We start from the raw sequence: 576,716 nt of genomic DNA on the forward strand, positions 1-576,716 counted from the left end.
CCAAAATCCAGATTTTATCCACAACTCCCCCCTATTACATATTACATCACTCATATTACATCACTCATGACAAGGTCAGTGACATCACTGATGACATCACTGATGACATCTCAAATGACATCACTGATGAGATCACTGATGACACAATCCAGTGACTGTGTGTTTCTGTAAATTTTAAATATGTTTTATATATTTATAGTGAAAGGCCTGTGGAAGAATGAGTGGCTGTACAAGTGTGTGAATGGATAATTTTCTAGGTGCGTAACTGACTCTATAAGTGAGTCATTAAATGTATCTTACTGCAGACTAGTGACTAAAATGTGTGAATGTCTGTATGTTTCTGTCTGTTGGTGTATAAGTGGCTGCATGGTTTTGTGAATAGCTATATGAGTGTCTATATGGGTTATCGATTGGTTGTCTGAGTATCTGTATGGGTGCCTGAGTGTTGGTGTGGGTAGGCTGTGTGTGACTCTGTGCATAGATGTGTGAGTGGGTGATTCTATGGGTGCATGGTTTTAAGAGTGCATCTGTGATGAACTGTATGGTTGAGTGAGTGTATGTATGGGTGTGTTAGGGATTGAATGTATATCTCAGTGGTACATTTGTGACTAACTACATATGTGAAAGGCAGTATATATGCGAGTAAGAGTATATAAGTGGGTATATGTGAGAGTGTGTGATTGTGAGAGTGGCTATATGGATGAGTGTGTGCTTGTATCAATGATTGTATAAGAGCGTAAGAATGTGGTACTGTTTTTATAAGTAAGTGAACTTGAGTGTGTATAACTGTATAGGTGAGTAAATGGGAGTGTGATTAATTATTTGCATGACTGACTAGGTGTGACATTACCTCTATGGATGATTGGTGGTGTGTGAGTGTCTATGTAGGTGTATAAATGGATATGATAGTCTTGTACGGAGTGACTGTAAGTATGAGTGACTGTACATGTGAATGAGTGGAGGTGTATGTAGACCTAAGAGTTAATAAGTGGGTATGTAGTTATTGGTATTGGAGTATCTATGGTTTTGAGAATGGACGTCTGAAATTTTGAGTTTGTGTATCAACGGTTAAATTAGGGTGTGAGAAGATGCAGTAATTTATCACATGGATGATGTCATCAGTGATGTCATCAGTGATGTCATTTGAGATATCATCAGTGATGTCATCAGTGATGTCACTGACCATGTCATGAGTGATGTAATATGTGACGTCATCAGCAGTGCATTGCGGGGGCGCGAGTTATAGTTAGCTGAACTAACTATAACAGGGGAATTTCAATGGTTTTGTACGAGGGAAATGTCCAGCTAACTATAACACCCCTGAAACCTATGGTTTTTTCAGTGAATTTCTGAGGTTTTTTAAATGCTAATTCCTAACTATAACGTGCCTGAAACCTATGTTTTTTTCTGTGAATTTCAAAGGTTTTTTAAATGCTAATTTCTGTGAGGTAAGGTTGGTAAGGTTGGCTCTTAAAAGAGCCCTTGGGTTAATACAGGGATGGAGGAAAGAAAGAATGGGAATATTATGAGCGTCTACAAACGTGCTGGTCTATCTTATTGTTAATAAGGGAAACACTGGTCTCCCCAAAAACAATAAGACCACAACACGTTGTACACCTCATTGAAACCCTCCCAAATCGAGGGTTAACGTCCAGAGGAGCAGAAGAAGGTGATGCTCCCACCTCAGAGGAAGGGCTCAGCTGAGCTGCCGATGATGTACTCGGCTGAGCTTCTGAGGTTGGGCTCTGGTGACTTACTGAAGAGTTTTCTCCAGTATGTCGAGCAAAGGTCCTGGGATGTTTATCCCTAAGGTGTCTCATCATAGAGTGATTTCCAAAGGAATACTTCTTCCTTGGATTTCCTCTAGATAAAACACGGTCACAAAGTGTGCAAGTGACCAATGGAGCATTGACCTTTTTCTGCCCCTCTGGAAAAGTAAAATACTCCCATACAAAAGAGTTATTTTGTTTCCTCCTTCTCTGGATGATGGTGGTGCTGCTAGCCTCACTCTCAGAAGAGGTCTGCTGTTCTGCCATTGTATCTCAATGTCAATTCAGCTCCTTCTCCTAGGGGATCTCAAGCAGTAATGAGGGGAATGGGTGTGGTGTGGGAAGTTTCTCGAACTGAAAGTAGTTTCAACCAATGAAAAGTGTTCTTTGTGGATCACATGACCTACCGTGCGTGCTCCGTAAGCTTACGGTACGCGCTCGGAAACAAGTACGCATGCGTGAACGTGACGCTTACGGAGCGCTTACGGAGCGCGTACGTAAGACGCACTCGCGCATGCGCATTACACGCCCCTGCGTAACCGCGACCTTGCTTCCGCATGTACGCGTACGTCACGTACGTATCACGTAAGCGCGCTGTACTTATGACGTACGGAGCGCGTAGCGTCAGCTTACTGTACGCGCATCGTATCACGTAAGCGCACCGTACTTATGACGTACGGAGCGTGTAGCGTCAGCTTACCGTACGCGCACGGAAAAAAATGCATAAAAAAAAAAATTAACCATTCCATAATGCAGGATATAGTACATATATTATTTTATACATAGGTTTACCAAAAATCTCAAAAAAAATATTTGCATTTAAAAAACCGTACAAATTCACTGAAAAAACCATAGGTTTCACACACGTTATAGTTAGGAATTAGCATTTAAAAAACCTTGCAAATTCACTGAAAAAACCATAGGTTTCACACATGTTATAGTTAGCTGGACATTTCACTCGTAAAAAACCAATGAAAATCCCCCGTTATAGTTAGTGCAGGCAACTATAACTCACGCGACCGCAATCCTCTGCTGATGATGTCAGATATTACATCATTGATGACATATGTGTCTTTATGAAAAATAAATATTTGTAATATATGTATAGCTAAAGATACAGTATTAGCATCAACTGAGGATTGCGGTCGCGTGAGTTATAGTTGCCTGCACTAACTATAACGGGGGAATTTCATTGGTTTTTTACGAGTGAAATGTCCAGCTAACTATAACATGTGTGAAACCTATGGTTTTTTCAGTGAATATATATATATATATATATATATATATATATATATATATATATATATATATATATATATATATATACACATATATTATCTACTGGCGGTCGCCAGTAGATAGTTATAGTTACGACCGTGTTTCCATAGGAAATCCGCAACATTCTATTTGGAATAACTTTGGCGCCGGTTGACGAATCCTCGCAAAATTTTCAAAATAGGTGGGGCGCTCCGCTCCGCTCCTACCCTGAAAGTCTCAGGGGGATTCGTCAAGCGGGGGCTGAGAAAAAAGGGGGGTACCAAAACACATTTTCCCCATGCAATTTTTCATAAGGACCTTTAGTCCAAGGTACAGCCCGAACGGCTGAACAGAATTACTTGAAATTTGGCAGAGAGGTAGTCCTCAGCTCAGGGATGTGCCTTTTGCAGGTCTGGTGTCAATCTGCTCAGTAGTTCCTGAAAAAATCAAAAATAAAATCATATATATATGTGGGCGGAGCCTAACCACACATCTCATCCTGAGATCTGATTAGCTGTCAGCACTTCATCCAAGAAGTGTTGGCAGCCATCTTGGGACCAATATACATGATAGCACCTCATTAAAAAGCATTGCAGTTAATAGAATGTTTTAAGACTTAAGTTACATTATAAATCATTTGTTGATGGTACCATACTCATTTTAGGAATTGTGGTATGTTCTAAGGTGATTTCACCATGTGAAAAAGCCTTCTGCTGGGATATCATGATTGAGAGAAAAATATTTTCTCATGCTTTTCCCAAAGAGGTTTGGAAGGTGATCTATAAGCTAAACTGAGAGCTTATTTTCTGTAAATTCACATCATCTTTCTCAGTCATGTGAGAATGAAGTCTGACATTCTCAGTAAAACTTGTACATCCAACAAGGGCAGAGACTGTCAGTTGATTCCTTTGTGTTCTACTGCAGCTTCCCAGAGTGTTCCAAAGAACAACTAGAGCGCTAACAGTCCTACTTATGATAAACGTATGGCACACCTGAAGCTATCTTGCTTGGTTTAAAGTGGTAACTCTTAAAACATTTAATTTAAAAAGGAACAAAATGAGGGGGTTTATTTTTCCATAAAAAGTATAATTAGTGCTGCAGAAAGAAAAATTAGGGCACATTTTGAGTGACTTCTCAAATCCTCTTCTATTTCATGAAACAATTCTGACATGCAGACTGAAACATGCACTTTCAATACCAGCAGCAGTTTTCCCTGGTGAGCAGTAGCTTTACTACAGTGATCTAATGAGCAAAAAGAGTGCTAACATTCTGAATTTATGGCAAATGTGTGACACATCTGAATGCCTTCTTGATGGAATCAAAGTAAAAAATCTGAAAGTATTTCCTACTGAGGAGACTGCAGTAAATGAGGAAATTATGAAACTTCATAACAAATAAGTCTTCCAAGATGGCCACCAGAGACAAAAGAGCCCAAATGTAGCCCAAATATCACCCAGATGTAGCCCAAGTATAGCCCAATGACAGAATGTCCCAGAGTGTTCTTAAAAACAACTAGAGCGCTTACTGTCTTCATTATGACAAAAGTATGGCACACCTGAAGCCATCTTGATTGGAATAAACTGGTAACACTTAAAACATTTAATTTAAAAAGGAACACAATGAGGGGGTTCATTTTGCCATAGAAATTATGATTAATGCTGAAGAAAGAAAATGAGGGCACATTTTGAGTGACTTCTCAAATCCTCTTCTATTTCATTAAAAAATTCTGACATGCAGACTGAAACATGCACTTTTAATACCAGGAGCAGACTTCCATGGTGAACAGTAGTTTTACTACAGTGATCTAATGAGCAACTAGAGTGCTAACATTCAGAATTTATGGCAAATGTGTGACATATCTGAATACCTTCATGATGGAATCAAAGTAAAAAACTGAAAGCATTTCCTACTGAGGAGACTGCAGTACATGAGGAAATTAGGAAACTTCATAACAAATAAATCTCCCAAGATGGCCACCGGAGACAAAAGAGCCCAAATGTAGCCCAAAATCACCCATATGTAGCCCAAATATAGCCCAATGACAGAAGTGTGCAAAACACTTATTATTTTGTGTTTTTGCAGTGTTATATAGTGCAGACTTGTCAGGTATTGGAGTGCTTTACATGAGCATTGGTTACATCACACAAGAACAAATTCATTTTGGTTGTAGACATGGGGAGACTAAGTGGTTTGACCAGAATCACAGAATGTCGAGCTGAAGCAGAAACTCCAACCTGGTTCCCCAGTTGCAAAGTCTGCAGTTCTGGAAGTAACACCACATCCTCTCCCCTAAGTGCAACATTTAATCAAGTGGTCAACTGGATAAAAAAACATAAAGATAACAAATAATTTAAAAGTGCTTTGTCGCTATTTGAAAACTCAGAAAATATGTCCTTATTTTAGTCTTTTAGAGCACTAACCATAATTTTGATGCCAATAAGACCCTCTCATATATGTAATTTCTAAAGGAAATGCTCTAGGTATTACAGTTTTGATTACATCAAGATGACGTCAGGCGTTCCACACTTAGTTCCATCAGATTTACAAAGTGTTCTGCGTCCTCCACGGGAGTTTGGAGGGTTGGTAGAATGATGTTTCTTCTATAAACAGCCATATCCGGTTTGTCAATAAAAAGTTTAGCAAGTTTGATCTTCCTTATAAACTTGTAAAGGTCAATTCTGGTTTCCGCTAGATTCATGCCACTGGTGGGGCAGAAATTCATCAGATTCACTTTGTAAATCTGATGGAACTAAGTCAAACGCCCCAAGAAGGAGGTGGACAAGTACAAGCATATTGTGTACAGCTAGGTGCTGGAATTTCCAATATAAAACCAAAATCCAGATTTTATCCACAACTCCCCCCTGGGAACAAAATTGATTTCTTCCAGGAATGCGTTGTAAAAGATCTTTACCAATTAAACATACCATTCACTAAGGATAATCTATCCAGACAAGAACGCCAGGCTCTTAACTCATTGCAAAAAGATGATACCATCGAAATTAAAATTGCTGATAAGGGTGGCAATGTTGTTGTTCTAGACAAGGAGGCATACATGCGGGAAGCTCATTCTCAACTAGACAACAAGGAATATTATGAAAAATTAAAAACCAACCCTCTACCAAAACTAAAAGAAGACTTAGATACAAAGTTGGATTTTTGGTTCTCACAAAAACTTTTAGACATTGATGAACTCAAATATCTTCGAACAAAATACCCCAAAACGGCAACCATCTATTTCTTGCCGAAGATCCACAAACATGCCACTAGACCGCCAGGAAGACCAATAATTTCTGCCAAAGGGGCATTGTTAGAACCTATTGCCAATTATATTGATGTGTTTCTTTTACCCTATGTAAAGGGCTTAACATCTTACATAAAAGACACGGGTGACATGTTAAGAAGATTACAGGATACTCCATGGCAACCAACGTATAAACTGATCACAATGGATGTAATATCCCTATACTCCAACATTGAAAACAAAATTGGCATTGAAGCAGTTAAATCCTTTCTTAAAGACAGAAGCATACAGCTAACTGACCATAACAACATGCTGTTGGAGATGATCTCGATGTGCCTGGAGCAAAATATCTTCTTATTTGGAAATGAAATCTACCAACAAGCAAAAGGTACCACAATGGGCTTTTCCTTTAGCCCGTCGTATGCCTGCCTAACAATGGGGCAATGGGAAAAAACATGGGCATGGAGATCGGAAAACGATCAAGCAGTCCAAAAAACCATAGCATGGCTAAGGTATATAGACGACTTATTGCTAATTTGGGAAGGAACAAATGAAGAATTTGAAAGGTATTTTGAAATTTTGAACAATTCCAATTTTGGCTTAAACTTCACGTACACAATCAGTGACTCGAGGGTTGTATTTTTGGACACGGAGATTTTTGTTAAAGACAATGTACTGCATACCACTCTACACCGCAAAAGCACCGCGACAAATGCGGTTCTACATGCTCAGAGCTTTCATCAACTTAGTCTTCTACAAAACATCCCGTATGGAGAATTTCTCCGAATTAAAAGAATCTGTTCAAATGAGAACGATTGGCAAGAACAAAAAAAACTATCCATAAACAGATTTTTAAAACGAAAATATAACCCAGCTTGGATTCAAATTGCCTCCAATCGCTCCACAATGATCAACAGAACGGACTTACTGATGGACAAACAACAATCAATAAAAGATGAATCAGACAAAATACGTTTCATTACCACCCATTCAACGGCCAACCAGGCAATCACGAGGATTCTTAAAAAGAATTGGCATATTCTCCATATGGACCCTACAGTGTCTCAAATTGTAGGAGACCACCCAAATGTGTCGTACCGAAGGGCAAAAAACCTGAAGGACAAATTGATCCATAGTCATTTTCAGGAACCAAAAAAACCAGAGGCATGGTGTAGACCGAAAGGATTCTACAAATGTTCAGGATGTAAAGTTTGTTGCATCGCGAAGACAACGAAGGAACTACAGATGGCAAACAACAAAACATGGAAAATTGAACAATTAATTAACTGCAAAACTCAGTTTGTTGTGTATGCCCTTGAATGCCCGTGCCTTAAGAAATATATTGGAAGCACAAAAAAAGAACTTAAATTACGGATTTTGGAGCATGTTCGTGCTACTATCAATTCTGATCGCAGCAATGCTATGGCAAGACACATGGAGAAGGAACACAAAGGTGATTGGAAATCCCTAAAATTTTATGGTATTGAAAGTGTTGGACCAAACAGAAGAGGCGGAGATCGCGAACTGGTGATGAGACAAAAAGAGTCCAAACATATCATGAACTTCCGGACCTTGAGCCCACATGGCCATAATCAAGATGAAGAACTACACTGCCACTTGTAAAGACATCTATCAGACAGTGACTGGTGCCTACTCTCTCTTTTTTTTAAATTTCTTTTTTTAAATTTTTATAAACTTTATCACACGAAAAATCTTTTTTTCAATTGGGACATGGTTGAATAATTGTTTATTTGGCACAGTGAACACGTTATAATATGTATCGTAAGGTGGAATGTTTCGCCCACTAGAGGGCTCTATTTCATTTTCAATTAATCGTCTAAATAACACACTTTTTTCAAATTGTATGATAACAATTTTGATAAACAGGGGTTAACGCTTGCACGAGCATTCAAATTGACGATAAAAATTTGTAATGCAAACTAGGTTCGCCCACTGGAGGGCCTTGATACAAACTTGTAGATCTGGAAATTTAACTTTTTAATGGCAACGAGGACGATAACCAATGTTTGAGTTAAATGCATAAACTTCTTAGTTTGAAAGTAATTCCCTTTTTTTGTGTGTTAAAAGACATAATCAACGTTTTCGCATGGTTTCTGGAATTTGTTGAACAGACTACATGTCCCACAATGCCTGTATAACTTACAGGAAGTGATGTAACCCTATTGGTTTTTCCGGTTGTCTTTTGATTTAAAAAACACAATTTCAGCCAAATACTTTACCTGTGAGCAAGGTCTCCGTAGAGACCGAAACGCGCAAGGTTTTGCTGGATGCTGTAATAAACGCATGGAAATTTGATTGAAAACCCGGTGTTGGTTTCTTTGATTTCATTACACGGGAGTGCACGAGGAAAAAACTTCCCTACGGGAAAAGCCGAATCCTTCTACTCGCAGCGGGTCCTGCTGCGCCTCGCGTGCACCGCCTTAGAGAACCCGGGAGCCTCCGAACTTGGGCCAGACTGAATTAATCTACAAAGAAGGCTCGGGTGAACGCCGACACTAAACAACGGACAGTCAAGCTTGGCGAAGAAACACGAGAGGAAACCTGCTGGCGCAGGCTGGAAACGGGAGACGGCGGTTCCGGAGGGGAGCGAGTCTTTCCAAAGTACCCTGCAGCCGGTAAGCGACCTGGGCGTGTCCCGCCTGTATTGTTTCTCAACGTTACTTTGTATCGATACAGAAATGTCGGTTGGTCTCCAATTCAGTCATATTCACTGTTCTTAATCCATACGAGTGAGATACTCGGGGAACCAGATCCTGAAAATTATTACAGTGTAAATGAAACTTGCCTTAGTTTCATTGCGACTGAAGGAGCCGTGTACAAACTTACAAATGTTCAAATTATTGTTGAAATCAGCTTGAATTTGGTCACACCAGCAAATCATGGAGAAAAGAGAGGCATCACGAACCAATCTGATACAAACTTGCTTTGAGGATGACCTTGCTACAATCAGAAATGGAGCCGGCACACGTAAATCAGATGTAAGAAATCTATTACGTGCATGGGAAAAACTATCCAAGAAAGAAATCAATAAGTGGTGGGAGGTTGCAGCCCTAAAAAAATATTTGGATGTGAAACGCATACCGCGTGGATTACGTATTAATCTCATGCCTAGCCAACAGGACACAAGCAATGAACTATTAACAGAGTGGGGTGAATTTATTTTAAAATCCTCACTGGGATTAATGGAGATTCTTGTGAAACATGTAGAAATAGCCTTGAACAAAATCACTCAACAGCTAAAAGAAATGGAAAAAGAACTAGCTACAATTGATTTAAATCCCGAAATGAAAAAATTCAAAGAGGACCTGGAAAAATTTATTGAAAAACATGAGGAAAGTGTCAGAATTCATAAACAAACTAAATTCCAGAGAGATAAGGAAGATTATGAGGATGGACGTATTTTCACATATGCCAAAAAATACGAAAGGTTCAGAAATAATGAATTTGGAAGCATGTCCTCAGTATCCTCCATGGCCTCAACTGAACCAAGCCTCAGTGGGGGGGAAGAAGAGCAAAGAGAAGCCAGAGCAAGGAATTCTTTTTTAGGCGATCTGAAACTGGCTTTCAACCAAAAGACTTGGGAAAAAACAATGGGTCCCCCCAGATACACAAATCCAAGAGGAAGAGGGAGGGGAAGAGGACGGGGAAACATACCCCAAAACAAACAAGGAGAGGCAAGCGAAAATACGGCACAAGCTTCTGGCCCAGACCGCGTAGGAACCATGACACGCAACATGAGAAAAAAATGGAACGCGTAAACTCAGATGATAAAAACCCAGCAAAAAATCAAAATATGACAAACATCGAAACAAACCAATATGACATATCCACTGATCAAGAATTACAAGTCATTAATTTATCTACGAAACAACTTAGTGAATTGGAATTACAGGTTCTCAAACGAGGCATGAATTTCTGCCCCACCAGTGGCATGAATCTAGCGGAAACCAGAATTGACCTTTACAAGTTTATAAGGAAGATCAAACTTGCTAAACTTTTTATTGACAAACCGGATATGGCTGTTTATAGAAGAAACATCATTCTACCAACCCTCCAAACTCCCGTGGAGGACGCAGAACACTTTGTAAATCTGATGGAACTAAGTCAAACGCCCCAAGAAGGAGGTGGACAAGTACAAGCATATTGTGTACAGCTAGGTGCTGGAATTTCCAATATAAAACCAAAATCCAGATTTTATCCACAACTCCCCCCTGGGAACAAAATTGATTTCTTCCAGGAATGCGTTGTAAAAGATCTTTACCAATTAAACATACCATTCACTAAGGATAATCTATCCAGACAAGAACGCCAGGCTCTTAACTCATTGCAAAAAGATGATACCATCGAAATTAAAATTGCTGATAAGGGTGGCAATGTTGTTGTTCTAGACAAGGAGGCATACATGCGGGAAGCTCATTCTCAACTAGACAACAAGGAATATTATGAAAAATTAAAAACCAACCCTCTACCAAAACTAAAAGAAGACTTAGATACAAAGTTGGATTTTTGGTTCTCACAAAAACTTTTAGACATTGATGAACTCAAATATCTTCGAACAAAATACCCCAAAACGGCAACAATCTATTTCTTGCCGAAGATCCACAAACATGCCACTAGACCGCCAGGAAGACCAATAATTTCTGCCAAAGGGGCATTGTTAGAACCTATTGCCAATTATATTGATGTGTTTCTTTTACCCTATGTAAAGGGCTTAACATCTTACATAAAAGACACGGGTGACATGTTAAGAAGATTACAGGATACTCCATGGCAACCAACGTATAAACTGATCACAATGGATGTAATATCCCTATACTCCAACATTGAAAACAAAATTGGCATTGAAGCAGTTAAATCCTTTCTTAAAGACAGAAGCATACAGCTAACTGACCATAACAACATGCTGTTGGAGATGATCTCGATGTGCCTGGAGCAAAATATCTTCTTATTTGGAAATGAAATCTACCGGCAAGCAAAAGGTACCGCAATGGGCTTTTCCTTTAGCCCGTCGTACGCCTGCCTAACAATGGGGCAATGGGAAAAAACATGGGCATGGAGATCGGAAAACGATCAAGCAGTCCAAAAAACCATAGCATGGCTAAGGTATATAGACGACTTATTGCTAATTTGGGAAGGAACAAATGAAGAATTTGAAAGGTATTTTGAAATTTTGAACAATTCCAATTTTGGCTTAAACTTCACGTACACAATCAGTGACTCGAGGGTTGTATTTTTGGACACGGAGATTTTTGTTAAAGACAATGTACTGCATACCACTCTACACCGCAAAAGCACCGCGACAAATGCGGTTCAACATGCTCAGAGCTTTCATCAACTTAGTCTTCTACAAAACATCCCGTATGGAGAATTTCTCCGAATTAAAAGAATCTGTTCAAATGAGAACGATTGGCAAGAACAAAAAAAACTATCCATAAACAGATTTTTAAAACGAAAATATAACCCAGCTTGGATTCAAATTGCCTCCAATCGCTCCACAATGATCAACAGAACGGACTTACTGATGGACAAACAACAATCAATAAAAGATGAATCAGACAAAATACGTTTCATTACCACCCATTCAACGGCCAACCAGGCAATCACGAGGATTCTTAAAAAGAATTGGCATATTCTCCATATGGACCCTACAGTGTCTCAAATTGTAGGAGACCACCCAAATGTGTCGTACCGAAGGGCAAAAAACCTGAAGGACAAATTGATCCATAGTCATTTTCAGGAACCAAAAAAACCAGAGGCATGGTGTAGACCGAAAGGATTCTACAAATGTTCAGGATGTAAAGTTTGTTGCATCGCGAAGACAACGAAGGAACTACAGATGGCAAACAACAAAACATGGAAAATTGAACAATTAATTAACTGCAAAACTCAGTTTGTTGTGTATGCCCTTGAATGCCCGTGCCTTAAGAAATATATTGGAAGCACAAAAAAAGAACTTAAATTACGGATTTTGGAGCATGTTCGTGCTACTATCAATTCTGATCGCAGCAATGCTATGGCAAGACACATGGAGAAGGAACACAAAGGTGATTGGAAATCCCTAAAATTTTATGGTATTGAAAGTGTTGGACCAAACAGAAGAGGCGGAGATCGCGAACTGGTGATGAGACAAAAAGAGTCCAAACATATCATGAACTTCCGGACCTTGAGCCCACATGGCCATAATCAAGATGAAGAACTACACTGCCACTTGTAAAGACATCTATCAGACAATGACTGGTGCCTACTCTCTCTTTTTTTTAAATTTCTTTTTTTAAATTTTTATAAACTTTATCACACGAAAAATCTTTTTTTCAATTGGGACATGGTTGAATAATTGTTTATTTGGCACAGTGAACACGTTATAATATGTATCGTAAGGTGGAATGCTTCGCCCACTAGAGGGCTCTATTTCATTTTCAATTAATCGTCTAAATAACACACTTTTTTCAAATTGTATGATAACAATTTTGATAAACAGGGGTTAACGCTTGCACGAGCATTCAAATTGACGATAAAAATTTGTAATGCAAACTAGGTTCGCCCACTGGAGGGCCTTGATACAAACTTGTAGATCTGGAAATTTAACTTTTTAATGGCAACGAGGACGATAACCAATGTTTGAGTTAAATGCATAAACTTCTTAGTTTGAAAGTAATTCCCTTTTTTTGTGTGTTAAAAGACATAATCAACGTTTTCGCATGGTTTCTGGAATTTGTTGAACAGACTACATGTCCCACAATGCCTGTATAACTTACAGGAAGTGATGTAACCCTATTGGTTTTTCCGGTTGTCTTTTGATTTAAAAAACACAATTTCAGCCAAATACTTTACCTGTGAGCAAGGTCTCCGTAGAGACCGAAACGCGTAAGGTTTTGCTGGATGCTGTAATAAACGCATGGAAATTTGATTGAAAACCCGGTGTTGGTTTCTTTGATTTCATTACACGGGAGTGCACGAGGAAAAAACTTCCCTACGGGAAAAGCCGAATCCTTCTACTCGCAGCGGGTCCTGCTGCGCCTCGCGTGCACCGCCTTAGAGAACCCGGGAGCCTCCGAACTTGGGTCAGACTGAATTAATCTACAAAGAAGGCTCGGGTGAAAGCCGACACTAAACAACGGACAGTCAAGCTTGGCGAAGAAACACGAGAGGAAACCTGCTGGCGCAGGCTGGAAACGGGAGACGGCGGTTCCGGAGGGGAGCGAGTCTTTCCAAAGTACCCTGCAGCCGGTAAGCGACCTGGGCGTGTCCCGCCTGTATTGTTTCTCAACGTTACTTTGTATCGATACAGAAATGTCGGTTGGTCTCCAATTCAGTCATATTCACTGTTCTTAATCCATACGAGTGAGATACTCGGGGAACCAGATCCTGAAAATTATTACAGTGTAAATGAAACTTGCCTTAGTTTCATTGCGACTGAAGGAGCCGTGTACAAACTTACAAATGTTCAAATTATTGTTGAAATCAGCTTGAATTTGGTCACACCAGCAAATCATGGAGAAAAGAGAGGCATCACGAACCAATCTGATACAAACTTGCTTTGAGGATGACCTTGCTACAATCAGCAATGGAGCCGGCACACGTAAATCAGATGTAAGAAATCTATTACGTGCATGGGAAAAACTATCCAAGAAAGAAATCAATAAGTGGTGGGAGGTTGCAGCCCTAAAAAAATATTTGGATGTGAAACGCATACCGCGTGGATTACGTATTAATCTCATGCCTAGCCAACAGGACACAAGCAATGAACTATTAACAGAGTGGGGTGAATTTATTTTAAAATCCTCACTGGGATTAATGGAGATTCTTGTGAAACATGTAGAAATAGCCTTGAACAAAATCACTCAACAGCTAAAAGAAATGGAAAAAGAACTAGCTACAATTGATTTAAATCCCGAAATGAAAAAATTCAAAGAGGACCTGGAAAAGTTTATTGAAAAACATGAGGAAAGTGTCAGAATTCGTAAACAAACTAAATTCCAGAGAGATAAGGAAGATTATGAGGATGGACGTATTTTCACATATGCCAAAAAATACGAAAGGTTCAGAAATAATGAATTTGGAAGCATGTCCTCAGTATCCTCCATGGCCTCAACTGAACCAAGCCTCAGTGGGGGGGAAGAAGAGCAAAGAGAAGCCAGAGCAAGGAATTCTTTTTTAGGCGATCTGAAACTGGCTTTCAACCAAAAGACTTGGGAAAAAACAATGGGTCCCCCCAGATACACAAATCCAAGAGGAAGAGGGAGGGGAAGAGGACGGGGAAACATACCCCAAAACAAACAAGGAGAGGCAAGCGAAAATACGGCACAAGCTTCTGGCCCAGACCGCGTAGGAACCATGACACGCAACATGAGAAAAAAATGGAACGCGTAAACTCAGATGATAAAAACCCAGCAAAAAATCAAAATATGACAAACATCGAAACAAACCAATATGACACATTCACTGATCAAGAATTACAAGTCATTAATTTATCTACGAAACAACTTAGTGAATTGGAATTACAGGTTCTCAAACGAGGCATGAATTTCTGCCCCACCAGTGGCATGAATCTAGCGGAAACCAGAATTGACCTTTACAAGTTTATAAGGAAGATCAAACTTGCTAAACTTTTTATTGACAAACCGGATATGGCTGTTTATAGAAGAAACATCATTCTACCAACCCTCCAAACTCCCGTGGAGGACGCAGAACACTTTGTAAATCTGATGGAACTAAGTCAAACGCCCCAAGAAGGAGGTGGACAAGTACAAGCATATTGTGTACAGCTAGGTGCTGGAATTTCCAATATAAAACCAAAATCCAGATTTTATCCACAACTCCCCCCTGGGAACAAAATTGATTTCTTCCAGGAATGCGTTGTAAAAGATCTTTACCAATTAAACATACCATTCACTAAGGATAATCTATCCAGACAAGAACGCCAGGCTCTTAACTCATTGCAAAAAGATGATACCATCGAAATTAAAATTGCTGATAAGGGTGGCAATGTTGTTGTTCTAGACAAGGAGGCATACATGCGGGAAGCTCATTCTCAACTAGACAACAAGGAATATTATGAAAAATTAAAAACCAACCCTCTACCAAAACTAAAAGAAGACTTAGATACAAAGTTGGATTTTTGGTTCTCACAAAAACTTTTAGACATTGATGAACTCAAATATCTTCGAACAAAATACCCCAAAACGGCAACAATCTATTTCTTGCCGAAGATCCACAAACATGCCACTAGACCGCCAGGAAGACCAATAATTTCTGCCAAAGGGGCATTGTTAGAACCTATTGCCAATTATATTGATGTGTTTCTTTTACCCTATGTAAAGGGCTTAACATCTTACATAAAAGACACGGGTGACATGTTAAGAAGATTACAGGATACTCCATGGCAACCAACGTATAAACTGATCACAATGGATGTAATATCCCTATACTCCAACATTGAAAACAAAATTGGCATTGAAGCAGTTAAATCCTTTCTTAAAGACAGAAGCATACAGCTAACTGACCATAACAACATGCTGTTGGAGATGATCTCGATGTGCCTGGAGCAAAATATCTTCTTATTTGGAAATGAAATCTACCGGCAAGCAAAAGGTACCGCAATGGGCTTTTCCTTTAGCCCGTCGTACGCCTGCCTAACAATGGGGCAATGGGAAAAAACATGGGCATGGAGATCGGAAAACGATCAAGCAGTCCAAAAAACCATAGCATGGCTAAGGTATATAGACGACTTATTGCTAATTTGGGAAGGAACAAATGAAGAATTTGAAAGGTATTTTGAAATTTTGAACAATTCCAATTTTGGCTTAAACTTCACGCACACAATCAGTGACTCGAGGGTTGTATTTTTGGACACGGAGATTTTTGTTAAAGACAATGTACTGCATACCACTCTACACCGCAAAAGCACCGCGACAAATGCGGTTCAACATGCTCAGAGCTTTCATCAACTTAGTCTTCTACAAAACATCCCGTATGGAGAATTTCTCCGAATTAAAAGAATCTGTTCAAATGAGAACGATTGGCAAGAACAAAAAAAACTATCCATAAACAGATTTGTAAAACGAAAATATAACCCAGCTTGGATTCAAATTGCCTCCAATCGCTCCACAATGATCAACAGAACGGACTTACTGATGGACAAACAACAATCAATAAAAGATGAATCAGACAAAATACGTTTCATTACCACCCATTCAACGGCCAACCAGGCAATCACGAGGATTCTTAAAAAGAATTGGCATATTCTCCATATGGACCCTACAGTGTCTCAAATTGTAGGAGACCACCCAAATGTGTCGTACCGAAGGGCAAAAAACCTGAAGGACAAATTGATCCATAGTCATTTTCAGGAACCAAAAAAACCAGAGGCATGGTGTAGACCGAAAGGATTCTACAAATGTTCAGGATGTAAAGTTTGTTGCATCGCGAAGACAACGAAGGAACTACAGATGGCAAACAACAAAACATGGAAAATTGAACAATTAATTAACTGCAAAACTCAGTTTGTTGTGTATGCCCTTGAATGCCCGTGCCTTAAGAAATATATTGGAAGCACAAAAAAAGAACTTAAATTACGGATTTTGGAGCATGTTCGTGCTACTATCAATTCTGATCGCAGCAATGCTATGGCAAGACACATGGAGAAGGAACACAAAGGTGATTGGAAATCCCTAAAATTTTATGGTATTGAAAGTGTTGGACCAAACAGAAGAGGCGGAGATCGCGAACTGGTGATGAGACAAAAAGAGTCCAAACATATCATGAACTTCCGGACCTTGAGCCCACATGGCCATAATCAAGATGAAGAACTACACTGCCACTTGTAAAGACATCTATCAGACAGTGACTGGTGCCTACTCTCTCTTTTTTTTAAATTTCTTTTTTTAAATTTTTATAAACTTTATCACACGAAAAATCTTTTTTTCAATTGGGACATGGTTGAATAATTGTTTATTTGGCACAGTGAACACGTTATAATATGTATCGTAAGGTGGAATGTTTCGCCCACTAGAGGGCTCTATTTCATTTTCAATTAATCGTCTAAATAACACACTTTTTTCAAATTGTATGATAACAATTTTGATAAACAGGGGTTAACGCTTGCACGAGCATTCAAATTGACGATAAAAATTTGCAATGCAAACTAGGTTCGCCCACTGGAGGGCCTTGATACAAACTTGTAGATCTGGAAATTTAACTTTTTAATGGCAACGAGGACGATAACCAATGTTTGAGTTAAATGCATAAACTTCTTAGTTTGAAAGTAATTCCCTTTTTTTGTGTGTTAAAAGACATAATCAACGTTTTCGCATGGTTTCTGGAATTTGTTGAACAGACTACATGTCCCACAATGCCTGTATAACTTACAGGAAGTGATGTAACCCTATTGGTTTTTCCGGTTGTCTTTTGATTTAAAAAACACAATTTCAGCCAAATACTTTACCTGTGAGCAAGGTCTCCGTAGAGACCGAAACGCGTAAGGTTTTGCTGGATGCTGTAATAAACGCATGGAAATTTGATTGAAAACCCGGTGTTGGTTTCTTTGATTTCATTACACGGGAGTGCACGAGGAAAAAACTTCCCTACGGGAAAAGCCGAATCCTTCTACTCGCAGCGGGTCCTGCTGCGCCTCGCGTGCACCGCCTTAGAGAACCCGGGAGCCTCCGAACTTGGGCCAGACTGAATTAATATATATATATATATATATATATATATATATATATATTTATAATAATCTTAAAAGTATATATCTTTAAATTAATTCCTCATTATCATCTAATATTCCACTTTCCTGGACTACAGCAACAATTGTGCCAATATTAAACAAGCATTGGCATAGCCAATAGGTCTCGCCTTTGGGACCTTATAAGTGTTTAGCCATGCAACAGTTGCATAACTAAATGCTTATAAGGTCCCAAAAGCTAGACCTATTGGCTATGCAAAGCGGCCGTGCGGCCGCGAAAGTGAAAGTGATCGCGATCACGTTCAAACATCAAAGTGGCCGCGAAAGTGAAAGTAATCGCGGTAAAGCGTGGCGCGCGCGCCCGCGCACATGCACTGTAGCTCTAGGCTAGCCTGGTAGCACTTTTTGGAGCCCTCTCAATAAGTCTCACCAGACCAGCGCATGCGCTGGGTCAGGCGAGACCTAAAAAGGGTGAGCGTATGTCCCCTAAGTGCTATCGTCCTATCTCACTTATCAACAACCCTATTAAAATCGTTGAAAGAGTCATTTACGACCGTTTGGTCAAATGGGCAGCCTATAGGGACATTCTCTCCCCTTTTCAATTTGGTTTCCATCTAAAATTAGGCACCAATGAACAGTGTTTGAATTGGCCTTGACAATCTCTAAATACACCAATGCCAGATGCTATCCTATTTACCTTCCTTTTATGGTTTTGTCCACTGCCTGTTATTCAGTGAACAGAGGAAATTATGGTTAATGTTGCTGGATCAAGGAGTGGACTCTCCATTTCTGCAATCACTACATACAGCTCTCTCAGTTAGAGTTTATTTAAATTCTTATGGCGAGCTTGCTTCTGATTTCCCCTTGAAGAGTGAAGTGTGGCAGGGGTGTATATTGGCTTCCCTACTATTTATTTTATATATAAATGATTTAACTATCCACGTATCTTCTTCTCATTCAGATATACTTTAAATAGCAGGCACCTCAATTACTTTATGCTGACTACGCAGAATTGCTAGCCCTTACCTCAAATGCACTGAGATACCAGGTGAACCTTTTGCTACTTTTATGCAAAATTTGAACTTAAAAACCAACTACACCAAGTCACATATTATGTCCTGCAGTCCGGGTAAATCAAGGCTAAATAATATCAGTATCAATGGGCAAGAATTAACAACTTTTTGTTATCTAGGGTTAATCTTTAGTTCATCAGTTTCGTGGAATCCCTATCTTGCTCAGGCTAGCCTTAAGCTTAGTACAACTTCTAAGCCAGGCTGTAACCTTATCGGAACAGACTTCAGAGGGACTGTCTTACCACCATTGAAGGTGTATAATTTGCAGTGTATTAGTGCAGCTAAGTATAGTGCAGGAATCTGGTGTTTTAACTCTGACGTTTGTTGAGCTTACCACCATCCACCTCTAGTCTTATTACTCATTTTGAGTTAAACCAGGGTTTTATAGTGGACAATGTACATCTGGAACCATCCTTTTATGGGCTAGCGTCTGGATGGACCCAGCAGGAAATTTATGCAGGGATATTATACTTGACTGTCTAACTTTGGATAAGGCTTACGCTATCCCATGGTTAAGTTATATACTGGACACTCTTGGAACCCTGGGATTATCCTCTTGGTTCATTGAACCTAGCTGTATCTCCAAAATCGCTAAGGCGGAGGTGAAAATATTATTCACAGAGCACCGCTCAGTCATGAGAATGAAAAATGAGTTATTAAAACCCCAAGTTTTTAATTATTGTAGACTTTTATTCACAGGTGAACCCCTTTATGCTTAACCTTTAGATCTGACAAGATGGGCGTGATCACTCCTTTTATTCTTTAGGGCACGGTCAATTGATTGGTCCATATTTTCTAAAACCTCTTTAGACTTAGAGGGAAATATAGTATCTACCTTCCCCATGACAGTCAATCTTGACAATCACTTTTGCACATTATGTTTTTTTGCAAAAGCATGAAAACACTTTTTGATGCCTTTGTTATGCAAGTTAGGATTCCGACGGTGTAGAGTAGCTCTGCTCCACTTACAATTTTTAAGTTCAACTGACATTTTTTACTGTGTCTGCGCTTCTTTGAAAGCAGTCAGTAGGGCTAGAAAAAGTATGATTGGTTAATCCTCTGAATTAAATGTATGTCGTGAGTTAGCAGGTCGATGCCAATATTTTTCTTTCCCTTTGGGTGCTGAGTGTTTTTTTTCTTTGTGTTAGCCCTTTTCCCTCTTTGCCTATTTGCTCATGTTTAGATAGACACGATTCATATGGAACCCGCCTTTGATAGGTGGAGTTTGGCTGAGGTGTCTCTGTTTAACTCCGGGGTTTGTAGGAGCCCATTGTGGACCCTATTTGAGGTTTTTGGTTGTCTTCCTTCTCCCTTACTTTCTTTCAACCCTGGCCAACTGTGATATGAGTGTATTGATGCTTTAAAATTTGATTAAGATCTGCACTTCTTGTTTTTTTATAAGCTTGGCTATTCAATGAAATGAGGAGTTTTAAAGCCCATTAATGCAAATACATTAACTGTTGTTAATTTAATGTAAGATTGTTTTTAATTTTTGAGAGACTGTAGATATCTATAATATTTTATGTACATTTATGGTTTATTTTTAATCAGACTGAATAAAGATATTGAATTGAATATATCTTTAAAGAATTTAAATAAAAATATTAAAAAATCATAAAACATTCTTAATGTAGTAAAAAAGGAAACATTAATTTGCACAAATCACCCACACATAACCCATCAATCTGAAAACCCTTACAATTTCAAATCTATTTAAAAAAATATAAAAACTATTTAAATCTAAAATAATTAGAATCATCAACTGAAAGAAATGTTTCAAATACATTAAAGAATATTTAGAAAAAATAAAAATCAACAAAGTTAAACATTAACATAAAAATTTCTAAAAGCAACATTAAAAACACAATATTAAAATAGCAGATTTAAAACATCAATGTTATAGTTACAAAATAAATGAATGTATTTACCATTGATATTTAAAACTTTGATATAATGCTAGGAGACCTTCATCATGTCGGAATGGAAATAGACCAACTAGTAGTCGACAGTTCCATCCAACAAACTAGGATGCAACCACCCATGAGGTGGTCTGAAACATCCATTTTCCCATTGCAACTTGTGCAGGGACTGGAAAAAGGCTAAAACACAAGCCCGATTGTGAAAATGGATGTTCACAAACTTCCATTCACCTTGTGCCAGCCACCATGTGGTACCTGGCACACAGGGTATAGATATTTGGGGCTACCACAGGTGCCCACCATGCCTCATAGTGGAGGCTGCAGGGGGAAGGGGGCCCTGATAGGGTTCCCCATAGTCCATTTCCGACAACCTTTCAATGGTGGTTGGACTGCCATTGAAAGGCTGTTTGAAAGGGACATTGTAATTCCTATAGGGGTGCACACTGCCCCACTGTAGGGGATTACATTCCGACCGATGGTCAGACAGGCTCCTTGACACCATCAGAATCGTTGGCATCCTTCCGCATGCTGCCTCCAACCTCTTCTCATCATAATGGGGTGGTCGGACCACAGCACTGGATGTTGGTCGGACTGCTACCGACAGGCCGTAAGTTGCAGTCCGACTGACATCATAATGAGGGCCTTAGTCTGTGAGTCTTTTAAAAGAGTGCTTGGTTAACACTATGAAAACATCTTTGTTCCAATAAAACTGACAAAAAATCCATCATTAGCTTATGACTTCATACAGTTCAACAGCAAATAAAATTTAATGTTCATTAAAAAGAATTGGAACATTTTCCTTCCTCTAGCATTATTTGCATCAAAGAAAAACAACAATTTAAGACAGTCATTGCTTAAGGCATATGCCCCTAAATATAAATTAGCTTGCTGTACTATCTGGAACTTCTTAAATGAAAATTGATTTCAGATGTGAACAATGCAGGTTATGCCAATTAACAACAAACATATCAGACTTCACTATAGGAAACAAGAAAATTACTCTTAATTGCTTTACCCATCTGCATTTTTACAAATTACACCTTAACTGACTAGATGGTAGCATGCTGTAAAATAGAACAAGAGACAGGTTAGGTTAACCCCTTACAAAGAACCAGCAGCTTAGCAATGGAAGCATAAAGTTAAACAGATAATGACAATGGTTCAAATCAAACTCAGTTGGGCACACAAAAGTAAAGAGATCAGTGAATAAAAATAATACAGCAGGCTAAATCTTGCAGGGGAGTTAGAGCAGAGAAAAAGAAGGAAGACAAAAGTTTTAGATTAAGCATAAGAGAGAGCTATATGAGAGAGGGTTTATGAAAATGTAAATAAAGAGAAACACTTCAGGTGGAGAGAGCTCAGTTAGAAAGGAGCCAGGAGTTACATTAATAGTCATGGTAGACGTAAAGTGGCAAACAAAGAAATGGTGAGATGAAAGAGTGGGAGGGTGGTAGCATGGAAATCAAGGGGAGGATATGAATAAGTATAAAAAAAGACCCAGATTAATTACTATAAAGAAAGACCCAGATAGAAGGAAAAAGAAGGAGGACAGCAAATAGAGAACTTCGAGTGAGAGACTTTGAGGAGAATGATGCTAAGGGTTTTTGATAACAGACAGGGCAGAAGTAGTGCAGTAGAAAAGACAGGCTGAGATGAAGGGTTGGGCTGTTAAATGTAAGGGGGTTAAAGGAGTGCAGGGTAAGAGGAGGAGGAAAGACTCTTGCAACCATAGTAGTTTTACTGATTTGTGAGGTCATAGGTTAATGGACATCAATACAAAATCCCACTGATTTAACCTAATTTATCAAGGTAAGTGGTTTGAGCCTGGATAGCCAGTCCATTTTATACTTGGACACATTAGCATATCTAATGAGGATCACTTAGGGTTTTTGGGGAATTAACTTGAGAACTCTCATAGACATCAGTATATTACTGGCTGTTAGAAAACCAGTACTACATAATGGTGGACATTTTACTGTGAACCAATATTAATGGGAAGAATAATTGCCTATAGTTCTTTTTTATATAGCTACGTTTGATTTGTGATAAAATACACGTTCCGGTATATCAGAGGTCCCTAAACATTCTGAAGAGGTCACAGAATGGTTGAAGACCATGTAACAGTAGATGGGGTACATTATTTTGTCACTTTTTTGGAATTATTACCTTTGTAATGCAATGGGGATAGACGTAAAATAGTTTTTCTTCACAAAATACTATAAGACGACTAACATGTTTTTGAAATTCTAATTATTTTGTAAACTGCATATTTGTGACAATCAATCAGGTATTTGTGGAGTGTACTACTCACCCATGAAGTTTCTCAGGGTGCTGGGGAGGTTGGGCCAGCTCTGTCTCATCCGAAGCAAGGTCTTAAGGCTCTTCCTGAATGCTTGCAGCGTGGGGGTTCATCTGATGCTGATGGGGAGTTTGTTCCAGGTCTTGGTCGTGGTGTAGGAGAAGGATCGCGCCCCCCCCCCCGCGGATGCGTGGGATTTCGGCCAGGGCAAGATCGGCAGAGTGGAGGTTTCTCCTGGGTGCGTAGAAGGAGATTCTTTTGTTGAGGTATTTGGGTCCGATGTTGTTGAGGGATTTGCAGGTGTGAGTGAGGAGCTTGAAGGTCACTCTCCTTTCGATGGGTAGCCAGTGGAGTTCTCGTAGTTGCTGGGTGATGTGTGGTTGTTGAGGGATTCCTAGGACAAGTCTAGCTGCGGTGTTCTGGAGGTCCAGAGTTTGAGGAGTAGAGATTTGTTTATTCCAGCATAGAGGGCGTTCCTGTAGTCCAGTCTGCTGGTTATGGACGCATGGGCGGTGAACTTTCTGGATTTGGGGGATCCATTTGAAGGTCTTGCGGAGGATGCAGAGGGTGTTGAAGCACGTGGAAGATACAGCGTTGATCTGTCAGTTCATGGTGAGGGAGGAGTCATTATGATGCTGAGGTTGTGAGGGTGGTCTGTGGGTGTGGACGGGGTTCCTGAGAGCGGTCAGCCACCAGGTGTTGTCCCATGCGGAGGGAGTGGGTCCAAGGACGAAGACTTCAATTTTCTCTGAGTTGAGCTTTAGGCAGCTGTTGCTCATCCAGGCAGCAACATTTGTCATTCCTTCTTGGAAGCTGTGTCTGGAGATGTCGGGTTCGTTGGTGAGTGAGAGGATGAGCTGGGTGTCGTCTGCATAAGATACTATGCAGAGTCCGTGTTTTCTGATGATGGTGTGAGAGGAGCCATGTAGATGTTGAAGAGTGTGGGACTGAGTGAGGATCCATGGGGTACTCCGCAGCTGATCTCTGTGGGTTCAGAGAGGAAAGGTGGGAGTCTGATTCTCTAGGTTCCGCCAGTGAGAAAGGAGCTGATCCACTCAAGGACGATTCCCCAAATGCCGGTGTCGTGGAGTCTGGCGGTTAGAGTGCGGTGGGAGGCGATGTTGAAGGCTGCTGAGGGGTCAAGTAGGATGAGGCCAGCTGTGTGGACCTGGTCAAGGAGGGTACGGATGTCGTCTGCAGCGGCTAGGAGGGCAGTATCGGTGCTGTGGTTACTGCGGAATTCATATTGTGAGCGGTCGAGGATTGAGTTGGCTTCTATGAAGTTAGTAAGCTGGATGTTGACAATCTTCTCTGTGACTTTGGCTACAAAGGGGAACGAGAGATGGGTCGGTAGTTCTTGAGATCTGTCGGGTCTGCAGTGGGCTTCTTGAGGAGGGGCTGGACTTCTGCGTGTTTCCAGTTGCCGGGGAATGTGCCAGCAGTTGATGGTACAGTGTAGTTTGGGTGCTATTGCGGAGATGGCTCTGTGGCAGATGTGTGGTGGGCAGTGGGGGCTCCTTAGTGATTGCTTCTCATGGTATTGGCGGTGTCTTCTGTGGTGACTGGGGTCCAGGCAGTGATGGTGGGCTGGGTAGCTTTGCCGGTTGAAGGAGCAGTGATGGTGCCTGGGTTCTGCTCGTCAATGTTGCTGTAGAGGGTCCTGATCTAGAGATGAAAGTAAGAGCCGATTTTGTTGCATAGGTCCAGGAAGGGAGGTAGGGAGGGATGTCGGAAGATTCTCAGGGTGGTTTGGTGAATTCTTGTATGATGCTGAAGAGTTCCTTAGAGTTGCGGGAGTTGGTGAGGATTCTGTTCTGGGTGAAATTCTTCTTGGTGGTTCTGAAGAGTTGGGGGTGTTCTGTCATGGCGGTCTTGTAGGCGGAGCATGATTCAGGGGTTTTGTTGTTCCTCCAGGCTTTCTCTAGTCATCAGCACGTGCGCTTGGATTCTCGGAGGTCAGTGGTGAACCAGGTGGCTTTTGCGGTTCATTGTCCGTAGGAGTTATGGAGGGGGGCAAAAGTGTCTGCACAGTCAGTGATTCATCTATGGAGTGCGTTGGATGCAGAGTTGGTGTAGGTTGTGGTGGGAGGAGGAGTATGGTTGAGGGTAGAGTTGAGGTGCTCTTTGGTGAGCTTGCTCCAGTTCCTGCATGGGGGCAAGGTGTAGGCTTGTGTGCTTTGGGTTTGGAGAAGGAGAAGTGGACCTAGTGGTGGTCCGTCCAGAAGGGCTATACAGTATGGCGGAAGCGAATGTTGTGTCCTCACACGAAGATGAGGTCGAGGGTGTGTCCTACCTTGTGGGTGGGGGTGATGATGTGCTATCTCAGTCCGATGTTGGCGAGGTTGTCCAGGAGGGTGGTGGAATTGGGGTTGCTGGGGTTGTTGAGGTGGAAATTCAGTTCTCTGAGGAGTATGTAGTCTGAGAATGTGAGGGTGTGGGGCACAATGAGGTCTGCGATGATAGTGGTGAACAAGGCACGTGGTCCAGGAGGTCTGTAGGCAAGGGTGCAAGGGAGAGTCGTTCTGGGGTTGACCTGGACCTGGAAATAAAGGTGTTCCAAGGGGGATGAGGAGTTGGTCATGCTGGAAGTGGTTAGTCAGAGGGAGCTCTTCTGTACGATGGCGAGTCCACCTCCCGGGTGGTTAGGGCAGTGCTTCCTCTGGATCTTGTATCCATTAGGAATGGTGAGGAAGGCAACATCGGGCGAGAGGGTGTTGAGGAGGTCCCAGATTTCTACTGCGTGTCTCTGCAGGGAGCATACATTGAGGAGGATGCAGCTCAGGGGTTTGGGTGTGCTGGTGTCTGGTGTGTTGGTGGTGGTAGTGGGGGTACAGAGATGGGTGAAGGTGTGGGGGTAGTGACAGCAGGAGAACTGGCCTTGGGTGGTGTTTGGTGTCGACAGCTGGCAGTTGTTGTTTCTTCCAGGGTTGAGTGCATGGAGCGTTGCTGAGTCATAGTGACGGGGGGTCAGAGGGACAGGGTTCCTGCCGCTGGTCATGGGCAGGTCATGGACAGGCACAGGCCTTTGGGCTGCCATTAAATAGGGGTGGGGGAGGGCAGGACAGCTGGGAGGTGGTAGTGGGAGGGGCCAAGGGGGCAGCAGTGGCAGGAAGTGAAGAAGCGGGAATAAAAGCAGGAATAGAGGAATAGAAAATCAAGGGTCAGACTGAGAAGAAGGGGAAACAAAAAAGTGCAAAAAGAGGGGAAAGCAAGGAAACACAAAAAGTGCAGGCAAACAAGGAGAACAAGGAGAGAAGCAGAGAAAATTAGCTACACCAGGAGTGGAAGAGCAGCAAAGAGCAGATCCGGGAGACCGGCTTGATCAAGAGAGTCTCAGGGACTCAAACCGTGGTCAGTGATGCTTGGAGGCAGGGCACTTAGCAGGATGAGCTGTGACGGAGCTGTGTGCTCGGAGAGCAGGACCCAAGGGGTCTTGGTCGATCTCAGCACCCAGCGGCCGCCATTAAGTAGGGGTAGCGGGAGGGCAGGGCAGCTGTGAGGCGGGAGCGGGAGGGGCCGCGGGGGCAGCAGTGGCGGGAAGGGAAGAAGCGGGAAAAAAGCAGGAAGAGAGGAATAGAGAATCAAGGGGCAGAGCATTAAGAAGGGGAAACAAAAAAGTGCAAAAAGAGGAGAAAACAAGGAAACGCAAAAAGTGCAGGCAAACAAGGAGAACAAGGAGAGAACCAGAGAACAAAGGCATCTGAAAAGGCCACACCAGGAGTGGAAGAGAGGAGCCGGGAGGCCAGCTTGATCAAGAGAGTCTTAGGGCCTCAAGCCATGGTCAGCGGTGCTTGGAGGCACGGCACTTAGCAGAATGAGCTGTGACGGATTTGCGTGCTGCAAGAGTAGAACCCAAGAACCCAAGCACTAACCAATAACAAAGAAATAGTGACAAACACAGCTAATTGTAGAATCCAACTCCAAACAATGTGAATAAGTTGAATAAGAAGTTTAATCCAGGATAAAAGACCCCATCCACAAACAGCTTGTACATCGTTCAGGCTCTGGTCTCAACTGCCTTTTCCCTGAGCCTAACATTCTAAGCACCTAGCAACATCTCAGGCTTCCATGAGATGCTGCTAGATACTACACATCTCCCTTCTTTACAGATAATGAAAAACAAAACATACAACACCTGTAAAAGTTACATCAAGCATAGAACCCAAAAACACATAAGAAAAATTAACATACAAAGTCTTTCAGATGCTTTGGAGCAGAAGTCATCCTTGAAGATCTCCGTGCATGTGACAAGGATTCATCTTGCAGAATTTTCCCTTGTGACAATGAAATTGGATTCCTTGGAACTTCTTTAAGTCCCGTAACAAAGTCCTGTCTCACCACAACCACCCTATTCAAGTTCCACACTCGGTGATCAGCCGTTTTGACTGCATTGTTAAACAACTTAATAACCTGAATGGGTTTTAAGAAAGCTCCTTTAGCTTTCCCCACACGGGGATTCTTTATTAGCACCCAATCCCCTACCTTCACTATAGTTTTTTTTACAGATTTCTTTTCATCATGCAAAATCTTTCTCTCCTCAATTTTCTTCTTTTCTAACAATCTCCAATTACATTTTTCGTTTTCCCTAAAACGATTAGGCTGTAGATCATTTACCCAGGAAGGTGTAACTAAAGAGTTGGCACACCTACCCCTAAACAGCTCAAAAGGTGTTCTTTTTGTGACAGCATGAGGCGAAAGCCTATACACCCTAACTTTTTTGAACACTTCTGCTCTCCAATCTAGACCCGCTGACCTTGCCATCTCAATGGTTTCCTTAAGAACCCTATTAAACCGTTCCACGAGTCCATTTGTCTCTGGGTGATAAAGAGAAGACCTTTTGTGTTTAACACCATAAGAACTCAAAAAATCCTCCATCTCCCTCGAGACCAATTGTACTCCATTGTCCGTGAGTATTACATTGGGAATACCTTCTCTATCAAAGATCTTCTTTAAAAACTCCTTAACATGTTTAGATTCAATTCCCCGCGTTATAGCTATTTCTGGCCAGCGAGAAAAAAAATCAACTAGAACAAGAATGTACCACTCAACGCCCAATACAGAGATCGGACCTAAAATGTCTAATCCAATCTCCTTCCAAGGAGCATCAGGTCTTTCCCTTACTATCATAGGTTGTGTTCTTGGCTTGTTCACTCTGTCACTAAGTGCACACTGCATGCAATCTCTTATTTTCCGTTCGATTTGCAAATCCATACCTGGCCACCAGTAGGAGGAACGTAGGTATTCCTTGGTTTTAGAAATACCAAGATGCCCATCATGGGCCAAAGAAATTAATTCATCTCTAAGAGAGATGGGAGGAATCAATCTTGCCCCTCTGACTAGAAAGCCATCATGATCAGCAAGTTGATCCTTAACATGCCAAAACTTATCCACCTCCTCATTCTTACTTTTCACATTCCAACCTTCCTTTACACAAACTTTGACTTTTGACAAAACATCATCTTCACTAACCGCCCTCAACCACCTTTCTTTCTCTATAATTCCCCCTTCAATGGAGCAAACCATCTCTCCATCCTCTTCATCCTCCTCATCAGTACCTGAATTGTCACACACAACCAATCTTGACAAAGCATCAGCTACCTTGTTCTGTACACCTGGGATGTACTTGATGTCAAACTCATAGTCTTGTAATGCGACTACCCACTTTGTAATTCTACTGGAGATCGCATCTATGCCCTTATTCTTAAATATTTCACACAAGGGCTTGTGGTCTGTCCTGACCTCAAAGGTACCACCCCAAAGCAAATTTCGCAACTTCTTTATAGACCAGTAAACTGCTAAGGCTTCCCTCTCTATAACTGAATACCGCACTTCAGCACCTCTTAAACTCCTTGACAAAAATAAGATGACATTATCCTGTCCATCATGCTTTTGCACCAAAACCGCACCCAAACCTTTTACACTTGCATCCGTGACTAATACCGATCTCTTGTCCGGGTCAAAACTGCTGAGTTTGGGCGCTTGATCTAATTCCTTTTTGAGTGAACAAAATTCCTTTTCACACTTATCATCCCAAACAAACTCACATCCTTTATGCAGTAACATTCTCATTGAAACACAGAGGGAAGCAAAATTCTTAATAAATTTACTATAGAATTCGGCCATGCCCAAAAAACTCAATAACTCCTCTTTATTGCTTGGAGATGGCATGTTTCGAATGGCAGTTACTAGGCTTTCCTTAGGTAATACACCTCCATTTCCAATAGTGTGACCTAGATAATCTATCGATCTTCTCTTGAACTTGCACTTTTCCACTTTGACCGTCAATCCCGACTGATCTAAACTTTTCAAAACCTGTAATACTCTCTCATCATGTTCATTATCATCTGTACCAAAAACCAAAATGTCATCTTGATAAACCTTGACACCAGGTTGTCCCTTCAAAACAGATTCCAGTGCCCTCTGAAACACCGAGGCTGCCGAGACCAACCCAAATGGTAGTCTCAAGAAACGAAACGTCCCAAACGGCGTGATAAACGCTGTTAAGTCTCTAGAACACTCATCCAGTTTGATTTGATGGTACGCAGACCTGAGATCTATTGTGCTGAAAACTTTCGCCCCTTTTAACAACATCAACATGTCTGCTATTTTTGGTAACGGATATTTGTCGACTACCACACACTTGTTTAGTTCTCTAAGGTCCACACATAAACGAAGAGAGCCATCCGCCTTCTTCGCGGCTACGACCGGAGCTAGCCATTGTGTTGCTTCAATTTCTTCAATAATTCCCTCTCTTTTCAATTTTTCCAATTCTGCCTGGACTAAATCCCTGACGGCCACCGGAATACTCCTGACCTTGCAAGACACCGGGTTGGCGCCTTCCACCAGCCGAATATGATGCGTGTAACCTTTAAGACAGCCTAAGCTACTGCTGAAAACTTTGGGAAAGCGTTCTGTTAGCATACCCAAAAATTGATTTTCAAAATTTGCATCCACCTTGGCCACATATGCAGACTTAAAATTCTCTTTTAATAAAATAGGTGGAGACGAATTTGGATCTAGCATGACACCAAGGTCTCTCTGGTGAAACCAGCTTAAAATGCTGTCCCCTTTTTGTGATATATAAACTTTCCCACTGGTAAGTCTATTTTTATACTCAATTAAACCCCAAAAGTACCCACACAACTTGATGGGTTCACCTCCATAAGCAAATGATCTAATGTCTGGTGAGTAAATTCTGATTTTATCTTTGATTTCTTTTACATAAAACTCTTTTGAAATTATGGTGATTTTAGCACCAGAGTCAAAAAGTACTTTCGTAGCCTTGCCTTCAACACATATTTCATCAGTCGGGCAGTTCTTGTTTTCCTCAGTCTGAACTGCCTGGATTTGAATCTGTCCACAGTCAACCTCACTAGAAGAATCACAAGTATCCTCTACATCAAAATATATTTCAGAAACCTTTCCCTTAGAATTTCTCTCTTTACATGCCACGGTAAAATGCCCTTTTCTTTTGCACTTACTGCACGTGGCTCTCCACCCGGGGCATTGTTTATCATTTGCTAAATGACCTATTTTACCGCAACGAAAACATGTCACTTTAGAAGCATCGAACTTTACCGCAGTTCCACTAGGGACACCTTTCTTAAAATGATCCCTTTTTTCATTGCTAGTTTTAGGATTTTCTTTTATTGCTTGTACCGAATCTTTGTCTTTTTTCTCTCCATTCTTCTTTATTACCTCTACACACTTCAATGAATGCTCAATCCTTTTTGCAATGATTAAGACATCTTCCAAGTTTGGCTCGTCTTTCTGCCAAAGTTCTTCCCTAACACGTTCAATGTTACACCCTAACATAAACTGATCTCTAATACGTTCGTCTAGGGTAGCACCAAACTTGCACGAAGAGGCTAACTTCCTTAAAGCAGTAATGTAATTTTCTATGCTTTCCTCTTCCATTTGTGACCTCCTACCGAAATGATACCTTTCCAGTATCGTACTTACCTTCGGTAGGTAGTGTTTATCAAGCATAGCTACACATAACTCATATTCGTTCAAATTCCTATCCACTAGCTCCGGGAGATGGTCAAATACCTCCTGACCTTCCGACCCCAAACAATGAAGCAATAATGCAGTTTTCCTTTCGGCACTCAAGGAGGCTCCACACACCCTGGCATATCTTTCAAAGACTTTCCGCCATTTTTGCCACTTTATGGGTGGATCTCCCGGGGTGGAGAGGAAGAAAGGGGGTGCCGTTACGTTCTGCATGTTTGCACTTAGCCCTCAAATGCGAAAACTTCAAATTCTTACCTGAATCTCACCTTCCCCCTTTTTTTTTTTTTAAACAAAAATTTTTTCACAAAAACACAAAAAAAATCTGTCCCTCTACTATTTCACCCTAGTATTTTTATCAATAACATCTGGGATCACAAGGCAAAACAAAGAGCTTTTCATCTGGTTCCATCAATATAAACCACTTAAGCACTACAGAGCTTCTGATAGTCTTAAAGTACTGTTTGACAGCTCTAATATAAGCTTCCCAGTGTGTGTATCATTGAAATGAGACACATACGAAAGTACCTTCAGAGTGTGCGCATCACTGAAGTGACACGCTCGTAAACTTGTGGTTAACACAGCCACAATAGTACCTTGATAGTGTGCGTATCACTGAAGTGACACGCAATCAAAACTGTTTACTGCCTGGTACATCAATCACTTCGTGAGGCCTGCGAGGCGCTGGAAACCGCGTCGAGAAAAAAAATAAAAATTTACCTTTGATGTAAAGTCAACAGTCTGCGGATTGCTGGGGTGACAGGAAGTGCTCAGCCACAGATAGCCAAAAACGAGCGTGATTCGCGCTGTAAGGAAGTGTGCGAACCACTGTTACACCACTTGTCTGAGTGCTCTTGTAAGAAGAGCTCGCACGAAGATAGTGCGTTCCACACTTGCGTTCCACGGCCCAATGCGCGATGACTCCACTTCGCGCGTCTGAGAGAGCGCTGACGTTTGTCTCCGTAACCAGGATACAGCGTTGTGCGTTCCACACTTGCGTTCCACGGCCCAATGCGCGATGACTCTGCTTCGCGCGTCCAAGAGAGCACTGACGCTTGATGACGCTCGTTGCTTCCAGGTGTGGAGCGGTAGCTATGGTAGCAGCTCGAGAAAGGCCCCGCGGTAAGGAGACTCCGTTTTGAAGCGTTGAAGCTTTTAACGAACAACAACAAAGTATGCCTTCCCCACAGAAACGTCTCTTCTCACGCTAAAGCAGGTCTTTGCAACCAATAAAATCCTTGATGAGTGGTGCCAAATAAAGCCCAGCCTTCACTCGTTAGGCACTTATCACGGTTGAAAGTCACAACACAGCAGCCACGAACGTTGTTAGCAAGTACCAAGCTGCCAAGCCATAGTTCGTCAGAACCATCAAATCAAATTCAGGTTCCTTTTAAACAAAATAAGGAACGATGTTTTTTCTCACCCAAAAAAAAAATGTAAGTGTTGAGGTCCTTTTTCTCCCTTTATCTTTTCCTCCTTAAAACAAGCTTGTCAATCCCATCCTTCTGTCGCCAAAATGTAGAATCCAACTCCAAACAATGTGAATAAGTTGAATAAGAAGTTTAATCCAGGATAAAAGACCCCATCCACAAACAGCTTGTACATCGTTCAGGCTCTGGTCTCAACTGCCTTTTCCCTGAGCCTAACATTCTAAGCACCTAGCAACATCTCAGGCTTCCATGAGATGCTGCTAGATACTACACTAATTTTCTTGGGTTGGTCATTACGATAATTCCACTGGTATCCTTTTTAAGTCAAAAGAACATTTGTAGAATATTAAATTGTGAACAGCACAGCTTTTCAAGAACAATAATTTTGGTCTCCACTGAAAGTACAGTTGATGTATATAGAATGAAAATGATAAAATATCAAGTTTTCAGTGAGTATTCTAAGAATGGTGAGGCTGAGTTATTTCCACTACATGTTTCAATCTACACAATGCAAATTTCAAAACCTATAAGTGGTTTAGCTGCAGTGCTCATAATTTGCTAATTTGAGTCAGACCTGTTATGGGTTATCATTATATATAGACATTTTTATTTTGGTTGATCAAGGGATATCAACTAGTTTCCCTTATGTTTTTTGCATCCTATATCTTTAACCAACCATAGAATAATGAAGCAAATACAGATGAGCTTGGCCTTGGCTGCTTTTGTGGGTATTGATGAGGCAGATAAGCTGCTGAATCATTTAGCTCAAACATGAAACTGATTTAGACACCTTTGGGAGAAATATGCCAAATATGCATAAATTGTGCTAAGTATACATTGAGGTATTTTGAGAAATTGATCATGAAAAGGCTAAGGGCCAGATTACGAGTCTTGCAGTCTCAGGACCACCAGACTCGGGAGGGCGTGGCAGTGGTGATCCAGCCGGCGGCGGTCTGACCGCTCTATTAGGACTTTAGCAGTCGGACCACCATTGCACCACTGCAACTGCCAGGTAACCACCTTCCCTGGCGATTCCATTGCGGTCTGAGGGCCACAATATGCTTGGTGGTGCCTTGAGGCACCGACAAGCATATTACGACTTTCGTCACCAGCAGCAGTGTCATGGAGGTTCTTCCTCTATGTAACTGCTGGCTGTGAGGAAAGAAAGAGGGCCCTACATTACCCCCTCTTGCCCATGTGTATGGGGTGCATGAAGGAGGCACATGTAGTACCCCCCTGTAGTTTTGAACCCCCGGATCCTGCATTGGAAGGAATTCACGACCTAGTACATTCCTTACCGTGCAGGAACATGCACTGGCGGTCACGCTGCGGTGCTGTTTAAGGCTCACAATGGCAGCAGCAACTATTGGCAGTGCGGGGGCGCTCACTCTGGCACCGCCAAGAGTCGTTATCATGCCCTTAGTTACTGAATCATAAAAGCATGCAGATAAAAGTGTAGAGTAGATGGAAAAAGTTACATTATGTAACATTCATTTCTGGTTTAATCGGTTTTAGTTGTTAATTCCATGTGTATCAATCAAAAGTAAATGTGATGTATGTAGGTGTTATAAGATTTCCAATCATTCTTACAAAAATATTGATGTGTATGGAGAATTATAGAAACTTAGCATTGTTTAGAATGATTCATCATGTGATAGTGAATGGTTTCATGTTTAAACTTCATGTTTGTATACGTGGAAATGTTCACTGAGTAAGAAAAGAGAAAAGGGTGCTGCATGTTCATGATAAGACTGCTTTGAACTTCTACAGAATAGTCTTCATACCTGCACTAATGAGAGTTATCAGAAACTATATTAATATTTTATGTTTTAAATTAATCCTATACGTTGGTACTTTGAAAATGTAGTAACACATCATGTAGTAACATGTCATAGTTACACGTGCTAATTACAATGAAACTTGAATAATTAATGAGTACAAATAAGTTGAAAAGAAAGATATAGGGTCCTAAGGGCTCTAGAATGCATTATATATTTCTATTATTTTATATTCTGTATTTCATCATCTTAATTCAATTTAGGCCTGCATTTTCCCTTCTTTGCTTGATTCTGTTATCATGGAAAGGCTTTGTAAACTTGTAATGTGAAATGAAACTATGTTTCATAGAAAGAGTTCCCATGCACATACTAGGTCCACTTGCTAATATTTTGGTACTTGGGAGCATCTGCGTTAAGAAACTACCTATTTGAACTCACTCATGTGCCTTTGGTAAAAAGACTATTGTTCAGATATAATACACTATGGAGGGCTCGACAGCTTATGTGACGTTCACCAACTTTTCGCCATAAAATGTGTCTTCTTTATGCTGCATGACAATCACCCTATACGAACTGACCAATAGACTGAGTGGTCTGACCAGATGAGGTGACCCAGGAGGTGTCACCCCAGAACCTGAGGATTATAATATCCATTGTGTGACTGAGAGACGGGGTCATCAACTTTTTTTCATCTTGCTCTTTGCAGATCGAGAGACACATCATTTGTTTCTTGGGGACTCTTCTGGCTTTTCTTTGGCTGCAGTTTACGCTGTATGTGCTATTCTGGCACTCCTTTACCTCTTTGGGAGAGAGCCTTTGAGCCAATAGGGTTCACGTCCTTTCTTGAACTCTTCTTCTAGATCTTTAGGAATTGATGGACCACAAGAGATAAACTTGATTATCATGCACTCCTCAACTAAATACCTGATATTGATGTATTTACTCTTTTTAAAATGTATTGATATAATCTAACTTTAACTAAAATCCTGTTTCTGTCTCTCCATGACTTGTCTCATATAATTGATTGTGCATTCTAATTCGCTATTAATGAGGGATGGGAATTCAAATAGAGAGGTCTCTCGTCAACAGATTCTAATGTCACTATTCTGCATAGCTCTAACTGAATTATTGGTTTGTATGATCCTAGTTCAACTGAATTCCTTCAGGAGATTTGGTCTAGCTGTGATAATCCTGTATTTGAATAGCATAGTTTTGAGAGTTATATATATAAATCTAATTATACGTTTACAGGTCAGTTAGTCAATTCATGGTCTTCATTGGATAGCTGGATTGCATCCCCTATATTCAACCCCTCTTGGCACGATTCAAGATCCATCGGATGACCAAGTAAATGAATCCGGGCTGTAGAAAAAAGGAGATAAATTGAGATCAAATAAATGGACCCAGTGGTGCTACAACAGATTTAATTCAGTAAAATGTTGTTGCGAACAACACTGCAAATTCAATAAAGCCTGAACCTACAAATTTGGAAATCATACAAATGGTGAAAAACTGGAACTTCCCAAACCTTCACCAGCAAAAAATGAGCAATATCACAAACCAAAGATTTATGTCTTAAGAAACAATATCTGAAGAGAGCAACAAATCACTTGTAAACCAATAAACTGATACTAATGTCATCATCAAAGAGCAGATACAAAGCATGGCTAATGGCATATATTACACTTCTGTCACATTGGCAACTAAACTGTAATACTAGGCTCTGTTTGTGCCAGGGACAGATGCACATCTTTATGCATGTCCTAAGCATAATCAGGAAATGAGTTCAGGCAAGCAAAGATCTTTTGATGTATCCAGCCTGCCTGCCGTATGTCAAAGTAGCAGCACTTTAAAGCAGAAAGAATGAATCATCAAAACATACATACTGAGGGATTTGAGTGGTGGTATGATGTTTATTATACAAATAAAGAGATGTTGCATATGGCATGTTCTCCCCTGAGCAGTGCATGCTTAGCCTTTTCTTCATTTATTTTATCTAAAACACTGCATGTGCTCTTTGCTTCAATTTTGGAATTATAAACCTCTCCTGCTCCTCTGTAGTTTGGAGTGGTAATGTACTCTATATTCAAATTCCGTTACCAGTCTTTTGGCAATCTCTGTGGTAAAGTCATCTTTTACTTTTGTGGAGTTTCTTCATCCTTAAATTGGCAACGAGTGGGCAGGCTAACGCTGTTACCATAGTTTCAATTGTCTAGCAACAGACATAGGTTTTAACAATGGCTCACACGTAGTCCTGTACTGAAACAAAGGTTTACATAATGGCCTCAAATTCTGAGGCTGAATTCATCGTGCACTGAAAGTACTGTGCCCACCATCACCGCGACACCACAGAATGCATGGAGAAAACTGTTGGCAGGTGCTGACTCCCTCTATTGCAGCCTACTCCACAGCACCTGAGCAGATGGTTATGTGATTTGTGCCACATCCTCAGTGTCAGCCCTCGCGGCCATATCAGACATTGCAGAAAGTGTTTTGATCAGCATCCTGGATAATGCTAACTTGGCTATGCCTTAAAGGTGAACAGAGTTACAGTGTCCTAACACATATATTGATCCTATTGGGGAGTGATTCAGGTCAGGACTGTGGAGGCTGGAATCAAAATAAAGTATCAACAGCAGTATGCCTCCCAGACCATTAATTTGAGATTTGTTTGCAAATAAGAATCTACATAAGTCTTCCTATTCGGGTTCAATTGATGAACTTTTTTCCTTGTGTTAATTATTCAGTAAGGTATGATGTCCCGTACTCGTTTTTGAAACCAACTATTTCAATAAACACTCCTGTGCCGGGGTTTGCCTAATCTTTATCTTTTTTCTTTTAGATTTTATATACTCATTTTCACATATACATGGGGTATTTACATACTACACCGTGACAATACAAAATAGTTTGTGTGTAACAACATTTAGGACAATGTGTGGCACTGTAACTTACACATATCATATCTTTACACAGGCTGACATATAGTTCTACAATACATATATACAACATATATTTACAAGTTCTTTGCACCTCAAGACTTTTGAGGATGAATCCTAAATATTGCCAGGCTTCTATTGATGTGACATGTGTCCTTCTACTATTTGTTGTGAGGTCCTGATTCACTGAGGTCCTCTCTCTTTTGTTTACATATTGACACTATTTTATGGCCCTTGGGAGGTCAGAGCTTTTGTTGTTAAGCTGGTTAAGCGTCCTATGTTACGCTTTCCTTGTAGTGCCTCCTGTGCACTGATATTAGCTGTAAGTGCTAGCTCTTGGCCTCTGGGTAGGATACGCTGACGCATTTCGACCTTCTGGGGTGGACCTCGGTTGTAGTTGTGTGGAAGGTCTTCTTCAGGGAAAAAGTTCTTGTGGGACACTGTGGGTGCATTAAAGGACATTTCAGATATTTTTCTTGTCACAAGTGTGGTGTACTTGGGTGTCTCTGTCAACACTCTCATGTTGGGACATACCGTATTCCTGCTTAGGTAGGATTAGGATCCTTGAGGTGTGTTCTTTTCTTTGCATGAAAGGCTGTCTTTCATGACAGGTGCTGTAGGCTGTGTGCCTTTTCATGCGGCTTCTGTGACCTAAGGGTTACACGAGGAGAAAAAGCTTAGCTGTCTTATAGTGCTCTGATATCATGGGTTTGACTTGTTCCGAAGACTAACAAATTCTTCACTCAGCTGTATCTGAGTCATGCATGTTGTCCCTTTTGTGACTAGTGTGCTAGATATGGTGTGCAGTGGGTTGTGTGGGGGGTGGTGATCATGCCACTGAGTCAGAGGTGGGTACCACGTTACGGGCTAAGTGTAGCCCTGAATGCTTGGGCCGACCCTCTTCTCTATGAAAGCCTTAGCGTGCTGTGGATCATGCTGTCCTGTTGCTGGTCCTGGTTAATTGTGGGTTTTGTGGGGTCATGCACTTTATCTACTGGCTGTGCCGTGTGCCCGTGCCATAAGATTAATTCAGTTTGAACAGATGTTAAAGCCTCAAGTTCAGGGTTTGGCATTGTTGCCTGTTTTACATGCTCTGTGCATTCTATGCGCTGTGCCCCTTTAATGGTGCCCCTCATCATTACCATGAGGGTTAGAAGATTCCCTCATTCACCGGGAGTGCCCACGCTGTCTGCCTTGTATTGTTGTGAGCCTACCGGGAGAGTGATCTGTAGTTTTACTCAGTGCCCATTGCCTATCCTGTGCTGTTTGTTCCCCATACCTAAAATCCTTACTTGGAATTAATCCTTTGTTTGTCCGGACTTGACGCCTATCTTCTCCTTTCCATTCTGTGCGTGCTGCTTCCGACGGGCAGTTGTGGGACGCTTCTCTTATTCATTTGGCTTTACCCTTGGGTGGAACTGGATGTGAGAGGCCCGTGGCATGACTACGCTCCGCCTGATCTGTGCCCGACATCCAGGTCGTTTGTGTAGCCTGGCTTCCGGCGTGTTTTTGGTTGCCATGAAGCTGTAATGCCCTGAGTGCACTCGGGGCTGGATATTGCTGATTTATAGCTTTGCGTTGTTTAAACTTCGAGATGAGGAGTCATTTGGTGATGGGGGTGCCATTTCTCCTAATGTGTTGTCTCACTATCATTTCTTCTCACATGGGGTTATAATGTTGTGCTTGGGCACATGGTCCCGGAGTTGTTACTTGTGGCACACTTGTGTTTGGAAACAAATTTCTGGAGTGTGTCTGGTTTTTGTGTGACCATCATTGTGGGAGAGGTATATGTTGTTCCCTGCTTTCTTGGTTGGCAGGTGTGCTGTGACCATTCCGGTTTGGGGCTGGCAAGCTATTCCTTGTGTGCAGTTCCCAAGCATGTACTCTAGAAAATAACTAATTTGTTGCAAGTCCGTTCAAATAGGCTACAAGCGTGAACGGAATTATTGTGTGTTAGAGCACAAGTAGAACCTTTCTGAAAAGTTCTCATAGGCCTCAGATTATTCAGTTCATTAGTTCATGCTAAGAGGGAAAGGTTTTAGGCCTTCATGAAATGCAGCCTGTGCTAAAATATGAGCTTTCACATTATCGTAATACAATCCATCCGTTCTTCAATTAGGTCAATTATTAATTGCATCTACATTATGTAAGTATGTAATACCTATATTAAAAATAAAAATTTATAACACTTTATAGTCAATTCAGATGATTAGTTCTTGTTACAGGCTTTTAGAAGCATCTCCAAAATTCAACGTTACAAAGCACACATTGTCATTAAATTTATTTTAACACATCGATATCAGTGCTCACATTTCACGTTCTAATATTAGCATCTATTTCCTAATACTTAAAACATTTTTATTCATACTCAAATTTAGGACATTTATTTTATTGTTTCATTTGCCTGTTGATGTTCATTTTATGCACAATAAAAACATATACCGATTAGCTTATTAAACCTTTCTTTAGTTTCAGCTATGGTTAGGTGTCATCACAAACCAATGTCTAACATTCTGCATGCTTTTACGATGCAGTATCTAAATCACTCTGTATTTTCTGCATGTTCTTAAAGCATGATAACTCATCACATTTGTCATATCCTAAAATTATGGTTGTAAATAATTTTCCAGGGGGAATTCATAGAGATCAGATGTACAATAACATCCGTGCTCTATCAATTCCCCCTTTGGTGCCAAATCAAGCCATCACACTGTTATCTTTATCTGATGTCACAATTATAAGGGAAATGTCTTCATTAGTTTCAGTGTAGTCTGTTCTAAGGCCTTTAGCTAATCATAGTATCTACATTGTCTATCTTCTAACACAAAGTCTTCTTGTTTTCTCTTTATCCCTCTTTTTCTCCTAGCAAATTTTGTGTGTTTACAATATCTGTAAATTATTATTAATATTAGTAGGCCAATAGCAATCATTTTTAATATAGGGGTTAATATTTTTCCCACTAAACTACTTCCCAAGGTGGCAAACCATTTTCCCACTGACTGAAATCCCTTTCCAATAGATTCCCATGCACCATCAGCTTTTAATTCAGTCAAATCCTTTCCCAAATTTGTGATGTTTAGGATATATCCCCGCAAATCTTTGCTTTTCTCAGGGATATAAGTCGAATACTGTTAGACTTTCAGCATGCGCTAGACTCCGCCCTCTTTTGCGAGAAGGCTATCTAAAGCATGTCTGTTTTGTAGCACCATAGAACTAATAGCAACCATTTCAGTATCAAAAACAAGGAAACCTCCTGCCGTATCGTTGACAAACGATCAACCACAGTTGAGAGATTCCAGATTTTGTGAGAATTTACTATCACCCCAACCAATGGTATTAGTACACCAAAAATGTCTCCAATTATTTCAGCAGTACTTATTCGCCTTCGTAAACAAGTGTGTTCAAATTCAGTGGTTCCACTTGTTTGACCCACATGATAAAGTTTGAGAAAAACTATCCCCATATAGCAGCATTCATACCATTGTTTTGGCAATCTATAATAGGCATTTCTCCCACAAATATAGTATACCCCTGGGAAAACAGGATCAGACCCTGCAAGCTATAAGCTCCAACCTCCCACAGTTCGGAAAGTGTGATCACATTCTCTGGAACCAACACATTTATTGTTAAATTCGGTTTTGCATCTTAGTATGCATAGCTTAACCATGTGTTGCCAATCCAGAGCCATTGCAGAGTGCGCTTCCCCCTTTTTCATTTCATCCTGCCGGTGTGCTCATGGTGGAGTTTTGATTGGGTTTTAGCCTTCTTCCTAATATCTCCACAGCTTTCCGCATCAGAATTTATGAAATCCTTTTCTACATTATGTAAGAAACAAGTCAGGTTATGCCTATGTGCATGTACTGTATCTATCTGAGTAGGTTGGAAAAATTCACCCATTATTTCAGTCATTCATGAGTCAGGTACCACATTTGAATTATTTTTTATGGGTATTTCTGTAAAGATCAAATCATAATTTTAGTGATAATATTGAAATTGCCCCTTTCAATAAAATAAACTAGTTAGTACACTACAAGGAATACCGTATGGTAAAGGTAAGTGATGGTCAGTCACTCCCTCTGATACTGAGGTAGGTAGTTGCATGTACACATGACAATCTCTTGCATCCAAAGTATCTACGTACTCGTAGGTGAGTTTAGTAAAAACTTTCAAAGAAAAATCGTTAATAGATTGATCATGATGTAAACTTTTATCATTCAGATCGTTAGTTACAGGTTCATCATTCTTCACTTCAATTGGTTTAGGAACAGAGGTAGGGTTAATGTCATGTTTCACATAGACATGATGAGGTAGATTTAGGAGAATTACTACTAACACAAGAGATATAGAAAAAGCAGCTAGAAAACCGGCACACATGTGTTTGTGTTTTAACAATACCGTGTTTGGATTTTCCATCTCTCCAGATAGAGGAATTTTTAAGCTTTGTAAAAATGTAGGAATGCCTTCATAATGTAGAGCTTTGTAGGTGCAACTTCTTCAGCTCAGGAACAAATGTTCTTTGCTCCTCCCACTGTCACAATGCACATGCTTCAATGGTTTAGCACTATCCGGTGTATTTTTGTCTCTTCAATATTTTAAAGTCATTTTCCAAGTATTTTCTGTGCTTCGCACAAATGTCTCTTGTCGTCAGTTTCTCAAAGTGGTTTTTGTAAGTTTGAGCTCTTGAAGCAAAAAGCATGATGTGCTCTCTCCCAGTCATCCGCTGCTGCTTGAGAAATCCATTCTGGTGCAGCATATCTCTGTCTTGGTACCCTTGCTCTTTTTGATTTTCTCACTGCAGTCTCATCATTGTCTGTGTCACCTTGTTCAACTTGGCTTGGAACTTCAATTACAGTTGGAGGTATTTTTCCATCTGCTAAAACTTGCCTCAATCTCTCATTTCCTTTGGGCAATCGGTCTCCATTACTTATTTGCTTTTTGCTACCACTGTTCGCAATGGAGAGGTCAGTATTTTGCCTAGTCAGGTCCCTTTCTGCCTGGCCCTCATGTCCTACAGTGACTGCCTGTTAGACCTGTCAGCCCTTTGGGTGGTCCCTCCTCATCATTATTTATTTTGTCCCACTTTTGCCTCAAACCCTGTTATAATTTTTCCTTTTTGGGAACCACCAGACTTTTTAGTGTTGATGCAGGGTCAGGGAGCCATTTTCCCTACCCCTGGAACTTCTGTCTGAGGGCCTGAGACACAAAATGGTGGCCACCTATTGTCACCTGTGACATCACCAGAACTCACTGGAGGTTTCCAGAACATTCTAGAATCCTGTGACAGTGGGAGGTAGTTTAGAATGTTGGGAGGCCATCTCAGGTTGGCAGTTGGCAACTGACTGGAGAAGAGAGAGGACAGAGATAGAAGGAGGTCGGAGTAAGGCAGCAGAGGTGGAAACCAGTGCTTGGGTGGGGTCCAGAAACCCACCCTTGATGCTAGTCTCTACTGACCAAGCCCAACCTAAAGCCTTGTGTGGGATCAAGACCAGAAGAACCATCTTAAAGAACTGAATATTTGGAACAGGCCTTAAAGAAGAAGAACAGCAAGTTCCTGACCTGTTCAGCAGTGTCCTCCTGGAGTCCTGACGTCGAGAAGCCTGGAGACCTGGGGCCTGAGGTCGAGAAGCGGCGCTGACAGAAAGCAGACGTCGTACCCGGAGCCGCCAGAGGTCGAGTGAGGGCGCCGACGGAGGTCGTGGAGAGACACCAGAGGTCGAGGAAGGAGTCACCCGAGGTCGGGTGAGGGCGCCGACGGAGGTCGTGGAGAGGCGCCGGAGGTCGAGTGGAGAGTCACCCGAGGTCGGGGTGAGGGCGCCGACGGAGGTCGTGGAGAGGCGCCGGAGGTCGAGTGGAGAGTCACCCGAGGTCGAGGTGAGGGCGCCGACGGAGGTCGTGGAGAGGCGCCGGAGGTCGAGGGAAGAGTCAACCGAGGTTGAGGTGAGGCATCGACGGGGGAGTGAAGTCCGCCCACCGGAGTCGCCGGAAACTGAGGTGAAGCGCGCCGGAGGTCGGGAGTGGAGATCGCACTCCGGAGACACCAGGAAGTGGGGAGTTCGAGTCCCTGCGACGCCGGAAGGCGACATCGAGTCGAGACCGCCTAGCGACATCGAGTCGAGACCGCCCAGCGACATCGAGTCGAGACCGCCCAGCGACATCGAGTCGAGACCGCCCAGCGACATCGAGTCGAGGCCGCCCAACGACATCGATCCGGAGCCGCCTCACGGCGTCGACACGGTGCCGAGCGGAGCCAATCATCTTGAAAAAGGGCAGTAAGTGGTAGAGGGGGCATCTGAGGCCCTGTGGAGCCCTCAAAGACCATTCTAGGGGCTAGAGGGGTGTTAGAACCAGCCTGGGAGTGCCAGGGGTGAACTGAGACTGGTACAGTGACCTCCATAAAGGGTTGTGTGGTTTGGAGGGCCAGTTCTTTAGGTTACTCTTATTCTACCTCAGCTTAGGCCCCAGCCTTGATCAATCTAGGTGGGACACCCCCATGCCATCCAAGTGTCCTTAAGTGGTGTATGGGCAAAGTACGACCAAGTGGCCTCATGAAAATGATTTGAACTGTAACTGTCATTGATTGTTTTATCCTATTTATTTAAGGTGCTTTATTTATTGTCTTCCACTAATTTATACCTGCACTGTATTTATTGCCTGACTGTATTTATTTGCCATCTGTATTTATTGAACATCTATTTATTCCGTGCTTAATGATGACCTGAACCTATTTATTGAAATTCCAAAGTAGCATTGTTTGTTTGACCTGCTCTTTTAAAGAAAAATCTTATGGTATTGTATTTATGTTATGAAACCTGCAACTAAGAAAAAATAAGATAAAGACATATATATTTTCAACTTGACTTGCATAATTTTTACGGTGTAGTGTCGTTTTTGGAACGGATGAACGCATGGTTATTGTGAGGGTGTGACGTACGCTTAACACGGTGCCTGACCCCAACCGCTCGAGCCAAGCTACCATTGTGCTGGGAACCTGGTGACTGCTAACCCGGTTGCCTGGTTTCCAACATAAAATTGGTGTTCAGCGGTGGGATAGAGCTGTGCTTGCGTCTACTCGACAATAACTGTGGGTAGTCCATAGGCCTACACCGGGAGTTTTCTCCAAGCGGACTTCCTAATTTTGAGTTTTGTTTTTTCCAAATTTACTTCTGGTGGTGGGAGGAGGTATTACAAAAGGTACCCCCCTGCATAGCTTCTGTAAGCAACTGTCTTCTATCCTGAGTGGGCGAAATGGAGTTTGTGTTGGAGGATGTGGAAACTTATACTGTGGCCCAACTCAGGGAGTTTTGTCAGCGAGAGGGGGTGTTTTGTCCCCAAGGTGCAAAGAAGGGTGAACTCCAGACCAGCTTGAGGGCTTGGGGGGAGGCACGGCGAGAAAGTAAGGTTGAGAAGCAGGACAGGGATGGAGAGCCTGACAGCGAGGGGGCTGGTCTGTACCAACCTGAGGTGGGGGACCTAGTAGCGGGGCCCAGAACACTTTCAAGGAAGGTCAGCAGTGTCTCTAGCAACGGCTTATTAGAAGCAGAATTCACTGACCGGAGGGAGAAAAGACAGCTCACATGGGAATTGGCGAAGCTGGAAAGGAAAAGGAGGAACGTAGGATGGCTCACGAGTTGAGGCTCAGGGAGATAGATCTCCAGATCCTACGGGTCGGGGCACACCCTGTTCCTAATGGTGGCAGCGAAGAAAGAGAAATCACCAGGGAATCCAAACCCTATTTGCCAAAAGACATAGTAGCTAGCTATAGTGCGGGTGATGATATCGCCAGGTGGCTAGCAGCCTATGAGGTCTCTTTAAGAGTCCATGGGGTTCCAAAGAAATACTGGGGAGGGGGATTGTATAGATACATGCCTCCAGCTGGTAGGGATACATTATTGGCCCTGGAGCAGGATGAGCAGACCCACTACCCCACAGTGAAAGTGGCGCTCGTGAGGAAGTTTGGACTAACACCCGAGAAGTACAGACAGAAGTTCCGGGGTAGCCACAAACTGGGCACACAGAATTGGGTGGATTTCCTGGACTATGCAAAGAAGGCATTAGAGGGTTGGATACAGGGCAGTGAGGTGAGGGACTACGAGGGGTTGTTTGATTTAATGTTGAAGGAACACCTGCTCGAAAAATGTTTCCCTGAACTGCGTCAACACCTGGTGGATAGCAAGCTGACCAATTCCCGGAAGCTTGCTGAGGAGGCGGACATTTGGGCTAGTACCCGGGTGTCCACAAGGGGGACCGGAGGGGACTCTCAAAAGACCGGACAGGGAGCCCCCCAGAAGAAAGAGGGAGGGGAAAAGAAAACGGAGTTCTCTAAAGGCCCCCAAAATAGTTCCCAAGGGAAGGGAACAGGATTCACCCCTAGGGCTAACCCACCCAGAAACCCTAATCCTGGCCAGAGTCAGCAGCCAAGGGTTGTCCATTGCTTCGAGTGCGGTGGTGTCGGACACTATAAGGGAGATGTGAAGTGCCCGAAAAGACCACCCCCTCCCATCGGAGGAAAGGCCCCCGGAGTAGCTAGTGTAGTGCTCGGGGAGGAGATGCCCTTAGATAAGGGAAGGGAGTGGGCGGGTGTCACTTTAGTGTCCCTGGGAGAACGGGAGATGGTTCCTAAGATCCAGGTGCCCGCAAATACCACAAAGTATGGGCAGTGGGTCACCATCAACGGCCAAAGAGGGGAGGCTCTGAGAGACACAGGAGCCAGTATGACTATGGTACGTAGTCAACTGGTGTCTCCAGAGCATGTGATTCCCCATGTACTCCACCCTGCCGCGATGGCTGACGGCAGAATGGGCCACTATCCGGTGGCCGAGGTTCCATTTGAATGGGAAGGGGTTGCAGGGTCGCTTCGAGTTGCCGTAAGCCCTGCCGTGCCAGTCGATTGTCTGCTGGGGAATGACATGGAGCATAATGCTTGGAAGGAGGTGGAATACCGGACTCATGCTGAGATGCTGGGTACACCTGACTGGGCCTGTGTCAGCACAAGGTCTGCGACTACCCGGAGGGGGAGTTCGTTTAGGCGGGAGCCTGGAACAAAGGCACCGCCGGCTGCCGACCAAGGGAAGAACCAGAGGGCAGGAGGAGCCTGCCTCGGCATCCGCGCCCCGTGTGACGGATAGGCCACCGGAGGTGGTGGACCAGGAGTCCGCGGAGTGGGATGTTACCAAACTGGAGAACCTACCCATCCCGGCCGAGTGGCACGTGGAGGGAGGGCCGACCAGGGAGGAATTCTGCAAGGGCCAGAGGGAGTGTCCTACCCTTGAGTGACTGAGGCGACAGGCTGAAGCCCAGGCAGCAAGGAACGTTGAGGGGAACTACAATATTTACTGGGAGGATGGCCTCCTCTACAGTGAACCCAAGGCACCCATGCATGGATCGTCACGGGCCTTGGTTGTCCATCAACGTTACCGAGCCTTCCTTCTGGAATTGGCTCATGAGATCCCCTTGGCAGGACACCTGGGGCAAGACAAGACCTTTGCCCGGCTTGTCCCACACTTTTATTGGCCTCAAATGAAAGTGTCGTCCGACACCTACTGCCGGACGTGTGTGTCTTGTCAAGCCAGTGGGAAAACAGGGGTGAAGCTGAAAGCTCCCCTGGAACCACTTCCTGTCATTAGCACCCCCTTTGAAAGGGTAGGCATCGACATTGTGGGTCCGTTAGATCCGCCTACTACAGCTGGTCACAGGTTTATCCTGGTTCTGGTGGATCATGCCACACGGTACCCAGAGGCTATACCTCTGAGGACCATTACTGCACCTGTTGTGGCTAGGGCCCTGATGGGAATCTTTACCCGAGTGGGTTTTCCCAAGGAAGTTGTGTCCGACAGGGGGACCAACTTCATGACAGCATACATGCGGGCCATGTGGAAGGAGTGTGGAGTGACCTACCGGTTCACCACCCCTTACCATCCCCAGACCAATGGTCTGGTGGAAAGGTTCAATAAAACCTTGAAAGGCATGATCAGAAGTCTGCCTGAAAGCCTGCGGAGGAAATGGGACGTCCTCTTACCCTGTCTATTGTTTTCTTACAGGGAAGTGCCACAGAAGGGAGTGGGCTTCAGCCCCTTCGAGCTTTTGTATGGGCACCCTGTGCGTGGACCTCTCAGCCTGGTGAGAGACGGATGGGAAAGAACTCCCAGAAAGCTTCCCCAGGACGTGGTGAGCTACATGCTGGCCTTCCGGAGCCAAATGGCTAAGTTGTGGAAGCAAGCTCCTGACAACTTGGAAGCCAGCCAAGCAGTGATGAAGGCGTGGTATGACCCCAATGCTCACCCGGTGGAGTTGGAGCCTAGCCAGAAAGTTTGGGTGATCGAACCAGGAGAGCTTAGCGCCCTCCAGGATCGCTGGTCAGGACCCTTTGAGGTGTTGGAGAAGAAGGGTAAGGCTACCTACTTGGTGGATCTGAAGACCCCTCACCAGCCCCTACGAGTGCTGCAAGCCAACCGCCTCAAACCCCACCATGAGAGGCCCGAAGTCATATTGCTGATGGTGACTGACGGAGCAGAGGACGTGGAAAGCGAGCCTCTCCCCGACTTATTTGCGTCTCAAGAGAAGGATGGGTTGGTGGAGGGAGTGATTCTCTCCCCGTCCCTAACTCCTGAACAGCAGGAGGACTGCCGCCAGGTCCTGGGGCAGTACTCTTCGTTGTTCTCCCTTGTTCCGGGTAGGACTCACCTGTGCGTCCATGATGTGGACACAGGAGACAGCCCACCTGTGAAGTCAAAGATCTACCGGATGACAGACAAGGTGAAGGCCAGCATTCACAGTGAAGTCACTAAGATGCTGGAGCTAGGAGTGATTGAACCTTCCAGCAGCCCCTGGTCCAGTCCGGTGGTACTAGTACCAAAAGCTGCACCACCGGGGGCCCAACCGGAACTGAGGTTCTGTGTGGACTACCGGGGACTGAACTCAGTAACCAAGACTGATGCTCATCCGATCCCGAGGGCGGATGAACTGATTGACCGGCTGGGAGCTGCCCAATATCTGAGTACCTTTGACCTTACTTCCGGGTACTGGCAGATCTCTCTGACTGATGGAGCTAAGGAAAGGTCAGCCTTCTCCACGCCCAAGGGCCACTACCAGTTCTGCGTGATGCCCTTTGGGCTCAAGAACGCACCTGCCACGTTTCAGCGTCTGGTGAACCAGATCCTCACTGGAATGGAGAGTTTCTCTGCTGCTTATCTGGACGACATTGCCGTCTTCAGTAACAGCTGGGAGGATCATTTGCGTCACCTGCAAGCTGTCCTCCAGGCCCTGAAACACGCTGGTTTAACGATCAAGGCCAGTAAATGCCAGATCGGGCAGGGGTCGGTAGTGTACCTTGGACACTTGGTGGGTAGGGGAGTGGTGCAACCCCTCCAGGCCAAAATTGAGGCAATCATGGCCTGGGAACCCCCCAAGACTCAGACTGAGGTCCGAGCTTTTCTGGGCCTCACCGGATATTACCGCCGCTTCGTGAAGGGGTATGGGACCATTGTGGCCCCCCTCACGGAGCTTACGTCCAAGAAACAACCTCGACGGGTAGTCTGGACGGAGGCTTGCCAGCAGGCCTTTGTGAAACTGAAGCAAGCCATGTGCGAGGCCCCGGTCTTAAGGGCCCCAGACTTTTCCAAGGAGTTCATTGTCCAGACAGATGCATCGGAACATGGCATTGGGGCAGTGTTATCGCAACTCAATGAAGAGGGTCTGGATCAACCCGTGGTCTTCCTATCCCGGAGACTACTTCCCAGGGAACAGAAGTGGAGTGCAATAGAGCGTGAAGCCTTTGCCGTGGTATGGGCTCTGAAGAAGTTGCGGCCATACCTGTTTGGCTCGCACTTCCTAGTTCAGACCGACCACAGACCCCTTCGGTGGCTGATGCAGATGAAGGGGGAGAATCCCAAGTTGCTAAGGTGGTCTATCTCCCTACAGGGAATGGACTTTCAGGTGGAACATCGGCCTGGAGTGGACCACGCCAATGCAGACGGTCTCTCAAGGTATTTCCGCCTTAGTGATGAGAACTCCCAAGGGGTTGGGTAGCTCTCCCCACTTTCAGCTGGGGGGGACGCGTGTTAGACCTGTCAGCCCTTTGGGTGGTCCCTCCTCATCATTATTTATTTTGTCCCACTTTTGCCTCAAACCCTGTTATAATTTTTCTTTTTTGGGAACCACCTGACTTTTCAGTGTTGATGCAGGGTCAGGGAGCCATTTTCCCTACCCCTGGAACTTCTGTCTGAGGGCCTGAGACACAAAATGGTGGCCACCTATTGTCACCTGTGACATCACCAGAACTCACTGGAGGTTTCCAGAACATTCTAGAATCCTGTGACAGTGGGAGGCAGTTTAGAATGTTGGGAGGCCATCTCAGGTTGGCAGTTGGCAACTGACTGGAGAAGAGAGAGGACAGAGATAGAAGGAGGTCGGAGTAAGGCAGCAGAGGTGGAAACCAGTGCTTGGAATGGGGTCCAGAAACCCACCCTTGATGCTATTCTCTACTGACCAAGCCCAACCTAAAGCCCTGTGTGGGATCAAGACCAGAAGAACCATCTTAAAGAACTGAATATTTGGAACAGGCCTTAAAGAAGAAGAACCGCAAGTTCCTGACCTGTTCAGCAGTGTCCTCCTGGAGTCCTGACGTCGAGAAGCCTGGAGACCTGGGGCCTGAGGTCGAGAAGCGGCGCTGACAGAAAGCAGACGTCGTACCCGGAGCCGCCAGAGGTCGAGTGAGGGCCCCGACGGAGGTCGTGGAGAGACACCGGAGGTCGAGGAAGGAGTCACCCGAGGTCGGGTGAGGGCGCCGACGGAGGTCGTGGAGAGGCGCCGGAGGTCGAGTGGAGAGTCACCCAAGGTCGGGGTGAGGGCGCCGACGGAGGTCGTGGAGAGGCGCCGGAGGTCGAGTGGAGAGTCACCCGAGGTCGAGGTGAGGGCGCCGACGGAGGTCGTGGAGAGGCGCCGGAGGTCGAGGGAAGAGTCAACCGAGGTCGAGGTGAGGCGTCGACGGGGGAGTGAAGTGGGGAGTTCGAGTCCCTGCGACTCCGGAAGGCGACATCGAGTCGAGACCGCCCAGCGACATCGAGTCGAGATCGCCCAGCGACATCGAGTCGAGACCGCCCAGCGACATCGAGTCGAGACCGCCCAGCGACATCGAGTCGAGGCCGCCCAACGACATCAATCCGGAGCCGCCTCACGGCGTCGACACGGTGCCGAGCGGAGCCGATCATCTTGAAAAAGGGCAGTAAGTGGTAGAGGGGGCATCTGAGGCCCTGTGGAGCCCTCAAAGACCATTCTAGGGGCTAGAGGGGTGTTAGAACCAGCCTGGGAGTGCCAGGGGTGAACTGAGACTGGTACAGTGACCTCCATAAAGGGTTGTGTGGTTTGGAGGGCCAGTTCTTTAGGTTACTCTTATTCTACCTCAGCTTAGGCCCCAGCCTTGATCAATCTAGGTGGGACACCCCCATGCCATCCAAGTGTCCTTAAGTGGTGTATGGGCAAAGTACGACCAAGTGGCCTCATGAAAATGATTTGAACTGTAACTGTCATTGATTGTTTTATCCTATTTATTTAAGGTGCTTTATTTATTGTCTTCCACTAATTTATACCTGCACTGTATTTATTGCCTGACTGTATTTATTTGCCATCTGTATTTATTGAACATCTATTTATTCCGTGCTTAATGATGACCTGAACCTATTTATTGAAATTCCAAAGTAGCATTGTTTGTTTGACCTGCTCTTTTAAAGAAAAATCTTATGGTATTGTATTTATGTTATGAAACCTGCAACTAAGAGAAAATAAGGTAAAGACATATATATTTTCAACTTGACTTGCATAATTTTTACGGTGTAGTGTCGTTTTTGGAACGGATGAACGCATGGTTATTGTGAGGGTGTGACGTACGCTTAACACGGTGCCTGACCCCAACCGCTCGAGCCAAGCTACCATTGTGCTTGGAACCTGGTGACTGCTAACCCGTTTGCCTGGTTTCCAACACTGCCTCTCTTGGACCCTCATTTGAACCAGTGTTTCGAAAACCAGTAGCTGACGCCCCTTCTACTCTGTGACTGACCCAAGTTGGATGTCTCACTGCAACCACTAGTACATCCTCTGCAGGCTCATCATTTTCAAGGGGACATGGGAATCGACAAATATGAGCAGCATGCACCCAATTAGATAGACCACCACATTTGATGGCAGTTGTGGTAACAAGAATCACTTGATCGGGGCCATGCCAACAAGGCTCCAAACACGTTTTGTGCACGTGCTTCTTGACTAGCACCCAGTCTCCAAGGCACAAGTCATGGCACTGCTCCTGTTGTGCTGAATTGGCAGCTTCCCCAACCTGGTGAGACACAGAACGGACCACATCAGCCAATACTTTACAGTAATCAAGTATCAGATCATCAGTTACATTCCTTAGCTGATTTGCTGGGACTGTAGGCTGTCTCATAGCCCTCTCCATTATGATCTCATCAGGGGACCGTCCAGTTTTTATGTCTGGGATACTTCATAAATTCATCAACACCAAGGGCAATGCATCTGGCCATTTCTAAGACGTGGACGCACACACCTTTGCCAAACGAGACTTTAGTGTTGTTTGCCTCGGGTCGATATTCACAGTGTAACTTCTGCTAAATTTGCAATGCTGCACAAAGCATTTGTTTCACCTCATTATTAAAATGTGTCCCTCTATCTGATTCCAAACAGGTTGGAAATCCAAACCACAGTATAAACTCTCTAAGGAATAATTTTGCTACAGTTAGACTGTCATTACACCTGGCTGAATAGGCTTCCACCCAATAAGAAAACAAACATACAATCAATAGAATGCATATTAATCCATTGTAGGGGGCATCTTAATGAAGTCAAGTTGCATTCTAAATAAAGGGTCCTCCAGATCTCCCTACATGACTCATGGTGACCAGTATTTTCTTAGCCACGTTTTGTTGTTGACATATTACACACCTCTGACATAAAACATTCCACCACAGCTCTGAATCGGGGATTGAACCAGGTCTGTTGGAAAAGGTAGCTGGATTCATACTCATGCATCTCACCAATTACATATTCTCAGCACCCAATATCACCTATTCATACTTGGTTGATCGACTTCTCGTAAGATGTTGCATTCGAGTATGCAAGAGTATGCAAGAGCTCAACAGAATGTGGTACATGCACTTTCAGCAGGGGACCCATCCTGATGCTTTCACACTGTTCTAAACATACACACACAGCTGTGACTGCCTTTAAACAACCAGATAATGCTGTGGCCACAGGATCTAACGTAGCTGAGAAGTATGCTACAGGTCTGTGTGCAGTTCCAGGCATCTGCATTAAAACTGATAGTGCACAACCTTCACAAAGTAAAACTTTTGTTAAAGTCAGGCATTCCACATGCTGGAGCTCGACACAGACACTCTTGCAGTTCATCGAACGAGCGCATGCATTCATCACTCCATGGAACTGGATCTGGCACATCTTTGTTCGTAAGCACCTTTGAAGTGGCTTAGCAGTCAATGAAAGGTTTGGAATCCATTGTTTGCAGTATCCTATTCAGTTTCACAAGGAATCTGATACACTATCACAGCCGGATTTGGCATACCACAATCTGATGAATTTTGCCAAATCCTGCACAATCCTATACTTTCTGTTTGGTTTTTGAATTCCCATGATAAGTGAATTGCATGGGCTTCCCATGATTTCACTGAAAATTCCTTGCTCAATCAGTGTCTCAATCAAGGGAGTTATACGTGCAATGGTTTCAGGACTCAAGTTATATGGTAGAGTCCGAGGAAATTCTGCATTTGGTTTCAAAGTGATTCGTATTGGAGCTACTCCTTCGATGAATCCAATATCCTTTCCTATAAAATCTCAAACCTCTGGGAACATGGTGTCTCTCTATTCTAAAGGTGGATCATTACTGGTTACTAGAGGAAATAGTCCCTCAGCTCTTGTTCCTTGTTTTGACATTTGAAGACAATATCTTCATCATTGCTATGGAATTCTATTCATTTCAGAGTACAATAAATGGAGCAATTCAATTTGCATAACTGATCTTGTCCTAAGAGGTTCACGGGGCTGAAATCACATATCACAAATTTGTACAAATTCTCAAATGATCCAATCTGCACTGTAATGGGTTCTGATACAGGTGTTGACATCAATCGGTTTGAAACTCCTACAAGTTAGATTCATTCTGTTAAGAGGGGTAGGTTGGGAACTTCCGCTGGTCTCACAGAGGAACAGGTTGCACCAGTATCAACAAGGAATGAGACAGGCATTTCATTTACCTTGCCGTCCACAAAAGGGCCGCTCTGGTCTACCTCTAAGGATGCACTGAGCATGCATTCCTCCTCCCCCTCAGACACTGTTATCGATCTGTATTAGGGATTGCTGTGTCACATTTGAATTAGCATCAATCTAATCACCTGCATGATATACCAAGTTCACATTATACTTCTGCACTTGGCCATTTAGTGGAGGCAAAGGGGCTTGTGGCATGGTCAAATTAAAAAATGTCTACCTCTGATTCCGCTGATTTGGCACCATCCGTCCAGTCAGGGCTAGAGTAATTTTACCCTGTCCAATCTGCCCATTCATCTGATTCAGTGGATTAACCCTACACTTGTGTTTCCAATGCCAGAACTGCCACAAATATGACACAAATGAGTCTTCTTGAATATGTCCATAGGAACACCTCTTTCCCTGCCTTGAGCTGTCACATTCTGTTGCTGTCCCTCTGCTACTCCTCGCATGCCAGTGTCTAGTTTGGTTATTTCCCTGTACTTTGACAGAACAATCAGTATCAACTCCTACATAACTCTTCTTGGCTGCCTTCATCTGAGCCAACATCAACTTTTCCTTCAACCTATTATTCTTGGAATATACTTCATCTCCACAGTACTTGGCACATCCGAGAATCTCATCTATCAGCTTGCTCCGCCAGCATATCAAATGCTGTTGAATCATTGCACTTATCTCAGGTCTCAAGCGATACACAAATCGACAAATCGGTAGACAAAGAGTCCCATATCTGTACGAGTTACATTCTCCATTCCACTATATTGTTTAAATGCCTGCAAGAGTATTTCATAATAGTCATGCACTGTCTCTTTAAACTCTTGTGTCGTTCTGTCAATCGTTACCCAGTCAGTCTCCTTCGGAGAGATTTTGCCCTGTAGATAAGTTATGACCTGGTAGTACTTTCTCATTACCTCAGGCGATGGTGCACCAGTTCTCGAGTCTCTCACAGTTTCTGTCTTTAGCCAGTCTACTGCTATATTACATTCAGTCCACAAGTCGCTTGGTGCCACAATATAAAACAAGATATCTAAATCCTTCAATGAACCTTCTAAACTTTCACAAACCTCTCAACCTGCCTGTACCATTCAACTGGCTTGTCTCTCAACTTTGGAAAGTCATTTGTGAAAGACAATATATCCGGTCCAGTCCAAGGGACATGAACATACCCTCCTCCTGGCACCTCTCTCATTGGAAATGTCTTCTTTTCAGAATTTTCATCATTTCTCTCAAACATTGGGTAGATTGGCATTGTTACCTTTGCTGTTTCCTCCTTTTTAGCCCATCTGCCATCCCATCTCTCTAACTCATCCCATTTCCTGAGCATTGTCAATAATTCTTCAATTTGTAATCGTTTACCTGACAGATTTAAACTTTCCAAATTCTTATCACTAAAGTCTAAGCGATATGTTTTTTGTACTGCTTTGTACTTCTGTATATCCACCACATACCTTAGTGCCACCTCAGCAAATGTTTCATGTGTGGTCCTAGCTCTCCTGGTGATATCCTTGTATATGAACAATAATTAATTGTCACGGTAATTGGCAACTCTTCCTGGACTGATATTTCCCATAATCATCTCTTCCAATTTCACCTTTAATTTAGCAATGTCCAGTGTTTTATCATTTGAACTTCCTGCATAAGCTCTCTCCGGTTGCGGAACAACATTTGGTTCAGTACCTTGAGCTCCCATTCGTAAAGCTCTAGTGGTCAGAACCTGAGGTCCTCTATTGGGGGTTTCCACGATCTTTTCTGCAGTCCCAATTAATGGATTTGATTTTTCTTGATTTGGGGGTACATTTGTCTGAATTGTCCCTTCACAAATTCTTGATACATTACCCTGCTGAGAAGTACCCTCATTAGGAAATTATAAATTTGAACTTGTTTGTCCCTTAGTAAATGAAAGAGAACCTGGAGCATTGAGTATTATAATCCCTGCTCCTCTTAGCGTTGGGTTTACAGGATTTAAACTATTTGGCTTGGCAGATACTTCTGACTGAATTCCCACAAAGGGCTGTGTCCCTGTTTGTAGCTGTTCTTCATTATATGTAGGAGGTCGATTCATTAATAATTTGCTCAAAAACTCATCATCTATGTCATCCCTACTTTCCTCAGTTAACATGAGAGCTTGAGCATTTTCTGGATGTTTTTTCTTTTCTTTGCATTTTTCTCCCTCCCCCTTATCAACAACTAATACAGCACACATTTGTGCTCCTTATACAATATCTCGTCTCCATATTTTTCGTTGTGAATCCCACTTAGCCTCTACTTATCTATTTAGGGTATTTTTACATCTGCCCTGATATTTCTCCTTTACTTTCTGCCCGACTACATGCTCCCATTCTTCGAGCTCTTCAAATTGCATCGGTCTAGGTGATGGTTTGATATCATTCATCTTTCTTATTACATTTTCAAGAATTCGTACAATTAAGGTGCCATATTGAAAGAAAGCTAAGGGTCCGTCTTCCTCAGTATATTTCATCCAATTTTCTAACCATGTACATGTGTGATATCCTTTCTCTAAAGGCATGTACAATGTAGGAGTGCCTTCAGATGCTACTGGTACTCCTTCTCTTGTGGGCACAGGCAAATCCCCATGTATCAATGTTTTTAAGCCTTTTAGGGTTTTCATATTTTCTGGTCAATTTAATTCCTTCCCAAATGTCTATTAGTCTTGAGAATAATCCACTTCCTTATTATTGTTCTAACCTCCAACATCTGTGCAACTTCCCTGAAACGCTAGCAGCCAATCCCAACGTGGCTCCACACCAAGCACCATTTCACAGCGCGGTACTCTATGACGTCAGGCTAACTCCTCGCAGCAGCTGGCCCTCCCTTTACAATCCAACTCCTTCAAACAAACTATTAATCACAAATAAACTCCCATCTGCTCCACTAAAGAAATTATAGATCCCCACACACCCAAGAATAATTAATCCAGTCCTAAGCAAAACCTCGACCAGCGCAATTCCACCTGAAAAATCCTTACAATTGATCTCTGTGCACTTGAGAAAAATCCCAACGATTTCAGCTTCTCACACTCTCACAAAGTTCCCTTCTCTGGTGGTACTGCCGATGACGTCACACGTACAGCACCATCAAAATAGCAGACAAACTTACTCAGTATATGCCACACTGAGACCACCCTTAGGGGTATATCCCGTCATCTTAAGTCACTTCGGACCAGATAACAACTTCCATCAACAACCGCTAGTCTATATTCAAACACTAAAACAAAGCTTTATTAACTATCATTAGTATCACATACAAGTACAATATTTTCACAACCCTATTAATACTCACACCACTTGTCTTATCATCTCATCGTCTTCAGAACTGACTTTAGGTATACAACTCAAGAGTCTATATAACTGTCCTGACACATCCTCCTTATATCCCAGTTTTGTCAGACAGTAAACCGTCTACCAGAAAAACTGTTGTTGGGCAGACGTGTTGGGCCTCAAATACAATTTCACATCAGAATAAATTTCCCAGAATAAACTCAGCTACCAATCAGGGGGCATATCAACAAGGGCTTTATCTCTGCTTTTTTGGCTTTAAAAGCCAAAAAAGCAGAGATAAAACTAGCACCCTATCAACAACAGGGTGCTAACACGCAAATTTGCATGTTAGCACCCTTTTACTCTACGCTTCCCCTTGCATCTCTAATGAGATGCAAAGGGGGCGTTCCAGAGTAAAATAATAGGAGAAATGTCGCTAAGCGACATTTCTCCTATTATCAAGAATGTCGCTAACCCTGTTAGAGACAAAAAAAGCAGCGCTAACCGCGGTTAACGCTGCTTTTTTACGTCTGCTAATTTTCAGACTTAGCCATGATATCCTATGGAAGGAGGATATCATGGCTAAGTTTGCCTGTCCCTATCAACAAGGTAACGTGTGATTATCGCTGGGTTTCCAGCGATAATCTCACGTTAGCCTGTTAGCGTGTAGATTTTTATCGCTATTGAGATAAGCGTTGCTAATAGCACGCTATCTCAGCGATAAAAATTCACGCTAGCCGGCGATAATTATCCTCACGCTAAGAGCGCCGAGCGATAATTATCGCCGGTTGTTGTTGATATGCCCCTTAGTGTCTTCCATTTTGTCCTCCGATGGATCTTATTCTTGCTGAAAGGGACTAGAATACTTAGGGGATGAACTATTATCATATGAGGACCTGAAATAAGATAATAGTTAAGTTAATTTCCTTACCAAATGTCTAGTTCAGGCAACAGCTATATAGATCAATGCATTTTGCAAAGGACAACTGACCCCAACAAAATTAATGAAACAGAATTAGCAGAATGGTTATCTCAGTTGGTATCTTTATTGCCACTAAAGTATACGATTTTATAGATCTAATGCATGTTAATAAGCTACAGGAATCAAGTTTAAAAAGGAAATCTTCCTACGGCAAGGGGAAGAATAAATCATGAGGAAATCAATCTTTAAAGCATATAACCCTCATACAAACCCTAGATTGAAAGTTCAGTAATCACTAAATGACCAGTTACAGTTCATGAACAGGTTCACCTGTCTCTGTCCCTATTGCAGCATCGAATGCCACAATTGTTGCCTGAAAACCTTCCAGCGGGAGAGGTTCCCCTTAATGCAAGCATACCAGCCGGCTGCAAATGCAGTATCTGTCCCAGGTTGCTTTCGTTTCTGAAAGTTAACATAATGAGTCTCTGTACCACAAGATGGATCAAAGAGGTGGACAAGATAGGGGGAGGCCCCTGCCCGTAATTTAGGCAATCATACTCCATTGATGTCTATTTGACACCCCTTGACATCACCCATTTGATCGGACCATTCTGTCCCATTGGTCAGTTGGATAGGATGAGATGATATCCAGAAAAATGAGTAATCCATTACTTTTCATAAGACCACGGATTTTTATTTATCTGATTGGTTTTGACATCTAGGAAGTAGGCGAGTCCATGCTCTGATCCTTTGCAGTCCTTTCCCGAGCATGTATTCTAGAAAGTAAGTAATTTGTTGCAAGTCCAGTCAAATCTTCTGCAAGCATGAAGGTCTTACTGAGTGTTAGAGCACAAGTAGAAACTTTAAGAAAAGTTCTCAAAGGCCTAAGAATATTCAGTTCATTAGATCATGCTAAGAGGGAAACCTTTTAAGCCATCATGAAATGCAGCCTGGGCACTCTGTGGTTGAGCTAAAATATGAGCTTTCACATTATCATAATACAATCCATCAGTTCTTCAATTAAGTCACTTATTAATTGCATCTACATTATGTAGTATGTAATGCCTATAAAACATTTTTTTATAACACTTTATAGCCGATTCACATATTAGTTCTTCAATGCTCAGTTCATGTTACAGGCTTATTACACAATTCAGTAATTAGAAGCATTGCCAAAATTCAACGTTACAAAGCAGACATTGTTATTACAATTATTTTTTCACACTGATATCAGTGCTCACGTTTTCACGTTCTAATATTAGCATCTATTTCCTAATACTTAGAACAATTTTATTCATAGTCAAATTTGGGAAATTTCTGTTATTGTTTGCCTGTTATTGTTCTTTTTATGCATATAGTAAGCATATACTGATTAGTTTATTAAACTTTTCTTTAGTTTCATCTATGGATACTGGTGTCATCACAAATCAACGTCAAACATTCTGCATGCTTATTAGGTACATGCGCTAATCTGCGTGCAGGCTAGTGATATGCCTTTAATGATGTAAAGATTAACGTATCGATAAGGAAGAGGTATGTAAGGCAAGGCAAGGGGTTTTAGATGATTCATGGGTTACAATCTGTGCGATAACAAACATATATATTACAACGACATGTATGACCGATTAGTGGAGTAACAGCAATATGTAGCATAATTCTTTCTATAAACAATTCAAGCAAATAGAACTTAGAGAAACCAGAATATTAAGATTCTCCAAAATGTACATAGCCATCATCAAGGGCACATCACTGGCCTGCATACAAATTAGTGTATGTACATAATTAGAACAAAATAATTTATACTGTGTTCTGTACTTAGCATTGGCTTAGATCTCTTTTCATTGCATTTGAGAACAATGTTTTTCTCCGGAATGAACACGACCGGTATAAAAAGCAAACCCAGGGGACTCCGCCTGACATGAGTAATAAGACAAGGGGTTCTCCCCAGAATATTGATCCTGATGAAAGCCATAGACCTGGTAAGGGCGCAGGTGGGCTGAAACATGTAGACCATTTTTAACATCCACCTTTATTTTAACCTTACCCTTATCTCTTTCTTTATTAAAATGACATTATTTTTTAGGTAAGAGGTAATTTTAAATCACCTTTTCATTGTCAGATCCCTGTCAACCCATTGAGATCAAAACAAGACCCAATGATGATGCTATCAACCATGAGTACACAGATGGCAAAGCAGATACCACTGGCAAAAAATAGCTGTTGAGGGTCCTACAGACTTTCCATTAAGATCCCTAGGCCCAAAGGCCCCACTCTCTTTTTGATTTTTTGTGATACATTTGGAAGCTGAGTGGGATTACCAAACGCTTCTATTTCACTCTTTTGATAATTATTAACTCTTCACATTTGTCATATCCCAAAATTATGGCCTTAAATCATTTTCCATGGGTTTTTCATAAAGATCAGATGTACAATAGCATCCATACTCTGTCACAACATTGTGTTTGGCAGCCACCCTTTAAGCAATATTAAGAAATCTTTTACCAATCTGAAAGAGGCCACAGTGTTTTCCGTGGTCGAGTTATGATCAGCATGTCATTAGATAGTCTTAGTTCCCTTAATCCCTCAACCACTGACAACAATCATCAACCTTCATGGTTTGTTACCGGCAAGAGAACAATGTTTGGCATCGGCAGTATCCTTGTGCTAAAGTGTGATATATCACTTATTAAAGGATGCTGATTATTTTATAAGGAGCTTTCAAGATGATATTTCCAAGAAACGAAGATGAGCATAGAGGATACATTAATAAAGCATATGAAAGAATACAGAGGAAAGGGCTGACTTTGAAAAAAGAACAATGCAAGTTGTTTCAGAATGAAGTTGACTGTTTGCCACACACCATTTTAGAGACTGAGTTGTGTGAAAGAAATTTGTATTAGAAGAGCGATCCGGGACCCCACGCTTCTGATTCCCTGAATGGAGGATTATCATTTGCAGAATTTTGCGAATATTACAGTAAATTTGTAAGCATTTGGCCCACATGGTGAAGCCAATAATGATATTGTTGAGGAAAGATGCATAATTTGGGTAGTCAAAGACAAACAATCTGCATTTGAAAGAGTCAAATTTGATATTAACCATTTTGTGGAGGGAAGTTAGTACATTGTGACAATGAATGACAGCATGGAAGGGGTGGGCTGACATTGTTTCAACAAGTGGGTAGGGAAGAGTGGAATGGAGTGTTTGCCTCACACTCGTTAAATACCACAGAAAACAGATATGTGATCATTGAGTTGTTGGCATTCATATGGGCACATTGAATAGGAATGACATGTGGGGTTGTCAATTTGTCTTGCTTTCAGATCATAAATTGTTAATTGTCATATTATTTCATTAAAGAGATTGGAATTTGTCAGCTTATATTGCCAGGTTATGTTCCAGATTGGATCAGTATATTTTTCACAAAGTTTACATCCCAGGAAGGAAGTAAATTGTGGTAGATTGCCTATCAAGATTCCATGCGAGTCTAGCGAGGGTAGGTCTTTGTGAGAGTGACGAGGAAGATGTTGAAAGCAAGTGTGAGGTTTTAAAAACTGTCAAAAAGTTTTCAGTAAATGGTTGGCCTGAACGTAGATTAGATATTCCTGACTGTTATTTATATTATCAAGTGGCAAATGAGCTACAGTTCGAAACTAATGTGGGATCAATACACAAACTGCCTTTTGTAGCACGTAATGTAAAGTAGCACTACATTAGTTCTATATACTAGAAAATGCAATTTACAAACCTCTAGCTTGAGGCCTCTGCCTCCACCTCTCCTATATTTGTGTGTGGAGAACTTCTATGTGGTCGTGGAGATATCTGCATATGTAAGCATGCTATTTTGCAATAAATGTGGGAAGGGCTGAAGTTGTGTAGTGAAAATACGATATGAATACTTTTGGGTTTGGGAGGGACATGCTCTTATAAAGCACATATTTGCAAAACAATTGAAATCCATAAAATAACAATCTAGAGTTACTACAGCCCTAAAGATGTGTAAATGTACTCTTGCCCCAACCTTGGAGTAAGTCAGGCACCACACATGGCTACCAATGATACTGCAACATAAACCCATAGAAAACAATGAAGGAAGGGAATTACAAAAACACCCCATATGAACTATTTATTCGATTGGTTGAAAAATATATAATTTTCATAATTATTTTAAATGTTATAGTAAATAATAAAAATGTAATAACAAAACATATAATAATATTAATAATAAGGTTGGTATTATCAGGGGCGTGGCCAAGGGGCTGATGATCGTGGACGCGTGAGCTCGGAGCTCCACACCGGCCTGCTATTTATCGGCTGAAATCACCAGCGCCCGAGTTCGGGGAAAGCCCCGAGGCTGGCCGGGTGGTACCAAGACGGCGAAGAGCTGGTTTTGGTGGTTTTGGTGGTCCCTTTGGCTCCCAGATGACAAGGGAGAGTCTGTGATCTCGACGGCCGCCGGAGCTATGAGTACACAAGATGGCAGCCTGAGACTGATCGGCGACTGGGAGCTGCGACGGAGCCTGAGGCTTGTGCCCTGATTGAGTGCTCGACGTCAGCTTTCTGGCCTGGGCTGCAAAGTATGGCGGGGTACCGGAAGAATATAGCGGCAGTGATGGTGTCACCGTAAAGGGGACGAACACACCACTCCCCTGTCCCCAGAGGTGAGAAGCAGGTGAGGCATGTAATTGGAGCCCGGGTCGTGGCTTGAGGAGCAGAGTGCAGGCTGTGCCATCGGCCCTTGCAGCTGGGGAGCGCCCGTCATCCCTTCTGACAAGGAGGGAGTGTGTGTGGTGCCACACGCTAAATGAGGCGGCAGGGAGACATTGTTGGAGCCAGAGGGCTGGCATGGGGGAGCTGCTGAGTGGGCTGTGACCTCCCTGTGGATGAACACTGCCTGAGGGTTCTCCCCGGGACCTGTACTTGTGCCTGTAGTGCCTTGCCAGTGGCATTGGGACTTGCCCGTTGGAGGAGCGGCCGTGGCCAATCTGGTGGCCCTGAAGTAGAGAGGGGGCCCGAGTTTGGTATATCCGTTCCCCGCAGAGCATGGTGGAGAGGGCCTGGACCTCACCAGGATTAGCATGGAAGCGCAGTGGGCACCGTGACTCCTTTGTGGTGTGGCTGAGACACGGAGGTTTCAGGGTGTGGTCCCTTATGACTTGATTGGGTGGATCGCCCTGAGCCTTTGCGACCCTCCTTGAGGGGCGCTGAGACATCACAGGGAGGTGCGCCCGGACCCTTGCACCAGTGGTTGAGGGCGAATTGGCGCCAGGGACTCTCTGTAGATTGCCGTGATTTCTAGCGCAAGTGGTGGCCTGGGAGAAGAGCTCGGCCCTTGGGACTAGATTGTGACACACAGGAAAGTGAGCCTTCTAGCAGAGCAGCTACCTTGGGGGTTGAAGTGCTGGAACCCTCCCAAGTGCCACAGGCCTGCATCATAGTTAGGCCTGGGCATAGTTCGCGGAGTTTTGCTACGCGGAGCTCCACGAAGTTACAAAAAACTCTGCGAAGTTCCGCGAGTGGCGTAGTGCAGTGCGAACTGCAGTTTGTGTTGGTATTTCTGCTGCTCGGGTAGAAATTCTACCCGAGCGGCAGCTCGCGCTCGTGAACTTACTGTTCGCGGACTTACCGTTCGCAAAAACTCCACTGCACATTCCGAAGCAGAGTTTTCTGCACTCCGCAAACTCCGCGAACGGAGCGAAGTTCACTGCCCAGGCCTAATCATAGTGCGCTGGTCAGAGCCGTGGAACCAATTGCTGGGTTGCCCTCCCTCCTCATTGAGATCTATTAGCGGGGTCGGCTATCTGGCTCTATGGGGAAACCTTGGGGTCGAAAGGCTGAAGCCGCGCATGACCTGGAAGATAGTACCTAAGAGCAATCGCAGACTGCCCCAGAGGACCCAGTACAGCAGCAGTTGAGCAAGATACTGGAGGCCATAACGGACACAAAGGCCACTCTCCATCAGGACATCAGCATGGTTGCGGTGGGGCTTGGCCTACTGCGAGAGGAACACAAGAAGCTCTCTGAGAGAGTGAAGGAGACCCAGTCCAGCATTACTGAAATAGCTCCTGCCCAAAAAACCTTGGAACAGCAGATGGGGGTCCTTACAGACATGGGGGACCGCGTTGCAGTGACGGGCCGAAGATGCAGAGGGGCGCAACAGGCGGAATTATATTAGAGTCCTGGGCATGCCAAAAGTAGCAGAGGGTGGCGACATGGTGTCCTACTTGGAGCGGTGGCTGAGAAGCGTGGTGGCATCTGAGGGCCTGTCGACCTTCTATACTCCCGAAAGAGTCCTGGCTAAACCGCTGGCGCCGGGGCATCCTTCCCGACCGGTGGTGGCTTGGTTGCTCCATTTCTGGGACAGAGATGTACTCCTGCAGCAAGTGCGCGCAAAGGGCCCCTACACCGTTAATAATAGTAAAGTTTCCCTCTATCAGGATTACATTCTGGAAGTGCAGAGAAGGTGGGCCTCATTCCTGGATGTTAAGAAGGCACTGAGGGAGGAGGGCCTCCAGTACTCCCTGATGTTCCCGGCCTAACTGAGGATTATCATGGATGGCGAAACCCACTTTTGTGGCAGTCCGAAAGAGGCCTGTGATTGGATTGAGGACTACAAGGCCTACAAGGTCCCAAACCCAAGTCGAAGACTACAGCGGAGCTTGGGAAGCGCTTCAGAAGGCGCTCCCGCAGGAGAGCCCCTAACAAACCAACGTCATCACAAATGGAGAAGGAGGAGAGGACTGAAGCCCTGCAGGCGGTGGCGGCGCTCATGCGGTGCAGTAGCCCTTCCACAGAAGTGGAGGTCTGTTTTTCGAACGACACTGAGGACAACGATTCTGACACCTCCCGTATTGACAGCGTAAAATTGCCGGTGGTGACTCCGAAGACGGCTGACGAAGTCATTTGAGGCTGCCTGAACATTGAGGGGATCCTGGCTCCTGGTGTGTTACCGAACTGTTGGTGGCAGACCCGGGTCTCGAGCTGACCTATTCCTCGAGAGGCCAGCGTGCTCCAGTCGGTTTGTGCACCAGAACTATGTCTTTATCTGTTACACCCTGCTGAGTGCCTTACTGGTTAGGGCCTCATTAAGGGCTATGTTTCACGTGCTGTTTGGGTGACTGACCGTTGTCAGGCTGCCCTGGGATTGGGGAGTTGTTCAACATGGGGGTTCATTTGTTGGAATTTTCTGTTTTATTGTTTGCAGAGGAGGGCGGTTGTGCATGAAGGTGGGAATGGGTGGGGGAGAGGTCCCCCTCATGATGTGCGGCGTGTTCCTACAGGCATGGCAAGTACACCTAACACTGTACGGTTCCCAACATGGAACATTCGAGGTATGGGAACAATAGCCAAACGCCATAACATTTATTACTATTTGCGGCGCAGGGACGCGCACATTGCGTTCCTCCAAGAGATTCATCTTAGCTGGGAGGAGGTCAGGATGTTAAAGAGGAGGTGGAGGGGTACGACCTTTGTGACACCTTCTCAGCCTTTGCCAGCGGGTGTTGATCTGGGTGAAACCTGGGGTCCTTTACGCCCATGAACACGTATAGCTGGACACAGAGGGGCGGTATGTCCTGCTCACGGGTAGATTAGCAGTACAGGAGGTGACGCTAGGCAATGTGTATGCACCAAATCAAGACCAGGTCGGCTTCTTGGAGTCTTTCTCCACGTCCCTGGCTCATTGTTTGAACGGTCACCTAATCTTGTGGGGCGACTTTAACTGTGTTGCGGATATTGTAGTTAACCGTTCCCACCCTCCCCTACCGGAGACTCAGCTACACTGTACAGCATTGGGATTCCGTACCTGGATATCCCACTCGGGCCTTGAGGATACCTGGAGACTGCAACATGCTGGGGACTGAGAGTACTCCTTTTTTTACCGGTTCACCAGGCTTGACACTTTCCTTTGCTCCCCGGCCTTTAATGGAGCCATTTTCCATTCCGAATACCTGGGCCGTATTTTGTCAGACCATGGCCTTATCAACCGCTGGGGCGGTGCCCTCCGATCCCTACATGGAAATTGAACCCGTCGCTGCTCGACGATGTCTCCTTCCGGGCCTCACTGCTTGCACTCATCAATACATACTTCCCCAGTAATGCTAGCACAGCCTCCGCACCTTGGGTGGAGTGGGAGGCATGCATGGTGGTTGTATGGGGCGACTGTATGGGACAGACCTGCGGGGCTCATAGGGAGCTTCGCCGGGAACTCTTGGACTTGGAGGGGACTATCCACAGGCTTGACAATCTACAGGGTGCAGATGATGTGGACCCGGTGACGCTACAGGAAACATGTGCACGTTATGATGATGGGCTAGGAAGGCTGAGGTGCTACAACTACAAGGATTACCTGGACAGAGTGCAGAGGGAGGAGGGGAAGGCGGGTCAATTGTTGGTGAGGCTAATCAAAGCTGAGCTGTGGGAAGCTCCCATTACTCAACTTAGCTTGGAATCTGGGGACGTGGCGTATGACCCAGACGCAATTAATGATCCATTCTTGTCGTATTATGAACGGTTGCATGAGGCACCTGCTGCGGCCCGCTTGTCGGATATACAACACTTTTTGGGCCCGCTGCAGCTCCGTACACTGGAGGCTGAAGCACAGGAGGAGCTGGGGGACCTGATCCCCTTGCAGGAAGTTAAGGCCGCCATTGCGGCACTGGCGCCTTGTAAGACGCCGGGGCCTGACGGCCTTCCAGCCAAATTTTATCTGCGTTTTGCAAACACGCTAGCCCCGCATCTTGTCACGTTATTTGCATAGGCGTATGAAGGGGGGTGCCTGACTCCGCCTAGACTGCGCTTGTGATCCCTCACTCAAAGTCCAAGAGACCGGACAGTGGAGTTGGGGATTACAGGCCTCTCTCCATGCTCAACTTAGAAGCTCCTAAGCAAGGTGTTAGCGGGTAGGCTACTCTCACATATGCAGTCCCTGATCCACCCTGACCAGAACGGGTTTATCCCCTCTCGCTGCACTTCTTATAACCTTCACAGGCTTTACTCCATACTTTACCATGCAGAGGTACCAGCCCTTCAACATATAATTCGACTTAGAAAAGGGTTTTCGACACGGTGAGCTGGGAGTACCTGTTGGAGGTGATGCTGCGCATGGATCTGGGGGACGATTGGTTGAAGTGGGTGCGGCTTCTTTATGCCTTGCCCACTGCGAGAGTGAAGATGGACAGAACCATTTCCAGGCTGTATAGGATCTCTCAGGGGTCACGGCGGGGGTCCCCCTTTCCCCCACTCTTCTGTGCCCTGGCTACTGAACCTCTGTCGGAATGGTTCTGCCTGGGAGGGGTAGGGCTGGGACTGTCACTTGGCAGTCGACAGCACCACATCTCCCTGTACACAGATGATTTGTTGGTCTACTTGACAGAGGCAGTTGAGGGTGCCTCTGAGGCTCTGCATATTTTGGACGACTTCGCTCTGCTCTCAGGGTCAATAAATCCAAGACATATCTGTTTCCAATAGCAGGTTCATTTTCCAGAACAGAGATGTTGCCCACCGACATACTTTGGGCTCAGGGCACTTATAGATACCTGGGTATTCACGTCTTCCACGCTTAAGATGACCTAAAAGACGGGAATTTGGGAGGAGCGCTGCATTCCCTTCGCTCTTGTGTATATTTGTGGAGCATTTTACAAATAACCATTATGGCCCAGATTACCCTGTCCAAAATGGTTATGCTGCGCCGCTGTTGTATTTTTTCGTAAATCTCCCAGTGTTGATGCCGAGCAGATGGTTCCGCCCCCTGAATGCTCTCTTGCGGGATCTGGTGTGAGGAGATGGTCGCCAGCGGGTGTCTCTGAAGACTCTACAGCGCCCTGTGTTGGAGGGAGAACTAGGGTTGCCTGATTTTGAATTCTATATGCTGGCTGCCTAGTTACAGTAGCTGGAGGGAGGGACCGGGCATCCATCCCCAAATTGGTGATAGCAAAGCTACTGCAACCAGCTACGCCTACTCCTTACTGCTCCTTGCTGCAACGCACGGCCTTTCAGATGTGGAGGAGATGCCACAAAGTAGGGCAGCAATCCATCAAGTACTCCCTATGTTGCCTCTTGTCGGGCTGCCGCATGGTGACCCAAAATCTATATTCACGAGTGACCAATTGGCTCGTTAGTCAGAGGCCGGGCTGGATAAAGTTGGGGACTGCTATCTAGACAAGGCACTGATTCCATTTGCGGATCTGGTTGATGGCTGTGGGCTCCCCTCGGGTCAGTTCCTGCAGCATAAGGCTACGGCACGTACCTTTGCACGCTTATGGGGCGGGAGGAGAGAGAAACCTGACACACACTCGGTCCTGCATGCCTTATTCACTCTTGGCTCCACGAGACACTTGGTAAAAAGGCTTCATACCACACTACTAGAAGCATCCGTCAGCCCTCTGGATGGGTTGCGGGCACGATGGGACAGGGTCAGGGACAAAGTCATTACCGACTCTGAGTGGCTCAAGGTCTTGCAATACCCAAAAAAGATTTCCCGGAACACCCGTTTGAAATATATTCAATTCAACTATACGCATATGACCTACATGACACCCCACTGGCTCAACGTGACCTATTGAGGGGAGGTGTGACTATGCCCCAGATGTGCCCACCTCGATGCTGATTTTGGCCATATGACCTAGGAGAGCCAAAGGTTGCGTCCTTTCTGGGAGGGGAGGTTGTGTTGGGTAAGGTCGGAGACGTATTGGGTCGGATGTTGGCTCCTATGATGCAGATGTGTTTGCTGGGCCTTTTTACCAGGCCGCCTAAGCGCAAGGTCAGGAATAGGTTGATAAACTTGGCGCTAGGCCTCGCTAAGAGCAGGATAGCATTGGAGTGGAAATCTATGAGGGGGCCACAGTTTGCAGCTTGGCACAGGGATGTAATCGCAATGGCTGGAGCAGAGGGCAGCGTATTAAGTTGGTTTGCTAGGGACCTATTAGCCGGATGCCAATGGGGTGCCTTTTGGGGGGAGTTCCGTCTCCCTCCTGGCCTCATTCATGGGTCATTTCTGCTGTCACTCCCCTTGGATTGTTAATGCTTCAACATATTCACGCCACTCCTCTGCACAAGTTAGTCTTTCCTTCTGCCTTTTTTTCTATTTCTATCTTTTCCATGATTTGAATTTCGTTGTTAGTATGATGTGACCATGAATATGAGTGGTATTTGCGTACAATGAACTGACGTTGAACGGCTGCCCACCTAATCGATGTAATATATCTGCAATGGTGGAGCAAGCACTAGCGTATGTTACCATTATTTGATGATGTAAGCAACCTCCTAGACTGTTGTGATAGGCGTATTGAATGCTGAGATGGGCACCAGGCGAGCAGAATATTAGTCTCATGATTCCAAAAGTGTTTAAGATCGCTGGGAGTGCCAGTGGAAAATAATCTGTAATTTTTCTTCGCTGTATAATTTGGACCTATTTGATACTTTGTCTTCCTTCTTTTCCTTTTGCACCCTGTGTGACGATTTGTTTAAAATACCAATAAAAATATCTTTAAAAAAAAAGGTTGGTATTATCATTATTGTTAATAATACTAGCAATAATAATAAATATATTATTATTGTTGTCGTTATTATTATTATTATTAATATTATCAGTAGTGGCAGTAGTAGTATTATTGTGATGATGATGTGTGCTTTTGGAATCAAGGTTTGATATTTCATGTACCACAGAGTAAAGGTTCTAGATAGAGTCGAATAATGTGGATGGAAAGGTGTGTGTGATGGACAATGGGGGAGCCTGCAAGTAGAGCTATGGAGCATATTGTGCAGTCTGTTAACTAACACATTTAGGGGCCGATTCCGATCCTGGAAAAACCGGGTACGAATCGTCGGACGGAGCGTTTTCTCCGTTCGACTCGTACCCGGGAAATATACCTTACAAACATGCAAGTACGACTCGTATGGAAACACCATTTCCGTACGAATCGCAAAAACCACCGACCGACAAAACACACACCCACAAGTCCGATCCGGGACACCACGGACGTGACGTCCGGACGGAGTCAGGCAGCGTTTCACGAACCAGCAATTACGATCCGTGCCCACATCACACCGCACGGATTATATTTTACGGCAGCCAAAAACTGCCGGGAAATCAGGACGACGCACAGAAGGAGCACCTGTACGTGACGGACAGCCATGGACCCCAACCTACGTGTCATCCCGGCCCTCATAGCAGTCCACCTGGTGTAAAGGAACCGACGCAGACGCTGCAGAAGGTCAGAACAACACCCAGGGGCAAAGGGGGGGGCAGGGGCAGGAAACATAACCCCCACCCAAGTTAAAAATCATACATGCCCTGTACCTACCTGACCCCCAGGGCAAGGTCACTTCGGGGGGCGGGGGCGTCTCCACCAAGGCCTGCGTCCGACACACAGGAAGTCGACATGGACGCGAACCGGCAACACAACAGTTGTGTTATGCACCGTACCCGCGCTTTAATAGCGTGTGCACGAGTCGTACCACACCCACCCCTACGTCACCCCAACAATGGCGGTATGGCCCGTACCCATGCCTTTGGGACGTGGGTACGGGCCGTACCGCCATTGTTGGGGTGACGTAGGGGTGGGCGTGGTACGACCCGTACCCACGCTCTTAAGGCGTGGGCACGGGCCGTACACCTACGGCACCCCAACAATGGCGGTACGGCCCGTACCCACGTCCCAAAGGTATGGGTACGGGTTGTACCACGCCCACCCCTACGTCACCCCAACAATGGCGGTACGGCCCATACCCATGCCTTTGGGACGTGGGTACGGGCCGTACCGCCATTGTTGGGGTGACGTAGGGGTACGGCCCATACCCATCCCTTAAGGACGTGGGGGCGGGTCGTACCACGCCAGTGGACAGACACATAGGGGTGTGTGGCCATCAGCCCCAGCAGTGCCCAGACACAGGAGGGGTGGGTGCAGAGTCCTCCCAGCAGTGCCCAGACATAGGAGGGGTGGGTGCAGAGTCCTCCCAGCAGTGCCCAGACATAGGAGGGGTGGGTGCAGAGTCCTCCCAGCAGTGCCCAGACATAGGAGGGGTGGGTGCCTATCACTCCCAGCAGTGCCCAGACACAGGAGGGGTGAGTGCCTATCACTCCCAGCAGTGCCCAGACACAGGAGGGGTGGGTGCAGAGTCCTCCCAGCAGTGCCCAGACATAGGAGGGGTGGGTGCAGAGTCCTCCCAGCAGTGCCCAGACATAGGAGGGGTGGGTGCAGAGTCCTCCCAGCAGTACCCAGACATAGGAGGGGTGGGGCCAGAGTCCTCCCAGCAGTGCCCAGACATAGGAGGGGTGGGGGCAGAGTCCTCCCAGCAGTGGACAGAGACATGGTGGTGTGGGCACCATCCTAAAATTAGCAAAACTCCATGGGTGCATGAAGGCATACACAAAGTGCGACTATATCGAGAGTGGCATGCCAACACATCACTGACAGCAGTGTCCTACTCCCATGAGGGTGGATGTCCATCCCCCACTGCATGACACACCACATGTGGGTGTGATGACAAATGACACATGCTTACCCACCCCTGGCGCTGGCAGCACAATACACACACTGAGAGCATGCAACAAGACTGTATATTCATGTGCCACCCTACTAAACTAAGAGACACAAAGGGAACACACACTGTCACGCACATTCCAGGACTGATAGGAATGTACAGGTGCTGGGGCAGCCAACAAGTTGTTGCCTCCCATGGAAGGAAAAGGGTGGAGTACCCACAGATATAATGCCCACAATTGTCAGGCAGGTGCCCAAAGACCCTGCAGAACACATAACACATGTGTGCGAGGCTGGGAGTACACACATGCATAGTGCGTAAAAGGGAACATGTCCACATGAAGTCATGTCAATATACTCCATACACAAGTACAGTGACCACCAAGGATGCCACAAATGATGCAGGTGGAGACATTGCTGAGCATGCATGGCCAAAGTTGAAGGGATCCGTCACACACCCAGGAAATGTAGACAGAGCTCAGCACAACAATTGTGAAACACCCTGCAGGGAAGATGTCAGGGTCCACAGAGGAAGGAACACACCTTGGGACAATGTCACCATACAGTAAGAGCTTACATGACCAAAGATTATTTGCAGATACCTTGTGATGGCACACAGATACCAGGGTCCACCCCATGAGCAGCACACTACAACATTTCCCAGACACCTAACACATTATCACCACCCCAAATCATGGTGCAGCACCACCAACAGCAAGACCAGAAAAGCATTTGTGTGCAAATGAAAACCAAAATGCTTTATTCAGCATAAAAAATTATATAGCAAAAGAAATGTCCACTATATGCTGGTCCCATAGGCCAGGCCATGTGCGAAGTCCTGGTGGGGGACACTTTGGGACGCGTCTCCCCTAGCGTGCCTGCACAGTTCACTCTTCCATATCATCCACAGAAGGGGGGCATCATGTGGGGGGGAAGGACCAGGCACCGCAGGGACAGGAGGGGCAAGGGTAGGTTTTGTGGGTGCAGGGACGGACGACTCCACCACAGGGGGTGGGGCAGCACCAAAGGTGGTGGTTAGCAGGGCGCTGCACACGGTTGCAAGTTCTTCCAGCGTCTCCCCTGCACCCGAATGAACCACAGGCCCCAAGGAGGGGGGGGGTCAAAGGGATGGGTTGCAGCGCTACTGGGGGAGGGTGTGGACAGGAGGGGGGACTCAACTACCCTGGCCGGGCACTGCCTCCACCGCTTGCGGGGTGGTGCCACACTGGGGCTGAGGGACACACTGGCAGTGAATGACTCTTTGTCCGACTGTTGGGCAGGAGAGCTAAGGGGAGTGGTTTTGGAGGAAGTGGGTCGTGAGGACTGTGGACTCCCACTGTGGCTGCGTGGCTGCCGTTTGCCCCCTGACCCAGTGGGTGTGCCTACTTCCCCCTGTGTGTGCGTGACAGGAGGTGTGCGCTTGCCCTTCCCTGGTGGTGTGCTGCCTGTGTCTGGTGGGGTGCGTGCATGGGGACATCTGGGTGTGCTTGGGACAGGCATGGGAGTGGGAAGTGTGGATGGTGCAGGGATAGGGGGGGACGGAGCGCTGCAGGAGACCCACTGCTGCAGTCAGTAACGAGTCTATGGACCTCAGCAACCTCCATTGGTCAGACATCGCTGCTGACATGCCCTCCATGTACGACACCATCTGTGTCAGCAGTCTGGTGTGGCCATGGAGGACATTAAGCTGCGATGTCTGACCAACCTGCAACTGCCGCAGAATGTCCACAGACTCGGCATTGACGGCAGCAGGGGAGACAGGGGCAGGGGGTGCGGTGCCTGGCACGAAGGAGACATGTTGGCGCCTAGCATGAACGGAAGGGACCGGAGCAAGTGGGAGGCTGGTGATGGGAATGGAGGGGGCGGCGAGAGATGGAGTGCTGCTTTCAGCTCTGGGAGCAGCCTCCGCCCCCTCTGGGAGCTCAGCCTCGGACCCGTCAGCGTCATAGTCGGTGGTGGGACTGGACAGGTCCTCCGCCTCACTCCCCTCGGCCTCCGTGCCACTCGCTGCGCCAGACTCGCCAGCACTGGTGGCACTGGTGCTGGATCCCTCCTTAAGGTCCGTTCCAGTGTCTCCCTCGGTTTCCCCCGACGATGCTGTGGGCAAGGTGAAGAGACAGGAAAAATCAGACACCTGTATACATATGACACATGATTCAAAACTACATAGGTCACAGTGCATAGCATGAAAAACAACATGAGTAACATCTACAAAACTACGCACATATGTAGGCCCTGCACCACACAGTTGGTTGACCCACCATGCCACTGGGAAACAATGGAGAGCATGACACAACAGCAAATAACTTGATATCAAATTAGACAGAGGAGCCAGTCTCTGGGGACAGTCGAGCACAGCATCTGGACCACACACCGTTGCCAAAAAAGGGATGAGCAGGAACCATGTCTCCTAACTTTTGGCACATGCTGCTTAGCAAATACATTAAACCATGCCCAACATGACTGGGTCACTGCATGTTGAGTGTATGTTCAGACAATCATCACACACAGGCCAGACCTGGCAAGGAGACATAAGGTTTGGACATGTAGGCCTTTCCTGCACAAACCCCCCCACTACCTGAGACAATGTGATTGAGACAGAGGAAGTACTTACACCTCCTACTCGGGGATTACAAACATGCCCTTCAATAAATCCTGAGTGTACACAAAGTACCCCTTGTGCGCCTGTCCACACATATAATTGAAAAACAACCATCATCAGATAGTTGTACCAAGACACACAGGCACTGGCCACTGTGAGTATGCACAAGCCAAATTGGGTCACCCTGTACAGTGGACACATGTAGCACACTTTACGTAAATACAAATTAGGCCAGGGTACAATGCCACAGAGCCCAACCTATTCTGAAGACACAGAGAATATCCACATTGTTGGATGACACACATGATACCTATGAAAAGGTACCCCAGGGGACTGTAGTGGCCACACTCCTCCATGGTCCTGTGTGGATATGACAGCAACAGAAGTGACCGTCCCTGCACTATGCACATCTCCCACTCATCCACATCATGTCTGAGGGCACAACATTGGTCATGCATGCTGTAAGGCAGTACACTTGTAAGACACACTCCTATGTCGGGACTCAGCATCAGTGGCAACTAACATGGACCCCACAATGACTGAACTGGCCGGGGCACAGGCAAGGTCCCAACATATGTCACACACCACCCCCACACATGATGCTGCAAGCATTGGGCACTTGGATTAACTGGCAGCCTAGATAACCTTGTGCAAGCGTGACTACACACAGACCAGGGTACACATGTCAAGGAGGGGAAGGGAGGAAGAACAGCATGGGTTGACTTGGGGGAACAGGATATGCACTGCACATATAAACCCTGGCAGTGTATCCATGCGACTGGGCACTTCCAAAAGCTGGTGACACACAACAAACACACATGTACCTACCCCCTTCCTGCTGCTGCTTCTCCCGTAAGCGCCTATCCATCTCTGGGAAGACCACCGCCAGGACACGCCTCATTATGTGGGTGAGGCGGCGGCGCCCACGGTTCTTATGACCTTCTGGTGAGTCCCCCAGTAGGACCCGGGCGATCCTCCTGGTCCAGCACCAGATATCCTGCCAGCGTTTCCTCACCTGGGCCAGGCGCCGCTTTCGTCCCTCCACTGATCTCACAGCCCTGACGGCCTCCTTCCAGATCTCCCCCTTGGCATAGGCACCTACCTGTGAGGATGACAAAGTGAGACAACATCAATACACCTGCTACATGTCACAGAGACACACATTTGAACAATTTGGCTGGTGTGAACAGGGCATAGTATGCAGCCAACTCATTGCACCTTTGTCATAGGGACATTATCCTCTGGGGAAGGCCAAATGCACTACGTGGCATTGAAAGTACACAGGTGGAATGAGGGGTGCCACACAATCAATGATCCTGGCTCACAATGTGCATCACAAGCTACACCAGGATTATGTGCAGCACCTCAAAGCAGTCACATGCCCCAGGCCACTGACGCAACCTCAGCAGAGTACACAGACACACACAGGCACAGGACAATCACCTGCCATTGGCAACTGCGGGTACAGACCTCACTCTGCACATGTGCCACTTGACTGGGGGGTGTCACAGGTGTTGGGCTAGCCCAGCACGTCAAAAACACAGCACTGCTCCCTGCTCACATCAGATGGGTAGGGTATATGCATCCCTCATGCATCTGGGCTGCAACACTCCACATAGACACTCACCCACATGACAGGGGACTTACACACACACTAATCTCCAGGGGACGAACACATCATTTGGACACTCTCACCACAGGTACACTCAACTCACACACATCTGTGGATACAGTCACCTGTCACACTGGGGGGAACTAAGAATCACATCAGGACTGTAGAAACAACATTCCCAAGAGGATTAGCCAGGCTGAATGTGGCATGCACCATGCAGTGATTGTCACAGTAAGCACTATGCAAGTGAGGAGTGCAGACATGCACTACAGCATGCTCTGCATGGGAGACATGAGCCATTCCCTCCCCTGGGACCCACTCTAAAGAACATTGCATGTCTGTCACACCTGGACACAATGCCAGAAGTGACAGTCACAAAAAAGGGGCACAGTCTCAGCTAGTGGAGTCAGCACTCACCTGCTCCCCTGGTCTCCCATACAGGCTGGGGTACTGTGGGAGGATGACATCCAGCAATGCCACATTCTCCTCCAGGGTGAATGGCTGGGCCCTCTCCACAGACCTAGACATGGTGCCAGAGGAATCACAAGCAGCAGCAGTGGTGTGGAATGAAAGGTTGTGCAGGCAAGTGCTCTCTCATGGGACCTGGCTGCCTTATATTTGCCTTGCTGGCCTGTTTCATTTACAGGAGTACAGAGTGATTGGTCAGTCTCATTTGCATCCTACGTTTCCTCCAATCCCTTTAAACCTTCCCTAGTAAGGGCCTTTGCATGATTCAAAAATTGAGCATGATGTCAAGTCAACAACCACTTGGCAACATTGTATATTGTCTCCAACCGACTTTTGCTGGCCACCTGATGAATAATTTGAACTGGAAACTCGGTCTCCATGACAACCAGCATGCATTTAGGCCTGTATACTTGTCCCTCATGTGTCCCCTATGTAATTTCACTATACACACACAGGTACGGTGCGTTCCACGCCCCTAGGGCACCACTACTCTAGTGATACGGTCCGTACACGCGTGTGTAGGGTCCGTATCACTATGTTAGTGTTGCCGTAGGCGTACGCCATAGGGATACGGGCCGTACACGTGTGTATATGGTCCGTATTACTGTGGTAGTATTGCCGTAGGCGTACGCCATAGGGATACGGTCCGTACAAGCATGTGTAAGGCCCGTATCACTATGGTAGTGTTGCCGTACGCGTACGCCATAGGGATCCGGTCCGTACACGCGTGTACGGACCGTATCACAATGGCATATGCGTACGGCTACACTACCATAGTGATACGGACCCTACACACGCGTGTACGGACCGTATCACTATGGCGTACGCGTACGGCTACACTACCATAGTGATACGGACCCTACACACGTGTGTACGGACTGTATCACCATGGCGTACACGTACGGCTACACTACCATAGTGATATGGACCCTACACACGCGTGTACGGACCGTATCACCATGGCGTACGCGTACGGCTACACTAACATAGTGATACGGACCCTACACACGCGTGTACGGACCGTATCACTATGGTGTACGGCTACACTACCATAGTGGTATGGACCCTACACACCCGTGTACGGACCGTATCACCATGGGGTACGCGTACGGCTACACTACCATAGTGATACGGACCCTACACACGCGTGTGCGGACCGTATCCCTACGGCAACACTTCCATAGTGATACGGACCCTACACACACCTTCAGAGCGTGTGTACGGTGCGTTTCACAGCTTACACTGGTGACAGGCGGCACACAGAAAGGAATTGAGCTGTCATACTTGGCAAAGGCTGGACATCAAGTCATTGTCAGTGCAGTCCTACATGTCTCGGGTCTAGGTGTGTCAGGCTGTGATGTGGCACATATCGCCTCATGTTTGAACCCAATAGATGTGTGATGAGCTGTGTACACATGTCATGTGTGATGGTGCACTATGTGCCACACATCCCCTACACACCTTTGACAAGTGTGCATGTAGTACAGACTTGTTGAGCAATGCATCACTGGCATGGCACAGTCACCAACACCCGCAACTGTCCCCTGATGCCAGGTACATGGATAATTACACCTGACATGTAACTACCGGCATGGCACGATGTGACTATGTCATGTGTGTGTCATGTGTTCCCATAAGCTTGCTGTTGGTGTTCCGTCAAATGCATCTGCAGTTGCTGCATCCAAGATGTGTCTGTGTGTAGATGGGCATGGCACACCATTATGCACACCAGGACACAAGTGGAATCAGATGTAACGTGTGTATGTATGCATCGAACATGGACTTGCGAGACAGGGACATATCTGCGTAGTATCAATGTATGTGTGATCAGTCTAGACATGTACCCCTTCATGGCAAGGTGTGTGGTCTGTCCTTTTTTCAGGGACATGTGACCCTCGCCTCTAGTGTTCCGCAACCTGTCTGTATGATAAACATCCTTCTTCTGCACATATGTGGATGTCTGTCACTCCTGTAATGCGTCTGCCTGTTCACTTACACTGGCCCACAGCTAGTTTCATGCCATGTCATGTTGAGCTTGAGAATCCACGTTTGTAGCTGGCTCTTGGTAGGAGTGTCACCTGCCTGGCATACGTGTCCAGGATATATTGCACAGACCTGACTCTGTATGTAGCATATGTGTATTGGCTGTTTAACATGTGCTCAGTACTTTGACATTGTTGTTGTACTGTACTCACTCTTCGTTGTCCCTTCCAAATTACTGCAGGGCTCCGCCTCTCCCCCGACCAATGCCAGACTTGGCTGCCCTGAGGGAACGTGACTGTATACACCGCTACCACTTCACCCAACGGTTGATTGTGAACTTGACAGCAAGGCTGGCACCACACCTCCAACCGCTACACAGGTATCCTACAGCACTGACACCCATGATGAAGGTGATGGCAGCCCTACATTTCTTTGCCACGGGTACGTTTCAATATACCATAGCTCATGTTGGTGGCATGTCCCAGACCATGTTCAGCCGTGTCCTGCATGATTTTTTAGAGGCTATGTTGGTTCACCTGGATGAGTTTATTCATTTCCCAACTCCTGAGCAGTTGACAGGTGTCAAGGGTGACTTCTACGCCCTGGGAGGGATGCCCCATGTCATTGGGTATATTGATGGGACACATGTGGCTTTGGTACCACCACAGGCACAGGAGGTAGCCTATAGAAACAGAAAACATTACCACTCCATTTATGCCCTTGTGGTGTGTCTTGCTAACATGGTGATTTCCCATGTCTGTGCTCGTTTTCCAGGATCAGCACACGATGCCTACATCATGAGGCGTAGCAGGGTGCCTGAAATGATGCTGCAGCTGCGCAACGAACGAGCATGTCTTGTTGGTGGGTATACTCTGTTACTCCTGTATTTAGCGTCATCTTTCTGTCTTACTGCTTCTCCTGACCCACTTCTGTCCATGATGTTTCCATGTAGGGGACTCTGCCTATCCCAACATGCCATGGCTGATCACGCCTCTCCGCAACCCCAGAACGGCTGGCGATCACCGGTACAACAACGCCCATGGGCAGACCAGGCGAGTGATAGAGAGGACCTTTGGCCTCCTGAAGAGCCGATTCCGGTGCCTCCACAAGACCGGCGGCGCACTCCCATATGCACTGGTGAATGTCTGCAAAATCTTCTTCGTGTGCTGCATGCTGCACAACATGGCAGTGGAGAAAGCTGTGCCACTCATCCTGGATCCGGATGAGCAGGAACATCCACCCATGGAGGTTGAGGGGCTTGGTGACGAGGCAAGTGATGTTGAGGAGGAGGAGGAGGAGGAGGAAGAGGACATCCGGAGTCGGCTCATACGCAACTTCTTTGCTTAGTGGTGAGTTGCAGTGTCTGAGTGTGCATGCATTGAGCCTTGTGTGGCATGTGTTGCAATGTGTGGGTCCATCTGCATATATGGCAAGTGAGTCAGAGGTGTGTTTGGATGTGTCACTCGAGTGATGGTGTAATAAAATAATGTCTTTCCTTAGACACTATTTTCACCTAGCATGTTGACAGCCTTATACGTGTCGAGTACATGCCCATGCATGCGGATGTGCTTCTTTTGGCTCACTTCTTGTGTGTCTCTCATCCCCAGGTATTTGCGCATGCTGTCTGCTGGTGGCATTGTTGTGCTCCTGCTATTCCTCATGAATACAGCAACGTGTGCTGAATCAGCGTAACATGCACGGACATGTCGAAAATTCTCCTTAGGGTAAGGGATGCAGCACGGCTTTTTGGGTGTGCTATTTGTTTGGAATGTGTGTGCACTGCACCTGTTCATGTTTAGTTACTTTGCATACATGTAGAATCACCATGGGGCACATGACATGGAGCTGAATTGATAGTCACACTTGGTGACAGTCATCTGTAATGTGATTGTGGATTGTGATGAAGGCATCAATGTGTGTAACACTGCCCTCGGAAACATACGGGATGCACCGGGTTGACATAGTGTGGGACATCCCCATTAGAGGCTCAATGGTGAATAGCAGCCTCTCCGTGAGCAGCACGGGGTGTATGCCTAAACCCATCACTTGTGTGCCAGTTCTATGGATTTCCTACATCTGTGGTGCAAAGGGGGGTGCCAGTGTAGGTCCCACATGTTCATCCACATGACCTGTGCATCTGTTAATATAGATGCATTTGCCTTCCTAATAAAGGTGTCCCTCAGCCTCCAAGGTGCCTCATCTCTGTCAATCTAGGTCTCTTGCCACTGTGCATGCGGCATGTCTGGCATAGTTATCACAGATTGTGCATATGTGTAGAGTAGCAAGATGCAAGCTGTTTGTCAGGGATTATGATATGCATTGTGCATGATGTACATGGCTGTGTAGGTATCTCAGTCCCAACAACGGCCACTTTGCTGCATGTGCATCCATTGTCTGTGTGTGTGCCATGTTGTACCAGACACTCCTTCCTTATCATACACTTTTTGCAGTAGTCCTTTCTGACATGCTTGTGTTTGTGTGCAATTTGTGGCATGGTTTTCAGGACATGGCGCCTGCTGCTGCAGGCCCTGCAGCAAGGGCACACAGAGTTTCTATATTTGCCCTCACACACATGCCTCTAAGACGCACCCCCCTTCCTCCCTCCACCCATTCATTTTGGTGTAATCTGCTTGTGTGTGACACAGTTGCGGTGGCAAAGGCTGGACCGTCTGCACATGCTACGTGCACATTGCACGTGCCTTATGTCCTTGCATGTGCCACATCACGCTACACCATGATGTTGAGGCCACCCACCAAGCAATGTCCATCCAATACATCTGTTGCATGCACTCAGGCATGCACTCATCGCCCACACAACACCTTTGCATAATGAGTGTGCAACTCGAACTGCCTACACAGCGCTGGCACGCCTTCCAGGCCCTGTCACACCAACCAGGTCATGTCCCTCCTACTCCCCGGCTCTGTACCCCAACAAGGCCATGGGAGTGGTACTCCAGGCCTCTGCATGTAGTATGGTGTCGTTGTGGGAATACATGGCACAGGTATCATGTCTCAGCGTGTCAGTCTACAATGTGTCCAGGATCCCCCTCTACACCATGACATGCGCACTGCATCTCATCATCATCTGGTGTCCCATTGCCAGCCAGGTGCTCCTCACCCTCCCCAAAGACGCAGTCCTTGCCAGTTCTCATATTGAATAATGCATGGTATCCATTGGCAGATGGCTGAACATCGGCCACCTGATGCTGGACTTGTACACGACTGAGGTGTTCATCTGCAGATTGTCCCCTTACAGCTGGGTCAACTGCTTGTGTCCCACTCGCAAGGGCCCTGGACAGGCACACAGTGTCCACGCACACGAGCTGGTGTGCATCATGGATTGCTTGCTCACATGTGCTATGCTGATCACCAGCATCTGTACCTCAGGCTTCAGTACACTCTGCATTATGCACAAGATCCACAGTTCGATCCACCTCAAGGCAAGACAGACCATCCCACAGGTCAACTACAACATCCCTGTCTAATCCTACCCTGCACTCTACGGAGAAGTATGTTACAACTCCCAAGATACTTGTCCACATCCAGGGTGTATCTGCACAGCTCTGCTTCAACATCCGGCAACCCAGCCACATCACCGTCCAACAGAGATAGCTGCAATGGATCACTGTCAGCTGCAGGATGACCTTCACAATCCACGCCCACACTCAGGATGCAGCCAACAACCACGACCCCAACACAACCATGTGGCACTGTCCTCCAAGACCCCATTGTGCCATCTCCATGCATCCAACCTTGGCCTGGCCACCATTCTCCACATCCACCTTACTCCAGCATGCAGGACATAGTTCTCCCACCTGGCTACACATACCTGGGACTCCCACCCCAGGACACTCCACATGATCCCTGACCTCTGCGCATGACTGTTGCTCTTCGACATAGGTCTGTCCGCACAGTTGTGCAGGCACCCCCTCAGCTGGTTGGGCCCATCACGGGTGAGTATGGTGCTCCATGTCTGTATTGGATGATACATTGTGACCCATGTGTGTCCTGTGCCAGACTCAGACCCCAGGGTATGCATGGTTGGAGTTACTTCAAAACTCAGGCATGGTTTGACTTTTCAACACACACATGTTATGGAATAATGCAAAATGATGGCATCATCTCGTGATTTTTATGATCTTTATTAGTGGTGGGGTACGTGTTTGGGGGGATGTAAAGAGGTGCTCGCCGGGTGTCTGTAATCCAAAGTTCACAGGGGGAGTTGGGATCCTTGCCATTGGAAGTCATCAGAGTCCATGCCACAGTCTTTGTCAACATTGGTCAGACAGTGAGCAGCAAGTCCATGTGGCAGAGAATGTCATTGGATGAGGTGCTGCTGTTGCGCTAGAGGGCCAGGTGCCAGGCCAGGTGACCTGGGAGATGGTGATGGTCCGCTGACTCTCACGGTCTTTTGCGTGGACGACCCACCTTCCTCCGGGGACCCTCAGAAGCAGGCCGTGACGATGTCTGTGATGCTCCGTCGGACGAATCCTCCTCCTGATCCCTCCCTGTGGCTGGTGGTGATCTTCGCCTGGTGGCACAGGGAGGGTTGCCCATGTTTTCAGCAATCCGACGGAGTGCACGGGTCATGTCCGTTTGCACCGCCACGAGCTCAACCAGTCTTGCCTCCATCCGCCCTTGGTGTTGCTGTTGACTGGCATATTGCTCGGCCTGCAGGTTCCTAATCTCATTAAGGGTCTCCACTACCTGGCTGATGCCCCTGGTGTCACGCCGGTATGTGTCCAGGATGTTGCGGATGTGTGACATAACGGGTTCATCAGCTGTCTGGTCAGGTTCGCGCCTCCGCCGTCCTCCACTCCCACCACCCCTGCCCACTTGAGCCTGGCCTGCCGTTGTGGGCACATCGGGTCTCCTGGACCCCTGAGGGATGGGATTTGCGGAGTTGCCTGCCTCCTCCTAGGTGCCTGGAGTACCTTGTCCCTCCTGGTCAGACTGGCTGCGTTGTTGTGTGCGAGCAGGGCTCCTGTGTGTATCCTGGTATGTGGCAGGAATGGGGGTGGCGGTTGGCACAGTTGTACCTGACGCAGGTGCTGCAGGTGCTTGGGCACCAGAGGGGCCAGGTTGGTCGGGGTCATCCACGGAGTGGTGAGAGTCGTCGGTGCCGGTGGGATCATCGTCACGCCGAGCCTGGTCCTGTGACTCTTCCCCCCCAGTGTTGGGGGGAGATCGAGGACGTTGCCCTGTGTGTGAGAGAGAGACAATGTTAATGGTGTTTCATGCGACATCCATGTTTCATACATATTCAAGTTGGCACAGTTCCTCTGGGTAGTTGGATATGTCTAGCATTCCTCTCACAGTGCACTTGTGGATGGGTATGTTGCGGGGGACAGATTGATATGTACTCCTGGTTATTTGGCCTGTCTAATGAGTGTTGGGATGCTTATTTGGCTATGGATTGGTCTTGTTGTGTCACATATCCATTGTGGGAGTGGCAATTTGCGTTGGCTGCCCCGGGGGTGTGTGCTTGTGTAAGGGGGGGGGGGTGTGACCGGGCATGCTGTTGGGTATGGTGTGATTTGTCATTGGGTCTACCAGGTGATGTGTCTATCCCCTCATGGTGCATGCTGGCATGACAGTGAATGTGAGTTCCTGCGGTAGGTAGGTGGCAGGTGGAGTTGGTGTTTGAGTGTACAGTGGTCACAGGATTGCCTTGTGCTGTCTACAGCAGGGCCAAGTGTCATCTACCTTGTCTGTACTTGGCAAGTCCCTGTGCATTGTGCATGGTGCATGGGTATGTCCCTTGGCCACAGCTTTCAACACTTTTCCTATGTGTGACACACTCTTTGTTGTTGCATCATGTTTGAACGCAGTGAGCAGTGTAGCGAGCGTGCGTAGCGAGCGATGCAGAACCGGCTTACGTGTTGCACTGTACGTGGCCAAATGGAGCTTTTTCATATCTATTGGAGAATGCAGGTAGGTAACTTATGCATTTGTGACTGGGTTCTAACAAACACAGTGAGTGGGTATACTGGGTGTAAGGTTAGGTTTGTGCCTGCAGCAAGGATCTACTCGTGCACAGTTTGACACATGGCCCAGTGATTTCCAAACATAAAAGGGGTGTTTCACGCACTGCCAGACCTTGTCAACATGCACACAGTCCACCTGCTGACGAGCGGACATGCCCACACCACCCAAGGGTGATTTTGTCTCCCTCTGTCTCCCTCTCTCCCTTCCTCTGTCACCCTCCTCCCTCTGTCTGTCTCCCTCTGTCGCCCTCTGTCGCCCTCTGTCTCCCTCCCTCTCTCTTCCTCTCCCTCCGTCTGTCTGTCACCCTCTGTCACCTCAGCCCAGCTTCCTGGGCACACACACTTTGCAGGTCTTTCAAAGGCCATTGGCTTGTTCATGTGGCTTTGTTTAGAATCTCCCGGCCCCCATTGGGCAGAGTGTCTCTGAGTCTGCGCTGCTGCGGCGGTGTGTGCTGACACTCTTTCGCAGTGATGCCTCTTCATTAGCTGCTGTTATGTGCCAATTGGCCCTTCATACCCATGTCATCCTGCGAAGCGGCCACCATTTGCAGGCGACACAGTACAGTGTCGGGACACACTGTTTGTATAGCTCTGCCCTGGGCCATATGGGCTGAGGGCATTGGTGTCTGCTTCTGAGTTACACAATGTTTTTTTGGAGGCCCACCCTCCCGGCATCACGGACATCCTGTCTTGTGTTGGTGTTTTGTGTGGACTGTGACTTGACATGGTCTTGCTTGGTGCATGGGGCATGGAGCCGCTAGTGACATGTGCTTGTTTTTGGAGTGTGGTTGTGTCCTGTGATGGCTTTGGGATAGTTGCGTGCATTATTGGGAGTTGGGTTGTTGATGCGGTTCCCCCCATGTGAGGTGAGTTGTTTGTGTACTCACCAGGCTCAGCGACTCCTTCTACTCCGTGTACTCCCACCGGCGGCAGCGTGCGCATCACCTTCTCCTCCCAGGGATGGTAGTGTACCGGTCTGCGGGGCGGGCCACCTCCAGTGATGTTCCCCTGGTTATATTCGTCAGTCATTTTGTGGCGGACCGTCCTCCGCAGATCGTACCACCTGGCTTGGCATTCATGCCTGGTCCTTCTGATGGGCGCAACAGCATTCACCCTCTCGACGATCCTCTGCCACATGGCTGATTTTGCTGCTACGCTGGTCTGTCTGACCAATGTTCCAAAGAGCTGTGGCTCGACTCTGATGATTTCGTTGACAAGGATCTCCAGCTCCGCTGTTGTGAACTTTGGATTCTTGTCTGTGGGCATGGTGTGGGGTGTGGGTGTAGATGGTTGTGGGGGTGTGTGGGTGGTTGTGAAGGTGTGTGTGTGAATGTGATGAGGGGGTGTTTGTGAAGGTGGTTGTGTGAAGGTGTGCTAGTGTAAGGTGTAGTCAAGGTTCAAGTATGGTGCTGTGGGTTGTCTGTGGGGTCTGGCAGCAGTGGGTCTGTTGCAAAGGCTCATGGTTTGTGTGTGTGGGCCCTTTTTATTGGTCCATTTGTGGGTGTGGCTGTGTTTGAACTTTGGGTGGGTGTGTTATAAGGAGTGGTTGTGTTTTGGGCCTCTGTTTACCTGTTTGGCTGTTGCAGGTCAGTGTATTGGATGTATTTGGGCTTGTTGGACGTGTTTTGTGGTGTTGTGCGATTCAAATTGACTCTCCTTGTGGTGTTTTGCAGTGTCCTGGTTCAGTACGTGTGTTTTTCGCGTCTGTAAGGTGCGTACATCGGCCATGTTGTTGTACAGTGTTCACATTTGCTATGGCTTGGTATGACTCGTACATGCGCAATGCTGGGTGAGGGTGCTGGTGTAGGGGCCTGGGGTAGGGTGCGTACAGGCACGGGCGGGGTGTAGGGGCCTGGGGGTACATGCCATACATACAGGAACCGAGGGTACGGCGCATACGTACGGGGGGCTGGGGGTACGGCGCGTACTTACGGGGTGCTGGGGGTACGGTGTGTACCCCCACCCCCGTATGGACGGTGCGTACCCCCACCTCCGTATGGACGGTGCGTACCCCCACCTCCGTATGGACGGTGCGTACCCCCAGCCCCCATATGTAAGCACCGTCCCTCAGCACATACCCCCAGCCCCCGTATGTACGTGCAGTACCCCCAGCCCCCCGTATGTACGCGCCTTACACCCAGCCCCCCGTATGTACGGGCCGTACCCCCAGCCCCCCGTATGGATGGTGCGTACCCCCACCCCCTCTATGGACGGTGCGTACCCCCCTATGGACGGTGCGTACCCTCACCCCATAGGTATGGAGCATACCCCCACCCCCGTAGGTATGCTGCGGACCCCCAGCGCTACACGCTGGGGGTCTGCACCGTACATACGGGGGTGGGGGTACGCTTCGTACCCACGGGGTGGGGTGGGGGTATGCTCCATACCTAGGGGGGTACGCTCCGTACCTACGGGGTGGGGGTACGCTCCGTACCTACGGGGGTGGGGGTACGCTCCGTACCTACACGGGGTGGGGGTACGCTCCATACCTACGGGGTGGGGGTACGCTCTGTGCCTACGGGAGTGGGGTGGGGGTACAGCGCGTACATGGGGGGGCGCTGGGGGTACGGCGCGTACTTGGGGGGGTGGGCTGGGGGGGTGTTCGGCGCATATTCGGGCACATGTTTGGACGTCTCCATGGTTGCTATGGGAGTTCGCTCTGTACGGTGTTTTTTCCATACGGTTGTGCATTCGGACGGACGGGACGGATCGTACTTGCGCGCTCGGACTTCAGTTTACCGATTCGTACGTAAAACTGTCCGGGGACGTGTCGGACACTTTTTCCGACCCGAGGACGTGTCGGGGAATTTTCGCAATGCGATTCATATGGAGTTTTTATCATACGAAACGTACTTGCCAGTTTGTACGGGACTTGTACGATTCGTACGGAAAAAAATCCAGATACGATTCGTACGGGGAATATTTTTAACGGATCGGACTCAGAACCTTTGTTTTCATGGCATCTTACTTCACAGTTTATTTATTTTGACGGTTAAATATTAAGTGCTAATTGCTTTATATTATGGGTTGGTGCTGAGCTGTGGGGGCAGTGCATGTATACCATGGCTGAGGAATATCCAGGGCATTGCATCACATGTTCTGTGATGTCTGCTCCCTATGTGGCAGTTCTTCTTGACTGCCTTTTTAGTCTCTCTTCACGGGCAAGGTTTGGCAGTCACCAGCCGTGGCCCATGCAGGTAAGAGTGGTGGGACTGTCCGCCCGAGTGGGGGAAGTGTTTTGACGGACAATGATGAGGGAAACTTAATTATTTATTTAATTTTTCCTCTTCATCATCCGTGGAAATCCCCTCCCACCCAGCCCCACTGCCCCACCGCTCTTACCTGCACGGGCCGCGGCGGGCAGTCACCAAGCTTTAACTGTATGACCTTCATCTGTTCTTGTCCAACATCATTCTAAGGGAAGAGGTGTGGCGCAGCGGCCAGGGTGACTGACTCTGGAATCTGAGGATCACAGTTGGATCCCCGGCGCCGGAGGCAGATTAGCCCAGCACCATGTGACTCTGGGCAATAGCTTGCTTAATCTTCCCGACAGCCCCCAGTGTCAAGAGACCCTTACGGGTTCGTGCTTTACAAATGTGGATTGTAGTCCACTACCAACCATCTCCCCGTGTGTTAGACATCACTTTGCATTTCTTGATGCTCCCCACAACCTTGTGACCTTTCTCATGCTGTAATTTTTCAGAGCTGATGGTAAGGCCTTTCCCTCAGGCCTTATTATATTTGTGGCAATCTTCCTATCTTGGACTGTCGCTGAGATCTCCTTTTCGGCAATCTACCTGGGAGTATTCAATCATGTCTTGTAGTCTCCAACAATATCACACTACAGTTCTGATCAACAACGCAAAAGGAAAAAAATGTCTTTACAAATGTCTTCATCTTGTTTCTCATTTCATATTATCGCTTCGTGTAGCACCGTTAAAATATACCATTTGGAAATATTGAAAGATTGCTCGCCCGGCTTATGTTTCTTGGAAGCTTAAATGAGAACTGTCTTTTTCACAAAACGAATACCAGTCTACATTACCTTTATCTTTGTAAAATCCTGTCTCAATCTTGAAAATAAAAGATGCTGCCATGGAAAATGAAATTCTCACTGTCAAAACATTCTAGCAGCAGCAAGGTGCCGATGTTTTATTTTCAAATGCATTGGATACGCTACAGGACATCAGTGTAGAGCAGTATTTTTATTTTCCTGGAAAATATGTTGACAGAAAAGTGTTAATATTGTTTCCAAGTTGTAAACACTATCTCACGTAGACCACGGAACAAACTGAAAACAGTTCCTGGTACACATTATGCAACATTCACAGCTACATACGCCTCTATAATTTATACCAGGAATGATTACCTCACTTTTTCTTAGTACTTGTGAGACTTTTGTTTTGGACAATGACATTTCTAACATATCTGCAGCACTTTAAAGTGCTTTGTTATGTCTAAAATGCATGGACAACGACCCCCAAAATGCCTGGGGTAGCAGATGTGTCATCATGGGTTCTTAACAGCCTTCCATTGGCTACTGAAGGAATAAAGGATAGCAGATATTAGTACTCCTCTGGATTACAGATAAGAGTGCCCTCTGAGCTCTACATGCCAACACCATCACCTAGAGAAACAAGCATTGGCAAAGCCACTAGGTCTCAAGTGTGCATGAGCTATTGGCTTTGCCAATGAGTTTTAGCCATGTTGTACACCCGCATGGCTGCTGTTCAGCATGGCTAAAAGTCAGTGGCATAGAGGAGAGTGGCATGGAGTGTCATTGAGGGGAATGGCAACGAGTGGAGTAGATTGTCATAGAGTGGAGTGGCACAGAGTTTTGTGTATTGTAGTAATATATAGTTGAGTCATGTAGAGTGGCGTGTAGTAGAGTGGCACAGAGTAGAGTGGACTGGTGTTGAGTATTGCAGAATATAGTGGCATACAGTGTACAGTGCATAGAATTCTGCAGCGTACAATTCAGCCTTGTAGAATGCAGTGGTGTGGATTAGAGTGTTGCATAGTAGAGTGCAGTGTTGGAGAGTGCAGTGGCACAGAGTGGAGTAGTACAGAGTAGAGTGGCAGAGAGTGCAGTTGCTTAGAGTGAATTCGTATAAAATGCAGTATTGCAGAGTAGAGTGGCTTAGAGTGCAATGTTGCAGAGTAGAGTGTCGTAGAGTGCAGTGCTTTAGTCCCACCAATGCAGATCATTTGTAGGCCATCTCCAATGATGGTCGAAAAACTGCCTCTTTGCCTTCCAAAGTCATTTTTTAAATTAATTTTGATGAAAGCTATACTTCTATGAACATTATAGTTGGTTTTTTTTTTGTATAATCTCTGACGTTTGCATCTTTGCATCATTAGTGAGTGTGAGGAATCACGGATAATTAGAGGTTGATCTTCATAAGAGCAAGAGCCTTGCAACTCTTAAGTTTGATTTATCGAGTCATGCAAGGCCACCTGCTGCATTGTGTTGCTCTGCACCAGAAAGGCATTACATGGGTGGAACGTAGGTGTTCCCACGCATCCACCCATTAATTTTGGTGTATTCCCAGATTGGCCATAAGTGGTGGACCTGGGAATGCATGAAAATGCTATGCCTCTCCAGGTGAGGCGTAACAAGGAGAAATATCTTTATTTCTTTTTGTTATTTCCTCATTCTATATGTGCAGCTTTCTGCAGCACACATAGAAAGAGGAAAACATCTCTCAAGATTGTTTTTGTACAGGAAGGTGTTCCTTCCTTCATAAAAACAATCCTGCTTACAACGCAGGCAAGTGCTTACATTTGCGCTAGGCAGTACATTGTTCCCTAATGCTGGGAAATGACTTGAATGCATTGTATATTGTTAAGTATGGTGTATTCCTGCCCTTTCCCGATCAAACACTGCAGCAAGGTGGCATGCTGCACTGTGTGATAATTTCATAAATATGCCCCATATACAACTTTACTCCCTAGTGCAGAAGGAAGCCAAGCTACTTAACTAAAGTTGTTTTGTTCAAAGAATATAAAGGCTCTTCATTTCTGTGTTGCCACATTCACCCATTACACCAGAGCACACATTCATTTATACTCCCTTCTTTAATAAAGAAAAACCTGAGTGAAGGATATTTTCCTATTTACCTGTTAGCAGCCAGTCATGTAAGTGAAGGGCAAAACATGTGAGCTGCGAACTGCTGGGCATGAAAAATGTATTTTCCACTCAACTTTCTTCTCCAACTGCATTGTAGCTTGTGATCCCTGCCCCCATATTCAACCCATGTGAAGTCCCTTCTGCTCACTTGCTGCCAACACACCACAGAATATTCCTGTGTGACCTTCAACCCTAACGACTGGCTAATAGGCATACACCTAATGCAGCCAAATACTTAATTTCAGACAATAGGATCCAAGATTTTTTAGAAAACTCCATTTGCACCGACTCAGACCGAGACTCCAGCTTGAAGCCCTTTGTCCCACCCATAAATGGTAGGAAGACCCCTTTGCCTTGCCCTTACCACATTAAATTCAATATGATTTAGTTTCTTATACTCAAACAGAAACAAAAGATGTGGCCTTAATCACCCTTCAGCAATTTCCTCATTTAGGATGGCGACCAACTGAAACTTTCTACATTGTTGCTATCAAACTCAGAAACCAACCACCGTCTGGAAATAAAGGATATTGTCAACCTTTTTCACTTTTGAAAAAGCTGTCAAAATCATACTTTTCAAGACATATGCAGTACCTGCTTATGTATTAGGCCTGGGAAGAGTTTGTGAAGTTCTGCTATGAGGAACTCTGCGAAGTGACCAAATAACTTGCAGCGCTTTGCGGTGGAGTACGTCACATCGCGCCATTAGTGCTGCTTTTTAGTGCCGGGTGTTTATCCTGTGCTGTAAATTCAACAAGGACAGCACCATGCGCAGCACAAGAGGGTGCTGCTTCTTTCTGCCACTCGAGTAGATCTTCTACTCGAGCGGCAGCTTCCTCAACATGAACAGAAGGTTTCTCAATGTGAGCCATAGCTACCATCCGTGAAATCTGTCTGGTAGGTGGACTAGAGTAAGATTTTCCCTGCTCATGCTCGCCAACTTAACGTTGGCGAACGGAAGCAAGGAAAAAAACGTGCTCCGCTGAGTTTTTCAGATCTCCGCATGCTATACGGGGTACAGAGTGAGAAAATCTCTGCATACTCCACCATGCCTAATGTGTATGACGATATGTATATATCTGGCCATTTCCCTTTCAAGTATGTGGTTAAGGTCCAGATGTACACAGCCTTTTCAGTCACAAATGGCCCAATTCCTGGAATCAGGCCATTTGCAATTGCAAAAAGGCCTTTTGATATGTATAAACCAAAAATTGTGATTCGGTAACACGTAACCATTTTGGGTTTACATCCAAAGTCCAAATCAGTATGGGGAAGGGGTGTGTTTAGGACGTCCATTCCAAGTACGGATTTGCAGTGGCATGTATTAATGTTTTGAGACCAATTCCTTTAGCAAAACATACTGTTTTTGCCGATTACTGAAAGGTAGTGGTACGGCATTCACAAACCAGAAGGGGTCCGCAAGAGATCCCTTCCACTTTGAGAAAATTGAAAACAATATGTTTAAAGAGTAGGCAGTGGTCTCATGAACCTCTGCCTACTTAAAAAAAATATTAGTTACCCTTTTAAAAAAAAATGCATCCTGTTTTCCTTTAAGAATAACTGATTGCATTTCGAACACAAAATTGCTTTATTAAAGGCAGTCACAGACGTGGTGGTCTGATGACGTTGACATGCCATCATTCTTGTGATGGCTGCGATTCCCAGTGGGCCACAATTTGTGACCTACTTAATTAATATTCAAGAGGTTTGTCGAATTGCGACCCACTATGAATCCAGTTTTTGTGAACTGACCTCTTAGTTCATAGGTCGGGTTGCAAATAAAGAATGGTTTTGGCAAATGTCGGAGAGTAATTTGCAACAACTTATAAAAAAAAATTAGGTCGAGCCTAGCGGCAGCGCGCATGCACTGCTCACTCTGCGAGCCTGCTGTAGTAGAGTATGGGGGAGAAGCTGCACTCATTCTCCTCCCATATTTTTCATTGGCTTGTGTTATTGTCTTGTGTAAATGTTGCCTTCGGATTCGTTAATAGGCTTGTTAGTCCCTCCTTAGTACAGCCTTGTCTTCATTTGTACCCTCCCATCGTGACTGGCCCTTTTACTTTGGTTGTTACACTGGACCTGTTATTTAGTCTGTAAGCACTATTTACTTTATTGAGTTTCTCTTATTGCAGGCCTGACATGCGCTGCTCCAGCTGAAACGCTTGTGTTTTTTAAAGCAGCACGGTCGCCCCCAACACAGGCTTCTGCTTTCAATCACTTTAACTCACCATTATCTTGTGTCTGTTTCAAACCCCCCACCTCCCAGGTAAAATGGATTTAGAAATGATTAGCAAAAGTCATGGGAATTCCAGGTAGTACATAATCATGTGCTAACGGGCTGAAGCTGACAACAGCACATCTGAGTTACATGTCATCTGTACTAAAGCCACCTGATGGATTGTTTTCAAAAGCCTGTTTTATTAACAACACCACCACCACCAAAACCACCACCAATTCCACCACCATCACCACCGCCAATAACACCTCCGCCACCAATACCACCACCACCACCAACACCACCACCATCAACACCACCAGTACCACCACCAATGCCACCACCACCAATACCACCATCACCAATACCACCACTAATACCACTACCACCAATACCACCACCACCAATACCGCCACCACCAATGCCACCACCAACATCACCACCATCAACACCACCAATAACACTACCACCATCAATACCACCACCAATACCACCACCTCCACCGCCACCACTTTCACCAATAACACACCACCACAAATACCACCACAAATACCACCAACACCAATACCAATACCCCACCACCAATACTATCAACATCACTAATACCACCACCACCAATACCAACCCAACAATACCACCAACACCACCACTAATATCAATAACACCGCCAATGCTAATACTACCACCAATACCACCACCAATGCTAATATCATCACCAATATCACCACCACCAGTACCACAAAATACCACCACCAATACCATCATCACCAATACCACTACCACCACCACCAATACCACCACCACCACCACAAAAACCGCCATCTATACAACCAACATCAATACCACCACCACCAATACCAATACCACCACCACCAATACCACCACTAATACAAGCACCACCACCAATACCACCACCACCATTATCACCACCGCCAATATCACCAATAATACCACCACTAATGCCACCACCAATACCACCACCACCAATACTAAAACTCAATCAAGACAAAACTGAGATCCTTCTCATCTTCAACAAAGAAGAGAACCCTCAAATTGCAGAATGGCTTAAAGCGATGGATGCTCTTAATGGTAATCTTACTCTGGCAAACTCCGTAAAATCACTAGGAATCACCCTAGACCCTAAACTCGACATGGCCAATCACATTAAAAACTCCGCAAAGAGTGCCTTCCTCAATCTGAAGCTACTCAACAAAATTAAACCATTCATCTCTACCAAAGATCTCAAACAAGCCACACAATCACTGGTGCTATCCAGACTCGACTATGGGAACGCAACCCTCACCGGTACAACAAAATCCCACCTAGCTCCCCTAAAAACAATCCTCAACGCAGCAGCCAGAACGGTCACTGGAATCAGGAAATACGATCACATTTCACCAGCACTAAGAGAACTAAAATGGCTCCCAGTCGAACAGAATGCTAATTTCAGAACTGCCTGCCTCACGCACAAAGCCCTACACACAGGAAAACCAGAATATCTGGCTGCCAAACTCAAGAGGGCTGGTCAGACAAGCAACCTCAGGCACTCCAACACCCTACTTCTCATCCCTATGAAAACCAACAAACAAAAAAACGCTGCAAGGTCCTTCGTCGGAAATGCGCCAAAAATCTGGAACTCCATCCCGGCAGATATCAGAACTATTTCGTCCTTCACAAAATAAAAAAAAAACTAAAAGTCCTCTTCCTCAACCGCTCCCTCCCAAATGGATAACCGCCGCCTTAACGCAAACCCCTACTCCATTGCTCTCTGACTCTGTATCACAAAGACCACTTAAGTTCAACCAAAGACGATGTGCAATCTACAAGGTTACCTCAGTACTCACCACTACCTCAATACTGCACAACACACTTGGACTTCTGAACCATGATGTATAACAATGCTCTATTATATAACTCTTGCGAAAAACTGTTGTAAAGTGCTCCAATACCCCCAGGTCCGGCCAGCGCTATATAAAACTCCTTAAATAAATAAATAAATACCACCACCACCAATACCCCCACCACCACCAATACCACCACCACCACCAACACTGCCACCACCACCATCAATACCACCACCTTCACCACTACCAATATCACCACCAATACCACCACCACCAATACACCACTACCAATACTGCCACCACCAATTCCACCAATACCACCATCAATATCACCACCACCAATACCACCATCACCAATACCACAACCAATCTCAACACCACCACCACCACCAATACCAACACCACCAATCCAATACCACTACCACCAATACCACCACCAAAACCACCAAAACCACCACCACCAATACCACCACCACTAATACCAATACCACCACCACCAATACCACCACCACCACCGCCAATACCACCATCAATATCACCACCAACCCTAATACCACCAATAATACCACTACTAATGCCACCAATACCACCACTACCACCAATATCACCACCACCAATACCACCACCACCAATACCACCACCATCAATACCACCACCACCAATACCACCACCACCACCAATACCACCACCAATACCACCTCCACCACCAATACGACCACCGCCACTAATACCCCATCACCAATACCACCACCACCACCACTACCAATACCACCACCAATACCAATACCGCCAATACCACCACCACCAATACCAGTACCACCACCACCACCAATACCACCACTACCAGTACCACCACCAATACCAGTATCACCACCATCAATACCAGTACCACCACCACCAATACCAACAACAATACCACCACCACCACCACCAATACCACCTCCACCAATACCAATACCGCCACCACCAATACCGCCACCTTTACCAATACCACCACCACCAATACCACCAATGCCTCCCCACCACCACCTCTAATACCACCAATACCAGCACTGCCAATCCCCCCACCACCAATACTACCAAAACCAATACCACCAATACCAATACCACCACCGACAATGGCAATACCACCAAAACCAATACCACCACCACCACCAATACCACCACCACCAATGCCAATACCACCACCACCAATACCAATACCACCTCCTCAGTGCCTCTCGCTCACTAGTATAACAGTGGCACTGTACGACGCCGGAACTGCAGCCGAGACCAACCCTCCCTCCCTCCATGCCTGCCATAAAGCACAGTCCACCCTGCACCAGGAGGTGAAGCCAGGGCAAAACTACAGATTTTTTTTTTATTAGGCCAAAGATAGCAATGATATCATGCAATGCCACACTGCACACTCAAATCACAGTGCGGGCAGGAACTAGCCCCCACTATCCGCTCTTCTTCCTGAGCCGCAACAGGGCTTTCACAGAGCAAAAGGTTTTGGAGCACTTTGTTAGTGTTTATAGCTCGGATTATATGTAACTCCCACTTCACACTTTGTGTCTCTGTACCTTAGAACACTTACACATCTTCTTCACAGCACGATTTATCACTACTTTGAAGACGTCGCAGGCCGGTCTCTTCCTTTGATATTTACAGTCTGACAAGCGTTCAAGAAGGCCCTTTATTACAATGCTATAGGTCTCGCATGTGCAAGAGTTTAAGCTATTAGTATTGTAAATGACAATGCCTTTTATTTAAGTTTTAAAACCCAAAAAATAAATAAAAGGCATTGTCATTTACAATGGCAATAGCTCAAACTCGTGTGAATGCGAGACCTATTGAATTGCAAATGCTGATTATACATCTGGCACTTAGTTTTTGATGCGAGTGCATTGAAACCTGTAAATAAATAAATAGATAAACAAACAAATAAACCAGTTTTCACCAGGAAAGTGGATTGTGTCTGAAATGTAGAAAATATGCTATTATACCAAGGCCACAAATATCTTTCTTGGCTAGTCCATAATGACATCTTTTCGTAGGGCCCACTTTTTGATCCACATATTTGTGGTTGAATTTTTGTGCAATAATAAATTCAACTCCGGCATTCATCCTTTCACAGTTCTGGTGGCCACCTGTAGCTTTTACTTTTACTGAACAACAACACTTGGAAATGTTGGTGCTCAAGCAACCTTGTCATTCCACAGTTTAAAAAAACATGCCATCTGCAAATATATTATGCATGGTATTGGCATGTTCGCGTTATTGGGTTAAATAAACATTGTACATTCGAAATCTTCTTTGAAACTCCTCAGCTTTTAATTGGTTCTTAACCGCAATTAAAGTATTGTATCCCTGAACTGTGCAAACATGCGTTCATAAAATATTGCATAATATTATCGTCTTTGATGTCATGTGTTCAGAAGGATCTGAGAACAGTAATTAATCGCAGACCCTTAAGGCAACATTTTCAATTTCGCAAAAAATTACATTGACTTTCTAATGTGTTGGGCCTAATATAAAAGCGGTCATTTCTCTAGGCAAAGAACAATTTTAAGTTTAGAAGAACCCAGAATCCACTGATATTCATATATTAGAATATTTCTAATAAATGGTGCTACCTTGTGCTGATTGGCAATTCAGGTGGCTATTACCATTATTTTATTTACTTCACTTTCTCAACATTGGACACAGTGCTTTGCTTTTCTTTCACCAACACAAAGGAAACATTCATGCAGATGTGGGGAGCTGATTTCCTTTGTCATCACACTCTTATTGATCAGTAGTTATGTGTGGAATTTTTATTTATTGTTATGCACCACAGTGATATGTGTTGGTACACTGTTATTATAGTTCTCTGTTATTATGCTTGAAATATTCCTGCGAAACTCTTGAAGCAAAAATAAAATGCGCATAATGTTTATTTCGACTCTGTTATTGTGGTAGTCTAATTGTTATATCTGAAAATGCCTATGAGGCATTTTAAGGATATAATCAACTTGCCAATAATTTATGAAGGAGGAAATATATACTCTTAGATAGCAAGGCCATGTAATGAACAGGTTGAAAAATGCTTGAATGCTTGTAACGTCAAGGACTGCCAGAGCATAATTGCACAGGCGCATTATAATTCTAAAAATGCATCCACCTGCACAAAGACGGCGCACTCACTCTCTCTGAATGCCAATTCTGTACAAAGCCAGCCCACAATCTTGGACTGTTGTCTCCAGGTGCAGCACTAAAGCTGTCTTTTGCTGGACATCTTCTATTTTCTGGACCACTGTCAAATTCAGACCATCTACAGGTTGGGGAATAAAAATTATTGGGCTGCATGTGAAAATGATGCGGTCGGTGAATTCCCTGTTACAGAAAATGTACTAGAATTAAGCCTGGGCAAAGTTTGTGCTACTTCGTACTACGCGGATTGCACGTAGCACAGTGCAAACACGCGTTGCGTAGCATAGTGCAGCGGTCATTTTTTGCTTGCTCGCGGTCCTCAACGTCAAGTTGGCGACCGCGAGCAAGCAAAATGACCTCCCGGTGAGACTTTTTCCTTGTTCGCGATCAGCAACATCAAGTTGCCGAACGCGAGCGTGGAAAATAAACCTCCCGGCGATATTCTCAACGCAGGGAGGTCAGGTTTCTCATTGCAAGTGGTCGCGTATGCTCGCGACCGCTCGCGATGAGAAACTACCAGTCCGCGTTGAGAAAGCTGTCACTCGAGTAAAAATCTACTTGAGCGGCAGAAAACTACAGCTTGCACTGTGCAAGATGCAGTTTTCAATGATTGCACAGTGCTGGATGCTTGTCCACACTGTGCAATCATTGAAAACGGCATCTTGCACAGTGCGAACAGAATACTATGCAGTTCGCGAAGTGCTACGCATAGCTCGTGTAGTGCGAAGTGTACTTTGCGTAGCTACGCGTAGCGCTACTTCGCGAACTAGGCCCAGGGTTAAGTCTAGAATACATGTGTGGGAGTGTGGCAAAAGTAATTTGCATACATTCATGACCATGCACATTAGCTTCACCCACCACTGCCAGGTGACAAGTCTACCTGCAGCTTTGGATTTATAGCTATCCCTTCATTTAATGCCCAGATTTGTGGGGGCACTACTACTGGGATTGCCATGCACTACCTATATAACAGGGGCCTTAATGTTAAGAGCGAAGTCATCTGAGTGAGTAAAAAGATGTTGCTACATTTTCCTTTCTAGCCTTTCCACCATGTAAGAAAATTAAAAATCGTCTACGTCTCAGACTTCTTGTGTCTCAGGAAGCACACCATAGCACTAAGGGCATGTATTAATGCTGACTAAATCAGCCCATATCAAGAAGACAAAAATGCTGTTGGTTTCACTAAAATTACATTTAAAAACTGGGCTTGCTACATACATCTGTAACCAAAACTCTGTTAATGACAACAAGTCAGTCAGAAATGAAATGAAGCAGTAAAACATCACTCATGCATATCAGGAAATCTAGGCATATGGTTCCAATTGCAACACTGACATCTGAAGAAAGGTCTTTTGTTCATTATGTGCAAGTAGACGGGGATGATAGACTGGCGTGGAGCAGTAGCCATTTACCTGGGGACAATTAAAAAAACTCCCTGTACGAAAGTTGAAAATGTGTGCTTGTTGAATCACTCCAATATTTGAAATGTCCAACTTTTAGGAAATAGTGAGCCTAGTTCAAAAAACATTTTAATTCTTGCTAGAGCTGTTACCAATGCCACATGATACATTAAACATACTATAGGCAAGAGGGTTTTTGGGTTGACTCCATTCAGCCACTTGCTAATTTAGAGGCGTCTCCATTAAAATTTGACTCAATGGGGTGTTTTATGCCATTTTGTGGCTGTTTTCTGAAGCTAGTTTAAAAAATATTCCTCCAATGCGTGTCTTGCCCACTTTCCATAGAGCAGAGACCATCTTTAACGGATCGGTTGTGAGCCGGACCCACTCTCCATGGTACAATGGGCCATCATTGTCAGCTCCAGTGGGATCCATGCCTCCCGTTCTTGGAGTAAAAGACCATCGATCAAAATATTCCATAAAGCTTACCACACTACATGGAGCAGCAGCTGATCAATGACAGCTCCAAGCAGGAAACTGAACTCTTGTTTTCTGTTGATGTCACTCAGAACTTCCTGGAGAACAACATCTCCATTATTCACTATTACTCGTCTATAATTATATATACTTTTTGAGTGAATGAGCAAAATATTGTTCTTGGTGCAAAAATATTGTGGCAAAAATATAATCGTCAAAAATATTGAGGGCCAGAATATAGAAGGTAAGAATATTGTGTTTATATGTATATAACTTAATTTTTAAAATAATGTTGTAAGTAATATTGTTTACTTTACTATCGTTGTATTAAATAAAATGTTTAATTAGTTTATTAAATATTATTAATTATATTTTTGGGGGGCATTTGTGTTATTATTTTATTCATTTCTTAGTATAAGTTGTAGGGTTTATAGTGTAATTTAAATGCCTTTACATTTTATTAGCAATTTATAATTTAGTAGTGGTTTGAAGTCGACTATGGAAATTATTTTTGGTTATATTAAATTAGTGTTTTATGTTATTTCAATATTTAATTAATAATTAATTCAACTATTTATTGTATTAATTATGTTAATTATTTACGTGCATTTTGTGATTTGTAACATACAATGTAATTTTTATACAGCTTAGTTTATAATTAATAATTTAGTAGATGGGTTCGTAGGGAAAGAGGATGAAAATATATTGAAATTATGTTTTACAGTTTCATAAAAATGTTTTATGTCATCTAAATATTAAATGGGTAATTAAGTATGTAAATTACTTTATTGATTATTTGTAATTTTAATTATTTTTCGTGTTTAACAGATTTTCAAATTAATTTTACATGTTTTTTTCCTTTTAATTTCATTTGTTTGATTTAATCACCATTTGTTATACATATTGTATTTATAGTGTAGTTATTTATTATTGTTAGCAATTTTGGGAAAGTAGGGAGGTATGTCCATTTATTTAAAATGTATTTATTTTATTTAATATTTGTTACATTATTTTTGTATTGCTGTTTATTTTTGGCTATTAGATGTAATGTTATTTTTATTTTAGATATGTACATTTATATTGTTAAGCATCTAAATTGTTTCTTAAAAATGATTAGGATTTTGGGAGGGTATATCTAACTCTTCCAAAGTCCAACACTTTTCCAGCTGTTGACTACATTGGCGTGGGAATAGTAAATCTAAGCCTTCCAGAGTCCAACATTTTCAATGCTATTGCTTATGTTATAGTGGGAATAGTACATCTAACCCCAACAAAAAATGAATACTTTCACTACTTTTGCTTAAGTTGGAGTTACAATAGTCAATTTGACTTTTTTGAAGCCCAACACTTTTGCTTGTGTTGTTTATTTTAGATTGTTGGTATTTTTTAAATGGTGTTCTTTTTTTCTCTAACATTTTATATAAAAATGATGTTGCTGTTTTATTTCCATTATTTGGTTTTTCTATTCATTTTGTTTTAAATCTAGCATTATATATGTTTCTGTCAATATATGTTTGTTGATTTTTACTGCTAATATTTTTTATGTCATTTTAAAATTGTTTTATAGTTTTTAAGTATATATGTATTTTTATTTAAGCTATAAATTTAATTCACATCATTAATTAAAGAATTTTTTTGTATTCATTATTATCTTGTAAATTAGGTATCATGAATGGTTTTCATATGTGTGAGTGTGTGTGTTTATTAGTTTTTACTTTTAATTTATTGTTAGCACCCTCCAACATTTTGTAAACGCACTGCAAGGGCCAGCATGGTATTTCCAAAGTATGTCCTTTACTAATGTTCAGTTCGAAAATATATTATCAAACTTTTACTTCAAATCTTCTTTTCATACAGCAAATGCTTAATGTTTTTGTAAATGTTATTTTTATTTTCCAAAACCACAATAATAAAAAGAAATAAAGCATAATTGCTGAAATACTGGCATTTCATCATAAAATCACTAAGGTGTTCAGTTGGTCTGGCATACCTAGTAAATCATTTTTATGAGCTTGGCATTAGCAGTACAGCTTGCAAACTTTGTTTCAACTTCTGATGATCTGCAAATGTTTGGGGCCTTCTTATGACTTTGGCAGCCCTCCTACAGGACCACCATCACCGTGCCCACAGGAGGACCACCAAAGCGGTGTTGCACCCGCCCATTGGATTCCAAGTTGAATCCAGGGTGGACGGGTGGTGCAGTGGCGGTCTTACAGCGGTGGTATGTTAGGTTCATAGGAGAGCCTAACATGCAGGCTGCCGCTGTGAGACAGCTGACTGCACATTCCTGCATGGTGTGGCTTGCACCATGTCATGAATGCCACACTGTGCAGGAACAAATGTGCAACGGGAGGCACAAAATGTGCCCCCCGAACGGACCCCCATGTGCTGATGCGGTCTAGGGCCCTGTCAGGGCCCCTTTAGCAGCATCTCCACAACCCTTTTTATGGGGACTCCCCTCCATGAAAGGGCAGTGGAGAAACAAGTTGCAATATTCTCAGCAGTGCCTGCATCAGCACTACCAGCATATTACTTCCCTTGTCTGCACCATCACCACAGGATCCTGGATCCCTGCTGAGGCGGAAGTCTTGTAGTGGTCCGACAGCCACACTCGAAATACTACAGGCGGACCCGCAGTGGTGGAGGTGTTCGGACTACCACCGCAAGTACGGCAGTCCTCAGGACTGCCATACTCGTAATTAGGCCCTTAATGTTAACACCCAGCAAACAGGTTATATATGAAAATACCAGACAGGACCCAAATATGGGAGCAAACCACTCAAAAGAAATTGTGTACTGCTGTTTCAGTAAATACTACCCTCTTTAACAAAGATTTCAGCTGCTAAAATTGTTTTATCCTCAGAGCATTGACTCTATCAAAACTCATACTTTCAGTACCCAACCACAGACGATTCATTGAAATTCACAGAGCAAGGTTCATAAATATTGGTATTCTATCTATACACTCATAGCTGCTCCATTACGAAGAATAAATAAATTTTGCTTGAGCTTGCTGCAGTTTCCCTTATCCCTGACCTGCACCTTAGATTGGTGACGAGCTGTCTGAGGCCAAGAAAATGCTCCTTCAGAAACATTAACTCCAGACAAGGAGGCTACCTGAAGATGCAGTGTGGAAGATGAATTTTTGAAGAAGGTCTTGAAAATAATGCAGGAAGGAGAGGTCAATGCCACATCAAACATGTACTGTGCTGATGAATATCAGTGAAAAACTCCTAGACATGGTAGTTGGGCAGAGCCGTGGCATTCTAGTGGTTGTAGAAATAGAAAAAGTAATGGATGACTGTGATATAGGCCTCACAAAAAAAGAGAGGCCTGAAATGAATCATAAGAAACAAAGCACACAGGTATGAGCCTCATAGGTCTAGGAATGTACATAAAGGGTACAACAAAAACAGGTGCACATAGTCAGTTCAGCCACAAAACCTCATGGTCTTAGGAAGCAGAGTGTTCCCTGGAAGTAATGCAAGCCGTGACATCTCTAGCTTGCAGGAACAATTTTTGAAGGTCTCAATAATTACAGGATTAATAACGGTAATGCTTGCAGTTCAGCCCAGGTAGGCTGCATGGCAACTGCCATTTTGGGTACAGTTTTCAAGAACTGTGTGCATAGAACAGGTTGTACAGAACTCTGTCCCTGGTGAGCACCGTCAGGCCATTTTGTCTGTACTACAAGCCTTTGAATTAACACACAGTCTATACAGTCATCTTCTGTGTTTTTCAATACACAAGTGACCCTACAACAATCTATCAGAAGGGATGGTATGTGACCTTTAGTAATTATTCCCTAAAATCCAGGACAACATTTCTAATGCACGATGGAGAACTCTTCAATTTCATGCTCTAGGAATCAAGGATAGTTTTTGACCTTATAGAGACGGTTTTGCTGAGACAAGGGAGCAATAACTGAAACTGTGCAAATATTGTGAAAACATTTCACCATTTAACCAGGAATTTTTATGAAAATGTGTACCTTCTCACTAGCTATCAGCACATTCATGAATATGCAGACGGTTACTGATGAATTGTTTAATAGAAGAACGATTGGTAGATAAGTAATATATTTCTTCTTAATGCTCTTTTGTTTAGTTTATTGGAGGGATAAAATCTAATATTATTCACTAGGGTGCTACATTCAGTTTGATATCACAACATTCTGCTATTTGAGAGGTAGGTGATCCTATGCGTATAGGGTGGGAATGCAGTTGCTTTTTTTTACCTTTATATTTAGTCCGAAGAGCGTGATGTTTGCTTTACCCATTTCTTCCATCTTACACTTTTGTGTTTTTTACATGTCAGTCTTCTGTCCAGTTATAATGTGGGGATGTGTTATGTTGAAATGACGAATAACCATCAAGTGATAATGTATTGGTTGAATATTATTGTGGATGGCCAGCTATTCAAAAGATAATGTTTGCCACTGAAGGAGGTCATGATTGATGTGCTACACTATCAGAGCACATGCATCACAAAGGTTCTAGTGCATCACTGGGTGCTATGTGGCTTAAACTAGGGCCCTCAGTTTTCCATAGTTAGCCAGGCAGAATTGTTTATGCTCTAAAGGGAAAATTAGCGAGTTAAAATTGCAACCAAATCTGCATTGTCTGGATTTGAAGTTCATACGATGCTCCATCATTTGTAGCAAAGTCTTGCAGGGGAAGATGACCACACTACTCAAATTGATCTTGCAAGACATTTCCGATAAGACTGCTGAGCAACCCATTAGCTTCCATGAGTTGATGGCTCCATAATATCAGGCTCGAGGAGTAAGAGGACATCTTTTTATTTCATAGGCAAATGGTTAGGAAAACTGTGTCATGCTTGTGAAGACCATCGGGTAACTTTCTTATTGACTAGATACAGCTTGTTTCTACCTCATGCATGTGTGAATATTTATCTTGATATGTTAGACTATGGGGCCAACTACATGATGTATGTTACAATGTGGTCAAAATTACCAGAAACAGAATCATTGATCCTGGCTTGTAATTCCTTTGTTGTGCAGTGCAATTATGAGTTAAAGTACCTGGAATGTGGTCTGAGGATTACCGGGGAGTCGTACAGAAAGTGCACCCAGAGGCGCAACGGGCCTGTCCTCCCACTCTCTGTGCCCTTGGAGAACTTTGGAATTACGGAAGGGTCAGCAAACACTTGTGTGGCACATGCTGTACTACAGATAACACCTGTACACATGAAGTGGCAGCACTATGTTCGTGAGGCGTTCCCTCATTTGCATGGGAGTGTGGCCTCATACAAGTGAGGGAAGTACTTTGCCTTTGTGCCTGTGCTGTATTATGGATGCAGTGTAATGAAAACAGGGGCAACTGTATTTTTACCCACAAGAAGCAGGGTGTTAATATATATATATATAGGCTGTTAGATCTGGGGGTCTCTAGTTGGCAGAGGTGTACACCTTAGACCAAATAGGGACCCTTGCTTCTAGTCAGGGTACAGGGACACACACGGTAGATAACCCCTGCTCACCCTCTAGGTAGCTTGGCTCGAGCAGACAGGCTTATCCCCAAGGCAATGTGTAAGGTATTTGCACGTAGACACCACAATGATCCCCCCTCCGCACACCACAAACTTAGACCACACAGGTGAGTTATATCAAAAATAATATATCTTTATCTAGCTTCCGCAGTTGAAATCAAGCATCACAGGTTTACACAATATTCGCTTTCTTGGTTGGTCGGGATCGTCAGACGATAGTCTCTAGTCTCTTGAGTGATTCGATACTCACTGAGACGTTGCTCCGGCGGTGTCACTGCGCTCGTTGTACAAGCGCTCCTCGGGCTGTTCGGTGCAAGGATTCCACAACTCCCTCGACGAGCCCCCAGTGACGATGTCGACGTCACCGGAGTCAGCCACTCACAGCGCGGCTTCGTAGAGCAGGGAAATACGACTCTCGATCTGCTTCAGGCCTCCGGGTCGCGGCAAAGCACGTGCCGATGAGCACGTCGATCTTCTTGATGCGGCAACCGGTGTCGGGCCCGGCTCGGTGCGGTACTCTCCAGCAAGACAGAGAGCAGCCAGCCCACCTCACAGGCAGATGTTGAGAAGCTTGGTAGAACAGTCCACGGTCCCTGCGGCACACAGCAGCGCAGGTGGGACACAGCAGAGTCTTGAGTTCTTGGCAACCTTTATATCCCTGGATTGCGAAACAGGAGGCCAGCTCTTCTCAGGCCCTTGGAGATTCAGTTGAAGACACAGCACACAGCAAAGTCTTGTTTTGTCAAGTGGATAGGGTCAGCACACAGCAGGACCCCTTCTTCTCCTTAGCTTCAGTTGTAAGCCAGAACAGGTCAGCCTTTAGAGCACACAGCACGGCAATCTTCCTTTAGTTCTTCAGCGGTCCGTCTTTCAGCAGAGGTTCCTCTCGATGGTCGAATCTAAAAATCTGTTGTCAGGGGTCTTGTACTTATACCCCTAGAAGTCTTTGTGCAAGTGGGTCCTGAGCCCGGTCTGATCCAGTTCTGGGTGTTGCTGGAGCACTTTGTTTTCCTGGCTTCTACATTCTTTTCAGAGCGAGGGGCAAGGTCGTCAGCCGCCCAGCAGGAGGTGGAGCCAGCAGAGTGGCAGGCAGGCACAGCCCTATTCACTCCCAGGTGCTATCTCCTCCCTCCACTCTCCTTGCGATTGTCGCCATTCAGCAGAGGGCTGACTCAGCCAACCTCCCGGGGGATCCCCAGCGCCTGTCACTCTCAAACCAGACAGTCAATCCACAAGCGCGCCCAGGCACACAGAAGGGTCAGACAAGAGAACAGCTACTCTCTAAAAAGTACTGTTCTCCAACTCAGGATTTAAAAACAATCTCTCCTAAAAGATGTGTTATTAAATGCTGAGCTCAGGGATATCAAACACTCATATCTTATCTTGTTCGTATGAGAAGATAGGCGGATAGCCATTGGCACCCGCCTCCCTCATGTTAACCTATGGAACAAGATAACCTTGCAGTAGTGAACACACAAAATGGCCGGTGTTCACTACCAGAACATGTTACCTGCACTAGTACATGCTCTACCTTCTACATACACTGCACCCTGCCCAGGGGGGTACCTTGGGCCTTCCATAGGGATGACTGATGTGTACGAAAAGGGAAGGGTTAGGCCCGGTCAGTGTGGACACTGGCCAGGAGGACATGGCAGTCCGGAGACTGCAGGCAGGCCTGCGGCGGCAGGCCTGAGACACTGTTTTAGGGCTACACAGGTGGGTGGCGCAATCAGCGCTGCAGACCCACTAGTAGCATCTGTCATCACCAGCCCTGGCACACACAGTGCACTTTACTAGGGACTTCATGGTGATACAGATATGCCAATCAGGTATATCCAATCAATACGATATTTTACACAGGGAGCACTTACACTCTGGCACTGATTAGCAGTGGCAGAGTGTCCAAAGCATCTAAACCAGCAAAACGAAATCCAGCACAGCATCACAAATCCATGTAGCAGAGGCAAAAGATAGGGGAAAAACCCACGCCAAGGATGTCAGGTCTACCACGTGTCCCCTCCAGCTGAAAGCGGGGAGAACTACCCACCCTCTTGGGAGTTCTCATCGCTAAGGCGGAAAAACCTGGACAGACCATCAGCATTGGCGTGCTCTGTACCGGGACGGTGTTCCACCGTAAAGTCCATTCCCTGTAGGGAGATGGACCACCTCAACAGTTTTGGATTCTCACCCCTCATCTGCATTACCCATCTGAGGGGCCTGTGGTCGGTCTGAACACGGAAGTGAGTCCCAAACAGGTAGGGCCTCATCTTCTTCAGGGCCCAGACCACAGCAAATGCTTCCCTTTCAATAGCGCTCCACCTCTGTTCCCTGGGAAGTAGCCTCCTACTAATGAAAGCTACGGGTTGGTCCCCGCCCTCGTCGTCCATCTGTGAGAGTACTGCTCCCACGCCTTGCTCTGAAGCGTCTGTCTGCACTACGAACTCACTCGAAAAGTCAGGCGCCTTAAGCACCGGTGCTGTGCACATTGCAGTTTTCAGGGCATCAAAAGCAGTTTGACAGGCCTCGGTCCAATTCACTTTCCTGGGCTGATTTCTAGAGGTTAGTTCCGTCAAGGGGGCAACAATGGTGCCGTATCCCTTGATGAACCGTCTGTAATACCCGGTGAGTCCTAGAAAGGCTCTCACCTCTGTCTGCGTCTTGGGGAATTCCCAAGCCAGAATGGTATCGATCTTCGCCTGTAGGGGCGCCACCTGGCCGCTCCCCACCTGGTGTCCCAAATACACCACTGATCCCTGCCCTATCTGGCACTTACTGGCCTTGATAGTGAGGCCTGCCTTCTGCAGCGCCCTCAACACTTCACAGAGGTGTTGCAAGTGTTCCTCCCAAGTGGAGCTGAACACAGCAATGTCATCCAGGTACGCGGCGCTGAATTGCTCCAGCCCGGTCAGTACCCGGTTGACCAGTCTCTGGAAGGTGGCAGGGGCATTTTTCAATCCAAAGGGCATGACTCGAAACTGGAAGTGTCCCTCTGGCGTTGAAAATGCCGACCTCTCCTTTGCCCCGTCAGTTAAGGCAATCTGCCAGTACCCTGAAGTCAAATCGAAGGTGCTGAGGTACCGGGCAGCTCCTAACCGATCCACGAGCTCATCAGCTCTGGGGATGGGGTGCGCGTCCGTCTTGGTGACCGCATTGAGCCCGCGGTAGTCCACGCAAAACCGAAGTTCTGACGGGCCACCGGGTGTAGCAGATTTCTTGGGAACGAGGACCACTGGGCTAGCCCAGGGACTGCTAGAGGGCTCAATTACCCCTAACGCCAACATCTTGGAAACTTCTTCCTTGATGCTGGCCCTGACCTTGTCAGCTACTCTGTAAAACTTCTGTTTCACAGGTAGGCTATCTCCAGTGTCCACATCATGGACGCACCAATTGGTGACACCTGGTGTCAGGGAGAACAGGGAGGCAAACTGACCCAACACCTGGCGACAGTCTCTCTGCTGCTCTGGGGTCAGGGTGGGCGAGAGGACCACACCATCCACTGACCCGTCTTGCTCCTTGGTTGCCAGGAGGTCAGGGAGAGGATCACTATCCTCCTCCCCACCATCGTCTGTAGCCATGAGCATCGTCACTTCAGACCTCTCGAAGTGGGGTTTGAGGCGGTTCACATGCAAGACTCTAAGGGGCTGCCTAGGAGTCTTCATGTTGATCAGGTAGGTCACCTCACTCTTGCGCTCTACCACCTCATATGGCCCGGTCCACTTGTCACGGAGCGCACAAGGCTCCACCAGCGTCATCACCCACACTTTCTGCCCGGTATGAAATTCTACCAGAGTGGTATTCTGGTCGTACCATCTTTTCATCTCCTCCTGGCTGGCTTCTAGGTTCTCCTGAGCGAGCTTCCTGAAGCGCTGCGTTTGGTTGCGGATGGCCAGCACATAGCTGAACACATCCTGGGGGGTTTTCCCATGGGATTTCTCCCACCCCTCCTTCACCAGTGTGAGAGGTCCTCTAACAGGGTGGCCGTACAGCAGTTCAAAGGGGCTGAACCCTAAGGACTTCTGAGGCACCTCCCTGTAGGCAAACAACAGGCATGGTAACAAGACGTCCCACTTCCGTCTCATGGGCTCCGCTAGGCCCATAATCATACCTTTCAGGGTGCGGTTGAACCTTTCAACCAACCCATTTCCTTGAGGGTGGTAAGGAGTGGTGAACTTATAAGTTACTCCACACTCCTCCCACAGAGACTTCATATACCTAGAGATGAAGTTGGTACCCCGGTCGGAGACCACCTCTCGGGGGAACCCCACAGGGGAAAAGATCCCCATCAATGCACGGCCCACCACGGGTGCTGTAATTGTCCTGAGAGGGACTGCTTCCGGGTACCGAGTGGCGTGATCCACCAAGACCAGGATAAACCTGTTGCCTAAGGCGGTCTTGGGATCCAGGGGCCCTACGATATCAATGCCCACCCGCTCGAAAGGGGTGCTCACTACAGGAAACGGCTGGAGGGGCGCCACGCACTTCCCTCCGCTCTTACCACTGGCTTGACAGGTTTGGCAAGACTTACAAAAGGTACCGACGTGCTTCTTCATCTGGGGCCAGTAGAAGTGGGTGACAAGCCTGTGATAGGTCTTGTCTTGCCCCAGATGTCCTGCGAGAGGCACGTCGTGAGCCAGACCCAGTAAGAAGTTCCTGAAGCGCTCGGGTACCACCAGCACACGGGCTGCACCGGGCTCAGCGAACTTAGGCTCACTATACAGTAAGTCATTCTCCCAGTAAATCAAATGTTCCTTGGACCCTAGGCCTGCTGCCTGGTCTGCAGCCTGCTGCCGCACACCGACGAGAGAAGGGCACTCCTTCTGAGCCTGGCAGAATTCCTCCCTGGAGGGGCCACCCTCTTGCTGCCAATGGGTCAGCTCAGGCAACTCCCCCAGTTCGGCCACCTGCTCCCCTGTAGGTTCCAGGGCATCCCCCTCAGGTTCTGCTTCCTCCTGGACCGTGGGAACAGCGGGGGCCGGTTTCCCGCGCCCTCTGCCCCTTTCTCTCCTGGCAGGTTCCTGGGCCATCGTTCCAGGCTCCAGTTCTACTAATCCACCCTTACTGGCTGTCATGGCACGTGTGGATACACAGATCCACGCTGGCAGTCCTAACATCTCCAAGTGAGTTCTGTGCTCTACGTCCTTCCATGGAGAACTCTCCAGGTCGTTACCCAACAGACAATCTACCGGCAAGGCATCACTGACACAGACTTCCAAGGTACCAGAGACTCCCCCCCATGTAAAGGGAACACGCGCCATCTTGCAGAGGCGAACTGAAGTGTCAGCTGCCACTACTGGGCGGAGCACATTGGGAATGACTTGCTCTTCAGACACCCACTGACACCTGACAGATGTCACACTAGCCCCGGTGTCTCTCAGAGCCTCTATCTCCCTCCCATTGATGGTCACCTTTTGCCCGTATTTCTTAGTGTTAGCGGGTATCAAGGTATCCTGGACCATCTCTTGGTCTCCTAACGAGACAAGGGTCATCATAGCTACTCCCTCTTCCCCACTGGAAATCAAATCCCCTCCCAAAGCTACACTAGCTAACCCTGGGACTGGAGCAGCAGCTGGTGCTGGGGATTTCTTGGGACACTTAGGGGCGATGTGCCCCACTTCCCTACAAGCATAGCAAGTAGGCGGTGGTCTGTTGCCCTTAGGGGGCCAAGACCTCTTCGGCTTGGGGGCTTGGGACTCCTTCTCCTGGGAACTGTTTTGTGGCCTTTTAGAGAACTCCTTACTGTTACCCTTGTCCTCCCCACCTTTCTGCTGGGGACCCTGTCTACCCTTGGCTGGCATACTTACCACCCCTTTGTTGACCCTGGTGCTAGTCCAGCGGTCTGCCTCTTTAGCAAGCTCACTGGGATCAGTTAACTTGCTGTCTAAAAGATGCTGGCGCAGCTCTGGAACACATAGACTACTCAAGTGCTCCCAACTAATCAAGTGACACAACCCCACATAATCAATAACTTTGCTGCCCTTTATCCAACCTTCCAGTGCACGCGTGTACATACTCACACACTCCACCCACGTACTCGAATCAAGTTTCTTGAAGTTCCTAAACTTCTGGTGGTACTGTTCTGGTGTAAGCCCATACCTGAGGCATAAGGCCTCCTTCATCGTGGGGTAGGTTAAGGTCCCTGCTGCTTCTAAGGGTGCTAAGACATCCCTCCCAGAGGCCTCAAAATGCTTCCACAAACCCGCTCCCCAACTCTTCTCAGGCACTTCATTCATCTTTAAGGCGAGCTCGTAGGATCTAAACCATGCATAGATATCCTCACCCCTCTGATAATTCTGCACCAAATCTTTCGGTATGTATACTTTACCCGCCTGTACTGGTTGTGCGCTGCCACCATTCGGACTGGACGCCACTTGTTTGGCTTTAATGTCCAGCTCCCTCATGCTCAACTCATGAGCCAACTGGAGTTTCTTCTCTTCCAAAGCGAGAGCATTCCTCCTCTCCTCCGCCTCTTTCTCACTGTCAAGGCGTAGTTTCCTTTCTTCCGCTTGAGCTTTGAGCTTAAAAAGTTCAATCTCATGGGCTCTAACCCTCTGGTTTTCCTCCAGCTCCTCTGGAGAGAGGCTCCTACTGGAATGGGCGCTGCCAGCCCTAGACGCTGGCCTATTCACTGGCAGATCATCGGATCCAAATCCGTGCTCCGGTGTGCCATCTCCTTCAGTAGTTTCCTCGGTTGCGCCATTCTTGGCCTCCCACCAGGCCCTTAGAGCTTTCTGTAGCTCCGTCTTGTTGGCGCTGCCCTTCGCTGGGCATCCAAGCTGCTTGCAGAATTGCTTGAGTTGCTCCTTCTTATATTCGAGCAACTTTTTCACTTCGAATTGCAATTCCGACTCTTCACCTACTCCATTCAGAGACATGATGCTTCGTCGATCCTCCAAGAATAGTCTTCGCAAAAACTTCGTGCAATGCAACTGCTTACTAGATTAGTGATGTACGAAGAATCACTGCAGGTCAAGTGCAAATACTGGTTCTAATCCGCACCGCTGACCACCAATGTTAGATCTGGGGGTCTCTAGTTGGCAGAGGTGTACACCTTAGACCAAACAGGGACCCTTGCTTCTAGTCAGGGTACAGGGACACACACGGTAGATAACCCCTGCTCACCCTCTAGGTAGCTTGGCTCGAGCAGACAGGCTTATCCCCAAGGCAATGTGTAAGGTATTTGCACGTAGACACCACAATGATCCCCCCTCCGCACACCACAAACTTAGACCACACAGGTGAGTTATATCAAAAATAATATATCTTTATCTAGCTTCCGCAGTTGAAATCAAGGATCACAGGTTTACACAATATTCGCTTTCTTGGTTGGTCGGGATCGTCAGACGATAGTCTCTAGTCTCTTGAGTGATTCGATACTCACTGAGAATGAATCAGTTTGTAGGCTCTCGATATTTTAGGCAGCTACATTGCTCCGGCGGTGTCACTGCGCTCGTTGTACAAGCGCTCCTCGGGCTGTTCGGTGCAAGGATTCCACAACTCCCTCGACGAGCCCCCAGTGACGATGTCGACGTCACCGGAGTCAGCCACTCACAGCGCGGCTTCGTAGAGCAGGGAAATACGACTCTCGATCTGCTTCAGGCCTCCGGGTCGCGGCAAAGCACGTGCCGATGAGCACGTCGATCTTCTTGATGCGGCAACCGGTGTCGGGCCCGGCTCGGTGCGGTACTCTCCAGCAAGACAGAGAGCAGCCAGCCCACCTCACAGGCAGATGTTGAGAAGCTTGGTAGAACAGTCCACGGTCCCTGCGGCACACAGCAGCGCAGGTGGGACACAGCAGAGTCTTGAGTTCTTGGCAACCTTTCTATCCCCGGGTTGCGAAACAGGAGGCCAGCTCTTCTCAGGCCCTTGGAGATTCAGTTGAAGACACAGCACACAGCAAAGTCTTGTTTGGTCAAGTGGATAGGGTCAGCACACAGCAGGACCCCTTCTTCTCCTTAGCTTCAGTTGTACGCCAGAACAGGTCAGCCTTTAGAGCACACAGCACGGCAATCTTCCTTTAGTTCTTCAGCGGTCCGTCTTTCAGCAGAGGTTCCTCTCGATGGTCGAATCTAAAAATCTGTTGTTTGGGGTCTTGTACTTATACCCCTAGAAGTCTTTGTGCAAGTGGGTCCTGAGCCCGGTCTGATCCAGTTCTGGGTGTTGCTGGAGCACTTTGTTTTCCTGGCTTCTACATTCTTTTCAGAGCGAGGGGCAAGGTCGTCAGCCGCCCAGCAGGAGGTGGAGCCAGCAGAGTGGCAAGCAGGCACAGCCCTATTCACTCCCAGGTGCTATCTCCTCCCTCCACTCTGCTTGCGATTGTCGCCATTCAGCAGAGGGCTGACTCAGCCAACCTCCCGGGGGATCCCCAGCCCCTGTCACTCTCAAACCAGACAGTCAATCCACAAGCGCGCCCAGGCACACAGAAGGGTCAGACAAGAGAACAGCTACTCTCTAAAAAGTACTGTTCTCCAACTCAGGATTTAAAAACAATCTCTCCTAAAAGATGTGTTATTAAATGCTGAGCTCAAGGATATCAAACACTCATGTCTTATCTTGTTCGTATGAGAAGATAGGCGGATAGCCATTGGCACCCGCCTCCCTCATGTTAACCTATGGAACAAGATAACCTTGCAGAAGTGAACACACAAAATGGCCGGTGTTCACTACCAGAACATGTTACCTGCACTAGTACATGCTCTACCTTCTACATACACTGCACCCTGCCCAGGGGGGTACCTTGGGCCTTCCATAGGGATGACTGATGTGTACGAAAAGGGAAGGGTTAGGCCCGGTCAGTGTGGACACTGGCCAGGAGGACATGGCAGTCCGGAGACTGCAGGCAGGCCTGCGGCGGCAGGCCTGAGACACTGTTTTAGGGCTACACAGGTGGGTGGCGCAATCAACGCTGCAGACCCACTAGTAGCATCTGTCATCACCAGCCCTGGCACACACAGTGCACTTTACTAGGGACTTCATGGTGATACAGATATGCCAATCAGGTATATCCAATCAATACGATATTTTACACAGGGAGCACTTACACTCTGGCACTGATTAGCAGTGGCAGAGTGTCCAAAGCATCTAAACCAGCAAAACGAAATCCAGCACAGCATCAAAAATCCATGTAGCAGAGGCAAAAGATAGGGGAAAAACCCACGACAAGGATGTCAGGTCTAACATAGGCTATCCTGTTTTAGGTTTAAACCTATAATAACTGATAAACCCCCACCGAAAGGAAAATAGCCCTCACCAGTGTAAGCATATAAACACTGAAAAAACACCTTCGCAGACAAACTAAATGCCATTCAAAGAAAGGAAAAGGTGAGTGAAAGAGTCATTTTTATTTGTTCCTGAAGGGGCCAATATAATGTAACTTTGTCATACAAGGCACAGCAGCAAGAAAGACTGGGCTAACATTACTCTGCTTGAGTTTTGTTGTTTAGTGATGTCACTAAAATGTTGTTTCTTCTTCCTTTTGCCTTTTTCAGATTTGTGGTCTTTGGTCTAAAGATGCAGGGTTTAGAAGCATGTTTTAGGTCTTATTTAATTAATTTATAAACTGTGGAGAATCCAGAAATATCAACATCATATTTGATATTTTGGCTACGTTTGATGCGTTCACTGATATGTAAAATGCCTGGTTTCATAAGAATCTTTCCCAGTATGGGGCCGATTCCGATTCCGGCCGCAAAACAAACCGACCGACACGGACCCAGACCAAATACCGACCGGCACGGACCAGCGCCGTATGACCCGTGCAGTACGATGCAACGCAAGTAAATTACAACTGACACGTACGGAATACAAGCCGTACGACCGAGCCGTAGGGAAAATAGTGATCTGGCCTGAAAACCGACGTGATTTTCACCGACCGACACGAAGCCAGAATTAACCCGACCGACCCGTACCCGCGATGTCCGATAAGCGCAGTACGATGCAATGCGTGTAAAACCAGACCAACTCGCACGGAGACCAAGCCGCACGACCGTCACGCACAGACAACCGGGCACACAAGCAATAGAGACCGTCGCGACCAACGCGTATCAAACACAGAAGATAGGCAGCGTGAAGGAGGCGGAGAAGCCCGCACGAGACAACAGCAGGGTCCGTTTCCGTCACATGAACGTCTCCTTCATGCCTACAAAAACCAAAGGAAAAAAGACAAAAAAAGGACCAAACAAGCAATGACAAAGCCAATAAATAGCAAATAAAAACAATGGGACAAAGACACAACCACAACTCCAACCATATAAAGGACTACAATAACTACCATCATCACTTGCAAACAGGAGACACAGCCAGCAGCAAACACCATTACACAGCAACCACAGACACACCCTTAACTCACACATCACACAACCCACACACCATCAGCACCTCATCCAAAAGCACACACACATACACCCAGCAAAACCAACACCAACCCCCTCACTTGCACCCTCACACACACATCCCTCACCACCACCACCCATCACCATGCCCCCAAAGAAGAATCCAAAGTTCACAGATAGTGAGTTAGAAGTGCTGTTAGACAAGATCATCAGAGTAGAGCCACATTCATTTGGTACATTGGTCCAAAGGACCCCCATGTCACAGAAAACCAAGATGTGGGCGAGGATTGTGGACAAGGTGACACTCAAGCACCAGCAAGGTGCATAAAGGACGATATCCAGAACAGGTGGTGTGACGTGCGCAGGAGGGTCAAGAAACTCATCGATAAAGATCACGCCCTGAGTCAGTGCACTGGCGGTGGCCTTCCTGCCAAACCAGTCTACTTCAGGACCTGAGAGGAGAAGGTGCGGGAAATCCTTCCACCAGAGAGCGTCCATGGCCTAACAGACATACCAGAGCCTGGTGAGTACACAAACAACATACCCAAGATTGTGTGGCAAGGGGACAGTGAAACCATGCACCGCAAGCAAAGTTACAGTAACCAATAGATAATCATACCATGATGTGTATGCCAGTCAGACAAACACAATACCTGCCATCTCATAGTGACTTGGAACTGTGTCATGACCTGCACCAACGTACAAACAAATAGAGCAAGCCAGTGGCACAAAGTTAAATAGACACTGCCAGACAGTTCGCCACCACAAACACACTACCTCACAGTGCAGCTGACTGACAGGAAGGAATAGTGGGGATGCAGGTGAAGTGCGCGTATCCAAAAGCATGATGGGGCCTGTAGTCACAGATAATGCTCCCCCTCCTGATTGACCAATCAAAACCTCTCTGAAACATGCCCACATCACAGGGAGTAGAAAATGACTGACAAGATGGCTGACACTGGGTGCTGCTGTGGGGAGCACAAGGCCCTGCTAGGGGTTGTGTGCAAATCAGAAGCAGGACACCACTGACTGACATCCTGAAAGACAACTTGCACGCCCTACAATGGAAGCACGTTTTATGATGGGAAGGAGCACTGACAGCCCTGTTCATACTTACCAGCATGTGGAGACATCCCACCCCCAACACAAACTCCACACAACTCACCAGGTAGAATGCATTGACACACACCTGATTGAAATATCAGCAAAAGATACCCCGTATACTGGGTGCTGCTGTGTGATGCAGAGGGGCTCACTTTGGACTTGTAGCCAAACAAACACCAGGATTTCACAGTCAGCCATCTTGCCATTGCTGTCACTCCCCCCTCACAGGGAAGCAGAGTCAAGAGGGAGGAAGTATGGGCATGCTGGGAAGGGGGCTGTAGCCAAGAGTATGATGGGAGTCGCAGTCACAGACAATCTACACCCACCCACATGGCCCAGCAAGCTCACACTGAACCATACTTGCCTCACAGGGAGTGGGAAGGGACTGACAAGATGTCTGACACTGGGCTCTGTTGTGGGGAGCACAAGGCCCTGCTGGGAAATGGGCAACAACAAACACCAGGACTTCACAGTCAGCCATCTTGCCATTGCTGTCATCCCCCCTCACAGGGAAGCAGAGTCAAGATGGAGGAAGTATGGGCATGCTGGGAAGGGGGGTGTAGCCATTAGAATGATGGGAGTCGCAGTCACAGACAATCTACACCCACCCACATGGCCCAGCAAGCTCACACTGAACCATACTCGCCTCTTAGAGAGTGGGAAGGGACTGACAAGATGTCTGACACTGGGCTCTGTTGTGGGGAGCACAAGGCCATGCTGGGAAATGGCCAACAACAATATCAAACTCTGTCCGTGACAAGCTGGGAAAAAGCAGTGTACAGGCAGGCATCTGTTCGAAAAGTAGAAAATGTCATGTTTGTGAACCAACGATGCATGTAGAAACATAACTCACATTGTGTGTCTCTTCCAAACACAGGTGGTGTTGGGCACCCAGCACCAAATGATGAGGATTCCCAGTCCCAGACTCTGGCGGATACTGAGCTCTCTGGTCTGACTCTCTCCCTGTCCTCTTCAGATGACGATGGCCAACCTGGACCCTCCGGTGTGAGCCATCATGCAGCACCAGCAGCAACAACATCTGCACCCCCTGTACCCATGCCTCCAGCATCTGGACGCCGACAGGGCACCCCCGCCAACACAGACAGACCAAGGCCAATGAACACCCACAGCACAGGGACACAGGACCCCCCGGAAGCTATAGCAAACACCACCAGCAACACTACCCAAGGGGTTCCAGTGTCACCTGTGCATCCTGCCGCTGGTACTGTCCGTGTGGATAGGGGTGCTGGGAGGGGTGGGAGGCAGAGGGCATGCCTTGCAGAGGGGACTGGACTGCATGATAACCCCCACCTGGCACGCATAATAGATGTGTACCAGGATAGCACCGGAGCATTTGGCCAGGTAGTGGGGATCCTCAAGGACATACAACACGAGCAGGTCACTCACCATGCCCGCATGGAGGCCCAGTGGGATGCCATTACTGCGGTGCATCGGGACATACTCCAATGCCTCCACCAGAGCAACACCAACCTGTCCACACCTTCCTGTATGGCCACAACATCTGTCGCAACACCATCTGCCAGTGCCACAGGGAGGGAGGAGGACTCTGGCGGAGAGTCCCCTGCACCGCAGAGGCCTGCACCTGGGGATCCCCTCCCCGGAAGAAGAGGGGTCGTCCGTAGAAGTACATGTGAGAGGCAGATGTCCCAGCACATCTCCCAGGGCCTCTAAACCTGTTCTGGACAATGTTCTTTGTGCGCAACCCGTTCACCTTGTCCAATCGCACACAACTCGCCCACATGACATGGAGGGTTCATGTTGGGCCAATGTAGCAGATGACTGTGGACTTTAATCTGGACATTTCATCTACCAGCACTTCCAACTCTAATGTGAACTTTGGATTCCCAAACCAAAGTAAAGCACCCACCATCCTGTGCACTTCCCTCACACATGTTTGAAAATAAACTCACCAGTACACCATACTTGCCTCTGTTGTGATTCCAACTTGTCATGTTCAGGGAGATGTCGATCTGCTACACAACACAGTGCATGCCAAATACTGCAACAATGTGACCAACGTAAGGTGAGTCATGGTTATGTGACACATGTGAGGGAGACACACCACTATGGCACCACAACACATACTCACCATGGCCATGTTACTCATCCCACACAATGATGTTGACCTGAAACACATTGGCATGCACAGACACAACACCAACCCCAGTCAGTGGTAACAAGTCCACAGGTAAGGTAAGCAGATGTCACTCAGATGTGGGAAGACAGACAACGCACATAATAAAGCGTAGCACAGGTTCATTACACATCAGCAACATTTTTATTCCACAATAGTTGCACGGCAATTCTATGTAACAGTGGACACACGCTCACAAAGTGTTGGAGAATTGAAGTCCAGGCATGTGTGGTACATCAGTTGATGGGAATTGAAAACTTCCACACTGGTGTTGGCTTCTGGGTGTTGGGGGTCAGTGTTGACCAAACAACAGGCAAAGTACCCTGGGAAGGACAGACACAAGACACAGTCAAAAGCACAGAAGAACAGGAGAGAAATGCAATACACATGCACAAATCATGTCGCAAGAAACCTGCACAAAAACAAGTTAGCAGTACTACCCTATCATGGAGTACACACCACCTGAATGGGCACATCACAGCATGCATCCAGTCAAGTGGCACACAGACACACTCAGACAGCAACAGAGCTGCCACAACACATTCCAGTCTACCTCCATACATTCAAATAACAACCCTTGAAACTCACATTCAGGTGAAGAAGTTGTTGATGAGCTGTGAGCGGACGTCACCCTCATTCTCATCATCACTGGCATCTTGGCCCAGGACGGGATCCTCCACAGGTGCCGGAGGTTAGTCATTGTCATCGTCATCCTGGATGAGAGGCACCTCCTTCCGCACTGCCATGTTGTGCAGCATGCAGCATACAAGGATTATTTTGCACACCTTTGCAGGCTCATATGGGAGGGCCCCTCTGGTCTTGTCAAGGCAGCGAAAGCGGCTTTTCAGAAGGCCGAATGTCCACTCAATCACCCTCCTGCTCCGACCATGTGCCTCATTGTAGCGCAGCTCGGCTGGTGTCACAGGGTTCCTGAGGGGTGTCAGCAAACACGGCGTGTTGGGGTATCCAGAGTCACCCACACACACAAAAATGAACAAGTAGCTGAGTTTTGTAGGAGTGCGGAATACAACATTGACAAACACACACAATGAGAAATAGTCAGTACACACCAACAAGCCAGGCATGCTGAGCTGGCATCTGTGACATCAGAGTTGCAATGCGACTACTCCTCATAATGTAGGCATTGTGCGCAGAACCAGGGAACCGTGCACTCACATGTGTGATAGACATGTCAGCAAGACATACCACCAGAGCATTGATGGAGTGGCAGTGCTTCCTGTTCCGGTATGCCTGCTCATGTGCCGGTGGTGGTATCAGGGCCACATGTGTCCCATCAATAGATCCGATGACGTTAGGCATCCTCCCCTGTGTATAAAAGGCATCCTTTATTTCAGAGAGTTCAGCTGGGCTAGGGAACTTGATGTACAGGTCTAGGAAATGGAACCTCCCCTCCAAGACATCGCATTGCACCCGACTAAACATTGTTTGCGACATACCACCAGCAGTAGCCACAGTGCACTGGAAGGTACCAGTAGCAAAGAAGTGCAGGGCTGCCATCACCTTCACCTCTGGGGTCAGTGCTGTAGGATATGTCCGGCCAGGAAGCAGATGTGGCGCCTACTGCTCCGTCAACTCCTCAATCAGTGGCCTGGTGAAGCGGTACCATCTAAAGCAGTCGCGTTCCTGCATGGTTGCAAGGTCTGGGAACGGTCGAGGGACAGCTGGTGCCCTGCAGTACAGAGATGCACAAAGGGAGATTGTCAGTTCATCCACCCATGTGGCCATGACCAGGCTCAATATCACATGATAGATCATGACATTACACAATGTACTGAGGTGTGTGCTGTTGGGCATGGACACATATGTCACCTATATGACCACCACCTCACATCTCAATTCCACATGTCCACATGAGTCCCATGTAGTGCAATGGCCAATCATCTGGCTGTGTCACCCAACCTATGTACTGCTGCAACGTTCAAAACACACACCACAGTAACAAGTGAGGCATGATGTCTCCCAGGCATCACAGATCTTTGCCACGCAGAAACCCAGGGTCCCGGTATTGCCACATTGACACTGGCATGGACATAGCATAGCACGTACACACCACAAGGCAAGCGCAAGTCCCACAGGTTGTGGCCACTGTTGTTCCTGCCGGCCCTACATTTACGTCTCTTAGACACACACCATCAAGGTTGAGGCATATACCACATGGATGTGGAGACTGTCACCCATTGGGCACATTTGATCAGACTCATTATCTCTCCCCATCAAGTCTAGTTCCTCCCTCCTCGACTTCAGGAAACTGTTAAAGACTTCCCTCTTCCCCCCTCCTTGCTAACCTGCCTATTGCTGTCTGTCATTCTGCTGCTGCTCTCATTCTTCTGTCATAAGCGCCAGGAAACCATTGGTGTTAGTGCGCTATACAAGCTTCATTTAACATAACATAACATAACACATCTGTGACACAACATGCACACAGACTGTGGGTGCACATCAGTATTGTGGCTACAGGTCTCACTGTGACGTACATGCCATCACCCCCAGGACTCAGGGTGTATGTGACATGTCCTAAACATATCCAACCTGAAACTGTGTCCGTTATTTAGGCCCATTACTGTACAAATGCACATAACAGTGGTAATGTGCACAACACACAAAGGATTCTGCCCCCATGTACATGTGCACAGCCTGGGAGTGGCTGCACAAAAGTGCCACCCAACAAACCATATGTGCCCTCCCAAACACCCAGGGAATGCAGCCTTACATGCCATAGGGCACTGTGTGGCCAATGCTGTAGTGTGGTAGGTGTGCACAGGTGTCCCTGGCCAGTAAATATGTGTTGCATCCATAGAATAGTCACACCACAGAGGTCCGACGCGGGTGACAATGCGTACGCATTGCACGGTTCATGACCGAGCCGTGCATACGCTTTGCCATTGCCTGCAATGAGGTCCGACGTGGGTGACAATGCGTACGCATTGCACGGTTCATGACCGAACCGTGCGTATGCTTTGCCATTGACTGCAATGAGGTCCGACGCGGGTGACTATCATGCATACGCGTCGGGCAGGCATGGTCCGAGACAGGCGTATGCCTTGGCCATTGAATCATATGGAGACGGGTGCATGTGTATTTTCAAAATACGCGTTGTACAGTCAGTTGAACGAGCCGGGCGCACACATTGGCTCCGGACTGTCATGGAGACGGATGCGGATTCAAAACATGTACGAGTTGGGCACTGGAAATTCAGTTGGATGCCTACAACAATGTTGCAATTTCAGGTGTTTCATGAAGGTGAAGATTTGAACGATGCAGAAGGCGTGTACGAGTCATACATTTAAATGGATTGGTCAGATTCATAGTAAGCAACCGTGTTGGACCTATCACTTGGGACACATGGCACAGATTCTGCCTCTGCAGCACAGATATAAAGCTGGCTGTACCCCAGGGAGCTCACTTGCCTGCACTACATGCTACTGGACCACATCCATTCTACTACTGCTGCTGTCTCTGCATCCTCTGGCTCCTGCTATGGCACGTACTCTGGCGAGGGCCCCAGCCTTCACTGAGGAGGAGAACCAGGCCTTGCTGGATGGGCTCCTTCCACAGTACAGCAAGCTCTATGGGAAACCAGGGGAGCAGGTGAGTGTGCAGGTCACTGCCTTCCTAATTATGCATGTTGTCTGACTAGCAGTACTAGCAGTGTGTACACCAGTGGCAAGCATTCTCACTGACTACTTTCATCCCCCAAAGTGTGTAGGTACATGTAATGAACAGGTGTCCTGCTGCTAAAGTGCATTAGTGCAAGCTTAAACTATCCAGGCATTGTAAACATGGCAGACATGCAGGGCATTTGTCCTTCACCATGGTTGCACTACCTGTGTAACTCATTTCCCTTTGTGATGATGACATGTCTATCCAAATATGTGCAGCACAAATATGGGGCATGTGTGTTAATGTACTTTTCACTTTGTCATCCTCACAGGTTGATGCCCACCAGAAGCAGGAGATAGGGCTGACCATCGCCCGGGCTGTTTGGTCGGTGGGGGTCTAGTGTGGTCTAGTGTGGTAGGTGTGCACAGGTGTCCCTGGCCAGTAAATATGTGTTGCATCCATAGAATAGTCACACCACAGAGGTCCGACGCGGGTGACAATGCGTACGCATTGCACGGTTCATGACCGAGCCGTGCGTACGCTTTGCCATTGCCTGCAATGAGGTCCGACGTGGGTGACAATGCGTACGCATTGCACGGTTCATGACCGAACCGTGCGTACGCTTTGCCATTGACTGCAATGAGGTCCGACGCGGGTGACTATCATGCATACGCGTCGGGCAGGCATGGTCCGAGACAGGCGTATGCCTTGGCCATTGAATCATATGGAGACGGGTGCATGTGTATTTTCAAAATACGCGTTGTACAGTCAGTTGAACGAGCCGGGCGCACACATTGGCTCCGGACTGTCATGGAGACGGATGCGGATTCAAAACTTGTACGAGTTGGGCACTGGAAATTCAGTTGGATGCCTACAACAATGTTGCAATTTCAGGTGTTTCATGAAGGTGAAGATTTGAACGATGCAGAAGGCGTGTACGAGTCGTACATTTAAATGGATTGGTCAGATTCATAGAAAGCAACCGTGTTGGACCTATCACTTGGGACACATGGCACAGATTCTGCCTCTGCAGCACAGATATAAAGCTGGCTGTACCCCAGGGAGCTCACTTGCCTGCACTACATGCTACTGGACCACATCCCTTCTACTACTGCTGCTGTCTCTGCATCCTCTGGCTCCTGCTATGGCACGTACTCTGGAGAGGGCCCCAGCCTTCACTGAGGAGGAGAACCAGGCCTTGCTGGATGGGCTCCTTCCACAGTACAGCAAGCTCTATGGGAAACCAGGGGAGCAGGTGAGTGTGCAGGTCACTGCCTTTCTAATTATGCATGTTGTCTGACTAGCAGTACTAGCAGTGTGTACACCAGTGGCAAGCATTCTCACTGACTACTTTCATCCCCCAAAGTGTGTAGGTACATGTAATGAACAGGTGTCCTGCTGCTAAAGTGCATTAGTGCAAGCTTAAACTATCCAGGCATTGTAAACATGGCAGACATGCAGGGCATTTGTCCTTCACCATGGTTGCACTACCTGTGTAACTCATTTCCCTTTGTGATGATGACATGTCTATCCAAATATGTCCAGCACAAATATGGGGCATGTGTGTTAATGTACTTTTCACTTTGTCATCCTCACAGGTTGATGCCCACCAGAAGCAGGAGATAGGGCTGACCATCGCCCGGGCTGTTTGGTCGGTGGGGGTCTACAAGCGCCGGATCTGCAACTGCCAGAAGAGGTGGCAGGACCTTCGGGGCTGGACCCGGAGGATAGCTAGAGTCCGGCTGAAGCTGTCACCTCCGCGCAGGAGGGGCGGACACCGGACCCTGACTCCCCACATGCTCCGGATACTGGCGGTGGTCTTCCCGGACCTGGATAGGCAGCTGAAGGCCAGACAGCAGCAGGAAGGGAGCAAGTCCATGCCTAATCTGTGTACTATGTCTGACATGCTAATTGCAGTCTTTTGGTCTGGTCATACTTCCACATTACGTAGGTCTTGTAGTCCAATACTCAGGTCCCTCAATTGTGTGATGCACCCTCCTCATCTGTTCCACAGGTGTGGCCCCTACAGTCTGTTGCTTGTGTCACTAGGGCACTGTGTCCCTGCAGTCAGCTATGCTTCAGCTACCGGACAGCAGCTGTTCCTGTGACTCTGGTGTGTGTTTCATGGGTGGGTCAATTGTTTACACAATGCCTGAGATCTGACATGTGATCTGTGTGTGCCCTTGAGATATGTTCCAATTGCTGGTCGGACTCGCCACATGTGGCTGGGGTATTCCAAACAAACCCATGCAGCAGGGGACTCCAATTTGGTGGCCTCAGGAGTATGTATATCAAGTATGTCACACTTGCTTAGCCACCTGACTCCTGTCCGGGGCCATACACTGTTTCCTGTAGACCTGGCCAGTCATGCCTCCTCAAGGGCATTTAGAAACACTCTGTAATCCCACTTGTGTATCAAATTACAGGTTCTGCTTAGTGACATGTGCCCTCACGTGTCTGCTTCTGTGTCATTAGGGTGTGGCTTGTTGTTACGTACAGCTGGGGTGTCCATGATTCAGAGGGTCAGCATGACATCTGAGATGTGGCTGTGAGAGACAAAACCTGTGTGACATATAGGTGTGTGATCATCTGACAGCGCACAATGGTGTATGCAACTGTGTACTTCAGGCAGCTGGGTTACATGCATGTGCAAAAACAACAGTTGATGGACATAATGCAATGAGGAAGGGCTACATGCATGGCAGACTGTGATGTGTTAATGTACAGGGAGTTGTGTTTGCAGAGACTCATATGTCTGATTTGCATGATGTGGGGTCATCTGGGTACTGTATATGTTGTTTGCAGTGGATAGGCAGGTGCGCCGATCATCTGCAGAGTTAGCTTTACCCCTGAGCTAGGATTGTGAGTTAGTGCATATTGTTGTTGTCTGGATACCCTGCCCCTGTGACAGGAGACAGTTTTGACTGACTTTCAGGGCATCCCAGTGCCATGGCATTTACCTTGCTATGAGTGATCCTGCATCGTGTTCAAGTGTGCACCATGCACCCCGTTGTGGCATTGCCCATCAGGACATGAGAACATCATAGTGTGTGTTGCTGGCATGCATCACAAGCATGTGAAATGAGTCTCTGCCCATCCCTTCATCCGGACACCTGTACTGAGTCAGTAGCAAGAGATGTGCTGTGTGTATAGTGACACACTCCTACATGTTCACTTGCATGTCCAACTAATGTGTGGGTGGTGCATGTCGGCACATTGGAGTGGTAGCATCCAACATGCAGCAGACATATGTGTGAAAGTCAAGGAGGGATATGTGTGCCACGGTTGATGTTGAGAATGACAATTGGCTTATTCTAAACAGTGTTGGCACTTTGAGCTGTGTTCAGCTGATGATGCCAGGGCTTGCCCTGTGATATGATGTACTCACTGTGGTGTGTGCAGTCAGTGCAGGTGACTGATGTTGTTCACTTACTTCCTATTCCTATCCAGATACATCCACGGCCACAGGAGGGGACAGCTCCACGGACCAGGAGGAGCCACAGAGCCTGACAGGGACAGAAGGCGAGGAGTCGGGGGGACCCAGTGGCACGGAGGGCGAGTGGAACCACACAGAGGAGTCATCAGCACCATCACCCCCAGCTGAGGGCCAGAAACCGGTCCTGGGAAGCTTGTTTCCGGTCCAGGGAAGGCGTGGCTTGGCAGTTCGGGCTGGACTGTTCCCATGAGGCATAGGGTCAGACTGATTTGCATATGGCCATGTCTGAACTGGGGTGGCAGAGTGGGCTAAAGAATGGTGATGGATCAAACCCAGATCTGTTGACTGGGTGTGAGTGTTTGATTGGTTCTGATGCTCCGTTCATCACCACCCCCTTTTGTACCGCTTTGTTCGCCATAAGTTGGCAGGGTATGCTCAGACGTGAGTCCCTTGCTCACTTTGCCACTGGATTCAAGCAAGCCTGGCTGAAGATGGCTGAAATGCCAGAAACCGGTCCTAGGAAGCTTGTTTCCAGTCCAGGGAAGGCGTGGCTTGGCAGTTCGGGCTGGACTGTTCCCATGAGGCACAGGGTCAGACTGATTTGCATATGGCCATGTCTGAACTGGGGTGGCAGAGTGGGCTAAAGAACGGTGATGGATCAAATCCAGATCTGTTGACTGGGTGTGAGTGTTTGATTGGTTCTGATGCTCCGTCCATCACCACCCCTTTTGTACCGCTTTGTTCGCCATAAGTTGGCGGGGTATGCTCAGACGTGAGTCCCTTGCTCACTTTGCCACTGGATTCAAGCAAGCCTGGAGGAAGACGGCTGAAATGCCAGAAACCGGTCCCAGGAAGCTTGTTTCCGGTCCAGGGAAGGCGTGGCCTGGCAGTTCGGGCTGGACTGTTCCCATGAGGCACAGGGTCAGACTGATTTGCATATGGCCATGTCTCAACTGGGGTGGCAGAGTGGGCTAAAGAACGGTGATGGATCAAACCCAGATCTGTTGACTGGGTGTGAGTGTTTGATTGGTTCTGATGCTCCGTCCATCACCACCCCCTTTTGTACCACTGTGGTAAATAATTTAATTACCGGAACTTAATTTGATACAGAAACATAATAAAATAGCTCAGTAAATAAGAGGCAGAATCCGTGGTATTGGAGGTTCGGAATGAGCTTTATTCCAATGGTCGATTATAATCGGTTGCTCCAAGTTCCATCACCACGAAGGTTCAGGAAGTGAAGTACATACGTTATTGACAATCAATTACTTTTATACTATAGGCATTACAGTGAAGCAAATACAAGAGGCGTAACAATTGATAGTGTGGATAAAATATTCGTGCGTAGCAAAAATAGGCGTAACTAGGTGTGATTTAAAGAACGTCATCAGATGTGATGTCATAAGAGGGTGGTTACATGAAAGAATTTCGCAATGTCAGCAGAAATACTTGGCAGAAATGCGCGCGCAGCAGTATGACGTGTGATTGACGTGCAACTAGGGGGTGAAGGGGACTTGACATTTAGCTCTACATGTGGCGACAGAAGTCTGGAGGGTCAAGTCAACCTAATCCCAAATCATATCTAACATCCTATGTTTAAAGAACTAAGTTATCCAAAAGAGAGGTCTCTTCGAGTAGAATCTTATTCTATACTGACTATTAGTGCGTGTACAAGCGTCTAAGTGTCTACACTAGATGCGAGGGCGGAAATCTTCCATAGCAATAGGGCTATGAATTACTTGCATAAAGACAGAGAAGCCGGGCCTTTGCTCGGTAGCTGGAAGAATGTTTACTTAAACTACTAGACAGGAATGCATCGGGCAGGGAACGGAGCAGATAATTTCGAAGGTGAAATACAGTTTTTGGCAGGCAGCAGGCTGATGTCAGGCTTCGTGAGCCGCGCAGGGAATGAGACAAAGTTCATGGTCACAGATGCAGGCTCAGACTGGAGCTTTCAGAGGCAGAAGGCAAGAAGAGTTTGATGACAGAATCAGGGCCTACTTGCCTGGACTGAAAAATGGCATAAGTGAACCATATAAAACCGATGGCCTTTCATACTTAAGAATGGAATATCCGGCCTATTCATGGCGGATCTGACAGAGGACATGTTGACGGTGGACGCACATGTGTTTGCGTCTTCATAACTGGAACTGGAGGGAACATACATGTACTTATGATTCATACATGAAACCGTTGGGGTCCAAGATAGGGGACATAACTGATCAGAAAAATCCATATTTCCACATTCCCTCCTTGTCCCCTACTTGCCCGTTAAGAGATATCAATCTTCATCAATCCATTGATCTGTTCATATAACATCATTTGTTCTTCTTTCTTCTTCTGTGACGAATGAAATCTTGGTGGTGGAATACACAATGTGGCACACAGACCACAGATCGCTGGTCCACATTGTAGACATAGACAGCAACTGAATAGTATGAGAAAGCCAATACCTAGGAAAGATAGGACCTTCCATCCAAAGGTAGACAATACACTCCAAAACCAACCGGACCAAGTCCAGGTGCCTGGGTTCTGATGTATCTGACTTACAATCTTATGAAGGCGAGTTATGGCTTTATATACAGATGGCGAATTTTCTGGTATGAAAATGCAACAGCTTGATCCGATGACCCTACAAGCTCCGCCCCTATCGGCCAGGATGACGTCAAGGACAAGACGATTTTGAAGCACAACAATCCGCATAGCAGACTGCTCTTCTGTTAAATTGCCTAAGGCGGAAATAGTTTCGTTCACTACTGCTTCAAGGGTTCTAGTTAATCTACGTATCAGCTTACTATTAGTAACGGTACCTATATAGGGAAAGAGACCTTTATTGAAATCTGTGTATTTTTCCCATGCTGTTTCAGTGTAATCGACTATTGGGAGATCTCTCCTTACTCTAGTATTTACTAAATGAGTGTTTCTGTGATAATCAGGAGGAGCTAGAAAAACAGGTGGCAAAAGGAATCCAATGTAGCAAGTACCATCCCAATCTAGAGGCAAACGTACATATGCCGTCTGACCACATATGAAATAGGAATGGCGAGAAGCTCTAAATGTAGACTTGCCTTGATCACTAAATTCTACTACAGTGGTGCATCTACTATGGCCCATATGTATGGAACCATTCTTTCTTACACATAATTCACCTTTTACTGGAAATATTGACATAGCGGGCAAAATTGGAGTAGCTTCTGATTCGACATTTAGGATCATAAGATTAAGCGTAAAATTACCTAATCCATACACTTCATTTTCTAGATCAGTTCCTGTTCTCTGGGGAAGTCCCTCCTTGTTAGGGTGGCAGACTTTAAGCAAAACTAAGTTCAAATTTCCCCATACCCAGTTATCTTGATAAACTGCAGAATTTGAATCTAGAGAATTAATTAAACTAAACCATGCTCCACAGGAGCCGTTGTGTGTGAACGGGTATGGAAAGAGAGGTAGAATTCCTTTATAATTCTGATAAGGAGGGAGTCGGCCACATATCCAACAATTTGTAGCATTGCTAACCTGATGGGAATGATGTAACATACTGATAAACGTGTTATTGCGCAGCGCAAATCTATAAGACAACTCAAGCGGAGGTAATTCACTAAAAGAATGTTCAGCAGTAACATTGTAAACATGTCTAGAAATAGGATAATATATGTGCAACAATATACTTGCAGTAATTATTAAAAGATTTAAGAAAAACAAAATTATTAATGTCACTATGCAATGACTACGCAGTGATTTACAGTACGCCTGTCGTTTCAACATTTTTCGGGTGTTTTCTCTATTCAGGTCCAAGGGATACATGTCAGAGACAATTCAACCGCTTCACCTTGGAGAGGACTTAAACAATCAAATTGCTTGACTGATTGGACCTTAGTTTCAGTTTATAAAGTTCGGATTTATTCTTTTCACCAAAAGGAAGTTTTGAGTCAATGGGTGAAGACACACGAGGTGTGGTATTCACATCTGATTGTAGTCCATGAAATTTCTTGATATGACTTGAGTGAATCCAGCCTTTTCTGCCCTCGATCTTCACGGCTGTCCTTGTGGTGAGCAACACCAGCTGAGGCGACTTCCACCTAGGTTCCAGCTGAGTCTTTCGATCAAAGTTCCTCACGAGGACCAAGTCTCCCGGAACTACGTCATGGGGTTTCACCTCAGTGTTGTCAGGAAAAGCTGCAGCTACCTGTGAACGACAAGATTGTAGTGCAGACATCAAGGAAGCCAAGTAATCTGTCAGCATATTACAGTCAATATCAGTTATTTTGCGTGGTATGGGCGTCCCCCACATATTTGGTGGTCTGCCGAAGATCACTTCATACGGGGATAGCCCTGTTCGAGAGTGTGCTACCATTCTCATGTAAAAGAGTGCAACTGGTAATGCTACTACCCAGTCGACACCTTTCTCTCTGCATATTTTGGACAATCTGATTTTCAAGATCTGATTATGTCTTTCTACTAGACCTGCTGCCTCGGGGTGTCGGACACAGTGGAATTTCCACTGATAACCTAACAAAAGTGAAACGTGTTTCATTAATTCGGATGAGAACGGCTGGCCGTTATCTGAGTGAACAACACGTGGTAAACCGTATCGTGGGAAGAATTCTCGAACTAACTGTTTGGCAGTAGTCGGGGCAGTGTAATCTGAAACCGGGTATGCCTCCGTCCAACGGGAAAGAGCACAAACAACTACGAGAACATATTTGAATCCTCTACATCGTTCCATCTGGATATAATCCATCTGGAGGACTTCAAAAGGGTGATCAGGAGGCTGAAATCCACCCTGTTCTACGGGAACGCTTTTTCCTGGGTTGAACTGGCAACAGATCATACAGGTACGAACTTTTTGTTTGGCTGCTGCTCGTAAATGTTTATTGAACCAAATGTGGGCAATGCTATCTAGCATAGCTTTTTCTCCTAGATGTGCGGGACTATGTACAGTGTTAATTATAACTTGGACCATTGAATCAGGAAGGAACCACACAGACTTTTCCTTCATCATCCATCCTTGATCCGTTTGGATCCCTCCTAATTCAGTCCATTTCTTTATTTCGTCTGGTGTAGCATGTGTCTGTATGTCAATTACGTCAAGAGCGGGATCTTTAACCGTCATACAATGTGTTGGCGTCGGGACTATTGTCTTTGTCATGTCGGATGTTTGAGTTTGAGCAGTCTGTTTAGCTGTTCTGTCAGCTAGATCATTGCCTTGAGAAATGATATCAGTAACTTTCGTATGAGCTTTACATTTCATGATTGATATTGCAGTGGGTAGATGTATTGCATCTAGTAAGGCATGAATGAGGGGTCCGTGCTGAATGTGGGCACCGTGGGAAGTTAAATAACCTCTCTCTCGCCACAGCACGCCGAAGTCATGTACAACTCCGAATGCATAACGTGAATCAGTGTATATGTTGACTTTTTTATTTGTGGCTTGAATACAGGCTTGTGTCAGAGCGATGAGCTCTGCGGCTTGAGCTGACAAGGTATTTATACAATTTGTTTCAATGACCTCAGTATCTGTTGTGACTGCGTAAGCGGCCACTAACTCTCCTATACTTGTTCTCATACATGAACCATCTACATACAACGTCAGGTCTGGGTCTGACAATGGGACATCGGTTAAGTCTTGTCTGGGTTTCGTCGTGATTGTAATAACTTCAATACAGTCATGGGCTAGCGGGTCTGTTCCGATTACAGGTAAAAGTGTGGCAGGATTCAATGTGTTACAACGTCTGATTTCTATATGTGGCTGAAACAATGTTAGTTCGTACCCTGTAAGTCGCGCTATAGTCAAGTGTTGTGTTTGCGTTCTATTTACAAGAACCTCTACTGCATGTGGTACTTGAACTGTCAATGGATGTCCTAACACTATGGCATCGCTTTGTCTGATTGCTAAAGCTGTTGCTGCCACTGATTTTAGACACGCAGGCAAAGCCTGAGCTACGGGATCTAATGTACTAGAAAAATAAGCACATGGTTTGTGTGATCCTGCTTGTTCCTGTGTGAGTACTGACAAGGCAGTACCTTCGCGTTCTGTAACAAAAAGTGTAAACTGTTTACTGTAACATGGCGTTGCTAAGACAGGTGCTTGGCATAAAGCTTTCTTTAAGCTTTCAAAAGCGTGTGTATGTTCCTGAGTCCAAGGGAGAACAGTCGATGTGGCTGCCTCCTGTGTTGTCAACTGAATGAGTGGTTTTGCTAGAAATGCATACTGAGGGATCCACTGCCTACAATATGAAGTGAGGCCTATGAAAGCCCGTACCTCCTTTTGTGTCTTGGGTATTGGCATGTTAGCTATTAACTGAATGCGGTCGGGTGTAAGCTGCCTTCCCTCCTTGGACAGCGAGTGTCCAAGATAAACAACTCGCTGGACACAGAATTGCAGCTTAGAAGGGGACACCTTGTGCCCCTTTTCGGCTAGAAATTGTAAAACTGTCAGTGATGCTTTCTCACATTCGGGTTCGCTTCTAGCGGTGATCAGCAGATCATCGACATATTGAAGCAGAGCAGTGTTAACTGGCATGTGGATACTGTCGAGTTCTCGTTTCAGTGCTTGGCTATAGATGCTGGGGCTTTCTGTAAATCCTTGAGGTGCGCGGGAGAATTTAAAGCTACGTCCATTTAAACTAAATCCGAACAAATATTGGCTTTCCGGATCTATTGGGACGCTGAAAAAAGCATTCTTGAGATCAATTACAGTAAAGAAGGTTGCTTCGGAATCAATAGCTGTCAGTAATGATGAGATATCTGGGACCACCGGGAATTGTGGCACTATGCATTTGTTTAATTCGCGCAGATCAATAACCAATCGATATACTGGCGGGGCCTTCGGATCTGTTCGTTTAAGAATCGGAATTATCGGTGAATTACATACATTGGAGTCTGTTTCCACAACCACTCCTTGGGCAATGAGCTCGTCAATGATTTGCAGTAAAGCCACTACAGTATCTGGTGGTAACTTGTATTGTCGCATTCGTGGTAGTACCACTCCTGCTTTTAGTGTGACTCGATATGGTGTAATATTCATGCAACCAACATCAGTAGGGCCTTGTGCCCATAGATGTGTAGGTAAAGTCTGCAGTCGGGGATCCATGTCTCTAGACACATAGTGACCTTTAAAATCACGTAAAAACAATCTTACTCCTTCCGGAGAACAACATATTATAGCTCCTAGAGCTTTCAGTGTTTTTATTCCTAACAAGTTTTCTGGACATGATTTAGTAAGCAATAAATCTGTAGTTCGGGTCAAAGGTCCTATCGTAAGTGGAAGAGGTTGTGAAACTTCGTTAACAATAGGTTTTCCTGAAAAACCAAGGGAAATATTCTGTGAGCCTGAGAGGGGTGCCCCTGGAACTTCACTACGTTTTATAGTTGTTCGACTTGCCCCTGTATCGAGTAAAAATTTCCTGTCTTGGCCTAATAATTCACTATGTACATAAGGTCCTTCTTGATCTACAGGGATCTCGATAAGGGGTAAGTCAACTTCCCTCTCTAGGCTGGTTCATGCGTATCGTTGATAATCAGGATAGTCGTACTGTGCGGTCTGGTACAGTTGTCGTGTAGTGGTTTGTGTGGCAGCAACAGGCAGCGCTGGTGCAGCAGGCACAAACTGTATAGACTGTGGTGGAGCTGGCATGGACTGTGCATGCTGCGGGGCTCCTTGTTCATTCTGATCCTGTCTAGGTGGCCGTGGTCTTTCTTTTGTATTACCTATGGCGATATTATGTTTCAAAACTGGACAATCGTGTACGTAATGACCTGGCTTTTTACAATAGTTGCATGTCCCTTTTACAGGTCCTGTTGAATCACCGGAATGTGTCGTACCCTTTTTATGTCCTTCAGCTGGAACTGTCTGGGAGACTAGCATTTTCATTTTTGTGTCTTTCATGCGTCTTTGTTCATGTTCTTGTTCCTCTCTAATTCTATTGTGATGGTACTGTAACATTTGTAACATTTGTGATGGAGTGTTACCTTGCCAGGTACTCTCGAATTTTAATACTCTATTCTTTACTTGAGGCAAGGCATTTTCTACTAATTTTGTTACAAACAGATGTGGGTATGATTCGCTACTTGCTTTTATGCCACTATTTATACCAAAACATTTTTCAAATCGGGCATAGAAATCACTAGTGTCTTCATCTTGCTTCTGTTTACAGGCTGAAATTGTACCCCAATCTTCCTTTTTTGTAGTCAATAAACGTGGCAGTACCTGTACTAGTAAACCTGGTAGTGCTTTAGTTTTATCCCCAAGCCCTGCTCCTGCAGTTCGGGCCTTTTCTTCTGCTTCTAGTGCTGACCATTCTATCTTTTGGTCTCCTACCTCCCACTCTTTTTCCCTGAGTTTTTCATAAATGCCAGCAGGCATTAATACCTTTAATATTGTCATAATGTCGGGATAGGTATACTCTCCCATGAGTAACATGTCTTTAATTTCTCGGTGAAAACCCGCTGGGTCTTTGTCATGACTGGGTACCACTTTCTTCATTTCTAACAATTCTATTTTCGATATGGGCGTATATACAAATACGCGTTTAAACTCATTGTCCTCGCCTTTTATGGGGTGCACTTCTCGTAAGGGATTCTGTCTGTCCATGTAATACGTGGTTCTTTCCTTGATGGGCAATGAGACATGTTCTGAGCATACAAAAAGAATGTACTGTTTTCTTGATTCTAGTATTTCTTTAATTAATTTAGTACCTGAACCTCTCCATCTATTCATGAGTAATTCAGTCAATATATCAGGCAAGGGACCAGGATCCGAATGCTGACTCTGATATAGTATAAGGAGTTGTTGAATCATATAAATCCCAGCTAAACGCTGTTCATCTGGGGTGAGATTCAAAAATGTGCGTGCTACTGTATCATCACTATACTTTCCGGGACTGGCAACCCAATGGACAGCTGACCTGGCTAATTCTTGTTCATCCATAGAATCGAGAAAATGATAACCCCTTCGTTCTCGGAGTAATTTGTCAGCTGTTTGGAATGAATGCTCGTTAGACCTTATATTTATTATTGGTGTTTGGAAATTCCTGTTATTATCTGGACATATCGGACGTATCGGGTCAATAAAACATCTATTACTATTACAAGATCTTCCTCTACCTACATAGGCTATGGTGTCTGACTGTCCTGTGGGCAGTCTGGATCCTTCCTCCTCGCCTTGTTCGAACTGGTCTACCGCTAATCTTTCTTCGTGTAGGCGTTCTATTTCTTTACGGATCTTTCGGTACATGGCTATTATACAATTTTGCTTATCATGTCTCCCTTCTGATATATTCTGGCTCCATCTGGTAAGAATTTGCATTGCTTCCGGGTCTACCCCCGGTCGGTCTTGATTTCTGATCACACAATTTATGAGGAAACGTAACAGTTCCCCCTGTATCTCCACTTTCTGGTATTCCATAGCTCTGTTAATACATTCTGAATCTCGCCCTGTTTGGACAAAATGGTATATATTATCTAGATGCGCAGTCATTCCTGGTAACTTCCCTAAATACACCGCGGCTCGTCTGATACGTAATGATGCCATGATCATTTCGTCCTCTTTGCCGGGCACAGGGTCATATCTACAATCTACAAGAAGTTCCTTAAGCGTACGGGCATTTATGAGTTTGGGGGTACGTGAATGTGCTGACTCTTGAAAGGTAAGTTTATTTATTCTAGGTGGCGTAGAAAAAATGTTGGTAGCACCTCCCGTAGCCCCATCTGGGGTATCGGGCGTGAAAGGATTCGTTGAACGTGATACAGCAACTATAGGTGTGGACACAGCTATAGAAGTAGCTGTAGGAACAGATGTAGAAACAGATGTGCTTGCCGGAACTTGTGTCGGGACTTGTTGCTGTAGAGATACGGGTACTGGATCTTGGCGTTGAACCTCCCTGGCAGGCGGTCTATGTGGGGCGGAATTAGCATACTCGGGAGCTGCGTCATCTAAATATGAGGAAAGAAAAACATCTTCTGCGGTTCTAGGATGCCCCTTAGGATGTACCTTTATTGGAAATAATGGGGGTGGCAAGTCTTTTGGTATCTCTGGAGTAGCCTTAGGTAATCCTTCGGCCAGAAGGGGATACATACCATTCATAAGGGCATTTCTTTGTCTGTCTACTTGTTCTGATTTCACTCGGGTACCTTCTTCAATTAATAGATTCTCTCGGACTTTATTTGAATTCTCTCTATTTCTCTCTTCCTGTCGGAGTGCTTTTTCTGTACGTCTATGAGATTCTTTACGCCATAACTCAATGGCGTCTTTCTGTGACTGTCTAACTTTCCTTTTCCATAACTCTTCCTCTACTTTCATGATGCACTCTGCATCCCAGGTCCCCGCTTCGGGCCACCTCTGACTTTCTGGTAATTCCTTGGTGTAGTCTACCCATAAATCAAGAAATAATATAGCGTCTAAGCCATGTTTATGATACATGAAGTACCCTGGAGTGTCCCTAGGAGGAATAGGAACGGCTTCTTCGAGTACCCCTTTTCTTGTTGTGATCTGTCTTAATTTCGAAAAGAGCGGCATATTGAAAACTGGTCTGATACTTGATTTTGAACAAACTTAATACAGTAAACACAACAATGAACAGTCATTCATACCACAATATGCAGAACGTTATTAAAAACATTTAACATTTAACATTTAACTGAGCAACGATGATGATGACGATCTAAGGAAAACTTAATCACTAAACATAATACTCGACTTTAACTGAATTATTCTGAATTTATATACTTGATATACTAGATATACTGCTAAACAGTACAGATACACTGCTGAAACAGTGCAGACCGGATTTGTGTACCCAAACCCGTCTTGACCGGCACAACCTATGTGCACGTCAGAACGCCTCCCCAGTAATGGTACTCACCGGGTAGCTCGGAAACGGAAGGCCTCGGAAACTGAACTGAACTTGAACCGGACTGGACTCGACTCGAACACTTCGGACACTGGACTCGACTTGGGACTTCGGAAACTGGTGGGCCTCTGTATACCTCGGATCTTGCTCTCTCAGCTAGGCTCTGGTCGGGATACTTCGCACTTCTCACCGCCTCGTCTGGGTGTTGATCGCAGCCTCAGTCGCCCCCGCTTGACCGGAGGGAGATACAGGAAATCCTGCTGGTACGCGTTATTGTCCGTCCAGCTGTGGCAGGAGACCGGGCCTGCAACGCACCGCCGGCGCGTGAGATGAGAAAGTGTCCCTGTTCGGGCGCCATTCATGTGGTAAATAATTTTATTACCGGAACTTAATTTGATACAGAAACATAATAAAATAGCTCAGTAAATAAGAGGCAGAATCCGTGGTATTGGAGGTTCGGAATGAGCTTTATTCCAATGGTCGATTATAATCGGTTGCTCCAAGTTCCATCACCACGAAGGTTCAGGAAGTGAAGTACATACGTTATTGACAATCAATTACTTTTATACTATAGGCATTACAGTGAAGCAAATACAAGAGGCGTAACAATTGATAGTGTGGATAAAATATTCGTGCGTAGCAAAAATAGGCGTAACTAGGTGTGATTTAAAGAACGTCATCAGATGTGATGTCATAAGAGGGTGGTTACATGAAAGAATTTCGCAATGTCAGCAGAAATACTTGGCAGAAATGCGCGCGCAGCAGTATGACGTGTGATTGACGTGCAACTAGGGGGTGAAGGGGACTTGACATTTAGCTCTACATGTGGCGACAGAAGTCTGGAGGGTCAAGTCAACCTAATCCCAAATCATATCTAACATCCTATGTTTAAAGAACTAAGTTATCCAAAAGAGAGGTCTCTTCGAGTAGAATCTTATTCTATACTGACTATTAGTGCGTGTACAAGCGTCTAAGTGTCTACACTAGATGCGAGGGCGGAAATCTTCCATAGCAATAGGGCTATGAATTACTTGCATAAAGACAGAGAAGCCGGGCCTTTGCTCGGTAGCTGGAAGAATGTTTACTTAAACTACTAGACAGGAATGCATCGGGCAGGGAACGGAGCAGATAATTTCGAAGGTGAAATACAGTTTTTGGCAGGCAGCAGGCTGATGTCAGGCTTCGTGAGCCGCGCAGGGAATGAGACAAAGTTCATGGTCACAGATGCAGGCTCAGACTGGAGCTTTCAGAGGCAGAAGGCAAGAAGAGTTTGATGACAGAATCAGGGCCTACTTGCCTGGACTGAAAAATGGCATAAGTGAACCATATAAAACCGATGGCCTTTCATACTTAAGAATGGAATATCCGGCCTATTCATGGCGGATCTGACAGAGGACATGTTGACGGTGGACGCACATGTGTTTGCGTCTTCATAACTGGAACTGGAGGGAACATACATGTACTTATGATTCATACATGAAACCGTTGGGGTCCAAGATAGGGGACATAACTGATCAGAAAAATCCATATTTCCACACCACTTTGTTCGCCATAAGTTGGCAGGGTATGCTCAGACGTGAGTCCCTTGCTCACGTTGCCACTGGATTCAAGCAAGCCTGGCTGAAGACGGCTGAAATGCCAGAAACCGGTCCTAGGAAGCTTGTTTCCGGTCCAGAGAAGGCGTGGCTTGGCAGTTCGGGCTGGACTGTTCCCATGAGGCACAGGGTCAGACTGATTTGCATATGGCCATGTCTGAACTGGGGTGGCAGAGTGGGCTAAAGAACGGTGATGGATCAAACCCAGATCTGTTGACTGGGTGTGAGTGTTTGATTGGTTCTGATGCTCCGTCCATCACCACCCCCTTTTGTACCATAGTGACATACTCCTACATGTTCACTTGCATGTCCAACTAATGTGTGGGTGGTGCATGTCGGCACATTGGGGTGGTAGCATCCAACATGCAGCAGACATATGTGTGAAAGTCAAGGAGGGATATGTGTGCCACGGTTGATGTTGAGAATGACAATTGGCTTATTCTAAACAGTGTTGGCACTTTGAGCTGTGTTCAGCTGATGATGCCAGGGCTTGCCCTGTGATGTGATGTACTCACTGTGGTGTGTGCAGTCGGTGCAGGTGACTGATGTTGTTCACTTACTTCCTATTCCTATCCAGATACATCCACGGCCACAGGAGGGGACAGCTCCACGGACCAGGAGGAGCCACAGAGTCTGACAGGGACAGAAGGAGAGGAGTCGGGGGGACCCAGTGGCACGGAGGGCGAGTGGAACCAAACAGAGGAGTCGTCAGCACCATCACCCCCAGCTGAGGGACACAGCAGCTCTGAGGATGACTCCCTTGTGGAGGCGGGTGTCAGCAGCCACCAAACCCCAGCTATTGAGGCTGTCCCGGCCACCGCCACCACCATCACCACCCTCCCATCGCCTCCCATCCCAGAGGTCCCTGTAGGCTCCCGTGTTCGTGAGCATGTCTCCTTTGTGCCAGGCACCGCACCCCCTGCTCCTGTGTCCCCTGCTTCTGTGTCCCCTGCTGCCCTGAGTGAGGAGTCTGTGGACTTACTTAGACAGATCCATGTAGGGTAGTCGTCGATGCTGAAGGTTCTCCATGCACACACAAGTCTGTTGACACAACTGGTGTCATTCATGGAGGGCATTCCCTCAGGCATGTCTGCCCTACAGAGGACCAATCAGTCCATGGCCTCCTCCCTGACGGCAGCAGTGTCCCTCCTCCAACAGTCTCGCAACCCTCCTACCCCTACACCACCCACGATTCCTAGCAGCCTACCTGTCCCAAGCACACAAACAGCCAAACCAAGGTCTAGACGTGCACACAAGCAAGCGCAGGGGACTGATACAACACTCACAGGGGCTGGTTTGCAGACACACACACAGTCATCCACAACCACTCCGCAGTCCTCCGAGACCTCTCCCTCACAGCCCCCTTCCCTTGCATCACCTTGGCCTCTTCCCCACCGACCCAGCAGATCCTGATTACAAGGGGAAGAGCAAGTCCCCACACACAGAGGGGAGTGCCCCTCATACCCGGACACCCTCCCCCAGGCACAGTCAGACTGAGACCCCCTCCCGCAAGTCCCCCCGGAGCCGGAAGAGCATGACCCCCCGCCACCACGCAGCTCCAAAGCAAAGTCTGCGTCCTCCATTCCCCAGGCCACCACTCCAGAGGTTCCCCCGCCACTCCCTGCCCCAGGTTCCCCCACCCACAGATACACCATCCCCAAAATGCTAAAGCCATCCCCCCTACCACCTGCTCCTCCACACCTGGTCAGATGGTTAGTGCCACTGATGTGGGGACCGTGTCCCCCCCCTGTCCTGCCAACCTCACCTGCTCCCCATTCCGCTCCCATGAATGTAGGCACTGCAGTGGAGTCCACGACCACCCTGTCTGACTTGGACACTGCAGTGGGGACCCAATCCACTCCATCTGACCTGCCCACTGGAGTTGTGCTGGCCCCCACCCCATCTGACTTGTGCCCCACAGTTGTGACAGCACCCAACACTTCAGTCAGCTCCACTGCAGTTGCAAGTGTCTCGCCTGCATCCACCACCTCTTCACTGCCTCCTTCTGCTGCACCCTGATCCTGTCCCTGCGGTGCCTGGCCTGCCCCCATGTATGCCCCTCCGAGGTGATGACCCCGGTCCTTAGCAGTGCAGGCAAGCAAGGTGTGACAGTTGTCACTCTAGTTCACTCCTTGGCATTTGGACATGGACTGGCCATTGGCCTTTTGTTTGAACAGACGTTTAACTTCTAATATGCGGAATAAAGCTTTTTTCTTTATCCCTGTGAACTTGATTTAGCTATACATTATGTTTATGTTGTTTAACATGCCCTTGCACCTGTAATGCTTGGTTTCCAATGTTGAATACTGATGCGTTGCTGTGAGGTACTCCATGTGGTCCATGTGATATGTATCCTATTCTGGTGAGTATCCATGTCATCCTTTGCAGTTACCTGGGTGTGTCATGATCAACTATTTGTGGACATCTCTGGCTTGCACCCATGCACATATGATGTGCTTCCCATTGTCCAATTTGTCACTTCCACAGACTTTGTGCGCATCACCACTGGACCTACAGGTGTGGGCATCATTGGTATAGGAGCAACTGGGTCCTCTGTGCAACCTGCTAGAAATATGTTTTGAGTATGTGCAGATGACTTAGGGGAGACTCACGTACCCAGGCTGTTGTGACCAGAGCCTTCATTGTGTAGTAACTGATGGCTTACTGACCAAGTGTTCTGCAGACATGAGTGAGCCGTGCTGTGAATATGTTTGGCACAGCTGTGGTTCCACAGGAGTTGGCTCCCCTCAAGTAAGTGTGTTGCACCGTGACATAGCCTGGGCCCATGGTGTGTGTTGTATGAGCATGTGTGTGTGTCCACATCCCTGTTCATACACAGGCAGTGTTCATTTGATATGTTCCTGTTGTTGATGCTTGCTGAGTGGTACTGGGTTGATACCACTACTTTTCCAATGGGCTACCAGATGTGTGGGTGCATGACACACTACTGTTAATTGGTGTATCATCATTGGGATTTGTCAGTTCTGAGTGGTGATGATGTTGTCAGACACAGGTGGAACACAGTCAGGGTTCCCCAAGGCACTTGTTTATTTGCAAAATCATGTAGTTGTCCCTAGGTGGTACCTTTCAGTGATTGAGACATTTGTATGTGTGTGTGACTGCTCCCACTTGTCGGGTTCATGGCTGCAATGTTGGCAGGTGTCAGCATGAGTGCCTTGTGGTTCTCCTTTGCTTCAGCATTGTCCTGGGACTGTGGCAGGGATTCTGAAGGTTACGTGAGCTTTGAAGTCATGGCCATGTACCGCATACTGTGCAGTATATCTGTCATTCCCCAGTGTTGTAAACTGTCCTTGTGTGATGTGTCTGTGCACCTTAGTTCCTCCCAACATTCCTGTGTTTGTCATGGGTGCATGTGCAATGTCACCTGTCCATGTGAGCTTCACAGATGCACATTGTTGCAGTTCAGGGTGTGTGGTGTTGAGGGTGGACTGATGTAAATGTTTGCATGGATGGTCCCCTAGCCCCCATTTGTCCATGGATGAGGGGTCATGCTGAGTGGTTTGTGTTTGTGTATGTGTGATGTATGTTTGTGGAACAGGAAACAAGTCTGGGTTTCCCAGTTTGTACAACATCTGCCTTTGTCATCACACTTGTGGGCATTTGTCACAGACTACACACTGTTGTCATGATGTTAGGGGGGATGTATTTTGCTGACATACCTAATGTTGGAGTATGATGGATGTGTGGCGCATCACCCATCCTATGAGTGGGGGTGGCAGGGGTGATGGGCAACATATGCCCTATGGGTGGGGGTGGCAGGGGTGATGGGCAACATAAGCCCTATGGCTGGGGGTGGCAGGTGTGATGGGCAACAGGTCCCCTGTGAGTGGGGGTGGCAGTAGTGATGGGAAACAGGTCCCCTATGAGTGGGGGTGGCAGTAGTGATGGGCAACATATGCCCTATGGGTGGGGGTGGCAGTAGTGATGGGCAACAGGACCCCTATGAGTGGGGTTGGCAGTAGTGATGGGCAACATAGGCCCCATGGCTGGGGGTGGCAAGCGTGATGGGCAACAGGTCCCCTGTGAGTGGGGGTGGCAGTAGTGATGGGAAACAGGTCCCCTATGAGTGGGGTGGCAGTAGTGATGGGCAACATTTGCCCTATGGGTGGGGGTGGCAGTAGTGATGGGCAACAGGACCCCTATGAGTGGGGTTGGCAGTAGTGATGGGCAACATATGCCCTATGGGTGGGGGTGGCAGTAGTGATAGGCAACAGGTCCCCTATGAGTGGGGGTGGCAGTAGTGATGGGCAACATATGCCCTATGGGTGGGGGTGGCAGTGGTGATGGACAACATAAGCCCTATGGTTGGGGGTGGCAGGAGTGATGGGCAACCTCAGCCCAATAGCTGGGGGTGACAGTTGGGATGGGCAACATAAGCCCTATGAGTGGGGGGGGCAGGGGTGATGGGCAACATAAGCCCAATAGCTGGGGGTGACAGTAGGTCCCCTATGGCTGGGGGTGGCAGGGGTGATGGGCAACAGGTCCCCTATGGCTGGGGGTGGCAGTAGTGATGGGCAACATAAGCCCTATGAGTGGGGGTGGCAGTAGTGATGGGCAACATAAGCCCTATGAGTGGGGGTGGCAGTAGTGATGGGCAACAGGTCCCCTATGGCTGAGGGTGGCAGGAGTGATGGGCAACAGGTCCCCTATGAGTTGGGGTGGCAGGGGTGATGGGCAACAGGTCCCCTATGGCTGGGGGTGGCAGTAGTGATGGGCAACATAAGCCCTATGAGTGGGGGTGGTAGTAGTGATGGGCAACATAAGCCCTATGAGTGGGGGTGGCAGTAATGATGGGCAACAGGTCCCCTATGGGTTGGGGTGGCAGTAGTGATGGGCAACAGGTCCCCTATGAGTGGGGGTGGCAGTAGTGATGGGCAACATAAGCCCTATGGCTGGGGGTGGCAGTAGTGATGGCCAACAGGTCCCCTATGGGTGGGGGTGGCATAAGTGATGGGCAACAGGTCCCCTATGGGTGGGGTGGCAGTAGTGATGGGCAACAGGTACCCTATGAGTGGGGGTGGCAGTAGTGATGGGCAACATAAGCCCTATGAGTGGGGGCGGCAGTAGTGATGGGCAACAGGTCCCCTATGGCTGGAGGTGGCAGGAGTGATGGGCAACAGGTCCCCTATGAGTGGTGGTGGCAGGGGTGATGGGCAACAGGTCCCCTATGGCTGGGGGTTGGCAGGGGTGATGGGCAACAGGTCCCCTATGGCTGGTGGTGGCAGTAGAGATGGGCAACATAACCCCTATGAGTGGGGGTGGCAGTAGTGATGGGCAACATATGCCCTATGGGTGGGGGTGGTAGGGGTGATGGGCAACATAAGCACTATGACTGGGGGTGGCAGGTGTGATGGGCAACATGTCCCCTATGAGTGGGGGTGGCAGGGGTGATGGGCAACATGTCCCCTATGAGTGGGGGTGGCAGGGGTGATGGGCAACATAAGCCCTATGGCTGGGGGTGGCAGTAGTGATGGGCAACATATGCCCTATGGGTGGGGGTGGCAGGGGTGATGGGCAACATAAGCCCTATGGCTGGGGGTGGCAGGAGTGCTGGGCAACAGGTCCCCTATGAGTGGGGGTAGCAGGGGTGCTGGGCAACAGGTCCCCTATGGGTGGGGGTGGCAGGGTGATGGGCAACATAAGCCCTATGAGTGGGGGTGGCAGTAGTGATAGGCACCAGGTCCCCTATGAGTGGGGGTGGCAGGGGTGATGGGCAAAAGGTCCCCTATGGGTGGGGGTGTTAGTGGTGCTGGCCATGCAACCCCTATAGTGGGCTGTTGTTAGTGGCCAGGACGTGGATCCCCTGTGTGTGTGTGCCAATTTGCGGGTACGTGTTGTTTGTTTATGTGGTAGGTGTCTGACTTACCACATGCGCCGTTGGCGTCGGTTCCTGATCCGGTCATAGATGTAGAGTACTGGTATGACCTGCGCGATGGGATTCATGATGTGTTGGTGTCGTACACGCTGCTTGTTGCTCCGTCTCGTACCCACTGCAAGCTGGTCCGTCTTGTAGTCGTGGATTGAGTTGTGGTGCGAATCATACCTGATATGCTTGTTTTCCGGATGCTCTGAAGTGCCGTACGTGGCGACCTGTCCGGCACGTAGAAAGTACGCATCGTACTTGTCAGGCCGGAAACTGCTGTGGATACTGCTTCCGGGCGACTCGGTTCAGCGTTCGGAGTTACGGCTCGGACGGAGAATGGAGCTTGAATCACAGCCTACGTGTCGGTCGTGTGTTTGGCAGTTATGCGCATCGTACTTCCTCTGCAGGACGGACCGGCTACTGGTACATGTCGGTTGCACAGTAAGGCTACGGACAGCTCTAGGCGAGCTCTCTGACCCGGTATCGGAATCGACCCCTATGTAGCATAACATTTACCCACAGACAGAATATGGGTGAAACACTTTGATACATATCCCCCCTTTTCTAGCAAGTCAGTATTGATAGTAAGTGAATTGCTTTAAACATTCAATGCAAGGAGTAGTGACAGGAATATGTGAAAAGAGTGCTGTCACCAAGCATCTGAGATAGTGGTGTAAACACGACACCAGACATTTGGAAAACATGGAATGCAGTGTGACTTGGAATGAGGCTGCAAAACGTTCTTACCAAGTTCAACGAAGATTGGAGTGATATTGTTTGTATTTACAGTAATTCAGCTATGTATATGAAAAGGTTGTGTGATGACCTGTCAAAATCGATATCTGAGCAGAAGTGCTTCCCTGTAAGAGATCCTTGCCACTTGCTAGATGTTATGCCGAAAGCCTCTTTACAGTCTTCAGAGTTAATGAAGAATGCTGTTGACTTTGTAGCCTGTTCTGGTACACTGTTTCTTTATGGGCAGGAACTAAAACAAATATTTCTCATTTTCTGCTCTGTGTGGTATCAAAGAAAGAGTCATTCCAACTGTGTCATTTGGCCAGTGGTTCTCAGTTCTAGAGGCCTTAAAAGCTACATTATCCATGTGGTGACCATTTACAGAATGTTTGCTTAGTGATGATGCCAAAGGCAAGAAATGTGAGGATTTTTGGTCGCATATTGATAGTGAAGTGAAAAAAGGAATATATGACGTTCCAACACATGCAATTACAATGCATGCTTTTACAACGCAGGCTTTACATCGCAACTACCATTACATTACATGATTTTACAAAGCATGCCATTACAACGCATTTTTAAAAACTACCATTACAACACATTCTGTTACAACGCATACCATTACAACGCATAATACTTTTAGGGCAATGGTAGGGTAAGTCTTGGATAGTGTAGGGGTAAAAATTACTAAGTGTTGGATAGAATAGGGGTAAAATTTACTATTCCCACTCCAGTGAGTGCAACAGTAGGGAAAGTGCTGGCTAGTGTAGGGGTAAAAATTACTATTCTCATGTTCCCCAAAACCCATCCTCACCCTAATATTAAAAGAATCTAGATTACTTACCTTACCCGTATGCGTTGTAATGGCATGCGTTGTAGTGACATGCATTGTAATGACCTGCATTGTAATGGCATGCGATGTAAAGGCAGTTGCGTTGTAACAGTTGCTTGTAAAGGTAGGTCGTTGTAATGACTGAATTGTAATCGATGTTTCCCGAAAAAAGGTACACTCTATCGAATTCTTAGATTTTTACGGAAAAACTTGACTGCTGTAGTGGACATAATCAAACAACTAGAGTCTCAAAACACCCTTGTCTACCAAGTGTTCAGCGTAATCTCCTTAAGAGTAGGCTGGGTGACACTTTTAGTGACTTTGGCACTGCAACATGTTCCATGTCAGAATTCTTGCCACTTGGTAAGCAAAGAAAAGTTGCAGAACAATTTAGGTAATTTTATTTTACAGTGCATGAGATATTGCTTGATGATGCATAGAAATGTCCCTTCACCAACCATGACATTTGAAGTCAATGAAGCCTCACTGTGGTTCCCTGCACAAGCTCTAGATCCCTTTCGTGAAGTGGAATTTTCTCCAGACTATGAAAAGTACTGCTTCATTTCAGACTGATTCAATAACTGAGGGCATATGGGCCCAGTTCAATGCACATGTTCTAGAACCTGTCCCAGAGGATCGCAATGTTCAGGTGCACCAGTAGTTGCATGGAAAGTTATGTCAGTGGCCTGAGTTTGCAAATTGTATACTGGCTGTTTTTTTGTTGCCCGTTTCAAGTGCCAGTGTTGCGAGGGCCTTTTCATAGATTAATGTTTACATGGGAAAGAACGAGCGAGCGCGCATGACCAAAGACTCACTAAAGAGGTATTGTATGATGTACTACAATAAGTTTGATTTTTAAAAATGTATTTGGAACTCATATAACCTGTACGTACACTGTGTATACACGTGTACTAACAGTGCAGAAAGCAAACAATAATAAAAGCAAAACATTCCATAAACACTGGAAAAACACTGCTTGTTGTTTTTATTGGCGCAAAAATGTGTAACCACTGATTACCACTGTTTTCTAAGGTATAGAAAACACTGAAAAAAAAACAACCACAATTTACCAGAAATAGAAACTGAGAACAGGAAAGCCTATATATATATTATATACAATATGGATCTGATATAATATAACACATATGAACAATTGATTTGAGTACTTCGAAATTCCCTACAGAAGTATTGGATTAATGAGTCCCAGAGGGCGATTGCAGAGGCAAAGAGGAAGTCAGGAGGTGCACTGCCTGCATGACACAAAGAGATGGCATGCAGACAGTGCACCCCTAGTGATTCCCCTCTGGATGAAAGAGAGTGGGACCCTGAGGCAGCCTTCTTCAGTCAGTGCAGACACTCGGTGCTCCCACCTGTTGGCGTGTCTTTGTACCCCATTTGAAGCGCATGCAGATGCTGTTTACACAGGGAAAGATGGAGCGGCTGCTTCAAACTGTTGCTCTGTATTTCTCTGATGCGCTACTCCCAGGGCAGCTGTGAGTTCTTGGCTGCGTTGGGGGCAGCACATTACCAGTAATGGGGTATACTCTGCCCATTTGCACCCAGTACACCAAATGTAAGGTGTGCCACAGTTCTTACAGGAACAGTGCGCCCTATTTGTTGACCCAGGTGTCTTTCCGTATGACTAATGCTGTTTCAGGTCACTCTCTGCCCACTTTACTACCTTCAGTGATCAAAGGGCAAGCGGGAGTCAAGGGCCAGTGCTGACTACGGGTCAGAGGTAGGAGTGGGAGGAGGGTGGTGGGTGTCAGGGCAGACCCTCCTGCAGCTAGGAGGGAACATTTTGTGTTTCCCAAGATGAAGGAAAGTTGTGGGTAGGAGTCAGGAAGGTCAAGTGCCTGCAGCCCCTACCCGGGAGTCTAACTTGACAATAATGGACGTGGAAACCCATTCCACAAAATCGAGTTCAGTGTTCACACACCCAGTAATTTTAGCTACAGGAACACTGGTCTAAATGGATTCAAACCCTATTCATGAGCAGCACAGAAACAATTATTTTATCATACTGCACTTTGGCATTCCTGGGGATCTGCTCAAAGTTTTAGAAAACTGTACTTTACATAAATTAACAGTCATCAATATATTACGTTCTTTGATGCAAATGGACTCAGCTGAAAATGTGACCAAAGCCGTTTAGTAGATAGTATAATGTAGCTCACATCCATTATCACTTTTGTATTATTGCATTATTATGCTCAACAATTTTCTCTAATAAGAAAACCTGCTGGATTTATGTTTATTTTTGCACATTAAAACCGCTTTACGAATACTAATTAGCTCTGTGTTTTTAAGATCTATAAGATAAATAGAACCTGTAGCTGATTATCTCTGGGGCTTCTTCATGATCGAGTTCTAATCACCAAAAACAGAAAAGAGCGGCTGTGAGACAACAAAAGTTTCGATTTAGAACACACAAATTGATTAACACCCTTTAGAGTAAATATCATAAAAGAAGTACAAGCTAGATTCAGCGAACTTGTTCATTATCAATTGCAAACCATATTCGACTAGTGTGGCAGTACACTTCTTCACGGCCAACCACCTAGGAGTTTATAGGGAGCTTTGTTTTAAGTGCAATACAACCCCAGGTCTTTTTTTTAAGTTGAAGCCTACCAGATAGGGATGCTGTCTGGTTGCCAAGTCATATTTGAGACATGGTGACAGCTTAACTAGAAATGCATTTTGCTCCTTGCTAACCATTGGCTTCGTCATTTGTCACTCTCATTTTCATTCTTCCTATTTGTGACCCTGCCTGTCAATCTTGTGTTTGTCCATCCTATGGAGCACTGGCTCTTTTCTATGAGACTGATTCACAAAGAGCCTAGGCACTCGTAACGGAGGCTATGCCGCCGTGACGGGATCTCTGCACTCGTGGTCGGATCTCAGCAATGAGAGAGTGCAATGAGGAGATTTCCCACCATGGGTGCAGAGATCCCCCCACGACTGCGGAGCCTTTACCACGAGTGCACAGGCTCTTTATGAATCAGGCCCTGGGCATGCGTTTGCCTGATGTCAGGGAGCTACTTTTTTATGTAAGCACTCAGTGAGTGCATGGGTTTTCGAGCTGTCTCCATCATGAACTTCTCCTCCCTCGTCCTGCTGCCTGTCCATGTGCGCTTCTCCCTGCCCCATCTCTATTGCGCTCGCCCTGGGCTTCTCTATGTACCATCCACACCCCACCATCATCCATGACTGAGTCACTTCCTTGTTCCCCCTGAGCTCCCCTGTGCAGCTCTGCCAGTGCTTGTCTTTCATCTACCATTTCAACAAGCATTGGCATAGCCAATAGGTCTCGCCTTTGGGGCCTTATAAGTGTTTAGCCATGCAGCACATTTTCATGGGTGCTGTTCCGCCACAAATTGAAGAGCTATATAATTATTTCACACTGGGTCATGCAGTTTGATTCAGCAATACATGCTATAAAACAGCAACAATTTTGTGGAGTAGGTGCTACACACTTTAAACTGACCGCCCTATTAAAGTAGTAAGTAACCAGGAGGATGAGCTGCACACACAAGGAAAAGGGAGGAAGAGCTGCACACAGAAGGAAAAGGGAGGAAGAGCTGCACACAGAAGGAACAGGGAGGAAGAACTGCACACAGAAGGAACCGGGAGGAAAATCTGCACACACAAGGAACCAGAAGGAAGAGCTGCACACATGGTACCGGGAGGAAGAGCTGTAGACGGTAACAGCCAACAGGGAGATTCATACAGAGTATAGGCAAAGAGAGAACTGCACATACAGAGTACAGGAAGTGCCCGCAAACAGGCGGTGAAGTGAACAAGTGAGGTGACGTGCACCTACAATGCACAGACAGAAAGAGTTACAGACATAGTGCACAGGCTGGAACCATGAGAACATATGGCACAAGAAAGAAAGAAGTGGGGGTGGGTAAGGGGGCAAGTGGGGTGGATAAAGGGATTATTGCTTTTGTAGTTTAGTTTTTCTATGAAAAATGCTGGAGTACAAATTACAGAATTAAAAGGACAACTGTATTGGACACGCTGCTCAGACCACATGTGGTGACGAACTCTTAATTAACCCATCTCTGCCCATTGTGGATTGCAGTGTAGTGCTGGTATTTACATAGTGCTGCACAAATCTGGTTGGGGACTAATAAAGCACAGGATATAGCAATAGGGCATATATACTCGCTTGGCGGTGCCAGTAGCAGGTCACGCTGGTGTTGGCAGTCCGCTTACACAGAAACACTCACCCTAACTTTCTCTTGCATGCCTCTTTAATGTTGGTGGATGAAGGGCACTATCTTGCATTTTTTGGTAAAAATGATGGGCAAGGGGTGCTAGACTCGCTCCCAAAACATGAATGGAAAAAGGGCCAGCTTTGCGCATTCTTGCACCATGGGGCATGCTCTCCATTGGAAATGGGCCAAGCCCAACATTGTTAAAATATGGAACATAAATAGAGGCGCGCTGTGTGGGTAGCATTTACAGAATCCATTTATAGGCTGACTCTGGGCTTTAGATGGGGCTTCGGGTGGTTCGTATAATTTAGATGCCTCACAGCACGGCAGAGCGCAGGCAAAGCTATTAGCTTGAAGTAAAAGCAAGTACAATTTTAGGACTAAAGTAAAAACCGGTGTTTTGCCAGGAAAAAGAAACGTACCAGAAACGTGAAACTGATTGTAAAAGTTGAAAAAATACATAATAGTAACAGGGCACTAACCGTTAGAGACGACAGAGAGAGATGTCGAAACGAGTGGAGAAATGCGTGAGAAGCAAACAAGGTCTAGAGTAGCATTGAGAAGGGACAGACCAGCAACTCAGAGTCACTCAGTAGGGTGAAGGTGGTCCTTAAGTGCAACAATTATTTTGACTTAAAATGATAAGTGTTTTGTCTTCAGCTTACAGGGAGAGCTCATTGCTGGTTGAGCGGTCCAGAAAGCTGTGAACGTCATGGACTGGGAGTCTCGTTTAGCAAGGGGTCGTTATGCTGGTTAGCGTGTGGCTTGGGAATGAAGCAACCTTTTCTCCCTGCTTTCCAACACCAGCCCAATTCCCTCCCAAATTCCGGCTTTTGCTTTCCAACGGTGGTGAGCCGGATGCGTGATCAGATGTGTACCGAGCAGCTTGCAGAGCAAAGCGGTTGAAGGCAGAAGCCAAGCTCGAGGGAGGAGAGAGGAGGGAGGAGGGAGTGAGGGAGGAGGGAGGAGGGAGGAGGGAGGAAAGTGAGCACACTTGAGGGCTCGATTGACACAAGTAAACGAGGCGGGACTCCTCACAAAAAAGAAATGTGAATAGTGATTCTAGGTTGTTTTAAATCTATCAAACTGCTCCTCTCAGCTTAATGTGGTCTCGGATTGCAGTTGAAAGTTGAAACACAGTAATGAGCACAGAGAAAGGAGCTCTCTTTCAAAGTACTAAGCGATGCCCATGCCTTTTATTCCCCCACAAACAATAATTTTCAAACATCTCCCGGTACCGTTCACCTCTGCCTTTTTAAAAGGGGAAATAATCCATGGAGCAGTGGACTCCAAAGTGGAAAGCAGGAGGTGTTAGGGGAAGGCATGGGGAGATTAAGGGAACTGGGGCTGGCGGCAGCACCGTACACCCATGAGTGGTGAGGAAACGTCGGCAGGAACAAGCCTTTGCCCAAAGAAATGAGTGGTGCACGCGCGCCACAGCGAGACATCTGTTTTTAATTATCGCGCACGCGCCTGGCCACGATTATTCAAAACAGTTGGTGCCTGTGCGGGTAACCGCAAGCAATAGGCCGTGGGCGGAGCAAAGGCGGGACATGCACCCACCTTTGTCCAATTACGTGCTGTCTAAAGCACGCGAAGCCCAATAGCCTGTGAGAAAAACAAAAACACACGCACGAGCATGTGGTGAGCTTGGTGAGCTTTCTCAAGCCCCTTACTAAAAGTCTCGCATGTAGCGCATGCGCGCTGCTCTAGGCTCGACCTAAAAAGCAGACCAGTTTTTCACAGGGTTTTCTGAAGGAGACCCATCGCCTCCATTCAACTTTGCCCACAAACCTTGCTAACATCGCTTAAACTATAACTTTACCTTTCACAAATGCGTAACATCTTCAGTTCCCACAATGTTTTCACTTCTTTGTTTTTGACAATTTGATTGTGATCTTGTTTCTCTTTCCCTATGGTATGCATCATTTACGTGGCACCTTTTGCATCACATGCACCAAATATCCCCTTTCCTCATCCCATCCACAGCCTGTCTAATGGAAAGTGTTTTCTGTACATGGTATGCTCGCTGTCCAGGCTATGCATCATTCCACTTTTAAGCTACAGGTCAACTGAGATTGCATTAAAAGTTTTTTCTAAAAAATGCTTTTGCGCTTCTTTTTTTATTATTTACCGATCCATGCTGGAACAGTATGTAAAAAACAAAATAGGTGCCCACCTGCAAAATGGTGTGGCATAAGTGATTAAATTATTCCCCCTTTGTATTTTTCTTACTTTAACCATGCTGCACTGCATCCCCAAAAATCACTGGCAAAGACAATAGGTCCTAAATGTGAGAGCCATTGACTTTCTCAATGCTTGTTATTTTTTATTGTGGTGCATTCCGTAAACAAATATAATGTTGCTACTATGCCATTAATAGCACGTAGAAGAGGAATGTACCACTGACCTTCTTGTGACAATCCCCCTTCCATTTATTCCCCAACTGCAGCTAACGATGGACTAATCCTGACAGATTTAATAGTCTGTAATGAATCCCACAGTTTCATGGATGAAGTTCTGCTTAGAAGAGAAGGGGGTTGGTAACATATGAATATGGTGGGGCGGACTAAATGAATGTTTTGACAGATAGTGTGAGAAACCAGCAGTGTCTTTAGGCTTAACACCAAAGCTCTTAATAGTAGATTTTTTAAGAGTTTTGTATATAACATACCACGACTCAGAACTTTGGAGTTTAGACTGGAGGCAGTGCGAGTTTCTCACAGTGCATGTCAAAAATGTAATTACCTTGCGCTCAAAGTATCCACTATACAAGTAGATTATTTTTAATATAGTGCGCTGCGTGAACTCGACTAAAAGGTATTAGAGTGCTTAAATAGTGCACCAGCTACATTACAAAGGTTCGTTTTTTTATTTTTATTTCATTTTATTTTTGTCACAAAGGGTACAGAAGAATAGATAGCCTTAATTACATACATGAAGGTTGTACTTCCCATCAAACATAAGGAGGAAAAGAAAAAAAAAAGAGAAAAAGAAAAAAGAGAAAGAGAGTGTATATATAGGAAACTCAAACAAAACGGTCCCATATACGGTCTACTTTTTGTAAGGATCGCATGCCTCTAACTCTAGCTAATGCATGCTCCTCCTCATAAATGTCCTTCATGAGAGCCCACCATTCAGAAAAGACAGGGGGATTAGGCGAGATCTATGCTCTTGCAATGCAAAGGCAAGCAGCGACTAAGGCAATAGAAAAAAAAGGTTTTATATGTCGATCAGCACTCTCTTTTACTCCTAACATGATCTCCTTGTTAGTAGGAAGAAAATCATTGCCCAAGCGATGACCAATAAATTGTATTACTTTCCCCCAAAAAGTACCTAACATAGGGCAGGTACAGAACATATGGACGATATTGATTTCTACCATTCCACACTTTGAGCATCGAGTCCTATCTCCCCCATAGCCCCTTTATCCCTGTCCCTTTTGAGCTAATTTCTCTATCCTTTCTGGTGTGTAATACAGCTTTCCAATAGTTCAAAATTGTTGCAGCTTTAGGCTAATAGAATGGATAGAGTTATGTCGCAAATCTAGAGCAGTGACGATTTCTGTGGGAGCCGTAGTTGTACCTAAAGCTTGACTCCATTTAACAGTTAAGCGTTGAGTATCATCACTCCTAAAATGACAGAGTTGTAAATAAATTGTACTAACACATGATTTGAGTTTAAGATTTAGCAAACATGTTAATAACTCATGAGAGTGTGGTGATTGCATCGGTTGTTGTTTTAAAAAAGTGATCACTTATTTGTAGGTATTTAAAAAAGAGTTTATAAAGACGTGAAAGTGCGCAAGCCATCAGTATCGCAAAGCTGGCCTAGCCATTCGATCCCATGGTTTGCCCACCGCAGACCGGTGGAGGCATGAAATACTTCCGGGAGAGTAGGATTGTTCCATAGTTGGAAATACGCATGTTGCACTAGGTCTCCAGGGAGCAGTCAGCAGTGATCAAGAATTTCGTGCCATATACGTACTGTGTCCCTAATGGTCTTAAATTGGATTCTTTTATAGTAGTTTGGATCATTGATCCTGTATAGAAACATATTGCTGTCCGCACCTAATGCAAAAGAAAAGCCAAAGTATGTTTTTTTATCGGTTAGTAAGCTTTGGAGGCGCCCAGTGAATGCTGCCCAAAAATAGAGTTTAAAATTGGGGAGTTTGAGTCTTCCTTGCTTTAATGGAAATTTAGAAGCCGAATCGGGCAACGTGCTTGCTTATATCCCCTTATAAAGCTATTAATTGTGCCTTCCAATTTAAAAAAAAAAGAAGTTGGGGACACGGAGAGGGATAGCAACTTAGGCAAAATAGTCAATTTAATAATGTTGCCTCTACCAATTGTAGTTATCGAAAGTTTTCCGACCAACGAGGTTGATGGGTCAGTGCACAATTGAAAATCCATGATAAAATGTTTGTGTTCTGTGCGGTGTATGGCCCAAACACGGATGATCCTACCCTTTTCAATAAATTAATGCTGGAACTATCTGACTTGCACGGGGAACTGATAATCATGGGGGATTTTAATTGGGGAATTTAATTGCATATTAAACTACGACATTGATTCCAATAGGATGGCCTATCCGAGAATGCGGAGGGTTGGAGACTCAATTTATGAACTGACTCGGTTACATTGTCTATCTGATGTATGGCGGACGCTCCATCCAATGTCACCAGGATACACAAATGTTCTGCACCTCATCAACATTATTTAAGAATAGATTTGGCTATGGTCTGTAAAAGCCTTTGAACAACAGCTAAAATTGAGGTGTGCCCTCGGATAACCTCTGACCACAATCCTATTCTGTTTAGATTTCAATTAGCAGTTGCAGATAAAACCAAGTGGCCTTTTTCATTCCCCAGACATCTGTTGACAGACCCTGAATTTATATAATTTACTCAAATAGCTTTAAATAAGTTTCTACAGTCAAATGCCAATACTGCATCTCCCGCTATTGTTTGTTTGAAGACTTACATACGTGGCACTACCCAACAATATATCTATCACCTAAATTAAATTAATGAGAATAATGCTAGGACATCTTGCAAAGCATTAATACAACTAGAAATCCTACATGCCGAGTAAATTAGGCTGGGAGGGCCAAATCAGGATCTATTACATGCCTCACTAATAGACCTGCGTCTACTCCTGGGTAGGTTATTAAAAGAGAAGATTACAACAAAAAACGATCTCTGCAATATGAACATGGGGATCAGGTCAGGAAACTTTTGGCGTATAAGGTGGCGGACAAAAAAATCAAAGGGGCAGATAGAGGTGATAAGGGGCAGTGATGGTAGGCTACATACTTTCCCCAATTCAATCCTGGAACAATTTACTCAATTTTACAAGGTACTCTACACTTCATCTTGTAACTTAGACAAAACAGGCCTTGACGATAATTTAAAACTTTGCAATCTCCTGTCTCTAAATAAAGATGCGGCCGACTGTCTTCATCGGGATATATCTAATGAGAAAATTGCGACCCCCCCTAGTCGCATTGCCATCTGGCAAGGCCACTGGGGGTGATACTTTACCAACTGAATTCTATAAAACTTTTTAAAATTCTATCTTGCCACTGCTAAATGAGGTTATACATAAGATAGGGGAGCCCAAATCGTGGGATATGACTAACATCAACTTTATTCTTAAAAAGGGGAACTTAGCGGACGGGTGCGGGTCTTATCACCCAATATCTCTTATTAACTCTGATGCTAAAATCTGTGCCAAGACACTGGCTAACCACCTAGTGCCTTTTATGCCAGATCTAGTATCCGACCAACGCATGGGTTTATATTGGGCAGAGACACTATGACTCATTTCAACACAGCCATAATGGTGTTTGACGTCGCTAATAGGTCATCCTGTACTCTGGAGATGGTCCTATTAGACACTGAAAAAGCATTCATCCGAGTGGTATGTGACACACTATGGGCAACATTAACTGCCAATGGACTAAAAGGCCGATTTACTAAATGGGTTTGTGCACTATACACCAACCCGCAGGCAAAACTAATATACACTAACTTTAACTCCGCCCCTTTTCAGATACATTGTGGCACCTGGCAGGGGTGTCCACTCTCCCCGATGCTGTTTGCATTATACATTGAGCCGTTTATCAAAGCACTAAATCGGAACACCCACATCATTCCATTCAGCAACGAGGTACGGGAACTAAACGTTATCGCCTACGGGGAGGATACTGCGGTTTTCTCTTCTGATCCCGTAACGGCACTGATTGCAATACAGGAAGAGGTGGAAATTTTGGCCGTCTTTCAGGGTACAAATTGAACCCCCACAAAGCTCACATTCTCCACAATTTAGATCTGGTTACACCCATAACTGATGGATGTACTGCCACAACTTACTTGGGGGTACAGGTCTCTCCTCTTGTTGAACAGGTATGAAAACTTAACTATGAGCCACTGCTTCACTCGGTCATTCAAAGCTTAAAATAATGGAACATTACACAGGTTCACCTTCATTTTTTATAGGCACAGGGAGATTAAGTAATTTGTCCAGAATCACAGGGTGTTAAGCTAGCGCCGAGACTTGAACCACCTGCCTCCCCAGCTTTAAATTTGGCAGCTCTGGCTGTAACGCCAGACCCTCTTCCCTATAAGGGAAAAAAAAAGCCCTGGATGGAACAGCATGCTGGAAACATCTAACAGCCAAGATGAAGAAAAACATTTATGAAATATAGTAACTAAATTGCTGACCTGGCATGCATTACATTGACCTTTTATTATATTAAGAAAGAGAAATGTTTACTTACCTATTAGCAAACACAAGGAGATGATGGACAGATTGCTGAAACTTTTCAGACACTCACCCCCAGTCACACATCTGGGTTGAATCCATCATTGTTCTTTAGCTCACTTCGCCACCCCAGTTCAGACCCAGCCACATGCACATCAGTCCTGACCCTGCTCCTCATGGGAACAGTCCAGCCCGAACTGACAAGCCAGGTCTTCCCTTGACTGGAAATAAGCATCCTGGGACCAGTTGAGGGGTAACACCCCTCATCAGCCAGGCTAGGTTGAATCCAGTGGCATAGTGAGCAAGGGACCCACGTCTGAGCTACCCTGCCAACTTAGGGCGAACAAAGCAAATACAAGGAGATGCTGGACTTACCTATTAGCTTCAGCACGTCTTCGATGTTCCCAGTTCATTTTTCTGAGCGAGGTCCACTCTCACAGCTGACTCCCTTAACCAATCCAGACTCTGCTCTCATGCTGTTAATAATGTTAAGCAGCATGAGAGAAGCTTAAGGATAGGTAAGAGAGGGCTGGCTCCATGCTCCATCAGTCATTAGTCTGTGCCTGCTCTCCACCCAACTGTGTAAGACAGCTCATCATGGAAAGGCTTGAATTGCGCATGTCAGGATGGCCATTGCAAGACAGTCGGCCAAACCAACATGCGCAAGTCAAACTGATGTTGTCACCACTCCTCTCTGCCAATCAATCATCAGAAATGGCCCATTGGCCCAGCCCCACCCTTCATGGCTAAGGCTGTGGATTAAAAAATAAAACAGAAATAAAATTATTCTACTACCATTTTATTTTTCACTCTTTCTGCGCTTGCAGCAGGGGGCGACGCTCCTCCGCCCTTATGGAGGAACCACCGCTGTAGAAGAGAATCATTTTCAATCCGTACAGATATATGCCACGCAGTTATCTACACAAGTTTCTTTCACCATGATTGAGCCAGGATTTATTATAAACATTCCATTTCTTAAGCTACTTCATTGGGGTGCTATAGTCACATGTTGAATGTTGACTTTACAGTAGTTTCACTTATCTGAACTCAGTGGGAAGTAATTACTTTTTTTTCTTGAATGTTCTCATCAGGGTACAAAATGATATTTATTAAAATTATCAATCAAACAGATTGTTTTCCAATTTCAGAACTCATTAACTTAGTTTTATCGCAGCATTTTAAATTTAAGCAGATGGGGTTTTCTTGTCAGACACAAAAAAAACATTGTGGAAATCATCAAGCGATGGGAAAATGGCTAAGCTGAAATACATTCGACCATGTAATGTTTCATTTGATTTTTTTGTGAATATCTGGCTGTAAATAAATAGTAATGCAATCATACCACACTATACAGTCTCAATGCAAACTGCCATCTTCAGACAGCTCGTGTTTCCTTCCTGCAGTGCTCCAAATAGCGGTTAGTCCCATATTAATCAGCCATCACACTGGCTCAATGGACCGGTGAAGAACATTGTTCCTCTGTGCCTGTGCGCTCAAGTTAATGTCTTTGCAGCTTTTCAGAGCCAAAGAAGTAGTCTGAAATGTGAGGATTTATTTACTCACTTTATTTAGAAAAATGTAGAACGACCCACAGTCGTATATAGGACTGGACAAGCCAGCCAGCTCTGCTTTAACTCTTTTTCCAGCTATGAAAAGCATATCCCAGTGATAGCAAGGCCAGATGCCATGGTTGGAATGGGTCTGACCTGATTCGAAATGTCTTGCTGGTATCATTTATTGTCTCTTTGGCCGTGAAGGTGGGTGAGAGGGGCTTTGTGTTCACAATATTAGGAGCACACACGCTGTGTGCATTCAGACAAGGAGGAAGCTACTTTGAAGAGATTTAGAGCCAGATGTATCAAAGGGTTTCACCCATTCAGTGTCTATGGGAAAATGTGTTCATACATATGGCCCTTATGTCCTTATTCTGAGGGGCCTAGCAATCTTGATTTGGTCAGTAATGGGAGCTACTGTCCAGATGAAGATTACTGATTAGAGTACATCATCCAGAGACTTTAGCCATGTGTTGTTCCCCAAGATGAAATAACTAGAATTATTTTTAATCTCTCCCCGGGATTTACTGATGCCCCCAGTGATGTTTCTGCTATCAGTAACTCTAGGAAGGTGGAGAATACATGGCAACCCTCTGCCCAACTCAATCAATCAATCAGGGTTTGTAAAGCGTGGTTACACAACTGCGAGGGACTCAAGGAGCAGTGGGGGTGCGGGGCGCAGCAGATCAGACTAAGTGCAGAGTTCATCCAAAGAGCCAGGTCTAGAGGTCCTTCCTGAATTGTGTCAGCGAGGCTGATTTCCTGGAGTGGATAGGCCAAACAGAACAGACCTCATAGTGGAAAACATCTATAAGCCCTGCATCAAAAGTAAATATATCAAATTTCATAAACAGCACCAGCATTGGTTCAATGTTACACCAGCATTTCCAACAGGCACTGGTCACACCAGTGCTGACGTAATTTTGCACCGATATTTGCTCAGACTAAGGACCCCTAGTTTTTTTTTAATATAGTGGGGTCTTCACCACACTTGGTAAATAAAATTACCCCAGGGTAAATACCTCCAATTCAGAGTTTTCAACAGGACAATGAGGTGTAACGTGCTGTATTGTTTTTAACTCACCAAATTCTGCATGATTTGCCTTTTTTTCTTGGCCTTTTCCTCTGAGAAATTTTGAAAGCTTCGCCCTTGATGAATATATCAGTGGAAAACTGCTAGGGTGTGATCATTTTCACATAATTCTGATACCTGTGCAAAAGCCTGTGTTTGCAGGGATCTGAAGTTTGTCCTTCACTCATAATGAGGGCTTAAGAAGGGTAAAACGAAGACTGAAACTGACCAGAGTAAAGATGGTATGGTGGGATTGGATAAAACGTCATTACAAATGCTGCCATACAATGTGCATCCATCCAATTTATTTGATTCGGAACTGCTCATGCAAAATTGGCAGATTTGTCTATGAAAACTGGAGTTTTGTTAAAAGAAGATAAGTCAGATGCCATTGGAGCGTATGACTGAATCTAGTATTTATCATAGGGCACACAGTACAAGAAAAGAGTGTCTGCAGAGGGGAAATGGCTCAAACAAAATAAATCACAACAGAAAATGCAGTAAAGGAGCAAATGTCAACAAGATGGCATCACAAAACACAGCATGGCTTGTTGCGGTTAGAAGTTGGAGAAATCTACAGACACAAACAACAAAATGACAGACAACATATGTTTTTGAATGACAAGTTTAAAGCTATTCAATGAAGCAGCTACTTATTACACACTTCGATGGCACACAATATGATGGGAACCATCGACATATTCAGCCAAACTCTCCTCTCATTTTCTAGTTTCATTGGATGTTACTGGCCTGCCACACAACTGTCTCACCTCACACCTCTCTGAGTCCTCATTCTCAATTATATGGAACTTCAAGACATCAACTCCCATACCACAAGTAGGTGTCTCCAAAGGGCCAGTCCTTATCCAATTCCTTTTGTTACTCTCCACATCTTCCCCCAGCATGGTCCAACTGAGAGCTAAAATAAGCCTGGATACCACAATGAATATGGCCCCCATTAGCGAATTAGAAAGCTAAGAAAGTGGCCCATGGTTGCAAACTGGGGCAATTTTGAATTTATAAAGCCACCCTGTATAAGTATTTTGCAAGGTATGGAAGACTGCATGGGTTTGACCTTGCTACAGACAAAGTTTGCTTCAATATCAGGGAAATTAACAGTAAAAACCTGCCCTATAGACCGTAAAATAGGCCCACAAACCACCAAAAAGGCCCTCACTAACCTGTCATACCATCAGGAACTGCCTGGTTGCCCTAGAGGGTAGTCCGGCCATGTCCATACTACCACTCAAATTCTCTCACCTGCAACATTTACACCCCAACTCCAGTCATGTTTTATAAACTGCCTCTGCAATAAAGTATTGAATGGAATTCAGGTCACTTATAATAAACTCCTCTAAAACTGAGGTCTTATGCTTTCCATTTTCAGGATCGCCCATCTAACTGACTCTCAGAAATGTGCCTCCTCGCCGAGGAGTCTTGAAAAACTTTTCCATCCATCAATGAAAATTGAAGTCTTTATAACCAACACAGCTAAAGCAACACAAGTCCAATTACTGAACCAACTGAAATTCAAACAAATAAGCATGTAGCTCAGTCAAACAATAATTAACTCAATAGTTTTAAGCAGATGGGACTATTAGACTAGGCTTCTAGTTGGCCTCCCCTAATACTCATTTATACCACAGTACAGTTTCATAAACTCTGCAACCTGAACTTAGTATAATTTACCTACACCTACCCTTACCTCAGCTTACCACCACAAAGCCGATGCGCTTCACCACATGAAACCATGCTTAGCCATTGTTTTCAAAGTAGTATATAGCCTTGTTCCAATCTACATCTGACATCCTAACCCGATACACTCCTACTCAAAATCTATGAGTTGCTTTACTTCAACGTGTTTTATTTATTTTTATACAAGAACACATTAGCAATTCTGCTACAGGGTTAGCATAGGTTGTACCATCTTAGTTTATACATCAGGGTCCTGAAACATTATGACACGTTTGTTTAGCTAACCCCACATGACGTTATTTGGTGGAAAAGAGATAAAGGCAGACAGAAAAAGGTAGGAAAACAAGGGGTGAAAGAAGAAATAGGGGACAGGCACTGGGAGTTACATTTCTTATTAATTACATCTGACATTCTGTGGAGATTTTGGTATGAGTCGCTTTACTGAACGTTTTTAGCTATGCCTGGGTCACTGTGCAGCACCTCCAAGTTCAGATCATTCCACCTTCTAGAGCCTCTGTTTTGGGACTCTCTACAACTAGACATTCAGACAACTTCATTCCTATAAGAATTCAAAACAGCATTGAAAAGTCACTTTTGCCACTTGGAAGAAGAGGTGATTACTCCCAGCCTTGCTATAAATAGGTATCATACCTGCCAGTGTTAACACCCTACCCTGCCCTACTGTAAATATTTTATGACAGGTCATTGCCTCTAGAATGTTTGAGCTAGTTATATGTCAGGGTCTCAGTAATTTTTTAACAATCCTCAATCTTAGCCTCACAACTGGAGCAATTAACCCATACAACTACTGTTATAATAGCCCATTTTTACCATTTAATCAACATTGATCTATGCCCACCATTGTTGCCATTTAAAATATTTCTGATGAAATCAGAAAATGCTGCTGCTGTTAAATAATAAATGTTCTCAAGTAAAATAAAGGGCCACAAAATGTGTCGGGCATGATTTGTACAATTAATATAAGCCTTTGATAGGTGGAATAAAATTCACCATAGGTCTAAAACTACATATTTTGAAAGGTCATTATTTCTATGGGTGCCTCTTTCTGGCTATCCTCTATCACGATTTCAATGGCATATGTGAAATGTTGCTGCTAAAAATTCTAGTGTTGTGGTAAACAATTATTATTGTAGATGCTTACTCAAAATTTCACACTCCACTTAAACATTCCAGCAACCTTTTTTACGAAGTATTTCCAAAATCAATCGCCTAAACATTTCTTCTTTGATAAGGGATTCAAAAGCTTATGTTTTGCACCAGATCAAGCCAAGCAGCATGGGCTGGTAGATAGAGCATCCAGCATTGGCAAGAACGGCTAGATGGCAAGTTTATTCATTTAATTTTATTTTACATGAATATATCTCAGTAAATGCACAGTTTACACATGAAATACAAATTAAAGAATAAGCAGTACGTGTGAACAAAGTATCGAACAGCACCTCTGAGATTCCTGATACCAGAATTTACCAAATTCTTCTAGTCTTTCTTCAGAATGGAAAGCCCCACAGTGTTGAATTTAAAATCTATACCCATGTCTGGCAGAACGTTGAGATCTTGGGTGAGGTTTACTGCTATTTGTTAGGTTGTGGTAGGTTATAGGACTTAAGTGATGCACAACAAGGAAAGAATTGTTTTTAGACGGGTCTGGTGGCTTAGTGGGCCAATGTGTCCACTAGAAATGCCTGTGTTTGACCTTTTGTCATAGGTTCAAATCCCAGCGGGTCCACTCAGCCTTTCATGCAAGTGGCTTCAGAGTAGGCATCTTTCTTGTTTGGACAGGGGGTATATAGGCCTGTGTGAACTATTACAGGGCAGCAACCTCTCCTGGCCCAAACTCGACCACTCTCTAAGACCACAGAGGTGACTGGGAGAAGACAGGCCCTAGTGGCTGACAAAATCTGCCAATGGAAGGACACAGAGGTGCCGCATTCGTGCAATGGAGCTAACCTGTACATTGATTACAAGTTAAACTGTGCACTTGGCACCTATGCATGATGGACACTTACTGTATACTGATCTCAAACTGCAGTTAGCCTCTCCAACAGCGAGAGAGGCACAATGGAAATGATAACTTGAGAACAGACTCTCATGGTCTACAAGTCTACTTGTGTAGGAGGGTCTTGAATTCACATTTTTGAACATTATCAAACTATTTTTTAATTATGAGGATTGCTGAAATCTGGAGCTGCCAAAGCATTATGTCATTTTTAATTGCAATAATTCTAACAATTTGCACCGTTTTAACATTTCTTGATATCTCTGTATTCTAATCTATTATATTGTTCTTGTATGGCCTAGTTTCAAATAGGCTGAATAAAGTTATTTGATTTGATTTGACTCTCATAGTCACATCCATGGACAGCAGGTGTGCGACTTGAATCATTGTGAGGCATTGCCTTTTGACCCCTTTTAGCAATAAGCTTACCCACAATAACATATATATTAAGGTAGCATTGTGTTGTGAGTAGAATGGAGTGTTTGTCTTATAAAAGAAAAAGAAATGGCTGAGCAGTTGATGTATTAATTGTTATTCTGTAAAACATTGGGTTCTGAGTCTCTTACCCTACTCCACCTCCCCGAAAAAGCCTTGGGCTACTCACCTTTCTCACTGAAGGTCAAATACTTGAGGGTATCCTTAGTGATCAGCTTTGGGATCTCGAAATAGGTCACCCTCAGAACATCAGAGGTTAACAGACTCAACTACCACAATTGTAGCCCAGCAACCCCTGTTTAGCCTGAGGCTCCTGGTTTTGTTTACAGAAAAATGCTTCCCACTGCCACCAATACACGTGTAGTTGGAGATAGATGATCAAAAAAGTTAGGCCTAAAGTTTCTGTGTGACTCAAAGAAGAATCATTTTAGTGAGGCATGCATAAGTGAGGGATTGCACTTTCATTATATTTTCCACCCATACGAGAATGCAGTGGAAACATCTTTGTAGGGATGTGACAAGTTCCTATATCTCCTGATCACCAATTTACAGGCATCCCATTCAAGGCTTTTTGGAAATTGCCAAATGGGTAACTTCATAATGCACAATAGTGAATTAGAGTCATGTTTGATTTTAATGACAGTTCTTTCACAGAGGTAAGTTCATTAGAAGAGATGTAAGGCAGTGTCCACAAACAGAAAGCATATTGGATATAAGAGATTCTTTAACTGAGCTGCTATCCCAAATAGTATAATCAATTTATTCTTCTTTAACAACCGTGTACTGTTTTTATTTTGTAACAACTAGTGATGTATGTTAGTGGAACGTCTTTACTTAGGTACTATCAAATACTTTAAGTCCTAAATGTATAATAAGATGCATGGGACTCAAGTCCCAAAATGCACAGGAAAATGCCAAGACTGAGTGAGCTCTGTTTTAATGAAGTCCTAAATATGAATATAACTATTGAATGGAAACCAAAATGGCTCAGAGTCTACCAGTTGTATGATGTAGTAATGTTTCCATTACCATCAGTTGGCATTTCTTTTAAACAACTCAAATATTTGGCCTTATGTAAGCCATGTCCTTTTGATATTAGTAAGAACAAATTCAGTATATTTACTGATTAGGGATTTCAGACCACCCTCTTCACCGACTGGTATGTTGTTCATATTTATCTTGTGCTACCTATTGCATAGCAAAAACAACAGTTGATGGACAGAATGCAGAACAATGTCATACATTCACCCCAGTACAGAGATATGGGCCTAAATCCATCGTTTTTTTGCTCACATGCCATTATAGTTTGAACCCAGCCATATGCAAATCAGTCTTGACCCTGTGCCTCATGGGAACAGTCCAGCCTGAACTGCCAAGCCAGGTCCTCACTGGACTGGAAACAAGTATCCTAGGACCGGTTTCGGGGTTTCACCCCTCTTCAGCCAGGATAGCTTGATTCCAGTGGCATGGAGAGCATGGGACTCACGTCTGAGCATACCCGTTCCACTCGGGGTGATAAATGCAAAAACAACAGTTGATGGACAGAATGCAGAACAATGTCATACATTCACCTCAGTACAGAGATCTGGGCCTAAATCCATCGTTTTTTTGCTCATCATGCCATTCCAGTTTGAACCCAGCCATATGCAAATCAGTCTTGACCCTGTGCCTCATGGGAACAGTCCAGCCCGAACTGCCAAGCCAGGTCCTCCCTGGACTGGAAACAAGCATCCTTGGACCGATTATGGTGTTTCACCCCTCTTCAGCCAGGATAGCTTGATTCCAGTGGCATGGAGAGCACGGGACTCACGACTGAGCATACACGTCCCACTCGGGGTGACAAATGCAAAAACAACAGTTGATGGACAGAAGAATGCAGAACAATGTCATACATTCACCCCAGTACAGAGATCTAGGGCTAAATCCATCGTTTTTTTGCTCATCATGCCATTCCAGTTTGAACCCAGCCATATGCAAATCAGTCTTGACCCTGTGCCTCATTCTCGCCCTAAGTGCGCCGGGTATGCCTAGACATAGGTCCCGGGCTCAATGTGCCACTGGAATCAAGCTATCCTGGCTGAAGAGGGGTGAAACCCCGAAACAGGTCCTAGGATGCTTGTTTCCCGTCCAGGGAGGAACTGGCTTAGCAGTTCGGTCTGGACTGTTCCCATGAGGCACAGGGTCAAGACTGATTTGCATATGGCCAGGTCTAAACTGGGGTGGCATGGTGACCAAAAGAATGATGGATTTAACCCAGATCTCTTGAATGGGGGGGAATGTTTTGATTTGTTCTGCATTCCGTCCATCAATTGTGTGTCTTTCACTATAGCAAAGAGCATGGGGAATTGGGTCCGCCCAGTTTAGTTATTGACTAACTTTCCTACAAGTGACAGCCTTCTGCTGTTTCACATTAAGGATATCCACACACAAAGTAGTTTGCTTCAGCTACATTGATTACTATGGCAGTGTGCACTTTTTTTGATTAAAATAAAACTTTAGGTATTAGAAAACTTTTTTTACATTTTCGAAGGCCTGGTAGCTCTCCCAACAATGAAATTTTACTAAAACCTTCACAAAAACAAAACAACATCGACAAAATCCAAAAGGCTTACAACCAGTGCCAAGCCTATTTGCTATGCTGATGCTTGTTGTAGCATGAGATGATGTTTGTAACTGTTTCACTTCATTGTACTGTAAAAAAGTACCCCCTTATATTCTGGCTTTTCATTATTGATTTTTGTCATCCCAGAAGCAGGAACAAAGAGTTTGCTTAAATTTTCTTTAGGCGTCATCTGGTGGCATTTCATCTGCACTGCACATTTCTATGACACAATTCGTTCGAGCAACCGGAAATTAACATAAGAGACCAGTACTGGTAAAATGAAATCCTCCATTAACTTAATGTTAACCTCCATCAAGAGTCGGTGCTGCCCCGTTTACAAATACCTCACTTCAGATGGTCCAAACGTGCGGTTCATATCAGACCCATCAAACAATGTAATTATTTAAAGGTTCAAGTTTATATGTATTTAACGAAAAAACGTGTTTTCCCCTGCTAAAACTAAGTTATAAAGTGAGTTTCCTCTTCAAATCTGCTTTTTGTGACACTGGACGAACGATGTATGTTTAAGACTCCTGGGTCAACGTCTCTACCGGGTACTCTTGAAGACTTTCGCGTAATAAGTCAGCATGTACGTTTCGCCATTGCAATTATGCAGAAGGAGTGTGGTGTAACTCACAGGGGCGCCCAAAGGCCTAGCCCTTCCCTGAAGAGGATGAACACAAGGCTGCCCATTTTGTTTTTTTGTCAAGTAACGCTCAATTCACGCCCCGTGGTGGCATGTTCAACGCGGGAGGAATGTGTCTGTCTTTGACATCTTGGCAATATCAGCAGATTCTTAAAGCTCCGAGTGCACATTTATTTTTTAATTAGGATCATCGTTTTGGGAAGGATCTATACTGTTTCAAAGTGCAACGAGAGCGCAAATACTATATTAAGTAGCTTCACGCAGCCAAGTCTCTCACACATCTATTTATCCTCGAAGCAATTTTTGTTTTCATAAAAAGAGAAGCACACGCATTCAATCGTGGCGTGTCATTTGCTCTTTCTTCTCTTTCCTCTGAGCCTCGCCATCAAGTCTCCCGAGCCTGTTTATAATGATGCTGCCGGTTCTGCTGCGCGTTCCCTCCGGCTCCTCGCCTGAAGCGGGGAAGCGCGCGCACAGAGCTCGCCAGGTGTTACTTTCATATCCTCAGACTCTCCGCATACATTAGCGCGAACACTAAATCAAAAACACAGCAAAATTAATGAACACTGCCACGGTGCGCAGGCCAACCACCTCATCCCTGAACAAGACTTTCGAATATCGCGAAAAATGAAATCGTTATTATATTTTTAAATGAATCTCGCTTTCAGATTATTAGAGAAGCAGATACTAATCACTAATTAGCAGATTTAATTAGTAGTTTCAAGTTGCAGAAATGTTTCCTAATGCCCGCAAGAGTTGTGCTGGCTTGAATCAATATATCGGAAGGTGGCGTGGGGTTGTACAATTATGAGTTAGCAGAGAAAGAAGCGGGGCACGTGCTGCGCGCGGTCTGCGCCCTTGAGCCCAACCGCGGCCTGTAGCGTCACAGACTTGGCGGGATCGACAACTCCAAAGCGAGAGGCCATTTCACTGCTTTCTCGAGCGACCGTGCGCAGCAGGACAATTCGGAACAGTGGGAAATAGTTCAGACAGCCGCAAGCTAATGAGTCTGTGACTCAGTGCCTCCTCAGCCGCTTAAACAACCTTAACCAGCGGCTTAATGGGCTTTGTGTGCATACCTCACGCTTCATGCTAAAGATATTCCCACAGGTGACTAAAAAGTCTGTAATGGCCAACCAAAAGGCATTCCTGTCTGAAAAGTTCAAAATAATGATCTTAAGCCGGGTGTCTCTAAAAGGATTGAAAACCACACAATGCACTTGCAGTAAAACCTCTAATTACCCAACATGCGATCTACTGCTGAGCTTAGCGTTAAAACCGCGCGCCACCTTCATCTTATGCAAAGTTAATGGGAAGGCATAAAAGGGGGTGACTTTGACCAGAGTGATGCGGATTAGAAATTTATGCATTTGGTCAAAAATGGAACCTTGAGTGTTATACTGTAAGGAGGAGGGGGTACTCCGATGATTTCATGTCGCTCTTGATCAATGTAGTGTTGCTTACAGAACACATTATCAACAGCTCTGGACTTGAAAGGAAAAAGCCATGTCTTAGTGTTAAAGGAACATAGTAAAGACACGGCTAAGTCACAGCTATGTGTTGCATACTCGGATTCCACCGTGAAATCAAAATATAGGTAGCTATTTTCTAATCTGCCCCAGGGACATGTAGATTTTAATAAAGGAAAGGACCATATATATTTTTCTTTACTTTTTCTACTCAGAAGAAAATACAAGATTTGCAATACAGTGGACAACAGGAATAAGAAAGACACAATGTCCAAAACAACTCAGAAATCTCCCTCTAGCACTCCAAAGATGATCTATTTGAAGTATAAAAATTCACACTAATAACTAAATCACAGTGTGAAAGAAAGAAATATCCTAAACAGCAGGCCTACAGCATTAAAGATGGAAAGCTAGCAATAAAGGGGCTGATTTCTACAGAAGGGTTCTGACGGACAATACAGACAATGAGAGAAAAGCTTGTGTAGTCTTCGAAGTCACCGATAAGAAAAAGGTGGAAAACTCCCTGATATTGGTAGCTTCCTGATCCACAAATTTATGTTACTCACGAGCCTCCATAATTACCTTCCCTGTAAACTGTTCCCATGGACCAATTCCCAGGTAGTTTGTAGTTACCGAGGAGTGTACAGGTAAGTACTTCATCCTTATCCTTCACTTTCCTCACCCGAAGGCCAAATGTACAAAAATTAGGATTTTCGATTTCCAAATAGCAAATCTGTAGAAATCACTATTAGGGAATTATTAACCAAGATGTATGCAACCGCCGTTTCTACTAATTAAAAATTCCTAAGGATTCGCAATTGCATTAGGAAATAGCAATTTTGGAAATCGCTAAATTGCGATTACCTGATAGGAAATTGCAAATAAGGAAAAGTCGCATTCTGGATGCAGAATGATTATGTCAAACCAGGAAGTTAAGAGATACAGGGTGTGGCCACAACCCAGAAGCCTAGCAAGGTGCTGGAAGGGAGGAATGCACCTGTATCACCACTGGCAAGGGAATTCCTGTATTGAACTGCACCATTTCCAAGGAAGATGGGGACAAGGATTCCCTGGAACTGGAAAATGAAGGTCTAGTTTCCTGAAAAGGAGCTGGAGGTCCTGACAGAAGAATGTGTGGCCCATATGGGCCAGCTTTTTGGGAAAGCCCTCTTCACTGTTGCAGAGAGCCAAAAAAATAAGATATGGAACAGCATCTTGGAGAAGGCGAACTCCCTAGGTGTCACACATTGGACCATCCCTTAGAAACTTTTACACTGGTACGACCTGACATTTCACACAAAGGAGAAGGTGGCCAGCACAATAGCTGAGGGTTGTGGCACAGGTGGGGGACTCTCCAAACACTCCCCACCCACTACCATGGAGGCACTCATATAGAATGCACTGGACCCTGGACATGTGGTGGGAGTGTCAGACTTTGACACCTCCATTCCTGCAGACATCAGCTAAGGTAAGTACATTCTTCTTTACTTACTTAACATAACATAATGTTTACAATTCCCCAATTAAAACACCACAGCATAGATAACTTCATTGAGATGCTTGCCCTACCTTGGCATGCATTATGGGCCTTGTAGTACACCAAAGTTACATGCTATAATGTGTGCTGATGACTACACCACACATATCTGTACATCACAAACATGTCACAAACAAATGATGCACAGTTACAATGTAGTGAATAGACATTATCCATTTATTTACACTAACTATATACATGCATTTCCACAGATCACACCCAGGAAGGGTCAGAAACAAGTGAGGCCGAAGAACCTCCTGACCCACATGTGGAAATGGAGGACAGCACATTACCAACTCCTATACTGATCACTCCCACTCCAACTGGTAGGAGAGCAACCGTTGCACCACTACCAGACTTTGTGTACAGTGATGAGCGACAATCCCAAATCAGGAACACAACATCTTTGGGCAGGACACATAGAAATCACAGAGGCCAATCAGCAACAGTCCACAATTAGAATGTGTCAGAGAGTTCTCCTGTGTTTGGTAGCCTGGAGAAGTCCATCATCTCTCTATAGCACCTGCAAACCAAACAAATCAGGACTGTCAATAGGCATCTGCTAAAAATGTCAAGCGCGTTGCAGCAATTGCAGAAAGGGCAAGACCGTTGGATTGATGCCATAGAGAAGGAGTACCATGTGCAGAGACAGAGCTGCAGGCACTATTTGGCACACTTTAATGCTATCGCCCATTCCATAAACTGATTGGCAATAGCCGCAACAAGTCTAGCGAGGAGAGCTGGACCGATATGGGGCACTGCTGTCAGGATGTTGCTTGTGGGCTAATGCAAGTGACCACAGCCATTGAGAATATACAGAGCCACAACCTCTGTGTCCCCAATATTCTGCCCCCCCCCCAGAGTGAAGAGTGCTGTAGCCTTAGTAACACATATATGTAGGAGGTATGCAGTACCAGACGTACACGCAGAAACATTTCTGGGTCTGATGTGTCCACACTTCTACTGGCCAGTGTTGTTGACAAGGCACCCAGCCTCACAGGCCGGAAGAAGTGAATCCTCTGAACACTCAGAGTCGCGAGTCTACTGTTTTTTGTTTGTAATAAATACCTTGTTGCCTACTTGACACAATGTTGCATCCGCAATAGATACTGTTGATTTAGGAGAGATATATTATTGTCAAAACCTGAACAAAAGGTGATTTTGCAGTTATGCACCATGCATTACCATCATGTGTGAAGTCCATTTCTTAGATGTTGTAATCACTCACTTCAAAAATTGTTGTTGGTGATTTCTGTGTGTCGTGTATGACCCTCTGCTGAATGTGTCCCATCCTGCTGCACCTGTAATGGTGGTAATTCATCATGTGAGTCGGATTCATCCTCAACGGTGAGGTTATGCAGACCCTTCCTCATGGCGATATTGTGTAGTATGACACATGTGACCATGATCTTACAGCATTTCACAAGTCTGTACAATAGTGCTCCCCCAGTTTTGTGGAGGCAGTGGAACCTAAACTTCAGTATCCCAAAGGTCCTCTCAATGAAGGAGCACATTGTCCTTCTGTGCCCTGTTGCACTGCCTTTCACTTCTTGTCCTTGGACTCATGTATGTGTGAGTATCCAGGGATGCAAGACATATGCACTGTCTCCTTAAGAACATGAGAAAGAAATCCATTAGGTCACATTACACAAACAGTTCTGGCCACTGTATTCACGGAGTCAGCATATCTCTTACCTAGTAAAAAACCATCACCAAATTCATCCTGTGACAGTCAGTTTTGATTCCACTGTGGAGGAACATGAAGGAGTCATAGGTGCTGCCTGGGAATCTGTCCACAGGGTCTATTATGATACAGGAGGCACCTGAACATTGATTGAGTGTGAGCCTTTCCTGTTCCAGTATATAAATGCATTTTCTGAGGGAGGACATATGACAATATGTGTGCCATCAATACAGCCAATGACATTGGGGAACTGTGATGCCCGGTAGGACAGTAATTTGGTCTGTTGCAATAATTGAGAGGTATATGGGAAATATATGTATTGGTTAACTTTGTTATCCATGATGTCCAGAAACCAGCAAAAGAACCTAAAGAAGGCACCCCCCCCCCGCCACTGCTATGACCCCTGGGTAACTGCCATAGGCTAAGAGGTGTAGGCAACACAATACCTGTGGTTGCTCCTGACTTTTGGGGTCTGAAGCTGAATTAAGTCCAAAATTATCTCACTACAGAGTCTGTACTCCTCCTCTGTCTGTTCAAATACAGAGACCCTCACCCTAAATATCCTCTCCTGTCTCCTCTTGTCTCCTCCTTATTCTCTGCCTGTCAGTCAAATGCCTTATCCTCTTCCCTAAAACATACAGGGTGCCATTCGGGAGGAGAGAAGCAGTGACAGAACAAGTCACGTATTGCCGCCGCAAAGAGCGGGCACAGTCTATCCCACTTGATGTAACCCTCCGAACGAACAATTAAGATATAGGTTTAAATTGAACACAGACAATTTGGTGAAACAACGGTACTCACCTTTTTCACGAGGGAGATTCCTTGCAAGTAGAGAGTCCCCAACACATACACTAGGGTCCTGATGAAAGCCTATATGACCCCTCGAGGCATGACAAAAGGCTGAAACATGTCGACCTATTTTCTGGACACATATTGTTAGTGCACTAGACCCTAAATAGTCTGCTCTGTGCACGATAAGTAATTTTTAATTTTCAATCGTACTCGAATCCAGTCTTATTAAAATTATAAACTGGCTCTTTCGAGTCTTTTAATTTTCCCTATTTTTCACTCACTGTATAGCACTTCACCAAACACCCAACGCGGTTCTCTGATCACAACTGAAAAAACCAGAGGAATTACCTCCGGGTGGAGGAAACATTCATTAACCCGATGATGATGCTGTCACGTTGTCAAGTAGCGGATAATCGAACATACCGCTAGAATTCCACCTGTGAATCAACACGTGATTTAGGGTTTCTTAACAGTACTTTGTACTGTAGCTATTAACCCTGGTTCTTTCAGGACCTGTGATCCACTCTCCATTGATATTTAAGCCATTCTGGAAGAGCCAGATGCATTTCAGGTACCTTTTTAGGTCTCGCCTAGCTATTGCGTAGTAATCACTATGCGAGACTCTAGTAAGGGGCTCCCAAAAGTGCTCCCAAAAGTGGATTGCATGGCGAGCACACGCACAATCACGTGCATCGTGCCGCCATGCAATCCGTTTGGCATCGTACTTCAAAGGGTCCGCTCCCCCGCCTGCATCGTACTTCAAAGGGTCCGCTCCCCCGCCTAGAATGCGCTCCCCAGCCAAGCGCACACACAAATTTACTTTCACTTTACAGCAGTCTATTGCTTATAGTCACTCCCTGCCCGGGTTGCTGCGGGTCACAGCTCGGCGTGCAGTTGTCTGCTCTGTTGCTCTTGGCACCACCGATCATGTCCTTCTCCTGCGCCTTTTCAGAGATGATCATGCTCTTGCTATTTTGTGATGCTTCAGAATCTCGCAGTGTACCAAGTCTTCCCCATAGTATGTGCAGCCGCTCCCTTATTTATCTGCCTGCCACTTCATTCCAGCCTTCCTTTACTCCAGTGCTTAAGATGGAAATACAGACGTGCAGGTACTCTCGATTTAAAATGCCTGTGATTTAAAATACCTGTTTGCTCCAGAGAAGGGCTGGTACTTTCCAGTCAAATGTATTGCAGCAGTGCTGAGAAATGCAGTACCTGCACTTCTTTCAAATTAAAGAAGTGCGGTTACTGAGTACCGGACAGTGCCTGCCCATTTAAATCACTGCTTTACTTCCTTGCTGTCCTTTACCCATTCTGTTCCCTCCATCCAACTTGAATTCTCTCCCTCTCATCCGGCCATTTGACTCTACTCTGACCCTAGCTCGTATTCTGCCACCTCACCCGTCTGTCTCTTTGTCTTCTCTGGCCCTTTTCTCCCTTTCTCGCTCTTCCCTCTCCTCTGTCTTTTCTCTCCCCTCTCTGTCTTTACTCCTCCCTCTCTGTCTTTGCCCCGCAGTCTCTCCCTTTCCACTGCATTATCCCCTTCCTCCATTCTAACCTCAACTCGTATACTGCCAGCTGTCCCTATTTTCTACGTTGTTGTTGCAGTCTCTCCCCTCTTGCTCCTGTCTGTCTCCCTTCTCTTCCTCCTGCCTCTCTCCCCCCATTCTTTCCAATCTGACCCCTCCACCCAGCTTTTCTTCCCCTTCCCATTCTGCCTTTGCTCTCCATTCTGCCCCAGTTCGTATTTCTGCCATCTCTCCTTTTGTCTTCTTTGGCCTCGAGGCCTGATGTCTCCCCAGTTCTCCATTCTGTTTCCACCACTCGCCATGTATTCTGTCTCTCTTTAATTGCTGCCATTTCTTTCTGACCCCAATTCGATTTCTGCCTTAGCTCTCGATTCAGATTTCTTCTCCCATTCGGTTACGTTTCCTCTCCTCTTCTGTTTCATTGTTGCCTTCTCCCCTAACTCTGGCCTCTTTGTTCTCCCGGGTTTTCTATTGAATCTCCTCCACCCAACCTATCTCTTTCTCTTATTCTTCCCCGCTACCTATTCGGAATACTTCTCTCCTTCTTTTCACCCTCCTTATTCTGTTCTCTATCTGCATCTCAATCCATTCTCCCTTCTTTGCCCTCTCTTCACTTTCACCCCGTCCATTTTGTCCTACCTCTTCATTCTGCCCCAACACCCCAATTCTGTACACTGTCCTCCTTCAACTACATCCCGGAGCTAGGTGTAACCAAACGCCAACAAAACCTCACACCCTATCACAAAATGGTTCTTGCAGCTTAAGTGATGGACTTCCAGATCCTTAAGAGTGTCCAAACGGTTAAAGTGCTGAGATGCTATAACAATGGTGGGCAGCGCTATACAAATGCAAATTACATCACATACTATTCTTTTCCTCACTCAACCCTGTGTACCTTCTTAACTCTCTCTAATCCTTCTTTTGTTTCTGCTTCTACAATCTAGTTCCTTTGCTGGCCCGTAACCGTCAGGATTTTTAAAATTCTTATATCTGTTTTTTGGGTTTGGTGAGCCTGGCCCTTTTAGGTCCCCGGAGACGTTGCCGTCAAAACGTTTAAACAAACATTGGCATAGCCAATAGGTCTCGGTTTTGGGACCTTATCAGTGTTTAGTCATGCAACAGTTGTTGTTGCACCAAGGATATTGTGCTGCATAACTAAATACTTATAAGGTCCCAAAAGCGAGACCTATTGGCTATGCCAATGCTTGTTATATTTGCACCTGGATATCACCTGATCCAGATTGATGGTAATAGCATTTCCTAATTGCCCATTTTGTGACTACTCGCAATTAGGAAATCCTTTGTACTTGGGTTAGCAATTCACTATTTGGAAATCCCTATTTGCGATTTGCCATTTAGTCATTTCCAAAATGCGATTTGCTCCACCGCAAATGTCTTTTGTACATATCGAAATAGAATTTTGCATTTCCTAACGGGCTGAAATTGTGATTCACACGTTAGGAAATGCAAAATGTTTTCATGCATATGACCCTTAATTTTTTAAATTTTATTTTGTCCTCATTCACCTCTGACTACAGTATACATTCCGATCACACGCACCCCAAGTTCGTAATTCTAAGGCTGGGTAGGGCCCACCTTCGGGTATGCAAGCGGAAAGATGGACATTGCCCCAGAAGGGTAAGTCTCTCTCAGCTTTGTCCGGATAACCGGCAGCTGCACATAAAGGAAAACAAGAGGGAAGACCATCGCAGCTTGGAGAGATTTTCATAGATGTAATCATTGGGCAAGCAGACATACCATAGCTTATCCCCCCCAACTCTCCCCTTGACCATCACAATAGAAAGCTCCAAAGTGTCTTCTTTTTGCTAGTGTTCCCCATTAAATCCATTTTAGACACATAGTGCAAAGAGTCCAACCACTCTACATGCGGAGGAGGGATTTCTCCTACCCACTTATGGCAAATCTCCCTTCTCGCAAGTATTATAGCAGAGAATCCCTCGCCATCTTAGACAGCTTTTCCGGAGTTATGTAGGTCCTATGGATTGAAAAAAGGTGATTTCTTCTTAACCAAGCAGGCTTAACCGTTAAGTATAATGTGTGAATTGATACTTGCCAAATTTGTTGCAACTGCTCCCTCTGCAGTAACTTGCCCCACAGATCCTCAGCCAGAGTGAACTTTCCATTGGTAGCCTCTTGAAGTGCCCAGTACCACATTGATACTTCTTTGCTTCCAGGAGGTTTCCCCAGCAACTGATCCTCCAAATAGTTTCCGCTGCCCAAGGGGGATCTGCCACTTTGCTCTCAACTTTTTAGTTTAATGTATTTAAATTTCGACAGATCCCCTCTTTTGGTTCAACTCAACCCAGGTTAGGAGTTTGTCATTCTGAGCTAGTTATACCCAACAGCAAACACCTGGCTCTCTTCTAGGGGTAGCTAGCTTGTCTTTTAGATATTCTAGTGCCCCTGGGGAGTCCCAAATAGGAGCCAAGTTCAAATAATAGCCTAAGCTTGTCAACCGTGTAATTCTCGACCAAATTTCGGCCATGGTTTGCAGTACTTGCAGTTTAACCTTCTTAAAGTACTTCTGATCTCCAAAGTTGAATAAAAAATGGTTTCTACCTACTTCGGCTCCCTTCAGCATAACATTAAAAGGGCACCCAAGTCAGAACTATCTGGGAAGTTTAGCAGCATTCTAGAGTGTGTCAGCTGAACGGCCCATTTGTAGTATTGAATGTGTGAAAGGGATGTGCATCTGACCCTTAATGTATTTATATATATATTTATTGAGCTCGGATGAGTTCAAATCTTTGAAAAACAGCTACCCTGTAATTCCAGCTATATACTTCATTCCAAAGATTCATAAAAGTGTAGTTAAACTACCTGACAGACTGATCATTTCTGCATGCAACAGTCTCATGAAAAATATTTCAGGATATGTTGATTATTTTTTACAAAACTATGTGAGAAATTTAACATTGTATCTGCAAGACACGAGTGACTTTTTGAGAAAGATAAGTAATGTGACCTGGGATTCAAATTGCATTCTGATCACTTTGGATGTCACGTCACTGTATACAAGCATACGACACCGAGGACCAGGTAGACTGACTCCCATGAGGAAGCCACGAGGCCGGCAGGGGGGCACCCCCAGAGCCAGAGGATGATGCGGTGGAGCAGCAGAAGCGAGACGTTGTTGTCCCACCTCTGGAGGTGCTGATGCAACAACAGGTAGATCAGATCCTCCGAGCTATCACAGACACGAAGGAGGTGCTCCAACAGCACATTTCTCAGGTGTCGCTTGGGCTGGGACTCCTACGGGCGGATCATGGGAAGCTGGCCGACAGAATGAAGCAAGCTGAGGCCACCCTGGAGGTTTTAGAGCCGGCTCAGAAGGCGACAGATGTCCAGATGGGAGAGGTCACTCGCAGGCTCCAAGTGCTGGAAAGGAGGGCCGAAGATGCCGAAGGGCGTAATAGATGGAACAACATAAGGGTAGTGGGCCTTCCGGAAGGCGTGGAAGGAGACAGCATGATTGACTACCTGGAGCGGTGGCTGCGTACCGAGGTTGCACCAGAGGGCTTGATGCCATTCTAAAACCCTGGAGAGGGCGCACAGGGTGCCTGCCCGTCCGTTGACACCTGGGAGACCGCCCAGGCCTGTGGTGGCCCGCTTGCTCCATTACAAAGACAGGGACCTCCTGCTCCAGAAAGCACGCAACGCAGGCCCCTATAGAGGGGACAATAATAACGTGTCACTGTTCCCAGATTATACTTTTGATGTACAACGCCATCGTGCCTCGTTTCTGGCGGTTAAGAAGGCCCTCCGAGACGAGGGCATTCAATACTCCCTGATGTTCCCGGCGCACTTGCGAGTGACCCTGGATGGCAAAACATTCTTCCATAACGACCCTGATGAGGCATGGAGCTGGTTGGAAACCTACCAGGCGGGGACGGACGGAGCGGGGGTCACTGGAGGGCCGACAACGGAGGCACCGTGACCATGCCGTGCAAGGCGCACCAGAAGACGGAGTCCTGGGACACAGAAACCTTCAACGACACAAACGGAGAGAGAGAGGTCAGAAGCCCTGCAGGCTGTGACAGAGATCTCACAGGCGAGCGGCACAACACTGCTGGAGGTGTCCGACTCGGAAAAGGATCGTCAGGAACGGATTCTGATGGAACGGATGCAGGGAGTGTTAATCGGCCACATGTCACACCAGGAACAGCGGACAAGATCGTTGATGCCTGAACTTATGAGGTGTCTTCAGTGACTAGTAAGGGGGGTAGATTGGGAGAAACTCGGTGTTAGGTGGGCTTGGGCGAGAAGTCATTTCCGCTGTGCAGTTGGCCACCCGACTGGGGGCCCTCCCAAGGGAGAGGGGAATTCCTTTTGTTAAAGTGGGGTTTGGCGGTTGGACACAGGACACAGTGAGACTGCGGACCAGATCTTCTTGGCGATAGAGCTCCCCCCTTAGTTTCACTCCTAGAGTGAATCCCTGGTAGCTACCAGAGGGACTGTTAGTGGGTAGTTTGGATGGGTGCTAGCTGTTTAGAGCCTGTTCTGGGGTGGGTGGGGGGAAGTTGGGGGATTGTTTTTGGGGTAGTTAGAGCAACCGGTGTGCCAATGCTGCAAGTGCAATTATGGAACAGAGCTAATCCGTACAATGGGGACATCACTTGAGTTCAAATGTCTTACATGGAATGTACGGGGGATGCATACGATGTTGAGACGCCACAGGGTTCATGATTATTTTGTGTGTAGAGGGGTACAGATAGCTTTCCTCCAAGAAACTCATATGGACTGAGTTGAAGGCCGGGCATTGCAGTGCCTGTGGAGGGGACAGCTTTTTTATACAACGCATTCTGCTTTCGCTAGGGGTGCACTTGTTCGGGTGAGGGCGGGGGTTCCCTTCCAGCCGACTCAGCAGATCATGGATACTGAAGGGAGATTTGTGGCTGTTATGGGGAGGTTGGATGGCAGAGACGTGACTTTGTGCAGTGTGTATGCCCCTAATGTGGAACAGAAGGCTTATTTTGCCCGATTATCGGGGAAACTGGCATCATTCCTGACCGGTTCAGTGATCTCGGGGGGGGGCGGGGCGATTTCAACTCAGTCACAGATACTGAGATGGACAGGTCACATCCTCCGCTGCCCTAGGCAACCATACATAAGTTCTTGAAACTCCGGAGAGATTGGCAGACCGAATGGGGGCTGATAGATACATGGCGGGCGCAACATGTGGGGGAGCGGAACTATTCTTATTACTCTACCCTGCATGACTTGCATGTGCGGCTAGACGCAGTGTTGTGTTCCCCGGACGTTCATGCGCTTGTCCGCCATAGTGAGTACCTGGCGAAGACAATATCGGATCATAATCCACTACTCTTGGCGTTGAGATGGTCTCGGAGATGGCCCGCAATCCCTACCTGGCGCTTGCGCCCGGAGGCATTGAAAGACCTGGTGTTCCGCACAGAGGTGCAGGAGGGCATAGAGCATTATTTTCTCGAGAATGAGGGGACAGCTTCAACTCTGGCGCCTTTAAAGTGGGACGCCTTTAAGGTGGTGGTATGGGTCTTATGTATTGCTAAAACAGCAGGAGTGCGGGAGACACTTTTGCAGTATATAGAGAGGGAGGAACTGCGTCTGCGTCGGGCAGAGAGGGCCCATCCTGGGGACGCGGGAGCACAGGACAAAGTCTTGGCTGCAAGAGAAGGAGTGGCGACGCAGGTAGAGAGGTTGCGCTGCTTTGACCACAAAGAGTATTTGGTACGGGCTCATGCAGAGAGGGACAAGGTGAGTTGCCTTCTGGCATGGCTGGCCAACCCGGCCCGAGGGTTACACCCATTCTGGCATTGACCACCCCAGTGGGTACACTGGAATATACCCAACAAGGGATTAATGAGATGTTCTTGACATTTTATACGGACCTGTACGAGAGTAAGTTGTGGGGAGCGTGTGATGGCTTGGACGAGTTCTTGGCCGAAGTACGGCTGCCACGCCTTGAGGCCGACCCTGGGGACGCGTTGGGGCAGGAGATCACAGTGGGGGAAATTTGTAGTGCAATAAAACATATGGCGCGTAAGAAAACTCCGGGGACAGATGGTCTGCCGATTGAATTTTACTCGACATATGTTGATATCCCAGCCCCCAAATTGCTGGCGGTTTATCGGGAAGCCTGGGATTTGGGAAGATTGCCATTTTCCACGTGCGAGGCTATCATTATCCCATTGCTGAAACCGGGCAAGGATTCGTTGTCTAGATCAGCTTACCGCCCGCTATCAATGTTAACAACTGACTACAAGATTTTGAGTAGGATACTTGCGACTCGGCTTCTTCCCCATATGACGCAACTGGTACATCCTGACCAGGCGGGCTTTATCCCAAAGCGTTATACCGCGACTAATATACGGCGCCTTTTGCAGATTTTGGGTGAGGACCATAGCGAGACCCCGGCAGCGGCGGTGCTGTCAGTTGACATTGAAAAGACATTCGACAGCTTAGAGCGGCAGTATTTGTACCGGGTCCTACACGCGTTCGAACTTGGGGACTCCTTCGTAGGGTGGACGGAGCTACTTTATAAGTCGGCGACGGCGCGAGTGTGGATGGGCGCGACGATCTCATCAGCCTGCCGGGTAGGGTGGGGCACGCGACAGGGATGCCTTCTCTCTCCGTTGTTGTTTGCTTTGGTCATCGAGCCTCTGGCCTCCCATGCCCGACTGGGGAGGCATTATCCTGGTTTATACCTCCGTGGGGATATGCAGTTTATCTCCCTCTATGCGGATGATTTTTTTTATATTTCTTGCAAATACGGATATGGCTTTGGAGGGCGTACAACACTTGCTCAATGTGTTTGGGCAGTACTCGGGCTGAAGGTGAACTGGACTAAGACATGCTTGTTTCCGGTGGCCCCGGCTGTGCTGAACCCTTCACTGTTGGCGGGCATGCGCTAGGAACCCCACTGTTTGCCCCACTTGGGCACCAACATTTATCATACCATTGAGGATTTGCTGGAGGGTAATTTGGGACGGGCCATACGCGGACTTAGAGGTAGTTTTGAGTTTTGGAGTACGTTACCATTATCGGTAGCGGGTCGGGTGGCGCTCCTGAAGACGGTGGCGCTCCCGCGTTTGTTGTATTATTTTCGGACATTGCCGATCTGGGTGCCGGAATCCATCTTCCGACAACTCCGCTCTATGGCTGTAGGGTTTATCTGGGGGTCGGGCAGTTGGAGGGTTGCTATGGCTACAATGACGTGCCCGAGAGCTGATGGGGTATGGCGGTGCCGGACTTTGAGTGGTATTATTTAGCAGCGCAGTTGCAATGGCTCACTCAAGCTGTAGCTCGGGAATTCCGGGGCCCGGATGACCCCGAAGGGCGGTGGATCCCCTGCTATGTCTTGTCCTTTATAGTGCTTCAGCAGAAGATGCGTCTTGAGCCGTTTACTGCTGAAGAGAGGATGCTGTGGCTGTGCTGGAATCGGAGCCAACGCCGAGCTGGATTCACTCGCCCGTATACTCCGGAGATACCGCTGGGTATGTACACGGCCTTCCCACATGGTGAGGATTGGACAGCACTGGCCAATTGGGAGGAGTTGGGAATACAAGTACTAGGAGACCTCTCCGAAAATGAAACCCTGTTGACATTCCAGACCCTTCAACATAAATACGATCTCCCGCGAGGGGATAATTTGCTGCACTCAGCGCTTGTTTCGGCAATACAGCGTTACTGGGGGACGGGCCTGTCAGATCCGCAGACCACAATGGTGTGCCAATATGTGGTAATGGCAGCAGGAACTGTTAAGGCCATAATGTGCCTTTACAGGCGCATGCTGACTTAGGCTCTGGAACCATTGCGCATGTTGCAGGGGAAGTGGGAGGTGGACCTCGGCAGGGAAATCCCTGAAAAAACATGGGCTCGGTTGGTTAGAAGAGCCTGGAAGAGCACGAGAAATGCTAGATTCCAATTGATACAATTCTATGTCCTGCATAGGGCATACTTGACACCAGCCAAGCTTAATCAATATTTCAATGGGGCGACCGCTCAGTGCCCGAGATGTAGATTGAAGTGAGCCGACTTCCGACATATGATGTGGGGATGTATGAGTCTAGGAACATATTGGACAGAAGTGTTGGAACTGCTGTTTAGTATAACTGATCGTACGATAGAACTAGATCTGGGTACTTGTTTACTGCACTGGTTCCCACATATTGGTAAAGCAAAAGTAACAAGTAAATTTATAGACCTGGGCCTCGTATTAGCCAAGAGGGAAATCACACTGCATTGGAAATCAGCGAGGGGACCAGGAGTGCGGAGATGGCCGGCGGAATTACTCAAGTGAGCACGGAGTGAAGGTACACTTAGGTTGCAAGAGGCCCTACGTACCAATAATGACAAAGCGCAAGAGGCGGCAAGGTCGTGGGAGGCCTTAGTTGCAACAGTGCAGGCTCCAGAAATAGGTTCAGAGGAGGGATCGGATGTGGAGGACCGAAGGGATCCAACTGGCGCCGTGGCGCAAGTAGAATGAACCAGGGACATATAAGTGGGACGAATAGTGATCTCTAATGCAAATGTAAGCCTTGTACTGCATTACGGTTGTTCATTATTGTACTACATTTTGTTGCAACCTAATTGTTTATGAACCATGCTAGGGAGGCACACCGGTGGCGGAGGGAGGGAAGTGGGCGGGGATCACAATAAGAAGCGGCTTGAAATATGTTATGCTGTCATTTATACATTGGATATTGCAATGCTGAACTAGATGTTGGGTTGTTTGAAAATCAATAAAAAATATATTTAAAAAAAAATGCAAGTTGTCATTCAAAAAGAGTAGTAAATTTAACAATATAGAATTTGGAAATATAAAGAAAAGTGAAAGAAAGTTAAAATAGACAAAATATTGACAACAAATATATAATTTGTTGTTTAATACGTTCCAAAATGTATGCAATAACTAAATACATAAACCTACCCTCCTGAAAAATAAAGTAATTCAAGCAACCATATAAAGATATGTTATATTAAAATTGTTGCCTCCCTAATGCGGGCAAAACAAAATAATAAGTGAAAAAAATGCCAGTAAAACTGGTGCACAGTCATCTAAGAAGAGATAAGAGATGCCTGTCTAAATCACCCACAGGTCAATAAAACGGTGTGTTAATTTGTACATTAATCTTATATATATATTGAAAAGACAAAACTAAATGCTATGCATTACATGCATTAAAACATATAAAAATCTTTAATTTAGCATGTTTAATATATTCCTAAATCAGACACCTGAAAATAAAACCTAGTACAGAGTCAACGAGGTCACAGGGTTATTCTAAGACTACCAATGAAAACTGAACTTTACAGGTTGGAAAACGACAAAGAAGATGTATGTATAAAATTATGTCTGTAAAAACTATTAAAAATGTACTTTCTCACATTATTCAAAACATATAAAATCATATAGCAACCAATAAACTTAAAAGTGTTCCTCTTAAATTTATATCAGTCAAGGATTGAGGGCCTGAATACAAGTTTGTTAGTGAGGGAGCGACCCACCACACCAGCACCCCACTGTCACACCTCCAAACTTAATCGCCTGCCAGATTACGAGTTTCCTCGTGGTCTGGCGGGTGGTCCTTTGGCGGTCCCATGCTGGTGCCTATTAGAAAGGCACTGCAATGGGAGCACCAAAGACCGTTCCTGCATGGCATGGACTGTACAATCCATGCTGTGCAAGAAAGGGGGTGCATTCACACAGGGGGGCACACCATGTGCCTCCTGCATGTATCCCCATGCCCAGAGGTAACAGGGGGCCCTGTAGCGCCCCCTTAGTTGCCTCACTGCCCGCATTTTCATGGCATGAGCACCGCCATGACACAACTGGCATTGAGGAAACTTGTTATATGCTTGGCAGTGCTACAGTGGCACTGCCAAGCATATTGGTGCCTCAGACTGCCTTGCCACCACCAGAGATCGCGGATCCCCAGCAGTTGTGGAGGTCCTATGGCGGTCCAACCACCATAGTTGTAATTCGAAAGTCGGAGCACCACTGTGGTAGTACCAACCGCCACTGCACCTCCACCATAGCCAAACTTATAATTAGGCCCAAAGCATATCTGGCTTCTTCACAGACATTAGGTAAACTGCATGCATTTGGGGAGTGGTCATATTAACTATTCTAACTCCAATCTCACACACATTGGGGGGAACAGTAATTTGTTGAGAAGTCAGACTTACTATTTTAACTAAAAATCCCTCAAACATTAAGGGAAGAGCATATAATTAGTGAGGGGGTGGATGGAATTGAGATTTACTATCCTAATTTTAGACCTAAAAATATTGCGTTTACTATGTATAGTTAGAGGATGATTAGATTATTACTATTCTAACTCGAGTCTCACAAACTTTGGGATAAATGCATATATTTGAAGGGAGGTCAGATTTACTATTATACCTTCAGTTCCACAAACAGTGTACGTGTGGGAGGTTCAGATTTACTATTTTGACTCTAGTCTCACAAATATTGAGGAATATTGAGGTATTTTGAGGGGGTTAGAGTTAGTATTGTAACTCCAATCCCACAAACATTAGAAACAGTAGATTTATATTTAGATGGCTCTGATTTGCAGATATGACTCCAATACCACAAACATTTTAAATATAACTATGTTTAGGCATATTTAGGTATGAGGATATGTTTTCCACATATTGTAATCACGTCTTGTTTAACTAACACAGACATAAAAGTCAATTATGGGCGGGGATTTGAATCTTTTTCTTCCAATTTCTTTTTAAATTATTTATAAACCATGTTTAAGGTATATTAGCACACTCATGACAGCAAATTGTATATGTAACTAAAATATTTAAACATTCACTTAATTGAATTAAACATTTTGAAAATGCAATTTTCTTTGATTTTGTTCAATTAATAACACATTATCTATATACACTGTGCATGTTTATTTTTAATAGCACCTGTATGTAAACTATTTAAAACATAATTGACTTAATCAAAATAAAAATAAACTGAAGTACTCAGTTTTCTTACTAAATAAATAATAAAATCTATAGTGCAACAACTTTTTAAAAAAGAAATATTAACTTTGGTTACAAAGAAAAACATCTAGTTAACAAAGTTAATCACCAAATATAAATAAAAATTAGAGTTTAAGTTTTCTAAACTCCAGTATTTTAATCCAAAATTAATCACATTTGAGAAATAAATTACATAATATACAAGTAAAGAATGCACAAAATAATGCAAACTTAAAAATAAAATATGGTATACCCAATGCTCCAATAACCCCTAAAAACATATTAAATTTAATGACACAGAATAATCATATATGTAAATGAGTATCACAGTTATGTAATTGTATACTATATTATAATTAATATGTAATAACTAATAAAAAAAGTTTATAAAACTCTACCTTCCCAATATCCCTATAAAGATATAAAACTCATAACCCAAAATGTATAAAAAACTATATTTGAAGAAAACATTAAACAAAGGAATACATTACATGAAAATAATTAACAATATGATCTAATTAATAAATAATATACTTCAAATAATAATTGAAATTAATAAACAACCATTAAATACCACTATAAAACCCACAAAACAAAAATACAAAACAAAAATAAAAGCATTTGTACACAATAACAACATATGCCTATAAATACATTTTAGGAATCTATGCAATAATAAATAAAACCACGTCATCAACATTATTGTAAAACATTAAAAACAATTATAAACTTACCTTTGATATTATTGACGGCAATATTGTGGCAATCCTGAGTTTTTTACCAATACATTTTGTTTGAACAATATTTTGGAGTCAATATTCTTGTTCCTTATCAACAATATTCAAGTTAAAACCCTTGAAAATGATTTGTAGTTGTGAGAATTCAAACTCATGCCCACCAAACCCCAATCGGATGTCAGCAGTGGGATTTTCACTCTCTGGACCACCTTGCTGGTTGGTAAAAAGGAAATACCTATTGATTTTAAAGTCTCATTTTTCTCTCATGTGTCCAGCCCAGAGTTGTGCTCTCCACTATTAATGAGAGATAAGACATGCAGAAGCTCAATTAGAGAAGCTGTCAACAGAAATACAAATTCCCATCTGAGGTTGTATGGTGGAATACATCCATGCCTGCATGTCTCTTTCCTTGTGCTGAGTTAATGGTATGACGTTTGATCAGCCATATGAGCTCAACCAAGCAGAATTGATTTGTGGCTTTTTCATTGTTGAATGTTGCTGATATAGTTCTGAAGTCCTGACACTTTTAGGCTATACCTCAAAAAAACTGTACTTGTGTTGTACTGATGTCACTATCGGCCCGTATAGAAAGAGATATGAAAGGACCAATTGATTCATCAGTTTTTTTCAATAGCAAATGAGGGTTTGGAGTACCTCAGTCAGTAGTCTTGCTAGAAATATAGGTGTCAGTAACCAATGCACAGAGACAAAGGAAAACTCCAGACTTATTCTTCTGGAGATTACTTAGTAAAAAGGTAAAAAAGAGAATTATGCCATTACTATTTATGGCCCAATGCAGAGTAACTAGGATATGCTGGATGTGGGCAAGAGAGTTCTCAAACTGAATGCTTTACTATCCATCAGGGAAAGAGCAGTTATGAATGCAGGAAAACTGGCACATATCCAGTGGAAACTCACAGACCTGTACTCAAATGAAGGCAGCTGACTTCAATAATCTCGTGGTAAAGGGATGCTAACCATTCACTCCCTTCGTGGAGAGGTGACAAAGACAGATATAAAGTTGAAGAATCAGAGAAAGGATAAAAGGGTAAAGTCCTGTTGAGATAAGCATGTCCGCACCTTTTTCTTTAGATCGTTATAATGTCTCATAAGCTAAATCTGCCACAGTTTCTTGCTCATCCTTCATAAACTGGGGGACTTCCAATATATCATGATGTGGGAATTAATTAAATTCCCTCCGGAAACATATCTGAAGCACTCCATTGCTTAGAGTTTCCTGTGTCTCTCTGGAAATGGATTATTTCATGAGCCAGTCCATTTCTAACATTGTGTTGGTACAGGAGAATTTGAAAAAAGAAAGCCTAAACTTCTCATAACTAGTTCAATCTGATGTGGAACTAGTCACATTTCAGAAACTCTATGGTGATGTGCCAAACTTGCAAGGAAATAATCTTCCTCTTTGTACCTACTCATTTGCCCTTGAATCCCATTGACTCAACCTCCAACTAAAGAAAACATAGTGCCTAGTTTAAACCTACTAAAAGAGAAATCTGGTTTGAATTTTATAGTCAGTAGTTTAGATTCCTTTACCTTTATCTATGCACCTCACCACTTTAATCTTTCATATTTACACTGCTAGGAATTTTTTGAAGATCAGTTCCTGAAGAAGCACACATTTATGGTACAAATCGATTTAAGTAAAAATTATTTATGGTCACATAAAAATATGTTGTCCAAAGATTAGAAATATTTAGGCCCTGATATCGAAGAGTGGTATGGACAGTGTGCAGTTAATAGCTCTTCTTCCACATTTTTCTATGGAACAAAGCATAACATACTGAACTTTATTTACGGCACCAAATAGCACGTCATGATGTCATGGGGATGATACTTATCAACAATCACAATGCGACTCGTGTTAAGACTCACGCACTCTCTATTACTCTGTTTAATCAATTAATCCAAATTGGTGGTGCAAGGTTGGTAAATCCTCCTGAGTATGAGGTATGTAATACTAGTAGCAATAGCGCTGTTCCTAGATCCTAGGGAGCATCCCCAAAGAGCACTTAGGAATATTTGTTCATCAATTGTATTCAGGTAATCAAGTGAAATTTTTTATTTCATTTCATTTTCTTACCATGAATTGAATTATGATTCCTCTCATACAATCCATTCTGATGACATGTTTTCAAACATTGTTATCCATGAACATATATGTGCCTAATGCATTTCGAGCAATGCCCTTCATCGGGGGACTGTTACTACAAAAATAGAAGAAATTTGACTGTATCTCTGTTAGTGTGCGCAACAAGCGAATTCATCAATGATCTGATCAATAATTCCTGATATATCCCCAGAAAATACAGTGTAATTGAATATGGAGACCATTAATGACTTTTATCTGGTGTGCTCATGCCTTTTACTTGCCGAAAACCAATTATAAACAATGTGTTTTTGCCTTCTAGTTATTTCATTGTGTACATTGCCTGTGTGAAGAAATCGATAGAAATAGAATGCCGTTTCACTATTAGTCTAAACAGCAACACCCAGTAGTGACAATGCATATTTTTGTAGGAGCAAGCCCCTTTCCGACGGATTCCGAAAGCCTTCCGATGGACCGATTACGATAGTCAGAAATAATTCTGACTTTCCGACTAGATTCCTACTCAGATCCGAACGGCATTCGGAGTAACCGAACTGTTCGGAGCTGACTCGTACAGGTCTACAGACAGCATTTCTGACCGACATGTCGTAACAACCTTTCCGAATTGGTTGTTCTGACATGGATCGGCTGTCAGGACCTGAATTTGGGGGTGCACAGCAGGCCACCCTTCACCCAGAGCCTCCTAATGGGGCCCATGGAAGTACCCATGGGACCCCACTTTCCAAACATTCACAGTGTGGCAGGCACCATGGGGTGCCTGCCACAGGGTGCACAATTTTCCCCACATACCCCTTTTTTCAATGGGAGCCTGTGTAGTTTGTCGGAACATGGGCTCCCATTGAAGTCAATGGGAGTCCAACCGAATGGTATTCGGAACCACCGTAATCCATCGGTCGGACTGCCTGAATCTGATTTGGTCGGAAACGTTTCCAAGACCGACATCGTAATGAGGTCCTAAGTATATGGAAGCATGCTGAAAAAACAATATGTGCCTTGGCTTTCAAGGAGAGATCTTGATCCAGCATGATTTCCAGGGTTTTTTCATCTTGCTTCCTGGAGAAGGAGTGTCTACTAAAGTTAGAGACAAGATGAAGTTGTTCAACTGCAGAGTGATGTTTCCAACCAATAAGATCTTTGCCTTGCTGGCATTTAACTTGAGAAATTTGTGTGAAATCCAGAGCAGAATTTCTAACAGACATAACGACAACCCTAGAGTTTAATGGGGGGTATGATGATCAATACAAACAATCAATTGATTGTTGTCCACAGAAGAAATAGTAAGGCATCCAGAGGATCTAATTACGAGTGCTAAAGGCTGCACATAGATGTTATATAACACTGGTGAGACAGAGGAACCCTTCTAAACTTCACAAGTAAAGAGTAAGGCGGTATAGTGGAAGGGCCTTCATCATAGTATGTCCTTTGAGAAAGGAAGAACATCAGGTATGCACAGAGCCTTTGGCAATTGCAGTCAAACAGCTTAGAAATATATCATATTCTAGGCTGGATTTTCAAACTTAGCAAGCTCCCCCTTGATTTTTTATTCCAATACAGATCATATCTGAACTTCAGTCTGTAAGCATTCAAAGTAGGTGACAATAAAATCTAGTATTACTATGTGGCTATAATTGTTCAAATGTGTCTCAAGCAGGGTGTAAGGTGAATATATGGTGGCACCAGGCAAAATGCCTAAAGGTGGTGGGCCACACCCTATTGCAGAGAGCACATGTTTTGGAATGTATGATTTATTTTATAATGGTTTTCCTTATTTGATAAATTATGTTCAATTAGGCTGGCAATTTAAGTCTAATAACCGGAGCTAGTTCAAATGTACAAGCAATTAATATATTATGCCATAATTCTACAACAGTAATTTCCAAAACAGTACTTTTTAAATAAAACATAGTCACAGGAGCATGAAGATATAGAAGCGAGGAGCCAGACAGCAGTGTGCAGCTGCAAGGTCCTTGAAGAAAAAAAAATATTTGGAAAAAAAAAACGTTTTGTTGCAGAAGTGGAGATGAATGGAGATAAGTTCTGAATCTTTCAAGGTGCCACAGCACCTTTTCGGGGTGATTCAGTGTGATTATGTCCAAAGCTGACACAATTCAATGAATAAAGTACGGTAGTAAAAGAAAAACGTATGTATACGTTTCAAATGCTTTAGGTTCCTTAAGTAAATAGATAAGGTGAGGTCACAAGTGATGCTAATAAGATTTTGCCATGCAGGTAAACTCAAATAGCAGCATTTTTGCTAATGGGGAGAGCTAGGTTGTTGTAATGAATAAAAAGTATCTATACTGAGTGTCAGAAAATGGGTAGAAATAATGGGTTCCAGCAAAGAACTATAGGATTACTGGGGTTGTCTACTCATAAATTGGTGCTAAATATGAAGAGATTTTTTAAAATCATGCACAATTGTAATGTTGGGTTGGTCTATCCCGATGGTAGGTTCACATAAATAAGTGATGTAGCCAGAGCCAAGAAGACCATGGGAAGGTGTGCCATGTGTTCAGAACAGATGACAGGCAGGTGTTAATATGATGCCCGTGTCATGAAATAGAGAGCCCATATTAAATGTAGCTTTTTAGGTTTCATGAAAAAAAAGGTTAGAAGGGCCACCCTAACTCTCATTTGGGTCAGTGCTGACAAAGTACCATAAACCCTTGGAACTAAATCATAAAAGATGGGAAGATGTTTTTCAAACAGTTAAGCCTCGGTGATCAAACAAAAGATCATCTAAAATTAGGTTGTGAGAGCTTTAACTATTTAGTGGTCATTATCCAGGTGATCTGTGGGCTTATCAGTGTCGGAGGCAACTGGGTCTGGAATGGTGTGGGGAAACAGTATAGACATAAATCAATTTGCTCCAGAAATGTTAGTAACAGTTGATGAAAGAAGGATGCTCACTATTGTTTGGGGCATATAAGGGCACAGTGTTGGTGGCGGACGGAGCAACAGAAGAGCAGGTGGGATCGGGCAGAGTGAAAAAAACACATCAGTACACCCACTGTGTCCATTTTCAATGTGGTTGTGCCAGAATTTCCATCTTGTATTGCGAATGCTGGTTAAAAATAATCTGGCACATGCATCAAGCTATTTTGCGATCGCAAACGTTGCGAATCGCATTAAAAGGACATTCGCGATCGCAAAATAGTCCTTTGCAATGCACCAACTCAAAATTGTGAAACTACAAGGAATTCGCAACAATAAGGAATCGCAAAATTGCAAGACCTGAAATAGCGAATCCTTATTTGCGATTCGCAAATAAGGAATCGCAAAGCTATGCATAAAAAATCGCAAATAGCGATTTCCATCAAACTCGCTATTTAGGGCTCGCAATTTACCGAATTTTACAGGCAGGTATTAAACAGGTGAAAACAATCTCATCAGGTGCAGCACATCAGCAAAGTATTTAAACAGGCCTAGGAGGACTCAGAATGTTTCACTATGGCAGCGCTCTACGTCATGGCGAGGAGGATGAGGCTACGAGCAGCAGCACAGAAAAGAGGGAGATTACAGGAGTGCGTTTTTAGAGTACGCATCACATTGTTGGGGCAGACTGAGGAGGAGATCTATGACAAGTACAGGCTAAATGCTGCCATGATCCTTAATCTGATTGCAGAATTGGATCCCCTACTGCGCCAGACTCACAGGACACATGCCATTCCCAATCATGTGCAGGTCTTATGTTCCCTGCACCTACTAGCGTCAGGAAGTTTCCTGAGTGTAGTAGCTGTAGCTGGAGGGGTGTCACAAAGTTCCCTGTCACATTTCTTCAATGCATTCCTGCAGGCCATGTTGCCAAGGATACACCACCACTTTCGCTTCCCCACAACCCCACAAGATTTGCTTAACACTAAACTAGACTTCTATCAGGTAGCCCGGTTTCCCCATGTAATAGGTTGCAAAGATGGAACTCATGTTGAAATTTGAGTATATGTTTAGGAGCCACAAATCATATTATTCACTGAATATCCAAGTAGTCTGCAATGCAAAAAATATCATCACTGACATTGTGGCACAATACCCTAGCAGCACATATGACTCGTACATATTTAGACACAGTGGCATACACACTCGGCTCCTTGGGGGTAAATTTGGAGAAGGACATCTGCTTGGTAAATATAAGTTACATTCGCTCTGACACTATGGCCTAATGAAAATGCATATCAGTTACTAACCGTTTGCTTACTACCCTGCAGGTGACAGCGCAAACGCCGTGCGCAACTACATCCTGACACCATACCTAAACCCAACTACCCCAAGTGAGCAGCGCTATAATGCAGCGCACATTGCAACTCAAAACATCATAGAGCGCACCTTTGGACAGCTGAAGAGTAGGTTTTGCTGCCTCCACAAGACTGGCAGGGCATTGCAGTACCGACCAGACACCTGCTGCAGAATAGTGGCCAAATGTGCCAAGTTGCACAACATCGCTACTAGGAAATAAATAAATACCAGCATTTGTAAAGCGCACAGCTACCTCCGGAGAGGTGTATCGGCGCTGGGGTCCGTCGGGAAAATTAAACGAGCTATTGCCCAGAGTCACATGGTGCTGAGCTACCCTGCCGCCGGTGATTGAACTGTGAACCCCGTGGTCCGGAGTCAGGCACACTGGCCGCTGCGCCACACCTCTTCCCTAGGAGAGGCATGCCCCTGGAACTGTCAGACAGCGAACCTGAGGAGGACAAACAGCCAGGGCCACAACTACGAGCAACAGCTGGGGCAAGCTTAGCAGAAGGGAGAAGGAGACGTGCAGAAATTACACAACATTATTTTTGAGGTGGGTAGTAATGAGACACGACACAGCAAGTTTGAACTGTACTGCATGTATTTGCTTTTAACAATGCGGTGTGTTAAAGCACACATACCCGGTGCAAAATAGCACCGTGAGTATAAACTACATAAACAACAAGACCTCATCATCAGACTTGTATGTCATTCACTACTATGGCATTGTCAATGGTTACATTGTTGCAGCGTGGAACATCAAATTCCCCCTTCGTCACAGACCAATACCTCAACACCAAATTCACTCATATACATTCAGTGGTGGGGCCCATACCACCAATACTTGCACTCAATTGATCTGTTTTCCTAGGGAAATACGCTTCCAAACGCTGACATGAAAGGAATACCTTTACCTTACCCTAAATACATTTGACTTCAAACCTAAGATATCCCTCTCATAAGGAGATGGATCATTTAGTTGTTGTCTTATGATTTTAGTGACTAAACTCATCTATCTACACATTACTTCTTTATCCTAATGCTCTTCTTCAAATAATTGACACCACACATTTGTCAATTAATCAAATATTCTTTATCTAAGAAATATTGCAAGAAACGTTAGAGATCATCATCAGCATTTCAGAGCATCATATTTACCTTTTCTGGCTAAAGTCGTCCTCTAAGTCAGTCAGTCAAAGAAGAATTTTATTCAGCAAAGTTAGGCCGCAATTCAGTCTCTCAAAGATTCAGGACAACAGCTGTCCAGCAGTGTCATTGGCCTCTCCGTCAGCATAACGTCAGGAAATCAAGTTCGTCAAAGAAGAGTGAGCGATGCGATAGCATTAGCATGAGCAATTTGTCCGATTCCCTACCTACTTTTATAATGAAAATAATGTCAAAAAGTATCAAGATCGGGGTTTAGAAAGTCCTGATTGGTCGACTTGGGGTCGTGAGGTACAGTTCTCACATAGTCCGCAAAATGCAGTCATCGCACTTGCTGGTTCCGGTTTTTAAATCAAGCATTGTCTTTGATTGGCTAGGTTCCCGGAGCGTCCTTGAAGGGTACATGTTCTCCCGGGGTCAGGTCCAGGCCACTGCTGCTGGCGGTGACGCCTGCGCACTTCACCCAGAACCTCGTGTTGTCAGGGCAGTCACGTTTAACGTCTCGTTCAGCCATCTTGTCCAGGCCAAAATGGTCAACTTAAGCAAAAGAAACACAAAAACGTAATTAAAACATAGAAATTACTAATAAAATGTTATCCCCTTGCTAATACCCATATGTGTGTGTATTTATCTAGCAGAAGCAACACTCAGTGCGGTTTATACTTACGAAATAAAGCACAAATCACAAATACATCACCAAAGCAACATATAACATGCAATATTCTAATTTTCTACAATTAATATGCGTACTCAAGTTAGTTTACAATTAATATAGCCATGCAAGGTGCAATTCCCACATGTAATTCTTTTGTTAGTATGATTGGTAAATGTTTTCACTGCAAACCAATTAATATGATGACTATTAGTTAATTATTCAAATTAATATAAACATGCAGAATGGGGGGGTATACAAAATTTTGTACTACCCGCTCCAGCAACATCATCATCTGTGAGTTAGTCTGCCAAGGCCATGCTATTTTTTTCGACCACGCCCTCCCGAACGCCTTTCGCTGGCCTCATTCTTGTCCCTCATGGAGGCTTCGGAAGGTGTTGTGCTCCTAGAGGTGCGCCTCCTGCATGTAGTGACTGGCACCAACAGACTACTGAGGCTGGACGCCTCCTCACTCCCCTTTCCCCCTGTTACATTGCTGCCCCCAGCAGTAGCACTCTAGAATTGCTCTACGGCATTTGTAACCTGGACCAGTGCCCTGGCCACATCCCCACAACAATGCCTCATTTCAACCTGCATGGCCACAGACCGATGGGACAGCAGTGCTGTGTTGGTGCTCAGGCAGTTGTTGGATTTCGTGTAGCCATCTAGGCGCACTAATAATTGACAATGCCTTTTTCTTTGTTACACCTGGTCCTTCTGCATCACCATGCATAGCTCCGGCATGGCCTCATTGGACTGCCTATTGCCTTCCACCACTTCTGTAGTTAGCTCTTTCACACAGTCTCTCATTTCTGCCATGTTGTTTGCCATTTTGCTAAGTTGTGCCTGCATTGATCTCATGTGTTTTGCCTGCAGGCGCTGCACCCTCAGCATCTGGCTCTCCAGCCCACCCCAGACATTTAAACTTTCGTCCTCATGTGATGACATCAGTACCCTTGCCCTGCGCCTCCAGCTCTGGTTTTTGCTGCGCCGGACCTGTGACTGGGGTCTTGTTGTGGCTGTCCTTCCAGGCAGGGTTGTCTGGGGATGTGGTTCTCTCTCCTCTTCAAGTTCCATGGGCTGAAGTGGTGGGACTGGGACCTGCATCTAGTGAGTGCAGGGTCTGTGCTATGTGGGACCACAGGTGATTCCACATCTGCTTCTGCCGGAGTCTCCTGTGTGTCTCCTCCTTCACTTTCCTCCAACTCCTCTGCTGCTGCATCTGTGATGTTAAACAGTGCAATTTTGAGTAATTCTCATAAGAATGTCGTGTCACATTCAGCATCTTTTTAGTCTCATTAAATTACTATCTGACACACGGTGTTCACATGTTTTACTCCCTTGTTGTATTTAACTACCAACTCGCCTTCCCTGCCTGTTACTCCCATAATGCATTTGGGTGTTGCAAGTAAAATGTGGACTGGAGTTTGATTCTGAACACTAGAGCTGAACTGACGTGATGTTTCTAAATTAATAATCAACTTTAAATGGACATTTGCATGCATCTTACCTTGTGAAGTACTGGCTGCTGCTGAGGTGTCCAACTGCATCACTCTCACTACAGCTTCAGGCTGGAGCATGGACTCAACTATGTCCTCCAGGCGTGTATTCCCAGGCAGTGTTGCAGATCCCCCTCAAGTCTTCTTTGCCTCCTTGAGCGTGCCCGCAATCCTCTCCTTGGCACGGCTGCACAGCTCATACCACCTTTTTTTCAGTTCGTCAATTTTGCGGTGGGTGACTCCCACTGCGTTTACTTTTGATTGTATCCTGAGCAAGATTTTTCTCTTCTCTGACTCCGGGACCTGGAGCGATAGTTTGCCAAAAACCCTATTGTGGCTCCTCACAACCTCCTCAATGAGGATTTCTATTTCCTTCTCACTACATTTTAGTTTTAGTTATCTTGTAGCTGCTTTCTTCCCTGGTGCGCCTAATTCCATATTTTTGGCACAGGACAGTATTTGCAAGCCCAAAATTGCTTTCTTCTGCTGTGCTCCTGCACTCAGCCTTCTCCTCTGACTCAGTGCACTGGAATCAGCATGGGATGCATCACTTCCTGGTTGTGATGTCATCCCCCTGCACCAAAAGCGACTCACAATTTGCGATTTCACTATTAGCGATTTCCCAATTTGCGATATCGCTAATAGCGATGCCGCTAATAGCGAGTTCTTTATTAGCGATTCGGTAATATGCTATCGCTATTTGCGTTTGCGAATTTTACCGATTCGCTAATTATTTCCCAAAAACTTCCTGCATTGGATTTAGCGATTTCTTAATAGCCATTTGTTAAAAATCGCTATTAAGGACTCGCAAAATCAGACTTTGATGCATGTGCACCAATATCTTTACCACAAGGGTAGCTTGCACCTCCACCCCGGTATGCTGTAGAGCTATTAAGAGACATGTACATCTCTCCTAACACAGAAACTGGAAGGAAGGGAGTAGGATCCAAGCAACAGGCATAAAATCCTAGAAAAAGTTGAAAAAGGACATCAGTATTTCATAATGTTTTCAAGTAATCACTGGTACATTCTATGCACCTACCAGGTAAAGGATATAGTGCCGATCTTAAAGTTAAATGCATCTTTTCAAGGAGTGAAAGGGTGAAGTGTGTTTGTGCAGGAATTGAGCTCACTGCGAGTTTCCTTTCTTCTTGCAGTTGATCAGGTCATACATTAAATTAATTCTCAGATATCTCTGCAGTATGCATCTTACTCACAGTGTACAGTTCAGATTGAGGCATGCACACTAAACCAATTAACGGCCCTAAAATCTTGAATCATAAATCACATAATGGCCCTTAATAGCTTAGATGTGCAAATCACTGCTCAATAATTGTTATCAGCAGTCAATATCAGCGTATCAAATTCCATATCAGCATACCAGCATTCAAAGCACAAGTCAGCAAGAATTCTAACTGGCCTTCAAAATTAGGACCACCAAGAATCCAAATAACTCTAGAGTGGAGGCCTCACTGATAATGCTGCCTGCAAGCAGTGCAAGACCGTAAGGGCCCTTAAAAGTTCCCAGGACACAGGCTGGCCTGTAGATCTTGTATCAAGCCACATCATCTCTAAAATGAACACATTCAACTTTAATGGTCTGCATCCTTTACCATGATAGCATGAGAAATAGACCCTTGCAAAGACTGGGAAAGCCCATTGACATTGGCTGTACAGGAACACACAGAAGCTATGCTGTCTCTTGCAGTTGAATGGTTACATGTGACTGTTGCTTCATAGACAGTGGATGAGTCTGGGGAGACAGTTTTAACACTGCTAGTCACAACAAATCCACAACCAGTCATTTACTAACTTTTAATATTATTGAATGACTTCTTCAAGCTTACATCAGGGCTCTTTACTCACCTAAAAATGAACTACACATCTTAGAGTTCACCTTGAGATGGTTGAAATAAAGGTTTCTGCTGATGATAGCAGGAGTGCAAAAAGAACAGATGATGGACGGAATGCTCAATTAATCAAACATTCACCCCCAGTCACAGATCTGGGTTAAATCCATTTTTTTTGCACACTACGACATTCTAGTTTAGACCCAGCCAGATGCAAATCAGTCTTGACCCTGTTCCCCATGGGAACAGTCTAGCCCGTACTGCAAGGCCAGGCCCTCCCTGGACCAGAAACAAGCATCCTGGGACCGGTTTGGGGGTAACACCCCTCATCAGCCAGGCTAGCTTGAATCTGGTGGTGTAGCGAGTATGGGACCCACATCTGGGCATACCCCTCCCACTTAGTTGATTTGTCCATGGGAAATAGAGTACAATTGGCAGCAATAATATGCCTCACAGCTGGAGGTTTCTATACCTCAGGTGCATGTTCTAGATGGGATCCAATTGCATTTCTCCATGAAACCCGCCAGAAACAGGTAATTGTCTTCTAGAAGTAAGGTCCAAGACCTTTTTTTAAACTGTTATATTGGTGTGCAAGAAACATGAAAAGCAAAATGTGGTCAGTTACTTCTACACAACCAACGTGCTTCTATATGTAGCTAGGCTTTCAAAGTGGTTCCATTACTAGGCCAAAGACAAATTTGAAGTTTGAGATTTTCTCCTTTACCGTTTGTCATCCCAGGCCTTATTAGGACAGTGAGGTTTTCCGCAAGGTTCCATGTTACCCAGCTGAAAAACACCCATCATCCGCTTCCCTTTCCGCTTGCCCCTCTAGTTTCCTCCTATTCCAAACATGGACCATTAAGAGAAACTTACCCACTGCTCCTTCTTGGGGCTGGAGGGCATGATGTAAGCAGAGGCAAGACAGGTTATTGGACTAATTAATCTGATGGCTAAGTAACTGCCACAATCAATATTACATTCATGGAATTAATTCAACAAAATCATTGGGTAGGGTATTCTGCCATCACAGGAAATTCTATCACATGGTCCCAGCTTCTGATGACAAGTGACAGTTTGTTTTTGCTTTAAACAATCTTTCTTAATATAGTGCAGGCTTTATTTAGTTTTCAATAGAATAGCAAACATTAATTGACAGTAGGCACAGTAAAGCATGACTAAATTTAGGAAAGGTTAACGGTACTTCAGATGTAACCGCAAGATAATTGTATTCCTTCATCTCCTCCATATAATTTCACTGATTTGCCAAAATGCACTAATCCATATCACAGAGTAAACGTAGACATGTAACCTGAAGACTGCTGGCTAGCCTATTTTATTGAGATTTTTTTATTAACATATATAACCGATGATTCCAAGTTGTATGGAGTTGGGAAGTGGGGTATTTACAACCCCTAAAAATACCTTTATCCTGGGTAATAAATACCTTGTATTTTGACTTTTAAACTTGGAAATGAGGTATAACAAGTAGAATTGGTATTTTACACAAAATATTCAGCATGTTTGGTCTTTTTGCTAGGCCTTTTCCCTAATAAATACTGACTGGTTTGGTATGCAGGAAGTATTCACTGGCAAACCAAAGAGGTATGATAATTATAAAATAAATCATAATTCTGATCTATATCACAATTTGTGAAAAGGGACATTGAGCAAAGATAATGTGACAGGAGTGATGTTCTAGAGAGCATTCAGTCGAATTCCAGAAAAGCAGGCTCAGCTTGCCCATCCTTCAACTAAAATCCATACATTAGATTTTAGTAACATCGAGTACCTACGGTCGTTAAAAACTGCAAAAGATTGCTATTTACCACAAAATCAAAAAACAAGCTGGGCTTTTATTCGAAAACAGAATGTTAAACTAGCTTTGCACTGCGCATTCAAAAGCAATACCCATATTTCTGACAACATTGATTTTTCCCAGAAGGGCACAGCTGTGCATTATTACCTTGATTTTTCTCTCTGTCCCTAAGCTTTCCTGGATGAAAAATCACACCGAAGAGGACTTCAAAGGATTCCTGTTGGTGAAATGTTGACAAATCTCATTCGAGCATAAGTCGCTGTTCTGCGCACTATTTCCCATCAGCAGTGTTCACCAGGACATGTCTAATGAGGTGCAGCCCCCCCCCTGGGGGTTCCGAGGCCTCTGCAACATAACTGTGTCCTATATAATGAGGGAAGTGTCTTGGGAGCAGCAGCTTTTAGTGTCTTCCAAGTACCAAACCTAGTTGGTTCTTTCCTATCATGTCACTCCGAATACATTATGGAGCGTGGAATCAGAAACCGCGCCTTATTATTTATAACCACAGCATCAACGGAATAATTTAGGATTTCCCAGCTAAGGAATTTTCACATGATGGATACGACAGGAAATGGTAAAATCTCCCTTGAAAAGCATGATTAATTTATGATGCATTCATAAAATTGCACCTGACAGCTATTCCCCGGGATTATCAGGTGACAGAGCTGTAAACATGAAACATTTCTCTTGCTTTCATAGGGCAGAATTTTATGACACAAAAACACAAGCATTTCAAAGGAATAATTCCTGTTTTTGCTTTTCTTGAATGCCTCATTGAGTTGGCTATTGGGTAACTGCTGTTGGGGCAAACATTGGTCCGATTCACAAATTAATTTTCATTTCATTTCAGCCCAAAAATTTCATTTCATTTCAGCCAAAATGTGTTTCTTTTGCACCTGTTACAAATTCCCGAGTGGTTCCAGCGCGACGTAAATGATTTTACTACTTCATACTTCTCCACCATGAGAGTGTATAATTATGCAGTGGTAAATCCTGGGCAAGGGGTAATGAGAGGGTGGAACAACAGTGGTTTGCCTTGCAAGTGGCTCCGATGCCTTTTTTCACCAAGGAAATGGCTGAAATGTAAATCAGCAATGGGATCAATTTCCTTCAAGGGTGGGAAGGGGAATGGTCCACTTTCAGACTTGGTAGGGATGGAAGGAAAAGGGTTTCTCTATGTTGAAAAATCTGTTCTATCTGTGGGGAAAAAAAGAAAGAAAAACAAGCATTGGCTAAGTCAGTTGATCCGCGTTGGCTACCAGTTCTTTTTACTTTGACCATCACATGTAAAATGCGCAAATGGGTAAAGGCAAAATTATGTTCCTGGTCTCAAAAAGCACACATTGCCATTGTAGTGCCTGGCACTGAAGGAAATTACTTTGTGTGCGGTGTGCGATGTGCTCCTTGTGAAAGAGCAGAATGCCGTGACTCAAAGTGAAGCTAAGCCATTGCTGGGTGCTGTAGTTGGTGGGAAACAAATGTGAATAACACAACAACAGATCATAAATAATTTTAGTAAAATTAAAAGGTCTTGCCTAACGCCAGACCTCAACATGTTTATTTGTAAATTGGGCTGAATTTCCACACTGTGCAATTATGCACTACTTACATTACCATTTTGGGGAAATAGGACTAGCTATGCACCCGTTCATAGGAGTACTACTTCAGGTGCAGGTTTTCTACTTTTCTTTGTGAATCGAGTCCATTGCATATAGGTGATGTTAGTTTAGTGATTAAGTTTGCGCTTTATGTTATACAAAAAGTACGCTGGCACACTAGAATTCCATAACCTGGATATGTGTCATGAGGCGAGGAGCCGGGGGGCACTGCCACCAGGTAGCCAATGTGTGACTACAATTGCAATTTACAAGGCGGAGCAAGCCCAGAACCAGCTGTGATTCATACCGCCAGATTTTTCTCTTGAATATAGAAGGTAAGGTGTTGGCCATGATCTGACGACTATGCTGGTTAAAATGATAGCCCCATTGATACATGGAGACCAGTCTGGCTTCACGCTTGGTAGATCCACACACCTCAACTTGCGCCTATTACATAACTGGCTGGTGGAGGTATGTGGTTGGAAGATGCCCCATGTCTTTCTCTCGTTGGACGCAGAGAAAGCATTTAATGCTTTATATTGGACTTATCTAAATGCTGGTTGTAGGAAGGTGGATATCTGACTATGGTTACCCCCAAATTTTTGCCTAGTGTCTAGCTGGCTTTTCGACTTAGTTGGCCTGAGATCCTGCTATTCAGGATCTCAGCCTGGCTGTTCTCTCTTTAAAATGGACTCCATGTACCCTAGGTACATACCCAATTGGTTGGATCACCCTGTCAGCCCCTGTACCAGTGTACACTAGGTACCCAGGGCATTGGTGTACCCAAGGCCTGCCAAGGGCTGAAGCATGTATTATGCCACCCCAGGCTTGGCCTAACAATCTGACACAACTGGCTGAATACTCAGCTGGGGTAAGTTGGTGTAATCACCTCTTACTTAGGTGTAGTATACCTATACCTAACCTTAAATGGGACACCTGGTAACCTATAAGTCACTCCTATGGCAGGCCTTAACAATCCTGAAGGCAGAGTGCTTGGTTCCATGTGAGATGGTGCTCTGGCATGAGCTGAGCCTGTCTGCAGTGGTCGGAACAACTTCCTTCTACTGTTTCCAGATATCGTCATACCATATACTCTTAAGTGCATTATGAACCTCGCGGTTAAATGCTATCTTTGGTTTGGCTTTATCAAAACATGTCGAGTAAGGTGTCATACAAATTGGAATACTAACCCCTTGCCAATTCTGGCGACGGGGTTAGCATTCCACCCTTCTAGAGGGACACGACATGTACAGTGCCTGAAACCCGGGTAAAATCAGACATCCTGAAATCAACTTAACACTAAGAAGAAGACGGGAACTTCGACGCTCTGCTGCACAGAGGACTGAAGCCAATCTCCCCTGTGGTCAGGGAGTGACCACCTTGCTAACGCAAGCACCATCCAGCGAATCAACGTCTGCTTTGCCGCCGCCTCCCGCCGGAGCCCGAGCCCAGAGACTGACAAGACCTGGACCTCCAGACCTCTCACCGCCCGATCCACAGTCCCTGAAAAGAGGAGACCCGTGGAGGCACCGAGACCCGTGGAGCCAGCCATCTTGGATCGACTACGACAAGCTGACAAGTGCAACAACCGAGGCTCCCTCCAAGTTGTGCTTTGGGATCTGAGAAGCCCAACTCTCGAGCAGCATTTGCACCAAAGGTGAGCCCTCCAGCATCTCCACGATCTGCGTGGGGCCCTTCTGCATTTTGCCACTCGACGCGCCTAACCGGTTGCTGGCCCGCTGGCTAGTGGCCATCTTGGCGACGAACTCTACAAAAAACACCGCTGGTCTGGTTGCTCCAGACTGGCCCTTGCTCCTCTCCAAAGGAGCAATCCCTCTGACCTTGCTGGTCAGAACCAACAGCTGATTTCTGAATCCTCCTGCAATTGCTTTTGCCAAGGCTTGTTTGCTTCGACCAAGTCGCCGACACCGCCGACAGCGAGAGCCTGCGTGGGACAGCTCGTGAGCCGACTCCTGGATGTCGTCGACCTTCAGGGACCACGTGGCTGCGGAGACAAGCTACCCCTCATCACCTGTTTGCACCCGACATCGCCTGGTACCTACCTGGTGCCACGCCGGTCACTGGCTAGTGACTGTGAACACTGTCCCCTCTGCTTTCAGGTCTTCTGCAACTCCGATCCACCCTTGGATCCACCGCATCTCTCCCGGACCGACCGCCTGCAGCATCTTTGTCCCAGGCTCAACGGAACAGATAGAAGAAACCCGACGCACTTTGAGGCCTATGCACCCGCTTCCTGTGGGTGAGGTAAAGCTGGTACTCCGGTGCCCATGTGTAGTAATACATCTCTAGTGCCTGTGTTCCAAATCTTAAGTTCCTAGTCAACCCGGAAGATCTCCTTTGCAGTAACTTTGTACTTTTTACGCACCCATTGAAACCTATGGGAGCCCGCGTGTGACTATTTGCTCTGCACACGCCACCCGTGGACCTCCTGGTCACTAACTGACGTTAGCTCCTTGTAGGCCCAGCGATTCTAGAGGCCCTAGGCCTTTTCCCTTTTCTGTTCGTGGTACTTATACCACTATTTTAGTATATGGTTTGAGTGGCCACCAGGGCCTATCCATATAACGTGCAACTTCTGTGTATTCTGTGATAATCTTGTTTGACGATTTGTGCTCCTGTGCTCATAAAGAGACTAGGGGTTACTTTGAGAAATAAATACATATATATTTTGAATATATATCTGTGTGGTGTCCTTTCATTGGTATAAAAGGGGGTTACATTTGGTAAAACAGCTGGCTTAACACGCATCACGAGTTTAGCCTCAAAGACTGCTTAGCCTACGCTACCACTAGGGCAGCTAGTCCGAAAAGGTTGACTTACAACCACACCATAAGGGTTGCTTGGCATGGTACAAGGTGATCACTTTAACTAGTGAGCATCATATACCAGGCCAACTTCTCACATTGGTGAGCAGCGGTTGGATTTGAGCTTGCTGTATTTTACCATTGTAATCTCTTGGTTACCAATTGAAAGATCACATAGGTACCTGTAGGTACATATAAAACAAGATTAGATATACATAAGTTCTACTGAACTTAGTTGTTGTAGAGCAAAGGGAGTAGCACACCCTGACTACAACTACTAGATAGGTTTAGTAGGTAAACCCAAGTGTAGGTAGATCGCAACACATCCACCCACACTTAAGAGCAATGGCCGGGGCAGAGGGGTCCACTGTACCCATCTCTGTTGAGAGTGACCCCCAGAGGGCACCATCCAGCTTTGCTACCCTTAATCAGAATGAGCTCAGGCATTTGGCAACTCTTAGAGGCCTTAAACAGCCCAAGAACCCTAACTCTGCTGAGCTCAGAGAACTCTTACAGAATGATGAGAATCAGAGAGAACTCAAGAAAGCTTCCCAGTTAGCCCCCTTAGGGACAGGAACAGGAGGCCCCCCTTCTGAAGATGCCACAGAGGTACCCCCTTCCAATAGTCACCCCTTAGATGGGATGCCTACCACAGAGGAAGAAAGTGATGGGGATACAGATGTGAGTGGGGATGAAGGGAGAACTAGCCCAGTGCCAAGTGTTATACTTGGCCCAGCTAAACTAAGGCTATTGGGGACTGACAGTGGGTTCACCCCATTGGATCTCCCCAGTGGACTTAACACAGGGCTTGGAAGGCAAAGGAATCGCTCAGGTGACTCCAATGCTTCCCATGGCTCTAGAGGCTCTCAAGGTCACTCCAGAAGGAGACTGACCACCCCTCAGAGGAGGGAACATGAGGCCAGAATGCAAGAAGCCCAGCTGAGGATCAGGAAGCAGGAGCTAGAAGTAGCCCTGATGGAAGAGAAACTGAGCAAGGCTAGGCAGCATAGAGAGAGTGGGTCTATACCCACTGGTGGCAGCAATGTCCCTAGGGACAAAGATAGGGTCTTTGACAATAGGAACCTGTCCAAGATTGTGCCCCCCTACAAAAGTGGGGATGACATCCACAAATGGATGACTGCTCTTGAGAGAGCCTGCAAAGTGCAGCAGGTTCCTGAAGACCAGTGGGCAGCAATCTTATGGCTCTCCTTTGAGGGGAGAGGCAGAGATAGACTCCTCACTGTTAGAGAAGAGGATGTCAGAAATTACAGAGTCCTGAAGAGTGTCCTAGTTGATGGGTTAGGCTTAACCACTGAACAGTACAGGTTAATGTTCAGAGACACCCAGAAGACACAGACTCAGGACTGGTCTGAATATGTGGAATGTGCCACTAAGGCTTTGGAGGGTTGGTTGCTGGGAAGTAAGGTATCTGATTATACAGGATTGTACAATTTGATGATGAGAGAACAGATTTTAAGTAACTGTCAAAACCAGCTCCTCCATCAACACCTGGTAGACTCAGATTTGACCTCTCCCCAAGAATTGGGAAAGAGGGCAGATAAATGGGTCAGGACCAGGATCAGGCCTAAGAATCAGGGTGGTGACCAAAAGAAAGATACCACCCAACCTCAAGAGAAGGGAGGGGATAAGGCAAAAGAGAAATCTTCCTCAGGGCCCCAAAACTCCACACAGGGTGGTGGGTCCCAAGCTCCCTCCTCTACCACAGGTAAAAAGCCTTACTGCCATGAGTGTAAAACTCCTGGGCATTGGAAAACTGACAGCAGTTGCCCAAGGGCTACAAACAAAACTGTTCCTCCAATTACTCCTGTCACACCACCTATTACTGTCAGCAGTAATCCCCCAGGTGGTGGGAGTGCCCCCAAAAATTTGGGTGGGTTTACTTGGGGAACACAGGGGGACCCTGGCTTAGCCAATTCCCCAGCAGCAGATACTCTTGTCTGTGATGGTGGCATGGGGTTTGCCAACTTCACTGCCTGTCCCAACACTTTGGGTAGGTACAGACAGGAGCCCTACATCAATGGTACAAAAGCTGAGGCCTACAGAGACACTGGAGCTAGCATCACAATGGTGGCCCATTGGCTAGTTCCCTCTGAGCAGCTTTTGCCTGGTTTCTCCTACCAGGTGACCAACATTGATGGCAAACAGAACAGTCATCCCATGGCAGAGGTATGTCTCAGCTGGGGAGGTGTCACTGGCCCTAAAAGGGTGGCAGTGTCCCCAACCTTGCCTGTAGACTGCTTACTGGGGAATGACTTAGAACTCTCAGCTTGGGCTGGAGTTGAACAAGGCACCCATTCTAAAATGGTAGGCCTTTCACAAAAGGGTAGTGGGGTTGTGCCATTCACAACCCCTGTCCAAATAGATTTCCTCCCTGGAAAGGTTGGAAGGGCAGTGGTAGCCACAGCCCAGGCACAGACAGACTTCCCTGTAGAGACTGGCAGAGCTGTGACAGTCACAGCTCAAACACAAACTGAGTGCCCCCCTGAAAAGGTTGGCAAGGCTGTAATGGTCTCAGCCTATACTCAGACTGACATAGGTGTAGTGAAGCCTGAAACTATGGATCACTCCACGCAAACAGAGAGTAGTGGGGAGGAAGAAAAGTCTCCCTCTCCCCAGACATTAGGAAAAAGTCAGCCTCCTCAGGGAGCTGACCTCACCCCTTGTGAAGGAACTGCCCCAGAGGTAGCCAGGCCTGGCCTGGCAGAGCCTCTGATGTCAGTGGCCCCTTCCAAGGTGGGACCCAGTCTGGTGCAGGTAGCCTGCCTCTCTCTACCCTGCCTCAGTCAGCCCAGGGCTGCAGAGGTCAGGGAGGCCAGTGGACCCCAAGAGGGCCCCTGTCCACAAGAACCCCCCCATCAAAAGAATGAGGATTGCCTGGCTAGTAGCCCTAGTCAGGTGATGGGTAAAAACATTCCTGAGGGATCTCCTTTACAGGTAGTTAGGGACCTCCCCCAGAGGGATTCTGTTGGGTACAGGCAAACATGGGACCTTAGGGCCCCAGACCTGACCTGTCCCTCCAGTAAGCCCACAAAAGGGACCCAGCCTCCAGCTTTAGGTAGCCAGAGGCTGACCCTGAGAGCACAGTGCAACTCAGTTAAGGAAAGAAAGGCATCCATGGTGGAGGGGGATTGGAGGAAGGTGAGGCCTCTCTTTGAGGACACTCACTTCAGTACTCCATCTCAACACCAGCCTTTTACTTTGCCAAGACACACCAAAGGTAGAGATTCCCTATGGTGGAGACCCTCTGATACCCTTAGGGTGAGGGATTGCTTAGTGGACCATGAGACAGGGGGTAACCATGCCAGTGCTGGTTCCTCCTTATATGGCCACTTGGGCAATATAGGCTTACCTGGTCAAGGTCAGCCTTATCTCCCTTCGTTTGGGGGGGGGGTTGTGTAGGAAGGTGGATATCTGACTATGGTTACCCCCAAATTTTTGCCTAGTGTCTAGCTGGCTTTTCGACTTAGTTGGCCTGAGATCCTGCTATTCAGGATCTCAGCCTGGCTGTTCTCTCTTTAAAATGGACTCCATGTACCCTAGGTACATACCCAATTGGTTGGATCACCCTGTCAGCCCCTGTACCAGTGTACACTAGGTACCCAGGGCATTGGTGTACCCAAGGCCTGCCAAGGGCTGAAGCATGTATTATGCCACCCCAGGCTTGGCCTAACAATCTGACACAACTGGCTGATCACTCAGCTGGGGTAAGTTGGTGTAATCACCTCTTACTTAGGTGTAGTATACCTATACCTAACCTTAAATGGGACACCTGGTAACCTATAAGTCACTCCTATGGCAGGCCTTAACAATCCTGAAGGCAGAGTGCTTGGTTCCATGTGAGATGGTGCTCTGGCATGAGCTGAGCCTGTCTGCAGTGGTCGGAACAACTTCCTTCTACTGTTTCCAGATATCGTCATACCATATACTCTTAAGTGCATTATGAACCTCGCGGTTAAATGCTATCTTTGGTTTGGCTTTATCAAAACATGTCAAGTAAGGTGTCATACGAATTGGAATACTAACCCCTCGCCAATTCTGGCGACGGGGTTAGCATTCCACCCTTCTAGAGGGACACGACATGTACAGTGCCTGAAACCCGGGTAAAATCAGACATCCTGAAATCAACTTAACACTAAGAAGAAGACGGGAACTTCGACGCTCTGCTGCACAGAGGACTGAAGCCAATCTCCCCTGTGGTCAGGGAGTGACCACCTTGCTAACGCAAGCACCATCCAGCGAATCAACGTCTGCTTTGCCGCCGCCTCCCGCCGGAGCCCGAGCCCAGAGACTGACAAGACCTGGACCTCCAGACCTCTCACCGCCCGATCCACAGTCCCTGAAAAGAGGAGACCCGTGGAGGCACCGAGACCCGTGGAGCCAGCCATCTTGGATCGACTACGACAAGCTGACAAGTGCAACAACCGAGGCTCCCTCCAAGTTGTGCTTTGGGATCTGAGAAGCCCAACTCTCGAGCAGCATTTGCACCAAAGGTGAGCCCTCCAGCATCTCCACGATCTGCGTGGGGCCCTTCTGCATTTTGCCACTCGACGCGCCTAACCGGTTGCTGGCCCGCTGGCTAGTGGCCATCTTGGCGACGAACTCTACGAAAAACACCGCTGGTCTGGTTGCTCCAGACTGGCCCTTGCTCCTCTCCAAAGGAGCAATCCCTCTGACCTTGCTGGTCAGAACCAACAGCTGATTTCCGAATCCTCCTGCAATTGCTTTTGCCAAGGCTTGTTTGCTTCGACCAAGTCGCCGACACCGCCGACAGCGAGAGCCTGCGTGGGACAGCTCGTGAGCCGACTCCTGGACGTCGTCGACCTTCAGGGACCACGTGGCTGCGGAGACAAGCTACCCCTCATCACCTGTTTGCACCCGACATCGCCTGGTACCTACCTGGTGCCACGCCGGTCACTGGCTAGTGACTGTGAACACTGTCCCCTCTGCTTTCAGGTCTTCTGCAACTCCGATCCACCCTTGGATCCACCGCATCTCTCCCGGACCGACCGCCTGCAGCATCTTTGTCCCAGGCTCAACGGAACAGATAGAAGAAACCCGACGCACTTTGAGGCCTATGCACCCGCTTCCTGTGGGTGAGGTAAAGCTGGTACTCCGGTGCCCATGTGTAGTAATACATCTCTAGTGCCTGTGTTCCAAATCTTAAGTTCCTAGTCAACCCGGAAGATCTCCTTTGCAGTAACTTTGTACTTTTTACGCACCCATTGAAACCTATGGGAGCCCGCGTGTGACTATTTGCTCTGCACACGCCACCCGTGGACCTCCTGGTCACTAACTGACGTTAGCTCCTTGTAGGCCCAGCGATTCTAGAGGCCCTAGGCCTTTTCCCTTTTCTGTTCGTGGTACTTATACCACTATTTTAGTATATGGTTTGAGTGGCCACCAGGGCCTATCCATATAACGTGCAACTTCTGTGTATTCTGTGATAATCTTGTTTGACGATTTGTGCTCCTGTGCTCATAAAGAGACTAGGGGTTACTTTGAGAAATAAATACATATATATTTTGAATATATATCTGTGTGGTGTCCTTTCATTGGTATAAAAGGGGGTTACATTTGGTAAAACAGCTGGCTTAACACGCATCACGAGTTTAGCCTCAAAGACTGCTTAGCCTACGCTACCACTAGGGCAGCTAGTCCGAAAAGGTTGACTTACAACCACACCATAAGGGTTGCTTGGCATGGTACAAGGTGATCACTTTAACTAGTGAGCATCATATACCAGGCCAACTTCTCAAACTGGTGAAATTTGGTTTTGGTCCTAGATTTAGGCAGTGGGTTGCACTATTATATGAAGCCCCCACGGCCGCAGTGCGTGTGAATTGAGTTGTCTCAAATACGTTCCCGATTGCGTGAGGGATGAGGCAGATGTGCCTTTGTCGCCTCTCCTTTTGCACTCACCCTGGAACCGCTGGTATGCATGATCAGCGCTCGTCCTGATATTCGGGCATTCAAGGTCTCAGAATCCAGCCTGCAGGAAGAGAAAATCTCTCTCTCCGGTGATGATATTCTCCTTTATGTCACGGACCCCCATGCCATGATCCTGGTACTTTTTCAGACTATAGAGTAGTTTGGTGGATACTAAGGTACATAGTAAATTGGGAGAAATCCGTGCTATTTACATCATATGGTCCCTCCCTACATTGTTGCCCTGCTGGGTAGACTGCGTGTTTAAACAGTGAGTTTTTAAAACCTAGGCATTCAGGCCATGCCTGATAGAGATCTATGTTTGGCTGCAAACTTTTGAAAGGTGTGTATTACCTTTTGGGGGATGCGGAGCCCTGTTGTGGGCTGCCCTTGGCTATTCTGGGGAGAGCTGCCATTTTTAAGATGATTTCACTCCCAAAGCTACTGTACAGCCTCCAAAATATGTACTATACTGTTCAAAATGAGATGTTTAATAAAATAAACAGGAGGGGATGTTACTCTTGAGTGGAAGACACCCTAGGATGGTGTTGTGGACTCTACAGTGGAACTTCTCTGATGGGGGGAAATACCCTTTTGGACATCTGGGTCTACTACTGGGCTGTGCACCTGATACCCATCAACGACTGGCTGTTTGTGCCACAGGATCACCCAACTTACATGTTGGAGAGGGAACGGTTATTGCCATGCTCCACTCTAAATTATATGTATGAGGGTGCTGACTCAGACAAAATTGTGCTGGCGACACAGGTGACATTGGGAGTGTGGCACATAGCCTCTAAGACTATAGGATGGGCGTCCAATGTTACCAGGGAAATACCACTGTGGGAAGGGGAAGTGATGAGGGAATTGGGAACATAGTGAGGGTTTAAGCCCTGGGACATGATTGGTATCTCCAAGATTGGTGATACATTAGAAGATGGGGCCCTCATGCCCTTCCCCTCTTTGAGGTGGGAATACCACCTACACTAGAATCAGTATTTGAAGTATGCGCAGCTCCATCATACCTGGATGGCCGAGGGGTTAGAGGCAATTGACATACCAAATTTACCCCTCATGAGGCTAGGCTGCTCATGGAGGATCTTGGGAGTAAGGTGGTCTCCCATACTTACAAAACCATCAACAGCAATATTCCTGACACCCTGGGTACATTGCAAGAGAGATGGTTGACTGTTATTATGGAGATTGACAACACTGAGTGTGTGGTGCCCTTGATACAAATCCAGGAAGTAACAATAAAGTCATGACTCTGACTCATACAGTTTAGAGTGCTCCACCTGGTTTAATATGACTGTGCTATGCTGCATAGGATGGGAAGGGTGGCCTCCTCAGAGTGTTTGAGATGTATGGAGGGCAGAGTTGATTTTTGCACACACTTTGAAGTTGTGCCATCCTTCATATTTATTGGACTGAGGTTGTCCATGAACTCGAGGCTATATTGGAGGTAGATGTCCCACTTGACCCGAAATACATCTTTCTGGGTATCCCAACGGAGACTGATGTTCCAAGGGCTCAACTACAATTCTGTAAATGAGTTTAATGGTATTAAAAAGAGATACAGCCAAATAATGGTGGGTGGAGGAGGTCCCCTTACTGTGTGAATGGAAGGCAGGTATCGACATTTCCATGGCCGCTGAACGAATCATATATAAGAGCAGGGGTTGTCCCTGAAAACGTAGCAAAGTATGGGGTCCTTGGATACGCTATTATGACCTGGAGCCTGAGGCAGGCGTGAATGGCAATTTGGATCTGAGAGATACAGATGCTGTGTCCCGGGTATCTGGTTACAGGTACACCTCGGGTTGACTGACTTGTGGTGCTTTATTTGCCTCATTGTCGGACGCTCTATGTCATGGTCGCTGCCGGATGGCTGTCCCAGGAGGCTTCCCTCCCTCCTTCTGTTTCATTGTATTTGATGTCATGGATACGGTACGCTCGCTGCTATGGATTTGTGTCACCTTTTGGAACCACTGCTCTAGACGCTCTATAACGTTTTATTATTTTGTTGTTTACGAAAATCTAATTAAAATATATATTTTCAAAAGGTTTGTGCTTTGTGTTCCGATACTTTAGTATTGCAAGGTCGTGCTGCCATGATGTGCACTCTGATAAATGCCCCCCCCCCCTTAATTTTTTGTAGAAGGATTCAAATCAGACCCATGGAAGGCCAGTGATTTACTACCTGCCAATTATTGGCTGTTGTTTCTTGGATTCAACACCACATCAAAGGTCCCAATTAAGGGCATATTATGCACATAATTATAGTTCTGCGGGTAATACGACTTCCTTTGAAAGATATCCCTCTGCTTTACAAAGACGAAGCGCAGGTAATTATGACAGGTTCCTCGAGAAGTCCTTTATGGCTAATTTCATTTGCAGAGGAAGATACTTTGTGTTTTTTGGTAGAATAAATGACAGCGGCGAGGCCACATCTGCCCGTCACACAGACAGCTGGATCCAAGGCAGCAGACACACGTCAGAGGACTGGCTCTTTAAAGTCACTTTGCTGCCTTTAAATATAGTTTGGCCTTAAAAGCAGTTTCAACAGTTTCTAACCCCTTAATACCGTTCCAGTGTTTACTGCAATTTAGAGATTTCGCTTTTAGAGAGCGAGCGAAGGGCGGGGGCTTAGGGACAAAACAAGCACTTTTAAATGAAAGGCTTCCAGGCCGGCAGCACTCACACAGACCCTTTTAAACACCACCTGCATTGACAAGGCACGCATCAGACTGTCAGTAATTCGTGTTTTCCACAGCGAATTATGCATTTTGAATAGCCAGCGAAGTAAACAAAACAAAGGGCCTCGGTTGGCTTTGCCAAGGGCTAATAACAATGATCCAGTTCAAATAATCGATCTATAATCAGCAGCGGGCCACCCAGCCAGAATTTTTGCAAATCGTGAGTGAGCTGTCAAACATTCGGAGGCCACACTGCACCAACCCGTCTTTCTGGCAATGTCATTGAACAGCAGCTCAGGCGACCACTTCCAGGCAGCCTGACTAATGCATAGTGATTGAGGGATTAAGGACGCTATTCAATGGCACAACGCCACGCCGCAACCAATTAGCATGCAAAGTAGTCTTATCTAGTGCATATTTGAGTAGGTTTGCTTTTTTTGACCGCATGACCATTGAACATAATTTTGTAAAGAGGAGACAGGCATCTAATAAACTTAAACATAACGTGTATTTGTAAAGCACACGTTCACTCGGAAGGGTATTTTGGTGCTTAATAACAGATGTTTATTGTTACCTAACTCAATGGTACTCACTTCATCAAACTCAGAAAGATAAATGTCTAACTGGACCTGCCAGGGTTTGAACCTGTGAGCATGAAGTCGACCACAGGCCCCTACAGTGGATGTATTAGTCCACTAAGCCACCAGACCCGGATATACCCACCCCCCTAACCCCCAGTTAGCTTAGCTGCAAGCAACCAGAACTGTCCCCGGCTCCCCTACTCCAGTCCTGCCCAATGGTCTGGTGACCACCGTATCGGTTAAGTCCCAGGAGTTGGATACTAGGCAGTTTTCCATAATGGAGCCTCAAGTGCTGTATACTATGCATAACACATTATTTATATATATATATGCATCATGCATGCCCTTGAAGGCCTGTATTGTGCACTGGACAGTCATTATGAATAAATAATTCTCTGGTGATGAATTTGACAAAGACATAAGTTGTATGTTTTAAGGAAACCAAAAGCAGACATAGTAACACCTGGCTGAACTTGAATTGCAAATAATTAAATTCAATAAATATATTGGACTTTGGAATAATAATAAAGTAAGTTGATGAGAAATGCATGCATCAAAGAAACCTGCAATTTAAATATGAGCTAATGTGCTAGGTTGATTTTAAACGAGGTATGAAAAATATTCAAAGAAACCCCCAACAAAAGCGTATACAGGAAAGTTGTTGCTCATCCATCTCTTTCATATGTAACTCAATTCGCAGATGCAACTGAAGTCTCAGTTTTAAGGGCATTCTCCAGTGCTTAATTTGACAGGAACTTGTTTTACATTGTCGGGCTTTGGCCCATAGCAAGAGAAAGAAAGGCAGAAATGGCTAAATAGGGGAGGGGGATTAGATAGGGTACCTGTAACAGAGGGAGAAATCAAGGATGAAAAAGAATGTGCAAGAGTTAAAGAGGCAGAAACTGTAGAGGAAAGAGGCACGAGGTGGAATCAAGATGTGCCAACCCAGTCATTCAGCAGCACTGGCGCTGGGCTTCTAATACAAACTTTGGGCCCTGTAGTGTAGTTTTTTTTTTGTTGTTTCTCTTTTTTTTTTTTCACAATTTAGGAACTGACTTTGCTCTATCTGCGACAATCTATGACAATACAAGAAATTCATACTCAAAAGGTCGGAACACGGCGTGATGGATTTCATTCTAACAGATGTGTTTGCTTTTCAGTATTGTTGGGTCTTCAACATTGTATGGGTATAATTAAGATAATGCAAAGTACATCTTGTATTGTATGTTATAATTAAGATAATGGAAAGAACATCTCATAGTACATGGGTATAATTAAAGATAAGGGAAAGTACATTTCATATGATATAGGCAATTAACAAAAGGGTATATCTCATACTGTATGGGTATATTTATGATAAGGGAAAGGAAATCTATTGTTATGGGTTGGATTAGAGTTCTGAATTGTAGGGTGCTATATCACACCATGCATGTTTAAAAAAAGGTGAAAAGTATTCTGAATGTTTTGGTCGGTGCTATTGACACATACACTATAACCGAGGGCGATCCAACAGGCTATTTAATGAGTTTCTTCTAAAAAAGGAAGCCTTCCCACGCTATATGAAATGGCTCTAGAACCCCGAGACAAGAATCAACTGTATATGGGTAAGGATGGGACATATGGGCTTGTAGGATATGTTAGAGTCACAGGAAGGAAACACCAGGGAAAATAGTTCATGAAAAAGTGATTAAGAGAAAAAGTAGTTTATTCATATATTCTACATAATTTAAAGACGTGTGTGCTTAGTTTGCAAAATGCTGAATATGCAGAAAATATAGTAATAATATTAATGAATTCAATGATGATGCAGGAATAAAAGCAGCTTTCACATATTAGAATATTTTTTACATGGATTATGTAAACTGAGGAGCATATTTTATGTTGTGTCAAGTAGTTAGTTTTAAGTGTTGTTTGTGTTAAAATGTATTTGTATTTTTTACCAGCTATAGTGTAGAATGTACGATTGTTTGTATAGTTTTATATAGTAACCTATTGGAAACTATTGATTGATAAATTATAACATTAATGAAATACACAGGGACCATTTTAAACACCAGTTGTAACGGCAATCAGGGCTGTCAGTGATTCATGTTTTCAGCAGAGAAATATTCATCTGGAATAGCCAGTGCCATGAACAACAGAATATGCCTTGTTTTCCTTTGCAAAATATTATTAACATTAAGCTATTTCAAATATCCTACTCTAAAATCAGCAGTGGGCCACATAGCCAGAATTTTGCCAAATTGTGAATAAACTTTGAATCATTCAGAGGCCACAATCTGCAGCAACCGGTCATATATCCATTGTGCAGTTCTATCATAGTCATTGGTGTTGGTGCGCAGAAACGTGCACTCTCTCTCTCCTACCACTACTCCAACTGCACTGAGCTGCCCTACGATTAGAGTAACCTCTTAAACATCTTCCTCTGATGCGTTCTCACATCTATCCAACCCTGAGTTGATGGTCCTTTAATGGATCTTGGTACGCAGATAGTAGGGGTGGAATTTAGGGTTCCCAAACACATCAGTCAGCTGCTGAATGAGGACCATTAATTGGCAGCCGACTTGCCAAAAGTCCCACATTAAATATTTCCCTAATTGCATAGTTTCAGGCGACAACAAATAGGACACAATAAGGTCTTCTAGCAACTTTAAAGATAAAAAATGCATTATAAAGAGGAATCTATTTAGCAATTCATTTACAAATATCACAGCATTAAATAAAGCACCCATAATTTTGTCAAGGATGGTTCTATATCCTCCTACACAGTTACAAAGTCCTGCTACCCTAAGGCAGAAGGATAGTTCTCCAAACTAACAGAGTTAATCATATGTGGAAAGGAGGAAATAAAAGTTAAAAGGCTCAAAGGGCGAGTCCAGTAAGCATAAAATGTTAGCAGAAGAGGAAAGCTCTGGTTCAGCAAGAAAGATCTCAGTCCATCTGCTACCGAATGTAGCATTGACAGATAGTTCAAAACCAGAGGATGGTTTGATACCTCAAAATAAGTTAGAACAAAAATAGATTATCGCAATGGCAGGGTTTTCACTTTTGCCAAGAAATTTGATAATTTGGTGAAACGGGACCTACAAATTGGAAGTAGTAGATCTTCTTTACTTAGTGTAGTTAGTACTGCCTCTTCTAGCAGTACCTCTGTGATGGGAGCAGAAGGGATCACAGAGGGAGCACCTAATGAAGTCATTGGTAGCAGTTTTTTACGAGAAGTACAACGTATTCGGATAGGCAACAAGGAAAACAACAACAGACAGAGAGAAGACATGAGAGGAAGAAAAGGAGAGGGACTAGGGGGGGCAGCAAATCCAGACACAAGGGACAGATTAAACACCCGCTCATGGAGCAGGGCCAAACAATAACTAATGAGCACAACAAAATTCAGGTTATCAACCTTTCCAATATAACACTCTCGGAGGATATGATTTCTGTTCTAGGAAAGGGAATGGGTTTCTGCCCTACTGCTCAATATGACATGACAGATGTGAAAATTGACTTGTATAAATTTACTAGCTTAAAACTTAAAAAATATTTCTCCTCCAAAACCATGCTAAATAAACGATGTAATCCAGATGTGACTGTTGGTAATTTGTCAATACAGGATGTTAGTGACACAGCTTTACTTCTGTCTATAACAGAAGATTAACGAGACCCAGTAACCATACATAGTGTATCACAAGATTTGGGATGCATTATTGACCTCAGTGAGGACAGTGGCCTCAAACCTAAATCTAAATGGATACCACAGTTAGCCCCTGGAAATAACATTGATGTATTTCATAAAGTGGTTACCAGGGAGTTGGATAGATTAGAAACTAACTTTAATCATCGGAAACTCTTGTCCCATTTAGACAACTTGACACCCAGATAAAGAGTAGCACTCAAATAACTCAGGTCGGACAATACTATTGTCATAAGAGAGGCGGACAAAGGAGGAAATATTGTTGTTATGAGTAGAGAGTAATATGTCGGTGAGATCATGAGCCAACTTAACAATACTCTGTGGTATAAAAAACTGCCAGGGAATCCTATCCCAAGCATCATGAGAACAATTAATGAACAGTTGAGCCAGTGGCATAGTGGGGGCTTACTCAATGATGATGAATATCATTATCTATTAATAGATAAACCCAGGTACGCATGTTTATATACAGTACCTAAAATTCACAAGGACAGAACAACCCCACCAGGGAGACCAATAGTATCAGGTATAGGAGGCCCAACGGAAAGAATTTCCGAATTTGTGGACACGTTTTTACAACCTTATGTTAACAACAACTTACCCTCAACTATTAGGGATACCAGGCATATTTTGAAAATCATTTCTGATATCTCTTGGGACGAATCTATGACTCTTGTCACTCTGGATGTAGTGTCCTTATACACTAATATTTTACATGATCAGGGATTGTCAGCACTCTAACATTTTCTCTACAAGAGATCAGTTGAATTTATGGGACACTCTGATATGATTATTACTATGTCAAAATTGATCTTAGAACACAACGTGTTCTTGTTTGATGGGGAATGGTATCAACAAATCTGCGGTACTGCGATGGGTTCCAGATTTGCGCCGTCTTTTGCCTGTCTCTTTATGGGATGGTTTGAGGCGGCGCATATCTGGGGCCCCTCAGGAGCAGCTTGGCAGAACCATATTATGTACTTTGGTCGGTATATTGACGACTGCCTACTCATTTGGACAGGTAACATACGAGAACTTTCATGAGTTTTTTGATCATCTAAATAATAACTTGTTCAACATGAAGTTCACGATGACATACAGTAGGGATAAAATTGTTTTTCTGGATGTAGAACTATTTATTGAAAATGGTAGTATTAATAGTAGGATGTACAGAAAAGAGACGGCGTGTAATTCGATCTTACACGCAGCTAGTGCCCACCCTAGAACACAGATTAATTCTATACCCTATGGGGAATTCCATAGAGCACGCAGAAACTGTAGTAAGGATACAGATTTTCACTTAAATTTAATGGATATGGAAAGAAGGTTTACTGACCGGGGGTATGATTTGACAATAATAGATAAAGCTAAGAAAAAAGCATATTCCCTTAACAGAAATGATATACTTAAACCCCCAAGTACTAACACTGTATGTAAATTTAGACCAGTGAGAATGATTTCTTACTATCATCCTTGGTCGCATAAAGTTTTCAAAATTTTGAAACACCATTGGAATCTGCTTACATCAGATCCTGATTTGAGTAAAGTACTGACCAAACATCCTAGCTTGACGTATCGGAAAGGGAAAACCATTCGGAATCTGGTTAGTCCAGTTATCCCATGAAAGATGTGGGCAACCTCACATGGCTCCAAAAGAGTAATCTGGGCTTTCACAAATGTGGGGATTGCAGCATGGGTAAATATGCACTTTCAGGAACAAGGGAGTTTCAGTTTAAAGGGTCAAAGAAATTCCACATTAATCAATTTATAAATTGCAATACAAAATATGTGATTTATGTCATTATATGTAAATGCAATATGATATATGTAGGAAGCACGATCAGACATCTTAAATTACGAATTTCAGAACACTACAGGGCTCTAAAAAATTTGGATGAAAGATATCCAATTGTTCAACATACACTGGAATGTGATCAACAGGATAAACATCTATCCTTCAGATTCCATGCTTTGGAGTTTATCTCTACTAACGTCAGGGGCGGAAACAGAGATTTAAAGCTACGCCAGACAGAAGCCCGTTGGATTCTGAAACTTCATGCAGTGGAACAGGGGATTAATATTGACAATGAACTTCAATATTTTTTAGGTACCTAATGACCCAGTGTTCCATCCACAACGAGTATTTGATGTTTCTACACTTTAATTTGAAATGTTACCTCAACTAGGAACAGAGTTCGATGAAGAGGTTGTGATGTTTACTTCTTATTGATTGTTCACTTACTTTTCATTTATGTTATTGGAACTTGATAACCACATATGATCTTTTGACATCAGACTGCCTATGTGTACACAAGCTAGGATTGTCTGTTAGAAATGTTACATATAGTCACGGGCAGAATTATATGATCAGACTGAGAATAATAAGATGTATATGATTTGTGTTAAATTTTACAAATAAGCATAATTGTCAGAAATAAGAAAGAAATATGCGTAATACGTGAATATTGAAAATGATCACACAATGATTAAGATACTATACAACTCTATAATTAGATAGTAGAAATGTAAGTCTTATTCTCACTCCCTGAATCTTCTTTTCTCTGCATGTTGTAAATTTCCTCTTTACTCTTAGCCTTACTGTAGGCATTACATTGCTTTAGGTGAGTGGTGTTGTATAGGTTACCATATTGACGATTCTTCGATATTTGATGCCCGCACAAGATAGGAATACTTTTGGATTTAGTTTATGATTTTTGCTTTCTATTACAGGGAATTTATTTATTCTTTCATTGGAATGAGTAATGATGGTGAGTATCATGTACTTTTGGATCTGGTGCTAGAGTATCGTTTTTGTAGCGTTAGGAACATGGGGCGTGTTTTACTCTTAAGTGCGGCCATAATTATTTCAGATATTTAGATTGTCTTTCATTCAGATTTTAGTCTTTTACTCATCTCGTTATGGCGCCTGCCGTACTAGTAGATGTACACTTGAATAGTGAATGATGCCCATATGGGTATCGGTACAGCTCATATTCGTATATACGATTGGTTTGTTTAATTTAGATAAGAAATGATAGTTAGTTTATTTATCGAGTTACTACATATTATTTTTCACACTATAGAATTGACTTGATCATTATGCAAATGCATAATTTTGACATGGCGCCCACCTACGCTCTTCGTACTAGACTGTCATTGATTTCATAACTTAGTCCTTCATCTAATTCTAGTCTATTATCTATTTAATCCCATATCAAGATGGCGCGCGTTGCACACGCCGAAGAATAATACGTGAGGTTCAGATACAGGACCTAGAGGTAAGCGCCAAACTGACTTCCTTTATTATATATATTGCTTCCCTCTATAGTGTTATTAATTCTTGGCCCTTTATTTTATACGTTCATGAGATGCTCCATGTGTGCAGTATACTTTTCTTTGGGTTAGAAATGCGGGTATTATGTTTTGATTTGCGCACACCACGTGGTTCTGGCTTTAAACTTTTATAATAGATGACGTGTACCCCTAGCTTGTATTACTGTCCTTACTTATTTGGAAGACGTGGTATTTGTTTTGGGCACTTTTACGTGCTCTGGTCTTGATACTTAACAGCTGATCACCTTTATATTTTCTTCCCTTTTAATATTTGAATACTTTTTCTTGTTGCGGCTTTTCTGTTACTGCTAGTTAACTTAGTGTGAGATATGTATTACGCTCACACATACCTATACACTTAGCTCTCCATTATATTTCGTTTGGAATTTAGGATATATTGCCAACCTTGATGAACATACATCGGTATTACTACTAACGGATATATAACCTACTTTAATCTTCGAAGAGGCTAAACTACCTTACGCAGGTATGCGCTGTGGTTTTTGTATTGTGACACTGAATAACTTCTCTAATTATTGTGTATTTACACTATATGTTACAACCTTTACCCCATCGTAACTAATTCTCAAATTAGGTGGGTTATGAGAATATAAAATTTTAGAATATACTTTTTATTACTTCTATTGATTTCTGTAATTAGGTGATTAACAGAGATTGTTGATTGTTTTACCCACTATACTGCGCTTAATACAATATTGTAGGATCTTAGATTGAATTTGGCGTTATCTTTGCTATGCAGAAGTTGGAATCATACCTCTGCATTCTTCTATTTGGATTTATTATTTGCGTTATTGGTAAGTGTCAGCCATTGAAGATATTTCTTTATTAAGGTGCATGGGTATGTTGGTGGACTTAACGTTTATCACCAGCACCTTTGGTTTTAGGGATAGCGTGAGGCTTTGCTTTTGACTAATTCTCACAAGTTTGGTGTTTTTTCTCCAGTAAATATCTTCTTTCTGGGATATCAGGTCTCTCTTAATTACTTTTGGACACATCTGACTATACTTCAGGCTACTCTACTAGCCTCTACACTTGGTGGAGTGTGCTCACTATATATGTCACTCTAGTATTTAGGCCTATTTGGCTTTTTTTCTTATAAAGAAACTTTTGTTTAGGTTTTGTTTACTTTCCTTTGCTGTCAGGTTTCACGGGAGGTTTCCTCCGCTTAATTCGGAACCCATTACTGTCAATGCCATTTCCTCTGTTAAACCTTGTGAAGGAATTCATGGGGCTCCCAGTTGGCGCATTTGTTGGCACCGCTGGATTTCCAATATGGCCGCTGACGCATTCATGCGTCAGCGTTCTAGTCTTCATTGAATTTTTAATGAAACAGGTGTAGCGCGCCGGCCAACGTTCTCGAGCGCACTTCACCAGAGAATTTGTCGAGACAACACTTACCTCACCGTCGTGGAAGTTAGGGTAGGTCGCGTCGAGGGGTTTTCGTCGTGTTAATCTTCGACGGTCACCCTACATTTTCAGGTTAGTGAATCTTGAGTCGTATTCAGAATACGTCATGCTTGAAGATTAATGTCTCTCGAAAAAACCCCTTTTCCTGACAGGAAAAATAGGAAGGTCAGAATTCAGTCTTAGGAAGGTTAAATGAGTTCTTAGTGTCACTTGATAATTCAGGAAAAAGACTCTTAGTTAAAAGAACCTGAACAACGCGAACCCTCTTCGCTCTGTTCTTGTTAGTTCCGCTTTAGTCTAATAGGCTGATAGTTCTTTCATTACCTAGAATGTCCGAGGCTTCTGGCATAGTATCTAAAAAGAGTCCCCTACCTCAGTAATTATAGGGACTTAGTTTACTTAAAACTAGGAAGTCTGTTATCAATCAGTTAGAGTTCATAGCCAATCCATTTTTCAAAAGAGAAGTTCCTACGAAGAAAATACACTGAGCTCTCGGTTAGGGAACTAAGTAAGTTACCAGCTACTTGGCAAATGCACTAGCAATTCAGTATTGATAAGATTCACCACACTTACAATTTCATTCTGTTCTAAGATCCCAACACCTCTTAACTCCAGTAAAGAAGAAGCAGAAGAGAGGGTTAGCAAGAGCCAGAGCAAACCAGTTGTTACACACTCAAGCAACTGAGAAAATAGAAGAGAGGTTTGGTCCTGAATGTCTCCTGGTAAGACAAGATCATTATTTAATCATATACAGTAAGTTGAGACAAAAGGACTTGAATTGTGATTGAATGTTAATTGTTGCAGAATTGTTTCTTCTACGAAAACGAAGATATCCAGGGCTGTCTCTTCTCTGTCCAAATCCCCTTTCCCCCGTTGATACTTACCTGTTGAGAGTTATTAACAATCTCGCGGGAACGTTCCAATGGGGGCATTGGGAAATTAGCATCATTCTGCTCCCGTGTATTTTGAGGACTATAAACGCACCTGACAGAGTGAAGTGCCCACGTTATCATTAACACCTGAGCAGAATGGCAGAGGGTCTAGATCTAAAAAATTTGAGTGAGATACTTGGAAACATACAAAGGGATTTAGGAGCAGTTAGAGAAGAGAATCACATTTTAAGACAGGAGATACTGAACTTAAAGGGAAGGGAAACCATTTCTGGGACAAATGTAAAATCCACTACCTTTGAGACTCTTGGACCGAACACAAGCTCTAGCTCTTTACCTTTGGGTACCACTCAGGTTGTACACTCCTTGTCTCCGGTAATTCCTCTTGCCCTCCGGAGCGATTTAACGGAGATACCCAAAAGGCCCAGATCTTTCTGACTCAATGCTCCCTTCATTTCATGTGCCGTCCTGCGATTTTCCCCGATGCCCAATCTCGGGTAGCGTTCATCCTATCTTATCTTAGTGGGGACGCTGCCTCCTGGTCGATGCCTTTAGTAACACAAGATGATCCAATCCTTTACAATCTAGAAGACTTTAAGAAAGAATTTCTTCGTATATTCGACAGGAGAAAGGCATCACAGGCTACGGATAATGAGTTGCTAGAGCTTCGTCAGGGCAATAGGGAATTGGTAGCTTACCTGGCCCAATTCAACAAGTTGGTAGTAGAGACGAGTTGGCCAACGAGCAAAAGAGCGGCAGTGTTTTACAGGGGATTGAAAGATGAACTAAAAGATGCCCTGTCTCAAGTTCCAAATCGACCCACAGAAATCTCAGCCTTGATAGATCTAGTCTTGGAGATCGATTTTCGTTTGAATGAAAGAAAAGGAGAAAAAAGGAAAGATTTTAAATCAAATGTCCCTCGGTTTGATCGAATCAAGTCGGAGTCAACACGAACAGTTGAGCATACCACTGGAGAAGAGCCAATGCAGATAGGCGCCATTAGAGGCCCATTGTCTAAAGAAGAAAAAGAAAAGAGACGTCTGAATAAGCTATGCTTGTACTGTGGAGGGAGCGGTCACTTTGTTAAGGCCTGTCTGAAGAGACCTAAGATCCCAAACAAGGAGAAGGAAAACTCTCAGCACCACCAGTAATTGGAGTTGGACTGGTGGATGCAAGTAATGACACAACTCCAATGGATCATCAATTGGCGAACACCTTGCAAGTCTCCGTACCTCACATAACCTTAACCTTTACCTTGAAATTTCGAACAGTGGTCTTAAAGGACATCGCAATCATGATAGACTCCGGAGCAACTGGCAATATTTGCGATCAAAAATTTGCAGTTCGGATAGGTTTACTGGCAATCCAAAAGGAAAAGAGTGAGAAGGTTAAAGCAGTTGATGGATCTGACTTAACTTCAGGACCCATAACCAGCCACACTGAACCAGTACAGATAATAACCAAGGAGGGTCATCAAGAAGAAATGCAATTTGACCTAATAGATGCTCCTCAATTTCAATTCATCTTAGGATTACCATGGCTCACAGAACACAATCCGTCAATTGATTGGGGGGCCAGAACTATAGCCTTGGATTCAGAATATTGTGCCAAACATTGTTTTACTGAACCCGACACGCTGTCAGAAAAAAGTGTGGCGGCACAACTTTGTGACAATGGAAGAATGGTATGTGTTATTCAAACTACTGAAATTCCCGAAAACCTTCAAGATTTCAGGGATGTATTTGACGAAGACAAAGCAGAAAGATTGCCTCCTCACCGGTCTTATGACTGCAAGATTGACCTGGAACCGGGGGCGAATTTACCATGCAGTCGAGTTTATGCCCTCACTGAAAAGGAGAATCTCCATCTCAAGGAATACATAGCAAAAAATCTGGAAAACGGTTTTATTAGACCTTCCCAGTCACCTGTATCCTCTCCTCTCTTTTTCGTGCCCAAGAAGGGAGGAGATCTTCGAACTTGTATAGATTTTCGAGCTGTCAACAGAATAACGATAAAAAATCGTTATCCCTTACCACTGATCTCTGTGTTGATTGATCAAGTTAAAGAAGCTAAGATTTGCACCCGTCTTGATCTTCGAGGAGCCTATCACCTGATCAGAGTGCGAGAAGGTGATGAATGGAAAACAGCCTTCAGAACGAAATACGGTCTTTATGAATATCAGGTGATGCCGTACGGCCTGTGCAACGCGCCAGCGGCGTTTCAGTACTTCATAAATGATGTTCTGAAAGACTTTATTGATCTATGTGTGATCGTATACATAGATGACATCTTGATCTATTCCAAATCGGAAGAGGAACATCACGAACAAGTTCGAGCTGTATTACAACGTCTCAGAGAAAATTCCTTATTTGTGAAGCTAGAAAAGTGTCTATTCAGCACTAACACGGTAGAGTTCCTGGGATTTGTATTGTCACCTGTTGGAATCACCATGGATGAACACAAGGTTAAGGCAGTTGCGGACTGGCAATCTCCAACCTCCATCAAAGAAGTCCAGAGTTTTATAGGCTTCGCTAATTTTTACAGGAGATTTATCCATGGTTTTTCTCAAAAAATATTACCCTTAACCAGATTACTGAGAAAAGGAGTTCCTTTTACGTGGTCAGAGGAAGCTGAGCAAGCATTCACCTTATTAAAGAAAAGTTTCACGTCGGCACCAATTCTTCTACATGCAGATCCCACAGAGCCATTTTATTTAGAGACGGATGCCTCCGATATTGCCATTGGAGGTATTTTATCTCAAAGACACAAGAACACCGGCCAGCTGCATCCTGTTGCGTATCGCTCTCGTAAGCTTAATCCAGCGGAATGCAACTACACCATCACTGAAAAGGAGCTTTTAGCCATTAAGGATGCTTTTAAAGAATGGAGGCATTATCTAATGGGTGCTAAGCATACTGTGATGATATTTACTGACCACAGAAATTTGAAGTTTTTACGGTCTGCAAGAACTCTTACACCACGCCAACTGCGATGGTCACTCTATTTTGTGGAATTCGACTTTGTCATCACATACAGGCCCGGTTCACAAAATGGGAAGGCAGACGCCCTGTATAGGTTGAATACTGATCATCAGAATATCAAGGTCGAGAATCAGCAAATAATCCCAGCAGACAGAATCATTGGAACCATTTCCTTGGAACCTTTTGAAGATCAAATCCGAGATCATATGACTGCTGATCTTATCCACAACTGGGCCGCAGAAGACCCCTTATGAACTGTGCAGAATGGCTTACCCTATCACAGACAGGCACTATTCCTACCCACCACAGACCTTCAAACTAAAGCCTTACGTGAATGTCATGATCATCCTCTGGCGGGTCATAAGGGTGTCCACAAGACTGAAGATTTGGTTAAACGTAGTTTTTGGTGGCCACGCATGACCAGTGACATTCGACAATATGTTTTGGGTTGTGAGATTTGCACTCGGGGAAAGTCGGACAGGCAAGCACCAAAAGGCCTTCTACAGCCTTTACCAATTCCCCCATATCCCTGGCACACAGTATCCTTAGACTTAATTGTCGATCTCCCATCCTCTCATGGCTTTGACACTATCCTAGTCTGTGTGGATACTTTCAGTAAAATGACACATTTTGTACCTATTAAAGGCACACCAACATCACAACAATTATCACAGTTCTTTAACCAACATATCATTCGCCTTCATGGCATTCCTAAGGTGTTAATCACTGACAGGGGTTCTCAATTCCTATCCCGATTTTGGAAGGCTTACATAAAAGGTTTAGGTATTGACCACCGCTATTCCACTAGTTTCCATCCAGAAACGGATGGACAAACTGAACGCACAAATCAAGAGCTAGAACAATATCTGCGGCTGTATCTGCTTGATGAGGAAGCCGATTGGCCTGACTATTTGTGGTCCGCTGAGTTTGCTCACAATAATGCTCAAAATGTTTCCACTGGGTACTCCCCTTTTTTCATAACCTCGGGCAGACACCATAATTCCTATATTCCTTTGACTAACATCGAAGTCCCTGTAGTTCAGGATTTTGCCCAACGCCTAGTTAAAATCCATCAATCGGCTACACAAAATTTGGCCGCTGCTAAGGCATCTTATAAACGTGGTGCTGATCGCAAAAGACGACCTACACCTATCCTTAATGTAGGGGACCACGTTTGGTTGTCTACAAAGAATTTACGTCTTAAGGGCACTCGTAAGTTCCAACCACGATTCATGGGTCCTTATCCTATTGAAAAGATCATAAATTCAGTCACTTATCGCCTGACATTACCTGCCACTACTAAAATTCACCCGGTTTTTCATGTTTCTCTACAAAAAAAGGTACAATCAACCTTACGGCAAACATCTCCCCCTGCTCCCATACTTGTTGATGGGGAGCCTGAATATGAAGTAAAGAGAATTTGGACTCAAAATTGAGTCATAATCACCTTCTTTACCTCATTGACTGGAAAGGTTTTGGACCTGAAGAGCGATCCTGGGAGAAAAGCTCGGATGTTCACGCCCCACGTTTGATTCAGGCCTTTCACGCCAAGTATCCTAACAAACCCCGCTTGGAGGAAACCCCGTTGAGAGGGAGTACTGTCAGGGTTCACGGGAGGTTTCCTCCGCTTAATTCGTAACCCATTACTGTCAATGCCATTTCCTCTGTTAAACCTTGTGAAGGAATTCATGGGGCTCCCAGTTGGCGCATTTGTTGGCGCCGCTGGATTTCCAATATGGCCGCTGACGCATTCATGCGTCAGCGTTCTAGTCTTCATTGAATTTTTAACGAAACAGGTGTAGCGCGCCGGCCAACGTTCTCGAGCGCACTTCACCAGAGAATTTGTCGAGACAACACTTACCTCACCGTCGTGGAAGTTAGGGTAGGTCGCGTCGAGGGTTTTTCGTCGTGTTAATCTTCGACGGTCACCCTACATTTTCAGGTTAGTGAATCTTGAGTCGTATTCAGAATACGTTATGCTTGAAGATTAATGTCTCTCGAAAAAAACCCTTTTCCTGACAGGAAAAATAGGAAGGTCAGAATTCAGTCTTAGGAAGGTTAAATGAGTTCTTAGTGTCACTTGATAATTCAGGAAAAAGACTCTTAGTTAAAAGAACCTGAACAACGCGAACCCTCTTCGCTCTGTTCTTGTTAGTTCCGCTTTAGTCTAATAGGCTGATAGTTCTTTCATTACCTAAAATGTCCGAGGCTTCTGGCATAGTATCTAAAAAGAGTCCCCTACCTCAGTAATTATAGGGACTTAGTTTACTTAAAACTAGGAAGTCTGTTATCAATCAGTTAGAGTTCATAGCCAATCCATTTTTCAAAAGAGAAGTTCCTACGAAGAAAATACACTGAGCTCTCGGCTAGGGAACTAAGTAAGTTACCAGCTACTTGGCAAATGCACTAGCAATTCAGTATTGATAAGATTCACCACACTTACCATTTCATTCTGTTCTAAGATCCCAACACCTCTTAACTCCAGTAAAGAAGAAGCAGAAGAGAGGGTTAGCAAGAGCCAGAGTAAACCAGTTGTTACACACTCAAGCAACTGAGAAAATAGAAGAGAGGTTTGGTCCTGAATGTCTCCTGGTAAGACAAGATCATTATTTAATCATATACAGTAAGTTGAGACAAAAGGACTTGAATTGTGATTGAATGTTAATTGTTGCAGAATTGTTTCTTCTACGAAAACGAAGATATCCAGGGCTGTCTCTTCTCTGTCCAAATCCCCATTCCCCCGTTGATACTAACCTGTTGAGAGTTATTAACAATCTCGCGGGAACGTTCCAATGGGGGCATTGGGAAATTAGCATCATTCTGCTCCCGTGTATTTTGAGGACTATAAACGCACCTGACATTTGCTTTTTTCGCTACATAATTCCTTCGTGTAGTACACAGGACTTTTTAATTATCTCTGAAGTAAAAGTTAGACTGAGACTATAATGGCAATTGATTCTGGCATTTCATCTTGTCTTTAGCCCTGAGGAAGTCCTTGACTTACTGTCAATTGGACGAAACACGTGTTGGCATCCAGTATGGTTTGAAGACTTGATCGAAATATGAAAATGCCTGAAATAAATCTGAGAAGAATCTGAACAAGATTGGCACCTGGACTTTATTTTGTTTGGACTTTTTTGCCTGTGCTCGGTTTACCTATCATTGTATCTGTTAAGGTGGACCTTCCACATTTACAACGTGAGGTGGTCGTTGTAAGGTAACCAGAAGCAGTGGCATTTGATGGAGATATCGTATGTGATTTGTCACTTCTCAGCGCGGAGGTTTTCCCTTTCACCATCTTATTCATCTTATTCTTGTCTAAGAACAAAAAGGTTTTCCACATCACACAGAGTTCCAGATAAATAGAACCATTGTCAAAAGGAGAAAAGGAAATTAAAACAAATGCGCTCAACAAGCAAAATGAATTGTGTGCGGTGCACTGCAAAAAGAATTTGAGTGCGACGCACAGCAAAAACTATTTGAATGCGGTGCCCCTCCTTTCGGGTTTCTTCTTTTAGAAGTTCTTGATATAACGTCCGAGTGATGTGACATCACACCATCATCGAAAGACAATTGTGTTCAGGATGTGCATTAAGTCACCTATATAGTCGCAACATTGATGTGGTTTCCCATTTTTGTCATGTGAACCGACAGATTCACAAGTTCACACCAGTTATTTATAGGGGAAAATAAACATAATAGAAATATACAGGACAGTAGAAATCATGGTTCTCAGTCTTACTATTCCCATGGGAATAGCTTTCAGAAAAGTAAAAGAATGTGCAATTGTGGTACAGGAAATTCAACAATATACTAAATCACTAAGCCATTGTTAAAATGGGGGGGAAATGTCAATACTAAAAACATGTCTCAACAAGATGCTCTTGAGTTGACTTCACACTTTCTTTGCTTTATCTATTCTAAAACATCGTTAAATGAAATAACAATCATAATAACCATGAGAAATTACATTGAATATTCACAAATTATTGTTAAATAACACTAGTTATCATTAGGAATATCCTACTACGACAAAATACATTACTTTCATAAAAGTGCTCATTTTCTAAGTTTAAGAGAAATAAAATTGGTTTGAAATATTTATAAACTATATCATCTCTAGTATTAGTCTACAAAGTTTCAAGCTCATATCTCATTGTTTACAAGCTTCACCACCGGTGTTTCTATGCAATGCATTCTCTATGAAAGTATTTCAATATCACTAGGCCACTAGGCCACTTCACGTATTGTATCAAAATCTCACCCCTTTTATATGTATTAGTGTACATTTGTATATGTAGCTCTACATTATGTTTAAAAGCACTATTTTATGGTGCTTCTGCTACTCTTGTCTCTTTCACATGTGTCTCTATCTAATGTGTGCAACGTGAAATATTCAAATTCATATTCTCAGTTCTGTATCTCGTCATGTATTATGTTTATACATTTTTGTGCTCTATCGTTGGTCAACAGTTCAATTTAAAAGATTTATTGCATGGAGTAATAAAAAAAAATCTTCTCAGTACTCCAGTACAGTGAAAAACACCTGCAATACATTACTAGGGTACAGAGAAAGTTATCAAGGTAGGTATTGTATCTAACAATTGCAAAACCTAGAAATAATTTAATTTCAAATGTTTAACCCGAATAAACAATATACACATTTATCAAACACCTTCACAACAGAGATGCCCATATTAAGCTTTCCATTCAGCTATTTCTGTAAAGATGCATGGCTATTCACTGCCCCAGGTTCAAGAAGTAAAGATTTAATTTATTTTATATGGAAATCTCAGTTTTTGTGGCAAAGGAAAACCATATGGCAGAGGTCAGGTTTCTTCCCTATCCAACATGGGTAGCTGAAATCATTTTCCAGTGTAAACTGCCAAATGCCTTAACAACCAAAACAACTCATTTAGTTCAAAGACAATATCTGATTGGCACTTTACAAGACGTTTTAGATGGAGGCATACCAGACAGTACAGCTGTCCAGTTGCAAAAACATATTGAGGACATGCTGAAAGGTTACCCTGCAATGCATTCTGCCCATTGCTTTCTAACTCACATTTACTTGCTATTTATTGGCTTTAGTTGTTGTAGGCTGTCTGGCATGTCTTTGTCCCTCAAGTGGAACATAGCTTGTTCACCACCTCTCTGACTGTCTCCAAGTATTCTTCCAGGACTACTTCCTTACCTAGAACTCTTTTTTTCTTATTTGTGAGTCACTTCGTGAGAGTGCATGTGTTATCAGCTCTCTTCTTTGTATGCTAGATCACAAAGCAGTTCCTGCAGTAAACATGCTGTGTTTCTTTGGAAAGTTTTCCAGCCTCCCATCTTTCTGCATGACTGATTCTACTTATCTCTGGCACTATGATTTTATCAATCACGCATGCCTGCGAGGAACAATGATCTGTCTATGAGCATGTATATTTTGATTAGTTTACTTTATAAAATAGCATATTTTAAATGGTCCTTTTCCTCAATTTCATGCCCGTGCCATAATTGCTGGAAATAAGGGTGTTGGGGGTCTGCAGCACCCCCCAAATAATAATGCTGGAGTTCAGAAGTCGAGTGACCAATAAATAAGCCTTTACACTTTGTTTTTATTTTGTCACATTTGCTGTACTTACAAAGAAAGAGGTCAATGTCAGGCAAAGTCTTCTGACAAATTGCTGTTTATTTGTTTTAAAGGGAGGTTGGTCTTTAGTTTTCTCTCTCTGACTGCCAAGTGAGAGAATTTCCTAAAGTGAACTATGTGACAATCTTGCTGGGTACAGGGAGTATGAAAGGAAAGGCTGCAGTATGTCAATTTTTCCAGCACACAGCAAAATGTAAAAACGTGTAACTGAATTGTGGAATATTTCACAGACTATAAAAGCAGTTAAGAAAGCTATTTTTTTTTGTAATTCTGAAGTGTAGTGGGAATAAAAATGTTAATACGATCAAAACAAATCAATACACTTGGTGATGTGCAAATAAAATATTTGCTGAAACCCCATTTCCACACATTAGCTTTTTTATGCTATGTAGTTTTATGAGCAAAACTGTACGTCTGTGCTCATTTAGTGGTCATTTCATAGAAATATGTGTTGTCTGTGATGGAAGTGCACTATCACACAATATTTTAGTAATATATTTGCAACAGTGTGCCTCAAAATGTACCACCAGGTATATACCACATCCTTATAATTCTCCTGCTGAATACAATTGCTACACTTGTGGTTTGTGTGACCCATGGATGTTGTGACATTAATGGCAACACCCTCATTCTGAAAATTGTTCTAGCACCACTGGTGCATGCAAACTGCAAAATGTAATTTATGCATGAGCCCTTGTTGGTGCACATCTTTTCAACTATCTGTTTCTATGCAGGTCTTGAAAGAAACATAATGCTTTACTTTAAACAGAATTTGCAAAAAATCTGGCACCATTTTTCAGCTTTTACTTCAGTATCGAAGGTTCAGTATTGAATGTACACGCACAAGGGCTGAAAAATCCTAGGCTTCATCAACTAAGCATATATGCAGATTAGTGCATTATCATCTGTAATTCACATCTCAACGAAACATTATAACATATAATAGGATCCGCTGAAAACAGTGCCAGGCCGCATTTAGAGGATTTTACACAAGAATCTAAAACTAAACTGTGATTTACAGCAATAAAGGAAGTGTGTATAAGGACATTAAAAACGATAGTTAAAACAACCACCCAATATGCTCCTTTCACCAGCAATACTAATAGTACAAGTCTTTACAAAGCTGTGGGTTCTTTGCCAAGGAGGTTTTATAGCACCTGCTATCTTAACTGAGCCTGTTTCTAAGTATTCCTAATGTTTTTAGATGAGAGACTAGAGGAATAAGGAGATTGTGAGGCCTGAGATTCTATTTCATTACAATTTAATAATCAGTTTACTTTCTTTGCATGCTTGACTCTCGAAAGGTAGTGATAGCAAGTAGAAAAGGCTTACCCCAGGATGTGGTAGAGAAATAGGGACTCTGATACAGCATAGCACAGTACTGCAAATCTGTGTCTCTTCTATGGAATAGTGGCAAAATATAGGGGGCAATGAAACCCTCAAAATACTCCTCAGCTCATAGTCCATACCATCTACATGTTTTGCCTCACCTACTACCATCTTACATCCACCTGTACCCTACCCTCTACCCTACTGGCATTAATGCAGCCCTCAGCCAGACCACAGGCCATACATTGTGGCCACTGGGAAAATGTTTGCAAGTACCAGTGGTGTACAGCCACACTAACAAACAATGGATAAGCCACAAGGTCCCAAAGGTGAGACTTATTGGCTTTGCTAATGCTTGTTTGCTGTGTATTTACAGCTAATTGAGAGCCTTAAGTTAGAACATTCTTCAATCTGTATTTGCTGTGTATCTTATGTAAAGTTCAAAGACTTCCCCTCATAGTCTTGCAAATCTTCTGTTCCTATGCTGCATTATCAGCAACATTTGGGGGGTTGGCAACTTTCCTTTGTAATTTAAAATGACATATCTCTCATGTATGACTTAATCTTTGCAGACTTAGGGCCTGATCCACAAAAGTAAACTTACACTTCGTGAAAATGTTTGATTGTTTGCTATTCACAAAAGGGATTTACGAGTAGCATCTTTACGAGTGTGAAGTCCTAGCACATAAAAAGATAGGACAGTCCTATATTTTCAGTGTGGAGACTCCGCACTTGTTAAGATACTACTTGCAAATCCCTTTGTGAATGGCAAACAATAATAAACTTACACAAAATTGTAAGTTTACTTCTGTGAATCAGGAAGATAAGCTGTACAGATACAGTACAGGTGGCTCAAATGGGACTCCTCCAACACTTCTAGCTACATAAGTAAATATTAATTAGCACCCTATAGTTCTGCTCCATATAAAATTTGAGGTACTATCTTTAGATCCAGAGCCTTAAACATTGTGGAGACAGTCCCATCCATGTAGGCACCTCAGCATGACCAATCCCCTAAAAGCATTAGCAGCTTTTAGTTTCCCTAATGATTCCCCCACCCCAATTTCCACACACAGTTTGATTTCCTATAACCAAAGTTAATAACCCTTAATTTACCACAATTGAAAGCTAATCAGTCCCTTTTAACATATGCTCGAAGTACATCAACCTGTCTGGGGGCCCTTCTACATTGTATCTAAAATCATGAGATCATCTGCGAGTTGCAGAATATGCACCCACCAATCTCTCAATTTAGGTGGATAAGAATCTTCTACATTCAAATTGGTTGCCATAACTGCAGCAAACACATTTAAAAGTGTTGGGACTAATGGACAGCCGTGCTAGAGGTCTCCCAGAGATAAGATCCTTGTTGGTCTACCGGTCTGGCCATCACTTACTTTGAGCCTAGTAAGATTATCCTGAGTCCTCACCCTCACCAATAGCCTACTATCTATTTCCAAGGCTTAGAGGTTAGCCCAAAGTGGATTTCTATTTACTGTGTCAAAGGCTGATCTGAAATGTATGAATGCCCCAAACTGGTATCCCATTTTTAACTTAAGCGTACTTTACCACCATCGAAGTAGGACTGAAATTCTGATCCGTAGTTGACCTAAGAGTTCTAAATACCATTTGATTGGGTAGTAAGATCTTTCATTTTGTAATGTAGGCTTCTACATGCATGCTTTCATAAGTTAATTTATTCTGCCTGGTTACTAGATGTTAGGATTTTATACGCCCATTTTTTCCAGGAGTGGAAGAACCTGACTAGATTATTTGGGGGCAGTAAAACCGTCATGAAATATGGCATGAGATTTTGGCAGCAGTTGCATCCTCGGGGCAAGTATACGATGCTTCCTCTGCTCAAAAAAAAAGTTTCCCCTTCCCTTTCATTTACCACCTGCTCAGAGCAGGTGGTAAATGTATGCGGAAACACCTCATGGAATGGGGAATTCTGTGATCAGGAAAAAAAAGACCCCACAAACGAATTTCCCATTACATTGGGTATAGCTGATAGTTGCACATTACTGGGCAGATATACCATACAGTAAATTCATCACGCCAGAATACACCTCGCAATTGGGGCCTTAGAGCTGAACTACCTGGGGTTCACTGATCATAAAACTCTGGGAACATAAAAAGCAAAGAACCACTCTAAGGGCCACATGTATCAACATTAGGAATAGCGAATACCTAGTAGCGATTTTCATCGAATCACAATTATTTAATCGCTATTCAAAATGTACGAAACTCCAAGAGTCATTCATGCCGGGGTCGCAAATCGATCTATCTCATTAATATTAATGAGGCAGGTCGCAATTTGCGACCCCCTAGGAATTTCTAAAGTCACAGGGATGGTGGCCTGCTAGGGTCGTCAGACGACCATGTTCGTGACTGCTTTTCAATAAAGCAATCATTTTTTAAAATACAGCCTCTTTTCCATAAAAGAAAACAGGTTGCGTTTAAAAGAAAAAAATGAAATGTTTTCTTTTCATTTTTTCAGAGCAGGTGGTGGCCATCATTCCCAAAGGGGAAGGGGTCTCTTGGGACCCCTCCCCCTTTGTGAATGGGTTACCACCAAGTTGAAGTTGGTGGTAAAATGCAAATGTTTTGAGACCGCATTCACTCTCACAAAACATTCATACATACCGCAGCGATTTGGTATTTCGAAGGAACGACATAAACACACCCCTTCCAAATACCAAATCACAAACCCATTTTGTGATTTGTTAACAGGTTACAGAATTGCAAAATAGGGTTTAATACATGGGAAACGCCTTTTTTGTGTTCGCAATCTGTCTGACTCTTTAAATCGGTCTGTTTGCAAACGCAAAATTGCTTGATACACATTGAGCTAAATCCTCAAATGTAACATTAGAGGCTACTTTAGTCACTTGACCCCAAATTTCTCGCTAATAGCTGCCAGACTTTTTTAAATATTATTCTGGGAAACTGGCACTGAAATTTACTTTCGGCATGTGCCTTAAATTGATAAATAAAATACACATTTTCAAACATTACCTGCACTGAGATGGTACGAATCACTCTATAATTTAATTTGTATTTTCCATCAATTTTACATTTTGAATGGCCAATGACTGGAACAAAGCAAGGAGCCTCACTATCCTTTTCCAAAGGACAACAAGACTAACCTAGTCTAAAAGTTAGGATTTTAAATCAGCAGTGGCCACCTAGCCAGACTCTTCCAATATCGCCAGTGAACTGTCAAACTTTGAGAAGCCACACTCTGCATCAACCTGCCACGCAGCCTGTGCGCATTTATGTCAGTCATTGCTCAAGAGCTTAGAGCAGCACTTCGAGGCAGCGTGCCTAATGCACTTCGATCCGGGATTAGGGACAGTATTGAATGTTCAGAACGTCCTGTCAAAACCAAGCATACGTTCGGCATAACGCATAAACAAAATATACATTATAGCGATTAGTCTGCCCAAATGTACACATTTTACTGGGCATTCTTTTTTGACAGCATGAATATTGAGTGACATCTTGAAAAAATGGCGACAGTTTGCTAGTAACTCAGCAAAGGGCATCAGAATGTAACATCCACATGGAGAAAAATCCGGTAAAAGGGGATAATAGAGCATAATAGTTTTGAAAAGTGCTGAAAATATACATAATTTCCAGAGCCATGGGCCCTGGCAATTGCTGTGTTTTTAAGCATAATTGTGATTATGCTGTGTTCGCGTGGTTGATGCTCTGTAATAGCCACATTATGCGCCATACCAGGGCTTTAAGCAAATTAAAGTTGTGTATGTGTACGCGTCATCACAATTTCTCTTTCAAACTGAAAGCAGAAATTGTGACCAGGCACCCTTCTGTGTAAATAACCCACTGTTTTATGTCCAATACTAAAATGCAGCTGAGATTACCACAGCCATATTTGACTGGCTAATGGCTCCTGAGAGTTATGGGCCAGGCGCCATGAGAGGCTGAGCCCCAGCTCCAGAGGCTCGTGGGTAATTGAAGGGACGGAGAGGCTTTTTGGAGCAGAATTATGTTAATCGCCAGGGTCCTACATCGCCTCCTAATGCTCCCGTTGTCGATGAGTGCAGCTGAAATATGCCCTTGTTTTGTTCAGCTGCATCAGAGAACTGGCGCCAGTTTCTGCCTGCTTATATCATTCATTTTGTCAATATCTGTTTAATCGACACTGAGGTAGGACTATCTTGTTAGATATCAATATACCAGTCATACCAGTTCCCCTGTACTTTGCTTTATCAGTATGCAAACAGGGCACAATAAACTCATAAGACAACTGTACTATTGCTGTTTGCTTAATGTGTGGTATTATTTCAGGTTTCTATCACAGAGTTGCACGTATTATGCATATTTAACTGCTGTGACATCTACAACTTTTCCAGGCTTGCTGTGAGGTTGATAAGTAGTGCCGAGGTGTGGGCCTTGACAAAACCAGGGACCACATATGATGGATTATTAGATTCAACAATGATTTGTTCTTCAGTTTTGGAACAGGGGGGTACTGGGGTACTATATAGTTGCAAATTGGATGTGATTGTGCAATCTAAAATAAGGGAAAGCTGCACTGCTTACGTGTCAGCAAGGCAGGCACCCCTAAAATGGCTGTGATAAACAGAAGCTGACAAATTCTATCTCTGAGGACGTTGTTTCCACACCCACAAAGTAGCTCTTTGTTAAAAGTAGGGGTGGGCAGAATTTGCGAAATCCACTTTCGCAAATTATCGCAAAAATGTTAAAAATTATCGCAAACACGCGGAAATATCGCGAAGATGCGGAAGTTTTTTTCCCGCATGTTCGCGAGATTTTCTGCATGGTTGCGGTTCGCCAACTTACCCATGTGGTTGCTCGCGGGCGCGGCCATCTTGTTTTCAGTTGTCTCGCAGTGCATGATCGCGAGAAGAAAGACGTGATCGCGCGACGCATGACGTCACTGCGGGCGCAAACTGTCGCGAGACAGCGCAAATGGCTAAAAACAATACATCTCATGGAGAACGCGACCGGATCAAGAAAACTTGTCGGCGAACGCAGGGATTCAGGTAAGGCGATCGCGCGCGCGCGAGAATGTATTATTTTACAGCGCAAGCAAGAAACAAATTATCGCCAAGCTGCAGAATTCGGAAATTTTGACATTTTCGCGCTTTCCGCGGAACGCGAAAATGTCAAATTATCGCAATTTCCGTGAACGGAACGAAATTTTAGCCCAGGCCTAGTTAAAAGCATTAGTGTATGTTCCCCAGAGAGGATAAACATTACTGCTGCTAGACTGTGGTGTAACATCATCATTATCAAACAAACCAGAGACAACTGCCGAGGTAGGCCCAGAAACATTGTAGTGTGGAGATCAGACCCATTAGAATTTCTCTCAAAGAAGCACTGTTTCTCAGTGGGTTACCTCTGCAGCACCTCACTGGTGGCATAACCTGGAGTGTTGAACTGCATAGCTGACATTGCAGGATGGTGTAATATCTCAGAAGGAAAGGGACGAAGATTGGCTGATTAATGTATTGGTATCCCTACAGCCAGCGCAGAGGGATAGATAGGAGCTGAAACTGGCCCTTCAATTATTATAGAAGTGACTGTTGCAGATGTAGGTGTGTTTGATGTGCTGCCCTGTGGACTGTTGTTTGAACTTTATTGTTCCATAGCAAAATGCATATCCCAGCTATGCACCTGCAGCCAATCCTGTGAACAATAAATTCTTCTTTTCTTGCCTCATCATCCACCATTTTTCTCAATACTTATTACCCCCTCATAGATCCTCCCCGTTCCAGTCATTACAGTATGTAGTGGTCCTACATCCCGACAGGCACCCTAACATGCTTTTTTATTCATTTTTGTGAATAACGGCCCCTCCCACCCACCTTCATGCCTGCTTGTTTTCCTCTCCATTGACAGGTAAGAGAACAAGCTAGATTTCTGTTCAACTTTAATGTGATTTTGTTCCTTTATGCTGTGTACATTTCTTTTGGTGAACTCTATACAGCATTCACCTGCCGAAGGTGATGTGTGTTATATTTGCTTTCTGCACCACCCACAACCACGCTCCCCGTGCATGTGCTTAGCTGGGGAGCATTTCCAGAAGTCCACGGGTGGTCCGATTGAGTGCTGAATGCTTTCTAGCAGCAGTTGGACCCAGTGGTCATGTCCTCTACGTGCGTGGTAGTGGGGGAGACGCCAGCCCGTCTTTAGCTATCAAAGTCTCACTTTTTTACGGGTTTACATGTGTAAGTTGTGCTCTTAGCATGTCTCACTTCCTACTTGATGTTCCGGCTGCCTGAGTGGTTCCTCTGGAGCCTGCTGGTAATTCTATGCTTGCACCTGGATATGCTACTTTTTAATGGTAGCATGTGCAAGGGTGAATTATGGCGGCGTTCAGCTTCCAGATTTTTCTTCATGGGCTGCTTCTGGTTGCTGCTGGTGAACCTCAAGCTGGATAAGAAGGTGAGGGATGTTCAATCAATCAGAAAATTGTAAGCACGCTACTCACCCGTGAGGGTCTCAAGGTGCTGAGGGGAGGAGTATGCCGCTCCATTCAGCCGTGAGCCACTCCGTTCAGTCAAAGAGCCAGGTCTTCAGAGTCCTCCTGAAGGTGTTCAGGAAGGGGGCGCGTCTGATGTCTGCCAGTAGCTCGTTCCAGGTCTTGGCTGTGATGTGGGCGAACGATCTTCCACCTGATCTGGCCCTGAGGATGCGTGGGGTTTCAGTCAGCGTGAGGTTGGATGAACGCATGTTCCTTTTGGGTATGTGGAAGTTTATTCTGTGGTTGAGGTATTTGGGTCGTTGTTGTGTAGGCATTTGTAGGCATGAGTGAGAATCTTGAAGGTGACTCTCTTCTCCACGGGAAGCCAGTGGAGTCGCCGCAGGTGTTGGCTGATGTGTTCGTGCCAGGGGATGCCAAGTACGAGTCTGGCTGTGGTGTTCTGTATTGTTTGCAGTTTGCGGAGTAGGGACTTGTTGATGCCGGCGTAGAGTGCGTTGCCATAGTCTAGCTTGCTGGTGATTAGTGCGTGGGTGACAGTTTTCCTCGATTCGGGGGTGGGATCCATTTGAAGGTTTTTCAGAGGATACGGAGGGTGTTAAAGCAACTGGAGGTGACCGCGTTGACCTGTCGGTTCATGGTGAGCGATGAATTGAGTACGATGCCGAGGTTCTTGGCCTGGTCTGAGGGGGTAGGTGGGCTTACGAGGGCGGTGGGCCACCAGGTGTTGTCCCAAGCTGAAGGGGTGGTTCCGAGGATGAGGACTTCTGTTTTCTCAGCGTTGAGTTTCAGGCAACTGTTGGTCATCCAGCCTGGCACTTCTTGCATTCCTCTCTGGAAGTTGAGTTTTGCAGTGGTGGGGTCTTTGGTGAGGGAGAGGATGAGCTGGGTGTCATCGGCATAGGATACGATGTTGAGGCCGTGTCCTTGTACGATGTCTGCGAGGGGGGCATGTAGATGTTGAAGAGGGTCAGACTCAGAGATGACCTCTGTGGGACTCTGCAGGTGATGTCTGTGCGGGCGGAGAGGAAGGGCGGTAGTCTGATCCTCTGGCTTCTTCCGGTGAGGAACAAGCAGATCCAGCCCAGGGCTGTTCCTTGTATGCCGGCGTCGTGTAGTCTGGTGATTATTGTGTGGTGAGAGACGGTGTCGAAGGCTGCAGACAGGTCGAGGAGGAGTGGCCCTGGTCCAGGAGGGTGAGGATGTCATCTGTGGCGGCGAGTAGGGCGGTCTCAGTACTGTGGTTGGCTCGGAATCTGGAGTGGGAGAGGTTGAGGACTGCGCGCTCTTCGATCAATTGTATCAGTTCCCTGTTGACTGTCTTCTCTACCACTTTGGCTGCGAAGGGGAGAAGTTAGATTGGCCGGTAGTTTTTGAGGTCGGTGGGGTCGGCCGTGGGCTTCTTGAGCAGGGGTCTGACTTCAGCGTGCCTCCAGTCATCTGGGAAGGTGCCTGTTGTGAAAGTGATGTTGATGATGTGTTGCAGTTGGGGTGCGATGGTGTCTGCAGCTCTGTGGTGGATGTGCGGGGGGCGGAGGTCGGTGGGGGCCCCCGAGTGGATGCCTTTCATGGCCGCGGCGGTGTCCATGGTTGTGATTGGTGTCTATTCGGAGATGATGGGCTGGCTGGTGTTTTGGGGAGGCGGGGGCTGGCTGAGGTGTCTTGTGTGTGGTCGGTGAAGTTGTCGTAGAGTGTTCTGATCTTGAGGTGGAAGTAGGTTCCGAGCTTGTCGCAGAGGTCTTGGGACGGGGTGATGTCTGTGGCTTCACTGCGTGGGTTGGTGAATTCCTGGATGACGTTGAAGAGTTCCTTGGAGTTGGTGGAGTTGCTGAGGATTTTGTTGTGGATGAAGTTCCTTTTGGTCATTCTGATTTGGTTGTGGTAACCCGTCATGGCGTCCTTGTAGGTGGAGTATCTGTTGGTTGTCTTGGTATTCCTCCAGTTCTTTTCCAGGTGTCTGCAGGTGCGCCTGTCCTCTTGGAGGTCGGTGGTGAACCAGGGGGCTTTTCTGGGGCGTTGTTTGCCGGGGTTGCGTAGCGGGGCGAGCTTGTCTGCGCAGTTGGAGATTCATGTGTGGAGCTCCCTGGCCGCGGTGTTTGCGTCGGATGCCCAGGTGTGGTTGTCTTGGGAGAGGGTTGAGTTCCGTAGCTCATTGGTGACCTTGGTCCAGTTCCTTTGCGGAGGACGTGGGGATGGTTTAGGTGCTTTCGGTTTGTCGACGGTGAAGTGGACGCAGTGGTGGTCGGTCCAAGGTGGTTGCATTGTGTGGCTAAAGCGGACGCTATTCCCTGCAGCGAAGATGGGGTCGAGGGTGTGCCCTGCCCTGTGTGTCGGCGTGTTGACGAGTTGGTTTAGTCCGATGTTGGAGAGATTGTCACGAAGGATGGTGGATTTGGGGTCGCTGGGGATGTTGATTTGTATATGGATAACTTCCCTAAGAGACAACATGTGCTGGACCCTTTTTTTTCTGGTAGAGTCACTTGCGGCCTGATAGTTATGCTCTCCTATTCTCCCTGTGTCGATTGTGGATTCATGTCTAGGTGTCTCAGTGGTCATTTCCCTGCCCTAGTTTCGTAAATGATTTGCCTCTGCTTGACATTGTCAGGGACATCCTGGTGTATGCGGGAAGGATGTCAATGACCTGTGTATTTCCCGCCTTTTGAGCATCAGTCATCTTCTGGTTCTCTTTCAGGATCCGTATCCAATAGTTCCTATAGTCAACTCCATTTTGTCTCCCACCAACCTCTGCTTTTGGTATGCAGGCAGGCGTAGTTTGTCTGTCAGTCACAGGCCCTCCTTAAAGTCTTTGAGGCCTAGGGCCATACCACCCTGAATGCTCCTGATCTCTTCTGACCTCAGTAGTTAAGAAGGTTTAGGCCACATTAGTACCCAGATAGTAGACCGCCTGTGAATACATGGTTCTGTAGGCTTACCAGCATTTTTACTGTCTTCAGGTCCTGTAGGTCCTAACCCCTGTACTGGCCGATTTGATGGTATTGGCACAGACTTCTCTGATGCTTTTTCTTGTAGCTTGTGGGGTTTTTCCTCCTAGGCGGGGGCTGATGTGGCGGGCCACATGTTCCGGTGAACTAACTATGGCATCTGGAGGCGAAGCACGCATTGTTGCTCCATGAATTCAATTTGAGGCTCCAAGTTGTTTGGAGACAAATTGACTGTTATGGTGCAGTAATCAGCTGACAGATGTTGCTTTGGTTGCTATTTAGTTGGTCCGTTTCGAAGCCATCAATTTTCACATACAGATTTTCAGGCGGTGTTGTCCCCTTCGCATCCCTTTCATGGCAGACTAATGGTCTGGGAGCCATGTTCACCAATGGATTCCTGACTCTGGATTGACAGTCATGGGGAGCAAGCCAGAAATGATTTTCCTGAAGTGGGGGCCAGACTTTGGGTTTTCTAGGATCAGTATGGAATTGTCAGTCATCTGCCAGGGTTTTTGGCCCATTTTGTCGGTCTTCCTCCAATGGGTCAGTTTTGGGTTCAACCCATGATCAGGGGACCTCCATAAATGAGTTGCTATATTGTCGGGAGTGGAGACTTTGTGGCTTCAGAGATTCTCTGGGTTTCCTCTCTTTGACAGTTGTTTGTTATGGGTTTCCTCTCTTCCTAGGCATCTGTTGGCAGTGGGGGCATTGTTCGCTTTGCTTCAGCAGTTGCGTTTCTGCCTGACCTTTGCATATTTGGACCCCATTTTCATGGTTGCATTTATCTCTGCACTATTTGTCAATCAGGAGGGGCAGTGTCTGCATTCCACCCAGAGTGCGGCTTGGCAAGGTCTCTTGAGGGTTCTCTTGTCACTACAGGCAGCTCCAGCTCGGAGTGGGTGAGTGTCCAGGGAATGATGGCACCCCCAACTGCGGTCTTCCTTGGGTTTGTCCCCATCTCTTTCCTCTCATCCATCATCTGTTGTCCCATTTGCCTTCTCCCTCTGTTTCAGGTCTTGAGTTAGTGGTTGCTCACTCTGGGAAGGGGGATCAGTTTGGTACTACCCCATCCCTTTTTCTTGCCCACAGATGCCAGCCTGTGGGTTGGGGGGCATTCTGAGGTCTTTTAAAGCAAGTGGTCAGTGGTCCCGGAGAGTCTGAGCTCGTCCCTCCATTTGGCAGCAGATGGCTGCAGTTTGGAAGGTTGTTCTGGTGTTTCTGTCCCAGTTTCAGGGGGCAATGTCTGCTGCTGCATTCTGCCTTCTGGCGGCTAGTTGCTCTTTGCATCACCAGGTTGGTGCTTGGGGCGCCCCTCAGAATTGCCTGCCATCTCTGCTTTGGTACTCAAGGAAGTCTCCTCTTGTAGCATTGTGTGCTGTTTTCTTCCTAAGGGGCTGTTCTGAGGCTGACAATTTGAACGACGATCTACCCTCCTATGTCCTTTGTGATCTGCAAGGCCCCTCTTCAGGGTCCTTTGTCTCCAGCCCAGGGTATCTTGGCTTACTCTCTTTGCCTCTCCCCACACAGTCCTATTTCTATAGTTCTGCTTGGTTTTGCTCTGTCTCCAGGCCTGGTCAGGTGGTTGCTCTTTCATTTCCTTGGGCCTCTTTACTTCTGTTTTCATCCCTTCAAATTCCTCCCCCCCTGGGTGCGATAGAGGATTTGGGTGGAGATGATGTAGGTGCCCTTGTACGTCCTTTCTGGTCTTATCACCTTTGTTTTACTCTGCTGCTCCAGTTTGTCGAAGGGTCCCTTTCTCGGTATTGCCGGTGATCCTGTCCCCACTTCGGTTTACATTGCTGTCCTAGCGCAATTTATGTCGCCTGTATTTGACAGCTTGGCTCTTGATCGTTTGGCGTTAGGGCTGATAGGATGCTCCTCTCTGTTGGCAGCCTTCTCTGTTGGCAGCCTTTGTTCAGTAGTCCTGTAGGTATCCACTTTTTCCTCTTGCATTACAAACTGGGGTGCCCTTGTGCAGTGGTATGCGGTGCATGGGCTCCGGTACGGATTCTCTCTGTTTTTGGTGCTTTGGTCCCCTCTTCTTTGTCTGCTCAGGGGGCTGCTGTATTTACTTGTGGGGGTCTGGCGCTACTCTGGCTTGGATTGGTGGGACATTTGTTACAGAGTTTGAGGCTTTGTCACTCAGTTTCTCTGGTCAATGTTCTGGCCTGGGTCTTGCCTTCTGTTCCGGTCTCCTCTTGCCCTTGTTTTGGCCCCTTGGTTGAGGCTGCCTTGGTGTGGTTATCTGTTGTGATGGCTTTTCCATTGGCCATTTCCTTGACTCTGAACATGGGGGAGCTGGGAGCTTTACTGGTGCCCTCTCCCTCTTTACTGTTTCTGCCTGGTGGAATGGTGAATTGGTTAGCTCCGACCTTTGCTCCTGTAATTTCTTTGCTGTTCCATTTGGAACCAGAGGTTTTTCTTCCTGTTTTTTATAGTGTTGGTGATGTTGTTCATTGGATTTATTTGCTGCACTTTAAAAGCTTTAACTTTGCCATGTTCCCCGCACCAGAAAGACCAGATCTGGAGGCCTCTCCTTCTCCTTCCTCGCGGCCAGAGCCTGGAACGCCCTTACGCTCCACCTCAGACAGAAAACATCGCTCCTCATCTTCGCAAAAAAAACTAAAAACCTGGCTCTTTGACAGACCCCCTCCTTGATGGACTGGAACTTGCACCCCAGCACCTTGAGATGCTTACGGGTGAGTAGTCACGCTTAACAAACGCCTTAACAAACGCTTGATTGATTGATTTAACCTTCTCCTGCTCTGTTGTATCTTTTGGAGGGGTTGTTCAGGGGTGCTGAATTGCTGTCACTACTTAGGTAGTTTGTCTATCTTATGGATCCTTGGGCATGGTTCCTCCTGTTCTGGTTCAGGGGTGCTCTGCCTACTCTGTTTCCGCTCTTGGGTTGAGGCCGTAAGAGTTTCTGTCCAGGATTTCTGTGGGGCTGCCACCGGGTGGTCGCTTCACACATTTAGTGGATGCCCTCGACTGGATGTGTTGCTTGCTCCCATGATTGGTTTGGCTGTTGTTGTTGTGAGGCAGCCTTTTCATAAACTTGTATATTGCATTTGGGTTTCCTGCTATCTTTTTGTCATGCTTATTTCTTGTTTGGGCTTGTGAAGTCCACATACTGTAATGAGTGGGATGAGGCGGACCTATTAGATGGTAATGGGCTGTTACTTACTTTGAATCTTCATTACCCTGATTAAAGTCCTCCTCGTCTCAGTCATGTCCCCCCCTCCATTGCTGTGTCTGGTCTTGTTACTAACAGGCATGGAGGTGGGTGGGATGGGCCTTTATTCACTATTCTTTTTAAAAATACTAGCGTGTTAGCGTGCCTTTTGGGAGGGAGGACCTCCTCATACTGTAATGACTGGGAAGAGGAAGACCTTTATCGGGATAATAAAGATTACCGGTAAGTAACGGCCCATTCTCATCTCGATTGCCATACTTCTAAAACTGCTGCTGCCACTGTTTGTAAATGCGCATGACGGTCACCCAGCAATACTCATTTGCAACTGCACATATTTATTGCACAATTATGTTACCAATGACAGGTGATTTGTATGGCTTCTGGGAACTGGTGGGGGAAATGATAAACAGGATAAATGCTGAACAACTGAGTTCTCTAGCCGTATATACTCTTGCTCGAACTCTCCAACCTAAATGCTGTGGTATTACAACCCCATAATTCATTTGTTTGTCCATGCTGTCTCAATACCTTCAATGTTTCCGACCACCATCTTTCCTTCTCTCTGTAGCCATGCCTCATTTTGTAGTTTTATGAAACAAAGAACAGACACCGGATTGATGATGAGAAATATTTATTCTTCATTATTATATATAGCAAATTAACAGGAGGACCACAGTGATGTAACTGCCTTAATATAGAATCCCTCCCACCTTTCCAGTTCCAACTCTGCCCTAGAATGGAATAGACACTGCTCAATTTGCTATGCAACTGCAACAAGGTGACACAAAATAGCACAACAAAACCCTCTTCTACAATAGAGCAAAATGTTTGTTATAGGTTTATCAAAAAGTAATGTAATCATCTAATTACCCCATGATTTCTCAGCCTCCTCAAGACAGTTGCCAACGTGCTTCATAATGGTCCTTCGTTTGTTTCTCTCCACCTTTCAGACCAACTCATAAGGTCTTCCTGTAACGTTGTGAGAGGTCCCCATCCTCCCTGGCCTTTTCACCAGTGTCCATCTTCTAAGAATTCACCCCTGAGCACACACTAATATTATATACTCACCATGTTTAGTAGTCTTCCCATGGAAGGGCATCCTGTCCCATAATTTTCACATTTGTAGCAGCACTACTAGGTGTTTACAACACGACACAAGCTTACAATTCTTCTGAGCAGCTCACTGGAGCAGCACACACGTTTCCTTTATGTACCCCCATTAGTATACATATAGTATACCTATGAACTGCTACTTGCTCAGCAGGGTCCCTCTCTGACTCTCAACAACAAAAGCCCTTGTTGCACATTACACATGAACATCACGCGTTTCAAGGGTACTCCACGTAGTTTTCTGTCAGTGGGAAAGGGTTTGATATCAATCCATAGATGCCCCTTGTGTATCTTTTAGAAATAGTAACGTATGTCCAGCCTCCCAGGGTGATAGTGACAAGTGTTAAGACACAAAAAAATGTGCTGTGTTGGGGAAGTGCCTCTCTGAATCCCCAATATAATACCACAGGTAGTAATATATTATTTCTTATGCAGGGACTGGTCTCCCTCAATTCCCATTATTTTACTCCACCGCCCTTGTTATCATAATTTACGAGGGTAGATAGTACTGCTATCAGACGTCATAGATACACTCATCTTGATTGAAAGGAAGCATAGACACTAGGCTGTTGGCAAGGAATAGCTGTTCATTAGGTAAATATCCCACAACTCAGCAGCACTACCACTGTAAAGTAACTGTTGCTCTTAATTAAATGTCAGCGATGATATAGGATGGAATGCAGAACGCCATTCGATCTTTCTTCAGCCTTTGATCCAGTTTGTCGCCCTATGTTCCTACAGAAACTTGGCGTCATACGGATCAAGCAATTGCACTGCAAAGGATGACCTATCACTAGGCCTTGATAAACCTTAAATTGAGTTTCCCTTCTTACAATGCCTTCCCGATATTATGCTAGAGCATGTGATTTTGCAACATCCGTGAATGGCCAGAATGTGAGCACCTGTTGCCTGCAGCACTTGTGGTTTTCATGCTAGTTTTACTGCCAAATGTGCACTCAAAAAAATGAGTCCTCATTTTGCACTTAAATATAGAGCTAAATGGTGGATTTGCATTTCATATAATTATGCATAATTTCATGTAATTTCCTCATATTTCCTGTAAATGCGTGAAAGCTACTTATACGAATTTCACACACTGCTACTTATTACCTCACTGAAAAATCTCCTATTATCTCCCTTCCTGGCTGTTCCTCAGTGCCGTTCAAATCCACGTCCTGCGTACCCCAATCTCAACCACTGCTCTTGTCTAGGTAAAAATTTACCTGTGAACTCTACTTGAGTTAATCTTCAAATGTAATCAGGGCTGCTTTAACTATGTCAATGACATAATAGATACCACATTCTACAAAGAGGCAGCAATGCCCAAATATAGAACAAATAAACATTAAGGCTAATGCAGAAAAAGTGGACAGGCAAGACATGGTTTAGGCACTGCATGAAAGATACGTATATAAAATGGAGAAATTGCATAAGTAGTAATGATTGACTGGCCCTTGCACAGTATTCCATAACACAATGTCAAGTATACAAGTTAAACGAAATAGAAATAACAATGTATTTTCCAGAACAGGTAAATGCAATCATCAATAGAAAAGGGACAATAGGGTCTGAGTAGGTGTTTGGTTAGCAGGTGGTGTTAACTTATCTTCTGCTTTGTTAAGGTAAACCCACGAGCTGGAGGGATGGAGGTAGAGCCTTGTTTGGTGTGTGAACAGCAAACAGTCTGAGTTAGGTCCAGCCGTCTTCCTCCTCCTTGTTCCAGCTTCCCTTTCCTTCAGTCTGTCTGGTGGTGAGGTCGAATTGTCATTGCTCTTGCTGAATTAGGATGCCAAGCTTAATGCTCATATTAGTTTAAGCTACCATCAGTTTAATACTTTCCTCTGATGCCAATGGACAATAGCTTGGAGCACCCCTTTCAGCACAGAGAATTCAGAATGCAGCTTGGAGACAGCCTTTCAACCTATCACTCACATCAAACTAGGCATCATATCCTTGCACTCACTGCCAGTAGCTCAGCTCATCACTTTCCAAAGAAGTGTACATTGCTCATCAAGCGATCTATTCCGTTAGACCTTCTCCCTTCAACTTCAAGGTATGCACTTCACATTGAACTCTTGATTTCTGTGAATTGGGTGGTGTGTAAACTTCTGTTTTCATACTTGTGACTGTTTGAAAATATGTCCTAGTTTTCCCTGTACTGTGCTTAGATGTTCAGGGGCAATCCCTCAGCCCCTCCTTTTGGGGTTTTAAAAAAATATTAAGGCAAACTACACCCTCAGAGGCTAAGAAGAGTGTGTTTATGAGACTGCTGAATCTGCTTTAAAGTTTAAAACTGTATTTGGAAAGTGCATGTAACCCATATTTTTGGCTAAAAAAATGGGATTGGGGGGGGGCGTGGCTGGGCAAGATGGCCGATCGGACTTAATCCGTATCGGCTCCCGGTCCGCGCGTGCTATCAGTGCGGCACAGTGCGACCACAGGCACCCAGGGGAGCTGAATCCGACAGCCTCCAGCGTGGGGAAGTATAAGAGGCACCCGTGGAGATAATGTATCTGGCCGGATCGCCGGGGGGAGCTTTGTTTCCCGCCACCGCTACTACGGAGGACGACCGCGCCGCATGCAACATGGCAGCGCGGCGTCTGTGATCGCCGGCATCTCCCCTGATCGTGCAGCTATGAGTGGCGGGGGACGCCCCGTGAGGACCGCTGCTCACTCCCAGGTAATGCTTGCTTGTGGGCGTCCTTGATGCGGGAGGCGCTTCTTCAGCAGCGGCCGAGAGCAGCGACCCCCGCCTTTGCCTGACCCTAACATGGCGGTTGTTTATCTTCAAATGGTGGCCCTCCCGCATCTAATGGTTACTGTAACTGGAGGTGTCACAGTCGGAGGGCGGATCTGAGCTTCTGTATACCGCGCCTGGCCCCACATGCACTGTACCATTGCTGGGAGCTTTCTGGGGTCTTGTCTGCCTGAGTGCTTCCTCGCGCTGCAGCTGTGTGGAGACTGATGCTCGCTCCCTTTGGCAGGAAAGGGCCTTTCTAGCACGCGGCTTGAGGTTGCGAATGGGCTGCTTGTTGCACCTAATGGGCCCTCCCGCGCCTGCTACTGCTCCAGCTGGTCTGCCGGACTCTCTGGGCTCCCTATAGGCACCCGCCTATTCGAGCGCACCTGGTTTTGTGACTCTTCTGACAAGCGGCTCCCCTCTCTTGCCACTGGATGATTGGTAATCTCGCCTCAAGTGGAGTATCCGGTATTGGCTCTGAAATACATCTCTTCTCCTATGCTTAATTTACGGCTGCTGCCGTCACCTCATGGCACTCCCTGGATGTCAAATCTCCCATGCTCTCTTTGAGTTGTCTGCGCTGCATTGTGGTGCCTAGCCTTATGCCGCCTAAGAAATCAAAGGGCCACCCACCGAATAAACTCTCGAATTTCTTCGCTGAGGCAGAAAAACGTTCCACTCTTCGGGGCGAAGCAGGTGCTCCAGCAATGGCCCTTACAAAAACTGATCTCTTGGCCATGTTTAGAGACATTAAATCTGAATTGTGCAGTGACATCAGTCAGGATATCAAGGCTTCTATTGAGCAACTGCGTTCGGATCTGACGGATCGCCTGTCCTCCCTCCAGCAAGATGTTGACACCGTGGGCTCCAGGATCCTGGACCTTGAAACGCAACACCAGGAACAGGAACAACTCTCTACCGAGCTCCAGGAGGATGTTTGTACACTCCAGGAGCAACTACAACAGGCGCAACTCATGGCTGAGGATCTTGAAAACAGGGCCCGGAGATTGAATCTACGCATCAGAGACCTGGAGGAGGGCGCGGAGGGACCGGACCTGGAGGCCCTCATGGTGGGTCTGATCTTAGAGACCCTAGCCCCACAGACTCTTAAAATAAAACTGGACAGAGTACATCGCGTGGGAGCGCTGCAACACGGCGAGAAGAAGCGGCCCGCGACATCATAGTAAAGTTCCATTCCTTCAAGGTCAAGGCAGCGGTTCTCCAGGCTGCTAGGACAAAAGACTCTGTCTCATTTCAGGGCCACTCTTGCGCCATCTTCCAAGATGTCTCGCCATCTACACTTGCCCGCCGGCAACTGCTCAGACCCGTCACCCTTAAACTGCGCGATGACAAAATCCGGTATCGATGGACCTACCCGTTTGGGCTCTCCTTTGACTACCAGAACAAACAACGTCATATTACCGACCAGCAGGAAGGTATGTTGTTGTTGGGTCTCCCCACCGATGAGGACACTCCACTGCATGGTAAGAAGGGAGAATCCTCCCGAAGCTCTACAAAGGCTTCTGCCTGGACTGCTCGATCACATAAGGGCCAGCCCTAACCACTAAAACTCTGCACTCTGGATTGCGCTTTTTTGACCATCCATGTATCGATCACGTTCTTCGGTGTCTCCGGTGGCACCTGGGGACACTCGGACTCTGGCTATGACCTGAACTATAGCCTCACGCTCACGCCCCTCTGCAGTTCTCCTTCGCCTCCGCCTTGGTCTATGCTCGTAGCGGAGGGGGTCATGGACTTTGTGGCCTTTATGCAGTAAGGTCCCTGTTGCTGCCTTTTTTCTTACAGTCTGTCCTCACGGCCAAGACAGGTTAGCAATGTCTTAAGGCCTGTTATAGCTTTCACGAGGTTGTCTTTGATGTTTTTCATATCTACAGCGCTTTCAATGCAGCGCTTACTGTGACACTGCCTTGTAACGAGGTACTCGCTTAGAACATTTCAGTTAATCACACAAATATGCTCTTGATGCAGTTTTTTTGCACGGGGGTGGGCGTGGACGGGGTCCTCGGACCTGATGTTCCCCCTGGGCCCTGCAGGGCCTCTCCGCCCTGGCGGAGAGATCACCAGTAATGTATGTACGGTTTATCTAGTTACTTTTGTTCTCTTTTGTTTCGGGGTTGGGGGGAGGGTGCGGGTGGGTAGTGGTGGCGGCTTTTTAACGCAGGGGTTTGTGCAGATGTATGACTATTGGGTCGTTGCCAGTGGAGGACAAGGATGTTCATGGCTTCAAGGGGTGGGTCGGCGGATTGGGTTCCTAAGGGGCGGGAGGGCTTCTGGCTGAACGGTAGTGCTTACTTTCTGTCATGATGCCGATTGTTATTGGTACTTGGAATGTTAAGGGGCTCAATTTCCCCCAAAAATGCCACAGGGTGTGGAAATATATTGAGGATCATCATCTTGATATTGTAGCACTACAGGAAACCCACCTTGCCAGAGCTGAGGATACGCGCCTTAAACACAAACATTTTCCACTAATATACAAGTCCGCAGCCCATACGAAACATAGATTGGTGGCTATCCTATTTTGTTCCTCCGCCCAATTTCAACCACTGGGGGTCCAGAGGGACACGGATGGACGTTGGCTTATGGTGAAAGGGCACTTGCGAGGGAAAATCTGCACCTTGGCCGTGGTACACGATCCCAATACGGGGCAGACGCCCTTTTTACATACATTTTTGGGGAAATTTACAGACTTTGCGGATGGGCCACTAATCCACATGGGAGATTTTAATTTGATCTGGCAAAAAGATCTCGACAGCTCACACACACACAGCACTCGGGATTGGGCTCCTTTTCGGACACCACGCAACAACGCTTTCACGACTTAGGGCTTCTGGACACCTGGCGCACTCTATGTTCGCAGACGCGCTACTACACTTTTTATTCTCATGTTCACAACACTTACTCGCGCCTTGATTATATCTTTATTAGTCAATCTCTACAGGGAACTTTACAGGATGCCAAGATTTTCCCCCTGGCTGTGTCTGACCACAGTCTGCTGTCCCTTGGCCTCAGTTGGTATGGGAACTCCCCCAATTATTCCAGGTGGTACTTCCCCCCATCGCTAATTCGAGGCAGGGTCTCCTGTACTAAATTACGGGAAACTATCACTCGTTTCTTTGAGACTAACCGTCCAGAAGATACTTCAGAGCTTACTACCTGGGATACTTTTAAAGCTGTCATGCGGGGGGAATGTATTGCCCTTAATGCGGCATTGAATAGGCAAAGGGATAAAGAGCGGGAACAATTGGAAAATGAGTTGATTGCTATTGAGCGTTCTCACAAACACAATCCCACACGACAAACTCTACGTAACCTCACGGCACTTCGGGGCAAACTCAGGGCTATCTATAACAATAGGGCGGAATTTACACTCCTCAAGTTGTGGCATATGTGCTACTCCCAGGGTAATAAAGTTGGTAAACATCTTGCCAGACAACTGCGGGGTAAACGGGAGAGAGAATATATAGGTGGCATCAAGGGACCAACAGGGGACGTTACGTATAATGACGAGGGGAAAGCTGACCTCTTTGTAACTTTCTATAAAAATCTTTATACGGGGGATCCTTTAGATCCAGTTGCTCAGCGAGACTATTTACGGACCCTACCCATACCCCAGGTATCGGACGAGTGGAATGCCACTCTCACGGCTCCTATCACAGAAGCTGAGGTTGCTGTGACTATTAAAGCCCTGAAGCTCCACAAGGCTCCCGGGCCGGATGGTTATACTGCACTCTTTTATAAAACATTTGCCCCCGATATTACTTCTCATCTTGTTCGCCTTTTTAACACTATGGTGGAAAACGGTACCACCACCGGCTCTATGGCCGAGGCCGTGATTTTGGTGATACCCAAGCTGGGGAAAGACCCCCAGCGCTGTTCGTCTTATCGGCCGATTGCCCTATTAAACCTAGACGCAAAATTGTATTCTTCCATCGTAGCCAAACGCCTGAATGATATTATGCCCAATCTTATACATCCGGACCAGTCAGGTTTTATCAAAGGTCGTCAAGCGCACGATAACACCCGTCGTATCATGCATTTAATTGAAAAGGCCAATAGGCGTCACATACCTGCTGTCCTTGTGGGGTTGGATGCAGAAAAGGCCTTTGACAGGGTTGACTGGCCGTACCTTTTCCACGCCCTCGCAGCATTTGGGTTTTCGATGAAATTTATTTCCATGATTAGCGCTAATTATCTACAACCCCGTTCTAAAGTATTAGTTAATGGGGTCCCATCATCTCCCTTTTACCACTCCAGAGGGACCCGGCAAGGGTGTCCCCTTTCACCATTACTTTTCGCCCTTAGTATAGAACCCTTGGCGCTGGCGATTAGGTCTAATCCCGGAATTTTGGGGCTACCCTTCACCGGGGAGTCCCACAAAACTTTGTTGTTTGCAGATGATGTGCTTCTGTCCCTCTCCGAGCCTGCCACGTCATTACCTAATCTACATTTGGAGCTTGCGCAGTTTGAGGGGGTATCTGGGTTTAAAATAAATGTTGATAAATCATATGTTCTTAACCTCACCCTTACAGCGGCGGACATCCTTAAAGTCCAAGCCCTTACTCCTCTACCCTGGGCTGCTTCCTCTATACAATATCTGGGGGTTCAACTGACACCCAGCCTAGCGGGTCTTTATGCTGCCAATTTCCCTCCCATCCTTGCACGCATACAAACGGAACTCACGAAGTGGAAGCCACTCTTTCTGTCATGGTTGGGTCGTATTCATGCGGTGAAGATGACCCTTCTGCCTAAGCTCCTCTATTTGTTTCAAGCCTTACCTATTGAGCTGGGGGGTGATTTTTTCTGCAAAGTGAAGGCCATGATCTTGCGCTTTCTTTGGCAGGGGAGACGTGCTCGCTTCTCTTACGCCTTACTACATCGCCCTCGCGGGGATGGGGGGGTTGGGCTCCCTGATATCCAACTCTACTATAAAGCTGCGCAATTAAGGGTATTAGTTGAGTGGTCTAAACAAGAATCAGAGAAGCATTGGTTGCACATGGACCGTAGCGTGACGGGTAGGACAATCTGGGATTTTATCTGGCGCCCTAGATGTGACAGGCCAAAAACACCTACATCAGCACTCCCACGCACACTACCCTCAGGGTTTGGGATTCTGTCTCTCATGACGATAGATGGACCTCGTTTCCCTCCCTCTTTACGCCGATCCATTTTAATTCCGCTTTATCTCTGGGTCTGCATGAGGGACCCTTTGATGCTTGGAGGTTGTTTAGCGCTGACACTCCTATCCCATGGTTTGATCCTCTTAGTTTTGACAATTGTAAACGGGATTATGAGGTAGGGCCCACGGAACGCTACCACTATGCTCAGTTGATGCACTGGGCCCTGACACCGTCTGTGCGAGACGCTGCCACCCGACCCCTTACAAAATTTGAAGCCTTCCTCACCAGGACCTCATCTATGAAAGGGGTCATTACCTTTTTATATAACTTTCTGCTTACAACGGCCTGGACCCCACGCCCACGATATATGACCATGTGGGAACATATGTTACAGCGGCCCATTTCTGACGAAGAATGGACGCACCTATGGTCTGACATTACGCGTTTTAATAAATCCACGGAACTTAGGGAGGCGCACTTGAAAACCATGATGGATTGATACTTACATCCAGCCAAGTTGCGTCAAATTTTTCCCACCTCTTCTGATAGGTGCTGGAGGGGCTGCGGGCTCCTAGGGGACTTTCAGCTCATATGGTGGGATTGCCCATCCATCCGCCCCTTTTGGAAGGAAATCTTGGCGCATATAAAATATATGTTGGGCTATCCAATCCCTTCCACCATGGCGCACACACTTCTGGGGCTTCGGAATCCCTCCCTAGAATATCAGACCCGAGCTGACAAAATGATTATGTGGCTCTGTATTGGAGCAGCTAAGAATACCTTGACGGCCGCATGGAAGAGAAAGAAGGCGCCAGCTGTTTCCCTCTGGCACTCTCGCCTTTGGAAACTGCTTAGCTTGCAGCGTATGTCTGATATCTTTAGGGATAACTACAAGAACTTTGAGTTTCAATGGGGTCCCTTGGTCGCCTTCCTTTCCCGAGGTCTTCCCTCTGCTGTCTGTCCCGCCTCCATAAGAGCGCTTCACCTCTTTCAATTTTGATCGCAATTACAATATCATATGACCTATGCATTGTATGATTGTTGCTGCCACCACGGGGAAGGTGGGGGGTGGGTTTAAGGGAGGGATGTTTTGATTATTTTTTCCTTGTGGTTTCCTAGTTGTTTTCCTTTTGTTGTTCATCTGAGGTACCATGGTAAAAGCCTACTGCTTATTCGGTGTCCTGTCGGCCATGTTATAGATTAGATGTGCTGTTATACAGAGTACGGGACAATCTCGGACGAACGCTGCCTCACGATTTGACTCAGAGAAGCCTCTTCTCCAGCTCCACAATGTTTTGACACTGTACCCTTGATCTAGACCACTTCCTTGGGATGGAGCCGGATTTCTACTGGTCATGGAACTTTTTGCGGTCTTTAGTCTATTACTGCGTTATTTGGCTCCCCTGCGTGGGATGCGACACTGCTATTATCTCAGTTGTATGTTGTAAAACCTTAATAAAAACAGCTTTGAGAAAAACCACAAAAAAGGGATTTGTTGCAGTGTGTGAAAAGTAGCATTTAAGTGGCTTAGATCTGGGCCTACCTGCCGGGTGACCCATGACCAACAACGTGTGAATTGAACCTGTCTATATCCAATGAGATCCTGTACTTCAGGAGCAGCTCACTGCCCCCTGGCCTTCAACATGTGCTTGAGGTCTCATGCTCCTTATATAAGTTTAATAATAAGGTTGGGATACGCGCTACAACCTGGTTGACTGAGGGTTGCTTTTAATTTGTTGATTTTTGTGTGTGCTCCAGGGGTGGCGTCTTCATTTAGGCGTCAGTATGCAATTAGTGAGTAGCACTTCCCATATGGGTTGTGTCCCCCTTGGGCACTACTGTAGAACAGTTTGTCGTTTTTTTTCTTCTTAAAATGAACAAGCTTTAAGGTGCAGTTGTATGTATTTATTCTTCATACATTTTTTTTTCCATTTGTTATCAATTCATGAAAAAAGGACTATAGTTATCCAATGCATTTCGGGTTGTTCAAAAGTACCCTTCATCAGGGATTAGTCTTTTCTCGAGCTCTTTCCTGACTTGTTTCGCTTGTTGCATTCAAACGACCAGTCGTTTGAATGCAACAAGCGAAACAAGAATGCTTGATCACTCTCTAAAAACAAGCATCACTTATGTGACCTTCTCACTGATACACTAACTGACTTACTCTTCATAACTGAATCATGGTTGGGAGATGACGTGGCTCAAGTGTTGCATGAAGCCATTCCTCTTTCGCTCAAACTACCACACAAAACCGAATACAGAAAAGAGGAGGTGGCCTAGCTGTTGTATTCAAGCAAACATTAAATATCACTAAGGCTGACAATATCTCCATACAAGGTTGTGAGGCCCTCTTCACCAGATGCAACCCTACCCCATCTTCCTCTTGCAACTTCCTGCTCCTTTACAGACTTCCACCTAGCAATGCAACATTCCCAGACATACTTCTTTTTTTTTTTAACACACTTTATTGATTTTCTCTTTATATGTTGCATTCATGAAAAACAGCTTATACATTATTTTGTAATTAAGCAGAGTATCATATATTTGTTATTTACTTTTAAATTACAGTCGTCGGTCAAATTTGCATTAGTGTAGCTCTATCCAATATACATGTATTGCCTTCATGAATTACAAAAGAAAATCCAATAACCGAGTCGGTAACTAAAGTATAACAACAACCCTCCCCCTCTCCCACCTCTCCGAGTCCTGGATGATCTGGTCTATTCACGATTATACCGCTGCGTCTCTGTCCTGCTTATGCTTTGGCCATGGTGCTAGTGTATGCATTGTCTTATTGTATTTCCTGTTTATACCTACACTGTGCTCTGCCACTCAGTGCTACGTTATATCTGCATGCATCCCTTATACATTAGGGGTACTAGGTAATGGATCAAGTTCTAAGGCTTTGAAGGCCTCTAGCATGACATCCCATTCCATAGAGATCCAGGGACATCTTAAGGATTTTGGGGGCCTTGGGCCAAACATATTTTGGGGGCCCCTGTTCAGAACAGCTTTGAATTTATGATCCAATTTGAGCCCCTGTTTCCCACGCAGTTTCTGCTTCCTCAGCTGCGTTAGTGATCCAGTTTGCATCATAGGCATTATTCCCGATGTAAATGGACGCAAGCAGCTGACAGCAGTAGGATTTAGTGTTTCCTGCCCTGCTATATTAATACTTTTTAAATTGTATATGTGTGGCTGAATTACTCTGTGCTTTTTAACAATTTCTCCTACCTACGCACACTTACACTTTTCTTGATTCTGCTTGCCTACAAATCCTTAGCTGCTTTGATACGCATCTTGCTTTTTCTCCAGTCCTGGTCCGCCGCGGCTGATACTCCGATTGTGCGGAGGGCTGGGGCTACTATCGGGCTCCTCACTTCTGGCAACGCAGTTTCCACTTCCTCAGCTGCATTAGCGATCAAGTTTGCATCATATGCATTAGCCAATATATTCCCGATGCAAACGAACAAACGCAGCGAGCGCGCCATAGGTAAGCCTGTCTGTGCTGTGAGGCGTCCCGGAGGCGTCCGGCGCCGGCCATGCTGCCCATTTCCCCTCCGGTGAGTTTCTTCCACTATATTACAATAGAAAAAAACTGCTACCATTATGTCAGTGTACAGCGGCTGATCCAAGCTTGGAGGTAGACTTTCGATGCAATAAGTGCAACTGGTCTCTCCTCCAGCCCAGGAATCTCACACCCAAGATCCTCCCACGCAACAATAAGTGTAAAAACAATAAGAAAATAGAGGACTTATAGGCCACCCTTTTAAATTGCCACTCTATGCGAAAAAGCATGAACCACACATTTATGGCCTACTTTTAGACGAACAGCCTAATTTTTTATTTCTCACCGAGACCTGACTGTCTGAAGCCTCCAACCCTACTATCACCTTGGCCATCCCTACGGGTTATAAAATCCTTAGGAGAGATTGGGAAGGGGGGCGGTGTCGCCATAATTTACTATAAAAAAACTAGACTGCTCTCCCATCCCGATGGAAAACATCAAGAGCGCAGAGTCCTTAGGCTTCCGCTGTACCTTATCCCCCCATCATAGCACTGCTGTTTTTCTGATTTACAGACCTGCCAGTGCAATTGGAAATTTTATTACTATGCTTAATACAGCCACCACCTCCCTGGCCTTAAAATACAACAACTGACTTATTCTGGGAGATTTCAATATACATATGGACAATGGAAAAGACGCTCAAACAATTTCCTTGTTGGACACGCTGCAGGCCTGCAACACGTTTCCATCTATTTCTTCGGCCACCCATGAGAAGGGCCATACTCTAGACCAAATCTTTCACAACTTTGATTTATCAGTAAGCTTACCTCTTCCCATTATCTGGTCTGACCACCTCCTATTAAAATTCGTCATTCCCAACTCTGCCACAGACCTCGGGCTAACGCAGGGCAGAGGGACTCTAATTACAGGACGTTCCATAAAATATCCATCCCGATTTTAGCAGATGACCTCGGTCATTCCTCACCGGAGCTGGCTGGCTGCCCCGACTCGGACACCCTCTCAATAGATTCATGGCTCCGAACCAACATTGATGCAGTGGTACCAGTTGTTTCCCGCTCCACAAAGAGTTCGGCCCCACCAGCTCCATGGTTTAATGATTCCCTCAGATCTAGCAAAAGAAATTGTAGAAAAATGGAACGGAAATGGCGTAAAATCCTATCCACCTGAGGACAGGAAGGCGTATAAAGACAACTTAAAAGTTCATTACATTCTCGTGAAGGCAGCCAAGAAAAACGTCTTTCAAACCAAGATAGAAATTGCCCAAAATAAGAGTAAGGAAATCTTTAGTATAGTTAAATCCTTTACCGCCCCGAAAGCTGGCACAAAGGAAGGGCCATGCACGGATGAATAGTCTAAGCAAATAGCTCAATTCATCCTCAAAAAGATCTCCGTTATCCAAAATGCCTTCACTAACAGCTCAGAGGAAGAACTGACCTTCTACCTTGGTTCTAATAGCATATTTCACCTCTTGGATCCTCCATCTTCACTAGCTTTCCCTGAGTTTCAGCTTGAAGAGTCACTGACCCTTCTCCAAAGCATTAAGTCTGTCTCTCCTACCGACCCACGTCCAGCGAATATCCTGAACCTATTACCTCCCACCATAAACCCCACGGTAAACCAGCTCTTTAATGCTTCCCTCGCCTCAGGCAACATTCCGAAATTATGGAAGAATGCTAAGCTTCTTCCACTGATAAAAAAGGCTAAGGCCAAACCTACGAACCCTACCAACTACAGGGCAATCTCCCTTCTTCCGGTATTAGAGAAGCATGTAAACCAGGCTCTCCAAAAATACATTGAAGATGGGAAGCTCCTTCATGAGTCTCAATCCGGTTTTAGGGCTAACTACAGTGCGGAGACCGCTCTGCTGGAAGTGAATGAATTTCTCAAGGGTAAGCTGGCCTTCGATACGGTCCCAGATGAGAGGCTCCTGGAGAGACTTGCTAACATTGGCCTGGGGGGACCGCCTTAACATGGATGTCATCCTTCTTGGCAAATAGATCTCAGGACATGGTAATCCAGAAACACCTGACTGGAGCTATTGGTTGCCATAAGATCTGCCGCCCCTGCCCGCGGAAAAGAAGAAAATAAAAAACTTAGGAAATGTCATAGACAAGACACTCTCCATGTGCTTTCAAATCGAAAATCTAACTGGTGTTTGCTTTGGCATACTCCGGATGCTAAAAAAATTCCTGCCACTGTTACCGCTTGAGAGCAGAAAGATCGTGCTGCAGGCTCTGGTGACATCAAAGCTTGACTATGTCTTCCCAAATTCCTTATCCAGTGCCTACAAGTGGTACAAAACGCGGCGGCCAGAGCCTTCCTGAGACCTAAACCCAGATCTAGTATGACCCCCTATTCTTAAGTCTCTACACTGGCTCCATATAAAAGAACGGATCGACTTCAAAGCGATGACCATCTTCTTTAAAGCTTTCCCTGGTTCAGGAGCCAGCTACCTAAATAAGCGCGTTAATCGCTACACAACATGTAGACCCCTAAGATCTTCCAATGCCAACCTGGCCATCGTGCCTAAAATATGCCGTGCCCGCACTGGAGGCAGATCCCTCAGCTTTCTAGGCGCAAAATTGTGGAATAGCCCCCCTGAGTCTCTGAGACTAACCACAGACCTACTCTTTCAGGAAAAACCTGGCTTTTTAATAACTGATGGGTCTTTTACGCACATTTTCCTCCCGCTGTCAAGCGCCAGGACACTCTAGTCTGAGTAGCTGCACGATTTATTAAATACACTATTTCATTTCATTAGGGCCCTGACAGTGCAAAGGAACACTTGTTCAAATTCTAAGGGCCTTATTTATGAGGCCTTGCTTCACTTTTATGCAGCGGGTGCGTCACTTTTTGCGACGTACCGGCAGCGTAAAAAATGTGCCATGTTGCCCCCTATGTACAAAGGGGCGCATCTAGACAGATTCATCACTTTGTAAACCCCTGCACCGCATTATATCTGCGCCAGGTATAATGTATGCAGGGTGGGTGTTGCTTTGTGAAAGTGACGCATTGAAATCTATGAGAACTCAGTGCGCCACTTCTAGGACCCCATTGCGTCAATATCTTACACCTGCCTCACAGCAGGTGTAAGACTGATGCAGGCAAGCCCCATGTGAAAGGACACATTGCTGGAGTTGCGTCTATTTTCAGACATACCCCAGCAATGCATCACTTTTGCGCCTACAGATATGTCAGAAATACTGACGTATCTGTAACTCCTTGCAACATGATGCATCATACAGTAAATATGACGCATCCATCATGCGATGCATCACTTCTCATAAATAAGGCCCTAAATGTGTTTACATCTAATGTTCAGGGATAGTTATGTTTGTTTTCAATATTGTAACACAGCAGCAGCTCACCAATATTACTGCATATAATTTCTTTGATGCCCTCCCATTCCTTATATGTTAGGCATTGTTTTGATCTAAAAGACACTTTTTTAATGTATATTGCATGAAACAAGCACAACATTTCTCTGCAAAATGGCTGTACTAGACTTTCACACATCAAGTACATAAAAAAGAAATTAAAGGAAAACAGTATTTAAAACAATCTGTTTAAGCAATATTCAAGGTCATTAGGGCAAAACTCTGGAGAACAGAGCTGACTTTGTCAGGGGGCCCCCTGAAAGGCTGGGGCCCTGGGCCAGAGCCCACTTTGCCCATGCATTAAAACGTCTCTGTAGAGATCTGGTTCTTGCGTAGCCCTCGGGCTTCATCCCGTCTTATGGCTGCACTCTCCGCTCCGCCCCAATCCGCTACCTCACTATGCCAGGTGTATACTGTTGGGGGATGTACCGAATTCACCTCATTGATAGGGGTGAGTGGAATTTGCATAGTCGCGCTACACAAAGCTCCGCGAAATGGTAAATAATCTCCGCGAGCACGCAGAAATTCCGCGAACACGCGGAATTGCTTTTTGGCATTGCTTTTTTCCTGTTCGCAAACGCTGTTTGCGTGCTCAGGGGGAAATATCATGCGAACACGCATTTTGAGAACGCAAACAAGGAAAAATCTGCTGTAGATGGTGTGGTGTTAGGTAGGCCCTATGTAGAACCATATATTGTATGAATTTAAATTTTGCATTTCGGGTAGCTTTTTTAGGGTATTCCAAAATGGTGGACCACTCCTCGTCGTTTATCTCCTTCTCTGCGTCCCTGGACCATTTGTCTCTTACGTCATCGAGAGACACCACAGCCGGTGCGTGGATACCGTTATACAGCCATTTTACAAGATGGCCTCCTTCACCCATTAGGTACATTGCCCATACTAGTTTGTGTGTTGGAGGTTCTTTCCTGTCCGGAGCCCAGTGTTTCTTCACATACTGTACTATGGTAGCGTGTGTCATATATAAGTGGCTTGGGACCCTGTTCTCTCACACAAAATTCTCATGGTCTAATAGAATTCTATTGCTAAATAGTGCCCCTATGGCAAAGACTGCTTTTTCAGTCCAGGATTCTGCGTTTAGTGTTCTGTCCATTGGGCAGTGGGATCCCCAGCAGTGGAATGTTATCTGCATATGGAGGACAGTGGTGCGTGTACTGTATTGTTTTTTCCAATATATAAGCACTGTCCATAATCGAGACGCCACATCTTTAGGGATCTTGCTTTTGGGCAAAATTAATTTATGTATCGTTCCCTGATTAATGTTGTGCATCGTGTATCCTAGTTCCCGCAGATTGCGGCCTGCAGTCCAATAGGAGAGCCATTGTAATTGGCTCACGTAGCAGTACTCGCGGAAATCTGGTGCCCCAGTCCCCCTCTGCAGTCTTCAGTTGCAATTTCTTTAGTTCCATCCTTCTCAGTCCAGATCCCCATATTAAGTCCACTAGGATGGTTTTGAGTGTTTTGAACAGAGAAGGGGGGATCACCACTGGCATATTAGTGAAGAAATATAGGAGGAGCGGGAGAACCACCATTTTAGATATGGCTATCTGGCCCATCACCGACAATGGCAGCGAGGTCCAGAAGGCCACACTAAACCGGATCGCACTAATCGCTCTGGTCCGATTACCCTCAAGCAAGTCCATATGGGATCTGTAGATGTGTATACCAAGGTACTTGAAGGTATGCTGAGCTACTGATAGGGTATATGGCCCAAAATGGACCACATCCGGGCGGTTACCTTCGTGAAAAAAGAAGGCATGCGATTTTGCTTCATTTATAGCAAGTCCTGATATTCGTTCAAATTGAGAGAAGATACTGGGTACTGGTTCTATTGTGTCAGTCAGGTCATGTGTGTATATGATGTTATCATCTGTTGGACTTATCTGCAGCGTTTGACACTATTTCCTACACTGTTCTGCTGGATAGACTTGCTACTAATGGCATTACCAACAAGGCACTAGCATGGTTTTCGTCTTTTTTAGAAAACAGACGTAGCACTGTCACCCTTGGCCATTACAAGTCGGCAGAAAAACAGATTTTGTCAGGGGTCCCTCAGGGTTCTTCCTTAAGCCCAACACTTTTCAATTTATATATGTCCCCATTACTCACTTTGATTGATTCCTTTGAGGTTGAGGCTATTACATATGCAGATGATACACAGATCATCCTTACCTTGGACAAAAATTCCACAAGATCCGAGGAAAAATTCTATCACTGCCTAACGGCAGTCATGAATTGGATGAAATTTAATCATCTGAAATGTAATAGCCAAAAAACTGAGATTATGCTGTTTGGGAAAACTAATCTTTTTTCGCCCAGTCAGTGGTGGCCTGAAAATATGGTCCCTCCACCCAACACTGCCGATACAGCTTGGAATCTAGGAATTTTATTTGATCACTCTTTATCATTTCACAGTCAATCATTAGCCGTAGCAGGCATGTGTTTTTACACTATAAAAATGCTGAGAAAGTTCTTGGACCTATTACCTCTTCATGCTAGGAAATCGGTTGCAGTAGCTCTAGTGCTTTCACGCCTGAACTACTGTAACATCTTGTATGCGGGGGCAAATAAATCTACTATAAAAAAGTTACAAGTGGTCCAGAACGCAGCAGCCAGGTTGGTGCTTAGGCTTCCTAGGGGAGCCTCTTCTTCAACAGCACTTCAACATCTACAGTGGCTGCCTATACATAAAAGAATTTTCTTTAAAATTTTAACTATCATCTATAAAGCTTTTAAAGCATCAGGGCCAGCATATCTTAGGACTCGAATTCGGCCTTATACCACACAGCGTTCTCTCCGATCATCCTCAGGACACTATTTGACAGTCCCCAGTTATCGACTGAAAACAAAAGGGGGAAAAACCATAGCGGTTCTGGGTACTAAAGCCTGGAACAGTTTGCCGCTCCAGTTGAGACTGGCTCAATCAGAATGCCTTTTTAGGAAGCTTTTAAAAACGTGGATTTTTTCTGTCACTGATAGTACTGTGTTCTCCCTGATATTAGGATAACCAATAGGGACTCACAGTCTACCCGCTTTCTTATCTCTTCACTACAGTTCTGTTTTCTGCTCATGGTCTGTTAGCGCCAAGATGCTCCTTGGAGTGAACGTAGCGCTTTACAAATAAATTCATTCATTCATCTGCATAGGCTGATATCAAATGTGTGGTGTTTCCTAGTTGGATTCCTGTTTGGACTGCCTCCTGACGCATCCAAAGAGCTAGCGGTTCCAATGCTAACACAAATAGCAATGGTGACAAAGGGCATCCTTGTCGTATGCCTCTGGATACCGGGTATGCACTCGATATGTAACTTCCAGTACGGACCCTTGCAGTGGGGATCTCATATAGTAGTCGTATCTATTGGAGGTATTCAAGAGGTATACCAAACTTCTCTATTGCCTTGAACATGTAGTCCCATGTAAGTGTGTTGAATACTTGTCTCAAGTCTAGCGTAACACATCCTTTATTTTTATAGTTTGCGGGGGTGGCTTCCATTATGTGATGCAGTCTTCCAATGTTTATTTAGTGATGTGCTGTGTGCTGGCACAAATCCACACTGATCTATGTGTATGACCTTATATAAATAGGGTGGAGCCTACGCGCTAGTATTTTGCTTAATATCTTGTATTCTGTAGCAAGGAGCGAGAGTGGGCGGTATCCCGTTATGTCCGCTGCGTCTCTCCCTGGCTTTGGGAGCGAGACCACCAATACTTGCATGGTGGTTGGGGGAGGCGGCCTATTTCCAGCAATTTGTTATATAGCTGCTCTAGCTGGGGGACCAGGGCCTCAGAGTATGTATCATAAAATTCTACAGGTAAGACATCCAGTCCTGGTGCCTTATTGCACAGCAGCTTCCTAATAGCAGCTTTGATTTCAGCTGTCGTAATGGATCCTGCCAATTCGTCTTGCACTTCTGCACTAAGCTGGGGATAGGGCAGGTCATCTAAAAAAGCATCTATGAGTGCCCTATCGATTGTTGTAGGTGCACTGTATAATTTATCATAACAGGTGCGGAATGCCTCATTAATACCCTGCTGAGTGTGTACAGGTTATCCCCCTGGCGTGATAATTTAATAAATTACCATAGTTGGCGGTGCATCCCTCAACATTCTGGGATACACGATTTGTCTACTTCTGTATGTTTTAACTGGGTGTACGCTCTGTAGTCAATAACCCTGAGGCTCTCTAGCAGCTCAGCAGGTCGTATGCGCGCCTCTTGCAGTGGTGCTGTTACTGTAGGGTTGCTCGCCGCCACCTGTTCTAGAGAATTCATTTTTTCCTCCACTTCTTTCAGGCTTCGATGTATCTCCTGCATAGCGCCTTCTGTGTACTGATTGCCGTACAACTCACAACAAGTTTGAATGCATCCCACTCTACCAGGACCAAGGAGGACATGTTAGTGTTATCTGTGAAGTAGTTAGTGATGGCCATGGACAAGGTGCTACGAAATGCAGTATCTTCCAACATTTGGGGCCAGAGTTTCCACGTGGGTACCGGGGTGGGAACACTGCCCCATGTAATGGAGATCTCTAATCAGTTATGATCTGAAAAGGTCTTACCTAAATAAGTGGCATGGGTCACTTGTGCAGCAATGGGGAGCAAGCACAGCATTCTGTCAATTTGTGTATGCAATTGATGAACTGGGGAATAAAATGAGTATTCTCTACTAGTCGGGTTCTTCATTCTTCAGACATCACCCAATGTCCACCCATGTACCCATCTACATAGGGTCTCTGCTTGCTTAGTGGTTCCCGCTCCATGAAGTGGGGGGGCGAGCGGTCCATCCGAGTGTCCATGACTGCACTGCAGTCTCGTCCCAGGATCCATGGCTATGCTTCCCATTCTGGTAATGTTGCATTTAAACTCGCAAAGAATTTGTCCTGGTCAAAGTTGGGGGCATATAAGCTGTTTAGCACTACGTGCTTGCCATCTAGCATCCCATGCACCACTATATACCTTCCCTGAACATCTCTGCCCTGCTCTAGTAATTCAAATAGACCCTATGTCTAATCCAGATCGTCGCTCCTCTGGCAAAGGCGGAGTATGCTGTAGAAAAAACTTTACCCTTCCACTTTTTCCGTACTTTCCTGGATTCTGACTCCGTGAGGTGGGATTCCTGCATAAGCATTATCTGAGTATTTTGCCTATTCAGTTGCGCGTGTACATTGTGGCGCTCGTGCACCAAGCCCAGCCTCCGCACATTCCAGGTAACTATATTTTAGGAGCATGGCATGCGTGTTTGGTGTTATCGGTTTGTTGTATGCCTGATGCAGGTATTTAAATCTTCGGTGTGGATCATTTCCATGATGTGAGCCAGAACCCCTAAACTCCCTTTTAACTGTGAACCCATGAACTGTGCTGGTCTAAACTAAAAACCCAATGTGTTAACATTTGTATATTTATTTGGTGCTTTCGCAATAAGGGAAGTGTCGCTCGCGCCATAGATGGTATTGTGAGTTTTGGTGCGAGCTCTGCGCGGCATGGGCTTAAGACTTTTCTTAGTATATTACCTACATAGCCAGATAAAGGATATCAATTCCATTAGCAGTAATTGCCACCTCTATTACTACATATGTTTATATGTCGAACAAGGCTTTCTGCTATGCTCCTCGCTAGCCCAGGAAATCGTCTGTAGTCTGCAGCGTTACCATGGGGAACAGCGCAATGCTGGTCTCTGAGTCTGATTTACAGTGCTTTCCTCCGATGATTCTGATGCTGTATGAAGGCCACAGTCTCTAAACGTGTTTGCTGGTGCCAAGGCCATCTCCCTGCTCCTTTGAGCCTGTTCATGTGCAGGGCTGCTAACTTGCGATGTGCGGGTGTTTTTCACATTGCGGCGTGATCGTCTCCCCGTTTTTCTCTTGGGGCTGCGCATCAAGGTTTGTGATGAGGTTCCGGACATCGTACTGTGGTTCGGCCAGTAGGGATTCTATGAGCCCTCTCGATGCAAAAGAATTCCGACAGGCCCTCAGGGGCCACATGGTCAAGGAACTATTGTTCGATAAAGCTGGTGGCTTTTGATCCCTCATTACGCTCTGGGATTCCGATGACGCGTACGTTATTCCGCCTTGATCTGCCCTCTGCATCTTCAACTCTGTCCTGCAGCCCAGACGCTTGATTCTGTAGCTGCTTGATATGTGTTGTGTGTTCCTTGTGTTGAGGCAACATCTCTGCCAGGGTCAGTTTGTTGACCTGCAAAGTGGTACTTGAGTTTTAGTCCACAACTACCCTCACTCTCGTTTCCGGAAAACAAGAGTGACGGTTTAACCTACCTAGGTTTTGACTAAAGGTTCTATCAAGCTTGAAAATTAAAAAGGTTACAACTTTTGAGCCCAAGTGCTACTGTAAATATCGTTGTTATTCTTAGTGTGTCCTTATTTCGGTTAATATTCCCGCTCATAGTAGGGTTCCTCTACGCACTCATTTGAGGGCTTATGGGGTCCCTGATGACGGGTTTGTTGTGGTCTGCTTTAAGTAGCGTAAAGCCCGGCGTGAGGGAGCCTATTTGCTGAACTATGGTCTTGCGAGATTCTTTAACCTCTCGTAATATTAAATCCAGCTTGTCCGGGGCTACATCTTTATTTGTGGGCGGTATACAGCTGAGCGAGAGTGGTTGAGTGGAGTTTTCTGGTTCTTCTGTCTGTTGCGTGTTGGTAACTGTTGCCTCCGGCAGTTTCCCTTTGGGGCATCCCATGATGCGCTATAATTACCCTACGTGGTAGGGATTAGTCTGGTGTATAGCAGGCAGCACTGACTTGGTGTGCCCTTACCTGCGTCAATCGTCTTTGTTGAGTTTCCTTGGCTCCTTCCGGTATTGTGAATCAAGGGGTTCTCCTTTTTCCTGAAAGGTTACCGTGTAGCTGCGGCTTCTTCCCGGAGGTTAGTAGCTTTTCTTTAGCCCACCAGGCAGCTGCGTGGAACTAGTGCTTAGGTGCCTGTCTTTAACCCAGCCTTGCTTGCCGGTCCTAGTCTAGTGCTCACGTGGTGTGTCTTGTTCCTTTGCGCACTCTGCGCCACCTCAGAATGTACGCTTCACTGGTTGCTTAATGCCATCCCATTCACTTCAGATGCTTCAATCCATTGCAGCTGTTCATGTATCTGATGCAGGGCCCTTGATGCAAGCCAGGGGTAGTGGTTCACCCTGTTGGGCCTTGTGTACCCGCGTGGGTCAGACTATGCCACAATGCTTCACTGCTTGTTTTAGTGGGGAGTGGACGGGGGTGAAAATCCACCCAAATACCCTCTCGGGAATCAGCGCCCATCTCGCCGCTGTGTGTCAGTAGGCAGCGGGGTCCCCCGGTGCCCCCGTGCTCTTTTCTTCGTAGGCCTCTATCTTCTTGTGGGCCCAAATTGGAGCCCCCAGCCACAGTCACGCCAACCGCTCTTGCCTCATGGATGGCAGGCAATCAGGGGGGGGGGTCATCCAGCAGCAGTCCACTCTCTTTGCAGCCCTCGATGTGTTCATGGCACCTCACCAGCGAGATCTGTCCTCCTCGCCACAGCGATACATCACCGCTGCACTCCACAAATCGTTTATGGCACAGGCCATGCCTCAGATTTTCGGGCCCCCCGGCGCTGATACTCGCCACTTTGTCCTTCTGCTGGTGAGTCCTAATTGCACTTCCTTGGTAATCTAGCTCAGTCTCGGTGAGTCCCAGATAGTAGTAATTATTCAGGATTATTTAACCCAGGCACTGAGCTCCGCTATTCTGCAACCGTCATGTTTGGCGATTAGCTACGCTGCCCAGACACACTTCTTGACAGTTTCAATCCTGATACCAATACGCTCCAACTGATGCGTTCTTGGTGACCTAAACATTTGGTTTGACAACCCAATATGCCCTATTTGAAAACTATCATCACTGGTCTAGACGCACTGAACCTACATCAGATTGTCCACAAACCCACACATATCGCTGGACACATCCAAGATATCATTTTTAAAAATACAGAACTAATTACCTTTCAAGCTATTACTCCAGTCACCTGGTCAGACCACCATTTGCTTGCTTTCCAACATAAAACAACACAAAGCAACATACCTGAAACCACCTTACATGCATCCACCTAGCGACTGGAGAACAAACTCAATTTTGAACACTTAGAAACATAACTAACATCCAATACAGATCTAGGCACTATACATTCAGTAAAAGAAATATGAGTGGCTACAGGAAGCTTTCGATATCCTAATACCACTAAGAACAACAAAACAGTAGGGGTGGATGGCAAACTCCACTCCGCTGGCACAGTTTTGCGACTCCGCGCCCCGCTTGCAGATCAGAGTTCAGCAGAAATTCTGCCATCCGCCACATGGCGCAGTTTACCGGCTTCCACTCCAATTTTAAAGCAATTTGGCCGTACTTTAATGCAGTGTCATGAGAAACACAACACTGCATCCCCCAGTGCCTGCACTTCTCTCGAATGTAACCTTGGCACTCATGAACTAGTTTTTTTTCTCTATGTCTATTGAAATGGTTACTATGCGTCGAAGTGACAGTCCTAAATTCAAACTTCTTGTTTGAGCATCGTGCAGAGTAGTCCTTACTTTGTGGCCATGGAGAAGCAGCATTTCCAAGAGACCGGTGGCCGGTGCCTGAGGTGAATGAAGCTCTTCTGTAATCAATGGAGGCTGAGACAGAGAGAAGCCGCTCTTGTCTAGGTACAGGTGCTCCACCACTTTGGTTTTTCTGGGGGCAAAGCTGCTCCAGGGTGTGTTCCCAAGAAATACTGTAATAATTATGCCAGGGTCTGCTGGAAGAACCTGCATTAAACATTAGCCTCTGTAGGGAACCACACTGTGCTTCACAGATTACTTTCTGTGGGGCCAAATGTATCTACAAATTGAACACTGATGCTGTGCTCCGCATTCCTTTAAACAGAGCTTACCCCATCTCAGGACACACTAAGCCGTGTGACCAAATAAAGAATCCTTTAACTGACAGGCGCGTGTTGCAAAATTTTTATTTCACACAAAATGCTTAAAAGCTTGCACATTGCAGATCCAAGTGCACACTTAACCACTTGACCCATCTCCATTACCTTATTGGGTGTGCGCACTGCAGAATGATTGTTCCTCTAGCACCACAACTTCTCGAGCTAAGTGGCTGCATCCCATCCTGACTCCTGGCAGTCTCTGCAGATCATCGACAAGCATTGGCTCCACTCTACGAGGCATTAGTTGAAGGTTGCCCTCTCTTCCCTCGAAGGTTCACCTCTCTCCTGTCAGTCATGCAGCACCACCTCTTCCAGCCTGTGAACACAAAGCACTACCAGCTCACATCAACCGTGAGTGAAAGGAGCACAGCTGCTAACTGTTGGGTACTCTAAAGTGTGGAAAATGTCACACCAACCTATCACCTTTCTTAAGGCGAAGGGACAACACCAAGTGTTCAGTACTTAGATGGACAAGGGGGTATGAAGTGGAGCAGCAGCCTCGGCCACCAACTGCCCACCCCACTGCTCAAAGGTCGCCTTTGTGCACACCACAGTGAGGCCACCTTCAAGAACATTCAAAAATTCACATCAGAACGCACGCCCATCAACCCGCCGAGCTAACTCATCCTTTGTGTGGTCTGCGAACAACACAAGCACAAATGATTTCCAAGAGCCACCAAAACAATCAGTAAAGCCTTTGTATGTGAAATATGAAAGGATTAGGTGGCAAGCTCTTAAACACGCTTGCTGTAAAGAGACAGTTGAAACAAGAATCAAATGCAGCACTTAGTGGATTAGGTATTGTTATTGGTAACACTGAAGGAGGGCCCCTTTCACAAGAAAGAGTGTGTCACATTTACCAACCAGAGTCAGCCAATACTGATGTAAATCAGAAGCACCTCAGTATCAATAAAGTCAATTTATACTGAAGCTTGTTTGTGCCGAGGGCAACTGGAATTCTGAGATTCCCTTCACAGGAGCCAGTTTTATGTGTCGTAATAATAGTGCACTGATTCTTTCAGCAAACACTATAGTAAGATGCAGACTTCAGAGAAGTGTTTGATCCATCTTACTCTGCCCACTAGCGGAACTCGTGGAATTTCACAGAGTTTTTCAATAACTTTGCAGAATTCTGCATAGTGAAACTCTGAGAGCTCCTCCCACGCCTACAAAACAGAACAAAAGAAAACAGGCACCATGGAGAAATACAGAGATGAAACATTTAAAACAGCAAATTAGAAAGCTGTAATGCACCTGGCTCAAAACAAACACAAATCAAGACAAACTTCACCTACAGAAACTTAACAGATTATACAATTCAGTAATCAAAAGAGATAAAAGAAGATACTATTCAGTCAAAATTCAAAATGCTAAATGTGCAAATAAAGAATTGTATAAAATTCTCACTGAATTTCATAAACCAAATTGCTGAGAAGGAACTCATTCAATTACTCAAGAATTCCCAAACTGGCAAATCAGTACACTACCAAAGCAGACACAGTGGACTCTTATTTGAAACAAAAGAAAAGCACCAGCACTGACCCTTTTAAAAAAAATAAAACTCCAAGTATAGGCCAATCTAGCTTCTGCATTCCTATCAACAAATAGCAGACAATGAATTTATGGATCTGGTCAAAGCAAGCAGTCCTGTCGGTAGCCCTTCTGACCCATGTCCACCACAAACCGTCAAGAAAATTCTTCTAACTACCTCTGCTGCCACACCAACCAGAAGAATCATCATTAGTTCCTTAACTACAGGAATATTTACAGAAGGTTTAAAAAAGTCATACATATGCCCATTACTGAAGAAAACAAACCTGGACCCGCGTAACCCCGACAACTACAGACCAATTACGAGTGGACCTTTCTTGGGCAATCTGATAGAAAGAGATGTCACAATTCACTGAAGATAATTTCATACTTTCAGACTTCCAAACTGGATTTCATCCAGGAAGAGGCACAGAATCTGCCCTTATTGCCACCTGGGACGACATTAAGAACACTGGAAAGGGGTTGCTACACTACTTTTCTAAGACCTCTCAGCTGCCTTTAACACAGTTGTCCATGACTCTCTAATACAAAGACTCTACGAAGCCGGCATAGAGGGTACTGCTCTCGAATGGATCATATCCTACCTCCAAAACAGAACAAATGTCATCCGTAACCCCCTTTCTCATCCAAACCATACTTTACAAAAGCAGGGCTCCCTCAAGGCTCTATTATCTCACCCATGCTTCTTAACATCTACATGAAGTCATTACCTGCAAGATCAATTAATTTTCCCTCACATGTAATAACTATGCAGGCGGCACGCAAGTACTCCTTAACCTGGAAAAGCCCAAAGACATTGGAAACTCATTTTCAGTTGCTTCAGAGCAGTTGTTCAGTGGATGGCATGGAGCCATCTCAAATTGAATTCTCCCAAAACAGAAATACTCACATGTGGTGATTGGAGAAATTAGGACCCACTCGCCTTCTGGCCTGATGCTCAGGGAACACCACCTAAATTATCTAAGAAAGTAAGAAACCTCAGAATTACCATGGACTCCCAACAATCAATGAATGCCCAAGTGGATAAACTAACAAGATCAAGCTTCATTACTATAAAAACTCTGCGACACATCTTCCCCCACCTGGGATATCCACACAAGGTCCAGGCTACTATCTCTCTTGTCCTGTCTAAAGTTGAATACGCCAATAGCCTCTACCACGGATCATCTTTAACAACTATGGAAAGACTACAATGAGTTCAGAACTCTGCTGCCAGACTACTCCTACATGTAAAGCCACAAGCCCATATCGCCCCTGCCTTGAAAGCTCTACATTGGTTACCGGTTTACAGAAGATCCACATTCAAGATACTTTGCATCACCCACACAGTGATACATGGAACAGGGCCACTCTTCATCAGGAATAAAATCACCAAATACATTCAACAAAATAACCTCCGCTCTAGATTTGCACCTCGCCTCAAAATTCCACCATACAAGAAAAAAACCTTAGGTGGCACATCCTTCTCTGTTCAAGCAGTCAAACTATGGCACTCTTCACCACCAAACATAAGATCTACGAACAACTATCTTATCTTCAGAAGACTACTCAAGAGTTGGTTCTTCCACACATAACCACTATATTCAAACATAAATGTACAGCATATCCCTGTGTATATAACCATTTGTTTGGATAAGATGTATGTATCTATATATATGTATTCCTTCATATAGATGTGTCTGATATTTATGTTTATAAATATATAGATATTCGTTAGGTCTGCTTAACAAATGTACATATTACCTATGGTTATATTATTCCATGCTTAACTTGTATATGGGTCACTGCATAAATAAGTACATGTTTATCATAACTATTTATGTACAATTGAGTCACTCTTAAATTATTCAAAATTAAAAATTAAAAAAAAAAGAAATTTGCTTAAAGTAGAGCAACACTTGAAAGTCGGAGTTTATGAATTCTAATTTAAATTAAAATATATTACCTTCCTTATACACATATACCTCCCATATACTTATGTATCTTTATATTTATTACTTTACTCATAATTCAGAATCTCCAATGCACTACACTATATCTCACACTATACCTTTCTCATTATATCCACTACCTCCACTGTTACTCATCCCAAACCCCATTCTACTACTAGGATCCCCAAAATAACCCTTTCTAGACTTTTTCCTTCTCAGCTGCTCCTTGCATCATCTCAAACCTCTTCTACTATTCAGATCTCCCAAACAAGCCTTTCTAAACCCTTCCCTCATGTATCCCTTCTGAACTCATCCGATACCTCATCTTTCTCCCTAATCCACTTCTAGAGACTCTTTCCCCCACTATCTCTTCTTTACTCGTCTCAAACCTCCTCCTACCGCTAGAATTTCCAAATAAACACTTTCTAGACCCTTCACTCTTCTATCCCTCCACTATCCTTCTCAATTCAACTAACAGACTCACATGTCCACCGCTCAAATGAATTTAATATTTCCCTATACTAATTCACCACTAATCCTTTTTTGGTTCGAGAGTAGCATTCTATATGCCAAAAAGCACGTTGACTCTTCATCAGGGGTAGTAAGCGCTATATAAATGCAATTGCAATTACAATAATCCTAGGTAGCCATCCAAAGTTTAAATCTGCATGTGTGAGGACTGCTACCAAACATTTGAGAATCCCTCCTTAGAGCTGCCGGGTCTATTTCCTCCTGGGATTTTGTAGGAAATACAAATATTCCTGAATTATTTCTACTGCCTTAATCTCATCTGAGATTCATGCAAGATTGAAAAAGGCGCCTAAAAGATCCTCTTTCATCTGAAAACTGGCATGAGTGATGCTCTTTTATTAGTATTCTTTGCAACGCTCCTGCCTTCGTTTTCCAACTCTAACTTAATTGCGAAGATAAATGCGGGAAATGAACTTGAACAATTTGAGTAACTACCGAAAAAATGACAGCTGAGGGGGTTTGCATTGCATTCGTATGGGAGCTCCTACCGACTCCTGTGGCAGACTCCTCTTGATGCTAGCAAGCGAAGCGTAAAAGAAAACTGTGCAGGCTTCGCACATGTGAGTCATTCACTGATTTCGTATATTTAAATATGGAGTAGTTTGAGCAAGCGTTATTCAGTCCCATTTACAGACATTAATCATTCGTGAATTCAGAAATTGCCTTTGGAATTTCGACCCTGATTGTATTCCAGTTTTAAAATAATGCTGGTGTTTACACCAATCGAACCCCTAAAGCCAGCTCTAGATGTAGATAGCTGTGCACCCACCCTTGTCGTTTTAGCTAAATATCTTGGGGGCATATCTGCATGGCGGCGCTATATAATTATCGCCGCTTTTGCGGCCGTTTTCGGACGAAAAGCGGCGATAATTTTATCGCTTTATCAGCAAGGTCATGCTATCACGTGAAACCTTGCCTTAGCGCCTGAATTCCTAACACCCATCTTTGCATCTCTAATGAGATGCAAAGTAGGCGTTCCTCCCCAGGATAACAGGAGAAATGTCGCTAAGCGACATTTCTCCTATTATCAAGCCTCACGCAAAGCACCATAGCGACAAGAAAAGTAGCGATAACCTCTGTTATCACTACTTTCCTTATGCCTGCTTTGAAACTGACTTAGCCATGATATCCTATGTAAGGTGGATATCATGGCTAAGTATGTGAGGCCCTATCAGCAAGCTATCGCCAATCTTCGTGGAATTATCGCTGGGTTTCCAGCGATAATCTCACGTTTGGCAGTTAGCGTTAGGATTTTTATCACTTTTGAGATAAGCGTTGCTAATAGCACGTTATCCCAGCAATAAAAATCCACGCTAGCTGGTGATAATTATCCTAGCGCTAAGTGCGCTTAGCGAAAATTATCGCCAGTTGTTGCTGATATGCCCCTTGGATTGTATTCGAATTCTTCTGTATATTTTAGAATATCACAAACTACTATTTGCAAAAGTGGTTTCTGATTTATGAGGCTTGCATGCTTCCTGTTGCCCCATAAACCGGTACAAGAAACTGTTCTTTGCTTGTGGCACAGACCAGAAACTAGAACATATTTCTTCTTTGCTAAATTCCCCTAACTGGCTGCAGCTTGGAGCCTGTGTCACTTTCAGACTTGGTTGCATCACCCTTAAAGCTTCGTACCTGGGAATCCCTTCCTACCTCTTTCAAAAAGAATCCTACCTCGGGCTCTCGGACTAAGTGAAACACGTCTTAAGCACGGCTGGATCTTTCATTATTGAGGAAATATAAAAACACCTTTTAATCAGGGTTTTCCACTTGCGCCCCCAGGCTGATAAGCAGTCTGTGTCTTTCTGATGACTTCTAAATAGATCCTAACTAAATCCTTTCAAGTTCTATCTTTCTAATTAATCTGTTAGCTTCAATGCTTTTGCAGTTTGACCGACAATATGCATCTATCTCTGATCGTGTGATGATGTTTTATCTCTGATTATTTAGTATTTTTAAAATGTAGGTTTCGAAAAACTATTATGCCTCTGTTTTCACAAGAGTTAATGCAGTTGCACTTTGCTTGCAGCCCAAGTGTGAGATTCACATGGTAGGATTTTTTTGTATTTTGAAAACATTACCGGATGTGTCCTAATGCAATACATTTCGATGTTACACTTTGCATGTTAAAAAAATTATCAGTAGCATAAACCGGCCATTTGAATTGCTTCTATTGCATAATTGGCAGTATACTTCAGAAGCTCAGTGCATGGGGATAAAGGCTGCATGCAATGAGGCAGACACGCTAAAATCATGTATGTCATTTATAGTGACCGTTAATTGTAATTTAACCCATAGACAAATAAGAAGGACTGTGAGCTGAAAGAAAGTCTTGCCATATTGGAAAAATGTATGTTGAACCATCAATACCATTCTGCATGCTTTTGAGAGCCATAAATGACGAAATTCGAAATTTGCATGTAGATGATGACCAGGTGCATAGGTTCAGCAATGTGCTTGGGGTGGGACATCCCCAAATAAATGATTTCTTGGCTTGGTAGTTGGGACTGGAGTCTCTGAGTTGCATCTACTATGTATGTGTTGTGTTTTCTAGTGTTCCTGATTTCAATAAGTGGCTTTAAATTGTTCAGTTTTTGAACCAGGAACTTAAATATAACATTATGACTGACTGGTATGTCAACCATGACGTGTGGCCAACAAACTTTCCCAAAGTTTTTTTATTTCTCACAAACAAATTCCGAAGGCAGGAGTTTGTTTTAAAAAAATAAAAAAACGAATGCCCCCCACATTATGAGAGTTTTCGCCCAGGGTGTGGGGGTCACATTTCTTTTGTTTTTTAATTATCTCTCACCACCAGGATATACCTGGAAGGGATAGAGAGTAAATAAAAAGCCATCTGACTATCCGCTCTAAATAGGGCACACAGTCAGATGGCTTACCTCTGATGGCCCCTATCTGTTGGCCCGTTCAAGAAAGTTTTACACTGATGGAGAACATTTTACTCCATCAACATAAGACATGTAGTTTGTCCAACGCAAAATCAGGCGGGTGTACCTTGAGTTTAGTGGACACAGCACTTACTCTGTTGCAATGGAGTACCTGTCCCCCAAACTCAAAATCAGCTCCAAAGGAACACCTAATGCAAATCACAACTAACCTTTATCCTTATGGGAATAGTTCATCCCACGCCTCAGTCATCTCACCCGTTCATCCTGCGGCCTACTTCTTTTTAGTTGGGTAATCTGAGATTTGCACCCCCCGAATCTCACTAGCAAACTACAGCCCTGATCATGAAAATATGGTTTTGTGCATGGACTGAGAAATCAAACTCCACAGGTGTATTTATTTAAATTATGGTAAGGCGTACAACCACAAGTGGCACCGCTGAGTACTCACATTTGGAGGCGCCCCTGCCAGAGCTGTGTATACCTAATTACAATTAACAAACAAGTGGTTTCACCACCACATGCACTACCTTGTAGGGTTAGTACATGAGCCAATGCTCGTACAGAAAATAAATATAGAGCGGTGGATCACTCTCAGCTCTGTGTATCTGTACAGATGACACCCAGTCATTTAAAGTGGGCCCTGAAGGCCATAGAGCACTGGCGCTGGGGCAATAATTACTCTGTCAAAATACCAACATCTCGGGACCTGCTGTCTTGTCAGTCATGCACAGGAGCTCACTGCCTCCTTTTAGAAGTGGGTTATGAAGCACCCCATGGGCCGCTTGAGGGTTCGTTGTTCACTCCATGCCTTAGAGTAAATAACTGGTGAAAACAGCATTGCACTCCTAGGGCAATTTCAATGATGTGGAAATCAGGAGCACAGGGTTAGCTATCCAAAATGTATTGATCACCTTCAGGGGGTTGTTCTCTAGCAGTGCCACATCTGTAATAACATTAATAATAATGATAACAAAAAAAATTGATTTATTCCTCATAACCATGGTTTATTATTTAGATTTCATTGTTAAAGACATATTTTACTTTTGTAGTAACATTTATTTCGATTAAAATTAAATATGAAGCATTCTCATGCGGTTTGTTTAATCACTTTCACCCATTACCACCTTTGTAGAAGCAAAGTCTCAAACCAAGGCCCTGGTGTAGAGTTCGTTGGTAATGAATAACCATGCAATTTCTGGAGGAATTTCAAAACTTTGAGATTAATCAGGTAACCGAATTCCCTCCACTGTACTATTGATATGATGCAAGAATTTATTCTAGTCCATTCTCTGCCAGAGAGAACATTTCCTCTAGACATTCTAGAATTTTCAATTTGCATCAAACTCCTGATCTGGCGGGAACGACTTTCCCCAGCACTCAATACTTCTTCACTGAACAGCGGTACATAAGTACAGCTGTGCATACTTTCCTCCTGAACCTTCTACGAAATTTATACAATAACTAATGCTCCCATTTAAGTGTATATCTCTTGCTTGTACGGTGATTCTTTTACAGGAGGACGATTCACATAAATTAATTCTCTCTCTGACTGCTTCTTTTTCCTATATGTTTCTCTCACTGTTTTTGTCCCCCTCTCTTTCTCTAGTTTCCTTTCTTGCTCTTTCTCGCTTCTTCCCGGATCCACCCTTCTATAACAACCTCTCTCAATAGAAGGTGACTTGCAGACTTGCTGTGTTTTATATACAACTCATGGCTTTCCATGTTTTTCCCCCATCAGAAGCAAAATCAGCAGTTTTCCAAACTCTGCTGCTTTCAGTGCTGTGCCTTACACAGTTGTTGAGTGTAAATAGCTTGTCATGGCATACATTTCATAGAAACATATAGGTGCCGATTAGGATCCTGGAGAAACCGGGTACGAACCGTCGGACGGAGGCTTTTCTCCGTCCGACTCGTACCCGGTTGTAAAACTTTACAAGCATGCAAGTACGATTCGCACGGAAACACTATTTCCGTACGATTCGTACAAAACACCAACCGAGGAAAATAAACATACAAATGACATCCGGAAAAGCACCGACGTGACGTCAGGATGTATGCAGCCTGCATTCCACGAACCAGGAAGTACGATTCGAACCGACAGCAGTCCGGACGGCAATATTTTTACGGCACCCAAAAAGTGCCGGAAAAGCTAAGTACGCCGCGATGCACGGCAAAAGGGGGCCCGGTACGCGCCGTACCCCCCGCTCCCGAATGTACGCCCCGAACACCCCCCCAGCCCCCGCATGTACGCGCCGAACCCCCTCCCACGTATGTATGGAGCATACCCCCACCCCACCCGTGTAGGTGCGCACCGTACCCCCACCCGTGTATGTACACCAGTGTAGGTGCGCACCGTACCCCCACCCGTGTATGTACACCAGTGTAGGTACGCACCGTACCCCCACCCGTGTATGTACACCAGTGTAGGTACGCACCGTATCCCCACCCGTGTATGTACACCCATGTAGGTACGCACCGTACCCCCACCCGTGTATGTACGGCGCGAACCCCCAGCGCGTAGCGCTGGGGGTTCGCGCCGTACATACACGGGTGGGGGTACGGTGCGTACCTACACGGGTGTACATACACGGGTGGGGGTACGGTGCGTACCTACACGGGTGAAGTGGGGGTACGCTCCATACATACGTGGGTGGGGGTTCGGCGCATACATGTGGGGGCTGGGGGGGTGTTCGGGGCGTACATGCGGGGGCTGGGGGGGGTGTTCGGCACGTATGCGGGCACATGTCTCCATGGTTGCCATGGTTAGGTGCGGACGGTGTTTTTTCCATACGGTTGTAACATCGGACGCACAGGATGGATCGTACTTGCGCGGTCGGACTTCACTTTTCACATTTGTATGGTAAATCGTCCGGGGACGTGTCGGACACCTTTTCCGACCCGAGGACGTGTGGGGAATTTTTCCCAATGCGATTCGTATGGACTTTTTCCCATGCGACTCGTACTTGGCAGTTTGTACGGCACTTGTACGATTCGTACGGTAAAAAGACCGGATACGAGTCGTACGGGGACATTTTTTCCAGGATCGTAATCGGCACCATAATGTAGTGATTGGCCAGCTGGTTCCCGCAATGAGTTTTTAGATTCCAAGATAAGGCAAAGGTTCTACTTACCTAAAGCCAAAATGCTGCATTACACCAGCTTATCACGTCTTAATTTTGAATAATTATGTGAAAGATGTCATTTGATATCTATATACATGTTGACTCTAAAGTAAGTACATGCTATCTGGCATATCTGTCATCATAGTTAACTCACAACATCAGTTTGTGGTGCAGTATCATGCAATATCAGCAATTAAATCCCAGCCGCGGTCGGTAGTAGGAGTACCTGCAGGGCGGTGACGTGGGGAGGGGGAGGGGGAGGGGCAGGGTGGGGTGTAGTAAACTATGGATTACGGAGGCTTACAGGTAAGTAAACATATAAATTAATAAAACCAATTTTGTTGCGCGCACTGCAGTGCACGCAACGAAATTCGTTTTATTAATTTATATGTTTACTTACCTGTAAGCCTCCGTAATCCATAGTTTACTACCCCCCACCCTGCCCCTCCCCCTCCCCACGTCACCGCCCTGCAGGTACTCCTACTACCGACCGCGGCTGTTAAATCCTCAATTCTGTCAGCTGGCTTGGGGTAAATCAAACTGAGCTCTATTTTGGTCTGGTAACTGTTACTGAAGGATGATTCACATTCGAGGGGCTTTAAATCAAATTATTGTTCTCCAAATGTTCCCTCTAAAAGGTACACCATCATGTTTATAGATTTATTAATGAAAGGCATTCTAAATTTAACATAGACATGCTTTTCCACTTCTATCATTCATTAGTTTTCTATTGTCATTTACTCATCAAACCATCTACAGCAAGGCTCTCCTCAACTTCCAAAAAGATGCCTTTCACCTTAGAATTCAAGACTCTGCAAGACCATCCATATATTGTTAATATCTATCATTAACAATGTTAACCATTTCCCAATTGTAACTGATGCAATCAGATATAAACAATTTATTTTTTCAACACACCCTAGAAAATCAAAACTGTAATGTATGCCCATCTTGTTATCTTCCCTCCAACCACTTGTATCTCACTTTTCTCTTTTGATCATTCTTGCCATGGGCATTTTTTCACCTTGTGAGTCAGGTAGCTGATGATCATACTTAGCCTTCAACCTCCACAAGCATCAGCAATACCATCTCTCCTTAATATTCTGAGAAAGCTTTGGTATATGATTGTCCATTACTCTCCTCTCTTTGGTTTTGGTTGATTTCCCTAACACACCTTCTCAGTTTCTCCAGTGTGTCATCCCATTTCTGTGTGAATAATACTCTGACCTACCACAGGGCTGTCTTCTTTGTGACAGTGCTTGCCTTTGTTTGACTTTTTTAACCTGAGTGGAGATGTAGATGGGACTCAAGCTCAATTAATTCAGAACTAAACTGAAACCCACTTGATTAAGAGCTAGGTTAATTTTTCTAGCTCCACCACAGAAGTACCTCCCCCACACACACTCCCTAATAACATTTTTAGCTACCCAATTCATTTTCCCATTCAATTGTAAGACTAAGCATTTATATGTATGTCATCTTACAAAAAAAGTCTACCCTTTTCTCTCATTCGCTAAGTTGCTTAGGGCAATGCCTGTTGGTCAACACTAAAATGTACTATAGAAGAGTTCTTTTCTAACACAACATTCTAGAAACTGAAACGACATGTGGCTGCAAGGCTCATGACTAGACTGACCAGTAAGATCACATCACTCAGGTCATCAGTCAATATGATTGCCTCCTAATTAGAGAGATATCCACTTTAAAATATGCTTCTCTTCTTCACTGATTCTTCCTTTTCATACCTTTATGAAAGGATCCGACTATCCCCACTAATAGATACCCTGCACTGCCAAACATCTTCAGAATTTTAACTTCTCTTGCAACTAAGGGGTTAGGGAAGACAAAACATTTTACAATTTAAGGCCAGGACCTCGGAAATAACCACCCTCTCAGATTTTGCTACACTTCAACTTTTGTACTTGAAAATCATTCAGTGACTATAGGACTACCATCCTCCTTACAGAAGAGGAGCAACACACTCTTTTATCTTGAAGGACTCATAATACTCTCAGCTCCTACAGACCTCATCACACTATCGTATTCATACAGGCCTCATCACTCTCTTAGATCTCATTGGATATGTTTGCGTAACGGACTAATGGAATATACTTTTAAGCCCATGTCACAGGTTCAGATCCTGGTGTGTCCTCGCAGGCTTCCAACCTCTAGAGATTTTATAAAATGAGTAACACTGAGTTGGATAATAAAAAACATCTGTCAATAACTTAAATAAACCTGAGGGGATGAATGAGAGCACTACAAATGCACATGCTAACCTCTATATCCATGTGTCGTAGGTACAGCAGATGATATCAGAAAGTCTGAGGGGAAAACAAATCCAGATGACCTGCCAAGAAGAGTTGACCAAGGGGCACTTATACACACCCATTGTCAATCTGTGTTCCACTTGTCCAACTCGGTAATGATGGCGGCCTCAAACATTGCTCCATTTTAAGTGCATTTTGTAGCAACAGAAGGGAAAACACCTCAAAACAGTGCCGCCAAGTGCTAGCAAACATTCCAGAATGGAAATTATGGTAATAATAAACCAACTCTACCATCATCTGCCTACTTTCAAAGTACCTAGCTCATTGTCCTTAGAAGCTGCTGCTCAGTTCACCCTAATCCAGAACATTCTCATTTACATTCTCCAGGGGAGAGAATGTTGCCTAACGGCTAGGGCGTTCGACCTCGGAGCTGGAGAAGTGGGTTTGAGTCTTGGCAGGGATGCTCAACATTCTGTGATTCTGGGCAAATCACTTAATCTCCCCATACCTAACAAAAAATGAATGTGTCCATCTGTAATGTAACTGGTGCTCATGTAAAGTTTTCTGATACCTTTGGCTCTAGTTTGCGCTATATAAAACTCTACAAAAAAAAAATCATCTGGTGACAAAGTGCCAAAGCAACCAAGTGAAGAGCGGAAGAAATAGATGTGAGTTGTTTGACAAACACAATATTAAGCCACACCAGAGTGATGTTGTTACATTTGTCTTTTGTACATTCAAACTAAGATGTGATTCTTTCAAAACATACTGCCTGATTTAGCATAAGTGAACATCTCCTCTCGTTAACAGATTTCAATAAATATTCTCGTTGAACATGTAATTATCGATCTGGTGCTGGTGGTGTGTGTGTTGTCAAGACGTGGTAATGTGATTATTACTATCTGTGTGTTACGAATGTGTGCACTTGTCCCATGCTTCTAGATGTTTCAAGGAGTCATGAAATATGACAAGATTTTCTATTTAGGGGATTTGCTTTAAAATAGAGCTTCCCTGCATTTTGTTCTGGATTCCCTTGTTTCTGATTTGTTGGTCATTCCCTCCAATTGTGAGCCTGGAAAATCTCCGTCACCTGTAAGTGCTCTTCCTATAACAGATACTACATTTCTCATCCTTTCACATTTACATGGTTGACAGGTTTATGTAATTGTCATGCCCTTTTATTGCATGGACATTAAATCAGAATGTCACATGTATGGGTCTCAAAAATAGAAACTGTGCAGCACAACTTCGCACTATGAAAATCCTAGATACACCAACATCCTTAACAAGACAAGATTTGATGTTGACCAATGCATGTCATTGGTGTGTTCTTTTGCTGTTGATTACAGCTTTAAACGCGCTATTTACCATGATATTGCTTGGGAGTGGAAGGCAGTGCTCCCTCCTCCCCCGTCGTTGACCAGATGGAAAACGAGTATGGACCACTGCATGGGGATGGAAATAGCGGTATACAAGGCATGGGGCTGCCTCCAAAAAAAAAACAAGATATGGAAGAGATGGGCAGATTACAGGGGAACAGAGTTAACACCAGTCCATCAGGTGAGCCAACTAATGGATGAAGAAATTAGGCCATTCCAGGGAGAAGGGGAGATCACAAGGGGGTAAACAAACGTATCCTTCCTCAAGCTGCAACAGATGCAACAGAGATACCTTTGTTTTCTTGTGTGTTAATGGATGTGGGGAGGGGAGGTGAAGTGGGTTGGGCAGAACAATCTTTTATTTCGTTTTCCTGTATATTTCTTGGTACATTTTATTTACTATATGGGCCGTTTTGGCCATGTTGGAATTCTCAAATGCAAACTAATAAAATTTGTTTAAATAATTGCTATTTACATGGTGATGTTGTTAACACCTAATATTAAAGTGCTCTTTGGCGGCCCGGCAGTCAATATTTATAACACCAGCGTAGAGTATATTAAACCATTTAAATCTGCAGTCTATACTACACCTGTAATTGCAAAACCGGTTTTATGGTCACTCAAGCAAACCAGCTTTCTTCTCTTCACATTTCACATATGTACCTCCAGTGCAGCTAGGCAGATGCAGCTATGGATTTCTCACTTGGAATAATGGTACTTGGTGTTTCACATTTTCTGTTCATTCATTTCCTCATGTATTTTCTGACATTATGTATCTCTTTCCATCACGCTTGGCAGCTAAGTGTGCAAGTGTACATGCACCAATATCTTTGTATTCCATCATAACACGTGGCAAAAGCTGGGCCACCTTCGAAAGGGAGCTCTACACTAACTCAAGACAGATTGGCCAAAGAATTAGTTCTGCTACATTTTGAAATCATTTGAGTGGCCGCAAAAAAATGTGTTTTTCTCCACTCCTGATTTCACAAGGGCATGAATTTGATTGGGTTTCTGTAGTGTTTCCTTTTCTGTTGTTGTTATTTGACATGGGAGGTGTTAGAAATGGGGGTCTCTAGTTGGCAGAGGTAGGTACCTTTGTCCAAATAGGGACCCTTGCTTCTAGTCAGGGTAAGGGGGATACACACTCTAGATATCCCCTGCTCAACCCTTGGTAGCTTGGCATGAGCAGACAGGCTTATCCCAAAGGCAATGTGTAAAGTATTTGTACCAACACTCACAGTAACACAGTGAAAACACCACAAAAGGACAACACGCCAGTTTAGAAAAATAAAATATCTTTATCTACACTAAACAAGACCAACATACACAGTTAAAAATATGACTTTTAAAAAGGTTTCAAGAACTTGTACCATAGAAAACTATGGATGCGTGATTTTTCACCAAAGTACCTGTAGTTGCGTCGAAGTTCACCAAGCCAAACAGCTGCAGTGTCGGAAAACAAAGAGATGCGACACTCCTGAGACCCTGAGGACGAGATGCGACAGTCTCGCTGCACGCAGAGGAAGGGTTGCATTAATTCCAGTCTGCATGGGGAAGGATGCGTCTATTTCTTGTTCCGGTCCACAGGTGATGCATCGGGAAAGCGTGTCGCACAGGTACGATGCGTGGATCTTCGGGATGCGCCGGCGATCAATGCGGAATCATTGCGCGGTGCTGTGTCGGTCCTCTTCAGCCACGATTCTTCTTCAGCCATGATCCCTCGATGCGTCGATTCCTGCAGTGATGACAGGCCCTGCGATGGTTTTCGCAGCGGCGATGCGTGGAAATTTTTCTCACGCCGTGAAGATGCATTGGAAAAAAACAGCCGCAAGAAGAGCGATGCATCGGTTTCTGTAGTTCTTTGAGTTTCTTCTCTCTTCCAGCTCCCAAACAGCAGCAACAACCTCCAGAGGCCCAAAACTGGCACAGGCACCTCAAGGCAGGAAAGGCAATGTGCAATATATACATCAGAGATAGCTGAAACCTATCCAGCCTAAAGAGGGCAAGTTAATACAAAACAAACATAGCAATTTTTAGGCTCAGATAATTAATCTCTGTCATCTATGCTTGAAGAGTAGTGAAAGACCGTCAACGTTTCGACCCAGTATGTTCAATAAAGGTAATTTGATCCTTATCCCGGGGTCTTCATCAGGACCAAAGATCAGGGGAGGGGGGAGGATGAGTACCGATTAGTGGCAGCGTGAAATGTCAGGCTGCAGACTGAGAAGCGGTGGGCCCCTAGGCTCTTGAAAATATGATGTTAGATCACAAACAAATTTAGTGTATTGATGGGCTTTGAGGCCTCATATTGCGAGGATATGTGGATCTTGACTTCACCACATCCGATCAAGGTTGGTCAGTAAGCTCCTTAAAGAATATCAGGCATACATTGATCTGCTTGCACAAGTATAAAGATTGAATCTGTTCCCGCCGTCCGACTTGGGGAAAGTGACTTTCCCCGAGTCGGACGGCGGAAAAAGATTCAATCTTTCTATATGGCGAAGTCAAGACCCACCCTTATCCTGATGAAGACCCTCGGATAAGGATCCAATATCACCTTTATTGCACATAGAGGTTGAAACGTCGACGGTCTTACACTACTCTTCAAGCACAGACGACAGAGATTAATTATCTGAGCCTACAAATTGCTATGTTTATTTTGTATTAACTTGCCATCATTAGGCTGGAGAGGTTTCATCTATATAATAATAACGACATTTGTAAAAAGCGCGAACAGCAACCTCAAACAGAGGTGTCCCGGCGCTGAAGCAAGACAGAAGTGAGAGCAACAAGAACTACTCACGCTAACCTAGTCCTTCGATTCTAGGCTAAAAAGCCAGATTTTCAGTGCTTTCCTGAAAAATGGCTGAGATTCAATCTGCCGCAAAAAAGTTGGGCAGAGCATTCCATTGCTTAGTAGCCGCATCTGATGTATATATTGCACATTGACTTTCCTTTACTACAACCCTCACTAGCACACATTCTCTCCTGTCCACTCTATTCCCCTCTCCGAGCACCATGTTAACTAAGTGTACAGACAATCATGCTGTCTTTGATAATCATGTAATGATTAAGAGAATCCATCACATTTATTTGAATTTATCATGGTGATGTTTGAATAACCTAATTTAGCATCTTGTAAAATTGATTTCCACTGTGACCACTTTCAGTTGTACTGTTGTTTTTTGATATCTTGTGTTCTGGTTTGATGAGGCCGCCTTCATCTCAAGCACTGACGCTTTTATTGTAGAACCTTTTGGCCCACTGTTTCGAAGCTCCTTGTTGTCCGTGCTGGATGCTTTCCGCTGCTGGGGAACTTATGAAGAAAAAACTTGTATTCCTACTTACCTTATTGTGTTGCCCCTTCTTCATTTTGGCAACGAAGGAAGTTCCCCAGCCATGTCTTTAATGCTTATGACCTTCTCCTGTTCCTTTTCTCCGAGGAGGGGAGTTTTGCGGTGAATTGGTATCAGCATGCCAACTGCTTAGTTGGACAACTGGGCAAGTTCAACATGAAGCTGGCTAAGCTGTTGTGCCTTTTATGTACCTGTAGTGCTGTTTAGGAACTCAAAGTGTGCTTCTGTTCCTGACAGACATCCTCACTTGGTCATGTTGAGAGCCATTCTGACTACAGTAACCCACACAGCGATTGGTGCACGTCTCCATCTGAGAGTCAACCTGCACGAGTGAAACGCAATGTGCCGCCATCTTTAATTTTGATTGGCAAGTATTTTTACGCTTCACAAAGATATTTCAGCTTAGCAAGTGCATGTTTTCACCGCCTTCAGTTCTGGATATCTACTTCAGCTGGTAAGCGCATGTAGCCTGTCTGTGTTTAAAATCTGTTATTCTTCCATTTTACTTGACTTCTTGTGGTAAAACATCAGAGCAACCTCGTTTTGACTTCGACTTTGCATTGTGAAACAATGTCTTAAGATTCTGTGCATAGCTTTGCACTTTGCCAGTGACCACCTGCATTTTCTGCCAAGCACTGTTTGGTAATGTTAACGTGCACATTATTTTACTATGCAACATCCTCCCCCACCTCTACTCCAAAATCCAGTGTATAAACCCATAAAATGGCACAAATGGCTAGGTCTTTTTAACACTTTTATAGTGGCTATAGACCTTGAGTCTTTTTCTTCTGCAAGGAAGAAGGCTTTATTGTTAAATTCTATTGGAGCTGAAGCACAAGAAATATTTGATCACCTACAGGTCATAATTTCCCCACAGGGATCAGACAATTATGATGAATTTCAAGAAGCTCTAGACTAGACTTTTACTGTTGAGCCCAATAGTGTGCTGGAACATTACAATTTTCACTCCAAGATTTCAGTCACTGTGTGAGCCCATTGAGAATTATGCAGCGTCCTTATGCATTCTGGCTGCAACTAAAAGATAATAAAAAGATTCAAAAGCAACTACTCAGACATAAGAATCCCAAACATTCGGAAGTCATTAATGTTCCCATGGTAATTGAAAGATCAGTGAGACCTGTCACACTTCTAAATGAAAAGAAGGACGATCTTTTAGAGGTTGCAGGTGTGAGTAGTTTTAACAGAAACAAACCTAACAGATTCAACATACCTTCATCCATCAAAACCAAATGTTTCTAATGCACATCTGGCGTACATGTCAATAAATCTACTTGCCAAACTGTTGGCAAAGAATGTTTTAAGTGTGAAAAAATGGCCCATTTTTCAAACGGCTACAAATCTCAACGCAATGTCAATGTTTTGATGGATGATTCCATGTACTAGATACAGAATGAAAATAAGGTGTTGATGCTGGAGAACAATTATATTTGTACTATCTCTTTAGACATGGAGCACTTTATACCTCTGAAATGTGAGTTTGTCATTGACGGTACCAAAACTTAAATGCTGGTGCATTCTGGATTTTTGTTGATCTCAGAGTCATTCTATAAGAAACAATGGAGGGACAGAATTTTGGAAGAAAATGACATCAAAGCATATGGTTATCACAAGGCTCCCTTCAAGATTTTGGCTTAGTTTTTAGCTTTCATTTTCTGTTCTTCTCTCACAGTCCTAGGAAAAATGTATGTGGATAAAATTGGGCAACATGTTTTGGGATGGAGACACCAAGGGAATTTGGGTCTCTTCTTGGAGCCAGCATCTGACATTCCAGTTTATTGCATGTCCATAGAACATGGCATTGAAGGTATACTTGCCCAGTATAAATGAGTCTTTCATAAAGTGGTTGGTGTTGTGAGGGGTTTCCCACACAAAATCATGCATAAGGGCATGAGCACATCCAGTTAAACACAAACTCAGAGGCGTAGCACTTAGTGCAAGAAATGAGCTTAGTTTGTTGTTTCAACAACTGCACGATGAGAGTGTCATAGAAACAGTTGATTCCTCCGAATAGATTTCTCCTATAGAGTTAGTTAAAAAAGAAAACAGGATCCCTGAGGTGGTGTGCTGATTTAAGGTCACAGATCATTGTGGACTGTCATCCCCTCCCTAAACTTCAAGAGTTGTTGGTGCAACTTAAAGGAGCAAAGTTGTTTACCTCGCTTGACCTTAAATCAGCATACTATCAGATTCAACAGGAGGTGTCCTTGACTACATTTAACCAAATTCATTACACCTGATGGAGCTTTAAGATATGCAAGGAGGCCTTTTGACCTTGCATCAGCTCCTTCTGTCTTTCAAAAACTGATGTTTCACTTATTTCTGGGTGTTAAAGGTGTAATGGCTTTCCACGACAACATATTAATATTTCGGGACACGGCTGACCTACATAACTCAAGATTGTCAAAAGTGTTGCAAATTCTACAAGATAAGGGGTTAACTTTGCAAATTGAGAGATGTTAATTTCAAACCCAAGAGGTGGCGTACCTGGGTCATGCCATTTGATGGACAGGAATTGAACCCAAAAAAAGCATATTTCAGGCAATGGGCAGGTTACACAAATCCACTGAAAAATATCAACTGAGGTCATATCTAGGACTATGTGAGTTCTATTCCAGGTTTGTTGCTAATTTCTCCCTAATCGCATTACCCTTGCGAAATCTACTTAGGAAAGGGGAAAAGTTTGCCTGCTTTTCTAAACATCAAGATACTTTAATCAAAATCAAATATTTGTTCATACATGCATCAGCTTTATTTCAATTCAATCAGGAGTTAAATTGTGTCCTGCATGTAAATGCCAGTGCAGAAGGTCCTGGTGCTATTCTCAGTCAAAGTGAAAGAACTCTAAAAAGACTGTGGCTTTTTCCTGGAGATTTCTATCCTTTTCATAGACCAGGTATTCCACTATAGAGAGAGAGGCTTTAGCATGTGCATGGGCGGTTGAGCATTGTAAGACTTACCTCTGGAGTAAAAAAAATCATTATCAAAACTGATCACAAATCTTCATTGCCCTTACTCAATAGCAATGCTACTATCAAGACCTCTGCTGCCTTCTCAGGATTTTGTCTAATATGGATGAATACAGTTTTCATGCTGACTATATTTCAGGATCATTTAATATAGTGGTGGTTTATTTGTTCAGAATACCTCTTACTATACCTAGGAACAAGAGGATGTTGATTAAAGAGTGTGTGATAGCATCTGTTGATAATTTTTGTGTGGTATGTGAGAATGTATTCTCCTAGGAGAATTGGACTGAAGGCTTCAAGGAGGATGATGAGTTAAAAGAGGTGGCCGAATTTATTAGAAATGAATGGCTGTGTAAAAAGATTCTTTCTCCTGATATGAAAGTTGTTAGACCTGGCAACATTGGCGTGGGTCTCCCCTGCATTTTGTGCCCTTTCCTCCTGTGTTTTTGCTGTCTGTTAGACTGTGTTTTGCTGGTCTAGATGCTTTGGGCACTTTGCCACTGATCTTCAGTGCCAAAGTACAAGTGCTCCCTTTGTAAATTGTTGCTATGGATCGGTGTTTCCATGATTGGCTGATTTTATTTACTAGTCAGTCCCTAGTACAGTTCACTGTGTGTGCCCAGGGCCTGTAAATCAAATGCTGCTAAAGGCTTGCAGCACTGATTGTGCCACCCACATAAGCAGCCTGTAAATGTAACCCTGGCATGCCATTGCAGAGCCTATGGGCAGTCCAGTACTGCTATGTCGACATGGCAAGTGTACCCATTTGCCAGGCCCTAACCTCCCCTTTTCTTACATGTTAGTCACCCCTAAGGCGGGACCAAGGTACCCCTGTGGGTAGGGTGTAGTGTATGTGAAAGGTAGGACATGCCCTGGTGTGTGTGGTATGTCCTGATAGTGAATTGCTGCCAATTTCGTTCTGCACTATTGCAAGGCTACCTGTTCCTATAGGATAGAATGGGGAGTTTGCTTATAACATCCTATAAACATAACTACCCGTGGAACAATGTATGAAAATAAAGTTTATTAAGCCTGAACTCAGAATGTTAAAATGTATCTTTTAGTGAGGGTGATTTTTACATTCTGTGTTTGAAAATACCACTTTTAGAAAGTAGGTATTTTCTTGCTTAGCCATCTAGTGTGCCTCAGCTAGGATGTGGATTGACTGTGTGGGTTTGGAGTGTCAGGGGCTGGGGAGGAGCAGTGGCTCCAGAGAGCCTGACGAGTCAGTGCTGGGCTGAATAGACCTGGGCTGCACTTAGAGTCGGGGGAGGAGATTATATTTCACCTGAATGGTCCTGGTCTGCCTTCCACAATGCTGTTTCCACCTCCTGTCAGGAAGCTGCACCAGAGAGGACAGAACTGTTTTTCACCAAGCACAGAGCTTCTCCGCCACCAGAGAACAAAGGATTTTAGAGTATAAGTATTGGGGCCCATACACCAGGACTTTAGATCATTTCTGGGAATCAAGAGGAACCTTTTCCAAGGAAATGCCCCGAAGAAGTGAGGAGGAGTGCTGCCCCTGTGCTGTTTGCTGTCTGGTGGTGGCTTGCAGTGGCTATTTGCTGCCAGGGAACGGAGAAAAGGACTTTGCTGTTTGCTGTGTCCCCTGCTTGAAGAAGATCTCTAAGGGATTGCATTGAGCTTGCCTCCTGTTCTGACGTCTCAGGGACATAAAGACTTCACCACCAGCACCCCTGAACTTCCTTGCTGGGAGTTCTGACCTGCTCAGAGGTGCCTGCTGTCGTTTTGGACCTCTGGAGGCAGGTTTGCCACTGGGAGCTGGAAAAGTGATGCAACTTTGCAAAGCGAGATGCATCCGCGCCTGTTTCTGATGCGTCGCCGAATAAATCATCGCAGAGCCTGCCCGTGGCTGAGAAATCGCCGCACGCGCATTGAGTGCACCGAAGATCCGAGATCACCGCACTGATTTTGACACATGGCCTTCTGTGCGGCTCCAAGAATCCACGCATTGTTCCAGATCGTCACATCGCATCGAGGCGCCAAGTTTGTTGTGTCATTGGAGGATGCAGTAAGAATCCGACGCATCACCTCCCCAAGCAGTAAGAAACAGACGCATCACCTTCGCTTCGGTAAGGAACCGACGCATCACCTCCTCTGCGCAATAGTAAGGAACCGGCGCATCACCTTCCCTAAGTGTAAGGAACTGATGCATCACTTTCCCTGCAGCCCATTTTGTTTGTTTGCGTGACGCAGCCAAGGTACTTTGTGAGAAAAGTGTTGCATCTGCAATTTGCTTTGAACTGAACTATTTCCACCATTTGACAGTCTTATTTTTAATACTGTATTGTGGATTTTTGTTAAAATAACAATTGATGGACAGGATGCAGAACAATGTCATACATTCACCCCAGTACAGAGATCTGGGCCTAAATCCATCGTTTTTTTGCTCACCATGCCATTCCAGTTTGGACCCAGCCATATGCAAATCAGTCTTGACCCTGTGCCTCATGGGAACACTCCAGCCCGAACTGCCAAGCCAGGTCCTCACTGGACTGGAAACAAGCATCCTAGGACCGGTTTCGGGGTTTCACCCCTCTTCAGCCAGGATAGCTTGATTCCAGTGGCGTAGAGAGCAAGGGACTCACGTCTGAGCATACCCTTCCCACTCGGGGTGACAAATGCAAAAATAACAATTGATGGACAGGATGCAGAACAATGTCATACATTCACCCCAGTACAGAGATCTGGGCCTAAATCCATCGTTTTTTTGCTCACCGTGCCATTCCAGTTTGATCTTGTTTTAGTTTAGATAAAGATTACTTATTTTTCTAAATTGGTGTGGTGTCTATTTGTAGTGTTTTCACTGTATTACTGTATGTGTTCACAACTGCTCTACACACTGACTCTGAGATAAGCCTGTCTGAAGTGTATCCCCCTTACCCTGACTAGAAGCAAGGATCCCTATTTGGACAAAGGTACCTACCTCTGCCAACTAGAGACCCCTATTTCTAACACAAGTTTTCTGGAAGGTCAGAGATTCTATTGTTATTACCGATGATCTGCTTTTAAAGCAGGAGTGTGTGGTTCCATCAATATCGTCCTCCTTACTAATATTGGACTTGCACACTCAGGACATTTGGTAGAGACTCTGACCAAGGAAAGGGTGAGAGAAGTGGTTTGGTGGCCACACATGGACGCCTGCATTTCCACCTATATAAAGTATTGTTCTATCTGTTGTAATTCTAAGTCTCTAGTCACAAACAAAAGTTAAAGTTCTTCACAAAGAATTTCCCAACAGGCCATGGGACAGATTGTCTTTGGATATTTTTGCCCCCAGGACTGTATCGCTACGGGTAAAATGTCTGCCCAAGTCCACATTGATTACTTTTCTAAATGGGTAGAGATCAAATGGATTTCCCAGCCCACCACTAAAACAATATTTGTGTTCCTGGAGGAATGTTTTTTTAAAGAAGCTTACCATCTTCTATTGTCACAGTTAACGGGAAACAATTAACTTCACACACTTTACAGAACTTTTTCAAGCACAAGGGTTTTTCCACAGAAAAACTGCTTTATATTCCCTAATATGATGGCCTCACTGAGAGGTTCAACTGAGTGGAAGTAAAAGCTGAATGGGTGGGGTTGGCCAACAATGTTGAGGTTGAAAAATGTGGTAGGAAAAAGATCTGGGCTTATCACTCTTCTCCCAATTCCATTACTGGTTTACCTCCTTTTGGTTTGTTAAGAGGGAGAGTTCAGCACACCTCTCTTAATCCGTCGTGGATGAGGCACGAGTTACCCATAATTAACATCAAGAATACGTGTATTAAGGGCAAAACTAATGCTGCCATCAAAACCAATAGTGGTAGGGATCCTAAAATCAAGGTGTACAACTCAAAGTTAGCTGTTGGCGATTGTGTCATGATCAAATTACCTTTCCCGTTTAGGAAGGGTGAATCCAAATTTTCCAGAGTCTTTCATAGTTGTCAAGTTGCGTAAATATTCTGCCAAACTTAATAATAATGCTTGGTGGAGCATTAGAAGGTTACCCAAAGTTGGTGAAAGGTTAATAACTGAAGAAATCTTGAATGATATATTGGAAGCAGATATGGATGGGGCCTTCACAATTTTCTTCTGGTGCCTAACAATTTTCTTCTCTTGAAGTCAATACCTCCTTTGATAATGTACCCATACCGGGATCTCAATGTATTTTTAACAATGTTCTTGGAAGTGAACTGAGTCTTGGAGATGTAACTTAGCAAGAGTTGAATGTAAATGAATTTGAACAAAATCTACCTGTTCTTGTGGGTATTGGTGGTGACAGACCCAAAAGAGCTATTTTGATATCTAGAAAGTTTAATTATTTTGTGTTAAATTAATGTTGTTCTATTATTAAATGAGGAGATGTGTAGTGTTAACCGTTTTTTACTTTTCTTGTTTATATCCTGTTTCTTTTCTTTCCCTGTGGTTGTTGTTTGAAATGTCTCTTAATCTAGAACCATTTGGTCCACAGTTTCTTCAGTCATTTGAAGCTCCATTTCTCCTGGGTGGAAGCTCTCTGCTGCTGGGGAACCTATGAAGAATAAATGTGCATTCCTACTTATCTTATTGTGATGTCCCTTCTTCAGTGTCATCTCTTTTCCATCGATTCTTGTGGTTGTTATTTTCACTGTTTTTACCCATTTATTTCATTTTTAATAGAACATTTACCTATAGCAAGAAAATGTATCCTTATGAACTAAGGAGATGTAGTTTTGAGAGAAGTACAACGCAGATGGCAAAAACAGTTCTTAAAATACCGACAATATGTCTTTACGTTTCCCATTATACTAAAAAAAAGAGGCACCTACTTTTAATCCCCGAATTTTTCTTCTCCTTGCATGAATTCCTTGCAGCTGGCGCTCTTCGTTTCGCTTTGCTTTTTATGTTCAAACGTTTTGAAAAATAGCCAGCAATAACATTTGTTTTGAACCACCCACAAATTTATTGAAGAACAGAACACATCTTTAAATAACTACAGCAAGAACACAATCCCTCTCACAAGTATTATATGACCACATTACAGCAGATTATAAAAATCAAGACGTCTTTGATCAACTGCCAGATTAGTTTGTTTTAGAGACAGCTGCTTTTGGTAGCAGTTTCTGTACTCTCTCTGGGGACTATTTACTGAAGTAGGTTAGTTCAATTTCTTATAAGTTAATTTTCTTTCTCATCCACGTTTACCTACCCCATTAGGATGAAAGACTTAACCGGCCGGGGTGGGGCTCAAATTGTGGCCTGCAGATCACTTCATTGTTCAGAAGTGAGAAGTCGGCAGTGGTCACCAAGCCAACATTCATGACAAGTATAGGGGTTGGCGATGCACTTCTTGCATACAAAATTGCAGAAGACACATATTTTTTTAAATGTTATTTTAAAGCGCAAAAAGAAGGGGTGATATATTTATAAAACTTGCATCTGGTGTCCAAACACTGCCATAAAATGTGTGTCAATTTGCATTGCCTACACGTTCTTGATTATTTTGGCAAAAAACTACATATGAACAATTGAGGACTGTAGTCAGGCCAGAACAACATAGCGCCCACCCCTTAAGCCAGTTTACTTCACAGGTGGCATGCTCATTCAATCCTACAAAGGGCCTGCGAAGGAAAACTGCCTGTTTTGTGGAGATACATCTTAATAGGGTACTCCAAGGTCATTTACAAAGCCCACTGAGCTCCTCGCTGTCTGTGTTTTCACAAACAACACAGCGCTTCCAAGTTTGTGCTCCTGGGGCCTGTTCACGTTCTGATAAATGCAAATATGGGTGTCAATCAATCTCTTTCTTCACAACTAAGCCCTCCTTCTTAGTGCTGTCAGGAAGAAAAGAGATTTGCAAGAGATAAATATCGCTCTGGGAGGGCTGCTTTGTCATTGATCCTCCTGTATTGAAGGCTGTGTGATGGCACATCCCCTGTAAGTTAATTATGCACCGATGATGCCTGCATGCACGGTTCTACTTTCCTGGTGTGTGTCTACCCATTTATTCTGTTTTATACTACTCGGTGCTAGGCGTGCAGGCTTGCAAGGCACAGTTTTCAGGCTGAACCTCTTTCCTCGCTGTGCTTTGCATGTGGGGAGCAGCTGGAAGCGCGCCTCTTCTGCATTAGAAGTGAGAGCATGTCTCCTCTCCAGCTGCACCACCGGGTCCCTATGCAGAAACAAATTGCTTTGGAGAATAAAGATAAGTTAGTATGCACCTTGACTATCAAATGAAATACCCCATTGTCTTAGCAGACAGTACTAGTAATGAATGCGTAATCCGCTCCAAGGACTGCGATTCATTGAGCGAAGAGGGGGGAAAAGGAGAAGGGGGAAAAAACACACTTCATATGTGTTTATGCTTTTGATTGTTCCTTTTGTGATGGAGTTGGAGAGATAAAGGAAAAAGGAGGAGAGAAAGAGAGAAAGGAGGTTTAGAGAAAAGAGAGACAGCGAAAGCATGTGCCTGAGAGAGAGTTGGATCAAATGGACATTGTGGGAGGATGGGAGGGAAGGGTGAATGGGGGGGGGGAGGAAAGAAAGGTACGAAGGAAGGAAGATAGGTATAACGGAAAGAAAGATATAAGAAAGAAAGGAAGAAACAAGGAATAAAGAAACTGTTTCGGTGGCAGTTGAACTCACATGAAGAGAAAGGGATAAAAAAAAGAAGAATATAACAATTAGAAGTCAGACCATTTTAAGAAGAAAAAAAGAAAGAGTGAACAAAAGAGTTGAGACCAAGAAGACACACTGAACATGGCACACTGATGAAAGAAGGAAGTAGCACAAAGAAAGGGCTAAAGATGAAACAGTAAAACAAGAAATAAACATAAATATTAAATAGGCAGAAATAAGATAGAAAGATCGAAAGCCATCAAACGAACACACAAAACAGAAAGGAAAAATGAGGAAGAAGAAAGACAATGGTGAAGAAGGTTTGCAGAGCTTCTCTCCAGATTCTTGTTATCTCAACGCTAGATGCACCTGACGTTCCCTGCTTCTGTTATTGCTTTAATGTAAAGAAAGATTGTTTTTGATTTCTACACTCTGCAGCTGCTCATTTTATTTATAGCACAGACTTTGCCTCAAGGGGCAACTAAGAGCCGCCGTATGCAAGCTAAAAGCAATTTTACATGAGCACCGTTCAAAAACATGAGCACATTACTGGAACTTGAAGGACCAGCAGCAAATACACATCAAGGGCAAAGTTAAGGGTTGCTCCTTTGCAGCTTTCTTGATCAATAGGACCCCTCTGAGCTGAAGGAAAGAAAGTGAGAGTGGAGTGCCATTTACAAAGACTGGCTGTACATAAATGCAAATTGGGCAATGTAGGCAAGTTGAGAGTTGGGTTGGGTGGGGGTTGCAGGCTGGAAGCAGGTAGATTTTGTGTGTATCCTAAATTGTCAGAGGGATGAAGCTATGATCAGTGTAGGGGGTGCGGAGGATTTGTTTCAGAGTCTGGGGCAAAGCTAGAGAGAACACTTCTTGTCCTTTCCTTTCGACTTTTTTGACCTTCACCCTCACCTAAGCGGAGCTGTATGTGTAGCGCAACCAGACCACTGTGGGGACTTACTGTGCATGTTACTTGGCTTTGATGAAGTTGAGTACAGCATAGAAAAGCTAAAACTGTTGGTGCGTGGTAGCCTTTCCTGCGCCATCGCCAGGGGAGAGAAAAACAGCACCATGTCTTGCTTGCTATGGCGTCTTACTCTTCCCATGATATAATGAAGCACAGCAACTTTGGTTATTAAGCAGTGTTTTGACATATTTTAGTAAATCCCCCCCCATACGAACTTAATATTCAGAAAAGTTACGTAGAAGATAAGTTGAAATGTATTGCAGAGAAATTGGGTGCTCTAGAAACCCCTCTACACCTCTCTTTTCTCTCTCACTCTCTTAGCTCATCCTTAGCAGCATGGAGGTGCTTAGATGTTTGGATCAAACGGTTTTAGTTTGAAGACCTTTACTTAAGAGATGCTTTCTGGATGTTCAGTAGTATGTTCCAGTCGTAGTCTTGCAGAAACAAACGGAAAGTCCAGTGAGTGTGGAGATAAAAGGGGACGAGGAAGCAAGATGGCGGCAGGTTAGGCTAGGCTGCCGCAGAAGCTCAATGGTGTGATCCAGTGACCCTCACTTGTGGAATATGACCACCCGCCTAAGCCAGCCCTCAGTCAGCCCTGGAGATGATCGGCTCTACAGAGAATCTAATCCTTGATAACAGAGGAGAAAGGATTAACCCCTTCGCTGCCAGGCCTTTTCCCCTCCTGTGCCACGCCCTTTTTTGGCTATTTGGGGGTAGTGCGCGCTGAGGCCCTGTAACTTTTTGACCACATAAGGTATCCACGCCAAATTTGCGTCCTTTTCTTCCAACATCATGGGGATTCTGAAGGTACTCAGGGTTTGTGGATTCCCCTGGAGGGGTCACAGAAATGAGCCAAAATACAGCAAAATTTAGTTTTTTTGGGGGAAAATGGGAAAAACGGGCTGCAAATGAAAGCATCTGGGTTTTTCCCTGCAAATGTTATCAAAAAAGGGTTTGTGGGGCTGAAATCACCATTTTCCCAGCTTTTAGGGGATACCAGACTTTTGTCAGAAATCCAAAAATTTTTACACAATTTTGGCATTTTTCTGGGACATAGCCTATTTTTGCTATTTTTTGTGCTTTCAACCTCCTTCCAGTTAATGGTAGAAGTGGGTACAAAAGCAATAATGGATCCTGAAAAGCTATACATTTTGGAGAAGTAGACAAAATTCTGAATTCAGCAAGGGGTCATTTGTGTAGATCCATCAAGGTTTCTTTATACAAACTAACAGTTAAATATAGGATAAATTGAAAATTTGTTCAAAAAAGCGCCTTTTTCGTCAACGTTTTCACCTGTAACTTCTTCTAATTTTGACAGCTCTTTGAAAGCAATATACCGTTACATCCGCTGGACATTACTGGTTGTGGGGATATATAGGACTTGTAGGTTCACCAAGAACCCGACGAACCCAGAGCCAAAAACTGAGCAGCAACTTGCAATGGTTTTTTATTATGTACCGGGTATATAGTAATTATTCTGTAAAAATGTGTACATGGAAAAATCGGTATGAAAGACACCTATTTATTTCTGAAATGGGAACAAAATATAGAGTTTAGAAACAGTAGATATTTGCACATTTCCGAAATTGGGATACTCATACTAGCATGAGAATTATCTGTCCTTTTTTAGAATGACTTCTTTTTTACACAATGTCTTTCATTTGGAAGGCAGAAATGCATCGAAAGTCGATAGGTAATAACAGTTCCTTTACAAATCTGAATTACCCTAAGTCTCCCGATAAAAATGGTACCTCACTTGTAGGGGTAGGCATAGTGCCTACGACAGGAAATGGCTCAAAACACAACGTGAACACATCACATTTTCACATTGCAAAATTACCCTTTTTTAGCAAAGTGCCTAGCTGTAGTTTTGTAACCCTAGCTCTGCCGGCACCTAGGGAAACCTAGCAAACCTATACATTTTTGAAAACTAGACACCCAGGGGAATCCAGGATGGGGTGACTTGACTGCCTCCCACCAGGTTCTGTTACCCAGAATCCCTTGTAAACCTAAAACATTGCCAAAAAAACACCTTTTCCCCACATTTCTCTGGTGGAAAGTTCTGGAATCTGCGTGGATCCACAAATTTCCACCCACCCCGCGTTCCCCAAAGTCTTCCGAGAAAAATGGTACCTCCCTTGTGTGGGTTGGCCTAGTGCCCGCGACAGGAAACGGCGCAAAACGCAACGTGGTCACACCTCAATTTCGCAGTGAAAAATTACCCTTTTTTGGCAAAGTGCCTAGCTGTAGTTTTTGAACCCTAGCTCTGCTGGCACCTTGGGAAACCTAGCAAACCTATACATCTTTGAAAACTAGACACCCAGGGGAATCCAGTATGGGGTGACTTGACTGCCTCCCACCAGGTTCTGTTACCCAGAATCCCTTGCAAACCTAAAAAATTGCCAAAAAAACACATTTTCTCCACATTTCTCTGGTGGAAAGTTCTGGAATCTGCGTGGATCCACAAATTTCCACCCACCCCGCGTCCCCCAAAGTCTTCCAAGAAAAATGGTACCTCACTTGTGTGGGTCGGCCTAGTGCCCACGACAGGAAACGGCGCAAAACGCAATGTGGACACACCTCAATTTCGCTGTGAAAAATGACCCTTTTTTGGCAAAGTTCCTAGCTGTAGTTTTTGAATCATAGCTCTGCCGGCACCTAGGGAAACCTAGCAAACCTATACATTTTTGAAAACTAGACACCCAGGGGAATCCAGGATGAGGTGACTTGACTGCCTCCCACCAGGTTCTGCTACCCAGAATCCCTTGCAAACCTAAAAAATTGCCAAAAAAACCAAATTTTCCCCACATTTCTGTGGTGGAAAGTTCGTGAATCTGCGTGGATCCACAAATTTCCACCCACCCCGTGTTCCCCAAAGTCTTCCGATAAAAATGGTACCTCACTTGTGTGGGTCGGCCTAGTGCCCGCGACAGGAAACGGCGCAAAACACATCGTGGACACAACTCAATTTCGCAGTGAAAAATGAACCTTTTTTGGCAAAGTGCCTAGCTGTAGTTTTTGAACCCTAGCTCTGCCGGCACCTAGGGAAACCTACCAAATCCACACATTTCTGAAAACTAGACACCCGGGGGATTCCAGGGAGGTATGGCTTGTGTTGATCCCCCAACGTTTCCTTACCCAGAATGCCCTGTAAACCTCAAATTTAGCTGAAAAAAACACATTTTTCACACATTTTTGTGTGGGAAAGTTGTGGCATCACCGGGCTGACACAAATTTCCTACCACCCAGCGTTCCCCCGGGTCTCCCGATAAAAACGGTAGAAAGACTGTCATTTTTGTGGCAGGGAGGGTGGGGGCATTGGCGTGCCTGTTTCGGGCAGCCCACACCCTAAAAACAATTGCTCAAAAAAAATCCCTGGTGTTTAGTGGGCTTTCTGCCCCCCCCCCCGAAGGGGCAGATTAGGGGCCAATGCCCCATCTGCGCCCGGGGGGGGCAGAAAGACTGTGATAATTGGGGGGTGGGGTGGGGGCATGGGCCTGCCCGTTTTGAGCAGCCCCCACCCCTATTTTTTTTATTTTTTTCCAATTCCCTGGTGTCTAGTGGTCTTTTTGCCCCCCCGGGGGGGCAGATTGGGGGTCAATGCCCCATCTGCCCCCCAGGGGGGGCAAAAAGGCTGCAATGGTGGTGGGTGGGTGGGGGCATTCATTGGCGTGCCCATTTCGGGCAGCCCCCACCCTAAAAAAAAATGAAAAGAAATCCCTGGTGTATAGCGGGCTTTCGGCCCCCCTGAAGGGGCAGATTAGGGGCCAGTGCCCCATCTGCCCCCCGGGGGGCAGAAAGACTGTGATAATTGGGGGGTGGGGGCATTTTTAATTCCCTGGTGTCTAGTGGGCTTTTTGCCCCCCCTGGGGGGGCAAAAAGACTAACTAAAGACAAAATTATTTAGGGGGAGCAAAGGCCCTTGCCCAAGGGGCCGCTCCCCCCTCCCAGGTGTCTAGTGGGTGGATCCCTGCTTGGGGATCACCCTCCTGTGGCGATCCCCAAGTAGGGATCCACTGGGGAGGGGTACCATTCTAAAGGGGAGATTCTCCCCTTTCCAACAATACCTTTCCCGTCTTTCTACGTGCTCAGGGGGCTGAGATAGCCCCCTGAGCACGTACAAAGTGAAACTGAAATGAGCCTCTTGGCTCATTTCAGTTTCATTTTCAGTGTAATGACGTCGTCGCGACGTGCGCGCCGATCGTCATTACACTGAAAGCAGGGGGGGGGGCCTCGGGAGCTGGGGAAGCTCTTACCCAGCTCCCGAGGCTATTTTGGTTAAAAGGGAATCCCTCTGGTGCCCGCGACTGTGCTCCATGACGAGTCCAGCTCGTCATGGGCACAGAAGGGGTTAACTATTTCGAAATAGTTTCAAAGGCTACATCAGAAGCAGTGGTTCTTACCTGCTAGCAGATTTGCCGTACTCTGACCTCCGGGATTACTACAAGTCGCGAACAGAGAGGATCCTCAAACACTCGAATAGTAGGGCAGTACTACACGAATCGCGAAGCAATGAAACCGAAGGCCAGGGCGAAAGCAGGAGCCAAGGACTCAATCGATGATACCCCCCCCCCCCCTCCAGGAAAAACAAGCAGTATATTGGTAAAACCCTCTCGAAAATTGGAGAATGGCGCAGCCGGTACAGGAGGAGGTACGACGCGACCGCCAGGACGATACAGGCAGAAATCGACCCGGAAGGACTTCCCGGGAAGAGGAACGCCCCAGCAACCACCAGCCGGTCCAAGCGCAATGGATCAGCTAAAGAAGAGCCGGGAGAAACAAGCAAAGCAGGCGAAATGCAGCGAAAAGGAAAAGACCTGCGATGCGTTGCAGGAGGGACTGGATGTGGCGAAAGATGGCCCTTCTAGTCAAGACACTACACCTGAGTTTCCTGTTCAGGTAACTGAAACAACAGAGTCAGTGATGGTAGGGGGGTTACCATGGATATACCGAGTACACCTGTAGCTTCTAAAACAATGAATGAGGTTGAAGGGGTAATGATGGAGAATAACTTGGAGACTGCTGGGGCCTGGGGTGAACAAAATGAGAAGGCTGTAATAGACACTAACGCTGCTCTGGTGGGTATATCCGATGAGGAGACATGGCAAGTTGGGGGAGACCAGACACCGCAACTGCAGCAGGCAAAAGGCAAGCAGGTCAAGGGGGGGCATGACCATGGCGATGGAAAGCCGAACAGATAACCTTGACGCATTTGAGTAAGGGTGAATTAAGACCAGCCCAGCCCTGCAGTAAGGAAGCAAGCTCAAGCCTCCCCGTGCTAAAGGGAAGAATAGAGATAACAGCAAAAATAACGGATGATCCATCCCATGTGCGATCCAAGCATTTTACGCGGAAAATTCAACAGGGGAAGGAGACAGACATTGAGACAACAGACTACTACTACTCTCTTTCTGAGGACACAGAGTCATTGGTGGGGTCTGCCCAGTCAACAAACGGTAGTGGCAGTGAAGCGGAAGAAGATAGTGAAAGCCCACATGACACCAGCGGTAGACACCCCGCAACAACGATATGGAGGTTAGCTAAATCTTTAACAGCCACAAACTGAACAAAAGGTGGAACACAAGATCTAAACTGGGATTACCCATCCACTAGTCATCTAGTGGGAGGCAAACCCGGAACACCCTCTAATGTGGAATCAGTGACCACGGCAACCCTGGACGCAATACTGCAGTCGGTTATGGCACACCGGGATGAATCTAAACAGGATATTAGGCGATCCCAGGCTGCCATTCGGAAGATCCAAGGTTCAGTGCGCAAGATAGCCAAAGTATGCACAGAAATTTCGGATCGCTTAACAGATCTCGAGACAAGAACGGGTAATATGGAGACGGAGTTGATGGCAACACAGCAGCAGACCACCTCTCATGAGGCCAGACTTGTAGATCTACAGTGCGAACTTGAAGACCAGGAAAACCGCCAACGAAGAAATAATCTGCGGTTCCTGGGTATTCCCAAACATAGAGGTGGGGCGGATATCAGACCCTAGATGGTTGACCTGTTAGCAAAGGCATTCCCCGAGATCGAAGGATGGAACTGGGATCAGGAAGTCCAATGCGCACACAGGGTTCCAATAGCTCAGAAACAACAGACAAGTGCCGCTATAAGACCCCGGGCCGTGCTCGTCTTTTTTGGAAACTATCTCCTACGCCAGACTATTTTTGAAAAAGCTAGACCAGATCGTAAAAGACGGGTGGAGGATGTGGAATTCTTTACAAGACTGGACTTCTGCCATGTGACAGTGGAGAGACGGTGGCGGTTACGACAGATGATCAATCCTTTTCAAGAAAAAGGAGCTCAGGCATTCCTCCTAAACCCTGCAAAATTAAAAATTATAATTGGGGATAGAGTCCGCTTTTTTACATCAGATATTAAAGCCAAAGAATTTTTGGAGGAGCTAAGTAGAAAAAGTTAGGGTGTGTAGATTTGATTTTGATACCATGTATTAAACCAGGGAATGAGGGAAGGCATAGGGGGTGGTGCGATATGAAGAATGTATAAACTAATAGGTGGATAAGAAACAAAGATGTCGAGACTTTCACAAGGACCTTTCTTTTTTTGGGACGTATTGATTATTGATAGAGCAGAAATTGGGGGGGGGCACTAGGATCACACCAAGAGCTGTCACATCACTACTAGACCAAGGTCTAGTGGCTTTCATGGGTGGGTTGAGGGCTGGGTGGGATGGGAGGGGTGAGAGGGGTGGATGGGGGGACAGGGAGGGTGGGGGAAGGTTTGGGGGGAAGAAAGTCCAATTCAGGTACATAAAGTGGAATAGAACTAAAATCTTAGAAAAGGAAGGAATGAACAAAAGATGGAGTGCTAAATTATTAAGATGGTATAATTTCACAGTAAAGTATGGATACATTACAGATCTGTTCAGTTAATGTTGCAGGCTTGAATGATAGAGCTAAAAGAGCAAAAATGTTTGAAATTCTGCGATTTATATTCCCGGAAATTATTTGTCTACAGGAGACTCATATCCCGTGGAATAACCAGGGTGTCCTACAGATAATAGGATATGATTTGGTAGTATGCTCATCACAGACCTCAACGATAAGAGGAGCAGCAATATTTATTAAATGTCAAGCAGGCATCATTAAACGGACTTTGGCAGACAAATGGGGTAGATGGGCCATTATAACGCTAAGTATTGGTGTAACTATTGTGGCTGTTTATGCATCAAATCAGGATGATCCAGAGCTCTGGGAAGAGCTAGAATTGGAGCTTGCTACATTGTCAACCCCACTAATAGTATGTGGGGATTTTAATATTCATTCTGATAGCTTAAAGGTGGTGGGGGAGAAATATAAGGGACGAAAGCCATGGGTAAATCAGGCTATAAATAATTTTAAATCTAGTCATGGCCTGGTAGATGTATGGTTAGCTAAGAAGGATTCAGATCCTGGGTATTCTTATTTTTCATACCCGCATCAAAAATATTTTCGTTTAGAGGAGGAGCCTAGCGCGCAACCAAGATGGCCGCGTAGGTGCGAGGCTCCCGAGGACCTCCGCGACCTCCTATGACTATCCTGAGCATATCCTGTCCCAGATGAGGGGACTGTGTTGGTGAGCCTGGGCTGAGGTGGCGCCCGTTTTCCGCTTCCAAATCGGACCTCGGACACCGACTTTAGCACCGATTGAGGTTTGCGGCCTTCTCCTAGCCGAACCCTGGATTTGCGTTGTGGGGCGATCCAGTGACGAAGTGAACAACAGCGGCGGGCAGGGCTTGGTGGCTCGCGTAACCCGCACTTTCACTTTCGCTTTCGCACCCTCCTTGCTGTCTATGCGAGGTTGGGTCGCGGGGCTTTGTGTGTTGGTGTGGCCTCGCCGGGGGACCCTGCCTGCCCGCCGGCTGTGATCCGCCCCGCAGATCTGGGGTGGCACCCCCCCGGAGCCCGTGGACCGACTTGCCCGCCCTTCACGACGTGGCTGGTGCAACCGGGAGACTGGGACCATGGCCACGAAACAAGATGGTGATCGGGCAAAGGTAAAATCGACCCGGCGTGGCGCAGCCCATCAGTCCAACAGCATGGATCGCTATACCCTCCAGAAGGGATCTCCCGAGGTGCCACGCAGGTCCCCTGAGGGCCCTACTGATGCCCCCGATCTGCCCACGGACCTGACTCTGCGGGATGTCATGGGCGCCATCGCCGAGATGAAGGCCTCTGTGGGCCAGCGTTTTGATACACTGGCGCAGAAGATCGACTCGGTCCTCGTGGATGTTGGCCTGGTAAGGGCCGATCTCTCCAAGACCAACGACCGAGTCGATTCTTTGGCCCACACCGCATCGGGCCTTACGACAGATGTGGCGGCCCTACAAACGGAGGTGCGCCGGCTTGCTCGGGCGAGTGCGCTGATGGATCGCCGCCTGGAGGACTCCGAGAGTCGGGCCCGAAGGAACAACATCCGTATCAGGGACGTGAGGAGGCGGCGGCGGACCTTTTCGTGGAAGACCTGATTGTTACCCATCTCCAGCCACGGGGGCTGAGTAAATTCTTTGCTGTAGAGAGGGCCCACAGGGTTCCCGGGGGAAGGCCTAAGGTCGGAGCCGCTCCGAGACCTCTCATTGCCCGGATTTTTAATTTTCGGGACAGAGACGCTATCCTGCAATCCTCCAGACTACAGGGACCGATTAGACTTGACAATATGGACATTAGTTTCTATCCTGATTTCACCCCTGCGGTCCAGAAGCAGAGACTGAGCTTCCTTGGTGTCAAGCGCCGTCTTCGGGACCTAAATCTCAAATACGCCATGCTTTTCCCAGCTAAGCTGCGAGTGGAGGTGGATGGTCGCACACACTTTTTTGATCGTCCCGAAGCGGCCGGGGACTGGCTGGATACTCTGTCTGGGGATCGGGATCGGGGTGGCGGGGGGGGAGCGGCCGGGGGAGAGGGCTCGCCGGATCAAGACTGAGGGACTAATATTAGGCCTCGCTCGGGACAAACATGATGCCACTTTTGACCATACGTCGGATTGCTTAAGTTCCCCTCCTATGGAGGTTGTGTGGGGTCTCTTGGGGGTTCTCCCTCCTCCTCTGGGGGTTTAGTTAGTTTAACTATCTATGGGGCGACAGGCACACTGCACGTTGGGGGGGCTGTCTGGGCTCAAGCAGGGGTGCAGGGAGGGGGGAGTTCTGTTGGGGTGGGTGGGCAGGGATGGGGTGTTGTTCGTTATTATCACAAGGCAACCCTTTTTTTGTGTTGGTTCTACTGTGCTCTCGGGGGGACGAATGATGGTTTCTGTGTATGATGGGGGGTAGGGAATTAACTTTGTTGTCTTGGAACGTTAATGGTCTGGGGGACAGGATCAAACGAGGTGTGGTCCTACAGTATCTGAAGCGACTCTCGCCCGATGTAGTTTTCCTGCAGGAGACACACCTTATTGGCAATTCCTTTTGCGCCATGAATCGGCGTGGCTACCGCCTCGTGGCCCACTCGGGCTTCACGTCAGGCTCGAGGGGTGTGGGTATCATGGTAAAGAACTCGCTCCCGTTAGAAATTGATGAGGTGCTCCACGACGACAGGGGACGCTACACTGTCTTGGTGGGGAGAATGGAGGGCAAAGTGGTTGTCTTTGTGTCAGTGTACGTCCCACCGGGGTTGCAGTCAACCACCTTTGCAGACCTGGGGCGCCTCCTCCTTGGCCTTCCGGGGGGGCTTCTGGTGGTGGGGGGGGATTTCAACGCGGTGGTTTCTGGGACTGTGGATCGTCACCCCCCTAGGGACCTCCCCCGGGCACAGGCGTGGCTATCCGGCCTCTTGGATACACTGGGATTGGTGGACTGCTGGCGCTTAAAACATCCCACGCAGCTGCAATACACTTTCCACTCGGGGGCCCATGGTAGTCTCTCACGGCTTGATTATGTCCTTGTCCCGGCGGCCTATGTCGGGAGGGTGGGGGATGTGCGCCATTTGGCACGGGGTATCTCGGACCACTCCCCGCTTCTGCTGCATTTCGATGTCTTTCCGAGGGGTGGGAGCAGGGTGGTCCCAATCAATTCCTGGTACCTGCGTGACCCCACCATTCGCGCTGACTTGATTAAATCCCTCCAGCGCTATTTTGATGAGAATGTGGGGTCAGTGCCTTCAGCTATCTCCCTGTGGGAGGCCTTCAAAACAGTACTTAGAGGGGAGGCCCTATCCCTTATTTCCCACGCCCGGAGGCGCGAGCGGGAGGAGGTGACCCGGGTGGAGGCTGAAATAGCTGAGCTGGAGGGTAATCTGGAAGATGGGGTGACGGATGCTGCACTACATGTCCTCCAGCTCAAACAAGCGGCTTATAGGGCCCTCGTTACGGAGGCGGCCAGGGGCCTTAGTAGAGAGCAACAGGGGCGACTGTATGATGTGGGTGATAAGGCTGGTAAACTGATAGCGTGGTTGGATAAAAAGGAGAGAGCGAATCGTGTGGTCCCGCTGATTAAGAAAACGAATGGTGTGTGTGTAACTGAGCCAGAAGAAATTGTCTCCTGTTTCGCGGATTATTTCCGCGAGGTGTATTCCCCGGTCTCTTCTTGCTCGGAAGAGGATTCCCGTGCCCTGCTTAGGGATATCGCGCTGCCTTCCCTTTCCGGGGAGGACAGGGTGTCGCTGGACGCCGCTCCCACCTCCGACGAAATCGCCCTCGCCATACGCTCGGTCGCTTCTGGCAAGGCCATGGGCCCGAACGGTATCCCTATCGAGTTGTATAAGCTGCGACCGGATACATTGGCGCCTCACCTCCGCGCAATGTTCCTCGCGGCCCACTCGCTGGGCTCCCTCCCGCTTGACCAGCGTCTGGCTACAATCGTGGTGATCCACAAGGAGGGGAGACCTCGGGATCGGGTTACTTCTTATCGGCCTATCTCACTACTGAATGCGGAGCCCAAAATTCTCGCCAAGGTACTCGCCAATCGTCTGGTCGGTGTGGTGGGAGATCTGGTTCATCAGGACCAGTCTGGCTTTATTCCCCATCGCAATACAGCCCTTAACCTGCGGCGTTTGCATGGGGTGCTCGCGCGCGTCCCATTTATACGGGAACCGGCCATTTTGGCGTCCTTAGACGCCACCATGGCGTTTGACACGCTTGAGTGGCCATACATCTGGGCGATGCTTGCGAAGTTCGGATTTGGCCCAGGATTCATCAGTTGGGTCAAATTGTTGTATGCGGGCCCATTGGCGCAGGTGGTCGTGAACGGAAGAGTATCGGCCCCGTTTGAGCTGGGCCGGGGCACGCGACAGGGCTGTCCCTTGTCGCCGCTTCTTTTTGCGCTTGCCTTGGAGCCCCTGGCGGAGTGGCTGCGGTGGGAGCCTTCCATCCGTGGTCTCCGTTGGACCCCCGAGTATGAGGACCGCGTATCCCTATACGCTGATGACATCCTTCTGTACCTAGCCTCCCCACGTAAATCACTTATAGTGCTAGTTGATGTTTTACACTCGTTTGGTCGTAACTCCGGTCTCGTCATCAACTGGACTAAATCGTGTGTGTATGTTCTCTCTGGGGAGGCTCCTATTCTCCCGCGGGGCTGTCCGATTCAGATCGCCCCGCAGGGATTTCGGTACCTGGGTGTCTACATTACTCTGGACCCGGAGGCCCGGTATGAACGGAATCTGCTTCCCCCCCTCCAGCGTCTGCGGGTAGATGTCGCACGCTGGCGGCGCCTGCCGCTTTCGCCGCTCGGCCGGGCGGCATTGTTCAAGATGATGTCTCTGCCGCGTTTCCTGTACGCTTTGCAGAACACTATGGACTTAGTCCCGGCGCGCTACTTCCGTGAGGTGGAGAGTCTGCAACGCCGCCTGTTCTGGGACGGGAGGCCGCGCATTGCCCTGGCGAAGCTGACGCTCCCATGGTTTGACGGGGGGATTGCCCTCCCGGATATTAAACGGTACTATTGGGCCTCCCAGCTCGCTGCCATTAACCATGGCCTTTACGGGCCCGCCTTAAACCCGGCATTTGAAATGGACAAGATGCTCCTGCCAGGTGGCGACTACAATCGAGCGCTCTACTCTGGCGCGCCCGATGCTCGTCTGACGGGCCCCACGCGTGTCATGGTGCAAGTCTGGCACGCGGCCAATGCAGCTATGGGGTGGAAGGACCGCTTGACCCGGGCGTCACCACTATACGCGTCTGAGCAGTTAGGCTCCCTGTGGACCTCTAAGGGCTTTGAGAAGTGGGACATAATAGGTATCAGTAAAGTGGGGGATCTCTGGACGAGGGGAGGATTTAAAACGTTCGATATGTTGCAGACGGAATTTCAGTTGCAGGGCAGTGAATACTTTCGGTATTTGCAGGTCCGTCATGCGCTGGGCTCCGTCTTCTCGGACGTTGCCTCCATCCCAGAATATTCCCCCCTGGAGGATAGAGTGCTGGATGGACACGTCCCGGACAGCACGATCTCACTGATCTACAAAAAGCTGATAAACGACCGCTCGGGCCTGCTGACTGCCCTTCGTGCGGCTTGGGTTGCCGACGGGCTGGAGTTGGACGACGAGGACTGGACCTCCGCGGTGGCCTCCCCGAAGGAGGTGGCCATACCGGCTCGCCTTCGCTTCGTCCAGCTCAAGATACTCCACCGGGTCTACATGACGGGGCCAAAGCTTCTGCGTATGGGCTATGCTGGAGATGGGTTGTGTAAGCGTGGGTGTGGTGCTTTGGGGACCTTTCTGCATATTTTGTGGGAGTGCCCGGAGGTGGAAGGGTTCTGGCGTGGTGTACATGAGGTGCTGCGACTGGTTACGCATGTGGCGCTGTTGCCTGAAGCGAGAAGATGCCTGTTGAATGTGTGGGAACCGACTGATTACTCGGCGCCGCAGACGTGGTGGGTGACTCTGGGATACATGATAGCCAAGCATGATATTGCTCAACTGTGGGGGTCCCAGAGGCCCCCGACGGTCTCGGCCTGGAAAGAACACATGGACTGGTGCATGTTTCGAGAAAAGGTGGTGTATGTGGCGAGGGGTAAGCCTGGGACATGGGTGAAAGTATGGGGCCCCTGGAACGCCTACCGAGGGGGTATCTGTGCACCACCGCTGCTGCCTGATGCCTCGACAGCCCCGTCCCCTTAGCCGACTCGTTCCCCTGCTGCCGGGCATTGGGTTCCCCCAGTCCTCGCTCTGTTCTCTTCCCCCTCTTTATACTTCTGTGTATAGTTGGGATCCCCCCTCTAGGGGAGCACGTGCTGCTATTTTCGATTGTGGGTTGCCTTGTGGGTGTGGTTTTAATTTTTGTTGTTCTTAATTTAAAATGAAACCGCATAATGGGGTCTGGATGATGTGGCCTTTGACATTGTTACCTACTGAGAAATGCTCATCCGTAATACCACGTGTTCCATAAATGTATGTCGTATCTTCCTACCATTGCTAGCGGCCGGCCGGAAGGTTGTGGGCCCATACTTGTATACTTTTAAGACCTGTAATAAACGGTTTCAAAAAAAAAAAAAAAAATATATATATATTTTCGTTTAGATTATTTTTTTATCTTTGCCAACTTATTGGGGGAAGCAGAGATTAATAAACTGCCACAAATTTTCTAGGATCATAATCCACTTATGCTTAAAATAAGGGGCCAGGGCCTGGAAAGTGAACCTCGTCCCTAGTCGTTTGATAGGAAACTATTGACAGACGAAAAGTTTATAAAGTATATTAAAAAGTGGACTAGAGGATTTTTTTAAATAAACCGATATAGTGCCTCACGGGGAATTGTGTGGGATACATATAAAGGATGTTTAAGGGGAGAAATAATAAGTTATGTGGGTCATCAACGGAAAATATGGAGAAGCCAGGTCAACTCCCTAATGAATAGGTTAACACAGCTAGAAACAGAACATACTAAATTACTATCTCAGGGGGAGGGTAATAGGTCAATGGCAGTTAAGAACCAGATAATAATTGGTAAATCAGAGATTAATAACTTGTTCCAGATGCAAATAGCCCAGGCATATCAAGCACACCGGAAAGAGATGTATGAATATGGAGAAAAGACGGGTAAACTTTTGGCCCTCAGGACTAGAGAAAAGGACAGCACAAATAATATAAAAGAAATAAAAAATTCGGAGGGGCAAATGGAAACGTCCTCTGCTAAGATAATGGAGGTTTTTAAGCAGTATTATAGCAAGCTATACCAACAAGATTCCTGTGATACTCAACCAGCTACGGAAGGGGAATATTCACAGCTTAGAAAATTAGACCCAGCCATACGTTTGGAATTAGAAGAAGAGATTACGCTGGAGGAAACAGTTCTAGCTTTAAATTCACTCTCCTCAGGGAAGGCCGCTGGCCCAGATAAAATTCCGCTAGAGTTATATAAAATGCTTCAAAGCGATTTGGCCGCATTCCTTCAGGATCTTTTTTTAGACGTCCAATACCGTGGGATCCCGCCTAATTCATGGAAGGAAACAGATATAATCATATTTCATAAAAAGGGGAAACCGCCGTCAGTACCAGAGTCATATCGGCCCATCTCACTGATAAACTCAGATGCAAAGATATACTCAAAGGTCTTAGCGACTCGGCTCCAGAGAATCATAGCCAGTTTGGTCTCACCTTGGCAGCATGGCTTTGTGCCAGGAAGGGGAACAACGGATCATACTAGACGAGTAATATCTCTGCTAGATATAGCCACAGCAAGGGGGGATGGACTGGCTGTTATTATCTTGGATGCAGAGAAGGCCTTTGACAGAGTGATGTGGCAGTATCTGTGGGGGGGCTCTAGCGGAGCAAGGGATAGGCCCCAAAATGGTAACAGCAATTCAGGCGATGTACAATCAACCTTATGCTAGATTACATATGATGAGAATGGCATCAGGCCCGATAGAGGTGGCAAGGGGCACTCGGCAGGGATGCCCATGCTCCCCAATTCTCTTCGCCATATATCTGGATCCATTTATTAATCAGATAATTGAGAACTCTGTGATTGAACCCTATAAAACTAATTGATATGAGACAAAAATACTTTCATATGCAGACGACATCGCTGTAGTTACATCAAACCCAGCAACAGCAATAGTAGAAGTTGAGAGAATGGCAGAGAAATTCAGGAGCAGTTCAGGTTATTGTCTGAATAAAGGAAAGACCCAGATAATCTCTACTAGACAGGGAAATCTACAAGATCAGCATCAGACAGATATTGCAACTTATCTTGGGGTAAAGATTGGACCTGATATGGATACATTATGGGCAAATAATATTGATCCAGTACTGGAGGATATATCCTCCGAGCTCCGAAGGCTGGATAACTTACACTTAACGATAGTGGGCAGAGTTAATGTCCTAAAAATGAAGATCTTCCCTAGAATACTTATATTTATTTTGATCAATCCCCTTAGAACTATGGGCTAGCCCATTCCAGAAAATGAACTCAATCTTTACCAACTTTATTTGGAACTATCAAAAAACAAGACGGGCTCTGAGGACATTGACTTTGCCACGAGAGAGAGTGGGATGGGCTGCTCAGAATCTATATTATTATTATTTGGCAACCTTTTTGCAAGAAATGGGCGATCTGCTGGGAGCAGATAGCCGTGTGAGTGAGGATGGCTTACCCTCTATATATCAACTAGCTTTGGGGAAAGAAATAGCAGGGCGCCTCCTCAGACAGCTAGAACCTAAGTATTATAAAAAAGCTCGCTCCAAATGCTTGAAAGCAGCCAGAACGGTATGGAGCAAATTAAGTAAAATTATGAAAATCCAAAAATGTAACAGATATACCCCATTGTGGGGAACCACGATTTTCCCAGCTGAACTCTCGGATAATATGGCTAGAGAGTGGGCACAGGCAGGTATACAGCGAGTTAGGAATCTACTTAATGATTAGTTAGACATACTGCCGTTTCTAGAACTGGTTCAGAAATTTGAGATTAATAATAGATCATATTTTAAATATATTCAAATAAGGGGGTGTATAAAGAATCAAGCCGGGAAGCAGGAAAACTTCAGAGAAGTACCGTTAATGGATAAGGTATATCGGGGAAATGGGAGGATTGGGGAGTTTTATAAAACACTAATGGAAACAATACCTGATGATGTGGAGAAAACCGAGACAATGTGGGCATTAAAACTAGGGGATGACGATATAGATATAGATATGTCATTAAAATTGGGCAAGAATATATTTTTGGCTGCAAATCTTCAAGCCCAACATTATAAAACCCTTTTCAACCTATATTAGACTACAGCAAAACTTTTTGGGTGGGGAAAACGAGATAACGATCAGTGCCCCAGATGTCACCATAGCCCTGCGGACATTACTCACATGTTTTATACATGTAAATCCCTGATTCCTCTAAAAAAGGGTATAGAAAACTTTTGGCATGAATCAACCAATTGTGCAATCGAGATTAGTGCTTCGCTGATGCTATTTGGGTATGATAGCCGAATTGGACTAGTATCAGCACATAGGGATTTTGTTTTTGCTTCAATAGTGGTCGCTAGGCTACTAATAGCTACAGCTTTGGAAAGACTTGGAACCACCGGTATATACACTCTGGCTTCATCGCCTATTGAATATATATAATATTGAAATGGCTCTTTATAAAAACAAGGGCCATCGTGCTAGGAAGAAAGGGGATAAGATCTGCGCTCCATTATAAAAATGGCTTGCAAAAAGTCATGGCGAGCTAGGGAACAGAATAGGAATGGGTAAAAGAAGATTATAGATGCAGAGTGGGGCAAAAAGGGAAGTTATGTAATGTGAATGTTCTTTTATGCTCCTTTTTTTATTTTTTTTGTTTTATTTTTTTTGTTCTGTTTTCTCTAAGAATGAAGTAAGGATTATAGCAATTTGTATATCTTTTATATTTGTTTCTTTATTTTTATTTTTTTCCTTTCTCTATTTTTGTTTTCTTCTCTCTTTTTTGTTTAATCTGCTTGTCTGTTTAAAGATGTACCTGATGGCATAAAATAAACTTAAAAAAAGAAGAAAAAAAAGGAGATAAAAGGGGACGTTATTGTGTTGTGTTGAGGAAGTTGGTAATTTGTGTATGTGCACTGATGTCGTTTATGTGTGTGTGTGTGTGTGTGTGTGTGGTGTGCGTGTGTGTGTGTGTGTGTGTGTGGATTTAAATGCTGTTTGTATGGTTCAAATATATGTTCCAATCATAGCGCTGCAGGATATAGGCACATCTAAACCAGTGAGAGTTTATTGTTTAAATGCAAGCTCACTGTCAGTACAGTTAGTTGATCAGTGTGCATGAGAGGTTGACCCAGTGAAAACAGGGCAGGATTGCCTGCTTCCACTGGTCCATATAGAACATAAGATCATATTGCACCTTGCATTTCAGGTGAATGGAAACAGTTGCTTTAAGTGGTTTCCAAAAGACTAGGTTGGCATGGATATTTTTTCATCTGAGCAGACACAATCATCCAGAGTTATGCAATCTTTACCTAGAAGGGTGATCTGTTAATTCAGGATTTTTTTATGCTGGAATTTTGATTTTAAGGTGCATCTTAAAGCAGAGGATTTGTTTAGGATAATATGTTTGAATTTCCGTCTGGAGGACCAACAATTCAAATTCTTGCAACACCCAATGGACATTGCAGAGGACCTAGAGGGAAGTTCTCCTTGCAAATTGGAGTCACTGTTGGGCACAAAGGGCTGGGCTTGTCTGTTCCAATGGCCACATATCTCTGGTGGGTCTTCCTGCAGTGCTTTGAATTTGTTGTAATCTGCATTCCAAATTTTGTGTGTGCCAGAACAGGGAACATTTCTATTGTCCAGAGAGGATAACAACAGTGTGATGATCATCTGGACCTGGTGTGGACAGCCTAGAAAAGGAAAATCTCCTTGGGGTTCTGAGTCAATGGAAGAAAGTATTGTCTTTAAGTATTTCTACTGTTGATTCTGGAGAGGTGGGATTCCAAGTTCCTTGAGTCACTTGACTGTTTGTATTGAGTGAGTCAATGATGTGCAGCTGAGGGTTTCAATTGTTTCAGTGTTCAATAGCAGATCATTTCAGATATCCAGTTAAAGATGGGAGGAAGGTATGACCAGAATGCAGAGCAGGTGGTATCTGAATGGGACTCCAGTTTCAGCTAAAGTAGTAGCAGGTTAAGCCAAAGGATTCAGTGAGCTAATTCAGTGGACTTCGGTATGCTTTGAAGGAAATTGGAGTGCCTACGTAGCCCTGAGGTCCAAATTTAGTTAACTGAGAAGGCAAGGTGAAAAGTGTCAAGATTGTGTGAGTGTGAGTGCGATAGTGCGCTTTCAGCACTCTATTTTGTATGGGTGCATTATAGTCATAGTTCTCATGCACCTAGGTATAAATATATAGTTTGCAGTGTTGTGTGATCATGAACATGTATTCACTAGACTTATTTACACATTCATTGTAGTGCCATATAATATGATCATGTATGTATCATCATGCCTGCGTATACTGAAAGCAGGACAATTTACAGCCATATCATGTAATCGTTTTTGTTTAAATTGCCCGTTTTCCTAGGCCCAAGACTGTACTTGTTTTGCACCTCCTTGGCCTCTCGAGAATTAAATACTGAAATGCATGTAGTTTTCAAGAAATAGCAGTGTTCTCATCCTACTGCAGGTATCGGAATGCCAACTCGTTATTTTCAGATTGGAGAAGATACAAGGAATGCTTTGAAGACTGTTGGAAGCGAGAAAGGAGGGTATCTTTCGTGTCAGGCTGCTCTGGGAATCAAGGTCACCACGCCGAACAACTTAATTAGAAAGTGTGAACCTCCCCATTTAGAAAAAGTTGCAATGGAAACTTTTACCAGGATGAAACTAAGAATCAAATTCTATATTATATGATACACAGGGACAGAGACCCCAGACTTTTGCTAGCTTTCGGAGAGAAAGGTGCATCTTAGAACTCGCTTGCTCCTAGCCTTAAGCGCCTTAGCCCATTTGACGTGAGTACTTTTAGGAAGTCAACACGTGCTGACACCTTTAGGGATAGAGGGAAGGGTATTAGATAGCATCTCTCCTTAGTATAGTGTAGGGATAGATTTGTTTTATTCCTAAATGAAAAAATATTTAGACTCTGTCACTATCTTGAGTTGCATCCTTATCCTTGAATTCACCATTGTATTCCTGTTATGCCGAATTACTTATATTCGTAGAATCGGCTCTGTATTGATTTTCTTATATCTTCATATGTTAATCTTACGATATGTATACATCTTATTATTCTTGGCCTTATAATAAATTGACAAACCCAAAGACGGAGTCTGTGGTACTTTCAGGTATGTTATTGTCATCGTGTTATGAGGTGTTTTTCCCCTCCACCACTATTTAGTAGGTAAATAAAGGATCCTGAGCGCTAATTGTAAGGAGGAAGACAGGGGTACAATTTAACGTAATCAAATGGTAGCAGAGATGGTTAACCCTAAATAGTGAGGGGAAAGGAGAAATATAGGGCAGAGTAGGAGGAGTCGAGGTCCGATAGCGGCAGACCGAACATCGGCAAAAAGTGGCGGAACCTGGCAGACGTTGACAGTGCGGCAGAACTAGAAGGGCGGCGTGAGAATGAAAGGTGTTGTGAAGAGTGTTAGATTGTGGTGTGTTTTATTTGTATGATGTTTTGCGGAGTTGGGATGCATGTTGAGTGATTGTGGTTATTAGTACTGGTTTGACCACATGCGGATCAGGTAATTTTGGTGAACGAGCTCAAGACAAGCCCAAGATTCCGGGATAGTATTGTAATGTAATTGTCTGAGTAAATTGTTGGACTCGTGAAGCGCTATCGACTGTTCACTTGTGTCAGGGAACTTTGTGTGAGTGTGGGAATAACTTGTTGTGAGACACCTAAGGTACCGGGGGTGGATCGCAATGAGTAGGTGACCAATGCAGGCCGGAGGTCATAGCAGATGCGTGTTCCTGTGTGAGTGTTCGATCGATCTTTTAGCGGACAGACAATTACTTGTTATTTTAACTGTAAGTTACTGTGACTGTGGTAGGACCGGTTACTTGGTTAATAACTTTGGGTTATACAGTTACTTGTAGAAGTGAATGTGTGAGCGAATGTACGAAGCGAAATTGTAACGGGGGTGAGCCGCTGCAAGGAGTGAGTAGTGACGTCAGGGTGCGCCGTGCTGGGTTTGGTCGGTTGGTATAACGCCACGCTGGGATTGGTTGCTCTGCATCCGTAGTCGATAATTGAATTGTGGGTTGCAGATCGATTGATTGTCATGATGCGTTGCTTTCGGGTGTTGAGAGATTTGTGCGGAGGTGACAGAGGGGTGGTGACTCGGGTTGGAGAGGAAGCTCCACCAGAGGATACCCCTGCACATTATATGGCAACGAATGTGTGTTTGCATACAATTGTTTGGCTTCAGAATTGGCATAAAATCACAGAGAAAGAAGGGGAATTGGCTTTCCCTCGTTATGGGTCATTTTGTATGGAGTGTTATACCAGCTGAGGGGGGTGATGGCTGCCCTTAAACCTCCACCTCGAGCCACACAATTTGAGGCTTTAGACGCTTGGATGAGAGCTGCATTAGCTAAGAAACGAGAGACATCACAGGGACGAATGAGGAGAGCAATGAAGGCATATCAAGATGCCAGATGGGATGCACAGTTGAAACTATGGAGAGTAGACACAATAGAAGGAGAGCGCTTGTATCCCTTTCGACTGTTAGCAGGAGAATCAGAGGGAAAAAGTAAGAAAGATGAGGATAGTGATACAGACAACAGTTTTCTGGACAGGCTTTTGGCAGATTGACCTCCACCTTGTGAATCAAAGACAGAGACAGAGATGTCACAACCACTAGAGAAGACAGTGGGAGCAGGGCAGGTGGGATTGGAAGAACAGTCAACAGGAGTTAGGAGACAAATAGCCATGGTACGGCTCCCTGGAGGGTCAGGGGGAATGAGATATCCCAATTACGAACCAGCCCAGTCTACAGGGAATTTGCAGTTACCAGATGCCCTGTCCATGCCAGTTATTATTGGACCAGTAGTCCCCATATATACTCCTGATGAGAGACAGAATGACAGTCAGCAATACACTGGTGACAGGGAAAAGACAATATCTGGGGGAAGCCTTACACAAATGGGAGCAGGCTTAGGACAGGTACTGGTGGCTTATAGTACTCCATTGCCTGCTACTGCAGATCCATCACAAATGGATAGTGAGTCAGAAAGGAGACCAACAGGAATCTTGGCAAATTCTAGGTCAGACCTTCGAATGTGGGTACAACCAGTGAGAGAGTCAATGTTGCCAAGAGAAGAAAGAACAAGGGCAGAGCCTTCCAGGATACTGTGTGGACCGCAAGGTGTGTGCGCAGGTAATCACTGGAGGAGTAGGAGCTGAGATAGAGTAGATCATTCAGCAGCAAATAGGGTAGAAGGAGGCATACAGAGGAGAACGCAGAGTTGTGACAGAGAAGATGGAGAAAGGGAAAGAAATCAGAAAGTGTTGCAGAGTGCAATAAAAGCACCAATGTTGGATGTTCTTCGATTGAAGGTGCAAATAGATGAAGTGGTAGAAGGGAATTTGCCTCTGGAACGAATTGAGACATATAACCCGAATGAATTGTTGTTTGTAGCCAAGGATATCACAAGAAAGGCAAAGCGGGCTTATGATGCCCTATGGCAGTTGGCACGAAAGTATGATCTAGATTTGACAAAGACCAAGATGATGCAGGGTTCTTGCAGAGTAAATTACACAGACAAGGAGTTGGAGGAAAAGCGAACTGTTGGGTTGAAAGCCCAGATTAGAGAACTGGTAATAGGCATGCGAGCTTGGAAAGCATTAGACAGATGGGAAGAGAGGTGGGCTAAAAAGAAAAGCGCTAAGACCGGAATAGGTACCCCCACACCTCAGGAGGGAGGGATGGAAGCCACTGGACATTTCCCTTTGAGAGAAGTGCAGAATGAAGGGTATGTACAATGCCATGGAGCAGAGGTGATTTGGCAGCTTTTACGAATGACTTTCCTCGGCTGAGAAAAAAACCTGCAGAATGGTATAAGCAGATAGACCGGTTTGTCAAGATCTCGAAGGTCGATCGATTTGAACACTCTGTTCGATATAGTGGTCCCGGCAGATTTGTGGGCTGCATACAAAATTGCTATTGAGTGGCCAACAGCAAAACCACCTAGAGATTCTGTAACGCATGGTCCTTCACCTGATGTCATGAGGAAATATGAGCAAGTAATTACTTGGTTGCAGTCTAAGGTAGTGCCGCAGATTGTTGATTTGCTTAAAATCAACCGTACGACTCAAGAGCCTAAGGAATCAGTACATGATTACTATGAACGATTGTTATTGGCATTTAAACATCATAGTGGATTGGATACTATTGATCAGAAGGATATGGGACAGTTCGTCTCCAAGTTTGTGTTGGGTTTGCAATCCGATATTAGTCTGATGATACAGCACCACCTAATCTGTTGGCAGAATAAGTCGGTGGACGAAATACTGCGGGACGCTAAATATGGTAGCGATCAAGTAGAATCAGCACAAAAGAAATTGAAAGACAAGGTGATGTTGGCACAGTTGAGAAGTGCAGACTATATACAGGGGGGTGGAGGAGGTATAGGTCGAGGCAGAGGAAGTGGTCGAGGTATGGGTCAGCAAATGATAACCCAACCAGGTCAGGGATGAGGAAGAGGTACAGAGATGAGTACAAGTGAGCGGGTGGCACAACAGAAAAAGGTGACTGCCTGCCAAAATTCTCACAAGACGGGACATTGGAAGTGCGAGTGCCCCTTGAATCCTGCTAATCAGATGTCATTTGAGGGAGAGGGACACATGAGCGAGACTCTACAGACAGTGACTAGACCTAGGTCCATGTACGAAGGTTGCGAGCCACAAGTACAGGTGCCACAGCCTCCCAGAATACCCACGTACAATCAGACATATCAACAGATGCCGTATTTTGAAATACGAGATAGATAGATCAGTTTCAGGGCCCTCTAGAGTACCAGAGGGGCGTGCAGGAAGAATGCCCTCTCGATACTATATTGGAGGTAGATCAGAGTGAGCCGTTTGTAGATACAGATGTGAATGGTTATCCTGTCACCTTTTTATTAGATACTGGAGCTGCGTGTTCCACAGTAAGAACAGATGTGGTCCCCCAATCTATCTCTTTCTGGACAATCGATTCAAGTAGTAGGTGTCAGCAATCAGAGAATGACCAACCCATTGACGAATGCATTGCCTGTGAGGATAGGGCCGTTCAAGGATAAGCACCAGTTTGTGTTATGCAATATAAGTCCGGTTTGTCTGTTGGGCCGTGATTGGTTGTGCAAATTAAATTGTAACATCTCATGCCCTCCAATAGGTGTGGAGTTACAGACCTATGATGACGATGCTGATTTCAAAATGGCTAATATGAGCATGTGTGCAGAACTGTTTGTGGTTCTTACAAAAGCAGAATTACCGCATGATTTGATAGACTCAGTTGACCCGCAAGTGTGGGATTTCACTGGTGAGGAGATAGGGTTAATCCGAGGTGTGGAACCTGTGAAGATACAGGTGCGACCGAATGCTGAATTTCCAAGAACACCGCAATACAAACTGTCTGCGGAGACAGTGACTGGAATAACTCCTGTCATTGAGTCAATGATTGCACAAGGCATTCTGAAGGAGATACGAGGAAGCCCCTATAATTCACCGATTATGGGACTACAGAAGCCTAGTGGCAAGTATAGGATAGTACAAGAATTATGCAGGATTAATGAAATTGTGATTCCCTGTTGTCCTGTGGTACCGAATCCAGCTGTGATTCTCTTCCAAATACCATGTGTAGCGGAATGGTTTACTGTCATAGATTTGTGTCAGGCATTCTTTTCTATACCATTACACGAGGATAGCCAGTATTTATTTGCATTTCGGATGGGCGAACGTGTCTTAACATGGTGTAGAATCCCACAAGGGTATACAGAAAGCCCCTCCATTTTTAGCCAGTGCCTGAAAAAGATTCTCGAAGGACTGGTGATGCCCCAGAAATCAGTTCTGGTTCAATATATAGACGACCTTTTGGTCACCTCAGAAAATGAGGATGCCTGCAGGATCGATACAGTGGCTTTTTTAAACCATTTGGCAGAGAATGGACACAAGGTGTCTCCAAACAAATTACAATACTGTCTACCTGAAGTTCAGTATTTGGGACATAGCATTGAGAAAGGAAAGCGAAGAGTGTCACCAGATCGCATAGAGGCAATCTTGCAAATGGGAATTCCGAAAACACAAAAAGAAGTCTGCATGTTTTTGGGTATGGTCGGATATTGTCGACAGTGGATCCCAAACTTTTCCTTACAAGCAAAGCCTCTGTTAAGATTGACATGAAAAGACATCAGTGATCCGGTACCAAGGGATGAAGAGTGCTTGAGAGCCTTCCATGAGTTGCGAGAAAGCATATGTCATGCCCCAGCTCTTGGAATGCCCGACTATAATAAAGCGTTTTCGCTCTTCTGCTGTGAGAAGGAGGGATGTGCATTAGCGGTCCTTGTTCAGACACATGGGGGTGCCCGTAGACCAGTGGCCTATTTTTCAGCTACATTAGATCCAGTAGCTTCTGCGTTGCCCGGATGTCTGAAATCCATTGCTGCAACTGGTGTTGAAAGATGCCAGAGCATCGTGATGGGTCATCCACTAATCGTGTATGTACCCCATTCTGTTGAATTGTTGATGACTAGAATGAAAACACCTCACGAACAACAGGCTAACTAAGTATGAGCAAGTTATTTTAGCATCTGAAATTGTCACATTGAGACTTTGCACCTCTCTGAGCCCCTCTACATTGTTGCCTGTCCCCCAAGAAGATGGAGATGACAATTGTGAGGAGCATGACTGTCTGGATGTCACTGAACTATCTACCAAGCCCAGACCCGACATTATCGATGAACCTTTACATGACTCTGATTTGATCCTTTTTGTTGATGGTTCATGTTTAAGAGATAGTGAAGGGTATCTAAGAGCAGCATTTGCTGTATGCACCATCACATAATTACATGAAATGCTAAACAGTTATTTTGTGCCATATTGCAGGGCATTAAACAAAAGCATAGCAAACAGCATCTGCTCGCATTCTGTTGCATCAGTGCATTTGGGAAATTTTTTACAGCAAATGGAACGTTCACAGTAAAGTTTTACTACAAATGGTGCATAATTATGCAAAGGGATGTAGTGGCGTAAGTTGGGAATTTTGCATAAGTGTAACATGAAATTCCAGAAATTAGGTCAATTATGCAGGCGTAATTTAAATTTCACCCAGTACTGGTTTCGTTATCTTATATTTATATGATGGTCAATTCCACCCCTCAGAATGGCTGAAAGCCTGCATGGGCATGCCTAGAGTTCATGGTCCTAAATTTGGAGAGACTACTGGCAAGTCAGTCAGTTTGTTAAAAAACGTTCCATTGGCAATCAGTGTACAATTGTTTTCATTGTTTGGATCTAGTCAGGGCTTCTTGATTAGTGGCTTAATATAGTAAATTTCCAAACTATGAAGATATATTGTCCAGAGGAATTAGACATTCAAGGGATTTCCTGAGATGACTGGAAGTTACTTGAAGATAGATGGTAAGCCTGGGTCAGCTAGAAATTCTGATTTGAGGCTAAAGGTGATTAGGTCCTGAAAGCTGGATAATGACTTTTAGAGGGAGGAACTCTGTACAGCAGATGTGACAATGTGGGTGCCACATGAAAGGGGCTGGTGGCTTCCCAATCATGTCAGCAAGGTGATATTTAGGATTAGCAACATTTTTTTATATTTAAAATTAGGAAACTTTTTTATGAAAGTTGTCACGCCACATTTGCAGAATTGCTGTGATACGACGATTCAGTTGTGCATGCTTCTGGGTGTGGAAATCTGACAACATCTTGAAAAAGTTTGTGGCTAGAAAATTGTATTTAGTGAGCATAAGGCATCAAACTTTTTTTTGTATCTTGATGGAAAGGTTGGCTAGTCTTAGTTTTCTGCAAAACCAAAGGGGATGGTGGGCGGAGTGTTGAACATTGCAAGCACTCACCCCCAGTCAACTGATCTGGGTTTAATCCATCATCATTCTTTAGCTCACTCCACCACCCCAGTTCAGACATGGCCATATGCAAATCAGTCTGACCCTGTGCCTCATGGCAACAGTCCAGCCCGAACTGCCAAGCCATGTCTTCCCTGGACCGGAAACAAGCATCCTGGGACCGATTTCTGGCTAATCAGTCGTCATCAGCCAGGCTAGCTTGAATCCAGTGGCAAAGTGAGCAAGGGACCCACGTCTAGGCATACCCTGCCAACTTAGGGCAAACAAAGCAAAACCAAAGGGGATGATGGACGGAGTGTTTAACATTGCAAGCACTCACCCCCAGTCAACTGATCTGGGTTTAATCTATCATCATTCTTTAGCTCACTCCGCCACCCCAGTTCAGACATAAACATATGCAAATCAGTCTGACCCTGTGCCTCATGGGAACAGTCCAGCCCGAACTGCCAAGCCATAATTTTCCTGGACTGGAAACAAGCATTCTGGGACCGGTTTCTGGCTAATCAGCCGTCATCAGCCAGGCTATCTTGAATCCAGTGGCAAAGTGAGCAAGGGACCCACGTGTGGGCATACCCTGCCAATTTAGGGCGAACAAAGCAAAACCAAAGGGGATGATGGACGGAGTGTTTAACATTGCAAGCACTCACCCCCAGTCAACTGATCTGGGTTTAATCTATCATCATTCTTTAGCTCACTCCGCCACCCCAGTTCAGACATGGCCATATGCAAATCAGTCTGACCCTGTGCCTCATGGGAACAGTCCAGCCAGAACTGCCAAGCCATGTCTTCCCTGGACCGGAAACAAGCATCCTGGGACCGGTTTCTGGCTAATCAGCCGTCATCAGCCAGGCTAGCTTGAATCCAGTGGCAAAGTGAGCAAGAGACCCACGTCGGGGCATACCCTGCCAACTTAGGGCGAACAAGGGAAAACCAAAGGGGATGATGGATGGAGTGTTGAACATTGCAAGCACTCACCCCCAGTCAACTGATCTGGGTTTAATCCATCATCATTCTTTAGCTCACTCCGCCACCCCAGTTCAGACATGGTCATATGCAAATGTTATGTTATGTTAAGGCGATTTTTAAAGCGCGCGGTTACCATAATGGTGTCCTGGCGCTGACTACTTCTCCAAAGGCAAGGCCAGGGCAGGTAGAGTTATTTCTCAAAAAGCCAAGTCTTCAAATCCTTTCTGAAACTTAGCAGGTTATTGGCATTTCTTAAATGAAAAGGCAATTTGTTCCAGGATTTTACAGCGCCGAACGTGAAGCTTCGACCGCCCCAAAGGGCTTTTTTTGTGGACGGGACTGCGGTCAATTTTGCTTCTGACGATCGGAGCAAGCGCGATGGGGTATACCATTGAAATTGTCTTTTAAGATGGTCAGGCCCCTCTCCATGCAGAGCTTTAAATACCATGCATAGTGATTTAAACTGAACCCGGCTCCCAACGGGGAGCCAGTGCAATTTTTTTTAACACTTTGGATATAGGGGCAAATTTGGGGGTACCTGTGAGGAGTCTAGCCGCGGCATTTTGGAGCATCTGAAGCTTGTGCAACAGTTTTTGCTGTATGTTTAAATATAGACTGTTGCAGTAGTCCAGCCTTGATAAAACCAAGGCCGTTACCACGGTTTTACGACAGTCTAGCGGCAGCAGATTCAAGATTTTTTTCAGTGTTCTTAAGACATACCCTGTTTTGGAGACTACCGCATTGACCTGGGCACCCATAGATAATTTTACATCTAACAGGATCCCCAAATTTTTGGCTTTCTCAGTTGGGGTCAGGAGAGACCCCAGTGAAGTCAGCCACCAAGAGGGAGTCCAAAAGTTAGGGTTGTTTCCAAACAACATCACCTTGTTTTTATCCGAGTTCAGCCTTAGGCGGTTGCCTGCCATCCAACGTCCTACTTCTGCCATGCATGACTGGAAGCGCCAATCCAATCCAGTTTCCTTGCCAGGTAGTAGTGATACGACAATTTGTGTATCATCTGCATGCGAGGTGATCCCAAACCCGTAGCCACTAATAAGTGGAGCCAGAGTAACGACGTATACATTGAAGAGCGTCGGGCTTAGAGAGGACCCCTGCGGGACGTCACATGGTAATGAGAAGGATTTTGAATGAAATTTGCCAAGTGCAACTATCTGGCTTCTGCTGGAGAGAAATGAGTTTAGCAACTCCCAAGCTTTGCCCTGAACACCGCATTTCCTTAAACGGTCCATCAACAGCCCATGATGGACCGTATCGAATGCGGCTGAAAGATCTAGCAGGATCAGGGCTGCCCTTCCTCCTTGGTCCACTGCTACTCTAATTTCGTCCGTGGCTTTAATCAAGGCAGACTCAGTGCTGTGTCCTTCCCTGAAGCCATATTGGGATGGATCGAGCTTATGGGTTTTTCTTTAAGAAGGCACGAAGTTGTCTATTCATCGCCTTTTCTACCATCTTAGCGGGAAGAGGAAGGCGGGAGATAGGCCGAAAGTTATTCGGATCCTGAGGGTCAAGGCTGGGCTTTTTTAAAAGAAGTAGTATGGAGGCCATCTTCCATTGTTTAGGAAACAGACCACCTTCGTACATACCTTTAAAAATGGGGGTAAGATATCAAGCAATAGGGACAGGGGCCATTTTGATAATTTTCAAAGGGCATGGATCCAAAGGTGATCCAGATTTAGCACCTGTTAAAAGCTCCAACGTGTCATGCACAGTTAGTGGATTAAAAACCTGCATGGTCCCTTCCGGAGATTTTGCATCTTCCGATTCAGTAACTTCAGACGAGACATCCTTTATTGGATCACAAAGGCTTGAGAAAATATTAGTAACCTGTGTTCGAAAGAACGAAGCGGTCTCTTCACAAAGCTCCGGGCTGAACTGGATAGTAGATGGCCTAAGAGTGGCCAACTTGGAGACCGTATGAAAGAGCTCTCTAGAGGAGTTCTTGGCTGACTCTATTTGGGCTGCATAGTATTTCTGTTTGGCCAGCCGTACCATTTGCTTATAAATATGCAAGCAAGATTTGTATAACACCTTCTCCTTATCGAGATACCCTTTCCTCCAATTACGCTCCAGTCGTTTGCACGTACATTTTTGCAGTTTTATCTCCTCTGAGTACCAGGGGGCCGAGGGAAGAACTCTTTTAGGCGTGATAAATTTACGTGGGGCTAGTTCTTCGCAAGCCTGCGAAAGCCATCTCGTATATGAGGCTACTGCTTCTTCAGTTCCAAACGATATGTGGGCTGCTGAAGAGGTCAGTACATCGTGCAGGGTCCCCGCCTCCACCCTATTCCTTGCTCTAATTTCAATCTGTTCTCTTGAATCTCTGCCATTAATCTTTTGACTCTTCAGATTGAGATTAAACAGAGCCGCGGCATGATCCGACCAAACCAGGGGCAATAGGCCCACAAAGGACAGACCAGGATAATTGGAAAAAACACCATCCAAGGTGTGACCCGCTTGGTGAGAAGGTCCTTTAACATGCTGTTTAAGCTCTGCGGCTTCCATCAAATCCATTAATCGAGCTGTCTCCAGGTCATTAGAGAGTTCCGAGTAGAAATTAAAAACTCCATGGATAGTGTAAGAATCACCCGGAAGGGCTTATTCCAGGTGATTCCCCAGGGAAGGGAAGAAAGAAAGTCTGGCTCCTGGAGGCCTGTATAGTAGAGTGCCCTTAAAAGAGTGGTGGTGTGTAATGCTAAGGTTAAAAGAGAGGGCTTCACATGTGGGCAAACTTACATGTTTGAAAGTTCCCTGAATAGAATTATGATAGGTGATAGCCAGCCCCCCTCCTTTCCTATTTGGCCTGTTAAGAAACTCGCACTGGAAGCCAGGTGGAGTGGCTTTGACTAGGTCACGTCCGGACGCTTTGTCCGTCCATGTTTCCGTAATGAATGCTAGTTTTATACAATTGTCTTCCATCAAATTAGCGCATTCAATACTTTGTTTTACTAAGGACCTGGCATTAATCAGGATACAACTAATCATTTTAGCCATAGAGCCGGGCCGTAGATCGAGGACCTTCTTAGTCTTAACCTGTTGATACAGAATCTTGGGGAGCGTCATCTCAGTCTGACCTTGTGCCTCATGGGAACAGTCCAGCCCAAACTGCGAAGTCATGTCTTCCCTGGACCGGAAACAAGCATCCTGGGACTGGTTTCTGGCTAATCAGCCGTCATCAGCCAGGCTAGCTTGAATCCAGTGGCAAAGTGAGCAAGGGACCCACGTCTGTCCATTCCCTGCCAACTTAGGGCGAACAAAGCAAAACCAAAGGGGATGATGGACGGAGTGTTGAACATTGCAAGCACTCACCCCCAGTCAACTGATCTGGGTTTAATCCATCATCATTCTTTAGCTCACTTAGTTTTCTATCATACAGACACTCAACAAGGGGTTGATAATAAATGTAGCAGCATGTTTTTGGTAAGGTGCTTCATGTCACACTCTTGCTGTTTCTCAGGTCCTCATTATGAGAGCCCTTCTAATCCAGCGAATCCCAGTAACACCTGTAATAGGAGAAAATGATCTGTGCAAGATTGCAACACTCCACTTTCTGAGTATTTCACTGAGATATTTCAGCTGCTGAAAATCAGAAATGCAGGGGATTTGGAATTCCTCACAGAAACACAGATACCCACATATAATTTCCCATTAATCAATAATCAGATATAATTACCTCACCTAGAATTACAAATGCACATAGTACTAGAATATTGTTGCAAATAGGGGAGAAGTCCATACCTAAAACCAGCTCTCTCGTAATCAGCCCCCAAGTTCAAAACAATTAAAGGCTGAGTTATAGGGATTTCAAATTATGATCTGTAGATCATGGTGAGCACAGACTTACAAAACAGGTCATATAGCCCCTGACTACACCACCATGTACCTTCATTGAGTGCGGCCAGCACAGACCAGGACTGTGCACCTGTTTGAAAAAATAATATGCCATGTTTAGCACAAGTGTGATATATCTGAATTTCCACCTCTGCTTGCACAGCACATTGAAATGCAGAATAGATCTTCAAATTGCTTCCCCATCTTTAACTGTACACTGGCCATATGGAGCACAGCCAGTGTCTCACCTGAGAGCCTACTTGTCCTTGTGCCAATGATTGATATGATACAGGGCCATGGGCAAAGGCCTTTCCTCATTTGAATTTGACCATGCCTCCATAAAAAATGTAGTTTCACATTGCTCTACTGTCGGAAATTGGGCTACTGGTAAACTGGTATGAGAGCCCTGGTCAAGCAGAAGCAACAGTCCCAGTCAGGGTAAGGCACTAGCAAACCCTAAATTAACCTGTGCTCAACCCCCTGGTAGCTTGGCACAGAACAGTTAATAATCTCCCCTAATGGTCTCAAGGCGCTGGGGGCCGTCGGGGAGATTAAGCAAGCTATTTCCCAGAGTGACATGGTGCTGGGCTGAGCTGCCGCTGGTGCCATGAATCGAACCTTGAGCCGCGTGCTCTGGAGTCAGCCACCCTGGCTGCTTCACCACACCTGTCCCTTTGGAGGCACTGTGTAAAGTAGTTGTGATACACTTCGAACAGTAAACAGTGGAAACACCACACAAAAAGATCCCACAGCAGGGGAGCAAAAGTAGAGCATAATTTAGTATACAAAGCAAGGCCAAAATGAGAAAAATCCAATCAGTAGAACCAGAGTTATGATTTTTTAAAGTATAAACTGCAATGTAGACCCTAAAAGCATAAAGCGGCAACCGCAGCTATCTGAAGTCAATATTTCAGCCAGATCGCAATGGAGCACGGATCAGATGCAGTCCCAGATGAGTCTAGTTGAAGTTTTACCTTCTCAAGTTGGATGCCAAGAGTTCTATTCACGTTGGAGAGGGTTGAGGGGAGGAAGGAGTGGGTCGTGGGCAATGGTCGGCATGGCGCAAAGAGCAGACCGGGGATCACAGATGGGCAGGCTGGAGCTTTGTGATGGTGGGCTTCCCTGGGTGATGGAATCTTGCTTTCCAAATAGACGGGCTGGCGGCAGCTCCTGCTGAACTTTGGTGCAAGCCTCGCAGTTCCGGTGCGAACAGACCCGTTCGCGGTCACAAAGAGCCGAAAAGCTTGATTTAAAGAGCCCATGAGTAACCAAGGGTCCAGGACCTGAGAGGCACGGCTTGGGGCTTAGGAACCTGCTGTAGCTGGGTCCAGCAGCTGTTGGGAAGCCTTTTATGTCCCTGAGGTTCAGATCAGGAGGCAAGCAGACTAGTCCTTTGAGTCACTCTGGGTTCCTGGGTTCAAGATGAAGTTGCAGGTCCAGTTCTTCTTCCCCAGGCAAGAGGGCTGCAGGCAGTAGGTCAGCACAGCAGGACAGCAGTTCTTTAAAGCAGCAATCCAGCAGAGTGGGAGTTCTTGTAATAGCACAGCAGTCCTTCATGGCAGATAATCCACAGGTCCAAAAGTGTACTGAAGAGTTGGTGTCTGAGGTTCTTCTTTTATACACAGTTGTGCCTTTGGAGTGGAGAGAAGCTACAGGCATACACCAAACATGAACTGGTCATCTCTCCCCATTCAGAAATTACACTTATAAAATGTAATAAGGCAACACCAATGTGAAAAACAATGTAAGAGTATGTCGCTGCCAGTACATGTAAAACTTAAAAGTACATGTCCTACTTTTTAAATGCATTGCACCCTGCCCTCTGGTCTGTCCAGGGCCTACTCTAGGGGTGACCTATTTGTATTAAAAAGGACGGATTGGGCCTAGCAAAAGGTTTACTTTGCCAGGTCAAAATGACAGTTTAAGATGTGACACAGCCCCTGCAATGGCATGCCTAAGACATGTATGCAGTGCTATTCAAGTGGGTAGCACAACCAGTGCTAAAGCTCCATAGTAGCATTTAATTTACAGGCCCTGACCAAATGTATTGCCAGTGGCCTAGGGATGTACAAGTAAAATAAATATCCCAATTGGATATAAGCCAATGTTACCATGTTTTAGGGACAGAGCAGAAGCACTTTAGTAATGATTAGCAGTGGTCAATTGTGCAGAGTCGTTAGGCCATCAAAAACGAAGTCAGCATGAACAGGAGATCTGATGGCCAAAAGGTAGCGGGAACCCACGCCAAAGATGCCAGGACTAACAACTGCCCTGAAAGGTGTGAGCATATTCAGCCCCATCAGTAATGTAGTAGGATATGAAAAAAGCATGTCCAAATGAACTCTCCTCTTTTAGGAAGCTTCTGATCCAGCGCTGGGCCAACCCTCTTGCCATTGGTTATACGATGGATACTTTTATGGAACTGAGAGGTGCTAGGAGTTAGCACTTCAACAAAAACATATAATTAACAGTGTAACCCATTTGGCTACACAATAAGGACCGGAATCAGTAAATAAAGTCAAGACGTTTTATTACAAATTAGCAGTCAGGTTAATATAAATCAATCTCAATACCATGCTGTAAAGGTACAGAATGACAACTTGATAGTCAAACCTTCTAAAGAAGTTCAGACCCATCAGTATGAGATAACCAAAAAGTTTAGTCACAGCATGGCAAAGAATTAACTGAGGCTCCAATCTTATCTCTCAACCCTTTGAGAAAATTCCACGCGTACGCTGATCAGACGGCTCCCGGCCGTCCGACGCCCACGCCCACCAGCCGTCCGACACATGCAAGGGGTTAAACATGAACAATATCTAAAGACATCTAATTTAGAGTCTAAAACTAATGAGGATGGTTAAGTCTAAAAGGATCTCAAAAGGTTAGGAAGTATGTGAAAAAGGCAAAAAATGCAGGAAGTATGCAGGAAGGATGTGGGAAGTTGTCAGTATTTCAGAAGCTCGGTCAAGACTCTTCTAAGAATAGGGATTTAAGTTTTAGCCTATGCCACACTCAGCAGGGAATCAGAGGGGTAAGTAAGCATAGAGGTCTGTACATCTCAAACTCCAAGGAAAATTGGCCCACATTAACCTGTGAGATCACTAGCTAATACCACAAGAATCGTCTGGGTAACATCCATTGATCACACCATCAGGGGCTCCATTGTCCTTTCCATTTTCATATTGTGAGCTGCAGCATATTCAGATTCTCCCAGGCGAGTCCTGAGAACGACATCGCCCTTGGTCTCATATAATTCCATGCACCATTACTGTCCTGATCCTGTCAGAGAATGCTCTGGCTCTCCATGTTCTTTGTCAAGGACTTCTTCTCAGGCTCTCTATCGCTAGTACAAAGTTACATCTATTCTCATACTAGCAAACTGTGTGAACTTACCTGCAATGAGAAGACATGTAAGCCGAAATGAAAAACATATTTCTCCAGAAAGAAACACAGGCCTACTTAAGTCAAGTTAATCATCTTATTCAATGGTGCACATAAATATGTACTGTTTGTTTACATACAACCATAAATAAATGACACATGTAAGTACATATTCAGCATTACATTCAGGTTGCACTTTAAATAAAATGTAAAGTAACTTGGAATACACAAATATAACTGTATCTGAGAATGACATTATGAATGACATTATGAATACCAATGCAAAATCATTAGTGCACACTTTACCCTTTACATAAATCTCTCTTGTTTCTAATATAAATACATTTTAATAGTGTGAGGATGGTTTATAAAATCTCTAAAGACAATAATTCATTCTATAAGGTTTAGGCACACAGCGTATATGATTTTCTAGTTCTACAGGGAATGCACTTCAGTATTGAATTTAAGTGCAATACTTTACATTAATAACATTAGGACACTCTGAAGATGTAGTGCTAAGTGCACATATTTATAATGCGTATTTGTGACGCGCAAAGATGGAGACAAAATGAAGCTTCTCCGCTACTATAAATCAGCCTCAAAGTCAATAAAGAGCATTTCTTGTCTAAAGATAGTTAGCATTTATGCTGACAGCTTTCTAACTTTTCTCAAAGGTTTAGTCCTTTCAACTTTGCTTTTTTGAGAGTAACTTATAGAACAATGCCCAGCAATCACATTCATTTATGAACTGCTATTTTCTTAATTACATTGGGCAAACGGTTTCTCAGGTTTTGTTTTCATTTGCAGTTTTACATCCCATGCTATGTATTGTGAGTTGCTCTGTAGATCAATCCTGCCATTGGCTGCTTCGCCACAACAAAAATGTGTTCACATTGAAGCGGTCATTCCAATGCCTTGGCATTGCAGGAGACACAATGGGAATGTATGATTCCTGGTCTTGCAATTGTGCATTAATTCTTTGGAACTTTAGGCATGCAAATTCCACTTAGATCATTAAAATATTGATTGAACAATGTGGGTGACACACAATATTTTTATCTAGCACCACCGACGAATTGAATATTTCTTTTGTTACTACATAGTTTTATCCTATTGGGAGCTCGCCTTTGGGAAAAGACATTAGGTGGGGAATAACACACTTTATATTGGGACAATCAAGCAATCCGATGACATTTTAGGCTCTAGTTGAGATGTGTATATGAATACACCCATCCTCATGTGCAGAGCTGTTTGACATAACCCTTTTAATTGCTTTCTCTTGTTATTCCATATGTGTGCCTAGAGGTAATGATTTTAATTATTCGAATATCAATAAAATTCTATTCTATCTAGCACCACCGACTCATTTGTAGTTTAAATTCCAGGGTTTTAAATAAACATATTTTATTCTTCTACAAAAGACAAATAAATGACTCTGTTGGGACCTCCCATTTTAGAGGTGCTTAGGCAGGCAGCTCGGTAACAATTACATTCAATTTGAGACTCATTCCCCTCTACCCATAATTTCCAAGCTATTATTAGCTGGTAATTATGCAAAGACAAATGTACCTGTCTGTGACCGCGCACTAAAAAATTACATGATAAATTGCAGATTACCATCTCCCAAGATGTTGAGGGCGAGAGCGAGGATGTTAGAGCAAGCCTGAGCTGAGGAGGTAACTTATCTGGTTTGCTTTCTTGGAAACAATTATTTCAAGGATGTCTAAAAGTATGAATCTTTGTGTAAGAGTCGAAAGTTCGAGAACAGACTGTGTTGCTTGATGCTTGAAAGTCTTTTATCAACACGTACAGTGGCAGCAACAATCTGCTCAAGAAAACAATATTTACAGCCGCGATTTGAAACCGGGGGTGTCGGCTGAAAAGGGGGGCGGGGCTAGGCGGTGCAGCTGCCCGCTTCGGAAGATGAGGAAAGTACCAATGCTCCCTTCCGGCTTCAGCTCAGCATTTTGTGAACCTTGTTAAAAGCACTTCAGTTGTCTGTGCTTAAGAAGAAATAAAAATACAACGTGTAACGTATTCTTCTTCTGCTATAAAGTGCTGTAAAGTCCTTGGGCCAAGTTTGCGCAGTAAAAAAAACAGGGGGAAAAAAAGCAAATGAAAAAACTTTTATTAAAATTGGATTTTCTTTTCTTTATTTACTTTGAAATACGTTGTTAAATTTAATTTGAAAATCATCCGAATTTTATTACACAAAAGAAACGTAGATTCCAAGATTGGGTTCTCTTCATATTTTACTATGATTATAAATTAGAACAAAGGGCTTTACAGATTAAATTATAATTTATAATTTAATTTGTACAGCCCTTTGTTATCTGAGTGGGAACTGTGTGTCCCTCTGATAGCTTGGTGGACATTGTAGAAAGAAATACTAACAGATGGGGAGAACAATGTTATTTTGAGTATCACCATCTCTGTCCCACAACTACGCCAAAGCCAAAAGCATACTTGATCTGCTTCTCTAACTCCCCACAAATGGTGGGGTCCAATTTAGAGTAGTATGGTTGGTGAGCAAATGTCTCCTTAGAGGAGCCCCTTCGTTTTTTTCTGCCAAAATCACTAGATATGCCCCATTTCTTTCTTTCAGCTCATCCACACTGCAGCTTTCAAATACACCACAATGTCGAGAAAAGGCCTTTCAGGAAAATCTTTTTCTGTACTCGTGCCCCACAGGTGGAAGGCGCTGCCAGTGCAGATGAAACCTATCTCATCTCACATTGCCTTCAATAGAAATGAAGACTCTATCTTTCTCCAACTAATGCTTCGTCTGTCCATACCTTTCAGGCTTCATGAGTCACTAGAGCATATGATCTGTCTGCAAATATATGAGCTAAACTGAAAGACTCATGCAAAATAGTTTCAACATCAAGTCCAAAGATCAGCTGGTGCTTTCAAGGATGTGCTCAGTGTTGAAAGCCGAATCACTATACTAAGCTCCTCCCTCAATTGGGAGTGGTTTGATGTGGGCAGCCTTGACAGAAGGGGGAAGTTTAGGAGACAAAGCGGAAGAGGATCCTTGACCGACTGATACCAGTGTGCTCCATATGTGCGGAAATTAGGTCAAGACTATGGCCTGCAGTATACAAAGCATCAACTACTGGTTGACAGGGGTGGCTCCTCTGGTATAGTGGAGGAGTGTCGCCCCACTGAAATGCCCACAGAGATGAAAAAAATTGTAATAAATTTTATTTTTCGTTATGCCATCCCGAAAGGTTTGTCAGGATGGGTCAGGGTTTAAGACTTAAGCTGGGTTAGAAAAAGCAAAAGCCTCCAGTGCTCTTGTGAGAGCTGATGGAGGCCACTCCCACCAATCCTGGCACTGCTCTAATGCTGGTGAACAGCACGAGACCAGCACCAGGATTGGATAAGGGAGTTGGATGGGGCTCTGGAGTCACGAGGGAAGAAGACCGGAGCGAGGAGGACACGGCAGCAACTACAGTAAGCACATTTTTATTGTTACATTTTATTGTATTTATTTCATGAAACCACCCACCCACCACCCATTTGCCCACCCCTCCCCTTACCGAAGTTGGCAGCAGCCACTGCTGGTTAAGCAAGAGAGAGCGCTGAGCATGAGTCAAGGAGATAGGCAATGCCTGGGCTTAGAAGGAGTATGCGTATGATGTTAGAGCGGTATAGTGTCAAAAAATGTTTGAGAGCAAGGATGGCTGTCAGGAGTCACACTCTCCTCCCTGATCCCTTTACAGTCTTGAAATGACTAGCGATTTACACAATTCCACTTCCAGAATGGGAAGGGACGCAGAAACCACTAAACATCTTAGCAGTGCAAGAAAGGGGCTTTTCCATAGGGAAAACTGTTTTCTCCAGGTTATTAAAAGAAAAAGGAAACAATTCCCAGAGGGGCTGCCATTCCAGAATGGGGAATTGTACTTTGTATAAAATTCCACATTGGGGAAATGTCGCTAACAGACAAGTCATGTGACATTCCTAGGAGTGTTCCTGCAAACCTGAAACAGGAAAACAACACTCTGATGGGCGATGACGTCTTCAAATGTTGCTTTCCATTTGTTTGGTGAATCAAACCCTAAAAGTTCAGATGCCTACCAGGAATAATGCATGTATGTGATAGTGCTGCACTCAAATTTCTCCCATTGCCTTGTTTATCCCAAGAGTTGGTGTTGGGAATGTGGGCAGGAGGTGAACTATAAAGTTTAATGAAACAGGCAGCAAAGGGGGGCAATAATAATGAACCCACTGAACCTAATCATCACAGGGCAGCTAACCTCAGCACCTAAGATGAGCATAACATCTAAGGAAATAGTTCCCATTATGAGAGATTTGTAGTGACTTCCCCTAACAATGTGAATAGGGTTAAAATAATATTTGTAGAGTTTCCATATTCTTCCACCCAAACAAACTAGACCTCACCAAGAAGCTAGTGATCTCCAGTTGCCAAAAACAATGCAGCAATGTCATAAACAAGGTGGATTTTCAAAGATCCTGCAAGGGAAAGAAATATAATGATTAATGCCCATGCTACAGGACCATACTCTGGAATGACCCTCAACTGCCAGGAAGAAAGTCACTTTCCTTCCTCCATTTCAAGAAAGTACCAAAAATGATCTGTTCTTGCAGTCCCAAGTCGTAACGTTCCCAACTCCAACACTATTGCCTTTTCAAAGTACTACACTGCAGCTGCATTCCTGAAGCCTGCAACCCTGAATTTCATTTAAGGTCACATAAAAACGTATACTGCCTCATAAAAATAAATATAAAAAAAAAAAACATGTATCTTCTCTTTAAAATGCTCTTCAGTAAATTGTGTATATGTCCCATACCATTCAGCCCAATTGCTTTACACTTTATTTATGTTTTTATTTGGCATGTGCATTTTGACATTTCAAACCGCAATTCTACACTTAACCCCTTCACTGCTAGACCGCCCCCCCCCCACACTGACCTACCAAGCCACGTCCCCCAAGTACTGAGCACTTTTATGGCTATTTGCAGATGTTCACGCTTAGTGCTCCATAACTTTTTTTTTGCACATAAGGTAGCAATGCCAAATTTGTGTCATTTTTCTCCAGTATCCTAAGAATTCTAAAGGTACCCAGCGGTTGTGTATGCCCCTGTAGGGGACCGAGAAAATAGGCAAAATATAGTTACAATTTGAGTTTTGGTGGGAAAATATGAAGAAAGCGCTTTGGATAAAAGTGTCTGTTCTTTTCCCTAAAAATGGCATCATTGAACAGTTTGCTGTGCTAAATTCACCATCCTCCCAGCTTTCAGAAACACCCAGAGCTAAATAAATAAACAACATTTTTTACCACAGTTTTGTAATTTTTCAAAGAGGTAGCCCATTTTCAATTTTTTTGTGGTCTTTACCAACTTTCAGTTTGTGGTGGAAACCAGTGTGAAACCAATGGGTGATCCAGCTGTATTAAATAACATCTATCTCTCCTCTCTGATGGCATGGATCTACAAGATTTCTTGTACACCATATCAGAAATGATTCTTATATGCAATATATAATGACATTTGGAAGATTTCACTAAAAGTTGCTACTGAGCGATTGGGAGAGAATGATAGGGAACATTTTGAAAAAGCTTTAGCTGTTGTGGATGATGGCATGACCACTCTGTCAACTCAAATTTATTCTTTGAATACTATTATTCCTCTCTGAGGAAGATTAAAGATTAAAGATCACAATGTATCTGCTGTTCCCACTGCTCATAAAATTTACAAGCAGACCCTCAAAGAAAAACAATGCAATTGGGATCAATCTATTTGACAAGATCTGCTTGACACAGCCCAGGCACCTTGGGTCTCCTTCGTAAACTGTGCACTTCAAGACCCTGTGTACTGTACATAAGATCTTACTTTCCTAAGGGGACCCCATTTTTACTAACCTGCTATCCCTGTATCATCCTTTATGCCCCCAATGCTCTGCTGACCTTAACCTAGCTGCTATATCTGGCAACCTTTTTAAATCTGAGATTGACATCTGGGCCCCTTACATCAACGGCCTCTCTAAGGAAATCCTCAAAGAGGCAGATATGCCATCTACCTGGGATAGAGCTCACATTATTCCCATCTTTAAAAAAGGGTGATAAGAGTGGTCCAAAAAAAGACAGATCTCTAAGTCTTTTGGATAATCTCCCAAAAATCTTTTTCTCACAGTTTCTTTTCAAGATTGGCAAGGAAGAAACTAAAATATTACCCCCACTTCAGGCTGGTTTTCAATGGAAGATAAGCACTATAAACTAGGTGCTTCAATTCCTCCTTATCATTTGGAAATATGTTTTTCTTTTGAAAGACCACCATTATGTGGCCTTCATTTGAATTGGTCCCCAAACATACTCTCTGGGAGGTTCTCTGTGATTTGGAAGTTCCACCTGATATTCTAAACGTTTTTATCAGGCAAATTCAGTCCAACTACGCGAGGGTGAAATGAAGCCTTGGTGGCAAGTTCATAATATTTCTGTACACAGGGGAGTCTACCAGTGGTACGTATTGGTTGATGACCATCTTAACGTTGAGAGGGTGACGTCCTTAAGTTGAATGGAACTAAGATCCCTGTAGTCCTCTTCTTAGAAGACACCCTCCTCCTCTTTAGGACTCCATCTGGTGTACAAAATCTTTTATCGAAATTTGAAGACTTTTGTCTCTCCAGAGACTTAGATATTAACAGTCAAGAAGCTATACTTATGCCCTTTAGACCTCAGAAGAATTTCAGACTTCAGTTTACCTTAGGAACCGCTCCCCTGCAGTTGGTCCAAACTTTTGATTAATTTTAGGTAAGGATTACCTATTCACTTCAATTGCCTCCCCAGATTCTCAAAAGCAGCTTGATTATATCTCATTCCTCAACTAGTATCCTAAAAATGCACAAAGCCTCCCTCTGTCTATTGGGTTAGACTTTGGTCCAACCATGATCTGAACCTGTTCTGAACAAACCTCTTAGAGATTAAGAACTTAGACTCAGGCAATAAAATCAAGTGGTTCACTCACTTACATCAATGGTTCACAAAACTAGGCCTCCAGTCCTTTTACACCTCTCTTGAGTGTATTAATTCAAATTCCATGGTAATTAGAAAAAAACACTACAAGGACTTTCCAGCGGGCCAGTTTCAACAATCCAATCATGTGGGATCCTTATCCACCCAAATATTGCCCTTTAAACTGTTCCCTAAATTCAAGACTTGTCTCAACGAGATCACCCCTCCCCTTGCAAAAAGCCTACATATTAATTTCCGCTTTGGCATTTTACCTTGGGCCTTCACCAGTAAATGGTCCTTGGGCCACTTCTATTGACAGAGTGCAAATTGTGTAGGTACAAAGGGGCTACCTCGTATTTTCTGTCCCTATAACAATGGACCTAGGCAAAAATGGATTTGTCTCTTGTGCCTTAGCTTGGCCCTAGAAAGATTTTTGACTTCTCGTAGGATTTTTATCTCCGATTCCTGTAGGATCATAGTGTTTACAATTAGCAGATATTTGTTTGCGGCATGGTCTATATGTTAAAAAAATTCTTGCTTCTGAGTTATAGAACCCCCACAATACTATTTAACCAGACCAACAAGAATCTTTTAATGTGAAGCATGGGGTAACAAGAAACATACTAGAATTATGTTTTCTTTTATGCACTTTTTAAAACTTGTTAATTACCCATGTGCCCCTTTCTGTGCCCTGTTGGTATGTCATTATGCACTTTACTCAAAGGATAATTGTTTTATGTCACATATGAACTTCGTAAGCTCAACCTGCGGTATCTGGATATTGTGATCTCTGTTTGTCTTCTCATTGCTTTCATGATTGCCTAAGGGATCTATACTTCTATATCACTTACAACAATTAGAAACTTGTGTTGGTCTGATCTATATGTTTTAGCCCCCAAGGACTTGAGATATAGAACACATATTAATAACTTCAATTAACTATTTCAACAATATTTCTTTCTTATGCTAAACTCTATGTACATGAAATATAAATGTTATATACTTTCCTATGTACTTTACTAGGTTGTTAATATCATATGGTACCTCATTGTGTCATCATGGTATATTATTTTGTACTTTACTTGAATGCTAACTGATCTACGACACTAATGCATTTTAAAAGCCCAACTTATGGCATCTGGATATCAAGATTTCTTCCAGTCTTTTATTGTTGCTCAGAATGTGTACTTGTTCTTATTTTGTACTTTTATGGCCCTATGGCCAAAATAAAGTGTATTACTACTACTAATATTATGTCATCTGCTTTCAATATTATACAGAATATGTCTTTGTTACAGCACAAACAGAACCAGCTAAGATTGACTATGCAAATGCGTTAGACATTACAGGTTTTATATCACACCATGTACTGTGGAAATACCTGAACATTACAGAGTTGTTTTTACCCGTTAATTTGTGACATATACACAGGGTTATGGCAAAGAAGGTTGCAACGCTTCCCATGATGAATATCGAGCTTTTAGGGAAATTACCATTTTCAGTTGCAGAAATGCCATCAGCAGTGTGTCTAATTTTTGGGCTTATATCATTGCCAATATCTACATTTCAGTACACACCATGTTTGAAACACCATCAAGTAGGTTGATATGAGGTTATGGGCAGGCTTGGGCATAATCCGTGGAGTTTTGCATAGCAAAACTCAGCAAAGTTACAAAAAACTCCACGAAGTTCCAGGAGTGGCAGAGTGCAGTGCGAACTGCAGTTTGTGCTGGTATTCCTGCTGCTCGGGTTGAAATTATACCCGAGAAAACTCTGCAAACTCCGCGAACAGAGCGGAGCTCACCGCCAAGGCCTAGTTATGGGGATAGATTTGTTCACGAGTACTGGGTACTACTTTTTGATTACAAGTGTGCCAGTGGAGAAACAGAAGTGTTTCTTAGTGGAAACGAATCTGAAACTTCATTTGGCCGTTCATTACTTTGTAAAAAGATTGTTAAAATCTCTTGTAAAGCGCACGTACACCGATTGGTTTCCTTGCGCTGAATCTAGGATGTGCTGGAGCCCTGTTGATCTGTCATATGCTTAGGTTCAGTCATAGGCTTGGGTGAATAACCAGGTCTTGAGAAGTCTTCTGTATTTCATGAGGCCCGTTCATGCTCTGAGGTTTGTTGGAAGAGAATTCTAAAATCCAGGTGCCAACATTGAAAATCTGAAGCTACCTTGTTGCTTCAGTTTGTAAGAGGGTGTGGCCAAGAGGTTCATATGTGATGAACGCAGGTTGCGAATAGGCATATGCCTTTGAATAAGGCTGGAGATGAAATTTGGGCTTGGACCATACAAGGACTTAAAAATCAGGCAGCCCACTTTGAAAGCAGATCGTTGTGGGATGGGGAGCCAATGTAACTTCCTCATGAGGGGGTAAATGTGTTGCCATCTGGGTTGCTGGAAGATCAGTCTAGCTGCCTGGTTCTGCACTAGTTGCAGTCTCCTGGTGAGATACGATGGAATGCCGAAATATAGAGAGTTGGCATATTCTAAATGTGATATCACCATGGCTAGAACAGCCTGAGTCAGTACTTCCCTAGTAAGAAGTCTGCTGATCTTCCTTATCTTTCTTAGCTGACGAAAGCAGGTCGATGTAACCGATCCAATTTGGGTTTTCATGATGAGGTCGATCTTAATTATCACCCGAAGCTTTTAGCTGAGGAGGATGGAGTGGGGAGAGTGCCCAACTCAGTTGGCCAAAACTGGGGGCTCCAAGGGTTCTGAGTACCTCCTATCAGGATAAGTTTGGTCTTATCTGGATTGAGTTTTCAATTGGTTGCTGTTCATTCAATCATGGATGTGCAGCATGGTGGTTTGGAATTCCAACATAGATTCAGGAGTGTTATTAATGGGGAACATTAGCTGTAGATCTTCCGCATAGTTGAACGTACACACCTTCCTTTCTTTTAAAGACTGGATCAGTGGCAGGAGATATAGGTTGAACCGATGAGATGATAACGATGAGCCCTGGGGTTCTCCGCAATTTGCACTCCTTTCAGATGCTGTGAACTGGTATAGGTGGAGTGAGTGAGAATGGTCTTCCAAGAATGACCCTATCCATCTAAGAGCTGATCCCTGAAGATCAGCGTCTCGGACACGATCAATCAAAATACCGTGATCAACCATGTCAAATGCCGCAGACAGGTCCAGCAGAACCAAGGCCTGGGGTGATCCTTTATCTGTTTCTTTCCAAAGTGTGTCCAGAACGGTCAGTATAACTGCCTCTGTTGAATGAGCTGGACGAAATCCTGCTTGGTGGGGGCGAGGAATTCCGATTGTTCAATAAAGGCACATAGGCATTTTGCCACATAGGATTCTAGAACCTTGGCCAGGTAGGGGAGCAGAGAGATTGGGCAATAATTATTCAGCGTCTGAGGGTCAGCCCCTGGTTTATTTAAAAGGGGAACAAGAATTGCCTCTTTAAAGGCTCTCGGACAATGCCCTGAGCCAATGACTCATTCAGGAGGGAAAGGGCATGCCTAGGGAGTAAAGAAAAGACCTCTTTTAAGACGTGGGTTGGACAGCTGTCAGCCGGGGACGCCAATTATACTTTGGACAATAAGTCCAGAAATCACAGGCTGTCTATTGGCGGAAACTGCTCAAGAGAATGGGAATTTTTTGGCATTGATGGAGGTGCCTTGAGAGTATTGCAATTTGGAATACTGACTTTGATTAAAATGATTTTATCTATGAAGAAGATGTTGTGAGAGTTACGCAGTGCTTGAGATGGTATTGGTTTTACTGTGACTCTATAGGGATTCAATAATTCATTGATAATGGAGAATATTTATTTTGACCAGTAGAAGAACTCATGATTTTTGCAGAAAAATAAGTAGCTTTAGCTGTGGAAATAGATTTTTTGTAGAGAACCATTTCTGGGCTATGTGTTGCCTTGCAGATCTCACTATCCTAAAAGGGGCATGTTTGTTGCTGGCTGATGTTAGCCATGCAGTGAGGCTTTCCTCACTGACCGTGATGGAAGACTGGATGACAGGGACTGTGTCTGTCAGAGTATTGAGGAAGGGTTTTCTGTCCATACTGTTATACTGCATGATGCGTGAAATGCATCTATGGAAAATCTAGTGTGTTATTTGAAAGGCACACCAGTTTCCTTGATTCGCCCAGTATTCTGATTACGCTTGAATGAGAGTTAATTGGCTCTGAATGACGTGAATGATCAAGGTTGTTGTGGGATGTGGGATGAAAGCAGGTGTCCCATATGTGGTGACGGTCTCCAGGATTGTAACCTGTTGTAGTACTGTGCTATTCCCACCCATGCATGTAGTAAGGGAAAATACTGTATGGCCTTACATTCCTCTTTTTAGTGTGAATTTCGATAAAATGAGTACAGTGAAAGTTTTATTATTCCAAAAGGACATTGCTTTAACATTTTCCAGGGAGACCTTTGATTTTCAAATTGCAAAGTCTTCTGCTGAACCGGTATTGCATGTTAGTACCCAGCAATTGGTAAACTGGTTTACTGGATAGTTAATGCCTGAACTATTGAGAGAATAGTGTACTTTTTTCAGTGATTGGATTAGGTTTTTAAGCACATTCCAGACTGTCTTTGGAGTGATATCGTCCTTTCAGCAGTCTCTAGTGTCTAGTGTTTTTGAAGGTATACTGATTGTACTGCTCATGGTCAATGTGATTTCGGTTTTGTTTGTTTTGCTCCACAATTCATGTTAAACCACTGCAAGGTCAAATAGTGATGAAGCCGCCACATATCGTGCTGTGTCATTAATGAATGATACAGTATTTTGGAATGTCTTTGCTCCAGGAATTGAACTTGGACAGGTCTCTATCAATTAGATCTGTGTGGTAATGATGTGTACAGCCTGTATTCTACTTTCTGCTGTGCCATTTTGAGAGTGCACTGGATTTGTGTCTAGCTACACAGTTGGGTCCATCTGTGGATATAAATCTGCTTGTGAGTTCATTGAGGTCCCATCTACAGTGTTGTCCCAGGAGGATACCTTTGCTGCTTTATCCGTTTTATGAGCCTTCCCCTTAGGTTGATGTGGCTGCTTTGACTCCTGGATTCCTGAAACTTGGCTCTACCTCAGTGGTTACGCTATTGGTTGTACTCCCATCAGCATCAGCTGAATTGGCTGGATCATGGACACATCAATGGCTATAATCTTTCCAGAAGTATAAATCTCTGGAAACCTGCTGAATTTTGAACAACCTGTCATGATCTGGTTGGTGCCAGGGAAATTCAGCAGAATTGTCATTCAAATGCATCATTTGCTGCAATATCAAAAAATAATCTCTACTCATGTAAGGCCCAAAAATATCTTCCACTGCCCAAGTGAAGTGAGAGTCCACTGGTATGCCCTAAAATGAGGCCCTAGAGTGCCTCCATGCACCCTCAGAAATAGTTTGGCACACAAGTTGGTTTGCTGCACAATGTGCTCAAGGAAGCCAATATCCCAAAAGAGATGGACATAGTCAATCAACAAAATTTTGCTGTATCGACATTACATCCAGTTAAAGTCAGAATTTGAAGCTGAACTACATAGAGAAGCTCTGGGTTAGTCTAACCTGCTACAGTTACTCTCCTGCACAGACTGTGCTTGTGAAGGGACAGCAAAACTGTCATCATCATGCCCCTCGAAACCACTTGAAGATGAGTCATAGGATGGAACCCTGCCAGCTAAAATTTCACTTTCAGTTTTTGTTCCATTTTCTCTCCCTCAAATGCTGTCTCAGTATCTGATCCTGCCTCAGAGCTGTTCTCCATTACCCAAGTTAGGACCTGGCCCCCAGTCATCCACTAAGATTCTGTCTAAAACCTCTCTAAACCCTTCCTTCAAGAAAGGTGTCCCCTACGTAGAAGGCAGAAGTGTGGTTCGATTTCAATCTGTGGGTGTATGTATCTGTGAGATGTGGGTGACAAAGAGTAAAGGCACTTATCAATGGTTGTGTAGGTGTGACTGTGAGATGGCGTGACAGTAAAAAGCAAATACAACATACTACAGCACACTTCAGAGTGCAAGGGGCGAGCCCACTCCAGCCACTGTTAATTTATTATGACATTGACATGCAGCAGAGAACATTTTAGGTGGGAGATTAAAAAAAAACATAACTAAGTCAGAATGGACCAAAAACTAAACTGAGGCACGACAATAAGTGCCCACCAGTTACAAACCAGATACGTAAACAACTATTTGAAAATCCAAAATGCTGACAACGATCACCAGACCTATTTGCCAGAGTTTGTTTTGTCATGGCTTATGCAAAGTTCATTGTTGAGGGGAGCCTATGGGCTTAAAGAGGGTTGACCCTTGTGTCAGAAGAGTCAGCCCCCTACCATTATTTTGAAAATGTGTGTTTTCTAGGGGAAAGGCACATTTAAAAAAAATTATATGCCCCCGGGGGAATCGGCCCTTATGTCAGAAGTGCCAACCCCCATGCACTCAACTGCTTTTTTTCTTCAAACTTTGTATGGAGCAAACTCAACCCAGAGGAGTTGGTGCATTTTAAATGATCACCAAGTACATTAAACAAAGTCACTTTCATATATTTGCTTTGCTTTCCCCTTGGGGGTGGCATGCAATCACCCCCCCAGGAGATAGCAAACATCTCCACAGTCCAAAACAAAAGAATATGCCTCCTGGTAGTCAGCCCATTTGCAAAAAGGGCCGACCCCCATAGTTATGTTTTTATGTAGTGCAAACTCAACCCTATTTGTTAACTTTACATGACCACCAGTCAGGGATGGACTGGCCTAAAGGGGAATCAGTTAGTGCCCGATGGGTTGGTCTGGCAGGTCAGTGTGTGGGCTGTTTGTTAGCTTGTTATGGACTGTTTTATGGCCAGATGGGCAGTTTTCTTACTGGTAGTTTCCCTATTATTACCACAATTGCCCCCTACAGCAAACTAAAATGCATGCCTTTTCCCATGCCTTGCAAAAACACCTATGGACTGTGTGTCCTTACCAGTCAAAAACTGGCCTGATTTGCAAATATAGGCTACTTTTTAACTATCTGGTTGCTAATAGGGCAATTTTGTTTTGGTGCCCAGGCCTATGCTAGTGCCATTACATACAGTTTTTCAATATATTTATTAGTCAAAATAAATATTCTCCCTGGGGGTCGGCCTATATGTAGAAAGGCGCCCCTCAGGGATACCCAAACCTCTTTAACAAATAAATATGCCTCTGGGGAGTCTGCTCTTGTGCTAGGGGCAGATCCCCCAGGACAAAGCCCTGATGTCTAGGGGTATCCTGCAGGAGTCGGTTTATGAAAGGCATTGCTAGAAAGGGGAGACTGTCTCCTTACCAATGATGCCTCCTACAACCATGTGGAGGCATCCTAGGGAGGAAAAATCCCACTGGACTAGGGTGCAGTTCTCATACCTGCTGTTTCTCTTCTCCGGTGTCGGTTTGTGATGTCAGCAATCACGAATGGGAATGGCCATGGGTGGGGGCCAAAGCAGAAGGAATTGCACTTCACCCCCAGCCTTGACCATCTGGTGCACGGCTGAAGGAGGCACTGGGGATGAAGTACAACCGTCTGCCATTGGCCAGCTGCTGTACTTACAGGGCTAAGAGCAGGCACAGTACATTGCATGAACTCAATTTATGATATAGAGCATAAATCAGTGACATTGATTGAAGCTTATGTATATGGAATGCGATTTCTGACAGGGTAGCAGAGAAATGAACCAGCAAATAATTTGCATGGTACATCCCTAAGATGGATTGTTACATTTTAGGTATATTGTGGTTTTTATGTTTTCTTCCTCTTCAATTTTACAGGGTGGCTTTCTAGACTGGTTTTACATTTGTTAAGTGCAGACCAGATACGGATATCAGGAGGCAGTCCATTCTACTGATGGGGCCCAGTGGATTAATAGACCAGAATCTAGAGGCCACATATGGGGCTAAATATGTAACCAATAAAATGAAGAGTGTAGCAGGCCATGATGTCAGTGAGCTAGTGTGTAGAGGTACCATGAACCACTTTGAACAAAATTGTCAGGCAGCTTAGAGAGAGCCCCGTTGTTTTGCAGATAGGCACCCATCATTATAATGTAAGGGATTGGCGGGTGTGTGCCTGGACAGTTTGAAAAAAGTCTGGGTTGCCAAATTAAGTGCCATGTTAATGGGCTAAAGTAATACCAAGGGAGGCTCCCTACCAAGCTGTTGCAATAGTTTCATATGTTAAGTAGTAGGGAATTTATCAATTTAACAATATGGAATGGGAGGTGTGGTCCTATTTATGTATGTTCATGACCCGGTAATGTGCTGCTTTGGTGGTGGTCTTTCATGACCACCTAGATTAAAAAAAAACCTAGATTCATAGCTGACCAGGCAAAGGTAATGTTGTTGGGAGGTAAATAATTAGAGTTTGGAGATGTGATGGGACTGGAGGAAGAAAAAGTTAAACTACTTGTTCCTTGAAGAAGTTGGGAAAGCACAAAGGACTAGAAGGTCACTAACCTTTAGAATTGCAGTTAAAGTCAAGATGTATTATTGTGATTTGTGTTTCATTAGAATAGAGATGGTAAGAGAAACCAAACAAGGAAATGATGTCATCAATTGAGGTGATGTAGAAAAAGAATTAGAGAGTCCCTAGAGCTGATACATGGACAACACCCATAAGAAGAGGTGTTGGTGGCGATTTATTGGGTGACTCGCTCCACTAGAAGGAGTGGTTAGAAAGGAGGAAAAGCACCGAAGAGCTGTGCCATTGGTACCATTGGTTTGGAGGGAACGGAGTAGTGTGTGGTGAACAAATGTGTCAAAAACTACAGATAGGTCAAGAAGAATGAAGACTGAAGAACACAGGAGATGAAGTTTGTGACACAGGACAGTGAATTTTCCATTGGATAAAAGCCACAGATGTTGAATTGAAGGAGGTTTAGAATTTTGTTTAAGGAGAAATATAAAGTAGGTAATATGAAGACTAGGCACTCCACTGTCTTGGAGAAGGTATTTAAAAAGTGATACTCTATAATAATTAGGGTGCAAGGGTCAGCAGTGGGTTTTCATAGTCGGCATAAAACCACAGTTGGTCTGAAACACTGAGAATAGATTTCGTTTAGGAGGGAGGAATTCAAAAGTGATGTTCGAAAAGTATTTTGGAGGCATGTGTTGATGGGTTAATAGTTCAGGGGCTGAACGGATTGGATGGAGCACAATATTGACTAGCAGACTTTATAATGGGATGAGTTCCATAGATGAAGTTGAAGGGAGGTGTGAGCGAGTGATGTAGTGAGTGTGACTGTGAATGGTGGGGTGAAGGATGGAGGTAGAGAAGCAGCAAGTAGCATATCAAGGGTGTTTCTGATTTTGTTGGTTTTGGAGGTACAGTATGATACAAGTCTGTGGCTGAGAACGTGTACTGTAGATTGAAATGACGTGGTCAGGAGATTAATTTGATGATCATGGTGAGAGACATTGGGTATGTTGGTGTAGTGATCAGATGATGTTTTCTAAGTATGTAGCCTTGGCATTGACAAGAATTAGGTGCCGCTTACGATCCTGGAAAAACGGGTACGAACCGTCGGACGGAGCATATTCTCCGTTCGACGCGTACCTGGTCGTCAAAATTTACAAACAAGGAATTATGATTCGCACGGGAACACCATTTCCGTACGAATCGTAAAAAAGCCCGACCGAACAAAATAAACCTACAAAAGCTATCCGGGAAAGCGCCGACGTGACGTCGCGACGCTCGCAGCCTGCCATTCACGAACCAGGAATTACGATTCGCACCGACGTCATCCCGCACGGTGAATATTTTCCGGCTGCCAAAAACTGCCGGGAAATCAGGACGACGCGAACAAGGACCACCAGTACGCGACGGACAGACAGGACGACGCGAACAAGGAGGACCAGTACGCGACAGGACGACGCGAACAAGGAGTACCAGTACGCGACGGACAGACAGGACGACGCGATCAAGGAGGACCAGTACGCGACGGACAGACAGGACGACGCGAACAAGGAGGACCCGTACGCGACGGACAGACATGGACCCGAACCTACGTGTCATCCCGGCCCTCATAGCAGTCGACCTCCTCTACAGGTTCCGACGCAGACGCCGCAGAAGGTCAGAATAACTAAGGGAGGGGGGAAAGTGGGGTGGGGTGGGGGTGGCAGGACCAGGGCAGGCCACAAAACCCCCACCAAAGTCACACAGCACACATGCCCAGGACATACCTGACTCCCATGCCCTGGTCACTACGAGGGGGTGGGGGCGTGTCCAGCTAAGCCAGCGACCGCCACAACGGAAGTCCGTCACCACGCGAACCGGCAACACAACCAGACCGGTACGTCCCGTACCCACGCCTGAAGAGCGTGGGTACGAGACGTACCACGCCCACACCCACGTCACCCCAACAATGGCGGGACGGATCGTACCCACGTGCCAAAGGCCTGGGTACGGCCCGCACAAGCATCACATAGCGTGGGGACGGATATGTACGGACCCTACCCCCACCCGCGTACGTATGGAGCGTACCCCCACCCCACCAGTGTAAGTACGACTCGTACCCTCACCCCCAGGCATGGAGCCTACCCCCACCCCACCAGTGTAAGTACGACTCGTACCCTCACCCGCGGACGTACGGACCGTATCCCCACCCCCACCCCCACCAGTGTAAGTACAACACGTACCCTCACCCGCGGACGTACGGAGCATACACCCACCCCCACCAGTGTAAGTACGACACGTACCCCCACCCCCAGGCATAGAGCCTACCCCCACCCCACCAGTGTAAGTACGACTCGTACCCTCACCCCGTATGCATGGAGCGTACCCCCACCCCAACAGTGTAAGTATGACTCGTACCCTCACCCCCAGGCATGGAGCCTACCCCCACCCCACCAGTGTAAGTACGACTCGTACCCTCACCCGCGGACGTACGGACCGTACCCCCACCCCCACCCCCACCAGTGTAAGTACGACATGTACCCTCACCCGCGGACGTACGGAGCGTACCCCCACCCCCACCAGTGTAAGTACGACACGTACCCCCACCCCCAGGCATGGAGCCTACCCCCACCCCACCAGTGTAAGTACGACTTGTACCCTCACCCCGTATGCATGGAGCGTACCCCCACCCCAACAGTGTAAGTACGACTCGTAGCCTCACCCGCGGACGTACAGACCGTACCCCCACCCCCACCAGTGTAAGTACGACACGTACCCCCACCCCCGTAGGCAGGGAGCCTAACCCCACCCCACCAGTGTAAGTACGTGTCGTACCCTCACCCGCGTATGCATGGAGCGTACCCCCACCCCAACAGTGTAAGTATGACTCGTACCCTCACCCGCAGACGTACGGAGCGTACCCCCACCCCCACCAGTGTAAGTACGACACGTACCCCCACCCCCGTAGGCATGGAGCCTACCCCCACCCCACCAGTGTAAGTACGACTCGTACCCTCACCCCGTATGCATGGAGCGTACCCCCACCCCAACAGTGTAAGTACGACTCGTACCCTCACCCGCGGACGTACGGACCGTACCCCCACCCCCACCAGTGTAAGTACGACACGTACCCCCACCCCCGTAGGCATGGAGCCTACCCCCACCCCACCAGTGTAAGTACGACTCGTACCCTCACCCGCGCATGCATGGAGCGTACCCCCACCCCAACAGTGTAAGTACGACTCGTACCCTCACCCGCGGACGTACGGAGCGTACCCCCACCCCCACCAGTGTAAGTATGACACGTACCCCCACCCCCGTAGGCATGGAGCCTACCCCCACCCCACCAGTGTAAGTACGACTCGTACCCTCACCCCGTATGCATGGAGCGTACCCCCACCCCACCAGTGTAAGTACGACTCGTATCCTCACCCCGTATGCATGGAGCGTACCCCCACCCCAACAGTGTAAGTACGACTCGTACCCTCACCCGCGGACGTACGGACCGTAACCCCACCCCCACCAGTGTAAGTACGACACGTACCCCCACCCCCGTAGGCATGGAGCCTACCCCCACCCCACCAGTGTAAGTACGACTCGTACCCACCCGCGTCTGCATGGAGCGTACCCCCACCCCACCAGTGTAAGTACGACTCGTACCCTCACCTCGAATGCATGGAGCGTACCCCCACCCCACCAGTGTAAGTACGACTCATACCCTCAACTCGAATGCATGGAGCGTACCCCCACCGTGTATGTTCCAAGCGTACATATCCAGAAATAGGAGGTGTGTGTGCAGAGTCCTCCCAGCAGTGCCCTGAGACAGGAGGGGTGGGTGCAGAGTCCTCCCAGCAGTGCCCTGAGACAGGAGGGGTGTGTGCCTAACACTCCCAGCAGTGCCCTGAGACAGGAGGGGTGGGTGCAGAGTCCTCCCAGCAGTACCCTGAGACAGGAGGGGTGTGTGCCTAACACTCCCAGTAGTGCCCTGAGACAGGAGGGGTGTGTGCCTAACACTCCCAGCAGTGCCCTGAGACAGGAGGGGTGTGTGCAGAGTCCTCCCAGCAGTGCCCTGAGACAGGAGGGGTGGGTGCTGAGTCCTCCCAGCAGTGCCCTGAGACAGGAGGTGTGTGTGCAGAGTCCTCCCAGCAGTGCCCTGAGACAGGAGGGGTGGGTGCAGAGTCCTCCCAGCAGTGCCCTGAGACAGGAGGGGTGGGTGCAGAGTCCTCCCAGCAGTGCCCTGAGACAGGAGGGGTGTGTGCAGAGTCCTCCCAGCAGTGCCCTGAGACAGGAGGGGTGGGTGCTGAGTCCTCCCAGCAGTGTCCTGAGACAGGAGGTGTGTGTGCAGAGTCCTCCCAGCAGTGCCCTGAGACAGGAGGGGTGGGTGCAGAGTCCTCCCAGCAGTGCCCTGAGACAGGAGGGGTGTGTGCCTAACACTCCCAGCAGTGCCCTGAGACAGGAGGGGTGGGTGCAGAGTCCTCCCAGCAGTGCCCTGAGACAGGAGGTGTTAGAATCCGGGGTCTCTGGTTGGCGCAGGTATGCACTTGCGACAAGCAGGGACCCTTTTCATCTAAGTCAGGGCAAAGGATCACCTCTTTAAAAATAACCCCTGCTCACCCTCTAGGTAACGTGGCGCGAGCAGTCAGGCTAAATTTCCAGAGGGCATATAGGTTAAGCGTTCAAGTTGTCCCACACAATAATCACCACCCCACCACACAAAGACACAAGGCTGTATTTATGTCCAAAATATAATTCTTTATATAAAAGGTTTTCTTTCAGGCAGGTTGCATAAATACAGTTCTCTTGGTAAAATAATCCAGTTACTCTCAAAATGCTTTACGGGCAGTCCACAGTTGTAAAAATGGCACAGTTCTCTTTAAAATAGGTTTCTTAGGTCTTCTGGGCACTTCGTAGCGCCTTTGGGGTGCCTTTGGCAAGGTTTTTACAGTGCCTTGCCGTTTCCCACGCTTCTCGCGTGAGCCGGAGTACGCTTGCCGAGTCTCACTCTTCTCGAGTGAGCACCGGTAATGCTTTTCAATGCAGTACGGTTAAAACGTAGGTACGGTTCGAACCTTGCTGTTCCCAGGGTAAGTACGGGTCGAACCAAGGCTGTTACGGCTCGAACTCAGCCAAAAGGAGCACTTTTCAAAGCGCCATTATTTCAGCTGGCAGTACGGTGCGAACCAGGCACAAGTATTTACAAGGCGGGTACGAACCAAGGCACTTCACAGGCAGTACGGTGCGAACCAGGCACAAGTATTTACAAGGCGGGTACGAACCAAGGCACTTCACAGGCAGTACGGTGCGAACCAGGCACCCGTAGTTACAGGGCAGGTACGGTTCGTACAAAGGCAAGTACGGGCCGTACTTTTCACGCGCTGGCACAATACCTTGCAGATTTCACGGGGAAGGTTCGTGGCGGCCTCGCGGTCCAGTCCAGGGGTGTCCCACGTCGCGCTGGTGTCCCCAGTGTCCAGGGGACGGCGGAGCTTCGTGGGGCGCTCGGGCAGGATGCAGGTTGCCACGAAGGGGGTCAGAAGCAGGAGGGCAGCCTCGGGGTGAGATCACAGCGCCGCGCGCTGTTAGCTTCGGCCGGAGACGCGAACCAGGGCACTTTAGTCCTTTGCAGAAGCCTCTACAACCCGGCAGGGGTCACAGGGACTCGGCGCTCAGGCGCGGAGATCTCCACCTTACTTTGCGAGCTACGGCTCGAGGGGGCAACTGTTCACGGTGCTCGGGCTGTCAGGCCTTTACGTTGTTTGCAGCCACGCCAGCAGCAGAAGTCGCGTTGCTCAGCGAGATCAGGGGATGCACAGGTTCTCCGGGGTCAGCTTGCTGAATCACTTCAAGGCACTTCTCCTCTTCTTTCAGGATGGTAGCGCCCACTGTTCCTGGGGCGCAGGTCAGGGGGCAAGTTCACACGCAAGCCCTTGGAGATTGTTTTAAAGGCACAAGTTGAATCAAAGTCCTTTTCTTCAGGCTTTCCCTCTCCTTCCAGCAGACAGGCACCCACTGCAGGCCAGTCTCTCAGGCAGAGAGACAGTATTCCTCCTTCAGCTTCTCCAGGTCCTTCTCCTTCAGGCAGAGTTTCTTCTTGGCGCAAACAGGATCTAATTTCTTAGGAGCCAGGCTCCTACTTTTATAGTGCGATTCTTTTGTTCTTTAGCGCCAGGGGGCCTGGGCCTGGCTCAGTCCCGTTCTGGAGCACTTTGTTGTGCTGACTCTGCGCTTTCCTTTCAGCAGCAGGGCAGAGACATCAGCCGCTCCACAGGGGGCGGCGCCGGCTTTGTGCTGTCAGAGCACAGGTCTATTCAGAGTCAAGGGTGGACTCCTCCCACCCATCCTGGTGTAATCTCTCTACCCACCACCTGGCAGCCAGCCTGTCTCTGGGGATTCCCCAACCCTGCTCCTTACTGTTGCTAGGCAGAACACACACACACAGCAGAGGCGGACTGAAATGGCCAGGTCAGTAAATACTAACTTTCTAAAAGTAGTATTTACAAACGCAGGATATTAAAATAAACTTTACTAAAAGAAGTATTTTATTATTCTGAGTTCAGGCATACTAAACATAATTGTCTACCATGCTCTATGAGTCCACTGGGATTACAGGGTGTAGTAATTCCAGCAGCCCATTCTGGCCTATGGAGAGCAGGTAGCCTTCAATAGTGAAAAACGAAAATGGCTGTAATTCACTATTAAGACATGCCACACACATCAGGGCATGTCCTACCTTATGCCTACAATGCACCCTGCCCATGGGCCTACCAGAGGGGTGACTAATATGTAGTTAAGGGAAGGTTTAGGGACTGGCAAGTGGGTGCACTTGCGCAGTCAGCGCGACAGTATCAGACTGCGCGCAGGTTCTGCAGTGGCAGATCCTAGACACATTTTACTAGGCCGCTTCTGTGGGTGGCACAACCAGTGCTGCAAGCCCACCAGCAGCATTTGTATTTACAAGCCCTGGCACTCCTGGTGCACTTTACTAGGGGCTGACAGTAAACCAAATAAACCAATCATGGACACCAATCAATGTATACATTTTACCATAGGGAGAGCATATGCACCTTAGCACTGGTCAGCAGTGGTAAGGTGCCCAGAGTCATAAATCAGCCAACACCAGGTCAGAAAAAATACAGGAGGAAGGCAAAAAGTTTAGGGATGACCCTTCAAAAAGGGCCAGGTCCAACACAACCCCCTTCCAGCCAAAACGCAGGGTAGACCAATCACCACCGTGATGGTCTTCCCTGCTTGGGGCGATAGAACAAGGACCTGGCCCGCAACTGCAGGGGCAGACTCCATTTCTACGCCAATCTGAACCTATCGGACTCCCTCTGTCCATACTCTCAGGGCCCACCAAGCCAATCCATGGGGAACCCTTCTCCTCGCCTGTGGACACCACCTGTGCAGCACCTAACCTTAACTGGCCCACAGGTGTGTCCAACCAGAGAGACAGCAAAATGCTACAGTGGCCACTGACAGTAGTCAGGGATGAGACCCAGGCCGTATGCCTCTCAGGGCTCTCAATCCTCTGTGGCGCCAGGGAGCGGGGGGCAGTAGCCCCAGGTGCTTGGCACCCTTTGTCCATTCTCCCCCTTGTCAGGTCAGGTATGACATCCTGGCACTGACCCACCAGCCCCGGGACTGTACCCAGCGGCTGGACCAAAGACTGGGGTGGGCTCTCCCACTCCCGGTCCTCCTCCTTGGGGCTCTGTACCCTCCCACCTGGAGTGGCACCCCCTTCCAGAATTGCCACGGCACCTGTGGCAGGTGTCCTGCGCAATTCGCCCACCAGTTCAGGGGTTCCATCCTGCAACTGGGTGCCCAGGTCAGGGGGGACACCCTGAACCTGGCCCTTCAACCTAGGGTCTAAACCCTTCAGTTGAGCCGGGGTCAGAGGCGAGGACTCCCTCCCTCTGCACCCCCTTCCAGAGTACTGCCCACTCCCAACTGGCGTGGTACCCCTAGAAGCAACATGGGTCAGGACACTGATTACAGTGGTCCCACCCTCCAGGTCAGACAACACCTGAACCTGGCTTCCCAACCCTGGGTCCAACCCATGCGGTTGAACGCTCGCCTGGCGCACCAGGACTTCCCGGGGAGCACGCATGCCCCCCCTGAGGGTGACACATAACTCATGTGTCGTGTGACAGTCTGCCTGGCGCTGATCTCCAGACCCCTGTCCATCTGACAGTGCCTGAAGATCCCCCAGGACAGAAGTGGTGTCACCATGGTCACTCACGGGGGACGCAGCCCTTCTGGCTGGCCCCTGACCCACTGGTTCTTCCACTGGGGACTCTTTCCCCCTCTCACCCCTCAATCTGGACCTCTGCACCCTCCCAACTGGAGCGGTACTGCCAGACACCAGAACTGATGGAGGCCTGCTTACAGACACTCCCAGCTCACCAGACACTAGGGGATCCCCCTCAACGGGTGGCCCATCAGGACAGCCTAGGCTCCCCGCCTGGTGTTCCCTTAAAGAACCATCCAGGCTCTGAGACTGGGTTTCGGGCACCTGGGGGCACGCAGCCCCACACTCACTCCTTCTCCACTGAGACAGGACGTGAGCCCCTACACCCCTCCCACTACCATGGGACCTAGCTGGGCTACTCTGCACCACTTCCACCACTCTGGGTTGGAAGATACCTGAGCCACTCCCCACAGGGTCACTCCCCAATGCCTCTCCAGACCCTCTGGAATCCACCAAAAGGTCTACCTCCAATGTGAGCTCTCTGCGGTCAGAGAACTCGGTCTCCAACAGGTGTTGACATAGCTCTGGAAAACAGGGACTTAAAATATGCTCTCCCACAATTGGATCACACAGCCCCCTAGCAGGGTTAACCAAACTAGCCTTCACCTTACCATCCAGTGCCTCACACACGTACTCCACACCACTCTCCTGAGACTGGCAAGACAGTATCTGACTGTCTCTGTCACACAACCCACACTCTTCTGGGCGGTCTTCACACTCACCTACCAGGACTTCAATGTTGGGGGAACCCCTCTCCCTGCGCCTCTCATCTAGAGCCAGTAGAGTGTCCCTCCCGCCACTAGGACTATGAACCCCTGCGCCAGTTACCCTATTCCCTTCAGGGATACTGCGCACTACTGGAGCTACCTCATGCCCTTGAACCTCCTGGTGTGTGTTAACCCCCTCCTTCAAGCCAGGCGCCACATCTCTGGGTGTGCGTACTACTCTTTCAGCACTAGAGAATTCTATACTGCTGCCACCATCTGAGCTGGATTCCTCCTCCCACTCAGAAAAGCTCAATCTCTGAGCTACGCACCTTTCTTGCTGCTGGGATGAGACACTCATGGCCTCAAGCCTCTCGAGCTCCATATCATATTTCTTCATTAAAAAGTCATGCTCCATTTGCATTTTCTTTTCTTCAAGAGCCAGCTTCTTCTCTTCCAGAGCCAGCTTTTTGCTTTCCAGCTCCAATTGACCATCTATTTTCAGTTTTGCCAAAGTGACTTGTTGCTCTCTTGCGGCCTGTCTGTCTGCCAGCTCCTCTGGTGACAGACACCTGCCCGCACTGTGGATGCTCTCCGCTGGTTCCACTAGGTCAATCTCCTCAGGTACAACATCCTCAGCTGCACTCCTTGATTCCATCCAGGCTTTCAGCGCCTTGTAGATCTGTGGTTTGAGCTTGCACCCCACATGTGGAACCTTGAACTTCTTGCAGAAGTACTTGAGTTGCCTTCTTGTGTAGTCGTTCAGTTTTGACGCATCCCATTCCCATTCCATCTCAGAGGCTTCAGATGCTGTGCTGGTTGAGCCCGGCATGGCTTCAAACGCAAGGGATCTTCTTTTTCCTTGGCAAGCGAAAATTAAAACTTGAAAAAGTTCTGTGGTTTAAGCTACTGGACTGTCCACTGTGCAATGGTTAGTAATCACTGCGCAGACACCAAGAACGCAAATCCGTAAATCCGCACCGCTGCCACCAATGTTAGAATCCGGGGTCTCTGGTTGGCGCAGGTATGCACTTGCGACAAGCAGGGACCCTTTTCATCTAAGTCAGGGCAAAGGATCACCTCTTTAAAAATAACCCCTGCTCACCCTCTAGGTAACGTGGCGCGAGCAGTCAGGCTAAATTTCCAGAGGGCATATAGGTTAAGCGTTCAAGTTGTCCCACACAATAATCACCACCCCACCACACAAAGACACAAGGCTGTATTTATGTCCAAAATATAATTCTTTATATAAAAGGTTTTCTTTCAGGCAGGTTGCATAAATACAGTTCTCTTGGTAAAATAATCCAGTTACTCTCAAAATGCTTTACGGGCAGTCCACAGTTGTAAAAATGGCACAGTTCTCTTTAAAATAGGTTTCTTAGGTCTTCTGGGCACTTCGTAGCGCCTTTGGGGTGCCTTTGGCAAGGTTTTTACAGTGCCTTGCCGTTTCCCACGCTTCTCGCGTGAGCCGGAGTACGCTTGCCGAGTCTCACTCTTCTCGAGTGAGCACCGGTAATGCTTTTCAATGCAGTACGGTTAAAACGTAGGTACGGTTCGAACCTTGCTGTTCCCAGGGTAAGTACGGGTCGAACCAAGGCTGTTACGGCTCGAACTCAGCCAAAAGGAGCACTTTTCAAAGCGCCATTATTTCAGCTGGCAGTACGGTGCGAACCAGGCACAAGTATTTACAAGGCGGGTACGAACCAAGGCACTTCACAGGCAGTACGGTGCGAACCAGGCACAAGTATTTACAAGGCGGGTACGAACCAAGGCACTTCACAGGCAGTACGGTGCGAACCAGGCACCCGTAGTTACAGGGCAGGTACGGTTCGTACAAAGGCAAGTACGGGCCGTACTTTTCACGCGCTGGCACAATACCTTGCAGATTTCACGGGGAAGGTTCGTGGCGGCCTCGCGGTCCAGTCCAGGGGTGTCCCACGTCGCGCTGGTGTCCCCAGTGTCCAGGGGACGGCGGAGCTTCGTGGGGCGCTCGGGCAGGATGCAGGTTGCCACGAAGGGGGTCAGAAGCAGGAGGGCAGCCTCGGGGTGAGATCACAGCGCCGCGCGCTGTTAGCTTCGGCCGGAGACGCGAACCAGGGCACTTTAGTCCTTTGCAGAAGCCTCTACAACCCGGCAGGGGTCACAGGGACTCGGCGCTCAGGCGCGGAGATCTCCACCTTACTTTGCGAGCTACGGCTCGAGGGGGCAACTGTTCACGGTGCTCGGGCTGTCAGGCCTTTACGTTGTTTGCAGCCACGCCAGCAGCAGAAGTCGCGTTGCTCAGCGAGATCAGGGGATGCACAGGTTCTCCGGGGTCAGCTTGCTGAATCACTTCAAGGCACTTCTCCTCTTCTTTCAGGATGGTAGCGCCCACTGTTCCTGGGGCGCAGGTCAGGGGGCAAGTTCACACGCAAGCCCTTGGAGATTGTTTTAAAGGCACAAGTTGAATCAAAGTCCTTTTCTTCAGGCTTTCCCTCTCCTTCCAGCAGACAGGCACCCACTGCAGGCCAGTCTCTCAGGCAGAGAGACAGTATTCCTCCTTCAGCTTCTCCAGGTCCTTCTCCTTCAGGCAGAGTTTCTTCTTGGCGCAAACAGGATCTAATTTCTTAGGAGCCAGGCTCCTACTTTTATAGTGCGATTCTTTTGTTCTTTAGCGCCAGGGGGCCTGGGCCTGGCTCAGTCCCGTTCTGGAGCACTTTGTTGTGCTGACTCTGCGCTTTCCTTTCAGCAGCAGGGCAGAGACATCAGCCGCTCCACAGGGGGCGGCGCCGGCTTTGTGCTGTCAGAGCACAGGTCTATTCAGAGTCAAGGGTGGACTCCTCCCACCCATCCTGGTGTAATCTCTCTACCCACCACCTGGCAGCCAGCCTGTCTCTGGGGATTCCCCAACCCTGCTCCTTACTGTTGCTAGGCAGAACACACACACACAGCAGAGGCGGACTGAAATGGCCAGGTCAGTAAATACTAACTTTCTAAAAGTAGTATTTACAAACGCAGGATATTAAAATAAACTTTACTAAAAGAAGTATTTTATTATTCTGAGTTCAGGCATACTAAACATAATTGTCTACCATGCTCTATGAGTCCACTGGGATTACAGGGTGTAGTAATTCCAGCAGCCCATTCTGGCCTATGGAGAGCAGGTAGCCTTCAATAGTGAAAAACGAAAATGGCTGTAATTCACTATTAAGACATGCCACACACATCAGGGCATGTCCTACCTTATGCCTACAATGCACCCTGCCCATGGGCCTACCAGAGGGGTGACTAATATGTAGTTAAGGGAAGGTTTAGGGACTGGCAAGTGGGTGCACTTGCGCAGTCAGCGCGACAGTATCAGACTGCGCGCAGGTTCTGCAGTGGCAGATCCTAGACACATTTTACTAGGCCGCTTCTGTGGGTGGCACAACCAGTGCTGCAAGCCCACCAGCAGCATTTGTATTTACAAGCCCTGGCACTCCTGGTGCACTTTACTAGGGGCTGACAGTAAACCAAATAAACCAATCATGGACACCAATCAATGTATACATTTTACCATAGGGAGAGCATATGCACCTTAGCACTGGTCAGCAGTGGTAAGGTGCCCAGAGTCATAAATCAGCCAACACCAGGTCAGAAAAAATACAGGAGGAAGGCAAAAAGTTTAGGGATGACCCTTCAAAAAGGGCCAGGTCCAACAGGAGGGGTGTGTGCCTAACACTCCCAGCAGTGCCCTGAGACAGGAGGGGTGTGTGCCTAACACTCCCAGCAGTGCCCTGAGACAGGAGGGGTGGGTGCAGAGTCCTCCCAGCAGTGCCCTGAGACAGGAGGTGTGTGTGCAGAGTCCTCCCAGCAGTGCCCTGAGACAGGAGGGGTGGGTGCAGAGTCCTCCCAGCAGTGCCCTGAGACAGGAGGGGTGTGTGCCTAACACTCCCAGCAGTGCCCTGAGACAGGAGGATGGGTGCAGAGTCCTCCCAGCAGTGCCCTGAGACAGGAGGGGTGTGTGCCTAACACTCCCAGCAGTGCCCTGAGACAGGAGGGGTGTGTGCCTAACACTCCCAGCAGTGCCCTGAGACAGGAGGGGTGGGTGCAGAGTCCTCCCAGCAGTGCCCTGAGACAGGAGGGGTGTGTGCCTAACACTCCCAGCAGTGCCCTGAGACAGTAGCGGTGTGTGCCTAACACTCCCAGCAGTGCCCTGAGACAGGAGGTGTGTGTGCAGAGTCCTCCCAGCAGTGCCCTGAGACAGGAGGGGTGGGTGCTGAGTCCTCCCAGCAGTGCCCTGAGACAGGAGGGGTGGGTGCAGAGTCCTCCCAGCAGTGCCCTGAGACAGGAGGGGTGGGTGCCTAACACTCCCAGCAGTGCCCTGAGACAGGAGAAGTGGGTGCAGAGTCCTCCCAGCAGTGCCCTGAGACAGGAGGGGTGTGTGCCTAACACTCCCAGCAGTGCCCTGAGACAGGAGGGGTGTGTGCCTAACACTCCCAGCAGTGCCCTGAGACAGGAGGGGTGGGTGCAAAGTCCTCCCAGCAGTGCCCTGAGACAGGAGGGGTGTGTGCCTAACACTCCCAGCAGTGCCCTGAGACAGGAGGGGTGTGTGCCTAACACTCCCAGCAGTGCCCTGAGACAGGAGGTGTGTGTGCAGAGTCCTCCCAGCAGTGCCCTGAGACAGGAGGGGTGGGTGCTGAGTCCTCCCAGCAGTGCCCTGAGACAGGAGGTGTGTGTGCAGAGTCCTCCCAGCAGTGCCCTGAGACAGGAGGGGTGGGTGCAGAGTCCTCCCAGCAGTGCCCTGAGACAGGAGGGGTGGGTGCAGAGTCCTCCCAGCAGTGCCCTGAGACAGGAGGGGTGTGTGCCTAACACTCCCAGCAGTGCCCTGAGACAGGAGGGGTGTGTGCCTAACACTCCCAGCAGTGCCCTGAGACAGGAGGGGTGGGTGCAGAGTCCTCCCAGCAGTGCCCTGAGACAGGAGGGGTGTGTGCCTAACACTCCCAGTAGTGCCCTGAGACAGGAGGGGTGTGTGCCTAACACTCCCAGCAGTGCCCTGAGACAGGAGGGGTGTGTGCAGAGTCCTCCCAGCAGTGCCCTGAGACAGGAGGGGTGGGTGCTGAGTCCTCCCAGCAGTGCCCTGAGACAGGAGGTGTGTGTGCAGAGTCCTCCCAGCAGTGCCCTGAGACAGGAGGGGTGGGTGCAGAGTCCTCCCAGCAGTGCCCTGAGACAGGAGGGGTGGGTGCAGAGTCCTCCCAGCAGTGCCCTGAGACAGGAGGGGTGTGTGCAGAGTCCTCCCAGCAGTGCCCTGAGACAGGAGGGGTGGGTGCTGAGTCCTCCCAGCAGTGTCCTGAGACAGGAGGTGTGTGTGCAGAGTCCTCCCAGCAGTGCCCTGAGACAGGAGGGGTGGGTGCAGAGTCCTCCCAGCAGTGCCCTGAGACAGGAGGGGTGTGTGCCTAACACTCCCAGCAGTGCCCTGAGACAGGAGGGGTGGGTGCAGAGTCCTCCCAGCAGTGCCCTGAGACAGGAGGGGTGTGTGCCTAACACTCCCAGCAGTGCCCTGAGACAGGAGGGGTGTGTGCCTAACACTCCCAGCAGTGCCCTGAGACAGGAGGGGTGGGTGCAGAGTCCTCCCAGCAGTGCCCTGAGACAGGAGGTGTGTGTGCAGAGTCCTCCCAGCAGTGCCCTGAGACAGGAGGGGTGGGTGCAGAGTCCTCCCAGCAGTGCCCTGAGACAGGAGGGGTGTGTGCCTAACACTCCCAGCAGTGCCCTGAGACAGGAGGATGGGTGCAGAGTCCTCCCAGCAGTGCCCTGAGACAGGAGGGGTGTGTGCCTAACACTCCCAGCAGTGCCCTGAGACAGGAGGGGTGTGTGCCTAACACTCCCAGCAGTGCCCTGAGACAGGAGGGGTGGGTGCAGAGTCCTCCCAGCAGTGCCCTGAGACAGGAGGGGTGTGTGCCTAACACTCCCAGCAGTGCCCTGAGACAGTAGCGGTGTGTGCCGAACACTCCCAGCAGTGCCCTGAGACAGGAGGTGTGTGTGCAGAGTCCTCCCAGCAGTGCCCTGAGACAGGAGGGGTGGGTGCTGAGTCCTCCCAGCAGTGCCCTGAGACAGGAGGGGTGGGTGCAGAGTCCTCCCAGCAGTGCCCTGAGACAGGAGGGGTGGGTGCCTAACACTCCCAGCAGTGCCCTGAGACAGGAGGGGTGGGTGCAGAGTCCTCCCAGCAGTGCCCTGAGACAGGAGGGGTGTGTGCCTAACACTCCCAGCAGTGCCCTGAGACAGGAGGGGTGGGTGCCTAACACTCCCAGCAGTGCCCTGAGACAGGAGGGGTGGGTGCAGAGTCCTCCCAGCAGTGCCCTGAGACAGGAGGGGTGTGTGCCTAACACTCCCAGCAGTGCCCTGAGACAGGAGGGGTGTGTGCCTAACACTCCCAGCAGTGCCCTGAGACAGGAGGGGTGGGTGCAGAGTCCTCCCAGCAGTGCCCTGAGACAGGAGGGGTGTGTGCCTAACACTCCCAGCAGTGCCCTGAGACAGGAGGGGTGTGTGCCTAACACTCCCAGCAGTGCCCTGAGACAGGAGGTGTGTGTGCAGAGTCCTCCCAGCAGTGCCCTGAGACAGGAGGGGTGGGTGCTGAGTCCTCCCAGCAGTGCCCTAAGACAGGAGGTGTGTGTGCAGAGTCCTCCCAGCAGTGCCCTGAGACAGGAGGGGTGGGTGCAGAGTCCTCCCAGCAGTGCCCTGAGACAGGAGGGGTGGGTGTGGAGTCCTCCCAGCAGTGCCCTGAGACAGGAGGGGTGGGTGTGGAGTCCTCCCAGGAGTGCCCTGAGACAGGAGGGGTGGGTGCTGAGTCCTCCCAGCAGTGCCCTGAGACAGGAGGGGTGGGTGCAGAGTCCTCCCAGCAGTGCCCTGAGACAGGAGGGGTGGGTGCAAAGTCCTCCCAGCAGTGCCCTGAGACAGGAGGTGTGTGTGCAGAGTCCTCCCAGCAGTGCCCTGAGACAGGAGGGGTGGGTGCAGAGTCCTCCCAGCAGTGCCCTGAGACAGGAGGGGTGGGTGCAGAGTCCTCCCAGCAGTGCCCTGAGACAGGAGGGTGGGTGCCTAACACTCCCAGCAGTGCCCTGAAACAGGAGGGGTGGGTGCAGAGTCCTCCCAGCAGTGCCCTGAGACAGGAGGGGTGGGTGCAGAGTCCTCCCAGCAGTGCCCTGAGACAGGAGGGGTGGGTGTGGGGTCCTCCCAGCAGTGCCCTGAGACAGGAGGGGTGTAACAAATGTGTGTGAGGCTGGAAGTACACACATGCAAACTGCCTACAAGGGAACATGTCCCCATGAACTCATGTCAACAGACTCCATACACAAGTACAGTGATCACCAAGGATGCCACGAATGTTGCAGGTGGAGACATGGCCCTGCATGCATGGCCAAAGTAGAAGTGCTCCGTCACACACACAGCTCATGTAGACACATCTCTGCGCTAAATATTGGGAACACCCTGCAGGGAAGATATCAGGGTACACACAGGGAGGAATACACCCTGGGACAATTGCACCATGCAGTAACTGCTTACATGAACAAAGAAAGTTAGCTAACACCTTGTGATGGCACACAGATCCCAGGGTCCCCCCAATGAGCAGCACACTACTACATTTCCCACACACCCAACACATGAACATCACCCAAAACCATGTAGCAACCCCACCAACACCAATACCAGCACAGCAGTAGTGTCAGAATGAAAAAAAAAGTAAAGCTTTATTCAGCATGATCACAATGTCCGTGGATCGCAGGCAGTTCAATATTCACAAAGCCCATAGGGCAGTCAATAAGTCTCAGCTGGATGGGGGACACAGTGGGATGCGTGTCCCCTAGCTTGCCTGCACAGTTACATGCCGTCGTCTGCCACAGGGGTGAGGGCATCAGGGGGGGAGGGAAGCACCAGGCACCGCAGGGACATCAGGGCAAAGGGGAGGCATTGTGGGTGCAGGGATGGAGGACTCCACCACAGGGGGTGGGGCAGGGCCAAATGCGGAGGCCAGGATGGCACTACACACCTTTGCAAGGTCCTCCAGGGATTCCCCTGCATCTGAAGGAACCACAGGCCCCAAGGAGGGGGGGGGGTCAGAGGGATGGGTCGCAGCGCCACCGGGGGAGGGTGTGGACAGGGGGGGGATGCAACCACCCTGACCAGGGACTTCCTTGACCGCTTGCGGGGTGGTGTCACTGTGGGGCTCAGGGACAGAGCGGCCATGAAGGAGTCTTTGGGGGAGAGGTGGCCAGGAGAGCTGAGCGGAGGGGATTTGGAGGGAGTGGACTGGGTGGAATGCGGACTCCCACTCTGGCTGCGTGTCACACGTTTGCCCCCCGACCCAGTGGGTGTGCCTACCTCACCCTGTGTGTGCGTGTCAGGAGGAGTGCGGTGGACCTTCCCTGCTGGTGTGGTGCCTGTGTCTGTTGTGGTGGGTGCATGCCGACGTCTGGGTGTATGTGGGACAGGCATGGGAGTGGGAAGTGTGGATGGGGCAGGGGTAGGTGGTGGGAGGTCGCGCTGCAGGAGACCCACTGCTGCAGTCAGTGTCGAGTCTATCGACCTCAGCAAGCTGCGTTGGTCAGCCTGCGATCAATGAATGCCCTCCAAGTATGCCTCGATGTTGTTAAGGGTCTGGCCGTGGGCATGGAGGACATTAAGGATCGCAGCCTGACCAACCTGCAGCTGCCGCTGGATGTCCACAGACTCGGCATTGGCGGCAGCAGTGGAGACAGGGGCAGGGGGTGCGGTGCCTGGCATGAAGGAGACATGCGGTCACCGGGCACGCTGGGAAGGGACACGAGCAAGTGGGAGGCGGCTGATGGGAACGGAGGGGGCGGTGCGAGGTGTTGTTCCGCTGTCAGCTGCTGGTGCAGCCTCCGCCCACTCGGAGACATCCTCCTCGGACCTGTCAGCTTCGTATTCTGACGTGCCAGTCGACAGGTCCTCGGCCGCACTCTCCTCCGCCTCTGTCCCACTCGATGTGCCAGCCACGATGTCACGGCTGGCACTGGTGCTCGGTCCCTCCACCTGGTCTGTGTCCATGTCTCCCTCTGTGTCCCCCGACGATGCTGTGGGCAGGGTGGAGAGACAGAAATTAATCAGACACCTGTACACATCTGTCACATGAGTCCAATCTACATAGGTTACATTGCATAGCCTGAAAAGGAAGATCCCTAACATCTACTAAACAAGGTACCGATGTAGGGCATGAAACACACAGTTGGTTGAGCCACCATGCCACTGAAATACCATGGAGAGCATGAGACAATAGCAAATGACAGGAAACGGAGTCTGACATAGCACCCAGGCCCTGGGGACAATCCAGCACTGCATCTGCACCACACAGCGTTGGCGAAAATAGGGATGACCAGGGACCATATCCATGAACTTGAGACACATGCTGCATAGGTAATGCTGAAAACATGCCCAACATGACTGGGTCACTGCACCTTGAGTGTATGTCCAGACAAACATCACACACTGCCCAGACCCAGCAAGTAGAAATCAGGATTTGACATATAGGCTTTGCCCGCCCCAACCACCCCCTACACGAGGCAAATTGTTGAGACACAGGTGGCACCAACATCTCATAGTCTGGGTGATAAACACAGGGGCAGGCAAAATGCAAGATTGGACGCCAAACACCCAAGGTGCGCCTGTACAAATAATGAGGCACCAGTGCCCATCCTCAGATGAGTATAACAAGACACACAGGCACTGGCAACTGTGAGTATGAAGAAGGACATTCAGGTCAGGCTGCACAGTGGACACCTGTACTAAATTTCACGTCTATATACATGGTGCCAGGGGACAATGGCACAGAGCACAACCTACGCTGTAGACACTGAGAGTGTGCACGTTTTGTGATGACACATACAACACCGAGGAAAAGGTGCCCCAGGGGACAGTAGTGGCCACACAACTCCATGCTCCTGAATGGTAATGACTGCAACACACGCCACCATCCCTGCACTATGCGTATCGCACACTCATGCACATCATGTCACAGGCCACTACATAGGACATGCGCGCTGTAAGGCATGACACTTGAGAGACTAACTCCCATGTCTGGACTCAGCATCAGTGCCAACTGACATGGAACCCACATGCAGTGAACTGGACAAGGCACAGGCAAGGTCCCAAAACCTGTTACACACCACCCCCACACATGATGCTACAGGCATAGTTATCGTGGACAAAGCGCCAGCCTACATTACCTTGTGAAGGAGTGACTACACACAGACCAGGGAACACATTGCAAGGAGGGGAAGGGTGGCAGGAGCGCAGCGCTAGACTGGGGCAAACTGGATCTGCACAGCACCTTTAAACCCTGGCAGTGAATTCATGCTACTGTGCCCTTACAAATGCCGGTGACACACAACAAACACACATGTACCTACCCCCTTCCGGCTGCTGCATCTCCTGTAAGCGCCTCTCCAAGTCTGGAAAGACCACCGGCAGCACACGCCTGTGGAGGTGGCTCAGACGGCGGCGCCCGCGGTTCTTGTGGCTCACAGGTGAGTCCCCCAGCAGGACCCGTGCGATCCTCCGCGTCCAGCACCCGATATCCTGCCAGCGTTTCCTCACCTGGGACAGGCTCCGCCTCCGACCATCCACACCCCTCACGGCACTGACGGCGGTCAGCCAGATCTGCTCCTTGGCAGTGGCGCCTACCTGTGAGGAAGAACAAGTGACACCACATCAATACACCAGCCACATGTCACAGATAGACATATGAGAACAAATTAGCTGGTTACAACAAGGCATGTCATGCAGGCAACGCATTGCACCTTTGTCATAGGGACATGATCCTCTGGGGAGGGAAAAAGCAGTACGTGCCATTGTAGGTACACAGGTGGAATGATGGCAATGTCACAATCAATGATCAAGGCTCACACTGTGCATCACACCCACCCCTCCTGTGTCTGGGCACTGCTGGGAGGACTCTGCACACACCCCTCCTGTCTCAGGGCACTGCTGGGAGGACTCTGCACCCACCCCTCCTGTCTCAGGGCACTGCTGGGAGGACTCTGCACACACCCCTCCTGTCTCAGGGCACTGCTGGGAGGACTCTGCACCCACCCCTCCTGTCTCAGGGCACTGCTGGGAGGACTCTGCACACACCCTCCTGTCTCAGGGCACTGCTGGGAGGACTCTGCACCCACCCCTCCTGTCTCAGGGCACTGCTGGGAGGACTCTGCACACACCCCTCCTGTCTCAGGGCACTGCTGGGAGGACTCTGCACCCACCCCTCCTGTCTCAGGGCACTGCTGGGAGGACTCTGCACACACACCTCCTGTGTCTGGCCAGCACCTCAAAGCAGTCACATGCCACAGGCCACTGACGCCACCTCAGCAGAGTACACAGACACACACAGGCACAGGACATTCACCTGCCATTGCCAAATGCAGATACAAACCTCACTGCACATGTGCCACTAGATCGGGGGGGCTCACAGGTGTGGGGCTGGCTCTGCACGTCAGACACACAGCACTGCTCCCTGCTCACATGAGATGTGCAGGGCATATCCAGGCCTCATGCATCTGGGGTGGTCCACTACACATATGCACCCACACAAATGACATTGGACTTACACACACAGATGTCCAGGGGACGAACACATCATGTGGACACTCTCAGCATAGGTACAGTGGACAAACACACATCTGTAGGTACAGTCACCTGTCACACTGGGGTAACCACAGAATCACAGGAGGACTTTTAGTAGCTCCATACCCTGGAGGATTAGACAGGCACAATGTGTAATGCCACATGCAGTGAATGTCACAGTAAACACAATGCAAGTGAGGAGAGCAGACATGCACCACAGCATGCTCTGGCTGGGAGACATCAGGCATCCCCCCCTGGGACCCCCCCTACAGTACATAGCATGTGTGTCACACCAGGACACAATGCCAGAAGTCACAGTCACAACAAAGGGACAGTCTGTGCCAGTGGCCTATGCACTCACCTGATACCCTGGTCGCCCATACAGAAGGGGGTACTGTGGGAGGATCACATCCAGCAATGCCAGGTTCTCCTCCAGGGTGAATGGCTGTGACCTCTCCACAGCCCTTGACATGGTTCCAGGGAATCAGTAGCAGCAGCTGGGTCGACGAATTCAAAGATGTGCAGGCAAGTTCTCCCTCATGGGACCTGGCTGCCTTATATCTGCCTTTCTGCCCTGTCTCATGCACAGGAGTACAGAGTGATTGGTCACTCACATTTGCATCCTATGTTTCCACCAATCCCTTCAAACCTAGCAGTCTGTGTGTACTCTATCGGTTTCATTCTCCTGCATGATGTCAGCCCCACAAACACATTGCAACAAAGTAGATTAATTCCAACTGACTTCTGCTGTGCACCTTCCAGAACAAATTCAAATTTTGAACTTGGTCTCCATGACAACCAGCATGCATGTAGGCCTTAATACTTGTCCCTCATGTGTCCCCTATGTAATTAGGAGCTTCACACACAGGTACGGTGCGTTCCGGGGCCCTAGGGCACCCCAAATGCATTGCAACGGCCCGTACACGCGTGCCTACGTTCACTATCACTATGGGTGTCCTCGCGTATGCGTACTCGTAGTGGTACGGGCCGTACACACGCCTGTATGCTCCCTATCACTATGGGTGTCCTCGCGTATGCGTACTCTTAGTGGTACGGGCCGTACACACGCCTGTACGCTCCCTATCACTATGGGTGTCCTCGCGTATGCGTACTCGTAGTGGTACGGGCCGTACACACGCCTGTACGCTCCCTATCACTATGGGTGTCCTCGCGTATGCGTACTCGTAGTGGTACGGGCAGTACACACGCCTGTGCGCTCCCTATCACAACGTGTACGCATACGCGAGGACACCCATAGTGATAGGGAGCGTACAGGCGTGTGTACGGCCCGTACCACTACGAGTACGCATACGCGAGGACACCCATAGTGATAGGGAGCGTACAGGCGTGTGTACGGCCCGTACCACTACGAGTACGCATACGCGAGGACACCCATAGTGATAGGGAGCGTACAGGCTTGTGTACGGCCCGTACCACTACGAGTACGCATACGCGAGGACACCCATAGTGATAGGGAGCGTACAGGCGTGTGTACGGCCCTACCACTATGGGTGTTCTTGCGTATGCGTACTCGTAGTGGTACGGGCCGTACACATGCCTGTACGCTCGCCATCACGATGGGTACACATACGGCAGCACTCCCATAGTGAAATGGTAACGTACACAGGCCCTCTTCGCAGCAGTACAGTGGTTTTCACACATCACAGTGGTGACAGGCGGCACACAGGTAGGGATAGGGCGGACATACTTGTCCATGGATGGACATACTTGTCCATGGATGGACATACTTGTCCATGAATGGACATACTTGTCCATTAATTGACATTGAGGCATCGTCTGTGCATTACTACATGTGTGGGGCACAGGTGTGACGGCCTGTGATATGGAACATTACTCCTGAGTCGAGAAGGCACCAGATGTATGATGAGATGTCTACAGATGTACTGTGTGATGGTGCAATGTGTGCCAGGCATGCCCTTGACTCCTTTGACATGTGTGCATGTCGTACTGCACACTTGGGGTGAGCGCCACTGGCATGGCACGGACACCAACACACGGAAGTGTCCCCTGATGCCCGGTACAGGGCTTACCACATCTGACTTGTCACTACCCACGGTGCACAATGTGACTATGTCATGTATGTGTGGGGGCTTCCCATCAGGTTGATGTAGGAGCACCCTCAAAAGCTGCAGCCGTTGCAGCAACCAACATGTGTCTGTGTGTAGATTGACATTGCACACTGTTCCACACACCATGCCACATGTGGTATCGGATGTGAGGTGCACATGTATGCATGGGACACGGAGTAGCGTGACAAGGACATGTCTGCATCCTCACAATGAATGTGTGGTGAGTCATGACATGTGCACCTTCATGGCAAGGTGTGTGGGCTGTCCTAGTGTGATGTCATGTGACCTGTGGCTCTAGTGTTCCGCTACCAGTCTCTGCAATCGGCATCCTACTTCTGCTGATGTGTGGGCGTATGTCACTCCTGTCTTGCATCTGGCTGTTCACTTTCACTGGGACACAGCTATTCCCATGGCATGGCATGGGGAGGTTCTCAATCTCCGTGTGTAGCTGGGTCTTGGTAGGGGTGTCACCTTGCATCCATACGTGTCCTGGGCATGTAGCACATACCTGACTCCCTATGTAGCATATGTGTATTGACAGATTAACATGTGCGCAGTACATATGAATTGTTGTCGTAGTGCACTCACTCTTCCTTGTCACTTCCAAATTACTGCAGAGCGCCGCCTCTTGCCCGAGCAATTCCGGACTTGGCTGACATGCGGGAGAATGACAGCATCCGGCTCTACCGCTTCCCCCAACCGTTGATTCTGGAGTTGACGGCGAGACTGGCACCACACCTGCAACCGCAGCACAGGTATCCTACGGCACTGACACCCCAGCTGAAGGTAATGGCTGCCCTACATTTTCTTGCCACGGGTACGTTTCAATATACCATAGCTCATGTTGGTGGCATGTCCCAGAGGATGTTCTGCCGTGTGGTGCATGATTTCTTAGAGGCCATGTTGATTCACCTGGATGACTTCATCAAGTTCCCAACCCCTGAACAGTTGACTGCGGTCAAGCGTGGATTCTATGCCCTGGGAGGGATGCCCCATGTCATTGGGTCCATAGATGGGACACATGTAGCTTTGGTACCACCACACGCACGGGAGGTGGCGTACCGCAATCGGAAGCACTACCACTCCATCAATGCCCTTGTGGTGTGTCAGTCCGACATGGTGATTTCACATGTCTGTGCTCGTTTTCCAGGATCAGCACACGATGCCTTCATCATGAGGCGTAGCGGGATGCCTGAAATGATGATGCAGCTGCGCAACGAAAGAGCATGTGTTGTTGGTCGGTACAGTCTGTCTGTCCTGTATTTTGCATAGCCTACCAGCACGACCGCTGCACCACTTCTAACGATGTCAATGTGCTTCCCATGTAGGGGACGCTGGCTATCCCAGCATGCCATGGCTGCTCACACCTCTCCGCAACCCCATCACGCCAGCACAGCTCCGCTACAACACCGCCCATGGCCGGACAAGGCGAGTGATAGAGAGGACGTTTGGCCTGCTGAAGAGCCGATTTCGGTGCCTCCACAAGACCGGCGGCGCGCTCCCATATGCCCCTGCGAAGGTCTGCAAAATCTTCATGGTCTGCTGCATGCTGCACAACATGGCAGTTGAGAGAGCTGTGCCACTCATCCTGGATCAACATGACGAGGACCATCCACCCGTGGAGGACGAAGGGCTTGGCAATGGGGCTAGTGATGTGGAGGATGTGGAGCCGCAAGAGGACATCCGGACTCGGCTCATACGCGACTTCTTTGCTTAGTGGTGAGTACCAGTGTCTGAGTGTGCACGCATTGGTCCCCGTGTGGCATGTGTTGTGATGTGTGTCTCCACCTGCATGTATGGCACGTGAGTCAGAGGTGTGTGTGGGTGTGTCACTGGATTGATGGTGGCAGTGATGGTTGTATTTCCCCAGTCATAATTGTGACCTAGCATGTTGTCATCCATACATGTGTCGAGTAAATGCACATGCAAGTGGCTGTGCTTTTTGTGGCTGACTTCTTGTGTGTCTCTCTTCCCCAGGTACTTGCGCATGCCGTCTGCTGCTTGCATTGTTGTGGCACTGCTATTCCTCATGGACACGTCATCGTGGGCTGACTCAGCGTTACAGGCACGGACACGTTTGGAAGTCTCCTTCGGGTAAGGGATGCATCAGGGGTGTATTGGGTGTGGCAGTTGTTCACGATGTATGGACACTGCCCATGTCGATGTTTGGTTCCTCTGCAGACATGTCGCATCACCATGGTGCACATGACATGCAGCTGGGTACACCTGAATAGATGGTCAGACTTGTTGACAGTCATCTGTAATGGGATAGTGGATTGTGATGATGGCATCCATGTGTGTAACACTGCCCTCGGACACATGCGGTTAGCATTGGGTTGACATGGTGTGGGACTTCCACATCAGCTGATCAATGGTGTATGGCAGTCTCTCCGTGAGCAGCTGTGGGTGTTTAGCTGTTAGCCGACAATTGTGTGCCAGTTCCATGGCTAACACGCATTTGTGCTGCAGAAGGGGGGTGCCAGTGTTGGACCCACATGTTACTCCACAAGATGTGTTCATGTGTACTTCAAGTTGCCTCTGTGTTCTGCTTGGGTTTTCGGATCAGATAGAACCCGCTCATCAGAGCCTCACTAACCCAGCCAGAACGTTACCCCCTCCCTCTCCCTAGGGCCTATCTACAATAGGTAACCACATATATCTTACCACCTAAGGACAGGGAATTCCTACTATACATACCAAGACCTCTTACAATCGGCGGCCTCGCGATCCCATACGGATCCAGACCTCTCTGCCCATATGACAGTATCACAAGTGGCGGCCTCGCGGTCCCATACGAACCCAGACCTCTCTACCCAGACGGCAGTCTCAGCACAATCGGCGGCCTCGCGATCCCATACGGATCCAGACCTCTCTGCCCATACGACAGTATCACAAGTGGCGGCCTCGCGGTCCCATATGAACCCAGACCTCTCTACCCAGACGGCAGTCTCAGCACAATCGGCGGCCTCGCGATCCCATACGGATCCAGACCTCTCTGCCCATACGACAGTATCACAAATGGCGGCCTCGCGGTCCCATACGAACCCAGACCTCTCTACCCAGACGGCAGTCTCAGCACAATCGGCGGCCTCGCGATCCCATACGGATCCAGACCTCTCTGCCCATACGACAGTATCACAAGTGGCGGCCTCGCGGTCCCATACGAACCCAGACCTCTCTACCCAGACGGCAGTCTCAGCACAATCGGCGGCCTCGCGATCCCATACGGATCCAGACCTCTCTGCCCATACGACAGTATCACAAGTGGCGGCCTCGCGGTCCCATACGAACCCAGACCTCTCTACCCAGACGGCAGTCTCAGCACAATCGGCGGCCTCGCGATCCCCTACGAATCCAGACCTCTCTGCCCATACGACAGTATCACAAGTGGCGGCCTCGCGATCCTATACGAATCCAGACCTCTCTACCTAGACGGCAGTCTCAGCACAATCGGCGGCCTCGCGATCCCATACGGATCCAGACCTCTCTGCCCATACGACAGTATCACAAGTGGCGGCCTCGCGGTCCCATACGAACCCAGACCTCTCTACCCAGACGGCAGTCTCAGCACAATCGGCGGCCTCGCGATCCCATACGGATCCAGACCTCTCTGCCCATACGACAGTATCACAAGTGGCGGCCTCGCGGTCCCATACGAACCCAGACCTCTCTACCCAGACGGCAGTCTCAGCACAATCGGCGGCCTCGCGATCCCCTACGAATCCAGACCTCTCTGCCCATACGACAGTATCACAAGTGGCGGTCTCGCGATCCTATACGAATCCAGACTTCTCTACCTAGACGGCAGTCTCATACGACAGTTCATCCTATGATTACCATAACATACAAAAAGGGAATCAGTCTCACTAGTCATCAGATCACACAAGTATTGCCAGTTCGAGCATAGCCTGTTCTCAGGTTCGAGGGGCTCCTCTTTCCCTTATTCAGTTACCACTTACCTGATCAGGGTTAACATCTGTTCATGTAGCCGCAGCTGACTAGAAGAATAGGCTACCCTCTTATACAAGAACACACAGCACATGTTGGTTCACTACAAACTGGATACTTTATTACTCATTACATACACAATCACATAACATTACGATATAACACATAACCTGCAAAGAAAAGTGAAAGATTAAGTTGTACACTCTAATAAGAAAGGGTCGACATCACCTTAGTAGTATGTAGCCTGCACTCAGTGGTCATCTAGGTTCTCTTCTCGTCTGTGCCTCGGCTCGCCTGGAATCACCCTTCTCCGAGTCACTGGGACCTCTTCCTTATCGGCTACTCTCTCCTCTCTGGCTATTCTGCTAGGAAAGCATCTGTCTCTCGGTTCTTCTCCGCCTTCAAGATGGCGTCTGTCTTCCCTGGAATAAGTAGTAGCTTTACTGCTAACGGCTAGATGCCGCCTACGGACTGAACATGTAACTGCCTCAGACTTTCACTAATATAGAGGTGCGTTTCCTCATGGAAAATTCCGGCCCGTAACCTGCCGCCCACCAAATTCTTGTACCTCCCCGTACCAAGGACACGTTCCCAGCCGGCCGGCCTGATGTAGTGTCTTCGGCATGAAGAAAAATACAATCCTTCGATAAGGGCCGGCCTGAACCGGTTCTCTCCAAGCGAATAACACCTCATAACTAAAACATTACGTTTGACCTAGAAGCATCCCAAGCTGCCGGAGCAGAAAGAAAGATGGAGTCTCTCCCGTTTGAGGCCTACCAGGCCTGAATTCAGCACAGCTCCGTGAAATACCCTCACTACAGGACAGGTTATCCCTAATACTAACGAATCTATCCCCTAGGCTATGTGTGCAAGCCCTGATCTATGGGGAAGAGCACAGAATCATGTCGAAGTGCCTAGTAAATAGGCTCCATTCACTACTCTAACCCTTAGACTTGAATGATAAGAGACTGAAGTCACATTACATTATTGTTCCTCACAAGAAGGCCGGGAAAATCGAGCAGAACACTCTGCAATCCCGAATACATGACTAATAAAGGTGTCCCTATGCCTCCAAGGTGCCTCTTCTCCGTCAATGCTGGTGTGTTGCCACGGTGCATCCAGCATGTCTGGCATGGTTCTCCCTGATGGTGGCTATGTGTCGATGTGTCGAGTAGCAAGATGCAAGCTGTGTGTGTGGGCTGAGACTGTGTATGGGGCATGATGTCCATGAGTGTGTGGGTATTGTGACATGTGCCATCCCCATGCATCCAACGTTGGCCAGGCCCCCATTCTCTGCATCCACCAGACTCAAGCTTGCAGGACATGGTTCTGCCACCTGTCTACACATACCTGGGTGCCCCCCCGGACCCTGGACTGGATCCCTGACCTCTGCGCATGACTGTTGCTGTACTCAATGTGTCTGTCAGCACGGTTGTGCGGCCACCCCCTCAGCTGGTTGGGCCCATCACGGGTGTGTATGGTGCTCCATGTCTGTCTTGACTAATACACTGTGACCCGTGTGTCCTGTGCCAGACTCAGGCCCCAGGGTGTGGATGGTTGAAGACAAAAGATGACTCAGGCATGTTTAGACTTTACAAGACACATGTTAGGTAATAATGCAACCAGCAGGCATCTACTCTTCATAGTGTGATTTATTATTGGGGGGGGGGGGACAAAGTGAGGGGCTTTCCGGGATTTTGGAATCCAAAGTTCAGTAGGGGAGTTGGTGTCCTTGCCATTTGAAATCCTCAGAGTCCATGCCACAGTCTTTGTCAACATTGGTCAGCCAGTGACCAGCAGGGCCATGTGGCAGAGAATGTCTCTTGATGCTGTGATGCTGTTGCTCCAGTGGGCCAGGTGCCAGGCCAGGTGTCCTGGGAGATGGTGATGTAGCGCCGACCCTCACGGTCCTTTCCGTGGACGACCCGGCCTCCTGCGGGGACCCTCAGCAGCAGGCCGTGACGACGTCTGGGATGCTCCATCGGATGTTTCCTCCTCCTCCTCCTGATCCCTCCCTGTGGGTGGTGATGTTCTCCGCCTTCTGGCACAGGGAGGGTCGGCCATGTTGTCGGCCATCCGACGGAGTGTATCGTGAATCCCCTGGAACGCCGTCACTTGCTCAGCCTGTCTGTCCTCCATCCTCCGTTGGTGTTGCAGTAGACAGGCATGTAGCTCCGCATGTTGCTGGGCCTGCTGGGTCTTGATCCCCTCGAGGACGGACACAACCTGGGCCATGCCCGTGGTGTCCTGCCGGTATGTGTCCATGATGTTACGGACATGGGCAAATACCGGTTCCCCAGCCAACTGGTCAGGCTCGCGCCTCCGCCGTCCTCCACTCCCACCACCCCTGCCCACTTGCACCTGGCCTGCCCTTGTGGGTACATCGGGTCTCCGGGACCCCTGAGGGGTGGCATTGGCGTTGTCGCCTGCCTCCTCCTGGGTGCCCGGGACACCGTGTCCCTCCTGGCCAGCCTGGCTGCATTGTGGTGTTGGGGCAGGGATCCTGGGTGTCTCCTGGGATGTGGCAGGAGTGGGGGTGGTGGTTGGCACAGTTGTACCTGACGCAGGTGCTGCAGGTGGTTGGACACCAGAGGGGCCAGGTCGGTCGGGGTCGTCCACAGAGTGGTGAGAGTGGTCGCTGCCGGTGGGATCGGGCTCCCGCAGATCCGGGTCCTGTGAGTCTTCCCCCCCAGTGTTGGGGGGTGAACCACGACGTTGACCTGTGTGTGAGAGAGACAATGTTAATTTTGGTCCATGCAACATCCATGTTTCATCAGTGTCAAAGTTGGCACTTTTCCTCTTGGAATTAGGATCTGTCTTGCATTCCAATCACAGTGCACTTGTGCATGGGTGTGTCCCTTGGACACCACTTTGGCCCCTTTAAATATGTGTGGCACAGTCTTACGTGCTGCGTCAAGTGTGACTGCAGTCAGCAGTGGAGTGGGCAGGTGTGGCGAGCCATGCATTGGCGCCTTCCGTGTGGCACTGTACATGTGCACATGGAGTGGATCCACACACTTATATAATGCAGGTAGCTGTCGTTGTGCTCGTGAACAGGTTGTGACATGGCCCTGTGTTTTGCCATGGTGAAGAGGGGGGGTTCTGGCACTGGCCACCCTTGGCTACATGCACGCAGTCTACCTGCTGACGAGCAGACATTCCCACACACCACACGGCTGATTTGCTCTCCCTGTGTCTCCCTCCCTCTCTGTCCCCCTCTCCCTCCCACTGTGTGTCAGCCTCCTCCCTCTGTCCGTGTCCCTGTGTCTCCCTCCCTCTCTGTCCCCCTCTCCCTCCCTCTCTGTCCCCCTCTCCCTCCCTCTCTGTGCCCCTCTCCCTCCCCTCTCCCTCCCTCTCTGTCCCCCTCTCCCTCCCTCTCTGTGCCCCTCTCCCTCCCGCTCTTTGTCCCCCTCTCCCTCCCACTGTGTGTCAGCCTCCTACCTCTGTCCGTGTCCCTGTGTCTCCCTCCCTCTCTGTCCCCCTCTCCCTCCCTCTCTGTCCCCCTCTCCCTCCCGCTCTCTGTCCCCCTCTCCCTCCCACTGTGTGTCACCCTCTGTCACCTCAGCCCAGCTTCCTAGACACACACTTTTTCCAGTCCTTTGAATGGCCCTTGGCTTGTTGCTGTGAGTTTGTTTCTGATCTCCAGGCACCCATTGGGTGTGGTGTCTGTGTGTGCGCTGCTGCTGTGGTTGTGTGTGCTGCCACTCTTTCACAGTGTTGGCTGTTTATTAGCTGCTGTCATGTGCAAAAAGTGCCTTCACCCCCATGTGTTGATGCAAGGCGTCCGCCATTTGCTGGCGAGTCTTTCCTGTGTGGGGACACACTGTTTGTCTGGCTGTGACCTGGGCCATATGGGCAGAGGGCATTGTTGTCTGCTTCTGAGTTGCACTATGTGATTTTTGGGGCCCACCCTCCCGCCATCCGGGTTACCATGTCATGTGTTGTTGTCTTCTGTGGCCTGTGACTTGACATTGTCCAGCTGGGTGCATGGGGCATGGTGGCAGCAGTGGCATGTGCGTGTTCATGGAGTGTGGTTGAGTCATGTGATCGGTTGGGGTGGTTGCGTGCCTGTTAGTGATTTTGGTTGTGGATGAGGTCCCCCCCATGTGAGGTGCGTTGTTCGTGTACTCACCCGGGTCTCGGAGTCCTCCTAATCCATCAACTGCCTCCACCGGCTGTATGGCCATCACCCTCTCCTCCCAGGGCTGGTATTGTACGGGCCTGCGGGAGGGCCCTCCTCCGGTGGCGTTGGCCTGGTTGTGTTCCTCCAGCATCTTGGCTCGGACCCTCCTCCGCAGATCTTACCACCTGGCTTGGCATTCCTGCCTGGTTCTTCTGGTGTCCGCAACAGCATTCACAGCATCGACGATGGTCTGCCACATGGCTGTTTTTGCTGCAATGCTGGTCTGTCTGACCAATGTTCCAAAGAGGTGTGGCTCGACTCTGAGGATTTCATCAACAAGGACCTCCAACTCTCGGTTACTGAACTTTGGATTCTTGTTAGTGGGCATGGTGAGGGGTGTTGGTGTGGATGGGGGGGTGTGTGGATGGTTGTGGGTGTGTGGGTGTGGTTGTGCAGGTGTGTGTGTGTGTGAATGTGATGAGGGGGTGTTTGTGGAGGTGGTTGTGTGGAGGTTTGCAAGTGTAAGGTGTGGTGAGGCTTGTAGTATGGTTCTGTGGTGTCTGGCAGCAGTGAGTCTGTTGCAAAGGCTCATGGTTTGTGTGTGTGGGCCCTTTTTATTGGTCCATGGGTGGGTGTGGCTGTGTTTGAAGTTTGGGTGGGTTTGTTATAAGGAGTGGTGGTGTTTTGAGCCTCTGTTTGTTTTTGGCAGTTGCAGGTCAGTGGATGTGTTTTTTTAGTGTTTGTTGGCCATGTTTAGTGGCTTTGTGCCATTCGAATAGTGTATTCTTGTGTAGTTTTGTTTTGTCCTGGTTGTGTACGTGCGTTTTGAGCGTGTGTACGGTGTGTACATGGGCCATTTGGTTGTACGGTGCTGTCCTTGTGTGTGGCTTGGTACGACTCGTACATGAGGTTGTGATGTTGGGGCCTGGGGTGCGCTCCGTACTTAGGAGGGTGTGTTGGGTGTTCGACTCGAACGTACTGGGGTGTACATGGACGTTGTTATGACACGTACTGGGGTGGGGGTTGGACTCGAACGTACTGGGGTGTACATAGACGGTGGTACGACACGTACAGGAGTGGGGGTTCGACTCGAACGTACTGGGGTGTACATACATGGGGGTCGGACACATACAGGGGTGGGGGTTCGACTCGAACGTACTGGGGTGTACATGGACGTTGGTATGACACATACTGGGGTGGGGGTTGGACTCGAACGTACTGGGGTGTACATAGACGGTGGTACGACACGTACAGGGGTGGGGGTTCGACTCGAACGTACTGGGGTGTACATGGACGTTGTTACGACACGTACTGGGGTGGGGGTTGGACTCGAACGTATTGGGGTGTACATAGACGGTGGTACGACACGTACAGGGGTGGGGGTTCGACTCGAACGTACTGGGGTGTACATAGACGGTGGTACGACACGTACAGGGTTGGGGGTTCGACTCGAACGTACTGGGGTGTACATGGACGTTGTTACGACACGTACTGGGGTGGGGGTTGGACTCGAACGTACTGGGGTGTACATAGACGGTGGTACGACACGTACAGGGGTGGGGGTTCGACTCGAACGTACTGGGGTGTACATAGACGGTGGTACGACACGTACAGGGGTGGGTGTTCGACTCAAACGTACTGGGGTGTACATGGACGTTGTTACGACACGTACTGGGGTGGGGGTTAGACTCGAACGTACTGGGGTGTACATAGACGGTGGTACAACACGTACAGGGGTGGGGGTTGGACTCGAACGTACTGGGGTGTACATAGACGGTGGTACGACACGTACAGGGGTGGGGGTTCGACTCGAACGTACTGGGGTGTACATGGACATTGTTACGACACGTACTGGGGTGGGGGTTGGACTCGAACGTACTGGGGTGTACATAGACGGTGGTACGACACGTACAGGGGTGGGGGTTCGACTCGAACGTACTGGGGTGTACATAGACGGTGGTACGACACATACAGGGGTGGGTGTTCGACTCGAACGTACTGGGGTGTACATGGACGTTGTTACGACACGTACTGGGGTGGGGGTTGGACTCGAACGTACTGGGGTGTACATAGACGGTGGTACGACACGTACAGGGGTGGGGGTTCGACTCGAACGTACTGGGGTGTACATAGACGGTGGTACGACACATACAGGGGTGGGGGTTCGACTCGAACGTACTGGGGTGTACATAGACGGGGGATTCGACACGTACTCGGGTGTACATACACGGGGGGTTCGACACGTACTCGGGTGTACATACACGGGGGGTTCGACACGCACAGTTCGACTCGTACTCGGGTGTACATACACGGGGGGTTCGACACGTACAGTTCGACTCGCACTCGGGTGTACATACACGGGGGGTTCGACACGTACTCGGGTGTACATACACGGAGGGGTTCAACACGTACAGTTCGACTCGTACTCGGGTGTACATACACGGGGGGGTTCGACACGTACAGTTCGACACGTACTCGGGTGTACATACACGGGGGTTCGACACGTACAGTTCGACTCGTACTCGGGTGTACATACACGGGGGGTTCGACACGTACAGTTCGACTCGCACTCGGGTGTACATACACGGGGGGTTCGACACGTACTCGGGTGTACATACACGGAGGGGTTCAACACGTACAGTTCGACTCGTACTCGGGTGTACATACACGGGGGGGTTCGACACGTACAGTTCGACACGTACTCGAGTGTACATACACGGGGGGTTCGACACGTACAGTTCGACTCATACTCGGGTGTACATACACGGGGGGTTCGACACGTACAGTTCGACTCGCACTCGGGTGTACATACACGGGGGGTTCGACACGTACTCGGGTGTACATACACGGAGGGCTTCAACACGTACAGTTTGACTCGTACTCGGGTGTACATACACGGGGGGTTCGACACGTACAGTTCGACTCGTACTCGGGTGTACATACACGGGGGGTTCGATACGTACTCTGGTGTACATACACGGGGGGTTCGACACGTACAGTTCGACTCGTACTCGGGTGTACATACACGGGGGGTTCGACACGTACAGTTCGACTCGTATTCGGGTGTACATACACGGGGGGTTCGACACGTACTCGGGTGTACATACACGGGGGGTTCGACACGTACTCAGGTGTACATACACGGGGGTTCGACACGTACAGTTCGACACGTACTCGGGTGTACATACACGGGGGGTTCGACACGTACTCGGGTGTACATACACGGGGGTTCGGCGCGTACATGCGGGGGCTGGGGGGGGTCGACTCGAACGTACGGGGGCTGGGGGGGGTACGCGCGTACATGCGGGGGCTGGGGGGGTACGGCGCGTACATGCAGGGGCTGGGGGGGGGGGTACGGTGCGTACCGGGCACCTGTTTGGACGTCTCCATGGTTGCTATAGGAGTTCGGTGCGGACGGTGTTTTTACCATACGGTTGTACGGTCGGACGCACGGGTTGGATCGTAATTCCTCGGTCGGACTTCACTTTTCACATTCGTACGGTAAATCGTCCGAGGAGGTGTCGGACACAGACGTGTGGGGGACAATTCCCAATGCGATTCGTATGGACTTTTTCCCATGCGAATCGTGATTGCCAGTTTGTACGGCACTTGTACGATTCGTACGGTAAAAAGACCGGATACGAGTCGTACGGGGAATATTTTTACCGGATCGTAATCGGCACCTTAGTGTTCAAGGCAAGTCTGTATAACTCAAGGTTCTCTGGGAGTTTAATGATCATGCCATTTGTATTGGCTTGCCCTCATCTTGGTTTATAAACCATACATGTTAGGTGTGATCCAAGGATAGGGACATGGAATGACTGGAAAGAATGTACACAGGGAATAGTGTGCATCAAAAGCATGTTAAATTGTTTTGTTGCAAGCATCAAATGATGTGCTGGAATGCCATTGTACAGTTGTATAAGATCATTGTGAATTTTATGAAAGAAGTCAGGAAGAGAGTTTCGGTCGTCTTTTCTTCTTTAGATAGTAGCTGGAGTGATAGGTTTGTATGGAGGACTATTCAACTCATGGCATAGCAGGTCATGTCTAGAGTGAGAGGGACTGATGGTTAGCAGTTTGTCGGATGAAAGGATACATATGTGGTTTTCCCTTTTTGTGTGTAGCTCTGGAGTGTGTGTTTAATTGTGAGTGATCTTAGAGTAGTTGGGAGAAGGAGGTCTGTGTGGAGGGCCTCATAGAATAAGCCAATGACCTCTGGTGGGTGATCAATAGCTAGAATATTTGCTTTGAAGTGGGAAAGGGTAGGGATGGCTTGAATGTAAAGGATGAAGGTGGTGTGGTGGGTGTGGGAGCTGCATTGATTTTAAGCGATTTTTGGAGCATTCTGCCACCTATGCATATGTTTTCTAGAGAGTGAATGAATGTGGCATAGCTTCTGCAAGATGCTGTAGTGGCGGACCTATTAGGATCAATTGATATCTCAGTGGCAGCCGTGAAGTGTAACAGTAGACTGTGGATGATCGTTATGAAGGAGGTTTTATTGCAAACTGATCTTACTTTCCTAACAGCCAGACCTGCCAACCTTGGAGCTGGGGAAGCAGGTTTGAGGCTCAGCTCCAGCTTAAAATCCTGTGATTCTGATCAAATCACTTAATCTCTCCGTGCCTACCAAAAATGAATGTGTCCTTGTATAACGTAAATGGTGCTCATGTAAAGTGCTCCAATATGTTTGGGCCGAGTTTGCGCTATATAAAACCACAAAAAAAAATCAGAAGGATGCAGAGTTACTTGAGGTTGAAATCAATTAAATGAATCCAAAGGTCCTGTAGTGTACAGTTTGGTAGGTTAAATAAAGCCATGTTTTTTTTTTAAGTTTTAGAGGATCAGTATGAAGCAAAATGCAAGGTAGGACAAAGTATATTGTGGAGTAAGGTACAATGTGAAGCAGATCACAGTGTAGAGCAAATCTCAGTGTGGAGCAAAACACAATTTGCGGAGAAAAGGATTACATGGAACAAAGTATGACATGCAGCAAAGTACAGTGTGGATTATCCCCCTGAAGGTCCAATTACTGAATCCAGGATCAAAGTCAAACTCTATACGTACATTAAATTCAATACACTAAAATAAATATGAACAAAAGAAATTTCTACCTCTATGGCAATGAGCTGTGCAAAACTTTTCACTGACCGCACACTGCTCTGTAATAGAGGTTGTTGTCTATTGAAAGGAGCTAAAATGACAGTCTTTGGAATTTATTACACTCTAACAGGCCATCCCATTATCCAGTTGTTTTTACTTGCATCATTCACTCATATAATAATAAAATAAATGGTCTACTTTTATGAGAAACAAGTATATTGGTATTTTTAAGGGAAATACAGGCCTTTCCAATATGCATTTGTCAGTACTGTCAGGACTTCGAATTAATTAAATTTACCATTCATTACCATTTAACAAATCCTAACTTTACTCCTAAACTTTGATAACTATCTTGTTATTTGTATTTTATTTACAGATATAATCTACATTTAATTTATTTTAAAAAGATATTAAAATTAATTTAATTTAATCCACATTCATTTTCTCATCACTATTTCAAACGCCTATAATATTTAAATTAAATTAAATTATAATGCATTTTTTAAATGGGGTACACATATTCAAGCGTTGTTACTGAATTTGTTTGTCTGAACTAAGGTCAATTACTATAGATTTCTTTCTTTTTAAAGAAGGAGCATTAACCCTAATCAAACAATGAAGGTATCTCAAACGGTAATACTCATAGAAAACATAGCTAAATATGTTACCAAAAATATATAAATGGTTTGAAACCAACTTAATGTATATTACTTAATAAAAAAGCCACAACTCTCTTATCTCAGTGCTAATCAGAAAACTATCCCAAACCAACGATATTTATTTTATTATATTAGTTTTCATGAAAATGTATTAAATGATTAGTAATTGTATTTAATTTCATTACATAAGTTACAGCATAGAGTAAAGGCAATTGAGGAAATGCTATTGTACAGGTAGTTTTGCCAAGATAAAAGTGAGTAGATTGATTGGTGAACTGGTTGTGCTGTGTCCTTCTAATATGGTACTGGACATTGCACTTTGACGTCAAATTTAGGTTAGATCGCCTTATGAATGTGCTGAAACATATAATCCTGGATTTGGAGGAGTGCCAGTTAAACCTATGTTAAAACACCTTTGCTAGAAAATTGTCACAATTATAATGTATGACAATAGTCCCTATTTATCACTCAGGTGCTAATTTAAGACACAGTTTCTGGGATAATTTTGGGTTGACTGGTGTCTTAAAGAGTTGAAGACAGACAGACCTGAAGCAGAGTTATTTTACCATCCTAGACAGCACTATATGGCTTAAAACGCTGCTTGCCACTGGAAAGCAGTGTTTGTTGACATGTCTAAAGTAACAAAAGACCATAACACAATAACATACACAAAACAACATAACAACACAATTGAAACATAATGGTACAAAACAGTCAAAATAGAACACAAAGAAATAATCACAGAACAATCCAACAACATCACATTGCAATTATGCAGCAGAGAACACAGCAGCACTAAAACAATCAAACATATCACCATCACAAGAAAACGCCACACAACAATTTGCACAGACATACTTCTCTCATATTACCACTTTGAGAAATCTTCTTTCAAAGTATGGTGGTTAATTGTGTTTGGAGCATGTACCGCTTTAACTTAACACCAAAGACATGAAAGAGCGCCACTAAAAATGTTTTGCAATTCAGCCGCTGACTTGACTTTAAAGCTTTAGCAGGTAAAGCTAGGAATGCTTTCTTCATGCCTAGTTCAACTGGAATTGAAGTAGTGAGACTTGAGTAGGTCCTATCATCAGCAAAATATGAGACTGAAGGAATTACGTTTAAGAGCAAATTATTGCAGAAAGAAAGCATCTCATTAGCGTTCTTTGTCTTGAAGATGATGTAGTGGAAACCGCATTTTATTTGTAGGGGTTCATTATAATCACACATGTAAAGCGCACCCTCATATAATTCTTTGTTGTATTAACGTGAAGTGTTAGAATCTTGAAATGTGATGTATTTAGGCTATTGAATGGTAACATGTAGATTTAACTAGGCCTGGGCGGTGAACTTCGCTCCGTTCGCGAAGTTTGCAGAGTTTTCTGCACTCCGCACTCCACGGAGCTCGCGGAGTGCAGAAAACTACGCTTCGTGATGTGCAGTGGAGTTTTTCCACGGTCGCGATCGCGAGCGGTAAGTTTGCGAGTGCGAACTGCCGCTGGGGTAGAATTTCTACCTGAGCTGCAGGAATTCCAGCACAAACTGCAGTTCGCAGTTCGCACTGCACTCCGCCACTCGCGGAACTTCGCAGAGTTTTTTTGTAACTTCGTGAAGTTCCACATAGCAAAACTCTGCGAGCTACACCCAGAGCTAGAATTAACTTGGAAAAGTAAATGTAACTAGCAGAAAACATTAACGTGAAGAACTCGTGTTGTGCAACTGACAATTATTCATTCATTAAATGTGTTTTTTAACGTGTCATTTTAAATGTAGGTAGGAACATTAACTGAATCTGCCTCAGTTTCCTATGCAATATCATTAAGCTAAAATGCCATTTTCCTATATTAGCTGAATTTGTTGGCCTGAAATGCAATTTCCTGGGAAGATCTCCCTTTAGAATTAACAGTTTGAATTTCATATGTGCTGTGGGTATCGTTCTTCCGCACATTTTCTGTTGCAGGTGGAAGAAGTGCTCTTGTTAGCTAGAATAATGTCTTTGTTTTGTTAGTCAGGCAAGGAGAGAAGGAGATACATCGTAAGCTCAAGCCAATAAGAGAAATTATTGTGTTTTCACACCGGAGAAGGCCTGGGACTCAAGGTCATTCTGCAGTTCAGGAACACCACTATCCCATGGAAAATTACCCAAGAGATCGTGTTCAGAGCAGATGATGTGACCTGCAAGGACTCTTGGGAAGGTTACCTGTAGAAATGCGATGTTGGGGTGGGGAGAGGTTCCCACTTCATCTCTGCCTTCGGAGAGAGAGCATCTTAGAATGAGTTCTGTCTCGGTAGCTTTGCGCTACATGCCCCAATATTGTGGAGAGACTTCTTAGGAATACTCCAGATGCTGACACCTTTTATTCTTTTTCTTGAAGATGCTTAAGTAGGGATGTCATTTTAGTGGTGTTGTATGGATAGATTGATACTATATTTTCATCATCCCTCGATGCAGGAAAACTTTGGACTTATGCTTCCTGATCCTCTGCATCCTATTTCTTGAGTTAATTGTTCTGTGCATGTTGCATCATCTCAACAATATTCATAGATTTGACTTTATGCTGATTCCCATGTAAGTTTACACTTTTGTTTTGAGGTGTCTTCATGTCCAGTTATTTTTGGCTTTCTCATAAATTAACTAACCTTACGTAGTTGTCTGTGGTTATTATGTGTCTAGAGAAAATTCCTGTTGAATTGATTGGCATTAATAGCGACTTTCTCCCCTCTAAGCTTACATGCTGCTAAAAAGAACCATTGGATTGTGACTCTAGAATAGATCCAGAAAGTATGGACCCTGGCCCATTCAAAGATATGTTGAATGACATCAGCATTGCTCTAAAAGAAAGCACCATATGTTGTACTTTAATATTGAGGACATAGGACAAGATAAGGTGACAGAAGCCAGTAAAATGATGCTGTCTCTAATGCTAAAAGGATGCATTTTTAATGATGATGTGTTGCATATAAGCAGCTGACCTTCGGTAGGATTTCTAAAAGGAATGGGATATAAATGAAGGGCTTTCAGGCTATTTACTGTACATCCCGATTCTCACTATAAGCAAAGATTTATTGCCAAAAAGCTAGGCCACTTTATGAAACTGCATACATTTTTTTAAATATATCTTTATTAACTTTAAAAAAAAGAGAACAATGATTACAGTACATTCATATTTTTTTCAGAGGTCACTACAGGCCTACAAATAGTCAAGCATGCACGTCTCCTTTAGAGAAAGTACTGTTATGAATAAGGAGTTAAACACAACCAGTTCATGTAAAAAGAAAAAGCCCAGTGAATTAGTCCTTTTTTTGCTATTATGCATGATAAGGTACAGGAAATCATACATTTCCTTTGTCCACTGTTTAGACTAGCTTTGACCAGAGTGGTTCCAAGGGCTTTTTACTAAATGTTTTCTTTGATTATCTAAACTTGCTGTGGGCCTATTTTTAAAGACATCAAAGAAAGTTGCATTTTGCTGGAAGTTATGTTGATGATTTTATATTTTTATTTGGGGCTTATTATGATGTCAGGCAGAATCGCTTCCACCCGACACCGTCTCGGTCATGGGACCGACCGACCCCCTCATTAGGATGTGACCGAACACTGTTCGTTGCATTCCTATATTTCACTATGGGCGAATGCATTACGGCCGAAAACCGGCCATAATGCATGCTCCCATAGTAAAATGGGATGTGCAATTCATCAGTGCACCCTGTGGCAGGTACCGCAAGGTGCCTGCTACAATATGCAGGGATCAACAGGGGAGCACTATAGATGCCCCCTCCGTGCACCAAAGGGGACCCTGCTGGGGCCCTCAAACATGCTTTATAACATGGTGTTCATTTCAGACAGACCGGCATGGAAACCATGTCTGAAACCATGACCGTAATCTCAAGGGCAGAAAGACCCATCCTTGAGATTACTTGCTGGCTTCCGACTTGTGGACAGGCTCTCCGAGCCCGTCAGAAGTCAGCCGGAATGATGGGCCAGTTTACTTTCCAATCGCCTCCAACATAATGAGGCAGTCGGAAAGTAAACCGACCGGCCCAACACGATGCAGCCTTTACGGGCCCTATCATAATCAGCTCCAAAATGTTTAAACTACATTGTCTAATTAAACATATTTCTGCTGACTGCTTTTTACTGCAAAACACACTGAACATAAGCTTTGTATTACCTCACTAACATTATTCTGCCATCAGTGCTCAATGGCAAACAAGCACTGGCAAATGCAATAGGTCTTGCCTTTGGAAACTATTGGCCTATCCAAAGATGTTTTGCCATGCTGTACAGCATTCCAGATCAGACGGACAACGTTCTCTTACATTGCTCCTAAATTGTAAATTCCACAAGTAGCTGAAGACCTGGCTTTGCAGTTAACCAACCTACCAAAGTCAGACTAGGCACACACACCTGCTCAGCGCCATGATACCCTTGTGTGAGACAGTGCACTATACAAATACACATAGCATAAAAATAAACTTTAAAAAAGTGCTAAGATGTGACTGTCGTGTCAATTTGCAGGCAAGCACACCATGCACCTCCAGATTCCAGACCACCCAGAACGGCGAGCCAGACTCATCCTCAACATCTCCTGCGATGCTCACATCACGCCCCATCTCAGAGAGCTACACTGACTACCAATCCAGAAGCGATATCAATTCAAGTTACTCACCCATGCATACAAAGCCCTTCATAAGGTCAGAGCTGCCTAGCTCAATCACCACATCAACTTTCACCAACCTACCAGGAAACTGCCTCTCTCTACCTCACACAATATCCTGCGTCCACAGGAGCAAGGCAGGAGGACTTTTTGCATACATCACTGCCAAATTATGCAACAACCTTCCACACCACATCAGGACCTCCCATCCCTTCTTGAATTCCGCAAAAAACTGAAGACCTGGCTATTTGACTAGGGGCCTGATCGGCCTACTCATCTACTCTTGCACCTGGATACCCCTCCAGTGATAAGCGGGCTATACTAATCCTCGTAACATAATATATGCTCCTACAAAATGATGCAATAATTTTTTTATTGAAGCGTTGATGGAGAGTGAGTAACCTGGGGGACGGGGGGGAAGCAACATGGTTGAGTTGTTTTATGTAACGTGAAATAGAGATGAGGATGCCGTGGGGTAAGCAACTTGGAGGGCTGGAGTTAGGAGGAGACGCAATGGGCAAGAGAGAACAACATGGGTCAAAGAGAGAGCAAATGGACAGAGGAAGAGAACCATGGATCAAGGGAAGAAGCATATGACAGCAAGAGCATCACAAAGAGGGTTGGAGAGAAATGCACAGTGAGAGCAAGTAACATAAACATAGTGCACAGAAATGGGAACCAACAGAAGTACAAAAGGAAGACAGCTGGAAAATGCATGCACTCTTTTGGAATGCTTAAGTCAGAACAAAAAAGTAGGTCCTTAACAGTGAGCAGTGGACACAAATAAAGGGACAGTGCTCCAGAAGAGTTGCGGACACAAGATGGATAAGTCATACTATCAATTAAGCAGCAAGTAAGTGAGAATGATAGGAAAAACAACCAACGGTACACACTGGGTGGGCTGCAAGGCCCTTTATATTCATGGCAAACCCACAATATGTCTCGGAAGAGACAGCATATGCACCGTGTTGTAGTCTTGAAATAAAAATTAATGGTTTTAAAGCACCAGAGAAACACTGGTTTCCTTCAGAAATGTGTGACAATACAATCCCCATTAAGAGGAAACCAATTGGTGACATGGAGTCCAATGTACAAATCTATTTTGTGGTCGCAATATCACAGATTTTACAATTGGAAACAAACTTTTTTCTGAGTCCCAAAATGGATTTTGTGATTCTTTTCAAAATTGCAACTAGGAAGAAGTGTGTAAAATGGGTGTATCCTCTAAATTGTAGGTCACAATGGTATGCAACAAAAATTGTCGCCTGAAATCATTGATCAGTTACTAGAACCACATAGGAGATGGTAACTGTTTCTCAAATGGTACTGTATCCCTCGGGGCACCTCCACCTTTATGAAACCTATTGGGAGACTTCGGGGTAAAATGCAGTGGTCCAGGTGACCACTCTCTGCTCCTCCCAATGTATTCACTGAGGGCAAAAGTTATTTTAAACCAGTGCTGGTTCCTTTAAGGATCATGGACTGCTTTAATAAAGTATGGTTTCCCTTTTGCAATTCCACAGGAAAGAGTAATGGTCTGCTGTTCCTTGCAGGCCACTATTCCTGTATTTGTTGCCGTTCATAGGGAGCTGTAAATAAAGATCTGCCTAATTAATATTCATTAGGAAAGTCAGTCAGGGACCCTCCTGTGACTGAATAGTTTGCAACACAACCTATTAATCCATGGTTCACACCACAAAATCAGAGGCAGATCAAAAAAAGGTGTTGCTCAATTTGACACCACTTTTTGAGACAACATGACTTGTTGTACATTGGCCCCATAGTGAGATTGGAATATAAGTGTGCATATGATAGCAATGTATTTATTTTCTAATTTTATAATGCACATGCAAAAACATGTAGGGTGGCAAAGGCTTTGCAAAGAATAAAACAAGACCACAAGGGGGAATTATGCCATTACATTCCAATAAGGAACAAAACATAATGCTGCTCAGTACTGAAATGAAAACTATAATACATGAGGGAAGGGAAGGACTGTGTGGGGGCCAGATTAATGAAGGGTTAAGGTAGAGAGCAGTTTGGCAGAAGCATTGGGGAGAACATATGCAATGGTAGGCAGGAAAGGTAGTAAAGAGTGGGATTGGATAAGTGGCAGAATGGGGATCGGGTGGTGGTGGAAGATCTGCAAGACACACATGTGTGGGTGGAGTACACTGATGCAGGATGGGATGGAGGAAGAATAGGAGTGATGTGGAGGAAGATGGAAGAGGTGGCAGGATGGGAGAGTAATGTGGGGTGTATGGAGGAGAGGAGAAAAGATGAGAGGAGAAGGGAAGAGAGTAGAGTTGAGAAGAGGAGAGGGGAGGGCACAGGAGGGGAGGGGAGAGGAGAGGAGAGGAGAGGAGAAGGGAGAGGGAGTTTTAGGGTGCTAAGGATAAATCAAGAAGTGTAGTGTTCATGTAATTTGTAGCCCAATGACCAAGATAATGAAGTATGGACTTCTGTTCATTGCTATGTATGTATGTGACCATTCAGAGTGTGACCGGTCATGCACTTCCATGTAATAAATAAACAACCAGCATGGCTATCTTCCTCATTCTGATTTATACAGCAAGGTACTCACACTCTTTTGGACTAGCTCAATAAAAAACTGATGTGAATATTCTTATTGTGTATGGCCCCACAAGATGAAAGCCCAGAAGTTCATGACTCTGCACACTAGGGTTCCTTCCTAGTGCAATCAAGATATCTATTATATGAGAATACAGAGCTCCAAGGCATGACATTACTATGCTGTTTCATATAACTCTCCGGAGCTCCAAGAGATGAAACTACCCAGCTGCTTCATATCACATGCCAAGCTCTATATGCAGCATTACAGGACTTCTTCATGTGTCTACATCTCCAAATTATGACAGTACAAAGTCATTGATATGAGATGCCAAGTTTCCATGATATGGCAATGCAAAAATCCTTGATGTAACACTTCAGAGCTCCAGGATATGACAATTCAGAGCACCTTCATATGAGAATGCAGAGCTGTATGCTCTGCTGCATCAAATGCAAAAACAACAGTTGATGGACAGAGTGCAGAACAATGTCATACATTCACCCCAGTACAGAGATCTGGGCCTGAATCCATCGATTGTTTTGCTCACCATGCCGTTCCAGTTTGGACCCAGCCATATGCAAATCAGTATCTGCTGCTCTGCAGCATCAAACAGCATTACAGTGACCCTTCATGCAACACTCGAAGCTTCTTTCAAAGCTCTAACGCCACTGAGGTCTAGATGATAGTGCAGGATAGGGGGAGCTTTAAGCTTGTGACCCAAACAACAGTTTTAATGTATACCTCATATCAATTGTGACAAGTTTCAATAGACGTTTAGATTCAAATTGCACTACATTTTCACTGTGTACTTTTTCTAAGATTTGGCTAACTGTAGTATGGGTATTTCATAACTCACTCATTCTAAAATGGTGCATTCCAGAATGTATTTACACAGGCAAAATACAACTCCTGTGGACTAATTGCTCAGCAACAGCTGGTAGAACAATTTATTTGAACAGCATTTTGAGAATTATGAGGTTTTATTCTGGGAGGTTTTAAATATTCATTTGGGTTTTGCATATAGCTTCCCTTTTCAAGCAAAAAAAATCAACATTTAAATTAGTCTTCGGGGAAACTTGTTTTTGCCGCTTCCCTGTGGTTTTATGAACGGGCGCTGCCTTTTGTCGAGGCACAACATTACCAGGAAGAGATAGGCCTGGCCTTTAATGTGCTGAAATGTAAACACCGTGCAGCCCATGTATTATTCAGTGTCACGGAGAACACTTAGGGCGCGCATAGCTGCAAACACCTGCTGCGCTTTGCAATATCTGGTTAAAAGCGGTGCCTGCTGGGAGTATTCTGGACATAGCACTCTTCCTGTCAATGCATATGAAGCTATGAAGCCCCATTTCAAACAAGCAGACTATGTTTGATGCTCGCTTGCTGCTCCCAAGATATCCTGTGAGTGAGCGAAGGTCTGTGCCTACACATCTCACAAATGCATCTGAAGACAACCAAATTGACTGAAACATGCACACTGTATGCATGTATAAACGCACAAGTCTTGCTGGCAGAACATCTTGCATGATGCAGATATCTGTGAAGTGTTGGGATCAGCTTTCCAAACTGAAAACATGTGTGGCCAAGAACTCTGCAGTACTAAATGCGTTTACACCTGCCAAGATTCACTTTATGAATCAGTGGCAGGCATACAGAAAGTGTCCATGGTCATAAACTACCTTTATGAATAAGCTCCAATATGTTTACCATCCATGGTACACCCCAAGTGTTGCACCGATTATTCAAAATGTACAGCATCTCATGATACCTAGCAAATTAAAAAAAGGTAAACTAGAATCAACAAATCATTTTAAAAATGATACCACAAAGTATATATTTTGGGGCATTCTGGTGTTTAGTTTTCGAAGGTAAGTAGGTGCAAATTAGAAATTAACTTTTAGAATAATTATTTATTTTCTGCTGAGGATACTAGAAGACCGTTCCCTTCTTTTTGATTATTATAACGTTTATAAAAATATGTTTAAAATGTCATTACTAACAGTGTGTAGATTTAGTTTAGTTTTTTATTCGTATCATATTAAAATACTTCTATATTACCGAAACATGTCACTTTGACAGCCCTGAGTGAAGATAGAGCTTGCTTTTCCTGTCATGGGCATATAAAGTAGAAAAAGGGTAATGGGTCACAAAAATGGTACTTAAGATGAAGAAAACTCAGTTGTCTTTGCCAAACAGGGTGAGCACAGATGTGGCTTGGGCATCAAGGCAAACAGCGCAAGGGTCTCTGTCGGAAGGAGAAAGCAGAACACAGAATGTGACCATGCATCATGGAGAAACATATCGGGCGGAGGGAGGAAGGAATGAGGGGAGCATCACAGACAAGGAGCAAGTGGCAAAGAGTTTAAAAGTATGAGGAAACATTAAAGTGATGAGTTGGACATCACACCTTTATCTGTCTCCTCTTTCTGAAAGAATTGACCAATCTCAGGTAAAGCTAGTTCTTTGGGGCCACTTCAGTACCATCACACCAACATCACACTCTACTGGTATCCGAGGCAAATCTTTCCTGGGACACTATTCCTCCCTCTGATGTCAAATGCACAGTCCTGTCTTCTGGATTGCCTTGGGGAAGTGGTACAGTCTAGAAAGCAGTTTTTCTATTCCACTCTGGATGGTGGGATTCAGAATCCAGGCAGGAATTCTCTCTGGCAGTCCTGTAACTCAAGAATTAAGTTTTATATATCAAGGTCATTGGTACTCATTACGCTATTTAAGTGGATATTTACAACAGTGTATTTATGCATGTAACAGTATTAGATTACACAATTCACAGAGGCTGTCTTAAAATAGTTTTTTATTGCATTTTGTAAATAGCAGTCTTTTTAGAAAGAAATAAACTAGCAAGAATGACTTTGTGTTTATTTCTAAGATGTATTTGCTAATATATTTTTATTTAGTTACATTAATGATATCCATTTAAAAAGGTTTCATTCGCATACTGTATGTTTTCGTTTATCTGTGGAAATGAGATTGTAAATTTAGACTGAGCTTGATCTGAAAAAATTATTCTGCTAATCCACAAGTCCATGGTGTCATGAATCATGTTTTAGTTTAAAGTAAAATGAGAACTCACTGTCAGTAGTATGCTTCAATCTCCTCACATTCATCCATTCTCTCTTTTCACAGTGATCTTTCACTGAACTCTAACTATTGAAATATCAGGAACTAAACTTTAAAAGCCTCCCAAACATTCTCCAGCGAGGCTGTATCCCTATTGATCTGAAAGAAACCCTCTATCTCCCTATGGATTTATTGCACCAGTCTTCGTCCTCCAAAAGAATTCTATTAAATGTCCATTTCGAGATATTTGAATTTCTGCCAATACCAACTAATTCTAAATTTAGCAAAACGTGGTCTGAGAAACTATTTTGTATATATACACAATTAGCCTGTGTTAGTTTCCTAGAAGTCAATGAATAATCCAGTCTAGCAGCCGAGTTATATTTTGCTGAATAACATGATTACTCTTTTTTCTCTGGATATCTTGACCGCCAGGAATCTATCAAATTTAAATTTGTCATACATTCCTTTAATGCTTCTCCTACCTGTGTTTTTTTTTTTTGTTTCCTCACCCCTGACGAAGAATCTAAACCTGGATTCTGTAGATAACTAAAATCCCCACCCAAAAATATTAAGCCAGGTTTTAGCAACAATGCTTGGTACAGATTTGTCAGGGGAGCGGGATTATCCTCTATTGGGGCGTAGATCATTACTGTAGTCATCTTAGTGTTGTTAACTGTGCCATTAACTAGTCCCCATCTACCATCTTTATCAATCTGCGAGTATGTGACCTGAAAGAGGAAGAATGTACTTAGAAAAATTGCTACCCCTCTCTGCACGATGCCTGTTGAAGAAAGATAGCAACTGCCTGCCCACTACTGAAACATATTAAATGAAAGTTTTCTATTAACTACATAGTGGGTCTTCTGCAAGAGGACAATATCTGGGGAGTAGCCTTTTAGCCGTTCTTCCACAGCCAGCGCTTTAATTTTATTATTCAGGCCATTAGCATTAAAGGAGAGGATTCTTACCCCGTCTCTTGCTACCTGCTGGTTAAGATGCCATTACTGGTGCTAAGAAAAAGTCGGCCTAAAATGTACCTGTGCATTACCTGACCTATTTGTAGAGTTAATCCTCTTTGATTCGGATAAATATAAAATGACATTCTAAGTAAAGTGCTTAATAATATTAAACAATATGCAGGGCTGACTTACAAACCTAATTGGAAAACAATTGACCAATGAAGTTACAGTGCATTTGAAATAAATAATCATTGTAAACATCTTTATGAATCCATGGAGGCGGACAGACTCTTGACCCTAAAAATATATAGTGACAGTGCGAATAAAATGCTTAACACAAGTAAACAATATATCCTTATCCGAGAGGAGATTGCGAACCACTGAACAGTACACATGATTTGCGAACAATTGAAAAACAAGATAGCGACATCCTTAAAGTGCGTTTTTGATGACAGGCCTTGGTGATCGTCTTCAAAGTAGGTAACATATATTACAGTACTAACAATGAAACCAAAAAAGTGCCCATGCATAAAAAGTACAAATGGTGACTTATGGTCCGTGACTCCCTGAGGGCACGCTAACTCTTGGCACTCAAATATCTCTGAAACTAGATCAGAATGGGGCAAGTGCTGCAAAATAAAAAAAGTCAAAATAAAATAAATTATGGGTGGAACAACAGTTTGCTAGCTGAACTGCTGGTGTGTGCTACACAGTATTTGTGGGCCGCCTATCCCACATGTGACATAGGTATGAAAAGAATCAAGCGGAATAGCTTGAATTAACCGTGTGCACTACTCTTGAGAATTTTTACAATCTTTGCAAAATTTAAACCCAAAATTACACAATGTGACACACACAAAACACTGTAGTCAACAAAAATATATGAAAAATGTTTTACATTGTTTTTCAGAACGAACTCATGTTCATAAGGTACGTGGTTACAATCCAATTAAATCAAAAATTCTGATACAGTTTGTACATGATGCAACAACACATGAATGTACAAATATAATTTTCTTCATATGAATTCCACTTAATAGCACAATGCCCAATGCATTTCGGGACCCTTCGTCCCTTCTTCAGGGGCCACTGTAACAAAAACAAAAATCACAAGTCATTGCTGCTGCATTGAAAAAAACGTACTTCACAGCTACCTTATTCAATGATACCCCATGTTTAGCCAAAACATTACCAAAATGAATCCAATTTTCGATTTAATTGGATTGTAACCACGTACCTTATGAACATGAGTTTGTTCTGAAAAACAATGAAAAACATTTTTCATATATTTTTGTTGACTACAGTGTTTTGTGTATGAACATAGTGTCACATTGTGTAATTTTGGGTTTAAATTAAGCAATGATTGTAAAAATTCTCACGAGTAGTGCACACCGTTAATTCAAGCTATTACGCTTGATTCTTTTCATACTCAAATATCCTTGCCTGATGCTAAGATAGAGAATGCCATAACGAGATGCCTAAGCTATAAGTCATATATTTATAAAGTGACAGTGCAAATAAAGTGCTTAAGAAGATTAAACAGTGTATCCTTCTCCAAAAGGAGAAGGCATATCGCTGATCTAAAAAACCTGATTTGTGAAAGTACCACTCTTGATAATGGCAATCGCCTACGAGGTGGCGAGCATACATTATAGTACTAATGAATTTAAAGTGCCTATGCATAATAAGTCCATAAAACAAGACCCTAATGTGCAAATAACACCTAAAGTGCATAAACAAATTACAGTACTGCCTTGAGCTCTTGCTTGATTGTTATACTTTTCTTTCCTCGTCATTTTTTGTTTATCTCCAGATGTACAAGAACTATCTCCTATTTTTCACATATGCTTCCCCTTTGCACCCTGTGCAGCCCCACACCCTTCAGATGGACCCCTCCCTGTGTTCCCTGTGTGTGTGGAAGAGTAACCCACATCTCCTACCACCCCCTCTGTAGTTGTTGGGTGCCATGTTACTGGAACCCCTTCCTTGTGCTCTTCCGCTACTGGAGGCTGTGAATCCTCCGTGACCCTGGCGGCCCTGTCCCCTGTAGTTCAATACTGTAAGAACATCATTATTTTAGAGGGCCCTACTGTTCCTAATGTACCCAACCTCCATTTATTGTGGCTTACTCCTTTCTGACAGCCTTATCCAAGATTTGAAAGCTGCTGTAAACGTTCTTGTGCTTTAGCTACATTGTCCAATTTGAAAAATGTTCCTTTTGCCAGAACCTTCTGTTTTGATTGTTGGACAGTAATTCATGGCGCCTCTTTGCCGCCACAGCTGACATATCTGAGAAGATTCTAAAGTTCGATACTTCTTGTGTGGACAGTGTTCTTCTCTCAATGGCTTTGGAACGAATCTTCTCCTTTATTCAAAAATCAGCATAGTTGAACAGAATCGTACAAGGGAATTTTGCATTTGGGAGCCGCTGGAAGGGGACTCTATGGGCTCTAGTAATGGTTAGGTCCCCCTCGAGTTCAGGAATTGCTGTCTTCAGTAAAGTCTCAGCCCACTTGCATACCTGGGGCCATTCAATAGCCTCAGGGACACCTACCAATCGTAAATTGGACCTTCTGTTAAAATTTTCCATATCCTGCAATTTAGATTCAAGGCCTTATGAAATCTGTTTGAATTGGGAAAATTCCTGATCATAGATTGTTATTTTATCTTCAAGATTGGATACACCCTCTTCAACCTCGTTCAGGCATTCTGGGATTTTCCCCAAGGTTTCTTCTATTTGGGAAAGCCTGGCATGTAAAGAGGCAATTTCCACCGCTTGTGTGACCCGAAGTTCCTTGATCTCTGTGAAGATCAATTCAAACATGTTTTGAATTGCGGGATCTGTTTCTTTCCCAACCTCTGGATTTCGGGAAGCCACATCGTTGCTGAGAGGGATCGTATTTGCCGGTGAGTGGTGAGCTGTAGGCCTTTCAGTATCCCCTCCATCATTTGTTGCTGTAACACTTTTCGCTCTAAGTGGGATGGGTATGCCCAGACATGGGTCACTTGCTCACTGTGCCACTGGATTCAAGCGAGTCTAGCTGAAGAAGGGTGACATGCCCTGAAACCGGTCCCAGGATGCTTGTTTCCGGTCCAGGGAGGACCTGACCTGGCAGTTCGGTCTGGACTGTTCCCATGAGGCACAGTGTCAAGATTGATTTGCATATGGCTGGGTAAAACTGGGGTGGCGTAGTGGGCAAAAGAACGATAAATATAACCCGGATCTTTTGACTGGGGGAGAATGTTTGCATTGTCAGCATTCCGTCCATCATTTGTTTGCTGTGGCCTTACAGTATCATCCAGTTGTAATGTGAAGGAGAGCAAGGAGGCAAGAACTTGTGGTGTAGAAGCTTGCGATAGCGGTGAGGCCGAAGGCTGACAGGAGGCAGTTGCGGCCATTGTTGCAAAGTGGGACTTAGAGAACAGCAGGAATTGTTTACAGCATGCTGGAGTAGAAAGGACTCTGACCCGGGCACTTTTTGAGGGGGTACACTGGTGACTACTTCTTCTATCCTTGACTCGGAGGGGCACTGTCCTTGGAATTGAGTGGTTTCTGGCGTTGCCTGATGATTACCGCTAGGGGCCATCTTGGACATGACAGCCTGAGTCTCTAACAATTGTACTTTCTCCTCGGTGATCAAGTGCTGGACTTTCATGTCCATTCATTGTTGTGCGTTACGCAAAACACGAGAACTGCTCGCTGTCTCATCTGTGCCTAGTTTACCAAGAGGCTTTCTTTGTGCCTCTACCGGCTGATTACCGATTTTGATGTCAGTAATAGGGCTTGTGGTTGGATTCTTTTGTTAGATCGTGCAAATGCTATGAACCCCCTCTCTCTGCTACCTTTTATTGGCCAGCGGTCCACTCCTTCACCTCCTCTTAAGGCCGTTTTCCTCCTTTTGTTTACAAGCACGTATGAATCGTTGCTGCCTTGTAATTCTGCCTTTTAGTTCTGTATTCAGTTCCTTTTTCCCCCTCTCTGGATAAGCCACACCAGTCCTGGATTCTGCTGCTGCTGCACTTTCTGGGCCGTTGTTGCCCCACAGTTGTGCTGCCTCGAGATAACTCCCTACTGGAGATGGGACTGGGGGGCCCTCGCCACCACAACTTGCCTCTGCCTCTTCCTCACCTCACCTCTCGAGGACGCCGACCCTGAGCCTCGTGACTGACACAGCCCCCCTCAGATTGTCATCATGTCGCAGTGATGTTTACGTGCAGCCTTCAGGATTCCTGGACCGGCTCGCGGTTTACCTTACTTCCTCCCGCTTCCGGCTCTCAGCCTCCACTGGCGCCTTCCTGCTTGGAAACACGTAAACTTCAAAAATACCGCAGCTGCTAGCTGCGAGGCAAGATGGACGCATAGTGCCTTGGCTCCGCCGATAACCTCCTCCCTATACATCATCCTGCCATATATCCTGACATCTTGAACTGAAATCGGGCGCTCTGAGGCTGGCGATCCCTGCCCCTGCTTGGTGGAGCCCCGGCGCAGCCTCCAATCCGGAGTAACAGGTCCAGTTGTTTTGGGCCCCAAGGCGTTCCCGCTTCCGGGGACTACGGTTGGACCGGACATCGGCATTGCGTGGCCAGGCGCGCGGCCGCGACTCACCGGAAGCTGCCGGAGAGGCGACGACTGGAGGACAACGACGCTTTGGCGCCCGCTCTGAGATCTCCTCTCGAGGGTGAGGGGCGCACCTTGCATCACTCTGTGGCGCCACCCCCCCCCCCACGGCACCCATCGGGGACATCTCGGCAGAGCCGATCGTCGCTGAGGAGACTTCACCGGCTTCCCACCCCCCCTCCCCCCCCTGCGAGACTGCCTCTTCTTCCTCTGTCTGTGAGCCTCTCTGGTGCCCCCGATTCTGCTGCCTGGGGGCCGCCGGAGTGTCATAAAAGCGTGTTGGCAGTTGGGGATTACCGGAGATCGCCCGAGTGGAGTGTTCCCCCGCGAGCAGAGAGTGACGAGCCCTACTCTAAGGTACAGCGTTGGGGCGCGCCTGCGGGGGGTTATCAGACTGGAGCGCTCATTCCTATGCTGCCCTACTGACTTTGACATCGTGCTTGTGTGCCCCGCATTGGAGGGATCGGGGGCGCGCCCTTGCGCTCGGCGCCACGGGTGGCCTTGTTCCTGGAATTTGGGCGGCACGGCTCCCTGGGCTTTGGCGTTCCGGTGCGCGGAGTTTCCCTGCTGGCCCTGAAGCTCGCGCGGCGAGCGCGTAGAGACTAAGAGGTGGGCGAGCTTTCACAACCTGGCAATTCCCTTCACGAACTCGTGCATGTGTCTGCAGTAAAAACTTGGGCCTCTCCTGGCCGGGGGTGAGCTGCAGAGATCTTGATTGTCCACTGGGGAGCACAGGTACTTGACAGTTGTCATTTTTGGCCGCCATACCCATGTGTGCAGAGTGGAGTGACCCCCTTGGAGAGGTCATTACTGCGCCTGCTCGCCTCTAGCGATTAATAATATCACAAAAGAGAGAAATAAGGGAAAAATTGAGCCTTCTCTGACTCCCCTAGCTAACGTTTAATACTCACTAAACAGAGAAACGCTCCACAAACTTAAATCCTCACAGTTAAATATGATAGTGAAAGGCACAATACTATCATACTTTACACTACTGATGGAGGAAACAGGCCTCGCCTATGGGGACGAAGCCGCCACTAGGATCTTATCATGTCCTTCCCTGTTGGGGGACGCCACACTCACCCAGGCCCTAACACAAGTAGAAGGTTGGGATACACTTACTGAACTGAAGAGGACACAGGTCAAGACCATCCTGCATGGTGCAATCCTCACGGAATATCTCAGGTCGAATGCTGCCCCAGGAGGTCTACTGGTTGTCAATGAACCCCTTATCTTTCTAGACAACGCCTCATTTAGAAAGGATTGGTCGTTGATCGCTTGGAGATGCTCCAGAGATTGGCTCATCTTAATCATAGAAACGGCGAAAAAAATCTCTGACGACCTTTTGATACAAATACAAATAAGTGAAGATAATTTAAAGACTTTTGTACAGATCTCTGTGTTTAAGAAGAAATTAGAAGAGACCAATAAAACAGTAAATGAGTATAAAGATTATCTTATGAATTCAAAGGTGCACAAGTTACAGAAAGACCTTAAAAAATTCTCAAGAGAGAAAGTGTATCCTTATATAAGAGATGAATACATTAAACAGAAGGAAAATCAAAACATGCAAAAGAAATCTACAAAGAATCAGACAGATACATCTAGCTCTGGGAGTGAAAGCAGTGATGCGGATTACCGACCAAGATTTAGAGGTAGGGGCTGGTCAAGGGGTTTCTCGCGTCCTTACCACCAACCACCACAGATGGGATTCGGATGGCCCCCTATGTACCCCCACATGGGCCCACCTCAATTCTTCCCAAATGAATACCCACCTTTTTTAGAGAGAGGCAGGGGGAGGGGGAGAGGGAGACAGAGGCAGCAGAAAACCCAACGGGTGCAATGGGAGGACATGAACCAACGAATAACACGCAGCATGGCACGGGAGGCGGAACCGAGCACCAGCAGGGAACACACTTAGTGATGAATCTAAGCAGTAGGTCACTTACTCAAACACAAGAAGCGGTCCTTTCAAAGGGACTAGGCTTTGTTCCTACCAACCAGTTAGATTCTTTCAAATTAAAATGTGAACTGGCTGGCTTTTTTCGGAGTGTACGTTTGAAGATTTTTTTTGAAGACAAGGAGGTCCAGGACAAAGGGGACGACACAGGGCTTAGAAATCACTCGACTTTTGTACCCAGTGTAGGACAACTACCCCCAGAGGTGGTTGTGTTCGAACAAGCGGTACTTAGGGAGGTGGAATTGTTGGAAAATTCCGAAAAGATAAAATCATTCCATAACCTCTCGAGAATTGAAAGAGAAGCCCTGAATGAATTGAGAGATGACCCTACATTGACAATAAAACCGGCCGATAAGGGGGGAGCAATTGTAGTTTTGGATAAAAATGTGTATAACTCGGAATGTCTCCGTCTGCTGGGTGATAGAAGAAACTACACGATCTTGCCTGCAGACCCAACAGAGGAACTACGAGTTTTGATTAACACATATGTAGAAGAAGCAGTTGGAAATGATTGGATTAGCCAAAAAGAGGCGGCTTTCCTCTGCAATGCACACCCTATTGTGCCCTACTTCTACATCTTACCTAAGGTGCACAAACCCACACGGCCCCCTCCTGGACGGCCGATAGTATCAGGTACCAACTCGATACTAGAACCCCTGTCAAAATTTTGCGATGTGTTTCTTCGTCCACTTGTTCAAAAGATGCCTGCCTATTTGAAGGACACGAGAGAGGTTTTGAACCTGATAAAAGACTTGGAGTTTGACCCTGAAAAAGACCTTATGATGGGACTGGATATTGAATCGCTATATACGAACATTCCTCAGCAAGAAACACTAAGAGTGATTGAGAACATACTCTTTGCTGAGGAATGGGGTTATAATACTCCACGGGCATTTATCTTGAGCCTTTTAGAACTGGCCCTAACCAGAAACTTTTTTAAGTTTGAAGACTGCTTCTACCTACAAACCCATGGAACTTCAATGGGCAGTTCCTGTGCCCCCAGCCTGGCATGCCTCTATGTCTCGAATTTTGAGAATGAGACAGTGTTCACAGCAGCCAACCCCTTTCTAGAACACATTAGGGTATGGCGTAGGTACATCGACGATGTACTTATCATTTGGAGAGGCAATAGTGACCAGGCGAACTCTTTCCTGGGTTGGCTTAACCATCAAAACCCATTTTTGTTTTTCACCAGTACAATCACCAATAAAGCGTTACCATTCTTGGACCTCTGGATTAAGGCAGAAAACGGAGGGTTGGCGAGTAGTGTTTTTCACAAACCTACCGATAGGAATAACCTGCTTTCCTTTCAGAGTTTTCATCCCCGTTCATTGAAAGAGAATTTGCCTTACGGTCAGTTCTTGCGTCTTCGCAGGAACTGCTCCGACATTGGGGATTACAAAAATGAGGCCAATGTTTTGAGTGAGAAACTTAAACATAGAGACTACCCTGTAAAAGTCATATCCAAGGCACAAAAAAGAGCGAGAAACTGCAATAGGGAAACGCTCCTACAAACACAAGAAAAAGAAAGAGTGGAGAGCAGCATTTGCGTCACGACATTCAATACAGCATCTAACCATATAAAAAAGATAATCCAAAAGAACTGGAGGATTTTGAACTCTAATGGATTAGAACAACCTCAACCACTATTCTCTTTCAAAAAGAGTGCAAGTATAAAAGATACTATTGTCAATACACGTCCGAGAGCTATCATGTCTGGCAATAGTGGTCCCCAACCGGAACACTTTCTGCCCCCTGTGATGGGACACTATGCTTGTGGCTCCTGTAGGGCATGCCCTCTGTCTTTAAATGGAAAAAAGGCTGACATTGGGACGTCCAAACCGTGGGAGCAGAGAAAACATACCACATGCAACACTGAGAACGTGATTTACTTAATCCGTTGTCCGTGTAATCTTTTGTATGTGGGAATGACTACGCGTAGAGTAAAAACACGCATCCTTGAACATCTGAGTACGATACGATGCGGGAAAACAAACACAAAACTTACTGCACATTTTCACCAACAAAAACATAGTGAACATGACTTGAGGTGGACGGTGCTGGACAAACCCTTTATACCACCCAATACAGTAGATATTGCTAACTTCCTGTTTTGTAGGGAACAACGTTGGGTAGACAGACTCAAAAGCAGTATAGTGGGTTTGAATGATTCCATCCCATGGTTCCATTTATATGGGTTGGGTAAGAAATGATTTTTCTCAGTGGAGTCAGTTTGTATTGAGAGTATGGTTGACACAGTGTGGCTCATCACCTGAGTAAATAATATCATCTTGAAAGGGATTTGCACCTGCAGGTTGGTTTCGTTTATTGTCCTCTTCATTCAACTACCACTGTGCTTGGATGCGAGAGCGTTTTCTGGTCACTTTTGACACTTAACGCGTGTGTAATACACGAATTATGGCCTCTCATTTTTTCGTTTGTGAGGTAACTTATTATGGGTTTAGGTTGCCTGAATATCATTATTAAAGAAAGATATCATCGAGAGGTTACTCCCACAATTGGGAATACAGATACCCATGTAGGAGCCCCGACATTTCACGAGTGATACAGGACCTCCAAGATGTCGGCGGGTGGTTTTTTCACTCAATAGACTCCCGTCCGTATTTGGTCCGTCTTCTCTTTTCATTCGCGTAGTGTCAGATGACCTGAACTATGCGGTATCACGTGTACTCAGAGCCCTCCCACCGGAATGAATAATCATGTCTTTAAATGGAAGAGAATTCGTCTCTGTCTTCGGCGACGGAGGACCGTTGTGGGGACGATTAGTGCCGTGCGTCCTTGGAGTAGTAAGTGAGACGAGTGGTCTGAGCAGGAAAGAGAAGCGTTTTTGACTTAATGCGAGGGAATTGATGATATCATGCAGTTTGACTTCCTTCCTTTGTATATAGAGTGTGACTATAGGACCACGGCCTCTCACCGGTCCCGGGTTTGGAGACTTTCCAATAAACCCTTGTAAGTCCTTCTTTATTTTGGTTCGTATCTAGCAGAACCAGCATGTACGAATAATTAACAGCATGATGTTGGGGACTGAATGTGTACAAAGACTTGTACACTCGTGGTGTTGTGGTGTGGGGCTTCACATCGTTTTCCATCACGTTACGTGTACAATGAATTCGTGGGGTCTTTGACCTGTGTGATGAATAACAGTTCTCACGGGGGGGTGTTATGTGGTGAACACTTTTGGGAAGACATGACGATCTGTGGCATTAGAGATGTGAGGGTAATTCTTATTTTTAAAGTAATGCAAGGGGGTGTAGATGAGTGGAACGATAAAATATGTTCTACTCTCTTTCAGATAATTGTTCACTCTCGGAAACCATTCAGAGTACTGAAGTAGTAAAGGCGACTGGCCACTTCTCAATAGAAGGTAACGAATCCCCTAGTTGGGGGTAGACCCAGATAAATAACCAAGGGACCAACACCCTGATGAATGCCTGCACGACTCTTATGAGCGTTTGATTTGGGCAGAAACATGTTGGTAATAGCAGCAGGGATTTAGGGGCTTTTACCTCCCCTAATAAAATCCCGACCAGTTATTTTTAACCCTGCCAGGGGGTGACAGGAATAAAAATTAAATAAGTCCCCTCCTAGACAGTTTTAATATATATGTCTGCACTTTTGTGGTCCCTCCTTTAGGGAATATTGTCCTTGTTCTGTTTTCTTTAGACACTATTTGTTCTATTTTGTCAAACCCCTTTTCTGTTCCGTTTCCTCACCACTTTATTCTTCATCTTACAAAAAACATTGCGCTCCGCCCACTGTGTTGGTCTGCACGGGGGCGTTCGACGCGGCCCAATGATGAAGCATGACACTGCAAAGTGTGTGAGGGCAGTATTTTAAGAATAATGTTTTCGCCTCTAGCGATTCCCTGGCCAAAAGCTGCTTATCCACCTTCACGGGACCGGTTGGGGGCCTCGCGATGTCTGGCGGTAAGGGGGCCAGGGTGTCTCAACAAAGCAAATTGGACCGCGACGCCTGCATGAAGGCGGACCTACCTGACAAGAGGGCGCAGGGCGACATGCCCAAGAGTGGCGCAGAGCAGGCACCTTCTGAGCCCACTATGAAGGACCTCCTGACAGCCATTATGGGCATTCGAACGTCCATAGACACTCTCTCCTCTGAGGTGACGCTAATCAGGGCTGACCTCGCCAATTATCGAGAGAAAGTGCAGCAGCTTGAGACCACCACCACAGGCCTGATGGGCGATACCTCACAACTTCAAACCGAAGTTGCGGAGCTGCAGGCCTTCCGCAAATTCGCAGAGGACAAGCTCGATGATTATGAGGGGAGGATGAGGCGCAACAACGTGCGCGTCCTGGGGGTGCCTGAAAAAATGGAGGGCCCTGCCGTGGACCTATTCATCGAGAACTTAATCACGACTAAACTACAACCCAAGGGACTCTCCAAACTCTTTGTCGTTGAGAGGGCGCACAGGGTGCCGGGGGGCCGCCCGAGGCCAGGAGCTCCACCTCGCCCAATACTGGCCCGTCTGCTAAACTACCGCGACAGGGACACTATCCTCCAGACTGCCAGAGTTGCCCCCCCCGCTCCGCCTGGATAATGCTACCATTACCTTTTTCCCTGACTTTACCCACGGGGTGCAGATGCGCCGGCGCACGTTCCAGGATGTCAAAAAACGCCTATGGGCCATCGGCTTGAAATACGCCATGCTCTTCCCTGCGAGGCTACGTGTTGAGTCGGAGGGGGAAACACATTTCTTCGACCATCCAGAGGCCGCATCGGATTGGCTGGACAGCCGAGGGGACCGGGGGAGGATCGCTCCCTCGGGCAGCTGAATTGTGGGGGGCGGTGGCACTGAAGCAAATATGTGATCTCGGTGTTGCTGTTTCCCGCTGTGTGTGGCGTCGGACTTGGGGGCTCCCCGGTGGCGGCTGGTGCGAGGCCGTGTGCTTCTCTGAGACATTACAGGACATTGCTCAGTCTGACCCTCTTGAACAATGATTCCGATGTGCTTACAATTGGGAGTGAGGATCGGAGAACTGTAGAAGCCTCCCCCCCACGTTCTTCCTTTAGCTGGTTCTTTTGCTTTTTTTCTCACTTTGGTTTGATGGGCGACAGGCACTCTGCATTTTTTGTTCAGATGGGCAGTTTGAGGCCCAGAGTGCAGGGAAGCAGGGAGGGGGGACGTTGGGAGGGATTGTGTTTTTTCTTGGTTGTTATTTATGTTTATATGTTCGATGGCATGGTCTCTAACGGTACACCGCAAGCATATGCACCACCGACACACAAATGGGTATGCAACGTAACAAGGAGGTCAAAATCTTAAGTTGGAACGTTAACGGACTGGGGGACAAGATCAAGCAAAGTGTAGTGACCCAACACATCAAAAGACTCTCCCCAGACATAGTCCTACTCCAGGAAACGCATCTACTAGGCAACAACTGTGGGGCAATGAGCAGGTGGGGATATTCGATGGCGGCACATGCGGGCTTCACGTCTGGATCGAGAGGTGTGGGCATCATGGTTAGGAAATCTTTCCCGTTGTCTCTCGTCTCCACATTTGTAGACGACCTTGGGCGATACGTGGGTGTAACAGGCACGTGGGAGGGCCATAATATAACCTTTCTTTCAGTTTATGCACCCCCTGGGTTGCAATCGACGACGTTCACCGACCTTAGCGCTTTAATACTCACACTGCCAGTGGGACATCTTGTCATAGGCGGGGACTTTAACTCTGTTGTATCCGGCGAGCTGGACAGGCACCCGCCACGTCTATTACCCGTAGCGACACACTCGCTCTCTAACTTTCTGGATGCCATGGGTCTAGTAGATGTATGGAGAACTTATCACCCGGATAAAATACAACACACTTTTTATTCTCATGCACATCGCAGCCTCTCCCGCTTAGACTATATTATTGCCCCCGCCTCCCAGATTGCCAACGTTCACGAGATCAGACATCTGCCCAGGGGTATCTCTGATCACTCCCCCCTCTGGACTCATATAGTCCTGGACCACACGCAAGTCGGACGCATTGCCCCCCTCAACCCCTGGCACTTCAAAAACCCCAAGATACGAAGGGATCTAATCAAGTCCATTGATGACTACTTTACAGACAACGAGCATACGGTCGACTCCCCCCAAACACTCTGGGAAGGGTTCAAAACCATGGTCCGAGGGCAGGCCCTTTCCCTAATAGCGGGTGCAAAAAAAGACAGACTGAAAGACATTTCCGATGTCGAGCATAGGCTACACCGCCTAGAGCAGACCGTCAAATCAAACCCCACGCCCGATGCGATGCACGAGCTACGACTCTGCCAGGATGAGTATAGAGCTCTAGTCACAGAGCGTGCCAAAATAATGGGACAAGAAAAACTGGGCCGTATATATGACTGGGGTGACAAGGTGGGGAAACTGATAGCCTGGCTAGATAAGAGAGAGCGTGCTAGTCGTCTGGTTCCTGAACTCCAGGGGAACGACGGTAACCCTGTGAGAGACCCCCAAGGCATAGCTACCCAATTTGCAGCCCATTACCAAACGGTGTATACTTCGGTGGCCCCTCACACACTTGAAGATTCTATCGGCCTTCTCAGAGACATCTCCCTCCCTACCCTATCGGAGGCGGGTCGCCAATTCCTAGATAGCTCCCTCTCTTCTGACGAAATTGCGCTGGCAATTCGGACGCTGCGACCTGGTAAAGCTCTTGGCCACAATGGTATCCCTATCGAGCTGTACAAGCTCCGCCCTGACAAATTGGGACACTATCTCCGGTCCATGTATAATTCCAGCCTGGAGACGGGGATACTACCTTTAGACCAGCGCCTGGCCACCATCGTCACCATATATAAAGAAGGGAAGCCCAAAACTAATTGCTCCTCCTACAGGCCCATCTCCCTACTTAACGCCGAGCCTAAAATCCTAGCTAAAGTACTCTCTAACAGACTGATCAAGGTCATAGGGGACCTTGTCCATCCAGATCAATCCGGCTTCATGCCTCGGCGCAATACTGCGCTTAACCTGCGCAGATTGCACGGGGTACTGGGCAGGGCCTCAACCATACGGGAGGACGCCATCGTCGCGTCCTTAGACGCCACTATGGCTTTTGACACCATTGAATGGAACTACCTGTTCGCAGTGTTAACAAAACTTGGACTTGGCCCGGTCTTTATCAGTTGGGTGAAACTTCTATATGCTCAACCCATGGTGCAGGTGGTCGTAAATAACAGAAAATCCGCCCCCTTTGTGCTGGGTCGTGGCACCAGACAGGGCTGCCCCCTCTCCCCTCTATTATTCGCTCTGGCCCTCGAACCCCTTGCAGCGTGGATACGCAATGATGTGGTCATTCGCGGACTACAATGGGCACCGGGATGGGAAGACCGTATTTCCCTGTACGCAGAAGATGTCCTCCTCTACCTCGCTTCCCCCAAGAGATCCCTTATTGCACTGTTTGACATCCTAGACATCTTTGGACGTTACTCCGGGTTCCGGATCAATTGGCAGAAGTCCCTCATATACATCCTAGGTGGGGACTCCCCTCAATTGCCTCGGAATTGCCCGATATCGGTGGCCACAGACGGGTTCACGTATTTGGGCATATTTATCTCCCTGGATCGGGCGCTCCGATATTCACACAACTTGGGCCCTCCCTTGCAACGCCTTAAAAGCGACATTCTACACTGGAAAACCCTCCATATCTCCTTGTTGGGAAAGGCCGCATTATTCAAAATGATGTCCTTACCACGCTTTCTATATGCACTTCAGAACGCCGCGGACCCTGTGCCCAATTCGTATTTTAGGGAGATAGAGGGACTGCAGAGGGACCTACTTTGGGGTGGACGGGCATGTATAGCCTTAACAAAGCTCACGCTTGGGTGGTATGATGGTGGAATTGGACTGCCAGACATTAAAAAATATTACTGGGCGGCTCACCTCACAGCCATTAATCATGGCACTTATGGCCCCCCTGATGCCCCTGGATTCCGTATGGACCGCTGGCTCCTTCCCGGCGGGACATACAGCCGGGCATTGTACTCCGTACCTGGCAAGATCCCACTGACGGGGCCCACCAAACACACGGTTAAGGTATGGCACGCTGCGACACAATCACTGGGCTGGGCTAATAAACTAACGCTAGCCACCCCGCTCTGGGACTCGCAAAAGTTAGGATACCTGGGCGACTCAAAAGGGTTTAACAAGTGGGACCTCATCGGTATCTCCACTATTGGAGATCTTTGGGCGGCGGAAGGAGTGAAGCCATTTAGCACGCTCCAGAAGCAATATTCACTGGCTGACTCAGAGTTGTTCAGATACCTTCAGGTCCGACATGCACTTCAGGCCGCACTGCCAAAGGACGCCCCCTTACCGGATAGCTCCCCGCTGGAGGACAGACTCCTTGACGGACATCTGCCTGAGCGTGCCATATCCCTGACGTACAGGAAGCTAATTAATAACATGCATGATCCCCTGACCCTACTGCGGGAGAAATGGACTGATGACGGTATAGAACTTGATGACGAAGGGTGGCAGACAGCGATTTCGTCCCCCAAAACAGTAGCAATTTCGGCCAGGCTCCGCCTGGTACAACTAAAAATCTTACACAGAATATATATAACGGGACCTCAATTGGTACACATGGGGGGACATACGGATGGGTCCTGTAGACGTGGATGTTCCCAGCCAGGTATTTTCTTACACATCCTGTGGCATTGCAGGATAATTCAGGAGTACTGGCACAAGATACACGCCATCATGAGTGAAACCCTTGAGACTGACATACGGCCGGAAGCTCCTAGATGCTTCCTAAATATCTGGGAACCCACGGACCTCAATGCCTATGCCATACACTGGGTGACACTTGCCTGCATGATTGCCAAGAGGAACATTGCGCAACACTAGGGGGGCTTCGCAGGCACCAACAATAACAGACTGGAAAAAGGACCTTGATTGGTGCATGCAACGAGAAAAAAATCTGTGTACATCGCTAGGGGTTGCCCCCGAACTTATATCGAGGTGAAATATGTACCCCCCCAGACTACACGATGTAGATGTCTCCCCTTCTCCGTAATTCCAACTGTACTATTCTTTTATGCATTGCTGAATCCTTGTGCTTGCATCTACCTCTGCAGTGTTACTATGAAACTATGCCTTGTAGTCGATGTTTTTTCTAATAAAAAGAGTTATAAAAAAAAAAAAAAAGAAATACCGCAGCTCTGAGCTTTGTCCTCCAACTTGCCTTCCTCTGTGCCAGTCACTGCCCAGAGCAGGGTATCGCCAGGAAGAAGCGCACTAGCCACGGTGCATGTGGGTAGCTTCCAGTTCAGTCCGGTAGGAACTAAACTGAAATCTTCTTCCATATACATTTTATTTTAGTTTAATAACTTTGTTATTATCAAACAACCATCAAGATCCATTCAAAGTACCAGAACATATTTTTAGTTGCTTTTGAGAAAGGATTTTTATCCTTTTGTCACCGACAGAGCTGGGGATTTCTGATCTTGTGCACACCTATCACTACAGAGTAATTTCCTGCAAATGTATTGCATGAGATTTAAGATTGTTTGGGATTTATTTCCTGTTACCCAATTGTTAATGCCATTTATTTCTCAAGACACTCTTCTGAAATCAACGATATATCTTGTAAAAGAGTTGTTTGGATAAACATAAAAGAGGTAAGAGGTACAGCAATGAGGCCCATTCCTTGCATTTTTCTAGAGAGTGGTTGACATTATATTGCTGGGAGAAAACTGAGTGACAATGACATCTCCATGAGCCCTAAGACTGAAGCAGCTTGCTACTGTTCACCTGCCAGCTAACCAATCTGTCAGAAGAAAATATTTAGAAGGAGGTGCTGTGTGTGTTTCTCCAAATCAAAGTTCGTGAATATCAACATAAATATATCAAATCAAATCAAATCAAATCATGGGATATTTATTAAGCGCACATATCACTACAAAAGTTTCATGGCGCTGGTGGATAACTCTGAGATGAGATAGATTTGGTGCAGTTAGATGTCAAACAGCCATGTCTTCAACTTCCTACGAAAGCAGTTGTGATTGATTGTAGTACGTAAATGAAGGGGCAGTTTGTTCCAGAACGAGGGGGCAAGGAAGGAAAAAGATCTGCCTCCATTTGTGGTGTTTTGAAATCTGGGAGAAGTGCTGTGTTACTGGATCTCAAAGTTCTACCTGGTAGATACCAGTTTAACTTTTTTGCCCAGTAACCCGGACCTTGTACATACATATTCTTGTGCGTTAAACAAACAATCTTAAATTGAATTTGCTTCCTTACGGGCAGCCAATGCAAAAGTTTCAAACTGGGAACCGATGGAGATCTTGGTGGAAGATTAAGTACCAACCTAGCTGCGGTGTTCTGCAAGACCTGCATCCTTGAGAGAAGATTCTCACTTATGGCTGCAAGCAAGGCATTTCCATAGACCATATGGCTTACAATAAGTCCCTGTACTAAGGGTTTTCTTGCCTCCATCGGAATCGATTTAAAAACTTTGCGCAAATTACGCATGATACCAAATCACGAGCTCACTGTCTTATTAATATGGTCTTTCATGGACAGTTTATTGTCCATTTGAAAACCGAGATTACGCACCGTTGATGTTGGAGTAGGACAAGGGCCAAGATTAGAAGGCCACCAGTCATGGGTCCAAAACTCATGAGCTCTACCATAAAGCACTATCTCATTGTTTCCTCCATTTAACTGCAAATGATTGGTACACATCCAGTTATCGATGTGAGACATACAGTTCTTAAAACTGAGCCTAGTTTCCATTGGATCCGGACCGATAGTGATCAGAATCTGAGTGTCGTAGGCATACGACACGACATCAAAGCCATAGAATCTAATCACTTTGGCCAGAGGGGTCACATAAAGATTAAAGAGTGTCGGGCCCAGAATAGAGCCCTGGGGTACTCCCATCCTGGCTGATCCACTACACGAGATGGTGTCTCCTAACTGTACAATCTTGGTACGATCAGTAAGATAATTTTTAAGCCACTGTAAAGCCTTTCCCCTGACACCAATCTCCCACAGCCGACGTTCAAGAATGCTGTGGGAGATGGTGTCAAACGCTGCTGATAGATCCAGCAAAACGAGGATGGAAGACTGTCCTCTGTCCAATGCCCGTCTGATGTTATCTGTTACTTCCAGCAGAGCTATTTCAGTACTATGGACTGCCCTGAAACCCGTTTGTGATGAGTCTAGCAGTCCATAGCTATTCAAGTGGTCTACAAGCTGTTTGTTGACCAATGACTCAAGCATCTTACCAAAGTGAGGGAGCAACGATATTGGGCGATAATTAGAAAGAAGTTTAGGGTCTGCTGTGGATTTTTTTAATATGGGCCTAACTCTAGCAGTTTTCCATATTTTACGAACTTTCGATCTTGACAGTGACTTATTAAATAAGTCAGTAAGACTGTCTAACAAAGCTGGAGCTATAATTGGAAGAATTCTTGGTGGTAAGGGATCGGTAGGAGAACCTGATTTTATTTTTATGATAGCTTTAGTCACTTCTTCAGGACTACAATGAGTAAATTCTTCCATAATGTGAGGAGGATCAAAGGCGGTTGATGAGAGATTCCCTAAAACATTAATAATGCTTTGCGGGGGAAAGGAGTTGTGGATTGCTATGATTTTATCGTCAAAAAATTTGGAAAGGGAGTCTATTCAATCCTGAGAAATAGAGGTTTGCAACTGGATAGATGGAGTAGAGAATTCTTTTAAGATTTGATAGAGCTCTTTGTTTGAGTTTGCTGCCTTCTCAATACGATTTAGGAGAAATGATTTTTTTGTCTGTCTAATTTTTTCCATATATTTATGGTGAACATCTTTATATGCTACGCGGTCAATAGAATCTTTAGTTTTCCTCCGTTTCCGTTCCGCCGTCGTACAAGAGAGCTTTGCTAACTTTAATTGACTGGTGAAACAAGGAGCGGCTCGAGTTTCAACTTTAACTTTAGTGAGAGGGGCAATTTTATCCAATGCATTAGTTATTGTTTTTTTTAAAAAAACTGCTCTTTGATCGATAGTATCATTTAAGCTTGGTTGAGTCACACTGAAATGGGTGGAAAAAAGAGGTAAAGTGACTTTACGCCAGGATCTTCGCCAAACTAATTTCTTCCTAGAGACCAAATTAATAGTATGGCCGAAAATAACGAATTTCAATAAGCTATGATTCGACCATCGTAATGGCAGTGGAGACTCCACCTTAACCTTATTAGAGTTAGTAAATAATAAGTCAAGCGTGTGACCAGCAATATGTGTGGGCCCAGTCACCAATTGGACTAGTTCCAAGGTGCTGATGCTAGAAATTAGCTGTTCTGTATCAGAGTCGTGTGATAGTTCCACATGGTAATTAAAATCTCCTAACAAGAGAAAGTAATCTGAAGCTAATACACGTGGAGCAATTATCTCCATCAGCTTATGTGGAAAATCATTTTTGGGACCAGGAGGTCTATATTCTAAAGCTCCTCTCCATGTTCCACCTAACAAACCCGCCATTTTAAAAACACACAATTCCATTTGATTCGTACGTATAGTTTCTAAAGAGGTGATATTCACATCCGAGGTAGTAGCTATAAGCAGGCCACCACCTCTGTTCAATTCCCTATCTACTCTTGTTATGTTGTATTGTGGAGGAAAAGCAATAACAACATCTGGAGCAGCATGCTCATGCAACCACGTTTCCGTGATAAAACAGATGTCAGGTGATTCAGAGTCAATAAGACTCCATATTTCAACAGCATGTTTGGGAGTGGAACGAGCGTTAAAAAAAGGTGCTTTTAGTGATTTGAAGGTTTTTGTAGAGTTGAAGTTACATGTTTCACTAGGGGGAACGAATGTATCAGGACATAAACTCCTTTGTACACCACTTGTTGTTATAGCTTCTGTTATTGCTAGATATTTACAAGATGGGTGGTCAAGATATCTCAACTCCTGACTAGAATATTTAATCAAAGTCATTTTGGAGGCTTACTAGTTTTTAAATCATGCAGGGGTCGTGACAGCTGGCAGCGGTCATGCGCCTTCTCGTCCCTCCGCTCAATCAGCACAAGCCGTGGCGGACTGAGGACACAGGCGGCTACAATACGGTGAGTGCAATATAGATTAAAAAGTGAAAGAACGGCGCAATTAAAATAAAAAAAATAACAGTAGCACAAAACTACCAATACTATTTCTAGTTTCTGGTTATTCTCAGATACCTGATTGAGCACAAACGCAATAAAAAAAGTTCACGTAACCTTTAATATTCAGATTTTTGAAGTAAAGCGGTCTGCGCTAGCAGAATATCCACCGCTATTGTACTACAAAAATATTGTTGTCAAAATATGAACATCGAAAACATCCACTTTACATATTGATAATAATAATTACATGCATATCAATAGCGTGAATCAAACTATGAATATTACAATGGTGAGAATATATATTTAAATTGAATTAACATGACTGTAATTTGTAAAAAAAAGTAACACATTAAAAAATATGTGTAAAATAAAGAATGACAAATAATATTTACTTAACATTCAAATTCAATTGTAAAAAATGTTATGACTTTACAACCATTTAAACAGTAATTCAAATGATCCTGATATTGAATTATAAAATAGAATTAATTTATTATAAACATAAAGATAATTAGTAAATAAACAATACCATATTAAGAATTTATATTAATAAACAATTCAACAGGTTTAGTTATCAATATTGTTTTTATAAATATGCTATGTGTTATTTAGCCATTAGAAGTATATTTATAAAATTTAACAAAACTAATAATGCTAAATATTAAAACATATATAGAGTAGGATTTTTTCAAAATCTACACTACAAATTAAAAGAATTTATATAATTTAAACAAAATAACTTTTAAATAAAACATTCTCAAATTATCTATCACAAAGGATGAAGTAAAAGCTAGTACCTTAGCTGCCATCCAAAAACATAAAAACTACAATTATAAACTAATTAAAATACACTACTTACACTATAATCCTATGAACATTGGAAAAATTCATACATTACGCAAGGGTCAGATTTACTATTCTAACTCCAATCTAACAAACGTTGGGAATAATGCATATACTGGGGTTGGGGGCGGGGTCAGATATACTATGTGAATTGCAGTTTACCAAACACTGATGAGAATTCATACATTAGAGGTTCCAGACTTACGTTTCTAACATCAATCTAACAAACATTGAGAAAAAGTGCATACTTTTGGGGTGAGGGCAGTGGGGGTGGATTTACTATTCTAACTCCGGTCCAATATCCCTTTGGGAAAGCTCATACATGGGAGTGTGGATTCATATTAATTTTATTTATTTATTTATTTATTGCAGATTTATAATGCGCATGGCTGCCCCAGCAACGGGGCGTCCCAGCGCAATACAAGGACCAGAGACAGAGACCAGAGCAAGTTGACACAGTTAAATAGTAGAGGTAGGAAAAGGCCAAGTCTTCAAAGCCTTACGAAACGGCAGATGGTTAGAAATAGTTCTGATAGAAGTTGGAAGAGAGTTCCATAATTTTGCCGCCAGCCAGCGGAACGAGCGCCCCCCTGCCCTAGCCCTCCACACACGCGGGGTGCAGACCATAGCTAGGTTAGCGGAACGCAAGGGGCGCTTGGGTGTATAAGCCTCCAACAACTGGAGAAGGCCAGGCGGGGCCTGTTTAGACAGAATCTTGTGTGAAATACACAGTGCTTTAAATTGTATTTGTTTGTCCACTGGCAACCAGTGAAGTTTGGGGAGAACCTGTGCAACTGAACAATGTTTGGGTAGTGAGACCAAAATCCGTGCTGCAGCGTTCTGGACCCTCTGGAGGCGCTTAACGCTTGCTCTGGTGGCTCCCAAATAAAGGCAGTTGCCATAGTCCAGTCTTGAGAGAACAGATGCCTGGACAATAGTCTGACGCACTGAAGGAGGAAAAAACCCAAGCAAAGGCTTTAGACCCCGCAGGAGTCCAAAACAGACCCCCGCAACCATTTTGGTTTGCTTCTCAAAGGTTAGTCCCTGATCGAACCAAACCCCAAGATTTTTTACAATTTCCTTCGGAAGTGGGGCAGGTTTTAATCGATCCGGCCAGTATAGGTCTGATTACAGCTCCCTATCCTTTCCAAAAAGAAGGATCTCAGATTTGCCAGAATTAAGCTGGAGGCAATTAGTTGCCATCCAATCAGATATAGCTAACAGATCGTCCTTAAAATTGTCTAAGCTGGAGGTACATTTCCTGGAAAAGGATATCACTAATTGGGTGTCGTCCGCGTACGACACCAACGACAGCCCCCTCTCTTTCGCCAGCACTGCTAGAGGGCTGACGTATAGATTGAATAATAAAGGGCTCAAAATGGAGCCCTGTGGAACCCCCTGGTGTAATGCAAATTCCTGTGAGGAAAAGGGGGGTGCCAGGACCTGGAAGGATCTGTCCGATAAAAATGATTTAATCCAGGCCAGGGCTGAGTCCCTGATCCCGATATCCTGCAGACGCTTGAGAAGTATGGTATGGGACACCGTATCGAAAGCAGCACTTAAGTCCAAAAGGACCAAGGCCGTTGAGTCCCCAATATCAAGGCTGCTTTTAATGATTTCTGACACAGCCAGGAGGGCGGATTCAGTGCTGTGTCTGGGCCGGAAGCCGTGTTGAGTAGAATCAAATATAGCATGTAGCTCAACAAAATTGGCCAGAATGGTATTCACATGAGCCTCCACAACTTTAGCCAGAAAAGGCAATTGGGAGATAGGTCGATAGTTGGCCGGATTGGCAGTGTCCAAAGAAGGTTTTTTTAACAAGGGGACGACCTTTGCATGTTTCCAGGCCCGGGGGACCCATGCCGACCTCAGCGACAGATTAGCCAGATCCAGGCCCACGGCTGATATGGAAGAATAGAGCTGGTGAAAATAGGCAGGGGTCACTGGATCGGCCGGGGAGCCTGATTTGATTTTTAAACATAGTACCTCGAACTCCTGCGGCGAGAGGGGAGGAAGTGTCGCCAAACTACGATCTTCCCCGACAGCTCCCCCCCGTAGGCCATCTACCTCCGGCAGTGGGGCTGCCTTAGGAAGAGCCAGATAGATCAGTTCCACCTTTTTAACAAAGTACTGGGCTAGCTCATCGCATTGACAATTAGAGGTGACAGGCGCAGCCCCAATAGCACCTGTACTCTTCATGTCCCCCAACAAAGAAAAAATCGTTTTGGCAGGGTTGGAACTACCCAGAATTTTGCTAGCCACAAAGTCCGCCCGCGCTCTTCGAATGCCTTTATGATATTGTTTAAGGGCCGTTCGATATTCAAGTTTTGCTGATTCATCATAAGAGCGTCTCCATGCACGCTCCAGCCGCTTACAGCTCTTCTTAGCTAGAGACAAAGTGTCGTCAAACCATGGATTAGAAGGTCTACGACCTTTCCTACACCATCTGGCTGGGATACAGTTGTCCAGGCCATCCGTCAGCCAATCGTGGTAACACTGATTAGCCACATCAACATCCGAAGATATCTGAGGTAAATGGCCGGATAACCAGGTAGAAAGGACCTCAGGATCAAGCCGATGCCAAGGGCGTTTGAAAACCTTATTAGGGCAGTTAGGGTCTGACCTAATCTGCAACAGTAAGGAAAAAGAGACCAGAAAGTGGTCCGTCCAGGCCTGCGGGATTGGAGTACACATTTGGATCCGAGGAAGGTTAGAACAAACAGGGTCCAGCAGGTGGCCCGCTACGTGCGTAGCTTCGAGCACATGCTGCCTCAATTGAAAGGCTTCTAGATCTGCCAAAAAACCACCGATCTCCGCTCTTTCTTCATTTTCAAAATGGAGGTTGAGATCGCCCAGGATAGTAAAATGTGCTGCCCTGCTGGCAAAGTGTCCCATTTTATTTAGAAGATCTTCTCTAAAGCCGGTCGACGGCCAGGGAGGTCTATATATCAGAAGACCCGTCAGTGTAAAATTGCGAGTTAGCCCAATTTTGAAGGAGGCAGATTCGCAGCCCACTATACTTTCCCTATCCAGGTTAACAGTGTAGACCTCCTTGACTACCACTGCCACCCCGCAGTTATTTCGGCACCAGTCCAAAAAACTTTGGGAAACGTGCATCGATTGGGAGATTAAATGTACTATTTTAACTCCAATCTAAAAACATTAGCACCAGATGGATATGTGAGTGGACAAAAAACAGGATGTTGATATATGTATGTGCGTGAATACTGTAAAAACAATGGTTAAATTGACTTTATAGTTAGATAAAAATGTCAGTTGCAACATAACTTTTTAAACTAAACAAATCAATGAAATTCATAAGTTATGGTTAAATGAAGCAACTATACCTCGCACCCACGCTCTGTGTCCAACCTCATGCGACGCATGGCTTGAGGCTGTGTTTGCTGTGAGGGGTTGGGTGCCAGCGGTGGGTTGCACACCAGCAGGGGCAGGGTGCCTGAAGCATTTAGGCACAGGGCTTGACTGTAGGCCATTCCCTGCACCCAATTCCATGCCACATTGCAAAGAACATCCTATTTTACATTTAGAACAGCCGCGGCCCGTGGAGGGATTTCCGTGGGGCGGTAAGGCGGGGCGGGGGGAGGGGCAGGGTGGGGGTTCTAAAAACCGGAATATGGATAATTGCAGGTGGGTAAACCATTAAATAAACAAAATGAATTTCGTAGCGCGCGCTGCATCGCAAAATGCGATGCAACGCGCGCTGCGAAATTTGTTTTATTTATTTAATTGTTTACTTACCTGCAATTATCCATATTCCGGTTTTTAGAACCCCCCACTCTGCCCCTCCCCCGCCCCGCCTTACCGCCCCACGGAACTCCCACCACGGGCCGCGGCTGATTAAGAAAAACTTAATAAATGTGCCAAAGAAAAGCAAACATTAAAGTGACATTATAGTTAGGAATTGTTATAATATGTTACTTTACATTATAATAAGACCTTAGAAATTCACAGAAAAGAACAAAGGTTAAAGGGATGTTATAGTTAGGTGAATATGTCAGTTAAAACATATCATGAAATTCACCAGTTACAGTTAACTCAATTTACTATACTTTGTGCCGTAAAGTAACTATAACTTGAACCCACTCCATGCCAAGTATTGTCATCATTATGCACTGTGTTGTCACAAATGATGTTATTTCAGATGATGCAGTGAGGTTATAGATGATGTTGTAGAACATGCCATGAATGATGTATTATATGAGGTCATTAGCAGTGTATTGCGAAGGCATGAGTTATAGTTACTTTACCCTTTGCTTTTTCAGTGAATATATGTATGTGTGTGCATAAATATATAAGTATAACTTAAAAATAAAAAATTATGACATAAAAAGATACAAAAACATAAAACAACACAACAAAGTATCATAATAGGTCATGGTATTGAAGTAAACAATTAGTTACATTTCCATATTGTAGTAAAACAGTAAGAAAACAAAATACAGACATTCAATATCTTAGTCCAAGATGTGTTTGAATCAGTGTTTTAGAAGAATTTAACTCTCTGTGTACATGTATGGGCAAACACACTTTTCACACCTGTATAATTTCAAGGGGGGATTTCCTCATTTGCATGGTGGCATGGTCTGATGCAAATGAGAAAACACTTCTGCCATTGCACCTGCTCCCTAATCTAAATTCTACGGAGGCATCCAAATTGTGTGCCACCTAGGAAGAAGCAAAAAAACTCTAAGGGGGCACAATAATTCTGTATCACTAAGAAAGTAGCAGAGAGAGGTTCCATATACACCACAGGCATCTCGGTGAGAACGGGTGAGTCAGATAGTGCATCCACCTGTGGTCCAGTACCAGCTCTATTCAAATACAGGTCAGTTCACTGGTATTCAAAGACAAAATGGATCTTTAAAAACATTGCTTAATTCTTCACTGATACACTCTCTCCAACACTCCATCCAGACAACTCCTGTGTTGGAGAAAGTAAAGTTTTTCTTATGGGGTGAACAATACCAGTCTGCATCAACTGCATCGAATGAGGGAGAAAGCCATACATACAAGGATCATTTGTCAATTATGGTGATACTGTCACTGGTGTAAATGCAAATGGTGGAGACATTTAGGCATGCTTTGGCCAGAAAAACTTGAATTTTATGAGGATAGTAAGGAAACACTGAGATGCACTTTAGAAGACAAAGATAAAAAAGGGAGCTTTGGGTCTGCAGAACAAAGTCATGCTGTGATTGTGAACCTAGCAATTTATAAGATCACAGGTTTTACAACCGTAAACTGACTATTTTGCTAATAACAACCCAGTTTGTGGGTCATAAAAACATTTCTGACTTACACAATGGCTTTGCCGACCTACTCAAAATATCATGTAGGAAGGGGTGTGAAAGGGTGCCTCCTTCCAATTCTGCTTCAGAGTGGTATGTACCAATTGTTTGCAACCACAGTTGATGTCATAAACCATTGAAACATTAGCACCTCCTAAAACAAGGTGGCAATCCCATTACAGAGGAGAAGCTATCCCCACTGAAATTGTGCTGGCCTGCTTTAGGGGAGCACGTGATCCAAAGGACCGGTGCCTTATCTGCCCGATGCCTTTACAAACTGGAAACATTTCATTTTTTTAAGGAACCACTGAATCTTTTAAAGCCCGCAGGGAATTGCAAACACAGAGATGGTGGTCTACTGTTCTTCACAAGTCAGCATCCCTGTTATTGTAGCCAATCACAGGGAGTTGAAAATAGTGACTTACCTAATCTAATTATTATTCATTAGGCACATCCATCTGTGACCCCCTATGACTGGAGATTTTGTGATGTGACTTATTTGTTGATAGGTCGCTTCATAAAATAAATGACTGGTTGCAAAATGTTGCTATATATAATTTGTGATTCCTTTTTGCAATTAGTCTTTTTGTACATCTGGATCTTTATTTACTACTGGGGTCCAAGAAAAAATCACCATTAAAATAACGTGAACATTTCTGACTGAGGCAGTGGAAGGCGAAGACTCCTCAGGGAATGAACCAGAGTCAGATGAGATACAAATATCAGAAGTTTCGTTTTCTGGGCACTCAACCAGGGCTTATTTTATCCTATCCGCTGCTCAAAAGAAAGTGAGAATTTAGATAAATGTTCATTCTGCCATGGTAACATAATTTGAGCTTGAACAGAAGTTTAGTGTTATCGGCAGATCCACATTAATCCAGCACCACTAATGTTATGCATAATTTGTTGCAAATATGATTTTGTAAATTCTAAAGATTAGTTTTGTTTTCATTACTATGTAAACTAATCAATTATTTAAATTTCCAGTGCATTATAGTTAATGTATTAATTAATACTTTTTGCTTTCGAGGCTAATGTTTGAGTATATTGTGTTTCCATATGCCGAAGTACTGATTGCAAATTATATGTGTACACTTTATTCATATGAAACGTACACTCATTAATTACTCTATCAATATACTCCCCTGCCTTCCCAATAAACTCAGATTGATCTTAATCCCTCAACACGCCTGAGCTTGTGTAACACTAATGTGATGGGTTCTGGGTGTATTTTTCCTATATTTGCTCAACATCCAATGTTTTTCTTTATCTATGAATGTGTTCCATTTAGCAGGTGGTTTGAACACTGTTCAAATCTCATAAAATCAATCACAAATCCATTGTCAGTTGCTGTTTATTTTGTATGAGTGAAATGAAAAATACCCAGCAACAGAGTAAAGAGAACAATGAAAACCCCAGAAATCACATTTTCTGAAAACAGTACTAATTGCTTTCTGGGCTGCCGACTAAAGTTTATATTGTTTACAGGTGTTTTATATTCATGTATGTGGAGATGAACGGCCATATCTATAGATTTCTTTCAGATGACGTCAACATGGTTCACTGTGATAATATTACTGTACATATTATTCACTCCTAAATTTGGCTCATATGTTTATTACTGTGGACCAAACATTTAGCACAGCTAACCTTTTTGTCTTGCAAACGTTCACAGTTCATATTAAAAGAAAATGCTATCTTTCCTTTGATTTGATTTACAAAATGGATACATTCACATTCCATGGTGAAACTGGAATTCATCCTTAGACAATAAGGGTTACAAGTTTACCCAACATTGAGATGTTGCCCTGGTGAATCTTCAAAAGGTTACAGGTCATTCAGTGAGTCTTAAATTGAGCAAAGCTCTTCAATGCACGAAAAGCTTGATAAGGTAGATGCGGTATAATTGTGCAGAAAGGAAAGATGGGAGGATATCCGGTTTCAGTCAATTCATGTTCTTTTGTTTTTATTTTACTTCGGTGATGTGGAGAAAGCTGTCCTCAAGTAGTAATTTCAGTGTTCTTCACGTTCTCACCAAAGTGCCAGCCAGCCAGGGTCCAAATTGCAATACGCATTGCAAATTTACTCCCGTATGTTTCCTCCAACATTTGTAGTACATTTCTTTCTTACTTCACAAAGCTTCTATAAGAACACTTGAACAACTGTGAGAGTTGCAGGTTCCCGAAGGTACTCCTGGATAACTTTTTAAAATCCTAATTTGGGATGAGGCAAAGACATTTCCACATGTGAAAATGTGCATAGAGTACATTGATACTTAGGCCTTTTTTTAAAGGGGAACATATCTTTTTATTTTCAAAGGGAGTAGCTTAGCCAGTGAGTGTAGAACTCCAAGTTCCCAACTAAAAAACACAGTGGGCTGTAGGGTGGAGGGGTGAGATCACCTGGGTTCTGTGGGGACTATTTCCATGAGGAAATGGGTCAGGAATGATTTGCTTTAGATGGGCCTTTGTCTAGAGTGGCAACGTGAGCAAAAGTGATGGGTTGAAACGCTACCATGAAGTGACTGCCATTTGTTAGACTATTTTCAAACATTCATTCATTCACTCACCTTTTGAGAGTCATTACTAGGGCTTAAAAGTTGAGACTGCCACAGCATTCCAAGCCTACCATTGCCAATGTTTGTGAATTCCAAAAAGTAGCAGATTTGCAACAATTCAAGGAGTACTTATCTAGATGCAGATTTACTATGTTTTTTGGTAAACTCGTCACTATATATACAGATTAATGATCCTGCTCCAAGAAATGAACAAGTTAAGAGCTCTTGGTGAAATGAGAACAAGAAAAACTGACACAGACAGCATACCTGACTCAGGTCCTCCAGATCCAAATGGCAAGCCAAGAATGCATTCGAGGGGTTTCACACGCCAAGCACACCTGCTGAAGATATGTCCCTGCTGTCCCTCCTGGGGCTGGGAGTTCTCCCTGGGAACTCATGACTACAGTCATGTACAACACAACAACCCAGATCAATGCCCTAGGATTGCTTATTTTAAATGTATTTTCACTGCACACACTCTTCTTTGTCTCTGCTACAAGAAGCCTTGTTGGTAGAGTTGTCAAATCAGTGCATGTGGGCATGGCTCCACATTTCTATTCATTGCCTTTTACAAATCATTTTATCAAGTGAATGGTGGCCTCGCGTACTAAGCCTAAGCTGCACAGAGAGGAGGGCGTGCAGGCAACTTATTAGGGTGAAACATACTTTACAAATATGATATAATCTCTCCATGCCATTATAAACTAAGAGGCAAGTCAGTGGGTCATGTAAACCCTAAAAGTGGCCTATATTCTTATTTTCGACGGAGCAACATTATAGTCTATTAAATCAAACATTAGGCACATGTACAGCGCACATCCTGAACTCAAGTATTTGAAAGTATGCTCATTTAGGATAATAAAGCAAAAGGAAATTCAGTGAAATAAAATAATTTCCTAGGATCCCACAGTTTGAACAAGTAGGGAAGCCACATTTATTCCAGATTATCTGGTTTCATATTTAAAAATTCAGCCACCAGATCCACATCTCTCTCTCTCTCTCTCTCTCTCTCTCTCTCTCTCTCTCTCTCTCTCTCTCTCTCTCTCTCTCTCTCTGATTTACGTCAAAGGTCACTGTTTTGTATTTCATTCTTTGCTCATGACAGGAATAACCGACACAGAGATAGCACAACCAACTCAGGGTCCGCAGACCAAATTGCCAAGATAAGAGTGCATTAATAGGTAGATTCCATACCACAAATGCCACCCCCATTACACCAGTGCTCCGTTTCCTACCCCCACCAATTTTGAGGTTTAGAGTTCCAATATGCAACTTGGAAAAATATTTTCTTCTGTCACTGAAGAATGGTACAATCAAGGAAAGGCTTCCAGCCACATTCTGTGCAACAGTGGAATTTTTAAGATAAGGAAGGCATGCATATATTTTGATGAAATAAAAGCATGGTATTCCAACTATTGGATAGGTAAATGAGTCAGTTTACCAAATTAAAAAAATTACCTTGGAGTTTAGGTTTCTGTTGAATTTTCTTTTTGACTATGATTATTCATGACTCAATACATCCAGAAATCTAGTGATGTGATATAATATTTATAGCGCGGGTCTTTATTGCTGCCATCTACAAGAACTTGAAACCACAACCCACCTCCGCCAACACCCTTAAGCGCCTCACTACCACGAGTCCTAACCCTACCCACCATCTCACCACCTGGGACGAGCTCACCACTCAAGTCACCACTGCATTCATCAACTCCATTCAATCGGGAGTCCCCTCGGACCCATGTCCCCACCACATCTTCAACCTTCGGACTAAGATAATCAGCAAAGAGCTCACCACCATCTACAATGCATCCATCACCACAGCTTTCTTCCCCCAAGAATTGAAACACACGGAAGTCAAGCCCTTTCTGAAGAAACCATTCGCCAACCCCAGTGACCTCAAGCACTACCGTTCCATCTCTCTGCTCTCCTTTCCAGCCAAGGTCCTCAAAAAGGCAATCAACCACCGACTCAGTGAACACTTGGAGAACAACAGCCTTCTGGACTCCTCCCAATCCAGATTCTGCACCAACCACATCACTGCACTGACAATATCAGAACCCTCCTGGACAGGGGAAAACAACGGTCCTGATCCTTCTCGACCTCTCAGCCACTTTAAAAACCATATCCCACCATACTCTCCTCAAGAGACTCTGGAATCCAAGCAAACTCCCTCAAATTAATCACTTAATTCCTCACCGTAAAAACACAGAGTCCTCCTAGCCCCTTTCACCTCACAACCCAAGAACATCATCTGTGGCATCCCTCAAGGCTCCTCACTCAGCCCAAAACTGTTCAATGTCTACAAGACCCCATTAGCCAACAACATCAGAACCCATGGACTAAACATCATATCCTACACTGACACCCAGCTCATCCTCATGCTTTCGGAAGGCACCTCCCCCATCATGGCCAACTACCACAGACAGATGACATGCGTCACTAACTGGATGGTAGACAACTGCCTAAAATCCAACACAGGCAAAACAGAAGTGCTGATATTTGGGATCAATGCCTCATTGTGGAACAACTCCTGGTGGCCTTCTGAACTTGGACCCTCACCTACTCCATCAGACCATGCCTGCAATCTAGGCATCATCCTGGACCACACGTTCACCATGAAAATCCAGATAATTGCAATCTCTTCTGCCTGCTTCCTCACCCTAGGCATGCTCTATAAGATCTTCAAATGGCTCCCTTCAAAACTAGAAGAAGCGTCACTTAAGCCCTAGTCACTATTTGGCTGGACTACGGCAACACACTCTACACAGGAAATACTGCACACCTCCTGAAAAGACTACAGGCCCTACAAAAGTCATCTACTAGACTCCTCCTCGACCTCTCCAGATGAACCCGCTTCACCCCCCCAACTCAGGAAGCTTCATTGGCTGCCTATTCAGAACAGATTTCGATTCAAGATTTTAATCCACACTTAGAAAGCCCTGCACAACCAAGGACCAGCATACTTCCACCACCGCGTGAATTTCCACTAACTCACCAGACACCTCCTCTCCACCTCCCTCTTCCTCGCTCACACCCCCCTCACATCCGCTGAAGCAACCATGGAGGTCGCTCCTTCTCCTACCTCACTGTCAAGTCCTGGAACGACCTCTCCCTTCACCTCCGAGTCTCATCCTCACTGCTGGTTTTCAGTAATGGACTCAAAACCTGACTGTTCAACTGATCCCCCACAGAGATCACAGCACCTGGAGACCCTCACGTTTGATTAGCTGTGCTTTACAAATTCTGATTAATTGATTTATACCTAAACAAACCCCGCTAATATGACATTTTGTTTTGTACATTTTTCTTTTATGGGTACCCATCTTGCTTCAATACAGTATTAGAAGACTGAAATTAGACATTAGTCAAGCCTATCAGTATGGTTATAGGGCACTTTAACTGAGTCAATATATTCCCCCTTGCCTGATCTTCACTGGTTTAACTATACTACACTAATACTCACCACCAGCCATTTTACAGAATAAACAACTCTCTGTGGGGGCTCAACCATTACCACCCCCGTGGGCTGCAAACTAAGCTTTGGGACACTCGAAAGGTAAATGACAAATAACAAAGCAGTATCTCAACCTGAGGTAGGTGATGTTTTAAACTACAACCTAGACATTGGGGCATGTTACCAAACTTTGCACTAAATCCAGTTTGCAATGAATGCCATGTTTGCCACTCTTGCCTACCTAACTTGTTGAAGAAGTTTTGCACCTGTAAATATTTTTGGGAGATCATTTTTTTGCCAAAACTGTTTTGCAAGACGTTTCATGCAGTGAACCTACTTTTAGCACATGTGTTTTCCCGCTGTTTGCTTTTAGAAAACGTCCAAAATTGGTTAGCAAACATTGTTAGTTTAAAAACAACACACAAATTTGAGGGCTACAACCCTCACAACTTTGCACACCCCATCTGTGGTGTCAGGATCAACCATTTGGGAGGGACTGTAGTGCTGTGTTGTATTTCTGCCTAACTTCCTCGATCTGCATGGGTTTGAATATGAAAAAAGAAGATTCAAAGGCAGGTAGGGAAATTGGGACTGAAACACCCTTAGTTCGTCTTTTGTAGTTCCTATGGTGATTACCTAATTCAAAATGTTCATTAGATTGGTTGATTGCCTCACATTTGCAGTTGATGTCGTGTACTATTTTTGCCCTTTACTTTCCTCAGTAATGACTCTGCTGTAGTTTTGCATAATGTCTTGTGATTGAGGTATGTTACCATATTACTTCCATATCCCTTGCTTTTCTTTCTATGTTGTCAGTATTTTAAAGCAAAGTGTTCTCTTCATTTGTTTTTCACTCCTTATTGAGGGCAAATTTCCTAGAGCATTTCTAGACAGTCCTCAGGGCTAAATGTATACAAGTCTTCTTTGAAAGTGGTGTTCATGTCCTGAGAGTGTGCCATGTTCAGATTTCTGATTGTCTTACGAAGGAGTGAAACAAATGTGATGAATTGTGTCAGTATGAGATATGAGCTATTTGCAAGAGGTAACCGATAATAGATTGCCAAATTTAGAGATGTACCAGTTCTATGTTTCAATCTTATATCTATTGAGGGACCGACCAAGTCAATGTGGCACTCGTATGTTGGTTAAAGATCAGGGCTAACAAATAACCTTGCACGTCTTTTCCATTTTCACTGGATCTCACCTTAGCATGTTCTGTCTGTTGTGAAACGTTTTGTAACATTACAGTGGGCTTGGAGCCAGACCCTTACTTACCATTGCCTGACTTCATAGCCCCTCTCTTTCGCTTGTTTCTAATTTGCCAGCTTCCATAGGTTTTCCTTCCTCTTCTTGTGTTGGTCCCTGCTCTGAAAAAGGACACATTACTGTGTTCTTCCACTTCTCACTTTTTCATGTGCTGCTTTTTCTTTTTCACTACGCACTCTGTGAGAGTGCATGTATTTACAAACAATCTACCATGTGTCCTTCTACCCCCTCTGTGTTCCTCTAACATTCTCCTGCTTTTCCATGTGTTTCTCTTTTTTCCTGCCCCAGACCCTCCTGCCCATCCTCTGCTTTTTGTGTGGTTGTTCCATACCCTTTTGCCCACCCTCAATTGTCTGGTTGCTAACCTCATCCCTTCTCACACACCTCAATTGCTTTGTGCTTTCCCCAGCCCTCTCACAAACCCTCCATTGTCTGTGTGTTCCCATTAGCCCCTCTTACCCATCCTCTACTGTCCATGTTTAACTCTCTTGCTTGTCCTATCCCCACCCATGTCCTTCTCTGTCACCCTCCATCCCTCCATGTTGATCCTCTCCAACTAACTCCGCTTTCCATTGGGGAGTATTGGTAGGGACAAAGGTCTCAAAGATGATGCTTGTTTTCTTGGATACCTCTGCCCGGTAGGCAATACCCCTTTATATTTTCTGAGACCATTTCTTTAGCTAAATAGAGGCTATTTAAAAATAATTTATCCTTGTTAAGACAGATAATAATTGTAGCAGGATGGGATGGGAGGTATTCATGAAAGAGAAATTGTAACCATTGAGTGATTACTGCATTTGGGAATGTACTTCACAGTTTATGTTTTAATCTTGTCACTAAGGAGAACCCTACACACTGGATGGGGCATTTATATTGTGATGAAAGCCCACAACTACAAATCGTTCTTCCACCTCTTTTCCCTTTTTATTTTCTTGTGTATGTCTATGCATTAGATGCTATGTCTAAAATTTGCTGACTCCATCTTGTTAGTTCAATTGAGATTTTTTAAAACATAACTTGTATCCTGGTTTAAACAGATACGAACTGTGAAAGCTGGGGGATGTGAGCTATTCTTAAAAGTCAAAAGTTAACAAATAAGTGAATACCCTATTTGATAATATATTTTAAAGTTCTATGGTTGAATCATATATCAATGGAGGGCCTAAAAAAGGGGATTGGGCACTTACATGTTGGTTACAGGCAGAGCTACCACATGATTTTGCCTTTTTATTTTGTTGGTTCTCTATAACCTTTAAAACAAATCCCCTTATTGTTTTGTAACCACATCTTTAGATAAATCAAGACTATTAAAAAGAGCTTGCGTCCTAGTTTAGATAGATAACCACCATGCAGAGTCCATTTCCATCTATGGTGTCTTTTGCATGTGTGCGCTATCATTTAGATGGGGCATTCTGGATCTTGGTAGAGGAGATGCCTATCCATGATCGAGTTATTCCTCAGTCACATTTATTTAGACATGTGATGTGGCATCTGGGGCCAGATGTATGACCGTTTTAGCAGTTGCAAATGGAAAATCTGGCCGTTTGCCTCTGCTAAAAAGGATTGTAGTATGTACAAACCGATTACCGACTAGCTAAACAGGATTTGAAAGTCTCTATTAGGAAGGGGCTTGCCAAGGGCACCCCTTCCTACTAGCGAGTCTCACTGGTATGTACGATTGTTCAAAACACTCGCAGTTACCACCTACTTCATGTAGGTTTACCACCTATCTGAAGTAGGTGGTAACTGCGAACTGGAAGGGGTCCCCAAAGGTCTCCTTCTCCTTTGTGAATGTATGCGAAAACAGCTTTTAGGAACAGGCAGTGGTCTCATGGAACACTGCCTGTCCTTAAAAAATTAAAAGAAAGCTTTCCATTTTTTTCTTTTAAACGCATGGCATTTTCCTTTAAAGAAAACGAGCTGCATTTAAAAAAATAGAGTTTCTTTATTTAAAAAGAAAACACAGACATGGTGGTCTGCTGTCCCCGGCAGGCCACCGTCCCTATGTTATTGCCCATTCCCAACGGGTCGCAAATTGCAACCTGCCTCATGAATATATTGATGAGGCAGGTCATTCATGACCCCATTGGGAATCGCTAAACATGTCTAAGATACATTACTACATTCTGTTTTGCGAGTCGCAAATTGCGAGTCGTAAAATAATACAATTTGTGACTTGCAAAACGGAATGGTTGTACATCTGGCCCCTAGTTCCTTGATTTACTTGTGTGTGTTGAGTAAATGCGATAATGTTGTATGCATATTGGTCATCCCGATTTCACTGTGCATGTCGGCAGCAGAAGCAGGATGTAACACTGGGCATGGTGATGTGTTGATTCTTATGATTGTGCTTTTTCTGTCAAGAGTTAGCATGTTCAGGCAATTGTGGTTCAGCTCTTGGGTATTGTTTAGATCTGGGGCTTGGCTCATGTGTGACTTATTTAACATTGTCACTTAGCTATGACTGTGATACAAAACCTTGATACATTTGTTAGGCTTTTGGATTAAAATCCTTTTGTTGAGATTGTTTTTCTTTTGGGGTTATTAACCATGTTGTAGATGCAGGTGATTTTCTTTAACATTCTCTTTCTTGTTTACGATTATGATTTGAAACTCAGCCTCACCAGATGCAAGCAAGTCTTCTAACGTAGACATGATTAAGCTAGTGAGTATGTGGTCAATTCCTCAACTTTTAGGGTAGGGCAGTGTGTTTCTACGAGTAGTACTTTTTACTTATATGTGTGGTGGCTCAAAGTGCCTGTGTTCCCCACTTTAGCTGGGTTTGTTTCTGAACAGCAAAAACAAATGAAAAGATGGCCAGTATATCATGGCAACTCAAACAGCATTGCAAATGTGTCAAAAGTGCTCCCACCATAAGGGCAGGAGCACTTTGGTTGAACTTTCCCCATTGATAAGGCAGGGAACATTCAGCTTGGCAGAGGACTGAAGTTGAGCTACAAAAGGTGGGGCTGCACTGCCCAAGCCCCGTGCTCTCCATGCCACTGGAATCAAGCTATCCTGGCTGATGAGGGCTGAAACCGGTCCTAGGATGCTTGTTTCCAGTCCAGGGAGGACCTGGCCTGGCAGTTCTGGCTGGACTGTTCCCATTGGGCGCAGGGTCAAGACTGATTTGCATATGGGTCGGTCTAAACTGGAATGGCATGGTGAGCAAATAAACAATGGATTTAGGCCCAGATCTCTGTACTGGGGTGAATGTTTGACACTGTTCTGCATTCTGTCCATCAATTGTTCTTTTTGCATTTGTCACCCCGAGTAGGATGGGTATGCCCAGATGTGGGTCCCATGCTCTCCATGCCACTGGAATCAAGCTATCCTGGCTGATGAGGACTGAAAGCCCGAAACCGGTCCTAGGATGCTTGTTTTCAATCCAGGGAGGACCTGGCCTGGCAGTTCGGGCTGGACTGTTCCCATTGGACGCAGGGTCAAGACTGATTTGCATATGGCTGGGTCCAAACTGGAATGGAATGGTGAGCAAAAAAACATGGACTTAGGCCCAGGTCTCTGTACTGGGGTGAATGTATGACATTGTTCTGCATTCTGTCCATCAATTGTTCTTTTTGCAAGCCTTTGAGCCCAACAGACTGAAAATAACATCCCAAGTCTTCACCTCCTGAATAGTGTTGACAATTATTAGGTAAGAAGGTGACACACATTTATATTACCTTTGAACGCCTGAAAAGCACCTCATATTTTGTTGTTACAATTTTACTGTAATGTGATGATCTTTTGGACTCTACAGACAGAGGTCTTTTTCTGCTATGAGTTTGTACTGGTTTGCGGAGACTCGTTTCGTGCCCATGTGGTACCCTTATTCAACAAATACTTCAGTTCCCTCCATGACTGACATATTGGTACATCTTCATCTTTGGATGTTTCACAATTATTCCAGACATGCTATGATTGAATGAGGATCCGTTTGTCCTGATAAGATCTTTGTACACTTTGCCTAGGGTCAAAACGTCAACATTTCCAATAGAACACACAATGACTTATTCCTGATTTTACTTTCATTTTTATCCATCTGTATCATCTTTTTTTTGCGCTTTCTATTTGTGTATTTATTCACGCACAACGTGGACTACTCCATCAGTGCTGTCTACTACTCAGTTACTACACTTACATTTGAAATACTGATGTGTTTTGGAATATAATGAACAACTCTTCATTTATATACACTATCGCTGTTTGTTGATTTGTTTGCAAAGTTGAATTTAGTTACACTTTATCTAATTCCTTTTTTAATGCCTTAGTCCTTTCCAATACCACAGATGTCTACACTTAGCATAGGAACTACACAAAAATAGTCTTGTTTTTAAAAAAAATTCTCGAAAAAATTGTTGTTATTATTTATTTTATGTGCCTAGGTTTTCATTGCCCAGGGCCCACGTTACTAAAAAGGGTGCACTTTCCCTGTTTGCGCCATGGCATACCTTTAATTAGGTGCACCAGGTGCAAACAGGGAAAGTGCCTCCCATAATGAAGAATGTGCTCCCCCCAGGGCAGCTGCACACTTGCTCTGCCCCCAGGGCAGCAATTTCAAGGGAAATGCTTAAAACCTGGTCCTTGTTTCTCAAAAGGGATTAGAGATCCCTTGCAGGTGGGTGCTGTGAGTGAATGCACCCGCCTGCAGGGGAATGTCTGGGGGGTCCATGGGACCCCCTTTTATCTCTTGAGATCCCTCAGGAGGTGCACCTTTAGTACACCACCTTTTTGTGGTGAACTTTTAGTGCCCATCCTTAGGGCATGTTTGCCTCTGTGCCCACCTGAGTAATACAGATGGGCACAGAGGAAAAGTGATTACCTCATTGCATGGGGCCACACCCCAATGCAAATGAGGGAACGCCCTCTCTAAATAGCACTGCCGCTACATGTGTTCCAGCGTTATCTGTATTACAGAAGGGGCATCACAAGCGTCTGCGGCCCCTTCTATAATACAAACATGCCCGGGGTTGCACTCAAAGTGGGCACAAACTAAGCACTTTCTGTAATACAGCCCCTGGTGTCCTTGTTGTGATGAATCCATTCAAAGCACAAAAACAGCAAATATGTTAATGACACAGTTGGAGGCAATGTTAAGCCTAAACATACAGTAAAGCCCAGGGACAAACTGAGTGAAAGAAAGATTTTTTTGAATAGTTCACAACTTAAGAGAGTGACTGATTTAATCAACCTGGGAGTGGAATATGTGAGGATGATATCAGAGGAGGACAATAAAAAGTAAACAATGTGCCAAAATTAATTGCTTACTTCTTCAGATCAGTGACACCAAGGTGTTGCAGGGCAAGCTAGGTGTATTTGTTTTATATGGCAGTGATGTTCGGGGTTGGGACAAATCTTCAGATCTAAAGCATGCTTAAAGATATGCTTTGGATAACAGCTTTGGCAATCCAACTCCTACCTTCCAGTTTTTTGGAAATGAACAGCTCACTTGTTCATTGATGGTCAGAGGAGCTCTGAAAGCAGGAGTAAAACAGGATCACAACATTGGCAACAATTTAACAGGCAGATCCGGAGAACAATCAAGGTGCAGGAGCTCGGAAACATCTCTGAAAAGACAGAATGGAAATTTAAAATCCTTTGACTACTGAAACGCACCAAAGTAGGAAATTACTTCTGCAGGGGCCATAACATAAATTCTTTTTAAAATAGGATGCAACAGATACAAGAAAATGTAGGAACAGAAAATGAAACTATAGTTCGCATTATTGATATGCCAGTGCATCCATGTGCTCATCAGCGAGAGACAGTCAGTTCCTTTTAGATCCTTAGATCTAGTGGTAAGTCAGCTCAACTGCTCATTGGCGTTTGTTGATATGGGATCTGTAAGAAATTGGGTTATTAGTTGAGGGGGATAAGTACCAACTTAAATATTGATCACAATCCTAGGCACGGTAAACCACTAAAGTCACTAAATAAACCTCAGCTCGGCTCCGGTAGCCATGGCACAGAGCAGACAGGCTTAACTTAGATGCAATGTGGAAAGTATTTATGTAGTACTGAAACAGTAATAAAGTTAAAATGCAAAACAATAACAAATTTACAATGGTTTATAATTATTTAGTAAAAAATGAAAAAAATAAAATTACAAAATTACAAAATGTGGAACTGGCGATATGAAGTTTTAAAGTTTTAAGTAGAACTAGTGCCACAATGCACAAACTGCCAATAATAGACAATGGGTGCAGTAGACTGGGACCGAGGCCCAATTTGACACTACAACCTATGGAGCTTTAGTCAGATATACTAACCAGATTCACCTCAGCCAAGGACTTTTCCTTCTGATTTTAGTACTTATATCCCAATCCACCACAGGAGTACAATTATAAAGTCCACCGGGACCTCAGGGAGGCACTTAGAGACTCACAGGGTGGCAAGCAGAGGCCCACAAGAGGGTCCAGTCAAGGCCCAGTTGCCACTCATTAGCTAGGCAGTTGTAGAAAAAGCCTTCTTGTAACTTGTTGTGCTCCTGAAGGTCAGTCTTATGACCGTTGGAATCCACTTCTTTTTCCTTGGTATAAAAGGTAGAGCAACTCTAGTCTTCTGTGCTCTTCCCAGGTTTCAGACTGCAGGTACAGTCCTCTTCTGATCTTCCATCGGCCCAGGAGTGTTCTCAAGCGAGTATCTGGAGATGCCACACTTATGCCTGGCACAAGCTAGTGGGTGGGAATGACATCTGGGAACACTATAACCAATAGGTTAAAGGTTCCCTGGGTTAACCCTTCCCACTTTGGGCATTTTCAGAAAAGCTAAAGCCTTCTGTCACACCAAACTTGGGCTCTGAGAGCTGGGGGGTGTGAGGAGTGTACTAAGGTAATCCTATATTTAAAACTAAAATCCAATTTAAGGCAGGTCCTGTACCTACAACAATCTCATTTACATGGGTTTGGTAGAACAAAAGCTGAGTTTTTAGCAACCAGGCAGGAAAAGCACTCCAAGTGTTCGATGTAAACCTAGCAGACATGTCAAACAGGCTTTGACACTGTAATGCAAAAAGGAGGCTCCTATGAGTGCAGCCTGCCTGGCTGGGGGACAGAAAAAGGGCCCTGCCCAAGTGTCAGCTAAAAATAGTCTGTGACGGAGAGGCCTCTATGAAGTTCGCCCCAAGTTTCATTTGAAAAACCACAGCAAACCTGTCAAGCAGGATATGACTTTCATGCACAATTTGCCTTATCGAAAAGGATGCTCACAGCCCCACGCTACATTTTCTGTCAGTTTCAGAGGGGTCTTCTGTGCCTACTCAGGTCAGCCATTTTGCTGCTAGGAAGCATTTCACTCTAATTCACACCTATTCAAATGCTATTTACTGACTGACAACAGTGGCAGAACAAATGCAACTGGGCCTCCAGAGGCTTTAGGCAGCGAAAAAAGGTAACTTTATAAGAGGACCTTTTCCAAAATATTTTGTAAAAGTCTGACTTCACCATTGAATCAGATATTCGGGGATCAAGCACAGAAGAGGTTAGAAGATGCTCATTTAAACTTTAAACTCAAGCTTGATGAGAAGTGTAGGAAAAAGTGGCAGGCCATTTACATAAATCTTTTTGAGTATGGGGAGAGATCAGGAGTACTCCTGACCTGGAAAGCGAGATCAGAGAGGTCCAGAAATAATATCAAGGAGCTAACGATTAATTCACAGGGGGACATCTTTAAAAAGGCAGGGGAAATGCAGGAACATTCGGTTTCCCTGTCTTGGCACTATACACAGAGGAGGTCTGTCTGGATCTGGATAGTCTCAGGGGATGGCTGAGAGACGGGGAGCTCCTGGGGCTCACAGAAATAGGGTGGGAGTCCAGCAAGCATAGATCACAAAGGCTGAAATCTGGGAGCACTTGAATTGTGCTAAGAACGGGAAGGCGTTGGGACAGATGCTATCGCCTCACAGCTTTATAAAGAAACTGAAGGAGGTGGTAGTACTTATTTGGGGGAAATTGTTCAACCCCATTTATTTGGAGAATGCTCAGATTGCATAGTCATGGAGGGAATCCACACTAGCGCTGATATTGAAACCCGCTAAAGATCATCAGAAGGCGAATTCATATCGGCCAATTTACCTCTTAATTGACAATTATGAGATCTTTTCAAGCATCCTAGCCGTAGGAGGGCCAAGTTAGTCCCTCAATTAATCCACCTTGACCAGAAGGGGTTTGACCCGAAGTGCCATATCTGTGAGCTTACTCGGCAACTAATCTGTTGTATCAATCTGGCCATTGCTTGTTTGATCTCACTGGCCGTCGCTATAATAGATGGTGCCAAGGTCTTTGACTGGGTTTGCTTGGTGTACCTATTGGAGGTCTTAGCAGTGCTAGGTTTCAGCCCATGTTTCATTTTGACTCTCCTGAGATTATATGCAAACTCGTCAGCTCAAATTCTATTTAACTGAGCTCTAATGGAAAATGTCAGGATTACTCGGGGCACGAGGCTGGGGTGCCCTCTCTCTCCCCTCCTGTTTGATATTTATATCGAATCGTTTGCTCAGTTACTCAGAAGGGATCATCAGGTAATCCCCCTTCTCCTCACAGCAATTTAGGAACAAGATAGCGCTTTATGCTGACAACCTTATGATCTCAGCGCGGCCTTTGACACGGTTAGCCATAACACTCTGCTATATCGCATGTCCCAGGTTGGGATTGAAGACAAAGCCTTGTCTTGGTTCAAATCTTTCCTCCAAGACAGATCCTTCTGTGTGTTTGAAGACGACGCTGTCTCTGCCAGCAGACCTTTGAAATGTGGAGTCCCTCAGGGATCATCTCTAAGCCCTGCACTTTTTAACTTGTACATGAGGCCACTGGCTGACGTCGTCCGTCCGTATGGGATTAAGATCATTTCCTACGCGGACGATACGCAGCTGGTGGTCTCCATGACTCAGGAAGCCACTCCATCGGCTCCAGGCGGGCTTAGAGAGTGCGTTGAAGAAGTGAAAACCTGGATGTCCCTTTCTTCGTTAAAACTGAATGGGGACAAAACGGAGCTGATGATCCTGGGCTCCCCAGACCCCAGCATTCCACCCTCTTTATGGCCACCCAGTCTGGGCCCCCCACCTACTCCCAAAAACAGCATTAAAAGCCTTGGAGTGTGGCTGGACAGATCCCTGTCCTTTAATACGCAGTCCACAAAACTTTCAGCCACCTGCTTTGGCATCATGAAAATGCTGAAAAGAATCCTCCCCCTCCTTCCCTGGGATGCCAAACAAACTGCCATACAAGGCTTAATTCAATCGCGACTCGACTTCAACAACATACATTATCTTGGTGCCCCCGAATCCACCTTCAGAAGGCTCCAGATAGTTCAAAACTGCGCAGCACGCATTCTATTAGACCTTCCCCGCAGACAGTCAGTGAGAACAGGCCTGACTACCCTCCACTGGCTACCGGTGCGACAGAGGGTCCTGTTTAAAGCCATGTGCATTGCGCACCAGGCCTTCTGGAACACTGGCCCTAAAATTACCCAAGACTTAATTACCCATTATGTGCCCAACAGAAGCCTCCGCTCCAGTCAAATATTTCTTGCAAAAACCCCCAAAATAAAAAGATCCAGATCCGGAGGCAGGACCTTCTCTTTCAACGGTGCTAGAGCCTGGAACGCCCTCCCACTGCACCTTAGAGCTAATTCTAACCTCTCAACCTTCCGCAGACAACTAAAGACCCATTTATTTCACTCAATCTAGCTAATCTCATTCCTAATTCTCCTTCTAAGCCTGCTGTAGGTATTCGGTTTTCCTAGCGCTTGGACGCCTCCGGGCAGCAATTCGCGCTATACAAATGTACATCCTATCCTATCCTATCCTATTTGACTCTGTTCAGACAATCCATAGGGTAGAAAGGTTGGCGGAGGTGTTTGGGGCATTGTCAGGATACTCCATGAACACAACTAAGTCAGAGATTATGTGTTGGAACATTGCCAACTGGAAAAGGGAGGTGACTGAGGTTAAATATTTAGGCATCTCTATAGTTAATTCACTGGAGGCAGTCCCAGCTCATAATTTAGGGAGGGTGGCAAAGGATATCGATCTGCTTCTAACTAGGTAGAGAAACTTGCCATTGACGATCTATGGCTGGGTGAACCTGATTAAAATAACGATCCTTCTTAAACTGATGTATTTCTTTAACAGTATATCACTCACATTTTCTAACAAAGACTTAGTAAAAATACAGGGGGAAATAACAAGCTTAATTTGGGGTAGTGGTGGAGCCAGGCTTTCCAGGAATAAATTGAGAAGGAGGTTGAAAAAAGGGGGACTAAGGCCACCAGACCTAAATCTTTAACGTATGGCTTTTCAATTAGGCTCATGTAGGCTACTTCTAAGGACACCGGATAGCTCAACTGGGGGTTGGGATTTTATCAGAAACTACCTTGGGACGGGGAGCCATGGTTTTCTAATACACATTTGGGTTCAAAACTTTTTTAAGACGTCTGAAGGTTTTAACAGCTTCACTCAGCCATTGGTACACAGTCAGGAAGATTCTGGGTATCAGCTACTTCTCAGATTCTTCCCTGGTTTAGGACTCCCTGGACACTCCAGAGAATATGTTGGATGGGTTGAGTCACGCCTTAAGAAAGGCCTGGATAACAAGCTGGAGGGATCTCTTTACAGTGCAAGGGCTGTTACCTTGGGAAGTATTTAAGGCAAAGACGGGGGGTTCCCTATCTAGATTGATATACCAGCAGCTTTCCTTCTGATATGCAAGTGCTAACCAGGAGATTGGCAGTGTTTGGGAAGTTGAATCACTCCTGCAAGATGTGCGGCCTATTAGCAAGGAGGTATCCATATGGTATTGAAGGCTCTTGGATGCTGAGGATGAAATTCTGGGGGCACCGTATGTTGTCTGGGAGGGGATGAACCCAGAGCCTGCGTTCTCACATTTGTGGTGAATATCCTTGGAAATGCTGTACTCCATGGTTAAACCAGCCAATTTAAAAAGTAATCACGTTTTTACCATCCATAGAATATATTTAACCCTCCTCCCAAAGGATAGCAAGATTTGTATGGCCCACGATCCCAAGATGCAAATGATGCAGCCATTCTGAAGCAAACTACAAGCATTTGTGTGCCACCAGTCCTTCAATTAGCGGGTATTAGAGCACTGTGAGTAACATAATAGCTGCAATTCTGGGAGTCAAAATCAAGCTGAGTTCTGTGTTGGTGTTGTTAGGAGTAAATACTGTGTCACTCAGCCTTTTGGGGGAGGCCTCAAAGGTGCCTGATTTTTTATCTAGTGCTTATTGCCAAGATATGTAAATGTTGTTGAGATCTGTCACTTCGTTGCCTGCAGGACTGGCTTACAGCTTTGCATTGGACTTGCAGGTTGGACCTGGGATGCATCTCTGGTAGGGCGGATGCTTTATGAGCCAATATTTTAAGGTGGAGTACTATGTCAGAACCGGGAAGCTGAGCAGTCCTATGATTTTACCTAAGTACCAAAGAGTTATGTGTTTTTTAGCCCAGTTTGTTGTGGCTGTGCCACTGCTAGTCCATGAGGTTAGAGGTCAGCTCTCTTGCCCCACCTGAGATTGCAGAAACGTTGGTGATATAAAGAATTAGATATTCAATAAATACTAAAAATAGTTGTTTAATTATTGCATTCCAGTGATTTCCTATGAAACAGTCAGCCTTGATACAGTAACAATAGAGTTTGGGGCATTTTCACTGGAGGGACATGTGTAATATTAACCTTCTAAATGTCTTACTTTTAAATACCATGCATTCAGCCATAGAGGTGACTTATAAATATTTAAAATGAAGGTTTAGGACTGTCAAATGGGGTTATCTCAACAGGTTAAATTTGCAGTTTTAAACTGCACAGTCAAGCTGCAGAGGCAAGCCTGCAGACAGATTTACTCTGTCACTGTAATGGATGGTGCAGTGCACTGCTGACATTTAACTGTCAGGCCCTGGACACACTCTTTGTACCATATACTAGCAACTTGTAAGTAAGTTGAATATGCCAGTTAGGGGTATGGCATCACAAGCACATTACTTCTGGCCAGAATTGGTAATGTATAAAAAGTCCAACAGCCAGCAAAGCCAGTAAGTAAAATATCTGGGGGTACACCATGCAAAAGATAGTCATGTCCAACAAGATCTTATTTAAATTGACCTACTTCTTGTGACCGTGGTTCCACATTCTTTCTCAAAGGTGGATTGAGCTCCAGTTTCTCTCTCTAAATTGCTGTTCCTGATACTTTCATTTGTTAGCATGTTTCATTCCTGCCAACATTCCCCAACCACTGTCACACTCCAATAATGACAGGCACCCGGATTCCTGGTGTAGTGTCTTTAATTCTTCTAGATGTTCATGTGGACCAGGTGCATTTTGGCTTTAACACACGCCTCGACTGCAGACGAGTGCCACCTTGGACATCAAGGGGCATAATTACCAGCATTTCACGCAATGCCGAGCAGCAGGGGAAGCGGCTGCGCTGCATTCTGAAAGAGGAGAAATGTGCCATATCTAATAAGATATGCAATTCTTCTCTTTCATAGTGCAGGCAGACTTCTGCTGCCTAGCACCAATGCAGGCACCCCTGTGCCACGAAGCAAATGTGCATCAATTGGGGTGAGAATAGTTTTTGTGCAGTAAGGAATATCTTCTGCACTAAAACTATTTTTAAAGGCTTATTCCTCTTTCTCTGTGTGCTACACAATGCAGCACACATGGAAAGAGGAAGTGACAAGGAGAAATAAAGATATTGCTCCTTGTTAGGCACACGATTGTGGTGTAAACCCATGCTTACTGACTTTGCTAAATATAGGTTTGCATCAAAATCGATGGTCGGATGCTCCACTCATGTAACTCTTCACCAGCGCAAGGTATCACAAGCCAGCACATAGCTATTCTATGTTTATTTTAAATTGGGATTTTTGCACATCACAGTATATATATATATATATATATATATATATATATATATATATTCCAATCGAATGCGCTCTGCAAATGAAGATACCCACACAACGATAGTTTTCTCCTTTTATTGCAGGGCAGCAGCAATGGACATGGTATCTCCTTCGAGCAGTGTCCACCAGTTGCCTACGCGTTTCAGAAAGAGGTTTCCTTAATCATGGCTTGACGTTTTGTGACGGGTTTGGAAGGCAGCTTTGATATTCACAGGTGTTGTGAGGTGATCGTTGGTACCGCCCCATTGGGCGTGTCGGCTGCAAAGCATGTTGGTTAATGTAGTCCCAAATAGTATTCATTCCATAGTGGGTGCCACTTTCCAATCCCCTCATGTTGTATTCCCCATCGGGTTGCTCTCTGGGTGAGCCCAGGCCTGCTGCTTGCTTTGCGCTGGTCCCGCAAGGCACGTTGTTCCTTCAGTTGTGTCTCGGCTGAAACACATGGACCCTCCTCGCAGCGGTGGGGTAATCTTCGTGACCCGACACGCCCAATGGGGCGGTACCAACGATCACCTCACAACACCTGTGAATATCAAAGCTGCCTTCCAAACCCGTCACAAAACGCCAAGCCATGATTAAGGAAACCTCTTTCTGAAACGCGTAGGCAACTGGTGGACACTGCTCGAAGGAGATACCATGTCCGTTGCTGCTGCCCTGCAATAAAAGGAGAAAACTATCGTTGTGTGGGTATCTTCATTTGCAGAGCGCATTCGATTGGAATATTTAGTGGCCGGCTCGGGTCACGAAGATTACCCCACCGCTGCGAGGCGGGTCCATGTGTTTCAGCCGAGACACAACTGAAGGAACAACGTGCCTTGCAGGACCAGCGCAAAGCAAGCAGCAGGCCTGGGCTCACCCAGAGAGCAACCCGATGGGGAATACAACATGAGGGGATTGGAAAGTGGCACCCACTATGGAATGAATACTATTTGGGACTACATTAACCAACATGCTTTGCAGCCGACACGCCCAATGGGGCGGTACCAACGATCACCTCACAACACCTGTGAATATCAAAGCTGCCTTCCAAACCCGTCACAAAACGCCAAGCCATGATTAAGGAAACCTCTTTCTGAAACGCGTAGGCAACTGGTGGACACTGCTCGAAGGAGATACCATGTCCGTTGCTGCTGCCCTGCAATAAAAGGAGAAAACTATCGTTGTGTGGGTATCTTCATTTGCAGAGCGCATTCGATTGGAATATATATATATATATATATATATATATATATATATGTATTCACTGAAAAAACCATAGGTTTCAGGCACGTTATAGTTAGGAATTAGCATTTAAAAAACCTTAGAAATTCACTGAAGAAACCATAGGTTTCAGGGGCGTTATATTTAGCTGGACTTTTCACTCGTACAAAACCATTGAAATTCCCTTGTTATAGTTAGTTCAGCTAACTATAACTCGCGCGCCCGCAATACACTGCTGATGACGTCACATATTACATCACTCATGACATGGTCAGTGACATCATTCATGACATCACTGATGACATCTCAAATGACATCACTGATGACATCATCCAGTGAATGTGAGTTTTTCTGAAAATTACATATGTTTTATATATGTATATCTCAAGGTCGATGGAAGAATAAATGGGTATATAAGTGTCTAAATGGATGATTTGTTTTTGAAAAATTGATTGTATAACTGACTGAGTAGGTGTATCTTAGTGAATACATGGCTTAGTGAGTAATGTTTAAATATGTAAATATCTGTATCAGTCTCTCACTTTGTGTATAAGTGGCTGCATGGGTTGGTGAGTAGCTACATGAGTGTCTATATAAGTTATAAGTTGGTTTTTTGAGTATCAGTATGAGTGTCTGAGTGTCTGTATGGTTCGGTGGGGGGTATTACGTAGTGCATAGGTGCATGAATGAGTGACTCACTGTTTGTATGTGTTGAAGGCTGTATGGGTGGATGAGTGTGTGCATGGGTGTGTTTGTGAGTGAATGACTGTCTCAATAGTGTCTTTATGAGTAACTACATATGTTTTAAACTAGTATATGTGACTATTGGTGTATATAAGTGAGTATATGTGAGAGTGAGAAATTGAAAAAGTTCCTGTATGAATAAGTATGTGTTTCTATAAGTGATTGTTTAAAAGACTAAGTATGTGTAAGTTTCTGTAGAAGTAAGTGTGGTGGGGTGTGTATAACTGTATATGCAAGTAAATGGATGTTTGATTCTTTATTAGCATGAGTGACTATGTGTGTGAGTAACTCTATGGATGAGTGGCGTTGTGTAACAGGATGTATAGGTGTATGAGTACATATGATGAGTGAGTACATGTATGAGTGACTGTATAGGACTGTTGGTGAATGAGTGGATGTGTATGTGGATCTTAGAATTACTGAATAGGTTGTTGTAACTGATATTGGTAGGTCCATTGTTTTGAAAATTTTAGTTTCTATTTTTGAATGTGTGTATCAAAGGTTATATTAGGGGGAGAGGAGGTCTGCCACTCTATCACAAGGATGATGTCATCAGTGATGTCATTTGAGATTTCATCAGTGATGTCATGAGTAATGTCACTGACCATGTCATGAGTGATGTAATATGTGACGTCATCAGCAGCAGTGCATTGCGGGTGCGCGAGTTATAGTTAGCTGAACTAACTATAACAGGGGAATTTCAATGGTTTTGTATGAGTGAAAAGTCCAGCTAACTATAACGCCCCTGAAACCTATGTTTTTTTTCAGTGAATTTCTAAGGTTTTTTAAATGCTAATTCCTAACTATAACGTGCCTGAAACCTAACTATAACGGGGGAATTTCAATGGTTTTGTACGATTGAAAAGTCCAGCTAACTATAACGCCCCTGAAACCTATGGTTTTTTCAGTGAATTTCTAAGGTTTTTTAAATGCTAATTCCTAACTATAACGTGCCTGAAACCTATGGTTTTTTCAGTGAATTTCAAAGGTTTTTGTAAATGCTAATTTCTAACTATGCCTACAGAGATAGGACATGTGAAAAAGAAGGAAAAACGCACAGAAAGAAAAAAAAGAAATGCAGAAAGAAGCAACATAAGTCCTCAAAGACAAAGAAAAGTGCAGGAAGAAGGATAACGTGCAGAAAGAACAAACAGAAGAGCAGAAAGAAGCCTTGTTGCAAAATCATCCTGTACCATCAACTTTTTCAAACAGGTACTGGTGGTAACTGAGTCTGACTAACCAGTCCTAGAGCCAGTGCTATGTTAAAAGACACTCAGAATACAGTGAAAACACCTACATACATTAGGGAACACTATGCGTTGGGGTCCCCCTGTGATCAGCATGACCTCCTCTGTAAGCCCCTAGTATATAATAGGGCAGAGGATTAAAGCTACCTCTTAAAACGCGCCACAAGGCGTGTTTGCACACGTCACCTCAGGCCCCGTCCCCTCACTTCCCCACTGTGTAAACACGCCCTGTGGCCGTTTTAAGTTGGGAGATTAAGTCCCCTTGAATCCCTGAGGGTCCCTAGGGTCCAACTAGACCACTAGGTACCTCCAGTAAGCGCCACAGAGCTGCATTGCAGAGAGATGTAAAAAGGGGCACGGCCTAGACCACCTCTCTGCAACGCAGCGCAGTGACGCTTACTGGAAGCACCTGGTGGGCTAGTTGAGCCCCAGGGTCCCTCAGGATTGAAGGGGAATTATTTCCCCAACTTAAAACGCGCCACAGGGCTTGTTTGCACACGTTAACTCAGGCCCCGTCCCCTCCCTTCATCACTGTGTAAACACGCCCTGTGGTCGTTTTTAGTTGAGAGATTAAGTTCATTTGAATCCTGAGGGTCCCTAGGGTCCAACTAGCCCACTAGGTACCTCCAGTAAGTGCCACAGAGCTGTGTTGCAGAGAGGTGTAAAAAGTGGCACGGCCTAGACCACCTCTCTGCAACGCAGCGCAGTGGCGCTTACTGGAAGCACCTGGTGGGCTAGTTGGCCCCCAGGGTCCCTCAGGATTGAAAGGGAATTATTTCCCCAACTTAAAACGCGCCACAGGGCGTGTTTGCACATGTTACCTCAGACCCCATCTCCTCCCTTCACTACTGTGTAAACGCGCCCTGTGGCTGTTCTAAGTTGAGAGATTAAGTCCCCTTGAATCCTAAGGGTCACAAGGGTCAAACTAGCCCACTAGGTACCTTCAGTAAGCGCCACAGAGCTGCGTTGCATAGAGGTGTAAAAGGGGCGTGGCCTCAGAACACCTGTCTGCAACGCAGCTCCCTGGCGCATACTGGAGATACCTGTTGGGCTAGTTGGCCCTCAGGGACCCTCAGTATTGAAGGGGAATTAATTCCCCAACTTACAACTGGCCAGGGGGCGCGTGTGCAGAGTGCTGCAAGGAGGGGGCGTGGCCTCTGGCGTGATGCCGGTCTTTTATTTATTTTATTTTTTTAAGAAGGAGGGCTGTGTGGCCCCCTTTCTTTTTCTAATTTACTGGCCCCATCCCCCAGGGCCTGCACCCTAATTTTTTTTGTTGAAAAAAATTAATTTGGCCCTCCCAAGGCCTTAATCGGCCCCGGGGACCCCAACCCCCGGGTCATGGCCTTTTTAAAAAAAAAATCTTTAGGAGGGGGCTGCGTTGCCCCCCTCCTCAGGCCACTTATGGACCCGGGGACCCCATCCCCCGGGGTCGGCCTTTGTTTTTAATATTTTTAAAAAATATATATTTATAGAAACACCTAGGACATGCTGGACAAACCGTACGTACCTATCACCATGACGATTTGTGTGATATTCATTAAAAGGTGACTATGCATAGAACGAATCCACATGGAATGTATTTACGCCGCTAGTGAAGCTCTGACATGTCTGACGCCCTACCGTGACTAATCCCGGCGCCCCCGCCGGTGGGTACTCTCCAAGTAGACACCCTTGTCGTTTATTTATACAAACATGGGTAGCTATTAACGGGCACATTTAATATACACGCACACCAAGCCATTCAAAGGGGATTCGACAAAAGTTCAACCAAACTATGCAAGAAACCCCCCTCACGGTTAATAAAATACACATCCACCGCTGGATGTGTAATACTTTTTATTTTACTCTCTGGAAAGGAGACAAACCTCACTTGAGAGTCACAGCGTGCTCCTGGCTGAGCCCAATGCCGTGTTACACCCACCAGTGCCCGCCGAGTGCCTCACACCTCTGTGTTGTATTCCACCAGCTATTGCGGATGCTATGACACTCTCTAGCCCATGTGCACTGTAACACCACCCCGTGAATATGTCATGCCACACTTGCCTTCGCACGGGTTATATTGCCCCATCTAACGTGCCTTCCTCGATGCCTATGTTATAACGCACAGCGCTATGCCATACATATTACAATCTGGGATCCATATCTTTGTCACAGTGCATATGCAACGTTACACTCCCCAGCACATATTTTATATTACAACTTTAGAGACTAGTTAGGTTACACAACACTGCCCTGTGCATATTACACTCCAAGGCGCATATCGCATAGCACGCGCTAGTGCCTGTGCTATCTCGCGCTTTCCAATGAATCTGTCATTGCGCACAATGTATTGCATATTATATTTCACGCCTGGTTCATCTTATATCACACTTTTTGGTGCATAGTTTATACCATATACTATATCTAGTTTTTATTTTCAATCGTGCTCTCAGGACTATGTTCTATATAACACTGTGTCCACCTACCCTTTTCACGGGCATTACATTTTGCGATGGGGGGGTGGAGGGTCAGGGGGGGTTTCTGCCAAGTGAGCCCGGAGTCACAGTCACAAACGTCCTCTTCTTCCTGAATAAAAGTGAGATTATGCTGCATACTTGTTCATATTTTAAGTAGTTAGCACAGACACACATTTTAAAAACAATAAAGTTCCTAATACCCACCTTCTCTGAACAGTTAGCTTGCTGCCCCATCCACCTCCTCCCTATCCTCTGTTGTCTGAATCCATGGACTAGCCTCCTCCCTCCTGCCATGCATGGTCTGATGTGCTGTCACTGCCCTCCATTTAGCATGATGTACCAGTCCACTCCTCCTGCCCTCCATTGCCCAATTCTATGGCCCATCATTGACCTCCTGCTTAGCCTCTGTGCTTAGCTTGCTTCCCCTATTCTCCTTCACCCTGCCCTTCAATGTCTTTGTGCATGCCCCTGCTCCATCCTTTTTGCCCACCATGTTCCATGGACCTGCCACTCCTATCTACTCTGAGTGTTCTGTTGAGCTGCCACTCCCCTCCCACCTGCATAGCATTGTCAGATGACTGTAACCTGTCCCTGTCACCTCCACCCTGCCTGTCCACATGCCATGCCCCTATCCCCTTCCTCCTGTCCTCCATGGTCCATTTTACTGCCACACCCTTCTGCCCTCCCTGGTCTGTTGTGCTGCAACTGCTCCTCCTGCCTGCCCCGCGCGGTCTGTTGTGAGGCCCCTTCCCCTGAACTCTCTTGTCTGTGCCCAGGTTCTGACCCTCCCTTCTATCCTCCATGGTCCTTTGTGCATGCCCCTGCACCCTCCTTCTTGCCCATCTTAGCCATTGTGCTGCCACTAACCCTCCTGCTTGCCATGCATGGTTTTCTGTGCTGCCATGGCCCCTCCCACCTTCCCTCCATGGTCTGTGTGTATGCCATCATAGTCTCATTGTTGCTCTCCATGGTGTGTCTTGTTTCTAGTGCCCATCCTGCCTGACCTCCATGGTCATCTTGCTGCTCATGTCCTGCCCCCTTGCCCCCAGCCCTCTGTTTCCATGTGCAGACCCCTCTTCCCTCCCTCCTGGCTTGTCTGTTCCATTGTAATGCCGCTGATCCATCCCTCCTGCCCTTTATGGTCTGTTATGCTGCAGCTTTCTCTCCTGTCTGTCCATTATGGTCAGCTAGCTACCATTGCCTGTTTCCCCTCTGTTCTCTGTTGTCCATGTGCATGGTCCTGTCCCCTCCCTATTGCTTTCTATGGGTTGTTGTGCTGTACTCCCATCCCGCATGCACTGTGTGGTGTATTGTGCTGCAGCAAACCCTGATGCCTGCCCTGTAGGGTCAGTTTGGTGCACCTCTCCATGTCCCTCCTGTCCTCTGTTATCCAAGTCCATGTCCCTACCCCAATTCCTCCTGCCTACCATGATCCAATGTACCATACTTGCGAACATTTTGAACTTGGTAAGAGGGAGATTTTGAAAAAAAACTGGGGTATTGATTTTCCCCTTTGAGTTACATTGAAAAAGAGGAGATTGTAGACAGGAGACAGATCAAATAAAGCCCATTTGAGCTTAAAAACATTGGACGTTTTCTGGCTGAAACGGGTCTGTTGGCATGTATGGTTGTACTACCACTGCCTCTTCCTTCTGCCCACAATGGTCTAGATCTGAGACGTTCTGAGCGTCATTGGAGACGTAATTATTGCCCCGCTCTTCGGGCTCAATATAAACGTCTCCTATATGAATATAAGCGAGCCGTCCTCCTGGCCAAAACCAAGTATTTTTCTGAGAAAGTGGCCCTTTCTGCTAACAAATCCAAGGAGATCTTCTCTCTGGTTAATGATCTGGCGTTCTCGGACCGCACCAATTCCAGTCTCATCCCCTCTCAGGACCTCTGCTCTTCTTTCAATGACTTTTTCATTGAGAAGATCGCCAAGATCAAATCTAATATTCCCTCGCTTCCCCTTCCTTCTTCTATTCCTTCTCTGTCGGTACCCTCTTCTTTTTTCGATTCTTTTCCCCCTATTTCTTTAGACTCATTTCTCACCTTGCTTATTAAGATTAAGTCTGGCTCTCCGGCCGACTGTGCCCCTGCCCACATTTTGAGAGCATTATTTACTAACTGTCCTTCTCCCCCTCTTTCCTTCCTTAATGCTTCTCTTGCCCTGGGCTCAGTCCCTTCAGCTTTTAAATCTGCTATTGTTCTGCCTATTCTTAAAAAGCCTGGTCTAGATCCTTCACTCCCCTCTAACTTTAGGCCCATTTCTCTTCTTCCCTATCTCGGCAAGATTTTAGAAAGTCATGTCACTTCTTGCCTATCTGCTTATATTGAGGAGAACCATCTCCTGGCCTCCCATCAAGCAGGTTTCCGCCGAGGCCACTCTACAGAGTCAGTGGTCCTTGCGGTCCTAGATGAGTTGAAATCAAAGGCTGATTCCTCTCTCCCTCAAGCCTTGGTCCTCCTTGATCTGTCCGCTGCGTTTGACACGGTTGATCATCTCATCCTTCTTGACCGTGTCAGCGCAGCGGGCATTCGGGTTTCTGACCTTTCTTGGCTTGCCTCCTTTCTTTCAGGACATTCTCAGGCAGTTCATTTGTCCGGCTTTTCTGCCCCCACCCGTTTGGTCTCTTGTGGGGTCCCCCAAGGTTCCTCTCTTTCCCCTCTGCTCTTTAACCTTTACATCTACCCCCTTATTACTGCTCTTCTCGACCTGGGGGTCTACGTGTATAATTACGCAGATGACCTCCAGCTTGTCTTTGACCTTTCTTCCTCATCTTTGTCTCTTTCGAAATTTCACTCTACTTTGGTCTTTATTTCTGAATGGATGAGCTCTAACCATCTTAAACTCAACCCGGACAAGACCGAGTTGGTCTTGACGGGCGGCTCATCCAGCTCTTGGTCTTCTGCCTTTTGGCCCCCCACCTTTGGTTCCTTTCCCACTCCTGTTTCCTCAGTCAGAACTCTGGGTATCCAGGTCAGTCATGATCTTTCCATGCACGCTCAAATCAGCTCTGTTGTTTCTTCTTGTTTTTCATCTCTTCGGCTTATCCGAAAGATTTCCCGTTTCTTTTCTTCAGACGCACTTAAAATCATTATCATGGCCTTGATCACCTCTCGTCTCGACTACGGGAACAGCTTGTACGTGGGCATTCCAGCTTATGAAACACGTCGCTTGCAAGCTATTCAGAACCAGGCCGCCCGTCTCATTTTCCACCTCTCTAAAACTCATCACATTACCCCAGTGCTCAAGTCTCTTCATTGGCTTCCTGTTTTTCAGCGGTCTCTTTTCAAATTGGGTTGTCTTGTTTTTTTGGCTCTTGCCCGTTCTGCTCCGGCTTTCATCTGCTCTCTTATTTCCTCTCACGCTCCTGCTCGCACTCTTCGCTCTTCTACTTTGGCCCTTCTTAATGTCCCTCGTTTCCGTAAATCCAGAACGGGAGGCACACGTTTTTCTGTTCTGGCCCCCCGTTTCTGGAATAGCCTACCCCTCTCTATGCGATCCATTCCTATCTACTCTCATTTTCGCAAAGCGCTGAAACCTTTTCTGTTCTCTCAGGCGTATTCTTGCTAAATTCCTCGGGCTGCCTTTTGTGACTGTCGGTCTTAGCTCTCAGCGCCAGGAAGCCGCTTGGCCACAGTGCGCTTTATCAAATACTTTTTTCATTCATTCATTCATTATATTGCCACAGCCTCTCTTGCCAGTCCTGTATTATTGGTTTGTTGCCCCTGCCCCCCTTTCCACTGCCCTCCATAGTCTGTTGTGCTGCCACTGCCCTTCCTGTCTGCCCAGTGTGCTCAAATTGTTGCCTCTGCACTCTCCTACCTGCCTTCAATTTTCAGAATCCGTGCCCCTGGCCTCTACCTCTCAACAGTAACCCAATGAACAACTAGATTGCTAACACTCTATATTTATTACAAAAGTGTGGAACGCCTGACGTCATCTTGATGTAATCAAAACTGTAATACCTAGAGTATTTCCTTTAGAAATTACAAATATGAGAGGGTCTTATTTGCATCAAAATTATGGTTAGTGCTCTAAAAAACGAAAATAAGGACATATTTTCTGAGTTTTCAAATAGCGAGAAATTACTTTTAAATTATGTGTTACCTTTATGTTTTTTTATCCAGTTGACCACTTGATTAAATGTTGCAATTTGGGGAGAGGATGTGGTGTTACTTCCAGAACTGCAGACTTTGCAACTGGGGAACCAGGTTGGAGTTTCTGCTTCAGCTCGACATTCTGTGATTCTGGTCAAATCACTTAGTCTCCCCATGTCTACAACCAAAATGAATTTGTTCTTGTGTGATGTAACCAATGCTCATGTAAAGCACTCCAATACCTGACAAGTCTGCACTATATAACGCTGCAAAAACACAAAATAATAAGTGTTTTGCACACTTCTGTCATTGGGCTACATGTGGGCTACATCTGGGTGATATTTGGGCTGCATTTGGGCTCTTTTGTCTCTGGTGGCCATCTTGGGAGATTTATTTGTTATGAAGTTTCCTAATTTCCTCATTTACTGCAGTCTCCTCAGTGGGAATACTTTCAGTTTTTTATTTTGGTTCCATCAAGAACGCATTCAGATGTGTCACACATTTGCCATAAATTCTGAATGTTAGCACTCTAGTTGCTCATTAGATCACTGTAGTAAAACTACTGCTCTTATGGGAAGTCTGCTGCTGGTATTCAAAGTGCATGTTTCAGTCTGCATGTCAGAATTTGTTTATGAAATAGGAGAGGATTTGAGAAGTCAAAATGTGCCCTAATTTTTCTTTCTGCAGAACTAATCATACTTTCTATGGCAAAATGAACCCCCTCATTTCGTTCCTTTGTAAATTAAATGTTTTAAGTGTTACCACTTTATTCCAATCAAGATGGCTTCAGGTGTGCCATACTTTTGTCATAAGTAAGACTGTTAGCGCTCTAGTTGTTCGTTAGAACACTCTCGGACATTCTGTCATTGGGCTATACTTGGGCTAAATCTGGGTGATATTTGGGCTACATTTGGGCTCTTTTGTCTCTGGTGGCCATCTTGGGAGATTTATTTGTTAAGAAGTTTCCTAATTTCCTCATTTACTGCAGTCTCCTCAGTAGGAAATACTTTCAGTTTTTTACTTTGGTTCCATCAAGAAGGCATTCAGATGTGTCACACATTTGCCATAAATTCTGAATGTTAGCACTCTAGTTGCTCATTAGATCACCTTAGTAAAGCTACTGCTTACCAGGGAAGTCTGCTGCTGGTAGTCAAAGTGCATGTTTCAGTCTGCATGTCAGACTTTTTTTATGAAATAGAAGATGATTTGAGAAGTCAAAATGTGCCCTAATTTTTCTTTCTGCAGCACTAATCATAATTTCTATGGCAAAATGAACCCCCTCATTTTGTTCCTTTTTAAATTAAATGTTTTAAGAGTTACCACTTTATTCCAACCAAGATGGCTTCAGGTGTGCCATACGTTTGTCATAAGTAGGACTGTTAGCACTCTAGTTGTTCTTTAGAACACTCTGGGAAGCTGCAGTAGAACACAGAGGAATCAACTGACAGTCTCTGCCCTTGTTGGATGTACATGTTTTACTGAGAATGCCAGACTTCATTCTCACATGACTGAGAAAGATAATGTGAATTTACAGAAAATATGCTCTCAGTTTAGCTTATAGATCACCTTCCAAACCTCTGTGGGAAAAGCATGAGAAAATAGTTTTCTCTCAAACATGATTCATGATATCTGTCAGATCAAGGATACGATCTCCCCAGGAGCAGATGAACAAGTCCTCAAATCCCTCTCACCAAAGCCAGTGACAGGTGAAGAACAACTGCCTCTGTATTTAGTCAAGGGGGAAAGGGGAAGTGGAAGACAAACAAAAGAGAGACTGCCTCTGGACCTTGGTTCTTCTTCAGCCTTTTTCTTTCTTGTGAAGGAACCTGTAAACACAAGCACACTTATTAACTCTTTCCTGCCTCTAGTACTGGCTGATAAGGATTTCTTTATTTAACCTATCTATTACCTATGAGACCAGAGATCTTTGCCTCCCTCTATATTTGTTTGACTATTGTTTTATTTGATCAGTCTTTGGATTGTCGCTCAGTTTTTGTTTATTGCTTCGGCGCTGACATTCAGTACATGAAGTTGCCAAAAACTCAGTCTATCGATAATTCTCACAGTTCTGGTAATATCAGCTGCCTTATCTCCTGAACTCAAAATGCTCGATAATTCAGCTGAACAAGAATGCCTCCGTTGCCTTGCTATTCTCTAAATTCTGCTTGCAGATCCATAAATGAAGAAATGAGTACTCTTACTTGGAAATGGAGAAGTGTTCTCTTCACTGAACAACTTCTCCGCAGTGACTGCATCCGTTGTCTCACCCACAGGATTTCCACTGAAAGTTTCTAGTCAAGAAGGTTTTTACTGTCTGAGAAGCCACTGCAAGAATCAAAAACACGTCAGAAAATCTCCTCACAAAATACTTGGAAGTATCAAGAATACTTCCCTAAGAATGTGGTATTGGGCCCCCACTGATTGACTTTCTCAAAAAAAAGACTCCAGAATAAACGGACGCTCTGTGGAAAAAGCGACCGTTTTCGTGACAGAAAACAGTTGAAGTGCGCCGCGCAAACCTTGCGCATGCGCATTAAGTCTTGAGACGAGTCTCGTGTCTATAACAACTAGACCGAGAACCCTTCCAGGAAGTGTACTACTGAGTCTATTGGAGAGTGGAAGTAACTCTCAATCCACATAGAATGGATCTCAAAGACATCTTCCAAGTTGGGGTTAATCTTCGCCAACGCGGGTACTTCGAAAGGCACCGTCTTTTAACACCTTCTGCATTGTAATTTAGACTAGTCGGTGGTGTCGTGACAGTACCCCCCATCAAAAAGCGTCCCTTCAATCTTGGCTTGGTTGGATGTTTTTGGTGATAGTCTTGAATGAGCTTTGGAGCGTGGACGTTAGAGTGCGGCTCCCAGGATCTCTCTTCTGGACCGAAACCCTTCCAACTGATCAAATAATACAATTTACCTCTTCTATAGGTTGAATCTAGAATCTTATGTACCTCAAACTCTTCCACTGAATCTCTCACTGTAGGTTTTGGGGGAGAACGGAATCTTAGATTTGGGGGACTTTTCTTTAGCAATGAAACATGGAACACTGGGTGTATTTTGAGGTAGGATGGCAACTGAATCTTAACCGCCACTGGATTTATCATCTTGTTAACCCTAAACGGGCCTATGAATCTTGGTTGGAACTTACGATTTTCTTTTAGTTTTAGATTTTTGGTGGACAACCAAATCTTGTCTCCTGGTTTAAAAACTGGATTCCCTCTTCTTTTCTTGTCTGCCTGCAATTTATATGAACCTTTGGCCTTTTCAATATTCTCTCCTGCCTGAATTAATGACCTTTGGACCTTATCTATAAAATCTTCCACTGCTGGTACTGATCCCTCATCTTTTTCAAGAATTACACTTGGGTGCCTGCCATAATTTAAATAAAAGGGAGTGTAATCTGTCGAAGAATGTTTAGCATTGTTATAGGCAAACTCAGCTGACCACACTAAATCTGCCCACCCAACTTTCTGATCCATCAAATATAACCTGAGGTACTGTTCTAACTCTTGATTGACTCTTTCAGTTTGACCATCTGTTTCGGGATGGAAACTGGTGGAATAGCGAGCATCAATGCCTAGCTTCTTAGTAAAGGCCTTCCAAAAGTGGGAAACAAATTGTGAACCTCGGTCAGAAATTAGAACTTTGGGAATCCCATGCAATCTTACTATATGTTGAGTGAACAATTGTGCCAATTGAGGTGCCCTAGGAATCTCTTTCAAAGGGACAAAATGTGCCATCTTAGTAAATGTGTCCACCATAACCAAAATTGTGTTAAAACCCTGACTAGGAGGGAGATCTACAATCAGATCCATCGATACCGTATGCCAAGGATGAGGTGGGGTTGGCATCGGCATCAAAAGCCCATGAGGAGCTCTTCGATCAGGTTTTCCCTGCAAACATCTCTCGCAGGTGGAAACATACTGCCGTATTTGTGGTTTCATCCTAGGCCACCAAAAATTTCTTTCTGCCAATTCTAAAGTCTTTTGAACTCCTTTATGACCAGCAAGTGGATCATCATGACATTGTTTCAACGCTCTCTCTTGCAGCCTCTTAGTCGGAAGATAGAGACAATTTTTTACATATGGAAGTCCATCCCTGATTTCTCTCTCCGATTCCACCTTTGCCCAACGAGTCATTTCTTCATAAGGCATTGCCTTTCGAATTTCATTAGAAAAGTCTGTATTGAGTGTAGCGACGATGATTTTCTCTTCCGGAATTATATTCTGTTTCTTTTGATCAATTTCTGAATGATCAGAATGTATTCTAGAGAGAGCATCTGCTTTTACATTACTTGTACCTGGTCTGAAGGTAATTACAAAATTATAGTCTGCAAAAAATAGCGACCAACGTAGTTGTCTGGCTGTTAGTGTCCGGGCTGACTTGAGGAATTGGAGATTGCGATGATCAGAGTACACGGTGACCTTATGCACAGCCCCTAACAAATAATGTCTCCATTCCAAAAAGGCACTCTTGACCGCCAACAATTCTTTGTCTGCAATCGAATAATTGCATTCCGGAGGAGTTAACTTTCGGGAGTAGTAGGCCACTGGATGCAATTGGCCAGTATCCTTGTGACGCTGTGACAGAATTTCTCCAATGGCTACATCCGAGGCGTCAGCTTCAACATAGAATGGTTCTTCAGTTCTTGGATGCAACAGGATGGGGGCTTGAGTAAAAGATTTCTTCAGAAATTGAAAAGCTTCTTCGGCTTCATCATCCCAGACGAATTTTACTCCTTTCCTTAACAGTCGCGTGATGGGGCTGACCTTGTGAGAAAAATTTGAAATGAATCTCCTGTAAAAATTTGAAAAACCAATGAAACTTTGGATCTCTTTCACACACTTGGGAGATGGCCAGTCTTGTACTGCCTTCACCTTGGTCTTATCCATGCTTACTCCATCTGGGGATAACACAAACCCAAGAAATTCCACTTTTTCCACATGAAAGGCACACTTCTCCAATTTCACATATAGATGATTTTCAAGCAATCTAGTTAAAATCAACCTAACATGTGAGACATGCTCTTCCATAGTGTCAGAGAAAATCAAAATGTCGTCAATATAAACGACGGCGATTCTATCTAAGAACTCTCTGAGGACGTCATTCACAAAGTGTTGAAACGCCGCTGGAGCGTTGCATAACCCGTATGGCATCACCAAGTATTCAAATAGACCATGACGGGTTCGAAAGGCTGTTTTCCACTCGTCTCCAGAAGCAATGCGAATCAGATGGTAAGCTCCGCGTAAATCCAATTTAGTGTAGACCTTAGCGTTCTTCACTTGATCCAGCAAGACTGAAATTAGCGGGAGCGGGTATCGATTCTTAATCGTCACTTGATTCAGGGCTCTATAGTCAATGCAAGTTCGAAGATCTCCATCTTTCTTCGGAATGAAAAATAAGGGAGAAGAGACTGGCGATTTTGAAGGACGTATAAACCCCATTTCCAGATGTTTATCCAAATAGTCTTTGAGATATTGATTTTCAGTTTCCGTTAATGCATATATTCTACTGCAAGGCAAAACTGCTCCTGGTTCGATGTCAATCTTGCAGTCGTAGGGACGATGGGGGGGAAGTCTCTCCGCCTCTCTTATATCAAACACAGATGACAAGTCCTTGTATTCTTCAGGAATTTCTTTGGTTTCTAAAGAACAAATTAAAGCAGGATGACCCGCTAACTTCCGGGCTGGAGACTCTTCAAATAACTTGGGCTGTTCTCCAAAACAATTTTCCTTGCAAAAGGTGGAATTCATGGTGATTGTTCTCTTCTCCCAGTCAATGTGTGGATTGTGTTCAGTTAACCAGGGAAGACCCAGAATCAATTGAAATTGAGGGGCATCGATCAAGTTGAATGTCAACAATTCCGAATGACCATTCAATCCGGTTAATTGAATTTTTTCAGTTTCATGAGTGATCGGTCCAGATGATAAGTTTGTTCCATCTACTGCTCTGACAGCTTCCAAAACCTGCTTCTCAACAAATCTTATTCCCATTCGACGGGCATATTTAATGTCACAAAAGTTGCCAGTTGCCCCTGAATCTATCATCACAGAAACTTCGCTGATTTCCAATTCTCGGAACCGTGCTGTAAAGGAGACCACTACATGAGGTGCAGAGGATTGTAAGGTATTTACAACTTGCTGCAAATTAGGAGTTGACTTTGAATTTGCTTCCACCTGTGCAACTCTCTCTACAGGTGAAGCCGCTCTTTTCCCGGCAGCGATGATTTTGGCTTTTTTGGGCAATCTTTTACGAAATGGCCGGAGAGACCACAATAAAGACACAGATGACCAGATCTTCGTCTTTCCTTTTCTTCTTTGGACAGAGGCCCTCGTATAGATCCTATCTGCATGGGTTCTTCTGAAGAGGAATTCTCTAAAGGCTTGTGAGCTTCTGTCTTCATTCGATCAAAACGAGGTGGGAGTGGGCGTACATCTCTCCTTTTTTCATTTCGACGCTCACTCAAGCGATGATCTATCTGCAAAACTAGATCGATTAATTCGGATATTTCAGTGGGTCTCCTTGGAATCTGTGCCAAAGCATCCTTTAAATCTTCTCTTAACCCTCTGTAAAAAATTGCCGCTCTCTTGGCTTCAGGCCACTTAGATTCGACAATCAACTTGTTATATTGGGCAAGATAAGCCACCAAATCTCGATTACCCTGTTTAAGCTCCAATAACTCGTTGTCTGTGGCTTGTGAGGCTGATCGTCGATCGAAAATTCGTAGAAATTCTATCTTGAAGTTGTCAAAGTTGTATAACATAGGATCATTCTGTGTGACCAGCGACATCGACCAGGCTGCGGCATCACCATTCAAATACGACAGTATGAAAGCCACCTTTGATTGATCCTCAGCAAAAATGACTGGGCGACACAGAAAATGCAAAGAACACTGTGTTAAAAATATTTGCGCTCTTTGAGGATCCCCACCAAATCTTTCTGGGGGTGCCAATGGAATAATTGGTGAAACGGCATGAATCACTTGAGTAGAAATATCTGAGGGAGATAAATTGCCAGGTAAACCTTGTGAACCCTTAAAACCAGAACCTGATGCCACTAACTCGTCTAGTTTTTGCCTTGTCTGAATTGACTCCTGACTCGATCTCCTAACTTCCTCTCTCAAAGACTTATTCTCATCTAAGGCACAGTTTAGTTGCTTCTGCATACCATCTAAAATTGAAGTTAGGGTTTTCAAATCTATTCCTTCCGCCATTCTGCTCGGGGGGGATCTAACTCCTCAATAAGAGGGGGGCACTTCAATCTGTCAGATCAAGGATACGATCTCCCCAGGAGCAGATGAACAAGTCCTCAAATCCCTCTCACCAAAGCCAGTGACAGGTGAAGAACAACTGCCTCTGTATTTAGTCAAGGGGGAAAGGGGAAGTGGAAGACAAACAAAAGAGAGACTGCCTCTGGACCTTGGTTCTTCTTCAGCCTTTTTCTTTCTTGTGAAGGAACCTGTAAACACAAGCACACTTATTAACTCTTTCCTGCCTCTAGTACTGGCTGATAAGGATTTCTTTATTTAACCTATCTATTACCTATGAGACCAGAGATCTTTGCCTCCCTCTATATTTGTTTGACTATTGTTTTATTTGATCAGTCTTTGGATTGTCGCTCAGTTTTTGTTTATTGCTTCGGCGCTGACATTCAGTACATGAAGTTGCCAAAAACTCAGTCTATCGATAATTCTCACAGTTCTGGTAATATCAGCTGCCTTATCTCCTGAACTCAAAATGCTCGATAATTCAGCTGAACAAGAATGCCTCCGTTGCCTTGCTATTCTCTAAATTCTGCTTGCAGATCCATAAATGAAGAAATGAGTACTCTTACTTGGAAATGGAGAAGTGTTCTCTTCACTGAACAACTTCTCCGCAGTGACTGCATCCGCTGTCTCACCCACAGGATTTCCACTGAAAGTTTCTAGTCAAGAAGGTTTTTACTGTCTGAGAAGCCACTGCAAGAATCAAAAACACGTCAGAAAATCTCCTCACAAAATACTTGGAAGTATCAAGAATACTTCCCTAAGAATGTGGTATTGGGCCCCCACTGATTGACTTTCTCAAAAAAAAGACTCCAGAATAAACGGACGCTCTGTGGAAAAAGCGACCGTTTTCGTGACAGAAAACAGTTGAAGTGCGCCGCGCAAACCTTGCGCATGCGCATTAAGTCTTGAGACGAGTCTCGTGTCTATAACAACTAGACCGAGAACCCTTCCAGGAAGTGTACTACTGAGTCTATTGGAGAGTGGAAGTAACTCTCAATCCACATAGAATGGATCTCAAAGACATCTTCCAAGTTGGGGTTAATCTTCGCCAACGCGGGTACTTCGAAAGGCACCGTCTTTTAACACCTTCTGCATTGTAATTTAGACTAGTCGGTGGTGTCGTGACAATATCACAGCAGAAGGCTTTTTCACATGGTAAAATCACCTTAGAACACACCACAATTCCTAAACTTAGTATGGTACCATCAACAAATGATTTATAATGTAACTAAAGTCTTAAAACCTTCTATTAACTGCAATGCTTTTTAATGAGGTGCTATCATGTATATTGGTTCCAAGATGGCTGCCAACACTTCTTGGATGAAGTGCTGACAGCCAATCAGATCTCACGATGAGATGTGTGGTTAGGCTCCGCCCAGATATATATGTGATTTTACTTTTGATTTTCTCAGGAACTACTGAACGGATTTACACCATTTAAGCAAAAGGCACGAGTCTGAACTGAGGACTACCTCTTTGCCAAATTTGGTGTAATTCCGTTCTGCACTTCGGGCTGCAGCTGCGTCAACAGGTCCTATGGGAAAATGCATGGGGAAAATGCGTTTTGGGACCCCCCTTTTTTCTCGGCCCCCGCTTGACGAATCACCGTGAAATTTTTAGGATAGGAGCGGACCAGAGCTGGCCAAAAGTAAGGAAACTTTCGCGAAGATTCATCAATCGACGCCAACGTTATTCCAATTAGAATGTTGCAGATTTCCTATGGAAAATAGGTCCTAACTATAACTACCTACTGGCGACTGCCAGTAGGGAATATATATATATATATATATATATATATATATATATATATATATATATATATATATATATATATATATATATATATATATATATATATATATATATATATATCGTACGAAAAGTTCTGTGATGAGCTGTTCACCTTCCTGTTGACGCCGGTGCCAGCAGCGGACACAGTTCCGCTAGATCCGTTTTCCAAAAGGTTGCTATCCAAGATGTCGAATAACTACCAGCGGCACACCCAGGGACGAGTTCAATAAAGATTTATTGCCTCAAAAACACAACAGTACGACGCGTTTCGGCGAAGCCTTTGTCAAGCCGAAACGCCAATACATCAATACACAAGGGGAGTCCAACAAATGAGCCGCACTCAGGTAACAGGTCCGCTTGTCCCCAAAGCCTTTATTGGTACAGACAGCTCAGCTCGCCGTTACATCAAAGCATATGACTGTAGCCCGACGCGAATCACGGCGCATGATGAGTGGTAAATAGGGAGGTTGAGTCCGATATGCTTTCATTGACTGTTGGCTTCCCCTGAGGAAGAGATGTTCTCGAAACGCGTCGGGCTACAGTCATATGCTTTGATGTAACGGTGAGCTGAGCTTTCTGTACCAATAAAGGCTTTGGGGACAAGCGGACCTGTTACCTGAGTGCCGCTCATTTGTTGGACTCCCCTTGTGTATTGATATATATATATATATATATATATATATATATATATATATATATATATATATATATATATATTACCTACTGGCGGTCGCCAGTAGGTAGTTATAGTTAGGACCCTGTTTCCATAGGAAAACCGCAACATTCTATTTTGAATAACTTTGGCGCCGGTCGACGAATCCTCGCCCAATTTTCAAAACTAATGGGGCGCTACGCTCCGCTCCTACCCTGAAAGTCTCGGGGGGATTCGTCCAGCGGGAACTGAGATAAAAGGGGGGTCCCAAAACGCATTTTTCCCATGCATTTTTCCATAGGACCTTTAGACACAGCTACAGCCCGAACGGCTGAACAGAGTTCCTTGAAATTTGGCAGAGAGGTAGTCTACAGGTCAAGGAAGTGCCTTTTGTAGGTTTGGTGTAAATCTGTTCAGTAGATTCTGAGAAAATAGCCTTTAAATCAATATATATATCTGAGCCAGCTTACGGTGCGCTTACCGTGCGCTTACCGTACGCGATTCTGATTGGCTGTTAGATATTAGTAAACATTCGAATCGGTCGAAACCAGGAAGCGGTGTCCGCCATTTTCTATCTCGCACTCTGAGGGGGTGGAAGAAAAACAAAGACAAAAAACATATAAAGGGGATGTTTAGACTGCTCCCAACCACCTAGCCTTGATGAAGGTGTTCTCAAAGAACCCCCAAGGCCAAAAATTCAATTTGGATTTTTTTCGAAAAATCGCCGATTACGCTTACGGTAAAAAAATTAAAAAAAAAAAAAATTATCCACATTCTTCACACCCCGTGTGCAAATGGTGCCCGCAGGGCGCTATTTGTTCATGGCATATGATGGAGACCTGAACTTCAAAAAATCAAACATTACCTTTCACAACGAAGCGCATAATATGTCCTCCATGTGCGCACGGTGCGCGAAGCGCATCGAGCGTACATGGCCCATCCAGCGTAACGTGGGCACGCGGTGCGCGTAGCGCACCGCGTGCTCACCCTGCGTGCACGGCACTAACTGCGTAACTGCGTAAGGTGGGCGTAAGGTGGGCGCGCGGTGCGCGAAGCGCACCGCGCACGGAACGAACTGCGTTAAGTGGGCGCACACGCCACGAATGGCGTAAAGTAACTTAGCATTTAAAAAAACGTACAAATTCACTGAAAAAACCATAGGTTTCACACACGTTATAGTTAGGAATTAGCATTTAAAAAACCTTGCAAATTCACTGAAAAAACCATAGGTTTCACACATGTTATAGTTAGCTGGACATTTTACTGATAAAAAAACAATGAAATTCCCCCGTTATAGTTAGTGCAGGCAACTATAACTCACGTGACCGCAATCCTCTGCTGATGCTAATACTGTATTTAGACACTTATTTGCCCATGTCTTCTTCCATTAAATTTTAGCTATACATATATTACAAATCTTTTTTTTTCATAAAGACACATATGTCATCAGCAGAGGATTGCGGTCGCGTGAGTTATAGTTGCCTGCACTAACTATAACGGGGGAATTTCATTGGTTTTTATCAGTAAAATGTCCAGCTAACTATAACATGTGTGAAACCTATGGTTTTTTCAGTGAATATATATATATATATATATATACTCTAGTTTGTCGTTTGCACTGTAGTAATAAATGTGTGAATGTGGTTTTGTTAGTAGAGTTGTTTTAAGTAACATGTTGTAATGGCCCACATTTAGTTTTAGTGTCATGTCTTAAGTATGTATAAATATATTTCACATGTCATAATACTTTAATTATTTTAACATCAGTTCCTATAAAATGGTATTGCAATTTCCTGCCTGTATTGTTTTCTGTGGAACTGTATTGCAGTACCTGTGAGTAGCCATGCATGATGCTTGACTTACTTCAAAGCTGGAGTGAAGTACGTTTCCACCTGCTTTGACACCTTTAGGACTGTTGTAACTTTCAAAGTGTAGTTTGCGACTAGGAATGACCTTACTTTTTTTGTGGGTGTTTGTAGCTCCTTCCATTTAAGGTTAAATATTTCTAATTTTCCAAGTACTCCCCCCTTGTCCTTCCCATATTTACGAATGGCACGTAAGCCCACATTTGTGGATATCTCTGCTATCGTGGAGGACATCTCTGAACAGAAATAAGAGTGTAGGAAGTAGAGGTTTCTGCCTGTTGGCTTGTGTATAACATATTGTAATACATGAGCAGCATTATATGTACATCAAAATATGGTTTGTAATAGGCCCTGCGAACACTTTATATACTGGGGTTAGATTGAACAAAATTAGAGCTACCAATTCTGTGCCTTGATGCTTACTAGCTAAAACACCACATTGACTCTACCCTGAAATGTCATTCACTACTAATAATGAAAGTGGAAGTTGTCTGTGATGAAATTGTAAAAGGTCAGGAGGATGCCTTTTCATGTACTAGAAAGCAAAGGTCTCTACGATTTAATATTGGGCTTGCATTGGAGGAATTAGGCTTGCATTGAGGGATGAGGAGAGAAGAGTAACACAAGGCCCATTGATTTTCCCTTGCGCAGTCAGAGCTGCATCCAACCAAGATTTCATCTCTTACCCTTACATGTAAAGGGTGCCAGTCTGTCAAAGGTCTGAGCCACAAATCTGAAAAGAGCTCACCCCTGGTGCTTGTTTGCCTTTGTGATCCTTCAGGAACTTGATAGGGGTTGGGTAATGACCCCATCACCTCCACCCCCAAATGTTGGCTTTCTTTGACCTGCGTTACAACAAACAAATGATGGACGGCATGCTGACAATGCAGACATTCTCCCCCAGTCAAGAGATCTGGGTTAAATCCATTGTTCTTTTGCCTACTACGCCACCCCAGTTCAGACATGGCCATATGCAAATCAGTCTTGACCCTGTGCCTCATGGGAACAGTCCAGTCCGAAATGCCAAGCCATGTCTTCCCTGGACCGAAATCAAGCATCCTAGGACCGGTTTCTGGCTATCAGCCGTCATCAGCCAGGATAGCTTGACTCCAGTGGCGTAGTGAGCACGGGTCCCACGTCTGGGAATACCCATCCCACTTAGGGTGAAAAGCGTTACAACAAACAAATGATGGACGGAATGCTGACAATGCAGACATTCTCCCCCAGTCAAGAGATCTGGGTTAAATCCATCGTTCTTTTGCCCACTACGCCACCCCAGTTCAGACATGGCCATATGCAAATCAGTCTTGACCCTGTGCCTCATGGGAACAGTCCAGTCCGAACTGCCAAGCCATGTCTTCCCTGGACCGGAATCAAGCATCCTAGGACCGGTTTCTGGCTATCAGCCGTCATCAGCCAGGATAGCTTGACTCCAGTGGCGTAGTGAGCACGGGTCCCACGTGTGGGAATACCCATCCCAGTTAGGGTGAAAAGCGTTACAACAAACAAATGATGGACGGAATGCTGACAATGCAGACATTCTCCCCCAGTCAAGAGATCTGGGTTAAATCCATCGTTCTTTTGCCCACTACGCCACCCCAGTTCAGACATGGCCATATGCAAATCAGTCTTGACCCTGTGCCTCATGGGAACAGTCCAGTCCGAACTGCCAAGCCATGTCTTCCCTGGACCGGAATCAAGCATCCTAGGACCGGTTTCTGGCTATCAGCCGTCATCAGCCAGGATAGCTTGACTCCAGTGGCGTAGTGAGCACGGGTCCCACGTCTGGGAAAACCCATCCCACTTAGGGTGAAAAGCGTTACAACAAACAAATGATGGACGGAATGCTGACAATGCAGACATTCTCCCCCAGTCAAGAGATCTGGGTTAAATCCATCGTTCTTTTGCCCACTACGCCATCCCAGTTCAGACATGGCCATATGCAAATCAGTCTTGACCCTGTGCCTCATGGGAACAGTCCAGTCCGAACTGCCAAGCCATGTCTTCCCTGGACCGGAATCAAGCATCCTAGGACCGGTTTCTGGCTATCAGCCGTCATCAGCCAGGATAGCTTGACTCCAGTGGCGTAGTGAGCACGGGTCCCACGTCTGGGAATACCCATCCCACTTAGGGTGAAAAGCGTTACAACAAACAAATGATGGACGGAATGCTGACAATGCAGACATTCTCCCCCAGTCAAGAGATCTGGGTTAAATCCATCGTTCTTTTGCCCACTACGCCACCCCAGTTCAGACATGGCCATATACAAATCAGTCTTGACCCTGTGCCTCATGGGAACAGTCCAGTCCGAACTGCCAAGCCATGTCTTCACTGGACCGGAATCAAGCATCCTAGGACCGATTTCTGGCTATCAGCCGTCATCAGCCAGGATAGCTTGACTCCAGTGGCGTAGTGAGCACGGGTCCCACGTCTGGGAATACCCATCCCACTTAGGGTGAAAAGCGTTACAACAAACAAATGATGGACGGAATGCTGACAATGCAGACATTCTCCCCCAGTCAGGAGATCTGGGTTAAATCCATCGTTCTTTTGCCCACTACGCCACCCCAGTTCAGACATGGCCATATGCAAATCAGTCTTGACCCTGTGCCTCACGGGAACAGTCCAGTCCGAACTGCCAAGCCATGTCTTCCCTGGACCGGAATCAAGCATCCTAGGACCGGTTTCTGGCTATCAGCCGTCATCAGCCAGGATAGCTTGACTCCAGTGGCGTAGTGAGCACGGGTCCCACGTCTGGGAATACCCATCCCACTTAGGGTGAAAAGCGTTACAACAAACAAATGATGGACGGAATGCTGACAATGCAGACATTCTCCCCCAGTCAAGAGTTCTGGGCTAAATCCATCGTTCTTTTGCCCACTACGCCACCCCAGTTCAGACATGGCCATATGCAAATCAGTCTTGACCCTGTGCCTCATGGGAACAGTCCAGTCCGAACTGCCAAGCCATGTCTTCCCTGGACCGGAATCAAGCATCCTAGGACCGGTTTCTGGCTATCAGCCGTCATCAGCCAGGATAGCTTGACTCCAGTGGCGTAGTGAGCACGGGTCCCACGTCTGGGAGTACCCATCCCACTCAGGGTGAAAAGCGTTACAACAAACAAATGATGGACGGAATGCTGACAATGTTGTAACGGCTTTCTTTGACCTAGCATTAGTAGATTGAATGTGAGTCTTTTTAGGGCTCGCGCCTGTATTGCAGTGCGCAACGCTGCTCGTGCAGCGAGAGTCCTTTTGTCCGAGGTTCCAAAACGGAGCCTGGAATCGCACACGCTCGTGCGTGTGCTTTTTCTTTTGTTTTACAGGATTGGCTTGTGCATGCGTGTATTTCAGAAACAGAGCACACAATAGGCCAAAGGCGGGTGCATTGCTCCGCCCATGGCCTATTGGTGTCTATTATTGGTGTCTATTATGTCTATTATGCGCACCAAAGGCCATGTGGTTTCAATTATCGTGCCCAGACATGGGTGCGATAATTGAAAGCAAATGTCTCGCTGTGGCGCGCATGCGTGCACCACTCGCGAGTTTCAGTGTTTTGCAATAGCGATCGCTTTCACAATCGCTTTCACTGCCGCTTGTTAGCAGTTGTCATCAGCACACAAGCTCCAATAAAGGGCTAATCTGGTAGGTCACGTGACTTTCTCCTCCGAGCAGTTCTTCCTAGTCACCATGGTTTCTCAGGTGTCGGTATTGCCCACGGCTCTCGCTCTTTCATATGTGACATAGCCGCTTTTTGTTTTGTACCTTTGGCGGAAGCAGGAAGCAGAAGAAGTTGCAGTGTTTCTCCCGGCACAGCGATGGCTGATCAGGGCGCTTTGCGTGATATTCATTAAAAGGCGACTATGCATACAATGAATCCACGTGGAATGTATTTACACTACTAGGGAAGCTCTGACATGTCTGATGCCCTACCGTGCCTAATCCCGGTAGACACCCTTGTCGTTTATTTATACAAACATGGGTAGCTATTGACGGGCACATTTAATACACATGCACACCAAGCCATTCAAAGGGGATTCGACAAAAATTCGACCAAAACTATGCAAGAAACCCCCCACACGGTTAATAAAACACACATCCACTGCCGGATGTGTAATACTTTTTATTTTACTCTCTGGAAAGGGGACGAACATCACTTGAGAGTCACAGCGCGCTCCTGGCAGAGCCCAATGCTGTGTTACACCCACCATTGCCTGCTGAGTGCCACACACCTCTGTGTTGTATTCCACTAGCTAGTGCATATGCTATGACACTCTCTAGCCCATGTGCACTGTAACACCACCCCGTGAATATGTCATGCCACACTTGTCTTCGCACGGGTTATATTGCCCCATCAAACGTGCCTTCCTCGATGCCTATGTTATAACGCACAGTGCTATGCCATACATATTACAATCTGGGATCCATATCTTTGTCACAGTGCATATGCAACGTTACACTCCCCAGCACATATTTTATATTACAACTTTAGAGACTAGTTAGGTTACACAACACTGCCCTGTGCATATTACACTCCAAGGCGCATATCGCATAGCACACGCTAGTGCCTGTGCTATCTCGCGCTCTCCAATGAATCTGTCATTGCGCACAATGTATTGCCTATTATATTTCACCCCCGGTTCATCTTATATCACACTCTTTGGTGCATAGTTTATACCATACACTATATCTAGTTTTCATTTTCAATCGTGCTCTCAGGACTATGTTCTATATAACACTGTGTTCACCTACCCTTTTCACGGGCATTACATTTTGCGATAGGGGGTGGAGGGTCAGGGGGTGTTTCTGCCAAGTGAGCCCGGAGTCACAGTCACAAACATCCTCTTCTTCCTGAATAAAAGTGATATTATGCTGCTTACTTGTTCATATTTTAAGTAGTTCGCACAGACACACATTTTAAAAACAATAAAGTTCCTAATACCCGCCTTCTCTGAACAGTTAGCTTGCTGCCCCATCCCCCTCCTCCCTATCCTCTGTTGTGTGAATCCATGGACTAGCCTCCTCCCTCCTGCCATGCATGGTCTGATGTGCTGCTACTGCCCTCCATTTAGTATGATGTACCAGTCCACTCCTCCTGCCCTCCATTGCCCAATTCTATGCCCCATCATTGACCTCCTGCTTAAACTCTGTGCTTAGCTTGCTGCCCCTATTCTCCTTCCCCCTGCCCTCTGATGTCTTTGTGCATGCCCCTGCTCCATCCTTTTTGCCCACCATGTTCCATGGACCTGCCACTCCTATCTACTCTAAGTGTTCTGTTGAGCTGCCACTCCCCTCCCACCTGCCTAGCATTGTCAGATGACTGTAACCTGTCCCTGCCACCTCCACCCTGCCTGTCCACATGCCATGCCCCTATCCTCTTCCTCCTGTCCTACATGGTCCATTGTACTGCCACACCCTTCTGCCCTCCCTGGTCTGTTGTGCTGCAACTTCTCCTCCTGCCTGCCCCCTGCGGTCTGTTGTGAGGCCCCTTCCCCTGAACTTTCTTGTCTGTGCACAGGTCCTGACCCTCCCTTCTATCCTCCATCGTCCTTTGTGCATGCCCCTGCACCCTCCTTCTTGCCCATCATAGCCATTGTGCTACCACTAACCCTCCCACTTGCCATGCATGGTCTTCTGTGCTGCCATGGCCCCTCGCACCTTCCCTGTGTGGTCAGTTAGCTGCCCCTGAACCCTTCCCACCTTCCCTCCATGGTCAGTGTGTATGCCATCACAGTCTCTCTGTTGCTCTTCATGGTGTGTCTTGCTTCTAGTGCCCATCCTGCCTGACCTCCATGGCTATCTTGCTGCTCCTGCCCTGCCCCCTTGCCCCCCAGCCCTCTGTTTACATGTGAAGACCCCTACTCCCTCCCTCCTGGCTTGTCTGTTCCATTGCAATGCACCTGATCCATCCCTCCTGCCCTTTATGGTCTGTTATGCTGCAGCTTTCTCTCCTGTCTGTCCATTATGGTCCTGCCTCTTGCCCCTCTGTTCTCTGTTGTCCATGTGCATGGTCCTGTCCCCTCCCTCTTGCTTTCTATGGATTGTTGTGCTGCACTCCCGTCCCGCATGTCCTGTGTGGTGTATTGTGCTGCTGCAAACCCTGATGCCTGCCCTACAGGGTCAGTTTGGTGCACCTCTCCATGTCCCTCCTGTCCTCTGTTATCCAAGTCCATGTCCCTACCCCAATTCCTCCTGCCTACCATGATCCAATGTACCATACTTGCGAACATTTTGAACTTGGTAAGAGGGAGATTTTGAAAAAAAACTGGGGTATTGATTTTCCCCTTTGAGTTACATTGAAAAAGAGGAGATTGTAGACAGGAGACAGATAAAATAAAGCCCATTTGAGCTTAAAAACATTGGACGTTTCCTGGCTGAATCGGGTCTGTTGGCATGTATGGTTGTACTACCATTGCCTCTTCCTTCTGCCCACAATGGTCTATTACATTGCCACAGCCTCTCTTGCAAGTCCTGTATTGTTGGTTTGTTGCCCCTGCCCCCCTTTCCACTGCCCTCCGTAGTCTGTTGTGCTGCCACGGCCCTTCCTGCCTGCTCAGTGTGGTTAAATTGTTGCCTTTGCACCCTCCTACCTGCCTTCAATTTTCAGAGTCCGTGCCCCTGGCCTCTGCCTCTCAACAGTATCCTAATGAACAACTAGATTGCTAACATTCTATATTTATTACAAAAGTGTGGAACGACTGACGTCATCTTGATGTAATCAAAACTGTAATACCTAGAGCATTTCCTTTAGAAATTACATATATGAGAGGGTCTTATTGGCATTAAATTATGGTTAGTGCTCTAAAAGACTAAAATAAGGACATATTTTCTGAGTTTTCAAATAGCGAGAAAGCACTTTTAAATTATGTGTTACCTTTATGTTTTTTTATCCAGTTGACCACTTTATTAAATGTTGCAATTAGGGGAGAGGATGTGGTGTTACTTCCAGAACTGCAGACTTTGCAACTGGGGAACCAGGTTGGAGTTTCTGCTTCAGCTCGACATTCTGTGATTCTGGTCAAATCACTTAGTCTCCCCATGTCTACAACCAAAATGAATTTGTTCTTGTGTGATGTAACCAATGCTCATGTCAAGCACTCCAATACCTGACAAGTCTGCACTATATACCACTGCAAAAACACAAAATAATAAGTGTTTTGCACACTTCTGTCATTGGGCTATATTTGGGCTACATCTGGGTGATTTTGGGCTACATTTGGGCTCTTTTGTCTCCGGTGGCCATCTTGGGAGATTTATTTGTTATGAAGTTTCCTAATTTCCTCATGTACTTCAGTCTCCTCAGTAGGAAATGCTTTCAGTTTTTTACTTTGATTCCATCATGAAGGTATTCAGATATGTCACACATTTGCCATAAATTCTGAATGTTAGCACTCTAGTTGCTCATTAGATCACTGTAGTAAAACTACTGTTCACCATGGAAGTCTGCTCCTGGTATTAAAAGTGCATGTTTCAGTCTGCATGTCAGAATTTTTTAATGAAATAGAAGAGGATTTGAGAAGTCACTCAAAATGTGCCCTCATTTTCTTTCTTCAGCATTAATCATAATTTCTATGGCAAAATGAACCCCCTCATTGTGTTCCTTTTTAAATTAAATCTTTTAAGTGTTACCAGTTTATTCCAATCAAGATGGCTTCAGGTGTGCCATACTTTTGTCATAATGAAGACAGTAAGCGCTCTAGTTGTTTTTAAGAACACTCTGGGCCATTCTGTCATTGGGCTATACTTGGGCTACATCTGGGTGATATTTGGGCTACATGTGGGCTCTTTTGTCTCTGGTGGCCATCTTGGCAGACTTATTTGTTATGAAGTTTCCTAATTTCCTCATTTACTGCAGTCTCCTCAGTAGGAAATACTTTCAGTTTTTTACTTTAATTCCAAAGGCATTCAGATGTGTCACACATTTGCCATAAATTCAGAATGTTAGCACTCTTTTTGCTCATTAGATCACTGTAGTAAAGCTACTGCTCACCAGGGAAAACGGCTGCTGGTATTGAAAGTGCATGTTTCAGTCTGCATGTCAGAATTTTTTAATGAAATAGAAGAGGATTTGAGAAGTCACTCAAAATGTGCCCTAATTTTTCTTTCTGCAGCACTAATCATACTTTTTATGGAAAAATGACCCCCCTCATTTTGTTCATTTTTAAATTAAATGTTTTAAGAGTTACCACTTTAATCCAAGCAAGATGGCTTCAGGTGTGCCATACCTTTATCATAAGTAGGACTGTTAGCGCTCTAGTTGTTCTTTGGAACACTCTGGGAAGCTGCAGTAGAACACAAAGGAATCAACTGACAGTCTCTGCCCTTGTTGGATGTACATGTTTTACTGAGAATGTCAGACTTCATTCTCACATGACTGAGAAAGATAATGTGAATTTACAGAAAATAAGCTCTCAGTTTAGCTTATAGATCACCTTCCAAACCTCTGTGGGAAAAGCATGAGAAAATATTTTTCTATCAATCATGATATCCCAGCAGAAGGCTTTTTCACATGGTGAAATCACCTTAGAACATACCACAATTCCTAAAATGAGTATGGTACCATCAACAAATGATTTATAATGTAACTAAAGTCTTAAAACCTTCTATTAACTGCAATGCTTTTTAATGAGGTGCTATCATGTATATTGGTCCCAAGATGGCTGCCAACACTTCTTGGATGAAGTGCTGACAGCCAATCAGATCTCAGGATGAGATGTGTGGTTAGGCTCCGCCCACATATATATATGATTTTACTTTTGATTTTCTCAGGAACTACTGAACAGATTGACACCAGACCTGCAAAAGGCACATCCCTGACCTGAGGACTACTTCTCTGCCAAATTTCAAGTAATTCTGTTCAGCCGTTCGGGCTGTACCTTGGACTAAAGGTGGAAAATTGCATGGGGAAAATGTGTTTTGGGACCCCCCTTTTTTCTCAGCCCCCGCTTGATGAATCCCCCCGAGACTTTCAGGGTAGGAGCGGAGCGGAGCGCCCCACCTATTTTGAAAATTTCGCGAGGATTCGTCAACCGGCGCCAAAGTTATTCCAAATAGAATGTTGCGGATTTCCTATGGAAACACGGTCCTAACTATAACTATCTACTGGCGACCACCAGTAGATAATATATATATATATATATATATATATATATATATATATATATATATATATATATATATATATATATATATATATATATTCAGTGAAAAAACCATAGGTTTCACACACGTTATAGTTAGGAATTAGCATTTAAAAAACCTTAGAAATTCAGTGAAAAAACCATAGGTTTCACACATGTTATAGTTAGCTGGACATTTTACTCGTAAAAAACCAATGAAATTCCCCCGTTATAGTTAGTTCAGCTAACTATAACTCGCGCGCCCGCAATGCACTGCTGATGACGTCACATATTACATCACTCATGACATGGTCAGTGACATCACTCATGACATCACTGATGACATCTCAAATGACATCACTGATGACATCACTGATGACATCATCCAGTGAATGTGTGTTTTTCTGAAAATTAAATATGTTTTATATATGTATATCTCAAGGTTGATAGAAGAATAAATGGGTATATTACTGTCTAAATGGATGATTTCTTTTTGAAAAATTGATTGTGTAACTGACTGATTAAGTGTATCATAGTGAATACATGGCTTAGTGAGTAATATTTAAATATGTAAATATCTGTATCATTTTTTCACTTTGTGTATAAGTGGCTGCATGGGTTGGTGAGTAGCTACATGGGTGTCTATATAGGTTATTAGTTGGTTTTTTGAGTATTAGTCTGAGTGTCTGCATGGTTCGGTGGGGGGTATGACGTAGTGCATAGGTGCATGAATGAGTGACTCACTGTTTGTATGTGTTGAACAGAGCATGTGTGCAGGACTGTATGGGTGGATGTGTGTGTGTATGGGTGTGTTAGTGAGTGAATGACTGTCTCAATAGTGTCTTTATGAGTAACTACATATGTTTAAAACTAGTATATGTGACTATTGGTTTATATATGTGAGTATATGTGAGAGTGAGAGATTGAAAGAGTTCCTGTATGAATAAGTATGTATTTCTATAAGTGATTGTTTAAAAGACTAAGTATGTGTAAGTTTCCGTAGAAGTAAGTGTGGTGGTGTGTGTATAACTGTATATGCAAGTAAATGTATGTTTGATTCTTTATTAGCATGAGTGACTATGTTTGTGAGTAGCTCTATGGATGAGTGGCATTGTGTAACAGGATGTATAGGTGTATGAGTACATATGATAAGTGAGTACATGTATGAGTGACTGTATAGGACTGTTGGTGAATGAGTGGATGTGTATGTGGATCTTAGAATTACTGAAGAGGTTGTTGTAACTGTTATTGATATGTCCTTTGTTTTGAAAATTTTAGTCTCTATTTTTGAATGCGTGTATCAAAGGTTTTATTAGGGTGAGAGGAGGTCTGCCACTCTATCACAAGGATGATGTCATCAGTGATGTCATCAGTGATGTCATTTGAGATGTCATCAGTGATGTCATGAGTGATGTCACTGACCATGTCATGAGTGATGTAATATGTGACGTCATCAGCAGTGCATTGCGGGCGCGCGAGTTATAGTTAGCTGAACTAACTATAACGGGGGAATTTCATTGGTTTTTTACGAGTAAAATGTCCAGCTAACTATAACATGTGTGAAACCTATGGTTTTTTCACTGAATTTCTAAGGTTTTTTAAATGCTACTTCCTAACTATAACGTGTGTGAAACCTATGGTTTTTTCACTGAATTTCTAAGGTTTTTTAAATGCTAATTCCTAACTATAACGTGTGTGAAACCCATGGTTTTTTCAGTGAATTTGCAAGGTTTTTTAAATGCTAATTGTTTTTTTTTTTCTTCTATTTTTTTTAACTTATTTTAATTTTATTTTTCTTACCTTTTATAAAGACTATGGCAAAATTTTTAAAATTCTTTAATATGTTTTTTTTTTAATATATTTTTTAAAATAAACATGTAAAATTTATTTGCAGTACTTTTTTTATTTTTTTTATTATTTTTTTAGTACGCGTACCGTAAGCTTACGGTAAGTGTACGGTTTACGCAACGCTCATAATTTTTCTACGCTGCTTGCGTATAGTTACGCAATTTGCGTAGCCGCGCGTACTCCGCGTGGGACGCGTGCGCGCGTACGCTACACGCGCACGTTACGCGGAAGTGTCGGGTAGTGTCTGTTATGCGCATGCGCGCAAGCGCGTGTCTTTTTTACGCGCATGCGCACTTTTGACGTAAGCGTACCGTAAGCGCACCGTAAGCGTACGGTAGGTCATGTGATCATGAAACACAACTTTTGATTGGTTGAAACTACTTTCAGTTCTAGAACTCTCCTACACCACACCCATTCCCCTCATTTCTGCTTGTGATCCCTTAGGAGAAGGAGCTGGGTTGTCTTTGTGATACGATGGCAGAACAGCAGAGCTCTTCTGAGAGTGAGGCTAGCACTAGCAGCACTGTTTTGAGGCAGAGAGCGAGGAAACAAATGCCCTCTTATGTATGGGATTATTTTACTTTTCCTGAAGGCCAGCAAAAGGTGAATGCACCCTTCGTAACTTGCAAGCTGTGTCAGCGTGTACTTTCAAGAGGTAATCCTGACAGGAAGTATTCCTTTGGGAATCATACCATGAAGAGACACCTCAAGGATGTACACAGAAGGACACATGGTCATCTTTTTGGAGGTAACTCTTCAGAAAGACAAGCAAGTACATCCACAGCAGCTCAGCCTGGACCATCATCTGCAGAGCTGACTCCTTCTTCTGCAGGTCAGGTGAGCCCTTCATCTGTGGGGGGAACATCTCCTTTTGCTGGCTCTCTGGAAATGAACCCTCGATTTCGGAGGGTTGATATTCGATGCGCCTTTTGTCAAGATCTAATTTGCCATAGGGAGACCAGTGTTTCCCTAGTGAACAACAAAATAGATCAGCACACTTGTCGCTTTGAATAATTTTCCCATTCTTTCTTTCCTCTGTCCCTGCATGAACACAACGGTTCTTTTAAGAGCCAACCTTATCTTTCATCTTTTTTTTACATATGTTTTTAAAAACTTTTTTTTTTTTTTTTTTTACCGTACGCGTACGGTGCGCGTACTTTTTTTTTTTTTTTTTTAAAAAACACTAAAAATCAATATTCACATTACAAGGTCCTTGAGAGACTACAATTATTATTATTGACTTACCATACCCACTCAAAAAAATATTTATTCATTTGTTTTTAAAAAAAATAGCTTTAAAAATGGTTCTAGTTTTCGAAATTTTTCTATATCAATCTGAAAAAAAAGAAAAAAGTATTAATATTTTTAAAACATTTTATAATACAGTACACATATTTACATATTTTTCAAAAAATATTTTTGCCTTATTTTTGCTGTTTTCATAATATATTGCATTTCACTATAAATTGTGAAAGCAATTGCATTCATCATTTTACAGCGGGCAAAAAAAAATAACAATCACAAAGATTGTATTAAAAAAGCCCAGAATCTCTTTTTACTTAAACTTAACATTATAGAAATGCATAATTATCTAAAAAAATATCATCTAATACCAATACCTATTTCTTTAAAATACCGTCTGATATTTTTGTTTCAGAAGTATAATCACAATATTATATCTCAAATAACTCCACAATACATCTGATTCCATTTCCTTTAGGCCAAATAGTAATTTTAAATTTTTTTTGGGAATAAATTTCCAACGGTAATCCAATAAAATTCTAAAGTTTAATTTGTTCAGATCTCACTGATTCTCTGTAACATTTTGGTTCACGAAAATTTTTTGAATAATTTATTAAGTCCACAATAGAATTGGTTACTTTTCCACATGGCCAAATAGTAATTTTTTAAATCATTTTTGAAAAAATTTCCAATGGCAGTCCAATAACATTCCAAAATTTAAATTGTGCAGATGTTACCGATTATCTCTAAATTATTGGTTTTTGAAAGTTTCATTAAAAATAAAAAAAGTCCACATTACAATTGGTTATCTTTCCATTAGGCCAAATGATAATTTAAAAAATCTTTTTTTTACAAAATTGCAATGGTAATCCAGTAAAATGGTAAAATTATTTTGTCCAGATCTTGCCAAATCTCTCTAAAATTTAGGTTTCAGGAAGATTAGATAGGAATTTGCTAAATCAAAAGGCAAACGTTGCTTGAAAATCAATTGGGAATCATTACACAGTGTCCAGCCTTTTTCACATTTTAGATAAACTGTGTAATGTCCAGAAGTAACAGTAGGTCCATCATGGAAAATTATTGCAACAGTTACAAAAGTTTTTCCTGAAATTGATAATTGCTGTCCTGTAAACTTCTTTATTAAAGTATCCAATTTTGAACCATCAGCTCTATATCGTTGCATCATTAAAATTACATACTGTCCGTATTCCTTTAAAATTAACGTTGAAAACATGTCAGATTTACACTCACCACATTTCATGCTATGATTAGCATCTTTAACTAATTTTGCAAAAGTGACTGTTTCACTCTCTGGCAATGTCAAATAAATAAACCTTTCATTATCAACATTAGAGCCACATATATTATAACAATTTTCACAACTATGTTCCCATTTATAAGAGAGACCAAAAAAAATTTCAATGGGAACTCCTTCTTCTTCCACTACCTGAAGAAAATACATCAAAAATTCGTGTGCATCTTGCTGTTCATTTTGAGAAAACTGTGTTCGTCCTGAACATATATCTAAAAGTTTTCTAATTTCAGTAGCACTTTCTATTTGAGTTTTATCTTTACTCAGCTTTTGAAAAAGGAGACTCAGCTCTGAACAGAATCTTTTTCCCTGATTTACTATTATCTGCTCTTGCAAACTTTCCAGATAAAATGCAACATTCAGCACTACATTTGCGTAGCAGTTGACACCAGAGCTATTTTCAAAATGACATCCTACAACCTGTTCTTCATTTTCCTTTTTCTTTTTGCTTGCAATTACATCACTCCTCTTTTTTTTCCTCTTCTCTACATCTTCATTACAGATATTCTCATTTTTTCTTTTACGAGAAACTACACGTTTCTCCAACACAGGATACTGACCTAAATGAGGAGCATAGCTTCTTCTTAATCTATTATACTCCTTTACACAGTTTGTATCAGCACTAACTTTTGAATCATCAAAGTCTATCATGAATAAACCTGATAATGTTTTCACTCGTGACAAAGCAACATATGCCATACCTTCTTTGAACACAGTTGAACCAATGTTCACAAAAGCACAATCTACAGTCAATCCTTGAGACTTGTGAATAGTTACAGCATATGCTAGAGAAAACGGAAACTGCTTCCTACGTACATATAAGTCTTTCACAAGCATGAAACGAACTGTACAACGACAAATATCTTTAACTTCTTCTATCTGATCAAATTTTATTTTTAAACATTCAATTCCTTCTTTTTTCTGATAATTAATAAAACCCACAACTTTTCCCATAGCTCCATTAACTAAACCTTTTTCAACATCCAAATTTCTTCTTAAAAATACTCTACAGTTCATGCAAACATATAGATTTTTTTCTAATCCAGCTGTTTTGGAGATGTTCTTCTCTAGTGAGTCCAATTTATTTTTCAGTTTGCCTGTTACTGTGACAGTAATTCTTCCATCCTCAATTTTGTCCACTGCTTCCAATTTCCTGATCTCTTCCTTTTCCAATTTCAAAAGCTCCTCATTAAATATTGAGCATTCACGTAGAGTTGGCATTAAGCAGATGACACTTTTGTTTTCTGCAATATTCTTGTATATTTTCTCTGCAACTATTTCTTCCTTTGGAAATAAATTATGTAGCAGCCGACTCTGTAATGCTTTTTCGCCAGCTTCAGTGAGTAGTCCAATTCTGATATCTTTCAGAATACTTCCATATTCTTCATCGCTTGCTTGCCTCATATTAGTAGTAAGTTCCTTGTACTCAAAGAAGGACCAAATATTTGTATTTCCGATGCTTCCCAATGACTTCTTCGTGTCTTCATGTGTGACAGTATTAAATACTGGTTGTCCTTTAACTGGAGTAAGCTGCAGAAGATCTCCAAAAACTATGACGTGTTTTCCACCAAATAACATGTCATAGTCTGTCTTCAAAATTTGCTGCATTCTTAAATGCACAAAGGCAAGCATTAAGTTTGATACCATGCTCACCTCATCAATAATGAGAACTTGCATCTTCTTCAATACTCTTGAAACTTCCAAGGATGCTTCTCCAGTTAGCTTGTTGTATTGTATTTTGTTCTCATGCTCCACTGGTAACATTAGCAAACGATGTAAAGTGATTCCTTTTATGTTATATGCTGCTAACCCAGTTGGAGCAGTAACCACACAAGACAAAGTAGAATCCGTTTTTTGCTGTAGGTAGCTTCTGATGACTTTTATTAGGAAACTTTTTCCAGTTCCAGCTTGTCCGCTTACATACATCCTGATTGGATGAAATGATGTGCATGAGCACTCTTTTTTTTCATGTAGAAATCAGTGATCAATTTTGTTTTTGATCTCTTCATAAATTTGTTGCTGCTCTTGATTCAGTTGTCTTTCCAAATTTTCTAAGTCTATAAATTCTTCTTGAGCTTGATTCATAGCCGTTTCCACTTCATTCATGGCTATTGATGCTTCATTTTCAACGATTGGTTGTCCTAGGGGATCTTGACTGAGTGTTCCTGAACTTTGGCTGTCCTGAGAACTGTCTCTAGCTATTTCTGCTGCAATTGTAGTTTCCTGTTCAATTTCTTCATTTAACATTTGCAGATAAGTTGAGAATGTACTGCATTGTATGCTGTCTTTGCAAGCATTAAAAGAATCTTCATAGCTTTGAAATTCTCCCAGTAGTTCATCCTCTGTACGCCATGGTTTAAACAACTGTAAAAGAGCCAAGTAGTAAAATTCCTTCTTGTCAGTAGTGTCACAACTCAGCTTCCGGTGATTTATCAAACTTCCTTTTGTTTGCTTCACCAAACATCCTTCTTCACCAACGACTTTATATTTTCCATTGTTGATGTCTTCTGCGGCTTTCCGTGAATAAATGTAGTTCTGCAGCACTTCATAGAGACACATGTTCTCCAGATGATGACTTCTCTTGGGATAATAAGTGTCCAACATGTTTGTTTTCAAAATATCTGTACTTTCTGGGTCATTCTCGGCCAAATATTCAATTTCTCCAACAGATTTCAGTACCCGATTTCTCATTGCTGCAAGGCCTAAACTTGCCCAAATTATTCTTCTTGACTTCGAGTAGAGACTTGCAGAAGATAACCTATCTGAACATTCGTAGGATCCAATTTCTCGATGCGATAACATCTTCAAACTGAAACTGTACAGCTTCTTACTGACAGTCTTCTCGTGAGAAATCTCTTCCCACATTTCCTTCAATTCTGTTTTTTCTGATTTCGTAATGTAAGACGTTACATATCGAGCAACAGCAATGGAATTGTCAGCTACATACTGTATATCCATGTTAGCATTCCACATGGATAAAATGACTGGGTTGTAGTCATTTATATTTTTTGATTCTTCTTTTCTTTTAAGGTTGTAGGTATTCTTAGGTGATTTTCTTGTGATAGTATGTCTCACAGCTGACATAAAACTGTTAACTCTTCCATTTGAAAGAACAGGTCTAGGAAATCCAAATCGACATTTAGTGTAGTATTTTTCTTTGCTCTTGTATTTCCGTCGACAGTATTTTCCACACCGATGACTTTGGAAACGTAAAACTTGCTCCTTTAACTTTTTCTCTTCTGTGCTTTTTGGTATAGCACATGTTGCATATTCTTCAATGTAAGATAACACTGCTTCATCAGTATCTGTTCCAAACTTTGGGGCATCCTTGATCCACAACAGCATATGAATATGAGGAGCACCTCTTGCCTGGTACTCTTTTATCCAAAAGAAATCCACTACTTCTCCAAGAGGTGAATTTTTTTTATTGCAGATGAAGGACATCATAGCCTCAAATCTATGATTGAAATATCTGCAAACATTAACCGGATCCAATGAGCACAGTTCTCCTGCTGTCTTGTATTCGATGTTTTTAATGTTTGAATTTGCCTCTCGTAGAAAATCCAGTAAATCATCCCAAGCGTACTCGGCACAGCTTAGGGTAAGGAACCATGTTGGAGTTCCTAAATTCCGTAACATGCATTTTAATTCACCATGACGTCGGTACCAATATTCATTTGTCCCACGCTGACAAGCCATCAGATTGATCAGTTGTGTTTCCAAATGATCATCTCGGTGCTGCACTTTCTCCATAAAATCCTTAGCAGACACATTTTGCAAATGTACTCCACTTTTTAAAATGTGATTTACTGCATAAGACAGTGCAGACAAGTCGCTTTCAAATAAAAGATGGAACAAATAAGGAATACTTTGTCGAAATCTGGGATCTTCAGCATATAGTCTTGTAGTCCGATATTCAGAAGCTGGAATCTGTTCTGGACGTTCATCGTATCGTCCTCCTTTTCCTTTAGGAAACAGCTGGGGAAAACATCGAGCTTCCAAACTCTCCTCCCATACACTCACGGGAGTTCCTTTTGCTTTCTTCATCTGAAAGAGATCAATATTGTCTCCCATAACTTCTTTTGAATGAAGAGGATGTATGCTAAAATGTTCATAAATTTCTTCTTCCTTTGACTTGTCCACTTTTTCAATTTGTCCAGTTGGTGTTTCTGTGTCTTCTTGTAAATCTTCTTCTTCTTCTTCTTCTATATAAATTGATTCATACCATTTGTTATTCCTTTTCAAATACAAATTTGCTCTTTGTACTTTCCGTACATCTACCAGCTCCTGCCAAATCTTCTTATTCTTTGTAGGTACACCATTAACCAGAATAACTAATGGTTCAGTTTCCAAAGTATCCGCATCAATAGTTTCCATATTTTTTTTCAAATCCAAGGGCAAATACACCACTCTACCTTTTAAACCTCTCAGTAAATCAGAAGGAGGCAATTTACCAGTTTTGGGCTCCATACGTACTATGGTCTGGAACGGATGAACACATTGAATGAGTATAGACTCATAAGTATTTAATTCAGAAAGTTCAGCAGGAATAGCATCCATTTCTAAATTATTATGTACAGCTCTGGTCGGCATTCTATTTTCCTCTAACTTGTTGTAACAGTATTTACAAATACTCTGAACTTCACCCAATTCAAAACAATTTTCAAGAAATATATATGTGGCAAAATCCTTCCACTTATAATTATCTTCATTTTCACTCTTTCTGTACAGATCAACATACCTGGTTTGTTTTCTATAATGAGTTCTGCGGCAACAAATACAAGTAATATTTGGTCTTTCATTAGAGATTTTTTCAAATTTTGTTATGTGATCATTAAATGTCTTACTTACAAATGGTTCTACATTCTCTTCCACTTCTTCCTCATTTAGTGTGTCCTTCTCTGCACTGTTTTGTTCAGGACCAAAGTAACAAAACTGAATTTCATCAACAACCTTCTCTACATCTGATACCGTTCCTCGGAACAGAGCCCTATTCAATTCATCTAACTTTATTGCTGGACTTTTAGCAAAATACAACCGTCTCACAAACTTTCTCATTTCAGTATGATGAACAGCCAGCATCCTAAAATGATGGAAAACACTATTGCACACTTTTCTAGATAGACAAGCCAGAGAATGACCCTGCAAACCAGTATTCTCTCTCACTCTGCATGGATCCAGACTTTGAAGCACCTTAATCTTCTGTTTTATACTTTTTTTACTATATTCTCTTAGAAACTCTCGAAATTTGTCAATAGATTCCTGACGCACAGTGCAAATACTACTACAATTCCAAGTGTACACTGGGGCTTTAGGACGTCTCCCCATTGCCTCATCTGCCATCACTTGTACCTCATCTCTTGGAACCATTATCTCCTTCTCCATTATGCAACCATTTTTTACTTCGTAAGAACGACCTCTGGTGTCAACTGCATGCAGCAAACTATTACTTTGAAAATAGCTCTCTTCATTAAAAAAAGGTTCACTACTTGAACTATGCATCCACTTTCCTAAAAACACTTTACAAAAGTTTGTTCTGTTCACTACTCTTTTCCTTTTGCTATGTGATTTCAGTACATTAACCATTTTGTCTAATGTACGCATCCTATTCAAAATTAATATGAATAGTTTCCTTTTTAATTCTAATGCCTTTGCTGCAATGGCTTCTATTTCTTTTTTTCTTTTATAAAACTTTGTCTTTTTCTTATATTTCTTCACATCCTTCATCAAATTAGACATAACTCTTCTCTGAAATATTTTTCTACGTATCTCTTTAAACGCTGTTTTTCTATTTATATAAATCTTTTCAGTTGCTGAAGGTATATTTGCATTAACTAAATTGTCAATTTTTTCCTCTTCTTTTTTTTTAAAAACATACTTTCGAGTACAGACATTTTGTACATTTTTCATTCTTTTGAATATATTTTTAAGAAATTGTTTTTTTTGCTTACCAGAAGATTTTTTCTTTTTCCCAACATCAGCATCTTCTACTTACTTTGGTCCTCTAGTTGTCTTCAAATATAGGTTTTTTTTTAGCGTTTTTTGAACTCTGGATTTTGTAGGCATCTTAAATTTTGTTCACTGCTCTTCAGCAATACCTGAAAAAGACTAAAAAAAAAATTCCTTTATTTTATTTAAATATATTACTACATTTCTTTTCACAATAGTCACAAAACGAAATTTCTTGCACACTTACTGCTCTTTTTTTTTGGCAAGTGAAAATCACTTTTACAGACTGACACATTATGAAACCACTTTTTTGATTTTTTTAAATGCACATGTCCAAACTGCTTTTTCAGACCACCACCATGTGTAACCTGGGTGGCTGCCTACATTCCAGCAAGGGCAACCAGTCTTAGTGATGCTGAATGTATTTGCATTACAGACTGAAACCTGAAAACCCCACTCGCTTGTAAATACTGTGCATGATTATACATGGCAAGCAGATGGGTGTGTGCTAAGAGTCTGCTTCTTCCCCCAAAAAATCGCTCCCCCTTTTTCCTACTAATGCAACTGTGAAATCACCAGAAAAAAACGCAATAAATCTCTGCCTGTAATTCCTATTTCCACACAGAGTCATGTTTTCACATTAGTCCCAAAACGAAATTTCTTTGCCAATTTGAAAGCACACTTACTGCTCTTTTTTTTTGGCAAGTGAAAATCACTTTTACAGACTGACACATTATGAAAACACTTTTTTGATTTTTTTAAATGCACATGTCCAAACTGCTTTTTCAGACCACCACCATGTGTAACCTGGGTGGCTGCCTACATTCCAGCAAGGGCAACCAGCCTTAGTGATGCTGAATGTATTTGCATTACTGAGTCCAACCTCAAACCCTTAAACTATTCTTTTTTTTTCCAGTACACCTTAATTTATCGTGAAAACATAGTCCATATTATTTTACATGTTCCTCACATTTAAATTTCTCCCAAAACAGAAAATGATAAACGCAACTTCAACAAAAAGAATTTCCATTTCTATTATTCATTTCTTAATTTACCATATACATGTCCTCTCAAACTCTAACCTCACCTTTAAAATTAGTTAGTTGTGAAAGAAATGTGGCACTCAAACAGCAGATTATCAGAGCCAGGATCTCTGTTCTGTTCACCTCTCTCCTCTCAGTAGAACCAGATAATGGCATACTTTCCCTCTATTTTTCCACACATATACATGTAAGTTTCAAATCTCAGTGCTTCCCCCTTTTTTTCAAATGTAATCACACATTTCTATTGGTTGAAAACCAACCCTTTTCCAAAAGTACCCTGCCCCCAACTTGACTTCTGCCTAGTACCCTTCCCCCAACTTGACTTCTGCCTGCTACCATAGCAACAGCTCATGGAACACTGCTGTGTGGAGTTAGGTCAGAAGTTCGCCACACAATGTTTCAATTCCACAGAGCAAGAGTGCTTGACTTTTCAAACCTAACAGCAAATCCATAGTACTGTTCTTTGGTAACACATTTTTTTGTACCAATACAAAACATGCTTCTATTAGTTTACACATACAGCCTAGTTTTTATTCTAGAATGGTATGAAACAGCCAATCAGTTCTTTTTGTTTTGAAAAAAATATGTATGCCTCCATTTCCAAACTGTCTTTCTTTTCATATTGCCATTCTACTGAAAGACACCTCCTGAGTGCATCCAGTTCTCCTTTGAAGATGTTCACAGTGTGGATTGTAGGGCACAGCTATGTCTTCTGGAGTGAAAAGTTTGCAGAGAAAACAGATATGGTGAGAGACCTTGCTTTGCCAAATGTAGACATTAAATGGATTGGTCAGAGAGGGTTAAAGTGGCACCAATTGATGCCATTGGTGAAATCCTTCATGCAAATCCAACACCCTGACCTCATAATAGTGCACTGTGGTGGCAATGACCTAGGCACTTTGACTGGGGTAGGTCTGGAAATGCTTATGAAGGACACCTTTGCACAACTGTTTTCACTTTTCCCTAAAACTGCCTTTGTGTTTTCCAACATATGCCAAACGCAAAAATGGAACTGGTCCAATCATTTCTGTCCGCAGATTGACAAAGCAAGAAAGCACGTCAAGAAATCTGTTTCTGCTTTCCTCCGTGACTATGGTATGGGTGCCATTTACCACAACAACTTGCGTTATGACATGCAAGACATTTATAGAGGAGATGGTGTGCACTTCAATGATGAAGGGAACAGAGTCTTCCTCTTGAACCTTAGACTCTGCATCGGTACTTACTTGTAGGTACCACTAAAAAATCATTTCATAAACACAACGGCTCTTTTTAGAGCCCCCTAATATCTAAACACTTAAATCTGAATTTCATTTTTTTTTTTTCTACCGTAGGCTTACCGTAAGCTTACCGTACGCGTACCCCGTGATTTTTTTTAAAATCAATAAATGTTTTCTTTGTACTTTTCAGTCCTTCTTTGACCCCCTCACAAATGTAAGGGGGTCTGTAACTCTCCTCATTGCCCCCTTTTCTTGTTTTCACTCTTTTTTTTCTGAGTGAAACACACAAAATGGCGGCCGCCGCTTCCTGGTTTCGGCCGATTCGAATGTTTACTAAGATCTAACAGCCAATCAGAATCGCGCTCGCGCACGCCACCGTACGCGTACGGTAAGCTTACGGTAAGCGTACGGTAAGCGTACCGTAAGCGGGCTCAGATATATATATTGATTTAAAGGCTATTTTCTCAGAATCTACTGAACAGATTTACACCAAACCTACAAAAGGCACTTCCTTGACATAGGGACTACCTCTCTGCCAAATTTCTAGTAATTCTGTTCAGCCGTTCGGGCTGTAGCTCGTTCTAAAGGTCCTATGGAAAAATGCATTGGAAAAACGCGTTTTGGGACCCCCCTTTTATCTCAGCCCCCGCTTGACGTATCCCCCCGAGACTTTCAGGGTAGGAGCGGAGCGTAGCGCCCCACCTATTTTGAGAAATTCGCGAGGATTCATCGACCGGCGCCAAAGTTATTCCAAATAGAATGTTGCGGTTTTCCTATGGAAAAGGGGTCCTAACTATAACTACCTACTGGCGACCGCCAGTAGGTAATATATATATATATATATATATATATATATATATATATATATATATATATCCCAAATATTTAGTCCAATAAAGTACGCTCTCAGGATAAAAGGCAGGACACCAATCTTGATAATCCAAGTTTATTCCACAACGCGTTTCGACTGTAAACAGCCTTGATCACCTGAAAAGTGCACATCTATTGTGGTAACTAATAAAGCTTTGAAAGAGTACAAACAGTAGAAATCAAAAAAGGACATGTCCCTAGGCAAGCACATGGCGGCCATGATGTAGTGGTAAAATTCATACTACCAGCATACAATGGACAGTTAGAAAAGCAAGTAGTGCCCCATGTACAAGTGCGGGTAAAATCCAAATTGTCCACAAGGAAAATATATCAATACAATGACATAATCCAAAATAATAATAAGCGCTCATAATGATACAGTGCGCATATTGGTACTCGATAACATACATGTGCACAGACCGTAAAGCCCAACCACAAAGTCTCTCTACCCGTGGAAAAAATATATACTACATCAGTATTAAAGGAGGGGTGCAGAACCGCTCAACAGTTGTCATCATTCCATCAAATGGAATAAACGTGTACATCCTGCTCGTCATGTTATACTCCACAGTGGGAACAAAAACCTGCCAATAACGAGTAATAAAGGGCAAGTGCCCTAGAGTATAGCCGCAGCAAGCCCTCTTGGTGGTTAAGAATATAAACTACGCTGTGGAAGGCAAGTGTCCTAGCATACAACCTGCAGCAGAAAACAAAGACTCGTGCCTTTAACAGTTACCAACTACTTAGACATCTAATATGATAAAGTGAACAATAAGTGAGGAGTGAAGTGACGGGGGAGCAAATGGTGAAAAGGGTAGGTTGCTTGAGTAGGTATGTACAAGTGAGTGGGCTCCTTCCTTTTCGCCTGCAAAAGAAACAAAAGAGAAAGAAATAGGTTAAAATTATGTAACCAAATGCTGTAAACACAAACATTGTCACAGTCAAATTATGAGAAACATTAAAAACTTTGTTCTGATGCACACCCGGACAAGGAGGAAACGGGAAAGCCAATTATACACACAATGCAATTCTACATATCAGCGGACCAGACTACAGGGAGCACTCAGGAGCCCTCCCTTAAATGTATGGATAGTTCCTCATCCATATTCAAACCTCCTGGATTCTTCATTTGATAAACAATAATGTATCTCGATTCCCGTTGCCTGCGTGCAAGCACTCTGTCTCCTCCTCTAGGATTCTTAGGAATTTGCTCGATAATCAGGTAGCTTAAATCCGCTATATTGGAGAAGTGTTTATCATAAAAATGACGTGCCACCGGATATTTGTGGTCATTATTAGTAATAGCCCTGAGGTGCTCAAGGCCCCTTTTCTTCTGCTACAGGTAAGCCTGCGTTCGGCTCGTCCGTCCCTTGTGGGGGGTGTTGGGGCACACGTCGGCGGACGCGGATCTCTGACGCTTCCCCGGGGCAGCGGCAAGACGAGCAGTCACTGACAGGTGTGAGTGCCGTATCTGCGCAGAAGCCATTACCGCTTGGGGTTTTGTTTCATTCGGGCCCCCTTTTCGGCTGTCATTAAATTGTGATTCGCAGTGATTACTACCAGTACACCACGTTTTTGCAGCATATCTTTCTTTGAGGCAGGCACTCAAAGGATGGCGTGGGTACGGCATTTTCTCATGTGAAGTACTATTGTGCTCGACAAATTCTCTATCCAGGGTATATAACACGGACATTACGCATAAGGCAGAGGGAACTTTCCATTATAGGAAAGGGGATCCAAGGCAGGAGACACCTTGCGCACGGGCTTAATATTTGGGATAGCATTGCCGGCACGCTCTGCCAGCATGTACGCCACCCTTCTCGGGTCCCTGCACTTCGGAAGGAGCTACGTGTGTATTTTGGCTATACATATATATATATTCACTGAAAAAACCATAGGTTTCACACATGTTATAGTTAGCGGAAATTTTACTGATAAAAAACCAGTGAAATTCCCCCGTTATAGTTAGCGCAGGCAACTATAACTCACGCGACTGCAATCCTCTGCTGATGCTAATACTGTATTTAGACACTTATTTGCCCATGTCTTCTTCCATACATTTTTAGCTATACATATATTACAAATATTTTTTTTTCATAAAGACACATATGTCATCAGCAGAAGATTGCAGTCGCGTGAGTTATAGTTGCCTGCGCTAACTATAACGGGGGAATTTCACTGGTTTTTTATCAGTAAAATTTCCGCTAACTATAACATGTGTGAAACCTATGGTTTTTTCAGTGAATTTGCAAGGTTTTTTAAATGCTAATTCCTAACTATAACGTGTGTGAAACCTATGGTTTTTTCAGTGAATTAGTACGGTTTTTTAAATGCTAAGTTTTTTTCCCTTATAATAAGCCCTGTACATTTGGTGGCCTTCGGCCACCAAAAGCACAGGGGGTGGGGTAAGTGTGGATAGTGTTTTTTGCCCTTAACATAAGCCCTGTACATTTGGTGGCCTTCGGCCACCAAAAGCACAGGGGGTGGGGTAAGTGTGGATAGTGTTTTTTTTATTTTTATTTTTTTACCGTACGCTTACGGTAAGCGTACGGTAAGCGTACCCCGCGAAATTGCCGAAAAAAAAATAAAACCGTTTTTGCACTTGGGGGATGTTTGGGGACTCCCTCAACATGACTATGTGGGAGGGAGTTGTCAAAACAGCCCCTTTACATGTTTTTGGGCTTGATATTTTAAAAATCACTCTCAGTGCGAGAGACAAAATGGCGGCCGCCGCTTCCTGGTTTCGGCCGATTCGAATGTTTACTAAGATCTAAGAGCCAATCAGAATCGCGCTCGCGCACGCCACCGTACGCTTACCGTAAGCGTACGGTAAGCGTACCGTAAGCTGGCTCAGATATATATATTGATTTAAAGGCTATTTTCTCAGAATCTACTGAACAGATTTACACCAAACCTACAAAAGGCACTTCCTTGACCTAGGGACTACCTCTCTGCCAAATTTTGAGTAATTCTGTTCAGCCGTTCGGGCTGTAGCTCGTTCTAAAGGTCCTATGGAAAAATGCATGGGAAAAACGCGTTTTGGGACCCCCCTTTTATCTCAGCCCCCGCTTGACGGATCCCCCCGAGACTTTCAGGGTAGGAGCGGAGCGTAGCGCCCCACCTATTTTGAAAAATTTGCGAGGATTCGTCGACCGGCGCCAAAGTTATTCAAAATAGAATGTTGAGGTTTTCCTATGGAAACGTGGTCCTAACTATAACTACCTACTGGCTATCGCCAGTAGGTAATATATATATATATATATATATATATATATATATATATATATATATATATATATATATATATATATATATATCATCTGTGAGCAAGGGCAACCGCCCGAAACGCGTCAGATTTTGTGCATCTCCGTTAAATAAACAACATCTTGCCTTATTCCTGGGATTCGTGGTGTCTCTGTTCGCCAAGTTGGAGGTTCAGCGTCATCGAGGTTGTTGAATATATATATATATATATATATATATATATATATATATATATATTCACTGAAAAAACCATAGGTTTCAGGGGCGTTATAGTTAGCTGGACATTTCCCTCGTACAAAACCATTGAAATTCCCCCGTTATAGTTAGTTCAGCTAACTATAACTCGCACCCCCGCAATGCACTGCTGATGATGTCACATATGGTCAGTGACATCACTGATGACATCACTGATGATATCTCAAATGACATCACTGATGACATCATCCAGTGTCTGTGTGTTTCTGTAAAGTTCAAATATGTTTATTATATATAGGGAAAGGCATATTGAAGAATGAGTGGGTGTATACGTGTGTGAATGGATGATTTTGTTGGTGCGTGACTGACTCTATAAGTGGGTGATTAATCGTATCTTACTAAATGCATGGGTTAATGTGTAAACTGTGCAGCTGTATGGGTTTCAAATTGCTACATGATTATCTATGTGGGTTATAGATTGGTTGTCTGAGTATCGGTATGGGTGCCTGAGTGTTTGTGTGGGTGGGGTGTGTGTGACTCTGTGCATAGATATGTGAGTGGGTGATTCACTGGGTGCATGGTTTCAAGACTAGGTCTGTGATGGACTGTATGGGTGGGTGAGTGTGTGTATGGTTGTGTTAGTGAGTGAATATATATTTCATTAGTACATGTGTGATTTACTACATATGTGAACGGCAGTATATATGTGTGTTGGAGTACAGAAATGACTATAAGTGAGAGTGTGTGATCATGTGAGTGGCTGTATGGATGAGTGTGTGCTTGTATCATTGATTCTATAAGAGCATAAGAATGTGCTAGTATTTGAATGAGTAATTGAGCTAGTGTGTGTATAACTGTATAGGTGAGTAAATGGCAGTGTGATTATTTGCATGACTGAGTACGTGTGTGAGTACCTCTATGGATGAGTAGCAGTGTGTTAGTGTCTATATTGGTGTATGAGTGCATATGATAGTCCTGTACTGAGTGACCATAAGTATGAGCAACTGTAGTTGTGAGAAGAAGCATCAAATTATCACATGGATGACGTCATCAGTGATGTCATCAGTGATGTCACTGACCATGTCATGAGTGATGTAATATGTGACGTCATCAGCAGTGCATTGCGGGGGCGCGAGTTATAGTTAGCTGAACTAACTATAACGGGGGAATTTCAATGGTTTTATATGAGGGAAATGTCCAGCTAACTATAACGCCCCTGAAACCTATTGTTTTTTCAGTGAATTTCTATGGTTTTTTAAATGCTAATTCCTAACTATAATGTGCCTGAAACCTATGTTTTTTTCAGTGAATTTCAAAGGTTTTTTAAATGCTAATTCCTAACTATAACATACCTGAAACCTATGGTTTTTTAAGTGAATTTCAAAGGTTCTTTAAATGCTAATTCCTATTTATAACTTATCTCTAACCTATGGTTTTTTTACTGAATTTCATAGGATTTCTAAATCTTTATTTTTCAGTGTATCAATTGCTTTATTTATGTTTTTATACTGTTTTTCTTCATTTTTTAAAGTTCTTTTTTTTACATATATATTTTTAAATATTACATATTTTTAATGAAATTAAAAACAAAAATATTTGTAAAACTTTTTTAACTCTATTTTTTGTTTTCTTTTTTTAATTTTTTTTAAACTATATTGTTAATCTTTTTTTATGATTTTTTTTTCAATTATTTTTTGGAGTCGCGCACCGAACGCGTTAGGAATCGCGTACCCTACGCGAGAGAAATCATGCACCCAACGCGATAGGAGTCGTGCACACAACGCGTGCACACCAGGGGTCGCGCGCTGACTCGTAAATTTCCCGTAAAAAAAAAAAACAGCCCCTATCACTAATTTTTATTATCCCTGGGTACCCCCTCCCCCGGGGCTTATAAAAAACATTGGGGACCGTGGGGGGAGCCCCAACACCCCCACGGTCCCAGCTGGCTCCCCACGTCCTTCGGGAGCTGACATTGCTTTTCCGCATGGGGAGCTGCTGACATGAAGCTCCCCGTGTGGAAAAGCAATATGGTTTGGATTTTGAAAGAGAGACCAGGTTTTCCTGCTCTCTCTTTCAAAATCCAAACGAAGTTTGCTATGGGAGGGCCGGAGACTTCTGCCCTCTCATAGCAAACAATAGTGTCCTGGGGTGGTGGCGGTCCCCAGGGCCCTCGAGGGCTCCAGGAGGGGGGCCACGCAGCCCCCCTCCCTCAATAAATAAAGCCCTGTGGTTGGTGGTCCCCGGAGCTTGGGGGGGCCGTTGAGCCCCCCACCCATTTATTTTCTAGCCCGGGGGGTAGCTGTCCCCAGGGCTGGGGGGCTCCCCTTGGACCCCCAATAAATGTTACAGTGTTTGCCCACGGGATTTCGCCCCCCCCGGGGCCTAAATTTTAAGGAAGCGCGGAAAACCGCGCTTTGTTTTTTTTTCTTTTTTTACGGCCAGATCCGCGCACCGTGCGTGCATTTTGCCGTTTAAAACAAAAAAAAAGGGGTCCTGGGAGTCCTTCCAGGACCCCCTAAGCAGGTCTGGAGGGTCAGAGTATTTCTACCCTGCCCCCTTTATTTATTTTACACACTTATTCCCCTTACTTCTTCAGCCTCGCTTCTACCCTGGCACAAAATGGCTGCCAACAGTTCCTGGTTTCGAATGTTGACAACAACTTGACAGCCAATTAGCATTCAGCATGTGATCGGGAGGGTGCGCGCACGGTTCGCAGAGGGTGCACTCAGGGTGCACATAGGGTGCGCGGATCCTCCTAGGCCATAGATATATATGTACTTTTAACTGTAATTTTCTCAGGAACTACTCAACAGATTAACACCATTTAAGCAAAAGGCACGAGTCTGAACTGAGGACTACCTGTTTGCCAAATTTGGTGATATTCCGTTCAGCAGTTCGGGCTGTAGCTGCGGCTAAAGGTCCTATGGGAAAATGCATGTGGAAAACATGTTTTGGGACCCCCCTTTTTTCTCGGCCCCTGCTTGACGAATCACCCCGAGACTTTCAGGATAGGAGCGGACCGGAGCTGGACAAAAGTTTGAAAAATTTCGCGAAGATTCGTCAATCGGCGCCAGACCTATTTGGAAGAGAATGTTGCGGATTTCCTATGGGAAATAGGTCCTAACTATAACTACCTACTGGCAACCACCAGTAGGTAAAATATATATATATATATATTATCTACTGGCGTGGCGGTCGCCAGTAGATAGTTATAGTTAGGACCGAGTTCCCATAGGAAATCTGAAAATTCTATTTTGAATAACTTTGGCGCCGGTTGACTTATCTTCGTGAAATTTTCAAAACTAATGGGGCGCTCCACTCAGCTCCTACCCTGACAGTCTCGGGGTGATTCGTCAAGCGGGGCTGAGAAAAAAGGGGGGTCCCAAAACGCGTTTCCCCATGCATTTTCCCATAGGACCTTTAGTCGTAGGTACAGCCCGAACGGCTGAACAGAATTACTTGAAATTTGGCAAAGAGGTAGTCCTCAGGTCAGGCATGTGCCTTTTGCTTAAATGGTGTAAATCCGTTCAGTAGTTCCTGAGAAAATCAAAAGTAAAATCACATATATATCTGGGCGGAGCCTAACCACACATCTCATCGTGAGATCTGATTGGCTGTCAGCACTTCATCCAAGAAGTGTTGGCAGCCATCTTGGGACCAATATACATGATAGCACCTCATTAAAAAGCATTGCAGTTAATAGAAGGTTTTAAGACTTTAGTTACATTATAAATCATTTTTGATGGTACCATACTAATTTTAGGAATTGTGGTGTGTTCTAAGGTGATTTTACCATGTGAAAAAGTCTTCTGCTGTGATATCATGAATCATGTTTGAGAGAAAACTATTTTCTCATGCTTTTCCCACAGAGGTTTGGAAGGTGATCTATAAGCTAACTGAGAGCATATTTTCTGTAAATTCACATATTCTTTCTCAGTCATGTGAGAATGAAGTCTGACATTCTCACTAAAACATGTACATCCAACAAGGGCAGAGACTGTCAGTTGATTCCTTTGTGTTCTACTGCAGCTTCCCAGAGTGTTCTAAAGAACAATTAGAGCGCTAACAGTCCTACTTATAACAAACATATGGCACACCTGAAGCCATCTTGGTTGGAATAAAGTGGTAATTCTTAAAACATTTAATTTAAAAAGGAACAACATGAGGGGGTTCATTTTGCCATAGAAAGTATGATTAGTGCTGCAGAAAGAAAAATTAGGGCACATTTTGAGTGACTTCTCAAAACCTCTTCTATTTCATTAAAAAATTCTGACATGCAGACTGAAACATGCACTTTCAATACCAGCAGCAGACTTCCCTGGTGAGCAGTAGCTTTACTACAGTGATCTAATAAGCAACTAGAGTGCTAACATTCTGAATTTCTGGCACATTTGTGACACATCTGAATGCCTTCTTGATGGAATCAGGGTAAAAAACTGAAAGTATTTCCTACTGAGGAGACTGTAGTAAATGAGGAAAATAGGAAACATCATAACAAATAAGTCTCCCAAAATGGCCACCAGAGACAAAAGAGCCCAAATGTAGCCCAAATATCACCCAGATGTAGCCCAAGTATAGCCCAATGACAGAATGTCCCAGAGTGTTCTAACGAACAACTAGAGCGCTAACAGTCTTACTTATGACGAAAGTATGGCACACCTGAAGCCATCTTGAATGGAATAAAGTGGTAACACTTAAAACATTTAATTTACAAAGGAACACAATGAGGGGATTCATTTTGCCATAGAAATTATGATTAGTGCTGCAGAAAGAAAAATTAGGGCACATTTTGACTTCTCAAATCCTCTTCTATGTCATAAAAAAATTCTGACATGCAGACTGAAACATGCACTTTGAATACCAGCAGCAGACTTCCGTGGTGAGCAGTAGCTTTACTACAGTGATCTAATGAGCAACTAGAGTGCTAACATTCAGAATTTATGGCAAATGTGTGACATATCTGAAAACCTTCTTGATGGAATCAAAGTAAAAAACTGAAAGCATTTCCTACTGAGGAGACTGCAGTAAATGAGGAAATTGGGAAACTTCATAACAAATAAATCTCCCGAGATGGCCACCAGACACAAAAGAGCCTAAATTCAGCACAAATATCACCCAGATGTAGCCCACATGTAGCCCAATGACAGAAGTGTGCAAAACACTTATTTTTTGTGTATTTGCAGTTTTATATAGTGCAGACTTGTCAGGTATTGGAATGCTTTACATGAGCATTGGTTACATCACGCAAGATCAAATTAATTTTGGTTGTAGACATGGGGAGATTAAGTGATTCGACCACGATCACAGAATGTTGAGCTGAAGCAAAAACTCCAACCTGGTTCCCCAGTTGCAAAGTCTGCAGCTCTGGAAGTAACAACACATCCTCTCGCCAAGGTGCAACATTTAATCAAGTGGTCAACTGGATAAAAAAACATAAAGATTACAAATAATTTAAAAGTTCTTTGTGGCTATTTGAAAACTCAGAAAATATGTCCTCATTTTAGTTTTTTAGAGCACTAACCATAATTTTGATGCAAATATGACCCTCTCATATATGTAATTTCTAAAGGAAATACTCTAGGTATTACAGTTTTGATTACATCAAGATGACGTCAGGCGTTCCACACTTTTGTAATAAATATAGAATGTTAGCAATTTAGTTGTTCATTGGGATACTGTTGAGAGGCAGAGGCCAGGGGCACGGACTCTGAAAATTTTTTTTTTTTTTTTTTTTATTTTTTAAAAGACCTTTATTGTGCAAAGGAATGGTTACACTGCGTCACGCCAACAACCCGGTGGCAGGCCGCAATATCAACAAATGTTTTCAATTAAGGTATACCATATTAGGAGACGTAAACAATGTCAGTATCCTAACATTCAGGGCGATACACACCCCCAACCCTGGTGAGGAGTACAAAGGTGTAACCAGTGCAGAGTGGATGGTCTTACATTTTTGGGTTTCGTGAACTGGAAACGAATCCTAGGCTCACGGTCTCGTCCAGACACTCCGGCGAGTACTAGGACCGCAGCTCATGGAAAAGGTAATGTATAGGTAAATCGTCCACTACCACCTTTTCTCCCAACCCCCCCGCAACAATCGGGGGGAAACAGCAAACTTCGGTGCAGAGCTATTACAAAAAAACCAACAGACATCTCATCTCGCATACGCAGGGGCTCACGTACAAGGACCCGTCCGTCATAGAGGGACGCCTACACGCAGCATTGGTGGCTGCAGGAGGATCGCAAGGCAGCGGCTATGGGGCGGGGGAGGGGGGGGGGGGGAGGGGACGCGGCCGGACAACACAGCAGGGCGCCTAGACGGGAAGGGGGGCAACACGTCAATCCCGACAGGCATGCAGCAGGCATGGGATCCGACAAGAGCAACACATTCCACAGCCCTCAGTCACATCAACCAAGCATGTATCCATCCATCCCAACACAATGCACACAGGGCTCAAAGGTTCACCCCATGTCATCCGAAACACCCGTCCCAGGAGAGTCCACAGAGGCATCCGAACCCGCCCGCTCTCTAGTCCACTGCAGGAAGGGTTCCCAGATGTCATTGGGCCTAGATGCGGTGGGCATCGTCTCCCAGTAGTTCGTGAGTTGTGTCTGACCATATGTAACGTCTCGAACCCATGCGGCGAACGTTGGCAAGGCTCCACGGCCCCAGTGTATCGCCACCTGGCGTTTAGCGTAAAGCAGCAGCATCGCGTGCAGCTTCCTGTCAACGGGTTCGGTGTCTTTAACGTATCCCAGGAGCCCCAAAAGCGGAGTGGGTTCATCTGACCTGTGTAAAATGTGATTGATGGCCTCAAAGATGCTCGACCAGTACTCATCTAGCTTTGGGCAGCTCCACGCCACATGGAGGAAGGACGCGTCAGCTCCACCACACTTCCAGCATGAAGCGTCAGTGCGGATTCCCATGCGGTGTAGCAGCACTGGTGTGCGATAGTACCGGTGCAAGAATTTAAAATGGACCAGTCGTAGCCTATAGTTCGGCGACAGCGCCGTGAGCTGCTTACAGCAGTATTCCCACATGTCATCTGTCAGGGTACCGTCCAGGTCTGCGGACCAAGCCTGTTTGGCCACAGGCACGGTGAGCGGGGCCTGCTCCTGCATGCAGTTGTACAGTCTAGATACCAGTTTCGCGGGGGAGGGTCGTGACAGCAAGTTTTGAAGGGCATCCAGTTGTGGAGGTTCCTCGGGGAATTGAGGCCACATCTTCTTGCAGGACTCCCGGAGAGAGTGATACAGAAGCGCGTCCGAGAACGAGGTAGGCTGGCCGTCCTCACGGACACCCAACGCTCCAAACGTCCCATCAGGGTAGATGTCTGCGAAAGTGGCCACCCGTCTCCCCTGGAGCGTGATGGTATCTCCCCTAGTGCAAAGGCAGGGCAGCATCGGGTTGCCCCGCAGCGGAACGGCCGGCGCATAGAGCAAGGGAAGGCCCGCCCTCCGACGCAACTCCTTCCATGACCAGCGGAGCATCTCAACGGTGTCCACCTCCTTCGAGGGGCGGGAAACCCTGCCATACAACGCCACCCGAAGCGGCAGCGGGGCAACCGCGGCCAACTCCACCGCCACATGCGGCTGGTAGGGGGTGGGGAATACCCAGAAGTGTAAAAATTGAGCCTGGGCGCACAGCGAGTAGAGCTTTAGGTCAGGCGCCCCGAGGCCCCCCTGTCGCAGCGGGAGTGTGAGCAAAGCCCAAGAGGTCCTTGCCTGTCGCCCAGCCCACACCAGAGATACAAGTAAGGAGCGGACTCGTGCATGGAAGCATGCAGTCATGGGTAACGGAAGATTAACGAACAGATATAGGAATTTCGGGAGAACTACCATTTTCGCCAGTGCAACCCTCGCAACCAGGGACAGGGGAAGTTTGTTCCAGACCTCCACCCTCCGCTCCAGCCAGTCGACCGCTCTGCCGAAGTTAAGAGACCATAGTTCCTGCGTGTCCCGACTAATCCAAATACCTAAGTATTTGACCGCGTCAGTCTCCCAACGTAGGGGGTAGTCTGAAGGAGGTTGAGCTGTCTCGCCAGTGAGAGGGAACGCAACTGACTTGGACCAATTTATAGACACGCCCGCCAGACCCTCGAAACGTACAAATTCGCGGAGCAGTGGATTCAAATTCTCTGCGGGGCTGGAGACATACAGAGTGACGTCATCTGCATAAAGAGAGATCAGCAGACTACGAGAGCTGAAGCTTATCCCTCTCGCCGTGTGGTGTTGGCGTATTCTGGCCACCAGTGGCTCCATCGCAATAGCAAAGAGGAGGGGCGACAGTGGGCACCCCTGTCTAGTCCCCCTGGAGATGGGAAAGGGCTCGGACACCAGGCCATTCACTCGCACCCGAGCGCGAGGTCTGTCATATAGCAATTTGATGAGAGTAATAAAGTTATGACTGAAGCCCATCCTGCCCAAGACACGAAACAGGTACGGCCACTCTAACGAATCGAAGGCCTTAGTCGCGTCTAAAAACACGACTGCGGCCTGGACAGAGGGGTGGAGATAATGTAGGATGGAGAAAAGTGTTCTGAGGTTGTGCGAGGTGGCACGGCCAGGGATGAATCCTGACTGGTCCGGGAGAGCGATGATCGGCAGCAGCGGCTGTAATTTGTCTGCAATGACCTTGGCAAAAATTTTAGCGTCCACATTTATGAGAGAAAGGGGACGATAGGAGTCCAGGTATAATTCGTCTTTGTCGGGTTTTAATAGAGTGACAATGAGTGCCTCGTGCATGGAGTCTGGGAGGGCATTCTGCTCCAGCGCCTCCACGAATACAGAGTGCAGTTTCGGGGCCAGTTCTTCAGCGTATGTCTTGTAAAACATTGTGGTTAGGCCAGCTGGGCCGGGAGCTTTATTAGCTGGCATGCTCTTGATAACCTGAGCTATGTCTTGGGCCGAGACAGGCAGGTCCATGTATTGTCTATGGTTGTCATTGAACCAGACTAGGGCTATAGAGTCAAGAAAACCGTCCAGGGAGGTCGGAGCAGCAGAGTGTTTGGACGTGTAAAGGGAAGCATAAAAATCGGCAAAGGCCTTCAGCACCGCCTCTTGGCCCGTGACCTGTGTCCCCTCACTATTCTTGATAGTGTGTATATAGTGCGCCTGAGCCTGGGGAGCAATCAGTCTAGCTAGTGTCCTGCTCGGTCTATCACCTTCCCCATATCTGCGGGCTTCGGCCTGTTTCCCTAAGAACTTCACCTCCCTCTGCGCCTCCTCGTTGAAGTCCAACAGTTTTGCTTTAATACTACCTGCAATAGCCAACGTCGGGTCTCGGCAGAAGGCCAAGTCCAGCTCCTTGAGTTCTTGCTCTAGCTTAGCCAGTGTCCGACGTATGGTATGTAGCACCCCTGCCTGCCGAGCTATACACTGGCCCCGTATTACCGCCTTAAAAGCGTCCCACACCACAGCCTCAGATGAGGCCGAACCCTCGTTTTCCGCAAAGTACTTGTCAATGTCATCTCTGATTTCTTCCGTGAACACCTGATCCGTAAGGGCGTGGGGCGGCAGCCGCCATGAAAAAGCCCTAGGGGCCACGTTGGGTATCCGCAGCTCTAGCATGCAGGGGGCGTGGTCCGAGAGCGACCTAGCCTGAATATCCACCTCCCCCACCCATGTAGCCACCTCAGGAGACAGCAGCCAAAAGTCTAGGCGGGACCAAGCGTCGTGATGGCACGTGATACAGGTCCCCGTTCTCTCCCCAGGGTGACGAAGTCTCCACACATCAGTCAGTTTCCCCTCCTCCATCACATCCAGCAACGCCTGTCTCGCCTTCGCATGCGTAGGTCTACTAGCACCCCTTCTGTCCCAATCATCGTCCAACACTACATTGAAATCCCCCCCCACCACTATCAGGTTACAATCGAGCAGCACAATTTGCGCCCAAACATTGCGAAAAAAATCAGGGTCATCCACATTTGGGCCATAAATAGCGGCCAGAACTAGCGGCCTACCCTGCAATGAGCCATGCACCAGTACATAACGACCCTCCTTGTCCAGTACACAATGATGTTCTCTCCAATCCAACCCTTTCCGTATGAGGACAGCCACCCCCCGGGCATAGTTAGAGTAGATAGCTGAATATACATGCGACCACCTGTGGTGTTTCAGCCTGGGCGATGGGGTCGAGTTGATGTGAGATTCTTGTAACAAGCAAATGTCTACATTGTGTCTGGTCAACATGTTATGCATCAATCTGGCTTTTTTATAGTCCCCAAGGCCACGAATGTTCCACGTCCACAGTTTAACTCCCCCCATGTCTATGACACATCCAGGGCGACCAGGCCGCCGCCCCGCCCCCCCCCCCCACACCAACAGGCCCAGTCCGCCGCACACCCCTGCGCAGCACAGTCATGAGAAGATAGATTGCAACGAGCTCCACCAGCACCGGTAACCAAACACTCAACATCCCCCCCCAACCCCCACCCACGCCAACCCCCCAATCAGGTTGCGCTAGAATCCCATTCGTGCTCTGAATCGCACTTGAGTCAACCGAGAACAAAAACAACAGAAGATTCCCCATGGGGCGAGGTGCTCCTAGCTGACACCCCTGAATACTCAGGGTGGCTGCACACTGAAGGTTATACGCGACACCCGAGGGGTGCCCAGCAGCATGGAACAAACAGTACTGGAGTTGTATGCCGTCCAGTACGCCTCAGACCTGTGACACAGTCAACAACCAAGACCCTCCCAATATGAGTAGGTCAGCTCCAGCGGTTCCAGCAGTGTCCTCCATTCCACATCTCGAGGGAACCAAACAATCCAGCAAATGTCTGCTTTAGTTTAAAGGGGCAACACAGACCCCATTACCCTCAGTCCCTCAATCATTGTCGCTTGTGCGGGCCGCGTCCTCCTCCAACCTCGGCGATTTGCGTCTGGCACCAGGGCCACTGATGTGTTTAGCGAACTTTAAGGCTGACTTAGCGTCGGTGAAGAAGTGAGCAGTTTGTTCATGGAAGATTTTCAATTTGGCTGGGTATAACAAGGAGTATTGGACACCGGCCTGCATCAGGAGTTTCTTTGCAGGTATGAACTCCTTTCTGGCAGCCTGGACGAGGGGGGTGAAATCAGGGTAAAATGAGATATGATTCCCTTTATGGATGATCTTGCCTTTTTCACGGGCCATCTGCAGGATGCGGTCCCTGTCCTGAAAATTGAGCAGCTTGGCTAATATAGGGCGTGGGGTGGCGCCTGGTGGCGGTTTCTTGCCCAGTGTCCTGTGCGCCCTCTCCACCGTGAATACCTGGGACAGGTCCGGGTCAAACAGCTCGTGTAGAAGATCAGTCACAAAGACCTCCATCTTTCCGGTGTTGTCTGTCTCCGGAATGCCCGTGATTCTGACGTTGGACCTCCGGGAACGCGCTTCTAGATCGTCCGCCTTGGCTCGCATGGACTCCAGTTCGCGCTCAATATTGGTTATGTGGTTTTTCGCCTGCTGCTGAAACTCGGCACATTCGGTATGCCTGTTTTCTAGGCAGTCTAGCCTTGTTTCGTGTACGTCCACTTTGGACTTGACCGCCTCTAGCTGTGTGGCCATAGCATCCAGCTTTGCGTCGATACTCTTCAAGCTAGATCTAACCTCCATCATTAAAGCGCCAAAATCAATTTCAGCCGCAGGGCTCTTGGGAGGAGACGACGCGGCCCCCGTTTCCGCTGTATGTTGCTTGGCCTTCTGCTTTTGGTCAAAAGTCAGTTTGGGCTGTTTTGCATCCTTCGTGCCCCCCATCTCGGACACGCGTGGGGCGCGGAGTGCAGGCTGTGGTAGGAAGCACTCACCGGTGCACCGCGTAGGCCCTTAGGACTGACAGGCACAGTTCGAGTCGCCGCAAGAGGGAACTGGGGGGTCAGCAGCCCCAAACCACGGTGGGCTGCCCAGTGTCCTTCGGTGACCCTACCAAGTTCCCCCCACGATCTCCGGGTGGAGGACAGAGCACGGGAAAGGCTCCGGCAGGATCAGGCTGAGGTTGTTAATACGTTTCCGTGCCCGGGAGCGGAGCTCCTGGTATCAGGGCAAGATCGACACCTGTACACCAAACGGCGATCTGCAGGGGCACGCCAAGCAAGGGGCTCTCGCAGTGTAGGCTGTAGTGCGCCACGGGTCCGCAGCTTCTCCTCTATCGACCCGGCCGCACCGCAAAATGGCGGCGTCGCGCTTCTGTCTCAGCCCCGACCTTCCCCCGATCCGTTACCTCTGTCTAATGGCCGCTCCGCTCCCTTCCGCCGTTCACAATGGTCTCCGCGTAGTGGCCGCCGGCAGCTCCCAGCCCCGCGCCAAGGGCGCCAGAGTGGCCCCCTCTCCGCCGATCTCCGTAGGCCCAGTAATCCCCGAGGCTCGGCCAGGTGTCACCGCCGCCTCGGGCTCCACAGCAGCAGGCGGGCTCTAGTATGCGGGCCGGCGTCTCCCTCGGCCGCCAGGTCTCGGCGCGCAGCCACCCGCGAGCGGCAAGGATTCAGTCGATCGTGCCTCCGGACTGCCGCATCAATTACACACGGAAGCCGGGCCCCTCGGTAGCGCTGTGTAGGATAATAAAGGATTTATTTATGTGCAGCCGGCGGAGCTCACTCAAAGAGCGGCCATCTCGCTGCTCGGTTAGCCACGCCCCCCCACGGACTCTGAAAATTGAAGGCAGGTAGGAGAGTGCAGAGGCAACAATTTGACCACACTGGGCAGGCAGGAAGGGCAGTGGCAGCACAACAGTCTATGGAGGGCAGTGGAAAGGGGGGCATGGGCAACAAACCAACAATACAGGACTGGCAAGAGAGGCTGTGGCAATATAATAGACCATTGTGGGCAGAAGGAAGAGGCAGTGGTAGTACAACCATACATGCCAACAGACCCGTATCAGCCAGGAAACGTCCAATGTTTTTAAGCTCAAATGGGCTTTATTTGATCTGTCTCCTGTCTACAATCTCCTCGTTTTCAATGTAACTCAAAGGGGAAAATCAATACCCCAGTTCTTTTTCAAAATCTCCCTCTTACCAAGTTCAAAATATTTGCAAGTATGGTACATTGAATCACGGTAGGCAGGAGGAATTGGGGTAGGGACATGGACTCGGATAACAGTGGACAGGAGGGACATGGAGAGGTGCACCAAACTGACCCTACAGGGCAGGCATCAGGGTTTGCAGCAGCACAATACACCACACAGCGCATGCGGGACGGGAGTGCAGCACAACAATCCATAGAAAGCAATAGGGAGGGGACAGGACCATGCACATGGACAACAGAGAACAGATGGGAAAGAGGCAATGGTAGCTAGCTGACCATAATGGACAGACAGGAGTGAAAGCTGCAGCATAACAGACCATAAAGGGCAGGAGGGACGGATCAGGGGCATTACAATGGAACAGACAAGCCAGGAGGGAGGGAATAGGGGGTCTGCACATGGAAACAGAGGGCTGGGGGCAAGGTGGCAGGGCAGGAGCAGCAAGATGACCATGGAGGTCAGGCAGGATGGGCACTAGAAACAAGACACACCATGGAGAGCAACAATTAGACTATGGTGGCATACACACAGACCATGGAGGGAAGGTGGGAGGGGGTCAGGGGCAGCTAGCTGACCACACAGGGAAGGTGGGAGGGGCCATGGCAGCACAGAAGACCATGCATGGCAAGCGGGAGGGTTAGTGGCAGCACAATGGCTATGATGGGCAAAAAGGAGGGTGCGGGGGCATGCACAAAGGACCATGGAGGATAGAAGGGAGGGTCAGGACCTGGGCACAGACAAGAGAGTTCAGGGGAAGGGGCCTCACAACAGACCGCGTGGGGCAGGCAGGAGGAGCAGTTGCAGCACAACAGATCAGGGAGGGCAGAAGGGTGTGGCAGTAAAATGGACCATGGAGGACAGGAGGAAGGGGATAGCGGCATGGCATGTGGACAGGCAGGGTGGAGTTGGCAGGGACAGGTTACAGTCATCTGACAATGCTAGGCAGGTGGGAGGGGAGTGGCAGCTCAACAGAACACTCAGAGTAGATAGGAGTGGCAGGTCCATGGAACATAGTAGGCAAAAAGGATGGAGCAGGGGCATGCACAAAGACATCGGAGGGCAGGGGGGAGGAGAATAGGGGCAGCAAGCTAAGCACAGAGGCTAAGCAGGAGGTCAATGATGTGCCATAGAATTGGGCAATGGGGGGCAGGAGGAGAGGACTGGTACATCATGCTAAATGGAGGGCAGTGGCAACACATCAGACCATGCATGGCAGGAGGGAGGAGGCTAGTCCATGGATTTAGACAACAGAGGATAGGGAGGAGGTGGATGGGGCAGCAAGCTAACTGTTCAGAGTAGGTGGGTATTAGGAACTTTATTGTTTTTAGAATGTGTGTCTGTGCAAACTACTTAAAATATGAACAAGTATGCAGCATAATATCACTTTTATTCAGGAAGAAGAGGACGTTTGTGACTGTGACTCCGGGCTCACTTGGCAGAAACACCCCCTGACCCTCCACCCCCATCGCAAAATGTAATGCCCGTGTAAAGAGTAGGTGGACGCAGTGTTATAAAGAACATAGTCCTGAGAGCACGATTGAAAATGAAAACTAGATGTAGTATATGGTATAAACTATGCACCAAAAAGTGTGATATAAGATGAACTGGGGCATGAAATATAATATGCAATACATTGTGCGCAATGACAGATTCATTGGAGAGCGCAAGATAGCACAGGCACTAGTGCGTGCTATGCGATATGCGCCTTGGAGTGTAATATGCACAGGGCAGTGTTGTGTAACATAACTAGTCTCTAAAGTTGTAATATAAAATATGTGCTGGGGAGTGTAACTTTGCATATGCACTGTCACAAAGATATGGATCCCAGATTGTAATATGTATGGCATAGCGCTGTACGTTATAACATACACATCGAGGAAGGCACGTTGGATGGGGCAATATAACCCGTGCGAAGGCAAGTGTGGCATGACATATTCACGGGGTGTTGTTACAGTGCACATGGGCTAGAGAGTGTCATAGCATACGCACTAGCTGGTGGAATACAACACAGAGGTGTGAGGCAATCGGCGGGCACTGGTGGGTGTAACACAGCATTGAGCTCAGCCAGGAGCACGCTGTGACTCTCAAGTGAGGTTCGTCTCCTTTCCAGAGAGTAAAATAAAAAGTATTACACATCCGGCGGTGGATGTGTTTTTTATTAACCGTGAGGGGGGTTTCTTGCATAGTTTGGTCGAATTTGAGTCGAATCCCCTCTGAATGGCTTGGTGTGCGTGTATATTAAATGTGCCCGTAAATAGCTACCCATGTTTGTATAAATAAACAACAAGGGTGTCTACTTGGAGAGTACCCACCAGCAGGGGGCGCCGGGATTAGGCACGGTAGGGCGTCAGACACGTCAGAGCTTCACTAGTGGTGTAAATACCTTCCATGTGGATTCATTCTATGCATAGTCGCCTTTTAATGAATATCACGCAAATCGTCATGGTGATAGGTACATACGGTTTGTCCAGCATGTCCTAGGTGTTTCTATAAATATATATATTTTAAAAATAATAAAAAACAAAGGCCGGCCCCGGGGAATGGCGTCCCCGGGGCCGATTAAGGCCTTGGGAGGGCCCAATCAATTTTTTTCAACAAAAAAAATTAGGGTGCAGGCCCTGGGGGATGGGGTCCCTAGGGCCAGTAAATTAGAAAAAGAAGGGGGGCCACAAAGCCCTCCTTCTTAAAAAAATAAAATAAATAAAAGACCGGCATCGCGCTGGAGGCCACGCCCCCTCCTTGCAGCACTCTGCAAACGCGCCCCCTGGCCAGTTGTAAGTTGGGGAATTCATTCCCCTTCAATACTGAGGGCCAACTAGCCCAACAGGTATCTCCAGTGTGCGCCAGGGAGCTGCGTTGCAGACAGGTGTTCTGAGGCCATGCCCCTTTTTACACCTCTATGCAACGCAGCTCTGTGGCGCTTACTGAAGGTGCCTAGTGTACTAGTTTGACCCTAGGGACCCTTAGGATTCAAGGTGACTTAATCTCTCAACTTAGAACGGCCACAGGGCGTGTTTACACAGTGGTGAAGGGAGGGGACGGGGCCTGAGTTAACGTGTGCAAACAAGCCCTGTGGCGCGTTTTAAGTTGGGGAAATAATTCCCCTTCAATCCTGAGGGCCCCTGGGGGCTAACTAGCCCACCAGGTGCTTCCAGTAAGCGCCACTGAGCTGCGTTGCAGAGAGGTGGTCCAGGCCATGCCACCTTTTACACCTCTCTGCAACGCAGCTCTGTGGCGCATACTGGAGGTACCTAGTGAGCTAGTTGGACCCTAGGGACCCTCAGGATTCAAATGAACTTAATCTCCCAACTAAAAACGGCCACAGGGCGTGTTTACACAGTGGTGAAGGGAGGGGACGGGGCCTGAGTTAAGGTGTGCAAACAAGCCCTGTGGCGCGTTTTAAATTGGGGAAATAATTCCCCTTCAATCCTGAGGGACCCTGGGGGCCAACTAGCCCACCAGGTGCTTCCAGTAAGCACCACTCCGCTGCGTTGCAGAGAAGTGGTCTAGGCCGTGCCCCTTTTTACATCTCTCTGCAACGCAGCTCTGTGGTGCTTACTGGAGGTACCTAGTGGTCTAGTTGGACCCTAGGGACCCTCAGGATTCAAGGGGACTTAATCTCCCAACTTAAAACGGCCACAGGGCATGTTTACACATTGGGGAAGTGAGGGGACGGGGCCTGAGGTGACGTGTGCAAACACGCCCTGTGGCACGTTTTAAGAGGTAGTTTTAATCCCCTGCCCTATTATATACTAGGGGCTTACAGAGGAGGTCATGCTGATCACAGGGGGATCCCAACGCATAGTCTTCCCTAGTGTTTGTAGGTGTTTACACTGTATTCTGAGTGTCTTTTAACATAGCACTGGCTCTAGAACTGGTTAGTCAGACTCAGTTACCACCAGTATCCGTCTGAAAAAGTTGAGGGTACAGGATGATTTTGCAACAAGGCTTCTTTCTGCTCTTCTGTTTGTTCTTTCTGCACGTTATCCTTCTTCCTGCACTTTTCTTCGTCTTTGAGGACTTCTGTTGCTTTTTTCTGCATTTCTTTTTTTTCTTTCTGTGCGTTTTTTCTTCTTTCTTCACATGTCCTATTTCTGTAGGCATAGTTAGAAATTAGCATTTAAAAAACCTTTGAAATTCACTGAAAAAACCATAGGTTTCAGGCGGGTTATAGTTAGGAATTAGCATTTTAAAAAACCTTAGAAATTCACTGAAAAAACCATAGATTTCAGGGGCGTTATAGTTAGCTGGACTTTTCACTCGTACAAAACCATTGAAATTCCCCCATTATAGTTAGTTCAGCTAACTATAACTCGCGCGCCCGCAATGCACTGCTGATGACGTCACATATTACATCACTCATGACATGGTCAGTGACATCACTCATGACATCACTCATGACATCTCAAATGACTATTGATTATGTTCACAATAATCAATAGTGATTAAGTTGGAACACCAAAGACAGACAATTTATGTATTTACGTCACATGTATTTACTTGGGGCAGAATTATGCATTTAATGAAGAAGCTGTCTACAATTTGATTCAAAGAGAAAGGTGACAATAAATATGGTGAGAAGACGACGGTGCTCTGTGACATGAGAAAAGTGAGTGTCATATATATATTGGTGAAACAGTTATATGTACAATTTATACAAGGGAAAAGGGACTAAAGTTGGTCAGTATCAGAGAGTATCGGTGTTAATGATACATTTATTTATTAGTTAAAGTGTAAACAAAAGGGTATGCAGGAACTGCATACCCTTTTGTTTACACTGATTGATGGGCATGTATGCTGGACCTACAATAATAATAAGCTAGTTTATTATTGTTAAGCCCCCCCTTTCCCCCTATTTGTTTGAGTTTATTAGTTAAAGACCAGATCACCCGAAGAAACTGCACCAGATGTAACGTTGACGTTTCGACCCTAGTTTGAGCCTTAATTGAGTGCGGTTTGTTACGGGTCTTCTTCAGGACAAGGAATAGGATGAGGGGGGGAAGGACAGCATACTCGTAAAGGATTCCTTAAAGGATGTGGTCAAATCACTGGAGAACTGAAGAGTCAGGAGGAGCACAACAATTAAATGAAGGAATGGTTGTGTCAATCTGAAGAATTCAGTAAGAATCCATTGGGGGAATTCACGATGGTTAGGTAAGTGGATTAGGCGTCTTGATCTAAACAGTATAAGTGCTTTAGGATCCAATTCATGGGGGCCACTTCAGGAATCAGTGCGCCCAGTTTAGAACCATGTAAAGGTTGTTCTCAATATCCGGTAGTTAATCCGGGTGATGGCTGAGTTGCGACTCAGTGCGCCTGGTGCAGGAACCCGACTTGTTGTTCTCTGTGCCTGGTATATATCCTGGGTACTGGCTAGGTACCGGGTTTAATCACAGTGCTGCAGTGTCTACTCCAGCTAGCTTGTCCAAGTGTATTTATTAAAACACTGCAACAGCGTGTGTGTATATATATGTATATACATATATATATATCCAAACCCTCGTAGGTTAGCGATCCTCTTCCAAGAAATACGAGTATGGACCAAACTTTTGTGCAGGTATTTTTTTGGGGGGGAATTTCACCCATTCCATTCGCCATGACGCGTTTCGGCCGACACACGGCACATGACATCCCCAAGACATGGTTACCAAAATTTAAAGTGCCAGTGCTAACAGTTCCTGTCATAAACATAGACAACACACTATTTCAACAATTCATATTTCTGCTAAAAATGCAATCACAATCTTGGTAAAATACTCTGAATATCTTAAATATTATCCCCCCCATAAATGTTGTATTATCACATTTTCATTCCCTGGGTATTATATCCAAATTTATTTTGGTATAAATGCATCCAGGCCCACCATATACTTGTTGACCTGTGGTAGTGTGATGTTGTATATGACTTGGATAGATTCCCCTATTAGTTTCCCTAATTATAAAAAGTGTTACATCGCTATTAGCTATGTTTTTTCGCAATAGGAAACATTGACTGAAGTTTCTGACCGCATTTTGTGAAAATTACGCAATTACATTACCCTTGAGTTCTGTCCAAATGGACCTTGTGCAAAATTGGCAGCATCGAGGTCATACAGTGTGCAAATATTGCTATATACTCGCTAAAGTGACTTAGTGCTAAAATGTAAACCCTAAGTGCAAACAATTATACAAAAAGTGCTGGTGCTATTGTATTCCTATTAATGGCCACCTGTATTTTAAACCTAATTGTTTTCTTTGAAAAATTATTGTTGTGGCCGATGAGCCGGATAAAGTTGCTATTTCATCCTATCTATATGCAAAACGTGCTAGGAGGGTGTGGATGGAGTTAAAGGAATTGTTCATAGACACATCATAAACATTATAATAGCAGCTGATTCCCTTTTACACTCATAAATACATAAATAAATAAATATTCATATAAATATGTTATAAAACACCTACCATCTAAAATTGAATAAAAATGTGCATGAATAAAATCCTAATGTTATTTTGCAAAATCAATGTGATAATTACGAGATAGTAAATGTTGCACTTGATAACTAATGCATTGCATAATAACCATCCTTAGAATACATATTTTAAGACATACAGCATAGAGTTCTCAATTTCATATATATGTGTGCAGGTCTTCACTAGTGTTGAGGCTCACTGGCTGTTTAGATTAAAATTCTAATATATAGCTTGTTTCTAGGCGTCTCAGCTTGGTTTTCACCTCTTTTTTGAAGCAGTATGGTCTCTATTGCATAGTATTTGAGGTATTTGGGGTCACTATTATGACATTCCTTGAAATTTCTAGCCACCGGGTAGCTGGCATCGTTTTTGGATATGGCTTTTTTGTGCTGTTGTATTCTTTTGTGAACGACAGCTTTGTACTGCCAACATACTTCATTTTACAGCTGCATTCTAGGATATATACTGCATATTCAGATTTGCAGGTTAAGTGCTGTTTAATATCCTGTGTTTTTATATTAAATGCAGTCTGATATGGAGTTGTATTAATGCCATATTGGCAGGCTTTGCAGGTGGAAGACTTAAAGAAGCCTTTCCTGGTGGAGAGCCACATTCCAGCACCTTGATCTTCTGGGATACTTTTTACCAGCATATTTCCCATGCTTACTGTTTTTCTAAAAGTAATGGCCGGGCTTGATGGTAAAAGCCTACCTATTATAGGGTCATCTCTGACAATGGGCCAATTACATATAAATATTGCCCTCAGCTGCCTTAGCTGTCTGGAAAAAGATAAGATAAGCCTGATGGGTTCCAGGTCCTCACTTGCTCCTCCCCTGCCTTTTTCTTGGTTTGACACTATCTTGCAGAAGATCCTCTCTTGCTCGCTCTTTGGATCTAGCTGTTGCTGCATCCACAATCTCGGTCCTATATCCTCTAGCCAAGAATTCGGCTCGACTGTCTGCCTGCTTAAGTATAGTGTCTTCCTCATTGCTACAGATGCGTCTTATACGTAACATTTCCGCATAGGGGATGCTATTTATTAAACGGGGAGGGTGTGCGCTAGACGCATGCAATAATGAATTGCCCACTGTGGCTTTACGAAAAAGGAATGTGGAGAGGCTGGTGTTTTTAGTTTAGACCAGCACATCTAAAAATGTTATTTCATCTTTAGTGATGTTAGAGGTAAAAGTTAAATTGATTTCATTGATGTTGATTAGAGCAATAAATTCCATAGCACTTTGTTTACATCCTTGCCATACTATAAACAGATCCTCTATAAATCTTAGCCAACAGACAACTTTGTTCCGGAAGATATGTTCAAACTGCCTCATGAGGACCAGCTCCTCCCATCAGCCCAAAAACAGACAGGCATAGGTAGGGGAGAAGCTGGCCCCCATTGTCACTACATTTGATGTTTAAATAAAAATAGGTTATTTTCTAAACAAAAGAGCAGCATATTGAGTAGCATTTTGTTGTGCTGAGCATACTTGATAGGCCTATTGGATAGAAAATATTCCACAGCCCTAATGCCATCCTTATTTCTAATGCATGTATACAGTGAGGATACAACTAGGGTTATTAATAGGTAGTTGGGTTCCCATTGTATTGTATTGTATGTCTTTGATTTATTTAAGGAAATCACAAGTGTCCTGAACATAGGATTTTAACTTTACATATTTATATATATATTCATTGAAAAAACCATAGGTTTCAGGGACGTTATAGTTAGTTGGACATATCACTCGTATAAAATCAGAGAAATTCGGCTGTTATAGTTAGTAGATCTAACTATAACTCGTGCCCTCGCAATACACTGCTGATGACATCACATATTACATCACTCATGGCAAGCTCAGTGACATCACTGATGACATCACTGATGACATCTCAAATGACATCACTGATGACATCATCCACATGATCATCTGATGCACCTCCTCATACACTATTAAACCTTTTTTTCTTTCGTACACCCACTCTAAAATACAGACTACTAATATCGAAACCATAGACACACCAATAGCAGTTAGTACATACCCGCTCCGTGATTCATACGTGTACACACACATTTTTTCTGCTTAAGGGAAGTGGCTCTTTTATGTTGATGGTTGTTAATGTTTTAAAAAGGAGCACCAATATGGCGCACTTCAGATTGATAACGGCAGTACAACTGCTGAAACGCGTCTCTTTGGTGTCCCAAGTGTCTGGTGTGAACTGACCTAATAAACAGGTTTTTGAACCCCTGACTTCGAGTGCACATTCCCTTTCTCGTAATTAAGTTTTGGGAGCATTTTTGGATATTTTCAGCGCAGGCAGTGGCACTGTTCTCCGAGCACCACCAGTGATCAGGTAGCATGCCAGCATACCGCAACCCCCCTTTTCTTGTGTGTGTATATATATATATATATATATATATATATATATATATATATATATATATATATCCAACAGAAACGGAGTTCCAGTCGCGCACTCGGACCAAAAACACACCAGGATGCCACAGGAGTATAACAACAAAAGGGGGTTTATTCACAACATAAACCCGCCGTGACGCGTTTCACCCAGAAACGGGCTTGTTCACACAGCGATACTGCAAACAATAGAGCCTTACATATTCTTTTGTGTTTTAGCCATAAACAGTGTAAAAGGACTAACACATCGTATTGTAATTGAATGTCCATTTTCTTGAGCGCCATTTTGTAGTGTGGTACTGCGTCTGATAATCACATAATATTGATCATAGTTCATCACATGCGACTCCTGGCGTTGGTCCATTACATGTTAACACATTAAATAAATTCACATCAATTAATAGTCTGTGTCATCGCGTTGTATTCGCAGAACTGTGCGTAACTTTGTAACCCCTTGTGGGATACTGCAGCAAAACAAACTTACATTAACGAATGTGTTCGTTAATAAAAGATAAATGCGAGCGTAAACAAAATATATCAAATCTAACCCAAATAGTTATTGTGTATTTTGTTTTTGCCCGCAAAGTATCCTGGTATGGGTAGTTAATCTTACCAATAACCACGCTTTCGTATGCGTGATTTGGTTTCACTAAAACCCAAATAGTGGGAAGGTTTTTCATGTGCCCAACCTGAAGATACCAATCAGTTTATATATGAATGTGAATAGAATTCCCTGATAGTGGGTGTTTATCTGAGATGCCTGATATATTGTACCTTGTAAGACACAGTCTGGCTCCATGAAATAAAAGTTGCTGTAACTTTAAAACTTGGGACATAATCTTCAAATTGTGGAAGAGACCTCTTAACTAGCTTTAATGTGTTGCTCGCACCCTGTGTATCATCCTAAATGCTCCTACATATACAACAACCAAAGTGAAAAAAATGATAAATTCAAAATGAAAAAATCTTATCTGCATCTTGGAATGTAGTTGGAAGATGTACGAAGAAAAGGGTAGGGATCCTGTTGCCACTAGCTTGAGACATGATCCCTTCCTTTCCTCCTGTGAGAGAGAAATATAAAAAAGTATAAGTTATTAGATGTAACTTAACAGTAAAAAGAAACCAGATGTTACAAATGGTATTCTAAAATCATGCAGTTAAGAAACAGAAAATAGCAATTAATGTGATTGCAGGTGGATTGCCATTTCCTCATCCAGATTATGTCCATTGGGGGATCTAGTACACATACCAATAATATGTCTCGATTCACGTTGCTTAAGTCTCGAAATACGATTTCCCCCTCTTTTGTTTGGTAAAACCTGTTCTATAACATAGTAGGAGAGTTTAGTACAATCTGAAAAATGGTAACTTTCAAAATGCCGGGCAATGGGGTATTGTTTGTCTAAATTCGTAATTGCCCTCATGTGTTCCATAATACGTTTTTTCGCCATATGTGTTGTGCTACCCACGTACCTTAACTTACATGGGCATTCCAGCACATAGATGACGAACATGCTGTTACATGTTAAAAACTGCTTTATGCTAACCATGGTGTCAGTGCTGGTATTCCAACATTCTTTGACCATCCGGCTATTGCCACAGGCCTTACAATGACTGCATGGGAAGAAACCCTGGAGTTCAATGCCCCTGTTGTTCACATTTGCTGTCACATCACTGTGTATAAGGCGGTCTCCTAGATTGCGTCCTCTCCTGTAGGTTATGCTCGGTCTATCAGGCAAACTCTCTCCTATTACAGGATCACTTTTCAATATATTCCATCATTGTGTGATGGCCTTCCATATTTGATTGCAATTACCATGGTATGTGAGAATCATGCGTGTTTCATTTCATTCTTCATCATTAGCAGTGGGCATCTTTGAAGTATCTCCCAACATGTCGCCTCTGTCAGTGTTTGTTACTTTTTCGATTGCTCTTTTTAGGACCGGGGATGGGTACCCTCTTTCTTTAAATCTTTTGATCATCACTTTCTCTTCATTCTGATAATCATTTGTAGTACTGCAATTCCTTTTAGCTCTGAGCAACTCCCTGTATGGTATACTCCATTTCAAGTTATCCGGGTGGCTGCTCAGAGCATGTAGCAAAGTATTGCATACTGTACTTTTACGATACAGAATGGTCCGGATTTTGTTATCCACTACTTGTACCCTTGTGTCCAAGTATTCTACCTCCCTTCTGCTGATTCTACTAGTTAATGTGAGGTTTCTCTCATTTTTGTTTAAGGTGTCGATGAAGTTACGTAAATCACCTTCTTCTCCCGGCCAAATGACAAAAATGTCATCAATATACCTTAGCCACAACTTGACCTTGGTAAAGGCATTGTGGAAGTGAATATTAATTCTGTTGTCCTCTTCCCACGCTCCCAAAAACAGATTGGCAAAACTGGGCGCAAAGCATGTACCCATCGCGGTCTCGTGTGTTTGTTTGTACATGTTGTCATTGAAAATGAAAAAATTATTGCAAAGGCAAAACCTGATCATGTCCACAATCATGTTTGTATGTCCCAGAAATCTGATGTTCCTACGTTTTAAAAAACGTGCACATGCCTGTATTCCCTGTTCATGGTATATCACTGTGTATAGCGAATTGACGTCTAGGGTCAATAGTATATAGTCACCCCTCCATTCAAAGCTGTCAATTTTGCTAAGGAAGTCCTTAGTGTCTCTTACATATGAAGGCAAGGTGGAAACAAAATCTCTCAAGAAATGATCAACGTATCATGAGATATTTTCAAGAACACCACCTCTCGAAGAGATTATGGGTCTTCCCGGTGAGCTCTCTCTGTTCTTATGTATTTTGGGAAGTAGGTACATAACAGGAAGAATTGGGTAATCTTTTTTAAGGAAACAAAACTCTTCCCATTCTATCAGCCCTTTGTCTTTCCATTCATTCAATTTTTCTCAAATTTTTGGAATGCTGTTGTTATATTCTATTCAAGTTGAATGTGTATATGTGGTGTTGTCATTTAGTTGGCGTATGGCCTCAGCTATATACATTTCTTTCGTTAAAATAACAATATTTCCCCCTTTATCAGCCGGTCTCACCACTATATTCTCAGTTGCAGCTAATTCATTCATAGCCATTCTTTGGGCATTTGTGAGGTTATGTTTAAACTTTCTCATTTTTTTGAACCAATTTTTTTGTCTAAACTTTAGAAAATCATTGCCAACAAGTTCTTGAAAAGTGTCAATGTTGTCATGGTTCATTTTTGGCAGGGAGGTAGACGTAGGCTTAAATTTGCTACATGCTGCTTTATCATATCATATCTCCATCTCGTCAAGAATGAGAAGGGAATCTACGCTCATTAATGTTCCATCTGGATTATTCTGAAGTTCATGGAGAGTGACCATGGCATCAATATCACCAATTGTTAGATCTTCTTCATAGGTAGGACGTTCCAAATGTTGATATTCTCTACTTTTCACTGGTTTCAATTGATGCCACTTTTTCAGTTTTAATTTTCTACAGAACTTGAAGACATCAATCTTACTGTCCACGTAGTTCATTGGAACTACTGGACAGAAAGAGAGTCCCAGACATAAAGTTTGTTTATCTTTATTGCTCAAAGTTTTAGTTGTCAAATTGACAATTGTTTGATTTACCATTTCATCTTCCATCAATAGTTCTTCTTGGAGCGTGTCTGTCTTTTTCCCATATACTCCGCAGCGTTCTCTTTCTTGTTTCCTTTGTTTATTCCTCTTCCGCCTCTTCCTCTGGTACCCCTTCCTCTTCCTCTCCCTCTTTCCCTCGGTATAGGAGAATCCTCTCTCAGATTTGTTCTGGATGCTGACCTCGTTGTCTGTCGGCTCTTTTTCATTAGCCGATATTCGTCTAAAAAAGTCGTTTTGGGACGTGTGGTATTATCCCCTCCTGACTGTGAGCTCTCTGATGACCTTGTTATTTCTGATACATCAGTATTCGTATCACTTGTACTGGTTGATTCATCATCCTGTTGATCCCGTAATTCTCCCGACTTCGTCTTTGTCTGTTTGCTGTTCGTATCATACAAGTGATCGTATTTTTTACTGTGAGTCAGGATCCTACCTGACTCATAGTCACCACAGTCTCTGTGTAGTTTTCGTTGTTTTCTTCTTTTGATGTCATCTTCCATTGATTTTAGATGTTTTTTCATTTTCTCTAGGTATTTCATGATTAATTCTTGATCTGCATGTGTATTGAGACTGTCTCTGATCTGTTCAATTTCTTTCTTAATGCTCTCCCTATCAGACCAGGCATATTTCACCAAAATTTCCAGCATGTTTCTGGAACTGCTTGCGGAATTGGCTGACCAGTCTTCTAACATCTGTGGGTCCGGTGACTCATAGGATGAAGTTAGATAAATCCTTAGACCTCGGGGTACCATTCCCTTGTCAATGTAATCTTGAAGCGACGTGGCTTCCCACCATTTAGATATCTCCAGTTTGTGTAGTTTTTCAAATCTTCTCAACCTGTCCATGACTGTTTTTTCAATCGGTGTCACCATTGGTAAGGAACGTCCTATACCTGGCGCCCTTGCGAAGAGAGTCTGTGCTGCCTCTCTCCTTTCTCTCTCTTCTTCCATGCTTAATCTTAGGAATCTGACAAGATCCCTGTTGAAATACTCTTGGTCCTTGAGTGCTAATTGCTCCCTCTTTCACATGAAGAGTTCCCCTTGCCGCTGGCAGAGACTAGATACTTGAACTGTCTCGTGTATATAGAAATGAACGATAACGTTATCGTTTAAGTAGCTCAGTAGCTCATTAGCAAGGCGACAGTTATTATTACTGCTCACACTTTGTGTAGATGCAGGAATACACATAAGCGTTCAACCTCAACTTGAGTATACACGTATTTCTGTCCAGAGCCCATTCACACCCTCCTAAAAGGACGAAAGTTCTTCTTACCTGCACGGTGTATCCCTCCCTGGGATAACATGCGGTCAGTCCGTTTGTGGTGCGGGCTTCTTCTTGATAGTGTTTCTTCCTCCTCAGATCAGCGGCGAACTTTTCATTTCCATATAATCCAAATAGCTCCTTCTGAAGTTCAAGCCCTACGAGGGTGGCGCGAAGCCGGTGGAGGAAACCGGTAAATAATATCCAACAGAAGCGGAGTTCCAGTCGCGCACTCGGACCAAAAACACACCAGGATGCCACAGGAGTATAACAACAAAAGGGGGTTTATTCACAACATAAACCCGCCGTGACGCGTTTCACCCAGAAATGGGCTTGTTCACACAGCGATACTGCAAACAATAAAGCCTTACATACTCTTCCGTGTTTTAGCCATAAACAGTGCAAATGGACTATCACATCGTATTGTAATTGAATCTCCATTTTCTTGAACGCCATTTTGTAGTGTGGTGCTGCGTCTGATAATCACATAATATTGATCATAGTTCATCACATGCGGCTCCTGGCGTTGGTCCGTTACATGTTAACACATTAAATAAATTCACATCAATTAATAGTCTGTGTCATCGCGTTCTATTAGCAGAACTGTGTGTAACTTTGTAACCCCTTGTGGGCCTCAAGTTTTCTGTTACACTTGGTGGTGTTTTGATGGGCTGCTCCATGCCCATTGTGTTGAGGCCGCCCTGAAGGGTTGGGGTCTCCGGATTTGGAGAATGCTGTGTGGATATTTAACGAGGAGCAGGACCCACTCACGTGCCCAGCCTACTCAGGAATGCCAATGGGGCGAAAAAATGAGCGCGTGTGGAAGGGATTCAGGACGGATTACATCCCGTTCTGATCATGCTGGTCAAACGGTGCCTTTTTTCAGCTTGGTTGGAGTAACGCAGCATTGTGCAGGAGAAACCAACTCACCTGACTGTGTAATTACAAGATTCCACACCAACATCAGTGCGACTGCCATTATGAAAAATAACGTTGAATTTTGGTGAGCATTAACGAGGACTTCCAGAACGTACTTTTTAATGTATTTTGCAGTGCACTATGGGATTTGTATTTTTTAATTCCCAGTCACGTGACCCAAGAACTTTAAAGCACGCACAAGCGCACTTGGCAATTAGATCGTCTGACTTCCACCTGTGAGCAAGGCCAATTTGTGGTTGAAACGTTAGGTAAATGGAAGTATGCTGTTCTGCGAGATGCTGAATAAAAGCCTCATTGCCAGTAATGGGCCTCAAGTTTTCTGTTACACTTGGTGGTGTTTTGATGGGCTGCTCCATGCCCATTGTGTTGAGGCCGCCCTGAAGGGTCGGGGGCTCCGGATTTGGAGAATGCTGTGTGGATATTTAACGAGGAGCAGGACCCACTCACGTGCCCAGCCTACTCAGGAATGCCAATGGGGCGAAAAAATGAGCGCGTGTGGAAGGGATTCAGGACGGATTACATCCCGTTCTGATCGTGCTGGTCAAACGGTGCCTTTTTTCAGCTTGGTTGGAGTAACGCAGCATTGTGCAGGAGAAACCAACTCACCTGACTGTGAAATTACAAGATTCCACACCAACATCAGTGCGACTGCCATTATGAAAAATAACGTTGAATTTTGGTGAGCATTAACGATGACTTCCAGAACGTACTTTTTAATGTATTTTGCAGTGCACTATGGGATTTGTATTTTTTAATACCCAGTCACGTGACCCAAGAACTTTAAAGCACGCGCGAGCGCACTTGGCAATTAGATCGTCTGACTTCCACCTGTGAGCAAGGCCAATTTGTGGTTGAAACGTTAGGTAAATGGAAGTATGCTGTGCTGCGAGATGCTGAATAAAAGCCTCATTGCCAGTAATGGGCCTCAAGTTTTCTGTGACACTTGGTGGTGTTTTGATGGGCTGCTCCATGCCCATTGTGTTGAGGCCACCCTGAAGGGTTGGGGGCTCTGGATTTGGACAAATGCTGTGTGGATATATATATATATATATATATATTACCTACTGGCGGTCGCCAGTAGGTAGTTATAGTTAGGACCCTGTTTCCATAGGAAAACCGCAACATTCTATTTGGAATAACTTTGGCGCCGGTCGACGAATCCTCACGAAATTTTCAAAACTAATGGGGCGCTATGCTCCGCTCCTACCTTGAAAGTCTCGGGGGGATTCGTCAAGCGGGGGCTGAGAAAAAAGGGGGGTCCCAAAATGCGTTTTTCCCATGCATTTTTCCATAGGACCTTTAGACACAGCTACAGCCCGAACGGCTGAACAGAGTTACTTGAAATTTGGCAGAGAGGTAGTCTACAGGTCAACGAAGTGCTTTTTGTAGGTCTGGTGTAAATCTGTTCAGTAGTTCCTGAGAAAATAGCATTTAAATCAATATATATATCTGTGGCAGCTTACGGTGCGCTTACCGTGCGCTTACGGTAAGCTTACCGTACGCGTACGGTGCCGTGCGCGAGCGCGATTCTGATTGGCTGATAGATCTTAGTAAACATTCGAATCGGTCGAAACCAGGAAGCGGCGGCCGCCATTTTCTCTCTCGCACTCTGAGGGGGGGAGGAAAAACAAAGGTTAAAAACATGTTAACGGACTGTTTAGACAGCTCCTAACCACCTAGCCTTGATTAAGGTGTCACAAAAGAACCCCCCAGGCAAAAAATTCAATTTAATAATTTTTCCAAAAATCGCCGATTACGCTTACCGTACGCGTACGGTAACAATTAATTAAAAACACAAAATAATCCACACTTTCCCCATCCCGTGTGCAAAAGGTGCCCGCAGAGCACCTTTTGAGCATGGCATATGTAATCAAAGTGCATTTAATAGATTACCTTTCACAACGCAGCGCATAATATGTCCTCCATGTGCGGACGGTGCGCGAAGCGCATCGTGCGTACATGGCCCATCCAGCGTAACGTGCACGGCACTAACTGCGTAAAGTGGGCGCACGGTGCGCGAAGCGCACCGCGTGCTCACTGTGCGCGCACGGTGCGCTAAGCGCACCGTGCGCGCACGGAACGAACTGCGTTAAGTGGGCGCGCACGCCACGAATGGCGTAAAGTAACGTAGCATTTAAAAAAACGTACAAATTCACAGAAAAAACCATAGGTTTCACACACGTTATAGTTAAGAATTAGCATTTAAAAAACCTTGGAAATTCACTGAAAAAAACATAGGTTTCACACATGTTATAGTTAGCTGGACATTTTACTCATAAAAAACCAATGAAATTCCCCCGTTATAGTTAGTGCAGGCAACTATAACTCACGCGACCGCAATCCTCTGCTGATGACATATGTGTCTTTATGAAAAAAAAATATTTGTAATATATGTATAGCTAAAATTTAATGGAAGAAGACATGGGCAAATAAGTGTCTAAATACAGTATTAGCATCAGCAGAGGATTGCGGTCGCGTGAGTTATAGTTGCCTGCACTAACTATAACGGGGGAATTTCATTGGTTTTTTATGAGTAAAATGTCCAGCTAACTATAACATGTGTGAAACCTATGGTTTTTTCAGTGAATATATATATATATATATATATATACACTTGAAATTCCTTCCACCACCTTCTCAGTCTCCCGAAAGCTTCGGCGAAGGATCACAGCACCACAACCGGCAATTGAATCGAAAGTGCTTTATTCCACACAAGGTGTCATAGACGGTAAGGACGGTCAACGCGTTTCCGCTCCCAGCCTTCCACTGGACCATAGAGTCCTGGAGCCTAGAATGTCATTTTTAAAGTGCTAGTGAAAATACCCATTTAAAAGACAGTGAAAACAGACTAGACATAAGGTGCATCATTTCATTCAAAGTTAACATTTTTTTGTTTTGATATTGATCCATTATTTTTGAGTTAGGGCAGCATAGTAAACATAGTAAATTACTAATGAAGCTTTTTTGGGAGTGATGATTGTTTTTATAGGGAATGATGGCAAACCCATAGTTATATATCGCAATGTGGGAATTATAATCACAATTGTGCAATATATTTTCAACAGCATTCTTTTCCTTCCTTCGCTGTTTGAACCTTTGCAAAGGTACAGATCTATATATACACATATGTGTGTAAAGTACAACTCATATATATATATGTGTATATATGTATGTGTTGGAGACCCTTATTCCCAATGACGTCAATTATCTATACTTTTATCCCCTTAAGGAAAACAGCCATTATGTGAATCTCCTGATTCCAGTTCTCCATTATGTATGTGTATACAGCTGTCTTAATTGATCGTAAAGTACATAATCAATGTCTAAAGTTTTAGATAAATGTTGGTTTTTAAAGAGTCAATATATTCGTGCCAAAGAGATGCATTTATTTAAGGTTCAAAAATCTATAAATTTAGTCCATACTGAGAACCCATTATTTCTCTTGATCTCTCTCCCATCAGTTCCAAATATGTCAGAGGGCAAGTTTTAAATAGCAGTTAAAATGTTTTTCTGACTTCATGTTAAATTTGGATTCCCGTGTTAGAAGATATCATTTCATTGGGAATTCTATCAATCATAAATGTACGTGCAATTCAGCATCAAGATTATGTCCTAGCGGATTCTCTGTACCAATGGCTAAGATTGTTCTGGACTCAGTTCTTCGTAGATCAAGGATTCTGTTACTTCCTCTTTCTTTTTGTTTTACGATCTTAATTCCTGAGTACTTTAGCTGCTTGCAGTCACTATAGTGAAATTCATGAAAATGTTTTGCCATTGGATATGTAAAATCTTTATTTTTTATAGCAAGTAGATGTTGTAAAATTCGTAGTTTAAGTTTGTTGATGGTACTTCCTACGTATAAAGTTTTACACGGGCATTCCAGCAGATAAATAAAAAAATTTGATTTGCATGTTATATGATCCATGATTTTTTCAGTGTGACAATTTTGAAGCTGATATGTGGTCATGTTTTGGCCGTGATCACAGGCTTTACACTTTGAACATTTCCAGAATCCTGGAGTATTGCGCCAAGTTGAAATTGCCTCTTTTTTGGACTCGAAGTGACTCTGTGTTAGTATGTCACCCAAAGAAGCTGTTTTTCTATATGTTATTTTTGGTAAGGGAGACAATACACTCTGGACGGTCTCATCTAACATCAGAATGCCCCAATGCTTTCGAATAATCCTTTTAACGTTGTTACTCTGATTGTTGAAGTCAATGATTAATCTGATCATCGTTTCATCCATTTTACTACTTTTTCCTTGATTCTCTTGGTTGGTTTGTAAGAGATCAGATCTTATTTTGGTGGGGTGACTCTATTTTGTGCAGTGGTTATTACCTCCAAAGGATATCCTCATTGCAAAAAACGTTCACTCATTTCTTTTATTTGTGAATTCAAATCAGAGATGTCAGAACAGTTTCTTTTTGCCCGCAACATTTCCCCGTAGGGGATGCTCCATTTTAGATTTTTTGGATGCCCACTATTCGCATGTAAAATGCTATTGCTAGCAGTTGACTTTCTGTGCATTTTAGTGCAATTTTTTTTGCCTTGAATAAAAACCTCTACATCCAAAAAGACGATATTTGTTGCACTTATAGTGAAAGTGAAGGTCAAATTATACTTGTTGGTGTTGAGAGAATGTAGGAAGTTCTGAAGGTCATCGTTATTGCCTTCCCAAACATTAAAAAGGTATATATATATATATATATATATATATATATATATATATATATATATATATATATATATATATATATATATATATATATATATATATATATATGTATATATATATATATATATATATATATATATATATATGCTCTTATAATTGCCCCTTCTTTTTGCTTAATTTATGCTGTGGCTTATAACTGCTCAATTTATTGCTCAATTATCTCGTGTGCTTATAAGTGCTCCTTTCCTTTCAGGAGGTATGCCTTATTGTATTCATTTAGCTTTGTGTGATAAACTCTATATTAGTAGTGTTATATTAAAGATGTCTCGATTTCCTCCTTCATTGTATTCTTGCTCCGCTATCTGTTATTGATCCATTTCCACGGATATAGGACAATTTTTTTTAATCACACTATCTACTGCAGTGTAATATAAAGAACATCTTTATCATGTCCAAAGAGTTCAAAAAAAGTATGTTTCTAGAAAGGGCAGCCAGTCCTACCCACATCTGTTTTCCTGACACATAAATGAACAGCAGCTGCTCTACTTTGCTGTTCAAAGATTAAATGCCAGAACATGAAGGACTCCACAAAAAATTCAACATAATTACCATGATGCAAATCAAATGTCACAACCTTTATGTCAGTCATGAACTTCGGCTGATGGCAAATAGTGTCACTGCTTCAAAATGGCAGGGAGAAAGTGCTTGCTCTTGAAAGCTCTGCATGTTGTGACACTTGTTCAATCTTGACAGAATCTTTACATGTGTAAACCCTGCTGCTAACATTTTCAATAGGTCAGTCAAGGCGTTCCTTTGAGATTCAGTGTTTTGCTACCTAGGTAAACTCATAGCTTCAGCACCATCAGCCTGGGCCTTTTGAGCTTTTATTTTGAGGTGTCTGGTATCAAGAGAACCCTTGTCCTGAGAAGAATACATGTAAACTTGTGAGACAATGAAGGGACATGTAAAAGAGTTTTCTGTAAACTATTGTAACCTTCTCCTTCCACCTCCACTTTAAAATACCTTACCTGCCTCCAAAGTGTGTGTCACAATACAAAACGGTAGTAGTGACTCACAAGATTGCACTTCCTATTATAAGAACACATTTAAGTGGGTTATAAAACATGTAGTTAGTAATAAGTAAAAAAGCATGGTGCTATTTGATATCAGACACCCTACTACCATTGTTGTCAGAAAGGGCGATGGACCAAGAAGGCCACCGCTCATTACATATGCAAGAGATATCACATCCCTGTGTAAGTAGTCCAGTAATTAAATTTACTCAATTTTATCGAATCACAATAAATTCAATTCAAGTCCTGTTAATCTTCAGTAATAAAGTGACATCAAAAGGCACAGCAAACACGTTTCATCACCCATGTGACTTCTACAAGGCTGCAAAAATTATATAATACAATAAAAGGCAGTCGAAACCTTCATATTCCTGTGTTCAAAATCTATGTCAGCAGGCAGGGGCAGGGACTGACATGATTAGTAAAGAAAGTAAAGGTTCAAGATGTCCTAGTAGAACACCCTTTAGGTAAGGCAACCTACTATGTGATTGTGTTATATAGAGAAAGTAATGAAGATTGGAAAGAATGAGGATTTAATAAAGCATTCCTGTGTACAGCAAACCTGTAGGGCACAGTACATTTGTGAAGATGTCGGTGTGTAGGACACCCAATCTCCCAAATATCAACATGCGGAATCAAATTCAAGAAAAGCTCAAAACTCTTAATGTGGTAGATACCATCAAAATTCTGCAAAGCTATTAAAAGTCTATTTGAATAGATGTTATGGGTTGTCGCATAGCCTGAAAATCATATCATGGAATATAAATGGGCTAGGAGGTCAGACAAAAGTAGAAAGTATAAAATAACTAGCTCAGTGCGCAGAAATGATCTGTTTACAGGAAACCTGGCTATACGACAAAAAACACATAATCAAAGGCTTTGCCCAACTCCACAGACCAGCTAACAAAAAAATGTTTGGTAGACCCTCGGGAGGGATTATGACACTCACATCGACTGGGATTGCAAAAAAAGTGATGTCAATTAACGTAACATTAAATGGTTGTTTGTTTGTAAGGTAACTCGTTTGGTTATGGATAGGAAATGTGAAAACTTAGTACTTGTGAATGTTTAAATTCAATTGGGTTCTAACGAGGAGTATGGGGTGGAGATGGGGCATTTGGACGAATTGTGTGAAAAGTATGGGAATGATTTGATCATTGTAATGGGAGATCTCAACCACAAATTGAACCCAAAAAAACTAGACCCCTGGTTTAAAGAAATACTGTGCTCATATATTATATAGTGCCTGCAGACTTCCCTATACTACTACCCAAGATCTAACTCTAGGGAAGTATCTGGGGGTCAAATGGGTTGTTTAGTTTAACTGATAGGGTGGAAACTGATCGACCAGCAAATCAAACCTTCAAAAGGCTCTCAATACTGCCCCATTGATTATGTATTTATTCACACATGGAACTTCGCAAGAGCAAATGGGTTTCGGGTAAACCCTGGAGAAGGTAGCGATCACAATCCCCTTTATTTTGCTTTACTTAGGGGGCCATTGAGCCATCGTGAAACAGTACTGACCCAACAATTGGAGTAATAAATGCCTAACAACAAGACTAACTGATAAATATGTAGAAAAATTGACCAACTTCCAACAGAAATTAAATACGGTAATTGCAATGGGGCAGAAAGTGACCTAAAAAATAAGAAAGCAGGCCATACTGACAAGCAATTAGCACAAGAAAGAGGATCGAGGTGGTTCAATTTAGAATGTATGAACAAAAAAGACTAATAAGGAGAGAAGAGAGATGGATAAGAGTAAGATAGGCCCAGAGCAGGTTGTTAAAGCTGACTAAACTGAAAAAGGAATTTAAAATGCTAGTCAGGAACCAGAAGAGGATCTTTACAGAGAAATGCTGGGAAAAACTGCTGGAAACAATTGAAACAAAAAATGTACGACAGTTTTGGAAGCTGATCTAGGAAGCCTCGGGTCGTAGTCGAAGTAGCAACATGGGAAGAGTGCCTAGGCAAACTGTATGGGACTAGGGAAGCGATTGTAGGAAGTAAGAAAATACACTGGGGAGAGGATGTCAAAGTTCTAAAAACTCTGTTTACAGTAGAAAACGTGAAGAGCATCATAAAAAAGCTAACATTAACCCGTGCAGCAGCTTCTGACAACCTCCCCGCTAATATAATAAAGACTCAGTTAAATTGGTGGGCTGAATTCCTATCTTATATGTTTTCAGCTATAATAGACTCTGGTCACATCCCTAAAACTTGTTGGGGAGCAGTAATTAGACCAATACATAAAAAGGGAGCTAGGAAAGCCCCAAAGAACTGGAGATTGATCAATCTGTTGGATATTTGTGAGAAAGTCTTTGCCAAAATAATCCAGGGTAGATTGAAGGACATGGCGGAACGGCAGTCCATAGTGCGGGAGGAACAAGGATGGTTAAAGGAAGGACACTCTACAATTGACCACTGCTTTGCTCTATGGGCGGTGGCGCGGAGGTCTATGGAGCAAAGAGGGAAGTTGTGCTGCTGCTTTGTAGACTTCTGCGCAGAATTTGACCTGGTGGACAGGAGATGTCTTTGGGACACCCTGACAAAATACGGTATCCCAGCAGGGCTCCTGGTTGTAATTCAAGAGCTACACAGTGAGAACTGGGCCAAGTTATTAAGGATACAGCAGGGTCCTTGACTCCGAAAATAGTGCTCAATAATGGTCTAAGACAGGGCTCTGTACTGGCCCCCCTATTGTTCGCTATATTTTTAGCAGATTTGCCAATTATCTTTAAGCTAGCCGAAAAATGAATGGAAAACAATTAGCCTGTTTACTTTATGCTGACGACTTAGTAATCCTTGACCAGACTGAGATAGGGTACAGAGGAAGTTAAATGCATCTAGCAAATATCATGGGGCAAAACATTTAACTGTAAATATGGATAAAACCAAGATTGTGTGTTTTGGGAGAGAGATCAGAGGTTTAATTGATATCTGGGCCCAACCGAATTGGAAATTGTGAATGAATATAAATATCTTGGTGTCTGGTTTGATAAGTCGTTAAAGTGGCACACGCACTTGGAGGCAAAATATACATGAGGGTCCCTGACTATATAATAAATTAGGGGGGAACTAGGGAGAGAAACAACAGTAAACACTAATATACCCCTTATCTAGTTATTTATACCGTTCTGTAATGAATCAAGAATAAGCAATGCCCCACAGAAATATGGTTTACTTAATTTATTATCAAACATATATTTTTGTCTTTTTTGTAAATACTCAGTCGGAGTGTCAATTAATTGGTGCATTCCAAGGGATTCTGTTATCTCAAAAAATGTGTCCACTCCCGGCTCATTACTGCATTCTAGTTTGAGGTTAAAGTCTCCTAGGAGGGTGAAATTAGCATACCTGAGCAGGAAATGGCTTAAGGTTTCTCCTAGTGAATCTAGGAAAGTAGCACTAGGACCGGGTGGACGGTAAATTAGGGCTCCTGTAAAAGAGAAGGAAGCATTGATTGTGAAGCAGAACCCAAGGGTTTCTGCTCCCTTAAGTGAATTAAGTTCAAAGTTTGTGCACTGTAGTGAATCACGTTAAATAATGGCCAGCCCCCCTTCTTTGGATTCGCCTTTGTCTTTCCTACAAATCGTTCAGTTGGGGGGAGGGCTGCCGCAATGTCCAGATTACACTATTCCTTTAGCCAGGTTTCAGTGACAAAGAGGAAGTCAAGCTGGTGCTCGGTAATCAATTCTCTGATATCATGGGAGTGTTTACATAGTGAGCGTGCATTAATTAGTCCCCCTTTTAGTTAAGAGCTGCTGAGTGTTAAAGCTTTCCTACCCGTGGTTTTAGGGCATATGTCTGTAAAGGTGAACTCTGATCTACACTTATCTGGTGGTAGTTGGCAATCACAATTTACCCTTGTGTCTAGACTTTTTAACAATATTGATGAGAATACAGTACCTGGGTAAGTTTGGGCAGCATGACTGGCATTGGCCACGTTCCGGACGTGGACGAGCACAGACAGGCTTGCCTTTGGTGCGCTGGCGGCGCGCTGGCAACGCCCTCTGCGCGCATCCGCGTTGTCAGGCTCATTAAATAGTATGGCCTACCAACCACTTGAGCTAAAACTGGCTAAAACGGCGCGTACATACGGGGGTAGGGGTATGGCGCGTACATACGGGGGGCTGGGGATACGGCGCGTGCATACAGGGGTGGGGGTACGGTGCGTACATACGGGGGGCTGGGGGTACGGCACGTACATACGGGGGGCTGGGGGTACGGTGCGTACATACGGGGTGGGGGTATGGCACGTACATACGGGGGGCTGGGGGTACGGCGCGTACATACGGGGGTGGGGGTATGGCGTGTGCATACGGGGGGCTGGGGGTATGGCGCGTACATACGGGGGGCTGGGGTACGGTCCTGGGGTACGGGGCGTACAGGTGCGGGGCTGTGCTACGGTGTTGGGGTACGGTGCAGAGGGGGGGTACGGTGCTGACATATGGGGGTACGGTGCTGACATGTGCAGGGTGAGGGTGGGCTGTACGACTCGTATTCGGGCACAAGTTTACCTGTGTACATGTGTGCTACAGCGTTCGCTCCGTACGGGGCCTTTTACATGCGGTTGTGTATTCGGACGGGCGGTACGGATCGTACTTGCGTGCTCGGACTTCTGTTTTACAATTTGCACGTAAAAATGTTCGGCTCCCTATCGGACACTTTTCCCGACGCTATTCGGACGTAAAAATGCACGGCTCCCTCTCGGACCATTTTCCCGAAGCAATTCGTATGTAGTTTTCACGTACGAATCGTACTTCGCAGTTTGTACGGTACTTGTACGATTCGTACGTGAAAATATACGGATACGAGTCGTACGCAAATTTTTTTACCCGGATCGGAATCGCCACCTTACTGTTCAAATTGAATTCCCCCACTGTTTAAAATACTTTAAAATCACAAAAAGCAAGTCACAAAAAGCAAATCAGGTAATTACGAGCACTTGGCGTGCAGTCATCCAATAAAAGCGAGGAAAAGGTGAACCTGTCAGCCTTTCCCAACTAGGTACAGGAGAGGCCATAAAAGTGTCACAATGGTGTAAGAATGAGATTCTGCATAGTGACCTAAAATGGGCCAAAGAGGCCAGAAAGAATTGTATATTGTCTGCAGAAAATTTAATGTAGAAATTGATCAGCAGACGCTATAAATGGAAGTTACAAAGAGTGAACTCAGAACTCTAGGAAAGGAACTGTCTAGGATGGAAGACATGGAGTATCTGAGAAAGAAAGAGTCAGTCAAATTTATGTTAAATATTTGAGTGAAAGAAATCTGGTATCCATATTTAGACACTCTACCTATCAATGGCTTAGATCAGAAGTACTAAGATTGAGGATTGGTGGCAAACCCGGTATGATTAATGGGAGAATAAAAACAGAAATGATGCAACCCGCGGTAAATGTACATGTAGGCTGGGCACAAAATGAGATAGTTTATACATCTTAGTGGACTGCCAAGATGTGCTAGCTCTATGGAAACAGTTCTTACACCCTATCTTTTTAAAATACGGTACCGTCTTGCAGACTCAAGCTATCTAACTTCTTACGGATATGCCAAACCTTGAAAGGACAATAGCTATTACGAAATATAGGAAGGCAGTAAAAAGATTTTTGATGGAAAAGAAAATGGATGATTGAAAGTCACGATGGAAGCTATGATGGTTATAGTTTTCTAGAAAAGTTTTACTTGATATATATCTTTTTAGGAATATTTTGTATGATAGGAATATTCATTGTTTAAGTTATCTATGTCTACATACTGGCCTGTTGTGACCTATATATTGAATAGAATGTAAAATTGGAAGAAAGTACATGAAAATTGGAATGTTTTTATGATATTTTTAAAAAGGGTGATATTTTTTATTTTGTTTAAAGGCCAATGGTCTAACTAAACGTTACCTTAACTGACTGAGATCTTGTCTTCAAAGGACTGTCTGGGAAAAGAAACAAAAATTACCATTGGCTATGTATAAGTGATTGTAGTATATAAGTTCAAAGACTATCTCTGTAAGGGAGGAAACCAACCTGGCTTGTTTTTGGTGTCACCTGTGTGAGAAACTGGTCCAGCAGACTAACTTCTTATTGTTTGGCTGGTATGTCTCTGAGTTGGTCCGATAGGTCTACATGGAGAAAAAGGTGGACCTACTAATTTCATAAATATAAGTAATCTCAGCAAGTTTCATAGCTGCCTGTTGAAAATGAACACAAGGATGTTTTACCCACCTCAGAGGCCAATGTGCTCATTTTTAACTAACAAGTGGAAGGTGTTCAAAGTGTTTCTATGGTCCTATTAGATTAATGGTCAGGAGCACCCATTTAAATGTTTGGCTGTAATGAGAAAAGCAAAACCAAAGGAAATGATGGACGGAGTGTTGAACATTGCAAGCACTCACCCCCAGTCAACTGATCTGGGTTTAATCCACCACCGTTCTTTAGCCCACTCTGCCACCCCAGTTCAGACATGGCCATATGCAAATCAGTCTGACCCTGTGCCTCATGGGAACAGTCCAGCCCGAACTGCCAAGCCATGTCTTCCCTGGACCGGAAACAAGCTTCCTAGGACCGGTTTCTGGCATTTCAGCCGTCTTCAGCCAGGCTTGCTTGAATCCAGTGGCAAAGTGAGCAAGGGACTCACGTCTGAGCATACCCTGCCAACTTATGGCGAACAAAGCAAAACCAAAGGAAATGATGGACGGAGTGTTGAACATTGCAAGCACTCACCCCCAGTCAACTGATCTGGGTTTAATCCACCACCGTTCTTTAGCCCACTCTGCCACCCCAGTTCAGACATGGCCATATGCAAATCAGTCTGACCCTGTGCCTCATGGGAACAGTCCAGCCCGAACTGCCAAGCCATGTCTTCCCTGGACCGGAAACAAGCTTCCTAGGACCGGTTTCTGGCATTTCAGCCGTCTTCAGCCAGGCTTGCTTGAATCCAGTGGCAAAGTGAGCAAGGGACTCACGTCTGAGCATACCCTGCCAACTTAAGGCGAACAAAGCAAAACCAAAGGAAATGATGGACGGAGTGTTGAACATTGCAAGCACTCACCCCCAGTCCACTGATCTGGGTTTAATCCACCACCGTTCTTTAGCCCACTCTGCCACCCCAGTTCAGACATGGCCATATGCAAATCAGTCTGACCCTGTGCCTCATGGGAACAGTCCAGCCCGAACTGCCAAGCCATGTCTTCCCTGGACCGGAAACAAGCTTCCTAGGACCGGTTTCTGGCATTTCAGCCGTCTTCAGCCAGGCTTGCTTGAATCCAGTGGCAAAGTGAGCAAGGGACTCACGTCTGAGCATACCCTGCCAACTTATGGCGAACGAATCAAAACCAAAGGAAATGATGGACGGAGTGTTGAACATTGCAAGCACTCACCCCCAGTCAACTGATCTGGGTTTAATCCACCACCGTTCTTTAGCCCACTCTGCCACCCCAGTTCAGACATGGCCATATGCAAATCAGTCTGACCCTGTGCATCATGGGAACAGTCCAGCCCGAACTGCCAAGCCATGTCTTCCCTGGACCGGAAACAAGCTTCCTAGGACCGGTTTCTGGCATTTCAGCCGTCTTCAGCCAGGCTTGCTTGAATCCAGTGGCAAAGTGAGCAAGGGACTCACGTCTGAGCAGATCCCAGATCCCAGATCCCAGATTACAAAATGAGTAACAAAACAACTGTTCTTATCCACAACGAAGTTCATCTACAAGTAATCGCGTAAAATCCTATTTGATGAGAATCAAAAGAGTGGATAGCCATAAACAGTCTGGGGTGGTCAAAACCATTGAAGAAAATGGAGGGGGAATCGGAAGTACCTGTAATATGCAAAGATCAATATAGTAGTGTAAGCAGCAAAGCATCTGAGGAAATATATCTGTGCCATTGTACTAGTTGGTTGGCAGCTATGATTATAGTGTCTCGCATCAGTGCAAGGAAATCCAGATATCTGTTGAGATGTCATCAGTGATGTCACATGTGATGTCATCAGTGATGTCACTGACAATGTTGTGAGTGATGTAGTATGTGTACATAAGCAGTCCATTGCGGGGGCATGAGTTATAGTTAGCGCAGATAACTATAACTGCTGAATTTAAATCATTTTGTACAAGTGAAATCTGAGCCTAACTCCAACCTCCCTGTAAACTTTGTTTTTTTCAGTGAATATAGATATAAATATATAACATATATACACGATAAAACCATAAAAAATATAAAACATTGAACAAGAAAAATAATATCAGTTAATGTAGGCAAAAATAAAGTACAAAAAATTGAAAAGTCCAAAAAACACATTCCAAAAAATACCATAAAATATACTATAAATATTGTAAAACTGTAAAAATAAAAACAAATAATATAAAATGTAAACAAATATAGCAAATAATGCTATAAACTCTATTTAACCAACATTATTAAAACTATTGGAGTCTAGGAATATTACATTTAATATTCCCATTCTTGTTTATGCAACAGTAGGTAAACCGTTGAATTATGGAGCGGTACAATATACTATTCCCACTTCAATCAGGGCAACAGTGGGGGCAAGTGATGGACTTCAGAGGGGTGACATTTACTATTCCCACTCCAATCTGTGCAACATAGGAAAGAGTTGGACTTTGGAGGGGTGAAATGTATTATTCCCACTCCAAACAACACAACAGTAGGTAAAGAATTGAACTTTGGAGGGGTTAAACTTGCCTGGTTCTGCACTCAGTGGTCATAGCAGATGGCTAAATGTCATGCTCAGCTCAGTTGGGGTAACAAGGCCTCAGCGCAGGACCTGGCCAAGCCCAAACATTACTGCATTCTTTCAAAAGCCAAGCACATAAAATTCGTTGGGACTACGTCTGCAGACAGGCTATGGCTGTAGGCTTGTAGTGTGACTAAAGCCTGTGCACATAGCCAAAGGCAGAGTGCTGTTAATTTCGTTTGGAAAGGGGTTGACAAATGGTCTGATTCTAGGCCATTCCCAGCAACATCAGCCTCCTCAGCTGATTTGGGTGAGATGGAGGCTGGAGCTGGGCCAGTCTGAGGTCTGGCAAAAGATGCAGGGCCTGATTTAGAGTTTAGCAGATGGGTTACTCCATCACAAATGTGACTAATATCCCATCCCTCACACTACAAGTGCATTATATTCAATAGCACTTGTAATACTTGTAATAGCAAGTGCAGGTCGTTTCGGAAGACGAAGCCATGTGTCCACCCCTCTCAACTCATTGTGAATCAGTTTTCAGTGTGCCAACATTCCAGGACACAGTGTCTCCTGTGCATAGCTGAAACTCTGCACAGTGGGTGTGGAGCTTAGCTAATGACCATCAAACCAGCCATCCAGCCCAGCTGCACACAATGCGTTATGTTTATATTGGTGCTGGGTGGAGTGACAGGCCTAAGACACAAACAAAAGTGGCGTAACACCCCTAAGCCTCAGTAGTTATTGCGTATTGTGAATACTTTTCCATAATTCAGACGATTTTCATAGTTGTGCAGAACAGAGTATTTCAAACAACGAGAAGCCTTTTTTTGGTATTTTATGTAAACATCAAATGGATAATATGTGCTGTGGGTCAATAATGCCATCTCTCCGGGTTCTGGTGAATTTATCTAACTTTATTTTCCTTCCTCTTGGTTCATTGTTATTGTCACCTAAACCTCTCGATGTATTATCGAACAATTGTTGAGATACCGGATATGTATATTGTCTATTTATAATCAATAAAACATTGGCAAATGTTGCTCACACAATATAAATAAGCGTTTCCAGGCAGCACAATGTGCCCGCTTGTTAACGAAATGCAATGCTTTTTATTATGTTTTCCTCTTAATGCTGGTAGCATTTTCCCGCGTACTTCAGTGCCTTTCATGTGACATTCGCGGGCTCTCGAGGTGCATAATGGGAAGAGCAAAGAGCGTAAAGCATGAAAGGCCAGGCCCACTGAAATATCTCTTTAATGTCTGACAGAGAGGAGGCGCTTTATACTTCCCGAGCATGTCTGACATTTCACAGACATATTTCCACAATTTCCCCCCCTGGGAAAACTGAAAAACACTAACAAATGCATGCTATGTTTATGTGGGCTCCTAATTTAACTTGGCCTTGGATTAATTAGGCCGTGCCTCGCATGTCAGTAACGCGATGCTCAAAATCCATTCCTTTCAACCCGCAACTTCCTCCTAGCCAGTTCTGCGCCTTTAGACAGAAACTGAGAACACCCTGTGGTTTAGAAAAGGCTCAAAACATGAGACAGAGATGCATTTTTATATGTAAACCTCGGAAACATTTCTGTTGCATTTTTGTTCACAATCACCGCGACTGGGCCAGCTCGCTAGATGCCCGTAACTCCTATATTACAGGAAAGAAAATAGACATGATTCTCATATCAAAGAGAGTGAAAATTGGCTTTTCGTTCCCGATAGAAGGAGATTGCACAGCCGCGTGGTATCTTGAGGTTAGAAAACTGCCAATATTAAGAACTCAGATAAGCAACACTGTTGATGTGTTCATATGAGCTGAGACGTTTATATTGCTTTTTTTTGGAGAAGTAAAACATACAATACATAAACAGCATGTGTATCCCTCGATTTATTGCTTTCTTACCCCGTAGAGATTTATTTATTTAATCAGTTTGCAGTTCTTCGCTCCTTTAGGCATGGCTTACAAGTGTTTTATAGGAAAACTGTCAAGGAGCTCAGACCTAGCTTTTTCTTACATAGCTTTACTGGGATCCCTGGCTCGTAATTGGTGCAAAATTAAGAAAAGGAAATAGAAAGAGGACAGAGTACAGTAAGGAAATATTCTCCAAATGTTATCCCTCTGTTAAAACATGGAACCCTGCCCCCTCTGTCAAACGTTGATGCATCACCTTTGGAATGTAAGAGAGAGAAGAGGGTTGTCAATTCCTTGCGCTTCAGACCAGTTCGAGCTGCCAGTCAAGCTGCTGCCTCATAGCAGATATTGATCACCGCCCACTTGAATGTGTCCCATTGGATTGACTGACTCGAAGTAGCATATCCCCCAATTGAGAGTGTCTGGGAATGAGCGGTCAAGACTCATTTGGCCTAGGCATGATTCTAAATTACATACTGTCTTGTGGCATAGTGCAAAATGATCAACCCCCGTAAGAAAGTGATGAGCGGCCCCTGGGACTCCCACATCTCTGTATTCAAAAGGCTTGGCCTGAATGGGGATCTGCTAAAGGGGGGGACGAGTATGGCGGTTAGGGTGGGTGGGGGTAAAACGCGCCTGCATTCATTGAAGAATACTCCAGCGAAACAACGCATTTTAATTTTGAGGGGCCTGTAAGGGAGAGTGACAACAGCATTGGTGATTAATTAACTATGCACACAGCTGAGACACTTACTGTGCGTGCAGAATCATACAGGCCAACAGGCCCAGTTCAGGGGGGAAACTTCCGAATTTTGGAGCCAGTACTTGAATGGGACTGTAATTTGTGAACTAAGTCATGTCAATAAAGTTGCATTGTATTGTTCTTCTCACATGGTAATCCTTTCTCTCACTGTCATCACCCTTAATATTTTGTTATCCTTACTGGATTTAATCTGGAGCATTACAGCCTACTGGGCTGAGAGGGCCCCCTGCAGCTCAGGGGCCCCCCGCACCGCGGGGGATGCGGGGGCCTGTGTTACGCCCCTGAACCCGACTGATTCAGAAAGCCCAATAACAAACTGCTTCATCTCTCACCTTCAATAATGTCGCTCTGATATGCTTTTGCACAAGTTTCAAGCTCATTGGCATTCCCAGTTTAAGAGGGGCGTCTTCGGCACTCAAGCACCACCTCTATATTGCTGCAGGCTGGGTGACCGGTCCAAATCACTTAATCTCCCCGTGCCTGAATGTGTATCGTAACTGGTGCTCATGTAAAGCGCTCCAATGCCTTCGGGTGGAGTTTGCGCTATATACATCTGCAATAAAAAATATATATATACAAGAAGGGCCGCGTGGCTGTGTGCTCAGAAAGGACTTTAAAAAAGAAAGTCTAAGTACGAAGAACAGGCTGTGTCCTGCTTGCACCAGCTCCTTTATACTATTCCTTTTATCCTGACTATTGGATTGATTATTGCTTGGTGCACAATGTACACTCCTCTGTTATTCGTTTTCTTCATGGTTACTTTTTGAAAAACTTTTTTCTATGCACACTCTACAAGAGTGCATGGCACTGTATGGTCTCGCCTCCTCATTTTGTACATTGTTTGATGCCCTCCATGTTAGAAAGGAAAAGAAGATGCATCATAGATTTTTTTAACTTTAAACCATGTTGCACAGCAGCTCGGGCAGCTATACAATATGTCGAAAAACATTGACAAAGTCAATAGATCAAACGTAGGTGAAACGTAGCAATAGTCTCCATAATTTAGCGGCACATCCATGGCGTATTATCACATGTCAGTTTAATGAAAACAAAACTGTTCATACACTTCAAAATGTGCACACTTGAGCAGAACATACATCGGGGGATATTCTCAAGAACATGTGATAATTTTCGCAAAAATAGCTAAACGCAACTTTGCACATCGCAGTCTATCGTGGGAAAATAACGCCGTGTTAACGTTGAATTCTCAACCCGGTGGCACCATGCGTTAGTCTCATGATAATGCTCCAAATGACGGCGTTAAAAATAACTCGATGCCCAAAAAACGCGAAATACGAACACAAAAAAAGTTGCGATGTGGCCAATGGCGATACAAAATTCAGCGATAACCAGCGGCAGGCCTGCAATTCCCACGCGTCATGTGGGAAAGTGCACTATAAAAGCAGAACAAAAAAAAAAAACTGCGTAGCACCATGGATGCGCCCCGACTGAGTGCAGAGGACAACACAAACCCCACAAGCCCCACGGACGACCAGCAAGGAACTTCGCTTGTTCTCCAGCTGTTACTGCGCAGTGTGGGGAAGTGAAGGTGCTGGGGTACCAAGCTGATGATGGCATCCAAGACAGGTGTGAGGAACTTTTATAGGGCTGGCTTTGAGACTCCTCCGACTCTGGCGGTTGTTGGTTGGAAGGTACCAGAGGCCAACAGGTGAAGCACAGCCAGCAGCTTTGTCTGTGGAGGGATGTTGGTTGCCCGCTGTGTTGGTACCGTCAGCCTCTGGGCAATGATGGTCAGGATGTGGAGGATGGTTGTCCTTTTGAGCCTGTAGTGGGCAATGACATCCTCTGGTGTTAAGTCTGTGAAGCTGGTGTGTTTTCTGAAGGTCCGCTGTCTTTGTCTGACTGCCTCTGTGGTAGTCCGGGGGGAGGTGGGGAGGTCCGGGGGGGTGGCAGGCCTGGGGGTGGTGGCAGTGGGTGTTGGAGCCCTGAGCTGCATGATCAGTAGCTCCATGGCATCTGTTGTTCTCCAGGTGTGGCTCTGGCCTGGGCTCCCTTTTTATGGTGCAGGTTGTCGTCCGATATAACACCAGGTAGGAGCAGGTGTTAAATCCCTGCTGCTAACGCGCCTTATCACATATTTTGTGATCTTATCACCGATCTGATCGGTTTTTGAGAATATTGCGAAGTGGTGTTGTCGCGGATTTTTGCACGGGAACGCCTACTCTGCATATCATTAGCGTTAGTTGCCGGTGTCATCGGTGGAGATGTTTTTTGTGACTGCTATCGCGGTCGGTTGTTAGCACCAGCTTGTGAATAGGGCGATATATTTATTGCCACTTTGGCTGCGATAAAGTGCCGCTAACTCGGCGATAAGTCCTTGAGAATATGCCCCATAGTGTATTATTAATTCAATTAAAACTGGTATTCCATGTAAATGGCACAGACAATAAAAGTGGAGGTTTTCATTCACCCGGAGGCAGAGGAATGCACCAAGTCAGTTGCTGAAGACTTATGGATACGGTTGGGGCTTTTAAATGTTAAAGGCTGGGGACCCAGTTCATGAAAATTCATTGTACGTTTATATCAGTAGAATTACTCCTACGCGCTAGTGTTAATGTAGTCTTCTGGGAATTCACAAACATTCCCAGCAGTATCCCTAGAAAGCTGCATCACTTTTTCATGGCGTATTACTAGGAATGATTTCCACAAAGGGTACAATTCAGCTTTGGTGAAAGTCAGCTTAATTTGCAAATGCAGATGTTTTTTTCTTTTCATTTTCTTCTCCGTGGAGAAAACTTTATATCTATGGGGAAACTCTTCTACCTAATACCAACAAATTGTGGGTGTGTTCTTCTGTCCCTTTTCCCACCAAGAAAGATCAGTTATTCCGCCCTTTGCTCTAGTGAATCTCCAACAATGTCTATGGTGAGAAGAGATTAAAGAGGAATTTGTGAATGTCCACACACCAATGTCAGTTTGCATTCAAAGACTTTCAAGGCAAGTCCCACCTTGGGTTTCCCATTCCCCACCACTTGTAGTACCCACTTGTGGCATACATGTATGCAATATAAATCTTTTTATGCTTGTTGGCTATCCCTAATGAATTGCTATTGGGCTTGTTAGAAGCATAGCTTTATGGTCATTAATGGCTTTGTGAATCAGATTCTGAATTCTTGATATCACTGAAATTCAACAAATTGTAATCCTTTATTAATTCACTTTCTTTTTCAATTAAGGAATGACTTTAGCGGAAGACATTCTATGGTTCTTTTGAGTGAAATTACTATTGAAAAACGTGTATGTATGTATAGCATAACTATAAATTGAATTGTCTCAGTGCTGGCCAAAGGAGTCATATGTTGTTGTTGAACTGGTGACTTTTGAACTTACTTACTCAGAATATCTTGCTTTCCCAGTTTTATATGATAGAAAGGTGCTTATTCCCCACATGGGGTCCTTTAAAAATAAATGGTGTACAATTCTAAAATTGGGTTGTGTTCTGGGACCATATACTACATCCTTGTTTTCAGTGGGGCTGAGTGAGCATAAACGTTCTCCATGCTTTATTTGGATGCTGTAGTCTTTTTGGGGTTCACATGGAGGTATGGATGTTACATTTTCAGGATTCTCAAGATTTACAAAGAGGAATTGATGTAGTTTAGCAAGGGGAGATGTAACACTGTTCGTCCATTATTCATGGTATCTTTTACTGGGAACTGTGGGCCTGGCAATCCCTCTTTTGTCCCCCTCATTTGTCTCTGACCTATCCATAAATCATGATCTTATGAGCATACGTTGTTGTCTGACCCCTATAGTCATATAAAGCAGACTTTGATCGTGTCCAATGAGAGTTGATAATCAACCATGAAAAATTGAATTTTCATTATTGTCATCCATATATCTGTAGACAATATATGAATTATTGTATTTTATATATGTAAAGGCCAGAGCATTATTCATTTCAGTTAAATATTACATTTATTGTTTTTCTTGCCTTCTCTCCAATCTTCTCACTCTTTTCCCACTGCCCCCTCTTCTTACCAGAACCATAAGTTCGCCTTTGTCACACTCATTGATTTTCTTTTTTCTTTCCCCATAATCTATCTACGTTAGCCTCTCACCTACCCCTTTGAGTTGACTATCCTAGCTAAACTTTCATGACATTATCCCTTCCTCCCCAAGTGCCCTGATTCCCCTTTGCGACACTTACCCACACCCATCAATTTTCCCTTTCATCTTTCTTATACTTCCTTCCATTTAATGTCTCTTAAATTATTTCATTCTCTCTTTTCCCCTCTGCCTTAAAATTCCCTTATGTTTCACATTGCTTTTCCACTACCTTCAGACTGCTCTCCTTCACATTTTCGCTCATGTTTCCTTTATCTTTCCTTTCTTTTCTTTCACAAGTCCTCGTCCATCCTTTATTTTTGCTCCCCTCTTTTCCATCCTTCTCACATTCTCTTTTCTTTTCCAGAATCCCTTAACAAATACTTACACTGACCTTACAGTTTTTACTTCTGCTTTTCCTTTCTTTTCCATTTCTTTTTCTCTCCCTGCCTCCCATTCTAACATTCTCTTCTCCTCATTTGTGATTTCTCTGTTCCCTTTTCCAAACCAATTTCACCCACCCGTGCTTGTTCTTTCCATTCGCCCTTGTTTTTACCATTCCTTTTATTCCCCCTTGCTTCAAACGTTCATGTCTTTCTTTCTCTTATCCCAAATGTCCTTTGTCTCATTCTCTTGTCCTTTCCCCATTCTACCCCTTTCCCTCTCTTTCCTAATCTTTCTTGTTTCCTGATGTTCCCTTCTTTAGAAACCTTCTTTATCCCCAATTCACCTTTTCCTTTACCTTTTGCTCTGTTCTCTTCTTCCTCCTTTCTCCTTCCACTTTTTCCATGTCTCTTCCCTCTTGGTCCTTATGTGGCGTTTTCACTCCTTGCTCAGTTCCCACCTTTAGTTTTTTGTATTATTATAGCTATCCCCTTTTTTTAATAGTCTCCCTTATTTTCTATTGTTTATCCCATGCTGTTGACTTAAGAAGTCTCATAGCCGCCTTTCTCTTCCCTGACTCCCTTTCTGACTCCCTTTCTCTTTTCGATAATTCTTCCTCATTCTTCCAACATATTTTTACTGCTGTTTTACCATCTGTTTTTCGGTTCCTTTCCTGTGTTTCCATAGCCACTCTCTTTTCCATCTGTTTACTTTCCCATCACCCATACCCCCTTTACTTTTCCTTCCCATCACTGTTTTGTTTCCACTATTTTCAGCTCATTTAGCAATTTCCTCTGTTTACTCGTTGCTTGACTGCTTTCCTGCTGCTCCTTTTGCTTTCCTAACTACACTCCCTTTCTTCATTGTTTTCACTTTCAGTAATATCACCCATTTTCTCCTTTTTCCCTTCCTTTCCCTTGTCCTGGCCCTTTCCTATACACTTACTCTGAGCTAGACCTCTTATCCACACTCCTACCCTTACCTTCACCCTTACCCTGCCTCTTTCCATTTCCTTTTAACTTTTGTCTTCTGTTGTCTTTTTTCACTTTCACTTTCCATTTGCCTTTTTCTTTACTATTCTCCTTTCCCTTACCTTTCGTCTCTCTGTTCTCCTTTCCCTTTCCCTTTCCTTTTCCCTACCCATTCTCCATCTCCTACCTCTTCCTCTTTTAATTCCCCTCCCCCTTCTTCTTCCCTTTCCCCACCCCATCCCCTTCTCCTTTCCTTTTCCCTTCCCCATTGTATTGCCCTTTTCCTTTGCCTTTGTCCTGTCTTTACTATGTGCTCTGGGGCTGTATCATGATGGGCTTTGCTGATGCAGCGCAGAGGCAAATGCCTTTTATAGGACTGTAGAGTGTTAAGAGAATTCACTTAACCCAATAATACTCTTAGGGGCAGATGTAGGAAGCCAAATAGCGACCTCAAACGCCGAAATTCGCAGAATTTCAGCCTTTGCGATCGCAATTTGGCTTTGAGCAATGTAGGTAAGATTAAACCTTCTCGCAAAATAAGGAATCGCAAAAATTGCGATTCCTTATTTTGCGATTGCATTTAAGGAATCGCAAATTGCGATTCCTTAAATGCAATGTAAGTAGCACAAAAGAAAGTGCACTTTGACCTTAAGGAATCGCTAATTACCACCAACTTCGTGTTGGTGGTAATTAGCGATTTCCTTTAAAAAAGCACTTTTTTGCTTTTTTTAAAGTGCCATGTGGCACACATTCATGCCCTTAGGGCATGTATGTGTGCCACATGTGCACACATGCATATTTCAGGGTTGCAACAGGGTGTCCTTTTGGAACCCTTGCACCCTTAAAATTGCGCCCGGAATTTGCGAGTGCCTCTTGGTTACTCTCAAATTGCGGGTGCAAATCCTATTCATTCATTTGGGCCTCTTGGCCCATAGGAATGAATGGGATGGTATTCCTTGAATGCGAATCTCAATTTGCGATTCACAATTAAGGAATATTAAGGAATCGCAAATATTTTTGTGATTCCTAACTACATGAAATTTAGAGAGTCCTTGATAGCGATTCGGTGAAAATCACTATTAAGGACTCGCTAAATTGAATTTACCTACATCGGGCCCTTAGTGCTTTATTTTCAGGCAACACTGCTCAGAAACAGAACGAGGCAAACCTTGCTCACTATTTTCGAGCTGTACTATCTGAAAATAAAGCACTATCTCCCAGAAATACAATGTTTAATTCGATTTACAAACTGCAGACTTTTACACCAGGCACTCAGCTCTGAGCGAATAAAACCCATCTTGATGTAACCCCTGTTATTTCAATGTGTTTTTTTATCTGTTTGAAATCACTTTACTACTTCTGAACCTAATGAATACTGAACATACTTGCATTGTGGAGCACAACAATTGATTTGTTTCTTTATCTAAAACTGTTTAAAGCAGCTTTAAAAAGCCTACCCAGATATTCCTTGCATGCCTTCAGAGCAACAAATTATTTTATACAAATGTAACACTGGATTGCTTATTTTTTATCGCATACTAAAGAAAGACCGATCTGCAAATAGACAACGTTTCTTTTAAATCCATACAACTACACACATTTATTTTTCAAACAAACATTTGTAAAGTTTTTTAGATAATTTACATTTAGTCATCAACCGGCAATGCAGGCGTTGGTAACAAAAGTCAGATTGAAACACTCTTCAAATCTTTATATATTCTTCAAACTGCTTCTAGCAGGTCTGACAAAACAAAATATGAGCTTCATTAATCCCTGTCCACCTCTTCCTGAAACATGGGGGCCTTTCTTATTCCAGGCCTTGGCTATTAAATTCCTAGCGATTATAACAGCTAATAAAACGTTCTCACGACCTCCATAAAGACATCACTGCTGGATTCCGCCGATAATTACTCCACGTCATAACATTTAACATAGTAAAAATATTTTGCCAAAATATACAAAACGCATGGCAGGCAGTGAAAGGCAGAGAACATGTGAATCATCCAGGGGCGGCTCTTCCGTTATAGCGGAGGAGTGTTGCCCCACTGAAATGACCCCAGAGGCGAAAAATAAAATGGTAGAGAAGTTAATTCATTACCATTTTATTTTTTTGTCACCCCCTGATGAACATAGTGTCAGGATAGGGCGGGGCCTGCTGAATTGCAGCAGCAGCAAGGAGGAGGATGGCTGCTTTTTGCACATGTTTAAAGTGCGCATGTCTATTTTGCCGGCCGTCTTGTGACGGCCAGACCGACATGCGCACTTTAAACCTCTCAACCCAGCTGTCTTAAGACTACTGGGTTGAGAGTAAGCACAGGTATCTAGTGCCCTTGAAAGAACCGACAGAGGCCGCTCCCTCCAATCAGGCCACTGCTCTCATGAGCCTGAAAGCAGTGCCAGGATTGGCTTAGGAGCCTGCCTCGAGGAGCGAAGAGGATTGAGGATGCTTGCTGCAGGAAGGTGTGTGTTTTATTTTATTTTATGAAGTAATTCTTTTTCTGCCACCTGCCCACCACTCTCGCAGCATGGCAGCTGCCACTGATCATAACCACCCTTTCAGTGGGGCACCTATGGCATGGACCCTCATTTGACACTCTCCATTTTACTATCATAGCTACAGTAATAAAAAAATCCAAAATTCTCCTTTATTGTAATGCCCTTAAACGAGTAGGTGAAATAATTCTTTGTGTCTCCTCTAGTTTCCTAATTAGACTTTATCTTTGAGTGTCACTGTCCAATTAGACTATTTCCACCCACTGTTGGATAGTTCACCTAACCCATCATCTACGAATACCTTGTAAACAAGCATTTGCAATGCAATAGGTCTCGCATTTACGCGAGTTTACGCTATTGGCATTGTTAATGACAATGCGTGTTATGTATGATTGAAAGAGCAAAACATAATTAAAAGGAAGAAAGATGTGTTCGCTTGCTCAGCTTTCTAGTCTCCGAAGTCAAAAGTATCTGTTGTGCATTAAATGCAATTACAATATAACTATCTCAGTCACTTGTTAAAGTGCACACAAGGCAGAATGGCCACCAGCATATCATGTTATGTATTTTAAAGTTAACAAATGACGTTATTAATTCACTGGTCAATGCACATTTTCTAGTGCCAACAAGCCACCCCCCTCCCCCTCTTCCCCCCGTTCTGCCACTCAGGAGATCTGTAGGATCAGTGAAAGGAACATAGGTACAAACAAATGATAGTCATTCGAAACAGTCTGAGAAAGTTTGGTGATTTTAATTGGTTTCTGTTATATAGGCCAAATGGTAGGTTTGATTTGGTTTAAAATGTTGTTATTAAGCGAAAGAATGGGCGAATTTACAAAAAGTATGCTCCAGAGGATGGCTCAATGAGTTAACGACTGCCACTGATAAAAGGCAGCATTCTGGTGGTCATGAGGTCTAATCCTGGCAAGGCACACTCAGCCTTACATCCTTCCACAACGGGTAATTCAAGTACCATCATTTTGGTAACAGTAACTAACATCTACGAGTTGAACCACACAAGTGTCAACATACTTTAGTACAATAAAAACTAAATATAGTGCAGTACAGGTGTGCTGTGGACTGAAATGCAGCACGTCACAGACTGAACAGCACACCAACAGTGTCCCACTGCACACCAATCAGCATACATGTTCCTGACCGCAGAAACAAGCCATTATCCCTACCAGGTCAGAAATACACTCACTCTTTGGTGACATCACGGTTGTGAACACTTCCAGGTTGCCCACACCGCGAATGTAGATCTGGTTCATGTCTGCAGCCCCCACGCTTTGCTGTTGCTGAGCTGGTCAGCTTCACAAGAGTGCTCCAGCCTCATCCATTTGAAGCAGAGAAGTGATCAAGCCTCAAACGTCACATGCAAAACACTCATTGCATGTTCGTTGCTGAAGCGGCAGCTGCATTTAAAGCATGGGCGCGGGAGCGCCTCCACCTCAGCTGTAAACTCCTGCCCACCGAGCACCTAATACCGCAAGATTAATTATTTATTCCTCTGAAAATATGTTGATGGCTTTACATAACAAGCCCGCAAGATCCCTGTGAGGAGCGGGCGCCGTCAGAAAGCAGCGTCCCGCGAGTGGTGCACAGACAAGCCCGAGAGTGGTGCGCGCGACAAGGCTGCGAAGGACGTGCGCTATCGCAAAGCAGCGTGATGGGAGCGTGTGAGGAGACGCCATTGACCGTGCACATCGCCTGTCCGGGCGTGCACATGGTTTGTCTCCCTTCGCGAAGGAAAGCGATGACAATAGAGTTTCGCCAAGGCGAAGCAGCGCATGTGCTGCGTTTGCTAGCGAGATCTAAAAATGAAGATAAACTGAAGAGTCTCTTGAAGAAATTCATAATTGCTGATTCCAATAGATCTTCCCTCTGCTCGATTACCCAGTTATTCAGATAATCTGATCTGGAAATACTTTAAGAAGACAGAATCAGTAATAATCATTTATTTGTTATCTTATTGCGTTTCTTTACTTGAGTTCCCGAAAAGAGTCCCCAAGCTTTCAAATTTGAGTTTGCCTGTCAGGTATTACATAATGCATCATCAAGATTGTGGGCCTGTACTTCTGGCCAATGATGTACTAGTAACGTGTAACCAGTAGATTTTGAGAAATTTCTTAAATTTAGCCTATACTTGAAAAAATATGGCTAAAATATGGCAATTGACATAAACTTTACCTCTATAAAGACATGGAATAACAAATTTAAACAAAGTAAAAATGTGTCCTGGTAACAAAAGTGGGAACTGACATGATGGCATTATTTCAGTGTTAACAAAAATGGTGGTGGGGGCTGCTGTCCACATTTGAAGGTCAGGGATATATTTGTTCCTGTATTTCGACAATTGGCTGCTCAAGGCAAGCCACAGTCACACATAGACCACCCACGGATGCTGGCCAAACTCCTGAGATCTTTGGAGTTTTCCCTGTGCCTCACACAGAGCATTCTCTAGATTGGGGTTGTCCTGGATATGCTGTCATTGTAGTCCTTTACACCACCGAAGTGAGTCCGAGACATTCAGGTAATGATTAGGATGTTTCAGGCTCAAGTCTGAGTTTCGGATCTGAGACATTTAGCATTACATTCCTTATATATCCTCATCGGACGGAATGCCAGATAGCATATGCTGGCCTAGCAGTAGAGCCTCAGGTTTTAGTGAGCCCAGCATCAGGGAAACCTCTCCAACTCCATTCAATTCTCACAGGAGATTACTTGTGTAGTGGTAGACAAATACTAAACTGACTTGCTGCAGGTCACTATTCTTTCCCACCCAAACTTCCCAGTTGTGACAGATGTGTCACAGCTGTGTGGTGGGGTCACCTGAGAGAGATGGCCAATGAAAAGGGTCAGTTCTTCATTGAAAAGCCAATTCCACATAAAAGTTTTTGATCTTTGGGCGATGCACATGGCTAACTGTCTGGAAGCCAACCATCTTTTAGAGTCTCTGATTGCAGAGCACATGAGCTGAGCAGACATCAGTTGGCAGTTCATGAGTGGCATCTCCATCCTGAGGCGGGGAGGGCCATCTTCGACTAATGGGTCAGGCCCATGTTAGATTTGTATGATACCAGTGAGAACACTCAGTGTCAACTCTACTGTGCAATGGAGCTTCCTCTAAAAAAGACAGCAGGAGATGAATTCTGAATTCAGTGGGACAACGACCTCCTGTGCACATTGACTGCCACTCCTGTCTCACATTCTGAGGAAAGTCAGAACAGACTGGGCCAAAGACATCTTTATAATCTCCAATTGGGTCAGGAGTATTTGACAACCAGCTCTCCTGAGCTGAGCATTTTCCCTCTGATCCGGACCTCCTGTCTCAGTAACTGAGGAGGGTCCTGTACCTGAGCCTCCGGAACATACACCTCTATGCCTGGAGATTGAGCAGGGACAGTAAAATGCGGTAGATCTGACAACACTAGTAATTGATGTTATCCTTGTAGTCTGATGCCATTCAACAATGTCCATCTATGCTGGGCACTGGGAGAAGATCGGTGCCTAGTGTAGTGCTCATTTTACTGACCCTCTGAAGGTCAAACTATGGGATGTGTTGTTGTTTGTTTTAGCTTTGGCCTAGAAAGGACGTGCAGTGGGCACAGTTAAGGGTTCTGTTGGCCCTTCTGTCCTTTTACCTTTACCTGATCAACCATTTATTTTTAAATCACCTGTTGTGATGCCCCATATTAAGCTGACTCACATATTTCTTTCAAAGCCAGCTGTCATGCTACATTGGGACTAGAACTTACTGTTCACATTTCTTATGTGTGTTATTTTTGAGTCATTGCACGGCTGCACACTGTGACTACTGATGCTTTAACCCCTTCCCCGCTCATGACGGAACCACTCAGTCATGAGCCACGGTTGCCATGTGCTCATGACGGAGCGGTTCCGTCATGCCGCGACCGTTGGCGGCCGCTCCGCCCACGCGGCGCTGTTTCCCCGCTTGTGCGGGGGGACAATGCAACTGGGCGGAGTCATGACGGAACCACTCCGTCATGAGCACAGCTCAACCGTGGCTCATGACGGAGTGGCTCCGTCATGAGCACAGCGCCACCGCGCTGCCCCCCCACACCCCCCAGCGCTGCGGCGGAATTCCCGCCGCAGCGAAGGGGTTAAACAGTTCTAGTTAGCATCTCCTCTGTGCGCTGCATGAGTTAACCATGAAAGACCACTGCATTTTTACATTGACCACACAAGGAACCGTCATGCACATTACCAGCTATTTGTAGGATTTTCTGGAACAAAGAAAGCGAAGGCTGTGCCGAAATGGACCTTAACATGATGGATAGTCCTCTGCATTAAAATCTGCTATTTGCTGGCCAAGAAACAACTGCCTGAAACCCTGTGGGCTCATTCCACCAAGTACAAGGCATCTATGACAGCATTGCTGAGGGGTTGTTAGTTGTGGACATTTGCCAGTCTCCAACATGGGCATCAGTTCACACATTCACAAAACACTGCTGCCTTGACAGCTAGACAAATTGGAGGGCTGTTTTGCCCACTTGGTCCTGCAAGACTTTCATGTCTGCGTCCTCTTCCCAGACCCTCCACCAATCGGGATGTACTTCCGGGTATGGTATCGCTTGTATGGCGTTCTTATTTATGTATAAGTGTTTTTATAAATGTATATGTATTTATATATGTATGTTATTTATATGTATATATTTTTCTGTTTATTGTTTGACAGCCCTGAAGAAGTCCTGTTTCAGGACGAAACGCGTCGGCTGGTCTGTTTGTAAAGTCACACAAACTGTTTGTTCATGTCCTTTTTGGAATTATTATATAAATGAAAATAAATGTTCATAAGGAATGAGTTTTGAGAAAATTCGTTAATCGCAAAGGATTCCTTTGTTTTACAAATTGCTTATGTGGTGCACCTCTAGTTTTTTGTTATATTTCCGGGTACGTAATCTTAAGGTGCGGAAACAGTGGTTAGAAGTATCCTTCAGAAGAACAACGTTCAATCTTCTACATCATCCACCACTGAGGAGAAGAGGCGGAAGGCACAATCCATTATTCACGTCCACGGATGACCACAGTGAAGGCCTCCCAATTGCCATTTCTCTTTTACCTAGTGTTTTGATTCTGACCATTAATGCAAATAGTCAGTGAAAAAATGCTCTGACAAATCAAGGGAGTAGAGGAGCCGTGTTACTTCCTTAGCCTTTTTTGAAATTCAGATTTAGAGCACTAACATCCACAACAACTACCTCATTGCAAGTGAGAAAGCATCGATCCAGCCCTCGTCTCCCGGGGAAAGGGAGAGTGGTGCTACTGACAGCAAGTAGGTTTCTGGTAACAATGTAATGGCACAAGAAGCTGAAACTGTTTGAATGCAGGATACAGTGTTGCACAAAGCTATCTTCCCAATAGAAATTAGGACCAAAGGCATTACAACGTTTCACAATGGGATTTCAGCTGCTTAGTTGGAAACATGAAACAATGATGGAGGTTTATAAGAGCTTGTGTGGGGTATTGATGGTTATGGAGGTGGTGGTGATTAAGAAGAGTATGTGAAGACTGCAAAGAAGCTCTATAGCCTGTAGAGAAAGTGTGGGTGCTAGTGAGGTGTAAGGGGTCTCTAAAGAGAGGTCAATGTCTTTGAAAGTGATGCAGCATCTGTGAATGAATGTGGAAGCACTGAGAATGCATAAAGATGATGCAGAAAGGAAATAGTTTTCAGAGCTGGGAAGGGTTTATTGATTTCGGGATACAGGAATAGGGGAGTGGGCAATTATTGCAGGGATTTGGGGTCGATGTGCTTTGGGATTGGTTGCTAAAGGTAATGCAGTGCAAGAAATAAAGGGCACAAATGTTGGGCTGGTTCTAGGCTCTGGGAGAATGCAGGAGCTGCAAGGGTACAAAAATAAGGCAGGTGTCACGAATGTTCGAAGAATCTAGAAGGTGGTAAGTAGGGATTTAGCTATCAGTGGCACAGCAGATACAATGGCACCAGGACACATGAGGGTGAGAGGTTCCCCGGACCCCAAAAATAGTTCTGCTATTACTGCCAAGCTAGGGAGTTAGGGTTCATTTCCCCTGCTTGCAGTTTTGCCCATGATAGCAGCTTGCACAGAGGTTACAGAGACAGGGTATGCTTACAGTAGATGTGTCATGTATTTATTTTAAAAAAAGCAAAACGAAATGCATGTTCTTCACTTTACCTATAGTACTGCCCATTTTAAAAGTGGGTAGTTTTTACATCAAAGAGCATTTTTGTCATCAGATGATATTATCATTTTTTCCCCTAAAGTGACTCTCAAATGGCAATGCATATTTTACATTTCTATATTTCTTTACCTCCTCTTTTAAAAAGATACATGTTTAATTCAAGCAGTGCATCATGTGTCGCAAGTACCCAAACCTGTTAGTATAGCTCTATACATTTTTTGAAAATAAAATGTGTGAACTTTTAATGATGTCCGGTCTGGAATATTGTAGTACCACAGGTACCAAGATGCATTGGGTTATTAGTCATGTGCGGATAGTCATGTAATGCATGTTTAAACAAGAACGAGCGGATCATCAGTGCATCGTCCTGGGAAACATTTTGTTTTAACTGCTCCACAGCCTGAATCCATAGTTAGGAGTTAAGATAAGGGAAGTATATATTTTTACGAGTAAACTTCTCCTTCCTTGTGTAGAATATCTCATGTGAATATGATAGCACTGTGCTTTTGGAGCTGAGTGAGAGCCAGCGATCGCATGAGATACGCTTCAAGCAATAGTCCAAAAGGGTAATGTGAGTCAAGTTTTACATACACTGCAATGAGGAAGGATTCAACATAGCCCATCAAGTGTTTTTTAATGTTGGGTGTATTGATTTAAGTGGAAACAGAGGGACCAGTCATTGTGAATCATCACTGTTTACAGATGGCAGCAGAAACTGAAGTCAGGAGGGCAGCAGTTTTGGTAGCTTGGTTTAATGAGATACTGGATGGGAATCAGAGTTAGCTAAAGTGAAAGGCAGGGCTGCTTCATTCATATTGATCTTGAGACAGAAAGATAACATACTTGTGAAACTGAATTAATAAGAGATGAGTCTCTTCTCTCAACAGTTCCACAGAAGTTGGTTGTGTACCCCAAGGATTAGGGATATTAATAAGGATATTACATAATTCCACCATTTGAAATTCATGACTCTGATTTACTAAAGGGATTGAGAGAACGTTCATGTGAATGTTCTGGCTTATTACTTTTTTTTTTTAGAAGTCCTCATGCAGCTTATAAAAAGAAACTGGTTACCCAGCTGTTTTTACCCTGCATTTCTACAGAGCATTAGCCCCTAGGTGTGAGCTTGCTCCGTGGACTAGTATCCTTGGAATTGTGTACAGGACCAGTGGTGGAACTCAGGAACGCTTCCTGTGTGGTAATAGTGTCAAAGTAGTAGAACAATAGGAACAAAGGAGCTAAAAGAATAATTGTTAGCAGGTAATTTTCTCAATATTACACATTTCAGGTGTGAACGCATGCGTACATAGGTATCTAAACAATTTAGCAAGTATGAGAATCTTGTGGCATAAGAAAGGTGTTATTAAAGAATTGTGAAAATGCCACTGCCAAGGATTTAGTTCTTTTAACGTGATGCACACTAATCAAAAGTTACAGGGCCCCATATTCTAGGGCATGAAGTAGTGCTGCTCCTGCACCACAATATGATATTCAATAACCCACTGCTGGAGACCTGTGTCTCCCATATATTTTCTCTATAGAGATCTCCATCATAGTTGTGTTAAATACTTAACCTACTAAAAGATGAAACCTTCTCCGATGACACCATGCTCCTAGTCGTATTCAACGTAGAGAGTCTGTACACAAGCTTGCCTCAACAAAAAACTATGGAAACATTAGAAGAACTACTATGCGAACAAAACTGGTCTTACCAAAGACCGAGAAACTCCATCCTGGAATGTTGCAAACTCGCACTTACAGAAAACTACTTTGAGTACAATGGAACCATGTACCAACAATGCCATGGTACATCCATGGGAAGCACATTTGCTCCAAGTGTAGCTGGGCTTTATGTAAGCAACTTTGAGAGAACATTCATACATAATGCGAACAATCCCTACTTGTCTAAGATCAGATTCTGGAAACGAAACATAGACTACGTTATGGTGATCTGGGAAGGTGACCAACAGAGCCTTAGCAAATTCCATGAATGGATGAATACGCAAGATGAATGCTTAAAATTCACTTACATTGCCGACCGGACACAACTCGATTTCTTAGAACTAACAATCTATATAGAAGACAATGTTATCAAGACAAAGACCTTTATCAAACCCACTGCTAAAAACAGTCTCCTCTCTTATAACAGCTTCCACCTACGCCCACTCAGAGAAAATCTACCTTACAGCCAGTTCCTGCGCTTGAAGAGAAATTGCAGTGAAATAACAGTGTACAAAACACAAGCAAAAGACCTGTGCTCAAAACTATCCAGAAGAGACTACCCAGCCAAAACTATAGCTAAGTGCCAAAAGAGGGCAAGGAATCAACCACGAGAAAGCCTGCTCGAATGCACACAAAAGACTCTAACCAAGAACACCCTTACAGGCATCACTACCTATAGCACAGCTAGCAATACAGTGAAGAAGATAATAAGCAAAAACTGGTACATACTAACATCTGGCGCACAAGATTGGCCAAAACCAAGGTTTGCTAACCGAAGAACAAGGAACATTAAAGACATCTTAGTGCATACTCGACCTCAAGCGCCCCAAACAAACAACGCCAACAACACACTGTGGAATACACAACCAGTTACAGGCCACTATCCCTGCGGACAATGTTCAGTATGCAAACTAACAACTACCACCAAAAATATACAACTGACTCCAGAACTGAAATGGACAATCAGGCAACACACTAATTGCAACACAACACACGTGATCTACATGATCACCTGCCCTTGCAACTTCAGATACATTGGAATGACCAGCCGCAAAATCAAACAGAGGATCTGTGAACATAGAAGTAATGTTAAATGTAAACGTGAAACAACCAAAATGAGCACACATTACATTGAACAGGGCCACTCCATTGATGACCTACACTGGATAGTCATTGAAATATTAACTGGAATGACCCATAATGCAGAAAAGATCCTTTTTGAAAGAGAGCAGAGATGGGTACACCGTCTTAAAATGAACATAGTAGGTCTGAATGATAACATCCCTTGGCTTAGCATCAAATGAACACTCTCCTAACGATGATACAAGAGACTTTATGCCGGAAGGTCAGCAACCTCTGAAAACCTTTCATCAGCTAGCCATCTCAGGATGGATTTCACATCACGAAGCATAACAACATCAACCCCCCCCCTCCTTTCCACTACAACCTGAAAATGATTCTGAAAAGTTGGAGCTCCTCATTACTCAATGTGTCTCAATGACAGTACTTTGAATTCAGGTCTGAAGCTGTAAAACACATCTTTTTGTCAAAAACTCTTTTTCCGCTTTTAATTGTTCTTGCACACTATTTACCAAACATAACAAATGTTTTTTTTTTCAAAGCGAACCACAATTACCGAAGCTTGCATATTTAGAACACTGAATTATGTGAGTCTCTCTTTGCTCTCCATTATGGACGAAGCAACTTAATGAGCATACATGAAATCCCATGCTACCCGGGACCCTGGAAGCAGCGCCAGCACAAGTCGTGCTACACCGCTAAAGAGGTACGACCTACGCTGGACCTCGCCCATGAAGACACGTAAAGTACTCTTAACAGATGCTAATTCAAACCACACTTCTAATTCCAACAGCAGGTATTGTGCACACAGTGGTTCCGCTGAAGCCAGAATCGGGACTTCTAAAAGGTATGCTATTAATAGTGCTAATTTTGAATGTATTACAATGTACCGTGATTCATCAATGCAAAAGCGCCGCTGTACTGACAGACGCTTTTCACTTAGACCAAGTCACATAGACTAGATATGCACGCACTAACCTGTGGTCAATCCATGCCTAACACATTGCATTTAAATTGTGTTATGAACACTTCGTACACATGCACCATTTTACCGCGATGCTTCAACCACACGCACGGTTAATTTACCACGATGCCACATGTATACACACCAGGTTAAGTAAAGAAGTGTGCACAGACCATTTTAAAAGGGATTAATTAATTCTAAGAACTCCTCACAAGCGCTGCGCTTTAACAAACGCCTCCTATGCATGGACTTAATAGTTAGACAACCATAGTAATGCGCATAATGTTTAACATCACTAATTCCACAGAATACCTTTTAACTCTTGATTCTTTTCAATAAAGTCACTACATTCCTGAACTAGTGCTAACAACATTTAAAGGTTTGCCATTTGAAAGTCTATAAAGAATTGCCATTTCTCTCATATTTGCTTATTTTAATTGCTTTTTCTACATGTTCAAGTTGAACAAGGACATCACCATCATCCTTTTATTCCTTAATATTTTTATCACACCCAAAATATCTATCCTGTCTCTTTCTCTTTAGGTACTATTGACCTCCACTACAGAATCTTTACTCCGATTGATTGAATTGGACAAACATCCAATTCCCACACTGTCCGTAGGTCCTGACGAAAGCCCAATGACCCTTCAGGGCACCTAGAGGGCTGAAACATGTCGACCATTCACGAAAGTGCGGTGGACCCATAACCAGTCCGTCGCTGCACGACCTTCACATTTTTATATAGTCCACCCATACACCAGACTGAATAAAAATGTTATTTTTAGGTAGTATGAGGATGACTTTTTAAACAACACCACACCCCACTAGAACACTTATCACTCACCATCGATTTCTGATCACTACTATGATAACCAATGATGATGCTGTCACGCACCTAATAAAGGCAGAGAATCAAGATAAACCGCCATACGGTCTACCTGCGTGAATGAGGGTTTTTTAAGTACTTCTTAAAGTACTGACGGATAGAAAATAGTGAACCCTGGTAGCAGGTACAAGTGATCCATTCCCATTTGATATTGAGTAAATATGAGAGGGACAAAGGAGAGTGGATGAAAAATGGGGGCTACTTACTGCAAAATGTAAGGGATTCCTGGAAAAGTAAGGAGGGAATTAAGGTACAAATTACTATTACAAACACCTACCCACAAACAAGTATGGCCATTGCTATACATAATCTACACAGTTATTGCAGCTCTAAAAAAGACAAAGGTTTAGTAAAGGTATTCCAGCCTTGTGGCCCCCCTCCACTGGCCATTTATGACCCCTGGGACCGCCACCTCACTGGGGCAAAGACTATAACAATAAAATCAAGGGAGAGGGCCATCCTTGCACCCCTCCCAGCCTGATTTATCCCTAGGGAGCACCACCTCCCAGGGGCAAGCCCTGTAATAAACAAAGGAGGGGGCCTCATGCCCCCCAGAGCCATTAATGACACTGAGACCGCCACCCCCATGGCCCGCTCTGTCCCAAGTTGCGCACCCTCAGGATTTAGTTATATACTGTTGCTTGGTGGAAGCTTTGACAGCTCCCGCCACATGAGAGCAAACAGTAAGTCTGCCTCCCCCGTGGGCGGGAGCTGGAAAACTGCTCCTGCACACTGAGAGCATATTTTTCATCTGTTTTCTTGTCCGCTGTCAAGCGGACAGGAAAACTGATGAAAGAATTGCACCCACACATAGGGAGCACCTTTTTTGTTGCTCCCTGCATGCAGGAGAAATGCCAGCTCTCGCTAGAGGTGGGGAGCCAGCAGGGACTGCGGGAGTATTAAGTCTCCACCATGGTCCCCAACACTGCATACTGGGTGTCCTGGGTGGGGCCAGGGCACCCAGGAACAAATGGCTGGGCATGGGGGATGGGGGTTCCTGGGCAAGTAACTGGGATGGGGAGGGGGTGTCACATGGCCCGAGTCCCCTTCTAATAATAGGTAGGCCCCAGGGCATGGGGTCCCTGGGTCCAAAATTGGCCCAGGGAGGGGAGCCATGTGGCACCCCTCCCCTATCAATAATTGATTGTGCCCCAGGGGATGGGGTCCACGATTCACAACCAGACCGAGGAGGGGGGTTGCATGCCCCCTCCCAAGTTGTCTACATATGGGGGGCAGGCCACAAGGCCTGGTCCAAGGCCTGAGCCTGCGTCATCTCCCCACCGAACAAGGCTGTGTGAGGTGTGAGGGTGGGTGCCTATGGGGGGTTGGCTGTAGGCCTTGGTGCCAACCCCCTCCAAGCACATTTGAAGGTCGTGTATTGCACGGGGTTGGGTGCCTATGCGGGGTTGGAGTCAGGCCCTGGCAGCAGGCCAGGACCTGTGGCCAACCCCCTCTGCGCATGTCCAAATGCTGCACATGGTGCAGTTTGGGGTGCCTATGGGGGTTTGGGCACAGGGACTTCCCTAAAGTAACTATAACTCACGCCCTGGCTATGCACTGCTACATCTCCCAGATATTACATCAGTAGTGACATCTTATATGACATCATTTATAATATAACTGCAACTGTTGTAATAAAATTAATGATGAGAAAAACTGTGCTTGGTGAGGGCACAAGATAATGTTGCCTTAGGGCACGAGTTACACTTTCTTGAGATAAGTACAACTATAACTGTTGCATTTCCACTCTAACTATAACATCCCTGTAACCTTTTTAAAGGTTTTTTTAAATTCTATTTCCTAAGAATAATGTTCCTGTAACCTTTATTTTTTTTATATCACAGAAGAAACCTGAAAAGTATGATATATGTATTTTTCCATCTTTGCACTTGTGTGTATGCATTTATATATATGAAGATGGAGTTTCTATACTGCAAACCTAGCTAGGAGGCAGCAGAGCTCTGCACGTGGTCAAAGAAGGAAAACCACTCACACTCACTATTCCTGAACTACAGCTTGTAGACATTTTGGGCAAACTCTCAAATGGAGTCTCATAGAATGTTTTACCTGGTGGCTGATTGACTCAAAACTGTCTTGTCCTTGGAAACCTGAGTTGTGATCCAACTTTACGTCAAGTCACTCAAAGTTGAAAAAAAAACGACTGTTGATCTTCACAATATTTTCTGTAGCAGTTTTCATTTGCCCAAATTATTCAAACAGGGGTGTTATTTCTACTTCACTAATACTTTTCTTCCTTGAGAGAAGACTCAAGAAACCCAGTAACCCTTTTTACTGTAAGCTGCTTCTTCTTTTGCCCCCCCCCCCTTCCTGCACTAGCCAAAGTTCTAGCCTGCAGGCACCACTTATTTACTAATGGTGCTACTTAATGAATAATGGCTGTCATGGTTTTACACCTCCCAGGGCTTCCTGGATTTACTCTGGCTATTTAGGATTTATGGCTTTCATCTGTGGGAATATGTGGATTAAGAGTTGCATGGCTCTGCCTATGACAATCAAGTTGAGTCATCTTTGAGTTCAAGTTTTCATGTTTCAGAGTTCCTTCATGCTCAAGTGGCTCTTCTCTCCTTAGGAACCAAAAAACTGACAGGGCACCAAGGGCATGATCCTTTTCATACCCGTCAGCTGCAAAATCAATGCAGAGCTTTGACGCAGCTTTTCACGCTGCAAGATCCCATGCCTCTTGCTGTCTGCAAAAAAATGAGTTACTGCCTGTAGTGCTCCAGAGCCAACAATTGCAACATTTAAAAGGCACAGTGGGAAAGTGTGTCTTCCACACAACCATCCTCTGCCACACTCATTTGCCAAGTCTCCCACAAGATTGTCAGAGGATACCACTAAGCATCAGCATTAGAAGCAGATCTTGAATATGTCCATGAAACGTCCTAGTCTGCTATCATTGGAAGCTGGAAAACAGCATTCTCTCCTAAACTCAACTGCCCCAGTCTCCTGTTCTTCACAAAATGATGTATGTGTCTTCTGTTGCCAAGGGAGAGGCAGTTTTTGATGTGGTGGAAAGTTAATTAAAGTTTGAAACAATGAACATCTCAAAATGCTCTTCATTTTGGAAAACAGTTTGTGGAGAATATTGGAAGTCCATTGACTATGCAGCAGTCAGACTCTGGAACGCAGATGGTCTGTTTGGACCCCCTTTGATAGGCAACATCCTGTGGAGCTGCAAACTCAATACCTTCAAATTGGTGACCATACTCCGCGGCCTCAGCATGTTGCGCACATACTACAGAAACTGGTTAAACAAGGCCCCATTACTTCCAGAGCCCTCTGGCTCTGTGTTTATTCTGTGGACTGTTCTGTGCAAATGCAGAGGATCTTTGTCTGGCTGGAACCACAAAACCCTCTGTGGATTTAAAACAAATCTAGTTTATTGGTAGACTTTGGTAGTCTCCACTCTCTCCCCACTAAGATCTCAGGGTGAGGGCATGCCCACCCAATTCCCCTTACTGGGCATTTCAGTTCATTTCTGGTACATGATACTAAGCCCTGTGTCCTTTAATGGTGGCTGCAAGACACATTTCTCTGTTGAAGCCAGCCAATCCGAGTGCTTGTGTTTGCAGTGTCAGAACAGGAATGTGGAGGTTTTTCTAGTGCACTGAATTGCTCTCGTATGTAGAGCTTATAGTAGCAGTGGAGTAACAATGGAAAGATATCATGAGACTTCAGGCAGATTTCCCAAAAAAAAGTCCAAAGGCTCCAATCAAATGCTTAGAGAAAGCATGCTGAGAAACGTAAACTATCTTGTCACAATCCACAGACTCAAGAAAAGAAGAGGAAGCAATGCTGCTGTTCGTGGGAGGTGGGTATGGTTTTTAAATGGTGCCCTCTTTTCCACTAGAGGCAAGAAATGGCTTCCAACATGCAACAACGCCATGCAACCTAAATCGAATCCTTTCTATACCCTCTGAGATCAAAGCAGGAAAACCTGATCCTAATTTCTAATCAAATTAAGGTGCCAATTGGATGTTTAGTATCCAAAACTGTCTTGAATCCATTAGCCCCATTTTGTGATCCAGTTTGTACTGCCAAAGTGAAAATGTGGCAGCAACCATGGCAGGAACAGCCATGGCATTTCAGATGTAAAACACAAAAGGAATCTGTGAAGATGAAAATGTCAAACCCTTAACTTAATGAAGAGGAAATGTGTCGTTATCAATGTCCCAAAACCTACTCTTGATGTACTTTGGGAATATTTGCACAATAAAGAATTGTATGGCTCAAGATACAACCATCCCTCCGCCCAGAATAATGAAGACATGTGATCTAAAGTTCTTGAGGAGGATATATGTGGCTGAGTTGGCTTCGACCATTGATCACATTATTGTTGAATGCAGTAAGAGGAATTTCCCTGACACACTGAGATGCAGTTTGGTGCAGAAAGAGGGTGAGTGAAGCATCAAAATCGTTCTTACTTTTAGATTGAGCCACAAATGATTATAGATCTTGAGGTGTTCCTATGTGGCATTTATTGAAACCTAGTTACTGTGGACAACTCGCAACTGGATCTAGAAATTTAAGTCCTCCAACTTTATGGAACACAAACACTTAAGAACATATAATTTAATGCCCATAGAACTTTAATCTAGTTTCTTCATCAGCCAAATGATATTCTACCCAACTTCCCTTCCCCTGTAGCTCCTTTTTGTTCCTCCCAATAAAGATAAAAGAGAAGTAATTTATCGGTGATATAATCCGTTTTTTCTAAAATGAATAGTGACCAGCAGAATGGAGCAATTTATGGCAGCATGGTTTTGCACATCCTATGTTACAGAAAAGATCTTTCAGCATTTTAGTACTTAATAAGAGCTACAATTATTGTTTAATCTGATTTACATTAAACTGATTCTGATATGTTTTTGCACCAAATAACCAACTGTTTTTAGGGTGTTTACTTTCACAGCACAGATTCAACTTGTATTCTTTATTTCTGCAACAATACCATCCCTTTCATATAAAAGAGCGGGACACCAAGTATTAAAGGTTTGTAGAAGGAGTGTTTCTGTGGTCATGTTACAAGGAACAAAATAACCTCTGCTTTATTAAAAGGATTTTGTAAGTCCCTTCGAAGATCCTTTACCCTATAAACGACCTTGAATTTCAGTCTCGATCCTTTATATGGCCACAGAGCTTCTCAGTGACTTGCAATATGTGGCTGCACACATCACACGCAGTGGGCTCTGTAAGAGGGCGGCCCCTACTAGTGCTGCATTAGGCACCTCCCCGTGCCCTTTTGCAGGGACCCCCTACCCTGTGAATCCCCACCCCACATCCAGCACCTCTGTGGCATCATGTCCAGTGCGCAGTGGGTTGGGGCCAGGTACTTATACCTGCCCCCACACACTGGCCACCCTCTTTGTCCCCGACTGGACACGCAAGCATTATAGCAGGGGAACTTTGCCATACATAAACTTACTGCGATGTAGTAACGACCAAATTACACTTTGTAATGTAGTGTCTCCCAATGCTGTGTCCCGATGTAGTTTGGTTGCACTATAAACCATATATATAATTATGCGAAAATACAATGTATATTTATTATTGGCGTTGTTTAATCTCTGCTCAGTTTGAGTTGTAAAACCCTTGAAATTGTGCATTACTTGCATCTGTTTAGCTTTCTAGTTCACTAGAACTATTTATTCATTCAATAGGTACATATGCTGTTCCTGGGTCTAATTGTCCTAATAGTCACATGTGTGTTCACGGTGTCCCTTCACCCCTGCTTTATTTGCTGTCGGAAATAATTACCTCTCGTAATGCTGTTCATTATCTTTCATTTGTCTTCCCATCACTGTTAATTACAACCCACTAAAATATTTATAAATAGCAGCCCTGTCTTCCCGCTGTCTTTCTTTATTAAGCCATACAGATCTGATGCTCTTTTACTCAGTCCTAAATTCCGAAAGACCGCTTGATCTGAAGGTGTTTGGGCTGCATCCTGTACTTTTATGCGGTGTTCCAAAACATGTTTCCTATACAACAACAACGACTATCTTTGATAACGTGTTAGGTCACTTTAAATTCAAAATACTTAACATTTGGGGACAATGCCATGGAAATCTCCTGCTGCCCTGGCACTGCTGGTTGGCTGCAGTCCAAAATCTCTCTTACCTTTTGAAGAACTATTTGGTAATATTGAATACTTTGGGGTCCTATTCTTGAATATGTAGGTAAAGACGAGTTATCCGAGGTTGTCCATGTTTTACTGATTTATTCGAATAACTACAACCAGAAAATATAGTGTTTCCCTATCTGTATTAATTTTTAAAAATGGAAAAAATCTGAGCTCATGTCTTCTTTTGAATAATACTTCACCCTTTCAATCATGACTGCCTGCCCAACATCTGTACTGATTGGCGGCAGCAGGTGGTAAGTAATGGATGAGTTCTCCTACAGATACCCACTGGTGGGTGTGGTATATACTGTACTGCTATGTTTTTTCATTGGAGTACATTGCTTTATTGTAAACCGTAATGCAGAAATTATTTGGGGGTTGCTGCCATCAATGTTACATCCATGACGTCATATGGAATGAGAAAAATCCAAGTTTCACACAAAGAAGAAGTGTAGCAAATGAGCCACGTCCATTCAACTGGAGAGTGGTAGGGGTGTAATATGTAGCTGGTGGTGCACTGTTGATAATATATTACTAAAACATGATGTCGTAGCACACTGTCATTTATAGATAGCACATTTGCCATTAAAATGGCCATTACATTTGCACAGACAGGCAGTTGTACTGAGACAACTATATAGTGCACAAAAGATGTGAGGAAATTGGTATCTTCATTTGATCTGATCCAATATAAATCTTTTTTTCCATCTCACTTCAGAATTACAAAAAACGTTATTCATTTGTGCTTTCTAACTGAAGGTATATTTTGAAATGTTTGCACATTTTATTTATAGATATTTAAATGCTGTTTTTTTTTTTTTTTTTTTAAAGTGGAAATCCTTCAGCCTTCCTTCCACTCTCTTTGCATCCCAGCAAATGTGTTACATAGTTCAATTTACAGTACCCTCTCAATGTGCAGTCAGAGAAAGAAAAGTAAACAAACATCTTCATGTTGAATGAACAGCAATTTGGCAGAATACACAGTCTGACATTTTACTTATATCTATCACACAGGAAGTGAGACAAAATAAAAACTAATCTTTATTGCTCATTCACCTTCTTAACCTTAGCATGGTATCTTTGGGATGCTGCAGCACCCTATTGCACTCCTACTTCCAGCACCTATCACTATATATCTCTGCCTCTTGTGCTCAAACTCAGTAAGCCTCCAAGTGTGAGCATACTGTTAAATAACTGCGGAAAAATACTAGTTGTAACTTCATTTTTTCGCAAGCTGAGCAACACACAAATATGGATAAATATAATCAGCAATATTTTCTCCTAAGTCTCTCTACTTCTCTGCAATTTACCATTTTTGAGTCGAGACCTACACATAAGTGTAGATTTACATGCCTTAAGTCCCTCCAATGAGTGAGTGAAGTATCCTACAAAAGAATGTATGAGCATAGTGTAATTACTAATACCAGTGGTGGCTCTTCCGCTAAGGTGAAGGAGCGTCGCCTCACTGTTGAAATGCAAGCTGAATACAAATAATAATAACGTTTGTTATTGTTTTATCTATTCAGCTTGCAGGTGAAGCCAGTGGGGCAGGACTGGGCGCCCCGCATCATAGGGGGAGGAGTGGTGGCAGCACCTAAAGCGCGCTTGATGGTTTGGCTGGCCATCTCAGGCCGGCCAAAGTGTCATGCTCACTCTGCATGTTCTCCACGCAAGCTGTATTACAGCCTGAGTGGAGAACATGCACAGCCTGCCAGCCTCTGTCTGAGTACTGAACCATGACGCTCAGAGCAATCACAATGCTGCTAAGGCAGTGTTGTAATTGGTCAGGGGGTTCTGGGAGTCTGTGTCCTTCCTGCGTAAGAGGGACGGAGGATGGAGGAAGAAGAGGCAGCAGCCAGCGGTATAGGTAAGTGTTTTTAATTTTGTTTTTATTATTTCCCAATCCCTTCCTCCATCCTTGTTGCCTCACCACCCCGGCTCGGTAGCAGCCGCTACTGACTAATACCTTTTCACCGGTTGGGAGAGATCTCTGCCACAAGACTGGAACTCTCAGTAGGGGGATGTTTAGGGAAACTAAATAAAGTTTACTATTTAAAAATATATTTGAGGGGGTGTGGCTTGCAGCCGAACAAAATGGCTGTGCTGTAAGGGAGCTCCGAGGCCGGCGCGAGTTCCTCATACCATCCGGAGCCCAATCCGTCTATAAATCCGTTCCCAAAGGCACATACGGATGTCTAAGGACACAGGGCACCTTTCGATCCTGCTTGCGACCTGCCGGCGCCGCCGCACGAGTGCCTGAGACCTCCGGTGAGAAGCGGCCTGTGTCTCCCCCTGCAGCAGCGACCTCGATTTTGGAGAGGCCGATCCGTGAATAGCGAGTCCGGATGCGTAGCTGAGGGACTGGTGGTGGACGCCCTGGACGCCGCGACGCTGTGGTCTGGGATCGCCGGCCGAGACTCTCCCTCCCTGAGAGACCAGGTGGGAGAAAGGCGTAAGGGACGACGTGGATTGTCCGTCTGAGGGGCGAACAGAGAGGCGCGGCGCCAACCAGCTGCACGGCCGCATGAGTGGTGGTTCTGATCCCCGGGAAACACCGGGCCCCACCAACACCGAGTCAGGCAAGGATCGCCTACATGCAGCAAGTTTAAATCAGGGAGCAGACTGCGGGGGCCACATGAACTGGGGCGAAGGTGTGAGCACGAGTGTGCCAACCAGCGGTATGATCTGAGGTGGAGTGACTATTAGAGAGGTTTGCCATACGGGCACTGCGACGGAGACATTGCGCAGAGCGGCTGGTGTGGGCGACTCCCTTAACTCGCGGCCGCTGACCAAAGGGTGATAGGTGGAGCTCTAGAAGACCCGCTGGCGGGATATCCACCTGATTGGAGGCATCGGGGGTGCGCGATTGACGCGGTCCCGGTTTCATCATCGCAGTCGACTCCAGCGGCAGAACTCTCCAGCGAGAGACGACGTCTGCGTTGGTTCTTTGCGGCCCACGGAGAGACGCCCCTTCAAAGCAGCACAAACCCGGAGGCATACGAAAGTGGCGACGAGCTTGTCCTCGTCCCGTGGTGGGCACATACTGCCCCGGCACGTGGAGACGCTTTCTCCTTAGGGGCTTTCCATCTACCTGGGCATCAGGGAAAACCGACAGGCCGAGTGGGTCCCGTGGACACAAGGCAGGCGGCGGCGAATACCGCCCAGTGGTGGTTGGCGGACCCCCAGAGACCGTGCCGATCGGCCGAAGATGGGGGGCAAAGGGCCTCAAAGAACCGCACAGCTCAGCCTGGATAAGTACGCCTACGCAAAGGACTCTCCAGTTCCGCCTGAGCGTCGGACCACAGGGGAGACTGATAATGCACCGAAGGGACCACCCAAAGTCACGCTGGAAGATATCATGTCTGCCCTTACGAACGTGCAAACCACGGTGGTCTCAATCTCTGCGGACGTCTCATTTCTGAGAGCGGACTTTCAGAAGATGGCCGCAAGAGTAACCGAGGTGGAACAAAAGGCGACCACGTTAGCAACAGACACAGGCGTGTTACAACAGAAGGTTCGGCAACTGGAAGCTGATAATAAGATCATGGCTGCCAAGCTGGACGACCAGGAAGGGCGGTCCAGACGTAATAATGTCCGCATTACCGGGGTTCCGGAGAGCGAAGGTAGACAGGCCATGGATCTCCACGTTGAAGAACTGATCAAAACCCAGCTGCACCCCAGGGGGCTCTCATCCTTCTTTTCAGTAGAAAGGGCGCATCGGGTCCCGGGTGGGAAACCAAAGCCGGGGGCACCGCCCAGAACAGTTCTGGCCCGTATCTTTAACTTCCGTGATCGGGATGCCATATTGCAGACTGCGCAAGTGGCCCCACCGGTGAAGGTCCAGAATTCGGTGATCTCCATTTTTCCTGACTACACCGCGGCGGTCACGAAACGCAGACAGAGCTTCATGGAGGTCAAGAAAGAACTCAAAAGCAAAGAAATACCGTACTCCATGATATTCCCGGCCAGGCTCAGAGTAGTGGCGGAGGGGAAAACCTGGTTCTTCGACACGCCGGAGGAGGCGTGGGACTGGATAGAGGGCTGGCGAAGGGCAGGGAAACCCCGGCGAGAAGGTAGTAATGCGCAGCGGCTTCGGGATGGGAGCGAAGCGGAGGATTGTACGGGGGAGACCAGGGGGGAGGCCTCCCCTTTTGGTAGATTACCCGGGGATAACCCTTGCCCATAAACTGGTGAAATTCAGCCCGTCAGCAATAGAATGCACCTGGCGAAATATGAACACCGACACCAGCCGGAGCAACAGAGATGCCAAGACCGTGAATATTAGCTGGCTATGCCGGAGTGGAAGAGATATCACCGGAAGGTGGCAGACACGCAACGCCCAAGTTCTATGGCTATGGACTCTTTGCTAGCCTTTGAGAAAGGGGACTTTCAAGCGCCTCTTGGACTTCCTTTCCCCCCCACACGCAAGTATTGTTAATGGGATCGAAGCACTCTGCATTGTTGGGGAGGCGGGTAATTGGGAATCCGTCTGGCAGGGAGGCAGGGAGGGGGGAGGTAAGGGGAAGGTTTTCTTTTTTAGTAATTGACAGTTGTTGTTTGTTTTTGGTTGTTGATTATGATTTAGTTTTACGAACACATACACATCTAATTGAGCTAAACATGCATGATTCAAGCCACGCGCCAGATACATCACTAATTGTGACTCGCCTTCATGTTCTTGCTTTCAAACCGGGGAGGGTATGGCAGACACTACCTCTAGGACAAATGTGAACAACGGAAATACACTGGGACCGCCTCTGACAGTGATCTCCTGGAATGTAAACGGCCTAGGTAATAAGATAAAAAGAGGCCTAGTGTTGCAATACCTAAAGCGGCATGCACCATCTGTCACCTTAATACAAGAAACACATTTAGTGGGAACGGCTGTAAAGGCACTGGACAGATGGGGCTTTAAAATGGTGACCCACTCTGAATTCACGTCAGGCTCTAGAGGGGTGGGGATTCTTATGCGCAAGGCTTGCCCGCTGGTTCTCAATTCAACCTGGGCTGATGATCAGGGGAGATTCGCAGCAGCCTCCTGTCAATGGGAGGGACGGATCTTTAACTTCGTTTCGGTGTACCTTCCCCCGGCGCTACACACAGTAGCCTTCCCAGCTCTGGGCAAATTCTTGATAGACCTTCCCCCCGGGGAGCTTATAATGGGTGGGGATTTCAACACAGTGATGGACGGGGCGCGCGATAGATGCCCCCCCAGGGGCGGCGGAGTGGGTTCCTCGCCCCTAAAAGATTTCACGGACGCGATGGGTCTAGTAGACGTCTGGCGCGTGCGCCACCTGGTAGAGAATCAATACACACACCACTCAGCGGCACATAACAGTCGCTCCCGCATAGACTGCTTTCTCTCCGCCCAGACTGGGATAGAGGGCATCCTAGAGGTGAAGCATCTCGCTAGAGGTATTTCGGATCATTCACCCTTGCTCCTCATATACTCTTCGCAGATCAAGGGCCGCAGGCGTATCTTTCCCATTTACCCAGGATATCTTAGGGTTCCCCAGATCCAAAAGGCCTTGCATGCGACCACGAAGCATTATTTCCACAAAAACGTACATACAGTTAAATCCCCAGTGGTCCTCTGGGAGGCCTATAAGGCAGTCCTCCGGGAACAGGCAGTTTCAGCGATCACCGCGCATAAACAAGCTGTAACACACCGAATATCTGAACTGGAGCAAGCGGTGGAGTGCGCTGAGCGAGACCATGCAGCGGATCCTAATGACATAAATGCTCACGCTTTACACTTAGCTCGCCAGACGTATAAACAACATGCATGGGAGGTAGCCCTGGCTAGGCTCACAAAAACACGTCACACAATCTCTGAGGCAGGGGACAAAGCTGGTAAGCTGTTAGCGTGGCTAGACAAGAAGGAGAGGGCCAGCCGATGGGTGGCGCACCTTCGCTTAGCTTCCGGCGAGACGGTGACAGATCCAGAGGCTATCGCACAGGCCTTTGCGCAACACTTTGAAACGGTGTACACACCGATAGCAACAGTGACGGTGGAGGAAAATCTAGCCTTCCTTCGAGACTTACAGCTCCCACGATTACTTCCGCAGGACACGCAGCTATTGGACGCGGACCTCACCGCGGACGAAATTGCTACGGCAATTAGGGGCCTCCAAACCGGGAAAGCGATGGGGCCAAACGGGATTCCGGTGGAATGGTACAAACGAGAAACGGACACCTTGGTACCACACCTCTTAAAGATGTACCAGGACAGTCTTGCGAAGGGGCTCCTCCCGAGAGACCAAAGAGTGGCCACGCTTGTGGCAATACTTAAGCCCGGGAAGCCCTTCCAGGAGTGTACCTCCTACAGACCAATCTCCCTCTTAAATCTTGATGCGAAAATACTCGCCAAAGTGCTCACGACCAGACTGCAACCTTACTTGGCAACGCTTATACACCCGGACCAGTCGGGGTTCATGCCGGGCAGGAACACAGCGATGAACCTCAGACGCCTACACGGGATACTTGCTAGTGCGCCCGACATACAGGAAGAGACGGTCATCTCATCGTTGGATGCAAGTATGGCATTTGACCGGGTAGAGTGGCCATTTCTTTTTGCGGTATTGCAGCGTATGGGACTGGGACCCAAAATATGTGCGTGGATACAACTGCTATATTCGCAGCCGCTGGCGCAAGTGGCGGTCAATGGGAGACTATCCGGGGAATTTCCGCTGGGACGGGGAATTAGGCAGGGATGCCCTCTCTCCCCATTACTCTTCGCTTTGGTGCTGGAGCCACTAGCGTCATGGATCCGGGCAGACCCGGTGATAAAAGGGCTGAAATGGACAGAGAACTGGGAGGACCGAATCTCCCTCTATGCGAACGACATCCTTTTATACCTAACGCAGCCAGAACGTTCCCTCAATAGTTTATTAGACATCTGTGCCTCGTATGGTAGGGTCTCTGGCTATTCCATTAACTGGAGCAAATCAGTACTCTATATACTTAAGGGACCCCACCCGCGCCTGCCTAGAGGAGCTGCAATACAGATAGCGACGGATGGTTTTAAGTACCTAGGCATTCACATCACACCGAACCAGGCACACTTCATTGAGCGCAACCTACTGCCGGCTTTGCATAGATTCAAAAGCGATGTGAAGAATTGGCACTCCCTCCCGCTTACGATGATGGGGCGGGCTGCGCTGTTTAAAATGATGGCCCTCCCTCGGTTTCTGTACGCAATACAGAATACACCCATGCTAATACCCGACTCATACTTTAAAGCTATTGTGACGGAGGTGGGTCGCCTGATATGGGCAGGGAAGCCCCATCGTATAGCCTTGCATAAATTAATGCGGAGCTGGTACGACGGTGGCATTGCGCTGCCGAACGTCCATCTCTACTACTGGGCCTCTCAATTAATAGTAATCAACCAATGGCTCCATGCCCCCCAGGATGAACCGGCTCTACGCATGGACAGGCACATGATGGGAGCAGACGGCATAATGGGAGCTCTATATAATAAATCAAAACTAAGCAAACTTATTGGCCCTACGGAGCATACGATACGAGTGTGGTTCAGAGCTCAGCGGGCACTGGGGTGGGAGGGGGTGATGACCCAACAGACACCGCTGTGGGACTCTCCCAGGCTTGGCAGGCTACGAATGAGTAAAGGTTTCAGACAGTGGGATCTTATAGGTATCTCCAGAGTAGGCGATCTATGGAACAAAGGGAAGGTGATCACGTTTGCGCAGCTCCAATCCACCTACCAGATGGCAAAGATGGAGAACTATAGGTACCTACAAATTAAGCATGCCCTTACAAAGGTAATACCCTCGGGAAGCGATTTGCCCACTGCCTCACCTCTAGAGGACCGTTTGCTAACTGATTATCTCACTAAAAAGGCGATCTCGTGCACATACCGCAAGCTGATTAATAACCAGAAAGACCCTACAATAACCCTTCGGGAAAGATGGCAGGCGGAGGTGGGAGAGATGGACGAGCAGGAGTGGCAGGAGGCGCTCGCGTCCCCGCGAGAGGTTGTGACCCCCTCCAGATTAAAACTTGTACAGCTGAAAATACTACACAGAGTGTACTTCACCAGATCCACACTGCACAAGATGGGAAGGACTGATACGCCACTTTGCCTGAGAGGTTGCGGATCTATAGGCACATTCTATCACACCATTTTGGATTGTCCGAACATACAACATTATTGGGGGGCGGTAACGGCCACGGTGACGCAGGTCTGCGGAATAGATGTCCCTCCGGAACCGCGTAGATGCATACTCAATGTGTGGGAACCGACAGATTTGGGCCGCGCAGCACAAGAATGGGTGACACTAACATTCGCGATAGCCAAGCGAAACATCGCGCAGCGCTGGGGAGCGCGAGTGGCCCCCTCCCATCGGCAATGGTGCCGAGACCTTGACAGCACCATGGTGGCGGAAAAGACAGTTTACATCAACAGGGGATGCCCACGCAAAAAGAAACGGGTATGGGGTAACTGGAATACCTTTCGGGGTAAAATATGTGACCCACCACCGGAAGATTCTGAAACTGATTTCAGCGACTAAAGACTGTCCTGTATCACTGGGGAGAGTCAGGGGGGGCCGAGGGAATGTAGAAAGAACGGGGCGGCCGAAAGCTGAGAGAACTGAATCTATCTGTATCAGTACGCATAATCTAAAGGTGATGAAAAAGCTGGCAATAGATGTTGTCAAATACTACTTGCATTGCTAATGATGATGTATGGCTCGTTTTTTTCTTTATTCTTCTGTTTTGTTTGCTTTATGGAAATAAAGGAAAAATAAATTAAAAAAAATATATATTTGAAATATCTATTTTAAATTTGAGTTAATTAAAAACATTCACCTGGATATAATAAAATAAACTTCAAATTTAAATAAACATTTGCAGCACATTATCTCATCGAATAAAATATGTATTAATTAAAAAAAATTAAATACATTAAAATACTCAAACTTACTAACATTTTTATTGCTAGTTAATATTTACTAAACACTTTAAACTCTTCAACAATGACACAAATATATATTATATATATATATATATATATATATATATATATATATATATATATATATATATTCACTGAAAAAACCATAGGTTTCACACATGTTATAGTTAGCGGAAATTTTACTGATAAAAAACCAGTGAAATTCCCCCGTTATAGTTAGCGCAGGCAACTATAACTCACGCGACCGCAATCCTCTGCTGATGCTAATACTGTATTTAGACACTTATTTGCCCATGTCTTCTTCCATACATTTTTAGCTATACATATATTACAAATATTTTTTTTTCATAAAGACACATATGTCATCAGCAGAAGATTGCAGTCGCGTGAGTTATAGTTGCCTGCGCTAACTATAACGGGGGAATTTCACTGGTTTTTTATCAGTAAAATTTCCGCTAACTATAACATGTGTGAAACCTATGGTTTTTTCAGTGAATTTGCAAGGTTTTTTAAATGCTAATTCCTAACTATAACGTGTGTGAAACCTATGGTTTTTTCAGTGAATTAGTACGGTTTTTTAAATGCTAAGTTTTTTTCCCTTATAATAAGCCCTGTACATTTGGTGGCCTTCGGCCACCAAAAGCACAGGGGGTGGGGTAAGTGTGGATAGTGTTTTTTGCCCTTAACATAAGCCCTGTGCTTTTGGTGGCCTTCGGCCACCAAAAGCACAGGGGGTGGGGTAAGTGTGGATAGTGTTTTTTTTATTTTTATTTTTTTACCGTACGCTTACGGTAAGCGTACGGTAAGCGTACCCCGCGAAATTGCCGAAAAAAAAATAAAACCGTTTTTGCACTTGGGGGATGTTTGGGGACTCCCTCAACATGACTATGTGGGAGGGAGTTGTCAAAACAGCCCCTTTACATGTTTTTGGGCTTGATATTTTAAAAATCACTCTCAGTGCGAGAGACAAAATGGCGGCCGCCGCTTCCTGGTTTCGGCCGATTCGAATGTTTACTAAGATCTAAGAGCCAATCAGAATCGCGCTCGCGCACGCCACCGTACGCTTACCGTAAGCGTACGGTAAGCGTACCGTAAGCTGGCTCAGATATATATATTGATTTAAAGGCTATTTTCTCAGAATCTACTGAACAGATTTACACCAAACCTACAAAAGGCACTTCCTTGACCTAGGGACTACCTCTCTGCCAAATTTTGAGTAATTCTGTTCAGCCGTTCGGGCTGTAGCTCGTTCTAAAGGTCCTATGGAAAAATGCATGGGAAAAACGCGTTTTGGGACCCCCCTTTTATCTCAGCCCCCGCTTGACGGATCCCCCCGAGACTTTCAGGGTAGGAGCGGAGCGGAGCGCCCCACCTATTTTGAAAAATTTGCGAGGATTCGTCGACCGGCGCCAAAGTTATTCAAAATAGAATGTTGAGGTTTTCCTATGGAAACGTGGTCCTAACTATAACTACCTACTGGCTATCGCCAGTAGGTAATATATATATATATATATATATATATATATATAGATATATATTACCAACTGGCGGTCGCCAGTAGGTAGTTATAGTTAGGACCCTGTTTCCATAGGAAATCCGCAACATTCTATTTGGAATAACTTTGGCGCCGGTCGACGAATCCTCGCGAAATTTTCAAAATAGGTGGGCCGCTACGCTCCGCTCCTACCCTGAAAGTCTCGGGGGGATTCGTTAAGCGGGGGCTGAGAAAAAAGGGGGGTCCCAAAACGCGTTTTTCCCATGCATTTTTCCATAGGACCTTTAGACACAGCTACAGCCCGAACGGCTGAACAGAGTTATTTGAAATTTGGCAGAGAGGTAGTCCTCAGGTCAAGGAAGTGCCTTTTGTAGGTCTGGTGTAAATCTGTTCAGTAGTTCCTGAGAAAATAGCATTTAAATCAATATATATATCTGTGGCAGCTTACGGTGCGCTTACCGTGCGCTTACGGTAAGCTTACCGTACGCGTACGGTGACGTGCGCGAGCGCGATTCTGATTGGCTGTTAGATCTTAGTAAACATTCGAATCGGTCGAAACCAGGAAGCGGCGGCCGCCATTTTCTCTCTCGCACTCAGAGGGTGGCATGAAAAACAAAGGCAAAAAACATGTAAAGGGGCTGTTTAGACAGCTCCTAACCACCTAGCCTTGATGAAGGTGTCCCCAAAGAACCCCCAAGGCCAAAAAGTCAATATTTTTTTTTTTCGTAAAATTGCCGATTACGCTTACCGTACGCGTACGGTAAAAAATATATTTAAAAAAAAAATTAACCATACTCTCCCCACCCCGTATGCAAATGGTGCCCATAGTGCACCATTTGTGCATGGCATATTACAAACCAACGAAATTGTAAATGCTAATAAAAAAAAAATTAACCATACTCTCCCCACCCCGTGTGCAAATGGTGCCCGAAGGGCACCATTTGTGCAATTGGATATTTAAGCAACGAAAATGTAAAAGTTTACCTTGCACAACGAAGCGCATAATATGCCCTCCATGTGCACATGGCCCATCCAGCGTAACGTGGGCACGCTGTGCGCGTAGCGCACCGCGTGCACACCGTGCGTGCACGGCACGGCACTAACTGCGTAAAGTGGGCGCGCGGTGCTCACTGTGCGCGCACGGAACGAACTGCGTTAAGTGGGCGCGCACGCCACGAATGGCGTAAAGTAACTTAGCATTTAAAAAACCGTACAAATTCACTGAAAAAACCATAGGTTTCACACACGTTATAGTTAGGAATTAGCATTTAAAAAACCTTGCAAATTCACTGAAAATACCATAGGTTTCACACATGTTATAGTTAGCTGGACATTTTACTGATAAAAAACCTATGAAATTCCCCCGTTATAGTTAGTGCAGGCAACTATAACTCACGCGACCGCAATCCTCTGCTGATGACATATGTGTCTTTATGAAAAAAAAATATTTGTAATATATGTATAGCTAAAATTTAATGGAAGAAGACATGGGCAAATAAGTGTCTAAATACAGTATTAGCATCAGCAGTGGATTGCGGTCGCGTGAGTTATAGTTGCCTGCACTAACTATAACGGGGGAATTTCATAGGTTTTTTATCAGTAAAATGTCCAGCTAACTATAACATGTGTGAAACCTATGGTTTTTTCAATGAATTTGCAAGGTTTTTTAAATGCTAATTCCTAACTATAACTTGTGTGAAACCTATGGTTTTTTCAGTGAATATATATATATATAGATATATATATATATGTATATATATATATATATATATATATATTTATATATATATATATATATATATATATATATATATATATATATATATACATATATATATATATATTACCTACTGGCAGTCGCCAGTAGGTAGTTATAGTTAGGACCTATTTTCCATAGGAGATCCGCAACATTCTATTTGGAATAACGTTGGCGCCGATTGACGAATCTTCGCGAAATTTTCCAAACTTTTGGCCAGCTCCGGTCCGCTCCTATCCTGAAAATTTCACGGTGATTCGTCAAGCGGGGGCCGAGAAAAAAGGGGGGTCTCAAAACGCGTTTTCCCCATGCATTTTCCCATAGGACTTGTTGACGCAGCTACAGCCCGAACTGCTGAACGGAATTACACCAAATTTGGCAAAGAGGTAGTCCTCAGTTCAGACTCATGCCTTTTGCTTAAATGGTGTAAATCCGTTCAGTAGTTCCTGAGAAAATTAGAGTTAAAAAGATAGATATATCTGGGCGGAGCCTAACCACACATCTCATCGTGAGATCTGATTGGCTGTCAGTACTTCATCCAAGAAGTGTTGGCAGCCATCTTGGGACCAATATACATGATAGCACCTCATTAAAAAGCATTGCAGTTAATAGAAGGTTTTAAGACTTTAGTTACATTATAAATCATTTGTTGATGGTACCATACTCATTTTAGGAATTGTGGTGTGTTCTAAGGTGATTTTACCATGTGAAAAAGCCTTCTGCTGTGATATCATGAATCATGTTTGAGAGAAAACTATTTTCTCATGCTTTTCCCACAGAGGTTTGGAAGGTGATCTATAAGCTAAACTGAGAGCATATTTTCTGAAAATTACAATATCTTTCTCTGTCATGTGAGAATGAAGTCTGACATTCTCAGTAAAACATGTACATCCAACAAGGGCAGAGACTGTCAGTTGATTCCTTTGTGTTCTACTGCAGCTTCCCAGAGTGTTCTAAGGAACAACTAGAGTGCTAACAGTCCTACTTATGACAAACGTATTGCACACCTGAAGCCATCTGGATTGGAATAAAGTGGTAACTCTTAAAACATTTAATTTAAAAAGGAACAAAATGAGGGGGTTCATTTTGCCATAGAAAGTATGATTAGTGCTGCAGAAAGAAAAATTAGGGCACATTTTGAGTGACTTCTCAAATCCTCTTCTATTTCATTAAAACATTCTGACATGCAGACTGAAACATGCACTTTCAATTCCAGCAGCAGACTTCCCTGGTGAGCAGTAGCTTTACTACAGTGATCTAATAAGCAACTAGAGTGCTAACATTCTGAATTTATGGCAAATGTGTGACACATCTGAATGCCTTCTTGATGGAACCAAAGTAAAAAACTGAAAGTATTTCCTACTGAGGAGACTGCAGTAAATGAGGAAATTAGGAAACTTCATAACAAATAAATCTCCCAAGATGGCCACCAGAGACAAAAGCGCCCAAATGTAGCCCAAATATCACCCAGATGTAGCCCAAGTATAGCCCAATGACAGAATGTCCCAGAGTGTTCTAACGAACAACTAGAGCGCTAACAGTCTTACTTATGACAAAAGTATGGCACACCTGAAGCCATCTTGATTGGAATAAAGTGGTAACACTTAAAACATTTAATTTACAAAGGAACAAAATGAGGGGGTTCATTTTGCCATAGAAATTATGATTAGTGCTGCAGAAAGAAAAATTAGGGCACATTTTGACTTCTCAAATCCTCTTCTATTTCATAAAACAATTCTGACATGCAGACTGAAACATGCACTTTGAATACCAGCAGCAGACTTCCCTGGTGAGCAGTAGCTTTACTACAGTGATCTAATGAGCAACTAGAGTGCTAACATTCAGAATTTATGGCAAATGTGTGACACATCTGAATGCCTTCTTGATGGAACCAAAATAAAAAACTGAAAGTATTTCCTACTGAGGAGACTGCAGTAAATGAGGAAATTAGGAAACTTCATAACAAATAAATCTCCCAAGATGGCCACCAGAGACAAAAGAGCCCAAATGTAGCCCAAATATCACCCAGATGTAGCCCAAGTATAGCCCAATGACAGAATGTTCCAGAGTGTTCTTAAGAACAACTCGAGCACTTACTGTCTTACTTATGACAAACGTATGGCACACCTGAAGCCATTTTGATTGGAATAAACTGGTAACACTTAAAACATTTAATTTAAAAAGGAACACAAAGAGGGGGTTCATTTTGCCATAGAAATTATGATTAGTGCTGAAGAAAGAAAAAGTAGGGCACATTTTGAGTGACTTCTCAAATCCTCTTCTATTTCATTAAAAAATTCTGATACGCAGACTGAAACATGCACTTTTAATACCAGCAGCAGACTTCCGTGGTGAGCAGTAGCTTTACTACAGTGATCTAATGAGCAACTAGAGTGCTAACATTCAGAATTTATGGCAAATGTGTGACATATCTGAATACCTTCTTGATGGAATCAAAGTAAAAAACTGAAAGCATTTCCTACTCAGGAGACTGCAGTAAATGAGGAAATTAGGAAACTTCTTAACAAATAAATCTCCCAAGATGACCACCAGAGACAAAAGAGCCCAAATGCAGCACAAATATCACCCAGATGTAGCCCACATGTAGCCCAATGACAGAAGTGTGCAAAACACTTATATTGTGTGTATTTGCAGTTTTATATAGTGCAGACTTGTCAGGTATTGGAGTGCTTTACATGAGCATTGGTTACATCACACAAGATCAAATTCATTTTGGTTGTAGACATGGGGAGATTAAGTGATTTGACCAGAATCACAGAATGTTGAGCTGAAGCAGAAACTCCAAACTGGTTCCCACATCCTCTCCCCTAGGGGCAACATTTAATCAAGTGGTCAACAGGATAAAAAAACATAAAGATTACAAATAATTTAAAAGTTCTTTGTCGCTATTTGAAAACTCAGAAAATATGTCCGATTTTAGTTTTTTAGAGCACTAACCATAATTTTGATGCAAATAAGACCCTCTCATGTTGTAATAAATATAGAATGTTAGCAATCTAGTTGTTCATTGGGATACTGTTGAGAGGCAGAGGCCAGGGGCACGGACTCTGAAAATTGAAGGCAGGTAGGAGAGTGCAGAGGCAACAATTTGACCACACTGGGCAGGCAGGAAGGGCAGTGGCAGCACAACAGACTATGGAGTGCAGTGGAAAGGGGGGCAGGGGCAACAAACCAACAATACAGGACTGGCAAGAGAGGCTGTGGCAATATAATAGACCATTGTGGGCAGAAGAAAGAGGCAGTGGTAGTACAACCATACATGCCAACAGACCCGATTCAGCCAGGAAACGTCCAATGTTTTTAAGCTCAAATGGGCTTTATTTGATCTGTCTCCTGTCTACAATCTCCTCTTTTTCAATGTAACTCAAAGGGGAAAATCAATACCCCATTTTTTTTCAAAATCTCCCTCTTACCAAGTTCAAAATGTTCGCAAGTATGGTACATTGGATCATGGTAGGCAGGAGGACTTGGGGTAGGGACATGGACTCGGATAACAGAGGACAGGAGGGACATGGAGAGGTGCACCAAACTGATCCTACAGGGCAGGCATCAGGGTTTGCAGCAGCACAATACACCACACAGGGCATGCAGAACAGGAGTGCAGCACAACAATCCATAGAAGGCAATAGGGAGGGGACAGGACCATGCACAACAGAGAACAGAGGGGAAAGAGGCAATGGTAGCTAGCTGACCATAATGGACAGACAGGAGAGAAAGCTGCAGCATAACAGACCATAAAGGGCAGGAGGGACGGATAAGGGGCATTACAATGGAACAGACAAGCCAGGAGGGAGGGAATAGGGGTCTGCACATGGAAACAGAGGGCTGGGGCAAGGGGGCAGGGCAGGAGCAGCAAGATGTCCATGGAGGTCAGGCAGGATGGGCACTAGAAACAAGACACACCATATAGAGCAACAATGAGACTATGATGGCATACACACAGACCATGGAGGGAAGGTGGGAGGGGGTCAGGGGCACCTAGCTGACCACACAGGGAAGGTGGGAGGGGCCATGGCAGCACAGAAGACCATACATGGCAAGCGGGAGGGTTAGTGGCAGCACAATTGCTATCATGGGCAAGAAGGAGGGTGCAGGGGCATGCACAAAGGACCATGGAGGATAGAATGGAGGGTCAGGACCTGGGCACAGACAAGAGAGTTCAGGGGAAGGGGCCTCACAACAGACCGCGCGGGGCAGGCAGGAGGAGCAGTTGCAGCACAACAGACCAGGGAGGGCAGAAGGGTGTGGCAGTAAAATGGACCATGGAGGACAGGAGGAAGGGGATAGGGGCATGGCATGTGGACAGGCAGGGTGGAGGTGGCAGGGACAGGTTACAGTCATCTGACAGTGCTAGGCAGGTGGGAGGGGAGTGGCAGCTCAACAGAACACTCAGAGTAGATAGAAGTGGCAGGTCCATGGAACATAGTGGGCAAAAAGGATGGAGCAGGGGCATGCACAAAGACATCGGAGGGCAGGGGGACGGAGAATAGGGGCAGCAAGCTAAGCACAGAGGCTAAGCAGGAGGTCAATGAAGGGCCATAGAATTGGGCAATGGAAGGCAGGAGGAGTGGACTGGTACATCATGCTAAATGGAGGGCAGTGGCAGCACATCAGACCATGCATGGCAGGAGGGAGGAGGCTAGTCCATGGATTCAGAAAACAGAGGATAGGGAGGATGTGGATGAGGCAGCAAGCTAACTGTTCAGAGAAGGTGGGTATTAGGAACTTTATTGTTTTTAAAATGTGTGTCTGTGCAAACTACTTAAAATATGAACAAATATGCAGCATAATCTCACTTTTATTTAGGAAGAAGAGGACGTTTGTGACTGTGACTCCGGGCTCACTTGGCAGAAACACCCCCTGACCCCCATCCTCCATCGCAAAATGTAATGCCCGTAAAAAGGGTAGGTGGACGCAGTGTTATATAGAACATAGTCCTGAGAGCATGATTGAAAATGAAAACTAGATATAGTATATGGTATAAACTATGCACCAAAAAGTGTGATATAAGATGAACCGGGGCGTGAAATATAATATGCAATACATTGTGCGCAATGACAGATTCATTGGAGAGCGCGAGATAGCACAGGTACTAGCGTGTGCTATGCTACATGCGCCTTGGAGTGTAATATGCACAGGGCAGTGTTGTGTAACCTAACTAGTTTCTAAAGTTGTAATATAAAATATGTGCTGGGGAGTGTAACGTTGCATATGCACTGTGACAAAGATATGGATCCCAGATTGTAATATGTATGGCATAGCGCTGTGCGTTATAAGATAGGCATCGAGGAAGGCACGTTAGATGGGGCAATATAACCAGTGCGAAGGCAAGTGTGGCATGACATAATCACGGGGTGGTGTTGCAGTGCACATGGGCTAGAGAGTGTCATAGCATACGCACTAACTGGTGGAATACAACACAGAGGTGTATGGCACTCGGCGGGCACTAGTGGGTGTAATACAGCATTGGGCTCAGCCAGGAGCACGATGTGACTCTCAAGTGAGGTTCGTCTCCTTTCTAAAGAGTAAAATAAAAAGTATTACACATCTGGCGGTGGATGTGTGTTTTATTAACCGTGAGGGGGGTTTCTTGCATAATTTGGTCGAATTTTTGTCGAATCCCCTTTGAATGGCTTGGTGTGCGTGTGTATTAAATGTGCCCGTCAATAGCTTCCCATGTTTGTATAAATAAACGACAAGGGTGTCTACTTGGAGAGTACACACCGGCGGAGGCGCCGGGATTAGGCACGGTAGGGCGTCAGACACGTCAGAGCTTCACTAGCGGTGTAAATACATTCCACGTGGATTCATTGTATGCATAGTCACCTTTTAATGAATATCACGCAAATCATCATGGTGATAGGCACATACGGTTCGTCCAGCATGTCCTAGGTGTTTCTATAAATATATTTATAAAAAAAATAATAAAAAACAAAGGCCGGCCCTGGGGGATGGGGTCCCCGGGGCCATAAGTGGCCTGAGGAGGGGGGCAACGCAGCCCCCCTCCTAAAGAATAAAAAAAATAAAAGGCCATGACCCGGGGGTTGGGGTCCCCGGGGCCGATTAAGGCCTTGGGAGGGCCAAATTTATTTTTCAACAACAAAAAATTAGGGTGCAGGACCTGGGGGATGGGGTCCCCAGGGCCAATAAATTAGAAAAAGTAGGGGGGCCACACAGCCCTCCTTCTTAAAAAAATAAAATGAATAAAAGACCGGCATCGTGCCGGAGGCCACGCCCCCTCCTTGCAGCACTCTGCAAACGCGCCCCCTGGCCAGTTGTAAGTTGGGGAATTAATTCCCCTTCAATACTGAGGGTCCCTGAGGGCCAACTAGCCCAACAGGTATCTCCAGTATGCGCCAGGGAGCTGCGTTGCAGACAGGTGTTCTGAGGCCATGCCCCTTTTTACACCTCTATGCAACGCAGCTCTGTGGCGCTTACTGGAGGTACCTAGTGGGCTAGTTTGACCCTAGGGACCCTTAGGATTCAAGGGGACTTAATCTCTCAATTTAGAACGGCCACAGGACGCGTTTACACAGTGGTGAAGGGAGGGGACGGGGCCTCAGGTGACGTGTGCAAACACGCCCTGTGGCGCGTTTTAAGTTGGGGAAATAATTCCCTTTCAATCCTGAGGGACCCTGGGGTCCAACTAGCCCACCAGGTGCTTCCAGTAAGCGCCACTGAGCTGCGTTGCAGAGAGGTCGTCCAGGCCGTGCCACTTTTTACACCTCTTTGCAATGCAGCTCTGTGGCGCTTACTGGAGGTACCTAGTGGGCTATTTTGCCCCTAGGTCCCCTCAGGATTCAAGGAGACTTAATCTCCCAACTTAAAAAACGGCCACAGGGTGTGTTTACACAGTGGGGAAGGGAGGGGACGGGGCCTGAGGTGACGTGTGCAAACACGCCCTATGGCGCGTTTTAAGTTGGGGAAATAATTCCCCTTCAATCCTGAGGGCCCCTGGGGGCTAACTAACCCACCAGGTGCTTCCAGTAAGCGCCACTGAGCTGCGTTGCAGAGAGGTCGTCCAGGCCGTGCCACTTTTTACACCTCTTTGCAATGCAGCTCTGTGGCGCTTACTGGAGGTACCTAGTGGGCTAGTTGGACCCTCAGGATTAAAATGAACTTAATCTCCCAACTAAAAACGGCCACAGGGCGTGTTTACACAGTGGTGAAGGGAGGGGACGGGGCCTGAGTTAACGTGTGCAAACAAGCCCTGTGGCGTGTTTTAAGTTGGGGAAATAATTCCCCTTCAATCCTGAGGGACCCTGGGGGCCAACTAGCCCACCAGGTGCTTCCAGTAAGCGCCACTGCGCTGCAGAGAGGTGGTCTAGGCCGTGTCCCTTTTTACATCTCTATGCAACGCAGCTCTGTGGCGCTTACTGGAGGTACCTAGTGGTCTAGTTGGACCCTAGGGACCCTCAGGATTCAAGGGGACTTAATCTCCCAACTTAAAATGGCCACAGGGCGTGTTTACACAGTGGGGAAGGGAGGGGACGGGGCCTGAGGTGACGTGTGCAAACACGCCCTGTGGCGCGTTTTAAGAGGCAGTTTTAGTCCCCTGCCCTATTATATACTAGGGGCTTACAGAGGAGGCCATGCTAATCACAGGGGGACCCCAACGCATAGTGTTCCCTAGTGCATGTAGGTGTTTTCACTGTATTCTGAGTGTCTTTTAACATAGCACTAGCTCTAGGACTGGTTAGTCAGACTCAGTTACCACCAGTATCCGT

The sequence above is a fragment of the Triturus cristatus genome, chromosome 10 (genome assembly GCF_964204655.1).
Source record: "Triturus cristatus chromosome 10, aTriCri1.1, whole genome shotgun sequence".
NCBI classification, from domain to species: domain Eukaryota; kingdom Metazoa; phylum Chordata; class Amphibia; order Caudata; family Salamandridae; genus Triturus; species Triturus cristatus.